The 575054-nt window shown below is 44.7% G+C and overlaps 24 protein-coding genes, 4 long non-coding RNA genes and 1 other non-coding gene across 58 annotated transcripts in view; 18 read left to right on the forward strand and 11 right to left on the reverse strand.

Annotated features, from left to right (window-relative positions):
* Positions 1–320: 320 nt before the first annotated feature.
* Positions 321–11197, forward strand: tbc1d20 (TBC1 domain family, member 20). Its single transcript, XM_064304596.1, has 8 exons — positions 321–820; positions 2223–2408; positions 4024–4104; positions 5336–5522; positions 6699–6800; positions 7402–7543; positions 8529–8713; positions 9081–11197. The coding sequence occupies exons 1-8, from the start codon at positions 757–759 to the stop codon at positions 9358–9360; spliced, it is 1227 nt and encodes a 408-aa protein (XP_064160666.1). The 5' UTR covers positions 321–756; the 3' UTR covers positions 9361–11197.
* A 269-nt stretch (positions 11198–11466) lies between these two features.
* On the reverse strand, positions 11467–24299 carry rbck1 (RanBP-type and C3HC4-type zinc finger containing 1). 3 transcript variants are annotated; one of them, XM_064304595.1, is made up of 13 exons: positions 24204–24299; positions 22942–22987; positions 21954–22098; positions 21769–21865; positions 21134–21332; positions 20037–20170; positions 18902–19075; positions 18582–18742; positions 18196–18307; positions 17458–17637; positions 17241–17339; positions 16343–16486; positions 11467–13992 (listed from the first exon to the last, which is right to left on the reverse strand). In XM_064304595.1, exons 2-13 carry the CDS (start codon positions 22982–22984, stop codon positions 13915–13917), a joined length of 1566 nt encoding a protein of 521 aa, XP_064160665.1. In that variant the 5' UTR covers positions 22985–22987; positions 24204–24299; the 3' UTR covers positions 11467–13914. The 3 variants fall into 3 exon arrangements, with proteins under 3 accessions (XP_064160665.1, XP_064160664.1, XP_064160663.1); XM_064304594.1 differs by lacking the exon at positions 24204–24299 and adding an exon at positions 23714–24162; XM_064304593.1 differs by lacking the exon at positions 24204–24299 and adding an exon at positions 23100–23231.
* An 886-nt stretch (positions 24300–25185) lies between these two features.
* Positions 25186–36392, forward strand: maf1a (MAF1 homolog, negative regulator of RNA polymerase III a). Its single transcript, XM_064304598.1, has 7 exons — positions 25186–26609; positions 26946–27074; positions 27395–27566; positions 28184–28305; positions 28829–28948; positions 29511–29603; positions 30011–36392. The coding sequence occupies exons 1-7, from the start codon at positions 26527–26529 to the stop codon at positions 30030–30032; spliced, it is 741 nt and encodes a 246-aa protein (XP_064160668.1). The 5' UTR covers positions 25186–26526; the 3' UTR covers positions 30033–36392.
* An 860-nt stretch (positions 36393–37252) lies between these two features.
* trib3 (tribbles pseudokinase 3) lies at positions 37253–43231 on the reverse strand. The gene is made up of 4 exons (XM_064304597.1): positions 41695–43231; positions 40091–40384; positions 38274–38566; positions 37253–37854 (listed from the first exon to the last, which is right to left on the reverse strand). The coding sequence occupies exons 2-4, from the start codon at positions 40382–40384 to the stop codon at positions 37386–37388; spliced, it is 1056 nt and encodes a 351-aa protein (XP_064160667.1). The 5' UTR covers positions 41695–43231; the 3' UTR covers positions 37253–37385.
* Positions 43232–77904: 34673 nt separating this feature from the next.
* LOC135238098 (uncharacterized) lies at positions 77905–91316 on the forward strand. The gene is made up of 5 exons (XR_010325011.1): positions 77905–78124; positions 78992–79243; positions 88515–89292; positions 90520–90710; positions 91195–91316. It is a non-coding gene; the product is annotated as an uncharacterized LOC135238098 (long non-coding RNA).
* Positions 87544–88765, reverse strand: LOC135238097 (neurensin-2-like). The gene is made up of 2 exons (XM_064305772.1): positions 88565–88765; positions 87544–88206 (listed from the first exon to the last, which is right to left on the reverse strand). The coding sequence occupies exons 1-2, from the start codon at positions 88763–88765 to the stop codon at positions 87835–87837; spliced, it is 573 nt and encodes a 190-aa protein (XP_064161842.1). The 3' UTR covers positions 87544–87834.
* A 7939-nt stretch (positions 91317–99255) lies between the features above and the next one.
* LOC135237896 (uncharacterized) lies at positions 99256–164022 on the forward strand. 4 transcript variants are annotated; one of them, XR_010324960.1, is made up of 4 exons: positions 99256–99529; positions 108337–108466; positions 117725–117870; positions 122194–123030. It is a non-coding gene; the product is annotated as an uncharacterized LOC135237896 (long non-coding RNA). The 4 variants fall into 4 exon arrangements; XR_010324961.1 differs by lacking the exons at positions 99256–99529; positions 117725–117870; positions 122194–123030 and adding exons at positions 102689–102886; positions 162692–162833; positions 163631–164022; XR_010324958.1 differs by lacking the exon at positions 99256–99529 and adding an exon at positions 102705–102886.
* sox12 (SRY-box transcription factor 12) lies at positions 127287–130291 on the reverse strand. Its single transcript, XM_064305907.1, has 2 exons — positions 129774–130291; positions 127287–129443 (listed from the first exon to the last, which is right to left on the reverse strand). The coding sequence occupies exon 2, from the start codon at positions 129327–129329 to the stop codon at positions 128205–128207; it is 1125 nt and encodes a 374-aa protein (XP_064161977.1). The 5' UTR covers positions 129330–129443; positions 129774–130291; the 3' UTR covers positions 127287–128204.
* A 35985-nt stretch (positions 164023–200007) lies between the features above and the next one.
* On the forward strand, positions 200008–210215 carry pnp4a (purine nucleoside phosphorylase 4a). Of its 2 annotated transcripts, XM_064305654.1 has the most exons (8): positions 200019–200137; positions 200793–200859; positions 203066–203225; positions 204272–204435; positions 204899–205002; positions 206475–206650; positions 208257–208447; positions 209181–210215. In XM_064305654.1, the coding sequence occupies exons 3-8, from the start codon at positions 203203–203205 to the stop codon at positions 209396–209398; spliced, it is 876 nt and encodes a 291-aa protein (XP_064161724.1). In that variant the 5' UTR covers positions 200019–200137; positions 200793–200859; positions 203066–203202; the 3' UTR covers positions 209399–210215. The 2 variants fall into 2 exon arrangements, with proteins under 2 accessions (XP_064161725.1, XP_064161724.1); XM_064305655.1 differs by lacking the exon at positions 200793–200859 and having other exon boundaries at positions 200008–200137.
* A 1136-nt stretch (positions 210216–211351) lies between these two features.
* c13h20orf96 (chromosome 13 C20orf96 homolog) lies at positions 211352–221243 on the forward strand. 3 transcript variants are annotated; one of them, XM_064305613.1, is made up of 11 exons: positions 211352–211508; positions 212238–212302; positions 212446–212638; positions 212732–212859; positions 213022–213180; positions 213441–213540; positions 215196–215353; positions 215470–215571; positions 216879–216965; positions 217059–217194; positions 220974–221243. In XM_064305613.1, the coding sequence occupies exons 2-10, from the start codon at positions 212246–212248 to the stop codon at positions 217179–217181; spliced, it is 1107 nt and encodes a 368-aa protein (XP_064161683.1). In that variant the 5' UTR covers positions 211352–211508; positions 212238–212245; the 3' UTR covers positions 217182–217194; positions 220974–221243. The 3 variants fall into 3 exon arrangements, with proteins under 3 accessions (XP_064161683.1, XP_064161681.1, XP_064161682.1); XM_064305611.1 differs by having other exon boundaries at positions 217059–217177; XM_064305612.1 differs by lacking the exon at positions 211352–211508 and adding an exon at positions 211563–211744 and having other exon boundaries at positions 217059–217177.
* A 1052-nt stretch (positions 221244–222295) lies between these two features.
* rem1 (RAS (RAD and GEM)-like GTP-binding 1) lies at positions 222296–235287 on the forward strand. Of its 4 annotated transcripts, none has more exons than XM_064304739.1 (5): positions 222296–222471; positions 223494–223623; positions 229039–229121; positions 230387–230654; positions 233153–235287. In XM_064304739.1, exons 2-5 carry the CDS (start codon positions 223494–223496, stop codon positions 233428–233430), a joined length of 759 nt encoding a protein of 252 aa, XP_064160809.1. In that variant the 5' UTR covers positions 222296–222471; the 3' UTR covers positions 233431–235287. The 4 variants fall into 4 exon arrangements, with proteins under 4 accessions (XP_064160809.1, XP_064160806.1, XP_064160808.1 ...); XM_064304736.1 differs by having other exon boundaries at positions 222310–222471; positions 223494–223824; XM_064304738.1 differs by having other exon boundaries at positions 222310–222471; positions 223494–223824; positions 230447–230654.
* Positions 235288–236063: 776 nt separating this feature from the next.
* LOC135238152 (uncharacterized) lies at positions 236064–240567 on the forward strand. The gene is made up of 3 exons (XR_010325027.1): positions 236064–236448; positions 237852–238012; positions 239641–240567. It is a non-coding gene; the product is annotated as an uncharacterized LOC135238152 (long non-coding RNA).
* A 9275-nt stretch (positions 240568–249842) lies between these two features.
* On the forward strand, positions 249843–262652 carry rbm39a (RNA binding motif protein 39a). 10 transcript variants are annotated; one of them, XM_064305712.1, is made up of 18 exons: positions 249843–250183; positions 251411–251473; positions 253085–253134; positions 253755–253946; positions 254963–255028; positions 255137–255190; positions 255746–255793; positions 255899–256016; positions 257318–257470; positions 257555–257692; positions 257811–257876; positions 257970–258174; positions 259109–259195; positions 260118–260150; positions 260558–260684; positions 261025–261130; positions 261615–261693; positions 261827–262652. In XM_064305712.1, the coding sequence occupies exons 2-18, from the start codon at positions 251423–251425 to the stop codon at positions 261925–261927; spliced, it is 1674 nt and encodes a 557-aa protein (XP_064161782.1). In that variant the 5' UTR covers positions 249843–250183; positions 251411–251422; the 3' UTR covers positions 261928–262652. The 10 variants fall into 10 exon arrangements, with proteins under 10 accessions (XP_064161782.1, XP_064161788.1, XP_064161781.1 ...); XM_064305711.1 differs by having other exon boundaries at positions 249844–250183; positions 260555–260684; XM_064305714.1 differs by lacking the exon at positions 260118–260150 and having other exon boundaries at positions 249844–250183; positions 260555–260684.
* Positions 262653–264309: 1657 nt separating this feature from the next.
* si:ch211-15p9.2 (uncharacterized protein LOC562650 homolog) lies at positions 264310–268037 on the reverse strand. The gene is made up of 2 exons (XM_064305722.1): positions 267117–268037; positions 264310–266147 (listed from the first exon to the last, which is right to left on the reverse strand). The coding sequence occupies exon 2, from the start codon at positions 266103–266105 to the stop codon at positions 264510–264512; it is 1596 nt and encodes a 531-aa protein (XP_064161792.1). The 5' UTR covers positions 266106–266147; positions 267117–268037; the 3' UTR covers positions 264310–264509.
* Positions 268038–268084: 47 nt separating this feature from the next.
* Positions 268085–277033, forward strand: nfs1 (NFS1 cysteine desulfurase). Its single transcript, XM_064305723.1, has 13 exons — positions 268085–268597; positions 270154–270230; positions 270854–270970; positions 271098–271181; positions 271385–271537; positions 271948–272041; positions 272554–272688; positions 273247–273404; positions 274428–274533; positions 274697–274778; positions 275377–275460; positions 275651–275740; positions 276045–277033. Exons 1-13 carry the CDS (start codon positions 268480–268482, stop codon positions 276106–276108), a joined length of 1362 nt encoding a protein of 453 aa, XP_064161793.1. The 5' UTR covers positions 268085–268479; the 3' UTR covers positions 276109–277033.
* Positions 277034–278372: 1339 nt separating this feature from the next.
* cpne1 (copine I) lies at positions 278373–305103 on the forward strand. Of its 4 annotated transcripts, none has more exons than XM_064305023.1 (17): positions 278373–278518; positions 281356–281440; positions 294978–295109; positions 295338–295517; positions 295905–295979; positions 297265–297336; positions 297587–297670; positions 298035–298124; positions 298368–298463; positions 299521–299607; positions 300269–300328; positions 300745–300878; positions 301058–301112; positions 301203–301254; positions 301562–301695; positions 302121–302357; positions 302774–305103. In XM_064305023.1, exons 1-17 carry the CDS (start codon positions 278403–278405, stop codon positions 302888–302890), a joined length of 1806 nt encoding a protein of 601 aa, XP_064161093.1. In that variant the 5' UTR covers positions 278373–278402; the 3' UTR covers positions 302891–305103. The 4 variants fall into 4 exon arrangements, with proteins under 4 accessions (XP_064161093.1, XP_064161092.1, XP_064161095.1 ...); XM_064305022.1 differs by lacking the exon at positions 298368–298463 and adding an exon at positions 298561–298659; XM_064305025.1 differs by lacking the exons at positions 281356–281440; positions 298368–298463 and adding an exon at positions 298561–298659 and having other exon boundaries at positions 278379–278518.
* rbm12 (RNA binding motif protein 12) lies at positions 278394–288206 on the forward strand. Of its 2 annotated transcripts, XM_064305019.1 has the most exons (3): positions 278465–278518; positions 281356–281440; positions 284477–288206. In XM_064305019.1, exon 3 carries the CDS (start codon positions 284500–284502, stop codon positions 287167–287169), a length of 2670 nt encoding a protein of 889 aa, XP_064161089.1. In that variant the 5' UTR covers positions 278465–278518; positions 281356–281440; positions 284477–284499; the 3' UTR covers positions 287170–288206. The 2 variants fall into 2 exon arrangements, with proteins under 2 accessions (XP_064161090.1, XP_064161089.1); XM_064305020.1 differs by lacking the exon at positions 281356–281440 and having other exon boundaries at positions 278394–278518.
* A 148-nt stretch (positions 305104–305251) lies between the features above and the next one.
* LOC135237676 (fer-1-like protein 4) lies at positions 305252–347499 on the forward strand. Of its 2 annotated transcripts, none has more exons than XM_064305017.1 (39): positions 305252–306396; positions 308495–308550; positions 311066–311154; positions 317013–317112; positions 317379–317473; positions 318333–318374; positions 318934–319104; positions 319640–319700; positions 319929–320060; positions 320168–320230; positions 320816–320900; positions 321270–321432; positions 322096–322279; positions 323901–324087; positions 324590–324862; positions 326357–326460; positions 326636–326744; positions 327262–327454; positions 327787–327907; positions 328217–328317; positions 329067–329154; positions 329630–329746; positions 330645–330797; positions 331004–331187; positions 331927–332051; positions 332242–332376; positions 332807–332980; positions 334331–334441; positions 334792–334953; positions 335220–335391; positions 337879–337988; positions 343920–344036; positions 344324–344363; positions 344787–344878; positions 344974–345108; positions 345431–345547; positions 345696–345823; positions 346317–346487; positions 347108–347499. In XM_064305017.1, the coding sequence occupies exons 1-39, from the start codon at positions 306318–306320 to the stop codon at positions 347319–347321; spliced, it is 4953 nt and encodes a 1650-aa protein (XP_064161087.1). In that variant the 5' UTR covers positions 305252–306317; the 3' UTR covers positions 347322–347499. The 2 variants fall into 2 exon arrangements, with proteins under 2 accessions (XP_064161087.1, XP_064161088.1); XM_064305018.1 differs by having other exon boundaries at positions 326360–326460.
* Positions 347500–349700: 2201 nt separating this feature from the next.
* LOC135237679 (fer-1-like protein 4) lies at positions 349701–355278 on the forward strand. Its single transcript, XM_064305026.1, has 7 exons — positions 349701–349811; positions 349910–349995; positions 350776–350874; positions 351184–351425; positions 351562–351863; positions 351989–352089; positions 353723–355278. Exons 1-7 carry the CDS (start codon positions 349719–349721, stop codon positions 353901–353903), a joined length of 1104 nt encoding a protein of 367 aa, XP_064161096.1. The 5' UTR covers positions 349701–349718; the 3' UTR covers positions 353904–355278.
* A 3374-nt stretch (positions 355279–358652) lies between these two features.
* Positions 358653–421200, forward strand: unm_sa1614 (un-named sa1614). Its single transcript, XM_064306093.1, has 28 exons — positions 358653–358991; positions 384171–384243; positions 385025–385170; positions 387781–387855; positions 388315–388364; positions 389862–389991; positions 391068–391153; positions 393184–393259; positions 394862–394948; positions 396560–396662; positions 397836–398027; positions 398985–399033; positions 401021–401184; positions 403540–403673; positions 404335–404426; positions 409049–409205; positions 409584–409604; positions 409785–409870; positions 411451–411566; positions 413541–413608; positions 414097–414204; positions 414701–414959; positions 415244–415420; positions 415506–415569; positions 415901–415962; positions 416290–416468; positions 418053–418175; positions 420241–421200. Exons 1-28 carry the CDS (start codon positions 358866–358868, stop codon positions 420313–420315), a joined length of 3078 nt encoding a protein of 1025 aa, XP_064162163.1. The 5' UTR covers positions 358653–358865; the 3' UTR covers positions 420316–421200.
* Positions 421201–424175: 2975 nt separating this feature from the next.
* On the reverse strand, positions 424176–444683 carry st3gal8 (ST3 beta-galactoside alpha-2,3-sialyltransferase 8). 3 transcript variants are annotated; one of them, XM_064305736.1, is made up of 7 exons: positions 444564–444683; positions 432038–433260; positions 428636–428829; positions 428066–428245; positions 427768–427813; positions 427360–427479; positions 424176–426065 (listed from the first exon to the last, which is right to left on the reverse strand). In XM_064305736.1, exons 2-7 carry the CDS (start codon positions 432368–432370, stop codon positions 425895–425897), a joined length of 1044 nt encoding a protein of 347 aa, XP_064161806.1. In that variant the 5' UTR covers positions 432371–433260; positions 444564–444683; the 3' UTR covers positions 424176–425894. The 3 variants fall into 3 exon arrangements, with proteins under 3 accessions (XP_064161806.1, XP_064161805.1, XP_064161807.1); XM_064305735.1 differs by lacking the exon at positions 444564–444683 and adding an exon at positions 440968–441324; XM_064305737.1 differs by lacking the exon at positions 444564–444683 and adding an exon at positions 441157–441323.
* A 16121-nt stretch (positions 444684–460804) lies between these two features.
* dynlrb1 (dynein, light chain, roadblock-type 1) lies at positions 460805–463046 on the forward strand. Its single transcript, XM_064305561.1, has 4 exons — positions 460805–460960; positions 461418–461493; positions 461762–461929; positions 462549–463046. Exons 1-4 carry the CDS (start codon positions 460958–460960, stop codon positions 462590–462592), a joined length of 291 nt encoding a protein of 96 aa, XP_064161631.1. The 5' UTR covers positions 460805–460957; the 3' UTR covers positions 462593–463046.
* A 4555-nt stretch (positions 463047–467601) lies between these two features.
* trnam-cau (transfer RNA methionine (anticodon CAU)) lies at positions 467602–467674 on the reverse strand. The gene has a single exon. It is a non-coding gene; the product is annotated as a tRNA-Met (tRNA).
* Positions 467675–468096: 422 nt separating this feature from the next.
* On the forward strand, positions 468097–481373 carry map1lc3a (microtubule-associated protein 1 light chain 3 alpha). The gene is made up of 4 exons (XM_064305558.1): positions 468097–468304; positions 471855–471910; positions 474315–474421; positions 479379–481373. Exons 1-4 carry the CDS (start codon positions 468265–468267, stop codon positions 479539–479541), a joined length of 366 nt encoding a protein of 121 aa, XP_064161628.1. The 5' UTR covers positions 468097–468264; the 3' UTR covers positions 479542–481373.
* Positions 481374–482494: 1121 nt separating this feature from the next.
* Positions 482495–489493, reverse strand: eif6 (eukaryotic translation initiation factor 6). 2 transcript variants are annotated; one of them, XM_064305556.1, is made up of 7 exons: positions 489341–489493; positions 488743–488878; positions 488291–488376; positions 486191–486366; positions 485201–485377; positions 483377–483558; positions 482495–482868 (listed from the first exon to the last, which is right to left on the reverse strand). In XM_064305556.1, exons 2-7 carry the CDS (start codon positions 488847–488849, stop codon positions 482859–482861), a joined length of 738 nt encoding a protein of 245 aa, XP_064161626.1. In that variant the 5' UTR covers positions 488850–488878; positions 489341–489493; the 3' UTR covers positions 482495–482858. The 2 variants fall into 2 exon arrangements, with proteins under 2 accessions (XP_064161626.1, XP_064161627.1); XM_064305557.1 differs by having other exon boundaries at positions 488743–488858; positions 489341–489481.
* A 5-nt stretch (positions 489494–489498) lies between these two features.
* LOC135237963 (uncharacterized) lies at positions 489499–494429 on the forward strand. The gene is made up of 2 exons (XR_010324971.1): positions 489499–490115; positions 491776–494429. It is a non-coding gene; the product is annotated as an uncharacterized LOC135237963 (long non-coding RNA).
* Positions 494034–525725, reverse strand: mmp24 (matrix metallopeptidase 24). 2 transcript variants are annotated; one of them, XM_064305553.1, is made up of 9 exons: positions 525248–525725; positions 512317–512465; positions 510451–510567; positions 508187–508518; positions 506608–506769; positions 505896–506113; positions 505336–505474; positions 502689–502955; positions 494034–500394 (listed from the first exon to the last, which is right to left on the reverse strand). In XM_064305553.1, exons 1-9 carry the CDS (start codon positions 525371–525373, stop codon positions 500057–500059), a joined length of 1848 nt encoding a protein of 615 aa, XP_064161623.1. In that variant the 5' UTR covers positions 525374–525725; the 3' UTR covers positions 494034–500056. The 2 variants fall into 2 exon arrangements, with proteins under 2 accessions (XP_064161623.1, XP_064161624.1); XM_064305554.1 differs by having other exon boundaries at positions 508214–508518; positions 525248–525720.
* Positions 525726–545074: 19349 nt separating this feature from the next.
* Positions 545075–554152, reverse strand: fam83c (family with sequence similarity 83 member C). The gene is made up of 4 exons (XM_064305378.1): positions 552934–554152; positions 551925–552092; positions 550655–550779; positions 545075–547455 (listed from the first exon to the last, which is right to left on the reverse strand). The coding sequence occupies exons 1-4, from the start codon at positions 553435–553437 to the stop codon at positions 546213–546215; spliced, it is 2040 nt and encodes a 679-aa protein (XP_064161448.1). The 5' UTR covers positions 553438–554152; the 3' UTR covers positions 545075–546212.
* A 10149-nt stretch (positions 554153–564301) lies between these two features.
* LOC135237814 (ubiquinol-cytochrome-c reductase complex assembly factor 1) overlaps positions 564302–575054 on the reverse strand; it is a 19699-nt gene continuing 8946 nt past the window's right edge. Inside the window, exons 7-9 of the mRNA XM_064305302.1 lie at positions 570360–570437; positions 568385–568498; positions 564302–564901 (exon numbers count right to left, since the gene is read on the reverse strand). Of these exons, the coding sequence (XP_064161372.1) occupies positions 564767–564901; positions 568385–568498; positions 570360–570437 (327 nt within the window). The 3' untranslated portion in view covers positions 564302–564766. The remainder of the gene's footprint in view (positions 564902–568384; positions 568499–570359; positions 570438–575054) is intronic.

The raw sequence follows: 575054 nt of genomic DNA on the forward strand, positions 1-575054 counted from the left end.
TGTACTCAAAACAAACTATAAACCAAAAGAATATGTCACATCATGATAAGGCCTATTCCTTAAAGGTTTGTTTATCACGATGATACAGTCAGACCACTTATGGTGAAAAATGTCAGTGGAAAGTACTGATATCAAATACGTTATTTTTCCATCTGTATTTTGGGCCATACCTCAGTCCCTCCCACAACCCAATAGTGGGTCTCGTTCCCGTATTTGGGAACCTCTGATTACAGCGTGAACATATTTTTAAAATTGATTCAGTAACGTAATAGAAAAGCTGACGTGAAAATTTCACGAGGAACTACAAGTCCCAGTCGCCATTTCGATTTCGATGCGTCTTAACAACTAGATCAGCTGAAACATATCCAGGAGGCGCGTCTTCCCAAGATATGAAAAAAATTAAGCGTCAAGCGAACCGTTGTTTTTAACGAGTTTGTAACTGAGTCATAGCATCACAAACAACACTGTTTCATCTACCTAAGAGCGAATCATTCACGTTTTGAATGACGTAGTGCTAGTATTTGTCAGTGTAGCTGGTAGTAGCCAACTAGCCAGTGCTTGGCTGCAGTGATGTGGCCTGTTCCGTTTCACGGCGGGAGAGGGAGGATGAACAAGTCCAGCTAATTCATCAAGACGACCGCTGGTCTCATTTTTGTTGCTGGCGAGGAATATTTTCAGTTTTTCTAATGTCTGTCTAAATTGAAAGTGGAAGAGAAGACGCATCAAACGATCAACAACAATGAGCGGACTGGCAAGATGTACCTGAAAAAATCTAAAAGCGTCGGTGCCTCTTCTCCTTTGAATGGAATCGGCAAACAGGGTATGGTGGTCGGTTTCTCCATCACGGCCTTTTTTATTTACACCCTATTTCGTTCACCGGCAATGAAGGTTTCTCTCAAACGATGCGTTTTGGAGCATTACAACTGCTAGCTTGATAGCTATATTTGCACAAATGGCTTGCTATGTTAGTTCGCTTGTTGCTAGCTTAGCTAGCTGTGCATTATTGACAGCGAAAGGTACCCAACAAGATCGGTTGGTACTTAATCTAGCCTAACATGGCTAGATAAACACTGTTATCGTTAGCTTTATTTTATGTTAAAAGCGTAGCTAGCAATGAATGTGTCCACAGTAAGGCTTTCTAGCGAGTTTGCTTGGTAGTTGACACGTAAGTGATTGCCATGTGACTGTCAATCAGTTATGCCAATAAATATTGAGAATGGTTCACCTTCGAATAATTTAACTACAAATACTTAATAATTACTTTAATAATTAATAATTATTCATAGCAACGTAGCTCTGTGGAAATATAGCTGGTTTGTGTTTAGCTGCTTGCATGTCAAGTGCATTAAATCTGTAGACAGGTGAGTTATCCAAGCGTCGTTACGGTGTTACTGAAAATGTAGCAATGTAGCAACCACAAGCGACAGGAGATCTGCCTAACTCTTTAACTACAGCGTGCTGCTTGATTAACAGTATTTATGGCACCAGCGGACTACATAGTAAATTATACACTTAACACTCGCACTTATAACTTGCAGCAAAGACGTGGTATATATTACCTGCCTTTCCACAAGACCCTCTGCACACTTTATTATACACCACTTTATTTTATGTCTAAGGTGAATTTCTGCAAGCACATTGGTTACTTCTTTATATTGTTTCTGAAGAACAAAGAACAGACCCCTCATCACTGCCATCATTGCACTCCGCTCCTAAAATCTTCACCTGCAGCCATAACCATTTGCAGCTTTTCCCATTGCTGCATGTTGGCATTGGCAGATAGGACTGGACTTTCCGGTTCCTGCAGGGGCAGTGTTGGGAAATGACCTCGTTAGTCAGGGTAACACGGTGAAAGGGTATTGGAGTGGCTCCCTCTGCACTCTTCCAGAAGGGCGGTCTTAGCAATCCTCCAGTCTCCCTGCTGACTGTTGTAGCATTGCCACAGTCCTCCTACTGGGCTGGTTGCTGGGTAACCCTTTGAAGAGTAGTTGTTTTGAAACGTTTTCTCAAAATTCTAAGCCAGTGTTCTGGAACTCCGTTGCTCTTTGCTACCAGTAGCGATTGTGACATCAGCATTAGAATGTTCAGTTAAGAACATTCTAATCACATATTTGTGATGCTGGTGTTTGCATCAGAGACACGCTCGGGGCTGCTGGGGTTGTCATGTGGGCTTCAGACGGACAGAGCTGAGCCGTGGACTGATGTGGCTGTGATGTGGTTAGACTGGGATTCCCGGCGGAAGAGGAAGATGGGCGAGATCGCGCAGGCGCTCAGCGTGACCCCCGTGGACGTGGCGGCCCTGCGCAGGATGGCCATCAGCGAGGGCGGCCTGCTGACCGACGAGATCCGCTGCCAGGTGTGGCCCAAGCTGCTCAACATGAACACTGACAACCTGCCCGAGAAGCCAGGTAGGAGAGCCACTGGGGCGAAAGCCACACACACAGCGGGCTGCTTTATCACTGACCGCCATTACGAGCCAGCCGCTGAAAGCCATATAACTGATGTGCTAAAACAGAGCTGCCCAACACTGTTCCTGGAGGTCTGCGTACCCTGCTGTTGGTTCTCACTCCAACCCTAACAAAGGGCACCTCATTCAACCGCTAGAGATCTCATTGAGATGCTAATTGGTAGAATCAGGTGCACCAAATTAGGGTTGAAATGAAAATCTGCTGGACGGTAGATCTCCAGGAACAGGGCTGAGCAGCTCTGGGTCAAGCGATGGATATTAATGAAGTTCTTAAACCACACACGAGTGCTGAGTTTGTAGCCTAGGCCCTAGACGATAACAACATGCAGTGATAATCTTTAATCACCGTTTCCTTCATTACATTACATTATAGGCATTTAGCAGACGCTCTTATCCAGAGCGACGTACAACAAGTGCATAGGTTTCATGATGTAGAGGCGCAAAAGAAACACTAGAGTGAAGTAAGGATTGTAGTGCCAGAAGTGACCACATCGATCAGGACTCCAACCCTGTAGAGTAAGCTTGTTCAGCAAGCAAGAATCCTACCAAGTACAAACTAGCACTGGAATCACACCTAATCATACAAAAACAATCCTGCCAGATACACTAACAATCAAATTATCCTAGCTAGGTACAGTGAGCTGAACTATAGGCTAGGGAGGGGTGGGGAGAGGTGCAGCCTGAAGAGATGAGTCTTCAGTCTGCGTTTGAAAGTGGTGAGATTCTCTGCTGTTCTGACCGTCACGGGGAGGTCATTCCACCAGCGAGGGGCCAGGACAGACAGCAGACGGGAGCGGGAAGTGCAGACGCGAAGAGGGGGAGGAGCCAAGCGTCCAGAGGTGGCAGAACGGAGAGGTCTGGCTGGTGTGTAGGGTCTGATGATCCTCTGAATGTACCCTGGTGCTGACCCCTTAGCTGCCTGGTATGCAAGCACCAAGGTCTTAAATTTGATGCGAGCCATAACAGGCAGCCAGTGGAGGTCAGTGAGCAGGGGGGTGACATGGGAATGTCTGGGGAGGTTGTAGACCAGACGCGCTGCAGCATTCTGGATGAGCTGCAGGGGTCTGATGGCGGATGCTGGCAGACCAGCCAGTAGCGAGTTGCAGTAGTCCAAGCGGGACAGGACCATCGCTTGAACCAGGAGCTGGGTTGCGTGGGTGGTGAGGAAGGGGCGGATTCTCCGGATGTTGTACAGGAAGAACCTGCACGTTCGACTCACCGCCGTCAGACGATGCCGTCATAACGTTGATGTTCATTACATTCCATAGCAGTATATTCATTTAGCAGACTCTCCTATCCAGAGCGACCTACACTACATTGACCGGAGTAGCAGGAGCAACAGTTACAGATCTGGCTAACCGCATTCCTAGACTAGCAAGTGTATATGCATGTATGGCTAAAGTCCTAAATTTAAGTTCACTATGCTAAGCTACATTTGTGATACAAATAGTGAATTCTCAGAGATAATAGCACGCATATTGAGACTTGAAGCCGTCATATTTCCCATGGTTGCCCATAAGCGTGCTGGAGGGAGGTTTGCCTTTGTGTGTAAATAGCAGCGGACTTGAGGGAGAACCATAAGGATTACCACCAGGTGCTGCTGGATGTGCGTCGATCTCTCCGGAGGTTTCCGCCAGGTAAGCGCGTGACCCTTCACATGACCCGCACATTTCAGTCGGTTCGGGATTGTTTCTTAACCGTACGTTTACCCCTTGTTTTTTTTGTCGGGTTTCTGCTGATAATCCTCCTGCTCTGGTGTGTGCTCAGTCCTGCTGGGTACATTTTGTTCCGGGCTGCCATCGGTACCGAAAGACTGGTGGTTCTTCAGTAAAGTGTCTGGGGTGTTCTGCTCTAGATGTCGCATTCACAGTGTTGTTCCTAGGCAGCTGAGTTGCTCTGCTCTATGAGGGTTTGTTTGGCATCCTAGTTGAAACTGGTTGGAAAAATAAAAGTTGTGAACGTGTTATTTTTAGAATGAAAATGTGTGGAAATCACTTTCATAACTCTTCATAGGAACATAGTGCAGTACTGAGAGCATATTTTTTTGGTGCATTCGGGATCAGACAATCCTCAGTGTTTTATCTTTTTCAGTCTTTCGATATTTTTCATCTTGGGTTGTTTTCCAAGAGCAGGATATCCCATAGGGACAGCAGGCTAGCTGAGGTTCCATAAGGACAGCAGGCTAGCTGAGCGTCCATAGGGACAGCAGGCTAGCTGAGCTTCCATAGGGACTGCAGGCTAGCTGAGCTTCCATAGGGACAGCAGGCTAGCTGAGCTTCCATAGGGACTGCAGGCTAGCTGAGCTTCCATAGGGACAGCAGGCTAGCTGAGCTTCCATAGGGACTGCAGGCTAGCTGAGCTTCCATAGGGACAGCAGGCTAGCTGAGCTTCCATAGGGACTGCAGGCTAGCTGAGCTTCCATAGGGACAGCAGGCTAGCTGAGCTTCCATAGGGACTGCAGGCTAGCTGAGGTTCTTTGGTTTTTAACATTGTTCACCATGTCACGTTAAATAACTTTGTGGCAGTTGTTGTGTCCGATCTACCTGTAAGTCAGGCACAAACTATTTAGCCTCTTTGGGACTATGTTAGTTGCCTCATGTTTCTTTGGAAACTCACAAATGAAAGTTCTAATTGTCATATGACTCACCTGTGTAGTTACCTTTGTAATTGAGATTTAGCTTCATGTGGTGCTTTCAATAGTTTTTACAACTCTTGTGCGTGTGAGAGAGAGAATATATGTAATGTGTATGCATAGAACATTAAACATACAACACATCTATTTTGAGAGAAGGAAACCCGGTTGGGTGTTTGTTTTGCGGTCATGTATAGAGACCTGACCGTGTGTGTTTTTTGTGGGGCCCTGTGCAGGGATGCCTGATGACCAGAGGGAGGGTCTCCAGGAGGAACTGATTGACATCATCCTGCACGTGCTCGACCGCAACCCCCAGCTGCACTATTACCAGGGTTACCATGACATCGTGGTCACCTTCCTCCTCGTCCTGGGGGAGCGCCTGGCCACCGTCCTGGTGGAGAAGCTCTCCACCCACCATCTCAGGTACAGAACCTCTCCACCCACCATCGCAGTACAGAACCTCTCCATCCACCATTACTCACCCGTCTTCATAGGTGTAACTGTGCTGCACTCTCAGCCCCACCCTCAGGTGTGACTGTGCTGCACTTTTCTGACTCACCATCTCAGGTGCCCCTGATCTCATGACCAGCTGTGCTCAGGCACTGATACGCTTCGCTTTTATTGACCCACCAGCTCAGATATGGGTGTGCTCAGTTCAGCTGTGCTTCACTTCCCTGACTGTGGACAGGTAGTGGAGCTGTCAGTAACATAGAACAGAGCTGTAATCCTAATCCTGCAGAAGCCGATCCACTCTTAGACCTTATGGAACCGTTAAATGACAAGTTTGGCAAGTTTACAGTGCACGGTTGGCTGTCTTCATTGTATTGCTTCCATTTTGTTTGTTCAACATGTAGTACATCCTGTACGATGGTGCGTCCTCAGGACACTGAAGCAGGAACAAGCTTTGTAGGAGAGCCGCTGGGCTATTATTTGCATGGAAAATAAGACAGTTTAGTACACAGGACGCCCAGAACAAAAGCAGCCCAGGAACATGTGTATATTTGCCTCCCTTTTTAAATATTACGTTACTCTTTTTTTTTTTTTGTAACTGGTATGGCAGGGTGTCTGTCAATAAGTGGAGCTACAGTGGAAGCAGTTTTTCCAGTGTTTTAGTTGAGTTTTTTTTTATTTTTTTTTTTAAAGCAGGACCATTCACAGTTTTGCAGGGGAATATATGGGCGACTGGTCAAAACGCAGGGCTATTGGGTCTGGGTCGGGTGGGGGGGGAACCCATCTGAACCACACGGTGTGTGGTGGTTCAGCCTAGAGCTGGGTCACATCCGGACCGCGTTCGCGCCTGGGGGCACTCATTGGCAGTGTTGGCACGACCACGGTCCGGATGTGATCCAGCTCTAGGCTGACGTCTGGTTCAGACGGGTTACCCCCCCCCCCCCCACCCGACCCCACCCCAACAGCCCCTCCAGTGCCATCCCAGCAGGCCTCACTACACGACCAGCAGGGGTCGCTGTTGTCAAAGTGCTCCCCCTTCCCGTAAATGTGCGGCACCTCCACGAAAACGCTCCCCACTTTGCTGCCGCTTCCTTCGGGTTGGCCGCGTCCGTTGCTTTGTTGCGTGAGCGTGACCTTCTTCTCTTGTAGGGATTTTATGGACCCCACCATGGACAACACCAAGCACATTTTAAACTATCTGATGCCCATCATCGAGCGGGTCAACCCTGAGGTGCACGACTTCATGCAGCAGTAAGAATTCACTCATCTTTGTCACAAGGACGTGAACTCACATGAGTGTCGCTTATCGAAGTATCTGAAATAAAACATTTGTCGTATTTCTCCTTATTATTTTATTTGTTGTGTTGCTTAGTCGTTCTTTATGAGTCTTTTCTGCTTTGAAAGCGCAAGGTAAAACTTCACCGTCTGTACAGTCTTTTTTTGTGTGGCAATGGCTTTAGGGTGGAACAGCGATTATAACCACAGACTTTGTCCTGTTTGGCACAGCATGTCAGGTGATGCTTAGACGCGGTGTCCTGAGCTGACTGAACAAAGCGTTAATAGTAAGCACTGTAAGTTAGAGAGTGAAAGGGTTTCCCGGCAACCAAATTCATAATAGCTACCATTATACCCTTCATGTGCGTGTTACCAAAACTATTCCTGGCAAAGTGCATCTCTATATAGACAGTGCACAGTAATTGTAAGTTTCTCCTATTGACGGACGTGTACGGAGTTAATGAGTAGCTTTCGTTCGGTTATAAACCGCCAACCCGCCGATTAATCTTGAGCTGGTGTTTGTGTCTAACTGTCAGCCTGCCGCCCCTCCTCCCTCCTCCTCCTCCTGTCTGTGTAGGGCAGAGGTGGGCACCATCTTCGCCCTCAGCTGGCTCATCACCTGGTTCGGCCACGTGCTGTCAGATTTCCGGCACGTGGTGCGGTTGTATGACTTCTTCCTGGCGTGCCACCCGCTGATGCCCATCTACTTCGCTGCCGTGGTGAGCGTCCCGGGGGCGTGTCTGCACGTGTACGCGGTTTATGGTTCGAGTTCGGTGTGCCGGTGACGTGTAAACTGCCGTAAATGTGTTTTTCCGAATTTGGTTTTGAGCACTTCCACACGCACTGCCAAATATTCAAATGGCCGTCCTTTTGCACAATTCCTAGAACGGATGTAAAAGAGCAGTTGAATTGTCCGGAAATGCAGATTTGCAAATGCATTTGTGCAGGAAGTGTTGTATTCTTGTGTCCTCAGACAGGAAGCACTAGTTTTCAATGAAATTAGAAAATGACAATGAAATTTGAATGCTTGTCAAGCCTACCACTGCTGTGAAAATGAAAAGGTTTATGCAGATATGTTTATCGATAACATCGCTAACATCTTGGGCTCCAAACTAAATCGAAGCTTCATGATGTGAAGTGGAGCATTAGTGCTATTCTGGGCTGGCAGCAGCCAACACTTCTTAGAACAGAGAGAAGACAACGTGAATAATGTAACAGTAGGGCGACCAGATGTCCTGTTTTTTTTGGGGCAAAGCCCCATATTTCGGGTCCCTTTGCGCGCATTCCGGCTCATTCTGATAAAATCTGGATGTGTTCTGCATCTCAGCCGTACTGTGTTTCTGTGGGTTTTCCTACTGTGATTGCCATTATTGAAGGTTCCCACTGCATTACACACACAGTCCTCCAGGCAATATGCTCACCCTGTGTAACAGTGGCTAGCAGGCTGTCTGGGCCCTGCACTGGGTGAATAGAAAATCTGTTGTGAAGTAGAGTCCCTGCTAAAATGCTGATTTTCATTCTGGTGTTCCCCTCTGTAGTTCAGCCTGGCCTTTCCTATTCATTTTTGAAGCTCAGAACACTCCATTGCATTTTCAACAATCATTTTTGCACACATTTTGTTTCCGTGGTCTGGGGGCGCACTCCCCTGACCGTGCTGATTAGGAGGCGACGGCGCTGATCTCTCTCTCTGTGCGTGTTACGCAGATCGTGCTCCACAGGGAGGAGGAGGTGCTGGAGTGCGAGTGCGACATGGCCTCCGTGCACCACCTCCTGTCCCAGATCCCCCAGGACCTGCCGTACGAGACGCTCATCAGCCGCGCCGGCGACCTCTTCGTCCAGTTCCCCCCCTCTGAGATGGCCAGAGAGGCCGCCCAGCAGAACAGCCAACAGTAAGAGCCCGTACCCACACCCCACCCCCCCCACCTACCCAATCGCGCCCTGACACTCATCGACTATGACAGTTACATTACAAACCCCCTCCCTGACTCAACACCGCTATGTAGCGTTGTTCTGAAGTGGGAGGTACCGTGCGTGCGTGTGTGTGTGTTGTATTATACATTATTAACTTGGTTGCATTAGTGCTCCATTGATGGTACACCTGTTCTCACTAGTTTGGCACAGTTGTTAGCCAGCTCTGTTGTTATGGCTCAGGCACCTGAGCTCTTATGCTATCAGTCGCTGTGCTAAATGAGTGCAGCGTTTAGCGTTAACGTTGCGTATCCGCGGCTCTGACCGCTGTGTGCTCTGCTCCCGCAGGACGGCGGCCTCCACCTTCAAGGACTTCGAGCTGGCGTCGGCGCAGCAGAAGCCGGACTCTGTGCTGCGGCGCAGGCGGAGGGAGCGGGCGGCGGCGGCGCAGGCCCAGGCGCAGGCCCAGACGCAGGCCCAGGACATGGCGGTGGCGAGGCCGCGGGCCAGGCGCCTGGTCCGGCTGGCCGTCATGGGGCTGACCGTGGCCCTGGGGGCCGCCGCCCTCGCCGTGGTCAACACCGCCCTGGAGTGGGCCCCCAAACTGGACCTGCATCTCTTCCCGTGAACCCCCCACCACTCCCGGACACTGCCCCAGACGCTCAGCTAGCCGGGGGAAGAGAAGAGGGAGAGGTGGCGGGGCATGTGCGCACACACGCTCATTATTTATACGTGTACACGTGAGCGGAGTACGAAAGGACGTGTGTGACACGCTCGCAGTGCTGAACAGTCCAGCTGAATGAGTTCAAACGAAAGGCCAGGAAGCTCTCCCCCACCCCTCCGCCCCCCAGTGCCGTCATCGCTAGCCAGTGCAGCTGCCAACGTTGCTTTCTGACTAATGGTGTGTGTGCCTGTCGGAGTTGCTGAATAGAAGCCTAGCGCGCGTGTGTGTGTGTGCGTGCGTGTATGTGAGCGTGCATTAATCCCGGCATGCACTGAAAACCGTAGTTTCCCTCCTCAGTCTTATCGTAAAAGGGACTCGACGGGACAGGACTGCGGCCCCTTCGTTTGGGACGTTAGCCACCCCACACACCCCCAAATTAAATTAGGCCTTGGCCTGCACTTCATCCGTGACCACCCGGCCTTCAAAGCGACCACAACGTCACTTTTCACTTTTATAACGGCCACGACGTCCTTACTCCAGGTTCTGAGTACTGTACCGAGACCAAAAAGGCTCGATGTGATCCCCTAGCTTTGTGTATTTATCACGCAATGTATATTTTATCAATGCCGGTCATTTATTTTTCTGATCAGGTTTGATTTTTATCATAATTATGATAGGACTGTTGTGCATTTCCATTCAGCTATCACGCACTCACACGGTTATTGGCATCTGTGGCGATTCGGCTGACCCGGGCGTCCGCCTCTCCTTCGGACTGAGTTTGTCGGGCTCCTTTCTCGGCGCGCCACTCTGCGTAAGCGAGCCACTTCCTGCCTCTCAGTTCTCCGCGTCCGTCGTCGGCGGTGACGCCCTGGCGAGCCGCGCGAGTCCTGCCGGTTCGTTGCGGCTTTGTCAGCTGTGTGAGGCGCCGCTGGCGCGCTCCCTCTTTAAGAAAGCCTGGATCCAGAACGTTCTCCAGGCCCCTGCTGTGCTTACCTCTGAGAGGGCGCCGCGCGTCTTCCGTAAGGAACGTTCCGTTCGGCTGGAGCACAAGGGGGGGGGGAACTCACAGGAAGGGGAAGCGGCGTGGCTAAATCCTCCGGCAAGAATCGACCCATTTAACCCTTTGAGGAGTAGGTTTTTTTTGGAATGCTTTTTTCAAAATTCCAAGAACGTGTTCTAGAACTCCATTGCTTTCTGTTACCGGCAGTGATTGTGACATCAGCATTAGAATGTTCAGTTAAGGACATTCTAATCATGATGCTACACCAGACCTGGGTCAAATACGTATTTGTTTTGGATTCAAATGCTTTTCTGTGCTTTACGGATCTTGCCTGACAAGATCAATACGTCACAGAAAAGTATTTGAATCCAAAACAAATACGTATTTGACCTGGGTCTGTGTTACACCATAAAGGGTTAAAAGCTGTCACATTGCCCTGGAGCCCATCTTTCAGGAAGCAGCACTTGGCCGTACTCATAGCTGCTTGGGTCATTTCAGTCTGTGTATCCCCACCCTTCCCATGGACAGCACTCATTTACCCAAGGTTGCTAAGCAGTGCACGTCCTTGGAAACAATCGTTTATTTTATGCCAAATGGAAGCCTGGAACGAACCTGAAGGACGAATGTCGCCCACCCCCCTCCATGACGGACACGTTCGCTCGTTTTATTTTTGCACTAGGTGGATAGTGGAAGGACGATCACTGTAAATCTAATCATTGATCTGGTTATGTGGATTTCAGTTATGTTTCTGTCACGAAAAAAACATTAAAACCAACTAAAATAAACTGCTAAGCAATGAAAGGGGTTTGTTTATTGTGTACGTATGAGGCCGGCTTCACCACCTCCGGTCAGCAGATTTCTGCAGCCGCCGGACGGAGTGGATCCTCTGTGTGGAAAGTTTTGGGTTCTTGCTGAAGTGTATTATGGGAAGACCAGATGAAGTCAGTCTTTGTTGCGCTTATTGGAAAGTCATCTTTTATTTTGTAAACGCGTGAAAATCGCATTGGAGGAAGGAGTTGATCACATGACTCGTTCCTCTGAGCCATGGGAAATGTATTCTCGGAAAACTGTTTGAAAATAAACACTTTATTTTTCCACCAGACTTCGGCCATTCTACCTTACATTTGCATGTTCATTCTAGTCCTATACAAAGAAAAGTTGTGATGTGTTTTTATCCAGCTTAACAGGACCGAGGAAGCTCAGCACAGCACACGGAGGCGTTCATTATGGGATGTCCTCCGGTCTACATCATGAACTGCCGTCGTCTTCTGTTGCGTGGCACTTTTAAGGACATGCAGAAAGACATCGCATCTCTGTCCAGGAAATATTCTGTCTACACCTATTCTATCTAAAATGTCAGCAAATATCAAAAAAGAAAAGTTTCTGAAGTCCACAATTGAGAATGGGTAACATTCTAAACATCTGTCAACATGTTAATGTAAAGATCAGTGTGGGTAAACACAAATGTGAAATTGATCAGATTGCTTCAAAAGATTTTAGGAATTATGCCCTTGTTCAGACATTCAAATGAAGAGTCAGTCAACATCATAGAATCATCTGCAAGTCATCACAGTATACATTCCATAAGAACACGGCTAAATGCACTGATTTTTTGAAAAGGAATAAACCAAAATTTTGATTTCAGATGAAGATTTACAGAATGATTACACAGGCTAGATAGACTGAATTTTCAAATCAATCAATGGTTAACCCCCCCGAAACCAACCCAATAAATAACCCAACAAACGTAAGAACCCCGAAACGGTGAACAACGGGTGACTCAGCTCATGGACAGGCTGATTCTTTGGCGTCCTTGCTTGTTAGCACGCTGCATGTTAGCTGTTGAGCTCAACAGCCTCAGTGAATTAGTGATGTGTGCTCTGTCTTTGTGATGCAGCAACTTGTTGCTAGCCAACAGATGAGTCATAGTGTACAGCAGAGTCTGTTTTCTGGTCTATTAAAAATACAAAAAAAGGGAAACTATTTAAATAATTATTTTAATTGCACATGATTAAAAAAAATGAGATGGGTAAATGAATTGATGGATCTACAAAATTTGCAAGAAGTTGCATCCTGCAACATTTATTCAGATCAGGATGTATCTGGTTTAAAAATGGCCAATGGCCCCGTGCTTGTACAGTTGCCTTTGTACTGTAGGCTGTTTTTGTAATCATTTATTACAAGATTTTCATTTTTTTTCAAACTGAAGTTGTTCATGAAACACTTCACACTTAATTTGTTCGATTAAATCTCCCCCTTGAGTAGGTCTATATATCCAAGTATACAACTAAAGTAGAATTGAATGCAATTTGTCAACTGATTTCTTTCTTCATAGTTATCACACTATATTAAACACACGTTGATAAACCAAACTTAATATCATCAAATGTATTTAAATGTGACTCATATCACATTCAGTTTCATTACTCTCCAGGCCCCAAGAGGCTCATGAACTGTCCAGTATTAATATTCACAAAGCAAAAATAAATGGAAATAAAGATCTTCTAGTAATTCCTGGCAGTTTGTACTCCAGGCTAGTACAAAAGGGTATTTACTGTATTCCAGGTTGCCACTGAACTCAGGTAATGGTGTGAGAACATGCCTTGTAAATGTGTATTGGATGGTTTAATACCGAAGCATGAATCTTATGGCTGGGATTTTAAATGATAACAGCGAATGCTTTGGAGAAGGGTAAGAGAACAGCACTAATACATTTTGGCCAGATCGGTCAAAGTGCATGGCTGCAATCCTCCATTTTCCCATCTGTTTCTGTTGCTATTAATTGTTCCACTTTGCATTGCACAGTGCCTAAGTATCTGCAAGTTGGCTTGTCTCTTGTCTATACAGTACAATTTATATCCATTCCTCCACCTGACAAGCACCCTACGCTGCCACTATTTTGCTTATGTGTAATGTTCATTTAGCAAAGAGCTGCTTTTTGGAACGCCATGATATAAGTTCACCCCATATTCACAACATTGCCTGTAATTTTTCTTTTAAAAACTGGAAAGTGCTACATCGAATCAAATAAAGTACATACCAACCTCGTCAGAAACTGTACAATGCTTTATAAGCACACTGAGACTTCCTTCATTTTCTATATAACTGGAGTGTCAATGCAATCTACCTTCACCAAAGCAAGTTAAATAGTACAAACTCTTCTTTTTCCCAGACATTCTTCCACGCTACGAAGAGTAAAGCAGCAATCGGACCACCCCAGGAGGAGGAGGATGGGTGGAGATGAAGAGAGTGAAAATTAGGAGGAGGTAAAGGGGGTACAGGCAAAAAGGTGGAGATCAGGAGTGCAAAAATGAAGGGGTAGAGGTGAGAAGGGGGTAGAGATGAGGAGGATGGGTGTAGGTGACGAGGGGGTAGAGGTGAGGAGGTGGAGATTAGGAGAGTAAAAATGAAGGGGTAGAGGTGAGGAGGGGGTAGAGATGAGGATGGGTAGAGGTGAGGAGGATGGGTTGAGGTGAGGAGGTGGAGATGAGGAGGATGGGTGGAGGGGAGGAATGCCCTCAGTGGCAGTTTTGGCAGTTGGGGTGACAGGGTCCGTTCACTCTGCACCTGCAGCCCCCTGATGTGTCTCCACGGCCCTGGAGAGAGAGGGGGGGGCGAGCGATCAGATCAGCTTTACTCTTAGCATCTCATTAACATCCTGCCTCAAAGCCCCACACACATTACTCCCATACATATTAATACAGGCCTCTTAAACATAAATCCCAGCTTGAACTAAGAACTGACAGTAAATATTACGCAAGCCTGAAGTCTTCTCCATCACGAGCTGAACTCAGCGTCTCTGTCTCTCTCTCCTATTCTTTATTAATGGCCTGTGGCGTGTCCGTAGGCAAATACAGTTAGCTGTGTTACTCTCCACGTGCATGCTACCACTGCTACTAGAAGGTTTCACACTGGGGTCTCATATATAAAATTTGTTCTTAGATTTATACTTGAACTTAGTCTTAAGATCATTTCCACCGGTGTGCTTATGCTCGATTCATAAAAGATACTGAAGCATAAAATACATTGCTTACGCAGGTTCCAAGAAGCCCATTTGTAACGTACGCACCTGTGATCTATAAATCTCAAATTAACTTAAAATTGACGGCACCTGAACGTACCTTACAATCAGTGATTTCCCCTTATATTATTGTGAAACACCAGACCCAAGCAAAGTGAATCGCAACGCACAATCGATAAATACATTTGTTAAATATCACGTGTTTGTTTATTTAACCCGTGTACTAATAAATGCAAATCGGTGCATCAATTAACCATTTTCGTCTGATAATACTAATTTACTATTAACTAGAGATCTAGTAACGGCGACGCGTTGTTACAAAATTGCTAGCACAAATGAGGGTTTAGTCAGGAATAACCATGGACCAAAAGAGAAAAGCAAACATTTTGGAAGACGAGATCACGCTGATGGTAGATGAGACTGAAGACAGGCGACACGTATTATTCGGTGGACTAAATAGTGGGTTGACAAACCAAGCCAAACAGGTAGCTTGGTAGTGTGTTGCCGTTGTGCAGTGAACAGATTGTTCATAAAGCTAATGCAAAGTTCGCCACAGGCTTGGACGCATATGCGTCCCAAACTGCAATACCCCTACATAACCAGCAGGAAAATCACTTACGTCAAGTCTAGGCATTGCGTAGAGATAAGATAATTTTCACGTCAAAGTAAGATTTTATAAATAACTACTTATACGTGGTTTTCTGCATAAGTCATACCTAAGATCAAAATTAATCGTAAGTCCGTTTTATAAATGAGGCCCCAGGACTGCTAGTACCGATGCCTACAGTTGGCTGCCATTTTCTCATTTGATCTATGACTCACAGTAATAAGAGGTGTGCTATTCTGGTAATAAACTGTGTAGAGCAGGGGTTAGACCACTGAATATCTGTTGCTGTAACCAAGAGCAAATGTCTTACTCAGTGAGCTAGGTCAGCAAATAAGCATATGCTAGACATGTATGCTCACAATCGAAAAACAAACAGTGTACTTTTGACTCATCCATTGTTCCGGAGCCATCTGCCAAGCCAAGAAACAATGAAAAGACGTGATGTTGTAAAATATTTAGTGCATGTAGAGCCTTGTGTCTGGTTGCATAAAACAACTTAAGTTTCAAACTTAAATATGTTGCTTATGGCAAATATTTCCTTAAGGTGCGGGAGACCTTTAGGAGCTTTGCATAAAAAGCCTCTTAGACGGCTCATATTTCCACAAGGGTGCAGGCAGAGGCTTTCACACTGTAGTTTCTGTCATAGCACTACAGTTATGCATTCGGGTTACCATGGTTACATATCGACGGTCTCTAATCCTTCATCTAGCCTAGCTTTTGCCAAGTGTCAGGTTTGGGAGGAAAATAGAGAAAAACCGTAATACCAAAAGGAAAAGGAATAACAAAATAAATATTATCCAAAGTACATTCAGCTCGGCCGTCATCTGCATACAGAAACAGAGGATGTGGCAAGAAATAACCGAGAAAATCAACGCAACTTTTGCCTAATGTGACTGTTAGGGAAAAACAATCAAATTCAAGTTGGGTGTCACACATACTGTCCAGAGGGTTGCTCCTGTCTAGGAAAATACACCTGGGTATTTCCTCAACTGCTTTAATCGTCATGTATCACAATTGATTGAGAAGCTTAAAATAGTGTCTTAAGGAACACATCTGTGGAATGTACATTAAGGACCATGAGCAAAATGTGCTAAAGTCCATTGTAATATGTCTGAGGAATGTAATGTAAGCATATTTAGTCATTTGTATTAAGTAACGTTGGCAATATAGGTTAAAATCTCTAACAGTATATTTGAATTTGCACAGTGAGGTCTGTTTGCAGCGATTCGTTGGATGAACATAAAGGCACATCTCTGCAGTGGTATGTTAGAGAAAGCCTTTTAACGTGTCTGTTGCACGGTAAGTAAAGGTCTCTTGCCTGGGGACCCCAGCGGGCTTGGCGGGTGACCCAGCACATCTCCGTCTTGCACATCACGCAGCAGATCCAGTCACATCCGTCCTTCTTCTGCACTATGATCTTGCACTTGGGGCAGTGCATGGCCTCTCCTGAGGTCAGCATGGCCTGCCAGAGCAGCCGTCACATCACAATCAGACACTTAACCAGAGCAGCCATTACATCACAATCAGACACTTAACCAGAGCAGCCATTACATCACAATCAGACACTTAACCAGAGCAGCCATTACATCACAATCAGACACTTAACCAGAGCAGCCGTTACATCACAATCAGACCTACCGACACGTCACATCACAATCAGACACTTAACCAGAGCAGCCGTATCACAAACAGACACTACCAAGCAGCTTTCACATGACACTTAACCAGAGCAGCCATTACATCACAATCAGACACTTAACCAGAGCAGCCATTACATCACAATCAGACATTTTTTTAACATGCAATCAATCTATATAACTGGTTATTTTTCAGTTATTTGACTGAATTTAAATTGTCTGAACTGAGAAGGAAATGAATTAGTCCAGCAGTGTAGTATAATGTTGGTAAGAAGCTGGTCTTGTAACCTAAAGGTCACAGGTTCGATTCCTGGGTAGGAAACTACCCTTGAGCAAGGTACTTAACCTGCATTGCTTCAGTATATATCCAGCTATATAAATGGATGCAATGTAAATGCAATGTAAAAAGTTTCTGATAAATGCCAGTAATGTAATGTAACTGACTACAGCTTTGTATACATACAGGAGCCTTCTTTTTGTCACACAAACCTCAACTGTTAAGGGTTCCGACAACAACGCTATAAAAATGACCTTTAACCCTGATGACAAAAAAAAAAAAAAAAAACAGATTTCGCTTACATTGAGCATGTCTGCAGTCTGCTTAGCGGCGATGTCGTTCTCCGCTCTGATGCGCAGGTCGTCCTGGTACTCCTTGCAGTTCATGCCGTCGTGAATGGCCTGAAACAGAACGGACTTCCATTATTCCTGTGACCAGCGGATTTGGGAAACCCCCCCACACCCCCCGCACGCTGAATGTGGGCTGGAGCCGGAATGGGGGGTGGGGTCCGGAAAGCACCTTGCAGAGGATGCAGTTGGTCTTGTTGCAGAGCTGGCACACAAACTCGTTGACCTCGTCCTCGTAGATGCACCAGCCCTGGCAGTTGGGCGTCTTGCAGTGGAAGCTGTTCTCGCTCCGCGTCTCGGCGATGCTCAGCCTCAGTTCCAGGAACTTCTGGTACTCCTCCGGGGAGAGCACCTGCCGGAACCCACCGGAAAGACAAAGGAGTTACATCTCCCTGGAAAATACACAGTCTCAGCCCCGAACACCAGCTCTCAAAGATTTTGAAATCCTACAATTTTATGTTTTATTACAGTATAGCAAGCAGTACGCTACAGGATAATGGTGGAGTTTACGGTGGCAGATTTGATGCCCACCTGCATGAGATAATGAATTGTCCGAAGAAGTAACTGACCATTTGCTTAGCAAAGCGCATCCATGGGAGTTTGGCAGATGTGTCGACCTAATTTTGGCTCGTAGTACCGTAATGGTGACAGGGCCTGACAGGTGAGGCTAAGAAAGATACTGTGCTGAAATTCTGGAAAGCTTCATCTAACTGTAGAGGGAAGGGCTGCTGTGCTCACAGTAATGTGATGTGTGTTTAGTATAGTGGCCCTGTAGAGGGAAAGGCTGCTGTGCTCACAGTAATGTGATGTGTGTTTAGTATAGTAGCCCTGTAGAGGGAAGGGCTGCTGTGCTCACAGTAATGTGATGTGTGTTTAGTATAGTGGCCCTGTAGAGGGCTGTTGCACTCACAGAGCGGATTTCTCGGTCCTGCAGCTTGCAGTCACAGGAGTAGGTATCGTCCCCAAAAGGGCAGGTCACCTCTGCATCCATGCTGTTGGTTATGGTTCCTTTCAGACAATCCCTGTTTCAAAATCAAATTCATATTCATATAATTGTTTTTACAGTGATCACTGTTCGGTCTCCTGAACACCGAGTGCTGCTTTACTCCTGAAATACCTCCTTATTTAAAAAAAAATGTTATACACTGAATGGCCAAAATGTGGACACCTCACATACAACATATCATCCAAAATTATGAGTTGGAGTTGGTTAACTGAACTCCAACTCATAATTTAATATGGAGTTGGTCTTTAAGAATATCTGACATGAAACTAAAGGTTTAAGAATGGACGTACCTGCAGAAGGTGTGCAGGCACTCACGGAGTATGGCGCCATCTCCTGGTAAGATCGCGGTGAAGCAGACGGGGCACTCCAGCTCTGTGTCGTTGGGCACCAGACTGTGCTCGTCCGTCTGCAGCAGGTTCTGAAAATTCTTCTGCCTCTGATCCTCCAGGGCCTTCATCGTTCCACAGCAACACACAGGTAAGACATCGGCAGGGAACACATCAGCGTCCGTTACTCTGTTCATTACACACCACATTTCACTAACACTGTAATCGTCGTGGTTCGGTTTCTGAAATGGCTCCTTAGGTCAGAGCTGTGGACAGCGAGCTACCTGCTGGTACTGCATGAGGGCAAACTCCTCCTGCTTGATGCGGAGGACCTCCTCCTCGTCCGGCTGGTACAGGTCTGGAATCTGGTAGTTCGCTGGTCTCTCCGAGCCACACATCTCACACCCTGGCCTCGTCGGCTTGTTCACGAACGTGCACACGGGACACGACCAGCCCAACTGCACACGCAGACGCACGAACACACACACACACGCACACATCTTACTCAGGCCGTAAACATCTGCTGCTTGAACCTGATTAATGTGTGAGTGATGTAGTGCATTGGTGGCCTTGTAGTAGTACTCTGAGCTCTTGTCAAAACATCAATTTGTAAAACTACAACGTGTTTAAGTCCATATGCAATTAAATCGAACCAGAAATAAGCACTTTCATTTTCAATCAAAGAAAGCTCACAGCTCTTTAGGTCTGAAAAAATATATAAGTAAAAGGAAGAGGAGTGGACAGAAAATAGTGCAGTCTGGGCTGAAGGCAGGAGCTTTTTTGAAACTACAAGACTCTGTATAAAAAGAAATGCAATTCCCACATGGTTCACCCAATATTGATGTAAATATTCACAAATTAGAGCTGACAGTCTGCACTTTAACCTCATTTCCACCGTTTCGTTTTAAATCCAATTTGCTGGAGTACAGAGGCCAAAAAAACAAAAACAGCGTCGATGTCCAAATACTTACGCCCTGCACTGTATATGACTCTCATTGAATTTTAATTCTACTTCCTTTCGTTAAAATTCAAATCGCAATTCTGCATCCTGTTTGCTGCCTCAATTCAAATTCAAGAACTAAACTGGGATGCAAGACTTCATTCTGAATGGTGCACAGTCTTGCACAGTACCTCTGTGACCTAACGACGACATCCATACCAGACAAGCTGCTTCGTTCTGACCAGCGTTCTGATCTGATTCCGACTCTGATGACACAAACGCTTTTTCACACCGTGCAGCACCTCTTCCCTCGGATCGCCCGTGTCTCAATACGGCGAGCAAAGGCCGACTTTATTGAGATAAGATTCTGTATTGTTCTGGAAGATTTAACTGAATTGCATACGCCCTTAAACGTGTGCGTGTGGTTGAATGGAGCTCTTTCCTTCCGGTGGGGGTTGCAGTAGTGCCGCTGACTCTACCTGTGGCTTTGGCGGTGGGGCGGGTGGACCTTTAGGTTTGGGGAACGCTGTCAGTGGGGGGTTCGCTGGCTCTCTAGCCCTGCCCGGCCCTGCACCTCTCGGCTCCAGGTGCTTGTCCATGGTCTCAATAATACCTGGCAGAGCAGCATTCAATTCAGTTCAATTTTATTATAGCACTTTTTACAGAGAACTGTCACAAAGACACTTTACAGAGTAGCAAGGCAAGACACAGAGCAAACAGAGCAAACTCCAGGCCTGAACCCCCAAATAGCAGGTACATAGGGAAAAAAATCTCCCAGTGGGGAGAAAACCCTCAAACAGTGGTGAGAACAAACGCCCCAATGGGAAGAAATCTCAGGAGGAACTATAGAGGGGGAGCCCATCCTTCACTGGCCAGCTTGGTGTAAAGAAGCAGACGGCAAATAAAATGGGTTGAACAGGTAACAGCCGAGGTGAAAGTTAACAGGAATAGTAGAAGACCAAATGGTATAGTTAGAATAGTGCAGTTTAGAGGAGCCGGGTGATGGATCTGGAGCTCCAGGCTGTGTCGGCATGGGCAGGGGAGGAACCCGGCTGAAGCAGTCCATGACCATGGAGCGAAGGACAGGACTGGAGCATTCAGAGTCATTACTCATTATTCATTCATTGGAAACTGCTAGTGAGGGATATTTATAGAGCTATAGATACAACGCACCATGAAAAAAAAAAACAACTACTATGAGGAATATTGGCCCTGTGATTGGTTGAGTCTGCCTAAATGTTTTTGTATGTTGAATGGGCTTGCAGACGAGGGAAGTAGCATCTCACTGTATTCATTTACATCTCTGCAGGACAACAGCAGTACAGGAAGCCATTTTGTCACTGCATCAGCCTGATAGTGAGATAATCAGGAAATGGATGCCTGAAGTTCCAGGCATGTGTAGTTTAGACATTGGCGGTTGCCCTATAGTAGGGTACTGAACAACTAGGCCCTTAGTTCCAGTGAAGGCAAATCTTAATGCTACATGCATTCAATTACATTCTAGATGATTCGGTGCTTCCCCAAAAGTTTGGGGAAGGCCCTTTCTTTTTTCAAAGCGGACGGAGGAGCCGCTCACCTTCCAAGCGGCGGTTCTCCGCGTCCAGCTTGTGCTGCTCGCGAGTCAGCTGGGCCGCTTGCGCTGAGCGGATGTAGAGGAAGGCCTGGTCCCCGTCCTGCTTCACGCCGTGGCTGCACAGCGTCTCCTCGTCCCGGGCCATGCGCTTCCCGATCACCCAGGTCTGCAGACGCGGGTGGAATCCGAACCTGGTGTTCACCTGCGGGCGCGGGTAGGGATCAGCGAATCAGAGCGGGAGGAGGAGCACCGCCTCAGATTAAGATTTACAAACAATAGGCTAGGCAAAAGAGGATAATTTAGTATGCAGTGTAGTATAATGGGTAAGGAGCTGGTCGTGTAACCTAAAGGTCACAGGTTCGATTCCTGGGTAGGACACTGCCGTTGTACCCTTGAGCAAGGTACATAACCTGCATTGCTTCTGTATAAATGGATACAATGGAAATGCTATGTCAAAGGTTGTGTAAGTCTCTCTGGATAAGAGCATCAGCTAAATGCCTGTACTGTAATGTAATTTACTCGACTTTCTTCTCTTAAGTTGATTAACAAATGTAACCTAGCCACTCCATAGTCCCATAGTTGAATAATGGTGACGCTTAAACAAAAATATGCCTGTTCCAATGAAAAATCATCTTTACCTCATTCTTCAGATCTGAGATGGCCATGCCCGGTGTTACGGACATGGTGATGGGAGCAGAGTTGACAGTCTGGGCATCCTCTAACCCCACCTTCAGCCTGCAAGGTGGGATAGATTAGCCACAAATCACCAGTACCTCACAGGTAAGCTTTCGGTAAGACAGCAGCCTTCGAGTGAGCCACGTACTGTATCGTGTCCTTGGCATAGGCCTCCGGGCAGATTCGCACCGAAACGGGGACGTGGAGGGAGGCAAGCTTCTCGGCGAGCAGCGCCGCCTCCTGCTTGTCCCCGCTGCTGAGGACCTCGCTCAGGACCTGCGCCAAGCCTTCCGCTGGCGGGGAGGAAAGGATTTTAAGCCGGGGTGATGTTCCACTACAGACCAGGTGCCGGTAAAATGCAGCTTGAATACCGGCACCCAGCAGCGACAGGATCAATCTCTAACTGTTAAATTACTACATAATTTACTGCCATTGGTCCATGTATTACACATTCAAATTCCACCATTAAGCATTAACCATTGAGCTGTTAGGACATTGTAGACAAGCATGGGACAAGGTTCTCCACTTAAGAACATGTCCAGGGAACCTCAAATCTGGCCCTCAATGTCAGTTGTTCTGCTGGTATTCTCTTCTGCCTGGTCCATAACCCAATAATGCAAGAGATTGCTTTCATTCACTACATTCACCGGGTGCTTCCGGTGTAAATCGGTGTAAGGGGCGACATAGCTCAGGAGGTAAGACCGATTGTCTGGCAGTCGGAGGGTTGCCGGTTCAAACCCCGCCCTGGGCGTGTCGAAGTGTCCTTGAGCAAGACACCTAACCCCTAACTGCTCTGGCGAATGAGAGGCATCAATTGTAAAGCGCTTTGGATAAAAGCGCTATATAAATGCAGTCCATTTACCATTTACCAAATCAGATTAGAGGGCAGGAATGAAACCCAGCAGTGCTACAGGCCTCGGGGGCCTGATTTGAGCGTTCCTGAACGTGTCTACTTCCTTTTAACCTGCTCATCAATAAATAATAAAAACCGAGGTCTGAAATTAGCATGAAATTCTCATACATTTTGTGTAGCCAACAGTATGCTATATGGCTTGCTCAGCAGTAGAAAAATAAATATTATAAATACATAAATAAATAAATATGCAGTAGAATAAATAAAAATTTCATCTACTTACCCTCTTTTAATGTGTTTACATTGGGCCCTTTGGGCGCTGCCATTTTCTAAAGCAAACAATAAATATGGCATGTTAAAGGGAAATGTATCAGTCAATATTAATGTGACATACATTTTTCCAATTGCTTGTTTCGTGGCAACAGGAATGAATTCATTTACATGTCTGGGAAGTTCAAATATTAACAAACACTTCTGGCAGCAACAAATTTGCCATTTCCTCTGAGAGACCATTAACATTTAGAAAAACGAAGCCGATTACGCTGATAGACGCTACAGCAACAGCACGAACGGGAAGTGAGTTGGGGAGACGAGTCGATCGCGTCTCATTTCGTGTTTTACGCGTTTGCTAAGAGACAGCTCGCTCAAGACCGAGATTTTCAAATTAACAACTTAATACTGTCTATGAACTTTTGATGACGTTCATTTAATTCAATCGCTAACGTGAAAGGCGGACTTTGACTCCTCACAGCGCCGTATGAACATATTTAGGATACAAAGATTTTGCAAAAAAAAAAAAACAACAAAAATCACCAAACAGTTGCGTAAACTAGACTGAAACAGAAATTTGATAATCTTAAAAAAATAGGCAACTATGAATTAGAAAAAAGTATGCTTCATCGACTAATGTTTTGAATGTATTCTAGATGAGGAATGTTCTATTCCGAGAATGAAAACAAAACTAAGCGCTGACGCCTATTGCACAGAAATATATTTCGAAAAGTTATAGCATTTCTAAATAAATCATGCGACTATATATAGCTCTATAGGCTTACCTTTGAAAATATCTGCTGAACAAGTCAACCAATTTTCTCCACTCTCTTGTTCTACCTCATAAATGAAGTTAAACTTCTGGACGAGATCAAAGGTAGGCTATAGCTTGGTTAAAAGAAAAGTGAAACGAAACCTAACTCCAGGAAGTCAACATTTAAAGGAGAGTTGGTAAGGAGTTATTTTCCCGTAAATCGATAGGATACTCCTACAAATAGTTCGGGTGCTAATCTGTCTTTTCCCCGCTCTGTAGTTTTTTTTTTTATTTTTTTTTAATCATATTGAATTTTAAAGTAGCCTAATGAACTGGCGAATGATAGGCTAACGTTTGGCATGCCCAGATAACTAGAGACAAGTGAAAACAGGAAAACAGGTGGAGAGCATAGACTGTATAAAAATAGGTGGAGAGGAGCTTATGCCAGAAGAGGTGATAGTGGTATATAATGATCTGTTAATATTAGAAACACGAAAACCCGATCAAGCGAAGTATCATACCTCAGCGAGGTATGAACCCAACTACACCCCCAATGATTGGTTGAAAGGATGATTCCAAGGACCCGGACTGACAGGGTGACAGGGCCTGCAAAAAAATATTAGAACATAGGATTTTCTGGGGCAGCATACCTAAGCATTTTTGCTGACCATGTGCATCCCTTTATAGTCACAGTCTACCATTTTTATTATGGATACTTCCAGCAGGATAATTCAACATTGTCACAAAGCACACATCTCAAGCTGAATGCAGTGGTGGAATATCACGGATCCACCAATCAAAGCTTTCATAAAAATAGTGAACATGAGAGTATCTATTTAAATCATACTTGCAGTACAGTCTTACATGGTTGCCTAACATTAGATTCGATATGTTGCTCAATCTTGGAGTCTTTGGCTGCGTCCGAATAGTCTTTTTTGCTTAGGAAGGTTCCTAACTGAGTGAAATGACCGGGAAGTATCTAAGTGGCAGCCATGATTAGAGTTTGAATTCTCTAAATGCTAAGGAAATATGCTTCCTATCTTATCTCCTTTACCATAGGGCACACTAGACCGTCCTTTGCGTAAGGAAAGGGATAATGCCGTCCCAAAATTCCTTACGGCAGCAACATTTAAAGCGAAGCACCATTCGGCCGTTCACGAAAACAAACGATCAACATGACTGAGTTGTGTGGTATTATATGCATAGGCTTATAATCAGATCTCAATCAGCATATTAACCATAGCACAGAAGCCTGTCTTTCAAGAAAAAGGGATATGAGACGTTTTTAGCCAGATTATGTTTTTAATTCAACATGTTTGAAACTTTGAAATGAATGATGATATGTACAGTAGTAAATTTCTAGGCCTAGCATGTTATGCCTATCTTGCATTAAATGTAATGAATTAATTTCATACAATCATACTAATTGGGATTCATGTCGATAAATATGAGTGGACAGGAGGGTGAGCGTGAGCAACCATTCTCAATGTGACAACCATTTCGTTTCACTTTTGAGACTGGTAGCCTATATTCCTTTTTTATTTCAATTCCAAACTTGGTAATTAAGTAATATTTTTCACTGGGTTGTCCACGTTTATATAACCTGCATAAAACAACACGGTAAGAACGCACGCCGCGAAGTATCTAAAGGTAAGGTACAAACAGTTTCCTCACGATGTCTCCATATTCAAAGATGATAACACCTTGAGGTAGGGCCAGGGTTTGAGGCACAGGTTGCCCTGCTTTCTTCAATAAAACACCACAAATGTGGGGAAATAAAGAGGGTCATTTACTGCAGGCTTTTGGCTTGTTGCTCCACCAGTAGCACAGAAAACAAGTGGGAAATGAAAACTTATTTGTGGAGCCTAGCTTCACTTAGTTTCAAGCTATAAAAATTACGACGTTTTTTGCGCAATCATAAATTAATTTCACTCCAACTAATCCAGACACAAGACTCATTCTGTGGGTTATTTTGAGACGTGTGCTTTTTATACTTTCATATATTTGATAAAAATTGAAGGGAACCTCAAAATTCTGACAATTAATTATCCTTTAGAGACGAGAAACAATCACAAAAACGAAAACGTGTTGACAGCGCCACCTCGTGATCCATCGAATAATAGACTTTCGAAACAAGGAAATTATTCTAAGCCGCGGGGTATGAGAAAGGAAGTGAATTCAGAACGAAGATAGAACAAAATACTACACAAATCAAGTTGCTGTTGTATTTTATACCATAAGTCGCGGCTGCTGCCAAGGCGAAGGCTTTAGGAAGCCTGGGACTTACATTTAAATCCTGATTAAATTGCTGGGATGAAGAATTTGGTATTTCATTTTGCTTTATTTAATGGCAGGTATTGGAAATTTCACAGTAAAAAGGAAGACATTTTTATTAGACATATAAGTGTCTTAAAGCTTCGACAGAGATCGTTACCGCGTCCATAAATCTGTATGTGTTGTCATTTTGGTGCAGGCAGAATTAACACTGAGCTGTTGTTGAGTAATAGCGGCTGCTACATCCTTCCTTTACGGCTACAGGAGTCGATGAAGTCCGCGGGTTTTAAATTTAGTGCGCGGCTTGTTATGGAAGCTTAGGCCCAGAAGTTGTAGCTTATCGTTCGATAGAAGTTCGAACCGAGAAAGGCAACTGGTTTTTGAAAAATAATTCAGTGCCCAGATATTTAAAAAACAAAAGGGATATCTGTTAAGTTCGCGATTTGGAAACATTTTGAATCAATTCGCGTGTGTAGTGTTGACAGCTAGCTGACTGACGTTGGTTAAGTTGACTTTTGTATTTCGGAGATTTACTTCGCACAACTGAGGATCCAACATATATGTTTTGAAATGAAACTTCTGGAAAATTCAAGTTTTGAAGCCATAAATTCCCAACTCACGATTGAAACGGGAAACTGTCAGATAATCGGACGGTAAGTTATAAACAAAGCACTTATCAAGCTTCACTGACAGCACAGCTATGATAAACTAGATAGCTGCAACAGCTATACGCATTTGTGGTAGTACTGTTAACCATCAGCAGAAGAGGAAAACAATCGCCGCGCATTACGTTCATGAACTTCAGCGGTCATATCGTGATAAACACTTTCTGGCTACACACGCATCACATATTGTTCACACGTTTTATTCATTTCGTTTATAAGATATAGTGGTCGAGTTGAGTTTGCAGCTATGTAAGTTGTGTTTGAAAAATTGAATTCAATTCAGAAAAGTAATTTTGACACCTTGTCGTATCCCCCTGTTCGTAGGATTGAGAGCTACTCGTGTAAAATGGCAGGCGATGACAAACAGATGTTCAAGCAGTTTTGTCAGGAGGGTTTGCCGCACGTCCTGGAGGCGCTGTCCCCACCACAGACCGCAGGAGCCAGCCCCAACAAGTAAGAAATATTTTGACTATACTGACCTGGGTTTAGCAATCTACAGTCTTCACCAAAAATATAGTTTCTCCTCAAATATTGGAGTAAGCGTAGTTCAGTGTTCTGTTTTGCGTTTGTGAACCGTGTAAATCACACATTTAAGTGGAGTGGTGACATTTTAATACGTTTTAATACGCCTAGTTTTTATTTTATTTGATTTGATAGCTCCCCCTCGCATCTTAATGTACACCATTTGAAAAGCTCTGAGTATCGAGTTCAGTGAAAGCCTGAGTGGAAGAAGTACTTGTTTTGTGTTGACCCAGACTCTTATGTCCTGACAGGCTGAGTCAGAGTGGGCAGAGCGGGGATGAGGGCGAAGGGCCCCTATCGGACAAGTGCAGCCGGAAAACGCTCTTCTATCTGATTGCCACTCTCAACGCCTCCTTCCGTCCCGACTACGACTTCAGTCGCGCCAAGAGCCACGACTTCAGCCGGGAGCCCAGTGTTAATTGGGTGAGTTCTTTATTCCTCTGAGCTGCCGCTGGTTACATGCAGACCACAAACTGGGAACCCTGCCAATAACACAAAATGCATACTTGCTCAAAATATCCAAACAGACTGCAAGTAATGCGCAATCTACCAGAGTGTAGTGCCATTTTTGATGTCCATTACGGTCCCATAGACAACTGGAAGCATTGTCCTCATTCAGGAAGAGGGCCTTGGTTGTGTGCATGCATGCGTGTGTGGATATATATTCCTTTTTAAGATACGTTTTATTAAGTGTTTGCTGTGTTTTTAGTTAAATGGGTAGATAGCCTAGTCTAGATAGCCTGAATGGCCTGTTCTCATCGTGTATTCCTATGTTCTTACAAAATTTTCACTGCGCACATACTTTTTGTGCAGCATTAACAAAATTGAGTGATACAGATGTGAAATAATTTCATACGCACAAAAGGCATGGCAGACTTAGTTTTCTTTTTTCTGATTGATCACGGTTTGATGAGGTTGCACGCCCCGGGGTAGTCCTCCCTTATAGTAGTGTCTGGTTTGTGATTGCATGCAGCATAGCATACGTGTTGCTTTTTGCTACGGGGGAATGTGTGTTGACTGTGGTCTGGCTGTGATCTCAGGTGTTCAACGCGGTGAACAGCAGCCTGTCCTCTGCCGCGGGAGCTGAGTTCAGCCGAATGGAACCCCAGCTGTGGCAAGCCATCGACGACGAGATCTGCCTCTCTGAATGTGACATCTACAGGTAAGAACAAGAGCTGCCTCTCTGAATGTGACATCTACAGGTAAGAACAGAGCTGCCTCTCTGAATGTGACATCTACAGGTAAGAACAGAGCTGCCTCTCTGAATGTGACATCTACAGGTAAGAACAAGAGCTGCCTCTCTGAATGTGACATCTACAGGTAAGAACAAGAGCTGCCTTTCTGAATGTGACATCTACAGGTAAGAACAAGAGCTGCCTTTCTGAATGTGACATCTACAGGTAAGAACAAGAGCTGCTTTTTTGAATGTGACATCTACAGGTAAGAACAAGAGCTGCCTTTCTGAATGTGACATCTACAGGTAAGATGTAGCTGAGCAGTGTACCTGTTAATGCTCCTGTTCATATCTGTCATGTACAGGAGCAGCTTGCCTCTTTCCCGTTCATTTCCCATCCGGTTCCTCACTGTTGATCAGTGTCACAGGGGCCTTGTCTGGGCAGGCTGATGAGATAAATGGGTATGGAGGTTTAAGTGGCTTCATAAATGATGTTTTGTTTCCCTGGCAGCTATAATCCGGACCTGGATTCAGACCCGTATGGAGAAGAGGGGAACCTTTGGTCTTTCAACTACTTCTTCTACAATAAGAGGTTGAAACGGATCGTGTTCTTCACCTGTCGGTCAGTCAGGTGAGCCTCAGGCTGTCGGGTGTAAAATAAGGGCAGGAGTGCCTCCATTGTCGGAACAGGAGCAGGAATGAGCCAACTGTCTCTGCAGAGGGCTAGAGGTGACTCGTCTCTGTCTGAGCAAAGGGGCAGAAATGACCCATCTTTATTTGAGCTGGGGACTGGGAAGGATCCATCGATGTTTTACCATTTCCCATCCTACACTGGGTGGCAGTGTAGTATAATGGGTAAGGGACTGACCTTGTAACCTGTAGGCTACAGGTTTGATTCCCGTGTAGGACACTGCCATTGCTCAAGGGAGCAAGGCACTTAACCTGCAATGCTTCAGTATATATCCAGCTGTATAAATGGATGCCATGTAGATGATATGTAAAAAGTTGTGTAAGTCACTCTGGGTAAGGCCGTCAGGATAAGAGCATCTGCTAAATGCTCTGTATTCAACTGTAATCTAACAATTTTCCTGATCGGTTGGAATGCATACGCAGAGTCATGTGACTGTCTGTAGGTCATTATGAAGGGAGCATGTTTGTTGGTCGTTCACTGAAGCTCTGCCTCCGTATGTCAGTGTTTTCGTGGCCCCGCGAGACTCGGGCATCGATGATCTGGACCTGGAGCTGGAGGAGGGCAGCTATGAGGAGGAGAACATGGATGAGGAGCGGTGAGTGGCCATTGCACAGGGAGCTTAGCGCCCGGCGCTAACTGCACCTCTGCTGCAGTCTCTCACTATCCCTTCGAAAACGAATAAAAACAAATATGTGTTTGTATTTGGCACACAAAAACACTGTTGAGATATGCACTTCAGCTACAACTCATTGACAGAGTCACTGCCAAATGGCAGCGCTCTAGGAGCTGGAGCATAGATTAGATTTAATACTGTTTCCTTAACCGTCAACTAGATGGCGCAAGAACTCATTAAATAACTAGCATAAGCAAAATTTTTCATTTTCCTGCTGACACAGATTATTGACCACTGGTGACTCATAATTATAATTCGATCTGTGCGCTATGGAAAATATTAAGAGTGTGCTTTTCCGTTGGTTACGACGGTTGACTTTCTCTCCACAGGTACGGCGCACTGTGCACCTGAGGAACCAGGGGAGGGAGCGCTGTGAAAAGATGGGCTCTCAGAGCTCTGTGTGAAGCTGCAGCTTCAGCGTCAGGGACTTCTCTTTGTTTCAGCTTCCCCTACAGCAAGGCCGGCGTTCGATTCGTTTCCCGATTCGTTCAGTTTGTTCGATTCGTTTCCCGATTCGTTCAATTTGTTCGATTCGTTTTCCGACTCCTTTCCTATTGGAAGCCCGTTACTGCGTGCAGCGGTTGCATGTTGACGTCACATTTCTGAAGCTAAAAGCTGTTCGAATTGGGAACTTCCTCATTCTTTTTTATCTTAAATTATTCCACCTCGTACTTTGGTTTCGTTTTGATTATGTCCTGCGGATTTTTTTGTTCTCCTTCATTTCACTGAGGAGGAAAGATTTTGTAATGCAGTGTGAGGCAGAATTTCCACTGCCAGCTACCCTATGTACCCCATTCTGTGTACCTTTCTGTGCACAAATATATGTATTTTATTCTGGTCTGCACTGTTTGTTGTTTTGACTGCCGTGGTCATTGCAACCAATTTTTCACAATTTATTTCCGAAGAGTATTCAACCTCCTGCAAGTATTTTGTTTTTTTTTCCCTACACAAAAAAGCTTTATCATTCCATGTAGCTTTGTCTTTGTCTTTTGCAAGGTCACCAGAAAGTGTATTCTTATCAAGTGTATTTATATGTTACTTTATGTAAGACAGACAGTGGGAGCTCTTGTATGGTAGAGCATGCATACGGACCATTTTGTTTGCTTGCTGTTACATGTGTTGGACACTAGGTGTCGTGACACGCCTGTTCCGTGTGTATCAGCTTGCCTTGGTGCGTGCTTTAATTGTGCTCACCATGCACACCTGGTGGTGTGTGCCTTCATTTTAAAATGCCAGTTTGACAACTGGCTGAACTGGGGTTAAAAGGTTCCTACTTTCTGATTTTTTAATCAGGTGATGGATGCACAGTGCAATTGAATATAGGATTATTAACCTAATATATAAAAGTATTTCAAGGTGTGATATACTGAGCTTTTACACCAAGAGCAAGCATTTTTTTTTTTTTTTAGAGTCGCTGGTAGTTCATTCAGTCTTTACCTTTTAATATGCCAGCAGAACAATTTCATAATTTTTTTGGCCATCTTCACTTGTTTTATTTGCTGTGTTCTTGACAAGGCATGGTTTTCAAGGCAGTTGGCCATTCCCCCATTTGAGTTTAGAGACTCAAAATTGGCATGCGAAAATAGAAGAAAACATCAGAGGAAATGGATGCTTTTGTGTCTAAATTTTCTAGGCCGTCCATGTTCTGATGCATATCCAGATCAGCATGTGCTCTTGTCCCTGGCTGTCACAGCCCTGTTGTATGTCCTGGGTTTTTTTTTTTTGTTTGTTACGTCACCAGAGTCCTCGTTTCATTTCACACAGCCAAGTGTCATTCTTAGACCGGGAGCTGAGTTTCACGTAGTTGCAGTGTGTGGAAGCAAATGGATTGGGTGCACATGCTCAACAGCGAGTTGAGTAAATTATAACTGTGTACCTTTGAGAGCCACCTGACCCATAGAATTGCATTTCATGTGAAGGAGGAATGTCAGTCAGTAAGCGATGCTGTGATTGGTGAAGACGGCACCAGCCTCGTAGCATGTAGGTATACTACAGGCTAGCTGGCTGACAACACGTTACCCTCAGCCTTGTCTTTGGGCATTTGGTTCCTCATTATTTTTCAGTTTAGCTGGCAAACCTCTTGAACTTGCTGGTTAGCTGGCTAAGAAGTTTTCCATAGATTTGCACAATTGGTAGGCCTGCGCAAGCTTCTCGTCCATTAGCTCAGCGGATTCCATATCGCTACAGTCCTTATGCCATACGTCACACTCTGGTGACAAAAACATTCCTAGTAAGTCTCATTTTTATACACTAGTTATCTCTTTGTTACTTCAGCACCAAAGCTCGCTGTCATAATAGCCTATTGACTAAAAAGTGTTTATGCGCTGGACTAACACGTGCATGTCAAGTTAAGTCCACCTACAGTATGTTCTGGTATTTGTGTGGTGATGCTTTTGAGAAGCCGATTTCAAGCGGCGGCATTCATATAGTCGATTTGAATTCTGCTGTCTGGCCAAAACGTTTTGTTAGCCATTTTTTTTCGCACCCTTTCCCACACGTCTTTCCTTATGGCTGAAAGCATTTGAATGAAATCCTGCTAGTCGTGAAACCACTTGGACACGATTCACAGTGTGGAACTGCCTGCAGCAGGAAGACTATGCTGTAGTTATATAGGCAAGATTCAGTCTGCCTCTTATAGAAGCTTGTGAACCGCTGCCCAAAAAAAAAATAAAAAATCATTTATAAGCTCCGCCCTTTTACATAATTTTATTTTTGCATTGTTATGTTTGTTTAAGTAGTGGATCACGGGTGTTAAAAGCTTTTGTTAATCGGGGTCTTTTAAGTTATGCTATGTATTTGCTGACTCAAACAAGCAGACAGGCCCAATACGGCATGTACCTGTTTCTCACTGGATTTCACGTTTGCACAAAATTGTGAGAGATTATGGGAAATGTGTGCTAATAGTTGTGAATTGTGGGTGACTCATTTGTTGTTCAACTGAAATAGTTGTGTTATAAGGCTCAGCTTTTTTGCATCAGTATAGACTAGCGTAGGTGTGGTAATGTCTCTAGTGCCAGTATCAGCCCGTTATTGCCGATTGTGTTTGCTGTTAGGCTTTTGTCTTGTAGGGAATGTCGACTTACTACAATCTTTATTATCAGATTAGGTTTATGTACTGACGCAGATTCCAGTAGCGTGTAAATGTTAAAAGGTCGGGTGACTAATGAACGTGATGTTTAAGTTTAAAACATTTCAAAGACGATAGATTTCCGCACGCTTTTTTTTCGCCAACTTTTGAATTCACGTGAAATTCGCTCTCTCTACTTTTTTCAAATAAAGACGCAAACGTGAACGTCGGGCCAGTTCAGCGTACGCTCAGCCCGATCTTCCACGCTTCGCCTCGTCAAACCGGAGAAAGGTCCACCTTGGTTCGACGCCCCGGTCCTTCGTGTTTCCTCGGGGTTTAAATCCGTTTCATCCGGCGGACCCGTACGTTGTTAAAATCGGCCCGTGACCTGTAACGTAGGGCGAGTCAGAATAATGTGCACGAGCAGTAGCCTAAATGAGCGCTGTGTAAGGACGGCCAGATCCCACATACGCATTGCTCCTTCCTGAGGAATGTGCAGAGAACAGAAGGGAGGCAGTAGCACGCTGTGTAGGCTGGAATGCCTCCTCCGAGAAGGTCACCGCGAGGGACATTCTGTTATTCATTGGAGGGAAGAATTTGAACCCTCTATTCAGCATTTCATCATTATAGTATAGTGTGGGCTACAGTATATTTAACCAGCATTGTTATATTCATACAATATTTATCCCAGCCAGGTGTTTTACATATTCAGTCAAAGCAGAGTCTTGTATTCTCAGGGATTGTAAAATGGCTTGGTGTATAATTTTTTTTTTTTGTTCTTCACAAATTGGTTAGAGAAGAAACACCAAACACAATGCAGAAAGTTTCTTTTTATTTGCAGTAAAGCTACACCACTGAAACATTTAATTGCTTATAAATTTTTTTATTAATACTCATGAAGCTTGCTGGCGCTGCATTTTGTGGTTTCATTACTTAGGTTTGCTATTGTAAGCGATCACGCCATGTTGAATAAATGTGTTAACTGAATTGTCTGTATTGTGATTTTAAAAAAAGAAAATTAGTATATTTAATAAAATTTCAATAATCAAGAACGTTTTAGCCTTTACATTCACTTAGAGGCCCTTAGTTAGGTAACTGATAAACAATTTATGGTGTTGGTTTAAACGCATTGTAAATTCCAAATGGTGATTTGTGGAAACAAAGGTGGCTACTAAAATGGAAAACAGTTTGCCAGAAAGAAAAAGAAAAAAAAGCAATGTAAACAGGCCAACTATTAAATGTAAGGCCCTCTGCCTTTGGAATGTGGTGACGGTCGTTGTTGCCTGCGTGAGAACGCATTCAAACCGCACTGCACCAAGGCGACCGGGGGCTGGCGCGGTCCCTCTTTGTCCATGAAAGACCTCCGCATGCATGCGCTGGAGCGTAACGCATTGCACAAACTGCCCTCTTATTTTATTCTTTTTTTTTCTTTCTTTTTTTTTTTTTGGAAAGCCGTTTCGAAAGAGCAGCATGTGGTGTTTTGCCTCTTTAGCATGTGCGGTTCTTGTAACTCTAAACAGGCTCTTTGACCTTAAGGTCGCCCTCGCATTGAGCAAGCATCATGAGTTCTGTTTGCTCACTCTCTGAATGTTTCCTGTCTCTCTGTTTCACTATGAAGGCATTCTGCGTGGGAGAGTGTCAACTGAAAGCTTATTGTCATTAAGTTTTAGGGGGGTGGGGGGAGCTTAATAATACCAACCCCCCCACCCACTAACTCATGTGAAACCGCTTTATTACTAATATTGTGGGTTTTCATTGATGCATCACAAGCGGAATTCTTACAATACTTGCTTTATTGACAATGCCTGGTGAGCTTCATTCAAGACTACCTCTTAATGGAACTGAATTATGTATTGAATTACGTTTTGAAGGAACTAATAGGTCCAGAGAGGGGAACAGTCGGTATGTATGTGGAAATAGCGCTGCTCAGTGGAGAAACTGGAAAGTCCTGTAGCATAAATCTGATGTTCCATGGTCCTAGTGCCATTGTAGATTCAACGGTGCTGATTGGATCTAAATGCAAGCTTTAACGAACTCTATCATTAGCCGAGGTTTGGTTTCCACTCATTTCAATCCGTTTGCCCACAGGGCTAATATGGAACATTCCAGCAACCTTTAAATGTCTTGGCCTAAAAATAATCTGCAGTTATCTGCAGTTTCTCACTGTGTTTCATAATGCCTTTCTTTCAGGACACATTCTGTCATGCCTATTATGTCTATGACTTGACAAGGCATACTTACAGGAAAAATAATTAGGCAGAGAGCTGGTCTGCGGTTTCTCCATATAGGCTTATCTTGAGTGAATTTTTACATGGACACCAGGTGGAATCCAGCGCATGCAAGAATTTTTCACTCACCATGCCATAACTGGGTTAGCCATGTAACTGGATTATCTGTGCGGACAGTAATAAGCATACAACCTGCATGCCTGTGTGTGACCTCTAAGGCTCCATGGGCTTGATTTACTAAGACCTTCAGCACACGCAAAACCAATAACATGACCAATGATTGGTCACGGTATTTGTTTTGCACCTATCATTGGGTGCGTTGTTAGTTTTGCGTGTGCGAAAAGGTTTCGCGCGTGCCAAAGGCCTTCGTAAATCAGTCTGCTCATTGTTCCTAATAAACGCATTTCCTGGTCACGCTTGTACAGTGAATCAGCTCTGCATGCTGGGTAATTGATTTTTTATGGCCGGGAATAAATGGCCTCCCATTCCCTATCAAAGGAAAGTGAGTAAGTGGTGGCGAATGGAACGCAGGGTCAACTGAAGAGAGAAAAACAACTTGAGGCTAACATGCTAAAACGAGCGCATTCGGGTCGTGAGACGTGAAGGATGGAACTGTAATTAGAGGGGTTATTTTCCCCCCCTCTGGAATAAGGCATTAAATGACTGGAGGGAAAGGAATGCGGTGTGATGAAATGCGTGCAGACTTCCTGCTTTAACGGCGGGGGCCTTGGCGGCTGCGGCACCGAGCCGCGCGTCCCGCAGCGGGAGTTTCGCAGCGGCCGAAAAACGCGGCGGGGTTCAGCGGAAGTCCCGCGCTTATCGCAGCAAGAATCCGGCAAGACTGCGACTGCTTCGCTTTGTTTTTCAGCTTTTATTATTGGCAACAACAACAAAAAAAAGTTATTTCAAAACAAAGAACATCCACCCTCCCCTCATGAACAAAGAAACTGTAGTGTGCATTTTTCTCTGTCTAATTTACAAAAAAAAAAAAGAACAAAAAAACCAGTATTTACAAAATTCACAAAAGTTTTTTTTTTTTTCTTTTTACCAGAGAAAGAACCGAGACTTAGCGCCACCCTAAGAGCTCAGCTTGCACTCCTGACTTTTAATGCCTCGTTCTGTTTCTTCAGGTCCAAGACCGTAATACCTCTTTGCCCACAGACGGGACGGGGGGGGAGACAGTAAAACTCTGGTATCCTTCTGGTTCAAACCCACCCCCCGCTGTACACGTTCATACAGACAGAAAGCAAGTCGAGCAGAAGTTGTCTGTAGTCATTGCGCAACTTTTTTATGGGACCTATGACAGCGTGCGTACAATGACACATCACAAGTTCTTCATAAAAATAAAAAAAACCCAGAGCTAGACCCTGTGTCTGAGATTCATAGTTCCTTTCAATGTTTTTTTTTTTTTTTCTTGTTTTCCTTTTTTCAAATTTCATGAAACAAACAGAAAATTCAGTTAAGTTAACCTGGATCCATACACTGAGTGAAGACTCGAGGGCAGCTACAGACGCTCTTTGGTAAAGCACACATTCTATTTGGTTCAGATTTCCTTGAGGATAAATAAAAGAAATGATAACTATGGAAGGTTACTTTTCTCAGTGGGGGGGGGGGGGGGGAAGGCACTTTGAATGGCTGGATCCAGGTTTACAACAGCAAACGATGTAAACAACGGTACAAAAAAAGGCACAAACTGTTGTGCATCAAGTATTCCAGGATTAAATCAAGTTAAGAGGTATCCTGACACCAAGTAATTTTACCTGTTTTTTTTAAAAGAAAAAAAAAACCTCTTCCCAATCACATTCCACCCTCCCCTCGTGTACACCTGTCACTTTGTAGCTTTTTGCAAAGGGAGAATACTGCTAGACAGAAAGATCATGGGTCATAAAGGTGGCACAAGGGCCCGTCGTTTAGCGTGAAGGCCGCTTCCAATGGAATGGAACGAGTTGTACGGAAAACGACCTCCACGAGCACGCCCTTCTGACCTTGTCACCGATTGGTCATCTGTGTCTTCCTTCAGATCCTTCTCGTTTGGAAAAAAAAAATGACAAAAAAGAAAAATAAGGGCCGTATCCAGCTGCGGTTAGGCTCTCGCCAAACGCGCTCGGCTCGGATTTCGCCTCGAAAGACGTCGGCAAAACCAGCAGTCATAAAGCTTCATGATTCACCCGCTACCTCGCGACCGCGGGGTGCCGGAACTTGGTAGATCCACTCCACGGAACGTTCCAGTCTTTGTGAAGAACCACTTAAGACTGGCTTACGATTTGAGGGAGGTGTTTTTATTTATTTATTTTTATCTCCCCTTCTCTGTCCCTGTGTTATGAACCGCACCCCCTCAAATGATCCTCCACACTCCAGGAGATACATGAGGGGAGACTGGAGCAAAGTCCTGAGTGTTCTTTTGCGCACCTATGCACGGTCGCCGTCGTCTTCGCTCTTCCCAAAGTCCGGCACCACCTGGTCGGAGTGGTTCCTGGGGCTGAGGTGGTTGCCCGGGGATGGCGAGGCGGGGCGGGTGAGCCAGGGGTGCAGCGGGACCTCGCCCGCCTCCAGCCTGTCGGCGGGGGCCTTCCTCAGCAGGCAGCGCACCAGGCACTTGGCCCGCGGCGAGAGGGAGTCCGGGACGGTGAACACGCCCCGGCGGATCTTGCCGAAGAGCGCGGCGGGCTCCACGTCCTGGAAGGGGTAGCGCCCCACCAGCATGGTGTACAGGACCACGCCCAGGCTCCACACGTCCGCCGCCTTCCCTGAGTACGAGTGCCGGGAGTTGAGGATCTCCGGGCCCACGTAGGCCGGGCAGCCGTGCTTGTCGGTCAGCGAGTCGTCTTCCCCTTTCAGGAGGCAGGAGTCCTCCAGGTTCTGCAGTACCAGCTTTGTCCTGTAGGGGAGGAAATAAAACGAAAATACTTAGGGCTCATGCCCATTTCAAACACATCAAAAAAAAAATATGCAACTGAACAACCATACGTTTACCATGAAACCAGAAGGGAATAAACTATGGCGGGACACTCATTGCTGGCGATTTGGTGCATGGAAACACACCATCGCCCACACACGGCTGTCTGAAGAGTTTTGTAGTGCTGCCCTTCTCTACTTGAGTGTGGTTTGACATTTGGGCTCAGCCATCGATTTAAATGTGTGGCTACCAGCCCCCAAAACTGAGACGAACACACGCCGGTGCGTTCACAGCACTCCACTGCGCCAAATAACACGGTCAAATAAATGGGCGCTATTTTTTGCTAAGTCGCTAAGTCTCCAGGGTTAGCGGTCAGAAATCACACAGGACGCGCTACTAACCTCTGGCGGTCGGTGAAGACGAACTTGCGCAGCTTGAGGTCGCGGAGGACGACGCCGTGCTCGTGGCAGTGCGCCACCGCCGCCGCCATCTGGCCGAAGAGCCGCGCCGCCTCCTCCTCCTGGAGCCGCTTGCAGGCGCGCACGTACGAGTGCATGTCGCCGTGGCAGCGCTCGAAGAACACGTACACGTTGCGCTCGCCCGTCACCACCTCCGCGATGCGGCTGATGTTCTCGTGCGGCGGGAGGCGGGTGTAGGTGGCGATCAGCTCCTGGTACCGCCTTGCCGAAAAAACCTGGAACGCACAGGAGATGCACACGGTCAGAAAGCCTGAAGGAGATGCACACGGTCAGAAAGCCTGAAGGAGATGCACACGGTCAGAAAGCCTGAAGGAGATGCACGCGGTCAGAAAGCCTGAAGGAGATGCGCACGGTCAGAAAGCCTGAAGGAGATGCACGCGGTCAGAAAGCCTGAAGGAGATGCACGCGGTCAGAAAGCCTGAAGGAGATGCGCACGGTCAGAAAGCCTGAAGGAGATGCACGCGGTCAGAAAGCCCGAAGGAGATGCACACAGTCAGAAAGCCTGAAGGAGACGCACACGGTCAGAAAGCCTGAAGGAGACGCACACGGTCAGAAAGCCCGAAGGAGATGCACACAGTCAGAAAGCCCGAAGGAGATGCACACGGTCAGAAAGCCCGAAGGAGATGCACACGGTCAGAAAGCCTGAAGGAGATGCGCACGGTCAGAAAGCCTAAAACGCGAGCGTGTGACAGAGATGCGCGCAGTCAGAACATCTAAAAATGCGCATGCACAGAAGAAAGGCTGAAGCAGCACAGCCCACAGAGATGCACAGTAAGATGCTGCACACATGAATGACTCACTTCACCACACAAACAGTGTGCTGCATGAACATGGCACACTTCCAGATATAACCAGGCCCTCCATTCAGTAAATATTAATGTTTAGTAGTAAGTTTGTATTATTACGTTGGAAACATTACCCTTAGGGTAGCACTGATGGGCAACACTCAGGTGCAGTTTGAAAAGGAGAAGCAGACCAGAGCCTGATGAACTAGGAACTAGTGGTTTGTGTGAATGCAGGACTTGCGGTACTCTCTGTGGTAACGGTCTACTGTTGTCACGGCAATAAACCTGAGGACCCGAGGTCAGTGAACACGTCCTGTGCTCAATTTCATCTTTGCAGGGAAAAGACCAAAGACTGAACGCGCAAGGGGCTTCCTGTTCTACACAGGCTGAGAACAGACAATGTTCAGAGAGACAGAGCACAAAAGGTCTACACCAGGCACCCAAGCTCTCAAATCACCTCAGTACTCCTGAGCACAGGCACAGGTATAGCGTCAGCTGCCTGTTCCAAAAGCAACCACCACTATATTAGCTACCCCTCTGTCATATGTACCCTACTACAGTAAATGCAGAACAGGGTGTGAAACTAACACCTGGCACCAAGATTTTCCACTCTAGCAGCCACTCTGGAAGGCAACCAACCAGGGTGGGTTATATTGTATAATATATTGGGGCTGGTAAAATGTTGAAAATGGCTATTGATATTTTTAAATCCACAAGCCACTCTGGCAATTATGTGAAAAAAGTCAACTTCATGCAAAGTATTGAGCTAGCAGCAGAAGTTCAATTTTGTGCTATACAACATTGAATTAATGTAATTAGCAAAAGGAAGTATCACACCTACAATCTGGATGTGTGGTGCTCGGTGCATGTGCGTCAAATTTGCCATAAAAAATGCAAACATCCTACACAGGAGCAAAAATAAACAGAAGCAGCCAGAAAACCGGAGGCACTCACCTTGCAAGTGAACTCAGCCTCCGTGACACTGTGGACAGCCCTGTACGTCTGGGTTCCCTCCGTGGCCTCCAGCAGGATGTACGGTCCAATGCGAGAGACACAGTGCTGCTCCGCGCTTCCGGGGTTCGGGCTCTGGGTCAGTGGGCGGAGACAGGGCGCCAGCCCCGGGGAGGGGGGCAGACTGAGCCGGGGGCGCTTGCATTTCAGCGTGTCCGTATCAAGCGTGTCCTCGAATTCCAGCCGCTTCAGTCGCAGGGGCAGCGTGCGCCGGGCATTTTGCAGGTTCACGCTCATCTACGAAAAAGTGATCGTGTTATTTACGCAACACTGAACATGTAGTTATGATACACCTACTCATTGCAAAGGCTCCAACAAGACTAGGAAACACGGACAGATGTGCGAGGTTGGGATGCCCATAAGACAAGTGGGTTTCCAACATGCAAAACGTGCAGGAAGCCTAATACACATCGTCTACATGAAACGAAAAGCCCTCTCTATAATAAAAAAAAACCCGGTACTTTGAATGGAGCACAAACAGACTGTAAAAGATGACGTCAATGTTCCGAACGATGTAGCCCGTTAGCAAGAATCTGAATGCTTTTGGAAACAATGGCTAATAACATAATATTAACTACTATTTAATCTATATCATTAACTACAAATTGCATGTACTGGCAATTGTTATGCGTTAAGAAATATTTACATTCGTTTCCGTTCTGTCCGACGTAGTTACACAAACTTTCGTAAACATGAACTCTGAAACATGAGAGAATCGATTCCTGCCAAACAATAGCATACGGTGGACAGTAAAGTGTTCAAGCAAGTATCTAAATCACTCTAATATTAACTTCATTAAAATGTCCATACAGTGGGTAAGTTAATAGTTTACTAAACTATCACCCCACCGCATACGGCGTATGTGTAACAACGACACACCAAGAGAGCGGAACAGTGCATCATTATTCATACCATATTGAGTAAGAAATAATGCAACTTCCAGCACCATCATACATCACACTGTATTTAACTCGCTTGCTAAATCTAGAACTGACGTGAACTTACTCATGATGACTGTCTGCCCGTTTCGAAATGTTAATCGGTTAAATAGTGTCAGACTTAAAATTGCAATTCAGCTGCGCATATTAGCTAATTCAACGTCAGGATATCTTATCTTTATTACAAGACTGTCCTTACAGCCCGTAAAATAAAATAAATAATACTAATCATAACAATAAGTCTATGTGGCTAGCCATCACTGTGATCCCAACCCCGTTTAGAAATAATAGTATTTCATGTATCATCTGGCCCGAGAAAAAGCTGAGTGATAATACGACTAAACGTGAATAAATGGATAGCACGCTAGCTAGTTATGAATGGAAAATTCACCGGCATTAGGAGGAGCGCAGCGGCGGAACGGAGTTGCACCATCACCTTTCCTAAAGTTTAACCGTGCTATTTCACAACATTGTAGCTAACGTTGCTAACCATCACTATCCAGACAAAAGCCCGGTGCGATAATCATTCCACACTTCTGAATTCGCTAAATAAATACTTTTTTTAGCTCATAGATAGTTAACCAGCTATGACACGTTGTGCTGTCTTACCTCGTTTGTGGAAGACAAAGGGACCCACTCTTCACTTCACCAAAGCAGAACAATGGTTGCTAACGTTAGCTTGCTGACTAGCAAGGGCAATTCCAGTTTCAACCAAAGCGATCAGTTGTGGAAAACCATCCTCTAAGACACGTTGCAAAAATAGACGTTAATCAAAAGATAGGACTGGAGTCTTGGAAATAAATAGTCCAAAAAGCAATGATGATGGAGCGATGTTGTAGCCCGCAACGCTAAGTAGGATAACTCGCACGCTAGATCCTTTCGACCACAGTTAGGATTCCTTTTCGCCTCAATGAGAACAAAAAATGCGATCCGTTCGCTAACGGGTTAAATGGTCACCGTGCGCTCGCCGACCGCCAGCATGTATCATTCATTGGCCCATAATTCAGAAATCAGGCTCATTCAACAATTTCTTTGACAATCCTTGTTCGCCGTTCTTTTGTCAAAGGAAAGAAGCCACTGACCAGTCCACTTTGACGTGCTCTCAGGCAGCAGATAATGAGCTTCAACCAGCTAGCGTTAGCTACCGGTATTTTCGTTTTTGTTCCGTGGGACGTCTTTGTTCGGTATTCCCGCTGAATTGGCGAATAGGTCACTTTTAGGTATTCCTTGACTTCAGCGTCTTCTTGTCTGTATCTTGCGTCAGAGAGAAAAGTGTGTGATATTCCACCTCTGTCTTGCTGCCAAGTTTGAGATCAAAACTTTGGATCAATCTACCGTCAGAAAAAAAGTTAGCTACCTTGCTAGCTTACCTTTACTGCTACCCAGGCTACCTAGTTAGATATATAGAAGTTGCACATTGGAAGCTTACTGGCAACCGAGAAGTCAGCTTTGTCTGTAGTAGCTCTGGGAGACTTTCAACTGGCTACTGTAAAGATTAAACTGTTTTAATAATGTATTTACACCACCTGATCTGATCTAAAATAGCGATCTTAACAGGCATTTAATCCAGTCTAGCAATTCGACGTGGCTCTCAGATCAGACGTGCTCCCTTCACCTGCCCGTCTAACTGCACCGAGTCTGATGTAAAGTAGAGTCTTCAAATACCCAACACCCTCCCTCTGTTACAGTAGTTTCAAGCCGATGATGTTGAACTGGCCATGATTGCAACACCATAGTCCCTCCCCTCTCGTCTGACGACACCGGTAGGTTAACCCCGCAATACTAGTCACAAAGACAGGCAGTGCCGACTACACAAACAATGGCTGTGTGATGAAAACATATGTTGCAAAGGGCGTAGCAATAACTGACGTGTTTTATATTATACTCATCGAACTACACGATACCCGAGGGAGTTACACTTCCAAGTAAAGCGGTTGCAGCACGTACCTGTTTTATTCGTGGAACATAATGGAAACATAATGATTTTTTTTGCACGTCCTGTGAATTGTACGGCTATACGATAGTCTTTCGATGCTTACGAAGTTGATAAAACTGACAAAAACAGACACGTAGGCCTGAAATGTTATATTCATTTGGCAATGTGCTTATCGCACAAAAGTTATTAAGATAAGCATGTGTAGAAAACTATCTTTCAGCAAGCCATCGGTTTACACGAGAACGATTCGCCCCACCCCTTGAATGACTCAATAGCAATGATGGTATTGCACCACTGGTAATTAGAACGCTTACTAGAAAGGCACGCAGAAAGCCGGAAAGGGAGACTGTGTGGAAGATTGAAGGGAGAGAAAGGGAGTGGGGTTTTAGTTTATTGAAAGAAAACAGTGGTTGCCATGGGGAGCTCACCTCCAATAGATTTCATTTTAATTATAGCCTGTATTTTTCCACATTATGATTTCGCGTTTTATGTTATAAGACTGCATAGACCACAGGTGAGGAGTCCTTTTAAGATCTGAAGACTCTTCAGTTAATTTGTATAAACCAAAATATGCAAACAATCATATAACACGATTTATTTAACATAATCCAGAGAAGAGATAGTTAAGTATCTCCCAAACTATCTGAAACACTTAGACGTAATTGTTTTCATTTGTCTCAAATGAGGCTCAAGTTTTATAGAGAGAATCACCTTAAATTGCTTGGATTCAAGGGCTTCCCTGCATCATATCTTAGAACCTATTATCTTTAAAATATAAATATTATTTATTTGTCTGTGCCTGGCCCCTTTGTTGACTTCTGAGATATTTAATGGCTGATGCTTATCTTGGAAAATAATGGTGCATAAAATTGGTAGCTATGTGAACTGTAAAATGGGAAAGCAGACTTGGGAAAACCGTAGGCATTAAACTGTGCCTCTATCATTAAATAATGGTTGCGAAACATCAATTTTTGCACATTATGCAACTGTGCCTTTTTGACTGTTAGTGCACAGAGTGAACCCTACAGGCATGTGGACCTACATGCCAGCCAGTTGCAGTATTCAGGTTGTGCTCTGAACTGTATTTTGCAAGCATTTTACCCTAAATTAGATTTTTATAGCAAATAGCATTGCCCGCAGCGGAGATTCTCCCTTTTATTATCTGTTTTTAGTTTTTGATGTGTCATCAACATCATGAGACTGTTTAGCTTAGAAATCCTCTGATTTCATTTGCTCCATTTCTACTTGTCATTGTGATCCTAAAGTGAGTTTCCGATCATAAAAAAGTTATTTTTACTAAACTCTTAACAGCTGAGCCTTGTAGTTGCAACAGTGGTCTGAACTGTGCAAGGTTTTGTATGAAAAGCGTGTTCTTTTGTTTGTGTTTGTAATCTTACCTTGAAAAAGACACTTTTGAGCATGTGAGCAGCACTGTTTAAATTACAGCTGTAAAGACAGAAAGGCAGAATGCTTTCATGCTGCAGATAAGACCACAGTACTATTCTCTCCCTGCTCACAGTCTGCTTCAGTCTCTTTGGCAGATGAGCTTTTGTTTTTGATGGACACGCTGAGGCTAGCGGATGTCGCAGCTGTCACCAGCATCCGGAAGGTTCTCAGATAGCGATTCGCTGGCAGCCAGCGTGCAGCGTGTGGGTAAATATAGGCCAGACCGGGTAACGAAATGTACACTCTGCCCAGTTCTTTTGCACATCTACAAAAACAGGCTAGTGTACATACATTTCTGAAGTTGAATATTTTACCAGGGACCCTTTCCTGTGTGAGATTATGACTGTCCCTGCACCACAGACAGTGCAAATAAGACTGAGAGTCATCGCGGGTCAGTCTGCTCCTCCACTATAGAGTGGAAGTGAAGCAATGAAAGCCATGTTGGATGAGATTTTTTTGCAGTATGCTACAACTGGGATATACAAAGTCAGGAGGTCGTAGGTCAAGCCGGAACAATCTTGCCTGTTGCTCTCAGTTTGAGGATGCACAGCCCCACTGCTTTGCACCACATCTGGGCTCCCCTGCTCTATTCACCCCATAACACTCGCTGTTTACTTAATCTGATTGTTGTTATGATTTTGGTCGTATCGCTTATGCTGTCGTTTTGTATTGAACTTGTCAAGGACCTAGGTTGCCACTGTCACGTCAATTCACGCTTTTGCAACTGCACCTATACTCTGGTCTGGTAGTGTCCTTAGCCAAGTCCAATGGCCCTGTTGCTCACGTAACTGATATGGATGCACTTATGTTTTACTGCATTGTGAGTTATTCTGGATAACAGCATCTGCTAAATGAATGCGATGTGATGAACACATCTCCCCGCGTTTTCAGGTCCATGATATCTTGACCTTATGAAGCTGGCTTGATTTTAATTTAATGATTTTTGCAGGTTTTCATATTGGGCAATGTTTATTCTAATTAATAATTTTCTATTTCTGTATGTTACGTTTGCAGGCAACATGTTTCGCAAAGCCATTTCGAAATGTCCCGGTCCGAGTATTAAATGTAACACATCTGGGGGGCAGATACCGTAATTCTCGCCCCTCTTGCCCCCCCCCCCCCCGTATGCTCTTATCTATTTCAGTAAGGTTTGTGAGGTTTAATGAAGCTGCAGGCAGGACTTCCTCTGACTGGGTGCTTAATGAAATCACAAGCACGTTTAAAGAAATGCTGTGCAGTGACTCGTGAATCCAGAGGCTGTTTCTACGGTGAAGTAGGCCTATGCCCCGAGCCAGAGTGAAGTGAAATTAAAGCAGCAGATTGAAACGTCACTCTTTAGTGCTGAACTCACCGCGTTAGGCTGTGTTCTTCTGGGCAAGTTGGACACCTACATTTGAGCTTTCATTCAAACTGTAAACATTTGATGATGGATGATGGACACGCCAAGGTCAGGAGCATTTTTACAGGTATTTAGCAGACGCTCTTATCCAGAGCGACTTACACAACTTTTTTTTTTTTTACTAAAGTAAAGCCAGCCTGCATGGCGATCTGGCAAACATTTGGCTTCTGTAACGTTTGGCGAATACAGTCGAATTCGCTCCACCGTTAAGGTTCTGAGACGCGGCCCGAGCATACGCTGGCTGTCGCCTGGCGTTTTATGCCCGCTTGTAGCCGAGGAGGTACGGGGACGGTGCACTTCAAAGGGCAGCCTCGCCTGTGCACCTCGAGGTTTGGCGCTCCTGTCCCCTCTGCGGTCCTGAAGTGTGTCAGCGGGCTCTCTGTGTGGGCGAGGGAGATTTCCTGTGCCTGCTCATTGCCAGCCTCTGAGTGGGAGGCTTCTCCTTAAAGAGCGCGCTCACAGGCACCCGTGCTGTGGGCCGAGGCTGGCGAAAGGAAACATTTACTGTGTGTCACATCGCAGGCCCCAATCCGCTCCTCCACATTCAGCGTTTCCTCCTGCTTTAAAAAGAACTGCGCTCAGCTTCTGCTTCCGTGCACCAAATATGTATAAATGACACCTAAATATGTTTCTAATGGTTTCCTGTCTGTTTTCATTTGTTTGGCTGTTTCTTCACTGCCGTGCATGATTTGGAACTGATGAGTCACTATCTCTCACTCTGCTGAGCTATTGCACTCAGTCATAATGTTTCCCACCATGAACTTATACCTGACCAATTAGCTGTGATTAATTTAGAAGCAGAGAGGAATATGACCCTTATAAAGAAGCTGCATTTGGGGTCAGGTTTTTATCCCAGCTGTAAACAGCACACATCCGGAGGTTGGGAAATATCACCATGGGAACAAAGGTTAAGCTGACAGACGCTCGGCGCATGAAGGGAACCTGCGTTTTGGCGCCGTGGAAACGGATACACAGAGATCCGCGGTCGCCCACGGGGGGACGCGAAACCAAGACGCTGCCAGTCTCCAAACGTGCCCGCGTGCGCATCGCCCCCTTTGTTTCCTCGAACGCTTCCTTTTTCTGACTGGCTGGATGCGGCCGGTTGTCCGCTCTGCGTATTTAGATCCGATAGGCAAGAGGTCACATGTGAGGAAATGCCACAATTAGCCAGCTTTACAAAGAGGGACTGGCTTAGGTGTCTGACACTAATGGGATTAGCAGTGCTGCTCAGTCTGAATGGTGTCTGATTCCACAAAGGCTGCCTGTGGGCTTCTATGGGTGACAGGCAGGGCAGCTCACATTTCGACTTCTGGGTTGTCGTTTCAACAAATATGTTGTTTTATAAAGCCCGATAAATCAAGCGTTATATAATTTTTATAATATACATTTTATTTAAAATGCATAAAAATTGGTCATGATATCTGCATGAATAATTATGTATCATATATTTCTAAGCTCTAAGCACTGGAGAATTTATGTCAGTACCAAAGTAGTTTATTATTTTGAAGTGTTCACTCCTGAGGAATCGCAAGCTTTAAATCTTATAATGAGCAGATTTCCCAAAGAACGTTGCACAGTGTTGCACTACCGCCTGGTGTGCCAGAATTACAGGCGAGAGGAATGCTGTATGTTTTGCCGCGATGATGATGGGGTAGGAAAGGGAAGTTTCCAGAATAGACGGCCATACCAGTTTGCTTCTGTTCTTTTTCAGTACACTTTTCTCATTCCGTGTGACCACAGCACACTGCGAAGGCCTGCGGGGCTGGTGTTTAACTTCTGGGTAAAGCTTTGGACAACGCGCCGAGACTCATTTCCTGTTGCTGCTCACAGGAGGAGCTCAGCTGGGCAGCTTCCCATCGCGGTCGTAGCTGAATCAACGGAGAAAAGTCTCCGCTTGTGGATTGCGTCATCCAACGTTGAGAAATAGTTTTGCTAATCGAAACATCGGGACTTTTTTAGTTATATCAAGAGAACGAGAGTGGGCAGAGCTACGGTGGCTCAAGTGTCAGTCGATCTCACTGTGCTGTGGACTGCCCCGCGGTCTGCAGGATTGGGAGCACCCCAGCGGCACCGATTGTGAAAGCAGAAATTCCACTACCGCTTCAGGTCCCTTAGCGTAAACAAGTTACGCAGTGGTATTTTAGTCTGGTCGTGACTGACAGCTTTGAGCTCATTTTAACAGTGCTCCAGGAGCTGGTCTGTTTCCCAGGCTTATATGGTAACACATGCTGCCCAAAACCCACCATTCAGAGCTGATGTTTATTAAAAAAAACATTTCCCGTTTCGAACTCTCCTGTGCCCCTGTCAGGCTGCAAACACTGGTGCACGCAAGTGAGCAAGGGAAACGTGTAAGCAGATGCGTTTCTCTCAAAAAGTATGTTACGTTTTTTACATTTAGAAAAACTGGAAGCGAACCATTCTAATTTAATTTGTGTTGCGTATTGCTTGTTGCCCATCACCTTAACCTGATAAACTTAATCAAGTTTAGCAGGAAGTCTGAGCACTGTCATCAAATGAGAATAAACAAAATGACTATCTGTAACCTGTGGGAGTACTGTAATGACATAATTAACGCTGCTGTGTTAATTGATGCCTGTGTCTGAAAGGAACCCCTATGATGCAAGTTTCCATGCTTTAAACCTGGTGTGTCAGCAGGGTCTGTCACACCAGGCTCTCCAGCCATTGGTCTTTCATCCCCCATCTAATTAAACCCATCCATCTTGCATAATTTCCATCTGTAAAGTGGCACATCTCCAGCGCATCAAAGACAGAGCTTTAATCTTGCGAAAGCCTGGGTCAATGTCAAAGTGTTAGGCACACCCTTTGCAAGGCTTTTCATGAGACTATCTGCAGAGTTGCAACTAAACAAAGGCTGGGGGTTTGTGTATTAGCCTCTCACAACTTGTTTGCCACTTAAAGAACTCTTCAAAGGAACACACTTCTTGCCTGAAACCTAGGAGACCTGGGTGAGCATTTCAGAGGCGTGGGCCCAAGGGACTGAAGACATAATCCCCCATTGTGCGTGATCATTAAAAAGCGTGGAATCGCCCAATCGGAGTGTTCGTGGTGGATGGTGGATGGAGATTAAATTAGGCCGATAGATAGGGCCACTTAAACCATTTAAACTGGGACTCTTTGGGACACTTTGTCCCTGGCCCAGGCTCGAGGGGGGCCCAGAATATGAGGTGCAACTATTTTTAATTTGTTACAAAATATATTGGGGCTCGCTCCCCTTCCCCCTCCCCCCTCCCAATATATTTGTCCCAGGCCTGAGAGTTCATAGCTATGGCTCTGGGGCTGATGATGTTACTGTTCTAATTCTAATGGGGTAGAGCTTCAGTTTTACCGCTATTACACGTTTACTCATCCGTCTATGCTCTAATCAGGTGTTCTAGAGAGGGAGAACTGGGTTTTTTGTAGGCCTGTGTGTCACCTGCATAGCAGTAAAATTGAATGTTATGTTGTCTCAGTATATGTTTTTTTTTAAACTAATTGTTTTGTGAATATGTTGTCTATTGAGAGTTGTTGTCAGAAACCTGCATATAGACCTATCTGGAAGTCCTTAAGCCAATACGATGTCACTGAGCATTATTCTCTGCAAAACAGTTCTTTGAGGTTGCTTTGTTTACAATATAGACCATTGATCTAGCAGTTCAGACTTTTGACCATGAAGTCCTCAAGCCACTGTAAACACATCTCCTGTAGCTTTTGACCTCTTTAGTGTATTTTAAATTTTGTCTGAATTACATCAGCCACAAACCAACAACCCAGAAAGGTGTTTCCAATGGCCTTTCTCAGGCTGCCGCATGGATCATTTGGTCTTGGCAATGGATTTTGTGTTTGTTTTTTTGGGAGTGACCACATAAATTATTTCAGTGGTTGCAGTAGAAGTCAATGTGGTTTTCATCTCTTGGAAGCACCCAGGATTTGTGGTAACATGTTTAAAAAGCCTATGACTAATATGGTTAATGCCTTTATCCATGGACTCCCTATCCTAATCCACAAATTTCAGGTGAACATAAACTACTAAAAAACGCTAATGCAATACTATCATGAAGAGAAATATATTGATTCACATACATCGTTTACAAATACACTAAAACACAATAAATAACAACTAAGGTCGATGCCAGACGCAGTTCCATGCATGCTAGCATTTTTAATAACTGAGTCATCGAAAGTCTTTTAAGTCTCAGAATTTGCGTATTCTCATGCCTGTCTGCCCTTTGGCTGAGAGAGAGAAAGATCAGCGGGGCTGGTTTGGCAGTTAGTTTATCGCTGCAGAATGCTGCCCCACCCAGGTGTGAGTCAGTGCTGAGGAAGCCCATTCCACCCCTGTGAGCATGTGAAGCTGTGAGCATGTGATGTCATCATTCTGAAGCTGGATGTGATGCTGTCATTCTCTTGAAGCCCCACCGGACTTGTGTTGTATTGCCTTCCGACAGGAAGAAGCTCAAGAGTGTTATTGTACTTCGTGTGCTGTGTTTCTGTGAATTGCGCTTCAGTAGGAGTTGTGGATTTGAAGTTGTTTTGCATAGCAAATATCATAGGTCTGTTTCTGCTTCCCATCAGGTTTGGGTGGGTGGATAGGTAAGTAGGTAGACCTGCAATAAGTTCTAAGAAAGGCAGCTAAATTTAAATTTCATTACAGGAATTAACAAAGTGAACTACAAGAATATTTTCAGTTCTTTCGGCAGAGCAAGGGGACAGAGGTGTAAATTTGCAAAAGGTAAATTTCACCTTAATATCAGGAAGTATTTCTTAACACGGAGTTGCCAATGTGTGGAACAGCTTGTCAGGCCATGTTGTGAACACAGAGACCCTAGGAGTGTTCAACTCCAGGTCTGATGCAGTGCTGGAAACTTTGTTGGTGAGTTTGTCGGTAAATGGTGAGCTAGGTGGGCTGAATGGCCTGTAATCATCATTAAGTGTTCTTATGCTATTATATTTTGAATGTACACTTAGTATGTTTTAGTGATAACCCTATGCCATTCATTTTATCTTTTGTAATGAAAAAGGTGTTTTTCTGCATGGCTTTTAACATTTTATTAAAAAACTACGAATAGCAATCAAATAAATTATAAAGAATAAAGACGTGAAGGTCTTAGAGGTTTTCAAGTAGAATCATAAACTCACTCATTTAGCTACAGGATTACTTCATAAGCCCCCATCTCTCATCAAGCCTGTGGCTAGACCAGGTTTGCTTCAGCACTCAAAACTGTAAAAAAAAAAAAAAAAAATGCAACCTTGCATTTTTGACTGCAGCTGTTGCACGAATAGAACGCTTGAAATACCTCAGTCTGAACAGAGCTTAGTCTTCTCCCATCACTTGCAGTAGCACACAATCTCAAGGGATGTTCTGTAGGGGTTTAATCCTGTGTTCCACTGTCTTGCAGGACTTTGGGCTGGGGCCACCATATCTACTGGAAGCTGTTTTATTCCTGATTTCTGGGTTGTCCCACTCTTCTGTTTTGGTGAAATTGAAACTAGATGAGCCAAATGGCGAGTACTCTGTTTTCATGCTGATGTCAACCAAGGCATTGGTGGCTTTAATCTGAGTCGGATGGATTTCTTTTTGGAGGAGGTGGATGGCTGGGGCTTATCATCCAGGACCTCTGAATGTTTTATCTGAAATAAGAAAGTTGTGATACTTTCAGAGTAGTCAAATTATTATTATTATTATTATTATTATTATTATTATTTGGAAGAATCTCATTGGCTAATTTGGCTGGATTAGATTGTCTATACCTGGGTAGTTTATGGGCCCAGTTCTTTTAGAAATGCACTCTTCCTTCCTCCCTGTTTTAGGTAATCTAACATGATTGGACTGGTGAAAGCATGTGCTCCTTTAAACATCTGTCACCTATCCAGGTATGTAAGATCAGCCATATTTCATAAGAAGGAAGGAAGGAGGAGCTCCTACCCCTATTTGTGACTCCACCCTCAAATGATCTGCTTTAGGCCAATATTACATAGTTCTAGAAAGTGGTTCCATCAGCGAACAGTTCAAAATGTTTGACAAAGTAAGTTCTGTCTGACATCTGTTGTCAAATAGTTGAGACTATAGTCCTCCATGAAAATCTGTAATCAAACATTCTGAAAGAGTAGTTCTTCTCTGTGACCTGATTAAAAATTTTGAAAAAATAAAAATGAATGATAGACCTGCATTCAAATAGTGTGGAAAAGTAGTCACCTTTTAGAAAGTGTATTCAAATATTCTTAGTTTTTTAAAGATCATATTCCGTTTTTTTTTCCAAATACTTTTTTCCCTTGATGTATTTTAAAAAAAAGTCAAATAATAGTTGCTTTATGAAAGATGTATTTAAAACTATAATTATCCCAGGTCCGTGATAGATTAGGATTAGTGAAGTGATAGTTTACTTTTTGGGGTTTTTTTAGTTTTTTTTTTGACCAGACGGTTTTTCACGCGATGAAAGGCATGTGAGATATTTAGAGAAGTTTCTAATGCCCTGCCAGCTTCTTAATGGTTGCTGTAGGACATTTTGTGGTTTGTGCTCTGGAGGAAGAAAATACACTTCAAGAAACTCCAAAACCGCAATGCTGTGCCTTCACAGGCTGTACAGTATGTCTGTATATTACCGAAATATTCTTCAAAAAAAAGTACATTATTTTCATTATTTTTCAAAAACCCCAAAATACCCGGATAGCAGCCACTGTAATGCCAACAGATCACCAGAAACTTCTTTAAACATCTAAAATATCCATATAATATCCACACACAAAAGCTGTCTGGGCCATTCAAAACCACACAATGAAAATAAACTAATATCAAAAACCCCGTTAAGTGAACTGTCCCTTTAAATGGAGGACATCCTAGGTAATACCGGCCTGTGGACAACCCTTTGTGGAGGCTCGGCCCGGTATAGCAGAGATTTAGATGAGGCCCTCATACAGCCTGTCTCCCTCCTGCAGCTGGTTTGTTGTGGCTTGCTGTTACTAGCGTAGCAGTAGCACACGCAGAAGGGAAGGATGGGGTAAATATGCTGTAAATAAAATATGCTCTAATTCATCAGCTATAATTATAAACTCAGTGATGCTGGAGCATGCTGGGCTGTGAAAGTGAGCTCGGCGTCGGGGGCCGGGCAGGCGGTGGGCGGAGCTGCCTGAGTCCAGGTCTATGTCCTCAGGTGGGCGGCCTGCTTCCTGTCTTTTGACCTGGCGGTGAATCAGGGGAGGAAGTGATGTGACTCAGCCCTGAGGAAACGCGAGCGCCTCGCTGCAGTCAGGGTCGCCTCAGTTTCGCTGGCGGCGGTGGTCACTCCCTCGCTGGAGGCGGTCGCGAGGTCCGCTGGCTAGCCTGGCACGCTAGCCGCATGCTGAACACCGCAGGCTGGACTGCTTAGCCAGCGGAAACTGCGTAGGAGGGTGGAGTGTGTCATCCTGCCATTTCTCTTAGTTATTGCTTTCTCTTTGTTTGTTTATGGCATATGTCCAACCGTCACTATCCTATCAAACAAGGGATAGTAGGCTCTTTATCAGTTTCAGCAGTGTCAGATGTGGATGAATTATAAATACCAGGGGCGTGCATGTTCTTCTAAAGATTATACCTCAAAAAATGTCTTCAATAACCATCACCTACTTTTTTTCTGGTGGAATGACCATTGCACTGCACTAAGCGGCATAGTTCTACACCATTGGAATGAACACATGCACTAAAACACGGGGTCTTAAGACGGTGGAAAGAAGGAACATTCAACCACGGAAACACTGTAGAGTTGGGCAACTGAAAGATTGCAGTTTTATGTTGCGTACAAAAGCATGACACCAAATTAGATAGATTAACTTCCCCATTTCTTCGCAGTTTTGACTTGTTAAGAAGACGCAGGGGATTACCTAACCAATGAGCAGCAGGGCCAAGGACCTGAAATGCTGAGTAGAGAAGTTTCTGTGAAATATTTCACAATTAGGTGTTAAGTCCCTCACGGTGCTATTCTGCAGTATGGAACATCAAGGCGGGCAGGAACTCTCGATATGTGAAGTGCAGATATTTTCTGAAGCGTCTGGTGACTCACGCCGGGCCCTTGGCCTAGACGACGCCGGCGAAGGCTTCGTACGAGCAGACGTTTGCCGTTTTCGCGTCGCCGAGATCAGAAGGGGTGAATTTGAGCCTCGTGACCCGGGTTGTAAAATTCGACCCGAGCGGCGTGGTCCTGTGAGGAGGCTGCGCTTGAGGACGCCCGGGGGCTCCCAGCTGCATGTGACCCACAGTCAGGGACAGGGCAGGGGGACGGGCAGGGGAACCGGCCCCTGGCTGGGGGGGGGGGGGGGGGGGGCTTTCAGACAGGCACCCAGGCCTGACTAAAAAAGCACATGACTCTTAATTGAGCCGAGCGTGACCAAAGAAAACAACCGCTGAGACTTGGCGAAAGGCAAATAGCGAATCACGCTCCAGGATGCCCAAGTCTGTGCAATCCTGAGGATGGGTACGAGGCCTGAGCATTTGGGCGTGTTAATCGTGAGGTGGGGTGTCTTTATTTAGCTCGTTAGCGGGGTGCAGCGAGCAAGGGTGTCTGTTTTTTCGGCCGATTATCTAAGCACGCTGATCGCGGGCGGGGTGCGATAATGCAGATTAGCTGGCGAACGCGTGTTTGTCCTCCTCTTTGTTTGCACCCTGTTGTGCATCGCGGGCAAACAAACACAAAGAGGCGAACGGGATTAGCGCGGCGGCTTACAGCTGCGTTTGCGTTTGCTCTGCGACCACGCCACGCAAACAGGGCTTAGGCTAAAACCCCGTGGGGTAACGTTTCACGGGAGCATTACTGGCCTCACGCATTTCAAGAACGGGGCAACCTCGCACGGCAAATCAGCAGTCTGTCAAGCATAGGTATTTCTGTATCTGCAGAAACAGGAAGAGAGAGAGAGAGAGAAAGACGACTGATTCAAAGTTTATTGTCTCATCGGTTCACCACGGTTCTCACGATTCTGCTGCGTCTGTAAATGTGTCTGAGCGTTGTCATGACAATAAAGCATGAATGCGTTTGAATTTTGAAAAGGAAGAGAGAGAGAGAGAGAGAGAGAGAGGTTTGCGTGGCTGGTTTGAGTCAGCGCTCTACCTCCCTGAGTCACATGCCTTTCGTAGCAGATGTGATGAAAGCGGCGGCTCTGGGCTGTGAGTCAGCCGTGCGGTGAGGAGAACCCTCGCCTCGCTCAAAATGGCAGAAAAAAACGCTCCGTCGCTTCAGCGCGGGCGAGGGCCCCCGGCCTGCCTCCTGCCGCGGCGGATTCCTTTCCCCGCGCGGCTCCGACCAACCGAGCAATCAGAGGCCTGGCCTGATTACACAATACCCCAGCCTGCCGGTCTCATGACCTCAGTCTGCTGTGCTTCCCAAAACATTTGTTAATGAATATTCTTAAACCTCTCTCTCTCTCTCTCTTTCTGTCTCTCTCTCTTTCTTTATCCCTCTCTTTATCTCTCTCTCTCTCTGTCTCTCTCTCACTTGCTGTTACAGTACCTGTGAGTGGCACACACGGTTCCCTTTGGACAGGTTGTGTGTGCTGTAATCGATTATTGCGTGGCATCGGTGTAACACAGTTTACATTATTCCAGCCCAGTAGGGGAAACAGTACCCTGGGAAACCAAACAAGGGGAAGCTGACTTAGGTCCAATTTGGCTCTGTCAGGTTCGCTCTGGAGCTCCTGACGCCTGCTGCAGCGATGGAGAGGGAGTTCTTGACCTCACAGGATAATTTAGGATTATCTAAATAGCAGCTTGTTTGGACAAACATGTGTAACAATAACCTCAGGAATATCCCGAGATCACATGTAGGTCTATACGGTGGGGGTATACTGCGAACAACAACTGCGAAGATTTCACACGTCTGAACACGCCTACTGTTGTAAACTCTTCCCACGTAACGCGACCACACTGGCTGATTACCGGGGGCTGGAGTTTCTCTGTTTGAGAGGTGATGTCGTGTGTCTAATCAACAGTTCTGTGTTGTGAATAAAACCGAAAGGGATTTTACTTCAGTCACCTTTCAGCCTACTCAGAAAGGTCACTTACTAAATGGAGCATAACTGATGGTATCAGTGTTTCTCACTGGAGATAAGGTGGCCCACACACATGCATCAAGAGCACACAGGCAAAAACAATATGCTGAAAGGTACATCACAGGCACATGGACAGAGAAGGTGCATCTACTACACCATGAATTTTAATAGCACCATATCTGGGGTCATACCTCTCTCCCACATCATATTTTTATTACCAAAGCTGAGAACTGATAGAAAGCACCACCAGGTAAAGGAATTAATTGTTCCTTGAAGAGCCTGTTAAATGATTTCCCCTGAGAAGAATCCCATAAAAGCAGTCTTGGCAGCTTATGAAATATCGTGAAAGCTGCTCGCGTTTTAATGAGGGTGAGAATACAGTGCGCGCCGACATTCTGTAAATAGAACGTGTGAGAACGTTTTGGTTTAGAGGTTTTCAAAGAGCCCGTTCCCTCTCTGCTGCCATTGCACCGGCCTGTATACTGTTTCATCATGGGATCACAAGGGCTGAAAGTGCTGGTAAAGTGAGGTCAACCCGGTCTATTTCCATAGTGACAAACTCAGGATCCGCGCTGTGCTAGCAGCTCTGACTCATTCTGAAAGAGCTCCCAGTCGGAGAAAAAAAGTCTGCCTTTCCAGACACCAGCCCTGCTGTTTCTGTCATGGCAAATTTTATGTAGATGAACAAAACACGGAACACAGAATTGAAATCTAGCACGTTAGCGATCGAAAGACATGCTGTTAATTTCATTTGACGTTGCATCCAACATTGTTATTTATACAATAATGGCTTGTTAGTTCCACACACTCAGTCTAGCTAGAATAAAAAAAGGCCTAGTGCATAGTTAAAGTGTGACCTCACAAAGTATGAATTACCCTTCAGACATCTATAGCCAGTGTTAAGCTCAGAACAGGCTGAACAAAGCCAGTGTGTAATCACTGTAGTGTTAAGCTCAGAACAGGCTGAACACAGCCAGTGTGTAATCACTGTAGTGTTAAGCTCAGAACAGGCTGAACACAGCCAGTGTGTAATCACTGTAGTGTTAAGCTCAGAACAGGCTGAACACAGCCAGCGTGTAATCGCTGTAGCGTTAAGATCAGAACAGGCTGAAAACAGTCAGCGTGTAATCGCTGTAGTGTTAGGCTCAGAACAGGCTGAACACAGCCAGTGTGTAATCACTGTGGCGTTAAGCTCAGAACAGGCTGAACACAGCCAGTGTGTAATCACTGTGGCGTTAAGCTCAGAACAGGCTGAACACAGCCAGATGTCATGAGAAATCTGGCTATCTGCAATATTTCTCATAATTATGGAACCCTTGCTTTCGAATTACTTTGTTAATTAGTTAAAAAGATTTTAGCATAGCAAAGGTGGTGATGTGCACATTCAGGAAACTACACTAGGTTCAGAACCTGGTGTAATTCAATCACCCAGAAGTCCACACACTATTATCTGCCATTCTTATGATATACCAGCAGTGATGCTTCAAGCCTATTTGCTCTTTCTCAGATTCTCTTTTTAATGACTGAGATATTAGCACCTTGGCTTGTTTGGTGGTGAGGTGGTACTGAAAGCATATCCATGCTGTTGGTGGTTTGATCGGGTAGCTAACCACTGCAGTGCAGGGGAAGTGCCAGTAGCCTCTGAATGGTGAGAAATGAATTAAGACTCAGCACACAGGCTGCACACAGAAGCTGAGAGATGTTCCAGTGCAGAGGTTTTGGGTCGCTGGTGTGATGTAGTTACAGAGAATGCGTCTCAGAACACAAAGCCTCTGACCTAAAACCTAGAATCAGATTTCTGATCTGATCCATCAGTCTTTCGGGTCTATGTTCTTACAGCCCTGCAGCTGGGCCTCAGCCCCAACATGACCCCATTTACAGTCAGGTTATCACAGGGTTCCTCACAGCCAACATCTTCCAGTGGGGGAGGAAACCAGGAAGTAACACCCAACCGAGACAAAGGCCCTGAGCTGTACAGAGGTGAGCATGCTGAGCTGGAAAAGAGAACAGCCCAAAACTGCAGCGCACTCTGTCCTTAACACAGAATCAAATGCTATTATAATCTACAATATAAACATAATTGCCCTAATTTATAAATATTTATTTTTCATTATCATTTTTTGAAATGATGTGGCTAGGAGTTACAAGAATAGAACATAGGGGAGAAAGTGGGGTACTATTCCATACTGTGGTGCATGTGTTGAAGAAGATATTTGGCCATGTTTATTTCTAAATCATGCTAAGAGGTTAAGTTTGTTGGAGGTTGGTTGAGATTGTTGGAGGTGGGTTGAGCTTGTTGGAGGTGGGCTGAGTTTGTTGGAGGTAGATTCAGTTTGTTTGAGTTTGGTTGAGTTTATTGGAGGTAGATTCAATTTGCTGGAAGTGGGCTGAGTTTGTTGGAGGTAGATTCAGTTTGTTGGAAGTGGGCTGAGTTTGTTGGAGGTAGATTCAGTTTGTTGGAAGTGGGTTGAGTTTGTTGGAGGTATATTCAGTTTGTTGGAAGTGGGTTGAGTTTGTTGGAGGTAGATTCAGTTTGTTGGAAGTGGGTTAAAGGCAAAGCAATTGCAATTGCAATTACACTGAATTTAGGTCTGCTTGGATCTATGATCAAATTCATACCTCATAAATTCGAAGTTTTATTTCAGCCAAGATATGTAGCGGAATAATTTTTTTTTTTTTACATAAACCAACATAAAGCTCAAATCTAATTCATTTCGTGAACTGTGTGCATTTTGTGACTGAAAAGAAAATAACACTCATATTCACTTGAGCATCAGAAAATCTGGATCCCGACCGGTCTCCACATATCAATAAACTAGCAAAGCGCTCAGATTTCCAGCCAATCCCCCAGAAGCAGCACTTCTAATCCTGGTGTGTGGCCAAATATTACTGCTTCAGAGGCAACGCACTGTATGTGCTGCACTGAGCAAAATGGCTCAGCTGCAGTGGGCAAACAGCGTGTACGTACAGGCTACCGTGTTGCAGGCTGTTCACTTGTGGCGTTGCGCTGTGTGTAGCAATCACGCCAAATAGTAGCGTAAATGCGCAATGTTTGCAGCCACACGCCTGCGGAAAATGTTCCATTTCTCTGTCGCGCAAGCGAGTCCTCATTCTTAAACAACGTGTCTTCTGGAGAACTGGGTTGTGTGCTTGCGTGTGTTGATGTGTGAGAACTGGGTTGTGTGCTTGCGTGTGTTGATGTGAGAGAGTGGGTTGTGTGTTTGCGTGTGTTGATGTGTGAGAACTGGGTTGTGTGCTTGCGTGTGTTGATGCGTGAGAACTGGGTTGTGTGTTTGCGTGTGTTGATGTGTGAGAACTGGGTTGTGTGCTTGCGTGTGTTGATGTGAGAGAGTGGGTTGTGTGTTTGCGTGTGTTGATGTGTGAGGACTGGGTTGTGTGTTTGCGTGTGTTGATGTGTGAGAACTGGGTTGTGTGCTTGCGTGTGTTGATGTGAGAGTGGGTTGTGTGTTTGCGTGTGTTGATGTGTGAGAACTGGGTTGTGTGCTTGCGTGTGTTGATGTGTGAGAACTGGGTTGTGTGTTTGCGTGTGTTGATGTGTGAGAACTGGGTTGTGTGCTTGCGTGTGTTGATGTGAGAGTGGGTTGTGTGTTTGCGTGTGTTGATGTGTGAGAACTGGGTTATGTGTTTGCGTGTGTCGATGTGTGAGAACTGGGTTGTGTGTTTGCGTGTGTTGATGTGAGAGAGTGGGTTGTGTGTTTGCGTGTGTTGATGTGTGAGAACTGGGTTGTGTGTTTGCGTGTGTTGATGTGTGAGAACTGGGTTGTGTGTTTGCGTGTGTTGATGTGTGAGAACTGGGTTGTGTGTTTGCGTGTGTCAATGAGTTTTTTCCATTTCCTGCTGTTTCTGGAGTGCCCGGTCCTATTTGGTATCAGGGCTGATTGCCGGAACTTCTGGAGAGCTTTCGGTAGTCATTATGCGCGGTCCTCCAAACCGCACTCTGCACAGGAAGCGACTTCATGCGCAGCTGAATGGGCAGAATGCGGGTGCTAGGTAGACCGGCGGTGGGGTTTGCCAGCGCGCGTTTCTACATACTGTCATCCCAGCTCACTACAAATCCTCCCTTCCCTGGGTGATGCTAGTGGCGGTTGTGCATGCAAGTTAGCTCTGGCATGTCCCAAAATCAAAACCCCACTGTGGGGCTGGATCCTGCACTAGAACAGTGCTTAAACAGGAAGAGCCACCCAGCAACCCTGTAAGTGTGTGTGTGTGTGTGTGTGTTGCTGATGTATGCATGAGAATGTGTGGGCAAGCCTAGCTCCGGTGATAAACACACTGATAGCATCGGCACTTCTCCGTTCGGCAAAGTAACTGAGGTAAAAATCCCTTTCAGTTTTACTCACAGCACGTAACTGAGAACTATCCTCAAGTGACATTCTCTGTGCATTGCAGAGCCAGCATGGTTGTCTTATGGAGGAAGACAGTCAGACAGAGGCCAGGTAAACTCTCTGTAGTGGACCCTGCAGACCCTGCACTTCGCTGTTTTTTTTTACGGTCCTCCCGGCTCTCGCTGTCTCCGGGTTTCAGGATGTGCTGTTCACAGCGGAGCCCCCTGGGACGGGCCGGGCGGCATCCAGGATGTGATTATCTGGGCTGCGTCCACATCCCACTTCCTGCTCGGCGAGGATTTCCTTCCACCCTGGTGAATACCGCCTGATGATGGGGCCCTGGTGCATGCTGGGTGTGCTGCTCTGTTTTCTCTGTATGCTCATAGGGGCTGCGGTTAGAGCCCTGCCTGAGAATGAGCCATAAACACAACATGGTACAAAACAGACACAGGAAGCACAAAGACAGAGTAAACACAGAGACACAGCAATGACTGAGACGGTACGCACAGAGTCAGTAAATACTGACACACAGTAATCACAGATACACAGCAAGCATTGAGACAGTAAGCACAGAAATACAGTAAGCACAGTGATTCAGTAAGCACAGAGACACATTAAACACAGAAATACAGCAAGCACAGAGACACAGCAAGCGTAGTGATTCAGTAAGCACAGGGACACAGCAAGCGTAGCGAATAAACACATACAGTAAAAATTATAGAACTTCATTTGTAAGTATTAAACAACAAAAATGCTCAGCCAGAAGATTTTGAGATGGGTGGGATGCGTGTACAAATGGCTGTGATCAGCCTTCGGTTTCTTGCCCATTTGTTTATCTGTTCATTTCCGGAAGGATCCATTTCCTGGCCTGTCAAAGGTCCGTAACCCAATCAGGATGTGCTTGGAGGCGAGGAGGGAAAGACGTGCATTGTCTATTTAGGGGAGAGCGCTGAATATGAGCCGTGTCAGGGAACAGAGGGACATTGTCCTGGAGACCTTCTCTTTCCCCCCCCCTTGAAGGGGAGGCGGGGTGCGCAAGGCATATGGAAGCTGAGCTTTCTGTGCAATATAACAGCAATATGCGTTGTACCTGATGATTAACAAATGTATAGCACGTGGTATCTTTTGTTTTGTTTGATAGGTGTCCTGTTTTTGCTTTTTCAGCCATTTCTCATCACGAAAGAAACAACAACTGTCATTTTTACACTCCCAGTGAAGCACGGTGGTTAGTTCAAACAGAAAGCCTAAGAGTGCTTTAGCAACAGCAGTGTGGTTTACACAGGTAACAATTAGATCGAAGAGAAATAAAGCATGGAGCCACATAGACTCAAAGCATGGAGCCACATAGACTCAAAGCATGGAGCCACATAGACTCAATGCAACAACAAAAAAAAACCCTCCAGAGGAACCCTCAAGTTATTTTTGATGAGGCCGATGATGCCCCCCCTCCCCCCCCAAATTCCCAACCCACCGTAAGCCTTTAGTCTGAGAGTTTGATGCTTCAGCTCAGGCATGTGGAGGGGAGGCCAGCCACATACATACTGTATGGGGTAGAGTCGCGCTGATGTAATCCTCGGTAACACAGCCTTTACGTCTGTTGTAGTTTTGTGAGCCTTCAGGTCTGCGGGATGAAGCTAACTCGCCTTGTTTACATAAGGAGTTTTTTTTTTTTACTGCAGTACTGTACTCTTTTAAGAACGTGCAGCACAAATTCATAGTCTGGGCCTCGGTGTATCTACTGCACTGCTTCTGCGGTGGCTGCGTAATAAGTGCAGAAATAAAGCAGGTATGTGTTCATACCCATAGAGGAAACTCCATATGAATTACAACCACAGCTTTGTCTGGTCATTTCTTGGGCACCTTGTTGTGAGTTTATGTAAGGCAGATGAATGTGTTCGAGTGCGGCTCAGCAGGACGTGTTGTAAGATGATACAGTGCTCTCTCTCCTGTTCGCTGCCCTCGGAGTGAGTTATGGGGTGTGGATGAAAGCACCTTATAAGGAGGTGGTATGCAGACGGAGTTGCTGGATACCGTAATAAACTCCGAACAAACGAATAGCTTTTTTTTTTCCTTCTCCACAGCCACACGGCGACGCGTATACCGCAGAAATGCATGCATTGCTAATATTACGCGATGCAAGGTAGCAGGCATGGCTGGTACTGTGCAGACACCTCTGTTTTGGAGTCAGTTTCATATGACATGCACACCAGCACTGAAGGTCAGGAGGTGAGCGCACGCTAAAGACCTGTATCTGGTTGGGTCTGAGGGATTCCTAAGGACGTTACCTAAACCTCACAGCTAGGTGATGGGGAGGGTCTCACATATAGCTCACAGCCAGGCGATGGGCGTGCTTTAAATTGAGCTCACAGCCAGGCGATGGGCGTGCTTTAAATTGAGCTCACAGCCAGGCGATGGGCGTGCTTTAAATTGAGCTCACAGCCAGGCGATGGGCGTGTTTTAAATTGAGCTCACAGCCAGGCGATAGGCGTGTTTTCAGTATGCCTCAGGTGGGCCCCACGTGTGCACTGCAGATGGGGGGGGGGGAGGGGGGGGGGGGGTGCTTGCTTGAACTATTTACCTGTGTGTCTGCGCTAGACAGGAGACCCCTCCGGGGCTAAGAGCTGTCTGGCAGCGAGAGAGCAACAGAGAGCTACCGAGGCCTCCTTCCACCCGGTCCCGCCCCCCCGGTCCCGCCTCCGTCTGATGCAATAGCGCCGGAGCGTCCGGAGGGAAGCGTAAAGCTGCCAGCCTGCTTCCGAGAGCCGGGAGACGATGGCCCCGCCCACTCCGGCTCCCCTTAGATGCCTGCGAGCGGGTCTCACAGACCCACGGCCTCAAATCTGCACCTGTCACTGAGGGATCCACTCTCAGTCTGGAAGAGCAGTTCTATAATAATAATAATTAAAATAATAATAATAATAATAATAATAATAATAATAATAATATTGGGAAGGAAGCGGAGGGATACCTAAAACAGTTCACAGAAGCTGCAAGATTATTCTCCTGAATCCTTGTTTGATAACTCCAATTCAGTAGAATGAACTTCCGTACAGCAGAAATGCGTCTGACTGGGGTTTTATTTATACAAGCTGAGTTGCGCAAGTGCATTTCTGGCTTTTATTTCCTGGGCTGGGAGTTCAGGATGGGACTGCACCTGGCCTTTGGACGAGGCTGTTGACCTCCCAAAGACTGCCAGCCAAGAGTAAAAGCACGGTGAGCTGCAGTTTGCCGAGGTCTGTACCTGCCCGCTGGACAACGTATTTATCTTGCCATTTAAATGAGGTGGCAGATCTGGCCGCTGGCTGTGGTTGCAGATCTTAGCATTACATTTATTCATACCCTTAAATAGAAATGGTTATACTGATACTGAGCATTGTAACCAATTTTGATGGTATATAGCTGTATATGTCTTGCTATTTAATGCAGCCTTGAGATTTTAGCAATACAACACTTCTTTTCATTTACAAAGTGAGGCAATGTGCTAAGTGTTGCAACCACATCGATCTATTTATTTGTGGTACAGTACATAGTAGGCCACTGGCCAATTTTAGGATTCATACATTATTATTTAGACAAAGCTAGCCAATGTTATGATTGTGTAAGGTTATCTTAAATGCACGAAATGTTCAACACTATTGACACTGGGTCAATTTCTTAGCTGGAGTTTAAACCACAGAATTGCATTGAAATTGGAACAGCTATCAAAATCTGTGAAATAAGGTTTTGCTGTTCCAGTTATAATGTAGTTCTCTGATCTAGAGGTTTAGACTCTAATGCAAAGACCCTCCTGGATTTGACTACCACTGTCCACAGTTGTCCACATTAATGTTCTGGTGTAAGTGTGTTTTCCAAAGACCTCAGTAACCACTGTTGCATCAGCTGTGTACCAGGTGACTGGGCAGTGGCAGCGTGCCATAAACATGCTCTCTTGTCTAAGTATAGGATCAAAGAGAGAGCCAATCCCTGCTTCTCATCTGAACCCATTTTAACCGATAATGGCAATCACATTGAACTAGTCACTTCTTACATATACATATTACATCTTACATAATATCTAGGGATCTGGTCAGATGACAAACAGTGTTTTAAGATGTTTATTCCCTGGTGAAAAAAACTTAAGGGCAAGGGATTTTGAATTCGATTTTATATTTGTAAACTCAGCCTGTTTTTCTAAGTCAGGAAGAAGGAAACTGGTTGTAGACACTTTTTGTCAGCGATTGAGTATGGCGATGCATCAAATGTGCGTGCGTCATGTAATATTTTACATAGACCGGATATTGCTTTTCATAGTGCACTCTGTTTTATCTGTAATGCGAAACATCTTACCCATCGCTGTAACCTTTCCGAGTTAATTGGTCTTCAGTTCATGATCCATCGCAGATGGTTGCACTGGCACATTTTCATTCACAGAGCTTGTTTTGGCGATCTTCCGCTCGGTCTCTGCAGACTTTTTAACAGGTCCGCATCAAAGAATAACCCTCAGTCTAATGATCAATCACTTTTCTCTGTACCTTGACCCCAGTTCAGTCTTAGGTAAAATGCCTTTTAGTTATTACAGATGTAATGGAGCTCGAAGAACCATCTCAAAGAAATCACTAAATTATTTTGTATTTTGTTCCTTTTAATGACTTTAAATCACTTATCCATTCACTACAAACGGAAACTTTCACCTGTTTTGCACAATGTTTATGCGCTGTCAATTTTTTCCCCTTTAATATTGTGTGTCATAACAATGTCTATTTGTACCATTTTATGGTAATGATGCTGAACGTAATCAGTCTGATAGGCTGGCCATTGAAGCGGGGACACGTGTCCATTGGCTGAGGTAGCCCAAGGCATATGTTTGCAGTGTTGTGCATTTTGTCTGAAAGCCAAGATTATGACATCCTAACAACCACTGCTCAAAAGAAATGAGAATCAGAATCACACTCAAGAAAAATATATGCAAAATCTATGCATATATGCAAAATGTACAGAGATATTTATCACCAAAATATAATATATGCACAAAGGCCTATGTTTGATTATGATAATTGTATGGCAGCCTAAGACATAAATAGTAATAGATTCTGTGTAAATGAGACGAAGCTCCGTTCAGATAAGCTTCGAATGCAAACAGACGGATTTGGTTGCAGTTAGGACAGCGAGTTGCCCGGTGAGGAAACAAAGAGGCGCTCTGTGCGGCCCGTAAGAATCGGCGGGGCGCAGATCGTCTCCCGGGGGTCTCCGTCCGAGCGTGGAGTCGCTCTGGGGAACCGCAAATGCTTCACCACGGAGACAGGAGCGAGGGCAGAACTGTTAGAGAGAGAGAGAGAGAGAGAGAGAGAGAGAGAGTGCAGGAACAGAGCAGAAATAAAGACGTCACTGTGTCTTGCAGAGCGCTAGCGAATGGGGAGAAAACAGACAGCAAATATGTTATATTTCACCCTCTGGTTGTAGCTATTTGAAGAAACACAGGGTTCAGCGAAAAGGCCTGAAGACACAGAGGAATGAGGGATGGGTTTTGGGGGTAGAGATTTGTTTGAGTTGGGAGCAGGACCAAGGGGTACTGGGAAATGACAAGAAAGTCCTCAACACAGTGTCGCCCAACACTCGGTATCTCCTCTAAACTGGTTTTCTTTTTAGACTATTTTTTTCTTATCTTCATAAGTTATTTTGCTCTCATTTATTCATCACCATAAAATGTGTTTGTGTATAAAAATTTGTCGAATCATATAATTTAGTGTTGTGGAAATATGTGGTTCAGTAAAATGGGAGGTGGGGGGTGGGGGTGGGGAGTGGTATGCAAAAATAGACACAAACCTATCGATATGGGTGTAGTGGTATAGTACAATCATTTTTTTGGTGTAGGAATTAATTATAGTTTGACTATGAGGCAATCAACTGTTTAGACTGACAAAATAATATATGTACGCATGTGTCACAGACAAATTACCAGCAATCAGCAAGTCATAAAAACATGAAGAGAGTGCTTAATCATGCTGAGAGCGTGCAAAATTAAAGCACTTATAGTGCACCTGCACTTTATTTCAGAGCAAAACTAGTATTAAAACCAACTGAAACGATCCAGAGCCAATCCTGCTCAGACTCAAATATCTACATCTGGCGACCTTCTGACCCCTGTGCAAACACAGACCAGCCGTAGCTACAGTATGGAAAGAGTGAGCTCAACAACTGTTGTGGCTTTCTGCGTATTTACTTTGGAAGGCAGTAAATGTCTTAGACGGTTGTTTAAACAAAACGGACGCGATAGCTACAATAGTTTTTTGTATTTTCATCCCCCCCCCCCCCCGCTGCCCCCCTCCTCTTCCTGATATTTCCACATAGTTCCAGAGAATGCAGAGCGACAGGGAGAGAGAGAGAGAGAGAGAGAGAGAGGGAGAGGAAGGTTGAGCAACCCTCCGATGGTTGTGTAAGCCCCTCGTTTTCAGGTGCAAGTCTGTGGTGGCTGTAAGTCAGCCGTTTCTAGGAATGCGGTACGTGTCAGAGTGCTGAGTGAGGTAATACCGCGCAAATAACGCGGCCGGCGAGCCAGCGGCGGCGCAGGCGCGTTGCGCAACGCCCCATGTGACCGCGAGCACCTCGCTAGAGAACGCCGCCGGGCTGCCACCAGGGGAAAATCGCTCTGTCCCCCTCTCTCTCTCTCTCTCTCTCTCTCTCTCTCTCTCTCTCACTCGCTTTCTTGCTCTCACTCTCTTTCTCTTTCTTGCTCTCGCCCGCTCCTTCCCTCCCTCCCTCTTCTCTCCCCCTCTTTCTACATTTCTCTCGCTCTTTCCTCCTCCTTTTCCCGTCTCTCTTTCTTCCTTCTGCAACACTTTCTGTTTCTCTTTCTCTCTTTATGCCTCCCCGTTCTCTCTCTCTCTCTACCCCCCCCCCCCCCTCGAGGAGGCGAAAAAGGCACATGAGTCACACGACACAGGAATCCTCTCAGGATGGGGCCCGTTTCGGTAAAGGGCTCTTCACCGTGCCCGTCAAGCTCCCGGGGAAAAAAAAAACAAACCAAAAAAAAAAAACAAAAAAACATTCCTGCCAACCTCATCATCATCGCATGCAACTCCTGGCAATGATGCCGTCTGGCGCTGCAATCGCGCGGGGCTCAGGATGGATGCCGTAACGCGCGGCAACCTCCGCGCAAGAGCCGCGCGGGGCCCCGGGCGGGCGCCGCTCCGCAGGGCCGCCGGTCCGGCAGGGAGGGCCCGCCGGAAAGAGCCGGAACACAAAGAGCGCCGGCAGGAGAGAAAACTGGAATTTAGAGAGAGAGAAAGAGATGTCACTTTGCAAAGTTTGTTAAACTTTTTTCTTTTTTTTTTTAGATTTAGGAGTGTGGAGTTGTCAGAGAACTGGTTTGAAATATCTGGTTTGAAATTACACGCCTGTAGGAAACAATAAACACTCCATCTTAAAGCTGTGTGATTCACCCTGGATGAAAGCAAATAATCAATAATAATGTGTGGGGTTACCACAGCTTTTCAAGCCCTTCATAACCCTTCATAACCCTTCATAGCTCACGATAGCCCATGGCTAATTTCATTTATCTAATGCCGTATGCCATTATCACTCTTATTCGTTCATTACACTTTTCATATATCGTGTATTGTGTATACACCGAAGCACAACATGTAATTTATGCAGAACTGCGAGCATGTGCAGTTTGTATGGGGAAGAGCAGCGACTTTGTAGCTCAGTCGAGGGGGGGGGGGGAGGGGGACACCCGAGGGCGAGCTTTGCCACGAGCAGGGGGAACTGACGATCTGCGACACCATGGTTCCCGGGAACAAAGTGAACTAACAGGAAAGTCAGGGGATTCTTAAAATCAGAAGGACAGAGGGCAATGTTTTGTCACTGGCATTCCCCTTCAGAAAGTGACAAAACCGAGAGGAGGAAGCAGAGAGAGAGAGAGAGAGAGAGAGAGGGGGGGAGAGAGAGAGAGAGAGAGAGAGGCAGGAAATGTGCTGATTGGCCCCTGGAAAGTTGTGAGCTGGTGGAACATAAATAGTCAGAACATTTCATTCATTCATCTCAAATCCCTTTTCCTGGAAGTCACATGAATACATTTAATGATGGGAAATATCAGTTCATCCTTACCATATATATACATATTTTTTAATATCACCCGTCTGCACAGTAACACAATGAACCCAATTTCAACATCATGAGAGTGTCTTCTCATTACATCATACATTTCGGCAAAGATTTTCCAGAGTCTTTTTTTTTTTTGTGCTGATGATGCTAGATATTGCATACACGATTGGTGTCGCGACTCATTTGTTTTCATGAAGAGATTGCAATCTTTGGCGGGGCTTTCTGATGAAATAAAGGTTAGAAATGTGGGGGCGAGGGCAATGGTGAAATGACTGGTGCGGGGGGAACCTGGAGGCGTGCATGGGGAAGGGAATAGCATCACTGCTCCGGGAGGCTTTCTCAGGCCTGAGAGAGAAATGTAGCTTAGACAAATCAACTGTCACAGAGGAGGAGAATGAAATGAGTCAGTCTCCCTCTTCCGAAGAGAAGAGGAGTGCCCTCTTTCTTTCCCCTCTTTCTTTCTCTCTGCCTTTCCCCTCTTTCTTTCCCCTCTTTCTTTCTCTCTGCCTTTCTCTCTCTGCGCTACGGCTGCTGCCTGCAGCTACGGCAGCCGCTCGCCTCTCGACTCTGAGAGGGAAATGGAAAAGCTGCTCGCCTTTGTGACTCTGTCACGTCACTATAATCGTCAGTGAGAACACAACATCTCCTTGATACAAGGAAGGTGTAATATTACTCAGCCTGTTGCAGCCTTGCCACTTCCCTCCTCTGCCGCTGACTGTGAACACCTGATCCTCATTATCACCTGCACCTGTTTTCCATCCCCTTCATATTCCCTCAGTTTGCTGGTAGTACTACTCTACTTCCTGCTTGTCTGTTTGCTTCCTAGCAGTCACTGGTTTTGCCGGTTATCTTCTCTTTGACTCTTTGTGTACCGAACTCTCTATTGTCCCCGGTCTATTATTTTTTGCTTCTGAACCTATTTAGAATTTTGGGCCTGCTTTCATACTGCAATAAAATTATACCTGCAACTGCTTCCAGAGTCGTGGGAAAGTCATTACACAGCCAGCCAGCCAGTCACCAGGCAGAAATACGGTGGCGTCCACGTATATGAATGCATTCATATTCATATGATCCAAACAGGAAATGTTTCATTTTTTTGTCTTTCCAAAAAACATGGTGTAAATTGTATCACTTGAAACGTGTAAATAATATATGCGAAATTCCATGTCGCGTTTCTGTTAACTGGATGTTAATGAAAGGTTGGAAAACCAGTGAATAAGAACAGCATTATCAGCATTTTCGGTTCTTAGAATTAAAGCTTTAGGGTTAAAATTATCCAGAACAATTCAGGATTTAAATCAAGATATTTTTGGGGAAATTACACAGCTGTCTATAGCTCAGGGCTGGTTGGAAAAGGGATATTGGTTATGAATTAAGCTGACAGCTCATGTATGCACTATTAGCCACTTCAGAAAGAAAACTTCACCGAACATTCCTCATTTCTATGGTTTCTCCTGTACGGGAGTAAAATCGGTGATGCAAATTCCTGGTTGCAGGGATACCGTGACAGAGAAAGGAAGCGGTGCTGTTTCCTTAACATTCCCTCCCAGGCGCGTGCGTCTGTGGCGTGTGTTAATGTGGCACGGCGCAGGAGAGAGAAAGAGAACATGACTCACTGTGAAAAAGTGTGACAGGGCCCGCAGCCATGGTTACAGTCAGTCAGAGGCCGCAAACACAAGCCCTGGGCTTTGGAGTGTCACTGGGGTGTTGAATTTTACACAGGTGTGTGTGTGTGTGTGTGTATCTGTGGTCTAACAGAGCCGTCTCAAGATGAGGTCATTACTCCTGCACAGAAACCGTTACTAAATTTGTTTGGATATACCCTCCCTTAATTGAAAAATGTTTTTTTAACATACACTGGGTTCATTAAAATCCTGAAAACATGGCTTGCCACTGGAAGCCTGGAAAAACAAACATTATAATGCTGACCGACAGCTGTGTCCTCCTAAAATATTAGAATTAAATTATCTTTCATTATAGAACAGCTGTTTTTAAGAGCACAGTTTGCTAAGCTGTGCTCTTTAGCCTTTAAAGGCATTGCAGTTGGTTATTTTGGCCTTTGTTGATGTGAAATGTTTGCCAGACAGGCGTGTCCTGACGCCTCTTACGAAGGCCAACTGCTATTTTAGTGCCTCGTTAACCTTTTCTTTAATTTGACCTTTTGGATGTGATTACAAATTTGAACCGCACTACGCAATCCTGATTGTTTGTGGGCTATTACGGGCTAGAACCTAACCAGCCCAATACTGAGATTCAGGAGACTGCAACGACCTCATTGTGCGACTTTAACAAAACACATGTACGAAATAGAGATAATAAATCATCCATTAACCACGTTGTAGCATATTTGTTTTGTCTAGATGGACACTAAAGACTGTTTCCATTGTTTGTGGTTTTGTGCAAGCTGATGTTTAGTCCTAGTGATGTAATTCTGCTGGAAGAATCTCCTGATGACGTTTTGATGATTAAAATGCAGCTGAAGAGACCTGCATCATGTACAGCTTTAACTAAACAGAACTGCTCTGTCGTATTCAAGGCACTGGTGATGTCACTGTTTGAGTAATCTTTGAATCTTACACAATTCACCTGTAGAACTCTGCCACCGAGGAAACTGCAACCAGACATCTGAAGAAAAGAGGAAGCTGTAAGAGACGCTAAGCATGAGGATGTTGCAGAAAGTGCACCCGAGGGAGGTCGGGTTCCTGAAGCAACGTGGCTATGCTACCTTGGTTCTGGTCCAACTCCCTGCCCATTCAGACACCGACCGGGGACGGTCGCCCGTGGATTGGCGAGAGGCACGCGGGGGACGGTCAGCGTCGTGCCGCGATTGGCGGGAGAGGCTCGGGCCGGGGACGGTCGCGTCCGTGGCCTGCGATTGGGCGGGAGAGGCTACGGGCCAGGGGGACGGGTCAGCGTCCGTCGCCTGCGATTGGGCGGGAGAGGCTGCGGGCCGGACGGACGGTTGCGTCGCGGCCTGTGATTGGGCGGGAGAGGCTGTGGGCCGGACGGACGGTTGCGTCGCGGCCTGTGATTGAGCGGGAGAGGCTGTGGGCCGGACGGACGGCTGCGTCGCGGCCTGTGATTGGGCGGGAGAGGCTGCGGGCCGGACGGACGGCTTCGTCGCGGCCCCTCCGGCCTCTCACAGGATGTTTGGTAACGGTTTGAGTGACGCGCGTTTGCTCTGGCCTCCGTTCCGAGGAAGCCAATGTTTACGCATTCTTGGCCGCGCTATAAATACAAGGCCTCCTTTGTTCCCATGGAGAGGAGCTGAAGCCCCTCTGGGGTGGGGGGTGGGTGTGGGGGGTGCACTTCCACAGTGTCAGAGGGTTTGACGTCCCTGGGAGGGAGAGAGAGTTCCCAGGATGCTGTGCAAGCTGGAGGAACTGAACTCGAGATAATGAGCGATGCCGGACACCGCGGGCCCCCGCTGCTCCGATAACAACGAACCCGTCACCAGTCGGCCCTTCCTGTGCGTGTGTGTGTGTGTGTGTTGGTCTGTATGTTCTATGGTTCATTTGGACACAGCCTATATCCCTGCAATTCAGACTCATGAACACACAAGCACATTTTGTTTGAGGTCTCATGTACCGTTAGAACCTGTTTTTCAGTGTTTATGTATTTGTGTGTGTTTTCTCTAACGGAACCGCCCGTAAGCCTATTTTAAAGAGCTGGTTTCACAGCATCGCAGCAGTAGAACTTTCTCGCGTGCCTGTTACGTGACACGTGCGTTAGCGCTTGTGCGCGTTAGCGGTTAAACACTCAGCGATGTCCCGTGCGCTTGCGAGAACTGAGCAGTAGGAGATGGGTGTGGAGGCACCGCTGAGCAAAGTGACCTTTATAACAGCTGCAGCCGTCGGCCAGGCGAAGAGGAAGCAGCAAACGGCGCTGTGGAATCAGGAAAACACCCAGCGCCCCGCTAGCACACCTGTACCTGGCACTGCCAGCCAGCCGGGTCCTTCCTTATTTCTGCAGTCACACAGGTCACCTGACTCATTGCTGTGTTGGCAATATTGGATTTGTCATGTAAACACGACACTACATTGCACATGGCATTCACTGGCAAAACAACTTGTGAGTTTGAAACATTTAGTACATAAGTACATATAATAATTTAAATGCAACAACAACACCAATAATAATAATAATAATAATAATACATTTATTTTGTATAGCAACTTCCTCAAACCTAAAGATGCTTTACGGGCAAGGATTAAGAAAACAAAAGACTTGACATTCAATGTACCACAGCATACTAATAAGGAGAAACTAACTAACTAACTACCAAGTGATCAAATAAGAGAAACAAGTAAGAGAAACTGGGGTGGGAGTCTAGGGAGATGAGTAAGTCCATGGTACAGAGTGAGGGTGACACAGAGTGTTGGGTGTCACAGAGATGTTGTGGTAGTGTGCTCTACAGTTTGGGGGCCATGCCACTGAGCAACCTGTCCCCCATGGAGGACAGCCTGGTTTTGGGTAACACCAGTGCCAGAGAACCTGGGAGTGTGTGGAGGGGTGCAGGGGAGGAGAAGTTTGGAGGGGCAGGAAGGGGCCAGCCCTTTGCGTGCTTGGTAAGTGGTGAGGGGCCCTTTGTAGTGTATGTGTGAGGAAATGGGCTGCCAATGCAGCTGGCAGAGGATGGGGTGATGTGTGCTTATGTCTTGATATGTGAGTACTCTGGCAGCTGGGTTTTGGGAATATTGGAGTTTGTGGAATGTTTCAGACGGGATACCGTACTGAAAAGATCATTTCTGTAATCAAGCCGGGAGGTAATGAATGCATGGACCACTGTTTCAACATCATTCTGAGTCATGGTTTTGGGTCCAATCAGGATTATTACAGTTTTGTCAATTTAGCGTCAGAAAATTTGTAGCCACTTTGTATTTTATGTCATGAATACAGGCTATGGGTAAGCGGGTGGTAGGGCTATGAAGTTCTTGGTACTGACAAATCTGTGTATCATCAGCATAACTGTGAAAATTGAGACCATGGCAATGAATGATTTGTCCAAGGGGAAACATGATGTAGATGGTGAATAGAAGGGGGCTAGGATTTATGATAGCCTATGGTGATGATGTTCTGTCTGTCAGTGAGGTAGAATCTGTAATAATAAAGTAATACACCCGTAATATATTAAATAAAATTAAATAATACACCATGTAACATATAAAATAAAATAATACCACCTATAATATATGAAATCAAATATTCTATTCTATTTGAGGCATTTCTTTAAAGAAAATCTCCCTCCTTCACCAAACACACATTTTCATATGCAAATGAGAATGTCATGGCATCACGAATAGCAACTTCAATGAATGACATAATTTAGCGACTTCTAGTGACTTTTTGATCAAGTGTTAACTACTTTCCATTTGTAGAAGTGGGCAACAGTGGTGACACGCTACACACAGTGCCTGATTAAGACCAGCTCTTACAATAACTGTTCTGCCCCCCCCCCCCACCCAGCATTTTGATGGCTGTGTGCTTTGGTGGCTCCTCAGTTCTAGGTTATATAGAGAATTAACATCTTACCATACACTCACCACAAACAGTGTTGTATGAGTTTTTTAGCATGGTGAACAGGTTTGTATATTTGAAACCAAATGAAAGTATAGACGCACAGTAATGTTGTGTTCTGTTACCAACACAACCTGGAATGAATGATTTCACTTTCAATAATAAAGAATTTTTGACAGGCATTTCGCAAGCGTCTTAAGCAATTGTTTCCCTTGTGAAAGTTGCACATTATGACGTTTTTTTCCGCATGGTAAATATTGTGGTTCCTAGCTGCAGTTCGTTGGGTTTATCTGAGGGTGTGTGAAATAGGAATGTATGTGCCATTGCCTACGTCTGAACTGTTTACAAAATAAGAGTGAAATGATCCATAATCACCGCGGCTAAATATTCCCCACGATACCCAGACGCTGGACTTTTAGCGTGTACTTATGACTACAAATCCCTACCCCTCACTGGGCTTAAAACCTGCCCATTACCCTTTGCATGCTGGGACTTTGCCACAGCTTATCCAAAGGAGCATCTCACCTTCTAATGAAAGACTGCTGCCTTTTTTCAGCTTTGTATCATAGACGAGAATTATCATGCTTGACATATTTTTGATCACTCTCCCACAGGAAAATGGTACATTTACATGGTAATTTTCTTTCTCAGCATGAAATGTGGTGCTACACAACCTGACAGAAGTGGAATTAAGACAGCAGCATGTTTCTTATACTCCATGTGAAAAAGGCAGAAACAAATATATCATTGATTTAAAACCATATTAGCTTTTCCAGGTTTTTTTTAACATTTCCAATTTTTTTTCTTATTATAAATTGTATCAGTGACTAAGATGGTGTGATTCCTCTTTTTTTTTCTTATTAAAGATCTCCATACATCAGACCATTCAAAGAAAAAAGGAATTGGGAAGATGCAAGGTTTTAATTGTGTCCCTCTTAAGAAAGAGGAAGCACATGGACAACACCACATTGTTAAGACGAATTGCATTCTTGAATTTGGGGCCAAGAACAATCACCATTTTTCAGTAGCAATTCCAAGGAAATGTTCAATTGCTGTGGAAATAAAAGTTTAACAGGCTGACGAGGACAAAGGATAAACAAGGCCTGAAGATGCGTCAGGCAGCACTGTCTGTCCCAGAGACCAGTGACACTGCCAGATCTCACAGTTTTACCATGAACCAGCGACACTGAAAGATTTTAATGGACCAATGATTCTATCATATTTCATATTTTCATCAGAGACTACTAATATGGTCAGATTTTCACTAGACGACAGTCACACTGTCAGATTTGAACTGCAGACCAGCGACAGTCAGAACTTCTCCAGATATTAGTGATACTGCCAGATTTTTACTAGAGACCAGTGACACTGTCAGATCTTCTCCAGATATCAGTGATACTGCCAGATTTTCACTAGAGACCAGTGACACTGTCAGATCTTCTCCAGATATCAGTGATACTGCCAGATTTTTACTAGAGACCAGTGACACTGTCAGATCTTCTCCAGATATCAGTGATACTGCCAGATTTTCACTAGAGACCAGTGACACTGTCAGATCTTCTCCAGATATCAGTGACACTGCCAAATTTTCACTAGAGACCAGTGACACTGTCAGATCTTCTCCAGATATCAGTGATACTGCCAGATTTTCACTAGAGACCAGTGACACTGTCAGATCTTCTCCAGATATCAGTGATACTGCCAGATTTTCACTAGAGACCAGTGATGGTGTCAGATCTTCTCCAGATATCAGTGATACTGCCAGATTTTCACTAGAGACCAGTGATGGTGTCAGATCTTCTCCAGATATCAGTGATACTGCCAGATTTTCACTAGAGACCAGTGATGGTGTCAGATCTTCTCCAGATGCCAGTCGTATTGTCAGATTTTTAGCAGAGACCAGAGATGCCTTCTGATCTGCACAAGAGACCAGTGGGTGGCAGGGTCTGATTTTCGTGATAGACCAGTGATTGACTGGTCGTGGGCGGGGGCGTTTCTAGCAGTGCTTAATCAGAGATCAGAGGCTCAGCCCCCATGGGGGGGGTCTGGGGGCGGGCAACTTCCACCAGGAGATTGCAATTGCGAACCACATGGGAGGTGGGGGAAATTGAGATTGTGAACTGCTTTGTGGGGGGGGGGAGGGGGGATTTGAGAATGGGGAGGTGGGGGGGGATGACGACATTGCAATCAAGGGCAGAGGGGGCAGTGGGCGTGACTACAGACCTGGGGCATATGGGAGCACTCCTTCAGGGGAGCTCTCCGTGGCTTCCCCATGTTTTGTACACGGAATAAATTGCTGCTGAATAAGATTCGGTGCAGAACAAAAAAAAAAGATCCATGGCTTTGGCTGGCTATGCCACTGGTCCTGATCAGCACCCTTTGCAGATATTATAACCGCTTTATTTTGGTGGACCTGGGACCAAATTGTGGTTCAAAAAGTTGAAACCAGGATGATGAACAGAGAGAATGGATGAACATAACCTGTGAGTCTCTGTGCCTGCACATCCAGAATATATTATGTCAATACTGAACTGTGTCCTCATGAACGAAATTCAAATTCTATATTTTCTTTCCAACCGTGCAAATTTGCTAATGCAAATGACCAGCTGGGTGCTAGTATTGCATCACCAAGCTCACAGTACTGCAACTTAAAAAAATATATATTTGTCAAGCTATAACCACTAGTATAATTTTTTAAATATGTATGTGTATTATAACCTCAAGAGTGTGTGACACCAACCCCCCCCCCCCCCCGGCCCCCCACCACCCCTCTTAAAAAAACGTGATTTATGCAGAGGACACTGTGGACATTTCTGAACAGACTGTTTGTTTCGGAAGCTGAGACACCAGCCTGATCAATAAGACCTAAAATGAGAACAGAGGGTCATCTCAGTATCATATATACCAAAAAAAAAAGCAAACACCATTTTGGAGAGGGCAAAGGGGAGAGGGGTGAGTCAATGACATAACCAAGAGGCCGCAAGCCTGAGGTCAGGGATCTGGGCACATTAGTGCTGTCACACGTACCGGAGCACTTTGGGGGGGGGGGAGCTTGAGGGCTCTGTGCCTTGGGGGCAGAGCCGAAAGACTTCCTCTCTTCCTGTGGGGAACACCCGACGACATCTGCTAATGACCAGGCAGAGAGGGGAAGGGGTATGGGTAATGACACCGTTACTGTGCCTCTCCATTTCATTTCCCCCACCCCCTGAAGTAATCTCACCGCCCCCTCGCCGAGTTACCGCGGGACGCTCCGCTCTGTCTCCAGGGGAACAAACATCCCCCTGTCACATGTCGCCCCAGTCGGCGGATTGCTCAAGATCCCCCCCCCCCCCCCGCGCACGCGTGTAATCCTGAGAGTAAAGGCCGCAAGTAATCGTGCAAGGCTCGCTATGTCGAAACGTGTTACATTCTTCCTTTTTTTTCCCATTTTACGACACTGAGGTAATGTTTATAGACCGTGGTGTAATTCGACCTCACCTCCGGCTCATTGTGTTGGCTGTACTGTTTGGGTTCGGGGGCGTGGGGGGGGGGGGGGGGGGATGGGGGTGTAATGATGACAGTACACTAGATTGTTCGGGGAACACTCACCGGTGAATAAGTTGGACGGGGGCAGTCTGTAGTTTCACATGGAGAACTGTGATTGTGAGTAAGAACGGCTTTATAACTAAACAAAATGATGTACTCATCAGTTTCCGTGTGCGTTCTTACTAATCACTGCAGACATTCAGGCTGAGTATTGCAGATGGGGAACGATAATTGCAGCTGTCATTGTAACCTCTGATGCATCACCATAGATCTCATTAGCCGCTCAGATTGACCTTCCTGTATTCTTAACCCTCCCAGCTGACCATAGACGGTTTCTCGCACCGGACTCCGGTGCAGTGAGTAATCTTTCCGCGCAGGTGCGGAGCTCTTTAGCCCGTCCGTCCCTCCGCTGTGGGTTTCCTGCGTTTTTCCCGTGACCCCCGCGCGTTCGCGGAGGCTTCGCCCGGCCGCCGCTCCGTCCGCCCACGAGCCCGCCCCAGCCCGCTCGGCCAAAGCGCTCGTTCTCACTACTGTTTACATCTTTCCCTTTCCAAGAGATAATGTGAAGAAAGACTTTCGTCAACAGAGCGAAGGATGAGCACCCAATCAGTGGGTACGCAGTGCACGCATTTCACAACAGGAATGTTGCAAACCCTTCAAAGGTTACTGCTCTTCCAAGTACTATATTTAGCAGAATTGAGCAGGGACTGGAGCATGGCTCTTCTTCCACAAGAATACAATTCCAGAAATAAGTGACACATCTCTGAGTTTGATGAAGTAAGTAGGCTATGTGGGAATGTTTTGCTTTTGCAACTTTAGAGCATGTCCTCTACAGCAGTGCTAACCAACCTTGTTGCGGCGTAGGTTTTCATTCCAACACTAATAGGGCACACCGCATTCAACAGCTATAGATCTTCATGAGCTGCTAATTAGTAGAGTCAAGTGTGCCAAATTAGGGTTGGAGTGAAAACCTTCAGGTTGGTAGATCTCCAGGAACAGAGTTGGTTACCACTGCTCTATAGGTCTACGTATTATTTATTTCAAACCAAAGCAAGTTCTGTTTTGGCCATTTTAAAAATATTGTATCCTGTCACGGAATTTCATATGAGATATGGCACAGGTGGTCGCTCGTTCGTTACGTACACTATCAATACAATATCTGTATCTGTTGTGATTTTATCTCATTTTAACATCCTGCTGAGGACTGTATTCTTCTCTGAAACACAAACGGACATTTTAAGACCGGTATTCTTTCATGTGATTTGATGCAACAATAGCTCGTGACCCACTGCCCAACTGGTCCCACGGTTGAATAATGCTTTATAATGGGAATGTTTACTGTGCTTTTGACATCGTTGCCTCCTGACGTCTTTGTCACTTTACGTGCAGACTCTTTCTCAGCGCTTGTGTGCGAGGAGCCGCGACAGGCCCCGCTCTGCGCCCTGCGTGCGAGGGAGAGAGTGAGCGCGTGGACGTCAGGGGTTTCAGGATGACTCGACGCGTTCGCGTCGGGGCGCTCTTTTTTTAAAGTCGTGACTCATCTCTGGCGGCGTCTCCCCACGCGGCTGCGAGACGCCGCGGGAGCGCGGTTTCGGCGCTTGCTCACGGCTCTCTCTCTCTCTCTCTCTCTCTCTCTCTCTGCAGCTCGCCCCCGTGTCCCGGGCTATATCTGGGGTCGCTGGCCGCGGCGGACGGACAGATAGACAGACAGACAGGCGGGCAGACAGACAGGCGGGCGGCCCTGCCCAGGATGCGGTCGCTCCGCGCCGGGCGGATTTTACCAGCGCGTGGTCGACCCGCGGACCCGCTTTTCCGTGGCGAACCCCGGCTGCAGCCGGAAGCGCCCACTCAGCTCGATCGCTGATTGCAGCGCCAACCTCTCCTCCGCCACGTTTGGTAAAGAGCAGCGGTGTATGATACATGCAAACATGCGTTGCATCTCCACACAAGTATGCGCATACAAAATCACTCCTTAGTACTGTGAGCACTACACAGTGCCTTTTTTAATAAGTACATAAACATTCAGGAATGCTTAAGTCAACAAGTACAAATTGGCGTGTGGTGTGTGACGCTTCATATGTCATGGAAATGTCACTCGCTGCATCTGTTTGCAGTTACTGACAGGAGACAGTTGAAGGACGTGCAATCAATCATTTTCCAAGCGATCCAATTACGTTTAAATGTGTTTTGAATCTCCAGTTATTTATCAGTTTGACTTATATTTCATAATCATTTTAATTGCCTCCAGTATCAAGCCATAAATATTGCAAGTTTTGTGCACACAACAACACTCGAAGCAACAAAACCACAGTACCTTGCTGCTGATTATCTTATCTAATAATATTTATGAAGCTGCAATGAGGGAAAATTGTAAAAGTATGGTAAAGGTTCCCGTGGTCCTCAATTAATAAAGAGTAAAGCAGCATTTTTCTATGTTTGCTGGTCAGAGGGGAACACGGTAACAACCTGGCATTCTCCCTGTTTCAAACTGGGTGAAGCCCAAAGATGGAGCCAGGACTGCGGTTGTAGAGGCAGGGGCGGCTTGTCGCTGTTTGGGGTGGGGCATGCAGAGCATCTGGAGTCATGACAACCCCGGCATGGGGCGGGGGACCGCACTCAAAGCCAAGCCCGCAGTCATGGCCCCTCCACCATCCCCCCCACCTGGCTGGTTGCTCAACTTCCTGTCCTGTGAAACAGGAGCGGCAGCCGCACAGGAAGTAGCGTCTGAGACGACGGGCAGGGCTCGTGCACACGTCCTGCTGCCCCCCTTATCCACCCTCCCCCCACAAAAAACCCCCCTCCCTGATCCACCATGACAGTATGTGCCCTCTATGCTCAGAGGCTCCTGACACAGCGGTGACACACACACACACACGCGTGTACATGTGTATACGCTTGCTGCGCTACGCGTGATGGACGGGATCGGCGACGCCCGTCCTCTTACCGCCGCGCGACGCAGACTCGCCGTCACTCCTCACCCTCTACACCCCGCGTCCGTCGGCAAACACCGCGACCGCGCCGGGCTCCGCGATCCTGGACAGTCCTGCATGAACACGCGGTGGGTCACGTGATTCACGCTCCTGCAAGGCCCAAGGGCTCCAGGTACTGGAGCTGAACTCTGAAGGGGTTTCAGAGTTAGCGTCGAGGCAGAGATGGCGGTCACAGCCCCTCGCTGGCCCTGGGATTGAAGGCAGATGCTGCAATGCGTTCGCGTGCCTGTTCAGAGGTGTCCTTGTCCTGCGGAACAGAAGAGGAAGCGAGCGCTCGGAGTGTTCTTTTTAATCACGGCGTGATGACAGGCCGTCCTGTGAGCTCACGGTGGAAGGGCACGGGCCGGTCCAGCGCTTCAAAGCACGAGCTCGCTCACATGCCTTTAAAACGCCCGCTGTTGCAGCACACTCTGCTACAGCACGCACAGTTACACACACTATTACAGCACACACTCTGCTACAGCACGCACAGTTACACACACTATTACAGCACACACACTGGTACAGAGCACACACTACTACTGCACACACACTGGTACAGAGTACACACTATTACAGCACACACACTGGTACAGAGTACACACTATTACAGCACACACACTGGTACAGAGCACACACTATTACAGCACACACACTGGTACAGCACATACACTGGTACAGAGCACACACTATTACAGCACACACACTGGTACAGCACATACACTGGTACAGAGCATACACTGCACACACTGTACAGCACACACACTGGTACAGCACATACACTGGTACAGAGCATACACTGGTACAGCACACACACTACTACAGCACACAAACTGGTACAGCACACACACTGGTACAGAGCACACTGTTACAGCACACAAACTGGTACAGCACACACACTGTTACAGCACACACACTGGTACAGAGCACACTGTTACAGCACACGCACCTACACACACTATTACAGCACACAAACTGGTACAGAACACACACTGCTACAGAACACACACTGGTACAGCCCACACTGTTACAGCACACGCACCTACACACACTATTACAGCACACAAACTGCTACAGAACACACACTGGTACAGAGCACACACTGGTACAGCCCACAAACTGGTACAGCACACACACTGGTACAGAGCACACACTGCTACAGAACACACACTGGTACAGCCCACACTGTTACAGCACACGCACCTACACACACTATTACAGCACACAAACTGGTACAGCACACACACTGGAACAGCACACGCAGCTACACACACTATTACAGCACAAGCAACACACACTATTACAGCGCACAAACTGATACAGCCCACTCTATTACAGCCCACACTGCTACAGACCACACACTCTTACAGCCCACACTGGAACAGCCCACTCACCTACACACACTATTACAGCACACACACTGGTACAGCCCACTCTGTTACAGCACACACAATATCACAGCATACACTGTTACACTGCAGTAACTTACAATGCACACTCTTGCACCACAGCCACAATTACACTACATACATTTACATTGTACGCGCAGTGACAGCACAGCCACTGTTACACTGCACATGTTGTTACAGCTGTAGAGCGCACACACACTATTAAATTCTCTGACAATACACACATTGTTATGATTACATTGCGTATCCTGTTACAGCACACAGTTACAGCACACACACACACACACGCTCATGGGCCAGTTTGCAAAATCCTTTCCAAAAGTCGCAAATGTTGTTTGTCCTGCCGAGAGTGCTTGAGGATGCATGACTTGGCACATGGACGGAGGATGGGACATGGATGTCCTAACACACACCGGGGAGGAAGAACCGGTTATCAGGGTTCAGCTCAATACTGACCTCTCCGCGAATCACTGCATGTCTCCCTCCACCCAGCCGGTCAGTGCTCTGGATTTCCAGAAGGTCTGTCACTGCGAGAGCAGATGGCCTGGCAGTCAATCCACACATCCTTACTTCCAAAATATCACAGTTCAGGCTTTCCAAGCCGTAGTCATGGAGCACCCTTGTGTGTGTGACGGTTTTCGTTCCAACAAATTCCATTCCAATCTCCTGATTAAGAAACGTTGGTGAAACCATAAGCTCTGTCGTTTTTTTGCTGAAACGGACTGTAACAAGATGCACATTTGACTCATCGTGATTTGTAATGGTTTAGTATCAGTGAGGAGGTATGCACACTTTCGGCATTAAGAACTTCAGCTATATGCCCATCAATGAATCATTTCAAGATTAATCTATTTTAGTTTGAATCATTTACCAGAGCACGTAAGATAAAATGGATGCATGTGAATTCTTAGAACTGACATGCAGACTTTTAAATGAATATGGAATATTCATTCTTTGTAACATCAACTGTTTCTGACATAATATAGCATTAAGGGTTTAAATCATCCCGCATTATACATTAAAAGTGTCTAATAAACAACAAATTTTAATGTCAAATATTGCAATTAAGGTTGGAAAGTAAACCAGGATACATGTGGTACTCAAGGACCAGGGTTGGGGACCTCCCTCCAGCTTTATTGTTCGAAACGCTGAAATAGTATTAATTGTTTTTGCATGACAAACAACAGTGCTCAATTCAGCAATATCAAATACACTCTAAATTTAATAGAGATAAACTGGGAGTTCCTCTGGGACCTATTCTAGGTCCACCTTTTGTTGATTGTCACCAATTAGTTGAGACTGCTCCCATAACAAAGAGGACTGTTAATAACTGTATCTTTGATACTTCGACAGTGCTGGGAAAAAAAAACAAAAACAAAAAAAACCTCTAGCCTTGCGCGCACTTCTCCCACACTGGCCACTGGGACAAGCTATGCTGACCTGCAGTCTTGCTCTGGATCAACACGAGCATTCTCAGGGTGGTGCGATGGCCGTTTATCACCGATTTAGCCTCGGCCTTGAGCTTCTCCCCTCAACAACAGCAATTAAGCAAAAACAGGGATGTAATGTGTCTGCAACTTTCCTTTTTATCAAAACAAACACGCCACAATAAGGAACTACATCATGAAACACTTACTGATAAGCCGACAATTTACCATCAAACTGAAAACGAACTAGACTTTGTGAAGGTAAAGATAAGGCAGCTCATGCAACTGCTACTGTAAACGCCAGCATTACATGATGTGATATCATATGCAAGTGTTTAACCTTGCCAGTCGAAGGTAGCTTTGTTTTTATGGGTGCATTGACCTTATCTCAGTTTCCCCAAATAAGACAAGCGGAACTATGCTGCCTTGGGTGAATCATATTCATATGGAAACTTTGTTGGATGCCTAGAAAAATCACTGGGCATTCTCATTATTATTTGTAACTGAAATAGGTTTTGATTGGTTTCAACAGCGGTTAGACTGACTCAAGTCAGAGCAGAATAACAGACAATAGACTCTCAGGTCCAGGTAAATTGGCTTTTGCTGCCTGTCTGTGGTGAAATCGCGCAACTGCAGCAATGAAACCAGTGCGATTTACTGTACTTGGGGACTAGACGGGTGACAATGCCTCTAAATGAGTATGGATGTGCTATGTGTGTGTGTGCGTTACATGTGCATGTATGTATGCTTGTGTATGTGTGTGAGTGCGTGTGTGCCCGTGTATGTGTGTACGTGTATGTGCTTGCGTTTCAGGTATCACTTCCAGTGTACGCCAGCCTCTACAGAGTAAAGGGAGCTATCAGCACCTGTTCTCAATAATAAGTCATTTTGTTATATATTTTTTTCTCACAAAAATATAGCTGTCACCAATGAGAGCATGGATGAATCAACTGTCTTTGAACTCAACATGAAGTCTACTAAATGTTTTGCAATGAAAGGTTTGAATGACAGCCAATGCCAAATATCCTTACTTCTGTACAATTTTTTTCAGAAAACAGCTACTGCAATACTAGCTCATTGAATGGAAAATATAAATCAACATTTGCACTGACACATTTGTGCAATTTCATGATTTTGATTAATTTTAAACCGTCCTCTAAACAGCGTGGTTACATTTCTGCTTAATTCACAGGAACGGCAGGTAATGCTGTCAGTGCACAAACAGCAGAGCACATTTCAAATAGTTTTGGCCGTTATTGTCTTCTTTATTTCTGTCCGGTGCTAATTTTGCTAAAGTGCCCCAGACGTGAAGTAACAGTTTGAATAATGCAGAACGTTCTTCGCGAGGCGACTGGAGACACAGATCCTGATTTCCCAGCTCATTAAAGCTTAAAAGCAAAGTGAAATCCATTTGTGCGTCAGACACGTGTGGGAGGAATCAAATGAGGTCTGCCAGCTACGCAGTCCCCGGTGGCTCCCCTGTAGAGAAGGCTTTTTGAAATTACCCTCTGCAGTGCAAAATGGTGGAACAGAAACCACCACACGCTGTCTGGCAGGTTTCTGACTGATGTCATCGGAGAACAGTAAAGCTGCCTTGTTTTAGTTAGACATTCTTTTCACAATACAAATACAACTTGCCATTTCATAACTACTGCTTTTTAAATCGCACCCTTGTGCGTAATTTACTTTAATTGAATCAGGAGTTAGGGTGACAGAATTTGACAGCAAATTTAGTCTGTTCTGTACAGCAGCCTGTGGGGCACATTAATGTGGCAGTGTAGTATTATTGGTGTGGAGCTGGTCATGTAACCTAAAGGTCGCAGGCTCGAATTCCTGGTAGGACTCTGCTGTTGTACTCTTGAGCAAGGTACTTAACCTGCATTGCTTCAGTGTATATCCAGCTGTATAAATGCTATGCAAAAAAGGTTGTCACTCTGGATAACTAATTTGATTCCTGTAATGTAATTAATGCAAGCACCTTTGTGTGATTTGTGATCTGTAGTGACACGTATGGTCAGGTGCAGTCTGCTTGCCGTAACTGTATGAGAACATGAATGCACCTATGACTGCTTTCGTTTGTGAGCTCAGTGGGCTAAAAGGGGACTTCGAAGGAAAAGGGATTTAATTTTCAAGGATTATCAGCCAAATTCAACTTTCCAAGCAAACACTCATAAAAAACAATTTACAACTAAGTATTATACAGTATATGCAATATAATAGCCCAGTCATTTCCTCATTAGAGGAGAAAATGACAAGATTTCTATGATAAAGGCTTGATCTCCATTTTTTATTATTATTGCGCACATATCTAACACCAGTCAAATTACATCAACAATATTCCAGATATATGCTTTAAGTGTAATGAATTCATAGGAACACATGATGGGCCAGATTATTTCAGTTTTCTCCCTCTTGAAACCAAAGACATTTTTTCTGAACGTGTACCCTCCCAATTCACAAATATGGAGGAAACTATTAGTATTCATTGCCATGTGTATCCTGCAAGGCTTATTGCTAAGCTGGAAGGTGTGTTGCTTTAAACTGGAAAAGGCCCTATAGACCATACTGTATATAGACAGTGGATCAAAAACATGGCATCATGTATGGCATAAAGGAAAGTCACTTATATTTTATGAGAAAAACAGATGTTGTTTGAGGAAATTTGCAATCCCTTTATTTTCTTCCTTAAACATTCTGATATTACAAAAAATGCCAATAGAAGGGGATATATCTGACATATAATAATACTTCTATTTGATTATCACCCATGAGATTATTGTGAATTATCACTGTTTCAATAAGAGACACAATATTGGGTTATCTGTTTATTATTTTTCAGTATCATCTGGATCATGAATACTCTATGGCCTATCTTTCTCTTATCATTATATTTTCATTCATTTATTGAAATTTTTATGCATCCAGGGGAGGGGGGTAGGTGGTTGATTATGTGGGTGGGGGGAGGGTAGGTAGTGTGGGGGTGGATGTGTGAGAGGGGGTGAATGGGATTTCAATATTCAATTTGCTATGTGAATTTCCGTCTCTTTTCTGTCACTTACAGCAAAGTGATAGTCTTAGAGACTGTCATGTCTGTGGAATTATAATGATTCCTGAGTTGTAAGGGACATGCCCTTGTAAAGACTGGCGTGTGTCTGCTCTATACAGTAAATCTCCATTCTGCAGAATTAAAACAGCAGCGCCAAACACTGTCTGCAAACATTGAGTCACATCACTGTCAATCAAACCATTGAAAAGAAAGCCTTTTAATAGGAAAAAAAGATCCATCACTGCTACACGGCATGCAGCGACTTCACAAAAAAAACGTTTCAAAACTGCAGGAACAAATGGTGTCCGGATCACAAAGGAGATACACAGAGAGGAATACAGAAATAAAAATCCTGGACAGATAATACTTTTGTGTGATTCACATTCCACACTCTCAGAAATAAAGGTGCAGTGTTGGAACATTTTTGTTCTTTAAGGAGCAAATTTCCCAAACGTACCCTGAAAACAGAACTGCTGTTAGGGGCGGGGGACAAACAGGATAAGTTGTCCTGGGCCTTGGAGTAGGGGAGGCCCGATGGTCTGTCAACTTGCGGTAAATATTCTTGTCCTGGGGCTCAGAAATAATATCATATAATTTTGTCTCAGGCCCGGAAATTTCACCCAACAGGCCTGCCTGAAGCATACAATAATGTTCTATTTGGGTAGTAATAAGTACCTTTTACAGTACAAGCAAAAAAGGTACAAATTAAGAAGCGAGTAGTGTTTGTATATTTTTAAGCACTTTTCTTACCTTTTCTTACTTGGAGTTTAGGCCTCTGTAGAATAATTCTGTAGACATTTTTCATGTAGTAGCTGCGCGTGAATGTATAGCTCAGTTCTAATGTCAATGCAGGGAAAAAGCTGCCCTGTTTAATTTCATTAAAACCACACAGTGCAGTTAAAAGATACGGAACCCCATGTTCCTGAAAGCGACTTTGGGGGGAAATTAAATTCAATCAGACGCTGTTTCCTGACACGTAATAACCGGCCTTCTGGTGCGGAAGGGGTTAAATTTAAACGGCATTAGACTCCTTAACCCCAAAAGCCCAGTGCCTTCTGGCTGCCAGCTACAGACTTAATAGGTTTCCAGTCAGATAAATTAGCCACTCACTCTTGTGTGTGACATTGCATTATGGCTCATTCATCATTTGCATGCAGGGGATGCCTAGTGGCCACATTAAATATATATCAAAAGGAATATTATTTATGGGGGGAACACGAGCACGCCACAAAATGTATTTCGATTTGCGGCGGCCTTAAATGTTTGGAAGGTTATGAATCTCACCTCGTGAAATTTTATGCATTTGTGCCGTCTCGTAAAAAACAGAAGGAGACAAAAGCGGAAGTCTTTGCAATCGGTAACCGTTTTTTATTAAAAAATAAAGCAACTCCGAGATCGCAGCCGAGCGGGGTGCCAATACACCCTGCCGGGAGCTGGCTTTGCACATCCTGCTTGCCCACGACGCTGGCGCTGGCGATGCGTGACATCGGGCGTTTGGGGCGCACAACTGTCCTGCAGACTGGAGGAGACGCGAAGGGAAAATAATTACGTGTGAAGCGGCCGCTGCGCGCTGAGGAGCTTGGGACCGCGGGTTCGACCGGACGGAGAGGGGGGGCTCGCGCGGCGCTGCCCGTGCTCAGAGCGCCGGTCTGGGCTGCACGCCGACCGCGTGCGCCAGGCTGACGGGCAGTGGCAGCCGGATGGGCGACACGGCGGCGGGCGTCCAGGCCCCCGGCGAGCGCTCGGCCCCGTCCCGCCTGCTCCGCTCGCCGGTCCGGCAGACGGGCGAGGCCAGCGCGCACGCCAGCAGGGCGGCGCCGCCCGCGGCCAGCAGCAGCGCCCCCGCCAGGCGGCACGCCCGCAGCATCCCGTTGTGGCCCGCCGCGCGCACGTCCACCATCAGCAGCTCCCCCTCCCCGAAACCCTCGATCCGGGGGGGCAGCAGGAGCCCCGCGCTCAGCGCCACGCCCCCCGTCACCACCAGGAGGAGTCCCGCCGTGAGGCTGGCCTGCACAACGGACAGGAAACAGGAAGCAGGAAACAGGAAATAACTAATGAGATCAAACTAGGCCAGCCTAGACCCCAGAGCTGCCTGCTAGCTTCCCAGAAGTTACACAATCTGGGGCTTAAATAAATTAGACAGTTCAGAGGAGGTGAAACACACACTGTTCCATATGCCATTGACTGACTGGAGGTGTGGAGTCTAGTATGCTTAAAAAATAGGATGCTGAATTATACTTTAGTATACTTACATTATAATTCAAGTTTATGCAATCATACTTCAAGAATGCTGAATTGATATTGATACCCCCACAGGGGAGGAAGTCAGTGGTGTGGAAGGACCAGGATGTTGTGCACGTGGTTACCTTCCAGAGAAGAGGGTACCAGGACCAGGAGGAGACGGGGTCCCCTTTATTCCGCGGGTCCTCCTCCACGTCCCGGGGGGTCGCGAAGGCGCAGTCCTCGTAGAAGAGGTGCAGGTAGGAGCGCACGCCGAAACCGTGGGCCCCGCTCTCTCTCCTGCCCGAGCAGCGTGGACAGCAGCGCAGGTCCGTCGAGCCGGCCATGGAGGTCCCGCTGTGGCGCGCCCCTCTCAGCCAGAGGTCTGCGGGGGGGGGGCGAGAGCAACCCGAATTTACAGAGCGAGGGGTGAGACTGGACACCATAATAAACCACTCAGGAACAGTATCAGAAACACACATGTACCAAAGAAGCATTTTCAGATGTATAGCGCATATATGCAAACATACACTTGCAAAAGCACGCACACACACATTCACACACACGCACACACACATTCACACACACACAGACACACACGCAAACCCACACGTACGGAAGCACAGAGAGACATGAAAGAAAGAGACCCCGAGGCATGTCATGTGTGGTTGCCGCGGTAACTCCCCATGATCTTCGCCGAATAGCTTCTCTCAGCCAGCAGGTTTTTTTTATGGAGACGGGGAGGGAAACGCAGTCAGATGGTATCAGGCCCTGGTGCCGGGGAGGGCCAACCAATCACTGGAGACGGCAGACCAGGGCCCGGAGGAGGGAGGCTGCACACAGGAAGTGAACTGGGGGGCAGCGTGACAAACCGGTGAGTCACATAAACTGAATCACTCCCCCCCCCCCCTCCAGCCGTAGGCAGCCTGTACGCTCACACAGGAGGGTTGGGTCTGTGACAGCGCATTAAGATGCTGGTCATGTGACCGCTTCCATTTCTGACTCGAGCTCTTGTACACCAGTCTGCATGTGCTGTTCTTTCCTGTGCTGTGCGCGTTAACATTTGAAATCAGTGCATCCTGGTCTCAGGAACTCTTGTGTAGGAGCTCAACCGAGCCTTTAGTCATTCAGTCTTTCAGAAGGTCATCCTGGTGTCAGACGTGCTCAGTCCCAGTCTTTAGTCAGTCGCTCAGAAGGTCATCCTGGTGTCAGACGTGCTCAGTCCCTGTCTTTAGTCAGTCGCTCAGAAGGTCATCCTGGTGCCAGACGTGCTCAGTCCCAGTCTTTAGTCAGTCGCTCAGAAGGTCATCCTGGTGTCAGACGTGCTCAGTCCCTGTCTTTAGTCAGTCTCTCAGAAGGTCATCCTGGTGTCAGACGTGCTCAGTCCCTGTCTTTAGTCAGTCTCTCAGAAGGTCATCCTGGTGTCAGACGTGCTCAGTCCCTGTCTTTAGTCAGTCTCTCAGAAGGTCATCCTGGTGTCAGACGTGCTCAGTCCCTGTCTTTAGTCAGTCTCTCAGAAGGTCATCCTGGTGTCAGACGTGCTCAGTCCCTGTCTTTAGTCAGTCAGTCCGTTAGAAGGTAATCCTGGTGTCAGACGCGGTCAATCAAAGTCCTGGTCTCTTCAGCGGCAGTTGTCTGCTTTGGGATTTGTAGTGCAGGTACAGATGTAGTTTGGTTTGATATCCCACGGGCTTTAAATAAAAAGCAGAGCTCATACCTTGGTCCGCGTGATTGAGATGCAGGACTTGGTGGGCCAGAGTGTGATATCAACTCCTTTTGATATCCATTTGATAAGAAGGGGTGACCGGGTGACAGTGTCAATATCCTAATCCTTTACTGGCTTGTATTATGGTCATGTGATAACATGGATGAACAGCATTTTTCTGTTCTACTTAGTGCTAAACAGTAAGAAGCTATTATTCGGCAAATCTGTGGTTATTGTCATTATTATGGTTATAGTGGTTAAATGTCAATAGCTTCAGCAAGTTAACCATGACAAGCATACTTGTCAAAAGAGATTCAAACAGTTTGTTTATCCGGCATACTGTCACCCATTTTAAGTATGAGGAAAATGAATGTTGATTTGAATGTGTGCCTGCAGCAGACAGAACCGTGGCGTTCCTGTATGAGACTCCACAGCGTTCCTCAGTGATGACAGCACTCTTCAAAACACACGGAAACTGTCGAGCGGCCGCTCACGTCCGCCAGCCAGACGACAGCGTGCGGCGGGAGGGCGAACGAGGGAGGAAAGAGGGACGAGAGAAGAAAGCGCTCTGGAGGGAAGAACAAAAGGTGATCTTACCTGGTGGATGCTGGAGTCCAGCTGTCCGTCCGCGGAGGAGAGAGGGAGCGAGAGCGGCGGAGAGAGAGAGAGAGAGACGGAGAGCGAGAGGACGCGCAGTACCGTGATGGCGGGCCGGCAGAGCTTAGAGCCGCGCGGCGATGCCGTCGCACGCCATGCACACGGGAGGAGGAGAGGAGGAGCGAGAGAGAGAGGGAGAGAAAGGGGGAGAGAGAGAGAGGCTGAGAGGGGGAGAGGGGGAGAGAGAGGAAGAGAGGGAGTAAGAGAGGCTGAGAGAAAGAGCAAGAGAGACTGGCAGAGAGTGAGAGAGAGGGAGAGGAGAAAGAGGGAGAGAGAGAGAGACTGAGGGAGAGAGAGAGAGAGAGAGAAGGGGAGGGAAATCTCCACAGCCACAGATATAAGTGTCGGAAATAATACAACAGAAAGACACAAAAGCGCATGTGCTAATTTCTCCTATTTCTCCTACTTCTCCAGGAGGGGTCACCGCTTGTCCACGCCCCCCCACCCAAGGGGTTCACTGTGGACATGGACACCCACACACCCACACACACGTGCACACACACGCACACACACCCACACACTCACATGCACACACACGCATGCATGCATGCACATGCATGGGCACACGTGCACACACACACACACCTGCAAAATGACCACAGTCCTGACGGAGTTGTCTGTTCAGACTTAGCAAGAAAGCTGTTTGGAAACGATAGCCTAGGTTAAGCGGGTAAGCTTGTGGGCACAGTAACAGGAACATTCCTTTAATAAATCCTTCTGACTCGCAAATAAAAAAAAGATGTTTTCATTGTTTCAAGCTCTTTGTGTTGCAGTCAAGTGTTGTTCCCTCTCCAGGAGGAGAAAGTTTGGAGCGTGGTGTATATCCCAGCAGAATGTTTCGCCCCCGGTCCTTGGTTCAAAGCTGCCGTCTGATCCTGTGATGTGTTTCCATGGCACCACAAAGGCAAAATTATTTCTGTCCTCTGATCACCTACATACACATGCATGATTACCCTTACAATCACCCCCGCACATTGTGTGGTTAGTCCATCACTGTCAGAAGCAAGCGGTAAGTACCCTACGTGCATTTCTTTCTTTATTTGGCTCTTCTGCCTGCTGTTGTAAATTCCAGAAGTGTATCTCTTGACTCAGCCTCTTTGTTCGTCAAGTCAAAACGCATTAGCACAGGCATTTCACAAAACCAGAAAGCACTTCACCATTTGGAGTGCATGTACTTTGCTATGATTGCAGCCAAAATTAGGGTTGATCCAGTTAATGGAGGCCAATCGTTTATTGTTTTTTTGAAGAGGAAACCACATTTATCATTTCTAATTAAGACGCGAATATATGTAATTGGACACCTGACGCACGATACGTTGGCACGTGAATGAATGCGAGTGCGGCGCACGGGACAAATTGCGGGGAGACGCGCCATTTATACACACGCAGGAAGCAAAAACGATGGAAACGCCAGCTGCTGCTGACACGCGCATTCATCAGGACAACCTTGCGCGCTGCCACCGGGCGTCCGTGAAGGTGTCACGTATCTCCTCGTATCCTTCAGCAATTATCATAGGGCGTCATGAATAAAAAATATAAATAAGAATTATTCAAGACCGTATACATTATCGGGGCGATGGCGGCGTTAATGGAACAATCTGTTCCACATAAGAGGAACCCATTTAAAATGTTCAATGGCACCAGCTGTACGGGAAATGCCACCGACACCGGAAAAGAATGAGATTGGTTAAACCGAACAAAAGAGCGCGGTCGTGAAGTCAAACAGCAAGTTAATTAGTCGAGCGATTTCTCATTAACCTTTGGCATTTCTTATGTAAATGCTGATGAGGGTTCTTTAACCCGCCAGAGCGGGGAATCGGCAAACATTATTATTGCGCATATAATATCACACAGACGGAGAGCATTCATTATTATTATTATTGGTGCAACCACATTTCTTCCAGTGTCGGGGGTATCTTTTAATTTAGACCTACTTCATTTATTGGCAGGTCTCTGTCGTATTCTCCCTACCTGATTCATTATGACTGGATTGCATCTTCCTCACCCCCCTGCCCCCCAACCCAAAAAAATAATACTAATTCTGATTTAGGGTGGCCATAGATATCTCATATTTTCCCAGCAGACTTCCTATATCATGTTACTAGTGGGTTTAGTGGATTATGGTTAATTATTTAGATACATTTTCCTCTAATATCGCCTAATCACTGCACAACTCCCTACCTCCACAGCCCTCGCCTCCGCTACACACTCAGGCTCTGATAAACAAGCGGAGGTTTCTAATAGGGTATGAGTCATACGGCAGCCAGTCTGCCCTTTCTCATTTCTCCTAGCAACAGGAACAGGAAGTGGGGCGGTGTGTGGGCACAGCCAGTGGCCCCACATCTCCCTGTGTATGCAGTTTACACACCACATCACACCTGTACTCTAAGTAAGTGTGTATGGCTGCTCTGTGGAAAAACAAAAGCGCTGGTAAAACTAAGGTATTGGAAAATGAACACGTTCAACAAGAGTAGAAGCTTTTTGTTTGATTTTGCATGTCAGGTTTGACACAATGTAGCAGGAAAACATCCTTTTCACATTGCCAGATAATCATCTTCAGCAAAACTGCAGCGGAACGCGTTCAAAATAATTTGAAAAATAACAAGCGAGCAGATGCCTGTTCTGTTTGTGTTCAGCATTTTATTAATAACAGACGACACCATGGAATCATACCTGAGAGGGAACACGCTCACCCACCAACGTTTGCCTTCGAGGTTAGATCAACATGCTGAACGTACGCCGTATGAACATGAGAGATGAGTTACTGAATCAAACCACACGTTTCATGGACAGTGTTGCAGCAGAGGTCAGACCATTAAGAAAACTAAACAGCGCAGAGTTTATATCAAATGGCAGATAGTGTAGGTGTCCCCTCCATTAGGCGGATGCCGTATATAGGATTACATACATTAAGGCTGTTTGGCATGCAGAGGGCACCGCACAGGCCTGTCGCTCTCCACCAGATCAATTGTTCTCAGCGCAGGGATATGAGGCAGCCGCCGCAGACAGTCGCTATATGTCACCGTTCGGCTTCTCCGCCATCTTATTTGCCGTTCAATATTTAATGGCATCGAACCCGGGATGTGAGCGGCGGATAACCCGGCTAGGCAGGGCCCCGACGGCTCTCATCCGCACGCGCTCAGTGAGAGCATGGAGGCGATCGCGCCGGGCTACCCAGCACCCATCCGGCTGCCCGGGGTCTTCGCCTATACTCATAAACACATTCATGAATAAATAAATAAATAAATAACAGAAGGCAGGGGGTTTATTCATATCAATTTTTTAAAAACCGAATCGACATATTCGGCGTGCAAGTGCTCTATACGCCTGCACTCGCTCGATCGGTAACTGGTACTTAGGGTGGCACTGTGCCATGATGGTATCAAAGACTCAAACGGCTATGAAAAGGTGTTGGGAGGGCAGGCTCGCTGGTCCAAGCTGCAGGTTGGCGGGACGTGCCACCCACCAACAATTTTGCATGCCGCACGTGTAACAAAGGGCACCATTTTCATTATCATAGTCAAAAGTAGTAAGATTTAACATTAGGTTTTGAAAATAGCCTCAAAGGCAGTAAGGAGTCCAATTTAAAAGTTTTCTGCAGATCATTCCAGATTTGAGGGGGATAACAGTACAAGAACCAGCTCATCCTAGGTCAGTTTGTCCTGGGGACCTGGAGTACAAGCCAGTCTTGTGAGCGTGTGCGATAATTGCCAATGTTCCAATTCAGCAGGGAAGATAAAGTGGTATCCTTCCCCAGCACGGCTTTAGAGATTAAAACATAGCAGTGCGGATCACGTCTCACAGACAGAGAGGGCCAGCCAACCTTTTCAAAAAGACGACAGTAATGTCTGCCATATTTATCACCTGCAATTAATCTCTGACTGAGTGGTATGCAGCTTCCACGGGTTTAAGAGTGGTAGTGGCTGCACGCCTATGAATGATGCCTCCATAATCATAGCCTCTTTCTGCAAAAGACGGGAAAGGATGTTTTGTTTCAGTACAGATAGCTACATTTTAGACCTCAACTTCCTGACAATACCGTTAACGTGAATTGTAAAAGCAAGTTTGTCGTGTATTCAAATGCCAACAGTATTTCTAATGGGGCACTCTCTCAATAAGTACAAGCTAAAGAGCAAACTTGGAAACTGCTGTGGTCAGTTTTCTCTCTAGAACAGCATACAATTTGTTTTCTCGGTGTTCAGAACAAGTTTAAGATTAATGAGGCGTTCTTGAAGAATAAGGAAGGAATTTATTTTGCAAATAGTAAATTACTTACCATCCATTTTACATACTTTTGGAATTGTACATGATAAGACAGATAAGTTAAAGACGTGAGCTATACAACCTGAAATCAACTTGGCTGAGAGCTTAAGAAAATATGGATCTAGATTATCTTTGCCAGTGGATTTTTTTGGAGTCAACAGCAAGGAGCGTATGCATTAGAGCTGAAGCAATGCAGGCTAAAATAAGGTGCAGAGCTCCAATCTGTCATGGCACGGGGGTCCACATTTGCTGTGGGGTCTGTAATATTATGTCATGAATTTTTCAAACAGATGACTAGATGCAGTACGCAAACACAGCACATACAATATGTCCCTGCGATCAGATATTGAGAGGTGCTCTGAACTGATATGGAAAGGCAATGAGGTGTCGTTGTTATTTTCAGTAGAGTACACTGCCTTCCAAAATTTACCTGTATTATTTAATGTATTCCTTAATGAGAGCAGATAAAACTCAGATTTTGCTTTATTCACAGGAGCAGTGCATTTAACCCTTCCCAGACTGAAGGTAGGCCGGTGAGGCTGATCACCGATGTGTTAGGCTAGAGCTCAGGATTTATTTCATTACTGAAATAGCGTGCACAGTTCAGCAATGAACCACGGACTCTGTCCCTTATCCTCACTGTCTTAAAAGGTGCACGGTTATCCACTACTGAGTTTAAAATATTTATGAAATAGGTCAAAGCCAATTCAGCATCTGGGATATGCCAGATGAATATGATCCATAAAAAAAAATATATCAACAGCAACCTCCAGAACAACATCTTAGTATCATCATTAGCAGTAATCTTGGGATGTTCATTAAGTATTTGATGTGTAATATGCAATAGATCAAATTATACCAGAGTTAAACAACTATACAATTATTATAAACCCTGTTTCATAAGAAATTGGTGATGGTTAGGGTGTTAGTTTTATTCTGCATCTGGAATTCAGTAGCTCAAATTGGATGAGAAATATTTTAATAGCCAATACCACTGCAATATACACAACCTGCAAAATTACCTGTTTCACTCATTTTACCTACAAATAGTCGGAAATGGGTATGGTTTTAAGACTGAAGTCAGTGAAATTACTCTAATTTAGCCAATTTAAATCACCATCAGTATCATTTTATTAACAGACTCACGTTTCAGCAGTTTTTATAACTTAATAACTAGCAATCAAACAAGCTATAAACCTGAATCTCATAAAATCATAATTTTTTCTATGTTAAGAAATAAGACGCATCATAATAATTACCCATTTGCAGCAGAAAACTGCTGGAAAAAATACAACCCTTCTTGGTTTTTCAAAGGCATTACATACCATAGGCTACGTTAGTGCTATGTGTACTGACTACAGAGAAACTAATGTTGCAAAAGGGTAGTGTTTGAACACCTAACATTTGTGCAATGGGTTCTAGAGAGAAGATATAGCATGAGGACAAAGACTGGCGTGTAGGAGAATTTCTCCATACAGAGGAACTAGACCAAGGAACGCACCAGACGGATTGTTGGGGTGAACTGTGTTATGAAGCTAGCTGCGTTAGGATGGTCCCTATCATGCCATAAAGACATGCCATCAGTGAGGGGACACTGGAAGGAGAGCAGCAGTCTGTGCACATAGCAGCAGCTTCTGATGACCCAGCTCACTTTAAACTGCTTCTGGCACTGTTAACAAATGCGTCTGTCGATGCGCAGAGAAATTTGTTTTTGTTGTGTGCAAGAATTTACCGTCATTTACTTTTCATTACATTTCATTACTGCTGCTTTGGAACCAAGCCGATTTTCGATGGACCCACACGCAGCCATAAAGTGAGAGTGTATTTCCAGTTTTTTTTTCATCACTGGAAAGTGTGGCTCATTTTTTAATGCTCACTTTTATGTGCAAATCATTGGTTGTTTCCTGATTAAACTGGGATCTCAATGATCTACCAACAAATAAATAAAGAAAAAATTTGAATATCATTAGTCAGCTTCAGGGGGAACACAAATCTGCATACATTGTATTATTGGTGTATTTACAAATAGGGCATTCAGGTTCAGTCACAAGCATTTGTTTGCCGACCACTATTGTGGCTATTTTACACCCTACAGGCCACACAATACTACAGGAGAACTAGCGCTAATCTGAGTGAAGGTATGTCTCCCAGGTCACCTGATGGAAAATGGTGTCTTATTGGCTGGAGCTAATGCAGCACTAAGCCATGTCCTGCAGTTAGGCTACAGTGGTATGTAGCAATCAGCTAATGACACAGGCCCCAATCCTGGGACTACTGGGCCCCTTCACCAACGGTGCCACTCAGGAACCCTGCAAAAACACATTTGGCGTAAAATGTTAAACCAATTCCAAAATGGGCCAGTCATATATGATAAGCATATGGGACCAGTCAGGAGCAAACAGAATTGTGCTGCTGCCTTTTGCCCCGCAGTGCCATCGTTAATGTTACGGTCTGGAGTGCACAGTCGCAAACCTTTCCTCTCAGCTTTCAGTTTGAATAAATCATAAACTTTGGCCCCATGCCAAGAGAGTAAATTCACTCTAGCGCCGTTCCCTTCAGGGGAAACCCCCACAGCGAACCGGATCAAAGACCGCCACCATCTTTTAGGCTGTTCCAGTCGTCAAGCAGTTAGATCCTCATGGAAATGCAATATTCTGAGAAATACCTTGAGTTAAATATATTATCAAAATATAGCAAACCTTCGAAGTATATGGTCATATACACATAGTATTGCCATTCAGATTTTGGACGATTTTCTTTTTTCACTACCCTGCAAAATATAATTATCAGAAGAAGCAAACAAACATTTCCATGTTCATTGTTTCAATTTCCTAAATATGCTAATTTCCAAAACCCCACAAAGCTGCTTGCCTAATTATTATTTTTTGGAAAGTAAAAAAACCATAATTTTAAGGACAATCTAATCTGACGTGTTGTGATTGTGCACGACCATTTTGATAGTTTTTTTCTAAGGTAATCTGTAATCTAAATTTTCAATCTAAAAATGTTGAAGAAGCAGACTTACAAATGTATCCAAGTGCTGATCTATAGCTGCATTGCATTTGTTTTTTCATATCTTTGTTTGACAAAATGTATTATTTAGCTCGCTGTCTGGCCTGATGAACATTGCACCAGCTAAACCAGATTGAAAATGTGTTAAACTAAAAAAAATGGCAGTTAAAATAATTTCTTGAACAAATGTAGTCTCTATGGATCGCCTAAACTGCGCTAGAGTCTGAAAGTCTGAAATGTTTATTTTCCGTTTATGCTGTATCGACTTCATTACCCTTTAGACCAGGGGTGGCCAACTCCGGTCCTGGGGAGCCGCAGGGTCTGCGGGTTTTTGTTTTGACCTTAAATACAACAACCACTTACACAAAATAAACCAGGTGAGGTGAGTTAACTGTGTAATCAACTGCTTTAATTGATCAATTAAGTGCCGAGTAAAAACAAAAGCCAGCAGACCCTGCGGCTCTCCAGGACCTGGGTTGGCCACCCCTGCTTTAGACATTACGGGTGGAGGTGAGGGGAGAAGGCGTCCCAGTTTAAACCACTTCTCGCCCCAGATCACTCATTCCTCTCTTTCGCGAAGTGTTTGTATAAGTCCTCATCACATTCCGCACTGCTCACTGTGAGCGGAGGGATGGGGGGGGGGCCATGAATCACAACGAGACCTTTGAGCGAAAATGTTGGCACACACGGGTTTGAATGATTTTTGCGCACAGTCAACGAACGGGACTCCCCTGGTCCTGGTGACCCGCTGCGTTTGCTGCTTTAAAATAATATACTTGACTTGAGCAGTGCACACTGATATGTATTTAACACATGCTCCTGTCTATGTGGTGAGAGTGAAAGGGTTATGTCAATACATTTGTGTTATATCAATGCCTGAAGGAATTCTGCGGTAGCTGTTTCAATTAAATTGAACAAACTACTGAATTACTTGCCCAATGATTTTTTAACATCCAATTGAACGACTAATTATTCTTATTTAATTACCTTTAAGGTGAATTTTTCTGGCTAATTCGCTTAATAAATAAACAAAAGCAAGTGCAGAAATAACAGAACCTTAACTTAACTTTAGCTTTCTTGAGAGTGCAAACACCCTTGTGATCATACATTTCTTTTGCAAAGAACTACCAGCAGCTACCAGTCAAGTGAGGTTCCCAAACACAGGTCAGGTTCTTAATTGACTAATTAATCACAGCTGACTAATTAAGAACTCAGCTGGAAGTAAGACACAAGACAACAGAGTGCTCCCAGTACCTGGACTGAGATATATTGCCCGATAGTAATTTAATATAATATTGGCTTTCCACGGGCTGTATCCTGACCGGGTGACCCTGTAAATGGATTTGGTCGTACTGCAACGATGAGAGATGTGGTTTTGCGTGCTTTGCACATGCAGACCCTGCTTCTGCAGAATATGCCTGCAGAGACTGAAGCATACGACTGATCTGGGAACATACAGCAGTGAGATACTCAGGTAAGTTTATTTCATTCTCATGAAATTACCAACCGTACTTGACGTGTACTAAAATAAATATAAATTGGTTGATATGCATAAGAAATTATTGATTTGACTATTCAGGACCAGTGCAAACTAAGCTACACAACTCAGGGCTCTCTACCACTCTATCCAGCCCAGGGGCTGCCCAGCCCTGTTCCTGGAGATCTACCGTTCTCTAGGTTTTCATTTCAACCCTAACAAAGCGCACCTCATAAAACAGCTTGAGCTGCTAATTAATAGAATCAGGTGTGCCAAATTAGCGTCTAAATGAAAACCTGCAGGGTGGGCGATCTCCAGGAACAGGAAGCTGAGCAGCCCTGATGTAGCCTCCGCCGTGCAATATGATAATACTACGTCCGTCCTTTAGAGGGCGCTGTTGTCCCAAGGAAGACGGAGGACGCCGGCAGTGTGTAGCGGCCTCCTCTTCCCAGTGCAGCTGGAATCACACTGACAGGCCGCAGTAATCGCAGTTTCGGGGGGGGAAAGTGAGAGAGCGCGTGTTTATATAGCCGCGGTGAGCCGGCTCGCGGAGACGGCGAGGCGTGACTGTGAAAGTGGATTACCGCGCGGGTTCCAGGACCGAACCCAGCTCCAGTCCTCGCTCCGCGGCGAGGCCGACATTAAAACGACTTGGCGGAGGAGCCCCAAATTCATCAGTGACACCTGCGTTGATGGCGTTTCCCCGTCGCTGTCGCTGCTCTCGTTGCGGTCGCTGCCGCGCGGAGGGCTGAGGAGAAACCGATGCCCCCGGAGGTCTCCCCCGGGGACGTTCTGGGGTTTGCCCTTGGAGAGCTCTGCCTACCTGCACCGCGCCGCTTCAGATCGGATCTATCCAGGCCAATTAACCCTAATGGAATTTACTGCAGTATATAACCCCCCCCCCCCTACAGAAAAATGCATATAATTACACTACTTAAACCCTGTGGGCTATTTGAGTCCGTGTAAATTCAACTAATTTAGCGTCCTGATAGTTCATAGGAAAGGAAATGAAATTGCTGTAGTGGTTTGTTATTATTCTGCGGTCATTTTACTACAGTATCTTTGCCGCTGCCAACTATCATTCCCTTATTTGTTTGCATTTTGTGGCACTTTAGTATTTCAGGCCGTCATCTTAGTCATCTTGCCACCGCGGCCCTGACCTGGACTAAGCGGTTAGAGAATGGATGGATGGACCATTAGTCAGATTCGGTAACAGTTTCTCGGAAAAAAGGGGAGAGGGGGGTCTGGAACGGTCTCATTTCCAAGGGCACTGTTTGGACGCGGGCTTGAATGACTGGCTGACCGCAGCGCCGGTGCCAAACGTGTCAATATTGGCTCACAGTGTCGGCGTGGAAACGGGCGTTTTTTTTTTTTTTTTACCGCCGCGAGCTTGACCAGGGCAGGGCCGGCGTACGGGCGCTCGTGGCCGCCGGCCCGCAGCAAGGTCGGGGTTTCCTGCGGACAGTCGCAGGGTCGCTCGATTCGTTACCTGCCTCCGCCGCGGCGCGGGCCCGGGCTGATGGATTACAGGGGGATTTCAAGGGGAATTATTTTGGCACCGGTTCCCGTCCGTCTTAAATGCGAACCCGTCTGCTAGGATTGGTGAGGGATGCATGCCCCCCCCCCACCACCACCACTACCACCCCCCCAGCTGTACTAGTGAGAAAGCCATCTCCCCTTTTCACCCATCTTCTGAGGTGCAGAAGAACAAACCTAATGCACCTGTGTCTGGCAGTGACATACAGCCTCTTTCCTGTGAACCTCAGACTGACTGCTCTCTAAAGAAGGACCAGAGTTTCACTTACAACTTTCATTTCAACATGAAGACATTTGCCTAACTTTTGAACATGAGCAAGCGTGATACAATTATAGGCTCATTAATAAAATTTACATTTAAATTTACACGACACTTTAACATAATTATATGTTACGTTACATCGTAATGCAATTACATTGAATTGAGATTCTGTTTTTGAAGGTCTATCTGTACTGCAACATAAAAATGATGGCCTCCAATTTAATCCTCCAACAAAAATAAACAAGAAATATATCTAAGAGTAATTAAGTCCCTATGAGCCTTTTTCATGTAGTATTGCTTTTTTCCTGCAATGGAAATATTTGGCTTAATTGTAATTTCAAGCTGAGCAAACACAATTCTTTTCACTCTTATTTGGAAACACCTCTAGTCTTCCTTTCAAATGATAAAATCATACGTACTAAAAATGTTTACGATCATATAACAAGCACACATACAGTGCAATAGCTAGGCTTGATGCTGTGCACTGTGCCCAACCAAACACTTTCTCCAGGTTTATAATTGCTTTTTTTCCTCAGGGAAACACCATTGAAGCCTTGTGAGTCACACAAATAAAGACACCATTTAAACCCTTTATGAGAGAGAGATACCGCACAAACATGCGCTGTAACATAGTAAATGACAGTGCCCTGTATGATCACATGCTGTCATGTAATGCATTTCAGTGTTTATTCAGTGTGTCCTTTCAAAATGTTCTGTTGGTTACTGCAGAATTCAGAATGGTAAATAAAATAATGATTACCTCTGTTGTGAATGTTTAGCTTTGTTCGGTTCTCAGGGGCCAGTTCATTTTTGTTATATGTACCTTTATTACATTTAAAATGAAATAAATGTTGTGTGTGTATTTACAACAGTTCCCAGTAAACAGCTGTAGAACAGCTCACCAGTGATGTTGCAAATCATGATGATTTGTTTGCTAACAAGTTATAGTTGCTGTTAATTTACCGTATGTATCACAGTACATAAATACTGTAGCCTGATACTGAAAATATCAAATCAACATATTATTCAACATAATTAGCTATCAAGTTAAGTTGCAAGATATTGCAGTTAGGCCTGGCAGCTGCAGGCGTTATGGCCAAATTACTGTGTTGATCACCCTTCTACTTTTAAATTACATGGAGCACATCCATATTAGTTTCAGAAATACAAAAATGTGGGATTTCCAAATACTGATACTCCGCCTGAAAATGAACTGGCATGCACAGCATCATTTACCGCACTTACGCTTTACAACGGTGTTGGTTTGATGTGTCACTCAGTAAAAATGGTAAGTAGCATGGTAAAACCCCCATTTTCCAGATCACGTGACATTTAGCTTTGTTGCAGCTCAGTGATGTCAATGGTCCTTTTGTGTTCATACGGGCAGTTACTCACCAGAGTGGGAAACCTGATGAGACTAGGCAGTCATGCGTAAATTACGGAGATGCATAATTAAGGTGACACGTCACAATGAGCCATTCCAAATCAAAGCCACGTGCCTTAGGCCAGGGTGAGCGTAGTTTCTGTGAGCTCAACCAAACGCGCTCCGGTCAAAGGTAAATAAGTTTAACGTTGTTTCTTAAATGAATGAAACGGTTTAAATATTTAGCTAAACCTGATTTCACTCTGCATCATATGATCAATATTATCATTATTTTATTAATATGGCCTTGGAAACAATGGACAAACTGTTGCCATGCATTACTAATGGTCAGAAATTATTCAACCCTCGATCTGACTATCCCTAAATGAAACCGCATAATTGTTAGGCCACAAGAATCCAAATCGCCTTTACTATTAAACCAGTCAAAAGGTGTCTGTTTAGCCTGCGAATCCTGTGAGCCGGATAAAAATGCGAAATGAATGGGAAAGACAGCACAGACTGCGTGTCCGTGCGCTTGGTTCACCTAATCAAAGTAAGTGAGAATATGGTTTTTAAATCGAATGTTTGGGTCATTAATGGAGTCTGAACCCATGACCCATATTTTGGGGCATTGTATTGTTTACATCTTACCCTCCTTTGATTTGGCATATTGGAGCTGACCCGCGTCTTTCTGGTGGCATGGGATTTCACTGTTGTGTGAAGATAAAAATGAGATGGATGGATGGCTTTAAAAGAAGAGCTCCAACAAACTTCGGTGTTTAAAAAAACATTTATTTTACAGAGAGAAAACACTCGTACAGTTCAATATCAAACAGTGGAAATCTCTCTGCGTAATCGGTAAATTACTTTGACTTTTACCTGGCAGAAATTAGACACTTTCCTGAAGGCGCAGCAGACATTTTTGTTTTAGTTTTAGTCTAGTTTTGTAGAAATGCGTGCTTCTAGACAGCCGGTAGCCTACAGCTTCTCCAGTGTGCACCTCTAAGCTCGATGACACAACAGAGAGAAAGAGGTGCTCTAATGCGAACATGCACGCCAGCGTGAAGGATTATGCGAATGTTTGCGCCCAGGTTACATCGGATAATAAATAAATAAGTGCGGAGCTTTGTGCTGGGAGCTGCTGGCTGGCGGGCCCGCGCGCTCGGCACAGGGATTTGAGGTTGTGTTTGTAACAGATTGCCTCTGGGCTCCCCGCTGTGTGGGTGCAGCTGCCGCGGACGGCGCGTTTGGCTCGGCTTACCCTTCATCAGTGGACCGGGGAGGGCTGTCTCTCTTTCTCCTCTTCTGCAGCAAAACAGCATGACGGACAGCTGACTGCCAGTGACAAAAAAAGACAAAAGACATGGGGGGTCTTTTTTTTCCGAACCCCCTCCCCCCCGACCCGCTCTTTGCCGTCATGTACGCTATTCAGTGCGGTTCCCATTGCAGCTGTCACACTGCAGCAGAAATACAGACTGAAATCAGTTTGTTTGCATATATACATATTGCCAAACACCAGACAACATGAGAGATAATGCGCAGGCCAAACTAGCAGGCACCCAAGTGTCAGCTGCGCCCTCCTGCTGAGCTGCTAAAATGATATGCAGCGTCCGGACCTCAAAAGATCTGCGCAACAGATAGACTGGCACATTGTATTTAGTTCTGATTCCCCGGGAAGCGGCAAACTGTGTGATCGCAGTGATCCCAGAAAAGCCATTCTAGATGTAGCCTACGGAGTCTGCCTGGCGGAGCTGGCCTCCAACCCCAGGCTATACCGGCCCATACTCAAGCTAAATCAGGCCCAGGCTAAAACAGGATCAGAAGATCAGCTGAGTTTAAGCGGCTGTCAAAGTTCATTCCAGACCTACCTTGGAGAATGAGGTATAGTTTTTTTTTAGCTAATAAAAAATTTGCAGTGAACCAGGGGTTGAAACTTTCCCCCCAGTTTTTCTCTTGATGAGCAAGTCTCCAATTTCAATCCGTTTGGGGAAAATGGTAGCAGGGGATACAGTGGAACCTTTTATCTTGTCTCAGCTTGCATTGTATGCCAGTTTATTCATGTGTATAAAACTGAAGCAAGAATACGCAGTTAAATGAAAGTCAGATGCGTTTAGCAATTGCATTGAAAATAAATTCCTTTTAACATACTGTTATTGGGTATGTATATAAATGTGCCAGAATACATGTATAGCATTGCTAAATTGAAATACATTTCAATTTTAACATAGTACAGACACGTACTGCACACACATTCATATATACTGGCTCTGGGCATGTCTTAAGGTTGTGGGTGTGTGCTAAACCTTCAGTATTACTGGGGCAGGGACAGCTGTGACAACCTTACACTCAACCCACATCCAGCACAGAAGAAATTGTGCATGAAATTGGTTATGAAACGTAGGCTGGAACACACCCATTTCAGCTCCATTTTGCTTGGTCTGCAAAAATCTGCCTGTAGTTTAATCTCATATAAATATACTGTTGATGCAACATCAGCCTGCATTTGCTCATGTCCTCTATTTAAATTACTTTTTTGAGGGAATGACAAATTCTTTCATGAAAGTTATGTTCTTGGGGTCTGCAAAGCACTTGTAGTTTTTTTCAATATATATATACAATAAGAATATAAAAATTTGTGATGTCACTGGCAGTCGAGTTGTGATGGCGGCCTGCTGAACCCCAGTATGGGCGGAGCCACTGTGCATTGTGCTCACTGCCCCACTCACAGAGGGGAGAACAAAGCCTTTTGATTGGCTCATAGGACCAAGTGATTAGGATCTCCTCTGTGCATGTGCAGAAGGGGCAGTCCCTTTTGGGGGGGACTTGGGGGGCTGGAGCCCTTAGCCTCTTAACCCTATGATGACCAAGTGCTCCTCTGAGCTAGACTTTTAAAATTACTTTTAAATCTGAGGTCACCTCTTTGTTCAAAATAAAATTATTGCCATCAGGAATTAGTGATAGTGGTCTCTTGTCACTGCTGCATTGACAGCAGATGCATGCTTTTGTTCACAATGTACACATTACAGGTCTTAATGGGTTCAAAAAGTTGCATGTAACCCAAATTCAACTCGCAGACTTCCCACACGAACTTGAACACACTCACGGATTAATTTTCAAATGACAGACACCCAAACCTGACCAGACCCTCTGACAACCAGATCCAAATCCAAACTGATGACTGGATCAACCTCACAAATAGCCAGATCCATTCATGTACAGATTCGGCCAGGTCTATACCTGGTCCAACCCCAGACACAATATGCCAAGCGGCAACAAATAATTTCACGCACGACTCGAGTTTGAACGTTACAGGCTGCTACATTTTGCTCCACCGTTTTTTCCCCCCATTCTTGTCCACAATGAACGAAAACTACTAATTAACTGCTGGCTATTGCTGGCCATAGGCATACTCTCCCACATCTAATTAGAGTTTTATTTAGAAAAATAATGGTTTTTCGGGGGGACTGTGATGCCCTGGAGTGTATATATGGCTCATAAGTAGCCTAAATAACATTAATCAATTAAGATAGTAATATTGTCTCCATTTATTTATTTTTTGCTAGATTAGCAATTTCTCTGCACGATTAGTACAACTGAGATGAGGCTTATAGCTAGGCTTATTGTAGATGTGTTATTCAGTATGGATGGAGGCACAGTTAGCTGACTATATATGGCTTTTGCTGCTGTTCACTTAGCTGTGGCAAGAGGAGTACTATGTATGTGGAATAGCCTATTTTAGCTCACTAATGTATGCTAGCTATATTTTAAAAAATCATTATGTTTGTTCCAGCCTGGTCTAGGTCAGACTGTAACAATGAATAAAGATAAGGATAATAAAAAGGAAATGAGTAATGGAAATGGATATTGCAAATAGGCAAGCAACTCTGCTCCCTAACTACCTAACCAAAAACAATTAACCAGCCTATCTAGTCTTTGAAGGTTGCCAGGTATGGTACGGCTTTAAACACTGAGCTTTGGATCACCGAGTCTGGGACAGAGATCATAAATCATAATTAACTTTGAAAGATTTGCCGATAACAAGTATTTGTTTGCCTAAGTGCAAATTAGGCCTACGACAGAATCTTTCTTTTCATCCCAGACAGTACTTCCAGACAGTTCCTACAGTTTTAAGATGCACATACACACACACCGATCAGCCACAACATTAAAACCACCCGCCTAATATTGTGTAGGTCCCCCTCATGCTGCCAAAACAGCTCTGACCCGTCGAGAGTTTTAATAATCATTTGGAAACAATTCACCTTACCTTTTTATAGCCCTGTAGCAACTAATAATGTAATAAACTACCAATAGTGTAATAACTCCCAACAATGTAATCCATTTCAAAATTTTTATGTAATAAAAACCAATAATGTAATAAGTAGTTGTAGTAGTAGTAGTGTACTTTATTGATCCCGGGGGCAATTTGCACTGTTGCAGATTCAAAGACAACAAAGTAACACAATCAGATACAAATTTACAGTAGATACAAAATATCAGATACAAATATACAGTAGATACAAAAATATACAGAAATCCAAATATACCAGAGGACACCGTCAGAGGTGGAGTCCATGCCTCGACGGGTCAGAGCTGTTTTGGCGGCACGAGGGGGACCTACAGAATATTTGGTAGGTGGTTTTAGTGTTGTGGCTGATCGGTGTATGTATGTGTCACATAAAAAACTTCTACTATAAACACCCTTATGCCTTCAATTGTTTGCATTTTGCTAAGCTATACTATTTGTACCTTTTTAACTACTGTGCTTTAAAAACAGTCTACGGTATATTGACTAAATATCGATGGAACTTCAGAATTATAAACTAGCAACAGAGACCTTTGGCTGGCAGGCGTTCTAAGTGTACAGTAATAGTTTACTAGGAAGCAACTAAGCACTCCATCAGCCCCTCCTCTCAGTGCTGAGGAACTACAGTTTCTGCCTCCATTTAACAAACCAGCACGTCTTCCACACTTTGCAGTTAAAAAGGGCGAAGTTGTATTTTTAAAGAGATTTACACTGCTGAACCCAGGAAGAAGGTGTTTGGGGAAAAAAGATTTTAAAATGATTTCTGCATGGCTGTTAGGGGCAGAAATGTGCATGGGGAACGTAACTACCTACACTAAAAAAAGGAAGAGAAATACTCTCCCTCTTCTGTTGCAGACAAAAGACCCACCTCTTGGATTCAAGAATTAATTTTGAAATTCAGCTGGCATCTTCCTATTCCCACTCTTCCTATTCCCTTTTTATGTAGTTAACTACTCCAGGATTGTTATTGCACAATTTATGGTTTTAACTAGATATATTGTTGCTAGCTAGCTATAGAAATCCATGATTTGTTTAGTATTTTGCTTTGTTATTTATATTACATGTAGTACCTTAATAATGTTGAGCGTACATTCGCTGGTGTATTGCTTACATAGCAGACACTCTAATCCACAGTGAATTATCTATCTGAATGTAGTGTAATGTTCTCCAATTACTCCAATAACTCTACAACTGTTTTAACACTGATTGAGTTTGAGATGTGTTTTTAATTAACCAATAAATACACTTTAGCTAATAATTGAATTGACTTGGCTTTAACACGATACTGTACATTACAATGTTTTATCCGATGTGTTTTCCGTTTGAATTTTATCCAGTGCCCTGCCTGCACCCTGTTGTGCAGTACCTTCAGAGGAGAGGAGGAAGACGCAGAGAGAGAGAGTCGGTTGACGGAGCCGACCAGAGCGCGCACACCACGTTTAGCAGCTGGATCCAGCGCCACTGCAGGTGACACCTCAGCAGCCAGTCAGTGGCCTTTCCTTCATTAAGGCATCTGTTTTTAATTTCTATACATTTTTCATGAAACCGACAATACACGAGCCTTGCTTTCAGTTGGCGTACTACGTTTTAAAATGTAATGCTATTCCTAAAATAGCCTACGTCTGCACGAGGTAAAACTCGCAAAACTATTTTTTTCAATTGCGTAACTTTGCAGTAGAACCAGGACAGAATTGCCTTTATAAAATTAAGAAACTAAATTCGAGCAAACACAAAAACGTCCTTTTGGCGTCTAAATCTGGTTGTTTTGTACAAGTGCTACAACCTAGTGTATACCAAAGCTTTTGTAAAGTATACCAAAACAACAATATATCGCAACTACATGAAGCATTTAAGTATGTATCATAAGTTGATCAATATAATGAGCTATGAACAAACTGTCAGAGCCCCTTCCCAGCAGGCCTTGAATCTCCTGCCTTTTAAGGTTCCTGGACCCACTATTTCCTATATCTAGACTTAAGAATTATGTTGCAGTACTCGTCTATCTTGGATCATTATTTTAAAATCCACTCTTCCCATGAGCCAAAGGGACCCAGTTATTCTCTTACCCTCTCTTCTTCTTTAGAGCACTGAATTATTGACTGGCATAAATACTCCTGGAATTTTCGTACTAAGCTAGAACACCACTGGCCACTTCCTGAATACTAAACTCCTGTATTGATATAAAATCCTTTTTTTAATGTGTGGAATTCACAGTGCTCCTGTTTCCCAGCAGGGTCTGGTCTCTGTTTATTTTTACCTCAGCATCCATCACAGTTGGCACAAGGCCTCTAGTATGGATGCATTTGTAAAGCCCGACTCTACTGTCAGCTCTGGCACTGGCAGACATGAAACAGGGAGAGAGTCAGGAGCAGAGCAGTAGCAGTGTTCCTCTCCAGCGGTTCATTGGCCGTTGCGGGTCACATGACACCCTGCCCTTACTCCATTTATCTTGGTGAGTCTGAGGTGGACATAAGGCCACAAACATAAGGTTTACACCACAAACAGATGCCAGATGACAAAAAGAAATCAAATAAAAAGATTTTTTTTTTTACCCTAATCCCTCATACTAAGTGCATATCACAAGCTTTGACCCGGTTTCAGATGCAAAGCGCTTATGTTCTTATAGTTATTCCTTCACACGCTGAGATATGAATATTCTGTGTTTCGATTGGTTTAAATCAGAGCGAAATCCCGTTATGTTGCGAGTAATGCGTGTCGTCGGGGTGACCATCAGGTCAGCGTTCTCGTGTAGAAATAATTTTGGCTGCAACACTACTGCGTTAACACGTTCTTTGTTATCCTTAGATTGAAAGTGCATCACTTCACAGAGCACCTGAGAGGATGAGGTCAGAGAATACGAATAAAGTGTTTTTTGCCTGACAGTATACGTGCATACGTGCATGTATGTATGTGTGTGTATGTGCATGCATGTATGTACAGTATGTATGTATGTGTGCGTGCATGTATGTATGCATGTGTGTGTGTATATATGTATATGTGTTCATGCATGTATGTACAGGACATGGTATGTTGCCACCTGACATCCAACATCTCAAAACAAAAGTATGGGCATTAATATGGAGTTGGTCCACCCTTTACTGTTATAACAACCTCCACTCTCCTGGGAAGGCTTTATACTAGATGTTGGAGAATTGCTGTAGGGATTTGCTTCCATTCAGCCAGAAAAGTATTAGTGAGGTCGGGCACTGATTGGGCGATTAGGCCTGGCTCGCAGTTGGCTTTCCAACTGATCCCAAAAGTGTTGGATGGGGTTGATGTCAGGGCTCTGTGCAGGCCAGTCAAGTTCTTCCACACCATTCTTGACAAAACCATTTCTATATGGACCTCACTGTGTGCCCAGTAGCATTGTCATGCTGAAACAGGAAAGGGCCTTTCCCAAAACTGTTGGGGAAGCACAGAATCATCTAGAAAGTGATTGTATGCTGTAGAATTAAAATTTGCTTTCACAGGAACTTGAAACCATGAAAATCAGCCCCAGACCAAGGGCTGACCAGATACTTTTGGTCATATAGTGTATGTATGTATGTATATGTGTAAATGTGTGTATATGTGCATGCATGTACAGCACAGTCCATAAGTATTTGAACAGTTACACAAATGTAGTTGTTTTTGCTCTGTACTCCAGCACTTTGGGTTTGAAATGAAACTATGAATATGAGGCTAAACTGCAGACTGTCAGCTTTAGTTTATTGGGTGAACTGTGCAGGAATTGCAGCCCTTTTTATACATACTCCCCCCATTTTAAGGGACCAAGAGTAATCGGACAAGTGGCTGCTCAGCTGCTTATTGGCTAGCTATGTGTCATTGAATCCTTAGTTTATGCACAAGAATGGTAACAAATGGCCTATAATTTATTCTTGGTGTGGCATTTGCATTTGGAGTGTGTTGTTGCTGTCTCTCAACATAAGGATCAAAGACGTGTCAATGCCAGTAAAGCAGGCTATCATGAGACTGAAAAACAACAAAAACTGTGTCACTGTCCAAATACTTATGGACTGCACCGTATGCCTGCCTGCCTGCATGCGTGCTTATGTATGCATGTGTGTGCACATAGATCAGTGAGCTGGATATATATATAGATCAGCAGTTGTGTTTTAAGAAATGAATATATTGAAGATGTATTGAGGTTAATCTGTCCTTCCTGTAAAAGCGGTGTAACCTGCTGGGAGAGATAAAATGCCCATGGAAGATGAAACGAGGGTAGGCAATGAAACATATTCGAGAGCTTGGCTTACGTAACCGAACGGGCGCTCTGGCTTCCTGCTCTACATACGGCACAGCAAATCCTGTTTCCTGCGCTCTTTGGAACGCAACTCTTTGGTGAAATGAAACCAGCAGCAGCTGGAAATGCGAAGGGAGGAGATTCAGGTTCCATTTTTAAAGGGTTTAAACTCGGCTTAGTCCTCTCTAGACCCCACACTTTAACACACTTTAAACCCATTGAAAGGGGATTGGGGGGTAGGGGGGCAAATCCACTGGAAAACACGGGATTAAGCTGGAAGCAACAGAGGCTCAGCAGAAACAACTGGTGGATTTGGAGTGGGTGGGTGCGAGTGGGTAGAAGGAAACCCAACCAAAAAGAAAATTAACCAAATTCTGAAATTAATTTGCAAGAAGTTGAAATGAGCATCACACAGCTTCCATCTCTTATGATAATTGTACATACTGTATATATAGTGCATATGTGTACAGCCTGGAGCGGTCCTCGTCTGTAACTGATTGAGTGAGTGACTGACTTACTCACCATTGTTGAAACACTCATGGGCAGCTAGTAGTGCCCCATGCTTCTATGTGAACCACCATCAAATGGCAGAAGCCTACTGCTATTGTGTGCAAGAGTATTTCAAAGTGTTCAAAGGCACAGAAAATCCGCAAGGAAAAGTTGGATTGCAAAAAGCCAAACACCTCCAAAAAGGCTATCGGCAACTTGAAAATATACAGTATAACTGTATCAGTGATATCATGCTAATAATTGAATTAATCAACTTCAGACTGTAAGATGAGAAAACATAGGGCCAAGTTACATGAAATTATTTCGTGAACATTGGGTAGCATTGCATTGGAATAGAGCTTGTTTAATTTGTGTGAGCTAAGATATTTTTTTGTATGTACGGAAACCTGTGGGAAAACAAGAGCACTGCATCATTAATGGCCAGAAAGATGAACCCTTCAGTTTCTGGGAGAGATTGTCCCCCTGGTAGTACCCAGGGCCTGGCTAAGCAATTGCATAGTCTAGTTTAAAATAATGTATTGTTAAATATATTTCACAGTCATTAAATATGTTGCAATATATCCATCTCTATTCCATTTTCAAAAATGATCATATCGAGTTACACAATAAGTCTGCAGTTATAGAAATGGATGATACTGAAAATGTATTGAAATACTATATGTAAGTTGTATAGTGTAATACAAAATATATGGCAAAGTATGCAGATTATTTCTTCTTTCAGATGTTACTTTGCAGTGAAATGTATTTGTCATATAATTAAAAAAGTCAACATATTTATAATATATTGCGGTATAACACATTTCCATAATGTTGCGCTGCATCCAGCCTGTGAAGACGTGGACGCGGTGCAGAAGTGCGCCGTCTGGTTGGCGGTAAAGGATGGAGGTCGGGGGCAGGCGGAGCCGTGGGGGGGCCGGTGTCGGGGGGGCAGAAGAGCTCCCCGCGTTATCTGGCATCTCGGGGAGCTGGAACACGTTACGCGCTACGCCTGAGCGGCGAGCCGCGACCTACTAAAGCAGCGCGTGCAGCAGCCAGGTGGGAAGGATGTGTGGGCGAGGGCTGGCTCCCCCCCCCCCCCCAGAGCGTGCGTCAGCGAGGGGCCGTCGCTCGGCTTCCTGTCTGCCACCGTCTCCGGGGGGACGGGCACAAGCTGCCGAAACGTTCGCTCAGTCGTTACGCCCAGCGTTTATGTCTGAATTGCTGGCCTGAATACACTTCAGGAAAGCGCATACACGATGCGTTCAGATTAATATGAAGTGAGGCTGAGCTGGAAAGAGCTAGTTATTCGTTTAGCGGGTAGGTGAGGTTGTGTGCCGACTCCACTGGCTCACTGACTAATTGACTAATTTGCAAAGTCCTTCATAAACTTTATTTCTCACAAAGCAGTATCCTTGATCCAGTAAAATGTGTTTTTGAATGCAGTTGGCTAACCTGCCGGATTATGTTGTCTGCATATGCTAGTCTATGTATCTCCATTATCTTTTTCACGTGCTGTATTATTTAGCCTAATTAAATGACACACATTACACTTATTTTGATACTTTTTTGTATATGACCATTATATCTCCAAATTAAATCCACAGCTACGACTTTGACTGAAAGTCAACCAAGCACCTGAATGTCAGGAAATTCATTTTCTCAATCACTTTGGCATAAATTTCACCGTTCAAAACTCACAAATCTCAAAACTGATTATACTGTATATGTAGCACATTTCCTTTTAAGACGTCTTTCACCTAACCATCACTCATGCGAAATGAACATTTATTGTGAAATGCCACATGAACCTGGGTTTAATCACGAACACACACATCAAGGATAATTTCACAGCTAAGTAATTATGTCAGTCAGTTTACCTAAGAGCAGAAAAAGCTTAAGCCATCTTTCAAAATGGCTGTTTCTGTAGTGATGAATAGAAAACAGCCTAGGGCAATAGATTGCATCACTTAAATTACACTTTCATCTTTTGTATGTAAGCAAGTGATAATTGAAGACATCTTTCACATCAGAATTATTGAGGCAGTGACAAACCATTAATCCAAATCATTTAATGCATATACTGTGCTCTGTAATTTCCCTAATTGCGGAACTAGTTTAACTATAATAGTATGCAATTACTGTAAATCGGAAAAATAAATAATAAATAAAAGGGTCCAAAATAAAAATAGCAGATCTGAACATCATTTGAATGTTGGCACTTTCGCAGGCAGAGATTACTCCTTTGCATTGGGCCCATTTTCTGCATTTTGCCAGAAGTTCTCATTGTGGCCACTTGTGCAGCTCTTTGAAGGGCCCCTGTCCTTGTGCAGCTCTTTGAAGGGCCCTTGTCCTTGCACACCTATTTGAAGGGCCCTTGTCCTTATGCACCTCTTTGAAGGGCCCTTGTCCTTACACACCTATTTGAAGGGCCCTTGTCCTTATGCACCTCTTTGAAGGGCCCTTGTCCTTGCACACCTATTTGAAGGGCCCTTGTCCTTATGCACCTATTTGAAGGGCCCTTGTACGTGTGCACCTTTTTGAAGGGCTCCTGTCCTTGTGCATCTCTTTGAAGGCCCTTGTCCTCCCCTTTGAGCACCATATTGTCTACTTCTGTGACCATGTTCATGGCCAACTCTCTGAGGGGCCCTGTCTTCCTCCAGCTTCTTGACCTCGGCCTCTCCCTGGTTGCACATGGGTACTTTACACAAGATTTCACAGCTATACCTGTTTATGTTGTCTCCAATTAAGGGTACATAATACTTATGTAAAATTAATTATCAGTAGTGTGTATTGATAATTATTACTGGGCTATATATAGAAGGACATTGGAGCAAAGAAACTCTGGATTCGTAATCTAAGATGCTTTGTTATGATTGTGCATTAAAGCAGGTGTTGCAGGTTTGAATCTGCACTCTAAAAATTTTCTGCTGTGTTTCCAGTTTTCAGTACACCTCACTTTATAATTTTGTCTAGTTACTGTACAATATATGAAAAAGAAAGGATCACTATTCTCTTTTACAAAGGAATTATTTTTAAAAAGAATTAAAAGGAAAAACTGCTCATTTTTAGAGATTGATTACAGTGTAGTTTGCTGCAAGACAATTTTGTGTTTTATCAAAACAGATCAATTCATTTATTCTATCAAATCACTGTACTGTCAACTGCAATATTATAGTCAAATGGTTGATGGAATACCATCATAGATCATGCACAGTCATTTCAGGCCGAAGAAATGGTTGAGCGATTATCAGTAAAGTACCCGTTTCATTAAGTTTGATACCTTTTATCATTAAATAAATGACATAAATTTTTTTAAATGTGTTTTGTGTTTACTCAGCTTCCCTGTGTCTAATATCACATTTTGTCTAAAGATCCGAAACCATTCAGTGTAACAAGTACGCAATAATGAAGGAAATCAGGATACCTTTTCACAACACTGTATGTCATAGTGAAACTGTACACTTTAATTTGAACTTGTATTTCAAAAATAACAATTTTTATTTTATTGTAGATTTGTGTGTTAAATTTGAACAACAGTATAATGCGCTCGGAAATTTTAACATTATCCATTTTTAACAACCAGTTTTGCGGTTTGCATTGAGTGCGCACTAGTGAAATTTGGGCCAACTCTGTTTCTATTTCCATGCTATGGTGAAGATTGCTCTCACATGCAAAAAAAAATGTTTGGTGGCAAACATCCTTTATTTTTTACTTTAACATTTTTACTTTTTCTAAAACCACTTTGAATCAATCAGTCAATCAATCAAAACTGACTGTGCACTGCTTAGTGAAGGAGTTGTTACAGACTGCATTATGGTGAAGCCGTGGACATTTTAATGGAATTGAAAAAGAAGAGCAATGACATGTGTATGTTTGGAGAGAATATTGGAGTGAGAGTTAAACAGGCCCATCAATCATGCAGACACATGAATAACAGACTTTGTTAGCATGTCTGACACATGAAGAGCAGTCTCAGGCACCAAATCATTTAAATGAAACCAGCCTGTTTCCTATAGTGCACACTCAGTACCAGCCTGTCTGTAGGTGAATGGGACCTATAGTGTACACTCAGTACCAGCATGTCTGTAGGTGAATGGGCCCTATAGTGCACATTCAGTACCAGCATATCTGTAGGTGAATGGGCCCTATAGTGCACACTCAGTACCAGCATGTCTGTAGGTGAATGGGCCCTATAGTGCACACTCAGTACCAGCCTGTCTGTAGGTGAATGGGCCCTATAGTGCACACTCAGTACCAGCCTGTCTGTAGGTGAATGGGACCTTATAGTGCACACTCAGTACCAGCCTGTCTGTAGGTGAATGGGCCCTATAGTGCACACTCAGTACCAGCCTGTCTGTAGGTGAATGGGCCCTATAGTGCACACTCAGTACCAGCATGTCTGTAGGTGAATGGGACCTTATAGTGCACACTCAGTACCAGCCTGTCTGTAGGTGAATGGGCCCTATAGTGCACACTCAGTACCAGCCTGTCTGTAGGTGAATGGGCCCTATAGTGCACACTGAGTACCAGCCTGTCTGTAGGTGAATGTGCCCTATAGTGCGCACTCAGTACCAGCCTGTCTGTAGGTGAATGGGCCCTATAGTGCACACTCAGTACCAGCATGTCAGTAGGTAAATGGGCCCTATAGTGCACACTGAGTACCAGCCTGTCTGTAGGTGAATGGGACTTATAGTGCACACTGAGTACCAGCCTGTCTGTAGGTGAATGTGCCCTATAGTGCACACTCAGTACCAGCATGTCTGTAGGTGAATGGGCCCTATAGTGTACACTCAGTACCAGCCTGTCTGTAGGTAAATAGGCCCTATAGTGCACACTCAGTACCAGCATGTCTGTAGGTGAATGGGCCCTATAGTGTACACTCAGTACCAGCCTGTCTGTTGGTGAATGGGCCCTATAGTGCACACTCACAACCAGCCTGTCTGTAGGTAAATGGGCCCTATAGTCCACACTCAGTACCAGCATGTCTGTAGGTAAATGGGCCCTATAGTGTACACTCAATACCTGTTCCAGAGCTGTTGGGTTTTGACAACTTATGTGTGTGTGCATGCACTGCTTTTATCAATGGCAAAAAAAAAGAGTTTGTACGTGTGTGAGCATTTTTGTGTGTGTTTGGTGCGTGGATGCACATGCGTGTGTGTATGCACTCGTATGAGTGTGTGTGCAGCTGCATGTGTGCATGTGTGTATTTGTGTGTGCGTGTGTGTGTGTGCGTGTGTTTGAAGGATGCCCTGCACATGAAGATGAAGCAAGGTCACTATGGGAAAATCTGGGTCAATGCCAGGAGCAAGCTGCCAGATTAGTTCTTTTTATCCAGCTGACATCACACTCCTGCAGACACGCAGGAATACAGATGTAAAAACACAACAGCCACCTAATTTTTCTCATTTTCAGTGCGTGTGCTGTGTATCTGTGGGAATATGCTCTTTGCCACTTACCAAATGATGTATGCATTTCACTATAAACTAACAGCTACAAATTCCGTGACAAAGAGAGGGTATTTCAAAGGTATTATATTCAGAGGAATCTGTACAAAATATTATGCGTTGCATTTAAATTTCTTCGCTCTTTTTTCGCCGTTGATAAAAGCAGTGTCATAAAAATGTTTTGCTTTGCATTACAAATGAGGCGCGCGTTTTCTTATCTATACATAATACCACGGCCATTATCTGCATGCGGAGATGATGAAAATGCATGAGAGATGTAAATGTGCGGATCATAAAAAAGCGTTCGACGCACAGGGGCACCTCGGTCCAGATAAGAGGCAGAATTGTGTGTAAAATTGCGCGGCTCCTGATTTATTGCCGTTCATTTGGGCTCTGTCGCTCCTTTATGAATAAATATGATGCTTTTATTTATTAGGATTTACAGGACCGGCGTAACGGCGGCGTTTACGGCGCGCGCAGACGCGGCGAAACCCGCGAGCCGGGCCCCGGTAATATGAAAGTGTCAATGGCGAAATTGCTTTTTTCCAGGAAATGAAAATGGGGGGCGCGGATCGCCGTGGAAACGGGCGGCGATCGCCGCGGGAGCGAGGAGCAGGAAGCCGGGTGGGGAAAAATTCGGGACGCGCCGCATCGCCGGGATGCGGACAGGGGTGCGGTCGGTTCCTCCGCCGCTGGTAAATTGAAGCTAGATTGGGGGCAGGTAACCGGTTTGACTTTGTCGCTGAATCGAAAATCAAAGCTGTGGTACGGGTAAGGACATGCATCCCGAGACTCGCCAAGAGAGGCGTCCAGCGGGCGGCCTTGGAGGACGAGGAACCGCCGTATGCAGGAAGTTGAGGTTGGCACTGTGTGTTCATAGCAGAGAGAGGAAGTTGAGGCTGGCGCTGTGTGTTCATAGCAGAGGGAGCAGGTTGAGGTTGGCACTGTGTGTTCTTAGGAGGTAGATGAGGTTGAGGTTGGCACTGTGTGTTCTTAGGGGAGATAGATGCGGTTGAGGTTGGCATTGTGTGTTTATAGCAGAGGGAGGTCATTCTGCAGACAGCCCGGGACCTCTGTAGCCTCCTTAAAATCTCATTATTGTCACCTTCTGGCAGCGAGTGACATCTGCTCCCCAGAACCCACCCTGCCCCCGCCCCCCCCCAACCCCCAGCAGGGACAGCCAGTCCAGATATGCCCGTCTCCAAATCTCCACCCTTCGGCAGGCATCCTCACACTACCTCCACTGTTCTTCCCCCCCGAGTCTCCGCGTGCTTCGGATAAAGGAGCATGCGGACGTCAGCACATATCCGCGGCTGACCTTTCCAGGCCGGACGCGCTCTCTTATTACCTGCTCTATTAGTTCTGGGAATATGGGAAGACGGAGGTCTACGCGCGGGATGACCCGCGGAGGAACGAGAGAAAAGGGGGGGGGCGGTGGGAGAAAGAGCGGGGCGCCGAGCGAACCCGCCGGAGCGGCTAGCGGTACCGCGGTCCTGCGGCGCGGCAGGTTTAGCGCCGTAAAACGCTGACTCATTAAAAGAGCGGCCGTACGTTGCTCGGTAACCGTTGGGCTGACAGAGTGGGGGGGGTGGTCGAGAGGACCGGCAGAGATGCGGAACCAGAGCGCGGGCGCGAGCGCTAGCCGAAATGACGTCTAATCCCAGCGAGCGCGGAGAGAGCCCGGGCGGGGAGCGGATTGACCGGCCTCCCTCGCCGTAATCAGATCGGCTGCTCATCGCAGTGTAATTGGAAGCAATTAGTCCGCTTTAATTGATTCTCTTATGAGCGGGGCCGAACTGACGCAGCACTTTACTGCAGCCTAATCCCCTCCTCAGCTGCAGTCTTTAAAAAAAGGGGGAGAGGGAGAGAGAGAGAGAGAGAGAGAGAGAAGGGGAGGGAGAACCGCGGATAAATCACGAGACAGAGACACCCTCACGGCGTGGAGCCCGTCGCAGCCGCGCTGTAGAAACCGGCTCCCGCCAAACGCGCGCTTCTGCTCAGTGAACTGCGCAGAGCTGTACCCGGCTTCCCAAACTGCCCCTGTGACGCGGGACGGAAAACCCCACCGAGAGCTGCGCGGAAGGGGCCCGGGGGTCCGGGCGCTGGGTAGCGTACGTTCGGGGCCCGGCTGGTTCGTAAGGAGGGTGTCCGTGGGCCCCATTTTACGACACAGTAAATTGTTCAGCGTTAAATCAACTCTTACAGAGTACGCGTGCGCCCAGCTGGGCTCGTATGTGCTCTGTCAGGGCAGCGGCAGCGCTGGATATTATACTGCGCGTGGTCTAATGCAGTGGTGTCAAACTCGTGCCATGGAGGGCCGTGTGTATGCAGGTTTTCATTCCAGCCTCAGATCTTGATTATATAATTAGTTGAATTATTTGCTGAATTAGGGATGCAGGTTTGTGCACAATGGTGACCCGACGTCTATGGTGACCCGCATTGTCTAAATAAAAATGTTCTTATATTCTGTGCTTCAATGCAGTTAAACGCATATGGCTGAATGAGTAATTGGACTCAATTAAGGCAGCATTAATTGGTTGGAATGAAAACCTGCATACACACAGCCCTCCATGGCACGAGTTTGACACCACTGGTCTAATGAAACAGCCCACACCGTATTCTCCCTCCTCCTCCAGCGGACGGAAAGACCCGGAACCCAACCCAACCCCCCCCCCCCCCCACCCACCCACTCCCACACACTCCCACCCCCCTCCTTGGCGCCGAGCGAGGGCCCGTTGTGATTTGAGACGCAGCCATGTTCGAGACAGGGACTTCTCCTCTGACGGCGTTGGCTGCGCAGGAAAGGACCGCTGTGGCAGGAACAGGAAGCTTTCCCACTAATGAGCCACCTGGCCTGCCAATCACAGGCCTGCCTGCCTGCCTGCCTGCCTGCCTCTCCTCAGGTGTCTCTGCGAACCGAGCAGCAGCCACAGCCGGGCGTCGCCTGCTCCTCCGCTAACACGCGCGCAGCTAACACTTTAAAACCCTGCTAAAAATACCACCAAATTATGCACCTTTTCCACAATGTGGGGAAAAATAATTGTACATCTTCTGTTGTACTGTTTTTTTGATGTTTGTTGGTGTTTGTGTTTAGTTCACTTTGGGCCAGATTTACTAAGGAAATGTTTTCTGTATTCTGGCTCTGTTGCGGTCACAGATACCGACACCGTTTTACAAAGACTGTTTCTGTTTACGCAGTCAAATGATGAAACCCACCTCATTCGCTATTTTTACGGTAAGAGACACCCATAAAAAGGATGAGAAACAATGTGGTGTGCCTAACACATCCAGATTACAAGGCGTTAAGCAATGGGTATGGGGCAACCGGGCCCTTAATTGGCCTAATTTACAATAATCTCCACCTTGTTTTATCTCATTCTCTCCAGGTGTACGTGTGCGAGAACACATTTAACTTTACATCAAAAGGAAAGTCCCAGAGTGACGTAATCCTCACAAATGACACCCTAATAGTGATTTTGACCCACGGTGACCGTTCAGTAAATCCCACGTAGATACCGCGACCTTGTAGCGACCGCTATTGCGTCGGAAAAGCGGGCGCAATCCCTTTCATGTTTTATGGGCTGCACGGCACCTCAGGGCTGAGAGTAATACACACGGGAGGCATTGCTTAGACGTATAGAGCGTCTGTTAAAGGCCACTGTTTTTGTCCACCCGGCCATAATTTCTGTGGGTCTTACTTTAAGGCTGTTCTTTATTTATTTATTTATTTTTGGAAGATGTTTTTATGGGGCGACGGGTGCCCAAAATGATATGCGTGAGTGCGGCCGAGTTCAGAGAAGCGAGCCAGCCTGTGAAACATCGTCTGCGCGACGGCGAAGCGAAAAGAACGTGATTTATTTTTGCTCGGCGTGGGACCTTGGTCTTCAGCCCGTAGGGCCAATCGTGTCGGTTGTACTGAGCGACCGGCAGGAGCCCGCAAGAGAGACCTTACCCTCCATTACATAAGATAGACTCCTGAGTCACTGGCGTGTGAAGCATAATAAGTCCTGCGATGTGCGGTTGGGTGGAATCTGAAATAGGTGGCACATGCGCGCTGTGTGAAGAAGTATCAGGGACTGCCTCGGGGGTAGCCGACGCCAGTTTAGGCTCCCCGTGGGCGCGGCTGAATCTCGAAGCAGCGCTCTCGCCCACGCAGAGGCTGCGGCGGTACCAGCCGAGACAGCGTCTGAAAGGTCACGGGAGATGTGAAAGTGCACGAGAAACCGCTCTGCCAGCAGCTGACGATTCCCCCGAGCTCTCCGTCCGTTCCGGCGCACCACCCCGACCAGCTAGCGTAGCCCACGCGGATGCACACAAGCGGCACGGGGTCACGCGCTAAAGTTTAGCGTCGTGCTAAGCCTGACAGGGACGTAGCTGCAGTCGCTTCGCAACGCATTAAAAGTGTACGCTCAGATTTTTCTGGCGTCAAAAGTGACAGGGCGTACCGATGTTCGTGACTTCAGTGTCACGAAAGTGACAGAGAAAGTGACATCACTGCGGTGTTACAGTGAATATCTAACACCTGGCCTTAGCTGATAGAGTGGAGAATAATCGATTACCTGCTACAAACGAGCATGACTTGTGTGCTACGGACTGCAGTTTGCTCGAGCCAAGCATTTGAAGTTAGGCTGCACGGAAACTCTTCTAAAAGAAGCAAACGGCAGTGATGACGCCATGCACTCTGAGGGTAGTGGTTAGAGAGGCGTCGCTCACTGACGGAAGCTCCTGCACAGAGCACTCTGAACACAAACAGGACATTATCACTCACGCCATTTAAAGATTTATGTACGCTCGGTTTAATAGGATGAAATGGATGGACGCGTGTTATTTCCATTCTGCCTAATGGTCTTTGGTGAATTGTTTGTGTTTTTCAAGGGGGGAAATATGCACAGTAACAACTTTAGCAGCTAGATACAGTGGGAGTTTTGTGGACACACCCCGGAGCGCTAGCCGTTTTCCAGTTTCTTTGGATTTTAGCGCCAGCGGCTGTGTGTGTGTGTGTGTCTTTTATTTTCCAGGTCAGTCCGTCCATGTCCGTGTAAACAGCCGAAGCAGGGAAGTGCAGCTGTTAGGGAATCCCAGGACGGGAAGTCGAGGGGTGGCTTTCACGCCCCTGATTTGCACCTCGGAAAACCGATCCGCTCCTTCCGAGGCTATGCGTTAGCGGCTCTGCGGGCTCTTCGGGCAGCCTGGACTGCCGAGTTTAACGACTCATGTTAATAATCTCTGGTGTAATTAGTTTCTTTTTTTTGCACATTCACGGAGAACGACGTGCCTCCGGGGGCCAGCGGATGCTGCGGGCCTCCTCTCGAGAATAAGAGGAGTCGAGTTGAAGGCTTGATATGTCTGAGGGCTGACGGGGTGTCACCGCGCCGACCCCCTAGATCCCCGTGCGAAAAGGAGGCCTCTCGCAGCCGGCGGATGTTAAGCGCAAGCCTCTGGCGAGGCCGACCAATCGCAGCAGAGAGGACGCAGCGCGTCCTTCGCTTCATTCTGCGTCAGTGCCACCAAGTTTGCGTCGCCCCTGGCAACCTAAAAGCCTGCCCTCACGAAAATGGAACATACTAAATTATATTGAAACGAAATGTGTTTTAAATATATTGCAACCCCTCAGAATATATGGACAAATGTACAAATGATTGCCTCCTTCAGATATTGCAGCACATTTTTTGAAGATACACTGCCGTGAAATATATTTATAAAAAAGCACATATTTGCAGTATATTTCAGTATTTTCCATTTAAATAAGAGCTGAAGAAAGCTGCTGTGTGTGTGAAAGAGCAGTAGGGTTAAAGACGCTAAGCAATGCTCATTTTATAGTTTTTTTCCATGCAGTAAAGTTTGCTTCAGCTATGTTCCCATGTGTGTTTTGGGCGGGGGGGGGTGTGGTGGTGAGGGTGGGGGTGTGTTCTTTAAATGGCACGTTCTCAGCACACTTTCATATCCAGTCTGACCACAAGAGCACCTGCATCCTCTGCGAAACTCCTCGCAAACGTTTCAGCAGGAGCGCTTCTGTGTACGTTCTGCCGCTTTCGAGCCGTGAAAGAAAAAACCGAGATAAGACGTCGACTGCAACAGTTTTTATTCCGTGATGAAGTGTCACTACACCGATATCTATACCCAAAAGGAGAACATGGCGTCTCTCGGATCTACGTACAGTATTTACAACAAAGTGCTTTCATGTCTATCTACATGCCCTGCTGTGGTCCAAACAGCAGAGCGTACTGTGCTACAAAAACATACAGCATTAATAATAGTAAAATAATGATAACCGTAGTCTGTACAGCATGAATCAAAATAAGATGGTCACATTTCAACTGTTTTCGCACAAAGAATGAGATAAGCTTGTCTAAGTGTACAGTAAAGACTGATATAAAAATACATCATGTACAATATACAGAAACTGCAGAGCATTGTGCAGAAGCTTTAAAGTCTACACAGAAGAGGCATTCAGATGATAACATTGCCAATAATAATAATAATAACAATAATAATAATAATTCCTTTAACAGCTGTGTGAAACTGTTTTGCTGCTGACAGATCTTAATATTTTCGTTTCTGCCCTTCTGTGTGAGACCGTAAAAGACTACACACGCCTGAAGTAATAGTCGTACTCCAAATAAGATAATATGCAGTAATCAGATGACAAGCAAAGGGTTTAAAGGTACTCCCCTTGTCAGAGAATCGTATATTTAACAAACATGCATATCTACGCTGAACTATCAGTTTGATCAAAGTAATTTATCGTTTAACGTCCATCTATGACCATACACCAAGTTATAATTATGACTTCAGAATCAAAAGGTTTGATTCGGTACACATTTTTTGAGAATACTAGTCGCTCAGGCGCATTTGCTGTAAACTGAAATGTGAATAGCCTTGTATTGCAGTAGCAGGAAAGTACAGTGGGGAAACCGCGTGGTTCTCCTGTATGGTGTAATGAGCTGACTGGACATTCATCGGCACATGCCTACAGCGTCCAGTTGTCCGGAACATTCCTGACACACAAAGAAGTGTACAAGTATAAACAACTCGTGGAGGTTGTACAATGTTTTCATTTTTGATCTGTATTGAAAAAACAAATATAATAAATTCAGAGCAGTTGGATTTTGACTGTTCGTAGGCTTCTCTCTGTTGCAAGACAAACCAAAAGACAAAGTCTTTTGCAAAAAAAAGTAGGTGAAAGCAGTTGGGTCTCCATTTAGCTCTGGGGTTGGTTGGTTGGTTGGTTGGTTTTCCTTAAAGTGCAGTCCTAGAGCAGAACACTTGCTTGTGGCATAGTACATGTATATAGAAATGAGCATCAAAAGCATAGAAAATTAGACAGTTCTCATTGTGAAGACAACCCAAAAAAAGAAAGAAAAACATTCTCTGTGATGGACTCAGTCCACTGTGATAACCTGTAAACAGTGTATATATGTGAGGCATCATGGTCGGATTTTGGCTACTTCTTTGTACGCGCCGCGGTGTTCGGTTGGTGACATAGTCCAGGTAGTGGTAGCGCCCTGAGGTTTTGGAGGGGGGGGGCCCATTCGGCCCAACGCGAAGGCCGTGACTATGGGCGGGCTCCGTTTTGGTCCAGTCTGCAGGCTGCGCCTCCATTTGGCCCAATTCGGAGGCCGGGGACTACAGACGGGGCCCCTCTCAGTGGCCCAGAGCGAGGGCCGTGGCCGCAGACAGACGTGGTGGGCACGGCTGAGCTGCTCTCACGCACCACTTGAGACGGGGGCCGTGTGAAATTGGTGGAATCTGCTTTGTCCCTGTGGTTCCAATCCTGTGACTCCTCCCCTATTCATCAGCACGGAGTTTGGAGTAGGAGGTACGAGCCAGATGGGTGGCTTTTTTTTTTTTTTTTTTTTGTAACACAATTTAATTTATACGAAGCTTTTTGCATTTATCACACTGACAGTAATTTGCCCAAACCCATCTGTGAGTGTCTGCTCTGTTCACTGGCTGCTCCCTGTAATAATATCAAACAAATAAAGACTACCCAAAAATACTTCCAAAGCAAAACTAAAAAAAGACACTTATAAAATAAATACTTTAAAATGCTGGTAATGTTTGTACACCTGCCAAGATGTCATAAACCTATTTTTTTTCGACATTTTATATAATTAAATAAATTATTTTATTTACAATTGAAAATGCACCCAAAAAGGACTGTAAAATACTGTTGTTTCAAATATTTCATCTTTTAAAAAGTGTAACCTAGCATTACGTCTTCTGTTGCTACATGGGTTTTTTTAAATATACATCTAATATATAGCCATACACAACACATCTTTACAAACAACTAAATCTAATGAAAGCAGTTGCACAGTGAGCTGATTGGTTTCGTCCTGAGTCCAGTTTGAGATGTAGACTGCTGGTGTTTGGTTCTGAGTACCGCTGAGTATTGGTCGAATTGACGGCTAAACGTCAATAAAACAGCACAAAAAAACCGGTTGCATCCTGTGCGTGAATTTGTGGTGGCACACCTTGAGTTACTGCGCCACACAATTCTGTTTTTGCGACATTACTTTCCATCCCTGACAGCATCGTGGACAGTGAAATTGGCATTTCACCACAAAATCCATTTTTATGGTTCTTTTTCTTTTTTGGAAAAAAAGATATGTCACAGTTGTTGGTATGGCCAACGGACATTTCTTAACGAAGACGTGTAAGAGGAGGTCGGTAAAACCTGACGGAGTCTGTTTGAAGGTACATGCTAATCGGGACACGCCCTCTGTCTCGCAGCTCGTGGCATAAAACAGGAAGTAGAGGTTGCCTGAAGTTCCCGCGGACGTTTCAGGAGTGGACCTAAAGCTGACAGTTAAAATATTAATTTGTCATTTCTTCAAAATACTGTTCATTCGACCATTTAAAGCACAGTCCCTACGTAAAAAGGCATATTGCTTTTTTCTTCTTCTTCTTTTTTTTTTGTTACATAGTAGGCATAAAGCCATTCCAACAAACACGTGAGTTGAGTTTCTGTATTGTTTTAGAAGTGGATGAAGGCCTCGGATTTGTGTTCTCAGATCTGGGTGTAAATATGACCTCTCCCGCCCATATTTGCCCTTTTCCTGATCCTCAAACGGAAGTTACCTGAAAGAGCTGGTGTGGCATGGCGACAATGTCAAGAATAGGTTGTGGACAAGGTTAAAAAATACGAATAAATAGTCCATGCTCCACAGACAACATTATCGTCAGAAATTTGCCAAGAAACCCTGGCACAGAAAGTTGAATAAGACGGTTTTGGTCGTTAGATAAACAGTCAGTTTGTGGGTTTGCTTTTAGGCTTGTCGGCCTGTTCCTGCTGAGTGAATCTGGTGTTCCGGTGGCCGGTAACAGTCGTTAATGCAATCGGAATCATTGATCTGAAAACGTAACGCACGGCAATTTCCTCCCCCCCCCCCTCCCCGCGTCCGTTCTCACCCCCCCCCCCCCCCGCACGAAAACGCAGTGCGGGGTGGCACTGTAACCGGAGCTGAGTGGCGTTCGCAGTTCATACGAGTTACTCAGTGCAGTTTTTTTTTCTCGCTTGCTGACAGCTTCTGGGGAGAGAGAAAAAAAAAAGAAGTAACGCCGGTGCTTCCCAGCGCTGAAGAAGACTAGGGGCTTAATGAAGAGCGCGAAGAGGACTCGCTCGGTCTCACGGACGGCCAGGACTCGTCCGGCTTTGTCTCCCCGTTCTTTCGCCGTAGCCGTGTTCCGAGAGAGAGAGAGAGAGAGAGAGAGGGAGAGCGAGCGAGCGGTGACGAATTACCTATGGGAGGCACTAGGACCTAGACGAATGATCCCTGAGAGAGTCAATGGGGACAGCTGGCAGACACAGATTTCCCTCCATTCATAGATGGCCCTGATCAGGCAGCTGGAGCCAGACTGCAGACATGACATGCATTTTACTGAACCGGTCGGCCAGTCGCCCCCCGAAACAGACGCCCCATAAGCGCCGCAGTCCCGCCCCCCCCCCCCCCCCACAAAGGCTGGAGGCCCGCACGCACAGATGCACAGCTCCCCCGAAAGAAAACCCTAAACCCCCCCCACCCGCTCCCGTAAAACCCCACCCCCATCCCCAATCCCCACCCCCACTCCAAAACCCCAACCGCCCCCCTTTCCTCCCCATCCCCCCTCCCAGTCCACACTCACCGGAGCCTCAGCTGACCGAAATCAGGCGCGCGCGAGGTCTGCGCCGGGACGCGTGTAACGGCGCGCACGTCTCAAATGTCCTCAGCATTGGCGGGGGACGATGAAAGTGCCATCACGGAGAGGATGTGATGTAAATGACATTACCCGGCTGCGGAGGGCGTGGGATGTAAATTGCAGCCGGCAGGATGTGTCCCGCCGGTCTAGGGGGCAGCGCTGCCGGGTCGTCTGCGCGGTACTGCGGGACGGGGATCGGCTGCGAGCGCGCGCCGCGTCCCTCGAAACGCGGCTTCCTCTCCCCCCCGTACCCTCTAAATGACTCCTTGTTTTTGTGCCTTTTCTCCTACGATCCGGAGCCTCTTTCTCCGGCTGCAGCTGTTCGAGATCGCGTCGCCGCATCCGCCGTAATTTAATGATCGTAATTATTAAGACGGCTACGGCGATAATGACAGCGCGTCTCTGCGATCTGCAATTAGACGAGCGCGCCATCCCCCGTTCCGCAGATGATATGGAAATGCACATGAATTCTTTTTTAACATAAACGCGGAACGCAGTGCGGCTAACTATACGCCACAGAATCCTTTCCGCGCTAATTTCGGTACTTACTGAAACAGGATGCTGCATAAAACTCTCCGTCTCCGACTGCATTGTTCTCATTCTGCCAGCTGCAGGACTTCTGAAACTAAGCCGTACGTCTGTCTGTCGTTCGGTAAAGTGAAAGCAATAGCACTTACGGGATTCATGGCAGAAAAAAAAAAAAAGATTTCAACAAATAAACTTGCGGTTACGAGGGTGGCGTTTATAGGTAGGTCTGTTGACGAGATGACGGTAAGGTTGGGGCTGACCTCAGAAGGTGAACACCGGGTCAGTGGCGTTCAGCAGGTGAACACCGGGTCAGAGACGTTCAGTAGGTGAACACCAGGTCAGAGATGCTGGGCACGAGCAGGTCCCCCGATATCATCTCGTTGACTTCCGGTGTGCAGTAGTCGGGGAAATCGAAGTGGGATCCTGAGTTTGTGTGAAACGCTTCGAAGTCCTTGTCCAGACCGGAGCAGTCCATGGGCACGCTGTCGAAGCTGGCGTTGGATATGATGTGCAAGATCTCCTCGTCCAGCTCCTCGTCCGAGGAGGAGGAGGCGGTCGACACCACGGAGGAGGAGCTGGTGGAGGTGGGCGTGGACGGCCTGCCGGAGAGGGGCGCCGCGGCGTCGGGTCCCCGGGGCTCGGCGGGGGCCGGGCACACGCCCCCGGGGGCGCCGGCGGCGTCCGGCGGGCGGGCCGAGACGCAGGCCGGCTGGGGGACGGGCACTTTGAGCCGGAGCTGGGCCACGGGCGGCGCCGGCGGCGGGCCCCTGGGGGACGGCGGGCCTTGTTGGCCTCGGGCCCCGGGGACCTTCCTCTCGTCCGGCGCGGCCCGGGCCACTTTTACATCCACTGCGTCGTCGTCCTCGCCCACGTCCCGGTCGTAGGTCTTGTACTTGTTGGCGATAAGGCTCACTTTGTGTTTGGAAGCGGAGGGTCTGGCTTTGAGGGCCCTGCTGGTGGAGGAGGAGGAGGAGGAGGAGGAGGCGGTCGAGCGGCCCGAGCCGGCCTTGCCGGGCCTCGCCGCGGCCTTCTCTCCCGCCTTGGCGGGCGCCGAGGACTTGCTCTTCTTCCGCGGCCGGTACTTGTAGTCGGGGTAGTCGGCCATGTGCTTCAGACGAAGCCTCTCCGCCTCCTTGATGAAGGGGATCTTCTCGTAGTCCGGAAGCATCTTCCAGCGCTTCCCCAGCCGCTTGGAGATCTCGGCGTTGTGCATGTCCGGCCACTGCTCCATGATCTTCCGTCTCTCGATCTGGGACCAGACCATGAACGCGTTCATCGGTCTTTTGATGTGTCCGGTGGGGGTCCTGCACCAGTTGGGGTCCTTGTTTGGGGGTACGTGCCCGAAAACCTCGTCCCCTTCCTCGGCTCCCAGCCCCTCGAAAGCCTCTTGGGTTGAATCGTTGTCCATGACCGTTGAGTGTTTGTGGCCTCTGTGCTGAACCATGACGTAAGAATGAACTCTGTTCAGTTCAAACCTCTCCTGGAGTCATCCATATCCAGACAGTCTCTCTCTTCTTTTTGTCTATCTCTTTTTCCTCTAGCTCTTCTCATCAAAGTTCTAACATAAGAAAGAAAGAAAAAAAAACAAAACAGAAAACAACCTTGAGCATAATTACATTTTAGCATGAGATTTACCATATAATTACATTGCATTTCAGCCTAAAGCAGCAATTTGCTCGCGCAAACAGCTGCTGCCTTGTCCTAATAAGACTGCAGCGCGATTCTAAAAAAAGAACGTCTGCAGACACGAAATCCGAAAGCGCGACAGACGCGGTCCGAAGCGCGGCGGTACCCCGCTGCCGCGGCTTTTAGCCGGCGACTCGGACACTGGGAGCGAGCGGCGGTGCGGACGGCCGGCGGCCGGGGGGGTGGGGGGGGGGGAGCTTACCGGCGGTTCAGCGGGGCTGGGGCTGTCCTTGACCCGACGGCGGCGGCGTGCGCAGCGCTGGGAGCCGGCTGCGTCTCCGGCTGTGCGGCATGGGGCTCCTGCGCTGCAGGGCGACCGGCGGGGGCTGCTGCCGGGGAAACGGCGGCGCGGAGCTGGCGAGAGGGAGACGACGTCTGCGGCCCCGGCGTCTGTCTGAGGATCTGACCCGCTGTACTGAGCTGTCTGCGTGCGTGCAGGCACTCTCCCCCCCCTCTCTCTCTCTCGCTCTCTCTCTCTCCCCTGCTCTCGCTCTCTCTCTCTCCCCTGCTCTCGCTCTCTCTTCTCTCTCTCTCTCTCGCTCTCCCTATCACTCTCTCTCTCTCTGTCTGCCGTCCCTCCAGCCGATTCCCTCTTTGTTGGGCCGGCCCCTCTGTCTGCTGCTCTATAAACCTTCTCCGTATACAGCTCAACCTTCTCTGCCAGACACAGGCTCCTCCCCCCTCCCCCCGCCGTTTCGGCTGTGCGTGGGGGGGAAGTTTCTGCCACAGAAACGCAGCAACGGAACAGTGCACTCAGAAGGGGGGAGAGGCAGAGAGAGAGAGAGAGAGGAAGGGAGGGAGGGTGGGGTAGAGAGAGACAGAGGGACAGACTGCTGGTAAAAACTAGTCTCAAACGCAGCAGCACCTGCTAGACTTGCAGACAAATGCAGACTAGTTTGTGTTTGTATTTCTGCAGCTATTATGTGTCAAAGACATTATTTATGATTGCAATGCCAATGTAAATGAATTGATAATAGACATACAGTATATTTCATTATACTATATATATATTCCCTCTTTATATGTAGTATTTTTACATGCTGTCTATGCACCATGTTCTGTACATACATATAATATTTATCACATACCAAGAGATTAGCATCATTTTCCTACACATCCGAGACATTTTGTACATTTCTCATGTACAGTGGCCTTCCATTAGTCATTAAAGTGCTGATTATGCATTTCAAAAGCAGTCCTTGAAATTGTCCTTAAAAAGCCTTAGTTAACCGTGGCTGTTTTCTGATACTTCTCCATATTCAAAGTACAGTCTCCCATCAGATCTGTATATACAGGTAGTGAACAAAAAGGTCAAAAACACTTTGGTAAATGAGGGACATACTCATATTGAGAGCGGTTGTTTCCACACCAGTGCGGTTCCAGAATTAATTCAGCAATCCCAGCATGCTCAGCGTTGTATACAAACATTCTGAGCAGGCCTGGTTGCCTATAATCATAGGCCGGCATGGTTAGAAGACCTCGGTGACTTCAGTGACTTTGCAAGAGGGGTGCTTGAGGCACATTTGGCAGAAGCTTCAGTGATGTGAAGACGGCTGAACTTGCTGGTGTTTCCTGGGGAACCGTGTCGGGTGATGTCAGCGTGGAATAATCAACAGAAGGAAGCTTCCTCTTCCTCTTTCATCATAATTTCCGTGCATTACTTTGAAGTGCAAGGCTAAACAGGTAAACAACTTTGAATCAGGTGACTGCAAATGTCTATTTATGGCTGGGGAGGAGGTGGTTTCATACAGAATTGTCAGTTGAGACGGAGCAGGATTGCACAGTTGCAGTATGTAAAACACTCATTTAACCTGCCCCACTGTTTGTTTGCAAGTACAGTGATGTAAAGAGCAGAGACACTGGACTACTGAGCAGTGGAGAATCGTGATATGGTCAGATAAATCACTCTTCACCATGTTCTCGACAAATGGATGTGTGCGCATGTGGTGCAAAAAAAGCCCATAGGCCTGAGAGCTTGCTTCCAACAGCGAAGGGTGTAGTGGTGTGGTGTGGCGTGCATTTTCCTGCCGTGGTTTGGGGGCAATTATCCCGTTAGAAGGCACGGCGAATACTAATCTCCACTTTATGATTCTGTGTGTGTGTCTGTGTGTGTGTGTGTGTGTCTCCAGTATGTGCAGTTGACTCTTCTTTTTTATGGACATAAACAGCGGTTGGACAAAATAACAGAAACACCACAATATAAGGAACTTTAACCTTGAAGTAAATAAATCACAATTACAAGGGCACTTGCACAGATGAGTCATGCTAAGTTAAATGGTAATTAGCAGTATGCGTCAACTATAAAAGAGGCCTGACAACCAGCTTGATATGTGAGTTTCCAAAGCAACACCAGGCAACACAGTTCCAGAGACTAAAAAGTCGGTGCCTGATCTGCTGGTGCATGGAGTCACCAAAACTTAAAAATGATTTAAAGAGTAACATGCAGGTTAAATTTCTTAATAGATTAAAAATGTTGGGCTCATGGAGAGGATGGTTTTAAAAAGAAAACGTTTAAAAAAGGGTGGAAATACAAAGAAGTAGGCATTCAAAGCCACACCCACTAAAAATTTCACAGAAGGTAAATACTCCTTGTCTGACCCTGCCACAGTGAAGTAGTAGGTCTGTAGTTAGTCTGGTCAGTTGTTAGTCAGCCAGTCGTGAGTCATTTAGCCAGTTACTTTCAGTTTTAGTTTCACTTTCACTGCTATTTAGGACGGTGGTCTATTATGTTTGTGCAGGCTGTGATCCATAAAGGTGGCTAACAAGGCTACCTAACTAGCTAGCTAGTAACTTAGCAGCTGTAAATTACACTAGATAGCCAATGTCAGCTAGCTAGGTGGATACACTTACGGTACAAACCTAGTGAAGTGATCAAGACATATTAAATAAGCTTAATACTGAATAAATATGGTAAATGGTAATAATTCCGTAAACATTTACATACACAGGATACATATAATTAGCTAATTGCTAGAATGTCAGTTAGGATATTAGCCTCAGAATTATCTAGGTAGGTAGAGCTAACTAACTAGTTAGCTTTGTACTTAGCAGTTTTGATTTAGATGGTTATGTCTGTTACTATGTTAGCTAGTTAACTGCGCACATTTACATAGCAACCAAGTGCGATGGTAGACATGTTGCTCTTGGTTACATTTAATAATATATATTGAACAAATGTGGAATTCAATGTTGATGCTAACTGATAGCTTTAAATGTACTGGAAATAATCATTTGACATCCACCAGTACTTTGGTTCCAATTTTACCACAATTTCAGCATGTAACCACAGATGTGGTAGCATTAACCAACAATAGGCAGTCTACATAAAAACCACAACACCTCATCTCATAAATAGTACAACAAACTTTACCGATAGCCTACTTGAAGTTTCTTTAGAATAGTCGGATAGTAACGTTAATATTTGTGATAGCTCTTTGTTTTAGCTACTGCCTGATGTATATTAACTTAGCGAACAATGTGAAGTAGAAAAAAGCTGTGTCATGGTAAATTAGTCTCTCACCATGACATATTTCCAATTCACCACAGTTTCTTCTCAGTCCAGAACTCAATCCCTTGTTGTGCCCCTTAGATGCATAGCAGACTTGAAATTGAACGGCTGCAGCCCATTCTGTGCATTGAAAAGAGGATTCCATGTCGATATTGGGATTAATCTTGCTACTAATGTTGCTTACTTTGCCATTCACTGGAGGTCTAGCTGTGTTTCCTCTTCCCTAAATTACATGTTCAAATTTTGTATATTATTCAGATTTGAGGTGCACATGGCCAATTGCATTATTAAAATGCAATTCTAAGTAGTTTTTATTTTTATTTTTTGATTTCAAGATCCCATTGCTGCATCATTTTCCCACATACGAATTAACTGGTTATGCCAACCGAAAAGATGCTCTTTAACATTATTAGGGGAACAGTGAAACTTCTTGAAAGGCTAATGTCCAAAGATACCCAACTTGATGATGTTCCCCAATACACAAAACAAATTCAAAAGTGGTTTCATGAACACCTATGTAAAAAGCCTTCTATGGCCTCCACTCTTACCAGATCTTAACATTATTGAACCTTCATGGGATATTATTGACCATAGTGCACACAAAGTTGATTTACACCTCCTTCATCCCTCAAAGAATGGGAGGCTATCCTTCTTGAAAAGTGGTCCAGTATCCCACTACACGGACTTCAGGACCTGTGTGACAGCATTCCAAGAGGGACCGAAGTTGTTCTTAAGATGAAGGGTGGCCCTCGTCCTTTTTAGTGACTTGATATTCATATATTGTTTGGTGTTTCCATTATTTTGTCCAACCCTTATGCCAGGGATCAGCAACTCACGGTCCTTCGAGGGCCGTGACCTGCTGGTTTTCCACCCTCCCTTTGCCTGGGAGTCAGGTGTGAAGACAGTCTGGCCAATCAGTAGCAATAATTACCGGGGAGGAAAGAAAACCAGGGCTGGATTTGGATTCGAGGGCCAGAGTTGAGGATCCCTTCCCTATGCCTTTCTGGCACCATACACACACACACCCCACAGACATTTTACTGTGCAGTATAATGTGTGTAAGCTGAAAGATAAAGCACGCATAAATGAATCGGTAAATAAGGAAAGACTGAAGGTGCAGCAGCCGTCTAGTGTGAGGGGGTTTCTGATCTGGCGCAGACTGGGGCAGGTAAAATATTCCTTGCCGACAGCTGTTCCCATTAATTTGATTAAAGTTTTCGAATGAAGAATTTCAATTAAGCGGCAATCTCGGAGGCGCATGAATAAAAAATTGTGCCGACTCACCGTTAGCATTTGAATGTCAAATGTGAGGAGGCATGGAGAATAGAGCCGGATGTCCCGGCATGACATTAGCTCCTCCATTAGGCCCTCCAGAACATGGACGATCATTACTAATGATCTTCAGGCTGAGTGGTGAGAAACACTGGGGCCTCCGTGAAGAAGTGATGGTGTCCTTTAAAGCTGGCGCTGTGGTATTCCTGCTCTCCAAACAGCAAGCCACAGATAGCAGCAAGTACACACATGTAACCGTGGCTGGAGACAAGTTTGTATATGTGTTTAATACTTGTTGTACTGTGTGTGTGGGTCGAGTGTGTGTGTGTGTGTGTGTGTGCTGTACATATTGTTCTGTACACCATGGTAAAATTGACGAGCAGTTTAATAGATATTAGTGATGCGCGGGTCAGGCTTTTTGGGAGCCGACCAATCCCACGTGTTATCATGCAGATAAAACAACTGTACCTGACCCAAATCCAAAAATATTATAATGTTAAAATTGATGCAGGCAATATTCCAAAGTCCATTGTTGCTATATTTGTTAACATTTCATTAACACAATAACACAATGTTTTATGTTCCCTGAACTGAATTAGTTCCATGTTTAGCAAAGAGCCTACGCATCAAATCAAAGAAAATGGTGAAGGTCTACTATTAGAACTAAAACAATTAAACCATGACTTTGGCTATGTACGTATTTTTCAAAAGACTTGAGTGTCTACTTAAATCAATATATAGGCAGAATTTGATGGATACTGGTGGACAATTAAATGTTTCCAGCAAGCACACAAACTTCCATTCAGGCATTCCACTAGACTCATTTTTAAACATTTTTAAACTAAAAGACAACAATAGCATTCACTGCCTGCATCAAAAGCCTAGCCTACCTGACAGAAGTGCTGGCTAGCTAAATTGTTGGGAATGAGCACTCAGCACAGGATGGATTTGGCAGTAGTAACAAGCCTACAAATGCTGATTAAGGGGAAAGTAGCGAAAGTATAAGTAACACTTAGAAAAAGCTTAGTTGCTTTTATCATTTTTTTTCTCACTGGGATTTAGGCGGTAATTAGTTTGTTTGTGTAATTTGCCCCTACCCTTTATCACTATTGTCAGTCTTTACAGGAGTTTTGCAAAAGCAACGGGACATTTTAAGCCAAGTGGTTTGCGAATAATTGCAAGAGTGGTACTAGCATCAATGCTAAAATACATCTAATTAACCAGCTCATTTTGCCCAAAATCTGAAAATTTCAGAAACTCCCTTCAGTTTAGGTAGCGTGGCAGTAAGGGCTGTTTCTCTTATAGAGCCATTCATCTGAGATCACTTTGAAAAATAACCTTATTTACTTTAGCTATTAATGCCACAAAAAGTACAATCATATTTGAATTCATTTCCAATGTCATCTTCGTGGGATCTGAGGTCCCATTACCAGGATCTGAGACCTATGTTCTTCTGCTCTCGTATTGCCCAACATGGCTCTCTCAGTTTGTATACCGTGGACCAACAACAGGAGCTGTCACGATAGCCAAACACACCAGTAACTAGTAAATACCGAAATACCGCTTTGAATCCTCAACAAATAATTAAAGCATCTTTATGCACCTGTAGGCTTGGTCATGTTGGTCATGTTCTGAAACTGCTCAAATTGATCGTAATGGATAATTGTTGTTGATGAATTTCTTAACTGTTAAACTATTTGGTATCCACATGCGTTCATTTGTCATGTCATGCACTAATTTCTTCCACCTGTAACCTAGTAAGTAATGTGTACGTATCCTCAATCACTGCCTCCACGTCCCAATCAAGGAAAATAGTCTTCTTCATTTTGAGTGTTTGCTGTTTGTTGATTTTCTCATTATTAATAGTTGGGTGTGCATCTTCCTGTTGATAAGTATAGTTTGGAAAAACAATTGTTCTACTTTAGAAGAATTTAAAGTTTACTCCTGTTTATTTTTATGTTCCAATGCACAGTAATTTCACATGTTTGCATGTGCTTTAAGCATCTGCTGCAGTTGAATTTGGGGCATGTATTAAAATAACGTGAGTAGCTTTCAGTTCACATGCCACACTGAGTAGAATTTAACAAAACACATAGGAGTGTAAATACCTAGTTTTTAAAATGGTAATGCCTTCCCAAAGCATTTACAACACATTTTCAAACATATTTACATATAAATGCAAATCAAAATGGTACTGCAGGTGTGGAACTGAGACGTGGAGAAAAGCATTCTTAGTGTTCCAAAAAAAAATGATAGTGTTATAGATTAAACCTGTACATTTTTTGTCGGATCCACGCTGGGCTATATGACATTTTCCAGCTCTGGGCTGCAGTTCAATACAGTTGGACTCAGTCCAACAGGAGACGGAGAGGGAGGGGGGGGAGGATTTGAAGGTGAACGGGTTTCTTCAGGTAACCACGCCATCCTCCCTGCACTGCATCAGGCTCCCACAGAGTGCCGTCACAGATTCTCCTCTCCTACCCCATCCTGAGTTCATTTTCAGGCTCTGGTGTGGAACAGACAGTGCATCACGCGTCCTTACATTTCACCTCCAGACAGTGGCGGGCTTGTAACAGCTCCTCCCTCCGCCCATCGTCCCGCAGTTCCTCCCATGTCATGACCTCACATCCTGCACGCACTCACCCTCCCTGTCTGGAAGAACCTGAGGTGCATTCAAGACCAAGCTTAATGTGAGCATTTTAAAAATGGAAACAGGACAGAATCGATTGGACAGAATTAACCAGCAACGGCCTCTACACTGTGGCTAATTATGCAAGGGAAGGCACTGCAGTGGCAAACCTTTCAGAGTGAACTTTCTGTGCAACAAAAAGATAGTTCAAAATGAAACGGAGCACACTGTCTGCTGAATGAGTTCCTGGATGAGTTCCTGCTGTCTGTCTGTAGTGGACTCACCTGCTTATCAACCTTTAAAGGAGCCAGCTGCAAAAGTGCTGCCAGCTTGGGAGCTTCTGATATGACCATGTTTACTGTGTGCAATCCAATGTAAAGACCAGAGACGGCTGAGGCCACACAGCCCTGTATGGAACTCAACCGCATCATTCTAAAGGAAAATACTGGAACAGAGGAGGTCAAATTTGCACTGGAAAGTGCCATTATTTGTCTACCGATTACTACGCCTATACCAACACATGAAACATAGGAAGGGATCAATGTGAATAACTTCAAGTTATTCCTTTGAAATGACTGTACTTTTGATTAAAAAAAATGTTTTTTGTTAGTGGGGTTTGTGTGGAAATACTGTTGTCTGTTGTATTTTTGTCTTGTACTATATACGTTCTATGTCCCAATATATATGATGTCCTTAAGCCATATTTTCTGTAATTAAAAGGATAAATGATTTTGAAAGGTGTTTGAAAGATTATAAATTATTTCATGTAAGAAAATAGTGCTACTCTTTGCTTATGGTAATATACCATTGCAGTACATGAACAGTTGCCAAATATATCATCATAATACAACGTATAAATCATCAAGGCAACATGTCTGTAATGAGGTAAACAGATGTTGTTTATACGTTCACTTCCATTTATAAACGGCCATCCATGCATTAATAAAGGCTCCATTGCTAAATAAGGCAAATTAATGCATAAATCAGCCACAGAAAAAAAGGGTGTCTGGGTCTCCCGCTCCACCTTAAGTGAAATCAATGCTGAGTAATACAACCCCGGCTCTTTTAATTAAACCAAAACAAACTAACACCCGCAAACAGGGTGGGGAAAAAAGTGACTCAAAGGCTATCGACGAAAAAGAGGCAATTTACGGCGTATCGGCACGCCCCGGCCCGGCCTTCCGGTACGGGCTCCTGACGGGCGGCTCGGCCGTTCCTGCGGGTCACTGAGCGTGCGTCAGCAGTATCCGCTTTGACAAACGCGCCGCCGTTAGCCTGGCGCGCGGTCGACGCCAGAACGGCGCGGCCGCGGGGCGACCTAGATGAGCCCAGCCCAAATCCCGCCGCAGACACGTCCCTGATTATCGCCCCGGTCCGGGGGGGGTCGGGGGGGCCCTCTCCTCGTGTCGCGGCCCGCTGTATCTGTCTGGGCTTCTGCTCGCCACCGCGCTCAGACGTACAGTGGGTCATCTTTCCAGGGTTATCGGGCCACTGGAGCAGTCAGGGCAGCCTTCCTCTTCCTTTTGTAATGCCATAATGGATAAGGTCTCCTTCTGCGTACTCACATACACACACACACACACACACACACACACACACACATATATATGCATACATGCAGACACACACCCACATGCATACAGACACACACATATGCATACATGCAGACATACACACCCACATGCATACACAGACACACATATATGCATACATGCACACACACAAACTGACATGCATACATGCACACAGACACACATGTATACTACACACACGTACAGCTACCATGCACACATACTCATATACACATATGCACACACATACAATACACACACGCACACACACATCTATAAAGCATACATGTGCACACATACATAGACACACACAGACACAAGATTTCTCTGAACACCTATCAGTGTTAGACCTCCTTATCACCATTATACCAAACCTTTGCCCATCATCTGTAATATTATTTCTGAGACCACATGCTTGGGAATTGAAGCAGTTTCTGCCATACTGTAAAGTTTGCTTTTGAAAAGTCAGCATTTTCAACTTGACTTAAGCTCCAGTTATTCCTTATCAGATTAGTTATACAATATTCCTCACGACTCTGGTATCCTTGAATGCTCCTCAGCTACTGTGGCACTGCGCATTACCATATGGCTGTGTGTGTGTGTCTGTCTGTGTTGGTGGGGGGGGGGGTCTCCTCTGGCTCTTTTAACTCCCCTTGTGAAGAGGGCTCTTTTAGACGCTGATAATTACTCAGCCGTGCTTTTAATTGCTGTTGTTGTTGTTCACCCTGCTGTAGGACTTTCTGCTAATTTTACCCCAGAAGTGGCCTAATGAACACTCAGGCGCTAAGCTGTTATAATGTGCCGGTGTTCTAGTAGCTTCTGTCCTTCCAACTGCAAAACTGGCTAATTGCACACACATGCTGTTTGCGTGTGTGTGTGGGTGTGTGCGTGTGCGTGTGTGTGCATGCGTGTGTGCATATGCGTGCGCGCGTGTGCATGTGTGTGTGTATGTGTGTGTGCATGTGTGTGTGCGTGTGCGCGCACATATATAATGTGCGTGTGTCCCCTACCCTAATATGTCATAATATTGTATGTATTAGTGATATAGTGGAATCTCACATGTAATAGACTAAAAGGCTCGTATGTAGGCAGAGTAATTTCAGTAATTGCGCTGAGCCCCTGACAGCCTCCTAACCCCTCATTTAAATCCAGTTACATGAACGCCAGTGTGAAAGCAGTGAATTCGGGGTCCTGTTAGGTTGTGGGCTGCATTTTCGGGGGCGCAGGACTTAGGCCCTGCTGGCAGGCCGGTGTTGAAAGGTCAACGGCAGTTTTACGGGCTTCGGGGGGATTATCCCCCCAGCATGCACTGCGGCAGACAGCTGAGCGCCCCCAGATTCTGTCCCCTCGGAGTGCCTGACCTTTGCCCTCCGCCCGACACAGCAGACAGGAGCAGGAGAAATGAACGTGAACTCCCCGCCTCCTAGACTCTGACCTGTGACCCCTCTCAGGCTACTCCCAACCCCCAAATGCCCAACGCCCCACTCCCCCACCCCTCTGAATTGATAAACCACCCGGGCCAGTGGGGAGAGGAGGAAAGAATAACTGATAGCCATTCTTTTTCTCTTCTCGCTTTTACACACATTTACCCTAACCCATATATATATAACCCATATATATATTTATATGTTTTTAGCTTACTGCTGAAGGGTCTCCTGTTAAGTCTGTCTTTGTTTTTCAAAAGTGTGCTTGATGTCTTTTTGTAAAGAACATAATGTAGAACATACAGTATACATAAGAATACTTGGCATTACATTTACAATTACATTGTCTATTTAAAATATGCACTTGGCAAAATCCTTTTTTTTTCTTTTTTGCATTTTTAAATGTTAGGCAAACATGTAAACATGAGGAGGACTGAAACATCACTCAGGAAACCATTTTTGGATCTCAGATACATTCCCAGAATGTTAGGGTAAGAAAGTTTTCCTGGATGTCCGTTAAACATTATTGTGAAGTCGCTTGATATTATATTTGTAGGGACAGTCTTAGAATTGCGTTCTGTTATTTTGGTTAAAATAATGGTATTTGCACATGGTAGTTCATCTGGAACTTTCTGAAAACGTGAGCCCTGCACAACGTTTTTTCAGGACTAAACGAGAACCATCAGGTTACCAGGGCCGTCAGGAGTGCGTGTGACATGTTGGTTTCTCTGACTTTGACGGAACCGGTTTTTTTTTCGAACGGTTACATTTGACGATGCGCTCGAAGGCTGTTTTAAGGCAGTGCTGGCAGAGGGCTCCGCGTGAGCGTCAGCTTGTGTCTGAGATTCAGTGACCCGCACCGATGCAGCACTTTAGCGCTGATCCTCCGCATGAAGGGACTCTGGATTGGGCCGTCGCCGTTTGCTTATTCTCTGACTGAATGCCCGGTGTCCCAGCCATTGTTAGGTAAGATTTAAGGTGGTGGGGTGGGGGTGGGGGGGTGGGGGGTGGGGGGAGGGGGCGTCGTGCTGCGGTGCAATGTCACGGAGACCGCTTGGGCCGCGCCCCTGCCCTACACGTAGGCCGGCGTGATGTCACTCGAGCCCTTTCAGCCGCGCGGAGAGAGAGAGAGAGAGGTCATCTAAACATTTGCTGTGACTCTCTCACCCTGCGCTGCATCTGGTCCGAGCCGCAGAGCGCTCTCGACTCACTCACATAATTGCGGGGGGACTTTGGGCCGTGGGGGGTGGGGCGGTGGGGGGGGGGGGATTTTGGGTCAGGCATTACAAGTGCTCTCTGTCCTTGGCTGATAGGACCGTCTCTTTCAGGGGTCAGAGACTAAGCGAAGCGATAAAGTGGAACAAATACATGGAGCTCTGAGCATGTGTGGAGGTGGAGGCAGCAGAGCTTTCGGAAGGCTGCGTCTGGGTCACTTTGGGCGGCTGGCTCCGCCCCCGGTGGCAGACGGCCAATAAGACCCTCCTCCCTGGGCTCCTAGTTTATTAATGAGGCACCTACAGCAATTAGGTCCTCGCCAAACACCTGCACTTTCATGGCTCTGAGCAGCAGCCTCCAAATGTGTCTGACAGCACTAGATGCTCATGACTTACCATTCACTGAATAATGGTGCTACGCTTCTGTTTTTGAAGGCATTCTCGTGTTTTCTTTTACTCATACATTTACATACTATTACCCCCCCCCCCTTCCTCCCGCCCCCTCCCCCACCTCTAAGATACACACACGCACTCACACACACACACACACACGCACACACGCGTACGCAGACATGCCTGTGTGTTTCACCTTGGGTATTTGTTGACATTTTGCTCAAATAAAGAATGTGCGAAATGGGGGTCACTGAAGAGGTAATATGAATATAAATATGTGTTTTCTGTCTCCAATCTCCAAACTAATCACTCCCGTGGCTTTGACACCGGCAGCCAAGGGCGGCTTGTTTAATTGGCTGGCGGTCCGGGAGCCGGGAGCGAGGGGGCGGGGCAGCGTTGCTCAGCCTCCCGCCACGCCGCGGGGCCCGGAGCTGGAGCGCCGTAAGAAGCGCTTCGCGCGTTCTCGGCGCAGTCGCGGGATTAGCGGTTGCACGCGTACCCAATATCCCCCCCCCCGCCGCCGCGCGAGCGGGAGAGCCACGCAAACGATCACTCTGAACTCATTAGGACGTTTTTGCCGCGCAGCTGTCTTAAACGCTAATTTACAACAAAAAAAAAAATTTAATCAAAAGTGCGGCCTCTTTTTGAGTGTTCGAGGGCTAAAAGTGGATCTCCGTGACGAGCGGTGAGAGAATGCTCCGCGTCTGAGAGCAAAGGGAGAGGACATTTCTCAAAATGGCGGCTCAGGATTTCCTTTCAATAATGAAAGCAAAACGCTGTCTTAAAATAACAAAAATACACTTACAGGTGTTGAGCGGGAAACAAAGGCGACGACAACTGCGAATAATTAAATGTGCACGATATGGGTATTGAGCTACGAAACCAGAAATACACCCCTTTCGCAAAATTGTCCAGGGCTCTTAAAGTCTCGAGCTTTCGACTCACCGCAGCTGTTAAAGATCCCGCGACACTGATCCTATCATGAAGGCTGGGGTGTTCCCCAGGGCCCTGGCCAAATTCCCTCCCTGTCCCGTCCCGTAAAGCCAGTTTAATTAGCCACACAAATCCCTGTCTCTTTAACCCAGGCGATTTTTGGCGAGTCCTGGGACAAATAAGAGTATGACGTAAGTGATACATAGTCACTTAATTACTCTGGTAATATGTAGCAATGTAGCATGCTTGCAGTGTAAATCATGGTTATTAATTAGCGTGATTCACTGGTATTATGTGTGCAAGTAAGCATCAATGGCTAATGTTTGCCGTCATGTACAGCCTTTTCCATGGTCTTATTTTTAGTAAAATTCCTAACGTTTGGAAAGCTCCATGTTCCCATGGTGACTGGAAACATGCCAGCATACAGTATGTGAGCAAAGATGCAAAATCCGAACCGCACTGTCCTTAATCCTGCAGAAAGCACTCATTCAGATGGAGAACTTCTAGAACCTTCTTAAGCCGGTGAAATCCCAGTAACGGGGATCCCAGTTCACTTTTTACTTCCCTAATGGTCCTTTCATCATCATTCCCATCTCTGCTGCAGTCCCAGAGGACGGGAGAGAAGGAATTAAGGCCACTTCTCCCAGTTTTATTTATAAATCTACCTCCCCGCCTCTAAATTATGTATTTCTATCTGTAAGGGACAATAAAGTACCCAATTACCTCAGAGCCTCAATGATGCTGTATGTACACGTGTGTGTTTGTGTGTGTGTGTGTGTGTGTGTCTGTGTGTGTACCTGTATGTACATGCTGCTCGAATACCACACCTGTGCTACAGTTTGATGTTGTGTCTGCGGCATATAAATGAACTGTTGATCTGAACCGGTTTCTTGCACAAATGTAAAAGAGAACGAACAAAGAGGAATCATAAAGAACAAACGAATTACCACATTATCTTGTGTCATTCGAACCATTAAATGTTGCTGTAGTAGATCGTTGCCTGATTAATGAAAGGGAACGTTGCGTGTGTGCATTGGACCATGCACCTGTCACCACACCGTGATGGTTCGTGATGTTTGACGCGCGGTGGTTCGACGGCCGCCCTGTCGGCCTCCGCGGAGCGAGGGAGCCCGGCGACAGTCGCCGTGGGTGCGTCGCCGTGGCGGCGGATGACCTAGACGGAGGCAGGAGGCCGCCGGAGGTCGCAGTCCTGCACCAATTACTGCCTGCCCGCCAGCCATCTCCCGCCTCTGCTCCGCTGGTTTAATATTCCCTCCCCCTGGATTCTGATCTCAGCGACAGGAGACGGGCGCAGTATTCCCCGAGCCCTGTGGCAGACGCCCCCCCCCCCCCCCGTGGAGTCCTGATCCTTCCCATGGTTCCCCTGGCCTGTGGGTCGGGCCGCGCGGCCTGCCTCCCGTTCCCGCCGACGCGGCTCTCCGCTCCCGGCGCTTCGGCCGTTTTAAAAAAACCGGCTCCGACCGTCGGCCCGGCGACCGGCCTGTCCTACCCGTGCCGTCTCCCCAAAGCCGCGGCACAGCCGGACGGGCGTATCGTCACCACCGGAGCACCGAATAAACGGGACCTTCTATGGAACGTGCTCCGGGCTCCTGGAGAATGAGGGGATGAAGACCGGACCCAGTTTGGAAGCCCTGCCCAGTCATAGAGACCCTAAGGACAGCACAGGGGTTGCATTGCGCTGTCGGAGGAGTGTGGCTGTTCCAATGTGTTGCGCCATTAATGTGCTGTTAATGGCGCGTTGCTGTTCGATCTCTGCTCGTCAGACAGCGCTTTACGGCGGCGATTCCCATTACGTTCATTGGAACGGCGTTACGAGGGGTGTAACGTTCGGTTAAGGCACCAGGTCGCGGTGCAGCGGACGAGCATCCTGGCCTCGGATCAGATCTGGACCCCGCCAGGGCCGGCTGTGGCCTGTAGCTCCACAGGGCGATGCCTAATTGCCGATTGCATTGCCCAGGGAATGGGAGGGTTCAGTCTGATAGCATTCCGCCTTCATCGCTATCTGATGACTTCTTCTTCGATGAGGTGCCCCGTAGATCGCAGTCAAAGACACATATGAAAGGTCCGTTCTACGCGAGCTTATCTCTAGTTTGTGGGATTTGAGGAGCTGGCTCTTGAGGTGTCCGTTGGCGTTTGCGGTGTTTGTTCGTATTTGTTGACTCTTGAGGTGATCGTTTATGTTTTTTGGTGATCGTTCGTGTTGTTTGAAAAGAAGCAGCTGGCGACATCACATGTTCTGGAACTGTGGAAGTCTACACTCTCCCCAATTAGCAGGGGGATTAGCATCATGAATGTGGCTTGCGTTTGCTGATGATTGGCTATTCCAAATTAGGGTGGGAATAGGTTATGCTCAGCCCCAGGTTGGGTAATTAATTATTAATTAATTAATTAACCCAGTATTTAATTAAGTAATATGGGGCTGTTGGGCGGCTCATTCTGTTAAGGCACCACGCTGTGGTGCATGGATGAGCCTCATGGCCTCAGATCGAATCCGGACCACACCAGTGCCGACCGTGGCAGGTGTCCCAGCTCTCCTGAGCAGTTTGCGCATGGAACACGGCTGTGGTTGGACATTCCATTTTGGGCTGGGAACTGGATATGTACCCCTCTGAGTTTGGCTGTAAATTAAAATAGATACATAAAAAGTCATCAAGAATTTAAAAGAAAATACCGCTTTCTCAATGACACAAAAATAAACGGGTCGGAGAACATTTCAAAACAAGTTGCATGTGTGTGCCCGTGGTCTGAAAATAGCACGGGGGTTGCTTTGTGAAGAGAGCGGCCAATGAGGAGGCTTTATCCGCGCCGTGTGTCTGTCTGTCGGTCGCCTGCCTGCCTGCCTGCTGAAGGCTCCTGATACGTGTGTGACTGAGACGGAGAGGAGCCGGATTAGTGCGCTGGAGCCCGGGCCCCGGATCGCTGGCCCACTGGGGCCCCCTCTTATCTCTCAGCAGCAGTCAGCTGACTTGGACGGAACTCCTGCAAATGAGGGGGAGAAAAGAAAGAAAAAAAACATTTTGAGAAATCTTGCGAGAAGATGCTTCCCCTCAGCACACACAATGCAGATCGCTGCTGAATATTAATCGATTGGAATTTGCATGAAGCCAAGCATTCCGTATAGAAAACGGCGCCGTCTTTCAATTAGTCCTTAATCCAGTTTCCAGCAGCTGTAAGAAGAGATAATGTTAAAATAATGCGCTCTCTAAACGGTTCTTGCTCATTGGTGATGGACATACTGTATGCAAAAAGCTTGTTTTCATGGAAAAAGAGTATACACTGGTATGGGACTAACGGTAATGTCTGTGTGTGTGCGTGTGTGTGTGTGTGTGTGCTTGTGTTTGTGTGTGTGTGTATGTATGTATGATTGTGTGATTGTATGTGTGCCTATGTATGTATTTGCACACTTGTGTGTGTGTACAATATATATGTACATGCCTGTGTGTGTGTATGTGTGTGTGTGTGTGTGTGTTTGTGTGCGTGCGTGTACCTGTGTGAGTCTCTGTGTGTGTGTCTGTCTGCGTGTGTGTGTGTGTTTATGGAAAGACAGGGGGATCTCCTATGAAGCACACTCAGATTTTTTTTTTACTCTCCCTCTCTCAGCTATATCATTATCGGCACTTCATAGTTTCCCACTGTGAGCTGTTAAGATAAATTCAGCAATCAGTATGCACCAGCACCCACCCCCCACCCCCCTCCCTGCCCCCCTCCTCCCCCAATCACCACCCTCACTTACATGGAAGTAATTATCTGCCAGACCTATAGCACAGATTTGTAGTTGTCATGTAGAGGAATGGCCTGAAATTGGCTGGCTGGCTGATTGTCTAGTCTGGCCCAGTCACCTGAAAGCAGGCGGGACCCCTGGGCGGCCGAGGCGGCGGGGGGGGGGTGTCACGGTGCCAATCACGCGCCGTCTCCCGGTGACTGACAGCTCTCCCGGCCGGCTGCCGTGGCGACGCGCGTCTCTACCGCCGCAGCTGGTCTCGGCGAAGCGGCCTCGTGAGGCGGCGGCGGGTCCAGACGCCAGAGATAACGGCGCGCCTTCTCCGGGAGAATAAAATAAAATAAAGCGCCCAAATGAAATGAAGGGACCGCGTGCCGTCTGCAGGACTGCGGGCACGGTGACACGGGCTGGTCGTGGTTCGTAATGAGGAGAGAAACTCTGCTGCTTCTCTTTCGCTCCTCCGCACGGTAATTAGTGGAGAAACCAACAGGACACTGCGGACGTGACAGGAATGTGTCTCTTAACAAGCAAACAAACAAGTAGTTTGGAGAAAGAAAAAAAAATACACACATATATATATATATATATATATATATATATATATATACCCGTGTCAATAACGGCACTTATACATTTCAGTTGCAAATTAAAGGGAAAATAATAAAATAATAATAAAATAATTGCATTTAAATTTCAGAAAGTGCCCCAGGCTTACAGTTAATTTGGGGAAATAAATCCTGTCTCCTATGCGCTATAATGATCCATTTAGGAGAATGCATTAGACTCTCCTGCAGCTAAGGGGAATCAGAGGGGGAATCTCCCCATGCCCAGTTCTACCCTTATAAAAAAAATCGCAGGGGAAAAGGTGCATTCACAATTCACATGTGAATTAAATGGTTCACATGTGAAAAGAAAAATGTCACATTTGAGCTGGACATTTTCACACGTGATTGGCATTTTTCACATGAATATGTCTACTTGTGGAAACTATGTCTACTTGACATGAAACACGTGAAATTCACATGTGACTGGCTTTTTCCAAGTGTGGACTACAATTTTCACGTGTGAAAACAAAACGTGACCCGAAATAGTGTAGGTTACCTTTTTTATAGTTCACGTGTGTACTTTTAACATCTTGGGTGTTCACATGTGGTTTTAGGACACATGGTGTTTGGACATGTGTGCTTTTCATAAGGGTAGCGCTCAAGCTGTCTGGTCTACAGTTTGGCTGCCCTCTGCGGTCGGGAGCTCCTGGCTGGGGCCAGTATTTACTCTGCTGACATATAGCTTGTGGGACTCTTGGAGCCACAAAGTGCAAGGTGCTGTTGGGGGTTTGCCAGCGTTGCCAGTGTTTGTGGTGTTTGGGGTGCTTGTTTCTGGGATTTGAGGTGCTGGCATCTGTTGGTGTTTGTGTTGGTGTTTGCGGTGTTTGTACATATTTGTTGATGCTTGAGATAATTGTTCTTGTTTTTAGTGATTAGTCAGGTGATTTTTCATGTTGTTTGACGTGTTTGCTGAGGTTCTTGTGGGTGTTGGTGTTTGAGATAGTTGTTCATGTTGGTGTTTGTTGGTGTTTGTTCATGTGGGTGTTTGCGATGTTTGTACATGTTGGTTTTTTGAGGTGTTTTTCTGGTGTTTGTTCATGTTAGTTTTTAAGAGGTTTGTTGGCATTTTCCATATACGTGTTTGAAGTGTTGGTGTTTGGTCATATTGATGTTTGTTGGTGTTTGTTCATGTTGGTGTTTGTTGGTGTTTGTTCATGTTGGTGTTTGAGGTGTTTGTTCTCATTGGTGTTTGTTGGTGTTTGTTCATGTTTGTAGTTGAGGTGTTTCTTGGTGTTTGTTCATGTTGATGTGTGAGGTGTTTGTTCTCATTGGTGTTTGTTGGTGTTTTAGGTGTTTTTTGGTGTTTGTTCATGTTTGTAGTTGAGGTGTTTGTTCATGTTGGTGTTTGTTGGTGATTGAGGTGTTTGTTGGTGTATGTTCCTAGTGGTGTTTGTTGGTGATCGCGGTGTTCATTTGGGTTGGGGTTGGAAGGTGGGCCAGTTTAGCTGTCCTGCTGCACCATCTGTCCTGGCCAGAGAGAGGTTGAGCAGGGAAAGATTGGAGCTCTCTCTCTCCAGCATACAGATCTGCTTCCCTCACAGAGAAGATATGGCCTCTTAAAATGAAATTATCACCTCCCCCCCCCCACATCCAGATTCAGACAGAGCCCCATCCTCCAAGCAGGCAGAGGGCTGCGGGGGCGTCAAACAAAATCCAGCCTGACACACCTGCAGTCACATAGGGCCTAAGCACTGCTGACTGAAACGTCCAAGAACTTTAGTCATGTGCTCCTCAGTTTGTGGACTGTCAAGGACGTTTAGTTGGTCGTTCTTGTGTTCTTAGGACACTTGGGAAATGTAGTTGTGTGTTCCTTTGTTTTTTAGCCTCTCTAGCCCTGTCCATAGTCTCACCGTAACTCCCCACGCGTGAGATTAAGTGCAGAATATGTACGGTATGTGTGCTGCTGTGCACAGAGGGCGGTGGAGGACAGAGAGGCGGGACACCGTTTAAAGGCCCGAGCGTCTGTTACAGGGCCTGTGCTGGACTGTGCTGGACTGTGCTGGCAGAGGTGATTACTGCACGGCGTAATGCGAACACAGAGATTCAGTTCCTCCTCCTCCTCCTCAGGTAGATTCATATCCTGCAGATCGTAGATTCCCCTGCCATTCTCCTGGGTTTCCTGCTTAAATCTAGCAATTTTCTGTGTGTGTTCTTGTGACGATGGGAACAACAGAATGTGTTCCAGATATCATAATATTAAATGCTTTGTGAACGCATGGAGCTTAATGCTTATAAGTGCGTTAATGATATAAACTATTAGAGCATGCACACACACACACACACACATGCTCACACACACACACGCACACACAAACACACACACACACACACACGCACGCGCACACACACACACACACGCACACACGCACACACACACAGCATTGTACTGCTATACTTGTGAGGACGTCCGACTGATTTCCATTGGCTACATTCATTCCGTAACCTCTAAAACTAAACCCCTAACCCTAACTACATGCCTAACCCTAACCCTAAGTCCTAACCCTAAAACAGCCTCTTGAAAAGTGAGGATGAGCAAAATGTTCTCACTTTCCGTAATTTTCCTCATCTTTCTATCCTTGTGAAGACATTTGTTTCTCACAAAGATAGTAGTACAGGTCCACACAAGCACACACACACACACATACACACACACACATGCACACATACACACACACACGCACATGCACATGCACACGCACAAGACCTAGCTCAGGAGGTGAGAGCGGTTGTCTGGCAGTCGGAGGGTTGCCGGTTCGATCCCCGCCCTGGGCGTGTCGAAGTGTCCTAGAGCAAGACACCTAACCCCTAACTGCTCTGGTGAATGAGCGGCATCCATTGTAAAGCGCTTTGGATAAAAGCGCTATATAAGTGCAGTCCATTTACCATTTTACACACACACACACACACGTGCACACACACGCTCACACACACACACAGTGCCAGCACGCAGAGGGCGGTGCGGAGGCGTCCGCCTCGCTCAGGCTGAAAAGGGTATGTGCGACGCTGCGAGACATCGGCAGTCAGAGCGAGTGACCGGCCCTGACAGCCGAGCGGCGGAAGGACGCACGCCGCCCGCGCCCCGTCGGGCACCGTCACGGCAGGGGACGGAGGTGACGGGACGCGGGAAACAGCCCGCGACCGTCTGCCGCTTTAAGGCGCGGCTCCGCCTCGGCGCTGCTCTCCTTCAGCTCGGTCGCAGGAGGAGCCGCTGGGCTCTCGCGCGGTGGTCTGCAGGCAGCCTCCCCGCCTCTCTCCGCTGCACGGGCGGCGCGACGCTAACCTCGTCTGAACTTCCAGCGCTGAGCAGGGGGAGCGAGCGCTGCGGCAAAAATGCACATATCGTACACAGGGCGGGAGACTGCAGTGATCGTGCACAGAACTCAGTGGTGAGACTGCAGATATTCTGCACAGGACTCAGTGGTGAGACTGCAGAGATCATGCACAGAACTCGGGTGAGACTGCAGAATCTGCACAAGGGTGACTGCAGTCTGGTCGGAGACTGCAGAGATCATGCACAGAACTCTGGGGTGAGACTGCAGAGATCATGCAAGACAGAGGAGACTGCAGATACTGCACAGATCAGAGACTGCAGAGATCATGCACAGGACTCAGTGGTGAGACTGCAGATATCATGCACAGAACTCAGGCAGGAGACTGCAGAGATCATGCACAGAACTCAGGCGTGAGACTGTAGATATCATGCACAGAACTCAGGGGTGAGACTGCAGAGATCATGCACAGAACTCAGGGGTGAGACTGCAGAGATCATGCACAGAACTCAGTGGTGAGACTGCAGAGATCATGCACAGGACTCAGGCAGGAGACTGCAGATATTCTGCACAGGACTCAGGTGGGAGACTGCAGAGATCATGCACAGAACTCAGGCGTGAGACTGTAGATAGCATGCACTAGACTAAGATGTGAGACTGCACATATCATGCACAGGACTCAGGCATGGGATCATTGTCTTGCTGTAAGATGAAAAGCTGTCTAATGAACTTGGAGGCGTTTGCTTGGACTTGAGCAGATGAGCATCTGTACTCATCAGAATTCATTCTGCTTCTATCAGCAGCTACATCATCAGTGAGGACAATTGAGCCAGTACCTGAGGCAGCCATACATGCCTAAACCCCCACCTCCATGTTTCGCAGATGAGGGGGTGTGCTTCAGATCGTGGGCGGTTCCTTTTGGCCTCCACACTTTGCTCTTACCATCACTCTGATGCAAATGAGTCTTGGTCAAATCTTTCCATAAGACTTTTTTTCAGAACTCTGAAAGATCTTTTAGATGCATCTTAGCAAACTGTAACCTGGCCATCCTGTTTTTGTTGTTGACTGGTGGTTTGCATCTTGCCGTGTAGCCGCTGTAGTTTTGTTTGTGAAATCTTCTACAGACAGTACTCACTGACTCCTGAAAAGTTTTTCTGATCTGTTGGATATGTGCGTGGGAGTTTTTCTTCATTGTGGTTAGAATTCTTCAGTCATCAACTGTAGAGGTCTTCCTTAGCTTACCAGGCCATTTGCAAATACTGAGCTCACCAGTGCTCTCTTTCTTCTTAGTGATGTTCCAGACAGTTGATTCAGTCTAAGTTTTGGCCCAAGTCTCCCAAGTATCTTATTCCTCAGCCACATAATGGCCTCCTTGACTTTCATTGACACAGCTCTGATACTTATGTTGACAAAACGCCAATAACACACCAAAGGCAATCACAAGCCTAGAATCGAGACTAGATACTGAAAGCTTGCTTATACCTGCACTCAGGAAGCAATTGAACACACCTGACTAATCAGAAACACCTGTGAAGCCTTTTATCCCAAACATTATGGTGCTCTGAAATGGGAGGAATCTGCATAGAAACCGGGAATCTGCACTTTAACCACTTGTGAATTGTTTGATTCAGATGGAGAGCCAGAAAAAGAGAGATGAATAATAAACTGTTCCAGAAAGAGAACGAGAGTGAGAGAGAGACGATTATTAAACTCTTCCAGAGAGAGAGAGAGAGAGAGAGTGTGCGCGTGCTGATTATTAAATAGATGTGAGACAGAGACGTGTGCTGGTTACCCAGGGAGACCTCTCTCTCTCTCCCGGTCCGTCCTCGCGAACGAGGCGAGGCTGTGCGCGCTTCAGTGGTGAGGCCAAGGTCCCGGGGGCCCCTCCCCCAGGGGGCACTCCCCCCCCGGGGGCCGCTGACCAACGGGACGGAGCGAGCTGAGAAGCCGAAACGCTGCCGATGCCAGGCGGGCCGTTCCCACTGAGGGGCGCGGCCGGCCGGGGCGGGCGGCGCGCATCGCGGGCACCGCGCGACGGGCTCGCCAGGAACACTGCCACGGAGGAGGTTTCTGAGCGCTGCTGCAGCGCCGCACATCGGGGAAATAAGTTCCTTCCGTCCGCAGTGCGGGGGTATGCTTAATATTTTAAGAAATATGTATTTTTAAATATGTTTTTTGGACCCGTGGGGGGGGCGAGCGTAGGTGTCTCTGCTCAGCTTTAATAACGGCTCGATCCCTGGGGGCGGGGGGGGCACGTTTCGAGGCCATGGGTTGGAGGAGTGAACTTAAACACGGCTGCAAAACCTGGCCGCCCTTCAAAAAGAGAAGGGAGGAACTGGAGAACCTAATTGTAATTACCCTGATGTGTCTGAAATTGCCCGAACACGGTCGGGATTTGCCTCAGTACTTTTTCCCAGGACCGTTCTGCCATCTCAGCTGAAAGGAGGTCGGGGCGATCGGGGGAAACCGAGACGGCAGGGCTGCCGATTCCGCCTCTCCGACAGCGAAAGTTCCAACGGTGCTCACGAACCAAAAATAGCACCGCGTTCGTGCAGCACGTCCCATCGTTTCTCCGGCCTGATGCCTGATCTGTGATTGTTTATCAGGCTGTACGCTAAGCCGTCTGGCAAAAAAACTAAACTTGGGCATTATTCATTACGGGATTATGCAATAGACTGGAAAAGAGCCGAAATGGATCCAGCCGAGGCTGGGAGTAACCCCCGTTACCGTGCTCGCAGTGCCGAGATGTGAAATGGCATCCTCTCATTAAGTCTGAACGTTTCGTTTGTTTGGTGTTCCCCTGCAGTGTTTGGAGATGCATATGAAGTCGCGCCTGGCACGCTCAAAACACACAGCACGCAAAGGGCAAGGCGGCTGTGCCGGTCTTATTAAATTTCGTCTTTCATTATTATTTTTGTGACATGAAAAAAGGGGGAAGCGGCGAATACGACTCGCGCGTTTCCCGATCGAAATCCGACGGCGGCGGGTCTCGCTAAAAAATGGAGGACGGACGGCAAAGTGTGCGTCGCCGCCGGTGTCCCCCTCGGCCCGTGGAAGGCGTTATTCATCTGTCCCCCCCGGTCTGAGCCGGGCGGCTCTTCCGCGCCGCCCAGCCGGGATCAGACAGCCGGGGGGACGTGGAGTGGGAAGATTCTGTTTTCCCTCTCCCTCTCATAAAGTCGGTCTGTTCGCAGGCGCCCCCGGCGAAGCGTTTGTAATCCTTAATGCCGCGTTCATATTGGAAGTAGCCGTGCCGGGAGGAAGCCTCCATTGAATTATGATTTATTGCGCTTCCGCGGCTGGAATCCTAATTAATGAACACATGGGCCCTTGCCAGACACAGAGGTATGAAATCTCTCTAAGTCTCAGTCTATCATGGAATTAATTCTGCTCGCCGTGACATGTAGATCTCTAAATACCTGCAGTATACAATAATCTCTATGTAAATCTCCCGGGAATTGCAATTTAATTTCATGGTTATAATGCTAATTTGCATCGGGGGAAATGAACTCGGGGGCAGGTGTGGATGACGAGGAGATGGGTTAAAAAAAAAAAATCCATATTTTAATTTTAACTCCTTCTTTCCGTGGAAACGTTATATCAATTTCCATGAAGAATAATATGCTCACCCCTGGCATATTGTTTTATAGGCTGTTTTTACCAGACAAATATTAAAGATGGAAGATGACTGAGAAAGAGTGTATATTGAAAAACTAAGTAGAAGTGAAGGGCCTAATAGTTCTGCTGACAGACTGTCACTGAAAACTAAAAGCCTGAAGCGAACGCAGCGGCGAAGAGAGAGTAGACCCCCATTTTGAAATATGTACTGCTCAGAATTAATAGGCGGCATGTTGTCAGTGCGCAAGTGTGCCTGACCACCCAGGCGTGTCTCCCACAGCCGGGGGAGCAGATTCAGGAGCCCTTTACTGCCGTGGAACAGCCTGAGCGAGCAGAGCCTCAGACTTACAGTGCCCACTCCCTGTGTGTGAGAGTGCCCACTCCCTGTGTGTGATAGTACCCACTCCCTGTGTGAGAGTGCCCACTCCCTGTGTGAGAGTGCCCACTCCCTGTATATGATAGTACCCACTCCCTGTGTGAGATAGTGCCCACTCCCTGTGTGAAACAGTGCTCACTCCCTGTGTGTGATAGTGCCCACTCCCTGTGTGAGAGTGCCCACTCCCTGTGTGTGAGAGTGCCCACTCCCTGTGTGAGATAGTGCCCACTCCCTGTGTGTGATAGTGCCCACTCCCTGTGTGTGAGAGTGCCCACTCCCTGTGTGTGATAGTACCCACTCCCTGTGTAGAGAGTGCCCACTCCCTGTGTGAAACAGTGCTCACTCCCTGTGTGAAAGTGCCCACTCCCTGTGTGTGATAATGCCCACTCCCTGTGTGAGAGTGCCCACTCCCTGTGTGAGAGTGCCCACTCCCTGTATGAGATAGTGCCCACTCCCTGTGTGAAATAGTGCCCACTCCCTGTGTGAGAGTATGCACTCCCTGTGTGTGAGAGTGTGAACTCCCTGTGCGAAATAGTGCCCACTCCCTGTGTATGAGAGTGCCCACTCCCTGTGTGTGATAGTGCCCACTCCCTGTGTGTGATAGTGCCCACTCCCTGTGTATGAGAGTGCCCACTCCCTGTGTGTGATAATGCCCACTCCCTGTGTGAGATAGTGCCCACTCCCTGTGTGAGAGTGCACACTCCCTGTGAGAGTGCCCACTCCCTGTGTGTGATAGTGCCCACTCCCTGTGTGAAATAGTGCCCACTTCCTGTGTGAGAGTGCCCACTCCCTGTGTGTGAGAGTGTGAACTCCCTGTGTGAGATAGTGCCCACTCCCTGTGTGAGAGTGCCCACTCCCTGTGTGTGAGAGTGTGAACTCCCTGTGTGAAATAGTGTGAACTCCCTGTGCATGACAGTGCCCACTCCCTGTGTGTGATAGTGCTCACTCCCTGTGTGAGAGTGCCCACTCCCTGTGTAAGATAGTGTGAACTCCCTGTGTGAGAGTGTGCTCTCCCTGTGCATGATAGTGCCCACTCGCTGTGTATGATAGTGCTCACTCGCTGTGTGAGAGTGCCCACTCCCTGTGTAAGATAGTGATCACTCCCTGTGTGGGATAATGGGAACCCAATGTAAGATAGTGCCCATTACCTGCGTGTGATCTTTATCACTCCATGTGTGTGGTAGCGTGCACTCCCTGTGTGGGATACTGATCACTCCTTGTGTGTGATAGTGTGCACTCCCTGTGTGTGATAGTGTGCACTATCTGTGTGATAGTGTGCACTCCTTGTGTGTGATAGTGTGCACTCCCTGTGTGTGATAGTGTGCACTCCCTGTGTGTGATAGTGTGCACTATCTGTGTGATAGTGTGCACTCCCTGTGTGTGATAGTGTGCACTATCTGTGTGATAGTGTGCACTCCTTGTGTGTGATAGTGTGTACTATCTGTGTGATAGTGTGCACTCCCTGCATGTGATAGTGCCCACTCCCGTGTGTGACAGTGATCACTCCCTGTGTAGGATAGTAATCACACCCTATGTGGGATAGTGTGCACTCCCTGTGTAAGACAGTGTGCACTCCCTGTGTATAATCTTAATCACTCCCTGTGCATGATAGTGCCCACTTTTCTCTTGATGTGCATCTACTACTACCAAAGGAAATAAAGTTTTGGATTTCATGGCAGATTTTACGGCATGTGCCTCCTCTACAAAATTAAATTTTGTTCAGTTATACCTGCAGTACTGTCCTGTCTAACTGCCATGGTCCCGTTATTACTGACAGTGAAGTGTAAAATAAAACATTAATCACAAGGTAATTTATATTTACCGTGATTGCACAGGCATGAGATCAGTGGAGACGCGTGTGAAAAAAAGTCTCACCACACCAGCGTGTTAGGCCTGGCAGCTATAATAATCACTTCTCAAGAGACGTCAAAAGTCTGAGAATCTGTAGGAAATAATGAAGTTTCCACCGAACAAAACCTCATCAAGATTATGACAAGATAATTAATTATTCTTAACTCTGAGACACATCCCATTTTTACATTTTAAGTTTGTTGAGCCTGGACGAAGAATTACACCGGACCTAAACTTAAATGGTGATATGTAGATGTGATTACCAATGGCTAGAATCAGATCTTATAAAAAATTGCATATTGACAAAGCTAAATTTATCCAAATGGGGGTGTTACAAAAAGGATTGTAATTTTGAAATATAAATTATATTAAAGATTGTCAGTAATATGTCTTCATCTTCTAAATTCATGTAACTGTAGATAGTTTATACTGAACATACTATGAATCATCATATTTATATTTATAATGGGTAAAAATTCACTTTTGCTCATAATTCTCTTGTTTAGGCTGATTAACAGTACAAAGGACTGTCCAGTTAGAGAATTGTATTTTAACGATTAAAATTAGGGTTAATGGGTTAATTAAACAAGGGCAAATGCACACAGGTCATTGAGAATGCTACTGTGTGGATATGTCCTGTGACTGGAACATTCTAATTGATACTTACAGTGCATATCAGGATCATCCATGGCTATGCTGATGAGCCATTCTTATTAAAGCCACCGACTGCAGTGTCCCTTTGCTCTTCTTATTTCTCGCTTCATAAAAGCCACGGGTGCCATTTCACGACCCCCTCCAACAAGCAGCGAAGGAACCCGGTGAACAGCCAGCGTAGCGTGACTTTCCACGAAGTCCGCGCATTTTCCCGCCCTCCGAGATCGGCTCGCTCTGTCTCATTAACGAATTCGGCACCGTCGAGCAACAAACCCGAGAAGACGTTTCTGACAACCTGCAGCCACGCCTTCCTGGGGGCTCGGTGCTGTGCGTCGGGCTGTCTCCTTGATGGCCTTCAATTGTAAACATCTGTTTGTCCTCCAGGGAGCCCGTCTCCATTGTTCTGCCTTCCGGTTAAATCGTCCTCTCACGCGCCTTCATTTTTCCTGGAAAAAAAGGCCATTAATTATGCATCGCCATTCTAATAGAAAGGTATTTATTGCATTTCGGTGTTTAAATAATGGAGAAGTGCAAACACCATTTAGGGAAAAAGTGCAAAGGAGATGGAAGGAGCTTTGCGACCGGTGGGTATCCGGTTGAAGCCGAGGGCTGAGACGCACGGAAAAGAAGACCAGGATGAAGATAATCTGTAGGACGCTATGCTGAGGGTCCTTCCCTCCGAGGCTGTCTCCGAGCCGCTCGGAGCTGCCCAATACCAAGCAAGCGCTCTGCGCGAGTTCCTTCTGGTTCCCGCCTTCCGTCCAGCGGAGGTGTCGCGTGCTCTCGGACGCAACGACGCACCTGGGCTCGGCCAGAGACGCGCTCCGATAGAGACGACGTCGTCTTCGCGGGTCCTGAACGGCTCCTTTGGGCGAACTGCCACTGGAAGAGGGAGGAAAGCTTCTGATCCGCGGATGGCAGGAGTAAGTTTCGTGGGGAGCTGTGGACCTTCGAAGGCCTTTTCACCTCACAAGCCTTCTCTGTTCCTCACTTCGCCTGAGGATCCCACGGCTCAGAGAGACTCGTTTTTAAATTCTCGTCTGAAGAAGCGCAACTCAGAGGTTTTTCTGATTTTTTTCTGTTTCTTATCCAGGGTAACCGCTGGTCGATTTTGAGCGCCACTGACTTTTCACAATGCTCTGATCTAGGGTTCAAGGCAATGTTCCTGCAATGAACTTCAGCTTCATCAGAAAGAAAGCACAGAAAAACCATCCAAGATGTCCCCCTCCCCCCCCCCCCCCATTTTTTACTTCAGTCATCAGAATCCTTTAACGGATTATTTATTTCCTCATTTGAAATTCTGCCAGCCCCCCCTTCCCCCCCCCCCAGAGCTGAGCTCCAGCTGTTTAGAGTTATTTCCTCCTAATCAGAGCGCAAACACGCGCCTGGCACCGGCTTCGCACAGGAAGGGAACATCTCTCCGCCCGCGCTCGCGAAACGTCGCTTCGTCGTCCTGCCGTGTACTTCCCCGCCCTCGATCGCCGCCGACAAGGCGAAGGTGGCACCGCGTACCCGCTCCCGAGGAGAATTCGGCTGGCTTTCGATTTCCAGACAGCCTTGAGCTCAGCCGCCCCCCTTTCCTCCGCGGCTGTCTGGAGGGCAGGGCAGGTGGCGGGCCGATCGATCCCTCAGACGGCCCGCCGGTTTAGCAGGAAAGGCGATAGCTGTTCTCGGCAATGCGGCGAGTTCAAAAGGAGCACGGTGAAAAAAAGTGGACCTGACAGTCTTCCCCCTGACAATATGTTGCATCTCTGGCCCAGTTTTACTCAAAATCTTTTTTGAGAGGGCAGTTTTAATAAACCGTAAGTGTAGCCATTATCCCCCTTTAAAAAATCCTACCCAGTGCCACTTCCTGTTAAGCTCAGCTGTTCTCCTGCCCTTATGGAAACAGAATATAAAGTACTGCAGTACATTTAAATAAAACGTGGTATTAAAATTAGAAAACCTCAGCACTCTTACTATGTAGAGGCAAATATACAAATTGCTTCTGCTTTCAGCTGTTCCAATATACGTTACGTGGCCGAAAGTATGTGGACGCCTGACATCCAACATCTCATCCAAAATTATTATGGGCATTAACATAATTTGCTGCTATAACAACCTCCACTCTTGTGGGAAGGCTTATGCTAGATGTTGGAGCATTGGTGTGGGGATTTGCTTCCATTCAGCCAGAAGAGTATTAGTCAGGTTGGGCACTGATTGGGCTATTAGGCCTGGCTTGTAGTTTGGCTTTCCAAATGAGTCCAAAGGTGTTGGATGGGGTAGGGGTCAGGGCTCTGTGCCAGCCAGTCAAGTTGTTCCATACCGTTCTGGACAAACCCATTTCTATATGGACCTCACTGTGTGCCTGGGGCATTGTCATGTTATAAAAGTTAAGATCCTTCCATAAACTGTTGGGGAAACACAGAGTTGTGTAGAATGTGATTGTGTGCTGTAGCATTAACATTTGTCTTCATTGGAACTAAGGGGCCTAGCCCAAACCATGGACAGCAGCCCCAGACCAAGGGGTGTCCAGATACATTTGGTCATATAGTCTATATATTTAAAAATATGTTGCTGTGAAATATAGTTTTCAAACAGCTGACCCACTTACAATATATTTGCAGTATATTTACAATTTACAGCATATTGATTTTCTCTAATGGTTGATACAGCATGAATGCACTCGGTTTAGATTTAAATTTACAGTGGAAGTGGAGGAGGAGGATGAGATGGAGGTGGAGGAGGAGGAGTATGATGAGGTGAAGGTGGAGGTGGAGGATAAGGAGTGGGAGGATGATGAGGTGGAGGTAGAGGAAGAGGAGGAGGAGGAGGATGAGATGGAGGTGAAGGATGAGGTGGAGGCGGAGGAGGTGGAGGAGGATGATAAGGTGGAGTATGTGGAGGTGGAGGAGGAGGATGATGAGGTGGAGGAGGAGGAGGATGATGAGGTGGAGGTGGAGGATGATGAGGCAGAGGTGGAGGATGATGAGATGGAGGTGAAGAATGATGAGGTGGAGGAGGATGATGAGATGGAGGTGGAGGCCGAGGAGGATGATGAGGCAGAGGTGGAGGCGGAGGAGGATGATGAGGCAGAGGTGGAGGCGGAGGAGGATGATGAGGCAGAGGTGGAGGCGGAGGAGGATGATGAGGCAGAGGTGGAGGCGGAGGAGGATGATGAGGTGGATGCTGCTGTACAGCCCCAGCCCTCCCCGGCCGGGCAGACTGAGCCAGCAGCTCTTTAATGGCGGAGGCGGCCGGCGGTGCTCGGCTGACTTGTGAAGCAGCGGAGTCAGAGCGAGCCGCTTCACACGCCAGATAAAGTATTGATGGGGCCGCGCCGGGGGCCACTCTGATGTGAAGTTCAGCCCTGACTGACAGCCAGCTGTGCCTGCGGCTCCCGCACGACCCTCCGCCACGTGGGGGGGCGGCGGTGTCTGTGTTCCTCCAGCTTGTCTCTGACGTGCGGCACGGCTGCGGTTGTGACGTCACAACTCCGCCTTCCGCAGACCAGGATGCGGACGCGTTCAGATTTAGCGTTTTGCTGCAGTCACCGTTACTTGACACTGCACTGATAATAAGACTTTACCAGTGTTCCATCAGTCATAGCACTGTATGCTACTACTGTGGCTTTGGTCCAGCTTTATGCTGAATTCATTTTGAATGTTGGCAGATCAGAGTGTGAGTTTCTGCCAGTGAAATTAAGCGTGCTTGACAATTTAGAGTGGTGCAGTGATTAAGGACACTGTTTATTGGTGGGGTCTTGTATTTTTATTTCATTTATTTTCCTATTGGTATATTATTTGAATTATTCTTATTCTTCATTGAAATTCCTATTTTTTATTAATATTATTCAAATGATTTTTCTTATTATTCTTTTTTTCTTCTCTGTAATTTCTTTATCCTTTATCTTATATTTTCAACTTGAATTGTATGGATATTTTACATTAATATAACTCTATTTCTCCTGTGCTTTTGTTGACATAAATAAAGGCTTTTAAAATGAAGTCCTACATATCATTGCACAGTGGTGCAATGGGTAGCACTGTTGACTCACAGCAAGAAAGTCTTGGGTTTGAATCCTGGCATGGGCCTTTCTGTGTGTTTGCATGTTCTCCCCATGTCTGTGTGGGTTTCTGGGTAAAGACCAAAAGACATGCGGGTAGGCTAATTGGAGACTGTAAATTGCCCATAGGAGGTGAGTGTGCGTGCTCTGCATTTTGATTGGCGGCCTGTCCAGGGTGTATTCCTGCCTCTCACCCTATGCATGCTGGGATAGGCTCCAGCACCCCCCTGACCAAGAATAAGCAGGTATAGATAATGGATGGATGTTCATATTCTATACTTAAGGAAAACACTGTTTGCTCAAAGCAAAATAATTGCCTGCTACAGGCTGCCACAGTTTTATAGAGAAATGCCCATTTGTTAATTTATGTATACTTACAAAATGAGGAGATTATGCTTTCCTGGCACTGTTTAAAAAGTTCTATTTCTATAAATAAAGTTCTATAAATTATCACCAACATCATTATAAACATCCATGTAACAGTATTTATTGAAAACAGAGACACTTGTTTTGTTGAACACACCATTTCCTGTTTCTGTCTGTCTTGCCGTTGGTCGCTGCATTATTGCATAGATAGATTCAGTACGTGTGAGTCATTCCTCTTTCAGTACTTTTCAAGTTTCCATACCAATTGAGACTTTTAGAACATCTTGTACAAGTCATTTCTTTCAACTTTTCATAACAATTGAGTCTTTCAGAATGTCTCGTAAGATTTGTTTCTTTCGAGTTGCAGTACCAAGTCTTTCAGTAGATGAACAAACTAAACAAAAGGAACAAAAGACTCTGTCTGCAGCACTCCAGCACAGTCAGTACGAGGGATTTTGTGTCATTCGTTTAATAATTACATAAACAGCATTTGCAATGCATAAAAAATCTCATTTCTATAGTGATTGCATGTGTGACTGATGCTTACGCTTTGATTAATTAGTGAAACATCTTATTATCATTATGTTGCAATTGCTGACTTAGTGTTCAGGGAGCTTAGGGGAGATATGAGTAAGGGTACAATGAGTAAGGGTACAATGAGTAAGGGTACAGTGAGTAAGGGTACAATGAGTAAGGGTACAGTGAGTAAGGCTGCAGTGAGTAAGGCTGCAGTGAGTAAGGGTACAGTGAGTAAGGCTGCAATGAGTAAGGGTACAATGAGTAAGGGTACAGTGAGTAAGGGTACAATGAGTAAGGCTGCAGTGAGTAAGGGTGCAGTAAGGGTACAGCGTGTAAGAGCTGAGTGAGTAAGGGTGCAGTGAGTAAGGGTGCAGTAAGGGATAGCGTGTAAGGGCTGAGTGAATAAGGGTACAGTGAGTAAGGGTGCAGTAAGGGTACAGCGTGTAAGAGCTGAGTGAGTAAGGGTGCAGTAAGGGATAGTGTGTAAGGGCTGAGTGAATAAGGGTACAGTGAGTAAGGCTGCAGTGAGTAAGAGTGCAGTGAGTAAGGCTGCAGTGAGTAAGAGTGCAGTGAGTAAGAGTACACAGGCTCGTAACCACTTTGAGCTCCGGGTTGGGCGTTGCGGCTGTAAGGTGGTCATGGTGAAATCCTGCAGGAAATAACATGTGAAATGCGCTACGCCGCGCTGCTGCCCTGTCCTGTCAAGAAGAAAATGCAATTCGTCACCGAAAACACATAAAGCTTGTGCACTGCGGTGGAAATATACAGCGAGCACATCCTTCTCCCTCTCCCCCTTCCACCGTTTTCCCATCCATTTCTGCGGTCTTCGCCGCGAGCCCGCGATACGAAGCCCCCCACCCCCGCACAGACGTGTCGCAGTCGCCGTCACTTTCCCCGTTTGAAGGGAACCGTCGAGACGGTAATTTGACAGCACACTCTTGACTAATGTCAACGGAGAGAAACTCGGCGGGCGAGAGAGCCCTGTCTCCAGTTTAACCCACCTCTGCATGTGAACAGGGGGGAATCGATACGCTAAGCCCGCGCGGTTCATACCACTGCGGGGCCCCGTCCGCCGTGTGTCTGTCGTATAAATATTTTGTTAACATTAATAGAATTGATTTTTTTTTACAGGGCCGGCTGGAGGAGAGCGAGGATCAGCCGGAGCAGAAGCCCGGCTCCGGAGTTAATGAGGCTGTAAATAGCCCCCCTCCCCACCCCCCCCAGAAATAACCCCAATTCAGCTCCTGAATTCGGCTTTATCTCCGGTCGGCCGGTAAGAGAGGGTTGGCGGATTTTAGGGGGTGGGGTGGATGGATGCTGTTCTGGGGGAGGGGGGGATGGTTGACGGTTTTGGGGGAGCTAAGGGTGTTTTTTTTGGGGGGGGGGTAGGGTGGTTTGCGGTTTTTGGGGGAGGCAGGGTGGTTGGTGCTTTGTGGGAGAGGGTGGTTGGCGATTTTGTGAAATGCAGGGGGTGGTTGGCAGTTTTTGAGGGAGGTGGGCTAGGTTGGTGGTTCTTGTGAAAGCAGGGTGGTTGGTGTTTTAGGGAGGTGGGATGGCTGGGGTTTTTGGGGGATTCCGGGGTGGTTGGCAATTTTGGGGAGGCAGGGGCAGTTTGGGGTTTGTGGGGGAGGCAGGGGTGGTTGGCGGTTTTTGGGGAGGTGGGGGTTGTTGGTGATTTTGGAGGCGGTGGGGGTGGTTCGCAGTTTTGGGGAGGTCGGGGTGGTTGGTGGTTTTGGGGAGGTCGGGGTGGTTGGTGGTTTTTGGGGAGGTGGGGAGTGGTTGGGGTTTTTTTGGGGGAGGCGGGGGTGGTTGCGGGTTTTTGGGGGGTGCGGAGATGGTTGGTGTTCAGGGTTGAATAATGTACATTGTGGCACTGAAGCATCTCACGGCGAGAGAGAGGGGAAAGCAATCAGCCACATCGATCGTGGTAATGCTGTGTTCTGTTCCGGGCCGCGTCGGTGCGTGGGGGGGGTTCATTTAAACAGGCATGTAAAGTCTGCCATGACAAACAGGCATGGGAACTCTTCCCTATCGCCTCAACTCTGTAATAACACCAGCCGACCCCTGCAGGGAGAAAAGAGGAAGGCCACGCATGTTTCCCGAAAAATACAGATCGATGGGGGGCATCCACGACAGGGCGCCGGCTAGTTTGGAGCCCAAATGGAGGTTTTTCCGCCAGGCCTACACTGCTTGAGTTGTGGAGGGGCTATAAAAGGAGGGAATAAATTTGTAAACTTTCCTGTCACACATCATGTGGTAAATGTTTGTACATTTTTTATGGTTTTTGGGGATAGTTTTTCACAATCATAGAGTAAAGAACAGGACTAGTGCCTACAGCACTGTCAGACCAGATGCACATTTGACTAGGCGAATGTTATCAGAATGCCAACATGAAAACATTCAAACATACAGTATTTATGTTCACCTGTAACATTTGCTGATGTTAGCTAATAGCCAGAAAGCGTAGTGTTCAAAACAACAACAAATCAAAAATGTTTCTGCAGGGGAAGATGTGGCGAGAACAAATAAGTCGACAATCTTTTGGCTCTTCTCATTAATTAACTTAAATATAACCATTATAAACGTAACGGATTTCAAACAAGCATACACGCAATCTGCAGTGAAAATCGCTGTTCTCACCAAAGTGTAGTCTAAAGCAACTTCGTCGGAAAACGGAAAAAAGGACCTTCAGTTTGAGATCGTCCGATGGTGGGAACGGTTGCGAGGGGTTCGGTGCAGACTGCCCTCCCTGTTTGCGTGCAGGGGCGGGTCAAACCCGGTCGCTCCGTCCTCCCTCAGACGGGTGGGCGGGCGGGCCGACCGTCGGTCCGTCCCCCGGCGCGTTACCCCCCTCGCCGGCTCCGTTAGCGCGGCCGCGGCGCAGGAAACAATATGCTAATCCCCGAGCCCGTAATCTCCCCCTCCAGATCATGTGTGTTGTGTGAAATTGCGTTTCAGACGGTGGCATATGGGCGATTTCGTGGGGCTTTTTTTTATCTTTTCTCTTCCCCCCCCACCCCCCCCATTCCCCTCTCTATCAAATCCTGCCACGGAATCCCTTCTAACCCCAAATGGGCCACATTCTTAGGAGCATTACGAGGCTAAACCCCATCCATCTTGAGGATTAGAGCAATATGTAGTCATATTCAGATTGAATAATCAGTCATGCTAAGGCGAAAGCCGCGCACGGCGTCTCCCGGCTGGACCCGCCAGATTGGTCCGGTGGGCTTGATTGATGGGCTCGCCTCAGATATCTGAGCCTGGTGGCCCCGGTGGGGGCCAAAGGTTGACTATTAATGGGATTCTCTCGCAGGCTCACCTGGGTTTCTCCGCGTTATCTTACATTATTAACACACGCGGCACACGCCTCGTGTCCCAAACGCGTCGTATATCTTACATTTTACATATCGGCCATTTACTAAGCTGGATATTTACGGAGGTTAAGCACCTTCCTCACCAGCAGTATTGCTGTGACCCAGGCTGGGAGTAAAACCTGCAACCCTCTGGCTACCAGTTAGATCCCAAACTCATGTGGCTGGCTGCTGTCCCAAATGGTGATTATATGTCAATGATTGTGCTAGGATTCGCTAATTTCCCATTTTGCTTAAAAACATGAATTGCACACCTGCTTTCCTTATGAAACAGGCTTCCGGTTCCAAGGAACTGGAACCCTAACAGACAATATTCTGTTGTGAAATGAAGTAAGCCTACCTCCCTGTGACCTGACACCTTGGAATACACACTTCTATGGCCGTAAAAATGCTAACAGCTTCCTCTGAGGCTTATGTGTGTGTGTGTGTGTGAGTGTGTGTGCGCGTGTGCATGAGTGTGCGGGGGGTACAAGGAGCCAGAATTTACTGTGCATCAAATATAGAGAAGGTGACACTGTGTGAATGTGGAAGTGTCTTCAGCACTGAACAGACATTCCATCTTCTCAACATGCCTTTGATTTAATGGAACACAGTCGGCCATGTGCCGTGTAATATTTGGAACATATGGCCTGCATCGGAGGTGCAAGAGATGGGGGCGCAGGGGAGGGGTTGGGGGAGAAATAGGTCTTATGAATATCAAATTCTCATTATATATTAAAATATAAAACCATCCGTTACGTGGGACGTACGGCAATGTAGGGGTGCGGCTTTTTAATCCCGCCGGCGCTGCACTGTAATGGTCGCGGTTTAGCGTTTCGCCTTGACGTCCACATCGTTTGGCGAATGAAAGAGCCGGCGTCCCTTTCCGACGTGGCCGTAATTGAAAAGGGATTCTTATCGTTCAGCCCGGAATGACGCGCCCGCGGAAAGAGTCTTTTTCCACCCCGGCGACGGAAGCGAGCTGCGACGGAGACAAAGTTTTGCGCGCTTGCTGGCGACTTGTCATTTTAAGGCGCGAAGGCGTCATTATTTTTGACTTCCTTTTTCGATCGGTCGATAACCGCACCTGTAGACGTTAAACTTCAGCATGGCTGCGATTTGTCGCGCACTCTGTGATCGTACTACGCACCGGCTCGATGGCATGGCTAAGGATATCTGATCGGGGGCGCACCTGGAAAGCGACGACGAATTCACGTGACTAATTGAAAGTGAGATCGGGGCGACATCGCCGGATCAGAGCGGAGTCTGTGTCTCGTTCACGTCGGCAAGCAAACAGATCGGCCCCCATTTGGAACGCCTTTGTGAGAAAAGGAACGGCACTCACAGAATCCCAGCCGGAAAAGATGGGGTCTGTCTCCTCTCGTTTGGAATCTCTCTCGTTCTCCCGCGCACTGTACGGCGCGCTGCTCAAACAGAAGATCGCTGAAGTCACGGCTGAAAGGTTTACAAATCAACGGCATGTTTTAATACTCCTGAGTGCTCACTGTCCCTTTCAACTCCCCCCCCCGATAGCCTCTCTAATTTATTTGACTAATAAAAAAATAAAGATGCCAGTCATCCTTTTGACCGTCGAAGGCAGGGCAATATTTCAGTCAGACTTGGAATAAACGGGCCAGAATTAATTAGCTATTTAACTGACATATTTTTATTCTGCTTGCGGACCAAAAGCAGTTCAACTGAGGTAATTTGAATAAATGTGAGGCGGGCTGTCAAGCATAAAATGCCGTCTGGCTCGTCGGAAATATTTTAGCCGAGGTGTACAGGCAAAGTAATAAAACACCCCGGTCTTTCCCCCCCTGTAGTTTGAGAGCGGACAGCTGTACTTTCCACCAGAACCAGGTGCGTGAGCCTTTTCCATCATCCAGCGGTGTCGTAAAATTGAGACTGAAATATTCCCAAATAGGAAAAAAGAAAAAAAAAAAAAAAACTAAAACAATGACACTAGCTTCAGTTTAGCTCCCTGATGGAGACAGGAGATCACTTCATAAAACAGGCAGGTTTGAGGACGGGGGGGGGGGGGGAAACATGTGGCAGCCATTTTCGGGGGTTAAATATGACATGTCAGCCGGTCTCCCAGAATGCCGTGCATCGGTGGCGGGCCCGGTTCGGGTGATTGATGACTGGGATCCCGGGCCTATCCACGCGCTGCTGGCTGTGGAAGTCTGTGTTGCATTTATTCAAATGATTAATGCGTTAATTAGGGAAAAATCACACGGAGCTCATTAACCTTCCAGAGATAAATTTTTATCTCCCGAGCTACAACCTTCTTTGGGGGGCGGTCCCAGGTGCATTGCTGCCAGACGTGCTCGCACACACATATGAAGCCCGGATCGCAACGGCATACATCTGTCACCCCCCCCCCCCAAGTCTTCCCCCGACTGATCATTTTACGGGCCCTTATTGCTCAGGCGAACAATAAACAGCCCTGTTACAGTTTATAAATGAGGCCGCGCCCGTCGCCGGGGGTGATAATGATTATGGTTTTTTGGGAGCTCTGAAATGAGCTAGCGTGCCAATCCTGCAACTCCGGTGTGGCTCAAGCGTAGCCCTTGTTCTGTTTCTCTGTGAGGCTAATAGACAGGCTGGCACTCAAAGCTTTGGATCTTTTTTCTTTTGGGGGGTGGGGGAGGGGGGTGGGCACACCAATATTTGCATTGCAGCAAAAATAATGAGGCGACCCTGACTGTCAATACATGGATTCTCTCTGCCGTGGTCATGAAGCCCCGAGCTCGGAACATTCCGGAATCGTTAGCGCCCGAGCCGCGCTCCTGCCCTGTCAGGCGCAAGGTGTTCCACGGCGCTGCCTTCCCATTGGCCAACGGGGGGGTGCGCGCTGTTGTGCCTGGAGACTGAGAGCTCGAAATGATGTTCTATTCTGCGCCGCGTCGTTTTTTTATTTTCTGGCGTGTGTGCTTGAAATATACGTTTCATATTCCGCGTGAAATTCATGCAGTATTCAGAGGAACCCAATGCTAAATGTCCGGCGTATGGCTCCCCTGTGTCGTATCTCAGGGTTCGGGTCTCCGCGGCGAGTGTCTGTTTCGACGGAAAAACAGCGCCTTACATCACAGCCCGCGCTCGCCGCCCCCTGCCAGGGCTTCGGAGGGACCGCGGCTGGCCCCGGCTCCCAGCGAGGGGACGCTCCTCCGATATTTATTGATTACATTTTGCAATTTCTTACTTTCATAATGCGTTTCTCCAGCGGACGGGCTGAAATAACCTCCGAGATTTACGATAAGATATTAACTGTAACTCCCCCATTAGGGATAATGGAGGAGCTGAAAAAGAGGTCCTAATTCTTGGACGTCATAATGGTTAGGCACACTTAATAGCTGTTGGCAAAACACTATTTATTGAGCTCAATAATATACAGTTTAGAGCCACGGCTCAGCCTGAGAGCCTTTTGACCCAGATACCCCCAGACAGATTTATAGCCATCGATCATTGACTTTCTCCCCCCCCCCCCCATCAAATCAGACGCTGGACCTAAAAGCTTCTGTGGTCGGTCGTGTGCCAGTTTTCCAGAGCTTTCCCTCTCCCCTGTTCCGTACCCTCCCATATATGTTAACTGCAGGTTTACTGGGTTGGATCATAGCCAGTTACACAGAATGTCTTCTCATCGCACGACGACACACATTAAAATTTAAAAGGTAGTGTAGTATAGATTTTTAGGAAGAACATAAAAGAGATCTGGATTTTTATTCTTCTTGGAAAAACGCGTTAGAAAGTACCGCTGAAGGTTTCTCTTTCAGAGAAAAGTTCAAAACAGAGCACAGGAAGTAGTTATGTTGCAGATGTGTGTATGTGTGCATGCATGTGCGTGTGCATGCATGTGCGTGTGCATGCATGTGCATGAGTTTGTGTGTGCGTACGTGGAAGCATGTGCACAGTGGCCTGCTTAGAAAGAATATGTGTGCGTAAGTGTGTGGTGTCAGTGCTCCCACATGCCACACAGGACCCGTACGTGTGATATTGACATTGAACTTCTTGTCACCGTCCAAGCTGACCCCTGCCCTTCTGATTCATCAAAGCTTCTTTGTAGTCATGGCAGCAGAGAGTGGGGTGGCCAATGGCAGAAGTGCAGAGACTAATGAAATGGATTATTTGGGGGAAATCAATAGTTGGGGGGGGGGGGGGGGGGGTGCACCTGAACATTCCAGATTAATGATCACAGGATTCAGTTGTAGGGTCGAATGGTGTTGATTGTGATTAAATCTCAGAGAACACAAATTACATCATAAACAATGCTGTCCTCACCTAATGGTTTTTTTTGCATATGGGCCAGCACTGGAAAATTCTCCATTACCAATTTCAAGTTTTTTCTAACATCATTAGCATACATGCTTCATATCAACACAAAAAATGCACACCACGGGGTTGTATCAGTTGGTAAGGTACAGCGAAAATTTGAGATATATGACTGCGGTTTAACAGTGGGGCTATCTGAAGTTGTACCTGTACCTTAAAGTGCTACATAGCCAAGATTGAGTAAATATATAATTCAGCACAGAGATTATGCATGTTTGGTTGTATTTATGTTGGCTATGGAATTTTCTTGTAGGATTTTCCACCTTCTAGGCACATGAAACTCTCTGCGTAAATCTGTGAATGTCCCTTGTATGAATTTCAGGGCTCATACCTGCATCATGTTAAAAACACACGCGTTAATGCAAATGTCTCCAAGAAAAATTTAGAAACGTGATTTTTTTAAAATTTGATGCAACTGGTAGTCATAACTAAAAAGAATTTCTTCCTGATGATTTATAAAAACTTAAAGCATCTGTCATAAACATTTGTGAGGATAAACCCCGTTATGAAAACGTTTTTCTTCAGCGATGATCTTTTTTTTTTTTGCAGGGTGGCATTTTAATAAAGGCTTGCAGATGGAAAGGAAAAGCAAAACCCCCGTGGCAGGAAACTCAGCTAGGCCTCTGTGGACCTATTCCTCCGAGCACCTCCTCTTTCCTCCTCTCCTCCTCTCACCTCCTCCTCCTCCTCCTCCTCCCCCCCTCCCTTCTTCCCCTCCGCTCCAACACTCCTCCGTTTCTCCCTTTCTTCCCCTCCGCGCTCCGCGCTTCAGAATCCCGTGCCATTTGCTGATCCCTTAGCAAATATCAGCGGCGCGCGGTACGCTAATTACGATGCGTTTCCGCCTTAAAGTGCCCCCTGTCCCGCTCGCGCTGGGGCGCGGCGGCGGGCGTCCGCAGGCCTCCGATAGGGCGGCCTAATCGCAAAGACAAATGTCACGTTGGCGACGTCAGAGGCGGACGGGTCCCCGCAGCCAATCCCGCGGCAGCCCGGGCCGACCAGAAGAGCGGCTCCTGGCTCCTGAAGACTCCGGAAACCGGAAAGGTTTCCGATTCTCCCAGGAACGCCAACCTCACCCGCCAACAATGGCTGCCCTCAACATTCGCATAATTACAGCGAGAGAGAGACTGGCAGCCGACAGCAACGCGTTTCTGTTTCCCCCCCGATGACAAAACACACAGGATCGGCTTTATTTTTATTTAAATTTATTCTGTCCGCTAATGCTAGAAATGGCTCGTCTTTGCGAATTGCATTGAAATGATGTACAGAATCAGAACAGAGCTTTAACGTTTATTAACATCTTCACCATCAGTATGCGGTGTTGTGCACTGAACTCAGATAAAGTGGAAAGGCAGTTGTTTTATTTGTGTGAAACGGTCAAGGCGGTTTTGGGACGGCTGGCAGCCCGGTCCTATTGAACGCGTGCTCAGAGTTTACGGTCCTGTTTGCTCCGTGTGCATTTAACCCCTGTGCTGCTGCAGCAGCGAAGCCAGATGGGGCCCTCAGGCTTCACCCCCATCCCCCCCCACCCCTCCCCCATCCCTGAACAGACCTCTAGCACCCCCCACAGCAACCCCCCCCCCAAAACCCTGACAACCCCTCCCCCAGAGGGAGAGGGACCCTGAACTCTGCAGCCAGTGCCTATTGAGACACGAACAGTTTGGTGAAACCAAGCACAAGCGTTCATTTGGGCTCAAGAAAAAAAAAGAAAATGGCTTAAATTTTGGCCAGCGTTTTACTAGCAAGTTACCATAAAACTGTGGCATATAAAATTATTTATTTTCACTGATATAGTGATATAAATCCTGTAAGGTTGTCTATGGACAGCTTTGAGAATACACTGTTTTATTTCCTTTTATTGGTATGGGGTGTCCCAGTGGTCACTTGGGGTAATTTTACTAAATAATTAAGTAATATTCAACAGGAAGTCAAATAGGATTTCAATTTTCTTTTTTCTGTAGAAGTAGTAGCAAGCTTGCTAACTACCAACTGGTATTTTACAGCAAATATTAATGACAGTATTGTAATGTGTTATCACATTTATCACAAATGATATCAGGTGCACCAAAGAAAAGCAGGAAGGGGAGTCCAATGATATTTGTTTTAAGGACCTTTTTTTAAGTCATGAGGATCTTGGAAATGTCAAAAGCAGATGATTGACTTAGCCAGACAGCTATATACTGCAGACAGCATGCTTTGAACATGATTCATATGGAGCAAAGTGACTGTGACTCAACTCCAGACATGTTAGGTTACCAAACAGAACTACTGTAACAATGAAGACAACATATTTATGATCATCATAAATCATAAACAATTTATGATTTGACAATGTCCGTGCAGTAGATGGTGTAATAAGTCACATACAGTGGGTAGCCATGTTCAGTACACCACATTAAGCATACTTGGATAGCTCTACACTACTGTTTAACGTCTAGTGGTTCACAGAAGGATAGTATTATTGACAGATGGGTGAACAGCTTATGCTAACTCGGTATTGTGACAGACTGACTCTGTGGCACTTTCACAGAAGCTATGCTTCTGAGATCCTTGTGGGATATCACTTGGGCTAATAAAATAGGAGCTGGGCATTGGTGTCCTATATTAACCAGAGGGAAGCTCAGCCAATCAGAGAGCATGTTACCAGGAAGAAACAGAATTACGCAGACCGTGATTGGTTCATACCTTGGCACTAAAGTTCCGTAAGTCCTTCAAGGACACAGGGCGCATAATGAGGACTTGTTTTTAAATGAGCTTCTAGGGATTCTAGGACACCCTGTGCTAGAGTGACTTTGGCTGTTGCTTAGGCATTGCATCGCTTGATTGGTCCAGTTAAGTAATTGGGTAGTACCGGTGATGAGGTGATTCATTTTTTAAAGGTCAAGACTGGTGAAAATAATGAACTAATGACAAGAGAGGACCCAATACGCCCACCTTATAAAGACCAAAGGGCCCTCGTAGCATCAGTACCTACAGTAGGATGCTGAACTGAAGGCCCTGTCACTTGTCAGCTGGGCCATTCAGAGGTACCCATTTCTAACAACGCAGGACACAACAGCCACATTCAATCTGTGTGGCTGCAGGAGCTGTAGCACTGTGCCAAGATCAGGACGTGATCAGGACTGTTAATCCTGAGAACTATAGTATTCTGAATGCTAATGCTATTTCTGAATAGTACAGTCTGCTAAAGTTGATACAGAATGCTATGGCATGCTGAATGCTAATGCTATTTCTGAATAGTACAGTCTGTTAAAGTTAATATGCTGCAGTGTGCTAAATGCTAGTGATACTACTGAGCACGACAGTGAGTGCAAATGAAACTAATGAACAGCACAATACAGTCTGATGACTGCTAATGCTGATCTGTGTGCTGGCCACATTTGGAGTCTTTTCGATTCCAATTTCAGTCGGTTCAAGAAATGAACCTTCATTCAATTCAAAAATAGTTATAGGAAATTCAGATCAATTTATGCACATCCCTACTTCACAGCACTTATACCACCTTGTTCTCATCTAATGGAAGCTAAGCAGGCAAGGGCATTTCTTGGATGGGTGACAAAAAACAAAAGTTCTGCTGGAAGAGGTGTTGGTGGGGCTGTAGGGAGCATTCTTCTTCTAGACCAGTGGTAAGCAACCATGTTCTTGGACTCTAACTCAAAAAAAGCACACCGCATTGAACAGCCAGAGATCTTGTTGTGCTGCCAATTCATAGAGTCAGATGTGCCAAATTAGGTTTAAAATGAAAATCTACCGGATGGTAGATCTGCAGGAACAGGGTTACCACTGCTGTAGATGAAACAGAACCCAAACCCCAGCACACAGATGTGGGTACTGTGCTGTTCATTGGATGATATGTTAAACCGAGGTCCTGACTCCACTGTGGTCATGAAAAGAGCAGGGGTATTAACATTGAGGCCAAATTCCCCTATGACACACCAGGGCTACTCAAGTCCAGGCCCTGGAGGCCACAGTGCATTGCCAGGCATTTGCTCCAACCATGCACTACACCCCCTGATTTTGCTAATGTGCTTACTTCCCAAACCAAGGAGGTAAAATAACTAGTGAAATCTGGTGGCGTAGTGCATGGTTGGAGCAAATACATGAAAACACTACGGCCCACAGGACCTAGATAACCTGCATAACCTAACCACATTCATTTCCCCTGGTTGTTCCTGCAAAAGAAAATGGAGTCCTCAGTTGACCTACCTGGATAAATGTAAAATAAAGTTGTATGAAAATAACTAAATACTTTAAGTTTGAGTGTGCGACATCACCATCTGTTCGGTCACATACAGGAATGTGATCCACAGCGGTGGAGGCCACTGCCGCTGAAAGCGTCACGGTCTGTCCTGGGATCTGATGAGGAGGAGCACCAAACGGTAAGATTTATGTTCGCGGGCCTTTCCCCTCACATTCGATCACCGGGGCAAGCAGAAGCCGTCCGTCCCGCGTACGCTTTCGAGAGGACCCGGCGCGACCGCGGCGCGGGGACGAGGGGTACGGAGCCGGCCCGCGCCACCGTGGAAGGAGCGCTCCATCAATCTATTTCGGGCGTCTGACTATACGACGTCTGTCTGAACGGGGGCCGGATAATTGGCCGGCGCTCCGTCGTCGTCCGTGCTGATTGGACGGGGCCAGGGAGAGTCAGCTGCCGAGCTGTGAGGAGAGGGAGATAAGACGCCGGCTTATGACTCATCCCGCAAAAAAAAAAAAACACCAAAACGCCGCGCTCCCGGCCTACCTGGACCGGCTGAGGCAAAGCCATTCAGAACAATGGGAGTCCACCGCCATTTTGCACGTCTGTTTTGGTCGAGCGGTTACGATTTGTTTGTGACAGAAAGGAAAGGGGCAAAAATGACACAGTGATAGTGGAGCAAAATGTCTGTAAAAATCATTGCGAGAAGACTGAAAACTTGACCCTTGACCTTTGTGCAAGTTAATTAAAAGTGAAAAAATCCACAGTGGCTAGCTCATTTTATCTCTCGGAGCTGAAGGAACATCGCTACGGGATGGAAAAATCCCTCCTTCCCTTTTTTATGGTGAGGAAAGTTAAAAAAAAAAAAAAAGTGATTGTGTCAGCAGAGACTGTATTTTCGCTTTCTCCTTCAGAGCAAAGAAATATCCATCAGTCTGTGCCTGGATTTGATTTAGAGCTATGTAAAGGACAGCGGCGTGATGCAGTGTGAGCGAGGGCGTCCGGTGTGTTTAGAACAGATAGAGGTGAACTGAAGGAACCCTTACAGCTGTGTGGCTGAATCAGAGGGTGAGGGGCGGGGGGGGGGGGGTGTTGGGGTTGAAGGGAGGTGGCCAGGATGGCTGGGGGTGGTGCTTAGGGGGGACGGGTTGAAGGGAGGTGGCCAGGATGGCTGGGGTGTGGTGCTTAGGGGGGACGGGTTGAAGGGAGGTGGCCAGGGGGCTGGGGAGGGGGGTTTGCGTGTTGGAGTGGGGGGGGGGGGGGTGGGCGGGTTGACGGGAGGTGGCAGTATTGATGGGAGAGGAGAGGAGGTCCCTTTGTTGTTGAGATGAACTGCAAGAAAAAAGCTGGATATGATTTGCATAACAAAGTAAGGCACGGCGGACTTGCTAAGAGACTCTCGGCTGGTGAAGAAATAAATTGACACACATTGCTTTCCATCCTTATCTCAGAGCAGTGCCTCCTTCACTTCTTAAAAAAGATTTTTTTATGTTACTCAGTTTCTCCCAGAACAATTCCCCTATCGATAGCCGCTGGTAGGATCGCCCACTGTAAGACGCACTGGTTTGAATTTGAACTTATTTTCAATCACAGTTTGAATTCATGGAGAAGAATTGCGGAATCATTAAGCTCTGGATTAAGAAAATGAATAAATAAACTCATTTCAAATCGCAGCGTGGATGGAGAAATGATATGAATAAATTAACTCATTTTAAATCACAGCTTAATGTAAAGGGGGGGTGGGTGGGGCGGGGGGGTTGGGGATTCGGAGAGCTCGGCTCGCCGTAATGGAGGGTCAAAGACTCCGGGGGCGTCGGGGGGGGGGCGTCGGGGGCGAGGGTTGTGTTTGCTTTACCGTATTAAATAATGGATATGAGACGGGGGTCCTGTATGGCGGCGCGGCCGATCCCTTCTCAATAATGCATCGGGGTGGGCGCGTTCGCGCGCTCCGGCGAGGGCGGATTTACATAGCTTTCCGTTTGATTCCCCTTCTGTCTGCAGGGGGAGATCAAAGAGGGCCCGGCCGCAGCATCAGAGCCGCCGGGGCCCCCCCCCCTAAGCCTTAAAAAGGAGCGAGGGAAGGTAATATCTATGCAAAGCGAGCGCGCGGGCGACCCGGAGAGGGCGGGCGCAGGCACCGGGGCGACCGGGTTTCAGACGTGGACGTCTGTGACACAGGAGGCTGGGTCGCATTTGATATTTTCAGCTATTTATTTATTTATTTGTTTTGGGAAGGAGAATAACAGCACCAGGTGTCCTGCGAGCTAACGCAGAATAGGTTCGTAGAGCTCGGCAAACAGTTGACTCTTTTCGGAAGGTGTAATCCGGCGTGTCTCCGTATGCCTTCCTTCATGCTGTAATCTAGGAATGAACCAGCGGTTTGCCAATGAGCAGGAGTCAAACAGAGCAGTGAGCAGCCTAGGCAGTCTGTAAATGACTGCACGCTGTAACCTCTTAATTTTCATCTCAAAGCAATTCACCTGGAAAAATGATAAAAAATGAAAAATGTTATAGGTAATAAATGATAAATTTATTACCTATAACCTTTCCTATTTGTATCAATGTGCTTGTTAGCTATGGGGATTAACAGGCCACGATCACATAACTGAGTAACACTCAATGAATGGTCCTTCATAAGCATTACATAGCACTGTCATAAGCACTATTTACGCGCTAATAAATGCTTATGTCAATAAATGAAAAATGGCAAATTGTGTGTCACTTGGTATGTCATGGTAATGTAATCTGGTGCATCAGTAGTTACAAAACACATTTTATGCCTATATTAAGGCCCATCCATGAAAAGTGTTACTGATAACTGCTTGGCTTTATTTTTCCATGTCTTCTTGCAAAAACAGTAGTTTCCTGCAGTTTCTATTAAATATATATACATGCTCCCTGAAATAATTATATTCAAGAGACAGAAATATTCTTTTACTTTATTACATCCCAGGGATATTTTAGCATATAAAATGTGCATGTCAGAACTCCCTTGGTACAAAATGACATTAATATTTCTAGTCCCTGTTCTTGTTACAGGCAGTTTACTTTCTGATAAAGTAAAGTGAAGTCTACAGAGAACTATTGTGCTTTTTTTCCTAGTTTGGAAACATTTTTTCAAAATGTTTTCCCCTCTTTTTCTCCAATTTCGGAACGTCCAATCAGATTCATCGTCAGTTCTCATAGCTGCAGCCTCACATATCGATTCTCCAGAGTGCAGACCAGCATGTGCTGTTCTTCGGGGCCAACCGCAGTGTCTGATCGCATCTCAGTTTACAAGCCAGGCTCGCACAGACGTGAGTCAGAGGAAGGCCCTTTTACGTCCAGTTCAACTGGTCACAGTGGCCGCCTGATTGGCCAGCGGCGAGGTGCTTATGAAACGATGTCATCCTTCCTCACTGAAGCCCTCCCACTCGCACCACTTGCGCTTGGCCCCGTGGGTACGCCGGCCGCAGTCGGCACTGGCAAGGCCCCGGATTCCATACCGGACTGAGTGCACGCCAGATAATGTCAGTCCCTGGAAGGGAAGTTTGAGGGGGTCCCTGTCCAAGACTGCCAAAAAAAAAAGAATCCCCCGGAAGTAGACGTACGGTACCCAGCTCCGTTCCAGCTTGGTTCGGCGCGTCTCCCGCAGCGTGGGAGTTCGGCGAAAGCCGTCCCGACGATGAATTATTCCCACGGGTGATCGGCCCGCAGCCGTAACGAACCAAGCGCCTTCAGACCGCGCGCATGTATAATACAACAGAGCGCGCGCCGCGCCGACGTCTCGCTGCCACGCGCCGCGCGTCAGCCGCTGCCGCAGCCCCTTTCAAACGGCGCGCCATCGCCGCGGCGATGAGAGAGAGAGAGAGAGAGAGGGAGAGAGAGAGAGAGAGAGAGAGAGACAGAGAGAGAGAGAGAGAGAGAGAGGGAGAGAGAGAGAGATAGAGAGACCGCTCGCTGCCAGGACGTCTTCCGCTGTCTGCGCGTGCCTCTCAAAGCTCCCTGAGTCGCCTTTGTTGTCTGAAGACAGACGGAACTCTAAGCATTTTTGTACTCTCTTTCAAAACAGCCTCGCACCCCCCCTCCGTCTCTCTCTCTCTCTCGGTCTCCCTCTCTATCTATCTCTCTCTCTCTCTCTCGGTCTCTCTCAGCAGACACCCCATCTCTTATGGCTGCTTGGCAGAGGCGCAGGCATCACTTTGAATTCAACCCTTTTTCTACACTTCAGCATTTTCATCAGTGCATTTAATTGGAGTCAGCCAACATCTTTCTCCTTTCCATCTTTTGCTTCTTCTCTCCCCGGTACCGTTCACTCTAAAGAACACAACATTTCACGAACCCACAGGCTGGGCCCACAATCCGGAAGGATCTTACTTAATTGGATTGAAGGTGTAACACGTCGGCTTCTGTAGGTGTGAAGCTAGCAGAAGAACAAAGGGACTGTTTTCAGCTGTCTTCTCCTTGCCAGGATGACATCGGTTACCCCCAAAATTCAGGGAACTAATTTAACCTCCAGCAGATTGCAAACTTTTCAAAAACATGAACATTCAATGTGCTGCATCTGGGTGCATGCATATAGTAACTTTAAAAGAATTATATCGCTGTAGTTGGAATTATTTTAATATTTTTAGTACTGTATTTTAGAGCACACTTTTTATATGATGTATGTACAGCAGTTAGCAGAGTAATACTAAAAGTATATTGGGTGTAATTCTACTGACATTATACTAACGTTGCCGAAGTTGCATAGTTTCTTAAGCATGACAGGACCTGTCACTTAGAGGTTGCAGGTTCAAAGCCAGTGTGGCACTGCACTTAACCTGAATTGCATCAATAAATGATCCTGCAGTATAAATGGATGGTGTGTAGAAATGCATGCTGTATAAATCGGTCTGCATAAGAAAATGTCTGCTCAGCAAATAAATAATGTAATGGAAAGAGAAACCGGTAACCTTGACTCAGCTGTTAAAGTCTTTATAGGTAAATGATCTGTTCTGCCCTGCTACCTACAGTCATGTGATAATGACATAAGTAACACCATCATATTCAGAAAAAGCTGTTCATCCTCCCCTTCTCTGATTATTGGATGCACCTAGAAACTAACCAAAATAATGTAGTTTTCTGAAACATTTTTAGTTATGCATTAAATCTTTTAAAAAAGACAAAATTATAGACCAGTCAGTTCTTAGCTGCTACACATTTCCTTCTGTGATTTTTCGATGTGTTTGCAAAGCTTCTTTTAGGTCTTTAAGTTCATGTACAAATGATCAAATATCTGTGCTTTCTCAGCGGTGGCAGTAAGTTCTACCAGTTCAAGATCAGTCATGTTCATGCTATTTAAGACAAAATCCGTGCCAATTCAGCAAATAAGTAGATAGCATGCTAGTCAGCATGAATTATCTTAATCACTTTGGTTCTGAAATACTTTTTGCTACCATTTCAACTTACATAGAACTTAGATAATTGGTCTTCTAGGATTATATGATATAAAGGCTGTGCTTTTAGCTTACTGAAGTACCTAGTTGGTTAGGAAGCTTGTTAGTCACATGTTTTCTGCTTAGTTCAGTTAAGACTGAAATAATGCTGTTAGATTTGAATTAACACTGGATGTTTTACTGTGTATATTGTATGTAATTACATAGCGTTTATGAATGAGCATTCATAGAGAGTCTTAGCAATATTTTTATGTTATCTTGAGTGTTGAGCGCACTCAAAATAGGCACAAGATATCTCAGACCAGATGTAAGTTAAACATATAGCCGGTCCAAGGGGAACATGCTGTGATGTGATAATAAAGTAAATGAAAGAGAGTTCATTTATCTTGTTTCAGAAAACTTGGCAAGCTAACCGGAGTGACTATATATTGGATTTCAAAAAAGGACAGGGGCAGACAGGCATTATGAATGTAATACTAGGCTATTTGTTCATATATGGTCCACGGTATGATCAAAACTTAACCTGACATTTTTAGGAATTTAGACTCAACACAAAAATAACTGTTTTTGTAAAATGGTTAAACATATCCTTAAACATATGTCGATTCTCTACTTTTGTATCATCATTTGATCTCAAATCCTAATGCCTTGTGTATGTGGCAAAAATAACAAATTTCATTACCATTCTCATATTTTTGGAGGGCACTGTATATATAGAGGTCATGACCTCTGTGTCCTCTACCAAATGTTTGCCTTTTAAAAAGGCAGTGCAGTTCAACAAAGCAAAACAATTACGGTTATGTAACATAGCACATATTTGTACTCATTGTTTCATAGCATTCTAACACAGAATTTACACATCAGCTCGTTAATCCTCGTATTAATTTCTCTCTGTTGCGGGTGCAAAAAAAAAACGTTATTCTCAAACATTTGACTGTGAGTTTTTCCGAAGGCGGTAGTTTCGGGCCTGTTTCACGAATGGAATTTTGCGGAATTTTAACCTTCCAAAGCGAAGCCTGTTCCTCGCCCGCTGCTGGCCTTGTGTGAGAGAGAGAGAACGCTGCAGCTGTGACGAGCACATCACTCCAGGGACTGAACTGCAACACAACCTTAATTAAAGGATTAATTACTGTACATGCCTTAACATGCTTAATGCAGGAGGACCCAAATCTGTTCCAAAGATTATGCTTCCAGCTCATTTTATGTGTAAAAATGTTTAAAAAAAAAAAATTCTACATAGGCTAATCCAATTGAGCAAGCAGCTTATGCAATCCATACGAGCAATGTGTCAAAGTCAAAGAAAAATTGGGTAAACTTTTTTTTCCATCACGTGACTCATGTTACAGTTGTAGTTGCATTACTTAGATTTTATTTTATGAATTAGACTCTTCAGCTCTGAATGCTGTGCATTATTTCATTACTGCACAGGAATTCACAGAATATTTTAGAAATGAGATTTTCACCAAATGACGAAAACCTTTTGGTGAGCTCTGATTTGAGTTTGGCTGCAAAATACATCCCCAGCACAGTTGATGTTCTGTCAAAACAACCAAAGAACTGATGAGAAGAGCATTGATTTTATCCCTTACAGTACTAGCAGTCATACGCTCTTATTTTCATTGCAAACAGCTCTGTAGGGTTGAGCACGTGTTCTGGGCAGCCATAATCTCCACATTTCACCTTCTGGGAGAGCATGGAAATAGCATTACATGTATTTGTGGGGTATTTCATGATATTTTCAGTCTCACTCAGGCAGATTCTACCTGCTAATATGTGTGGGGTTTTTCTAGGCTACTGACAGATCTGCTGTCTCCTGAAGGGCATGAGAACGCAAACGCAAGCACACACTCATACATACACACTCACACACACGCAAGCACACACACACACACACACACTCACACACTCATAAACCACTCACACTCACGCAAGCACACACACACACACACACACACACACTCATAAACCACTCACACTCACGCAAGCACACACACACACACACACACACTCATACACACTCACACACACGCAAGCACACACACACACACACTCATAAACCACTCACACTCACGCAAGCACACACACACACACACACTCATACACACTCACACACACGCAAGCACACACACACGCAAGCGCACACACACACACACACTCATAAACCACTCACACACACGCAAGCACACACACACAAACACATGCATACACATACACATACACAAACAAATACAAGCACACGCTCATACACACACACTCACTCACTCACACACATGCACTCACTCACTCACTCACTCACACACACACACGCAAGCACACACGCACAAACACACGCGTACACACACACATACACAAACAAATACAAACACACACTCATAAACACACTCACGCAAGCACACACACACACACACCAACACACGTATACACACACACATACACAAACAAATACAAACACACACTCACACACACACGTGCACACACACAGTCATGCACGCAAACACACACACACACACACACACAAACACACTCACACACGCACCAGAATGCTTCTGGTTCCTTCAGAAGGTGCGCATTGTAATGAGGTCTTGTATCTGCTCCACTCTCACTTGAAGTGTTTACATTTTTGACACTGAAACTGAGACTAATCAGAAACTCTTGTGGTTTTGGGGCACCACAGAAAAAGCAGCGCTCAATAATTCATCCCTTAAAAAAAAAAAAACTCGCAATCATCCCTCTAATGAGTGAGGAAGGTGAAGCTGATTGTGTTTCCAAAAAGCCCCCTCATCCTTTCAAATCTGACTAAATTCTGCGCCCCAGAGCTCTCCATTTTGAGGCTGCGCACTTGCTGCTCGGGGCCTGAATAATTCATGGTGTGTGAAGGAGGGGAGGACCTCAGTGGCGCTGGCGCTGTGCTCCCCGTTAAAAAAAGGGCGCGGCGAAACCGCCGTCTCCGTGTCACGGTGCGCCGGCGAATTAAAACCCGTCCCGTGGCGGGGGGGGGGGCTCAGACAAAGGGCCGCCTGTCAGCGGCTTTCCACCGCGTCCCGGGGATGGCGGCGCTGGCTGACCTCCCGCTCGTTTCGGGGGGCCCGGGGGGGGGGCTCATCGCCCTCTCGCCGAGAATGTTCTGCTGATTGCTTGCGATTCTTTTATGCACAAAACAATCGCATCGTTCATTAAGATACATTGTTGAAAAAATTAGTTTTTATGGTAAGAAAGTAAAAAACCTGAAGAAAATTACCTAAACATTCTGGGGTACTGCTCTGCTACCCCCACATTGTCATGAATCCCCTCACTGTCCTGAATACTGAATCCCCCCCCCACAGTCCCGAATCCCCCCACTGTCCTGAATCCTCACTGTTCTGAATCCTCACGGTCCCGAATCCCCCACAGTCTTGAATCGCCCCACTGTCCCGAATCCCCCCACTGTACCCAAACCCCCCTCTTTGTACCAAATCCTCACTGTCCTGAATCGCCCCATTGTCCCGAATTATGCTTAAGGTCCCTCGGGCTCGATCAGAAATTGGGAAGTCAGCATTCCATTTTAGTGCCCCATCCTCCTGGAATGAGCTCCAACAATTGCTGAAAATCAGCTCTCTACCTACTTATGGGCAGTTTAGATCGCTGGTTTTGAACATTCCTGTCTCTGAGTGCATCTGTTTTTGATCGTATCTGTGCTGATTTTATTTATTTATTTTATTATTTTATTTTATTTTTATTTTTTATCATATTTTACTGTATTTTATTACTGTTATTTTATTATTTACTATGTTAGTTGCTGTTGCTATATTCTATGATCTTTTATTACACCTATTGTGTTTTAATTGTGTTTGTAATCTCGGCTACATTGAAAATGAGGGCCTGGCCCTCAATTGTACCTCCGAGAATTTAAATAAAGGTTCTGACTGAATCCCCCCCTGTACTGAATCCCCGCACTGTGTGAGTTGTCCCTGCTTATTGAAATCCCCGCTCAGTGAGGAAAGTAAGGGAGAGGAACTGTAACCGAGCTGCATTTGCATTGCATCCACTCTAGGAGCTCCGTATCTGTCGCACTCCCGGGGACGTCCGACGGGCGGCAGGGTTAGGGTTTGAGGCCGTGCCAGGGCTGTGGCCGATACGTCTGGGGTTTTTTTTTTTTTTGCCGGCGGCTGAGGCGGGCGCCTGCCGGAAGATTCTCCTGTGCGGTTTTGCAAAAATCGGTAAGAGCGGCTCAGTCCTCAGGAGCAGCCTGCACCCCCCCCCCCCCCAAATACCACCCCCTCCCCCCCCCCCCACATCGCTTCCACACACAGAGCTGCAGCAATTACCACGGCAGACACAGCCCCGAGTGCAGCGACTCGTTCGTCTGAGTGGAATCGCCCTGACAGCGTATGATTGACACGTGGGGAGCGTTCCCCCCCCCCCCCGTGCCCCTCCAGATTCGGCGTCTCCGGCCGGGTCTCTCCCCCCCCCCCCCCCACCTTTATTTGCTCCTCCGCCGCTTTAAGAGAAATATTGTCCTTGGTGTGGCTGCTGCGGGAGGGATTTAGGGGTCCTGGGAGAGACATGCTGTGCTTTTATCTGGGTCTTTTTCTGGGGTCTTGATGCATTGGCTTAGTGGGGGAATGGAAAAAAACCTACAGACCCTTTTACACACACACACACACACACACAAACATAGACACATACGTAGACATTGACACACACCTACACCCACACACAAAAAATAAACATACAAAAGCACACATACAAACAGACACACACGCACGTACACTCACAGGCGCGTTCACACACACACACAGACATGCGTGCACACACACACACCGGTGCACACACGTGCACGAATGCACACACCGACATGCACACACAAATACACACACAAATACACATGCACAAACATAGACATAGGCACTGAAATGAACACATACACACATACAAAAACACACACACACATGCACACACAAATTTCCATATACACAAAGCATATACATATGCGTGCACACACATACATACGCACACACACATAAAAACAGACATGCACATACACACATACATACACTCGCACACAGAAAAGACACCCAAACACAACTGCGCACAGACAAAAATATACACTCTAACATTAACATACAGGCACACACTTGCACACAGACAGACATGCACACACACTCATGCACAGCTGAAGGTACTGGCTTTGGTAAGCTTTTTTTCACATAGGAATAAAAATAATATTTAGAATGTGTTGTGGTTAGGAATACAGGCCATATAACTTTGATTTACACATTGGTTACCTGTGACCTTTGTATAATTTCTCTTTTTTTTAATGATAATCAAGCAGTGCTTTATCTCTGTTATGAAAATGAGTTTAAAAAAAAATAGCTACAGTTCAGGCAGGCTTAGGTATTATTACCCCGCTCAAAAAATTAAAAATACAGTAAATGCAACAGCTCGCTCTGGAGCTTTCTGTCCTGGAGCTTTCTGCGTTTTTCTTCTTCTTCTGTGGTTTTAATTTAGGTTGCGCAGGCATGCGCACAAGTGTGTGAAGGTGTAAACCGTATGAGTCACGGTTATGAAACAGATGTGTGGCTGGTGAGTCCTCCCACTATCGCCGTTGCCATGGCGTCATGGTGGGGTTTTTTTTTTTCAGTGCCAAAACCGAAGAGCGAGGCTCGTCCAAAGACGAGGCTCTCGGTCAGCCCGGAAAGCAGGAGAAGAGACGGAGACAAGATGGCCGGGCTCCAGCGCCCAACGGCCTTCTCAAAATCTCAACAAAAAAAAGAAAGAAAAAAAACCCTTCCCTTTTGCCCTGCCCCCCCCTTCTTCTGCCTTGTCCCGTCCCGCCCCTCCTCGCCCCCAAGCCAAATGTGAGGGGACAGGGGGATTTGGAGAGGAATTGGGGCAGAGAGATTGCGAAAACTACGACAGCTGGAGCAGACCCCGGGTGGCTGCCTGTGTTATCTTTGTTCGCATACGGCCCGTCTTTCTTTCCCCTTTCCGTATTAATGTTGCGCGTACCCCTGATTCCACACAGCGACCGTCAGACTAATACTTGGGCAGAGACAGAACGACAGAAGAGTGACTGTCCTGCACAGTTATTATGACACAACACACCGAAGCAGTATTTATGCCAGTGGCTGTAAGTATTTTGAATTGGGTGACATTACAATTTTTTCCACGGGGTAAAAATTACATATCCACAATATGATGCATATATGACCTTTCAAATGAATGCACTTGAACCAGTGCATGGAGCACCTAATGTAAACTTTTAAATATATATATTATCTTTTTATTATCAGTCTTTGGTTTTTGTTGAGAGGTGTACGCAAAGGTACAAGCTTGGCAGGAGTTTAATTGTTTTGTCCCAGGGTTGCCTCTAAATTAATTTTCTCAGGGGTTACGTCACCTGAGGGTGGGGGGGGGGGTGAAGTACAACAGCGAAGGCCCTGTTTGTGTCCGTGCGAATGGGAATCGGCTCCATCAATGTCAAATGTCAGGCCGTCGTGTTATTTCAATAATGGCAGAATATCCTCTCTGATCTATTACTTCTGCAAGACTGGGTTTCCTTCTGCTGCATGAAATAGGACAGAATGAATTTGCAGGCTTAACACCCCTCCTCCCTCATGCACCCCTGCCCCCCTCCCTTTTCCCCCACCCTTGCTGTGCTCTGACTCAGACTGGGGTTTGGATCGCGCCCCCCACCCATCCGTCCTTAACCCTAAAGGCACTGCTACGAACTGTAACCGCAGACGTGGAAATTATGCATATCAAGCTGATGGATCATTCCGGAAAAACAGAGGTTTTTTTTATGAAAGAGGCTGCAGGTGAGGGGTGACGAAGGGGGGGGGGGGGTGGGGGGGGCAGGACAAGTGGAGGAAAGGAGATGGCGAAATTCAGTTATTTCCTGCGAGCGCGGACTAATTTCTGTTTTATTCGCGGTTTCTGTGCTTAAAGTAGTTACAGAGCTGGTTTGTCGTGACCCCTCCGAGACAACCCAAATCTAGGGCTGGGGGTCTGGCGATTGGAAAGATGTGGGGCAGTGTGTGTGTGTGTGTGTGTGGGGGGGGGGGTGGGTGTTTAATCTCCAGTGCCCTCCCAGCCCCCAATGCTCAGCCATGAGGAAAGCTGCTCGGCTCAGCCGAATCGCGCGTTGGGGGGGAAGGGGGGGGGTGAGGGACGAGACGGAGGCCGACATGGCCTCACCAGGCTACCGACCCCAGCCAGATGTGCCCCCCAAAAAAAACTCCCCAGATCGCGGGGTTCTGAAGGGGGACTTCATTAACCTTGCTACTCCATGGCCTTGCCACTGTGAAGTCCGGGTTACTATAGTTACAGAAGGCGTCAAGCTAAATTTCAAACAAAGCTCCTCCACCTGTTTAAGCCAAGTCGCTTTCCATACCCATGTCCATGACATGACCTTGAATGTAAAGGGCATTCGTTCACCGTCCAAAGGCTTTCATCAGGACTTTCTGAGAGCTATTCTTGTGAACCCGTGAGGCCCAGTTGGAGTTATTTTGCTAAATTGCACTAATGTTTTTTTTTTTTTTAAACATTTTTATTGCGTACTCCTCTTGTATTTTCCGTAACAGGCTTAACTAGTATCCAGTCCGTCCTAGGTTTTCACATTTGTGGTTTCTGAGTTTCCACCTCTGATTTATGCACTTGTCTTCTCATTGTAAGTCACACTGAAAAAGAGTGAAGGCAAATTAATTAAATGTTATGTGAAGTCTGTGATCTGCGTTTCAGCATGAGCATGAAGTCAAACTGCTGTGGGTTTGTTAGTTCCCTTTGATGCCAGAGCTTTCACATCACTCACATTCCCTGATGAATCTTGAGCACACTCCTAGTAAAATAGTGTTGGTCCTAAAAAAATGAACTCATGCTCATACCAAGTTAAAACATGTGAAGAAAAGGTCAGTTGTGCATCACCGGACAAAAATGTTATTTTGATCCAAAGCAGAAACTAATCCCCAGCAAATTAAATAAACACTGTTCCCAGAGAGAGAAAATAACCATAACATACACAAATATGACAAAATATGTGATGATTTTGTATAGACGTTTTGATGGCAAAATTCTGTGAATAAAACATCCGACTGAGCACATTTGCCCTCTCAACAGCATAGCATAATCATAATACTGTAATTATTATAATAAGAAGATGAAAAAGGCACATTAATATTATCGTTATCGCTGTAATACACTATTGATTGTAATCATAGTTGTAAAATTTCAAATTGATTGCACTGTACACTGTAAATTGGCCAGTGTAAAATCACTTTTAACTGGAACAGAGGACGCGTGGTCCCTTCTGGACTCATACAAAGTCTGTAAGAGTTGATGTGACACATCACTGTGTACATTTAACCTAAATAATACATGTATTTATGCCAGTATTTATGTGTGCCACTTGTGTAGTGTTACAGCTCTTAATGGATGTGGTGAACCCATTTGGAACCTCCAGTAAACCCTGTTTGAAAAGGTCCGCTCATGTAGCTTCGTGGAGCTGCAGTGGAGATACAGCCGCTATATCTACATTGAAAGGGCACATTTACCTAGCCTCTTACTACTTTCCATTTCATTAACTGATGGCTGACATTAGCCAGTGCGTATGAGAGAAATAATGTTAATGATACATGTCCTGACCGCGTTTTAAACAGCTCATTTAAATCAGTGCACATGACTCATAGTGTTTGCCGAATGCATTTTGCCCGTACAGTTATTAAAGTAATGAGCTGAAGGAGAGCGGTTTTATATTGTGAAATAATTAAAGTTACGTGCTGTTGAATTGCCTCCCCTCCGCATGTTAAAACTGGTCTCTGTTTGTCTGTTTTCCAGTACAACAGAGACAATTTTACACTGTTGTTCCAAGTTCAGTGTCATTTTGATAAAACTAGGCCTAAAAAGTTAATCAACATCCAGTCCAAAACTGCAATCGTGCATTACACTATGAAACTGGTTTTTAAAACTCTAATTAGGGCCCTAAGGCTACGCTATTTGCTAGCTCAATTTTTTTCTGACTAGCCTCTTTTGACCCTGTATTGGTTTCATGTAGAAACTAAAAAGGGATGCTTCCATCTTAGCGATGAGGCTTATAACACAAAGAACTGAATTTCCCTTCTCTGTCCACTTTAGACCTAGATGTGGTGTAACAGCTATTCTCACACTGGAGAGCCTGATTTCTGAAACTGAAGTTAGCCAACTGAAGTGCAAACAAAAGGAGCAGGTTCCTGGTCTGTGCTGGCATCGGCTTCGGCAGTGAGAGGAACCGGGCAGCGTGACACTTTCTTTCAGATGAGTGTGCACTTTTGTACACCAGTGACACATGCTGCAGTAAGCACTAACTGGTAATGATGAGGTCATCTGACTCAAAATTGACCCTCTGGAAAAAATGTTCTGTCACAGACTCTTTTTTTCGTTTGTTTGTTTTTGGAAGTACTGTGAAATTATTGCCAATTTGTAAACTTCTGGTTCAGGAAATTTAACTGGGGGTGGCAGGGGTACAGAGACTAACACAACAGAATGGGAGGGGGGGGGGTGTGAGCTGAAATAACACCAAAATCACACTCTGCTAGCCCTCTACCCTCCCGTGAGTCGTTTTCCCTGGACTGATCATTTTGATGAATTTTTATTTCTTTTTTTGTTGTTTTCTTTTAATCATTGGTTAGTTTGACGCCGAGCTTCTTGAGAATAATGAATTATTAAAAACGCGGAATAATGCGCCCGTTTGCCGTAAATTATTCATGCGCGCGCGGCGTGCTGTACGCCGCGTTTGATCAATTGTGATTTCATATTGTCAGCCAAAAATGCTTTATGCGGGGACAGAGGAGAGGAGAGTAAATACGGAGAAATGCAGGGGGGGGGGGGGGGGGGGGGGGAGGCTTGCTGCTTTATGTGCCGCGATGCTGAGCCCTCTGTGGGCGATAGCGCTGGAGTTTTAAAACCGCGCGCGCTTTCCCTCCTAATGAAGTACGCTTGATCGGTCTCAGGAAGCTGCATTATGTAGCAGCGCATCTGTCACGGGAGAGACGCGGGCCGTCTCCGGGAAGAACGCGCGCCAATTAAAAGGGACGTCGCCGCAGAGCGGTGCGGCGTGGTGGTGCCTGTCTGGTTTCCCTTTTCTCTTTTTTTTTGGCAAGCTTTTATTTTTTTCCTCCGGTATGTCATTTCGCGAAAGCATCGATGGGCTCTTCTGTCGGCACTCTCCCGAACAGTTACGGAATAAGAGGTTCCCTCCCCCACCCCCCCCTTTTTAAAATGAAAGCCCTTCCGTAGTCCTGGGGTGAAGACTCTGCCGAAGACTTCTTCAAACGTCGGTGATCTGCGCGAGGTGGAAAGCAGGCTGCGGCGAAGCCGTGATGAAATGTAAATTTCAGATCTAAGGGCTTGTTTGCCTTTGGGTTTTTAATCTAAATTGTGATGCGCGCTCCTCCCGCGCCGCGCCGCAATGCCCCTTTGTCGCGAGCGCGCACGGGCCCAGACATCACCTCTAAGCGCTTGTGGAGAGCCACAGGCTCCGGTCGCCGCAAAGGGTTAAGCGCCTCCAGCTAAACGTCTGGTGACATCTACCGCTCACTGCCCGGAATTACCCAGAACCGCCTGCCAAAAGCCGCGCGCGAGCCCGGACGCTGCCGGACGGGGCGACAGAAGCAGCGTTCGGGGTTAAGGGCTGTTTGACGAGAGGTTGGCAATATAATCCTAGAGCTGGAGGGACTCGGGTCAGTGTGTTATTACTGCGGTGTTAACATATTGAAGGAGGCGATTCTGCATGTTTAACACGTCGGAGACGTTTCGGTCCAGACGGGCGTGTTCATCGGGGCACGCAGGGCCGTGATTGGGATCGAGGGACAGCCGCTTACCTTGTCCCGGGCCCTGGAGTGGGGGGAGGGGGGGGGGCTGGTCTGTGAAATTTCCATAAATATTATTGTCCCAGGCCCAGGAACAGTACAATAATATAATTTTGTCCTGGGCCCTGTAATTTAAGGCAACGGCCCTGTGAGCGTTCGTTCGTTCGCAGGTCTCACATTCACCCATGCAGAGCGTATCCTTCCACTAGCTGACCTTAATAACATTTGAAAACACAACGTGAAGCTCCGTAATTATCTGAGGCTCGTTTCGATGTGAAACGAACGAGAGATCCTGCTCGTCCGCCGTAGAATTTGGTGCCTGTGTTCCGCGTTCCGGCGTTTTTCCCGGCGGCCCCTTCGGTTTTATTGGAAAAGGTGAACATTATGGCCGTAATAAACCTTTGAACCTCGGATGAAACCGGCACTAAACATGCCAGCGGTTTCTCCTGCGGCCGCCGTTTATATCGCAGGCGGAGGCCCCTGCTAAACGCACCGCGTCATGCGCGGCGCGGAGGATATTTGTGCGTTAAACCTTCCGTTTTTACGGTGCCGGAGTCCGCTTGACGTCCCGGCAGTTTATCAAGCCGAAACGAGCCCGCAGTGTCAGTCAGAGGCGATGTCGGACTCCGGCTTGTACAGCAGCGAGCTCGCTACAAAAAGATACAGACCAGATGCCTGGAAACCAAATACACAAACAAAACAGGCTGATGCTTTGGTACATTGTCCTGACGGACTTAATATTGTAAAATACCAGACACTGATGGCAATTCAATTTTTTAAAATCAATTTTTAATGTGTGCATGAGTGTGCTGTGTGATGTATTGTGTGCAGTAGACAGTAGTATATACACAGAAATCAGGAGAGCAGGCAAGAGAATGGGAAGGTATGGCAGGTCTCTTCTGATTGGTCAGTTGTGACTGTATGTGCAGATGAAGCATGGGAGAATCGGCAGCAGTGAGAGTAGAGGGTTTTGAACTAGCCCTCCCCCCTCCACTCTGTCCCTGTCCCACCCCCCATCCTCCCAGCACTCCCCCCTCCCAAGTTCTTCCCCCCTCCCCCCCGGAGGCACCATGGCAGCAGGATTAAGAAACCCTGGAGAGCCACACCGCCTCCCTCCCCACATTCCTCTGATCTCTGTGATCCAGCTCCATATGTACTGTATAAATAGGTCTTGCCCATTTCCCCCATCCAAAACCAATATTCAGGAGTGGCAATGTATATAAAATGATTTTACCACCCCACCCCCTGTGGTCCGTGCCCCACTGCTCTCATCCTCAACCAGTCTGATTCTACTACTGCACCCTCGACCAAAGTTATAACAATATTTACATTTTATCCCAGCAAATGTACAGGTTTAGAAAATGCAGCATACTGTATGCTGCTTGAATGTGAGCTGAATGTAGGCTGAATTTGGGCTGAATTTTGGCTGAATGTGAGCTGAATTTGGGCTGAATGCAGAGTGTATACGTAGCCATGGCTGGTACAGCTGTATTTTCTAACCTGCTGTCCTGGAGATATGATAACCACACCCTACCTGCTCCAGGAGAGAGAGGGAGACCGGCTATGGTCCCCACGCCACCCCTCCATTACCTTCCACCTATGCTAGCACCTCCATAAAGGGTGAAGCTTTCTGTTTCACGTATGATCACGCCATAGCCCCCCCACACCCCCCCCCGCGTGAGCATCCTCACCCCCTGGTCACAGCTCCACATGAATAAACAGCGAAATGTCTCCATATCTCAGACTGACAGCCGCGTGCCCCCCCGCCGAGCGCCTAGCGGTGCGTGACCCCCAGCCTCGGCCCCGTACCCCAGCGGGGGGCCCCCATTATCGCACCCCGCCGGCGGACCCTCTCCGCAGCCTCCCTAATCCTCGCTGGCATCTCCGCAGACAGTGCGTTACACAACACGGCGGCTAAAGAAAGAAAAAAGAGAGAAAAAAAGAAAGAAAAAAACCATCCCAAATGAATCTTTAAAGAGACGCTCCTCGTATGAGCCTCATTCTATCAGGACGGTTTACGTTCACGCTTTGCGGGGCGGCGCGGACGGTTCGGTTCGCCGGGAAGGGGGGCGCGCGTCGTGCCGCGCGGGGGTCAAACCGCGGCGGGTATCCTCCCCCCCCGATCGGCGATACGGCCGCCAGACCCCACAGAGCCCGCTGCTCGGCGGCTGGCAGGAGTGCTTCTGGAGGTACGCGGCTGGAATATTGACTTTTTTTTATCTGCCGTGCGATCTGCACGGCGAGGCTGCCTGTCTCGCACCAGAAGGCGGCCCGGCCTGACTGCCGGCCTCCTCTGCTTCAGCATGACTCTGCCATTCTGCTAAGCAAGCACAAAAGCAACTCCTCAAGTATTGAACCTCCACTTGTACCTCAGGATGACTGTTATGTGATATATCTGCTGCATTGCAGCTATGCAGAAGGGGTAGCAGGATTTCTCTCTCTCTCTCTCTCTCTCTCTCTCTCTCTCCCCCTCTCTCTCTCTGCCATGTAAGACTTCAACTGAGTCTTGGATGCTTCAAAATAAGATTTTTGTGCACAGTGGCAAAATGCACAGTACCTGCAGTACAGTATTGTACATTTACAGGGTCTCATATAGACATGGCATGTGAAGCAGAAACAGCCCAGTAATACTGAACAGTGAAGCAGGAACAGCACAGTGAAGCAGAAACAGCAAAGTGAAGCAGGAACAGCACAGTAATACTGTACAGTGAAGCAGGAACAGCACAGCAATAAAGAACAGTGAAGCAGGAACAGCACAGTAATACAGAACAGTGAAGCAGAAACAGCACAGTAACACTGTACAGTGAAGCAGGAACAGCACAGTAATACTGTACAGTGAAGCAGGAACAGCACAGTAATACTGTACAGTGAAGTAGGAACGGTATTTCCCATTGGTACAGGAGGGAAGGAGAGAGGTAGAGAGAGGTAGAGAGAGAGAGAGAGAGATATCTGCACCAGGGATGAGTGCGGTGGATCAGAGCCAGACCCCGAGGACCGTCTGCCAGCGGAGGGCACGGGGAGTTTAAGGAGGAAGCAGGTCAGCGCGGCAGCGCCCGGGCGGGGGGAGGGGGCGGGGGATTGTGCCAGCCGCGTTCGGGGCCTTTTGTTGGCACGTCAGTGCGCGGGGGGATTACCTCCGGGGGTGTCCACAGCGCCGCTAATCTGCGCTAATCCACGGGGCCAGGCATCGCCGCAAAGCACACAGCCTACATTCAACAGCACAGAGGTTTAGCATTAGCCAGGCTGGACGGCATCCAGAGCCGAACATCAGGAAAGTCACTCACTGAACAACTCATAATGGAGCGGGTCTTAAATTTCAGCAAAATAGCAGTACTGCTAATAACAACAGTAACAATACAGTCTATTAAAGAATTTCATATATCCAATGAAACTCGAGGAACTAAAGCCTCTTCTTTTGTGACTCTAAATGAGTTGATATAATCAGTGGAGGGTTCCAGCTGTAGGGTTCAGACTGTGGGGATCGTTAGAACGCGGCAGAAAAGGGGGTCACATATGGCGAGTGGTGATGGTCACGGGGGCCACTGTGACAGGGGGAGCACACACGTCTGTGGGAGCCAGATTGCAGCTGCGCTGTGTGTGTGTGTGTGTGTGTGTGCGCGTGCACGGATATTTATGTGCTGTGTGTGTGCGTGGATATTTATGTGCTGTGTGTGTGTGTGTGTGTGTGTGCTTGTGCGTGTGTGTGTGCTCTGGGTGTGTGTGTGTGTGTGCATGTGCATGTGTGTGTGAGTGTGTGTATGTGAACATTTATGTGCTGTGTGTGTGTGTGTATGTATGCGTGTGATTATTTATGTGCGGTGTGTCTGTGAGCGTGTGTGTGTGTGCGCGCATGCATGTGTGTGTGCTTGAATATTTATGTGCTCTGTGTGTGTGCGTATGTGTGTGTGCGTGAATATTTATGTGCTGTGTGTGTGTGTGTGTGTGTGTGTGTGTGGGTATATGTCATTCTCTTTCCATGTCTTCAGGACCCCCAGCAGAGAATCTGGCAGGTCAGATACCAATTAGTGCCAATTTTAGTGCAGGATAAGATACAGCTGCCTTTCCAGCAGCAACTGGACTGTGACAGGAAGTGACACGCCTCCTGCGGGCCCCCCTCCAAGCTCCTCAGGAAAGTTCAATATCCCTTCCTCCCCAGCAGGCGGCGACATGCCCACACTTCACTGCAGTTCACACACAGACACCATTCCCCCTTTTTACACTTCAAACTCACCCAACTGCCAAAGAGTTCTATTGCAGACATTTTGGACAGAGCAGGTTAATTTTTTATTTACCCCTAATTTAGTCAGGAAGTCCCTTCAGAAAATATTTTTCAAAGGAGACCAAGACAACAAAATAAACTGTTTATGCAAACACACAGCAGCACAATACAAAAAAATACTTACTTGAACCCACAGAATATAGAACTCCTACAATGTAAACCAATTACACTCTTAGCATTATGAACAGGAGATTCATGGTTAACAGGAGAAAAATACCCATGGATATTAATGCATTCAATTTCATTTTGTTTTGGGAGTTACTTCAAGCCCAAGGTGCATGCTGGTGGGCTCAACTGCAGTAGGTTCAGAAGCTGTGAGTAATGAATGAGCTTCTATCTGCTGCTTAACAAGCTGTGTCCTGCCCCTGAAATAATCATTCACACCTATCTGATCCTGTGTGTGCATGTGAGTGCGTGTGTTTGCGTGCGTGTGTTTGTGTGTGTGTGCATGCGCGTGCGTGTGTGCGTGCATGTGTGTGTGTGTGCACGTGTGTGTAAGTGCGTGTGTGTGTGTGCGTGCATGTGCGTGTGTGTGCATGTGTGTGTATGTGTGTGTGTGAGAGTGTGTGTCTGTGTGTGCATGCATGTGCATATGTGTGTGTGTGTGTGTATATGTGCGTGTATGTCTGTGTGTGTGAGAGTGTGTGTCTGTGTGTGCATGCATGTGCATATGTGTGTGTGTGTGTGTGTGTGTATATGTGCTTGTATGTTTGTGTGTGTGAGAGTGTGTGTGTGTGTGTGTTTCATTAATATGGCAGTTTTAGGTCACCCTCAGTGGACCCTCTCAGGACTCAGTGGACCGGGCCTTTATTCCTGGCTCCCTCTCTCCCCCTGCCTTCTGTGGGACAGGCCCGTGCCCTGGGCGAGGTCCCGCGCAGGACGCCCCTCCCCTCCCCTCCCCTTCCCTCCGCTCCCCTCCCCCAGCCCCCCTCCTGACAGCGAAGATGTGCCTCCGTGCAGCCGGCCCTGCCCTTGGCTGTCCCGCCATCCCGCCGTCCTGATGTCTTGGCTGTCCTTGCTTCCAGCTGCCCTCCCACGTGCGCTAGAAGAGATTAGGGTCAGGTGAGCAAGATGTATGGGCGTGACCTTCGCGCGTCCTACAAACGATGTGACGGGGAAAGGCCGCACAGAGAACAAAGCGTGCGAAAATCGCACACGCATTCATCGCTGTCCATTTTGTATCTGTCTAGATTTTAAGTTTGGACTTTTTAGATTTAAGTAGTAGCATCACTATTGGTATTAAGTGAGATGTTGGAGAGACACATTCTGCAATGAGCTGGCTACTTGTTTCAATAACACTGTGTACACATGGTAAAGCCAAGGAAAGTTGTACTTAAATTGGTTTTATTTTGTGTTCAGTAACTAGCTATTATCTAGTGTTGCTATGTACCAAATAGCTAGCCAGCTAGATTAGCAATGATCATTTTGTTCAGCCAAGTTCTAACGTTTCCAGCGCTTTGGAAATGGAAAGGGTCGACTTCCCCACATGCGGTCGGATTGGCGGCAACTCTGCAGTCCATCCAGAGTTCACCTCCTCAACCATTCACGCACATTAAAAATAAGTTAGCACAAACACAGTAAAAGCTGTGGATAAATCAGAGAGCTCCAGGCCCTGTCCGTCGTCCTTCAGCTCATGAGCCTCATTGGAAGAGCATTAGCTCAATCCGCCGTTGACGGTTATGAGATCAAAGCAGCAGCGCTTCATCTGCTGTAATGAGTCAGTCCTGAAGCTGTCATGCGCGTTACTCATCATTTGTGCGCAAGTTCCCGCCCACAGAGCCCACAAAACATTTTTAGGATCCCACTGTCGACGAAGGCGGCGTCTCCCCGATGCCGCCGTCAATTTACACGTCTACCGCGAAAGCATCCGACGGCGTTTGACGAATTGATGGATTCCGCGAGAACACTTCATTACGTTTCGGACGCATTTTCACACTATCTATCACTCTCTTATCAACGCGGGTTCACTTTCCTAACGCCACGTTTACGCTGGCAGCGCTTTTTAGCAGTTTTTCATCATCGCAAAGTCTGTTATGAAACCCTTTTATGTGTGACTGGAGAGACTCATTAAGCCCACTAGAGCTATAAATTACCCAGGGCCACGGTGAGCGAGGTCGGGCTTTAAACTTTTTAAGAGCCGGGGGTAAACGAGGGCAAGCTGAAGCTCAGTAACGAACGCAGGGCAAAGTGAGGGCGCTGCTTGAGACTGACTTTCACTGGCGCTGAGGCCTTTCCCTTTAATTTACGTTCTTCTTCAGTCTTACGGATTGTCATGCACCACTTCATCTGTCCAGGTTCTGCTCGATGGAACGCAGTGTACGGTACAACCTTCAGCCTTTTGGATTACGTGAATGCGTAGCCTGTGTTTGGTTTGGGTGGAAACTGGAGGGTTCTGGCTTCCTACTGTTGGTCTTACAGCAGACAGTGGTCTGTTTGTTTAGATTTGCAGGCTGAAAGTGAGGGCTTAATGGGGATCAATTTAGTGCTTGCTCAAAAATGAGTTGCTACAGCAACCTCACTGTGGCAGGCCTTTGGCTGGGAGAGGGGTCCAGGCACACTGGTGAAGAGGGCTTAAGCCCTCCTTAGCTACTTCCTGCGTCGGCTGCAACCAGAACTCTGCGCTCCGGATGACATCATGGAACAGGTGGTGCTGGAGCAGTTCATGATGGGACTCCCAAAGGGGGACTTCCGATTGGCTCTGGCACTGAGTGTGGGCATCCGGCTGTGGGGGGGAAGCATCTCTCTCTCAGCGAGGACACAGGGCAGAAGAACCAGCGATGCTGAGGTTTGAAGAGTCCTGCCCTTCCACCTCCGCCGACAACCTCAGAGCCCAGCTGCCCCAGCCCCTGACCCCGTCCTCAGCTCCCTACTTCTTAGACAAAATCACGTCTAGGATCAGGAGTCAGTGTCTGCAGTACCATAGCAGTACCTCTCATCATTCTTTGGGCATATCTGTGAGTTTCAGTTAGCTGGCTGCTAAGTTACTTTGTCATTCATTTGGTCAGTTATTTATGCCGCCCCACCAAGCCACAACTTGGCAATATAATTTGCTGCAGTATGAAATCTATTTGCTCAAAATCATTAAAGTTGATTTATATCTCACTGTTCGACACTCTGGGGAACTTTTCATTCTGTTCACTAAATGATTGTCATATAATGACAGAATTATAATATTGTCATTATGTTGCAATCTTGCATTTCTTGTAAATTCATTGCACTTAATGACAACATTTAGCAATACACATTTGTTGCAAGCACTGTATTAAATGTGTTTGGATGAATTTATTACCATTAATCGGTAAGGAAAATGTCGAGAAGCTTTTCTGGGGATTTTTACAGCCGACAGAGAACACCCACGTTTCTGATCTGGATGCAGGAGGTACAGTGTGGTCTGTCACAGGCTACGGTCTTCAGATTGATTTATTTTGGTCTCAGGAATTATGCTTCTCTGATTCAGTTGCTGGGGGCGATAATCTTGGTGCCATACCATGATCTCAACACCCAGTCTACACGGTTGCATTGTGATGTCACAGTTTAAAGTGGGAGTTCATTTTATGGGATTTGTGGATATTGTGTCAGTTTCAGTGCACATTTGTGATTGGCCCAGTTTTTTGTGTGCAACGAAGGATAGTTGAGAAATTTACAGAAGGTTCTGAAGGTTTAGAAATAAGATATTTATTTTTATAATAATAATATTCAGGTAATAATACATAGTCATACAACCTGCAGAGTTTTAACATCATTGTATAATTATCTCTGGAGTTACACAAAGTGTTATTTCCTTGCTTTAGACCAAAAACCCCCTAATGCTTTGGACCACCCATTGTAAAGCTGATTTGTCATCAGAAACCACATTTGCATGTATTTCCTAAATTATTTTCAATCATACACAAAAAATGCCTGTCCAGTTGAAAGCAAAGAGTAATTTTTTTTAATCCAAGTAAGTGAACTATAGCTTTAACCAGTAACTACAAAGGGGAAAGGGTGGAGGAAGAGACATGTCAGGGAGAAGTCTGAAACAGACTGTTGAGTTTCGCATAAGAAACTGACATAAGAAACTCTTCTACGTTAAGTCATTTTGGACTAAGAAATCTGCTAAACAGCAGTAAGTCAGCTCTGTACCTCAGCAAAATAAACATCGAGCAGCATGTTCCTCGAACTTTAGCTGCCATATGTGAGTGAATCATTTCTGTTACACAATTGTTTTTTGATAAATGTTCGTGATTGGTTTATTTCTCTGCTTCTTATTGGTAGACTGACTGTTCCCCATGTCAACGCCAGAGGGCAGTCAAAGAACACCAGTCCTTCCTGCTCACCGTCATTCTGTAGCTGGAATAAATGTAGAGTAGCTGTTCTCACACAGGACATAGTAAAGTACTGCCATCAATCATTAGAGCGGACATCGTCTGAAAGCATCACAGCCGGTAGAGCGTCGATGATGTTCTCATGATCGTCTCCTGAAAAGAAGGCAGTGGAGTCTTTGAAACGAGGGAAGAGGTAGTGGGTGTGATATAAGAGGAGTCACAAGTCACACAGTGCACCCACTCTCCCCAATTTAGGGCTCGTCTCCACATGATCTGTGTTTACTCGCTCATAAAGTGAGTATTGTCGGGCACGTGAAATGTCTTGCAGACAGAAAAAAGGTCACCGCAAACGAAAGAAAACACAGTTCCATTCAGAGACGGTCAGGCAGTAAGGTCCCAGCTGGACAAGGTTAATTTTCTGGGTACAGTAAGTATCCCTGCCATAAACACCTAATTTATCATCTGCTTCTCAAAGAAGTGTTCCATTTCCCTGCAAATAATTCATTTTGGCAAATGGCAAAAATATCCCTAGATAATCTGTAAAAGAACCAACTTGGGGTAATAAATAAATAAATAAATACAACCATAAACATTTCTTGAAAAAAATAGACGTCTGACCTTTTTTGGCGATCGGAGTGTCACATGACAGTGCAAGTGATCGCTGGAAGTGCACGAAGCGCAGGGTTAGCATCGAACGCAGTCACACGGGGCTCATATGCTTCAGATTAAAAACACGGACGGTTGGGGGGGGGGTTCAGCACTACCGGTTGCTCTTTTATAACAAGATTCCGCATTGTCAGGAGCGAGGCATGCCTCCGTCATTACAATGCACGGCCAGCATCCTTCACGTGTCCCTGTGGCATCAGCTCAACACGCCATTTTCTAGTGTCCTTACCCAGGGTTATGGGCCTCCAGCATTGAGAACCGCTCCCACCTCTTAACACCAATGAGAGCGGGAAAGCTTCAGTGTTTTGTCTATGCAGTGCCAGACTGATAGGCGAAAGCCAGGTTCAGAGCCTTGGTCCACCCACACATATTTTGATCCAAAACAAAGTTCACTGACTTACAGCAAATTCCCTTGGGAAAAACAGCCAAAACGACCTTCGGACCATATCCGCGGACTTCAGCCCACCTGTCATGACATGTTACGGAAAATGTGTATGGAGTAACGCATCCGGTAAATAGATGCGTGTTAACACGTTAATGAGTTATATGTGTTTGTGAAGAACCACTGTGTTTGCACAGTTTCTTCTGAGGATGTGGGAATCATAATATTTTGAGCGCCAGCGTCTTAAATGGTTGTAGCAGTGCACATTACTGTATGTACTGTTTGTGTGTTCGTGGAATATAACCACAAACTCTGTTTGATTGGCTCTGAGTAAAATGATAGACCATTCATTGAGTGTGGCTAGTGTGCCTGGAGTGCTGATGGCCTGCAGGGTGTTTGACATTCAGGCAAGCTCTTAATAGTGATTTTTAAAAATCAGCTGTATCAGGATAGCTTCTCAACTCCTTTAAAGACTAATGTAAGAGTACAGTGTGGCTGAATTTGTCACTGATGGGAGTGGTGTTTTTTTTTACATCCTCTTGTTTTTTTTTTTTGAGACTTTGGTCTTGGTCTTGCGGTTGTTGTTGTTTTCTGAAGCTGTTTCCTGCAGGGCCCAAAGTTCGTGAAATATTTTAAACGTCATTATCGCATTATCTTGTCCTCTTTGTTTCAGATACGAGGAGGTATCTCTTTGTCTGTTTGTCATTGTGGGTGGCCCGGTTGTTGCGTGCCACACCCGGGTGCTGGGCTGCCATTGAGCCTGTGAGCTTGTGTGAGACGCTCAGCTGGAGTGGCTTCAGTAAAGGTGGGCTTCACGAGCTTCCCCTGGAAAAGAGTAAGGACAAGCAATGCAAATTATATCTTTCTTTGCCAAAGTATTTCAATCAATAGATCACAATTATTTTCAATTTAATCACCCTGTTTTAATGACATTGCCTTCTGAAAAGTACTTTTTGATCATTTGTCCTGTGTCCTGTATCAGTTTTATAGAGTTTTAGAATTATTTGCATTTTTTTTATAAAAGGTGGACAATATTCTTTGATGCGTTCAACCTGTAAAGCTTCTTGTACTGGACCCGCTGTGATGTGGGCGGTGTTTATATTACTAGTGTCTGTGCCGACAGACTGTTTGTTCTGTAATTGTCATAATGAATAATTGCCGCCGAAATTCATTACAAGTGTTTGTGTGCATCGGCTTAATTGCAATCAGTGGATTACACTGTATTAATTATCCTTAATATGTAATTACGCGTGAACCAAAGGGAATGGTTATGCTTTTGAGGGAGGACCGTTAATTGCTTGCGTCAGAAGATATTTGTGCATAAGTAAGGGAGTAAATAATTACGGAGGGCATTATCAGCTTAACTAGGCAATTAACACCGGTTAGTACAAGGAGAAGGAGGAGGCCATCATCTTCATGAAGGACCACAACAAGTGCGCCGCCCCGTAAGACTGAATGGGTGAAGAAGCCTCCTGTCTTTGTGGTTTCAGATGTAAATGTGGAACATTTCCTGTTGTATGCAGGACAGCTACTATGGGCCAGGGCTCTGTCATTCAGGTGCGGACATGTTCACTAAGAATGTTAGCTGCAGTTTGTAATGTAACTACAGTGGTCATCTTGACTTTAACAAAAAAAAACTATTTTGGTGGAAATCATTGATAGAAGTCACTTTTATCCCATGATCCTCTCGTTTTCCGGACATTGGAACCGGAGTTGTTTAAAGTGGAGAAAAAGGCAATACGGTGCATCGGGGATTCGAGAGCAGAGGCTCTGGAAACAGTAACGTTTCTACCAGCGAGAGAATGGATGGCTAGGGGAAGGCAACAGTGCTGGTTCGCCCCTGGCATCGGCCATTAATTCAATCTGTCCAACAAGGCGAAGGCTGTGCGTCTAAAAGGGGAAAATGGCTGGCATTCAGGGACCTTGTGAGGTACACAAATTCAATTTCTCCCGGTCTCGTGCTTTGGATTTGGGGGCGGGGCCCGGCTCCGGTAATGCGCCTCACATGCAGCCGTGCGGAACCCGGAGGACCCGAAACGGCGGGCTCGGGGCTGGGCCCGGCTCCAATTGGAGACCTGAGGGTCGGGCGCGGTGCCACCGCTACGCCAACGTCCGTGGTGAACTGCCCCGGTGAACACCACGCTAAGGTTCACCAACGCTGCCCCTGCTAGGATATGAATGACAGTGGCACTTTAAGAGCACAGTGCAGTTGCCCTGTGCGTTCACATCTGCGCACAGTGTGTCGTAAATAAGCACAATGTCTTACTCACTGAAGGAACATTCCGGAAGGGTCATTAAACATGCCTGCGTCTCCCACTATGGACAGCACTCTAGATAATGCTGGAATAAGGCTTGAGTAATGTTGTCAAAAAAACAGATAAAATTCATAATCAGTCTTGTACTGTATGAGCAAATCAGTTTGTTTTGCTTTGTGGTGAGGGTGAGAAGGCACGTAGTCCTTATTTATCCAACTTTGTTTGACCCTGACCCAGCTGTGACAGAACATAAGCTATATATACACAGTGCTGTGTGTGTATTTGGACAGTGACACAGTTTTTTCTTATTTTTGCTGTGTACTCCAGCACATTGGATTTGAAATAAAACAATGCACGTGAGGTTAATGCCCTGATTGTCAGCTTTAATTTGAGGGTATTAACATCCATATGAAACATGGTGGAGGTAGTGTTATGGCTTTGGCATGTATGACTGGTACTGGAACCGGTTGACTCATCTACATGAATGATGTAACAGCTGACGACAGCAGCAAGATGAATTTTGAAGTGTACATAAACATCTTATCTGCTCGGACTCAACCAAATGCTTCAAAACTCATTGGATGGCGATTCATCTTGCAGCAGGACAATGACCCCAAACATACTGTTAAAGCAATCAGTGAGTTTTTAGGGGCCAAGTCCTGGCTGGCTAAGTCAATCACCCATCGTGAATCCAACTGAACATGCAATTCACTTGTGAAAGACAAGACTGACAGCAGAACGCCCGAGAAACACATCAGAACTGAGAAAGGCTGTAGTACAGGCCTGGCAGAGCATCACCAGGGAAGATACTCAGTGTCTGGTGATATCTATGGTTAGCAGTTATCAAATACAAACCCTTGTATTAAAGCTGACAGTCTGAACTTCAACCTCGTATTCATAGATTTATTTCAAACCTAGTGTGCTGGAGTACAGAGCCAAAAAAAAAAAGAAGTTATCTCACTGTCCAAATACTTTAGCATATGTATATATTAGGACACATAAGTATTAGGACAGTGAAACATATAAACATAAATGATGCTGCATTGAGCCAAAAAAAATCTCAATTTGTGGGCCATTGAGCATATTTAGCAGTATAGGTGTAGATAACAGCTTCTGGAGGCAATTTAGCTTTTATTTTGCAGGTCAAGCTTCTCACATGTAGTCCAAATTATTCCAGTAACGTGACATGGAGAACAATATGTGCACAGCACATGATTGTGACAGTTTCACAGTCAGTCTTGTGGAATTTTGTTTATTCAAGATAAAAAAGGAAGTCACGTTCCTACAAAGAAACTCTCACTTTTTTTGCAATAGCACAGTTAAAATCTAATTAGTCCATCAGATATCTAAGCCCCTGGCACACCTCTGAACAAACAGGCTTCTTATTTATTGCTGTGGGGTACATCAGGGGGCTGCAGCCAATGAGATTGCCTGCTGAATTACACAGGGCCAGCTTGTTGTGTATTTATTCAGGCTCAGAACCTACTGCTCTTTCATTCACAAACCAGCACAGCGTGAATGCTAGCCTGTCCACAGATCACCTCACCGACAGTGTGGAGAAGGACTGATAGAGTCTCAGACTAGCCTGACATCACCATCCGGCTGAATTTTTCCACATCGGGAATCAAAGAGCGCAGACTTCAAAATGCACAGCAAAGATCAGATCTGGTAAGTGCAGCTTTCTTACTGCAGGGAGAGATGTTTCATTTCTGTAGTGACGACAGTTGCGTTCTTGCACCTGAGGGGCTTCGCCTCGCACAGCATAGAACAGTAACCTCTCAGAGACCAGGAAGAGCACCTGCTGCATGCTGGGCCATGGAGTTCTGGGGAGAGACTGACCAAAGTTGCACAGCAAATTATATTCTTTAGAAACCACTCTCATTTTGAACTCAGACTTTCAGCATGTTGGGTGTCAGAAGCACGCTTGTTTTATTGGTACTGTGGGAAATGAAAGGAACTATACGGGCAACAGACACTCTGTATTAGCCAACATTGTGAAAATATAATTTTTATAATATAATATAATTTTAGAGTTTGGGGATTTTATTTGGACTGAGAAAGAAGTTTAGTTCCTCAAACTTTTCAACTAAATATAAATGCAACTGGTCTTAAAGATTCCATTTGTGGAGATCTGATCTTTTAACAAAAAAATCTAGACCAAGTTACGTGCCTCCCTTGTCATTGTCTAGAAAGAACAGCGTTCACGTGTGGTCAAGCACAGCTACTGTTTCCATGTAGATTACTTATCCATTATCTGAGAAGGCTGATTGGTTTCCAAGAGTGCTCAGAGAGTGCGAGGAGAGATATTTATGGCTGTGACAACATCATTGTGCAGTAATATTATGGCATTCTCTGCATTTCGGGTAAAACTTCTCAGCTCATCCTTAACTGAGCCAGTAAATTCCAGCGCGAGCACAGCAGCAAGGCACGGCATTTATTTCCCACAAGCCATTTAGGGCAGAATAAGTGACCTTGTATTTGACCTCCCCTCCAACAGAAGACCTTTATTATGGCAGAGAAATTTGCCCTGCAAGCATGCGGTGCGTACCGAGTGAAAACAAAGCTAAGCAATTTTGACACTGCTTGACTTGTGATTGGTTCACTGTACGGCCGATGAATGCATCTGCGCTGAGCTGGTAGGCGGTGGGGTCGAGCACAATGAGGTCTCTGAGGAGTACCGGATCTCCCCGCTCACCCGTTGCGCTCTCCCGCAGCCACGACGACTACCAGAAGACCGCCGACTGGCTCCTGTCGCAGACCCAGCACCGGCCCAAAGTGGCCATCATATGCGGCTCGGGGCTGGGCATGCTGGCCGACGCCCTCAAGCTGCAGGACTCCTTCCACTACGCAGACATCCCCGGGTTCCCACAGAGCACCGGTGAGGCGGGCAGCCAATCAGGGCTCGGGGAGGGACGGATTCACACACGCCCGCTTTACTACTACAGAAGCTCAGACATTCTGACATTTAACTGAAGACATTATTATTATTATTATTATTATTATGTGGTTCTCATAATTTATGTTCTGTTTTTCAATTTTTTCTTATTATATTATTATTATTATTATTATTATTATTAGTGTCTTGTGGGGCTCTCAAATTCACACTGTGTATTATTATTATTATTATTATTATTATTATTATTATTAAGTGTCTTGTGGGGCTCTCAAATTTACATGCGTTTATTATTATTATTATTATTATTATTATTATAAGTGTCTTGTGGGGCTCTCAAATTTACATGCGTTTATTATTATTATTATTATTATTATTATTATTATTATTATTATAAGTGTCTTGTGGGGCTCTCATATTCACACGGTGCTCTGTGCGTGCTTCGCAGTGCAGGGACACGCAGGGAGGCTGGTGTTCGGAGAGCTCAAAGGGAAGACGTGCGTGTGCATGCAGGGGCGGTTCCACATGTACGAGGGGCACTCGCTCAGCAAGGTGAGGCTGCAGCTCCTGCCTATTCAGTCTCTCTTTCACTCTCTAGCCCTCCCAATTCACCTTCACATTGAAGCATTTACAGGAGCAGACGCTCTTATCCAGAGCAAATTACATAGCTTGCAGTTTCTTAAAACATGAAACCCATTTACATGCCAGTGCCCCACCTGGGAATTGAACCCGAAACCCTCTGAGATGCATACTCAATTCCCTAACCATCTTGCTGTGCTGCCACCACATCTTCTCATAACAAGACATTGCAAGAAAGTTCACTCAGAGGTCAGAGGTCTTATGTGCAGGTTCCTCCTGTGCCACATCCATGGTATCCACCCCTTCCTCACCACCTATTCTGAGCAACTCCTAGTCCAGGCCCTGGTGCCCCTGGTCACTGAATCCCTGTAGCTAATACAGAACTCAGCTGAATGACTTTCAGTCTTCCCTGGCGTGCTCACGTCGCGCCCCTCCTCATCCTACTTCACTGACTAGATGGGGTTAAAGCTTCAGTTAAAAATCCACACCTCGGCCAGATCCCTCCATTTTGGAAAGCCTGCCCCCCCCACCCCCCCCCCCCGCGTGCTGACTTCTCCCAGTCATGATGTCTGCCTATTATGGCCCCCAAGTCGTGAAGCAGACTCCCCAAAGTCGTCAGGACTGCAGAATTGTAAGCAATCTTCCAAAACAGACTGAAGACCCACCTCTTCAGATTGCATCTTGGTTCCCGTCCTAGCCCCACCCCCACGGCTCTCCCACCTTTTCAGTAAATCTAGGTCACTGTGCTTTTATGGTTTTAGGGCGGGTTTTTATGGCTCTTTGTTTGTCTTTCTAGGGCTTGTTATTGATTTCGTCTGTATCGTAGTTAGAATTCGTACTTTGGGTCTTGGTTACCGTAGTTTGCTTTAATGATGTTGCATCTTTATTACTGGTCTGGGAATCTTGTTAGCCAGGTCTGGTGATACTGCTAATATTAATCAGGTAAATGTTCCCATGTTGGAAGTAGCTCAGTGTAAGAGAGTCCACATAAATGCAATGTAATGGAATAGAATGAAATATTACATTCCATGTAACAGCACAACATAGGAACAGGGTGAGTTTTTGGGGCTTGGCCAGGGTTCAAGGAGAGTTTAGCTTCAGCCTGATCCTGGTGGGATGCCACAGGTTCTGCTCCCAGCGGTTCAGACCACAGCGGTTGGGGTCATGTGACCTCGCTTTGCCGCAGAAGCGTTCGCCCAGGCTGGGTTCCAGCGTCTGCAAATGCCACATCCAGCCAGCAGCCAGAGCATCTGCTCTTTAGGAATCACGCTGGCCACAGTCGCATTCCAAGCGCCCGGAGAAACCCAGGCCTGAATGCCGCCCCTTGTGTTTCTGTTATATAAGGGGGGTTTAGGCAGTTGGGGGCTGGAGGAAGGGGAGGGGAGGGGGGGTCGAGCTGGTTCACATGGGGGGAGGATTCAGCTCCATCCCGCCCCGTCCCGCAGGTCACCTTCCCGGTGCGGGTCTTCAAGCTGCTGGGGGTGGAGACGCTGATCGTCACCAACGCCGCCGGCGCCCTGGCGGATGGCTACTGCAACGGCGACATCATGATCATCCGCGACCACATCAACCTGCCGGGCCTCGCCGGGCTCAACCCGCTCAACGGGCCCAACGACGACAAGTGAGTCCTGTGGACCGCACGCGCACACTTATGCACATGCACGCGCACACTTATACACATGCACGCACGTGCACGCGCGCACTTATGCACATGCACGCGCACACTTCTACACGTGCACGCGCACACTTACGCATGTGCACACGCGCACTTACGCACATGCACGCGCACACTTATGCACGTGCACGTACACACGGACATCACACATCGCTCGCTTGTGTGCCCGGTGTATGGGTTGAATGGGTGTAATGTATGTGGAGTGTGTAATATGAATGTGTATTAGGCATGTGGAGTGTGTAATATGAATGTGTATTATGTATGTGCAGTGTGTAATATGAATGTGTATTATGTATGTGGAGTGTGTAATGAATGTGTATGATGTATGTGGAGTGTGTAATATGAAAGTGTATTAGGTATGTGGAGTGTGTAATATGAATGTGTTAAATGTGTATGATGTATGTTGAGTGTGTAATATGAATGTGTATTATGTATGTGCAGTGTGTAATATGAATGTGTATTATGTATGTGTAGTGTGTAATGAATGTGTATGATGTATGTTGAGTATGTAATATGAATGTGTATTATGTATGTGCAGTGTGTAATATGAATGTGTATTAGGTATGTGGAGTGTGTAATATGAATGTGTTGAATGTGTATTATGTATGTGCAGTGTGTAATATGAATGTGTATTAGGTATGTGGAGTGTGTAATATGAATGTGTTGAATGTGTATGATGACTGTGGATTGTGTAATATGAAAGTGTATTAGCGTATGTGGAGGTGTTACACATGAATTATGTGTAAGGTATGTGTATGTGGAGTGTGTAATATGAATGTGTATGATGTATGTGGAGTGTGTAATATGAAAGTGTATGATGTATGTGGAGTGTGTAATATGAATGTGTATGATGTATGTGCAGTGTGTAATATGAAAGTGTATGATGTATGTGGAGTGTGTAATATGAAAGTGTATGATGTATGTGGAGTGTGTAATATGAATGTGTATTAGGTATGTGGAGTGTGTAATATGAAAGTGTATGATGTATGTGGAGTGTGTAATATGAATGTGTATGATGTATGTGGAGTGTGTAATATGAAAGTGTTGAATGTGTATGATGTATGTGCAGTGTGTAATATGAATGTGTATGATGTATGTGGAGTGTGTAATATGAAAGTGTTGAATGTGTATGATGTATGTGGAGTGTATAATATGAATGTGTATTAGGTATGTGGAGTGTATAATATGAAAGTGTATTAGGTATGTGGAGTGTATAATATGAAAGTGTATTAGGTATGTGGAGTGTGTAATATGAAAGTGTATGATGTATGTGGAGTGTGTAATATGAATGTGTATGATGTATGTGGAGTGTGTAATATGAAAGTGTTGAATGTGTATGATGTATGTGGAGTATGTAATATGAATGTGTATTAGGTATGTGGAGTGTGAAATATGAATGTGTTGAATGTGTATTAGGTATGTGGAGTGTGTAATATGAATGTGTTGAATGTGTATGATGTATGTGGAGTGTGTAATATGAATGTGTATTAGGTATGTGGAGTGTATAATACGAAAGTGTATTAGGTATGTTCTGACCTTGGTCTCTCTTCAGGTTCGGCCCCCGTTTCCCCCCCATGTCCGGTGTCTACGACCAAGACCTGCGCCGTCTGGCCAAAGACATCTGCAAGAGCCTGGGCTTCTCACAGTTTCTGCATGAGGGCGTGTACTGCATGGTGGGCGGGCCTAACTTCGAGAGCATCGCTGAGGCGCGTTTCCTGCACAAACTCGGGGCTGACGCTGTGGGTAAGACACTCCCCCTGTGAACGGCTGATAAGCTCACCTTATATACGTACAAATTACATCTATCCATTCAGGCCCACATGTCTGCTTCTCAAGAATCGCCAATGATTGAACGTGTTCATTTTACATCGGTATGCATTTCAATCACAATGCCACGCACACACTAAAGTGATTTAGGGATGGACAGGTGAGCTTCTGTTTCCGTAAGAACAGGAATACTATATCAGAAGAGTTTATTTCTTTATTTCACTTGAGAAAGAAAAACTTAAGTAAAGAAAATTAATTGCACAAGGGGCTCCAAAATGGCTTGCCCAGCATTGGCTCTCGCTCTCCAAACTGGGCCCAAATAGCTGCGACCCAACCACCTTTGACCCAACATCTGTAGAGGTCACAACTGGCTTCATACCACTGGAAGAGCGCCCTCTAGCTACTCAGCGCAGGCTTACAACGGTGCTGCACCTGAACACTATCGGTGGAGTTACACAGAAATGCAAAATAAAAATCCAATTGTTTTTGTCAGAAGGAGTGGATTTTAAACATATCGGGCTTGATTGAACAAATCGATTCACTATGGTTCCTGCGTGTTTTTTCCCTAGCTATGTGAGGTCAGTAGTCTGCTGGTTTGACACATTCATGGTGGAAATGTTCTGCTGTGTGACACCATGCCACTAGTCCTGTTGCGTGTGGACGGGGGAGAAAAAGCGCAATTTGAAGCAGCCATTTTATCCCCACACAGGTATGAGCACGGCGCCAGAGGTCGTGGTGGCCAGCCACTGCGGCATGAAGGTGTTCGGCCTCTCCCTCATCACCAACAAGGTGGTGAGGGACTACGAGGACACGGAGAAGGTGAACCACGAGGGCGTCCTGGGCGTCAGCAAGATGCGCTCGGAAACCCTGCAGACCCTGGTCACCGAGCTGGTGAGCCGGCTGGACATCAACAACAACACCGCGTGAGCTACAGCCGCCGCGCTCGGGCGACCGACAGCTCCGTCTCCTAGACGACTGACCCCGCCCCCACCCACCCCACCTGGATGACTGACTCCTCCCACAACTGGACAGCTGACCCCTCCCTCTCAACCCAGAAAGTCTACAGGCTCTTAAACGCATTTCAAGTCAAGTCTATTTGTTGCCCAAAGCTGTAGGTCATGATTTTTTTTATATATCACATTGAAATCATTCCCTTTCCCACTGTAAGAAAACTATTATATTTATGTTTATTTTTTGTCCTGTGTAATATTGTGGAAATAATATATATTTCTTCCCAAGTGTAAGTATTTCTCAATGTAAAATATGATGGACAGTATGAACATGTCTTCAAAATGGGTGCAATGTCAAAACATGCTTTTCTGTGCAATTCCACATATTGGTATCCAGTTCTAACACCTCTTATTTGCACACATTCGTGTGTTCAAGATCAAGAATAAAGATCAGTGCATTTCTCATTGTGGCACATCTGCAACGGTAATATCAGCCAAGCTAACCCTGTTTATGGTACGTTCTGTTTGCTGTAAAATATGAGAAAATTTGTTTGGTTTTTTTTTTTGTAAAAGTGGACACATGGTTGGGAAATTGTGAGAACAACATGACAATTTCCCACATATAAATAATAGAACATATATATTTATGGCTTGTATGGCACTTTAATGCTGTATTTATGATACAATGTTCTTATTTGTGTACATTATTAGAGCGGATCTCTTTAAAAGTTTAATCATCCTGTGTAAAGGCCCTGATAGCATCTTTTGATTAATAAATTATTTACGACAGTAAAGAGTTGTGTTCATTTCACAGAATGGATATGCAGGATGAATGGTGCTGTATGAAATAAGGGAGTGTACACAGAACTGATCCTTCTGATGAAATTAAACAGCATTGCTCTTTGCTCCTCTTCTGTAGTTCAACACCCATTGTAAAACATAAAATACCATTTTTAGTTTTGTGTTTTTGGTTTATATGTACTTCTCTGTCTTTGAATGGCGCTCTCAAGGTTTACTGAAGAGCTAGTAACTAAATTGTAGTTACTAACATTTTACCTAAATATTCATGATTAAACAAACAACATTTATGTATGTCTGGAACAATTCCTGGAAACATTTTTGTTTTATACTTTTTAGCTGATTTAGCTGATGCCTTAGTTTGTATTGAAATGCATTTGTCCTGCAGTATTGAAAAACTGTACATGACAAATTAACACATTAACTGTGTAATTCATGAGGACTTGTGCATCTTTCAAAATACAGAATACAGACAATACTGCTAAAAATGACACATAGATAAACCTCCCAAAACTGCTAGAAAAAAAATGCTTTCAAGTATGGGAACTGTATGTTTTCTGAATTGTTAAAAACCTGTTCATTTATGTTCAGAACCACAGCACCATGTTAAAATAAATGTTTCCTAAGGTAGGGTTGACCAAACCTGAACCTTGCCTCGGATTCTGGTGTTCTTCATTGTTACAAAGTTCATTAAAGCACTAACAATAAGGGGTGCACAAAAAGGACCTATTCTATGTTTAACTCCTGTTGTTCATTTGTAGCAAATCATAATAATCAATTATTTGTTTAATTATTTCAAATGCTATTTTATCTGTCATGCACACCAGCTCTCCAGGATTGAGTTGTACTTCCACACCACTGCAGCAGAAACCACCCACTCCTGGCCTAAGACATGATGCCCTAACACTAAAGTTATATGCTGTTAAAGTGTTATTAACAGCGACTAAAATGTAGGACCAGTCTGGTAAGTTATAGTAGTATAGCCTGCCCTTAAAACCAGGCAAATCATACCGGTACATCTGCTTCACCACTACTGTAATGTTGAGAGTGTGATATGACTTCGGGCCAGTAGATGGCAGCAATTTACTTCAATGGGCCTGAAAATATGCGCGTCTGGTTGCTATGGCAAGGAAGAACTACATATCACAAGGTGATAACCAGTAGCTAACTAATTGGCTTGCTAACAGTTAACTAACTAGCACAAATTTTGCTAGGTTGTCAACGGGACATGGCTCCTTTGCAAGTAGTTAAATTACTAGACATAATGGATTAAGCAGGGAATAATGAAAGTGAGTAACGTTATTTATTTCATAGTCGATGGTAACTTTGTCTGGAGGGCTATCCAGATAACTTGCTAGCTGCCCAGTTGCTGTTGGTGCTGATTTAGCTAGAGCTATGGCAAAGAGCTATAAATTAATTTTGGTAGTTGGCAAGACAGCTAAGTATCGATGATTAGCAAGCTGTGATTGATTTTCATATAAACACAAATTTCAAAGCTGATCAAAACTGAAGTAGAGCGCTATAAGTAAGCTAACGAAATAGAAATCACTTCATTTTGAACCATTAGCTAACAATAAAGTTCTGACGTAACGTTAGCTAATGATAATATCATGTAATGTTAACTTCCCACCTTACGAGTTATTTAACCCAGATGAAACTGGCAATAAATTGGCTAACAGCACCGATGATTTAACACAAAGACTTAAAAAAGACTTCGTTTAAAAATATATCATGCTTATGTTTTATAAGTGACACTGCAATACAAAACTATGGATAACTTTGTAATATAGTTAAGTAAAGTTAATGGAATGCTCTGGAAAACCGTCTTATAGTTTAAATGAAAAGTTAGCTGCGTAGGTCATAAAATGTATACCTTTGTATTCAGGTTCTTTGGTTTACCAAAAAACACGAATAACAAAATTTATGTCGCATGAATAAATCATGTTTGCATTGACATTTCTACGAATGTAACGCCATAACAATTGTTTCTTTGCTCTGCAACACTTTCTGATGATGAGGAAACACAATGGACACATTGCCAGATCTACCAGATCTTAATCTAAAGCAGTATTTCAAGGAAGTGGTGAGTAACAATATGGGCTGGCTGTTAGCCATCAAAATCCCGCATGTTGTCGCTGTTCATAAATCTTGCTGAATGGAAATGAATGTTTACACTCCAATTTATCCCCAAAATCGAACCGTCAAATTTGTTTATTGAGCGTTTAGGATTACAGCAACTGGCAGCGGAGCAACAGAAGAAAGGATGCGTCTGGGCAGAAGACAAAAACCGTTCCTTGGGCTCATCCGCCCACTTTGCCCAAAGTTCCCAGCCCCTCTGTCAGTGGGAAAACGGCGAGGAGAGAAAACGGTAGCGCAGCGTCCTCCGCTGCATCCAAACAGGTGCAGCTGGACTGGCCGGGTGAGCGCCTCGCGTTAGCTTCGAAAAACAACGTTAAGGCCAACGTGCGAGTGAATTGTAGTTGTGTATTAGTGTATCTCATGTCGTTGCCAGGACTATCCCGCCCCGGCACTGTCCATGTAGGATCGACTGTGTCCTTGAAGACTATGTACGCGATGAAGAAGAACGCCGTTGCACTCGAGCCCCTCCCTCAGAAGAAAGACACTACCAAAATACTGAAGGTCAGCTGCCTGAACGCACGTGACCCAATGAGTAGACTCGTCGTTCATGATGCAGTTGTACCAGGACTGCTGTTACCGTTTTTCAATACCCGGTTTGTTCCATTGAATCTGTTTTCACGCTGTTCTCCGGCCAGTGATTTATTTGCACACAATGTCTCTCAGATGCTGATAAAGTTGAGGAGGGATGCCATAGAACAGCTGGGGGAGCACTGCGTGTCCTTGCAGGAGAGGAACCAGCGGTTGACCCGAGAGATCGAGGATGCGAACCAGAACTCTTTCTCCAGCGTGAGGGAATCCATCATGCTGCATGGGAAACTCGGGGTGAGCATTTGTGCCGATGGTTAGAACCTTAGCGCTCCTCCCTTTTCGCCATTTTGACAGACTGGCTGCTTTCCAAGAGCACAGACCTGTCCAGCAAATCAGTGGTCAGCGGACCGTTTTGCTGTAGAATGCTCATGCAGACATTGTGCTTACTCAGTGAATATGTCTGCGCCTTAAACACTGCGTTTGCGGTGAATTGAAACCTCCAACTGTTGTGAAACAGTAATATTTTAATTGTGCTTCTGTCGTTTGCCTTCAAGGATACATTTGCCGCTTTAAGTGGGTTTAGCCGGAGGCGAATCGGCCAGGCCCAAGCCGAGCTGAGGGACGTGCAGGACTCCGCGGAGAAACAGCTGTGCGGTGAGCTGAGCAGGCCCACTCAGCCTGGAGCCACAGGGAAGCGCTAATGCCGCAGAGACAGCTAGTCACCCAGATCACTGCTTCTCAATGTCATTCGCCCCCGGGTGTGATTTATTGAACGCACTCATTGACAGTCAAGGCTAGCACCAGGATAAACACAGTGGATTATGTGCACAGATGAGGGTAGGTAACTTAAAGCAGACCTCAGTTTGGATGCCGTATAAATCAGATTTGAGGGCAGCACGGTGGTAGCACTGTCACAACAAGAAGGTTTTGGGTTTGAATCCCAGCTGGAGTTTGCATGTTCTCCCCATGTATGCATGGGATTTTGGACATGGAAAAGCCTAAGGTTTTTCTTCCTCTGGTATCTCCAGCTGGGCAGCAGAAATGCACAGCGATGGCTCCCCACTCATCACATCAGAAGAGTGCTAGACACATGATTTTGCACTTTGGGACCAAGAGTGACTGTTCCTGGTCATTGATTTTAGGCACCATTTCTGAAAAACCATGTTTAGAACAAAGCAGCTCCCATGTCCAAATGGACCTTCGGAGCTTCAGAATGTATTTTAGGAATGAAAGCTGAATAAAGTCCTGATAAGCACTAGCTGAAACAGCTGCCATGTTTCTCGTACAGCTCAGTTAGCAGATATTGCAAGTTTGGGTCATCGGCTTTGAGACCTGGCAGCTGGGCGGAGTGTGTGGAATTTTCCATGTTCTCATTGTGACTGAAACTGAAACGGCCATGGGCCGTCTTCGCCCTCACTGCTGCGGTGATTTCCAGCAACGGTCTTAATTTGTTGCAGCGAGAGGTTAAGGGTGTAAAAAAAAAAAGGATGTACCTTCTGTTCATTAAAAAAATAAAAAATAAACGGGCGAATCCAGCCCAAGCATGTCTTATCCTAACAGTGCCTTGAGGGCTTCGTGAGCGGAACGCTGCAAGTGTCCGAAAATCAGACGAGCGCCCTTCCGTCTTGAACGCACGCCAGCGGAATTATGCAACGAGAAAACTTTCTGCTGTGTCATGCTGCCAGGCCAAAACTACCAGTGACATAAGGCCCGTGTGGATGGAGTCGCTCGTTCTCGCTACAAAATCGGAGATAGGGTTTATCTACCCTTCGAATTTTGATGAATGGTGAATCGGAAACCGTTTCCTTTTGGCATTTCAGGGTCATGCTGCGTCAAACCCTGAGAATGCGCATTCTTTCCCAGTGCAAAAAAAGCATCTCTCAGTGATATAATCTAAGGCATGGACAGGGTACAAGTTGTTGTTCTTGCGCATTCGAATGGGTGTCAGACCCCTCACATTCGACTGACCGGTGATGTTCTTTGTCAAAGATGACCTAAAAGAGTACTGTAATGTACTGTACTGCACTGTACTCCAGTAGCAAATGATAGCTCGCTGTTTATGATGCACTGTCTTTAGCCTGCATTTGGGGGGGCACAGCGTGTTGCCGTTTGGCAAGCCCCCTTCAGGTTGGGCTGATAGACGAGTAGAACGCCCGTGGGCACGGTCTGAGGGTCAGCCATATTGTCAAAGGCAGTTTAGTGGAGCGTGAAAGGAGGGCCTTTCGTCGGTGCGAGCCGAGGTGTGTAGCCCGCTCTGGCGCTAGGCTAGCCGTCCCTGAGGAGCGCTCTGTGTGTGTGTGCGTGGCCAGGTTTGCGGGAGCAGCTCGGAGGCGTGAGCGCGGACGTGCTGAAGGCCCGGGAGGAGCTGCACACGCTCAGAACCTACAGGGACATGCAGTACCCGGTGAAGGCGCTGAAGATCGCCAAGATGAAGGCCGAGATCCACAGCCTGAAAGAGAAGCTGCAGGTGAAAGGCGCCGTCCGCGGCTGGCCGTCCAGCCATCTTTAAGGCTCCTTTAACCTCGTTGACCTGGTTTCGTTAGCCGACGGCTGTTGAGAAAGTTGACGGTCTTTGTTCTTCAGGATGAGCACGAGGGCGTGGCGTCGATCTGCAAAAACCAGATGGAGACACTGGCGGAAAAATCCAGAGAGAAGGAGGAGGACATGTTGTCTGCGATCGCTAAAGTAAGCACAGCCTCGGGTGGAGAACGTACCATGCTGACCTCACAGCTTTTAACAGCTCAGTGAATCGGGTGCAAAATGGCCCCATAACAGGGTGCAAAAGAGTCCATGGCCACAACAGGAAAATGTAAGCAGGAATACTGATATTATGCCTTTTTTTCTGGGAGTCAGAACATTATTTAGAATTTTGTCAGTGTCCCAGAAATTCAGATGATTGTCTTACATTCTGTCTTAAATATTTCTCCTTTTCAAAGTCACATGGCTGTTGAACTTTTAGTGGGGGGGGAATGCATCTTTGGCGATATCTAATGTGAAACTTGAAACACAAGAAGAGAAAATAAATCGGCACTCACAAATTTGGAAAATGTTAGATAAGGCCCTAAAATAACTTAGATGACCGTTCTCACACATTCTTGTGCGATGTTTACTCTGTTCCGAACAGTCCCATGTGCCCCTCTGTTGCTGCATTCCTTCTGGTCAGAGGGGATGAAAATTGAGGCCTTTTTAAAACAAATGGACTCCTCTTATCTAGAAAATGCTTCACTTTTTTCATACTCACTTTTCCACCATTGATATAAATCAGTAAATACGATGCTCTATAATACATGTCAGAAATGTAGCAAGAGACCATAATCCTGCGTTTGGCTAAGAAAAATAGATGCAGTCTCAGCTCCAGACACTAGAGGGCATCATTTGTGGTTCTGCTTCTTTAGCGTTAGCCTAAAGTGTTATACAGAGCTCAAACACACAAACGGCAGTTCAGGATTCGTGGACATGGCCCAAATGCTCAGTAGTTAGATGACTACAGGTTCCATCACCTTGCTTTATCCAACAGAGCTCATCAGCCTGTGGAAGGATCAGTGTTTTGATTAAATAATAATTTTCAATTGCATATGTTGGCTCAAGCAGTTATAGCATTTGGGATAACCCCCAAACTCACCAAAAGGAATAGTTAAGAGAAGTGTGTGTGTGTGTGCATGGCACTGGGGGTAATGTAGATTTTGGTAATGTACACAATATTATGTGGACAGGACTTCCTTGTGCTATTGTTTATATATTGCCATTGTATGTACTTGCTATTTTCGAGCATTGGGATTTGTTCTTTAAGGGTAATTCTAAATGATGTCATGCTTCTCTGGAAGCTGGTTGTACAGGATAAGTTCTACAGGGTCTGGTACAGGGTCAGCCTCTGTTCCTCATGGCTTTGATTCGCCGCGTCCCACGGTCCAATCAGACACACCGACGCACGTTTTGACACCGTTCCCTCACACAGGCTGTGATTACGTTTCTTTGCGTTCTTTTCTTTTCAGCAACATTTGTCCTACGTGTCGCCCGTGGTCCAGCAGATGGCTTCCCGGAATTGCCTGATGAGGAAGGAAATCGAAACGTTCAAAAAGGTAACGTTCCCCGAAACGGCGGCGGGCCCCTCGCGTCGGCGGTGCGGCCTGCCGTGCTTAGCGGTGCTTTTCTCTCCCCCCCCACCCTCGCAGAGGATCAGAGAGCTGGAGGAGGCCAACGAGGAGCTGGCCGCCGAGGTCGGGGCTCTCCGGCGCTCCCGTGGGAGCCTCAGGAAGGAGACGTCCCGCCGCGGTTTCCTCGAAGCAGATAAGTAAGCGAGGGCAGCAGGTGAGGCGGTGACGAGCGCATCTGGACTGGCTCACGCTCGGCGCGTCAGAGCCTGTCCGCGCAAAAGGGAAGGACCCGCGTCTAAACCGTTAGCGTTTCTGTTTGAAAGGCACATCGCGTACCGCTTACATTTAGGACTCTTAAATTTTCTTCTTTTTCCGTTTTTAGTTACATTTGGGGTGCTTTTTTTTGTAAATGATACATACCAGACGAGTGTTTGTGTGTGCGGGTGTGTGTGCGGGTGTGTGCGGGTATGAGTAAGTGCGTGCGCGTGCATGCGTGCGTGTGTGTATGTATGTGGGTGTGTGGGCATGTGTGTGTGTGGGTGTGTGTGCCTGCGGGTGTGTGCGGGTGTGGGTGTGTGTATGCGGGTGTCTGTGTGCGTGTGTGTGTGTGTGTCAGGGGGATTTCCTCCTCTGTTTAGTTGTTCACCCTTGTGGAATGTGTGAGGGACACTGCACATCTTGCAGTCTTAACAGAAGCAGACACGTTTTCACTGCCGTAACTTTCCCACACTCCAAACCCGCGACGAAACCCTCTTATCGCTGCTTTGCCATCTGCACCCCAGAGAATGCCTTTCTTTCATCTGAACGGGACTGAAGCAGAATAACCTTCCCGGGTTTTAGCTGGGGAGTGCTGTTTTAGCTTACGCTCTGCCATACGCGGTGTGAACACGCGGTGGCACAGTAAGGACCCGCTCAGCTGAGGTGGCCTCCACACGGAACGACGGCAGCCTCTTTCCATTATGGGAAAGCAGAGGAGCGCTAATGCTGCCCTACCTTTACTAGCTACCGAGCCTAGTCTCAAGAGAAAAGCTGTCTCGGTTTTGTGTAATCAGACAGCAGCAAGTCTGGGGTGGGCCTGCATCTGTACCGAATGCATCCCACCCATATCTGTACCGAGTCCCACCTGAATCTGTCATCCTGCTTTCGTTTTTTAGCAATGCTAACGTTTGCTAACTTACTCGTTACTTTTCCCTCAAGTTTGATGTCAGTATGTTTTCAGCACTTTGATAAAGTTTATGCTTTCAGGCTGTCTCAGGCTTTAGTGGCTTAATACCGTCACTTTCAATGGTTTGGTTGTTATAAGTTTGCTCAGATTTCATCCGTTGATGATTTCATGTTATTTGTTTATATGAACTTTTCGTGGTTTGAAAAAGATCACATGTATATAAAGTGGCATCTATGATACCACCAGTTGTGCTTTTGGAAAGAGCTTCCTGGCCGTGCGCCTAGGTTCCTGATTAGAGTTCCTGGGCCTATAGCCCAAAGTGGAGGAGTAACTAGCACCTTAGTTTTCAGCTCCTCTTTCAGTGGAAAAACAGCCTCCGCATTTGAGTTCCTGTGTTCCTGCCAGTCGCCGACCGCGTCTTCTCGTTCCGCATCCCCTGTGTAACCCAACGGGCAGCCCCTGGCTCAGCTCTGGCCCGGAGCCAGGCCTGATGGGGGGGGAGAGGGGGGCGCGACGGCGGAGGCAGCGGCGGGTCCCGTGTCACACGCTCGAGCGAAGCCACACACAGCCGCCGGCTTCTATTATTTATGCCGGAGTAACCCGACCCCGCCCCCTTGGCAGAGGTCACCCCGCGCGGAAATAAAAATCAAAGCGCGACGAGAGGACGGAAGGCATCCGCCAGCGCCCCCGAGTCGCGGTGCCAGCGCCGTGAACCGTGCACCGGGCACGTCGGGCAGCGCTGGCTTTCGTGCACGCGCCGCGTCGTCCGTCGGGCGTGTATTCCGTCTGTTTTCATTCGGATGGTCTCGATTCTCTTCCGGGCTGTTTTTTTTAGGTCGGGATGTTGGATTTTGGAGGTAAATGGCAGGTCTGGCTGCTGGGGTCTCATGGTTGAGCGGGACGGGCTAGAACCCTGATGGGCCGCGCGGCACGGTTCGGGACGGAACCCGGACCCCGCTGATGCCCGCTGCGGCTGTGAGTACGCAGGGCAGTCACATGACCGCCGCCTGAGGAGCGTAGGCTGTAATCCGCGGGCCGCTCCTAGCGGTGCTGCTTGGTAGCGCCTCCCTGTGGTCAGTGGATGTCCAGCGATCCGCCTGCGCCAGCTGCACAGTCCTCCTGTGGCGGTAACTGTAAGCATGGATGTGGATGAAGAAGTACGGCTGGCGTATGGTTAGCACGATGCGTACCCCCAACTCGGATGGGACAGACTGCAGTCACGTGGGCTTCCACAGGAGGAAACTCGGACGAAGCCTCTCAAGGCGTATACGAGCCCCCCCCCATGCAGGCCGGGGTTCGATCCTCGCCCCGCCGTGACGTCTTCTGGGCCGCGATCCCTTCTCTCTCGCACCTTGTCTGCTTTCATCCCGTCCGAATAAAGCACAGGAAATTTAAGGATCGACCGTTTGGCTTGTTTTAAAAAAAAATATATATAGCATAATGGCTGAGGTTTTGAAGTGACAAAAAGTACACGCAGAGTCAGAAAGCCATCGGTAAGGAACCCTCCCTCGAGAGCAGGACAGAACTGTGGTGGGGGAAAAAGCGCTGAAGTGTCTCAGTGTAACATTATGGAGGTTTGGAAAAGTCTTAAAGAAAAATATGAAGCACAGGATTCCCCGCCATTACACAAGGCACATCTGCCATGAAAGGTTAATGAGAGGTTCACGTTTCCGCCGGATTATTCCGAAACAAAATGGCGTATCATAACTTGCGCTTTGCCATCCGTGTACTTGATGTTCGTGCTTGTCACAAAAATGGCAGCCCAAGTCTCATTAGTATGTCACTTAATCCAAGGGTATAGGCGCTATAAAAAAAAATATGTTAAGCAAATGACAATTTCAAATGAATACATTCTGACTTACAGCCAGCAGAGGACATTGAACTCAGGCATACCAACAGACGTTGAATGTCCATTTGGAGAGAGATCCCGTTCCTTAGTAAAAATGTGAAAACTGAAATTGTTTTTGGGGAAAAATGGCAGATGTCCCATTAACGAGCTGGGAGAGGACTGATTTAGGGTCATCGGCGTCTCGGCTCTTAAACTGTCAGAAGTCACACGTTTTAAGATAATTTTTTTTTTTTTTTTTTTGCGATGAATTTTTCCTCTTCGGTTGACATTACGCAGTCTCCCAGAGGAAGAAAAATGTCAAATAGTTTATTCTATCCCAGACCAACATTTCATAGCCCCTTTCTGCCCTCTTCTTTCCACCGTATTTTTATGATTTTTATAAAATGGATCCTCTTCTCTGGAGGGTTTCGTTTCCTCACGATATTTGTTTGTGGAACTCGTTGCAATCTGCTCGATTTTTGCGCGGAGCAAATTGAGGCCCGATTTTTTCTTTTTGTTGTTTTTTTTTAAAAATTGCATTTGTTAGTATCAGTTACGGGAGCAATATGTCTTCTCAGAAGTATTTTTGCCAGTTCACAAGAGAATGTTGTGTACATTCAGCTGTCAAGCTGGTCAGCGATATCCTTTTAGTTGTGCGATAACCTTCAGTAAGCAATCAAAAATAACAAAAAAGAGTTTTTGACATGGAATCAAATAAAATACATAACCGGTACCACTGCCCATTTATTATGGTTCATTGACAAATGATAATCATGACCACTAAAGTTAATTTATTTACAGTTAATAACATTCGTCATAATGTTTAACCACCAATGGGTATGACCAGTTGAAGCTCATCTAGAAATATGTCCAATGCACACACGCAAATCCATATGTTTGTTGTTCAGTCGTTTACCAGTCCGTAGTTTTCAGCAGTTTAGCTCTGGAGCATATATGATGCGGCAAAAAAAGGCCTAACTCTTTGATCTTTCTGTTTTAGATGTACTCCAGATATGGATGTGGTGCTCAACATTCCCCAAGAAGAGTGGCTCCCTATTTAGCTGTGCTGTTACAGAAGTCCATGTTTAAATCACTGTGTCCTGCACCTGCAATCTACGGTTTCTGTACACAAACTGAGAGAAGCAGTTTAAACACGTTACTGTGGTTTATACCGCAGTTAATAAGTCCGTCGTCATGCTACCAATCACCTCTTGACAACCGTTCAGAATATTTGTGAAAATATGCAATAAATGTCCTCTGCCCATTTTCCGACTTTGCGTATGTTTCAGTTATTTTGCATCCACTGTGAAATTTGCAACCGTTGCAGTGAAAATGTTAAATAATCGTTTTAAAGTTGAGGTTGTTTTTCAAGCTTGGGACTGGAATGATCAAATATTGGAATGGAAAACTATAAAGCACATCGCTCATCTACAATCTGTTGTTAACTGTGTGGTTGCCCATGAATAATCTGACAATTAGCATTGTTTGCAAGGCTACTGTTATTTATTCTGTTTCGTTGGTTGACTGCACGAATGTCAGTTTTTAAAGATAACTGCTGACTGTGCAGAGTATTTCTGATCTCTTAGTAAATCTTTCCGAGCCACGCTGTTGTGGCTTTAGGAAGCATTTGCAATTTGCTTAAGTGTGGGAAAGAAGTTTTGCTTTGTAAACAGTGGGGGACACGGTCACCCCTTCCTACGGGTGACTGCTTTGATTACTTGTGCTGTTTCTGTTGGAGGAGATTCAGCTCAGCTTCAGCGAGTCAGATTTCCTGGTAAAGACGTGAGACGTTGGACAGGGGTGCTTGACCTTTGCCCTTTCATGATAACAAGGATGTTGCAACACTGCCTTTTTAAAGGGAAAGCATATGTGCTCCGTTGAGCGAACGTAGGTCATGTTCATTTTGAATCCTAACATTAACACTTCTCTCCCCTCTGTATCCTGAGGTATAGAACACCCATCTTTATATAGCTATTCTGATATTTAGTCTAAAATGGGCTTAGTAGCTGTGCCATATGAATTTTAGATATAGTAATAGAATAAGAGGCGACATGCAATACCATGCTTGTTCAAGAATAGAGCTATTTTTTCCTTATTTGTTTTAATCTATAAAACACAATGTTAAGCTTGTATGGGCTTAAGTGAATGCGTTGTGCATATTCCACACAATGTAAATACTCCGCTAAACATTAAACTGGAAAAGTGAGTAGCCTCCAGACAAACAGCGGTGAGGTGATGGGTGAAATGCTTCTATCACACGAATAAGAAACAAACGGTCAGGCTTGTTTATTAAGAGGAAGTGACTTACGGTCAACGTCATAGAGTCGGGGTGGGTTCATAAATAAGAATAAAGTGAACTCGCAGAATGCTAACCCAACTTGAAGCACGGACGGAGAATGACGGATGGGAGAGGCAGAGCGCTCACAGTCACAAAAGACCCGCAGGTCTGACACCGCTCGGGGTGTGGGGATTGCGCAACGAAATTCTACATCGCACTGGTGAGTTTCGCTGAACTTTGTGAGAAACTGACCCGGAGGTATCTTTCCTATGACGCTAAATGGAAAATGTGGCACTGGGAAAAGTTGCAGTGCCTACCAGCAGTAATGCTGAATATTCTCGCATAAGTGTTCGCATAAGACGATTGTTCGTCAGAAAACTAGTCTGACAATGCGCAATTATCTAATAATTCTGTATACTTGTATCCATGCATTAATTGCGCAATGCGATATCACTGATAGCGAACAATGCATTGCCATTTATTTCCTGTTGGCAATTTATATATCAGTTGTATTTCATTAGCTTATGTGCTGTGGCTACATCCTCCGCGCGCGCGTGTGTGTGTGAGTGTGTGTGTGATCCTAGATACCCTATTCTCCCTGTCCTGATTCCACTCTTAAATTTTTAACAGCGTTGTGGAACTTTGCTGGCTGTTGCCATGACTCCTGGGGTATAACGTTACAACGTTCCACAACCAACCTCAACAAAAACAAAGTGGAAAATTGGAGACTTGTGCTGTTGCATCTAAATAACTAGCGCTTCGCTGAGCCCCTGGCTCGTCGGCACGCCAGAACTTTTTTGTTTGAGTGTTCTTTGCTGAGTTACATGGGGAACTGGAGGTTCATGGCACTGATTGTGAATAAACTATAAGTAACGTACAGCTATTGAGGTAATTGCTTTGTCATCCATGTACACTTTGAGCTATTTTGTCTTTGGATATGGCTACAGGTACCTAACATCTGGTTTGTCATTTAATCCAATGCATAGTTATAAGTTTAAAAGGTCTTGTAAAATGTCGAGATACATAAGCCTATTTCCCGTCGTCATATTTCTAAAGCATTGATTCTGAAAAAGAACGGATTCATTTATTTGTATTCTTTGCGTGTTTGTTTACTTCCAATGGGGGTGTAAAAAGTATGTTTTGCTTTAGCTACTTTTCGATATTTTTTCTTTCTTTAATAAACTTAAGTCAATACATTTTCCCTTCGATTTTAAAGCTGTAATTTTTGTTTCTACTTCGAAGATGACGCTAAACACGCAGAGAGACAGCAAGGAGACGCTACGGAGACGGGCGAGCTCTCCCATCAACCCGTCCCACCGGTCAGTCCCCAGAGACAGAGATGGACCAGCAGACCCGCGTCACCCGCCGCTCGGTCAGTCTGCGTCCTACCATCCCGGGGACAAGACTATTCTCTCACGCATCAACTGGTCCTCTGAGTCGGTAGATTCCGACAGCTCTGGGGCAGACTGTCTTTACCGAGTAGTCCTGTTAGGAGACCACGGAGTAGGAAAGTCCAGTCTTGCTAATATCTTTGCTGGGATACAGGAGAAGGATTCAAATGAGCACCTTGGAGGTATGATTAACTTATTATTATTATTATTATTATTATTATTATTCATATTCTGAAATCCTATGTGCATAGAACTTCATAAAGGGTCTTTGAATTAAATCATTCCTTACTAATTGCATCTTTGAGAAAATACATTAAGAAGCAAGGACCATGATTCTTTTTATACATTTCAGTTTGCAATTTTCTGTTTTTATTGTACAGTCATGCTGTTGAAATAGAATTTGCCCCAGATAGCTGTGGCTAACCTCTCAGACCTGCAGACAATTAAACAATTGATCTCACAGCCATCGGATTCTGATGACTGACGCCAGAGCATTGATGGCCAGCCAGTATTGATCTGCACATCGTACACAAAGACATTGCTGTGTTTTAGGCCTGCTTGTTTGTTGTTTGACACTTTCCAAGTGATACTGAAGTTCTGCAAAGGGGAAATGTGTCTTATTTAGCATTTTGTGCTTATTTTATTTTTGAGCAATCACAAAAGTTGAATCCTTTAGCAGAAGTGTATATTTGTTTGCAGCAGAAAGTTACATCTCCATAGCAGATGGGCCAGTTGTGTTTGGAGTGCGTTTATGGCAGAGGGAGGGAAAGTCCGTTCTGGTTCTTTTAAAACATGTCAGCATGCTGCAGTCCCCTGAGTCCCTGTTGTGTGAAATGGCGCAGAGTGATTGATTCCTGTTTGGCTGTGCATGCATGCTGTGCAGTGTGGCTGATTCCTGTGTTTGGCTGTGCATGCATGCTGTGCAGTGTGGCTGATTCCTGTGTTTGGCTGTGCATAATTGCTGTGCAGTGTGGCTGATTCTTGTGTTTGACTGTGCAGTGTGTCTGATGCTTGTGTTTGGCTGTGCAGTGTGTCTGATGCCTGTGTTTGGCTGTGCAGTGTGGCTGATTCTTGTGTTTTTCTGTGCAGTGTGGGTGATTCCTGTGATTGGCTGTGCAGTGTGGGTGATTCCTGTGATTGGCTGTGCACTGTGGGTGATTCCTGTGATTGGCTGTGCAATGTGAGTGATTACTGTATTTGGCTGTGCAGTGTGTCTGATGCCTGTGTTTTTTTTTGTGCAGTGTGGCTGATTCCTGTGTTTGGCTGTGCAGTGTGACTGATTTCTGTGTTTGGCTCTGCGTACAGGTTTCCTGACTCCATATGAGTAACTCCCACATGGGTAGGGGTTATGTTTGTCACAATGTGTCCCTGGTGCTGTTATGACATGTTACACCGTGCAATGTGTGATAATGAGATATTGATTCAGGTGTTTCAGATTAAGCAGAGTAACTGCATAGCTGGAGAATACATGGAAAGTGTGTGGTTAGCCGCACTGTTGAAATCATCTAAAAATGATCTTTTGATCTCAGTACATCAGGGCTTTCTTCATGAAACCATGCTGCGGAGTTTGTTGTCAGGGAGGTGGCATTCTCTGTTTGAGGTTGAGACTTTTGTGAGCCCAAGGTGCTATAAACTCTGCACTTCTTGAACTGCCATTGCTGGGTTCTTCTTTTTCTCCTTCACAATCTTTCTCACTGTGTGTGGAAGCAACAATGTGCTTGTGGCCTCTCCTTGCATGTTTGCAAATGTTTGAAACTTTTTGATTATTCCCTCAACAGTGCTTAGTGCTACATTAAACCATTCGTGTTTCTTTTTTTATTTTTTATACCTATTATCTGATTTGTCTTGTCAACAGCCATCTGTCTCTTTTGATTTGGCAGTTTTTTGCTGTCTCCATGGTGATGGATGACAATTTTACATGCGTATTACATCATGTTTATACCCTAGTAAAACAGGAAGTGATAGGAGGCCATTATACAGTTTAAGACTGAGGTTAACTCAAATAAGTAGGTTTTTATTGCAGGTTTAACTTTCATTTTATTTAAAAGAGTCCCATGGAAGCTAATAAACTTGACACCTATGCTTTTGAGAAAAAAAATATTATTCAATAGTACAAGTGTCCTTAAAAAAATAATTTATTTTATAATAAAAGTATATAGTCTTCCCATATGTTTGGTCATAAAATAAAGGTCATTTATTTTATACAGCCAACAATTCTCAACCTGGCTGTATATGATAGACCTAGCTGATTATAGAGTAAAGCTGAATTATGATTGCATCCTGTGTTTTAATGGCTAATATAAAAAGGTTCTGTACATTGTCAGGCACAAATCTTCTTTAAAAAAAGACAATCGCCAGCCTAAATAATTTCTAAATGACGAAATAATTGGCTAATCACTTATACTGTGTATTAGCACATTGATGGCTAATGCAAACAGGTGTACATTGTCATTAATTGCCTAGCTTGGTATAAGTTAACAGTTCACTGGTAATTCTAGCTATCACAAACCATATTTTGCAACTCTTTATTTTTATAATGGTCCAGAATTTGAAAAAACAAATACATATTAAACATACCACATGTTTACTCTACCTGTCTCATCTGAGATACCACTTGCATAATAAATCTTTGAATTTAAATAAACTTGCTGGAGAAACGTAGAATATAGATATAACGTTCTACAAGATATAACATCTTTACTTGGCTGATCATAATGAAACACTGTGAGAGAATTTGATCAGCAGCAAACACATTCAATCTGAAACGTTGTTGCTTTTTATGTTTTGAGTCCTGCAGAAGTAGTGGGCAGCATATTGGTTGCTCTTGGGTTAGCCAGCACTAGCCATCATCCAATTGCTGGCCTGCCATTGCGTGGCTCGACCAATGGGGGAGCTTTGCTGACCTGGCATTGTGTTCCTCAGTCCCAGGAGAGTAGTGTTGCATCCTGTCACACTGACAGCTCTGTCAGGCCCTGAGGAAGGAGCTCTCCATCCTCTGATATTTTATTATACACCCTTGCCTCCTTACACAGACCGCCAGACAGCCCGCCCCCCTCCTATCCGTCATATTGGCCCCTCAGAGAAGCTGATTTGGGGGAGTGAAGACATCCGCGATTTTCCACCGATACACGCGGTGTCTCCAGCCTACTTCTTTTCACACCGCAGCCCACAGCCGAGCTTGCATAGAGTTGAGTCAGAGGAAGACATTTCATTTGCAGCTTTTCCATTCAGTCAACAGGCAACCAATTGACCAGCGGGGGGGCCGGGGGGGTGTCACCCAGTAGATCTAACGGCCATGGTCAACACTGGTCCTAATTCAGTCTGGGTGCCTCATCCATGCACCGAAGCATGGTGCTTTATCCAGATGAGCCACCCAGCAGCCCCTACAGGTTGACACTTAATCACAGGTTTGACTTAATCACTGCTTCTCTTGATCGCAGGTTAAAGACTTAATTGCAGGTTTAAATAAACATGTCAACTTGATCACAGATTTAGATTTAATTGTAGGTATAGGTGCACTCACAGGTTTACTGTATCACAGGTGTACTGTTTCACTCAATTGCAGGTATGTTTAATTACAAGTTTAGAATTAATACCAGTTTTTTATTTAATTGCGGTGTTAAACTTAAGTTTATATTTAGGATTAATGGCAGGTTTACTTGATCGCATATTTAGGTTTAATCACAGGTTTAGACTCAAGCAAACTTGTGCCTCTGGAAGTCTGCAAACGTCACCTGCACACATCCTTTGTTTAAAAAGTTATGCTGATTTATTTAATGTAATTAAAAGCAATATTCATCAGTTAAGAATTTAATTCCTTGGCCTTAATAAAGAAATCTGAACATTTTCCTGTCAGAGGCATAGTTCATGGGACCTTTCTGTGCATTTATCTGGTTTGCGGGTTTTTGTAAGTTACTGTACTGCTGTAAAAATAAAATAAAATGAAAAAATAATTATAGTCATTGTCAAACTAAAATCTAATGTCAGTTAATGAAATAGCATTTATGTTTAAAGATACAGTCTGATTAAAAGATTTAAAGATTTTTTTTCCACAAACAGCTTTAAAGAGAGCTAGAAACCATTTGTACATATAAATATTAAATATGAAAGATGTCCTTGGCAACAGGCTTGCCGATGAAGGCCTTCCTTGATTATGCAAATAAACAGCGAATATCTATTTGGGTATGGGTTTGCCATTTGTTGACACAAAGAAGACTTTAAATGGATACTTTGCACCTTTGAACACACCCGAATGGCTCAGCTCTGTGCTGTTGTGCTGAAGGTTCTTCTTTGGCAGGCAAAGTCACTTTTAAATGGTAACAGAAAAAAAAACAGAAGGTCACAGACTAAACCAGACATGCTTCATGTATCTACCTAAAACACCATGTACGTCTGGCTAGATACAATTTTGTGTTTCTAGGCTCTGAAGGCTTTGATTTTCTGGAATCCCTGGCAGTATAATGTGTGTCGTTTGGGACAGTGGACGGACACAGGGAACCAGACTGGAGAGGTGTACAGCATGCAGCCTCATACCCTACATACAGTATGTTTGGCTGTAAACACAGTGAAAAATGACATTATATCACACTGCTGGTTCCCTGCGAGAAAAAGTAAACTGTTTAGTTGAACTCCTTCCCTCTGTTCTGCCGCAGAGAGTAAACAGAAACACGCAGCTGTCACCATGGCCTCTTCACTGACCACGTGCTGTACGTGTGACGAACAGCCATAGCAACTAATGCAGGCTATGGAAAGATAATAAATGTTATCCAGTACATTAAATCACTACGATGGGCAATCTTAAGGACCTACTTCTGGATCCACTGTGGAATTTCTTAATATTGCACATTTATTTATTTATTTATTTATTTACCTTTAAAATCCCATGTCTTATACAAGGATACCCAGCATTCCTTATTGCCTCTTTTGATGATGTAAAAGAAAGGGAATGTGATGTGCATGTGGTAGCAAACACAGATGTTTATGTCTTAACCTGAGAAGACAAATGACACGCTAAAGAAAGAATGAACTGGTCACTGTTTCCTGCTGCTGGTCACTACTCCCTGTTGCTGGTCATTGTTTCCTGTTGCTGCTCATTGTTTCCTGTTTCTGGTCACTGTTTCTATCTACTGGTCACTATTTCCTGCTTCTGGTCACTATTTCCTGTTGCTTGTCTCTACTTCCTGTTGCTGCTCACCATTTACTGTTGCTGCTCATTGTTCCCTGTTGCTGGTTACTGTTTCCTGCTACTGGTCACTATTTCCTGTTGCTGGTCACTGTTTCCTGCTGCTGGTCACTATTCCTGTTGCTGGTCAGTGTTTGCCATTTCCTATTACTGGTCACTGTCCCCTGTTGTTTTTTCTTTTGACCAAACGGGCCACTCTTGTTTTCCAATTTAGAGGACACCCACGAGAGGACACTAACAGTAGACGGCGAGGAGACCACCCTTATCGTAATGGACACATGGGAAACAGAAAAGCAGGTAAAACCATGAAATCTCATCACCCTTGTCTCTCACTCATGTGACTATTTTTTGATTAGTGGTTAAAAATATATGAATACATAAATTCCTCTGTGTGTTTTTTGGAAGGTCTTCAATTATTTGCAGGTTTCTTGGGAATGCAACTCGTAGTTTTTTCCAACTGTAGAGGTGTCATAATGATTCTGTTTTGTTGCTTTTCTTATCCTAGAAGGAAAACAAAATGTGAAAGCATTTAATTACTCAAACAGGCATAGCACAGGCAGGATTTGGGCTTTTAATGGAAATTTTAGCATTGAGTAGAAACCCTCTGGAAAATGGCCTGCACTTTTTCATGGTGTTTATGGAGCTGCAGAAAGCAATTTGCATTTTAAGACCAAGTGCATGCAGTGCCTTCTCTTTTCAATGGATCCTCTAACACTTCAGTCTGGTGCATTATACCTGAATGCCGAAGAGAACTGAACGTTGGGTTACAGCACCAGAACATATACAGTGTCAACTTGGTGTGAAAGGAGAAGCAGCCAGTTGTGTTTAACTCCAGTAACGTGACCACTGGCAAAGCAGCCATTTGCAATGTACCAGTGTAATGAGAAGCAGCTTTTAGCAGTGTGTCACGGTAACAAGCAGCAGCCTTTAGCAGTGCGTCATGGTAACAAGGAGCAGCCTTTAGCAGTGCACCAGAGTGATGAGCAGCAGCCTTTCAGAGTGTGCCATGGTAACATGCTATAGAGCAGCTAACGTATCCAAAGGCCAAGCTGCCCTTCCCTCAGTGTTGTGGAGAAATCTGTAGCGGCACCAGCCTGCAGCAAAAATCCATGGCCACGGCCTGGGCACTGGGTGTTCTGTGCTCAGCACATCTGATGTTTGTCACTCTGTTTTTGGGCCGAGCGACAGAGTCGCCCCCACACTGTGCCACTGCAGGGTACACTGGTGTCCTGGGGGTGTAATTACACCAGGAATCAATCTTTGCGTGCACGGGGGGGGGGGGATCGAGTGATATCAGTCACGTGTGGGTTTGTCCCATGCTGCTTTACAAGGATATCGATGATGGTGATGTCTTTGTGACTGTGAGGTCACCGGGGGGTAATTGGAAAAATGATGCGAAAATGAAGTTGCACTGGCTGACTGTTGGTTGACCGAAACTAATCTATTACATAGGAATTCAGCATTTATTTCTCTGTGCAATTTGAAAGTTTAAAAATGGTAAGACATTAAAATGTCACACTACGCCAGGGGGAAAAAAGCAGATGCAGTGTGTTTGTGTGTAGAGCTTTCAGCGCACAGTGCCATGTCATATGGAAGAGCTCCTGTTCATCTCCCCGGGTCAGGAGGAAGACGAGAAGTGGGTGCAGGACTACTGCATGCAGGTGGGGAACGCCTACGTCATCGTCTACTCCATCACTGACCGCTCCAGCTTCGAGAGCGCGTCCGAACTGCGCATACAGCTGCGCAGGATCCGCCAGGCCGAGAACATTCCCATCATCCTCGTGGGCAACAAGAGCGACCTCGTGCGCTGCCGGGAGGTGGCTGTGGAAGGTGAGGCAGGGCCAGAACTCACGGTGCCACGCGGAGGCTCGGTTCAATCTAACCACAGTGTGCCCTTTTCTTATGTAGATTAATCGGGCTTCAAGCCAGTGCAAACTCAAACTCGGTCCTGGGGGATCCCTGCGTAAGCTGGTTTTTGTTCCAGCCACAATTGCAACCCCAGACTTTTAACAAGCTGTTAATTTTTCTTAATTATACTTGTCGTGTTTAGAGGGACTGTTTACCCTCTTAAGCCACATTATTTCAGAAATAGCTCTGTATGCCATGAAGAATGAAAGTTCCATTTTCACATTGTGCTTATTGTGCTATATTGAAAACAGTTACCCAAAGAGAGGCAGAAAAGTTTTAGCTGATCAAATTAAAGATTGAGGTCAGTCACTGGGCTCCTACTTGGTGAAAGTATGGACACATTGCCACTAAAGCTATTCGGTAGTTATCGAAGAATTAAGACAAAGTAAACAATAATGAGCCAAATCTGCATTGTGTTAAGTTTAAGAAATAAATTAAGAAAGAACCTAAACACATGTACTCAACAACCTAACTAGGAGCCCATTGTCACCTCAGTCTTTAATGTGATCAGTTAAAAACTTTTGTTGTATGTAATTGTTAGCAATATAGCACGATAAGCGCAATGTGAACATGAGACTTTTATTCTTCATGGCATGCCAGGTCTTTCTGACATAAATGTGGCTTCAGAGGGTATATAACCCCTCTAAACATGAAAAGCACCTAATTAAGAAAAAGGAACAGCTTGTTAAAATTCTGGGATCGCAATTGTGGTTGCGATCCCGGGGTCCCCCAGGACCGAGTTTGGGAACCACTGCTTTAAGCGATGCTGAGCAAGTCTTTTTTTATGTTGTTCAGCATTGTTTGTTTTTGTATTTATTTATTTTTTTGTTGTTGTTTTTGAATGATCTCCTAACACAGTGGACTTTATTTTAAAGGGATAGTTCACATTATGGAGGTTCTCAATGTCATTTCAGTTTTAATATACAGTATTCGATTTTCCCAGACAGTTTTGTGAGCGATGAAGGATATTGCAGTTTCTGACCACCAGCCAGCTCTGCAGTAACTGGTATAGGGGCCATCATGGATTCACAATTTTTAAAAAAATATTAAAAAAACATTTATTGTGACTCGAAAGCAGATTGTGCAGCTACGTTATGTTCCCAGAGGCCATACATGTGGGAATATTACTCTCATGGTGTTTTGTTCACAAGTGTAAAAATGTAAATCAGTTTTAAAAATTGTGCCGGAACTTCTTCCCTCCTCAGTGGAAGAGGCTGTTCGGGCTCTTTTCTCCCAGGGCCAGGGAGGCGGGGTTTAGGGGCTAACCTTGCCAAGCTAGGTACAAAGTGAAACTGAAGCTACACGTCAGTTTCAGCTACGTTTATGGCGGCAGTGTAGCATAATGGGTAAGGAGCTGGTCCTGAAGGGTCACAGGTTCGATTCCCAGGTAGAGACTGCTGTTGTACCCTTGAGCAAGATACTTAACCTGCATTGCTTCAGCATATATCCAGCTGTATAAATGGATGCAATGTAAATGCTATGTAAAAAGCTGTGTGAGTCGCTCTGGATAAGAGCATCTGCTAAATGCCTGTAATGTAATGTCATTTACGGATGAGGAGTTGCACCAGGCTGAGAGGTCAAAGCGGGAAGGAAACTTGGCATGCTGACATCCCTTTTGAGGGCAGCTAGCTACATTTTCAATACATCTGTGTTGCCTGAAGGTAGTTTGAGAAAGTGACACAATGTCATTTTTCTGTCCTGTCGATCTGTTTTTGTTTTGAGGTCCTCTCCCTCAGGCAGTAATTTGTTTGTCTGTACAGTATTGTTGACGTAAGTCATGCATCACAGGATATAGTTCCAACCAAAGATAAGATATAGAATACTATTTAGAAATATAATCAGGTTATATACATATGTACGACCTCTGTAGGAATAACCTCACTGCACAAGTTGCTCTGGAGTTACTTGAAGTGTATTATTTTGCTTTAAACCTCAAACCCATGATTTTCCCTACAACAGCCTGCAGGTCATCAAAATAGCCTCCATAGCACACAAAAACTGTCTGGGCCAACTGGAAACATACACTAAACCTGGAATAATATATATATAAAATATTGTCCAGAAAGTGAACTATTCATTTGAAGATTAAACCTTTCAACATCCAACATTTACATTCAGCCTTGAGGATGCAGATGTTCTCTGCAGGGCTAGGCACCTAGGTGGGGTTTACCCCAGAGTGAGTTGAAGGCAAAGGTGTGGCCATGCACTGGCCATTCTACACACTTTCCACATCTTTTTAGTTGTGTAGCCGCCCTTCCAGAATTTCTTCTGTTTGTTGATTCAACGCATACCGTCCATTTCACGATTGAAAGACGAGGATGGAGTACGTTGTGGCTGCTGGATCGATCGATGGCGGGTGTTAGCCGGAAAGCGTGAGCTCTCTCTCTCTCTCTCTCTCCTGTTCTCCCCTCCGCCGACAGAGGGCCGGGCGTGCGCCGTGGTGTTCGACTGCAAGTTCATCGAGACGTCGGCCTCCCTCCACCACAACGTGGACGAGCTGTTCGAGGGCATCGTGCGGCAGATCCGCCTCCGCCGCGACAGCAAGGAGACCAACGAGCGCCGGCGGTCCGTCTACAAGCGCCAGGAGAGCGTCGCCAAGAAGGCCCGCCGCTTCCTCGACCGCCTCGTCGCCAAGAACAACAAGAAGATGGCCCTGAAGGTGCGCTCCAAGTCCTGCCACGACCTCTCCGTGCTCTGATGGCCAGCGTGAACTTTGACCTTGCCCGGCAAGCGACAGCACAGGTTTATATTCTCTACCGAAAAGAACAATTGCAAAAAGGAGACTACCGGTATTTTTGATGGTCTGCTTGGCCTGTGTTGTACACACACACACACATACACTCACGCACAGACAAACATTCACACACACACATACACGAGAAAGAGAAAATATTTATTTTAACATTACCAAACTAGATTTTTCGCTGGTCAATCAAGATGACTGTATTGGGTTAAATACATGCTAGAAACTCAGACTCAGTTTTTACAAGAGGGACCAAGATGTATTACATCACAACTTCAACAGAATTAAACTTATTGTTGCTAAACCGGCGCCTTATCAGCAGTTTGACTTATCTGTTTGAGAGTAGGTGTGACACATCTCAACTCTTTTTACGTTTTCTTACCTTTCCTGTTTGTTTGAAGGTATGAGAATGGTCAAATCCCAGATTTTTAACTGACTTTGTATGAATGCGTTTTTGAACTTTTGACACTGGAGAACATCTTTTTTTACATGGTGAACATCTTTTTTGATACATGGTATCAAATTATAGTGACCAATGAGAGTGGGTCTCTGTAGTTATTATTCTGTCATTTACTACCTGTAGCTGCAGCCTTCTGATCTGACGACCTGTAATTTCAGTATTTGAAAAATACATTTTATCCGTGAGACGCAGAACAGCAGTTTGATCATAGCAATAGGAAAAGGTCTGTTGCCCAAAGTCAATTATTAACTTAATGCTTTCTCCCCAAAACAAGCCAAAGGAAAATCCTGAACTTTGCTTTACAGTGGATAGATTTATTTTCCAAGTCAGTTGTTTTAGTTAATTGGAACCTGTACCCTGTGTTCAATGGGTTCTACTTATATTTTCCCTACAAAAGACCTTTCTTCACACAGATACCATTAGCGACATAGCATCAGCAGTAGCAACTGACAGCTTGAGTGCAAGGCTTAGCTCTGTGGGTATTTTTGCGATGGAGCTGAGAGTTCGGACTGGAGGCTTCCACAATGGCTGATATGGTCCTGCCCATGGATAATGGAAGGAGGAGCAGACCAGAGAGGAGCTTCACCAATCACAGGGTATATTGGTAACTACAAGCAGAACAACGCTATTACATTACATTACAGGCATTTGGCAGACGCCCTTATCCAGAGCAACGTACAACAAAGTGTACTTCCTATATATCATAAGGGACACCAGAAGTATAACCAGAAAGTATTCACCAATCATCATGAGCATTGTTGCATTTCCTATCACCAACGTACTCTTTGATTGGTTGAGTTCCTCTCTGGTTTTCATGCAAAGGGTGACAACACTATTACGTGTCCCTGGTCAAGAAAGGAAACAACTTCTCTGTCTCAGAAAATGCAACTAATCAGTAGCTCCAAAACCTGTGATAAAATCCCTGGAATGGACAGTGGGTCCAATGTCGTTTTACTTCAGCACATAGACAGTCTGTTCTCTGCCAGCTGTGGCTGTTTTGTTTGCATTGACCTTTCAGGACCTAGTTTGCAGTGTCATGTACATTTTTCAGGATTGTCACGTTAGACAAAAAAAAAATATTCTGTTTCTTTGAAAAGTCGAAGAAAAGACAGAGAAGAAGTGTACCCTTTAGGACTGTAACTGAAATATTTGACTCTTGGGTTTCAGTGTGAGCAATAACGTTTTTTGTAAAACTATTGTGTTGCTCTGTACTTTGGTATTGTAAATAAAATAAAAAGACGTGTATATGACCAAATATATGTATGTGTGGGGTATATATGTATGTATATATGTATATCCACACACGTGTCTACGACTTTTTTTATTAAATAAAAGATGTTCAATTTACTGTATACACCAGACGGAGTGTTTTTGTCTACACTATTGCATTGCTGAATACACTGCATTTTGAGGCACAAAGGGCTTTGGCCAGGAGAGCCATTACATCACTGGCCTGTATCCAGCACCCAAAAAATCCACAGGATGCTTGGACAGACACGTCATCATATGCTTAGACTTGGAAACCACCAGCTCCTTCATCTAAGGGATGATATATTGCTATACTGTAAGTACTTACCAAATTTTTCTTATGTCTCTATATTTTCCTTGATGGTAAAATTCTGATGGGGTTGTGAATGTGATGTGTATGAACCACACTGACTATGGTTTAGTTTACTAATGTCACCCTTACTTTAGGTGACACTAGCCGTTTAAAAACATTTTTACACTAGTAAGCTAAAAGCTGATTGGATGGTTTTAGTCTTAAGATCTCCTGACGGGTGTAATAGAGAACACAGAAACCTCAACTGCTAAAAGTTTGAGGGTAGGTTGATGTGTTCTGCCCATGCTATTACTGCAGCAATGTAGCCAGAAATAGTCGTATAGCTGGACCTGCATAGAACAAGGTGCACCATAACTATTTAGGTAGGCATTCACAAATGGGTGTGGTGATTCAGCCATGGTAATTGAATGGGCTAGGATACTATTTAGGTGGTCATGGTTCACTGTTACGTTCCCTTGTTCTGTGAGTCTGCGTGCATGTCTTAATCCTGCAGGTGGAGCTGATTGGGGCTTGATTACTTGACGATGCGCACCTGTGTCCAAACCAAAAGGCAGCTGGATAAAGCCTGAAGACACCTCAGTTGTGGGGGGCTTTTTGAGAGATTCCTTTTTGAGTCAGACTCCTTTTTAAGACTACCTTTGCTTTTGTGTGCCAATTTTCTGCTACCACATGTTGTTGTCTGTTTAAGTTTTGTTTTTGGTACTTTCCTGTTGTAGGTTGCAGGTGGTCAGGCAGTTTCCTTGTTTTAACGCGTTTTTAGATGGTTAGTCCAGAGCAGGAAGAAGTTTGCTGGAAGACTCACTCGTTTTGCTTTGCCTGGGTAGTGAGGTTTAGAACGGTGAAAATTGGGAAATACTGGGCCTGACCCCCAGAAAAACCAGGAAGTGAGGTAAAAACACTCATCAGTGGAAAGTAAAAATACACAAAAACAGAAGCAAGGAAAACATCCCTGGTGAGAGAAATCTCTGGAGGAAGCCCATTCTTCACTGGCTGGCCTGTTGTCAGTAGTTAAAGTTAGACTATATAGTCCTAGGGAAGTAACGAGGAGTCTGTCAAAATAATCAGTGGTGGTAATAGCCAAGCAAAGACATGTATATTAAGGTCCTTTTCCCCCTCAATCAGTTTAAACCGATTTTTACTAGTTATCGGTGTCTAATTTAAATAGCCAGCAGAGGTTAGAACAGCTTAGTCGGTGAGTCAGAAGAACATAAGAATTCAGTTTGTGCCATGGTGTGTGTTAGAACCTGGAGAGAGTCGGGGCCAGAGAAGTCTGTGAACCCAGGGTGGGGTGATGGGGAAGAAGCCCCCGGGAAGAGTACAGAAATGGAATTGGGTTACGATGTTGTTCATGACACATAGAAATAACTTCTATCTGTCAAAGATTTGGGGCCTACTACCAATACTTCAGTCTTTGCTGAACGCACAAATGGATGCATTTTTGGGCCATCCAGGCCTTTATATCTTTAAGATGTGCCTCTAATTTGTCAAGCTGGATGTCTTCACTGGGTTTACCTGCCATAATAAATTGTGTCTTCTGCATGTACTTTTATATGGCACATACAAGAATGATCCCATTTTGCTGACTGGTAAGTCCAGGCCGTGCTGAAAGTTTAATTATTTTCTTTGGTGTTTATGTTTGTGTGAAAACTGGAACATTGCAGAGAAAGAAACACAGACAAAATTGCCTTTATGTTCATCTGAACTGATGCATTATACAGAGATTTAAACTGTAGTTATAACTTTCAGTTTATGTTCTCTGGCAAATAAAATGGATAGTAAATCCATATTACAAAACAAGCTTCTGCTAGAATTAAAAACAGTGCATTCAGTGGTCTTAATGAAGAAAAACTTAGTTCTAATCTGAGTGCTTATCAATTAATTGTTACCACAATTTTTTGGCCAGCCATTTATTTGGTTGTATAACATTCAGTGCAGAAGAGAAAAAAGACACAAGCCTAACCTTTTACATAAATGAAACTTATTACATCACATCATTTGAAATGGTTAACTGACACGCCTCTTGGGATTAGAACTCATTCACCACTTGAATCTCCATGATAATGCTCTCGAGTCTCCACACTGAAGAGGGTGTTGCTGGCCTTTCGTTGTGTCCTTTGCAGATTGTGCCGGGCCCTGTCATACACAACAGAGCGTATTGCCTTGTTGAAGCTCTATTTTTAAAGCTCTAAGGGTGTATCGACCACATCATTTCAGATAAACTGCTCATCTGTTTAGCCCTATTCTCAATTAACGATACAAAAAGATATAGTGCTGTGACACTGCTCAAAAACACCTTTTCGAAACCAAATAATCTGATCGCAAATTCATGACAACCGTTTTATGTATCTTCACCAGTATGTTCCACTTCACCCAGAGCAGCTGCACACAGCTGCCAGAGGCCAGAGAGGGTGGAGCTGGGCCTGGGAGACCAATGAACTGAGAAGCAAATCAGACTGGAGACCAATTAGATCCTCAGTTTCCTCTGCATTCAGACTGCTATGTCTCTACTGCTGAAGGTGAAATTTTCTAATTGGATAGATGTTATGAATATTCATGAAGGGGTGGGGCCATGGGCAACACCTATGGCAATGGATGTTCTGTCATTAGGTCTGCCTCACCTCGTCAGGCATAGATATTGATAATGTAGCACATAATGTTTAAAGGAGAGCAGGAAACCCATTGTTATCAACGAGAACCTCTGACAATAAGGAAGCAGAGATTGGAGGAGCTGATAATTGCATTACTATAGAAAATCTTTGGTTGCATTCCCAAAGGATCTTCAACCTGACTAGAGTATTCACTTGTAATCCTTGTGATAAGCCTGTAACATTGCAGTTACTCTGCCATCTCAGTGTGATCCACAGTTCACTGATGTTGAATATAAGTGTGTTATGATTTCATTAGAGGGACCCACTGGGGAGCTTATAATAATCTTCTGAGTGCTATGGGTGTGTTGGTACTGGGCTGAGATCTGTGTTGTGTTTCTTTCATATATAACCTCTTTCTCCTTCTCTCTCTCTGTCTTGCTCTCTCTCTCTTTCTCCTTCTCTCTCCCTCTTCTCATCGTCGATGTGTGTGTGTTTGTGTGTGCTTGTGTGTGCATGTGTATGCGTGCTTGTTTGAATGTGTGTGCGTGCGTGTGTGTATGAGTGAGTGTGTGTATGTGTGTGCATGCGTGCGTGTGTGTGTGTGTCTGTGAGGGTGAGTGTATGAGTGCGTGTGTGTGTGTGTGTGTGTGTGTGTGTGCACGCCTGCTGCACTGACAGGGTCAACTCTTTCCACTCTGCCTGTGACAGCCAGGGAGGGGGGAGGGACTGTTGGCTGGAAGTTCAGCACATTGATTTGGTTTGGGTAATGGAAAGAATGCATAACCTTTCCCCCAAACCAATACAGCCTACACGTGCACACACACTCTCACACACATGCACACACAAGTGTGCTTACATGCACTCAGCCACATATATAAACACACACATTCACACTTATAAAAGTACAAACACACATTACACATTCACACATATAGCTGTATGCACACATATTCATACACATAAACATACACACATATTCACACATAACGATGTACAAGTGTATAAGCCCACTTATGGGTTTAAATGTGTGAGTGTGTATATATGTTTATGGGTTCATGTGTGTGTACATGTGTGATTGTGTGTGTGTTTATACAGTGTGTGTGAATATTTGCATAAACACACTCACACACACACAGAGATACACATGCATACATGTACATGTGTGCTTACACACACACACATACACAGGCACAATACTGATTTGAGAGAAGCTCATCTAAATCAATGAAGTTGCCCTTGGGTACAAATAAAGAAACCTTGAAGTACATGGAAAGAAGAGAAATTTGATTCACGTAGCCACAGTTATCAGAATAAGATGTGCAGTAACTTCTGTACTGTAGCTGTGCGTGTGGAAACTCTGATTCTCCCATAATTCCAGCTCTTTCATTGCACGTACTTTTATTCTGAGAGCCTGGTGTTTTATACAAAGCCACCTGCTTGCAATGCTTCTAAATAATCCAGGATTTCACTTGGCGAAGGTAAAGAGGCGTGCGTGGTTAGAGGGCCTGGGGTTGTGGCGGTTCGTTCATTGTTCTCATCTGGTTTATTACTTGCAGGGACAGGAAACACTGCTCTGCTCTCCAGGCTGTTCCCAGGTCTGTGGTTCTGGGGTTCTGTGGGACTTCCTGTTTGAAATGCTCATGGGGATTTCCCATAATTCACGGCCCCCTCCAACGGACAGTGCCAACCTGCTGGACCAAACAGTTTGCTTCTGCTAATTTTATGGGACATCTTTTCTTCAACCTTTGTTGTTATGTCCAATGGACCTTTTTTATCTATAAATCAATCCTCAGTATTTGTAATAGGATGTTATTTGGCAAAACTGAGCATGTGGAAAACGTACACCGCGGTGACATTTTAATAGAAAAGCATTTTTTTAAATGCCGCAACTGTCTTTGGGCTTTTTCTACAGCTGAGTCTTTGAACTCTTTAAACTGACATTGAAGTCAATGCAAAATTTTCACGCCTTCGTGTCTTTCCATGTTTTGCAAAAGCGTTCACTCGTGTTTTCTTTTAAGAAGGTTGGGGAGACGGGGGAGTGTTTGGGGGGGGAGGGGGGGGGGGCGGGGGCTACGAGGGCTCTGTGCGCTGCATCACGTCCCTGTGACCGACGGCGCTCCGGCGCGGGATGGAAAATGTGAATAAGGCGGGGGAGGCTGCGGCGGAGAAGGCAGATGAGTCTTCCTCAGGGGCTTGCTCGCTCGCTAGCTCGCTTGCTCGCCCGGCCTGCTTCTTGTAAAGTGTCAGGGACCTGGAGTCCTCCAGATGTGTGTTGTGTTTACGCTGTCCAAATCCCCCCAGAGAGGCCTGCATTTGGCCGCGCGTCCCGCGCTCGCAGAGCTGGGGGAGACGGAGCCCTAATTATGGAAAGTTGGCAGGCGGGGGAGCGGGGAGAGAGAGAGAGAGCGCTGAGGTGGGGAGCAACGGAAAGAATGAGATTAAAGCCAAAGAAACGCAGCAATAAAGTTTATGAGACAAAAAGATGAGTAATGAACTTGCTCCCCAAGCCTTCTCTTTTCTTTCATTTTTTTGCGCCAAACTTTTTCCTTTGGAATGACATTTAAGCGCTTTTACATCTCCAGGCATTCATAACATTTCAGTAGCGAAAAATAGCGAGGAACATAGGTTGTAGGAAGTATATTTTTAAAAAGAGCAACCTTGCATTCAATGATAAATCTTTTTGTGATGGTAATTTCTCATGACTACATGTGTTTTCCATGAAGCAAGGCTGGACAGAACAAAATGGCTGCAGTTTTCAGCATGCAGCTGAACTGCTAGATAACGAGACAATAAAACCACACAAGATTTTTTTTATTACCTAGTAAAAACATGATACATTCAGGAAGTAAGGGGAAAAAACTTTTTGAAGGGTACATTAAAGACTACAGCTGCTGTTCTTTCATGTTTCTCCAAGGTGTTTCAAGAATTTGTATATGTTTGTACAGTCCAATCCAAAAGTATTTGGATGGTGACACAATTTTTGTTTCACGGCTTTGTACCCACAATACACTGGATTTTAAATGAAACGAATATGAGGTGCGGACTGGCAGCTATCACGGGTGAACTGCATTGCATTTACAGCTCTCATAGATCCTCCATTTTAGGGGACCAATAATTATACAATTGGCTCAGCTGCTTCTTGGCGAGCTGTGTGTCATTGCATCATTAGTTTATGCAGAAGAAAGCTGACAAAAGATCTAGAGTTGATTCTAAGTTTAGCATTTGTTTTTGGAGTCTTCTTGTTGTCTCTCAACATGAGGACTAAAGAAGTATCAGTGTGGGTAAAGCAGGTCATCATGAAAGATGCTTTCTTGTGGAAGGCTACTTCTGGGTGCAATTGTTCTTGCATACATATTCAAAATTCAAAAGCTAGTGTTGCGCTGCACCAAAGCCCTGTCAGAAAAGCATTCACATCACATGGATGAGAGGCCCAGGAAGGAGGGTACTTCAGTTCAAACATTTAATATTCATTCAAACACACAAGGCCGACATATTCATTCAGGACTCAACATAGCAGGAGCTTGTGCTTGTCAGACCGTTGTAAAGCACCAGTCTGATTGGGACCACATGCCATGAAGGTCGAGAGATAATGCGTGTGTACATGTGAAAATACACCGTGATGAATATTCCAGAAAGATTGCTGAAACTGTACTCCCTGTTCCCTGTTTAAGCAAAAAGGTAACCAATTCAGACAGAAATGTGTGCTTAGGTAGCACAGAGGTCTGTACAGAAAATGATATTTCTTTAAAATATCTTTCTCAATGAATATACATTTAGTGACTTGCACAGAAATGAACAGAAATACATTTTCTTTGCAACCCTACTTCAAGCACTGACTAACAGCTTTAATATTGCAAAAGCATATTCTTCTCAGTTCATTGTGAATATGACAGTTTTTCCAGCCCTATTGTTAATGTATCTTTGAACTACACCCCCTGAAGTAAAACGTCTGTCTTTCAAAGGAGAGCAGGTCAGACGGCCCTCCATTCATATGAGAGAGAGTAACAGCCAGAGCAGTGGTCACCAACTCTGTTCCTGGAGATTTATCATCCTGTAGGCTTTCACTCTAACCCTAACAAAGCACACCTCACTAAACATATAGAGATCTCATTGGGCTGCTAAGTAGTAGAATCAGGTGTGCCAAATTAGAGTTGAAATGAAAACCTACAGGACGGTAGATCTCCAGGAACAGGGCTGGTTACCAGTGAGCTAGAGAAGGGACTGCAGCTGAGAAAGTGCCATGACAGGGATACAACCCCGCCCACAGGATGGGATGCATATATGGCTCAAGAGTCAGCTGCCCTACAGATCTCATCACACACCTTGGCTAAACTCTTTCTTAATTCAGTGCATGTAATTCATAAAGTGCTACCTTCAAGTAATAACTGTTAGCCAGTGGATCTGTCCCTGTAATTCATATTCACTCACAGACTGCCTGAAGATGATCTGCAATAGAACCCCAACAGACAGCCAAACAATAGAACCCTAAAGTACAGTACTGTAATAGAACCGTTACAGACAGAGCTACAATAGAACCCTAACAGACAGACAAGACTTTGTGAACATCCCATAGAATGCCCCAGGGTAGATGCAGGCTTTTTTTCTTTTTTTTTTGGTCACCTCCAGAATCTGATCCAAAGGTTCTTTTCCACAGCACTCCATATCCTGGTTCTCAGATGAACCTCAGTGGAACTGAAGTGTGATGTTCTCATCAAGATGTTTGACTCAGCGTAGAAATTGTTTTGAAAAGGCCAACATCATATGTCCTTCTCTAAGCTGTAATTCTGGCTGTTTACATCACATTCAAGGGCACATTTACACCAGAGTGCACAACCCTCAATATCTATGTTTGTGTGGAGCTCCACCCTGTATCCTGTTGTCTTAACGATTAGGGCGCCCATATATCGCATTACAAAAAACAAGGACAGGGGTGGGTGGGCAATATGAACATATAGCAATACTAGGCTATTAGTTAGTTTACATATGGTCTGCAGAACGAGCGAAACCTAACTGGACATTTTTAGGAATTTAGAAATCCTGTCTGGATGTATATTCTCGGTCACAAAAGATGAAATGTTTGGGATAAAGAGGACGCCCAGGTAACCTGTGAACTGTCGCCATCATCTTGGCTTCAGAGAAACTATAGCAGAGTAACTAAACTCAGAATTGAGAATTACACTGGCCTAAACTGCAGTCGACTGGCAAATTTCTACTACCAAACAAGCCTTTGGAGAACTCAATTTTCCCCTGCACAGTGCCACATGAGGTCACATGTCTGTTCTGAAAACAGACGCCCACACCTCGCCCTCTCCCTTCCTCAGATGCAGAACACTGACTGACTTCACCAAACAGCCTTGGACACAGCGTACGGCTCGCTCTCAGTGAATCAATCTGACTGTAGCCTGAATGGTGTGTCTTCGCCTCTCCCGTACAATTATGGCCTTGTGTTGAATGTGGTTCCCGATTTCATGGGGCCCTATTTATCACCATAACAATATGGGAAATGTTTGCAGTAGTAGCAAGTACCGAAGTGGAGGCAGGAGCTGTTTTCTTTACGGTGGGGGAAAGTATTTCTTGTCGTACAGTTTGAATAATGGACTTTGTGTACGGTGCTGTATGGGAAAATGAGCTGGAGTTTGTCCTTGTGGTGTGCTGTAGGACACGAACACGGCGACCATGCCTTATGAGGACAGAGCGTAAGGTGCAGTGCTTTTCCGCATCACGTCACTGTGCTCATCCCCCTGTGAAGTGTGACTTTCTCACCGACTCCAGCTGACCACAAATCACCTGACGTTGCTGCAGTTCAGCGATTCAACGTCTGATAGTGTTACATTACATTACATTTATTTGGCAGACGCTTTTATCCAAAGCGACGCACAATAAGTACGTACCGAAGGTCATTGGAACAACTGCAAAACACAGGTCCGATAAGGTACAATACTTATTTTGCAACAGTTATTCATAGCCATGAACACATTAAGTCCAGTTCACACTATAAACATTACTCTCTGACCTAACTTATGCTTAGTCAAACTAGGAGACATGACAAGCTACAACGTCAAAATAATGATACGAAGTACAGTAAGTGCTGGATGGAGGTACGTGTAACATGAATGAGGGGGATTTAAGTGATAGAAATGATCCCCAATTGGGAGTGCTCTGCAGAGTGGTAATAATTAGTTAATCCAGGTGAAATGTGTCTTTCATCCATGCTGAAGAATTCAGTGCAGCCACTCTGAATCTGCTCACGCAGCGTATTATTTCCCTTACACATTTTAACAAGTCATGCTGAATATTCTTACTTTTACATGACCGAATTACATCAAACATGGAGTATTTCCATATGGAAATGGAATCTGCCATAACATAGTGTAAATATGTTGCCTTTTTTTGAAACTATGATGAGTATGTTGTGCAGGTGTGCACTATATTGCCATGTCTGAAATGAGCAATTTCAGCAATTTATGTACTTGGCCATATATTGTGAACTGTTGTGATATCTTAATAAAATATTTTATTTCAATATATTCTCAGTAGAATACATTTCCATTAAGGTTTTTCTTAAATGTCTTCAATGGAATATTCTAGTGGATCCCATCAGTTGTGGCTTAGGACCTGTATGCTGCATTATTGCATCAGTGATGTTAGTGAGGAAGAATATCAAAACCCATGTGGGGGTAAGTACTATTAAAGACCTTATGCAATAACGTTTTTTTCTTGCATTCAAAATGTTTATTAAGCTGCAGATAAACAAGAATACTAAACTTTTTTTCTCAAAGCAGGAACAGAATGAAATTTCCTTTTCTAATGTAATTATGTCATTACCAAACAGGAGAGCTGGAGGTCAGACAGATGGTCGTGCCACTGATTGATTGAAATGCGAATGCTATGCTGTTTACATCAGAAGCATGATTCATAAGGACCATTACCAACTCCTCCTGTAGTGGATAACATAATATCTTTGTTGCTCTCAGGACATGAAAAGATTCATTTAATATTTCAATGTAGATTTAACATATATAAAAATATATATTTAAAAATGATGAATGCACAGGGTCTTTAAAATGGCACATTAGGCCGCATATCCTTTAAGAAAACACAAAGCAATGAACATTTTTCCCATAAAATCCAACTCCTCCGATCACAGCTCTGCAACAGATTAACCCCTTTTGACGTTTTGACCAGAGAATGGGGTGTCCCCAGCGATCTTCTGCATGTGGTCTGTTGCTTTTCTACTCCCCATGACCTTCCATTTAACTGGATCCCGTTCAAAATCTGAAAGATTGAGGCACAAGGGCCTTCCACTGTGCATTATGCACAACAAAGAATTTCCTTTAATTGAAAACAAAATTTCCATTGCTGAACAAACACAGGGCTCCGGGCTGTGGCTCCGCTCCAGAACGCTGCATCTGGGAGGGCCCATCAAATGTGCTCCCTCCACATTTTTTTTCCCTGTTGTGCAGTGACACATTATGCTCACATGTTGTTTACTCAGTACTGCCGAAGTCTCAGATGAAATTATGCACAGGAAGAGTGGATTACACAAACTTGGCTAAAGAATCGCATATAAAATTTCTCAGGCTCAATCTAAAACCTTCTGAGCAGTACCTTAACGGTTCTTCAGCCAAGATACTTATAAAAAATTATTTTTACTATGATATTTCATAAACATGTAGGTCCTTCTGTTGGACAAGAAAGCTTTTATACAAATAAAATTAGCCTTACTCACAGTAATGTCTTACTCACATTTGAATCTTTTGGCATATGATTAAAATAATCACTGTCAAATCATTGCTCATTGCAGATTATAGTATGTGATATTGCCTGCTCCAATTTTAATGATATATCTGTTCCTTGGAACTGCAATTGCAATGCATTGACATTGACAGGGCTTTCTGCCTTTTGAAAATAGTAAAATAATAATTGTTTTCAGAGGTCTCACAAAGTGTTTACATCTGCAGTTCAGCAAAACTGAAAAAATAATAATGTTTGAATTGTTTTTAATGTTTCTGTTTCAACTGTTTATTGACAGGCTACTGATGCCAACGGTGCTGTTAATGGAGATCATCCAAAAACAGATGTGAGCTAAGTTTAATTACATGCATCTGTCTTCTCCATACCTTATCCATCCATTATCTCTACCTGCTTATCCTGGGCAGGGTCACAGGGGTGCCGGAGCCTATCCCAGCATGCATTGGGCGAGAGGCAGGAATACACTCTGCACAGGCCTCCATTCTATCGTAGGGCACACACACCATTCACTCACCATTCAGTCACACACTCATACCTATGGGCAATTTATAGTTTCCAATTAGCCTACCTGCATGTCTTTTGACTGTGGAAGTAAACCGGAGTACCCGGAGGAAACCCACGTGGACAAGGGGAGAACATGCAAACTCCACACAGATAGGCCCAGGCCAGATTTCAACCCAGGACTCGCTGTGAGGCAACAGTGCTACACACTGCACCACTGCCCCTCCATACCTTATCACTGTTTCTAATTACAGAAGACTGGTAGCTGTTATTGCTACATTTGAGACACCCCGATTATCACTGCAGACTTTCCAAGAAGAACTAACAGGCTTGCTTTTTACAGGGGTACAATACAACTCAAAGTCTACAAACGAAGAGGCCGCTATTATTCCCAGTTTTGTTTATGCCATAGCGGGGTATTTGTTTCTGCCAGATAGGGGTAGCTGTGGAAACACATTACATAACTAGTGAGAACACTGTGTGTGTGTGTGTGTGAAGAGCAGTATCTGTTAAACTCACTATTAAGGACTTACACATTGTCTCCATCTGTACAGCTGCAGAGACTGTCGTTCATGTCTTCTTGTTTGTCAAATGCATGTATCGTTTGATGTCTGAAACACCCAAAAGAAAATCAATTCAGTGTCCTTTTTTCAGTATACTTAAAGTTTTTTTATTTCCCTCTCTTGTCTCCCTCTCACATTGTGGAAAGCCCATCAAGCAGTAGGTAGAAGTGGCACTTGAGACCGAAGACCCTCTTTTCACACAGACTAGAAACTTGTCATGTATAATATTACTCACCTCTCTCTGAACATAGGCTGCAGGAGAACAACTGGAATTGAAATGAGCTGTGTATTATGGAACAAATGGAATAAAACAGCAAAACTAGTTTAGGACCTCACAAGGGAAACAGTAGTTTTAATGACCTACAATATCCTTTCTGACAGGGTGGGTTTTTGTGTATTTACTTGTCTATGTGATTTGTGTGTGTGTGTGTGTGTGTGCATTTACTTGTTCATGTGATTTTATGTATGCATATTTATGTATTTATGTAATTCGCATGTGTTTGTGTGTGCGTATTTACTTGTTTATGTGATTTGTATAATTGAATTACAATTATTTGAGATGCACTATGCTGGACAGTGTGTGAATGTGCACAAATACAGGGCCCCCTAGTGGACACATGACACATTGTTGAATAGTTGGGATTGTCATGATGACTAAGCTTACCATACAAAACAAAACTGCAGTGCTTATGTTATTTTGGTGATATATTAACTTAATAGATTATGTGAATTATGTGAATTTTCTACAGACAAATTTGTAAATATAGGGCAGTAGCTGTTAAGTCAAATTCCAGTTTCCACAGCAAGTTTTAAAGTCAAATTGCCGGGGATGATGTTCATTTATCCTAGGATTTTTTTTTCCTATGGGTGACTCAACTACAAACACGTACAGCAGGAATACGTCATCAGTTTGCTCTGTTGCAGTTTCTTTGGAAAATTACAGAGAAAAGTAACATAAAAGTACATCACATTCCAAGCACTGAAATACTGCCTGCTGTAGACGATTGTAATTTGCATTATGCTTTTAAATCTTTATCAACAGACATCTTGTCAATCAAGACAAGTTTTTATATCACCGCCTGACTTCAATAAGAATAAAATATGACAAATATGTTGGTGGATTAACATCGACTGAAATCAGTTCAAAGAGTTCTATTCGGTTTACTCAATAAACCAGGTTCCCTTCTTTACTAAGTTATAATTACCAGAACTCATTGCCATATCCACATCACCATGGCTCAGTTGTCAGGCATAGTTCAGTGGATCTTTGTCATTAGCTGTTTGATCAATTGTTGCCATAAAACTGGAGTAGCTAGATCAGCCATGCTGAAAAGCTGGCTTTGCTGTGAGACTCTAATGTAGTTAATGGAGTCAATGTTTATCTATGGCGGAGTTTCATGGCTCAACCAATTAAATTGCCTACAAGACCAGATGCTGCTCACCATCATTTTTTTGCATCGCAGTACTATTTCAAAGCTGATGCCCCTCATGAAGATAAACCGCCTGTTAAAAATAATAATCTTGGCCTGCTGGGTGGCTCACCCTAATACGGCGCTGGTCTAGTGCATGGATGGGCACCGCAGTCTGAGACTGATTCCCAACTGTACAAGCGCTGCGATCGGTAGCACTGCAGGTAGACACGTGACTGGCGACAGTGTCGTCCACAGTTAGAAAGAGTGCTTTGCACTCTGGAGATCCACCCGCCACCTGAAGCTCAGGAAGACAGAACTCCTGCTCCTTCCAGGAAGGGGGTCACCACAGAAAGATGCTTCAAACGCTATTGATGATGCCATAGTGTCTTCCTCCTGCTCAGCTAAAAAACCGTGGTGTACTAGATCAGCGGGGCTTCTCTGACCATGCTGTGACAAACACTGTCTCCCGGGTCTCCTTCCTAGCCCAAGAGGGTACACAGCTCCGTTCACACCTCCCTGTAATCTCTCAACTTGGCTACTGTAATGCCGTGCTGCGACTGCTCAAATACACACCTGCACTTTTGAGCACCAGGCCTTCACTGGCTCCTGGTGGCTGCCTACATTCAATTAAAATCTCTCACACTGGCATCCTTCGCTCTTATTAAACATTAATCAAACAATACGCTCCAAGCGGGCTTGTCCATTCAGCATTCTCCAGCCAGTTGGCTGTCTCGTCCCTTCAAGGGCAATATACCACTCCTCACACCCCTGGCTCTTCAGAGCCCTTGCCTCCTGATGGTGGAACGACCTTCCCCAATCAGGCAGGAAGGCAGATTCACTGGCTGTTTTCTGCAAATACCTCAAAACCCACCACTTTGAAATTACCATTCTGTTTCTATTTCACCCAATGTTTCTATCTGACAAAATTTTCTGCTAACCTATAGCTTACAGATCTTTATGCTAGCATCTTGACGTTTATATGAGGTCTTGCATCTCCAATTGAAGGTCACTTCTTGACATTACTACCATACCTCAAATAAATAAATAAATGCTGGAGCTTTGTATTTGTAAGAACATCAGATATCTAGTACATAAAATGTTTGCATGCACCTTGAATGGTGGCACCATTCCAAAAACGATTAGGCTACATTTCAAGAGGCATAAAAAGAAATGCACGCATAAATGAATTGATTAGCCTAAGTGGTAAACAGTAGCTTGCAAACATAAATACATTATAGAGGAATTGATAATGATACACACATTTGGGAAATAAAGGTCGAAATATTACTATTTTGGAGATAACATACTTTGTATACAAAATATATAGTTGTTTTCAACACTTCCTAAGTCCTTAGTTAAACGCACAAAAACTTCCAGAGTTCTTCTAGAATATATTGGGCATCATGCTAGAAATGCAATTAAGTCTTGACATTGTAACAACACAGCCCGTGCCTTTGTGCTCTCAAGCAATCTCGCGGTTTTTTGTCGCCTCACGCCTATCGAGATGATGCCCCTACACAAACGGCCAGGAGACCCCTCGCTTGTATACAAGCGCCATTTTGGTTGAACGCAGGGGCTAAAGTGGTGACAAGCATTTTGTCTGTGGAACTGAACTTCGCGGCAACCAACTATTGCTTTAAATCACTAAACGTGCTGTTAGATTGTTTTATTAAACGCGGTACTTTCTTTAGCATTGTTTTATTTTAAACAATTTTAGACATAGCTTGCTGGCTAGCTACGTCATTTCAGTTTGTGAAGCGGAAGAAGAAAACAGGAGGACGTTAAGAAAGGCCTAGTGAACGGCGTACTTCGAGACAAAATTGTTGGGAAGACATTGATATAAAAACAGCAAACTACATTTGGATACTGAGGTAATATGTTTACAGTAATTAAAATTCTTCAGAGCCAATGATAACAAATTTTCTGTGCTTTAATTGAAACGTATACTAGCTGATATTTCGCTATCAAGGTCCGCCTTACAGACTACTCTCCTAACTCATTTGGTTGCTAATGCTAGTTAGCTAGCTAAAGATAGAGTAGCGCTAGAGTAGAGTTTAGCGAATGTTAGCTAGCTACCGGGCCTGCTTTCAACATTTCACCAAGTATAGTTATCTAACGCACAGTCTAAGTTGTCTGATACCAATTGCTGTTTAGATGGCTAAATAGTGGCCAACTTAGATGACGCTACGTGTGTTAACATTAGCTATTTCGAAAGGTCGACTGTTCTTGGAAAACGCTAACCCTGTGATAAGAGACCATTGATTATCTGATATTGTTGGGCTACTGTTAGTTACCTTTACACGGTAGCTAATGTGCCGCAAACGTTTAATGTTGGCTGCTGCTTAGACTAGTCGACATGATGTCGTCAGTTTGCTAATTTGGTTAACAGTTGGCTCGTAACTAATTTATATGATGCCTCTGATATAAAAATAATTATCACATTGAAACTTTAAGCTTGACACGCCACTTAGGTAACGTAAGTTACTTAGCTAGTTAGCTAATATTATCAAAACCGGGTTTTGTTGTAACTAGCTAGAAACATGAGTTCATACGCAAAATATCATAAACTAGTTAGTTAATTTGGGTCCAACGTTAGCTGTAGTTATTTGCAGGTCAACTTTTACAGTTGATTTGAAACCGGCTTAACATGAAACGCAGTAACTAGACTAACGTATTTGGCTAACTTAGCTAGTCAAATGCACACAATGCGGCCTAGGACGTCCATAGGAGGAGGAGGGGGGGGGATTACCTTGCGTTGGGTAGTCGCCCCAGCTATGTATTTCTCTAAATAAAGGCTCTAAAATTAACTACAGTCCATGGCCCGACATTTCAGCGACGTTGGATTTGACCAGACCACAGTAGTATGGGCACGTTTGTGATGGGCCTGGGAACACCAGAAGTTGAAGTGATTTTGTGCTGTAAACTGTAACAGGAATGTTTTTGAATCATGGCGTTTAAGTCATTGTACGTAGGATCAGTTGTATGCCTTTGCGGTACTCTGCCATTTCTCTTGTTTGTAATAATGAAATGGAAGTACATTGCAGTGCAAGTTGTTGCATTAAATAAATGCAATGCTGTTTTTCTTTTCTGTCCTTCAGCCCAACGGCAATATGGCGGACGACTTTGATATAGAAGCTATGCTTGAGGCTCCTTTCAAAAAGGTGAGTGTCCTTTAGGAGAAATGGAGGTTTGTTTCAGTGCACTCCACATTAATCTGCTGGTCTTTTGCCACCTCGTTCCCAGACCCCTGTACTTATGGCAAACTGAATTCAATGTTTTTTTTGTGATGTGTTGCAGTAGTTTCAATTCAGAATTATGAATAAACGCCCATCTATCTCTTTTTGTAGACTTGCCTAACGATATCTCACCTCTACTCCCATGAATTCCAGTGTGAACTGTCAAAACAGAAAGGTAGTAATTGCGCAATGTATTGATGTACTGTGGTCCCCTAGGTTAAAAAAAAGAGCCTCCTCTTTGAGCATCCTGGCACCTGTTTGGTAGCAACAGGGTAACCTCAGTGGATGACAACCACTCTTAACCGGAAAGAGACACCATGGAGACAGTATTCAGATGTTCCATAGGAGGTGCTAGTGATACCATTGTGGTTTCTACTTCCTATGTAGTGGCTAGCTCTTTGTTGAAATCTACAGCAGAAGTAGTGTGGCAGAGATCCTTCAGGTATGGAGATAGCTACACTTAGTACAGTTACGGCTAAATGCCTGCATGCCTTTCTGCTTTCATTTTGTAACCCGTAAATGTGCTAAATTGTCTTCTGTAGATTTTGTTTCATGATTCTGTGTATACTTCTCAGAGCAATGAGGCCTGTAAGTGGTGATTTGGTCCTGTTGCTGTTTATGCCAGTCACCAAGGGCCAGGTCTAACGTTAAAACCGTAAATACTGTCTCTTAACCCTTTGACATTGTGATGGTTTTAAGTAGTTTTGGATCCAAGATAATCCAGTAACTTTGCATGCTTTGACACCAGTTTTTTTTATTTTTTTTTTATACACTTCCACACAATTCAAATGTAGAAGATAATTTTTCATAGAGATATCATTCCATTCATGGTTTCCTATGCATTTTAATATCAGTCCTCTCAGCCGTGGGAGTACTTTCCCCCTGTTAAAAGCAAAGGTCATCTCCATGCAGCTGGCTGCGAACTAGGGACTCTGATGAGGTTTAACTGGTGGATTTTATTTCTTTTTTTTTTTTTAATTGACTTTTTTTTAACATGAATTTCTTGGGAGCCGACATTACTAAGCAGTGTGAATCCCTGTTTGCTTCAGGGCGAGATGTGTGACAGAGGTGGCATCGAACTCTTACAGTCCACGAACGAAAATGGGTGAAGATCACTGGAATGGCATCCACCACAGGAACTCGATTAGCAGCTGGCTGCTAGCATGGCCACATTGATCTTAGCCAAAGATAGCCTTGGTACTGATGAGGATGGGGTTGCTGACCAAATGTTCACTGAAACATGGCTTTTTGTAGCGTGCTAAATCTTTTTACATTTAAAAACCACTTCTAGACCTTGAGTATTGGATGAGTTAACTGATTACGAATGTGTTAGAAGAGGACAGAGACAAAGGTGAAGTAAGACCACAGTGGTTTAAAAGGACCCCATTTTAGAAGTTTGTCTAGAATGTAAAACTTTTATATGAATACATTTTAAACGATTGCATTTGTATTCTCTCTTCCCATCCCCCCCTTACCCTGACGACTTGAAATGTTACCTCTTCGTCCTCATGATGTTCTTCTATCGACCCCGCTTAGGATGAGCTCAGGTCCAGTAGTGCCAACGGACACGAGGAGCGTAGTAAGAAGTAAGTACCGTCCCTCCGCAGGGTCGCCCAAGAGGACCCTGTGTGCATGTGAAGCTATGCCTTCCAGCTAGTTTTTGATTTGACCAATCATTTGAAACACGTTTTAAGCTGCTTCAATGATTTTGTTTTTTTTTTGCCTGAATTTAGTAGGATATAGACTGTTAATCATCCATTTGTTTTGTGATCCAAAGGTGAACACTTAGACATGTATTACTGTAGTGTCCTTCCTGCTGTCCACCAGTCATTTTCGGGAATCAGACTCTGTGGCCCGCCTCGGCGTATTGCATTAGGGCAAAGCTGATTCAGCCGTTGGGCAACTCTCAATCAAACCCACCTATATAAACACATACATACACAGTATGGTGTGCGATGGTAATTGTGAATTGATAATTTGTATAGAGATTGATTGAAAGTGCATTATGCTTGAGTAATTGCATTTTTGGTTTGAATGAAGACCCCAGCACACGGTTGGGGCTCCTGAGGACCAAGTTTGGGCAGCACTGACTGAACGCAGGCGATTTAAAAGCGAAGGTCCATGTGCTTTCCTAGGTATTGCACTAGGCGGTTTTGCGTAAGTGTTGTGTGTTGATTAACCTCTCTGTGGTGCCTCGCCCCGTAAGGAAAAAGAGGAGTAAAAGTCGTAGCAAGAGCCGCGACAGGCGCAGGAGCAAAAGTCGGGACCGCAAAAAGGTTCGGGACACGAAGAGGAGCAAGAGCCGCGAGAAGAAGCGCAGCCGCAGCAAAGAGCGGCGCCGCAGCCGCTCGCGCAGCCGGGAGCGCGGCGGCCGCTACCGAGTCCGCAAGAGCCCCTTGTATGTATCGCTCCCGCCCCGTCACTCTCAGATCTGCTGTCTGCTCCCTCACTGCCTCTACAGCTGCTGTCTGTGCTCCCTCACGTCCTGCAGTGCTACTGTCTGCTCCCTCACTTCCTGCAGTCTTACTGTCTGCTCCCTCACTTCCTGCAGTGCTACTGTCTGCTCCCTCACGTCCTGCAGTGCTACTGTCTGCTCCCTCACTTCCTGCAGTCTTACTGTCTGCTCCCTTACTTCCTGCAGTGCTACTGTCTGCTCTCTCACTTCCTGTAGTCATGTAGAGCTGTCTGCTCTCCCTTACTTCCTGTAGACATGCTGCCTGCTCTCCCTCACTTCCTGTAGAGCTGCTGTCTGCTCTCCCTCACTTCCTGTTGAGCTGCTGTCTGCTCCCCACTTCCTCTAGATCTGCTGTCTGCTCTCCCTCACTTCCTCTAGATCTGCTGTCTGCTCTCCCTCACTTTCTCTAGATCTGCTGTCTGTGCTCTCTCGCTTCCTGTAGAGCTGCTGTCTGCTCCCCCACTTTCTCTAGAGCTGTCTGCTCTCCCTCTTTTCCTCTAGATCTGCTGTCTGTTCCCCCCTCACTTCCTCTAGATCTGCTGTCAGTGCTCCGCTAAATCCTTCCTCTAAATTTATTGTCCTGTGTGTGGTTCAACACCTCTAGAGCGCTTGTCTTTGTGTACTGCTAAGATGTTCTAGGGGACATTAACCTGTGGGTATGAATCACATTCACATCTAATCTAGATTGGTGTGATGAATTTGTCCATTTGTCTTTGGAAAGATTTTCAAGGTTGAAAGTTATTCCAACAAACTGATTGGCCAAGATGAGAGCGCGTGGAGGTTAGCGCTGTGTAAATTGGGAAACGGGCTTTTCTGGGCCACAGCCGTTCAGAAATGTGTAATCTGAACTGTGCGCAAACTGCTACAGAGCACCGGAGAGCAGCTTGCAGTCAATCCACCATTGACTAAGTCCATAGTAGTCGTAGGTACTGAGATATCAACCTTGTTTTCAATCGCAGTTCTGGGCCGAAATTTAACGGTGGTCCCAGGGGGAAGATTGGCCCACCACCAGCCATCAAACTAAGGTTTTTATTCTACGATTTCTTGTCTTTTGTGTGGGTAGTTGCTGTTCGGTGTTTGATGCTTCACTCTGTACGTGTTTTTCAAACGTAAATGCTGAATTTTCCTTTCAGCCGGAGGAGGTCTAGAAGCCGCAGCCCGTTCAAGAAAGACAAGAGCCCAGTCAGGTAAAAAAGGAATATATTTATATACATAAAGCATAAGTTAAAATTCAGGAATTACCAGCACATTTGGTTTGGTTCCTCTTTCATCATTTCTTGCTTTTGTTATTTGCATTTTAAAAGGCTGAGGCCGGGGATTGCTGGCTGTCTGGCATTAATTTCTCCCTTTTTGAAGAGACATTTGACTTATCCGTATACAGGGGTGTGGTTTTAACAGTCGCTGGTCTGAAACCAAGGCATTCGGCTGCATGAAAAGGTGTGAATACAAGTTGGCTCCCATGAACAAAAGCCCATCCCTGCATACCAAGAAATGTTCACACTTTCAAAATGGGAGGTTTTAGAACCAGTGGGCCATCGATACCAGCGTTCCCGCCTCCATTGTTTTTTTTTTGAAGCAAGGCCTCAGCATATTTAAAACAAATAACAAAAAAGAAAAAAAACTTTGATTTTGAAACCTGAAAGAAAACAAAATGCTATTCATTTCCAGTTCTCTGCAGTTCATGTTTTCCCCCCAGTGGAAGCGCCCATTAAGTGTTTTCCTCATGTTGTATCTCCACATAGGACAAACAGAAACATCTCTCAGAATCACTCAGGACACCAACCGCATGGGTTTGACTGCGTCAAAAACAGCGGTTAATTTGTCCAAAAGCGCGCTCAGTGTGCGCGCGCCGTTGTTTTTCCGAGCGTGCTGTTGACATGTGACTCTGCCCGTAGGGAGCCCATCGATAACCTGACCCCGGAGGAGCGGGACGCCCGCACCGTCTTCTGCATGCAGCTGGCCGCCCGCATCCGCCCCCGCGACCTGGAGGAGTTCTTCTCAGCCGTGGGAAAGGTGGGTCCTCCCTGCCTTCTCCTAAAATGTCCCCTCTCACCGCGCCATGTTAAATGCTACTTGTTGTAGGGGGGTACATTGGCTAATTATTGGGTTCAGCCTGCCTCAGGCGGAGCCTGTCACAAAACAGCAGTTTGCTGCGTGTGGCTCCTTCTGTTTCTGCAGAACGTGCGCCTGCCGACAGTGTAGGCACCACACAAAGCCATTATCATGAACACACTCATGCAGCCAGATGAGAACCACTTGCAAACCTATGAGAGTTAGCCTGAGAACTGTGCGTTCCGCGAAATCTTATCTTATTGTTGCCGTCTTCGGTTGCCGTGGGTACATCTTACTCTGTTCGGGGAATTGTAAGTTTCTCCTGTGATGCCGGCGTGTCCGGCCCACACAGCTGCTCAACCAGCTCTGTTCGGATGGAAAGTCACAAGCAAGATTGAATAGACCCAAACCAAACAGAAAAAACACAGATGTGCAGAATGATAGATTAAAAATATAATTCATTGAGCTTAGTCACTTACTTAGTTACTCGTTTTTTAATAAAAGTCTGGCCTTTATAAACACCAGAGCTCTGCACCATGCTATTGCTGGCTGTATGGCTTTCTTTGTAGGGCTGTGGACTCCTCTTAGTATCCAGGGGTGTGGTTTTCATGGTCATTGATTAGCACTAATGTGTTTGCATTCGACTGAATGGTCGGACTTGGTTTCGGACACACCCCTGGATACCAAGAACAGTCGACAGTCCCTTTGCAGAGGGAGATTTTGGGGCTTCTGGGTGGCTCATTCTGTTAAAGCACTGGTATCCAATCCGCAGGGTTTCAGTCAGCCGTGATTACAGGATGATATAGGAGTCACTTTAGCACTGTGGATAAAAAGAATAGAAAATAAAGTGAAGATGGTATGTTCGTCCGTGCAGTTGGTAGACAGTGTGTTGCTTTCTCAAATCAAACATCAAACCGTGTGGCCATTCGTGATATTTTAGACCAATTGCGGACAATCTCTGCATTGACGTCAGTGTGTGAACATCTCAGTTAGCGTGGCCAGTTGGGGTGTGCACACTGCGGTGGCTGGGATTCCTTTTCTCTGCAAGCGTGTCATTTTGCCTCATTTAGTTTAGTGCATGAACTAGCCAAAGTTAGTTTCCGCAGCAAGTATAGACCCGTCTTAAGACGAGGGATAAAACAGAATGCGGCCTACATTCGGTGTATACTGATGACGTTTAATCCTTTGAAAAGTAGTTGTTGTGCAGGTTGTATATCTGGTGTTACTGGTTTTTAACCGGCTTTGGCTGCTTTTTTCCCCAGGTGAGAGACGTGAGGATGATTTCGGACAGAAACTCCCGGAGGTCAAAGGGCATCGCCTACATCGAGTTCGTGGAGGCGACCTCCGTTCCCCTGGCCATCGGCCTCACGGGCCAGAGACTCTTGGGCGTGCCCATCATCGTCCAGGCCTCGCAGGTGAGCCCTCCTCCGCTCGGTATCGCGCGCGTCCCCGTAAAGAGTGCGTGTTCTCACTGACGCGGGTCCTTCTGTGCGGGGCAGGCGGAGAAGAACAGGGCCGCCGCCATGGCCAACAACCTGCAGAAGGGCAGCGCCGGGCCCATGAGGCTGTACGTGGGCTCCCTGCACTTCAACATCACCGAGGACATGCTGCGCGGGATCTTCGAGCCGTTCGGGAGGGTAAGGGTCCCCCCCACCCCACCCCCCGTAACGTTCGTCTGTGTCGTCAATAAAGTTTCTCTGTTTCTGATGGCCCGATGTTTTCTGATGAATTTTGTCTCTTCCGTTGTCCGTTCAGATCGAAAGCATTCAGCTGATGATGGACAGCGAAACGGGGCGGTCCAAAGGATACGGTTTCATCACGGTAAGTGGCGGTCGAGCGTGACCCGGCCATCCCGGTTTGCGTAACGGTGCGATGTGCCGGGACTGAATGCTCGTTCCTCCTTCCTCGCCTCAGTTCGCAGACGCCGAGTGCGCCAAGAAGGCCCTGGAGCAGCTGAACGGGTTCGAGCTGGCCGGGCGGCCCATGAAGGTGGGCCACGTGACGGAGCGCACGGACGCGTCCACCGCCAGCTCCTTCCTGGACAGCGACGAGCTGGAGAGGACCGGCATCGACCTGGGCACCACCGGCCGGCTGCAGCTCATGGCCCGGCTGGCCGAAGGTGAGCCTGAGACACGCCGGTGCGCTGTACCTCTCCTGACTGACACTGCACGAGTAAATGCTGCTGGCCATTATTTTGTTTACCTGTGGTCGTGCTGATGTTGTAGCGGTGCGCCACAGGTGAGCATGTGTAGGGAAAGCGCCTGTTGTGTACGGTCTGAAGAAGCTTTCAGCTTCAGCACTCGATCCGTGATATCGCAGAAATCTGATTTGTTGTTGGGTTAAGTATAAAATTATCTTTACAGAACCAGAGCAAATAATGTTATCTGAAACTCAACCAAGAGTTGTACGTTCAACGTTATCTGAAATGGCCAACGTGTTGACGTTCAGTGATACAATTATTTAAATAGCTATACGAATGCAGCAGACCCAGGGATATGAACCGTGTGGGAATGGGGCTCTTTTGAAATTCCAAAATGGCTGTAACTTTAGAAGTTAAATCAAAGTACGGCTGTCGATTTGTTAATTTAAAATGTTTTAAAGTTCATTTTGCAGAATAAAACTTTGTTGCTTCAGAATTGTATCGATACGAACTGATTTGATCAGCAGTGTGGTATCCGATGGACCAGGGTCATTGACTTGCTGATTGAAGGACTCTGCTGGTTCAACACGAGCTTAGGGGACGTCTGTGAGGGAACATTAAAAGGGGAGCAGCGGTCTGTCCACAGTTGCCTAGCAATTGAACTTGACCAACACCTGGTTTTGTGTGTCAGGCGTTGTTGTTGGGCCCTTCTCCCCATGGTGCCAGCTGTTGCATAGGCCTATTCCTGTGACCTGACTGGCTGCCCATGTTGTAATTCTCTGTACGCACGCTTATGTAATGTTGTAGGCTAAAGAAGACGGACCACGGAAAGGCACTCCGCAGTGTCATGCGGAACTCTGTGATGATGCGTATTGTGCTGCGTTGCCTCACGTGCGGCTTTGTTTGTTCACAGGTACGGGCTTGCAGATCCCCCCTGCAGCACAGCAGGCTCTGCAGATGAGCGGGTCCATACCTTTCGGAGCCATGGCAGCTGTGACGGGTCAGTCCACACGAGCCTGTCGTCCGCTACGTGACAGCTGTTGCCGTGGATCGTCTGTGATGTCATTCATTAGTTAGCTGCTTTTCTCCCATTGCAGTCCATGCTTGTACACCTGAAGCTGTAGGGCTCATTCATTCATTTCTGTTGACTTTTGCTTTCTATGCCAGGGGCACGTACCAGCATTCTGCCATTTAATTCCGACTGCCGCGCAGTTGTTGGAAATCCTCGTGGTGTAACTTCTGCATACTGAAGAAAGCGACTCACGGCCAAAAGTCCAAACGAAGACTAAACAACCAGATTTCCACAACATCGATGCAATATACTGTTGGTTTCCAGAGTTCTGGTTGACTCCAAAGCTGTACTGTAGACTGCCAGAGATGGCGTTAGCAGCAGCAGCACTGTGCATTCTGCTGCAAGTGCTGGTTTAGATGGATGGAGGGCTGTGGCCACTAGCCACCATTCAGCGAGTGCCTAGCGCAACTTATGTCCAACTTCAAGTTTCTGAGCTTCGCCAGTTTTCTGGCGGTTCTGGTTGAAATCACCTACGCGGTGATGAATAATGGAGTCCTTTCTGCTCACATGGCAGTTGGTAGCATCACCAGGCTTTCCACAAATTTATTTCACAATGCTGTCCAAGTTACATTTTCATTTATTTTTGACAGTTTTTTTTTTTTGTTCTTTTTGTAATACCCAGGTTACTGCTTAGTAAGCCCATCTGGAGAAACCCCACCTAGTAACCAAAGCTGATGTAAAAGTACTGGTCATAACCTGCATTTCTGACCTCGTGGTTTTGAGAGGGAAATGGAGAAAATGTAATCATCCATCCATCGTGCACTTTCATTCCATCCTATCCAACACAGCTGCTCTAGCCTTCATACAGATGAGGTGCACGTTTTAACAATTTCTTTCTTCTAATCCGTAGATTTACAAGCCAGGTTGACTCAGCCCCCTGAAGGTGAATGTAGTTCGTACTTCACGCATGTAGTACCAATCATTAACTTTTTTGGGGTTTTTTTGTTTTTTTTTTTGTTTTAAACAAGAACTTTCCTTTACTGGTACCTTTCTCTAATGACCCAGATTGCTCGCTGGCTTTGGCATGAGATTTACCCCGTTTTTTATTTGGAAACAATTCCGGGTGGTTGTCTTGGTTTGAATTGTGGTTGTTTTGCAAATCCTGATTTTTTTTTTTTATAGTTGCCAGACTGTGTCGAAACATCAAGAGGAAATGAGAAATGCAAGCGTTGTGCTGAGTGCGGTGTGTTTGCAAGCCTGGTCTGACTGAGGGGTGTGTCCTGCCAGTTAAGTGTGTGACTGAGCTACAGGCCCTTTTGTAAAATTCTGACCGTCTCCTTTCCTCAGCAGCTGCTATGAACCCAGCGTTGAACTTAAACCTGAACATGAACATGAATGTGAACACTCCCTTGAATCTGCCCACCCAGCCCATCGCCACACACTGCTTTCAGCTCTCAAATATGTTCAACCCTCAGTCGTAAGTACTGAAACCGTTACTGAAGCGCCTGTCTTCAATGCGGTGTTGCCACTTCCGATTCTGTGTTATGTCCTTGCTAGTGTCCTTGAGGTTAGTCTTCTGAAACTCAAGGCCAAAACCATTATAGTGTCATTTTTAACACTATAAAGAAGTGAAAGAGTGAATAACCAGCCAGAAGTAGCTATAATGATGTTTTTATTATGAATTTTCTTTTTTCCTGATCAGATTATTGTTGAAAGAAGCTATGAAAGTTGGTGTATGGAGAACCTTAAGCCTCTAACCTCTAGGACAAATTTTGTTCTCAACAAAAGGGTGACTTTTTTCCCTTTTCCCCCCTCAGGGAAGATGGTCCTGGCTGGGACATTGAAATTCAAGATGATGTCATGGAAGAATGCAACAAACACGGCGGGGTTGTGCACATATACGTCGACAAGAATTCTGCACAAGTAAGAACTTTGCCTCCTGAGTGGGGATGCAAATGAACTGAGTATTTGGATACTTGGTTGACTTTATAATGCAAATAATGTGAAGGAATATGTATCTCATTTCCATAAATTCAGAGTTGGAACATGAAGTGCAAATTGTGGCATTTATGTGTAGAAAACAACTGGCACATCAGTACAGAAGCGAATCAGTTGTCATCTCTTACCTTGTTTGCTTTACAAAATATATGTACAATCACTAGCATTGTGAGGTTATTACAGAGAGCTTGCAGTATGATCACTGAAGTATCAGTCCAAATTTAATAAACATTTTACGAACATCTGAAGTTTAGCCTACTGTTGTTTCTGCTCGGTGAAAAAAGATCATCTGAATACTATTTTAGTGAGCATGTAGTTAACGAATGACCTGCTATTGGTAATCCCTGCTGTTCAGTGTAATGAACGTTGAGTCGGTGCCGTGTAGTTACAGTGGAGCTTTTCCTTTCAGGGAAACGTGTACGTGAAATGTCCGACCATCCCCGCCGCCATGGCCGCCGTGAACGCGCTGCACGGACGGTGGTTCGCAGGTACGACGGCCCCTTATGTCCCCGAGCCCTCCGCACGGCTCGTTCTTATTCTAAATTTTATTCTAACGTGGTTTCATTTTCCGTGCTGTTTTTTTTTTAACCCGAGGAAAACGTTTCTTTCTTGCGTTCGCAGGGAAGATGATCACGGCCGCGTACGTCCCCCTCCCCACGTACCACAACCTGTTCCCCGACTCCGTGACCGCCACTCAGCTGCTGATGCCCAACCGGCGATGATTCGGCCGCCAGAGCCGCCGCGGTCTAACGCCTACTGCTTTGGATTGTACATAATTGAAAGGCTTTTTTTTTTTTCTTGACAGTTGGAAGCATATGGATTGTCAGCTCTCCAGTCCTGAGTAGCAAATTTCGGCACAATCTTTTTTTTTAATTTTTTTTTTTTTTAATTTTTTTTAAATCCTCCAAGCCGTTTGAAGAATAAATTCCCTTTCTCAACACCCGTAATTCTTGAGGCTTTTCTTTCAGGAAAAAAAAGTTTGATGTCAGAAGCCAGGCTTCATTAGTGTTACTGCATCTGTACATAAGTTACACTGTTGGTTAAGTCTGAACATGCATCATAAAGGGGCGTGTCATGTACAGCTAGCCGGTCAAGCTCTCCCATTGGCCGTTTTAACATCTCTGATCCTTTTTTGTACATACAGTCGGAATGTTTTTCACTGAGACGCAGTGTAGAATGAACTTGCCTTCAAACACCAAAAAAAAAAAAAACCTATTTTGAACCTTGTGAGGAGAGCAAACATTGTAACTTTACTTGTCCATCTGCATAGTTGGTGTTTTCAGCTCTATGAGCTCTGAAATCTAATTGACCGATTTACTCATTTGTGTTCATTAGGAGACCACTTGGTATTTCTTAAGTATCTGTTTTGTAATCAAGATTTGATTTTGTAAAAAAGAAAAAGACTCTTGATTAAAATTAATTTCCAATAAAGTTATTGTTGTGGTCAGTGTGGTTGTTAATTTGTCTCTTTGTACCTCGTTTAAAGTGGAAGATTTTAAATATCTTCTATGTGGGATTCAACTGCCTGTAACCCTGAGAGAGAGCTATTAGAATGGGAAGTGTTCATCACCCAGTGCAGATTTTTTGCTGCAGCTAGTCTGAGCTGCAGTATGCACAGTATGATTTTGCATGTTGATATGGGATCAAGAGATAATTGGACTGATCGCCATAAGACTGGTCATAACACCTAAAAAGCTTCTTATTAAAATGTGAAAAATCCAGGTTTCTTCTCATTTATTGAATGAGCAGCCAGCCTACCTGTCTGATAAGAATGCATAAATGTGTTCAACCCAATGTTTCTAAGAATACACACGACCATTACTGTTCTACAAACCTGCTCAAAAAAAGGGGATGAAGTTTTATCCTTGATTCAGTGAGATGGGTTGTACTTTGAGATGAGGCCCATAATGAGTGTGGGCAGGAGGGCAAGAATGTACTGACCACCAACTCCTTGTCTTTGAATGGTCTTCAACCTCCCCAGACACTCCTACGTTCCTCCCCTGCTCACTACCCTCCACTGGCTGCCTGTTATAGCTCGCATCAAATTTAAAACATTGGAGCTAGCATACCAGGCAGTCAAGGGATCAGCCCCAGCATACCTCCACAAGATATTCAAACCCTACATGCCAGCCAGACCCCTCCGTTCTGCTACCTCAGGGCGCCTGGCACCTCCCCCTCTTCGCACCTGTGCTTCCCGAACACGTCTCCTGTCTGTTCTGGCCCCACGATGGTGGAATGACCTCCCCGTGGAGGTCAGAACAGCTGAGACACTGACCCACTTCAAGTGACGACTGAAGACTCACCTCTTCAGGCTGCACCTCTCCCCATCCCACCCTACCTCCCTGTTAATGACTGTAAGCTTAGGGTTGTAACTAGGTAGCTGTTTTGTAGGTGACTTAGTTAATGCACCCGTCTTAACTACTGCTTGTATTTTTGCATAGACTGCGTTGTTGCTGTTCTCGTTTGTGTTAGTGTTAAACAGTTTAACCTTCAGGGATCAAGTTGAACTATGCGGTTGTTCCCTGCACTTGGACCAGTACTTCTCTCTAGGGTTTTCGTCATACTTGTTCCTGGTTATGGTTATACACTTTGTTGTACGTCGCTCTGGATAAGAGCGTCTGCCAAATGCCTGTAATGTAATGTAATGAATGAAGAAACACAACTCACTTTTGATGAGTGGAGCTACAATTTGCTGTCAATCGTTGACATTTGAACAGATCAAAAGACCTGGTTGTTCTGAGCATGTGCAACAGTTGGCACAAACGAGTTGCTGGGGGCATATTTTAGCCTTGTCCATTTCTGGTAGAGTGAAACTTCACAATGACCTCACTACTATTTACTTCAGTAGTGCTGTCTATTTTATGGCCTCCCCTGCTGTGTACTTTCTGTGGTCAGTTTCATGCCCCAGTCCCAGGACACCTTTCTAGTGCCTGTTCAGTGATAGGTAAATACTTAGAACCAGGTGAATTTTCAGAGTAATCAAGAGTGCATTCACTTCGTTGCCAACCTGAACTCAGAGTGGTTATATGAAGTAGGTTTCAAGCAACTTTGAGTCTGATCCATCTAGCTGAACTGGTGTGGAAGGAAGCATTCTGACATCTGGATTATGTTTGAATCTGGAGCACGTATGTTTTAATCTTTCTGTTTAAAAATGAATGTGAAGACGGACAATTGCAGCACATAAATACATAATCAAACCTAAATTACAATCATGCATCATTAAAAGATTTTCTCCCAAAAAAAAAAAAATCTAGAGTTCTCAGCACATTGAGAGCATGTTAGTCTTAAATCGTTCTGAAATCATTCAAGCACCCTCCGTAACGCTGGCCTTGTGATTTGCCTCGATGACACTGCTGTTGAGATGAATGACTATAATTGTGATGTCGTCCCTGTACATTCTCGCCAGCTCCGGCGGGAAGCTGAGCGTCTTGGAGAGGCGGCGGTGCTCCACGCTGCCGAAGCCGTCGCTTCCCAGGGCGTGCCGGATCAGGTGCGTGGCCGAGTTCTCGTCCTCGAGGGCCCTGAGGGCCCGCGCCTTCCTCTCCAGAAGCAGCCGCTGCATCTGGCCCAGGGTGAAAGAGAGCCCGGTCAGGGGCTTCTGCCAGTGCATGCCCGTCAGGTGATCACCTATGACCTCCACGACGGCCTGCCTGTGCATCTGCTCCCACAGGCCGTCCGTGGCCAGGACCAGGAACTTGTCCTGCGGCCGGAGCTTGTGGTGGGTGACCTCGGGCTCGGCGATGAGGTACGGGGGCGTGCGGTAGTTGGGCGGGAGCATTTTGGCGTGTTCGTTGGTCGGCAGCATCTCGGACCGGGCCTCGCACACATGGCTCAGGAGCTCGCTGCTCCATTTGAAGCGGATGTCGCCGAAGGCCCTGAAGGGTAGGAGCAGGCCCAGCAGGCGGTCGTGCTTCACCACGTTCTTCCTCTCCGACGCCGGGTGCTCGGACCACACGCGCTGCAGCTCGTCTGCATTCTGCGCGTTGTGGTCGTTGGTGATGGTGAGCGCCGACCAGCTGCCGTCCTCCCCCTGCACCCCCAGGACAGCCCTGCTGTCCCCCAGGTTGGCGACGTGCAGGTCGGACCCATCCACGTGGACCACGCAGGCGGTGCAGCCCGACAGGGCGACCCTGAGTGGAGTGAAGTGGGAGTAGGGGTCCCCGAAGTCCACCTGCGCCTCCAGAGAAATGTCATTGTCAAGCCTCTTGAAGGCGTTCACCAGGGCAAACTCGATGTCCATGTGCTCGTCCTCCTCGAGGTCGATGAGCTCCTGCCAGTAAGTGCGAAGGCTGTTGAAGTACAGCTTTCCGGCATCGGTGCTGACGTAGTCATTCGGGTGCTTGTGCCATTGTAGCATGGGGAAAACAGGACGGTCGTTCTCCACTGCCTCCTCGATGTCCACCAGTACCTTTAACGGGAGCAGGGACACGGCGATGTAGTAGAACAGCCGCTCGCTGACCGCCTGTGCGCAGGCGTGACCCGCGTGCCCGTCAAACACGCCGAATAACATGCCTCGGCTCTGGAGGCACGTGGCCACGCTTCGGCGGTCCTCGCTGGGGGAGTTGGATGCTAAGAGGTTGCTGTCGAACCTTAGAACCGAGCTAACGTTTCTTCCATCGTACCCATTAAAGCTTAAGCTATATTCGTTGGCGTTTAGTATGTGGTTGATTTGCGAAGGAGACATCTGGTCAGTCTGGGTGTTTGCTCTGTACATCCGACTTGAGCTGAGCAGTCCAGCCATCGTTGGACTGACCGCTGCCATGCTCACTGTTGGAACAGTACTGTGGCACAGTCTGCCATTGCTGGTAACAAGCTTTGCTAAGCGAATATCGCGTGCGGATCTCCATTGGCGTATGGCCCGTTGCAGTCCACAATACTGGATATTACGCAAAATCTGCATCTTCCTAGGTGTGCTGAAAAATGGAGCAATACAACTCCTGGCCTGTGAAGCCACAAATCATATGTTAATAGATAATATGATGCATCAGAACACAGGTACTAAGGTTACCTGGGTGAACACAATATATGAATATAAGTCAAGTACAGAAAAAGTAACCAGCCTTGATGCAATAGTAGAGACACTCTTATTTTTTTACATTTAAATTACAACCTGTGCAGCTTCTTTAATTTGACAGGTAGAGTATTGTAGCTATGTGCGCTTTGTTGCCATCATTAAGCAATCATTTACAGTGGGCTCAGTTTCACTGTGGTACGCTATACCCCTCACAAAGATCACATAGCAAGTCGCTATCATAACTGACCAGGGTGCCCTTCTATAGGCGCAACATTACGCAATGTGCAAAGGTAACTGCACGTCTTTGATTCTGGTTGGCCTCTAAAATTACCCTGAATGTTAGCCTCGAAATGAATGTACTTGACCTGAACTGAAGTGCAACTTACATCTGCAGTAAAATTCAATTGCATAGCAAAGTAACTTGGATTCTGATTTTGTAGGTTGTTATAAAAATTCCCCATGAACGATGCTTTATGCTTAGGAGGGTCTGAAGACAAGTTTTCCTCTTCATTCGGAATAGCTCTTCGAGAGAAGTTGCATATTTACAGATTTTATGATGGTGTTAAATATTTACAGCCCAGCCGTTTCCGAACGGTAGAGCCTTGCCTAAGTAAGCGGTCGAATTAATAATGGTGTATGTCACACTTAAATAAAGCTATTAATATGGTAAAATTGAGATGTAATATTTGATACCTTCAGAAATTTTGGACGAACACGAATATTTTCCTTATCTGCCAAAAAGTAATTGCGCGGACATACAAGTAGCCTACACATTGCCTATACGTAGGCTCACAACTTTTCAAAGCCATACAGCACATTCGTTTAGAGTAAGTCCGAAGTTCAACGAAATCACAATTATAGTCTTCTCAGACCTATTGAACAATAATTCATACTTACGTTCCTTATTAATATCCGCAAAAATCTCAAGCAGCTACATATTCCTCTCCATTATTTCTCATTCGGCGAGTGCTGACCAGACACAAATTATAAGGAAGCACTGCTTGAGAAAACTGTCGGTAGTTACATTTTAACCAGATCACCTCCTGTATCGCTCAGCAATATTGCTACACACACATACACACACGCCCACACAAATACATCTTTTCCAACGTATACACTGGTATGTCTCTATTATTGCAACAAAAAATGTAAAGGACAGGGATTAACTCCACAGTCAGTAGTGTATTTCTGTTCCATTTTAATCAAATAACCTCCATCACATCCAGAAGGAACATAGTTTTTCTGCCCGATTGTTAGCGGTGGGCACTGAGGATGAAACCCCTGGGAGGTTGGTAGAGATCTGACAGAGCATCCAACTCCCACAGGACCTACAGCTTCTGATGAGTCTTCAGCTAGCACGTCGCTCAGACAGAGACTTAATCTTAAAACGCAGAAAATGGTCGCGGTTTTTTAAAAACTTTTCTTAAAAAACATTTTTTATGCACTTATTTGCAAATGCCGCTGCTGCAGATAAGGGAATCTCTATTCGACTGTCTGCTGGGTAGCTAAAAATGCATTTCTATGGCATGCCAAACAGCACAGCCGAGAAGAGTGTTCTGCTACTACGATGAATACTACGCCAGCCCCCCGCCCTCATTTCAGATAGGCTATTTGTTATGCTCGTAGTCATTTTATCAATATAATTGTGAATACACCGTTTCCAAGAGTCCAACAGTTCAGAAGATAAAACACATAATCTAGAAAATACACATGGACATCATTTCTCGTATAACCGCTTCCATAAGAATGACAGTTATCATCCAGTTCAATAACATCTTGCTAGCATTACACAGTTCCGCAAAATTTCGTTGTCGCGGCAAGAACATCCGGGTAGGAGATGTGAGTTGGATGGAAACTTCCTGTTATGCTCTGTGATCGTTTACTAAACCTGTCTTGTGTAAGCGTTACAAAGCGAAGTTGGAGTACTGCGTGGTTGGAGTGTTTTGTATTCACCCACTCGATCTCTTCAGACAATTTGGAAAAGAAGGAGATCTACATCAAGACGCTGAATTTGACTGTTTCAGAATATAAAGCTGGTTTTTGGAAAAGTTGCCGGTGGCTAGTTAGCTAGCTGACCAACTAGCTAGTTAGCTTTGGTGGAATTAGCACCACATTTGTAATTAGTATTTATTGCCAGCTGCCATTGGAAAGTCGTTCTGTCAATTCTATATTTACATTTTAACTTGTTGTCTTAATTGTCTTCATAGGGGATTTCATTTTTACAGTCTTGACCACCGTGTCAGTAACCTAGCAAGTAGCAATGCTCAGCAAGACTAACGTCGGTGTTATAAAGAACATTTTGGGATCCATCGGTGGATTTCCTAGTCTTAGATTTAAATATGCAGAAAGTGCTGTCAACGCCGTTCATCGTGACAGGGGTAAGTTAAGATTTGAGACTTATTTTCATTTTGTAATGTGACGCAGCTGTAATTTAGCCAAACGGACATGTAGTTTGTCCTTGATCTGAAATTAAAGTAGCAAAGGTATTCATTTTAGCGTAAAAGTAATATGAAGTTACTACGAAGTAGAATGTATGCCTTATGTTAGATAGCCTTAAATTGCTAGATGGAGTCAGAACTCGTGAATTGGCTATCTTTGTGTGTATATCAGAGGGATTCCTGTTTATTTTGGTGCCGTGAAATCTATGGGGAGGCACATGGTCCTTTATGGCTACTACGTCATGGACTGTAAACCAAAGCTGGATAGCTAATTAGAATGTTTGCATTCAGCTAATTTGAGCATATAGCTATAGACTATAGCTCGTAGATGGACAAGGCTCTGCGCTAACATTTTCTCCAAGGAGTATGTGCTCTCAATTTTAAAAATTTAGGAGCACACAGTTGCATTCCATTTAGCGCATGTGCTCATTAATTGTTTTTCTAGTTAGCAGACATCAATTTTCAGGGAAAAAATGGTCCTAAAGTTGGAGCATTGATGGACACACTTGTTGATGGACCGAATCTTTAATTTGCTTGGTCCATTTGCACCCCACCAAAACATTAAAGGAGTACCATGGTGATTTTCACACTTTCTCGGTTTTATGTGCTATTTGCACAAGAGGCATTGAAGAAACACAGTAAGCAAAGTATTAAATATGTCCGTTCTGTATTTTTGGAGAAATATGCGTTTTAAATTCATCGTCCTATTTTCAACCGGTTGAGAAAGTTGTCATTTTTCTACGTCACGAATACAGTAACCACTCCCATTTCCACGCCCCGTAAAGAAATCTGACAGGACACACCGTCCTGCTGTTCAGACAATGCAAATATTTGACTAACGTTAGGTTCACTTAAATTAGAGTGCCTTTAGATTATTTCTGGTTATATTCATTTAGCTAGCTAGCTAACGTTAGCTAGCTAGGAGGTTTGCTTTCATAAGGCAATGTTATCGATAACGTTAGCTTGCTAGTTTGCTTTTATGAGGACGTTATAGTTGTGCTTTTATCTTAACTTGGCTAGCTAGATAGCAAAAATTATAATTGGATATAAGTCAACGTCCTTACCTTAGCTATCTATCGATACTTGATATACTACTAAGCTAGCTAGCTTGTGAAAATTCAGTCTCCCAAAGAGAGCGTATCATGGGGGAAGCTATAGTAACGGGGCACGGTCTGTCAATCATAGCTAACTGACAGTTCTCATTACCACGCCCAGACGGTTCGGGTGAATTTTTATAGTGGGAAATTTAGGCTTAGAAAAATACGTTTTAAAGTACATTGAAATGACTGAAGAATAAAAAAATTATGCACATTTGTTTTGTTGTTGCCTGAAGACAACTGGGAAGTGTCACGTTCAACCACCATGGTACTCCTTTAAGTTGAGTGCAGGCCTGGACAATCTTATCCAGCGAACGTCTCTGTATGCAAGCTTATGAAACTGGTGATGTTGTACGTTTGTACAGCTGAGGTCTAGTTGTATTTTTTTTGTGTTTACAGAACTGATTAAAAGCAGAGAGTTGGAGAAAGATGAACTACGGCCGTTGTACATGGACTTCCAGGCGACCACACCGATGGTAGGTTTCCTAACCTCTACCGTGAGAAACGTGAATGACTATTAAAAAAAATGTTTGCGTGAAGTGTAATTCAAAGTAAATGTTTGTTTCTAGGTGAAGTTCATTTACTAGAACACATTGAAGAGCCAATGTTTTGTAAGTTATATCACGAGATGGCACAAAAGGAATAAATCTAGTATAATGAATAAATCTAGGTATAAAATAATAAATCTATATATATTTATAAAGGAATAATGTAGTTGCAGTATTTTTGTCAAGTTATGTCAGTATTTGAGGGTACAAAATACATTTCCTGATAGTACTGCTGCATTTTTTATATTTCAGGCTATATTTTTTAGTGTTTCTCTTTCCTTTTCCTCTTTAATCTACTACTACTTGGACAGTTTTCAAATGCTCGTATGCATTTGTTTGTCACTCAGGCAATTAACTTGTAATTGTTTACTTATGCTGGAACTTTAGGTAAGTGTTATCTTGTTTCAGCCATTCAGTTGCATAGTTGCGCTGTCTAACACCTGCCTATTTAGTGTTTATCAATAATCTGTGTCCGTATTGTTTGCTCTCCCGAATAGTTGCTGTCAGCCGGGCACTGAACAGGCAGTGATTGTTTTCCTCTTATACCACAGGACCCAAGAGTTTTGGATGCCATGCTTCCATATCAAGTGAACTATTATGGAAACCCCCATTCCAGAACACATGCTTATGGCTGGGAGAGTGAAAGTGCAATGGAGAAAGCCAGAAAGGTATGCTAGTCAAATGAGTCTGTGTCGCATAAACACTTGTATTTATATAACACATTTATACAGCACAGATTAAATATGAATTTAAATACAAATGTTAAAAGGGGAAATGTTTAACTTCTCCTTGCAGCAAGTGGCAGACCTGATTGGTGCCGACTCCAGGGAGATTGTGTTCACCAGCGGCGCTACAGAGTCCAACAACACTGCAATCAAGGTGCATGTCCTCTCCTCTGTCTTAAACTGAAATTAGGATTAAGTTGGAGACAGTACTCTGGTGCTCTTTCATACAGAGGGTGATCACTGTAGGCCGGGAACATTTTCATATTTTAGGCGTTTTTGAACTTTCTGTGTATTTTTGTTCAGCCTGTTTGTGCAGTGAGAATTAAGGTTGTGTTGTTGGCAATGCGTTGTGTCCAGGGCGTCGCTCGGTTTTATAAAGCGAAGAAGAGGCACATCATCACCAGCCAGACGGAGCACAAGTGCGTGCTGGACTCCTGCCGTGTCCTGGAGTCGGAAGGGTTCGATGTGACGTACCTCCCCGTGCAGACCAACGGCCTGATTGATCTGAAGGTACGATTCTCATTTTCCCTGTTCGCGGAATTTAAAACGTGTTGCCAAATAAGGTGGAAGTTTAATTAATCACACTGGGGAAAAAATTATTGGATGTTGCCACTACCTGCTATCTAGTGGTAGTTAATTTAATTATATGGTACGGTAAAGGCTCATCTGCCCCACTTAGTGGCCAAAGCTTGTAAGTGTCTTAATGGTAAAGCCTCAGAGGAAAATCCTAACTAGCCTTTGGTAAAATGGCTTGAAAACGTTATGACTGAATATGTAGTAGGTAGGTTTATGGTAGGCATAGCATTTAAATGATCTTAAGTGGCTTTTATTTTTTGCTTTAAGGATGGGTTTTTGATGAGCATGTTTCTTCCATGGGATTTTTTTACACCATCTGTTATTTATTTATTCATTTTTTAAAGCAACTGGAAGCAACAATCCGGCCAGATACAAGTTTAGTGTCGGTGATGACGGTGAACAATGAGATTGGAGTTACGCAGCCAGTGCAACAAATAGGTATGTTCCAGGGAACCAGTACACACATGCAAACTCATTAAGATAAGCAGAAGTGCTTATCCCACTGATAAATCTGCTCAAACAGTGGCTGTGTTTTTAACTGACGATAGATATCAGCAGGCTGCGTGCACACATCTTTGGGTGAGATAATCGTGATATAGCACATATAGAATTCGCAATACTCTTCTCAACATGGCCACAGGTGTTTCTTATCAAACACTTCCTATTATGACTTTCTTGCACTTCCTGCCATTGAAAAAAAGAAAATAAGAAAATGGTGTTACTTCATCTGATTGACTGGCCCTCGTGGCAGGCAGCAGCAACGTGAAAGTTGAGCTCTGGCGCCCCCTTCGGGTGAGATATCGCTTTGTTTGGGCCAGCAGCAGTCCGCTGGCAGCTGTGTATAGACGGCGAGTTTAAGCGTGTGATGCTGCCGGTCTGGCTGAGCCCGGTGTAAGCCATTCTCGGCGTTCCGATGATCGAATCCTCTCCGTCTCCGCGTTCCCTTCCAGGGCAGATCTGCCGATCGCGGAACGTGTTCTTCCACACGGACGCCGCTCAGGCCGTCGGGAAGGTTCCCATCAACGTCATGGACTGGAAGGTGGACCTGATGTCCATCAGCGGCCACAAGATTTACGGCCCGAAAGGTGAGTCTGAGGAGAGAACTGGGTCTCATAAAGCATGGAAGGGCCGATACCCATACTGTAGCTATGACTCGTGAATCCTGTTGTGTTTACCTTTAACCTAAAATTAGACTGGTGTGAGTGGGTGGGTCCCAGGTATGGGAGATGGAATATTTAAGTTGGAATATTTCACCTGCTGAACGTATAAGCCCTATTTTTAGACATCAGCCCACTGCTACAAGTGAGTAAGTGCCCTGCGTAGGGATGTGTGGTTAGTGTATGCGTATGGAAGTTTACTCTGTGTGTGTGTGTGTGCCTGTGTTCGTGTGTGTGTGTGTGTGTGTGTGTGTGTGTGTGTGTGTGTGTGTGTGTGTGTGTGTGTGTGTGTGTGTGTGTGTGTGTGTGTGTGCGCGTGTGTGCGCGTGCGTGCGTGCGTGTGCCTGTGTGCCTGTGTGCCTGTGTGCCTGTGTGCGTGTGTGCGTGTGTGCGTGTGTGCGTGTGTGCGTGTGCGTGTGCCTGTGCCTGTGTGCCTGTGTGCGTGTGTGTGTGTGTGTGCGTGTGTGTGTGTGTGCGTGATCCCAGGTGTGGGAGCTCTGTACGTGCGCCGGCGGCCCAGGGTTCGGCTGGAGCCCCTGCAGAGCGGGGGCGGGCAGGAGAGGGGGCTGCGCTCGGGCACGGTGCCCACTCCGCTGGCCGTGGGGCTGGGGGCCGCCTGCGAGATCGCCCAGCAGGAGATGCAGGTACCGCACACCTGACCGAACACCTGACCCACACCTGACCCACGCATCACTGACGCACATCCTGCTGTGTGAGGCACAGTCCTGTTTTACACATCACATAATGGGAGACCTGACTATAATAATGCAGATAGATTTTACAGCACTTCTAACGCAAGCAAGTGTAGCAAGCACAGGAAATAATTCAGGGTAAGAGGGTCATATAATTAAACCAAAAATTGCTTTTTAGCGCATCATGAGACACCGACTACATTTACCTGCACATCATCATTCTGAATTTATTAGGCAAAACTTGAGCATTCCAGTTGCGGTAAAGCTTGTGTAAGTGCCTCATTCCGAAAGGTAAAACCTGGTTAAGCCCTTATTAACATGATTAAGAATGTGAACATTGGCATGGTGTCATGGGAGTTGTAGTCAGCCAGCTAGTTTAGGATACACCCAGCAAATGTTAACACTTTATGCACGTGGAAGAATCACTGAGACGTTGTCCTTTAGCACTAACTGAAGGATGTAAACAATATTTAGCTAACCATGTATACAGGAATAAGATTGAGTTATTTCTTCCCTGGTTGCAAGTAATGTAAACGGCGTAAATCGAATGTTATCTGAGCCATTATCTGGAATAAGATGTGCATGTAAAAGCGATCACTGCCGTCCCGGCCAAACGAAATGACGTTAGTGCCCTTTTTTTGCATCTCCTTGTGGAGCTATGGCCCGGTCATCATGGTGTAGATTTGAAACCAGACTGCGGGGCCCACCCATGCCTTTGAACAGGGCCTTATAACAGCATCAGCCAGCTGGCGGCCCCAAAAGATGAGTTTTTAAAAAGAGAGCTCAAAGTAGATCGTCTGTCTGGCTCTGGTATAACGCACATAACTGGTTCAACTGGCAGTCAATGTGCTTCATTTGTAATAGAATTCCTTAAATCCCATGAAACAAGACAAATACTACATATTTTAAATCGAGTTGTAGCATACCTTATAGGAACTATTGAGCAAACAGTTTTGCATTTTGTTCTGTCTCCAGTATGATCACCACTGGATATCTATGCTGGCGAACCGGTTCATTGAGAAGGTCATGGCGGAGATTCCCAATGTGGTGATGAATGGAGACCTGGAGCAGAGATACCCAGGTGCGCAGCCTGCTCGCCGTGCGCTAATGTGCCGCTATGCCGCCACTGCCCTGCTCTGTTGTCTTTTAGCGTTAGGGACGTTAGAGATTTTAGCTCCACCGCAGGCAGGCAGTCTCATCGGTGGTAATGAAGGAAGCTAACGCGCTCTTAATGTGCTCTACAGGATGTATCAATCTGTCCTTCGCCTACGTGGAAGGAGAGAGTCTGCTGATGGCTCTCAAGGATGTTGCCCTCTCATCTGGCAGGTCTGTGTCACCTTCACTTCCTGTGTTACCTTATTGGAGCTCCTATCTCTGTATGTCTGTATGTCTGTGTGTGTGTGTGTGTTGGCTTGTGCATGTTTAGATTAGATTAGATTGTGTGGACCTCGCAGCGTGCCCGGGTGCACTGTCATGGTGAAAGAGGAAAGGGCCTTCCCCAACTGCTGGCGTAGCACAGAATTGTCTTTCATGCTGTATTTTCCTTAAGTGGAACTAAGGGGCCTAGCCCAAACCATGAAAAACAGCCCCAGACCAAGGGGTGTCCAGATAGTTTTGGTCATATAGTGTATATACAAACAGTGGCATTTTTAACTTTGCGTAGTTTCAAACACGTTCCGCACCTTCTTACATAATCTTATTGCAGTGTAATTTTCATCTTTTTCTTTACAAATGAGCCAAATTTAAGCTGCAAGCATCATAGCCAAGAACTGTGAACTCGCTGCCAGTGAGGAGTAGAGCATCTGAGAAGTAGGGTTTACAAAGCATTTGGATTCAGCGCAAGTGGGCAGCCATAATTCTCAGCAGCTGTACCAACTTATGCACCAAAGACCTATGCGCTGACGCTTCCTTTTTCTCCCTGCAGTGCCTGTACCTCAGCCTCTCTGGAGCCCTCCTACGTGCTGCGGGCCATTGGAGCAGATGAGGACTTGGCTCACTCTTCCATCAGGTTAGCAACTACCTCAGAGGCTGCCTTCCACAATCCAGCTGTCGGCCTTCTGCCTTTCATAGGAATCCAGGGATAGTGCCATACACGTGCGAGCAATGTCTTTCCGGAAGCTCAGCAGTAGAACACTTTATAGCGCCGTCACCAGACCTAAAATGGTTTATTTTGTCCTTCCTTGTTTTTTTGGGTTCAGATTTGGCATTGGCCGATTCACCACAGAGGCAGAAGTGGACTACACAGCCAATAAATGCATCCAGCATGTCAAGCGTCTGAGAGAAATGAGGTAATTTAGGCCATATCACCACAGCAACCTGCCTAGTGCATTGGCAGGTCACTACAACAACCTGCCTAGTGCATTGGCAGGATGACCATGTCTTTAACGATAATAACTGGCTTTGGACAGAAACCCGTTTTCTTTGTTTGCGCTTGTCGCAATCCTGTTTCCAGTCATTGTCCTACATTTTACAAATGTACACTGTTTATGGTGTTTATTGAGTTTTGTTTCTGTGCTCTGTGACTGCGAATGTATTCGGAAACCTCTTGCTGCCCTAAGTGATGTTATTTACAGAAGCTTTTCTTTCCTCCAGTCCGCTGTGGGAGATGGTGCAGGAGGGAATCGATCTGAAGAGCATAAAATGGACCCAGCACTGAAGACCTGACAGGATAGCCATCTGAGAAACACAGAGCATTGAGTGTACCTATCCAGCATGGAATGCCTTTCCTAGGAGGACATTTTCCCAGATGTTTTTCCTGTAATCAAACAACAATCACGCACAACCTTTTACTTCATTTTTCAAATACATTTGTATGAGCTGGTTATGTTTTGCTTATTTTTTATCTGACAGGCAATGATTGGTGAATATGTCAGAATGAAAGACCCATAAAAATATCAATGATCTTTCAGACACCAAGTAGCCCTGGTTGTACATCATTTGACCAATTTTGTCCCTTTTTTTTAAATGGCATATCTGAATTCATTGGGTGAAGCCCTCCCCCAAGCATTTAGGAAATAAGCTGTAAACTTTCAGCAATAAATGGTCACGCTATGTGGTATGAAGTTGTGCACATTAACCTTCATGAGCAGTGTTACAGTCTTGAGTGTTTCAAGTCAAGCATAGAGAATAATCATGTATACATATTTAATCTATACACCTCTAGGTCATCCACACTCCATGTAACAGTTCCTTTGCAGTTGTATATAAATTTATATTTTATGTGAAAAGAATAAAAAAGATTGTTAGTGGGCACAGAAATTCAAAGAATACCAGTGTGTATACCATAGCACTTAATCTGTGAGGCAAACTGAAAACTTGGTTGAAAAAGTTTGAAAACCCGTACTATCATCTTCTATTGGGAGCCACATTGTCGTTCATAAACGTTCATAAAATGATTCTATACAACATAGCCTGCTAGGTGATTTTATGGATTTACTTGAACATGGCATTCAGCAATATGCCTGTAACATATCTATCATCCGTAAGCTTAGCCGTCCACTTGGATGCATAGCTCTCTTAGCGGCACCACCATTAAATCCATCCCATACTTCACTGTATTAATAAACTATTGTGAAAATGTATTTCGGCATTTTTTTCAACAAAAAAAAAAACGTATATTCATAACCACACATTCCTTGTATATTAAGTCTCAGAAGATTCCAGGCATGTCAGAACAACCTAAACCCCAAAAAACTTTAAGTTTATTTGTTGGAACTGGAGTGTAAACCTTAAAGTGAATGACGGTTTATGACAAAACCATATTCAGTCTCCAGCAGAGATATCAATGCGTTCAGCTTTGACCAAGTGAGAGAGCCAGAAGTGCTGAGGTGGAGTTAGGACCTCCCATATTTGAGGCTCTCACTTTTGTTTTTAATGTCAGACAGTCAAATCAGGAAGGGGGCAAATACTTTTCCATGGCACTGTATCTTGTCTTTGATCTGCCACAAACTTTATACCATTGGTCTAAATATTTTTATTTTGCATTTTTGGCCTTGTCTTTTAACCAGATTTTTCATGGTGAGCTGCACAGTTCTTTTGGTGTGAACTACAGAGGAATGCATGCACATAATACATTATTTTGTTTTATAAACTGACTGACAAGTGTTGGCATATTTATGCCTAACTTTTTCATGGCTTCCTGACTGGGGTCAAACTGAGCAGTCGCTGGAAGACAGGATCCGGTTACCATAGCAAAGACGCATGCCGGAGTCATACAGCGTGCGAACAGATATCAATATGGGAAAATACATTTTTAAATATAATTTTAGACCTAAATAGGCTAAATGTTAGGCAATATCGAAATTTGTAAAGGAATCGGAGAATTAAGGATGATGCCATATATCACAGAGAGAAATGTAATGCACATCACTACATCATGAGTGTTGAAGAACAAGTAATTACATTTAAGTACATATAGTAAGATTACTACAGTATAACAAAGAAAAGTAATTAAAGTAAATCCAGATAAAATAAACAAAATAATACAAAAAGACATATAAATAATAATATACGTTTTTAGGGGTATTCTCCAAAGATGTTATGATTCTTTAAGAACAATTCATTTTTCTTATTCTTAACCAATTTCAATTATATTAAGAGACATTTTATTTCAATTACAAATAAATGGAATTTAGGTGCAGACTTGGCAAACTTTTGTTTATGAATAAAATACTTTCCATTAAGGGTGTAAATATTAACAATGTTTTCCAGTAGTTTGTTTTCATTCATATATAGCAGATAATATCTTTCATAGTTAAGTTATTGTCACGGTTCCTTAAATTGAAGATATATGAACACATGTCTCTCCAAAAGCTTGCAACAACATCGCATTCATAAAATAAATTATTTAAGTTTTCGTCTTCCTTCCTGGCGCACCTTCTCCTCTCCTTCAATTGGCCTCCGCAACTGTGTTGCGTCATTTGGTTTGGGGGCGTTACGTGACGCATACGTATGCTGATGTACGTAGCGGACATTTTGTGTGCTGCTCATAGAAAGAAGAGCGGAGGAATCGCCAGTGACCGCCTCTTAAAATTTAAGTCAAATCTGTTTGTGTACAGATATTTTCGGTAAGACCAAAAGAAAAGCACAAAATTCACAAATATTTGTAACAGCAAGACTCATGCGGCACATCAACACGTTTAGTTACAGTACATTGGCTTGCAAATAGGTAAAATGTCTGGCTGTAGTAGATCCCGAATTACTAGTCAGCGACTGCTTGAATCAAGACGCAGGCCAGCTATCGACTTTTGGCCTGCATCGATTGAATGCTAGCTAGCTTTTATGGTTATTTGTCTTGTGTTTAACTTGATAGGTATCAATGTGCGTTCTCGAGGAGAAAGTGCCTAGATTACGTGAGCTTGCATGTAATTTGACTAGTCATTCTGATCTGAAATGATTGTAGTTTTGTGATTTGTTACTGTTTTTTCTTCCCCGAAAAGCAGAATAGATTAAATCAGCGCCATTTTTGGTGTAGGTGATGTTGCTCCTTAGCTAGATTGACGTTCTTTGAAATAGCGTGTAGTAATTTAATACGTATCTTAACGCTCAGTTGTATTGTTTGCGGTGAAATGTTTTTAAATGCATGCACGGGCTGAGGGTGGCAGCGGAATGCAAAATGAACCGCCGTTGCTTTGTCATGATTGAATCGAATGGCTTGAACCCCGACTTTGTTATTGTCTTGGCTCATCTGCTAGTGTGACGCAGAATTACACGCAAGGTCCTTCTCCGTATTTTATTTGGTTAGCTCAATGGTATTATGCTCAACTTTTCAAACTGTGTATATCTACGTTGATGCTTTGACTTGTGTTAACAGTTGGCTAACATGTTAGCTAAGAATGCGCACTGAATTATATTGTTTTTTGTAAATAATCATACATTTTACTGTTTACTCTATTCTACTCTATCTATTACAGTTGGGTTAATAATTTTGTGCTGCAATCTTTTAAGTCCTATTCAGAAGCTTAAGTTGAGTCTGCATACCCAGCAAGCAGTACGAGTCCCTCGTGTTGATGGAACCTGTGGGTCTTTGAGTGGTAACGTTGCTTGTTCTGTTGTAGTGAATGTTCCTTCTGATGTATAGGCGACTGGTTGATGTGGATGACTTGTTTAAGATTTTGTGCCCAAAAACTTGGTTTTTCGTTTGAAAATGATGCGTTTAAGCACTGGTGAAAGCTTTTGTTTGAAGATCTGATGGGGTTTCCTGCGTCGGATTTTCTAGGATGTGCTGCAGATTCTGGTTTGTGCATTGTGTTCGGTGCAATGAGTTTGTGGAAACGGAACGTTGAATGGTCTTTTGAACGTTCTCCAATGATGTTAGCACGCGCTGTGCTCAGTCTGGATAACTTTACTGGCTTCTGAGAAGCGGTTCGTTTGTTGAAAAAATTGGAGAAAAAATGGCATTGCTGGAGCGTGGGTTTGACTTTCAAGGTCTTGTTTATTTGTCTGTTACACTATAAATGACTGCTTGTCTCTTGCGCTTGGAAAATTTTGAACTATTTTACTTTTGAGGTCCAGGAATGAGTTCCTGTCATGTTGTCAAATTTATATCAGAATCTTGCTGTCATCATATTCAGTGTTCATTTTGAGGCAACTTGAGCCCTGGCTTTCCTTGGTTGAAATTGGGTTTTCAGAAGTTGTGGTGAAAGAATGCTTCATTATGCAGCCTAGGACTGGACATCTACTTCCAAGATTCCCAACATGTTTTCTTAGCCACTTTATTAACCAAAATAATTTCATCAGTGCCGTTTCACACAGCATTGTCTGTAGTATCAAATATCTAGTTGTCTAATACACACTGCAAATGCATGAAAGGCCTCTGTGGGGTTGCCATTTTTGCAGGTTGTCGGGTCTAAATGGGTTAAAATAAAATAAAAACTGACTTGCAGTTTTATTCAGCAGACAACATCAGACACACTGCCTGTGTGTGAAACAAATTCAGATATGTTGAGTGATTGTTGTATTTAAAAAGACAACAACATGTTCAAAAAGCAATATGCATGAAACATCTGATCCTTTTAAAAGTGGACTGCTACTTCATTAGATGCTTTGGTGCAATTTTAGTTCCAACAGGTTGAAGTTCCTGTGCTGTCATTTTCATGTTATGGAAAGTTGTTTTTAAGATTTGTGTCATTCAATACAGCAACATAAAGGAAGGGAATTCCACTGTGAAGTTTGACTTTTTACTGTGAAATACAAGTGTGTGATGTCATCTGCACTGTTGTTCCTCATTAAATTTAGGCTGTATTGTATAGAGCAGTGGGAGGTGTTGACCTGTCCAGCCTATTGATTTGTGCTCTGGCATAAGTAATGAGTTTTGATCACGTGAAGATCAGTTCACATCAACGTGGGGATGACATCATTCTAAATTTTATGCAAAGCTTGACTTTGATTTCATGCAAACGTCATGCACCATTTTTAATGCAAAGATGCAACCAAGTGTGTTACGTGTGTGTGTGTGTGTGTGTTTGTTTGCGTGGCAGTGTGTTGTATGTACCCTGCTATGTCATTGTGAAATGACTTACTGCACAAGGTCTTGAAGAGCATGTTCTCTCTTTTGCTGTTTTGGGTTTTTCTGATTTATCAAATGCTTCTCCAAGACTCGATGCCTCCAGTGTGGAAAATGATGAATTTAATGTGTCCATGGTGCATGCTCATTGTTTTGAATTTGAATCACTGTGCCCGTTTATGGCCTTTGCCGATGAAGCCATTCTGAAGTTCAACTGATCCCATTGGCGATGCTAATGTATTGCATTTCTGTGCCTTGTATCTGCTGCTGCAACAATGCTTAAGTGCTGGGGCTGATTTTCAAAGAATGGTTTGCCGTTTACAAGGTGCACACTGGACCTATTTTCGTCTGCCTGCTGCTTGCATTCATATGTTTGCTTCATTTATTCTTTTGTTACAGTCTAGAGTTGGTTTTAATTGCTTGCCGTCAGGATTGGCTTGGGTACCCTGAGCAACTTATAACGAAGCACCACTTATTATTACAGGTAAGCGTTTATGAAATGGTCTACAGTTACTGAAGCCACTACCTCAAGGATTTAGATCCCTTTTAGAGCTGTTTTGTCAATCCCCTTGTCATAGTATCAGCTATGTCTTTTTAAAGTCTTTTCCTAGTTAAATGTAAATTTTTTTAATAAAAAATGCATCCCCTGCCCATTACTAGTAACATAGTCATTCATTTTCCTTGCATGCCACTTATATTTTCTTCTTAAGAATTTTCTAGAATAGCTGAGTAGAATAGATGTTGTGGCTGTTGGCAGTTCATGCCCATAGGTTGTCATAAGTACCTGAAGTGCTGGAGCTAAAGGCTGCATTTGTAGTCCTGTACTTCCTGCCATTCCTATCACTGTGGCGCATTCTCAGTAGGGGACAGTGCTTTTGTGATGAATGCTTTTGCGATGTCAGGTGTTGGTGTAAGCATTGTAAAAGTGCAGTATGTTTAGAGAATAGGTCCACCTCAATCTTCAGTCCCCGAAGCCTGCTCTGTTTTCTTTCAGTTGGCAGCCAATTTGTTTGTTCTGACACTTTAGCCAGGCAGCAACTTATGTTAAAAATCAGCAGATTCTGCAGCCCTCTGTGATTGAAGTTAGAAATCCCTGGTCTGTCTAGTCTTCTGCTTAAGCCACTTTGACAAAATATTGATATTTCTGTGATAGCCTAATGAAATGGCTCTCTTGCAAACACCTGCTCGCATAGATTTTGCACATTGTGAGAGGTAGTTTGGCTCTTTACTCCGAACAAAGCTAATATTGTGTGGGATAATTTCAGAGAGCTATTTGGTTTTTAAAAAATCATTTTCTTGCGCCATTTGTAAGTTTGGAATGCATCCAGACATTTTGTGTGCTGTTGTGCCGGAGGGGGGGTTTACGTTTATCAACATGGAATGGCAAATCTGAGTAGATGTTGGTACCTCATCTTTATATTTACACACCCCTGTAGAAAAAGAACCCACATTAGATAGTTTGTCATTCTGTATACTTGGTTTGGATAGTTTACCATAGGCTTGAATGGCGCAGGGTTTGCTTTGTTCTTTCGTGTGACCGTTTTCTTCTTGGACGATATGCCAACCTTGTCACGCTCAGGAAGATGAAAGCTGGGGCCATTTTAAGTCCTGTTCCAAACTGAGGGGTACAGGTGATTTTCACCTTTGAACATGTATGCCAGGCTGTATGGGAGTGTGTGCACAGCCCTAATTATTCCAGAACTGTTTTGGGAGGAGAAATGTACAGGTGCATACAGATACGTAGTGTTGTGGTCCAGTTCTACCACACAGAATAGCGTGTAGTGTGAAATATAGCAGTAGCCTATAGGAATAATAACCTCCATATCCACTAGAGGGTGGAACCAGCCTTGAAGGAACTGGAGCCAAATATTACTGACCTAGTGCAGTACTACCTGCTAGGTGGTAGTGCAGTCAGATGAGATGTTCGGCATGCATCCCAAATCATTGTGATTGTCAAAGATCCTGTCAGAAAAAGGTTTTGCCTGAATACAAGGGCATAGGTACAACATCCACATAAAGGCTTGTACAGCCAGCAGCCGAAAGTCACTTCACAGAATATCTCCTCAGCTGCCTGTTGTACAGCAGAAATGCATTCCACACTAGCTTGGGTGTGTCCTGCTGTTGCATCCCTGGGATTATGCACACAATGTAATTGCCATTTCACTGCGTGCAGGCTGTAGGTAAGGTGCTTTCAGTCTGGAACAGGCTTAAAAGCCTTAACTCTCTGCAAACCCCTACAAGTGGGGCAAAGCTTTCTTCAGTTTTATACGTTGCCAAACAATAATAAAACACAGGTGACATTTGCAAATTGCCAGTGTACGAGAATGAGAAAGGGTAGCATATTAGCACTAGCATGCCACAAGGCAACAGTCAGCATTTTTGGAACACTGATACTTTTTAAATCAAAATGAAGGGCCTTGTCCTTCACGCTATTGTAGTGTAATTGTGTAAAATTTGCTTTAGGAGACATTAATTTGCACATATGAGGCAAACACTGTGTGAACCTTTAACAGAAATTGAAAAAATATATTAGATATATTTCTGACCACCTTGGTTTTTCCTTATCTCTGAATCCTCGCAGTCTTGTCTAAATACCATAATATAGCACATTCCAGCGCTAAGCTCACGTGGTGGGGGGGGGGGGGGGGGGTTAGGGCTTAGGGTTATTTTAAAAGGAAACAAAATGTTAAGAAATAGCCTATGTTCTGGGGATTTTGTTGATTTTGTAGCGTGTATTCTTTTAACAGTCCCCACAACCCTGACCAAGGAAGTGGGTTAGATATTGGATGGGTGGATGTTTCAACAGTAAAATACCTGTATGATTTGGAAATCTAGCCCTAGATTTCAACCCTAGTTCCAGTTCTGGATAAAGCATGGGTTTTTTAGTGTATAAACAACCAACTATACAGTGTCTGGCTATGCTTATTATTGTGAATTAAGTGTTTGATGTGCCCAGATTTGGTATATCATTTTTGACAGTGATTTCACAATGTGAGATTAATGAAATGAATTTGAATTGTCACAATGCATAAATATCTTTTGCCACGGTGTTTTGAACCTTCTCAACCTACAGTAAGATTATCATGTGGAAGTGTTTGACCGAATATGCCATCTGAGTAGGAGGCTGTTTTTATGGCAATAATCTGTTTAAATTGGACTTTGTATAAACCCCATCTTTCTTGAAAGAGTCGGCAACAAGTAAATTTTATAGTATAATATAGCCTATAAGGCAAAATATTTTGTATATGTGTGTTGTGGTTAGAGAAAAGGCAGTTTTTTCAGTTTGTGGACATGATCAAGGGCTGCTGAGATTTCTCTTGAACTGAAGACAGGTATACTTTGTTGGACCCTGTTGCACTTTGCACCAAAACAGTTGTTTTCACAAATATATTTAGTTTTCTGGGTGTTATTATGCTGCCTGCCAGATGTTGTGTCTGGGGTGGTTTCATGTTTGTCTGTGTTTTGTGTTTTTTGCTGCAAACTGTCGTCTGACCCAGACGTTGCCTTCTTTTACCTGCAGGTGTGTGTTGGGTACGCCTCAGCATGGCTGTGGTCATCCGCTTGCAGGGTCTCCCCATTGTCGCGGGGACCATGGACATACGCCATTTCTTCTCTGGATTGACCATCCCGGATGGTGGTGTGCATATTGTAGGGGGTGAACATGGTGAGGCTTTTATTGTTTTCGCCACCGATGAAGATGCAAGGCTTGGCATGATGCGTACTGGGGGGACCATCAAGGGGTCTAAAGTGTCTCTTTTGCTGAGTAGCAAGACCGAGATGCAGAATATGATTGAGCTTAGCCGCAGGCGTTTCGAAACCGGCAACTTGGAGGGACCCGCGGGGAACGGAGGTAGACCGGGGCCCCCAACTAGTTCTGGTGGGGGTGGGAGGGGGAACTTACCAACCACAATGCAAGGCTTCAGCAGCCCGACGCCGACCACAGTCGCCACAACGGCCTCTACGCACGAGCCCCCCAGCAGTAAAAGTATACCCACGTTTGTCACAACCAGCATTGGGAACATGCCCCCAAGCTTTACCAACAACTTCAGCAGCCCTAACCTTACCATGGGGTCCACCATGACCACAGCAATGTCCACACTGAACTCTGTCCCTCCCCCCATCCCCCCTCTGCCCACCATGCCGTCTCTGCCCCCCATGCCCTCTATCCCACCCATGCCAGTTCCCCCGCCTGTATCAGCTCTGCCTCCAGTGCCCACTGTCGCGCCCTTAACGCCCGTGCCCCCTGGACCCCCTATGACACACATGCCCCACATGTCCACTATGCCCCCGTTTAATCCGGGTGTCCCTCCCCCGGTAGGTCCTGTGGGCGGTGGACTTGCCGGCTCAGGGCCGCCCTTATCGATGGGAAACCCAAATCATATGTTCCTCGGTCCAATGAACCCGCTTGGTCCAATGAACCTCCAGGCCCACATGAAGCCAGCTGTGGTTAATCCAGACGAGCTGTTCGTTCATCTCCACGGCCTGCCCTTTTCAGCTACTGAGATGGACGTTAGGGAATTTTTCCAGGGGTTGGGCGTGGAGTCCGTCCGCTTTATTCGGGATCACATGGGTAGAACCAGTGGCAGGGCACTGGCTAAGTTTTATGCACCCCAGGACTGTTATGAAGCTCTAAAAAGAAACGCTGGAATGATGGGCCAGAGGTACGTAGAGATCACCCCGGCTACTGAGAGGCAGTGGATAACGACCAGTGCAGGGAGCGGCATAGGCGGAGGTCAAGGATCGTCAAAACACTGCAGCGACCCTGATCAAGACCACCACCGGCGTGGCTCAAGTTCAGCGTCCCCCTCCGGGCGTGAAAGAGCCAGGTCCCGCTCACCTCACAAACAGGAGTACTGTGTTTATTTGAAAGGACTGCCTTATGAAGCGGAAAACAAACAGATTTTTGAATTTTTTAAGAACCTGGATATTGTTGAAGACAGCATATATATAGCATATGGACCGAACGGTAGAGCAACAGGAGAAGGCTTTGTTGAGTTCAGGAATGAAATAGACTACAAAGTTGCCCTGGGCTGCCACATGCAGTACATGGGTAGTCGGTTCATACAGGTGCACCCCATCACCAAAAAAGGCATGTTCGAGAAGATTGATGTTATTCGGAAAAGGATGCAGGGTTCACAGCCGGGTGACCAGAAAGGTAGCTCCTTAGAAGGCGGAGGAAAGAATGCCAGGACCTGCGCGCATATTTCAAATATTCCATACAATGTGTCCAAGAAGGATGTCCGTCTGTTTTTGGAGGGGATCCAGCTGTTTGAGGAGAGCCTCAAGGTCCTCGTTGATGGCAATGGTAATGGTCTAGGGCAGGCTGTGGTGCAGTTCAGATCAGAAGAGGAGGCAATGAAAGCCGAGAGGTTGCACAGGCAAAAACTGAACGGGAGAGACGCCTTTGTGCACCTGATCACGTTTGATCAGATGAAAGATGTAGAGAGAAACCCACCGCCACAGGCTAAGAGAGGGCAGAAGGGCCAAGGGAGCACTCATGGCCAAGGGCACTCTCAGCCGCACAGTTACCCCGCCATGGCAGGGGACGAGTACAGCTTCCTCAGAAACAGTGTAGGCAACTTAAACAACGGCCCCCCTTTCGTTACCCCGTTCAGCCCCCCGGGTAATGGGCTGGGCGGTCCCCCTCCTCCTCTGCCCCCAATAGGCGGGGCGCTGGGAGACGTTTCGATGAGCGTCCCCCCGCCCATGGTGGGCAGTCACTTGCCGGCTCCGGTGCTGGAGCCCCCGGGGTTCCGTCCCGGACCCGGCAGCAACAACGGTCCACCGGGGTTCGTTGGGGGGCCGGAGAGCCTGAGGGGACTGCCGCCTTTTGACAACGGGCCACGAAAGAGCAGCGGCCTCCCGAGCCGAGGAGGGGGACAGGGTCGATCGGGCGCCCCGCAGCCTGGGTTCGGTCCCGCGTCCGACACCCTGAGAGGGCCGTCCGGTATTAGCGGAGGCCCTGGCAACCCGCGGCCGACGATAGTGAAGATACAGAACATGCCCTTCACAGTCACAGTAGACGAAATACTTGACTTCTTTTATGGCTACCAAGTCCTGCCTGGTTCCGTGTGCCTGCAGTACAGTGAGAAAGGTATGCCCACTGGGGAGGCGATGGTGGCTTTTGAATCGCATGACGAGGCGATGTCTGCGGTCCTGGATTTAAACGACAGGCCAATCGGATCCCGGAAAGTCAAAATAACTTTAGGTTAGGGCCAACATGCAGTTTTTCTTCTTAGTGAAATTCTAAACCTGTGAAACATCAAAGGTGCTGCATTGTACTGAATGTTTTTTTAAGTAACACCAAGGTGAGAAATTAACATTGAAGGAAGAATGTTCATTTTTCTAGCACCAATTGGTAGTATGAATTTAGTCCCCCTACCAAAGTAATTGAGTTGTTTGTAGATTAGGGGAGAAAGGAGTGAGGCACTGCATTAATTTAAGAGCATGGTATGATTAGTACAGTGGTATGTGTGGGTTTCCTTTTGTAGCAAAGAGTGGCAGCTTGCTTGATTCCAATCATGTAAAGAGCTGAAGCGGTTTCGTGCGTGTGAAGACCTGGAAATGGAATGCGTGTTTGGGGCAGAGGCGCGCATTCTGCCAGTGTAACGGCTGTGCTGACGTTTTTTCTTTTTATCGGGAAGCATGTGATACTGTTTTCAAATGCTCTGACGTTTCTGTGTAATTTGTATTTCTGCTGTAGATTTCACCGTTTATAATGCCTTCACCTGTGCTTTAGAGGACATTTAGCAGATGCACCGAGTGCTGCTGTTCTCGGTGCGTGCAGAGAACATTCACAATGTTGCGGTCAATGCATCAGCGTGCTTTGTTTTTGGTCCATGCTGTTTTTCTTTCCCTTAATAAAATGCCATGTCAATGCGGATGCTGCCTTGTACGAGAAATGTGTTGAAATGCAATGCGATCCACAAGGCCAGATGTCAACTGTACCTCTATGCTCTCTGTTTTTCCTCTCAATATCAAGCAGAAGACTGCTGGGTTTCTTGAAGTTGCAGCAGCAGCCTGACATTATGTATTTGCAAGCTCTTTCCAGCTATGGTCCCTTCAGAGTATGTGTCGTGTTTTGCTAAGATATAGTTGCTATTTGGCTTCTGTTTTGTAGTGTTGACCCAGATCAATTGTAATGTTTCATTTATTTGGACTTTGTGACGTTCCAGCTCTTTTTTTATTTTGCAGTTGTATATACTGTTCAGCTTACATATTTTGTCAATAAAACGGCATTCCTAAAATAATGAACCTACAAGGCATTGTATGTTTCTCTTGTGCTTTTCATTATATGTGTTTTTTATACAGTATAGTTTTGGAAGGAACAATAAAATGTGTCGGCATCAAGGTTTCCATGTGGTCTCCCATACATGCACCAGATGTGAAAATATGATGCTACTGAGTACCAAGAACATGCTTTATTCCATTCGAGTGTACATGTTTGCTGTTGTGGTCATTGAGCAGTTGGTGAGTACATTTGCAGTTAAATGGGCGAGCTGATTGGCCAGACCGCTGAAGGCAACAATAAATCACGGTTGTTGAGTTGCAGATACTATACTTGGTGAAACCCCCCCCCCCCCAAATTTACTCCGCTTTAGCTACATTCTGCAGTTTATCGACAAGAAGGGTTTACCCATAAAAAGCTACAAAGAAGTTTCACATTGATATGTGCATAGGAGGTATACCGTATATGTATGAACCCATATACGTAGCATTGGTGTACCTCTTATCTTCTTTTTTTGTGAGTGTCATTTTTGTTTTTTAAAGGGATAGTTCACTTTAGGGTTTCGATACTGTTTTGGTGTATGTTTTCCATTGACCCAGACCGTTTATCTGCGATGAAGCAGCGTTTATATATTTACGAGTTTCTGACGACCTGTAGACATTACAATGACATGTATTGGAGCATTCTGGTGTTGCGGTTTAAAGAAAAAGCAGACTCCAGGTACCTCCAAAGCAGCTTGTATAGCAATGGTTTGTTTCCTCCGAATGTACTTATGTGCCATAGGAAACATTTCCAACTGAACTAAAAATCTTTTTTTTTTTTTTTTAAACAGTCTGGTTATATTCATATGTTCAAACCTCTAGAAGCATAATGCTGCTGTACAAGCTACTTTTCAGTTGCATGGTGTATTTTCTTGTTTCAGACAACAAATCATTGAATGCTTAATACTTGCTTTTGTATAGCCAGCAGATCATCATCTGTAAATCTCGAAAATATCCTTCATTGCACATAAATGTCTGGGCCTGTAAAAAGCGTACTCTGAAACTGAGATAAAGTCAGTAAACCCCAGCTGAACTACATAGAAAATTTTCATCTGACTTATAACCGCTGGTTCAAAATCACAAATGATTAAAATATAATGCTCTTTGGAAATTGAAATGACATTTTTTTGTTCTGTTCCTGATAACTCAGTTTCTTTGTCGGATGCGAGGTCTATGCGCAACACAGATGATATTCTCTTGTATCACTAAATTGCATGCATAATCTATCACCCAGGTTCTCCAGAAAGAACATAAATTTTAAGTCAATGCATGGAATGCTATGACTCGCCAATCCATTAAACACTATAGAAGCCAGAGCTCACCTACTGCCTTTCCTATTTACAAAAGCAAATAAGGAGAACAATTATTTGCCGGTTGACTGATGAGGTACATGAAACTGAAATTTGAGAATGTCAACACCTGCTTATGGGCAGTGGAAGCTGCATTTGCTCATGACAACTTGTTGATAGTCCTAGAGAACAGAAGAGGGGAGGGAGTAGAATTGCTGGAGTCGGAAGACAAGTGTATTCCCCTTGGACTTTAGCTTGCATTGTTTAAAGATGTCATTTGTACGTTTATGTGCTGTTAACAGAACCTAGCAGAACAGAAAGCTGACTGAAGGATTACCTGTGGATGGCCCTGCGTTTTACAATAAGCAATTGGATCCCAAGCTGCTCTAAACACGATTTACTTTGTGAAATGTGAAGCAAAACACATTATTAACTTTGCTCACATATTAAGCAGGCAGTGGGATTGCTGGAGAAATGACTTGAGATTAAATCGCAATGCGGGTTGTCTATTTGCCAAGGAGGCATATTGTGCATGTAGCCAGTGGCTTTGAGTCACGGCGTGTTCTTATCCCTGATGCTAACCGAGGTGTAGATGACACCAAAAAAGGTTTTTTGAATAGCTCATACCTCAGGGGGGAAATCTATGGAGATATGTAGCTGGTGATTAACCAAGGGAAGCTGGTTGTGTTCACAACAAAGATGGTGCCATAATCTTTTTACCTTTGGGGGGGATTCTAACACAAAATTTGTATTGCATGACACTGCTATGGAATTTGGAATTTCTAAGTCACAGTGCAGTTAGATTTCTAGACTATGGCTTTAGTATCTTTTGTGCTTTCTGCACTACCAGGGTTGTGTGCAGCATAAATATTACAATATTGTTTTATGTACTGTTAACTGTAACCTATTACCAGAGCGGTCTGTACTAAAGACATTACGTTGAGCATAAGAACACTCAAAACTCTTGAATAAAAATGCCATTTTGATCTGCAGGTTCCTAGAGAACAGTGAAATTGGATTGGTTTGAAAAAATTGGATTGACTGTCCAAGCAAGGATCACTGGGATTGTTGGCAACGGTCCTTGCAATGTGTACTACTGATGAGAATATTGGCAATATTAGCCTAAATGTTTGAGTAGGCCTACGTCCTGACATGCACCAGTGAAATGGTGAAGCACTCATTTGCTGTGTATTCATCTGCAGATACTGTGCCTGTGGTTTTACCTTGGTTGTGTTTTTTTTTTGCTTCCTTCATGACTGGTTGATTGCAATGAGCAATGTTGTTGATTGAGGTATCTGCTGTTAATAATCTGCGTCATTGCATTGCCTGTTGACATGGGAGCCTGCACACAACTGCTTGCTTTCCTGTTAAAGTGATTGATGTGTGAAGGTAAGTGGTTTTTTGTTTTGTTTTGTTTTTTTTTGCTTTAGCCTACAATGTACAGTACATGCAGTACAGTACGATTCACATGCAGTGAAATGCCGGTCTTATGTCGCAGTGGACTGTGTATTTGGAAGTTTTTTATTCAAAATGCCAATGCTTTGTTTTCTTCCGATTTGTCTGTTCATGCTGGTCCATTTCTTGCATGAAGGCCCGTTGTGCCACTCTCCTGTTTTTGATGCCCTGCAGCGCATCAAGGCCTAAGCATTCAGTGAAGTGTGTTGTACAGTAGTTGAAGCATTAGAAATGTGTAAGTTTACATGTCCTTTCATTGGAAACAGCTAAAGATCCGAATGTCAGTTATTTACATTTGGCCTCATCCGCAGTGTTGGTTTTGGTGGGTGTTTTTAAAACTGCACGATTCCTGAGGAAATGATGACTCATAATTTCTTAAGACATGCATTTAAAAAAAAAATTGATCACTTTCTATTAAAAAACAATATAGTTTACATTTTTATGTATTTGATTGGCTCAGACATGTTTTGTGTACAATGTAGGATATATTAGATGCTTAGAGAAGTTTCTGACAACCTGTTGCCTTTGCAACTGGAAGTGTAGTTGGATTTGTGGTGTAAAACTAGCAACGACACCACGGGTAATTCCAAAGCATCTTTTTACTGTGACGTTATGTTTCCAGAGGCTATGAGCATATAAGCAAATTAGTTTTATAGAATTCATTCACAATTATAAACATAAGAATCCATTTTATATTTTACCACTACTCAGTTCTCGAGCATTTTGCTCTTCCTTCCCAAGTAATGTAGTAATGCTGATACAGGAAACTACGCCACAATTTCCACGAGTTTTGGTTGCATGGCCATAGGAAATGGTCCCAGCCACAAATAAGATCATTTGTACATTTGAGGTAATCGTTAAAGAATAATCAGGTAATACACACATGTACAACAGGCATAATGTCAATATACAAGCTACTTTGGAGGTGTATTTTCTTGCTTATACTAGGCCTATATTCCCACGAATACCCTGATATTTTCTATTGTAAATCTGGCTGGGTCTCAGAAATATCTGTACACATCTAAAATATCCTTCATCACACACAAACTGTCTGGGTCAATAGAAAACACTAGACTACCACTGAAATGAAGTCTCCTACCATTTTGGTGTTGGGTTCCAACATATTACTACTGTGCTGTTGACCTTTACTCCTGGCCCATTAAAATATTTCAGTTTATACTTATTATTATTTTTTATTATATATATATAGCTTATGCAATGGTGCAAGTCCATCAGTGGCCCTTTCATTTAACTGCTGTGTTAGTGTATCAGTTTGGCCCTTAAGCAGTTTCAGGACAGCTTGCAGGAACCTTTATACAACCTGGTAAGGTGAGTCTTGAGACCAGCGTGAAGTGCTTACGTGAATTATGACAGTTTGGGGGGGGGGGGGGGGTCAGTTCACCTCCGTCACTCAAGGCCAGATGTGACCACTGGCAAGGCGTGAGAAAAACAGAAAATACAGATCTTGGATCAGTGGCAGATTGAGGGCAGTAAACACATGTAATGGGGGAAATAAATGAAAAATGCATACCTTGGACCAGTGGCGGGAGAATTGTAGTTTTTGACATCATGTGTGAAGGAGCAGTTCGGTTGAATATGAAGTGTCCCAGGAACCGCTTTGAAACTGATGTGCACAGCAGCTGTTTGCTAGGCTTGTGAGAGAGAACACCTTCCCAGTCCTGAAACTGTGTAGCTTTTGATACTTGTGCTTAGATGTTTTTTTTTTTTTTGTTTTGTTTTTTTTACATGATAGTTATTCTACGGTTGTCGGTTGCATTTGGTCCTACTACTGTACCGTTTTTCTAATATAGTGTGATATGGCAACCAACACGAGGTAATATTTACTTGCTTATTCGGGCTTCTTAGCAGATGTAGCAGTACGCAAAAGAGATGTGGGAAACATGTTATCCTTTTAATCCTCACATCAAAATTTTTAAACTCGCTCCTGGCAAATATTGCAAAAAGCAACAACCAGACAATTGCGAGTGAGGATAACTACCATTGTGTTGATTGCGGTAGTAAACAAATTCCTTCTATTCATTGTCAGGCTGCCTCGGGAACAGACCGGTGCAGAATAGCTGCAAAGGCGAAATCGGGCACTATCCACTTATCAGAAGTTAAATGCTTGCAACTGTGTTCAAAAGTTGCAATGATGATGAGTGCACAAGTTGGCATCACACTTAGCCCATACGTTAGTCTATTACTAAAACAATTGCAATTGGTGGAATTTTGAATCGTTTATTACGGCGAAACTGCAAATGCGTTCTCAATCACGTATGCCCTTACATGATTGATAATATAGATTATATATGGCGAAATAACTGATTGCATTGTAATTCCTGTTGACATTAAGACTTGTTCAGTGCCCTTTCCCTTCAGTTAATGGTAATGTTCGTTTTCCTTTTGGCTGAAAGTTGCTACTGCTAGCTACATGACATACCTGAAATATCGCCCATATAGGATGAGCTTTTTAACGTGGTTTCGTTTGTAGCCTATGCGTGGTATTGATAGCCTATTAGCCACAAGGTGAGCCACCCTTCTTCCGCTTCCAGATGTCGTTCTTTATTCCCGAGATGTGTGGTGATTTTTACAGTGCTACGGCACTCTTTCGAAATGGTTGGTTTGTAATTATGCTTTGTTTTAAAATAGAATGGCTGCGATTACATTCCATATAGTACCAGGGACATAGGGGATTTCTTCATTCATTCATCGTTCGCAATACAGTTGCAAGTAGGCAAAATGTTATTCATTCTACGGTCCTTTCTTCCTACACTGCGGGATTATGCTATGATTGACATTATGCTCTGTCCAATAGAAATGCTCTCGGGCTAGAAATGTAACCAATAGTGATGCGCCTACTGCGATGGGTGGGCCAGTTGCCACACCTTTCGAATGACCATAGTCACCAGCGACAGTGCATTTCTGCAAAACGGACTGCTTTCTGGTTTCTGGAGAAGTGTTTCTGATATTTGAAAGGTATAATAATTCTACGTGCGTGTTACGAATCATATAGCGTTATGTATTTAACTCTGAATCTACCGGATGATTCACCCGAGCTACACTGATTTACGGATTTTAACATGAGACGTTTCTCTTAGGCTAAATCTTTTCTCGCAGGCCTTGGATTAGTGAAGTAGTTAGCTAGACTACGTAACGAACTATATAATGGCTATGAAGTTTTACAATTTGAGAGCCGCGCAATTTTCTTTGGCGTGTTTACTGGCTTCATTAAAATGGAGGGTTGCATCCTGCTAACAGATAGCCTACAGCTGTGTGGCCAGAATCCTGGCAATGATTCTGAAGATTCAAATCGTTTGCTTGTCAGTACTTTTGTATAAAAGTATAACTGTCATCGGTGTTTATTAGTTAATATTCTTAGTTTAACATGATTAGCACTGCGCTTAGATTGTCAAAGTGGAAAACTGCAAGATGGTAAAATTGATTCGGCACATTGAGATTGGTCGCCTGCTAACTCCGAAAACGACGAATTCAAATTTTAATCGTCAAGAAATTGACGTTAGGTGTGGTTGTCATTCTGCAATGCTTGACCTCATGCACAGCAGTGAAGCGGAAACGGCTATTGACATTAACATCCGCATCTGCAGGTTAGAAAATAGTTTAGGAAGTTATACAGCGTATACTTACTTCACTTGTCAGTAACATCTTTAATGGATATTTGCCGTTTTATCATATTGTGCGCTACTAACTAGCTGCATGTTCAGCCATAGTTAGCTACCTTGTTAGGAAACCAAGGCGCTTGTGTCTTATTCGGTGATAAAAGAAGTTAGGCTACTTATAAACGTCTTCTCGGCTGATTTGTATTTATTTATTTATTTATTTGTTTTACATTCTATTTTTTACAGTGATCCTGAAGGGTACCAAGCATTTAATTGTGTTAAAAGTCACGCTGCGTTTCTTCCGTAAAATAAAAAAACCCATAAAATATTATGGCTGATATCGAATATTACTAATTTTCTGTTTTGTTTTTTTCTTCTTTTTTTTCCTCAGATGGCTGCTCAATGTGTGACCAAAATCGAGCTCTCCGTCTCTTGCAACAATCTCATTGATAAAGATGTGGGTTCAAAGTCAGACCCGTTGTGCGTTCTACTCCAAAGCTCCGGAGACGACAAATGGTCCGAGGTAAGCTCAGACCAGTTCTGGACCCCTGAAAAGGTTCTCATGGAGAATAAGGCTGTGTTGACACCAGCCCAGTTCAAGAAGTTAAGTATTGATAATTCAGGTGGAATCTGGACAGGTCTTTATCAGAATTTGTGAGAATGGAGCTGGTCCTTGATGTGAATGCTTTAAAACTTGTCCCCTTGACACTGTGCTGATGGCCTAGTCCTTATTTTCTCTGTGTTCTTCTAGCTGGGTCGCACTGAGAGAATCAATAACTGCCAGGACCCCGAGTTTTCAACAAAGCTGTCTGTGGATTACTACTTTGAGAAGGTGCAGAAGCTGAAGTTTGGCGTCTATGATATCGACAACAAGTCCGTCGACCTGAGCGATGACGACTACCTTGGGGGCTTTGAGTGCTCTCTGGGTCAGGTGAGACTGGCAGAGCCGCATTTCTGTCATGCTAAGTCCCGTGAGATGACATTTCTGTCACGCTAAGTCCAGTGAGATGACGTTTCTGTCACGCTCAGTGGCATATCTTGTACTGTCGTGACTCCTGGATGAAGCTCTTTGTTCTCATTGCAAAATGTCTTCTGTTTAAAAATTTTTAAAAAATAATAATCCAAAATTGAATGCGCCTTTGCTCCCTCTATGGTGACTAAATTAATTTATTCTTAAATTATTTATTTATTCTGTTTTGTTTTTTTTGTATAAATGTTTATTTTAATCTTGTTAAAGCCAAAGTGGTTGATGTACCCATTGTTGGTTGGTTCCAGTGTTTAATAGTGTGTGCTGAACTACCTTGTTTTGGCTTGCCAGGTAGTTTCCAGTAAGAAGCTTACCAGGCCACTGGAGCTGAAGAAAGGAAAACCTGCTGGCAAAGGCACAATCACAGTCAGTAAAACGTGCTACCCAACTCGCTGTCACGCTTACTGTCAGTCAGAATTCTGAAGTCAGAATTCTCCTTTGTGAATGATTAGGAGAGCTGGAAACAAACGTTTTGAGCAATATACAAGTGAGAATCTTTGTGCTAGAAATTCTTCCAGCTTTTGCCGACCTCACAAGATTTTGACCTGTCAGTTTCTAAGCCCATGCATCGTGCTTTACAGATCACCTCATCTGTTCTTTTTAGACTTCAAGACATATTGCATTTTTCTGCTGATGACTTGTTCATCTGAACTGGTGATGTTCTATGGCTACAAAATCAATACCTAGAGGACTTCAAACCTGGGTCAAATTCGCATTTGTTTTGGATTCAAATACTTTTCTATGCTTTACTGATCTTGTCTGGTCTATTGGAACCAATTAAATACTCTCAAAAAAGTACAAACCCTGCCTTCTGGTCATATTGGCAGGCTTAATTACACCAAGCAAGATCAATAGAGCACAGAAAAGTATTACGCAAAACAAATACGCATTTGACCCAGGTGTGGAGGACTCTAACCTTTCCTATTGACTTATGTTTAATATGTTTAACTCCTGACAAATAGCCCCTTGAGAATTCACAGTGGGAGAGTCGGTGTTGGGCAATGTGGTCACCATGGCGCTTGCCTTCTGTTCTAGAGAACACAGGTATATGGCTTCCTGAGTGTATAGGAAAAAAGCGGTTAGATTTCCGCTTCCTCTCACCCGGGCCAATGCATCATCCTTTGAGCGCCATTTAGTAGCAATCGCCAATCCCTCCAAAGCACACTTTGTAGCAGCCTATTGCCCACAGAGAAGCTTCCCTAATGACTTTATCCTCAGCTCTCTCCCTGAAGATGCCATCCTGTCTGTATTATTTGGTGACTTCAATATCCGATTCTAGAATTGCTTGCATTTTTCTCCCTTTTCTTCACTCTGGTCAAATCCAAACACACACTCTGGCAACCAACTTGACCTAGTATTCACGGTTAAAAATGTTGGTGGGAGTTGGCTTGATGTGACGCCACTTCCTGTCTCTGACCGCTGCTTCCTGTCCTTTGCCTTCCTCAGCTTAGCCCTGAGCATCAGCTCTTTGTTACCTAAGCCTTATGTAAGCGCGTATGTAAGCTACACCCGATAAGAGCGCGTGCTAAATGCCTGAATGTACTGTAACATAACGTGAACAATGTGTTGATGTTGTGTGTGCCTTTGAATGCCAGCGTGTTCTCTCGCTTGTCCGTTGGTCATTGAAGCGTCGGCCCTGTGTGTTTTGCAGATAGCAGCTGAGGAGATAAAGGACAACAGAGCCATAGTGTTGGAGGTTGAAGCGCAAAACCTTGATAAGAAGGTGAGGAGCTGCCTTGTGTGACCGTTGCACATCACCAGTTATCTCACCTTAGAGTTTGAGCACATTTGAGTGGCGCAATAATGAACGTATTTAATTTCCTGTAAGATAAGGAAGTGTAAATATTCCGTTTAAATTCATAATCATGGTTGAGCGTTGTTATTAGCAGTGTAGACTTTTAATGATCTGTCTGATGCCAAGTTCTCCCTACTGTTTTGTACAAGCTGCTCAGCGCCTTGTTTTGTGTCTGCAGGACACCTTTGGGAAATCAGATCCATTCCTGGAGTTTTTTAAGCAAGGGGACGATGGCAAATGGCAGCTGGTCCACAGAACTGAAGTACAGTATTCACATTCATAATTTATTCATGTCCTGCTTCTTGTTATCACTGTTCTTGTTGTTCTGTGCTTAACAGTAATTGCATGACTATGCAATGCTGGAAAACAAGTCTCCATCCCTAGCAGACCGCAGGCCATATTTACTTAAGTTCTTAGCACGAGCTAAATATAATTTGTGCATACAAACCACTGTTTTGACCAGTGAAATCCATAGAACTATTGGTTATTGAAGGCTTTTGTACGTGCACAAATATGGCCTTATTAGAAACAACTGACCCATTTTAGCTGTGCTTGGTTCTTTGTTTTAAATCGGGTTACTTAACATTGTCACATACGTGTCTTTTTTTTCTTTTTCTTTTTTGTAGGTAATTAAAAATAATCTAAATCCTACCTGGAAAAAGTTCACAGTCGCTCTTCAAACGTTTTGCAACAGCGACATGAGCAAGCCCATCAAGGTAAGAGCCGACTCCTCAGCCTGTCGCATGCCATAACCGCTGCCTCTCGCATGCGCTCGGCTACAGCTGCATGCATAGAGTTAATACTGTAAGCCCCTCGCACCCTGGCCAGACCACACAGAACAAGTTTATCGCCACATCCCGTTTAACTTCACCAGAAAGGGGGTGTGGGGGGGGGGGGGGTGAGTTCCCTGTTGCACCACACCCTCCGGGGTCTGATCGCTGTCTGTGTCTCACGGGCAGGTCACATGTTACGATAAGGACGAAGACACCAGTTCTGATATGATAGGGGAGTTTACTTGCACCACTGCACAGCTGTTGGAGGCGGGACAAGGAGCGGTGAGCGGAACCGACCAGCCCTCCTCCATCCTCCCTCTTTAAACCCCCTCTCTCTCTCTCTCTCTCTCTCTCTTCTGGCCTCTTCTCTCCCCCCCAGGTCCATTGCTCTGACTATGATAGCGATGGATCTCATGACCTTATCGGTATTTTTGAAACTAACGTGTCTGAGCTGCAGAAAGCCAGCCAAGGCTCGCCGGTGAGACCCTCTTCTCTCTCTCTCTCCGTCTGTGTCAGTGCCTGAGGTACAGTAAGAGAATGCTGTCCCACTGTGCGTACTGTTCCACACTGATCCATACCGTTCCATAATGTTTTATACTGCTCCATACTGCCCCATACTGTTCCATACTGATCTATGCTGATCCATACTGCTCCATACTGTTCCGTACTGTTCTACCTGGTCACAAGGTACTTTTAGTTTAGGAAAATCCTGTGCATGATGTTTTTTTGATGGTAAGTCAAGTTTGTGTTTTCACGGCCTAACCAAGATTAAACACTATATTAGCTGTAACTGAAATGGATGTTACATTTTTTGCATAAGACCCAAAAGTTATGAAACCGGAGCCAAAAGCTCTCTAGCACACCGGCATTTACATGGATGTAAAAAAAGGGTCTGTGTAGTTGCTGATTTTTTGTGATTTTGGAAAAATGTACTTCAAAGCAAATCATTTGTTAAGTAGCTTAGTTGTACTTAAAATGCCAATGCTTGCTTTGGTTGGGATTGACCATGTAAAATGCATCCAGTTGCACTTATCCAAGGCCTGGAGCTTTTTTTTCAGAAAATAAACTTGTCTTTTGGCCCTATTTAATATGGAAAATAATTTAATTGATTTGTACAGTCGTGTGCAGTTACACCATAGGTCACATGCAAGGCATCGAAGACAGAGTTAATGGATGGCTGACCCTTCACAACAGCAAATGGGTTACAGGCTAATAACACTGAAAAAACAATGTGCTCTGAAATGAATTGCATTTCCTGAGAGCTTGTTGTAGTGCTGGTATCGTGTCTGTTTGAGGGGTCTACTTGCGGAGGTGAGATGTCCCTGGCTTGTGTTCCCAGGTGCAATTTGACTGTATTCACCCTCAAAAGAAGCAGAAGAAGAAGAGTTACAAAAACTCTGGAGTGGTCAGGATAAAGTCCTGTAAGGTAGGAATCTTAACTCCAGTCTTTCACAAAGCAAAGAAAGAGTCCCAGCATTGAACGCTATAAAGTAAAAAGTAACGTAGAGAGTAAATGGCGTTTCCATCGTTAGCCATTGTAATATGAACAGTAATTGCTTGTGCCGCTAAGAGTGCCTGACAGAGATGCCATAGTCGAGGTTACCTTCATCACAGAGAAACAATTTCTCTGCACTTGTGTTTTGTAATGGTTCACTGTAAAATATTGAACATAGAAGTGATACTTCTGTCTGTTTGCTGGGTTCCTCAAAGTACAGCTGCATGAACCACTACTACCAGAGCACGTACTGGTTCCCTTTTGTCCTCAAGGGCAGATGTCCCTCTTCTCCAACTGATGCAGGCTCTCCTGCAACGTCCTGTGTGGCTGGATGTGGCAATACTCTCTGGCGTGTTAGCAGCGTGTTGCATCAGAAATATGATTCAGAGGAGCGCACGTGTTTCATAGGAGGGTTTCACATAAGGGTTCACTTGAGCTGTAGTGCTTCCACTTCCCGTGGAAAGCAGCATTGCAGTTCCACAGAGCGGCTGGAAATTCAGAAGGAAGGGGTGGGAGTGGGTGAGGATTGTGAGGAAGTTCCCTGCAGACTTGCCACTAACCTGCTTACCTCGCGTCCTGTTTTTACTTCCAGATCGAACAGCAGTTCACCTTCCTGGATTATGTGATGGGCGGCTGCCAGATCAATTTCACGGTAAGTCTGCGCGTATGGAGCAAGAGGAGAGCAAGTTCAACAGCCCTGCCGCTACACCACTGTTTAATATAGAAAAATATAACCAGTATACACTCCTTATTTCACAAAGCTAAAAACTGAGAAGCGGGAGATATTTAAAGACACGGCGTAGCATTTTTGATATCCCCTCAAGGGTAATGACGCATTGTGAAGCCTTTTTTTTTTACTTTGAGCCAAGAATGCTGGTCAGATGTTTTTTAGGGTTAAACAATTGAAGTGAGCTTTTGGAGAATTCCTTTGATACTTCTCCCTACTGGGGCACCCCCTCCAGCTCGACAGCTTCTGGCTGCAGAAAGCCATTTAAGCATAAAAACTCAGTGTCTTATGTATTGATTTTGTTTACACATGTCTTAATGAAATTGGGTGCTGTTCCTCAGGTGGGGATTGACTTTACGGGCTCCAACGGGGACCCCCGCTCCCCCGAGTCGTTGCACTTCCTGAGTCCGGACGGGCTGAACCAGTACCTGGCCGCCATCTGGTCCGTGGGCCAGGTGGTGCAGGACTACGACACGTGAGTCAGAACTACTGCCGTTCATATCGTCGCTGTGGCGATTATTGGCGCTTTTGGGTGCGCTAGCCCTTTAATGTGGGAGCTGTGGACTGCTGCATTATTAGCGCTGAGCTTGCCGTTTCCTCACCTTCAAACCGACCAATCAGAGTTGTCGTTTTTTTTCTTTGTTCTTTCTGCAGTGATAAACTTTTCCCAGCCTTTGGATTCGGCGCTCAGATACCTCCAGACTTTAAGGTGAGAGATTGAAAGCAATCCGTGTGTTTTTGAGAGCAAGATGAAGGTCCGGTGTTTTGAATGTTCACGTTTCCCCCTCTGACCCTGTAGGTGTCCCATGAATTCGCGTTGAACTTCAACCCAAACAGCCCCTACTGCCAAGGTAAACAGCCTGCGTGTTCTGTCTATGTTTTGGAATTCATTCTCTGGTATTGAATGCTCTAGGAGATCATCCGCCATGCTACGATGTCTCTACCAACTCTTAACAATACAAAGCCACTGCCGTTGCCTTGTTTTCCATCCCATATCGCCTTGTATGGCAGCCTTTCGGGTTTATTTGCCTACTTCCCAATAAAATCCACTGATTAAAGACTGCATTAAGATAGGAATGGGTTTTGTAGCCCATACTGCAGCAGTGTATGTGAGAATAGGTAGTATGGGGTAATGGAACAGTGCGTTCTTTTCTCCAGGGGTGCAGGGGATTGTGGAAGCCTATCGCATGGTCCTGCCCCAGATCCGGCTGTACGGCCCCACAAACTTCTCCCCCATCATAAACCACGTGGCCCGAATCGCCTCGGGTGGAGCACAGCAGAGCAACGCTTCGGTGAGTTCTGTTCCACACATGCTCCTGTCCCACACGCTCTTCTGTTACACTCATGCACACCTGTTCCTCACACGCACTCCTGTTCCACACACATACACCTGTTCCGCACACGCACCCCTGTTCCACACACATACACCTGTTGCACTCACACACCTGTTCCTCTTTCTCTCTCTCTTTCTCACACACACACATGCACACCTACACACACACACACACACAAACATCTGTTCCTCACACAGCCCGAAAACCTTCCTCAAATAAAATACACTCATTCTCTAAAACCATACCATTCGCTCAGGAAATCTCTCACACAACAGTCTGATACACAGCTTAAGCCGATAGGTGATATGTGTACTCACTGGTCTCGTGGTCGCTTTTTGGCTCTTTCCCGCTCCTCCTCTCTCCCTCGCCCTCTCCTCCTTCAGCAATACTTTGTGCTGCTGATCATCACCGACGGCGAGATCACAGACCTGGACCAGACGCGGCAGGCCATCGTGGAGAGCTCGCGGCTGCCCATGTCCATCATCATCGTGGGCGTCGGCCAGGCCGACTTCAAGGCCATGGAGGTCCTGGACGGGGACAACGGCGTGCTCAAGTCCCTGACCGGGGAGCCGGTGGCCCGCGACATCGTGCAGTTTGTGCCTTTCAGGGACTTCCTCAAGGTACGGCTCCGCCCCCTTGCCCCACAACGCCCGTACCTGAACTCTCGCCCGTGCGCACGAGAGTAAAATACTCTGTCAGTGCTGAGACCTTCTCTGTCTCTGTGATGAATGTCAGGTTAGACATGGGGTGTTATAATGGTATGCAGTGGCACTTCTTTGTCATTCAAATAGCTTAGAATGGGAAATCTGGCATGAATCTGCCTTAATGGCATTGATCAGTCACATGATGCATTCATTATTCCCCTTCCTCTCCCTGCTATCTGCTCCTCACTCTCTTCCCCTCTTTCTCTCCCTCTCTCTCCTCTCTCTCTCTCCCCCCCCCTCTCTTTCTCCCTCTCTCTCTCGTCTCTCTTTCTCCCTCTCTCTCCCCTCCCCCCCTCTCTCTCCCCTCTCTTTCTCCCTCTCTCCATCCACAGGCTCCCAAAGAGGCTCTTGCTCAGACTGTTCTGGCCGAGGTCCCCAGTCAGCTGGTCTCTTACTTCAAGATGCGCAATCTGGGCCCTGTAAACCCGCCAAACCCAGTCTCTCACTGAGGGGCGCCTGTAGGAAGTCCTCCCAGCCACACGGCGGCGCCACCACACAGCGTTCGGGATGACCAGTAGCAAACCCCATACCTTCAACTGCTATGATTAAGCCCAGCGGTGCCTTTTAATACCACTCATGATATAATTAAATTAGTTTTATTTTCTACTCACCTTTTCATTCAGTATAATCTTTTCTTGTGTAACTGTGTTTTAGACCATTAGGATCTAGCACCAGACCGAGAGAAGCCAGGTTCGTGTTCCTGTGGGAACTGAGAAGGAATAAGGAATAACCCGTTCTCAGCAATGTGCCACTTATACTCACAGATGACTGCAGTACAGGATAGGTATCCTCTTTAGTCTTCATAGTTCTCCTATCCTGTTTGAGCCTGGTGCGCTACTGAAGTGAGCTGCCTTTTAATAACATTATCAATGCACGGCCTTTCATAGTTATACAAGATTGTAGACGCATATATACAGTATATCTAGGATACCATGCCTATGTTACGATATGCCTTGAAGTGTTTAGTCTCCGGCAGTCTGCACTGTTGCAGTGAAACTCGGTGGTCTTTGAAATGTGGGTTGAAAGAAGGTGAAATGGCTTTCCTTACATAGTGAAATACTGACGTCATTATTACCGTATTGGCCAGCATAATTGCCCCAGAATTTAAGTTGCAATTTTTCAGTTGATTCGTTATTTCTCAAAGAGCATTTTTAGAAGATTTTAGGGTCCAATTTATTTCTCAATGCATTTGCCAGTTGCTGGCAGTATAATGGTGGCAGAAGTCACAGATGGTCAGAGATATGCTAAAAAAAAAAAAATGTGTGGGCTTTGTCAGGCAATCAAAATAAAAAATAAAAAATGTTAAAAAAAAAATTTTTAGCCAATCAAAGCTGCTTTATAGGGGGCTTTATCCAATCAAAATGGCTTTAGAAGGTTTTTTTTCAAGCAATCAAAGCTGCTTTAAATGATTTGTAGTCTATCAAAAGTGCTTTCAAGGTCTTTGTTTTCCTCTTTTGCACAAGTGATTTCGTGCTGTGCGCACATGTACCTCTAATTATGGGTATGAGGGTTTAGGACATCTAAGCGACACCAGTGGCTTTTATATCCTGGAATTTCAAACCTACTGCGGAATTAATGTTCACCTACGTAAAGGTCAGAATTCGCAGCTAAACCTGTCACTGTGCCAAGTGTGCTTTTTACCTTCATTTTTCATAAGTCTCTTTAGGAGTGGGCCCTTGGTATTGGGATGATTTTGGTTTCGACTTTTCCTGTCGTTCTAAGACCATATTTCATTTTATACTGTGTGCCATACAGACCCATCCAAATGAGTGTTCTCTTCAACTTCATGCCCAGATTGAAAGCACAGGTGATGTGTCATAAATTTAAATGGATGCAAACAGTATATATGTATTGACTGAGTAGTGGGGACCATGGATGAATGGTGTCCATGCCATGTGTTCAAAACTAAAGTTGCCTTTTAAAATTGGCTCAAATACTTGAACACTTCTGTGCCTTTTGCAAATCTAAATATGATGCTGTGATATGATTTTTTTTTTTTTGGGTATACGTACCTTTCTGCTCTCCGTTATGTTGCCATGTTGCCTGGGAAATGTCCCCCCCTCGTGCAATTTGAGAACTTTATAACCAGTACATTATATGCTCGCTAAAAAAAGTTGAGGGTATTACGAAATAAATAGTGAACGCCAAATCAAAATGGGCCAGGGGAAGTGGTTTTCTGGAAGTGGTTTGCTGGAATTTTTGCTGTCATGACCACATGTACTATAAGCACGTATCAGCTACTTCACCTGGCTACTTAGCACTTTCTCTTCTTGACATTAGAAAGTATAGTATAAAGCTTATATTTTATTAGACATTTATGCGCCTAACAGTGTATGAGGAATTAGCCATGTATCTCTTTTTGAACATCTGTTTGTTTCCTTTCATATGAATATCGACTTTTGAGTTGCATTGTAATTTTATTTTTATATTGGGACCAGAACTGGGCAGAGTTGTTTTATACCTGAACTTCTGCATGTTTAATCTGCATTCCACAGTTAATCACAGTAATGCTGGAAACGCTGTCTCTCCTTATTTTCGTTTCTATACCCTTCCAAAGCCTTCATAAAAGGGAGTCATTTATGCATAGTTTCACAAACATTGTAGCTGCTATTGCTTATTTTTTATATGCTGATGGGAAAATAAAATTATTCTGTAACAAGAACTTGGCAGAGTTTTGTGTTATTTACCTGGCTAAATAAGCCAGGTATTCTCCATGTGTGATGCTGAAGTGCTTTTTTTTATATTGGTAGAATGTACCTGTTTTTGAATGAGGTGGTGAGGTTCTGTTCGTCTTTCAAATGTGTGATAAGGTTCTATGTTGGTTATGATGCAATGGTGTGATGAGGTTCTGTGTGTTGGTTATGATGTAATGGAATGTCTTGGCATATGTTGGCTGTAGGTGCATTTTTCCATGCACCTATGACTGCTCTGATTGATCAAAGTTCTTCAGCCTGCCAGCTGTATATTATACAACCTATGGAAACTTTGCTGTACAAGCTGCTTTGAACTTACTTGAAGTGAATTTTCTTGCTTTAGACTACAAAGCTGTGAAAGCCCCTTAATATGAGCCATTGTGAAGCCAGCAGGTCATCATAAAATTATTTAAATGTCAAATGTCCTTCATTGTGAAATAACTTAATTGTGCAATTACTGTCAAAGGCAGTCAAAAATACACAAAACCTTGGAGAGTAAACTATACCTTTATACAATCCATTAAAGGTCCAGAAAACAGAAATTTGAATTCTTTGCTGATGTGTTTTAATACTTTTTTGCATTCACAAATGGCCCAGAAATATTTTTAAATGATTCTTCCAAGTGATTATAGCACAAAATTAAAAATAGTAAAATATTGAAGACGCTTCTTTATTGCTCTTCAAGATTTTTTCCTTTGACCCCTGCATTACTGCTTTCAGTCTTATTGGTTTGTTTGTTTGGTCATTCATTCATTGTTATAGCCAATTAGAGGGTGCTAACTGGTCCTAGCATCAGTCTGTACTATTTGTGTTTTGTGACTGCAGTGATGGATGGGTATGTGTGCATGACTGAGACTGGTGAAGCAGACGTATGCATGTGTTTGTGTGCGTATATACGTGCATGTGTTCATGTGTATGGGACACAGGTGCTTGATCTGACGGAGGCTGAACAGGCTAGGTGACTCAGGTGAGCGCACTCTCTGGAGACTGCGTTTGTCCGGTAAAATTTGCTTTCCTTCAGGGAGAAAGCGCTCCTCCTCCTGCCACCTGTTTGCACAGGGAACAGCACACACAGTCCGTGACAAGGAGCTCTCCCTTCTCAACCTCAGACACACCGACATACCCAACACAATGGAGACGGCTGACCAGAGCTGAACTGTGAACTGGGGGAAAAAGATTCAACATGTCCATCACTGTCAATCTAAAGAAGATTACCAACTTGCCTGGGAAATATGATCGTAAAGTGGAGTTGTCTTTCAGAGGTAAGGGCCATCAGAGTGGCTAATTAAACATGGCTTCAACTGTCATTTTTTAACATGGATGTGCACTTCAGCTTTTTTGTCAACTATTTTAATATTTCAGAAAATTGAAATTATTTGTGCAAGTCTACCATGTTTCTCCTTTATCAATATTTTAAAGTGAATGTCCCATGTCTGGCACACTTAAGTGGAGTTTGTGATATTAGATATTTTTGTTTGCATCAAAACAGTATTTTCAAACCTTGAGTTGGAAGTCTGAGCTTCATCTGTTCTTTAGTTTATGAAGTGAGGTGGTGAAAGATCACAATGCTGACAGATTCACACATGTGGGATGTTTTTTTTTTTGTTAACCTTAGAAGGAATCTTCCATTTTGAACTCCAGGTAACTGGAGACTGGGTTAGACACATTCTTTGATTCTGAAATTCATGAGCTTAACTGAATATGGAGAGCCAGCAATTCTGCACATTGAAGAATTTTTACAAAGATAACCTTTGTCAAGAAGGTTGCTTTTCCAAATTGATAAACTTCCCTTAATGGGATAATTTGGCTTCTGGGTTTTAGATACTATTTCAGTTTTGGTGTACGTTTTTAGTTTTTATGTGTTCCCAGGCCCACAGCCTAAAGCAAGAAAATACACTTAAAGGTAAAAAAAGCAGCTTGGGCTGTTATGTCATGCCTCCAGATGTTGTATATGTGTATGTTTACCAGATTGTGCTTTTAAAAATTCATTTATAAATCTTATTTAATTTTGGAACAATTTGCCATGATGTATGCAACTTTAGCCTGCTTCACTTAAGGAAAGAAGTATATAAAAACTGATATTTATGCTTATACTTGTGAATAAACACAATAACATTTATGTGTTTGTATGTACAACCTCTGGAGGCATAGCATCAATATACACGCTGGTTTGGAGTTACACAAAATGTATTTTCTTGCTTTATATCTCAAAACCCTTAAAATATGCATTAAAATTGAACTAATAATGGAAAAAACATGAAGGAAATTTTCCCTTTAAAAGTTGTTGCTTTTATTGCTTCTGACAACCTTTTTTTAACCCTTCTTCACTGAAAACTACATAAAAATAGAAGCCTGACCTAAAGGAATACAGCTGTCCAAGAGTACTATTTGCAGATAATAACAGACTAAAAATAGACAAAGTTTATTGCATTTGTAAAAACATTAAATCCTTTGTGTCAAGTGGTGCATTTTATTTTTTGCCTTCTATTCTTCAGGGGGGGAAAATAGTTTTTTTAAATCCACAACCACAAGTAGGAATTTATGTTTTCAATGTACCACATACAGTTCCAAAGCCTCTAGACTGAAATGTTTTCAATTTCTTCTTTTAACGAAGTTCTGAAGAAGAGTATTCTTTGTTTCATTATTTTCAGTGAAAATCTGCTTAGGATATAAGCCAACTGTAAACTTGTAATCATAGACCCTGACACAGCTCACTATGTGGCCATTGCAACCATCTTAGCAGAAAATCCTCTGGTTTAAATCTCTAGACCACAGAACTACATAACAACAGGAAAATATATTCCTAATATGTGAGAAAATGAGCTGGTATAATGCAGGTCTGTGGTACAGGGGTTTCAACCCCAGGTTCAAGTTGATTGCAATTCCCCCAGTGTGTTTTCAAATGTATGGATATATGGCAACCATGTTTCACAATGGGCCTCATTCACAAAACCGTTCTCAAATTATTCTTGCTTTTGTAAGCGTTCCTATGAAGGAACAGTATGAGATTTGTGACACATGTGACACGTGCAGACCTTTGTTTTTGTACATATCCCAAGTGTATGAGATGAGGAATGCTGGCTGTTTGTAAATTTTGTCCGCAATCTTGTTCATGTGATTTGCATAAGGAAACAGCCATGAGCAAATACGATGGCGAAATGGCGAAATGTTCTTGGGAACGATCTTACATGTAGTTTATGATCAAATGTGATCGTACACATATATTGTGAATGAGGCTCAATATTTCATGTATATATATATATATATATATATATGTGTGTGTATTAAATTGTGTAATTGTAAATTGTCCTGAGAGAGTAATTCATTGCATATTTTCGTTCCCTCTCACTCATATTCCAGGTTTTACACATAAAACCAGAATCCTGCAGTGTTCAAATGTGGCCATCTTTAATGAGGTAAGCAGTCTGGGAATGGGGTTAGAGCTAACATGGAGTTGAGTTCAAACTCTAGTGGAAATATGGCAAAAATGATTCTTCAACCATTTAATAATCATTAAAGGAATATGCCAGTTGTTATCATTTTAGACCACTCTTTTAGACTCACCCTGCCTCTGCTTTGCCTGGTTGTCTATTGGCATTTTTAGTGATCTACACAGCAGTTTATCCAATGCTTTTTTCTCTGCACATCTCATCTCTGTTCTGGGGGCAGAAAAAACAAGGTTCCTTGTTGTGTGGGGTGCATGAGGAAGACATGTTTTGCCTCTCCACTGTCAATCGCACAACAGGCTGTTGTGATCTATGTGACGCCATTGTCTCCAGAGAAGCCTGAGGTCACCCAGGGGTGTGGTCAGGTTTAATCTCAGTGGCAAAGGACACGCCAGGGCAGATTCTTTCAGTGGTGTTGAGGAATTGGAAATTTATGTGCTTCTATTTTTCACTTGTTCGCTTAACTGAACACTCCCACTTAAACAAACTGCCGTTGTTAGAGGTGGAAAATCCAGGACCAGAAAGTTAAAGTCCTCCCCAATATTTTGTTCCAGTCACTTGGATTTATAATCACATTGCAGTTTTTTGGCCAGGAGGCAGTGAAAGTAATTAATGAAATCAACTGACTGAGTTCATGGGTGGAAGGAACACATGACAGAACGTTTACTTTTTGAGCCAGGGACTTCCCACCTTTTGCCTTAGTTGAACTTAATGTTGTTCCTTTAATGCAAAGTTACACTTATCACATGGACAAAATTTCTCCTAGTCATCAGATTTACTGACTGGATATTGTGTTGTGTTGTGATGTACTCATTTTGTCACCAGTTAGCAAGTCATATTTTTCAGTAGAACTACATAATTCAGTTGTTTTAAAGTAAGATATCTGAGGAGCAGGTCTGATACAACCTTGATTTTTAAATGCAATGGTTTTATTATGTAGTTTTGGGCCGTTTTGAAATAGATGAGAATGTCTTAAAGTTTGTGACAATATCCTACTACCCTGAAGGATACCTGTAAAAACGCTCCCTTCTCCTAAGACAAACAAAACCAGAGGCAATACGCCACAGTGAAATAAATGTTTCCTGTGTTCCTGTACTGATAATGATCTCTGAAAAGCAGTACCTGGAACTCAAAAAGCCCTCCCATTCATGTACGTGGGTTGGTTTTGAGGCCGAGGTTGAGGTGTGTTTCTCACACGCACCCCACCCATCTGCGTGAGTCACTGGCTTTCCTGGCACTCCCCTTGGCACAGGGGCACTCTTCCCTCAGAGTAAACACTCGTTTTCACTGCCCACTCCATCCCTTCCCTCTGGCCTTTTAACAACATGAGCCTTGAACATGCGGCTCCTTAGTCTAACACCGTCTTAAGCCTGGTGTTGTCCTCAGGGTCAAAAGTGACCGTATGCTGAGTTTGACAGCAGTGAAAACCCCCAAAATGCTATTTTATTCTGCATGAAATGTGATGACTTTTCCTGGAAAAGGAACATTAGAAAAAGTTAAATATTCCCTTTTTTATATATTTTTATAAAAGCGCTATGCAACCAGGGAGTGTCTTCTTTCTCACTTTGATTTTGGGAAGATTTACGTTTGGATCGATACCGAGTATGTTCAGTTTAACGTGTACAAGCTTTAATATTTGTGTGGCTTTACAGGTATGACAAACTGTGTTATCAAAATGCATACATCACCTCACCTGCCTACTTCCCCACTTCTGTACATATTACCATCTCTCTGGAATTTATGATGTTAGACCCACCCATGCTGAAAGTCGCACTTACTAATCATGTTAGTAAAGAACAGATGTGCATTTTCTTGCTATATATAAACAAGTAAATGCTAATTCCTTGTTTTTTTGGGGGAACAAATTTTGTGTAAAAAGGGATGTTTGATCATCACTTGATTTAGCATAGATCAAAGGTGCTGTAATATAACAAATAACAGAAAAGGTTACAACTTTCCCTTAATCAAGTCAACAAAAATGAATCAGACATTTACTCCTGTAGCAGCAATAACTTTAACTGTAACTTTAATGTCTCCTGTATGTGTCGATCACTGTCTCACATTTCTCACATAGGAGAAATTCAGGACCACTCCATCTTACAGAATTATTTCAACTCTGCCTGTCTTGCATGCAGAGCTCATATTAGGCCCTTCAGTTAATCTCAACAGACATCCAGCTGTGCAACATATTCTGCTTCAGAATTCTCTGGCACAGTATGGAATATGTGGAGAACTCATAGACAGACACAGTGTGAGGTAACTTGAGAGGCTATTTGAAACTTATCAACAGCTACAGGAAATGTAAGCTCACATTTAATGCTTGGACTTAGATTTCCTGGTCTGGGATGATTTAAACCAGGAATGGCACTGTTGCTCACATAACTCGCATAAGGTGGACCCCCTTTTGATCCCTTTCACTGTACGTCTGTCTGCATAAGAGCATCTGCTGCATGAATGTAATGTAACGGCTGTTGTGTGCCCACAGCACTTCAGGTGGCCACACTATGGGAAGGTTGTTAAGGATGAAATGCTGTCCATCAGCGTTTACAACTGCAGCAAAGTCTTCAGCAACAGGTCAGTGCTGGAAACGTTCACTTCACTTGCATCTGATGAACAGGAAATATACATGGGTTTATTTTTTTAAAGGAAGTTAACCATAAAAGCATGTCATGTTCATTGCCTGTATTTTCTTTACTTATAATAATAATTTATGTACAGTGCTCCTCTGTGACACTAGTCTATGCTGTGTGAGGTATGTGAATGACACATCGCTCTCTTTATATCTCTCTCTCTCTCTAAAAAAATTCAATTAAAAGTGCTTTACTGGCATGCCAAATATATGTACATATATAGTCATACATGTGTACGCTGTGTGCTCGTGTATGCTTGCATGTGTGTGTATATGTATGCGTGTGCATGAACACATAGGGTTTTCCCCTAAGAAGGAGGGTAACTTGTCAGTGTCAGGTGTGTTGTCAAATTGGGAACATTTGTGGCAAATTTTTATTGCAAATTTGGTTGAATTTGACACATTCAATCATTAAGTGTTTCTCCGTTTCAGTTTTATTGTGTTTACAGTCAGAGGCCCTACCAGAGATTTTGGGCCCCATAAAACACTCTCACATTGGGACCCACCACCCCAGAAATCCTATGTTCTAATATTTTTTGGGGTTGTTGTCAGTCAAGGCCCTTGGAATTATCCTAACTTCTCCCCACTAGGCATCCCTGTTTCCTCTTAGTTTTCAGTCTTTTTCTCTTTGGGTGGCCATGTTTTTGGTGCCTGCCAGCCTCTATAGCTAGGCACTGCTCACTGAGTCCGTACTTCGTCCTGCTGGGAATTCGCCAAAGTGTCATTTTATTTTCTGATTTTGTTTGAGATTTCTAATAAGTCATGTCATTGGTGTTCATTGTGCTGCAGTTTGGTTTCTAATTAGGTTTGTAGTTGTCTTTGGATCCTGAGATTTTCTTATAGTATAGCAAAGCTTTCTTCTGATGCGAGTGGGGCACACTACATTTTCAGTGCTTGGAAAATTAGATAGCCTGTTTTTGTATTTTGGTAGATAATGTGTATTGGCCTAATTCTGCTCTGCATGCATTCCTTGTGGTGCTTCTAGGTACCTTTATGATTTGTTTACAGAATTTTACATGCAAGCTCTTGGGTGTCTGTCGCATTTGCTGTGTTTTTGATAAATGAGTGGACCCAAAACCTGACCTAAAGGGCTGTTAGTTCAATAGCAACTTTGAAGATTTTCAGCCAAATTCTAATTGGAATCTCTATAAAAACTTGACACTTCATGCTGTAGATGTACCCTCTCTCTTGGTTCATTCACTGCAGTATAGTTTCCTGTAAAACTCATTTTGAATTTTAAGTATTTATAAATAATAATTAGAGAAATGTTCAATATATTTTGGCCCTAAAATTAATTTGCGTTTAGTCTCCTCTCTATTCTGTCTGTTCTGAGATTGGGATCTTTTTTTTAAATGTTAAAATTTTAATTTTACTCTGGTTTACTACCAGGGCCCAGGTCTGGCAGTACTGTTCAACCGGATGCAGGCTTTGCTGGAACCCCTTTCATATTTATAAGCCTATACCACTGCAAACTATTTAATTGTTATGATTTGTCTTATTTATTGATTTCTGTGCAGATAATGTAGTTGCAGTTTTATGTCAATTTACTATTGCTTAAAACAAAAAGCCCCTTGCTGCCCAACATTATAAAATGTGCGGTTCTATGTACTGAAAGCAGCTGCAGCACTTGGCAATGTGGGCTCATAACTGTCAGTCATTCTCTGTGCTTAATTAGTGGCAATTGATGTAGATTCCTGGGGAGGGGAAATGTGATAATTGACTGACAAGACAGTTTTATCAACCCCTTCCAAGGTATGAATCGCAAGTGAGTAAACTGTGTTAGATAAACTGGTGTCTCGAGTTATAGGTTAATGATTCCAGATGTCAGGGACATAACCTACACTCCGAAGCAAATTAAATAATTCTAGAAAGGCCATTCAAAGCTTTATATTTAAACATTTTAGCATCTTATTTAAGACACCATCAGGTCTAGATGCTTTATTACTTCTTCGGTTTCAATGTTTTTATTTTGTCTTAAGATCTCTTACAGTAATTGGTCCAATATGTCTAATGGATTTTGATTGTCTTTATTAGCCCATTCAAGTTCCTGTAGTGTTTGTAGGTGTCACTGCACCATCCATTTCTTAAAATCATTGAAACTGTTGTGACAATAATTCCATTTTCTATATATTCAAAGTTCATTTTTTGGCCAATATGTGTTAGTACATACATACTTAATACAGCATTGAACCAGGAACAAGTATGACGAAACCCCTAGAGAGAAGTACCGGTCCAAGTGCAGGGAACAACTGCATAGTTCAACTTGGACCCTGATGGTTAAACTGATTAACACTAACAACGAGAACGGCAACAACAATCTGTGGAAAAAAAAATTGTTTTGCATTTATCACCTTCTCCCTTTCTGCCGGCTGCTCATGAATTTACTTGATCTTTTTTATTATTCTGTATTGCTTCACAGTATAGAAGGCTATTGTTTGGGTACCTGTGATTTTGATTTGACAATTTCCTGAGTTCTTTTAGAATGTCTTGACAGTCTTGATCAAAGCAATTGCTCTCTTTTGTGAGTGGAGGTTTTAGCCTATTTAAAAATTTTGATTGTGATTTTTCTGCCATTTTCAAAGACATTATTGGCATTTTTTACCACCAGATTGATTCCTTCTGTATGGTGAGTAGGTGTAGTGCCCAGAAAGCTGTCTAGCAGCTTTTGAATTTCTTTTTGGAACTCTTCTGTGCTGCTTTGGGCCCATCTGTGAGCACAATTCTCTGAGCAGCAACAAGCGAAGCATGCAAAGAGCAGCACAGGCAAGGTCTGAAGTTGCTCCATTAGTGATGTGTGCGTGTGATTGGTTGAGTATGAGAACATGGTTGCTGAAGCCAACCAGGTGACATACAGCCGACTTTCTTTCGCTGCGTGTGCTGGTCCTCCTCTGTCCCTCTCGTAGCTGGTTTATGTAGAACAGGGCGGGTAGATTAGTGCCTGAAAGCAGACATACTTCGTTCGTTGCAGTCGTGTGACCATATCTGTGCCAGGTAAAAATCGGTAAAAATCTTCAAAATCGGTAAAATTGAGCTTTTGTTATTCATCATTTCTTCAAAATAACATGTCCTCTGCCCTAACCAAGACAGAAAAGTTATCAACATTATTTGGATATTAGCTGGCTAGCATTCAGCAAGCATCGGTGTTCACCCAGCTAATGTTAGGTTATGTTGAACAGAGAAAATTCTCCCCATAGAATAACCAGGCACAATGGGGTATATCCATATAAGAAATAGGATTTATTTCTGCAGAAAGAGATTGGCAGTTTACACACAACAAGATGGACAAGCCCAAACTGTAGAAAACAGGGGCAGTCCCTGCTTTTATAAGCAAAAATTATTTTATCAATAACATGCATAATTTTAGGTCTGGCTTGGCACACGGTTAATAAGCATATAGTAAGATCCAACAAAGTAAATGATTGGCTGTGTCTAGTCTTAGAGCACAAATACTGAATAAGCACACAGTGACCTCTTATTCTTCAGCGTTACATAAACAAGCTTTAAATCAGAAATAATTGTTTGGTCTTTAATTATCAGTTGGTTTCAGAGTCCTGAGCCGCATGGCGTCATAGCCGGTTCCTCCTTAGCAGGAACTTGCCAAGCTGACCTGTTTGGACTTCTTGAAATGCAAGAGACGGAGAGAAAGAAAACACGCACATATGGACACACCCCATAGTGCCTTAGGTTGTCTCTTTGCGCAAACCTTACCCGTCACTGGAATGAGTCACAGCACACGCGCAGTTGTCAACCGCCTTCTGCAATCAGTGGTTCACATCACAATATTGTCATCAACTGTGAACCCTTGTGATGCTTCTGGCCATTCCTGCATAATGTTGGCCTCTCGTCTGATAGCTGCTATTGAAAGCACAACTTATTAGCATCAGTATGAAACAGATCGACAAGAGTCCTTGCGTGTTAATGGTGCCTTATCCATCCCAGGCCATTTTTCAACCACCTGAGCATGTCCCACCTGAACACAAATTTCCTCCACTTATGACTGTACTCCTCCAAAGTGAGATGTAATTTGTATAGTCGTTTCACATTACCACATAAAAAACATGCTATACAATGCTGAAACTGCATTTATTTAGACACAACGTAAAACTATCTGTAGATTGATTGATCTCTGCACAGCCTCCCTACACTCGTTTTACAGGTACACAGGTAGTCTTAGTTGTATAATTAGAGGTAGGTTCAGCCAGGCTATAACAGGTTGTTACAAACACACTAGCGTCAGATGCACCCACACATAGTTCACAACACTTACACGTACACAATGCCTGTCTCTAAGACACCCACGCTCTTCACACCCTGTACAAAAGGTTTTGTTTCCCATGTAATGCAAATATATTAAGCTGCTGGTTAATATTTGACAGCAGTTCATTAAAATAAGCCGAGTCTAACGCTGACGTATTTTCTTGATTTGAATAAAGGGAAACAGGATGGCGGCTTATTTTTATTTGGGTATGGCTGTTCGGCCTACTGTAAGAAATTGGTTTATGTTGCTCATCTAATTCGAACTATTTTCACTTCCCTTAATCATCCCTGTAATTTACATTTAGCATTTCTATTGTATCTAGGGTTTTGTTTTTTTCGAGGGCGCCCCACAAGTGCACAAATTTTGCAATTTCAGAATGCCAGCCTTTAGGTATTAATATTACTTTTTGAACTGCTTTGTTAACATGTTAACTTTTCACACCTATCAGAGATGAGTGGCCTATAGGAAAATTATTCTTTCAGAAAAGACTAGAGGAGGCAGAGGGAGAAACTGCACCTCAGATAGTTTACCATAACATTACTGTTATAGTACCTAACAGTTACAGTTAACAGTTAGGCCTACTTACTTTCATTGAAATTAATGAAAATCACTGGGCCTCATTCACAAAACTTTTCTTAAATTATTCTTACTTTTGTTCTTAAAAATGTTCCTACAAAAAATAATATGAGATTCATGACACATTTATGCAGACCTTTGTTTTTTTCAGATCATATGAATGCTGGCTGTTAGTAAATTTTATGCACAATCTTGTTCATGTGATTTGCATAAGGAAACAGCCATGAACAAATATGCTAAAATGTTCTTGGAAACATTCTTACACATCAAATATGATCGTACACGTTTTGTGAATGAGGCCTATTGTGTTTAGAAGTGAGGGCATTTTGGATATCAGGCACCAATGACTTTAAAGACCTTAACTTATGTTTAGAATTTGTATGTGGTTATATTATCCTACAAATCATTCTGATAGCATAAATGTTTGTCTGTACCTGAGACTATTGCTGCAAAAATTGTTTTATTTTGGGTTCTCTTTGCATTCTGGTCGTTCTCTGTGTCAGCCGTACAACTTGACGCGAAAAGTGCCTAACAGATGTCATTCTCGTGTGGAGTCTCGGCCACAGTTAAAAATACGTAAATAAAAGTGGCCTAACTCAAAATATGAACAAATAAATAAAGTGCCCGAACACAAAATGTGAACTTTGTCTGCGCAGCAAAATTTAATAACATCGTAATAGTTACAATACAACAGTACAAACAACGCCCAAAACACGTACATGGAGTCGACGCTACAAATAAATTCTCAACCTGTGGGAAACACTGACTTCTGAGACTTTCTTACAAAAATTTACATGCTGGCTTTCGATTGGGTCTTTGTCCCAGTGAGAAAAATCTTGCTTTGAAAGCGGCCCCCCACACTGTTACCATTGCCATATAGGGTAGTTAGCTCAATTACGGAGTCAAATAATCTTTGCCAAATTCTGATTGTGATTTGGATGCTGTTTTTCTCTTCATTTTTTCTGTTAGACTGCTGGGGAAGCTGGTCCTTAGTCTACAGCACGTGGTGACGTCGGGGAGACTGTTACTACGAGAACCGTTGACTGACAGTAACTACAGCCTGACAGACGTAAGCTCCCAGCTGCACTGGGCTGTGCGCCTGGTCTCATATGAGAACCCTGCAGTCTCAGCCTCTGCCGGGTAACACTGAAGGGATGTGAATATTCCTGGATGTGACACAGGTGCATGCCAGTCCTCAAGGCGTGCAGTATCTCCTGTTCAGCAGAAACTCAAAGCTTCTTAAATATGGGTATTGACACGTAATGCAAATTGACTGGTACCCTGTGATTAAGGTGTTCCTGAGCGCATTTGTGGTTGTGTTCTTCTCGTGTTCAGATATACATTGAGCTGGATGTACGGTACCACCCGGTCCAAGGTGCGGCTGGTGGTTGGGAGGGTGATGAGTTCCTGGATATAGAGGACGATGATGAGTAAGTAGCTGTACTGGGAGGTTTTCTGAGATTGGCCAGATCTGTTTTACCACCTGATTGTCAAACACTCCACACTTAAAATTGTGAAAAGGTGTTACGAAATCCACCATTCATAGTGGCACCCACTACATCCCACCGTGGGCCAGGATCTCCATAAAATCGTGATTTATATCCACACAGTGAACTGAACTGGTGGCCACACCAATTTTTGAACACGAATGCGCTTATCCTCGTTTATGGAAAGAACGATGGGTAATGTAGTGATTGTCCTTTTGAATCCTACAGTTCCTACAGTTCATTGTGTGGTTATAAGTCACAATTTTATGGAGATCCAGACCCACTGTGGGGTGTAGTGGGTACCCATTGTTGCATATGAATGATTAATTTTGTAACACCTTTTTACCATTTCAACTGTGGATTTTTGTACAATCGGGTGATTTTACACTGTTTATCACTCTTAAACTCAAACAGCAGCCTTTACATATTTATATGTGATTATATTTCAGATCTAAGAATAGTGATATGTACTCCTGTCAGGCTTTGCTGTTGGATTTCCATTGGTTACTGTGATATAATCTTAATGGGGGGCGACATAGCTCAGGAGGTAAGAGCGGTTGTCTGGCAGTCGGAGGGTTGCTGGTTCGATCCCCGCCCTGGGCGTGTCAAAGTATCGCTGAGCGTGACAACTAACTCCTAACTGCTCTGGTGAATGAGAGGCATCAATTGTAAAGCGCTTTGGATAAAAACGCTATATAAATGCAGTTCATTTACCATTTAATAATAGCTTTGCATTTATATAGCACCTTGCTAGTACTCTTGTCTCTTTGAGTCATCCTCTTCCTCCGTCTCTTATTTCCAGCTCTGGACTTGTCATTAGAAATACTAGTTTTGGTGAACCCAGGTGAGCCGTTTATTGTTTTGGTTTTTCATTATAATGTAAGGACAGTACGGGTTGTTTTCACCCAGGCTTTTGCATTGCAATCATTTTATGTTTAATAAATTTAAATGTTCAGTGTCACATTCATGAAGGAGGAAGTCCAGTATTTTAAAGTTTGTGTTTGAAATATAGTGTTACCTTATAACTCGCTAGACATTGGCAGAAAAAGGGTTTGATGATTTGATTGATCAATTTCCTACGTTTATTTTTCTGTGAGAGACCCATGTGCCCTAAGTGCCCTAAGCAAATGTAACATAATGAATGTGACCCAGATGGGGTTAGCATGGGAAAGAAAGATAATGAATGTGACCTAGATAGGGTTTGCGTGGGAGAATAAGAAAATGAATGTGATCCAGATAGGGTTAGTGTGGGAGAGAAAGATGATAAAGGGGACCCAGATGGGATTAGTGCAGGAGATATAGATAATAAAGATGGCCCCGATGGGATTAGTGTGGGAGGTATAGATAATGAATGTATCCCAGCTGGGGTTAAGCAACGCGTGATTCTGAACTGCGGCCTCCAGCTCCAAACAGAACATGCGACCAGAACGCCTGGACCGGGAGACCAGGAAGATCGGACGCAGCCTCATAAGAACTGGAACGGAGGATGATGATGAGGACGAAGATGACGACGATGATGATTACGACGTGGATGACATGGAGTCCGCCAACATCACGTTCACTCCAATTCTTAGGTGAGCTGTCCCCTGAGCAAATGTTGGAAATGGCAAAGGAATGGGGAAAGTCCCGGAACTACCAAAAAAAAAAGGCCAAAATCACAGAACCCGTAACACCTGTGAGACCTTTTCTTTCACACATTAGACATTTAACAGACCCTCTTAGTCTTATCCAGAGTGATTTGACATCCCTCCAGTAATGCTGCAATACTGTACTCTGCCTTTATGCCTTATTCACATGCCAGAAAAAGAACACCAACTCCCAACTCAACTCCCTCCGCAGTGCATACAATCCAGTCTTGGCCTCTTTGCCATGTGTCAATTCCACACATAAAATTTTCTTCCCTGCTTTATTGTTTGCTAAGGAAGAACATCTCCCTCAGTTTTCTCTGTACCAGCATAGACCCCACCCTGTTAGTAGGGAATGCAGCACCGGATGGAATTTTGTAAGTGAAAATGTGGAGAACAGGGAGAGCCCCTCAGGGAAGAGCAGGGTCAGCCCACTGGGTGAAAATGCTGCTGAGCTGAGTCTTCTCTGTGCTGTTCTCCACAGTCGCTGCAGGCCTCTGTCTCACTACGAGCTGGCCACCGTGCCCAAGGTGCAGTCCTTCCAGGTGAGGCTTGCCCTGGGAGGGGGGAGTGGATGATCTGTGGTGCTTTTCTCAGAGTAGCTGGTGGGTGGGCTGCTATCTGCTGGGGCCTCACTCACTCTCTCGCTCTCACTCACTCTCTCTCCCTCCCTCACTCCCTCCCTCTCTCTCTCCCTCACTCCCTCACTCTCTCCCTCCCCCCTCTCACTCCCTCTCTCTCCCTCACTCCCTCCCTCTCTCTCCATCCCTCAGGTGAATGTTAATGTGGTGGAGGCTCAGAAGCTGGTGGGGGTGAACATAAACCCCGCTGTGTACATCACCATAGGGGATGAGAAGAGGCACACAGCCACTCAAAAATCCACCAACTGCCCCTTCTACAATGAGGTAAGACCCCGGGCCTCAGCCCAGGAACCTGCCAGGGTGCTAATACGTTTGTGTCGTCTCCTGGGCTTTGACTTCTGCTTTAATATTTTTACTTTTTTTTATTTCAGAACTTCATGTTTGAGTTCCAGGAGACACAGGCAGTTCTGTTTGACAAAGTTATCGAAATAACGGTAGGTTGTCCCAAATACAATTAATTTAATCTACTTTTCAATTAACAGTTAATGTTTATTTCAAGCACGTGATCTGCCCTGAAAGATGATTGTGGAAATGAAGATACTGTAACTGATTCACTGACTCACCCATATTGTTGAACAAGTTCCTCCTGCCTCCTTGACATGCTGGATTGCCTCCATGGCTGCACATTTGATGTGGTGTTTACAACAGTCCTGGACTCATCCATGTTCACAGGGTTTTGTTCATGGACCAGCTATAATTTTCTCTAAAAGGAAATTCATGGAACACAAGGGACGCGACTATGATGGTCAAATCAAGACCTCAGTTCCTTCTTCTTCAAACCAGACTTTCCTTCCTCTAGAGAACTGGAATCTTATTTATTCCACAGCATTTTTCATACATAAGATATGTAAGGTGCATAAGTCTTGCATAGGGCTTTCTTTTACAACCATTGTACAAAATGTTTATCGATAGTCAACACTTGTCAAATCCCACACAGAATATTCCTGTAACCCCTAAATGAGCCTTTTAAGTCACAAAAGACTTACGCTTAGATGCTGGTGCTTCGTTCTGCCTGTCAGGTTGTTCATAAGAAGATGCTGGCGTTTATGATGACCCGGATCGGCACCTTCAAGATTGACATCAGCACGGTGTACAGTCAGCCAGGTACCGAGGCCGGCTGAGGAGGTGCAGCCAGGCGCTGGAGAAGCTCCCTTCTGAGCCTGTGCTTAATGGCTCTTAATCTCCATTACCACCTGGTGCCAGGGAGCCAGTAAACACAAACATGAAAGTCACAACAGTCTGGGGAAAAAACTATTAAAATAATGAATGGAAGCAATTGTTTTATCATTTAAATCAATTTTTGTATACTTTAGAAGATTAAATTAGTAAAAGTCCACTAATTTTGCATTTCGTTGGAACTTGGAGTGTGTGCTTTGTTGTTTAGGTGTATGCAGGTAGAATGATATAGCTGCGGCATGTTTGTTTTTATGTAAGTGTGTAAAATGTGACGGCTGTACATGCCTCTTCCTGCAGATCACCGGTTCTACCAGAAGTGGGCTCCCCTGACAGACCCCAAAGACACGCGGACAGGGGTGAAGGGTTTTGTGAAGTGCACAGTCAGCGTGGTGATGAAGGGCGACTCCATGGCCATGCCCAGCATCCCCAGCGTGGGCAGCCAGAACGACGACATCGAAAAGTGAGTCTTGACGTTCGAGTCTTGCTCCGCGTCCTCTGAAAGACCCATCCTGGTCATGTCTGTTCTATTCTCTGCCCCCCTAGAGGTGGAATGAACTTCCTGCTACAGTCAGTGCAACCAGGCCACTGTCTTATTTGATTATGCTTCATATAATTAGCGATCCCTATTTAACCAGGAGGGTCAACTGAGAACAAATTCTCATTAACAATGACAACCTAGTCCAGAGGAATCCAGCAAACATGGGGAGAATATGCAATATGCAAACTCCATGCAGAGAGGATCCGGGCCAGCCAGGACTCAAACCCACGACCTCCTTCTTCCTAACCACTGCACCACCACATTTTTAGGCTACTGCACCCACAAATTTTGAGAGATCCATGAGCATTGACCTCGACTGTTATCATCCCTTAGGGACTGAACTAGCATGACCAGATGAGAAGGGAATAAAATTATGACAGCCACGTAATGGGATTGGGGATTGCGATCGTGGACCAAAGGGCAACTTTCAAGTCAAAACTTTGCGTACATTCACTCAAATTATTTGGTTGAACTGCATCCTGATGTGGGGGGGAAACACTCCCAAACTGGGATAATCAGGACATCTGGGCACCCTAGACTGAACTGTGCAGCCTTGCTTTTAAAATCCTCTCCACTTTCCCACAGGAATCTCCTCCTGCCCAAGAGGATGCCAGTGGAACGGCCTTGGGCCAAGTTCCTCCTGAAGGTGTTCAAGGCTGAGGACCTTCCCAGTATGAATGCGGGATTCATGGGCGGCTTTTCCAAGATGATGGGGGAGAAGAAGGTGTTCATTGATCCCTATGTGCAGATCACCTTCGCTGGTCAGCAGGTATGGGGGGGGGGTTGATTTGTGACCAATGCAGAGCCATTGTTATGATGTATTTCATATTTCAGTGGGAGTTAGTTTGTATTATTTGGCTCCATAGGAAATATTTTTCCTTCAGTTTACAATTATTGTCCTGGAGAGAAGGCAGTCCCCTTGACTCTAAGCCTGCTATCGAAGTGTGCTTAATGAGATTCCTGTAAACGGGCTGTACTTCCTTGACTCTTCAGGGGCTTTCCTTTGTTTTGCATGAACTCATGATTGATCAGACGCACACACGCACACACACACACACACACACACACATGCACACACACACACGCACACAAACAGAGTAAACATACACCTTTGTACAGTTGTATTTGTTTACAGGGTTTGGTCCCCTCTGTTTGAGCCTTTTCTTGTGAACCCAGTGCAAACATATGAGAGGCCCTTTAGGCCATAAATCATAATTCCTCTCACACACACCATTATACTCTCTCACACACCATCATACTTTCTTACACACACCACCATACTCTCTTACATACACCATTATACTCTCTCGCCATCATAGAAAATAGTGGTATGTCTGTGAAAGAATAATTGAATGTGTGAGAGAGAATAATAGTTTCTGTGAGAGAGAATGATTGTCTGTGTGAGAGAGGATAGTAGTATGTGTTTGAGAGAATGATTGTTTGTGTAAGAGAGATTGGTTGTATGTGTGCTTTCCATTTCCAACTACCTTCCTTTTCAATAAAACTCTCACGCATACTACTATTCTCTCCCACAGAATATAATTCTCTCACGCATACTTCTATTGTCTATGATGGTGTATGTGAGATAATGGTGTGTGTGAGATGAAGTATGATTTATGGCCTAAACAAACACGCACGCACGCACACACACACACACACTGACTTTTCAGTTTCAGAATGTTTCTGTGCAGCTCTTATCTGAAAGGAATCCCAGTGTTCAGGATATAGCCCAGTTTTCCTTAATTTCCTCAGTTCTCATGCAAACATAGTCACCATTACCGCTACATCTCCCTCACAACAACACCACATCCTCACTACACTGTACACTCGTCAAAGACCACTGCTACACCCTCTTCCAATGGCACCATCACTGCTACACCCCCTCACAAGAACCATCACTGCACACCACTCAAAACACCATCATGCTACACCCTCTTCACAATAGCACCATCACTGCTACACCCTCCTCACAACAGAACCATCACTGCTACACCCACCTCACAATAGCACCATCACTGCTACACCCTCCTCACAACAGAACCATCACTGCTACACCCTCCTCACAATAACACCATCACAGCTACACCCTCCTCACAACAGCACAGTCAATGCTACACCCTCGTCACAAGGACACCATCACGGTTACGCCCTCCTCACAGCCTGCATATCCAGTTCTTTATGTGAATCTTTCATGTGTGTATTGAAGCAGTGTTTTTTGTTCTTTGTTACATATATTAGCTGAGTAGCTTTTGTCTTTCTTTCAGTGGTCTTTCCAAGTTTGTCTTTTTGTCCATGCAACTTATGTCCCAGTAAGCCACTCCTGCTGGTGTTTAGATCTCTCTAGCGGCCCATCTGTATGTGTGTTAAGTGGGGGATGCTGCCTTTCCCAGGGAGAAACATCGGTAGCGAGCAGCACCAACACCCCTCAATGGAATGAGCAGGTCTCCTTCATTGAGCAGTTCCCCCCTCTCGCCCGTCGGATCAAGGTTCAGATCCTTGATGATGCCAACTTTGGAGACATCGCCTTGGCAACGCATTTCCTTGACCTGCAGCAGATCTCTGACCCCAACAGGAATGGTAGAGCTTATGCCTTTGCTACACCTTTACTGCAACTAACTGCAACGACTGAGGGGGTTCCGTGCTACCACTAATTACCGATGTGGTTTCAATAGTACTACTAGTTATTGATCACTGATGTGGTTTCAGTACTAACACTAATTACTAACCTCTGATGGGGTTTCAATACTACCGCTAATTACTAATGGGGTTTTAATACTAGCACTAACCGCTAGTCATTGATGGGATTTTAATACTAACACTCAATGCAAATGGGATTTAGTCCTATTACTAAATAATAATCACAGGTTTTGTTTCAGTACTGCAACTCAATACTAATAACTGATATCACTGATGGGGTTACAGTACTACCATTAAATAGTTTTCAGTTTTGAGGTTTTAACACTACCACTAATTACTAACCACTGATGGGGTTTCAATACTACCACTAATTACTAATCACTAACATGATTTCAGTTCAGGATTTCTACTATTGATACTGCTACTCTCTGCGTTTCCCTAGGGTTCAACCCCACATTCGGCCCATCCTGGATTAACCTGTACGGCTCGCCGCAGAACTCGACTCTCCGGGACGTGCACCGCGACCTGAACGAGGGCCTGGGCGAGGGCATCTTCTACAGGGGCCGGATCCTGCTCTCGGTGGCGGTAGAGGTGTACACCTCCCCCACCGCCGTGGTGGAGAACAAAGCCACGGCCGCCGTCAAGAACGCCTTCAGCAAGCTGTCCGTCAAGAAGAGGAGCAGGAAGTCCAAGGAGAAGAAGAACGAAAAAAACGGTGAGCTTAACGGAGGGATGAAATGAACAGTGGGGTTGGAGGGAGGTGCAGTGTCATCCAAGCCACTCAGACTGAACACTCCACCTGTCTGAGTCTCAGTGTGGTGTCTTCAGTCTGAACTTTAAAATGTTGATGGTGCTACATTTCACTGTCTCCCCACTAGGGGTGTGCAGAGACGTCATTATCTGTATCTGTATCTGTATCTGTTCAACCAACAAAATGATCTGTCTAGCCACATATGGTCATTCTAGCAGTATGCTCCAGGAAACAAGGTTTTTAACGATATATGATTCAACCAGGTCAGTTTTAAAGCCCGCAGAGGCATTTCATCATAAATGATGCTATCATTTAGCTCATTTTATGCTTTGTGTACTTGACAATGGTGTTATATTATCATCTAAATTAATTATTTATAATGATTATTTACCTTTAGTTTGTTCATTTTATGAAACTATAGAAGTTATAGAAGCAAAATATAAAAAAATATCAAAATTGGCATATGGAACCAAAATCATTGTTTTTGACAGTGGTGCCTCCCCCTAAACTGCTTTAGAATGCTGGATTTTGTAGCGCATTGATTTTAGAACTCTTAAAAGGCCGAGGTGTTCCTTTACTGAGAAATAACTTGTTGCAAGGTAAAAATGAGAACACGACATGGATCTGTCTTTTTTCCCCCCGAATCTGAATAATAACTAGCAACTTCCGGTAGAAGAAATATGTTTTCATCGCATTATTCGTGCTTTCCCGAATACAGTATTCAGATTCGGATACATCCCTACTCCCCACATCAAAACGAAAAACGCTCCAGTGAAATGGCATGACATTGTTTCGTTATTTCTGTATTCTTTTCAAACTGGGTCATCATTATGTCGTCTAAGGCATTTTAAAGCAGGACCTTCAGTCTCAAGTTCTGTTTTGCGTTCTGTGTCCATGTTCTGTGTGTGTCTGTGTGTATGTGCGTGTGTGTGTGTGTGTGTGTGTGTGTGTGTGTATGTGTGTGTATGTGCATGTGTGCGTGTGTCTGTGTCTGTGTGCATGTGTGTGTCTGTGTGTATGTGTGTGTATGTACATGTGTGCATGTGTGTGTCTGTGTGTCTGTGTGTATGTGTGTATGTGCATGTGTGTGTGTGTATATGTATGTGTGTGTGTGTGTGTGTGTATGTGTGTGTGTGTATGTATGTGTGTCTATGTGTGCATGTGTGTGTGTATGTGTGTGTATGTACATGTGTGCGTGTGTGTGTCTGTGTGTCTGTGTGTATGTGTGTATGTGCATGTGTGTGTGTGTATATGTATGTGTGTGTGTGTGTGTGTATGTGTGTGTGTGTATGTATGTGTGTCTATGTGTGCATGTGTGTGTGTATGTGTGTGTGTGTGTGTATGTGCATGTGTGAGTGCGTGTGTGTGTCTATGTGTGCATGTGTGTGTGTGTGTGTGTGGTTTGTATGAATGTGTGTGTGTGTGTCTATGTGTGCATGTGTGTGTATGTGTGTACAGCAGAGCCGGGTCAAAGTGGGCCCAAGGAGGAGACGGAAGACGCGGGTTCGGAGGTTCCGGGTGCTGTGACTGTAGAGGTGGAGGAGGTTCACCCTCTCCCAGAGGTCAGCGCTACCACAGTTCTTCCCCCCTCCTCCTCCACTGAGCCTTTCAACCAAACTTTCTTATTCAATTCAATATAGTTTTATCATTAATTTACGCTGTCATTTTTGGCTCCTTGACAGACAGTGTAATTGGAATGGATCTCAAAGCTGGTTGTAATTCCATTCTCTGTTGCAGAATTTCTTGGGTCAGAAAGAGGAGTACTTGCTGTTCGCATCTCTGTTTGAAGTGACCATGATCGATCCATCCATTGGCTCAAAGCTGGTCACCTTTGAGTTGTCTATTGGTATGACTGATGTCTGCATGGAAATCTGTGTAAAATGTAAAATTGTGGAAATTTTGTTATTTTTTATGCATAGTCTCTGGCAGTAGCATATTTACTAAATCAACAGTGAATGCTGCAAGTACCAAACTGATGAATTGTAATTTTAATTTATGCATTCTTTGACATGCATTCCTTTGCATGCAAGCTTGTATGTATGTGTGCCTGTATGTGAGTTCATGCATGTATCTATGTGTATGCATATGTATGTACATGTGTACAGTATATGTGCATGTGTATCTACATGTGGGTATTTGTGTATGTGTATGTATATGCACATGCATGTGTATGTGTGCATGTTTATGTATATACGTGTGTATGTCTGCATTTTGTATGTATGTGCATATGTATGTACATGTTTGTATGTGTGCATGTGTATGTATATGTGCATGTGTCTGTACATGTTTATGTGCGCATATGTGTATGTGTATTTATGTGCGTATGTATGTGTACATGTGTATCTACATGTGTGTGTGGACAGGGAACTATGGGAAGGCAGCAGATGTCGTAGTGAAACCAAAGAAGGGCGGGGCCAAGGAGGAGAGGGCAGAAGAGAGGCAGTCGCTGTTGGAAGCATCAGATGACGAGCTGGAGAGAGAAGAGCTTCCTGTGGTGGGATCGCGGAACAAGTCCGTGACCACGCCCAGAAGGCCACAAGCCACAGAGTACGACAGGTAACACAGCTGATCCACACCTGCATACCTGCGTCCGTGCACGTGATGGAAGCATTCAGGTCTTTTAAGAGATGTTGTACAGAGCTATCTTGAACTTCCTAACACCAGTGTATGATATGTAAGTAAAAACATCTGAGGAACCAATACCTATCTTACTGCCCATGTGTGAGCCACGGACCATCAAGTCTATAACAGTGGTAGTCACAAGAGAATATCATTTCAAATTTAGATGCGTTTAGTATATTTGAATGCTTGTAGGCTTTGGGCCTTGTGTGGGAATTCCAGCATGGCAATTAACAATTAATCCTACTATCTGATATATTGCCTGACAGAGCCTTTAGCTGCATATCCATGTTGCGGGACAAGCCTTGTCTCTATGTGTGGAACTACTTTGAGGACCACAACTTCCGCCTCTATAACACCAATTGGCTCTCCAAGATGGCTGACCGACTGGTAGGTGGAATCTGAGTTCACAGCTCTCCAACTTTGTCACTGTTCTGTCCTCTATCCTCAGTCTCCATTATAAACCTCCTTCTCCGCAAAGGAAAGGTTAGAGGACAAAGCTGACCAAGTAGCTTCTAGCTTTGTGAAGTACTTTTCAGCTGTAGTGTGCGCATTCTGATGTTCTATCAGGAGTATGGAATTGTAGGATTGATGTGCTGCTGCTTCTCTCAGGAGTATGGAATTGTGGGATTGATGTGCTGCTGCTTCTCTCAGGAGTATGGAATTGTAGGATTGATGTGTGTCGATTTCATATCTCAGGAATATGGGATTGATGAGGTGGAGAAGTTACTGAAGAGGCCCAGGAGCCTGGCTAAGGAGAGGCTGGTGGAGGTGCTCTTGGAGTTTGTAGCCAGCTGCAAGTGAGTAACGGCAGCATTTCACTTCGGAAATGGCTGGAAACAGCCGCAAACAGACAAACAGCCAAGCTAAAGATTATCTTAATGCATTTCCGTTTCCAGCTGATTCCACCTACATCTCGCTCATTGGGCTCTTGTGTTTTCAAAAAAAACTCAATTTTTGTTTATTAGCTCTGCATACATATGACTTAATGCCTTTTCAATATTAAATGTGATCTTTTCACCTACATTTTAAGGGCTTTTAAATGCATTTTTGGTGTAGCTGCCTGTTATAGAATGCATACGTAAATCATTCTCCCGCTCTCAGATAAAATGGAATCATTCTTATTAGCGTAGTACTCGTTGGGGATTTGAAGATAAATACATTCTGAGTGTCTAACTCCAAAGAGTGAAAAAAACTGCGCGAATACAGAAACAAGTTATGGGAATGCTACATTGTTTACAGAGCAGTGATTCGTGTGTGGGGAAAAAAGAATGTTAGACTGAAATATGTCAATTTTGAAACAACACTGTCATGGGAAAAATGTATGAAAAACAATGCAGTAGTTCTGGTTTATCTCCATATAGATTTTAATGAGAATGAGTCATTGAAAATAATCATTTTAGACTGAAAACAAAAACGATAAATCGATACCATATGGAATGTACTCCTTGTAAAAATAATTGTAAGTAAATGAACACGTAGCAGTTGTTTCTTGGTTTTCAACATTCAGTTAAGCTGAATTTTTTGTCTGTTTCTGTCCGTCCTGAAGGCAGTATAGCTCTAATATAGATAAGAAGACGGTGACGCGACTCAACAACCTAGACAAATCCCGGATGGTATTTTCTAAGAAGAACATTGTGAGTGGGTCTGGTTCATTTTGTTTTCTGCATGTTACATTTTCATGGTTCATAGCTTCATGTATAATTCTTTAGCCAAGCTACAAATGCCATATGAAATGTTCATGAATGTACATATTACAGGTAGCTTCCCTCTTCATCATCTAATATGTATTAAATATATATATACCATATATATATACATACCTACTGTCATGATCTTGGCTTTCCCCAGTGTTATGGACACTCTTAAGGTGGTATTGTGCTATAAGTCAATAAATTTTAGGTACAATGTTCAGTTGGATGCCAAGCTTTGGTAAAATAGCCCTATACGGCCTGTAATACAGACCTCTTGTCAAAGATTTATTGCCACATGTTAATTGAACTTTACCATAAAACCTTTGTAAAAATCAAACCTAATTAATTTTCAGCTCCAGTCATGTATACACTTTGAAAGATGGTAAACTATGTGAACACTGGCCCGCTCTGCCTGTAGATCATTTTGGCCAAACAAGCCCTTCGCGCCAGGCGAAGGATCACAAGGCGCTGCACCAAGGAGAAGCTCGCAGACACAAAGAAAATCCTGAAGAGAGTCAGATTCCTGGCCAAGGAGGTGCTCTGACCTGCTACTCACTCATCTGCTCCTCATTCTCTCAGTCTGACTGCTCCTCCTTCATCTGCTCCCCATTCTCTCAGTCTCACTGCTCCTCCTTCATCTGCTCCTCATTCTCTCAGTCTCACTGCTCCTCCTTCATCTGCTCCCCATTCTCTCAGTCTCACTGCTCCTACTTCATCTGCTCCTCATTCTCTCAGTCTCACTGCTCCTCCTTCATCTGCTCCTCATTCTCTCAGTCTCACTGCTCCTCCTTCATCTGCTCCCCATTCTCTCAGTCTCACTGCTCCTCCTTCATCTGCTCCCCATTCTCTCAGTCTCACTGCTCCTCCTTCATCTGCTCCTCATTCTCTCAGTCTCACTGCTCCTCCTTCATCTGCTCCCCATTCTCTCAGTCTCACTGCTCCTCCTTCATCTGCTCCTCATTCTCTCAGTCTCACTGTTTCTCCTTCATCTGTTCTCCATTCTCTCAGTCTCACTGCTCCTCCTTCATCTGCTCCCCATTCTCTCAGTCTCACTGCTCCTCCTTCATCTGCTCCTCATTCTCTGTCTCACTGTTCCTCCTTCATCTGTTCCCCATTCTCTCAGTCTCACTGCTCCTCAATCATCTGCTCCTCACTCTCACAGTCTCACCTACTGCTCATTCATGTGTTCATCACTCTCACAGTCTCACCTACTGCTCATTCATGTGTTCATCACTCTCACAGTCTCAGCTGCTCCTCTTTCACACACCTGCTCCTCATCCCCACATTCTCACCTGTTAGAACAAGATGATTAAGCTTTTCAGATTGGTACCACTGAGGGAAGTGTAGGAAGTGACGGGTGGTCTTGCACTACACATGCAGTCCAGCTCTCTCTATGGGCGCTCTCTCTGACTGTGCTGCGTGCTCTTGTGCAGCCCCAGAGCACCCTGCCGGACGTCTTCCTGTGGATGATGAGCGGGGCCAAGCGCATAGCTTACGCCAGGATTCCCGCGCACTCCATCATCTTCTCCCTAGTGGAGGAGGAGAAGGGCAGAGACTGCGGGAAGCTCACCACCATCTACATGAAGGTACCAGTCCGCCACAGGTGCAAAACCTGGTAGCAAACGCGAAACCAATTACACAACAAATGATTGGTCTTGGCATTTGTTTTGCACCAATCATTGGTCATATTATTAGTGCGCTAAAAGATTTTGCTAAGAACCTAAAATGTAGTTCTTCATTGCATAGTTGTATTGGGCAGTATAGAAATACAGGATATCCTGCTTCTCTCCAGACCCCGGGTGGACCCCTGGGAGAGATCTTTGCCAAGCTGGAGGTATACCTGTGGCTCGGCATCACCAAGTACGCCAAGAACAGTGTAAACAGCCTGCCGGAGGAGTTCAAGCCACTGTATGAAGAGGCCACAGCCAACACCCCCATACCCATAAACATGCCCCCCTCCAAGCTGTCCTGTGAGGGTAAGAGCAGCCAGTACTGCCCCATGGGCCTGACACAGATACGCCCTGCTACAGTCAGACCCCTCACCAACTCATACCCCTCATCCACTCATACCCCTCAGTCACTCATACCCCTCACCCACTCATACCCTGCACCAACTCATACCCCTCATCCACTCATACCCCTCAGTCACTTATACCCCTCACTCACTCATACCCCTCATCCACTCATACCCCTCAGTCACTCATACCCCTCAGTCATTCATACCCCTCACCCACTCATACCCCTCACCCACTCATATCCCTCATCCACTCATACCCCTCAATCACTCATACCTTTCACCCATTCATACCCCTCACTCACTCATACCCCTCACCATCTCATACCCTGCACCAACTCATACCCCTCATCCACTCATACCCCTCACCCACTCATACCCCTCAGTCACTCATACCCTCATCCACTCATACCCTCATCCACTCATACCCCTCAGCCACTCATACCCCTCAATCACTCATACCCCTCAGTCACTCATACCCCTCAGTCACTCATACCCCTCACTCACTCATACCTGTCACCCATTCATACCCCTCAGTCACTCATACCCCTTACCAACTCATACACCTCATCCACACATTTAATGTCAGCCAATGCTCTAGGTCCTTCATTGGCTTACAGCACTGTAGAAACCTTGCAAAGAACTGTTGCTTGTGGTTTTCGATGTACCTTTCCGTAGCAGTCATGTTTCTGCCTTTGTAGACAGCCGGTACTTCCAGCTGCGGGCTCACATCTACCAGGCCCGGGGCATCATGGCTGCCGACGACAACGGCCTCTCTGACCCTTTCACCAGGGTGGTGTTCTCCACGCAGTGTCAAACAACCCGGGTGAGTCTGGCGCGTACAGGGTGCCACAGTCCACTGTGATAGACCTGCACTACTGACACACTGACATACAGAGTCACTGACACACTGCACTCCTGCTGAATGTTACTGAGGTCTCTGCTACATTCGGTTTCATTGAGTCTCTTGCTACTTGCAGATTCATTGATTTGTCCGCTGTTCTCTGTGGGTGCAGATCATAGAGGAGACTCTCTCTCCAACATGGACTCAGCTGCTGCTGTTCCATCAGATCCTCATAGAGGGCAGTAAGGAGGACCTGCGGAACGACCCACCCATCATCATCATCGACATGTATGACTACGACAAAATCGTAAGACTCACATCTCCCCACATTCTGCCTCAATTCACTGTTTAATCTCAGTTTCAGTTTCTGTGTTTGTGTCTGTGTGACCCTGTGCTGTGTAATCTGTGTTTGTCTCTGTGTGACCCTGTGTTTGTCTCTGTGTAAACCCTGTGCTCTATAATCTCTGTCTCTGTGTAACCCTGTGCTGTATAACCTGTGTTTCTCTCTGTGTAACCCTGTGCTCTATAATCTCTGTCTCTGTGTAACCCTGTGCTGTATAAACTGTGTTGCTCTCTGTGTAAACCTTGTGCTGTATAATCTCTGTTTCTGTGTAACCCTGTGCTGTATAACCTGTTTTTCTCTCTGTGTAACCCTGTGCTCTATAATCTCTGTCTCTGTGTAACCCTGTGCTGTATAAGCTGTGTTTGTCTCTGTGTAAACCCTGTGCTGTGTTCAGGGCAGTCCGATGGCGTTGGGTCGTGCGTTCGCTGAGCCGGAGCTGAAGTTCGTGGAGGAGGCGTACAAGAAGCCGGCGCTGCAGTTCTTTGACATCCGCAGAGGGAAGACTCCCGCAGGGGAGCTGCTGGGTGCGTTTGAGCTGTTAGAGCTCGACTACAGAGGCTACGGAGAGGTACAGACCCCACAGACACCCTCATATCACACACACCTCTCCAGAGACACAGACCCCACAGACACCCTCATATCACACGCACCTCTCCAAACACACAGGACCCCACAGACACCCTCATATCACACACACCTCTCCAAACACACAGGACCCCACAGACACCCTCACATCACACGCACCTCTCCAGAGACACAGGACCCCACAGACACCCTCATATCACACACACCTCTCCAGAGACACAGACCCCCACAGACACCCTCATATCACACACACCTCTCCAGAGACACAGACCCCACAGACACCCTCATATCACACACACCTCTCCAGAGACACAGACCCCACAGACACCCTCATATCACACACACCTCTCCAAACACACAGGACCCCACACAGACCCTCATATCATACACATAACGCCAAACACACAGGACCCCATACAGACCCTCATATCATACACATAACGCCAAACACACATGACCCCACACAGACCCTCATATCACACACACCTCTCCAAACACACAGGACCGCACACAGACCCTCATATCATACACATAACGCCAAACACACACGACCCCACACAGACCCTCATATCATACACATAACGCCAAACACACATGACCCCACACAGACCCTCATATCACACACACCTCTCCAAACACACAGGACCGCACACAGACCCTCATATCATACACATAACGCCAAACACACACGACCCCACAGACACCCTCATATCATACACATAACGCCAAACACACAGGACCCCACACAGACCCTCATATCACACACACCTCTCCAAACACACAGGACCCCACAGACACCCTCATATCACACACACCTCTCCAAACACACAGGACCCCATACAGACCCTCATATCATACACATAACGCCAAACACACACGACCCCACACAGACCCTCATACTGCACACACCTCTCCACAACATCACAAATACAGGACCCCACACAAATCCTCACACATGCCTCCCAAAACTACACCCTGTCAAAACAAACAGAAGTGCACATACGGCTTCATACCTCTTTATATTACAGGCATTTTGCAGACGCTCTTATCCAGAGCAACTTAGACAACTTTTACTTAGCATTTTCATTGCATCCATTTATACAGCTGGTCTGGATATGTATTGAAGCCAGCTCCTCCACTATACTACACTGCTGCCCCATACCACACACTGCACTATAATTAGCTCCAAGACAACTCACAGTACCAATCACAAAGACGGGTGATATGTACAATACAGTGGCAGTGATGTGAGAGCTGGGATTGGATCTTTAATGGGGGTGGGTGCCAAACCGCACGCTAGGAAATTTACATGTGACCCCTGTGGCCCCTACAGCCTTCTCTCCCGGCAGATGTGGACCCACGAGAGCCCCTGTTCCTGCCGGAGGAGAGGTACTATGTTATCCCCCCGGGGGTGCGGCCTGTGCTGAGGAAATTCCGAATTGAGGTGAATGGGAATTGCGAGAACTTTTTGGAAAAAATCAGAGGGTTTACCTGGGATATGAGTTATATGTTCTACTATATGGGATATGTGGGATTTGACCACATGCTTTGTTACATACAGGACAAAAACATGCTAGCAGTGATTAAATATGCGGTGTAGATTTGAACCTAGTTTGTCAGTATGTGCTGTGGGTGTGGCTGTGTAAATGTTCTAAATCATTCCCTATGCCCTGCGTAGTGTACTTCTCTAGACAGAATCTTGTGCCCTAATCTCCCACAGAGGGTCAGTTGGAAGCTCAGTGACTGAGTGTGTGAATACTGCAGTATTGTACTCTAAGGCCCTGTGATGTGTAGGTTCTGTACTGGGGTGTGCGGGACCTGAAGCGGGTGAACCTGTTTGAGGTGGAGAAGCCACAGGTGAGGATGGAATGTGCTGGACAGATGATCGAGTCGGAGGAAATCGAAAGCTACCGGCTCAACCCTAATTTCAAGGAGATGGTCAAGCACTTTGACGTGGTGAGTCTGCGTGGTGGGGTTGAAAGGGGCCAGTGTGTCACGGGCAGCCATTTTATGTACAGTGATTGATCTGTGTTAAGTCCTTTTTCTTCTCATTCTATGTTGGCACTAAGGGACAAGAAACACGCACAAAATGTTTGGAGGCAGAAGGGTTGCCAGTTTGTTTCTATGATGATTTTGTGAATCCCTCTTCAATAGATGAAAGTGATATGACCAGTGTACATTGCTAACCTGCCTCCCCCTGCCCACGCCCTCCCCTGAATCAGGAGCTGCCGGAACTCGTGTACCTCCACCCTCCGCTAACCATCTTCGTGATGGAGCAGCGAGCCTTCGGCCGCCTGGTGCTCGTGGGAACGCACGTGGTGCAGAGCCTCATGCACTTTGCCCCCAAAAGCCTGGACGAGTGGAAAGAGGAAGGAGAGGAGCCAGAGCCCCAGGGTGAGGAACACCATACGCCTCTCTGCCCATCCACACTCCCTCTGCGAGCACTAAAAAGACATGAGATTCTCAGCATTTTTTTCTCTGTGGTAGAGCGTCTCCATTCTAGCTGGTGCAGCTGCTGGGCTTCACCAGCAGAGGGTGACAGTGAGCTGTGCTGCCTGTATGAATGCAAACTCATGGCTGATTTCATACAGTGCAGATACAAAATCCATGTTTCTCAGCACATCCTCCTGGGAGCCATTAGGATTTCAGTGGACTTGCTCTTCTCACCCATTTATATTATATTTATTTACAATTCCCCTTGTAGAGAATAATTGGACATTCTGAAATTTAATATTTATTCCTAATGTATTTATTCTTAATACATTTATTCCATCAAATTGCATAACAAGCCATCTCGCCAATAAGAAAACCATGTGGAAATAAGCCTTTTACTTTATTGTTATTACTTGATCATTTTTAGTACATGCACCAGTTATCTGTTTATTGTGTCGTCTTAAATGGTCAAATAAACAAACACAGGTGCCTTTATACAGAGGGCATTAAAGCGAACACTAGTGCAAAGAAAATTAAAAAATATACAGTCTTAATACAAATTGCAGTTTACCAAGCACATGTGCTGTTATAATTCACAAATGCTGACCTATTACCTGTAGTACTACATAAATAAAAAACAAAGCAATCCAAATAAATCATGGATTATGTTACAGAGACATTTTATGATGTATTCCGTTTAGTTATGAAAATAAAAAATGTGCAGAATGCATTTCACAACCGGAGAGAAGAAGTCAATAACAGCAGATACAGTTCTCCGCTTGGCTTTCGCGATTTGAATTGATCGAATGACGTGGCTTTGCTCCCGGCTGAGTGTTTATCGGAGAACGAAACGTGTGCCTTTGAAATGCACCGGACACCGTATAGATATAGTGTGCAGGTCAGCGAGGTGCCTGGAGCCAGTCAGACTCTTGGCACTTTGATGGTGCCGTCCACGCCTCATTATCCGCCGCGGTCAATGAGCCCAGAAGCCCCTGATTGCCTCGTCTGTGTCGCCGTGTTGTGCCGCTTGTTTTGGGCTCGGCGCGAGCTTCAGTGCCCCGTCGGCGCTCAATAAAGATGCAGCTCCATCCACTCACGAGGCCCTAATGCCGCCATTATGTGCTGTTATATCTTTATCTCTGAACTTCTCTGTTCTTAGCCACGTTACTCAAGATATTTCACCTCCCGTTGTCACACTTTTGAGGAAGTTCTGTTTAAAAAAAAAAAAAGTATTGCTATTTAAAGAATGCCAGAGTGTCACATGTACAGTAGTGCTCAGTGCCGACTGACACGTTATCAGAGCCTCAAAGAATGCTGGGAAAATAAGACTGTCTGGTACAAGGGGTGCTTTTGTGTAATGCGCAGCTGACATGTGGATCGTCCAGTTAAAGGCACTCCAGTGCATGGATGGGCCCCATTACATTACATTACATTACATTACAGGCATTTAGCAGACGCTCTTATCCAGAGCGACGTACAACAAGCGCAACAGTTCAAGGTGCAGAGGTGCAAAAGAAACACACTAGAGTGAAGTAAAGATCGTAGTGCCAGAAGTGACCACATAGATCAGGACTCCAACCCTGTAGGGTAACCTGTTCAGCAAACAAACAATCCTGCCTAGTACAAACTAGTACTGAAATCACATTTGCCTAATCAGAATCAGACAAAAACAATCCTGCAAAATAAAAACTAAATGGTTTTTAGTTGGAATCGAATCCTAACTGTGCTGACTATAGCCAGTAGCCCTATAGGGCGATGCACAATTGGCGGTACATCAGCACCACCCAGGGTAAGAGAGGGTCTAGCTGACCAGGATCTGCGTCTCATTGCTCTCTAGCACCCCCTGCTGGTCGGTCAGGCACCTGTAGTCTGTTTGGTAAAGCTGCACACTTACTGAGTGCTTGCCTATGCTCTTCTGCATCAGCTGTGGAGACTGCAGCACGAGCACGGCTGAATACGATTGGCCGGCCCAGATGAGAGAGAAAACAAGGGCAGAACAATGGCTCTAAAGACTGGTGTGCTACCCCAATCATGCAATGATAGATTCCATTACATCAGCCGAAGATTTGTAGTAAAGATCCGTCTCCTATAGGTTACACAGTGAAGAAGAGTGTGTGCTTTGGATTTGCTGTGATTGATCCAATATTGTATTTCTGTTATGTCCATTCTACTGCTACTTTACTCCAGGCTGGCCAGTGGAGGATAGGCTTCCCTTCTATAACCAGGTTCCTCCTGATATTTCTTCCCATTGTGGAATTTTTTCTCGCCTCGGTTTGAGGGTTTTCACTGGGGACTTTTTTTTTTTTGCCTCATGTGCTTGCTATCTGGGGGTTCTTGCTCTGTTTTTGCTCTTTGCTGCCACTCAGTAAAGCATCTTTGTGACAGTGTTCTGTAAGAAGCGCTATACAAATAAATTCGATTTGACTTGGTTTGATTTTCTGGTTTCAGATGAAAAACCTAAGAAAACTACGGCTCTGAACACTGTGGTGAGCATGGACCTGAGAGGCCTGCCCCTCAAAGACACCAAGATCCCCATCAACCCCCTCAACCTGGTCACTGTGAGTACTGCGACCATAACCTACACGCTACATCAACCTGGTCACTGAGTACTGCAACCATAACCTACACACTACATCAAACTGGTCACTGAGTACTGCAACCATAACCTACACACTACATCAACCTGGTCACTGAGTACTGCAACCATAACCTACACACTACATCAACCTGGTCACTGTGTGACCATAACCTACACACTACATCAGCCTGGTCACTGTGAGTACTGCAACCATAACCTACACACTACATCAACCTGGTCACTGTGCGTACTGCGACCATAACCTACACACTACATCAACCTGGTCACTGAGTACTGCGACCATAACCTACACACTACATCAACCTGGTCACTGTGCGACCATAACCTACACCCTACATCAGCCTGGTTACTGTGAGTACTGCGACCATAACCTACACACTACATCAACCTGGTCACTGTCCATACTGCAACCATAACCTACACACTACATCAACCTGGTCACTGTCAGTACTGCAACCATAACCTACACACTACATCAACCTGGTCACTGTGAGTACTGCGACCATAACCTACACACTACATCAACCTGGTCACTGTCCATACTGCAACCATAACCTACACACTACATCAACCTGGTCACTGTCCGTACTGAAACCATAACCTACACACTACATCAACCTGGTCACTGTGAGTACTGCAACCATAACCTACACACTACATCAACCTGGTCACTGTCCGTACTGTGACCATAACCTACACACTACATCAACCTGGTCACTGTCCGTACTGTGACCATAACCTACACACTACATCAACCTGGTCACTGTCCGTACTGTGACCATAACCTACACACTACATCAGCCTGGTCACTGAGTACTGCAACCATAACCTACTCTACACACTACATCAACCTGGTCACAGTGAGTACTGAGACCATAACCTACACACTACATAAACCTGGTCACTGTCCGTACTGTGACCATAACCTACACACTACATCAACCTGGACACTGTCCGTACTGTGACCATAACCTACACACTACATCAGCCTGGTCACTGTCCGTACTGTGACCATAACCTACACACTACATCAACCTGGTCACTGTGAGTACTGCGACCATAACCTACACACTACATCAGCCTGGTCACTGTCCGTACTGTGACCATAACCTACACACTACATCAACCTGGTCACTGTCCGTACTGTGACCATAACCTACACACTACATCAGCCTGGTCACTGTGCGTACTGCGACCATAACCTACACACTACATCAGCCTGGTCACTGTCCGTACTGTGACCATAACCTACACACTACATCAACCTGGTCACTGTGCGTACTGCGACCATAACCTACACACTACATCAACCTGGTCACTGTCCGTACTGTGACCATAAACTACACACTACATCAACCTGGTCACTGTGCGTACTGCGACCATAACCTACACACTACATAAACCTGGTTTCTATCATTTCCACATATGCAGTCTATGTGCTGTTTTAAACTGGTCACTGTGAGCTCTGTGAGCTGTGTTGCCGGCATTACCGGTCTATAGATCTCCAGATTGACGTCTCTGTGTGCACCTGCCTCAGCTGGGCAGGGTCCGGTGCTGTACAGCAACCGCAGCTCAACTCAAAGTGTGTCTGCACTCCCCTGTACTGATGGAGACTAGCATACTGACATTGCAGTTTAGGAGAAAAATATTTGAGGCTGAACATTGTTTTAAAAAATACGCTGCTTTGGCACAAACTGTGCGTGTGGGTTCCATGAAAAAAGGACTTGCATCGCTGTCTGAATCTCTCTACAAGGTGTGAAAGCGTTTTCATTCTGTTTGTTTGAGTCAAGCTTTCGCCATCTTGACCTCTATTATATTATTTTTCCTAGGCCCTTCAGTATCGTGCAGTTATGCATTGTTCTGTGTGTGCGTGCGTGTGTGTGTGTTTGTGTCCGAATGTGTTCATGTGTGTGCGTGTCCGCACGCGTTTGTGTGTGTGCGCGTGTTTGTGTGAATCCTACCCAAGAGAGATAATCACGCATCATGAATTATTCATTGTTTTCCGATTACACACACCTCCAGCCTCCTCCCTGAAGGAATCAAATGCCAGGACTGGAGACCTCTGCTTCCGTTTTCGGCTGAAAACGTGGCTGCCGCTTCCCTCTGCCTTGTTGCACATTTAATCTGCATTCCCTGGCCCCGTCGCTTTGAATGTTTCTCTGACTTTTAATGAGCCATTTGTGGAGACAGCTGTGCATATTACAGCCCCATTTGCGTTGGCTCTGTCTCCCGTTTGATTTCATTTCTTCAGCAGATGAATCCTTAAATGGTAAAGCTTATACCGTAGGGGAATGTGTGTGGGAGATAGGGCCCGATTTCATTATACAGCTGGTAGCCCAAAAGGTGGAAACACCAATATAAAGCCACTTAGCAGGCGTCGGACCACCGCGTCCTGCCAGAACAAGCTGGTATCTGCCGCGGCGTAGAGTCTACCAGCTCCTGGAGGGATGTGGCGCCATTCTTCCGTGAGAAAGCTGATCAACCCCAAGCCTTTTTGATGAAAGTGGGAAACACCGTCTTGGACATTGTTCCAAAATCTCCCGTGAATGCTCAGTTGGTGTCTGCCACTCCAATCGATCTGTTGGATGACCTTACGGTACCTGTAGATATGGACATTGTTATCGTGGAAGACACCCCTTCCTGGCGAGAAAGAGATGTTGTGACACTCAAAATCATGAAGAGGAGATTATCACTGCCCTTTCCCTCTGGGTGGATGAGTGCACCTAAACCAGGGCAGGACTTATACACCCCCCCCCCCCATTAAAGAATTGCCCAAGACCTTCGCTGTTAGATTTGAGCCACCCGTCTGTTTGTTCAGGGGCGATTCTTACCATATTGCATTTCTCCAATGCCCATTAGTCCACTGCCCGTGGTCTTTACACCACTGTACTTTCAAATCATGCATTTCCAGGTGGAGTAACTGGTTGGTGCACTGCAACCCAACTATGGTTATCCTGTTTTGTAGGGTCACCAATGGATCATTCTTAATGAAACCATCTGCTAGCACCCTAGATGGAAATTTGCAGCCAATTGATTTTGAATTGCTCGCCTGTTTGGTCTTGGATGCATAATTAATGCATGTGCATCGTGATCCAGGAATATGTCTTTCTGGGCACAGTTACCCTTTGTTAATGAGGTCTTTCCCCCAGAATTACATACTGACGTCAGCTTAGGCACTGTGAAACATCAGCAGGTTGTGCTTCATCACTGAAGCTCCTGTGCCCCTACAATCACCCCTCTTTCAAAGTCACTGAGGTCTCGTCTTCCTGCCATGCTCACCGTAATTATAAGCAGCCAGGCATGCCTATTCATTATGCGCACGAGCCTGAGAATGCTGGGATGCTAACTGCATAATTAAGTTACGGCCTTGTTCTCAGTACACGTACAGTTTTGTGAAAAAGTATTTGCCCTCTTCCTGATTTCCTCTGTTATTGCATATCTGCCACAATGAATGGTTTCAGATCTTGAGACAAAATGTAATATTAGACAGAGGGAACCTGAGTAAACACAAGACACATTTTTGAAATTATTTCATTTATTTGATGAAAAAAGTTATCAAACACCCATATCACTAAAGTGAAAAAGTAATGCCCCTTTAAACCTAATAACTGGTTGCACCACCTTTAGCAGCAATAACTGCGACCAAATGCTTCATATAATTTGATATTAGTCTGTCTCATATCCATGTGTATGAATTGTAACCCACTATTCTTTGCAGAGCTGCATTAATTCAGACGAATTGTTAGGTTTTTGAGCATGAACTGCTCGTCTCTGGTCCTACCACAACTCTCTTTCGGGCTCAAGATAAGACTTGACTTAGGTGACTAGGCCACTCCTAAACTTTAATTTTGTTTATTTTCAGCCATTCAGATGTGGACTTGCTTTTGTTTTTTGGAACATCGTTTTGCTGCATAACCCAATTACGATTCAGCTTCAGCTCCAGCTCATGAACAGATGACTGGACATTCTGTTTAAGAATTTTCTGGAACAGAGCAGAATTTATGGTTCCTTCAATAATGGCTAGCCATGCAGGTCCAAAAGCAACAAAACATCCCCACAGCATCAAACTACCACCACCATGTTTTACTGTTTGTATGATGTTCTTACTGTGAAATACTGTAGTACTTGCTTTATGCCAGACACAATGGGATCAATGTCATCCAAAAACTTCCACTTTTGACTCTTCTGTCCATAAAACATTATCCCAAAAGGACTGGGCATCATCCAGGTGCTTTTTTTTTTTTTTGTAAATGTGAGATGAAAAATGTTTCTCTTATTGTGGAGTCATGAACACTCACCATAGCTGAGGCTAGAGAGGCCTGCAGTTCTTTGGATGTTCTTCTGTGATCTTTTGTGACTTCCTGAATGAGTTGTTGATGCACCCTTGGATAAATTTTGTCAGGCTTAGCCACTCCTGGAAAGATTGATCAAGGCATAGTGTGTTTTAGAACTTGTGGTGACTCTTTTCTGTCTATCTGCATGAGTGGTTTTAGATCAACAGGGCTGTCCTGCATCAATAGCCTGGCTGTGTTCAATCAGCTGAATCTAATAATCAATTAAATTTGGTTAATTGGTTGATTGAGTTACTAAGGGGGTAGTTAATTTTTCACATGGGTGATATGGGTGTTTGATAACTTTTTTTATTGAATAAATGATCTGAAATAATTCAGTGTATATAGCAATAGAGGAAATCAAGAAGGAGCAATTTTCTCAGTCTCAGTCTCCATATGTATGAGAGTAACAGTGTCAGTCTCAGTGCATACGAGTGAGAGCCCTCCCGGTCTCAGTGACAGTCCCAGTCTCGGGAACTTATGAGAGAGTTTAAACTGAACAGTTGCGGTCATTGTAGCTCTTGTCAGAGTGGGGGGTGAAGCTGTAGGCTTATGTGAGTCAGTTCCTGTGAGAGGGCTCTAAATAGCCCCTAATTAGCCGTTAAGCGCTCGGGCCCACCCTCTGCCGACCGTCCCTCGGACCTCTGCGGGCGGAGCTTGGGCTGAGGCTGCTGGCGTCGGCGGCGGCGTCCCACGGCGCGGCCGCACGCTGGCACCGCTGCCGTAATTGCGGTGCGGTAAATTTGGCTTCGCCGGGGGGAGCGGCGGCTCCACCTCACGGCCCTGCAGCTGCGGGCTGTCGGAAAACCAGTCTGTAATCACCCGGCAGGGTTTCAAATCAAGCGCTTAATCTGTCGGGTGCGTGTGAGCTGTGCTCTCCACCTCCTCCTATGAAAGGTTTCGTGATTACTGATATAAAAAGATTGAAAGTATTATCCTTCCTCCATGGTTCACAATGGCTGATGTTGTCCTGTGTGGTTTACAATGGCCAGGGTTGTCCTGTGTGGTTTGTAATGGCTGGTGTTGTACTGTGTGGTTTGTAGTGGTCAGGGGTGTCCTGGGTAGTTTGTAATGGCTGATGTTGCCTGTGTGGTTTGTAATGGCCAGGGGTGTCCTGGGTAGTTTGTAATGGCTGATGTTGCCTGTGTGGTTTGTAATGGCCAGGGGTGTCCTGGGTAGTTTGTAATGGCTGGTGTTGTCCTGTGTGGTTTGTAATGGCCAGGGTTGTCCTGTGTGGGTTATAATGGCTGGTGTTGTCCTGTGTGGTTTACAATGGCTAATGTTGTCCTGTGTGATTTTTAATGGCCAGGGTTGTCCTGTGTGGATTATAATGGCTGGTGTTGTCCTTTATGGTGTGTGATGGCCAGGGTTGTCCTGTATGGTTTCGTTGGCCTGTGTTGTCCTTTATAGTGTGTGATGGCCAGGGTTGCCCTGTATGGTTTCGTTGGCCTGTGTTGTCCTTTATGGTGTGTGATGGCCAGGGTTGTCCTGTATGGTTTCGTTGGCCTGTGTTGTCCTTTATGGTGTGTGATGGCTTTCATTCCCCTGTTAAACTCCAGGGTACGATGAAGAAGGGGCTGCAGAAGCCAGAGGAGCTAGAGGAGGAGGAGCCAGAGAAGGAGGAGCTTGATTGGTGGTCTAAATACTACGCCTCACTGGCAGAACTGGAGAAACAGGTGGGGATTGTGTGTCACCGTCCGTCCCAGCCAGGAAACACTGTGTTAGCACAAGTGCACATACTAATGGAACTCATATATATCAAATACATATGAAATATGTGCATTTTACAAGCACGTACTCAAACAGATTAAAATAGACAATCGATCAATTCGGACATTTAATATAAAAGTGCAACCAAAGATAAACCATTTGTGGTTGAGGAGCTCCGGTATGAGCCTCGTGTTGTTTTGGTTGTGATGGATTGAGTGGGTCACGTGACTGTTGGCCGTTGATGTGTTTTCAGAATGAGGAAGAAGAGGATGCCGATGAGCAGCAGGATGGAGGTGAATCAGCAGGGTTCTGGGGGCTGTGGTTCTAACATCTTCCACCAGATGCATCAGTGCATATTCACGCAAATCAGGAACTGGTCAAACGGAAAATCCGTGTCTGTGGTCCTGTGAGCCTCCCACAGCGATCATATGACTGTCTGAGTTCCTAGTTTTATGGGCTCTACCTAAAAAATGAAGAACTGAACTCTATTTCTCCATCGATCATTACAATAACACCACAGAGCCGCGGATGGGGATTTGCGTGTTCAAGCCACATTTAAATAGGATTCATGTAGATGTGGTGTAAAAAGAAAAAAAAAGTCCCATTTTCCCCCATTCAAACCAACATGGCAGAACATTTAACCCCGTCAATGCCTCACTGAGTCCGATTGAGTAAAAGTATCTGATTTTGCCACTGTGCCTGCGTCTGTCTCTCAGATGGAGGACTGGAGGCCGAGGAGGATGACGCGGTGGTGGTTGAAATTGAGCCCCCCCCAAAACCCAAGAGGAAAAAGGTCGCCACTCTGCAGGTAGGGCTTCGTTTTTGCATCCGGTCGATTTACGTCACCCGCCAATCCCGCCGAGTTCTCACTGACCAAAGGGAAATGTCTCCACGCGTCTGCAGCTCTACCCCTCTGAGCTGGAGAACGAGTTTAACGACTTCATGGACTGGTTGCACACCTTCCCTATCTACAAAGGCAAGTCTAACTACGATGACGAAGATGATGATGACGATGAACGGACTATGGGCAAATACAAGGTAAAAAATGAAACGATTTTGAAGATTGGAGAGGAACCTCCATTTTGTTCATCCATTTCACTTATTAATGGGGAAACTGAATTCCTTTGTAAAATGTCGCTAGTTTACCTCAGAAATTGTATTTTACACACATATTGTTGGGACCTTTGTAATAATCCCTGGGGCGAAGAAGTATGAGTCCCATCACACAGAAAGCTTTTGGTTGGATTGACCAAGATGGCCTTTGCACAGCTGACCTACCTGTGTTAACTGTGTGTGTGCGTGTTTGTGTGTGCGTGTGTGTGCGTGCGTGCATGTGTGTGTGTTTGTGTGTGTGTGGCAGGGTTCATTTTTAATATACCCCATCTCAAAAGAAGATGAGGATGCGGAGTGCCAGATCACCAACGGAATCCCCAAAAACCTTCCCATCAAAGTCCTGGTGAGGGTGTATATGGTGAAGGTAAGCAGGCTGCGCCACTCATTAGTGTAATGATGTCAGCAGGGAATATTTCCCCACTTTTACATAATTGCCCCATTAGTCTTCTGCTGAGGGGCGGGGGAAATGTCCTAGGGAAGCAGTGTGATGAAAAGTGCCGTCCGTCTCCCAGGCCACCAACCTGGCGCCCACAGACCCCAACGGCAAAGCGGACCCGTATGTGGTGGTGAGGGTGGGGGAGCAGCACATGGACAGTAAGGACCGCTACATCCCCAAACAGCTCAACCCGGTGTTCGGAGAGTGAGTCTGCTTCCCGCTCACTGCTTACACCCTCTCTCTTCCATGAAGTAGGAAGAGGCTGCATCCAATCGCTGTGAAGGCGACGGCTAGAATGCTTCCTGCTCGGATGCACAGATGAATTTCCTAACTGATGCACAGACCTGCCTGTCTTCAGTACTTCACCTAAACCAGGGCTGCCAAACCCTGTCCCTGGAGATCTACTGCTCTGTTGGTTTTGACTCTAACCCCAGCACCGCACTCCTCATTTAACATCCAGAGATCTCATTGAGCTGCTAATTAGTAGCATCGGGTATGCCAGATTATGGTTGAAATTAAAATCTACAGGACTGTAGATCTCCATGAACAGGGTTGGGCAGCCCTGACCAAAACAATCATTATGACCAACATCACAACCCAGAGGAAGGCTGTGAAGTTGTTCATCTCCTGTCTTATGTTGTGTTCTGAGGCTGCACGGAGGAGTAAATTACTGGTGCTACTTTTCATCTCCTCTCAGAGTCTTCGAGCTGACCGTTTCCTTCCCGCTGGAGACCGAGCTCACGCTGTCCGTGTTCGACCACGACCTGGTGGGGTCCGACGACATGATCGGAGAAACCCGCATCGACCTGGAGAACCGTTTCTACAGCCGGCACCGGGCCGGGTGCGGCATCGCCCTACACTACGACAAGTGAGTGGCGGCTGCCGTCTCGCCATCTTGTGCTGCTAGGTCACAGATTCTATAGACTAGCCAGATGGTCAGCTCTGTATTCTGAACGTTGTAGGTTCCGTCTCTCTAGATTCGAAATTAAAGTTCCCAATCGATACCTGCCATGACTAAGGGTAAAACATTAGAAACTTGGATGTTCTATCCCTTGTCCACTCTTCTTCATAAATTTACATATACTGTCATATAGTACAAGAAACTCCTGTTATTAATTAGAACTGCCCGGAGCAGTGGCATCCACTCAGAGCGACAAGTTGTGCTGGTTTCTGTTTTCACCATAAAACCTGTAGCCAGTCAGACCAAAGGAACCAGGTGCGGTGAGTTAACTTCTTTAATGTATCAATTATGCGCTGAGTAACAACAGTAACCAAAAGAGTGTCTAAGGAGAAGACTGTATTACATTAATAAAGTGTAGGATCAAATGATTGCAGCAGCTGGCCTTCTGGTTGCCTAGATCTGGGATTAAATCTCATCACTAATTCAGAGTGGCATCTAACGGCAGGGGCTTGACGATGCCTCTTGCTCCATCAGGCTTGCTCGAGTAATGTATTTTGCGAACGTTCACCACTGTGCTGTGATTTCAGAGACGGGTACAATCAGTGGAGAGATGCCAAAAAACCGTCCGCCATCCTGGCCGACCTCTGCCGCAAGAACGGCATGCCCTCCCCGGAGTACCGTCAGTCCGAAGTCAAGGTCCTCAACAAAATCTTCAAAATCCCCAACGAGGCCTTTCCAGAGGGTTGGTTTCCTGCTCTGCCGCCGTTCGTTTTTATGGCCGTGTTTGTCTCCGGTCCTTAATTAATATGTGAGCCCACACTTACTGAATGGGAGCATGGACATGCTGTGAATATGTGAATCTCCAGGGGATTCTGCCTTAGTTTTATAGCTTAATGGGTGTAATATATTTTGGAGCTGCAGTACTTGTTTCATGCAGTGCTGCACTGCTACCTGCCCAGATTACATCATATGAACATTTCTTCTTTGTGCTATATTATTACATCAATCAGCCTGTCTACCTGTACTAATACACTTGTAACCAGTGACATAACTTTGTTAGCGTATGTTTGTAGGGCAAGGATTTATAAGAACCTTTGATCAGGCACCCTTCCTGGTGTGCTCCCACCTGTAGTGTATGAGATCTCATTTCAAGTATTTCTGTGAATTTTAAAATGTGGCAAGTATATTCATTTCTATCATTTAAGGCATAAACTTGATTCAACTACCTGAATGAAGTCTTTCCTAGCAAAAGTTAGCAAAGCGACCTAGCTGACTTACTGCAATCATTCAACACTGGCAACTGTACATATTCTTAGGAAGCGAAGTTGCAGTTACAAACATTTCTGCTAGCTAGCTCACAAATGCTGACTGGCTAACATTAACTAATTTGTCTTTGTGCTGTGGCACAAAGACAAATAATATTACATTGCTTTACAATCCCTTAGCAGCATCCAGTGTTACTCTCTCGAATACAAAAGTATGGTATCACCAAGAAGGCACAGAGACCCTTTATCAATAAGTGCAATGTTAACCTAAAAAAGGCTGTATTTTAACAAAAGAATGCACCAGTAGAGATAACCAGTCCTGCACAGCTATACCTGTAACATTTTTGAAAGAAAGAAAGAGAAAGAAAGAAAGAAAGAAAGAAAGGATTTCATAAGGGGGTCAGGGAAGCAGTGGTGAAGTCTGAAGAGGTGGGTCTTGAGTCTGCATCAGAAGATGGGCAGGGTTTCTGAAGTCCTGACTGCAGTGGGAAGCTCATTACACCACGGGAGGTCAGATCAGACAAATAAAAAATGCTTAAATTCAAACATTTAAATCTAATCCTTTTTTTTATATATATACAAATAAACCATGCCACACCTCACAGTAAGCTGGTATTTGTCCCTGTCTGTCACCAGTTCTTAAAAATAACTAAATTGTCTGCTCTTACCTCCCAGGCTGTGCAAGTGGCAATTAGCACACTTAGGGTAGAAGCCTAGTGCCACCTCTTCACTTAATGAACATGTTATTTTCAGTTACATTTTTATGACCTTGAAAAAATTGCTGGGGACAAAATTGCCATTATGACGAAGAGCCAGGGACATGTCCCCAGTGGAAATTACATCTATGCTTGTAACAAATAAATCATCACAGAGCAGTTCAATGAATGTTTTTCAGCCACGCAACATAAAACAAACATGATCTGAGATGTAAGGGAAAAGAAGATCAGTTATATAATGGTACACTACATTTCCAAAAGTATGTGGACACCCCTTCTAATGAGTGGTTTCAGCTATTTCAGCCACACCCATTGCTAACAGTTGCATAAAATCAAGCATACAGCCATGCAATTTCCGTTGACAAACATTGGCAGTAGATTGGGTCACACTGAAGAGCTCAGTGACTTCCAACGTGGCGCTGTCATAGGATGCCACCTTTCCAACAAGTCCGTTCATCAAATTTCAGTTCATCAGCTGCCCCAGTTGACTGTAAGTGCTGTTATTGTGAAGTGGAAATGTATAGGAGCAATAACAGCTCAGTTGCACAGCGGCGGGCCACACAGGCTCACAGAATGGGCCGGCCGAGTGCTGAAGCGTGTGGTGCGTACGAATCTGGGTTTGGCGGAATGCATAGTGCCAACTGTACTGGTCCAAATGGTGCCAACTTTAAAGTTCGGTGGCGGAGGAATAATGGTCTGGGACCATTTTTTATGGTTTGGGCTAGGCCCCTTAGTTCCAGTGAAGGTAAATCTGCACAGTGTGCAGTGCTATACGGTGTTTATATGCAGTGATCCAGTGTGCAGTGCTATACAGTGTTTATATGCAGTGGTACAGTGTGCAGCAGTACACAGTGTTTATATGCAGTGATACAGTGTGCAGTGGTACAGAGGATATACAGTGTGCAGTAGTATAGATGGTACACAGTGTTTATATGCAGTGGTACAGTGTGCAGCGGTACACAGTGTTTATATGCAGTGATACAGTGTGCAGTGGTACAGAGGATATACAGTGTGCAGTAGTATAGATGGTACACAGTGTTTATATGCAGTGATACAGTGTGCAGTGCTATACAGTGTTTATATGCAGTGGTACAGTGTGCAGATAGAGGTATGCAGGGCAGGTACAGTGGCAGTGTCGCGATGCTGGAAGAATAAGAGACGAGGAGGACGAGGCGAGCTGAGGACACAGGCCTGGCGTGCTGCGGCGCTGGGGGGACATGGGGGAGTTCTGCGAGGGGGCGTATCCCCTGGTCCCCGAGCACCTAGAGGTCCGCTCCCTTCTGAACCCCGAGAAGCCCGGACTGCCCCAGGTGAGCCCCCCCCCACCCTTCCCGCCCCTTCCCCCCCACCCGCCACCCCACGCTGGGTCTCACCGAAACCGTCTGATCTCCCCCCCTCCCCCCCACAGGGCTACGCTCACATGTGGATCGACATGTTCCCTGTGGACGTGCCCGCTCGTCCGCCCGTCAACATCAAGCCCCGCCTCCCCATAAGGTTACACACCCCTGACTTCACACTTTACAGATAACAACACATATAAATGTACTTAAAACAACATTCAATATACAAAAACATAACTGTATTTCCGAAACCTGTATAACCGTATACATGAGGATATACAATGTACTCAGTCTCCTGGCACTATATGAACTGAGCCCTCTCATGAACTTCACACTTTGAAAAGCTCATTTTTCACAGTTAATCACATTTGCATAAAAATCTGTTGAGCACTTTGATAGGGAGAATCAGCACTTGCACACAATGTGTTGAACATTTATCTTTGTCAGGCAAAGACCAGTGAGGTTTAATTTAATCCTGATTATACATTAACCTCCTCACATTTTATTTGAGAGCACACGTGGGTGGGCACTGTTTCTCTCTTATTATTTTGCACCAGTCGAGTCCTTGGAACTGTTCCTTTAACTAGCAGGCGTGATTATGTCAAATCAGAAAACATCTTATTTAGTTTTTTTTCTACATTCATTCGCCACTGAAAAATCATCTAATAACTGTATGAAAAAAACATCTCTCTCGCTTTTCTGATTTTAATTTGTTTTCATTATGATCATTACAGTTAAAGGGCTGGATTCTTGCACGATGTCATATGATTTAGGCTCCAGGAGTTGTTTCAAAGAGAGCAAATAATTCACCTCAAAGAGACGCACAGTCAAAACCCACCTGATGTAAAGGATGGGGAATGTAAAGACTTTCCTAGGCTTGTATTTGTGAGAGAGGAAAGTAAAATGCCCGAATGTCTTTGCGTTTGAAATGAAGCTACGAGCTGCGTGTGATCATATGGAACACGGATGACGTGGTGCTGGACGATGTCAACCCCTTCACCGGAGAGCTGTCTAGTGACATTTACGTAAAAGGGTGAGTCAACAAACACCAGGCTCAGGGATGCTAATGCTGCTGCCGTTCTGCTTTTGACTTCCATTATTTTAAGAAATGTGCCTTTTTTTTTAGTATAACACCAGATTTACTTACTGTCAAAAATATCAAAATAGGAAAATAGACCTTTATCCTGAAATCGTGCCTATGAGAAATCTTGGAATAATCATTGTTTTTGGATGCAAAAATGTATTTTTACTGTCTGCTTACAAACTGGGTTTTATTATGGGTAAAAGCTGAGCCAGTCCTGTCTCCTTTGTGTATGTGTGTGTGTATGTGTGTTTTCCCCAGCTGGATCAAAGGTTTGGATGGGCAGCGTCAAGAGACGGACGTCCACTTCAACTCCCTGACCGGGGAGGGCAACTTCAACTGGCGCTTCGTTTTCCGCTTTGACTACCTGCCCACGGAGAAGGAGATCACCTACAAGAAGAAGGAGTCCCTGTTCTCCCTGGAGGCGTCCGAATTCCGCCAGCCCGCCGTCCTGGTGCTGCAGGTCTGGGACTACGACCGCATCGGAGCCAACGACTTCCTGGGTGAGGCCCGGAGGGTACGGGGCGGAGCGGGGGGGCTGGCGTCTATTCTGCGCCTCCCAACACGACCCCGGGTCTTCGCATTAAAAACGTTCAACCTGCTTCTCGTCCTCCTCCCCTTCCTCTTCCCCTTCCCCAGGGTCCATAGAGCTGCGTCTGAACGACATGGTCCGGGCGGCCAAGACCTCGGGCCAGTGCAACGTGCGGATGGCGAAGGACCGCGCCACGCCCCGCTTCTCCATCTTCCGCAGCAAGCGCATGAAGGGCTGGTGGCCCCTGATCAAGCTCAAGAGCCAGGAGGACATCGAGCGGGAGGAGCGCGAGGCCGAGGAGGCCAAGAAGAACAAGAACAAGAAGAAGAAGAAGAAGAGCAAGCGCAGCCAGATGAAGCCGGAGGACCTGCAGTTCGTGGACGCCAGCGGGAACACTTATCTCCTGATGGTAATAATTACCCATAATTACTGTGGCTTGCGCGTGTCTCGCGCGCGGAGGGAGATCCGCGCCTGATCGTTGCTCCGCGGGAAGGCGGTGCCGGTGGAATAGCGGGCTTTGTTGTCTCTCCGAAGGGGAAGGTGGAGGCCGAGTTCCAGCTGGTGATGGCTGAGGAGGCGGACAACAACCCCGTGGGCCTGGCGCGCAAAGAGCCCGAACCACTAGACAAACCCAAGTGAGACGCTCACCCCTTCTGCTCATACCATACACATCTGCTACACCTCTGATACACCTGCGCTACATCTCTGATACACTTCTGATATACCTGCGCTACACCTCTGATATCTGTGCTACACCTCTGATACCTGTGCTACACCTCTGATACCTGTGCTACACCTCTGATATACCTGCATTACATCTCTAATATCTGTGCTACACCTCTGATACACTTATGATATACCTGCGCTACATCTCTGATACTTGTGCTACACCTCTGACACACCTCTGCATCTCTACCACTCTACACCCCTGCTACATCTTTGTGTCTTTGCTATATTTCTGCCTCTCTACTGCAGCTCTAATGCATTTAACTCTTACACCAGAAACATGAATATTTGAGTCCCAAGGCTTTCACATGGCTTCATGTGCCTCATCTGTCTTAGTCCAGTAATGTCTTATGGTGTGTTCACACAGCAAGCAACCCATCAACCGAGTTTCCTGCTGTATGAATGCAGGGTTAGTCCAAACTGTTTTCCCTCAGGGCTGTGAAGACTCAGGTTTCCTTCAAACATGCGATGAAGCCACTCTTAGCGTATGCATGCTTTCCAGGCTGTTTGTCACAGATACGCAGGCCTATCAACTCGCATTATATCGGTGTCATGTTTTTCACTGCTTACACAAATGGCAACCTTAGGCAACAGGCCGGTAGCTGGTGACACTGAATGCCTTTTCCTGTCCTACCCAAGTCGAAAGCACATTTAGCAATCTTTCAGGATGTTTGAAACTCACTTACAGTTTTGCTATTGTGACATGCTGTAGAACACGTTCTCACCATCTTCATTTACTCTCACAAATCTGTCCCAGGTTGCTCAAACTGGGCCAGAAGCTGGGTTATGAACAAGCACGGCCTTGAGCGTTTCACAAACGCTCAAAACAAAGCATAACTTGGACCGTTGTCTTTGTTTAATTTCTGTTCCAACGGTATTTCAGTTGAAGTGATAATCAACAAAGCAGTTCTTGTCCTAAGAATTTATTGAGAAGTCCTTTTTTTCTTGTAGTGTGGGCAACTTTTCTGCTGCTTAACTAATGGAGCCTATTTTTTCATCAACTCAATGCACATTCCTCATGGCGGGCTCCCAAATAATACAAATGATTTTATTGGGTCAGCTGACGAGCATTGCCCGTTCAAATTTCGACTCACTTATTATGGTTGATAGCACTGTTGCCTCACAGCAGGAAGGTGTCCAGGTTCAAACTCTGGCTGAAGCCTTTCTGTGTGGACTTTGCATGTTCTCCCCGTGTCTGGTTACTCCGGTTTCCTCCCACAGTCCAAAGACATGCAGGTCAGGCTCCTAAGCGGAGAGTCTAAATCGCCCGTAGGTATGGGTGTGTGATGGAATAATGTGTGGGCCCTGTGACGGATTGATAACCTGTCCAGGGTGTATTCCTGCCTCTTGCTTCCCCGCGACCCTGACCTGGAATAATCGGGTTAGGCGGGTAGATGGATATTATGGTTAAATTTATTGTTTTCAATTTAGCAGGATGAGCAGGATCAGCGAACGCCCTTCCCCCGGGGTCTCCGCTGTGTGGTCTGCTGGAATAATGCTGTCACTGCATTAGCTTCTCACCTTCTCTCCACCTCTTTCCAGTCGTCCCAAGACCTCTTTCAACTGGTTCGTGAACCCGATGAAAACCTTCATCTTCTTCATCTGGAAGAAATACAAGAAGTACATCATCGCCCTGTTGGTGCTGGCGCTCTTGACCATGTTCCTCGTCCTCATCCTGTACACACTTCCTGGCCAGATCAGCCAGCTGATCGTCAACGGATGATCCTCGAGGGCAGCTGCTCTTTCATTATCTTTCTTTTTCATTTTCACTCACTTCTTAAATCTGCCTCTGGACAGTAGGTCAGCTGCGGTTCCTCGATCAGAGAGCCTGCCAAAATCCCCGGAGCACAAAAAGCAACAATCAAACTTTTTTGCGTTCCTTTTCCATGTGTTCTTACTGTGTAGTCGTTATGAACAAAAGTGCAGGTTATACAAAATGTATGTACTGGAATCATGCTGAGGTTCACTGTATAGTTATCGCTTTTTTATTTGGTTTATTATAATTGCTAATGTATTAAAAACTAACTAGGAATATTGGAAATCTGCGCTGAAAGTCACTTGCATTGTTATTACAGACCCATAGCGGTCTTTCTTGAGAAATGACACAATCTCGCGTTGTCGAGTAACGTGTAAATGTATTTCAAGGCATCGTTTGACAAGTGCTGTGTGATAACAGCAGAACAAGTGCATACGGCTATGTGCACTGTCATGGTTGTTATCAAAGCTTATTAGCCTGTGTGATTGGATTTGTTGCCATATTAATGTAATCATCTGAGGTGCAGGTGTTAAATTTTAAGGAAACGTTTCTTCAGGAGAGGTATATCCTACATGCCTAAAATATATGTATACACAAAACTCATCCATGTTCTTTTCTGTTCAGAGTAGTTTTATACGAAATATGAAATATTTACAAAGACATTAAAGGCAACTCAGTGAAAAGACTATACATGGTGATCACTGTTTAATTTTGTTTTATTTTTGGATGATTAATCAGTCCAATAACAAAAAATACTATAAACTTATTTTATGATTAAATGCACCACACATTGTGCACCTGCACTTTTGAATGAAAGTGTGAGACCTGGGTCAAATACCTATTTGTTCTGGATTCAAATACTTTTCTACGCTTTACTGATCTTGTCTGGTGTATTGGAACCAATGAAATACTCTCAAAAAGTGCAAACCCCGCCTTCCGGTCATATTGACAGGCTCAGTTACACCAGGCAAGATCAACAGAGCACAGAAAAGTATTTGCAACCAAAACAAATACATATTTGGCCCTGGTCTGGCTAACTGCGCTGCCGCTACAAAGGTCCTATCCAGAACATTAATCTACAGATGGCGATTAATCACAATTTGTCTCTTTCCCTCACGTCAGTCTATACATGTGAAAGTCTGATTTTACTCAGTGTACCTTCTCCAAGTTTTGGTCCAGTATTTCTCTTGTTTTACACTTATTGACCCAGTATCAAGAACACATCGTCCAATCCCAGGTATATGTTGCTGAAGTCTTGCTGCATGCACAGCTAGCAACCAATTACAGAAAGCCATTATTGCCAGTTCTGTCACCTCACAGGTCAAGAAAAAGAAATCCATTTTTTAAAAAAGCTAACTGGTCATGGATATACATATTCATGACACGTTTTAACAAAGGGAAATTGCTGGCTCAGTCCTTGTTTCTATAATTATAGGATTCATTGAGTTGGTGTCATTAAATAGCTCTACACAATATGGATCTGCACCATGGGTGATCTGTTTAGCCTGTGATTGTGGTTCAAGCTCCAGAGGGAATTTAAAGAAGATAAATTTAGTGAATGCCTTGTGTCAAATAGTGTAATTAATAAAAAAAACACGTCATGCATTAAAAACTATATGACAAGAACCCTGTGTTGCAGTTTAAACAGAGTGGTGTTGTGTGCAAATTTACTGTATGGTAATGGTTCTACCAAATGGGGATATTTCACTGTAAAATGTATGTGTTTGCCCGTGGTAAGACTGATACTGTATACTGAAGGATCCGGGGGTGGGGGTGGGGGGGGTGTCAATATACAGCCTGAAAATGGAAACGTGAACATTATTGGGGATTTATGGCTATTATTATGAATATGCTCGCTGGATGGAAAGAGAACAAGAAAATGGTTAAATGTGGGTTTGTTTGCCTAGGTTATGATTGACAGGGATGAATAATCTGTAATCCCCTCTTCAGTAGGAGCATGGAATAGCAGAATGGCATTCGTATGATAAAAATAGGAATTAACTGTAATTAACATTAAATTCTCATTTAACTCATGCACAGTCCATTCTTTTCACTCTCTGTGATTTTAGGGTTTCTGCTGATGTCTAGAGCAGGGATTTTAAACTCAAATCCTACAGAGCTGCAGTGTCTGCAGGTTTTGTGGTTTCCTTGCCTTGCGAACAAGGTGTGTGGATTGTTTAGCCAATCAATAAGTTGAATGAATTAGTGACGCTGAAACACTGAAAACTAGCACTGTGCGGAGCGGAGTGTTTGTAACAGGAAAAAAAAAACGAGTGGTCAGCGTAAGAGAACAATTATTTTCACAAGATCTTTGGGAGTTTCCTCACCGGGTTTTTTTCCACTGGCAATCCGCCAAATTACTGTCGTGACGGTTAGGCCTACATTTACACAAAATGACAAATAAATAAATTGCGTGAAGTGTAGGCCTATTCGAAAAGTACACCAACATGCAAGTTCAATTTCAATTTCAAGTTCACCGTGGCGGGTGGAGGACACGCGACAGTTACAGTAGTTGTGGACGCTTTTAACTCTGTTGGTTACCTGTTTGAAAAAGAACTGAAAACGCAGCAGCCTATTCACTTCCCGAATAGAATGACAAACATTTTTTTAAAACAATCTAAACCATCAACGAATTTCCAAGAAGTCAACTCTGCATTTATTTCTCTTTTTTTTCCTTCTTTTTACTGGACATCAATCATATTTGAAACATTAGGCTCAGCTATTGATCTATTGGAGTGTTTTCTCTAGCAGTAGCCTGTGTCCGTTTCAATTAAAAAGCTCAGCGCAGATCGGAGACGACGTGAAAAAGGTTCAGCGCTCACCTAACTCAATCGTAAACCATGGGAACTTTCAGCTGCACCGTCGCATGACAGAACCTGGGAAGCGGCAGGAACGCAGGCTGGAGCCCTCTGGGTGATTGAGTGCAACTTTAACGAGACCTGACAGCTGTGATGGGCGACTTCCAATCTTTATTAATGATGCCATTTCATTTCATCTTTCCTGTTCTGTTTTCGGCCGTGAAGTTTCACGGGGACTCGGAAAGTGTTATCCCTGGTCTGCCGCAACGTATGCCTGTGTCAAATTAACTTGATTTTCTGTGCCGAGTTAATTTTGTTTAAGGACGCACACCCCGATCCACACAGTGTAGTGTCAGCTGGATGCAGAGTATAGCCGAACTCCCAGATGTAGCCAAAGCAATGTCGGCCTGTGTTCAGTGTGGCTCTGTGCTCAGGGACCTGACATCACTTATTCATTTGATCTGCCTCTCTTGGTAATATGCAAAACAGCTTATTAGCAGATAAGCCTACTGCCTCCAGGCATTGACAGGTCAGGTTGGCCTATCGATTTCACAATCTCATTTTTCTTTAAAGGTCATTGTTTTATTATTTATTCCAAGATGTGTGATTTTCTTGCATAATTTCCATTATATTTTTTAAAGGTCAATCCCCCCCCACCCTCAAATCAGGCTTCTGAAAACAACAGGACAACAGGGTGCAACAGTTCACCAAACTCACAGTTCGGTTCACTTCACTGTGTTTTTGGCGAGGTACCAATGCCAATCTACAATATCTTTCATTTATTTGACAGATATGTCATTATTGGTTATAAAATGTAACCAAATCATTATCAAAAGCTTCAGAACACGTAAGTTTTCCACAGGTTTTCTTTCAAAAGGAAAAAAGTGACACTGTTATGTACAAATAGAAAATAACACCCACACTAAGCATGACACACCTTGCATGTCTTTTCACTATTTACTCATCCTATATATACAAACGGGTGGCAAATTAAAAGAACAACCAACAAGTCAACTCTTTTTAGTCCAATGTCTTAATTTTGTATTTCCCTTTGAAACCTGCTTAGCTGCCCCTAGTGTCTAAAAGAGTAATTGCACATTTACATCTATTTGAAAATCAACTCCATGCAATTTTACATGTATGCGCGTAGGACGCCTAATGTACTTCATTTTAGGGATGGAATACACTTATTTTTATGGTGTTACGATATACTTAACATTTATATATCATTTTAACTGAACTAAACTTATAAAATGAATGCTTTCGCATTAAATATTAATATGTATGATCAGTTTGCGAGAAACATTCCGGACAAAAGCATACATCAGCAAGGACAGGAAGTTAGTGTGCTGTCTGAGGACTATTTTTCAAGTAGGTTTTTTAATTCTGAACAGGCTTTAACATTGACAGGTTGCATTTAATACTGAGCTTTAAAAAACGTGAAATTGAAGATAAACCTGGCACTATTGATTGGGTTTATTTGTACGTTTAAAAATATTACTAAATGATATCAATATAATTAGGGGCTAAATCTTTTTAAATTAATAACAAATAAGTATTAAATAATATATTTAATATTTTCAAGTCTGTTTAAAGAAGGTTTTTGCTTACTCCCAACATAACGTCTCAAATTCCATTAAGAACTCAACTTGGCTGCCAGCAATATCGTGAAACTATTACGACATAGAGGTTAGTTGATAGTACGTATTTATTCATTTGAATTGCAATCACGCCCCATGATTACATTAATTTTCTTTGTGAAAACAAAACATGATATTTTTCGGGACCCACAAAACACGAATTGTACGGAATCGGTGGTTATATTAATTAACTGACAGCTCGCCTAACTGGTTCACAGTTCATGCCAAGCTCTTATCACACACGAACTATCAATGCGCGCACTCGTACGTGCGCGTTACCACCCCGCGCGTGTCAGATACACGCTCTTGTTGAGACAGTTCCTCGTTTTCCGCTTCCCATTTAATTCAGAGAGATGGGTAGGTGATTGGAGTGAGCACACGTTCTGGTAGTTATTTTAAATGCCAGTATATTTTGTCATTTGGCAATTTTACTTCTTTTCATATCACTGTAACTTTTAAACTGGAATATTAAATTCTAATTGATTTACAAAATGCCGGAGTTCATTTCGGTCGACGAGTTCATCGCCGAAACCTTGGAGGATTACAGCTCTCCAACAACATCTTCTTTCACAACGAAAATGTCAAGTTGCAGAAATGCTGTGAATAACATCGAAGAGGTATGTTTCAGCTGCTACAGAGCCGTAGCCTGTTTCCACGAGTGCAACGGACCGAATAAACTCCCTATGTGCCAAAAGCACGCTATTGTGTTTTGGAGCTGGAGAAGCACCTTGCCATAATAGCGCTCGTTTAGGTCTGATTTATCAAGACGCTCCCTTCCAGATCAGGTAGGTACGTGTTGCGATATGATGATGTTCTTGAAAGGGAATGAAGAGAGCTTGCGATGTAGACTACAAGAGGGTCTCTTTGTGTCCGCGTCTCGTTGTTGTGATCTCGTACGGCTTAGAAACATGGTTTGATCTTTTACATGCCCATCCCCACATATAATCGACCATGCGTTGTCTTCGCAACAACACAGTCTCTCATCCCGTGGCGTTTATTTTTATGCATGTCCAGACAAGCTGCTTAATTAAGAGTTAACAGTCTTGTTTACCGCGCGTGTCTTGATCATTTTACGGGGCTAGTTTATGCACCGGGCGCGCATTACATTTTTAGAGGTTTAAGCGATATTTCAGAAAAAAATAACCTACAAGGAATTATTAATGTTAACCATGAATTAAAGTAGCATTTTATTCTCCTTAAAAAGTCAATTGTTGGATTCACAGTGTAATTAAAGCCATTCCCACTATTTTGTGGAGGGACCAGACTAATTGAACGGAGTATCATTTTTGCTGAACTCGTGTTGGCTGGTTGGTCCTGTAGTTTTTATTGCGCTCTTGACATATTAGAAGGAATATTCAGGTTATGGAAAACTGAAATAGTTTCTTTTTATTTTAAAGAATGACATTGGCTACTGTTGTACACTGATGTCAGGTCGTGGTAGGCTATCTTTCGTTATCACAGCCTTAGTTCCATAGCACAAGGTCTTTTGGCATTTCAGATAAAAGCAGTTAATTTTTAAAAAAAGTTTGTTATCTACAAAATAATCACTGTATTCTGACTATCATACAGTGGTTTATTCTCAATCACTAATAATCAAAAGTGAGTAGGTTTCTGTGTCCGATGTGCTTGCAGTCTTATAATATACTGTGATGGCTGTGACGGCATTACCCAGAGCGCGTGACAGCCGTCGGCCTAAGCTATATTGTGGCGTTTTGGGAAAAACAGCAGCTGGTTGCCTTGCGTAATTTCGAGATGATTGTGAATCTTTTTGAACACAAAATCTGTAATAAAAGCGGCTGATTCACATTGTGTAGTAACTAAAATACAACCATTTTCTGTAACGCAGATTAACTGTTCAGTTAAGACCAACAAAACGGGTTAATTATGTTATTTAAAAAAAAACATTTAAAATCTAAGAAGAGAATAAAACGGTATGTATGAACCCTTCAGTTCTGGTCTGCTGCTCCATGATACAGGGAAGGGATCACCTTGCTCTGAAGTGTGTGTTTGGCTATTGTTTTGGCAGTCTATGGGATGCACCAGAGGTCAGAGCAGGAACAATGGCAGCTCAGAGTGCTGCTTCTGTGCAGCAGGATGTGCTCAGAGGGACTAGTAACCATGGCGATGACCCCATGCAGCTGAAAACTGAAAAAATTGGGATAGTGTTGTGTGCTGCGTGCCTGGCTGTGTGAACACCCCCTTGACAAGATGCAACCCAGTGAGTCTGGGGAGCCCCTCTGCCCCCGGGGGGGGGCGGAGTAGGGGGGGCGGGATGCGGCACGGGGGTAGCAGTGGTGATCTCCCATCTGCCCAACGAGAGTGCCTGTCACATTGGGAGATTAGATCAGATTAGTGCGGTGTGTCGAAGGCCCGCTAAGACGAGACAGGCAACGAGAAGCACGTTTTTGTCACTTTCTTTTAAAAATCTTTAAATTTGTTTTCTTATTTGTTCAAATGGAGATGGAAAGACGGTTGGTAAAGTTGTCCTATGAATTTCAGCATGTCCAAGAACAGCACTGGCATGTGACTCATGAAAAGATAGGCAGTCATGCCTGTACCCCACTGTCTGCTGGTCTCCTCTGGACAATTAGACATGAGTCCACTGCTTAATGAACCAGATATGATTAAAACTATGTGTGTGTGTTTGGGGGGGAGGGGAGGGGGGGTGTACTGAGATGGGACCCTTGTCTAATGAGGGGGATGAGTGTGTAGGACAGAGGTGTAGTGAGAAATATCTCTTATTTGGGTGAGAGTGTAGGATATGTGGAGAAAAGGTGTAGTTAGGAGTTAAATGAGTGAAGGTGAATTTGTGTGTGATGCTGCGATAGAGCACCAGGGCCACTATTACAGTGAGATAGTTAAAGGTTGATTAGCTGGCTATAAAACTGACCGGCCTCTGCACAGGCCATCTGTACACGTTTTCATGTTTACATGTTGTCTTTTTTATATAGTAATGCAATTGCCATGCAGTCTTTGCTTTGTTAGCCCTGTCACATTTTCATATTAAACATAACAAAAATCTACAGATGACAATGTTAATCCGCAAGGATGATAATCCGTGCTGCGTAATCACATGCTAACTGTGTCATGTAATAGAGCTGATACAGCAGGAGGCTTGGAAGCCATGTGTCACAAATGGGAAAACAACAGGGCAGTTGGCCAGTCAGGTTTTGGGGGGAGGTCATGTGACCAACACAATGCTGAGTGCAATGAGCCAGAGAGAGGCAAACTCTGACTTGCGTATCAGGCTGTGCTAAATGACACATTCCCAAACCTGGGGCACAGGTCACTCTAAGGCAGGGATCATCAACTCTGGCCCTCGAATCCAAATCCAGCCCTGGTTTTCTTTTCTCCCGGGTAATTAGTGCTACTGATTGGCCAGACTGTCTTCACACCTGACTCCCAGGCAGAGGGAGGGTGGAAAACCAGCAGGTCTCGTCTCTCAGCCACGTGGACCGCCCCCCCCGACTGTCACGGCCCTCTGTGATCACAGGGTGACAGCTTGAGTCACCCTTTCACAGGTGTGAGTCATGTGACCGCGAGGGTTAAGCTGAGACGTGTTGACTACTTGTGACCATGAGAGTTCCAAAATATGCGTGTAGTGCCTCGGTGCTTGCTGTTGCTGTGTTGGTTGTGTGCTCCCACAGAATATTTTAGTTCATCAGCTTTTAACAGTCAAAAGGCTGTCAGGATGTTAAGTTTAAAATATTTGGGAAACAATATTTCCCAAATATTCAAGGCTGAATTAAGTGCAGTAATCTCTTTTTCTGTAAGCAAACATCAGCATTGTGCGATTATATGGGTATAAACCTAAGCATTCACATGCTGCCAGCCCCAACGTGGATGTTTTGAATTAAATTACAGTGCAAATGTTAATCAAGCATATAGCCTAGCTGCGAGGCAAGCTTTCTGCAGGTCTTATCAAGAGGAAGCTCAGTCGACAGCAACCCTTTGCATTGTTTACAGTTTGCATTGACATAATGTATTTCACGAGAGTAAATATTTACTCTTGTGCTACTCTCTCTTGAACTGGGGAATAATGTAATATTTAATTAGAAGTGCTGAGACCATTCATCTGAGGGATTTCATATGGACAATTCCAACATAATGAATACATTCCAGCTTTGTGCCACGGGATACTATTCTGAATAATTAATGTAAACAATAAAATATATGAAGAAATGGGCCTATTTAGTGTCCTCTTGGACATATAGCCATCCAGTTGCTACTTTCATTTCTGAGCATTGGCTTGTATTTCATGTACAGACAATGTGCCCTATTTTTAATGCTACTGTGCTGAAATATGCTGTAGCCTACAGTCTCGATGAATGTGCGATACCACAGAGCTATTCATGTCCAAATAGCCCTTCTGCTTCGTATTTACAGCTGTACTGTTTTCAGAGAGAGGAAGAAAATATGAACTGGTGGTTGAACCGATCAAGAAATAGAAAAGCGATGTTTATTTGTTAATCTACCTGCTTTTATGTTGTAATGGCCTATTCTGGGCCCGAATTTGCATCATACTCTACAAGATCAGAATCAGTGTTACAACCTCATCAGCAGTTTTTCATTATTAAGATAAGATTTTTCGCCTGAATGTTTTTGTCCAAGGGTTTGATTTGTGATTGCATTTTTTTTCTGGAAGAGTCTGTGTAGCTGTACACATTACACAGCCTCAAGTACCATAGTTGGCCAGTTGTGGTTTTTAGCTGAGGATACATTGTCTCTCCATATGGAACGCTTGGACTTATAATTAATTGGGAATCAATGCTGCTTTTAAATAAACACTGGGATTGATGACCGTTTCCAATTTTATTGTTCCGGCTTATTTGTATTGTGTGGGAAGTAAAGCAGCTATAGCTGCTCTAACAGAGTGACGGACTGGCTGTAGTGACGGTTTCCATCTGGTTTGTGAAACGGTGATCTCCAATGTGTAGCTAAAGCTCGAGCTAACGCCGCGCACGCGGGTCTCCTAGCTGCAGGGATAAATATAAAACCTGTGGAGGGGAAAGCCGCTGGTGCGGAAGAACTGCTGATATCTGCGTTGGGATGAGTGCTCCTGCAGGCTTGCGTTAGCGGAGGGCCGTTCAGAACGATGCAAAGGACAAACTGTTAAACTGATGATCTCGGGGAAACGTTAGCGAGCCGAAAGAAAGATGCTCAAACGTTAATTAGACCTGGTGTGGCGCGCGCTGATGTTTTGGTCATCGTGTTCGCCCAAACGCACTGCTGCCTCTGAGCCCTGTGTTATGTAATAAGGTTAGTGTGAGCCAGACTCCGTCATGCTAACATTGTTCATTTCCACTATTTATAGCACCACGTTGCTACACATGAACTCATGGTTTTTGTTTCATGGTGAATTAATTTGGACGGGCAGTGGGTACAAGTAGAGCAGACTAGCATATTTAGGCGTTGTGAGTGTTGATGCATGATATAGCTGATGTGTGATATCGGAAGAAAAAGTGGTTTAGGTGTCATACATTGAGCTGGTGTGTATCACTATATGGGAACTAGTACTACTGTGAAAATAAACAGTGTGGAGCCGTAGTCGGTTTTCTCCATCAATGTTCAACCAAGATTTATCCGCTTTACCTCCTTCAGACAGTCTTTGTGTATTAAAATGAATAAAACAGAATTTTAGACATGGTATCATGCACAGTTTAACAGATTCAGGGGTCTGAAGATGTTTAAAAATGGCTGCCAGTTTGGGGAGTTTACACTTATCTGATTCATATAAGGATATGAATAAAATAAAAATTGGAGTCAATTTATAGCTACTGTACATAATGAAAAGAATACAAAATGAATACAGTTTTGTAGTCAACAAGAATCTTTAAGAATGAAAACTTGTATGTGGGAATAATCGTAGCATAGTGCTATAATGCACCAGGTCATCATCCCTATGGAATTCTTTCATGTATATTCTTAATCCTGATTATGATGGACCATGTCTTGATGCAATGTACTTTTTGGACACAGGTGAGAGGGGTGTGGGGGGGGGGGGGGGGCTGGGGCTGGGGCTGGGGCTGGGGGCTGGGGGCTGGGGGCTGGGGTGACACTTCACAACTATAAGCCATAGGAAATATAATCTTGCACACTGAGGTTCTGTTCCACTCCCAAAACAATTATATAAAGCTTTGTGTTTTGTTTTTAACAGGGCAGTAGTTTGCAACAGTGCGTTTTTTTTTTCTGAACCAGAACAGAACACTCTGGTGGCCAAACACTATATTACATTAAAGTAGACATTATAACAGTCCATCCATCCATCCATCATCTCGACCTGCTTATCCTGGGCAGAGGCGTGGGTGGTGCTGGAGCCTATCCCAGTGTGCATTGGGTGAGAGGCAGCAATTGGTCCATTAAAAAAATGAAGGGATATTGTGTATTTCATTGAAATATTTCAGTAAGTTCACTAGAATTGGTTGACATTGTCGATGCTCGCACATTACCGTATGAACATTTTAATTCTGTATCAGCACAGTCAGACACATTCACATTGGATCCAATCAGCAATCATGTGTATTACATCTTGGAAATGTTAGCCAATATCGTGCCGCTAAGTGGTGGATTGTCAACAAGGAAGTAGACATACAGACGTTTAGTTTCCCAGCCAGTATATTGGGCAATATGATACCTGCTCCATATAGATGACAAATGCATGTAGTGTAAAATGTCATCATCATGTCCTTTATTGTCTGAAGGACTGCAATCTCTTAAATAAGATGGCCTAAGCTATATGCGGACTAACTCAGTAATGACCAAATCAGCAATGGGTCAAAAAATGGTGTGTTACCTACACTATTTTTATTCAAAAAGCATGACATGACCCATGTATATAGATTTCAAATAAAACTGTTATTAATATCTACAATATTTTTTGTCTTTATTTGTGTGTCCCTTTCCTCATGTAAAAAAAAATGATGTGCCTTAACCACTTTGACTTTAGCCAGTACACTAGCAATAACTTATAACTTAAATATTGACAACATTATAGGCTATGTCTCCTGTCATTCAAGCACAGTAGCAACAAAGTAGAACCTGACAGCCCCACTTGCTTAAGCACTCAGATAACAGCACATGGCTTGAGTGCCTGTGGGTGTGGTAGTGGGTACTATGGAGTGTAATATACATGTGGTTTTCAATGCAAATGTCCAGTCGTAACTGTTTCTCAGAAGAGAAAACAGAAGTGTGTGCAGTGTGTTTGGCAACAGGAGCCTCTCCAGACCAGACAGTCTGTCTGCTGAGAAAGCAGTGATCATATTTGAGTTAGCAGCTGCTGCCCACGGCCATGTTTTGAAAAATATATATTTTTTCAAATTATACAAAAAAAGTATTTGCTTTTATTTCATGGTTAGTTAGATTGCTCTAGTTGTTTTACCCACAGTTGTTCTGTGAAACACCTTGGATGCATCATATGTAAAAAAAAAAAAAAAAAGATGCTGTACAAATAGTTCTAATTATAATATGTCAGCTACTGTTTGATTTCACTGAGAGTACTGCTGTCAGTCTGCCAGCAATACAAAAATTGGGCAAGCTCACAAAAGGAAAGAAAAGCCAGTTCTGGAAGAGTAGCCAGACAGAAGGATTGTGTTGAATGAGAAAGGCTGGTTTCCTGCGGCTTACACTGTGAAATGTGAATAACCAAAGTGGTTTAAAGCTCTTTACTTGCCATTGAACTCAAGAGCTAGTACGTAATATAGGGTACCTGTACCAAAAGCACGGAAATCTGTCACTGTACTGCAAGTGAGTGCAATTCAATTTCAATTCAATTCTATTTGTATGGTGCTTTTTACAGAGAACTGTCACAAAGACACTTTGCAGAGTAGCAAATTTGCAGGTTTGAGTACAAAAGTCCAGGACAGTATATGAGCATCCTTCCTTTACTGAGTATCCATACAAATCGATCTGTATTCATAAGCATGACTAGTGCCAGTGGCCGAAACTACTGTGGAATACCTGGCCTCAGCACACCACCAGTTGTATGTACTGTGTTGGGATGTAGGTCCGCAATAGAACTGAAGAGATGAAATGTCCACAGGCCTGGGGTCTTTCACTGTCTTCCATACAGATTGCTGGATTGCTGTTGAGTAGTATTTGTGTATGTGCATAAATGTTCGAATGCAACAATTGGTTTGTACGGCTAATGTTTGATGTTATTAAGTACCATGAATGTCAGTTTAAATGTAAAATCTACCCAGTTTCGTTATACGCGCATGTTGTCGAGTATGGTTATTGTTTTAGGATAAATTGGAGCATCTGAACTGGCAAGAAGTGCAGTATTCTCCAGGAACGTGTCATTTCCTGCCTGTGGGAATCTGCAAACAGAAGCCGGTCGTTGGCAGCGTTCCGCGATTGCATTAGCATGGACTGTGCTCAGCAGCTCTTAACCTTTCTGTGTTGATCATTCCCCTCCCCCGACCGCCATTAACGCTCGCCTGTTTTAAAAATGAATAATAACGGATAATAGTTTGTCGATTATGAGGTATAAGTAATAGCTGTGTTTGTCTGAATATTAAACGTTCCCCTGTTGGAGCTCATCATCGTGCTGTAGCCCTGAGCCCAGGGCATTCAGGATCCCTTTGTTCTCCGTTCAGTTCTCTGCTTTATTGTTCAAAGCAGAGCATCGTAATCTTTGCGCCGACCAGGGGCCCCTATAATGTCTCAACCATTTTAAAGAAGCTCACTTTAATCAGCTTTTCACTCTTTCTGTGTGTGTGTGTGTGTGTGTGTGTGGCATCACTTTAAACAGTCCGGTCAGGGGCAGACGATGTGTATGCTGCATAAATTGCTTTTCAAAAGCTTTCCTTGCGGGAGAATTTCCCTTTCTAATGACTGATGGTAATTATTGATCATTAAGCTCGTAAAATAAAGGAAGTAAAGAAAGTTAATATGCACTACCTGCAAGACATCATGGAAAAAAATATATGCTGAGAACTGAGCTTTGTTATACAGCGCTTTGGTCTGTTCCTCTCTTTATTCATTCCAGTACTGCCCTGACCCTACAGGTGAGCTGCTCCACGGTTATGTGGTTGTTTTGCTGTGCTTATCCTGCGTGTGATAATCGGGAGGGAAGGATGTGTGTTTGTGCCCGCCCCGCCCCCGGCTCTCGGGCTCGAGGGGAGTTTCTTGCCGGCCCGCTCCTCTGGCTCCTCCGGGTGCTCGTTATCCGCGCTCGTTCGCGCGCACGGAGAGCGCCACCGCCCGAGCGAACAGCGCTGAGGCTGACGCAGGGGCAGGGCCCCGCCCAGGTAGAGGCCTGCAGAGGGTTTCATTGGGCAGGGGCAGGGCCCCGCCCAGGTAGAGGCCTGCAGAGGGTTTCATTGGGCAGGGACAGGGCCCCGCCCAGGTAGAGGCCTGCAGAGGGTTTCATTGGGCAGCAGGCCGCCCGTAGAGGCTGCGAGGTTTCTGGCCAGGCTAGAGGCTGCAGAGGGTTTCATTGGGCAGGAACAGGCCCCGCCCAGGTAGAGGCTTGCAGAGGGTTTCATTGGGCAGGAACAGGCCCCGCCCAGGTAGAGGCCTGCAGAGGGTTTCATTGGGCAGGGGCAGGGCCCCGCCCAGGTAGAGGCCTGCAGAGGGTTTCATTGGGCAGGGGCAGGGCCCCGCCCAGGTAGAGGCCTGCAGAGGGTTTCATTGGGCAGGGGCAGGTGTACTTGTGAGATAAAGACCTGCAGGGTGCTTTACTACACAGGTGTGCTCAGGTGATGTACTTCTACAGAGCACTTGTAGAGATTGTACATACAGAGATGTATTCTTGTGATATTGACCTTCAGGGTGCTTTACAGCACAGGTGTACTCCGGTGATATAGACCTGCAAATCTTACCGCACGCAAGCACTCAGGCAGGGCTCTGCAAGGCACTTCACTACTCAGGTGCTCTCAGGTGATAGAAAGCTGACTGTGCACTTTACCGCACTCGTTCTCTGTCCGTCCACACATTCGTTCCCTTTTGTTGCCGGGGCCGACCAGAACATTCCCTGCACGCACGCTGTTTTTTTGGCCCTGTAATCCAGTCCATAGCTGCTTAAATCAGCTCTAATCCCTTTTGTACCTTGTTTGCTCCATTGACGGACTGCTGAGGCAGGATCAAATCACAAAAACACGATTTTAACCAATAGGTTCTCTGCGGCTCCATTTCACAGTGATTGCGAAATCGTGATCCAAGTACATTTAAAAATGTATATGTATTCGTTTAGTGTGCGACACTGCTATATGTGTCATGGCAGTGTATGCAATGAGACCGCACTGGTGTTGAGAAAGAGGTAAATGTTGAAAAAGGGGATGTTCGGTAATAACGATTCAAGTGCAGTTTGTCAGCTGCATGGCTGTGTGGGCATTTTTCACTGGGAGTCTGATGAATTGCATTTGGACGCATTACAACTGGAGGAGGGATTTATTTGGTATTTTTCAGCCTTGTTAGACACCAGCACTGGGACTCCCTCCCCTCTCATTAAGTTGCCGTGACTCGCATATACACCTGCCTGTCGTGACAGAAAATACGCATGATGTACTTTTTCTCAAAAAGCCGTTTTCCGTTCAGCCCAAAGACATATGTGGGGATGGGAACGCGCGTCCCCAGTCAGCTGCGGATCGGGGGTGGCTGTTCTTCCCCCCTCTGCTCCGCTCCGCTCCTTCCATGGGAAAGTTTGCTCGGATCATGGGAGAACCGCCCACTCCCGTTCTTCCGGTTTCAGCCACTGGCAGCGTCCCCCTGGGCTGAGGCTAGGCTGGGTTTGTACATATTTGCGCACCTCTCTCTGCACGACAAGATCATTTTGAACCGTTAAGAAGATCACTCGGCACATTTTGTGTCAAGGTGCACCACAGTGAAAGAAGGTGGAGTTGCTTACAGATCCATCCATAGGGTGGGGGGGGGAGAGCTTTCAGGGGCCCTGTCACTGTATAAAGCCCAAAAGAGAGTTTCAAACCTCCACCCACCTCTCAACCCCCCCCCCCCCCACTCCATAATGCTTCAGGCCCCTGAGATGATTGCCATGGAAATATGGGGGGAAATTATTTTGCATGGTTGCCTATACACAGGAAACATTTTGGATACGTCAGGCATGTTCCTCTGAAATGGTTTGATAAACTAGAAATGGACCTGTTAAAATAGGAACAATAGACATGCTCCTTTGTTCTAAAAAGAATAAAATACTTGCACAATACTCTCCTTCCTCTTTTGTTTGTTTCATAGCATCCGTAGTAAGTTTTTGCTTATGTTCTTCCTCAAACCGTGTGTTCTTCCTCCACTTTCATATTTGGAATCTACCTTAAACATAAATAAACATTTCTGTTAAGTATCCTAGCCAATGTTCAAGATGGGCTGTACTGCTGCAAATAACTGCACAATGCAGTACATAACTGCACACTATGAAATACATGTACCCCCATTTCAAATGTACTGTAAACATTTATGATGTAAGCAAACTGACAAAAGTAATCTGATGCTGCATGTAGTTTGACAAAGCAGCAGTGCATCATAGCCGTTTGCCACCAGGTGCATCTCATGCATACGGTGTTAGCGGTATTAGCTTGAAGCCTGAGTGAAGGATATGAATTTAGGAATGAGGCCGGGGCGACCATCAAACCTCAGTGGGTACAGCAGCGCTCCGCCCGAGGCTCCCTTTGTCCACCCCCTGCACTGCAGCAGTTATAAAACAGGGATTTGAAGACTAAAAATGTGCCCTAAATTTAGGTCACTGTACCGTACCAGAGCAAATATGAACACAGGCGTCAGTGCTCCTGTGAGTCCAGCATCGGAGCTCTTAAGTCACTGACATCATAACGCGAGTGCTGAAATCACAACACCACAGTGCTGAAATGGCCGTCTACTGAAATTACTACCCAAGAGCTTTGGTCATAATCTCAACATACCAAAAGGTGCCAGAAATGGAGACAGGGGAACAATGGGCCTCCCCACTACCTCTGACCCCTTGTTGTACTGAGGGGCACCAATTTGGCTACACAACAATTTTCCTGAATTTCTGTTTGAATATTTAATTAAAGCTGAACTAGAAACTTGGTTATCCTCATGTTTTAGGCCTAGTTATCGTGTGGCTTCCATAGCTAGCAGTAACCAGTGAAAATGTAATGTTAAACATTGTAGATATATGAAATTTATAGAAATTATAATATATGAAATTTTTATCTTTGGTTTAATAAGATTGGGTTAGTTAATAAATTGTGAAGTATCTTCCATTGCTGTTGCCTGTGGAGTTTGGCAAGAAAAAGCCCGGCAACTGTTGGCTTGTTAGTCAGCGTAGCTATGATTTACCTATGAGCTATGAGTTAATTCCACCCTCGCTCTCTATCAGGATTGATCCTAGAATACTCGTTATCATATCCAACTAGTACGAACGCAAGACTGCCTTCTGGATGGTGAATAATAGGCTAAATCACAAGTGGATAAACAAATCAAATATCCAGATTACAACAAGTACACAGATGAAGTGAACAGAGGAGGAGCAGACCACAAATGCTTAATTGAAATGAATAAATAGGATGGGATCGAGAACAGGATGTATTGTGAATATTTTTTTTATTTTATATCTCTTTCTGAAGTCCTATGATACAGTTTTTCTTCTTTTTTAAAAAAATTCCAAGTTCATAGAATGCAAATGACAAAATACTGATAGTATTTGAAATGCATATTTCAAATACATAAACACACTGAAATCACTACAGAGAAGCGCTGAAATGACAAACACGCTGAAATTATCACGCTAGAACTGAAACCAGACGAACAGACACATGGACGGACAGAGCGTCCTCAGGCCCACGGTGTGTGGATGCAGCCTGACTGATGGCGCTACACAGGGGCTCCAGTGATTGGGCTCCTCCTGAGACTCAAACCAGAGCAGAGCTGTAGTTTCCGTCATGTGTTGTGCTTCATTCTCCAGAGTCCTACCAGCAGCGAAAATCTGGCCCCTGGGGCCTGTAGGCCTGCTGGCTTTCATTCTTCCCCCCAATCAGATACTGATTTAAACCTAAGACGCCAGGTGAGCGGAATCCCTGGCCAATCAGTGACATCGATCAATCATTTAAATATCCGGTAGAAACGGAAAGCGGTGGCTCTACAGGACTCGAGGGCCATATCTGAGCGTCCCTGCCCGGGGGGGAGGCTGTAATGTGGGTTGGGGCCGGAGTGCTGAGTTTCAGTAACAGCAGCGTTTGGCGGGGGGGCTCTGAGGCAGCAGTTAACCAACAAAAAGAGGCTCAGCGCTTTCAGCTGAGTGCGTGCTCCCCCCCCCCCCCCCCACCCCCACCCCCCCCCTTGAACACGCGGCCTGCGCGCTCGGTGGAATTCGCCTGTCAGGCAGGAACGCGGCCCCGCGGAACAAACCGCGAAACAAATGGAAATGAGCTCAGCTGCTGCTGTGGGAGCGTGATGCGGGTCTGCCTGCAGGCTTTACCCAGAGGCCTGTGTGCGCGGCGGAAGTCCCTCCGTCGGGCAGGTCCGATAAGGGGCCTGCTCGCTCAGCTGTAGGCCGTAACGAGCACTGAGCGGCACTTTCACAGACGATGTCCAGAAGACCACGAGGCCTGTTGTAATCTCGGGACTGCTTGAATTTTCAAGCTAAACCGACAATAGGTAGTTGTTACCAACAATATTAAAGTAAACATAAGGCTAAACTACTCGTCATAGCATAAGGACAGTCTAGATCATGTATCCACAGTCCAATCCACTTATTTTAAAATGATACCAACATTCTTATTTTGTATGAACAAACTGGGGAAAAAATGGGCCACATTGTGATTGTAAAGTTAAAAATACCTATCTTAGGTTGTATTAGAATGACCCTTTTCAGATTTAAAAAGTGCTTGGAATACTCTGGTATTTCTGTGGAACATTCTAGTTTCTTGCTTTCTGTACATCATAATCATTCTCTGCTGCAGAGAATTAATCAGCTATGGTAATATTCTTTTAAGTGCAAGACTGGATTGGCTATGCATCAGTGGAAAAAAGGGTCATTCTGATGCAAGAGATAACATTTTGAAATGCTGAACAGGTTAGCAGGCGCATATGATAAAGAATTATATATATGAATGTTAATTTTAACTATTTGAAGAATAGTTTTTATGTCCTACTCAAGGGATAATTGAATTTCAAATATAAATCTGACTGCCCTGTGCAGATGTGTTGTAGTGTTCGGCGTAGATGTGTTATAGTGATCAGTCTAGATGTGTTGTAGTGCTCTGTGTAGATGTGCTGTAGCACTCAGCGCAGATGTGTTGTGGTAGTGCTCTGTGCTTATGTGTTGTAGTGCTCTGTGCTAATGTGTTGTCTTGCTCTGTGCTAATGCGTTGTACTGCTCTGTGCTAATGTGTTGTGTTCGGTGTAGATGTGTTGTAGTGCTCAGTGTATAATGTGTTGTAGTGCTCTGTGCTAATGTGTTGCAGTGCTCTGTGTAGATGTGTTATAGTGCTCTCTCTGTGTAGATGTGTTGTAGTGCTCAGTGTAGATGTGTTATAGTGCTCTCTCTGTGTAGATGTGTTATAGTGCTCAGTGTAGATGTGTTGTACTCTGTGCTGATGTGTTATAGTGCTCTCTGTGTAGATGTGTTGTAGTGCTCAGTGTAGATGTGTTGTAGTGCTCAATGTATAATGTGTTGTAGTGCTCTGTGCTAATGTGTTGTAGTGCTCTGTGCTAATGTGTTGCAGTGCTCTGTGTAGATGTGTTATAGTGCTCTCTCTGTGTAGATGTGTTGTAGTGCTCAGTGTAGATGTGTTATAGTGTCTCGTTAGATGTGTTATAGTGCTCAGTGTAGATGTGTTGTACTCTGTGCTGATGTGTTATAGTGCTCTCTGTGTAGATGTGTTGTAGTGCTCAGTGTAGATGTGTTGTAGTGCTCTGTCTGTGATGACGTGTTATAGTGCTCAGTGTAGATGTGCTATAGTGCTCTCTCTCTGTAGATGCATTGTGGTGCTTTGTATTCAGTGTGGATACGGCAGGCACAGTTGCAATGGTTGACGCTGAATGGTTCCACCAGTTAAGGCAGAATGGATTTAACATGATCGCATTTCTCTATGTGGCTGCAGTGGAGCAGAGAGCGAGCGAGAGAGAGAGAGAGAGAGTCCACTCCCCTCCCCCTCTTACTCCTTATTGGTTTTGGTGGTGAAAGCTGCCAATTCCTGCGTGTGCACAGAAAGATCCAGCTTATGCCGGAAATGACACTGCTTTTTCCCACGCAGTTTCTTTTATCCCTCTGCACCAGGGCTGCCCAGCCCTCCTCCTGAAGGTCTTCCCTTCTGTAGGCGCCTCATTTCAACCCTAACAAAGCATTCCTCATTCCAACAGATAAAGATCTCGTTGAGCTGCTAATTAGTAGAATTAGGTGCGCCAAATTAGGGTTGGAATGCAACACCTACGGGACAGTTGATCTCCAGGAACAGTGTTGGGCAGCCCTACCCGACACATATTACATTGGAATTCATTCCTACATTAATTCATTCACGTTGGTTCAACAATGAATAGATTTCTCGGTCGAGCAGCCTCAGCACTGATGCTGTGATGGCTTATTTGTGTATTCCAGTGTGTGCTAGGTCGTCATGGGAGCTTCAATGGAAAATGTCCTGTTTCTGTACCAAGGTGCACTTCTGGCCGCTGCTTCAGAAACACGCAGCTGTCTAGCCTTTTTAGCGTTTGTCCCATTTATAAGAGAGCCCATTCTTATTTATTGCCTGGCAAATTAGAGAGAGGGAGAGACACCATCCTTCTTAGTGCCTGTCTTATAATAAACAGACACCATTATTTACTGTCTGGCAAATAGGAGAGAGATTATCCTTTTTAGTGCCGGTCTTATTTTTAGGAGAGACCATCTTTATTTGCTGCCTGTACTATGCATAAAGTTAGGAATTGTGCTGATATTTAAGCAGCTATACTGTATTACTTGCCTACCCGTGAGATTTGTTAATGTGGTGTAAAATGGCACAGTCTGACTGTTGTAGGCTTTTTTGAAAAAGAAGTTTGGCCATTAAGTGCACAGAACAAGCTCTGAGCACCTCTGTTTCCTTGAGGTCAGGTGTCCACCATTCATGATGATAACGTCCAGCACCGTTTGTGTATTCGGGAATTTAAAGGTTGCTGTTGGATGAGAGGTTTCCCTGCCAGGCAATACAAACCCAGAGCAGGAAGAGACGTGGTTTTTTTCATTCTGTCCCGCTCCCGCCGTGCGGCTCTGCGAACCTCGTTACCTTGCTTAGCGCTCGGCGCCCGGCCGCAGAGCCGAGCTCCGCGTGTCACACCGCCGTGTCACGGGCTCAGCCCAGGGCGTTTATCAGAGACCCGCCGCGAACGGATCGCGATTCCGCCGCCGTTTTCCCCCGAGTCCCCGCAATCCCGCGCCAACCCCGGCGATGGAAAACGAGCTCGAGAGGACGACGCGAACTATTAGGGGTCCCCGTGTAGCGTGCGTGACTGGAATTCCCAAAAAGCTGTTCGCCTCGCAGAGAGCTTTGATGGGGCTTGCGGGGAGTTTTTTTTCTTGCGGGTCATGTAGACGTGCCTCTTGCCAGCAGTCCCCTAGATATTGCTGAATTGAAATGCATAACAATGGATTAGTGCAGTACCTCAGTCTTGTACAAAACTGACCCTTTTTTTTTTTTAGTGTTTTAGCGTATTGTGAATTTTTATGCATCTCATGACTGTATTACAGAAGTTCCACTTGATTGTTTAATAGTTGCGACATTAGTTTCTGCTGCCCTTGCGCCGTTGCCATGACGCGGTTAACACGTCTCGATCGCCACCCCCTGATGTGCCTTTGTTCTGCCAGTCGTCGGAAGTCGCTAAATAGTCTGTGTCGGAGAGACGAGTAAATTGAGACGTTGGCCGGAGAAACAGGAAGAAGTTTCCATAGAAACGCAGATTGCCTAAGAAAGTGGCTGCGTGACAGCCAGGGCCTGAAGAGGAAGGAAAGGCGGTACTTTGGGGCGGAGTGCCGGACGGTGCGAGGAGGGGGGGGGGGGGCGGGGAGGGGCCCGGGTGCGGCGATCCCGCCTCTCTGTGAGGCCCTTTGAAGTGCGTGCCTGTGAGCCGCGCGTGAAGCGCGTTCAGGTCCCCACCTGCGCACAAAGCCTCTCATTAGGCCGTCCGCCCCAGGTGGGGAGGGATTACGCTTGGGGGGAGGGTTTGGGGTGGGTGGGGGGGGGGGGATCGTCAAGGAAACGTCTTGGCGGCTGCTTTCCGAGGGCAGGCCTCTGTGATGAGCGCAGGAAGCCCCTTCTCTCCGGCTTTGGGCTTCTGGGTACTGGGCTGCTGATGGGAGGCAGATCCACAGACCTGTGCTATCGGTTTCAGTGCGGTGTTCTTGGGCACAGCCCTGCTTAATCACACCCTAGACGAACTATAGATTATTGCAGAAGCACTGACAGACTCAGGCTAGCTCAATAAAACTCTAGACTAGACAGACACTGAGGGACTAAGGCTAGCTTAATCAAACTGTCGAATATTACAGGGACAGTGACAGGCTAAGGCCAGATTAATCAAACTGTAAACAGTTGTAGTCCTAAAGTACAGGTATACAATAAGCAGGTTAGCACAGTCCTCTGGTCTGGGTCTTATGATGAGCAGGTTAGCGCACCAGCAGAGTGTGATTTCACTTCACGGTGCACTAACCTGCTTTGAGCAAAACCAGGACTGGCTTAAACAGCTGTGCATTAGGAGTGTTATCTGTTCCTGCTGTTTCGTGGCCATTAGTCACAGGTGTGTGTATATGAGCCCCTTATTACTGCACCATATGCACCATATCCATACACAGCACATTCATAGTTTCCTGCAGGACTCACAGAAAACATAAAGTTGGCAGCTTTACCAAGTTTGTGGTCAGAGGTCCTTATCACACAACGCCAAGCACAGCTTGGACAACTGGAAAAAAAAACAACAGATCAAAGTGGTGATAATTGTTGATTTGCTTTTCTATTGATCCAAAAAGCCATATGAAGATTTCAAAGATCAAATATGTAATTTACAGTGCAAATAAGATTTGACATAATTGACTGTGCCCGCACTTCACAGAAGATTTACAGATTTGACTTTGACTGTGGACTTGACCTTTTGTGAAGGATTTTCTTTTTCCTCTTGTGGTGTAGCCTGATTATATGAGGAGGGTGCTTCCCGCATGTTTGATGTTCCAAAAAAGCTTAAAATGCTAACTCTGGTTTTCATTTGGTGAATTGTCACAATTGTGGTGGTTGATGGTTCAAATAAATGATTGGTTTGGGGGTTGGGGGACCAGATGCAGTAATTGAACAGGTTTATAGTGATCGGACATGTGGATTAAAATGGGGACAAAATAATAAAAAATAATCTAGGCCTGTGTGCCATTCTGCATTTGATTTGCAAGCCTTCTTTTGCAGTGAGACAACACTTTCTTTCAACATTTACATCCTGAATCAATTAATGATAGCAAGACAGAGTGCGGGAGTTAAGTTTTATTTTAACCCAGCCTACTGGCCTACATTTCTCCCAGAGGTTTGGAGCCCAAGGGAGAACAACACATTCAACTATGTTGTTAAAGGGGCAGATCACTTGGAGTATTATTTGAGTTTTATTTTATGTTTCCGATTTGAGTTTTGATGAAGGATCATTTTGATACTTCCAGAAGTTTCTGATGGACCTGGCTTTATAGTAGTGTTCTGGGGTTTGTAGTCGAAGTAAGAAGATATACTGGAAAGCAGCTTGGGCGGGGCTGGCGGGCGCTGGTGGGTCTTGAAAACTATTTAGGGCTCAGGCTGACAAAGGGAATGGCTCAGATCTATACTCTGTAGCCACAGTGAAGAAAACCCACGTAGTCGTAGGTGTACAGATCACAGAAGAAAGCCTTATGCAATGCCAGCGCATGTAAAAAATGTAGCACAAGTCTGCGCACTTCGTGTCAGTGGATCAGGAACCGATCAGAAAAGGGCACACACCCACAGTTGACTTTCTGAAACATGCAGTGGCACAGGAGGGCTTTGAGTGGGTTTAAAACACTAATTCCCACAGGCAGCAGGTACCAATGCGTTCGTGCCGAAAACAAAGTGGAAAGCATTGAATGGAAAGCATTTGTACAGGAGCACAGTGACGTCTCTACTTAGTGCTGATGTGTATGTGCCCTTCATCAAATGAATGTATGCATCAGTGCAAGATTGTTAATTCTGTTGTTTTAAGAAAAAAGGGCCAACGATTTGTTGGCGGCCAAATATTCTCTTAGCAATTAGCTGAACGCCTACAAGTCTATTCACTGTGGATGCTGCTGGACTGAAGTGAAATGGTCAATAACATGGTCCGCGTATGGCTGGCTGCTCCTGGCCTCTTGAGAATGACTGCAGTGCAGTGTAAGATCGTGTGGTGTTTACACGCGTGGGGTCGAACCGCTCCAGGGCACGTTGAAATTAATGCACTCCATTAGCGTGCTTCATCAGGACCGTCTGAGAGACGCACTCCGCAGCGAATGTAAATATCTCCTTAATGAGAGGCCTTGGGAGGCTAGCCAACGGAAAATCACAATCGCTGTTAATTACTGCTGTTTGAATATGCGTCTGTGTAGACTGCTGTTGTGGTCGATGGAATTGTTGTGGTTGGGAGTTTACAGAGCACTGTTACTGTACTCGGAGTGCGCTGTGGTCACAGGAAAAACTCACAGCGTACATGACAATGCTCACAGACACAACTCTCAGCTTGTAGTATAAGACTCACAGACACAGCTCACAGTCTGTAGTATAAGGCTCACAGACACAACTTACAGACTAGTATAAGGCTCACAGACACAGCTCACTATCTGTAGTATAATGCTCACAGACACAGCTCACAGCCTGTAGTATAAGGCTCACAGACACAGCTCACAGCCTGTAGTATAAGGCTCACAGACACAGCTCACAGCCTGTAGTATAAGGCTCACAGACACAGCTCACAGCCTGTAGTATAAGGCTCACAGACACAGCTCACAGTCTGTAGTATAAGGCTCACAGACACAGCTCACAGCCTGGTGAATGACCTTGCTGCAAAACCGTCACAGTGGAGCAGAGAAAAAAAGGAAACAGGACAGCAGAACAGGGTAACTTTGTAAAAAGGGATGCGATTTAATTTCTCGCTCAGTCAGAAGATAAAACTTTAAAAATAGAGGAAAGCCGGCATCAGGGAGTGCAGAAATAGCCGATGGAGGAAAAAAAAGATCTCTCTAAGTTTGCCTCGGCCCGTAGCCTATTTCACATCCTTAACCGAGCGGAGCAGCCGTCCCGCAGTCCGTGTGGTAAAGCCCTCTCTTCTGCAGACGAAACGGGCACGGGCGTCTTATCAGCGCCCGTCAGCCGGAGCCCTGAGTTATAAACGCGGGCCTGCCTGGGGAGGCCTGGCTCGGGCAGATTCATGACGCCTCTATCAGGCCCCATCTCCGCTGTAACTAGTGTTGAATTGCACCTCTCGCTTAAATGAACGCCAGAGAGAGGTCAGATCTGGGAACTGTAATTGTGAGGACCGCTTCCTCTGCTTGGCACACGGACCGTGAAATAACTGTGAAATCGCTCCTCGCTGAAGAAAACGCTGTTGACAACTTTCCCGGTTTCAGAACTACTATGGTGTGTGTGCATGTGCACTTTAATGTGTGCATAAAAAAACTTAAGAAAACAATGTATATATATATATATATATACAGAACAGTGCTGCTAAACAAATTTAAGGGTAGTTTTAGGAACATTAGGATTGAAGCGGTTTTGAAGACAAAAGTTGGCCCTATTAGTTACTTGATACTCACAGTTAAGTGGTTTTGTTAATTTGTCCATCCGCTATATATAGTGTATAAAACTGCAAAAACCTATGTGTAGTCGTCACAGGTCAAAATGAAATTTCCCTGTTCTAAACCATGTTGTTTCTACAGTGCGAACAGGAATGTAAATATATCCATTATTTTAGCACTGGATTTTTCAGCTACTTTGCAGACAGGAAGCAGGCAATTAGACGTTTGGGGAAAAAAATGCACTTAATGTCATTATGATGTAGGACGACATACAGTGACTGATGTTTTTTTAATGGAAGTAAGTCTTATAATGTTATTTCTGCCTCTTGGCACGATTACTTCCTGGTTTTTTTTTCCTGTGTTGAATCAGATGGCAGCTGGGCAGAGTGTGTCTTTCATCCATCATCGAGCCATCTTCAGCATAGAGAAACGATTCAGTGCTTCAGACACCAGCAAACACCACCACTGCAGCCAAATCCCCTTCTCATATCAAATTCAAACACATATACTCCTAAAAGGTCACAGTTCTGTGCAGTTCCTCAAAAGCTGGTGGCTGGTTGATAAGAACCAATGAGAGCCAAAGGGCTTCTTAAGAGGGCAGTCTTTAGTTCTCGCTGCCCAATTGGCTAGCTTGTTGTGGCTTGCGTATGCTGCATTAGCATCGATGTCTGTCACTTCCATGCAACGTTCACTTCAAATATTTAGGTAGAACTGTCATAAAGGTAAAGGCTCTCCTGGTCTGATAGTCTCTTTACTCCGAGCTCAATGCGTGCTCACTTCAGCATCGCACAGATCTAATTGGCTGACGTGTCAAGCCTCAACCAATAGGACACAGGCTTCATTTTTCAGTGTCCGTGCTGTAAATGTGCATCGCATCAAGGTTTTGATGGTAAAGTGTGTCTGTGACCTCTCATCATAGTGCACCCTAATCTTTGCTTAATCTGTAATTCACTGTTTTGTGACATCAGACTGTTACATTGTAAGATGTCATTTCATACCCCCCCCCCCCATCCCACGCACGCACACGCACGCACACACACACACACATACACACACACACACACACGCACACACATACATACATGTTTGTATTGCTATACTTGTGAGGACTTCCCATTGACTTACATTCATTCTGTAACCTTTAATCCTAACCCTAACCCCAACCACTTCATGCCTGACCTTAACCCGAACCTTAACCTAATTGTAACCCTAACCCTAAGTCCTAACCCTAAAACAGACTCTTGAACTTGTGGGGACCAGCAAAAGGTCCCCACCTTGTGTAATTTTCCTCATCTTTCTATCCTTGCAGGGACATATGGTTCTCACAAAGATAGTAATACATGCCCACACACACACACACACACACTCTTCCGTCATTGCGTCCTGTGGCTGTCAGTCATCAGGAGACGGCGGCCTTTGCTCTGTGGGGTAACAGGGTTGAATTGGGGTCAGGAGCAGTCTGGGTAAAGTTGGGCTGGCGAGGACGTCCTCCCTGGGGGACCCCTGCGGTTTTGCAGCCCTGGGGCTGCTGCCCTCGTGTGCCCGCCTCACGCTCCTCACGCTGAGCTGGCCTGCTCAGGCCATTAGCGGCAGGCAGCGCTCGAACCTGCTCTGTCTGTAAGCTGACCTGCTGCGGCCCATGAGCAACAAGAATAACAGAGGCATTACTGCACACACCCTGCGCTCTGCTGCGCTTATCTGTACAGGAGCACATTTACTGCATCTACAGCACTGTGCTGACTGGCTTTTTCAATCAAAATATATATCAAGATGACATAATGCATATGTGTATTCTCAGTCTCCACACCAGTGTCAATGCAATAGCGTTCTATTTATTGTGGAATTTTCCCTGTGTATACGTGTGCATGAGTGCATTGCTTGGGGGTTTATGTGTGTGTGTGTGTGTGTGTGTTTTCCCAGCTGGATCAGAGGTCAGGAAGTAGAGCAGCAGGAGACAGATGTTCACTTTATCTTGCTGAGGGGAACTTCGGCTGGTGTAACAGAGCTATTCCATGGGTTCTGCCATTGAACTGCTGAATAACAGTTTGTCTTATTTGTTCATTTGATTAAAAATTATGAAAATGCAGCATTTTGTCTGGCTCAAATGTCTTAGATCACATAGCCACTCACAAACTTTACATTTATTCTGCCCTTGCAACTCCAGGCCAGTGTGTGGGATTTACATGTCTTACACAATTAATACTGTTTGATATACATTGTGAGAGCTGTACTGGGCTGTAGGGCACAGTGTGGCACTATGAGGTCTGTAGGGCACAGTGTGGCACTGAGGGCTGTAGGGCACAGTGTGGCACTATGAGGCTGTAGGGCACAGTGTGGCACTATGAGGGCTGTAGGGCACAGTGTGGCACTATGAGGTCTGGAGGGCACAGTGTGGCACTATGAGGGCTGTAGGGCACAGTGTGGCACTATGAGGGCTGTAGGGCACAGTGTGGCACTGTGAGGCTGTAGGGCGCAGTGTGGCACTATGAGGCTGTAGGGCACAGTGTGGCACTATGAGGTCTGTAGGGCACAGTGTGGCACTGAGGTCTGGAGGGCACAGAGTGGCACTATGAGGCTGTAGGGCACAGTGTGGCACTACGAGGCTGTAGGGCACAGTGTGGCACTATGAGGTCTGTAGGGCACAGTGTGGCACTATGAGGGCTGTAGGGCACAGTGTGGCACTATGAGGGCTGTAGGGCACAGTGTGGCACTATGAGGGCTGTAGGGCACAGTGTGGTGCTTTCAATTGATATGTGAGAGAGATGTACAGTATCTGTTTTTCTTTGCGTTCTGGCATCATAGTGGAGTTTTGTGCAATGCTGGCACCAGGCTGGGTATTTGCACATAACAGACATCCAGAAACCACATGCCATTGTTACTATATACAAGACTGCATTTGCAATCATTGCCAGCTTCTTAGGAAAGAGGATATTTCAGTTTTGTCATCTGACGGTTGCTGCTTTTGTTCTGTGTGTGTATACAGTATGTGTGTGTCTGTGTGTGCGTGTATCTGTGTATGTGTGCTTGTGTGTGTGTGTGTGTACTGTATGTGTATGCATGTGCGTGTATGTGTGTGTGTGAGCGTGTGTGAGCATGTATGTGTGCCTGTGTGTGTATGTGTGTGTACTATATGTGTATGCGTGTGCGTGTATGTGTGTGTGCGTGTGTGTGTGAGCGTGTATGTGTGAGCATGTATGTGTGCTTGTGTGTGTGTGTGTGTGTGTACTATATGTGTATGCATGTGCGTGTATGTGTGTGTGCGTGTGTGTGAGCATGTATGTGTATGTGTGTGCGTGTACATGTACGTGTGTGTGTATGTGTGTGCATGTGTGTGTGTATCTGTGTATGTGTGCGTGTGTGTGTGTGTGAGCATGTATGTGTGTATGGCGATGGAGGAAAGTGACTCTAAGGCTCTTTAAATTAACCATATAAGGATGCCTTACTGCGCAGGGCTGAGATCTGGTTGGCTCACTGCCAGTAAGAAAAATACTTGAACTTGAAAAAGAACTTCCTGTAATTTTACTGCATTTCTTGTTTATTTCATGGCCCTGACTGAGCTTGTGGATCCCCCAGCGGGGGGTGGGGGGGCGGTGGGGAAGCTCATTCCATCGCTGGGTTTCGATGAGCCGTGGGTCCCCGCACACCCCAGCTCAGAGAGACTCCCGGGGTCGTGGGGTCACAGCTGCTGCGTCTGCGCTCTGCGTGTGAAGGCCCGTCTCTCTACTGAGGCGTCAAAAAAACGAATACATTTTTTATGGGTCTTTAACCCAAAAATAAACACATTTCTCGCAGTCTCCGCTGCAGAAATGAGCTAATTTAGCAGTCTTCACCACTGAAATGAGCTAATTTAGCAGTCTTCACCACAGAAATTAGCTAATTTCTCCTGGGTCCATATTAAAAAAGGATTTTAGAGGAGGTGAGCTGGCCTGGGATGCATCTGACCTTTCAGCTCATAATGGATACGGTCCGGCTGTGGGCTGAAATAGGTTCTCCTCAAGGATTTGCCTGCGATTGGCTCCATCAATCTTGATCTCAATGACAACCAGCTTCCTTGTCCCTCCTGCCGGGACAATTGATCCTATACCACCTCTTCTACTCTGAGAGATTTTATGAAGATGGTGCCTGATCTTTACCTTAAAAACAGAAAAAGGAAAATTTTAATTCCCCCTGGTCGTCACTATAGAAATTAACAAACTTCTCCTGGTCACAGAAATAGATCAATTTGTCAGAAAGGCTCTCCCTTTTTTTTGTTTATTTTTCACATTTTATTTGTTCTTGGTCTGCACCCTCACGCAGCTCACCACTGGTAGGTTTTGTTGTGCATGAGTGCAGAGATCCTTCCCCTTTTTTAAGAACGGCCATATTTTTTTCAGTTTTCTTCTGGTGCCGCGGTCTCCGCGGCTGAGGGCAGAGTGCAGGCGAACGCGCGGTCTGCCCCCAAAGCGTGCGCAACTCAGCGGTGCAGACGCAGTGGGGAAGCCGTCGGTCGTCCATGTCGTGTAGCCCGCGGTCAACATTATTAATGCTTTGTGAAGGAAAACGTTGCACGCGTATGTAAGAAGTACGCCTACTCTTAGGAAGACAAGTCCTGTTCACACTGTTTAATAAGGAAGGATGTCCATCTGTGACAGAACTCCGGAGTGTGAAAAAGCAATTTTAAGATAAGGATCTGAGTGGCGTCGGCCGAGCATTGGCTGAGACATGGTTATGGAAATTCTATAAGGCCTGTAAATGAATGGAAATTGTGTAAGGCCTGTAAATGAAATGGAATTGGGAAGGTATGAGACGGTGTCTTCGCTAAGCTTGCTCTTGTAACACCAGCACATCTGCGGCACACCTGCAGTTTTTTTGAGCTGGTGAATATTTCTTTGTTTTGTATTCAGGAAATAACCCAAATGTCTTGCGTAAATTGATGTAATTGTGCTATTGCTGTTCTTAGTGTGCTATCCTGTGCTATTATGTTGTTTTCACGTGCTGTTATCTTGCAATTATCCTATCATATGCTTTTATGATTATGCTAATGTATTGCTTTTTGTGGGGTTTTTTCGTGTGTGTGCGCGTGTGTGTGCGCGTGTGTGTGTGGTTGAAGGCCCTGGACTGCGACAGGATGGTGCTGCAGAAAATGAAGAAAGCCGCCAAAGCCAAGCACGCCTCGGGCCAAGGTGAAACCGCCGTTTCCGTGACAGCGCTTTGAAAAGGGCCACGCCACCCAGACACCATTAATCACACCCATTACCCACAGCACCACTACTGAGGCCCACCGGGGATTTTCCAGTAGCTAGCAGGAAGAGGTTGTAGCTGCAGTCATTGGACAGGCTATTTCTGGACAGAGTCTGAATGAGTTTTTTATCTTTCTTTCAAGTGATATTTTTTTTCAAAGTAATTAAACGATGCTGCTGATTCATATAGTTGCTGTCAGACCACATGACAGTATAAAGATGCGTTACCTCCCAAAGTATGGGAATGGTGCTGTGAAATGTGTTATTTTTGCTGTATACTTAAGGCATTCGGAGTTGAGATCAAAGATGAGTATGAGACTAAAGTTCAAAGCAATTAAAAGCTGACAGTCAGCTTTTATTTCTTGCTGTTTACATACATGCATGTTTTACCATTGTACAGAAATGGCTGTCCTTGTGTTGAGTCCCCGCATCGTCAGTGTGTTCTCTTACTTTTGGAGAGCATTGTAAAACCTGGATATTTTAGGCAACACATTAGCATTAGCTTTCAGTATGCCCCTATGTTTTCACTTAAACTAGCACAGATTATTATGAATACTATGGACAATGATGAATTGAAATGCGCTTGTTCATAGCAGTAAGAGTATTACTAATTATTCAGTGTGAATGAGCGGGGGCTGAATGAGTGGTGTGGTGTTCTGCTGGGTCTGCTGTGTTTGTGCTTTTGGTCTCCACGGCTGACGCGCAGATTCTCTCCGTCTCGCAGACCATATCTCCCATCTGGAGTTCTACATCAGCTCCATGGAGAAGCTGGCCCTCAACTTCCACAGCAACGGCGAACAGGAAGTGGCCTCTGCCTTCAATAAGTTTGCGGAATTCTCCAAGGAGCTGCTGACGCCCATGAAAAACCTGGTGAGGGAGGAGGAGCGGGCTGCTGGGTGATGTGACTCTGTCTCTGTCTGTCTATCTGTGTCTCTGACTCTGTCTGTCTGTGTCTTTGTCTCTCTGTCTGTGTCTGTGTCTCTGTCTATCTGTCTGTGTCTCTGTCTCTGTCTATCTGTCTGTGTCTCTGACTCTGTCTATCTGCGTGTCTCTGTCTTTGTCTCTCTGTCTGTGTCTGTGTCTGTCTATCTGTCTGTGTCTGTGTCTGTCTATCTGTCTGTGTCTCTGTCTCTGTCTATCTGTCTGTGTCTCTGTCTATCTGTCTGTGTCTGTGTCTCTGTCTATCTGTCTGTGTCTCTGTCTCTGTCTATCTGTCTGTGTCTGTGTCTGTCTATCTGTCTGTGTCTGTGTCTGTCTATCTGTCTGTGTCTCTGTCTCTGTCTATCTGTCTGTGTCTCTGTCTATCTGTCTGTGTCTGTGTCTCTGTCTATCTGTCTGTGTCTCTGTCTATCTGTCTGTGTCTGTGTCTCTGTCTATCTGTCTGTGTCTGTGTCTCTGTCTATCTGTCTGTGTCTGTGTCTGTCTATCAGTCTGTGTCTCTGTCTCTGTCTATCTGTCTGTGTCTCTGTCTATCTGTCTGTGTCTCTGCCTCTGTCTATCTGTCTGTGTCTCTGTCTCTGTCTATCTGTCTGTGTCTCTGACTCTGTCTGTCTGTGACTCTGTCTCTGTGTCTGTCTATCTGTTTGTGTCTCAGTCTCTGTGCCTGGCTGTCTGCATCTCCATTTGTGTCTGTGACTCTGTCTCTGTCTATCTGTCTGTGTCTCTGTCTCTGTCTATCTTTCCGTGTCTTTGTCTCTCTGTCTGTGACTCTGTCTCTGTTTGTCTATCTGTGTCTTTGTCTCTCTGTCTGTGTCTCTCTGTCTGTCTGTGACTCTGTCTCTGTGTCTGTCTATCTGTCTGTGTCTCAGTCTCTGTGCCTGGCTGTCTTCATCTCCATTTGTGTCTGTGACTCTGTTTCTGTGTCTGCATCTCATCTGTTTTTCTGTGTCTGTCTCTGTGTCTCTATGTCTGTGGCTGTTTTTCTCTGTCTGTGTCTTTATTTCTCTGGTTCTATGTCTCTATCTTTCTGGGACAGTGCCAGTGTCTCTGTTTGTGTCTCTTTGTGTCAGTATTTTTGTGTGTCAGGAACAAAAGCTTAAGTCAACTATTCAGGGTGTTAGTAGATATTCCTTCTCGATTGCTTGTTAAAAATGTCAGTAGATTCCCTCTAGATTGAGTGTTACACATGAGTGGTTATTCCCAATGGACTGGCTGTTGAAGACATTAGTAGACATTTCCTCTAGATGGTGTTTCGTAGACATTATTAGACAAGGCCTGGCTCACAGCTGGTTTTCCAACTGAACCCGAAGGTGTTGGATGGGGTTGAGGTCAGGGCTTTGTGCAGGCCAGTCGAGTTCTTTCACAAAACCATTTCTATATCGACCTCACTGTGTGCCCTGGGGCATTGTCATGTTGAAACAGGAAAGGGCCTTCCCCAAAATTTTGGAGAAGCACAGAATCATCTAGAATGTGCTGTAGCATTAAGAATAGCTTCCACTGGAACTAAGGGGCCTAGCCCAATGAGAAACAGCCCCAGACTAAGGGGTGTTCGGAAACTATTGGTCATATAGCGTATTAGTAGTTATTTCCTCAAGGTGTGTTTGACAATGGAGGATATTTCCTTTAGATTCTTGGTTAGATATCTCTTGTGTTATGAGTGTTATACTTCAGTTCCACCCCATCCCCCTGACTCTGGAGCTGCTTGTGAACAGCTGGGCCCAATGGTGTAACAGTATGACTGCTGTGGTTGATTGTGGTTTGAATAAATCATGTTGCCTGCCGTTTGACATGCAATGAATAAGAAATACGTGCTTCTGAATGCTGACATTTTGACATTTCATGGGAGAAGTGATCAATACGTGTCTTTTTGGCAGCGACAGAATGTACACGACAACGTTACACAGCTTAGAATGTGTGTATTGAATGTAATCTACCCTATGTTTAACTAATGTTTTAGGAGGGTGTTTCTGTATGTACGTATTTTCATATTTCACTTTATGTTTCATTGTAATAATTGTGAGAGCGCATAAATGTGTGTGTTTTCAGGGCCTCGATGGGGTGCTGCAGGAGCGCATATTGTCTTTTTGCCGAACGCCTGTAGCTACACACATCGGTAGCTATGTGAATAGGCGTAGATTTCAGGGGGGACGCAGGGGATACGTCCCCCTCAATATTTAGAACACGTGCATTTGTCCCCCCCCCCAATAAAAACATGAAAGAAGCAGAGGGATGGCAAAGAATTGGTGCATAAAAATTCACCAGAATGGAAGTGTTTGACACTCAAAATTTTTTAGGGGAGGACCGCCAGACCCCCCCGCTTAATGTGCCCCCCTCCCAATGTTCAAACGAAACCTACGCCACCGGCTATGTGCGTCTGTAGCTACACACATTGGTAGCTATGCGTATCTGCAGTATGCGCATCTGTAAAATTGGGCAAATGAAAGAAAATGCTTGAATACAAGTACAAGTGAAATGGGTGTTGCGTAAATGGTGTTAGTGAAATTGACATTTTGCAATTGTGTTTACGCTTCTTTCCTGAAGTTAAAGAGCATGCTGCACAACATCAACTTCTTCCTGGATTCACTGGTGAAAGGGGACCTGAAGGAAGTCAAGGGGGTGAGTTCAAAGGTCAAAGTTGAAGAGGAGTTAAAAAAAAAACTTTCTATAACAAATTAGATTAAGTTTGTCTTTTTCTTGTGACTAAAGAGTTTCTCTTCATAATTACAGTTCCTTTTTAAATGTCACTTTCCAGAACATGAATCTTTGTAATCTTTTATAGCCAATTTCCACAAAAATCTTTGTTACCTGCACTACTATGTGTATTAGGACATGCTCTGACTATAAGACTGGTTATAATGTATTTAAATCATGCAGTACCTATATGAATATAAATACAAAAAAGTTTCATACTCTCAGATGGTCATACATAAAACAAATAGAGTGAACTTCGAAGATACGCTCTACTATAAATATAACTGCTTTCAGAGATACAAGGAGACAATGGTGTCACAGCCAGTGCACTTTAAATGCAACTCCTCAGAACGATTATGTTCATTTCATTTCTTTCTTTTCTAGGACTTGAAAAAGCCGTTTGACAGAGCTTGGAGGGACTATGAAAGTAAATTGTGAGTGCCACTGAGCATAACTGAAAATCAGCACAACATCACTGAACTCAAGCTACATGGCACTTTAACTCCAACTGCACTTAATACCAACAGCTTTGCCTGTTCAGTCAACAGAATTTAACTGAAATATTTGAGGCAGTGCTGTGATTAAACCCTTGAATTTCTCTTAGCTGCAGCTTTGTATAATAACAAGGAAACATTGTTTTTCCTTCAAAAGTTTAAATGGAGAGAAAAGCAGAGGTAATCCTAACGAACACACAGGACATTGCCAGCAGGGATAGTTTAATTGGGCAAGGGGGGAGAGAGAGAGAGTTGTATGAGACTGGAGGCAAGTTGTAAGGAAAGGAAACGCATTCTTCAGCTGCCCCTCCAGGACGGATAAATTACCAGGTGTTGGTTAACAGGAAGTTGTTGTGTGTAGACACCAGAGCCCAGTGCAGCCTTTTCCAGCTAAATGGCTTTTCCACATTGCACTGGGGTTTTTACGCGTGCCTGCCCCCACCAGGCCGGGCCTGGTATTGCGGCTTGCCTGTTGACTGACTCTGAAACGCCTTCAGTTTGAGCCTGGAGTGGATCTGTCTGTGTCTGATATCGGCGGCAACTAATGAAAAAGCTTATGTAATTCCCAAAGTTAATATCCAGAACCCCAGACGATTGGTCTGAACTGCAGGTCACTGGAAATTAGCACAGTTTCGTTATCACCCTTTGGCTGTGACGCACGCTGACTGATGACATTTTCGGAGCTTCCCCTCGCCCTCTGCCTGAACTGAATAACAAAAAGCTCGTGACCCAGAATCAGTCCCGAGCCGTTACTGAAAAGGAACTGCGAAGTGACATAAAACAATGCGCGCTGTAGAAGTGATACCGTAGAAAGTTCTTCATTGTTCCGTGTGACATCCACGCAGGTTCATCTTCATTTCCTCTGTAGGCACAAATTAGTGTGTGTGAACTGCAGAATATTGACTTTAGAAGCTCAGGTTAAGGGAACAGAAGAATAGCTCCACTTACCTCCGCTTACCGCAGATGCTGATCCTTAGCCACTATTCCGGAGTGGACGGAGTGTAGCACAGTGGGTAAGGAACTGGGCTTGTAACCGAAAGGTCGCAGGTTCGATTCCGGTAAGCACTGCCGTTGTACCCTTGAGCAAGGTACTAACCTGCATTGCTTCAGTATATATCCAGCTGTATAAATGGATACCATGTAAAATGCTATGTAAAAAGTTGTGTAAGTCGCTCTGGATAAGAGCGTCTGCTAAATGCCTGTAATGTAATGTAATGTAATGTAATGTAATGTATTCCAAATCTCCTTCCATAACCGTATCCTACCATCAGCGATTGTATATCCGTTGGAAGGTTATGGTCGCGTGTCATGGGCACGTGTTGCTTGAGAGGGTTGCCGTTTTCACGCTGGAGGTCATTGCGAGGTTGAGTACATGGCAGTGTTGTCTCAGGTGCGCTGTGTACGGCGGAGTTTTGAGTCTGTGTGTGGCGGGCGCAGCACTAAGATCGAGAAGGAGAAGAGGGAGCTGGCTCGGCAGTACGGCATGGTGCGGACCGAGGTGAGCGGGGGGGAGATCGCCGAGGAGCTGGAGAAGGAGCGCAGAATGTTCCAGCTGCAGATGTGCGAGGTGAGAGATCGCACACGCACAAATGTACACACACACACACACACACACACATACAGATGCATCACATACGCACAGGCAAGCATGCACACTCATGCACGCACAAATGTACACACGCATGCATATGCACACATGCACATGCACATACACATGCACACACACACACACACACACACACACACACACACATACACATACAGATGCATCACATACGCACAGGCAAGCATGCACACTCATGCACGCACAAATGTACACACGCATGCATATGCACACATGCACATGCACATACACATGCACATACACACACACACACACACACACATACAGATGCATCACATACGCACAGGCAAGCATGTACACTCATGCACGCACAAATGTACACACGCATGCATATGCACACATGCACATGCACATACACACACATGCACTCATATACAGACGTATGCACATACACACAGGCAAGCACACACATACAGACACATACACGCATGTACACACATGCATGCACACATACACACACATGCATGCACACATACGTACACATAAACACACACACACACAATAACAATTTTGTTGGATAAAGTTAAGCACTTCAACTTTGGTGTATTCTCACAGTTTGATTGGAACCTTTAGAATGTGATTGATCCATTGCACATTAATAAGCCCTACTGTATCTCATCTGGATCATGTGATCTCTCGGCTATTGACAGACAGACAGGTTTGGATTGGAGTGAGTCTATAGATGAAGTGTTAATGCTTGAATTTGTGTGTGTGTGTGTGTGTGTGTGTGTGTGTATGTGTATGTGTATGTGTGTGTTTAGATTCAGAATAACATAGGAATGATTGATTTTGAGAAAAGATGTAGTCAGCACATCTGAACTCACAGAGGGGCCTAGTTAATTCTTTAGCACGCACGATAAATTCATTATTTTGTTTTCGAATTAAGGCAGGGAACGATCGTTATTATATCCCCAGTGGATGGCGTTCGGGGGGAGAGTTCTGGGGGTCCTGCACCTGTATGATCTGCTGGAGCGACGTTCGCACCGAACCCCTAATTCTCCTCTCCCTTCCCTTCGCAGTACCTCATCAAAGTGAACGAGATCAAGACCAAGAAAGGGGTCGACCTTCTGCAGAATCTCATCAAGCACTATTACTCCCAGTGCAAGTAAGGCTTCTCGCCTCCTTCCCCTTGTTACACGTAGCACAACCCCCAAGGTGAGCGTTCACTGAAGCAAAGAATCCAGTCTCTCCTCTAGAGGGCGCCCCACACGTAAAACAAAATAGGGAATCTTCAGATCCCACAATCCCATACGTTTGAGCATTCGTTACACTTACGCAAACCACAGAATATACTGCATACTGTAAATCTGTGGAATTTTTGGGAAATATGATAACCACTGCTATATTTCACTGCTATGTCATATTTTTCAATATGTTAAAGCAGCAATCATTTTTAGAAGCGCTAATGTATTGTGGAATGTTATCAAATATATTCCATTTCCCGAAGGGTATCACCCTGTGCCTTTCTCTTCCACCGTGATTAATCGACTCTTCATCGCACAACGCTGAAAATGCAAATGTCAGTGCTGGATATTGTGCGATATGTGCGCACATTGTGCAAATTCAGGGATAGACTTTTGCGGAGCACAATTGAAGATTAATGGATTTTCTTGAAGCGCTCCACATTCGACAGCACCAGGGGGAATCGTTAAAATATACGCTTGGTGTATAAATGGAAATGCTATCTGGAATTGATATCTTGGTTTGAGGCCTAATTTGCTTAGGTTCAGTTCAGTTTATATTGCTGCGTTGTTATCACGTCCATGAATATTCATGCCAAAAATGTCCTGTAATATTCTTTAATATACTGCCACTAATATTTCAAGACCATTCTAAAACAGCGAGGCTATTATAAATGATTAAGACGGTGCGGATGAACTCCACCTCAGTGTGTTCTCTGTGCGTGCAATGAGCAGCAAGTGTTGTGTGATTTTTACCACTCGTTAATGTCGCCATTTTAGTTGCGTCAGTCTACCTGCAGGCCCCCATAAAAGTCATACCTGAGGCGTAAATAAGTCTTGCCAGGATGATGAGAATGAAAAAATGATTGCTGCAGACTGGGCGAGGGGAAAAATAAGAGCTGCTATCTTCCCAAAATTCTGTCATAATTTTCAGCACTAATGTAGCAAATCTGGCAAGATATGAACTCATCCAGAATGGAAGTTAAGCAGCTTGCCAGTCACCGGTGTGCTAATGTGCTGTACAACACCTGCATGACAAACCCTATTGGGTGGACATTTAAAATTAATTTCGTCTTAATGCCTGCCAAAATTGCCTTTAAAACCCCCTCAGGTAGAACTAGAACTATTGTTTAGTGCATTGGGAAGTGTGAGGGTGATGATTCACTACCAATTATTCAGCAATTAAAGACCTTCAGCCGATTTCAGTCCTGTGTTAACAGGTGCAGTTTTGTGTTGTCGGATCTTCGAGAGGGGAAATGGTTAGTACAGCATGGTGTTATTTTGCTGCAGGGGTTTTGTGCCCACACACTCACACTGTTTAGGGAGAGTGTGATTGTTTGGGATGGGGGTGGGGGGGGGGACCCAGTGGTCACGTGCTGCCCAGCCTCTGCTGTGAGGGGTGTAGAGAGGCATTATTTTTGGGGGCGGGGTGGGGTTGGGGATGAGTCATGGCGGAGCAGAGCCGTGTGCACAGATGTGTGCTGGTGCTGTCACTGTTCCATATGCGCCCCCTCCTGCCCCCCCCCCATGTCTGAAAGAGGCCCAGTGTGATGCAGTATTTAAACTGCACTCTGGGGCAAATACGCGTTGTGCCTGAAAACTGTGGACGTTCAATAAAATGGAACAGACAACCTCTCGAAATTAGGGTCTGCGGTCTGTGTGGGCAGGGATTTGTGAGAGAAGAGAGTAGCACGGTGTCACAGTGACTAATTCTCACTGCTACAGAAAGGGCAGGCCCTCTGGGGTTACTGGCAGGCTATTTGTGCATGTGTGTGCTTGTGTGTGTGTGTTTGCATGTGTGTGTGCATGCATGCGCGTTTGTGTGTGTGTGTGTGTGTGTGTGCGCGTGTGTGCGTGCATGCGCGTGCGCATGTGTGCGTGTGTGTGTGATGAGAATCAGTAAAAGGGCAGTGCTCTGCTGCAGCTGGGCAATTAAATCTGTCCTTGTTGGCAGTTTCTTCCAGGAGTGTCTGGCTACCACTGAGAAGCTGAAGCAGTACATCGACGCGCTCACGGGAGAGCTAAACAAAGTGAGTGTGCGCAATTACCAACCCTCACCTCGCTAACGTAGCATTACTGTATACAAACGACCCTCACCTCACTAACGTAGCATTACTGTATACAAACAACCCTCACCTCACTAACGTAGCATTACTGTATACAAACAACCCTCACCTCAGTAACGTAGCATTACTGTATACAAACAACCCTCACCTCACTAACGTAGCATTACTGTATACAAACAACACTAACCTCACTAACGTAGCATTACTGTATACAAACAACCCTCACCTCACTAACGTAGCATTACTGTATACAAACAACCCTCACCTCACTAACGTAGCATTACTGTATACAAACAACCCTCACCTCAGTAACGTAGCATTACTGTATACAAACAACCCTCACCTCAGTAACGTAGCATTACTGTATACAAACAACCTCACCTCACTAAGTAGCATTACTGTATACAAACAACACTCACCTCACTAGACCTAGCATTACTGTAACAAACAACCCTCACCTCAGTAACGTAGCATTACTGTATCAAACTCACAACCTCCAGTGGACACTCGTAACAAACAATTTCCCTGTGACTCATACTGTCTGTAACTAATTCTTATTGAACAACAACCTACCCCCCCCCCCCCTCACCCATAACCGCATTTTATACAAAAACTACTCAGTAACGGCATTTCTGTATACAAATACCTAACCCTCAAGAACGTGCATTACTGTATTACAAACCTCACTCAGTAACGTAGCATTCTGTATTTTTGTATTATTCACAACCCTCACCTCACAACAGACACCACACACACACACACACGTTGCGTACACTGTCCGCTCAGGAGCCAACAATACTTCAAAATGGCTTCCACAAGCTCCCAGTGGACACTCGGGAACAGAACTTTAAGTTTCTCCTGTGCACTCATACTTCCTGTAACTGATTTTATTGAACCATGACATACACCCCCCCCCCCCCCCCCCCCCCCAATTTTCAACCGCATGGTTTTAAAATAAATTAGGAGGTCTTTCTGTAAAAATTCCTTGGAACTAAAAGAAGTCTTGTTTTGGCTTTTATTTTTTCTGCTCCTTAGAAACTAGTTTGTTTTTTGTTTTTATTCCTCTTTCTTGAGCATGTTCTGTTTTCCTGTTTGAAAAAACATGATGTGATACATATCTGCAAAAGAGTGTTCTAAGGAAATTCATACATACATTTATTAATAACCTAGCAGGATGTCGGAGTGTAGCACAGTGGGTAAGGAACTGGGCTTGTAACCGAAAGGTCGCAGGTTTGATTCCCCGGTAGGAATGCTTTTATTTCTCATGCACAATCTCTGCAGACATCAGCTGTTCATAGAGCCTAATGGGGATTTCTAGAACATTCTATAATTGAGTAAAATACATAGGAAATGGCCGGATTCACGAGCCTGTATTATTAGCCCAGGTTCCTCATGAGAAATGTATGCCTGCCCGTACCCTGGTTGTGGACAGGCATCCCTGAGAATAACAGTAAGGCTAGTAAAGCAGTGCGGACGCAGTGCGGAAGCGGGGAGGGAGGCTTGCGTGGGATGGGGAGAACAGCGGTCTGGAGCGCCTGTTAGTGAGCACGCTCCGTCTCTGCGCAGATCAAACACACACAGGACGAGGAGAAGAAACAGCTCTGTGCCCTGCGGGACCAGCTCAGACCATCACTGCAGCCCGAGCTCAAAGAGGTAAGACCGCAGACTCCAGGTAGAGAGGTAAGACCACGCACCCCAGGTGCAAAGATAAGACCACACTCTCCAGGTAAACAGGTAAGACCACAGACCACACTCTCCAGGTAAGGAGGTAAGGCCACACTCTCCAGTTAAAGGGGTAAGACCACATTCTCCAGGTAGAGATGTAAGACCACACTCTCAAACAGTATTCGAGGCCAGTGGTGAATATGTAAATACTGTATGTGGTATGTATTGATAGTGGGATATAATGATGCTAGGATGAATACAGAAGAACTGCATGGTGGTCTGGTATCGAACCCAGGGAGGGTTTTCAGTCGGCCGGCATGGCAGTAATATGAGTGTGTATAAGATCCTGATCTCTAGCATTCAACAGGCAGATGCATCCATCAGCAAGTGTATCCAGGCTGAATAAGATAACTGCCTTTTGCACAGACTGGGTCTCTCGCAGGTGTTCAGGAAGGTGTTGGTGTACGCCGTGTACTGTTTCCAGTCGTGTTCATGTTTGTCAAACAATGCAGGAATCTCGCTTGTGGGAAATGGTGCTAATGTAATTTATAATGAAAGAGTTGGACAGGGAGGATTGTAAAGCCTTTTGAAATCGCACCTTGCACAGGAGAGAAGCATTGTGTGCTTGTGTCTGATTTGTGAACGAGCCCTTTTGATTCGTGATTTGGGAACAAGATAAAAGTGCTGTTTATCTAAACCGCTTTTAGATTTGATGTGCTCTTTTGGTATTGCAATGGATGCATAATTTCTGTAATTGAGACGTTATTTGTGAAGAATTGACATGATGTGAATTTTGTATCTCATTGCTGCAAATGGTGCAGTCCAGGAGAGTGAGTTGAACTCTGTTTCTGCTAGCTCTGACTGTAACGTCATGTGCTGAATGCATGCCTCATACTTCATGCCAGAACATTGCCAATTGCCTGTTGTAATTTACTGTGCACCCATCCAGACTGACGGCACGCGGTCATATATTTCTCGTACAGTTCCTTGTCTCGAGCATGCGTCCCCCTTGTTAGGAGCTGTGTTGTCAATGTTTCTCTCTAATGCTTCTCTGGAGGGGAAGCGGCGCAATTGCTCCCCCTGGGGGCCGGGAGGCGCAAATTAAGCTGACAGAGTGCCCTCCTCTGCCGGTGCTTCCATTCCATTGTGAATCACTCGTGTTCCAGTGCGTCTGTGAATCATTTATATCACCGTGTCTGGCCTTGTTCACTCTCCGGTCCGCCGCACGCTCGTGAGGCTGTAATTCTGCTTTCCGTTGGCTTCTGGCTCTGCATGGTTTGTCTTCATGGTCCAGGAAACTGTTTTTTTGCACCACAGGCTGACAGTGTATCGTTGCTGTGAAGAGAATGTGTGCGTCATTACCAGTGTGTTATTTGTGTGTCTGTGCTGTTATTATCGGTGATATTGTTATGTTGTGTAGTATTAAAGTAATTAAGTGTGGCTTTATCAGTGTGTTATTGCTGTTCAGAGTAAATGTGATACTATCAGTGTGTTATTGCTGTCCTGTGTTCAGTGTTCAGCAAGCTGTTGAGTGTGTGTCTGTTATAATTGATATCGCTGTGCAATCCCATCATTCCTACTTCCTCATGTTCACTGCAGGACTCCCTGAGCAGGCAGACGGTCTACAGCATGCACCAGCTTCAAGGAAACAAACAGTACGGCACGGAGAAATCCGGCTTCCTCTACAAGAGGAGTGATGGGTAATGGAGTCTTTTATTCCCCGGCCTGTCTTTATCGAGGTTGTTATGTTCAACCCCTGTCGGGCTGCCTGGAGGTGTCGGGCAGTTCCATGTATCAAAGCTGCAGTGGCCAGGAGAGATTTCACTCACTCAGGAAATACTGAATATCGTGAAAAAAACACCGCAAACTCCAAGCACAAGCTGAGCTGAATTTATGCCTCGGTGCTGCGGAAGTCACCCCTGTGTGCTGGCCTCTTATGAATGCTAAACCTGGTTTGCAGCGATGCTGTTATCCCACGTGGCTGTGATAAAGATTCTGTAAAGATGCTGTTATGCCTGGTGGTACGAAAGGGCATGGATAGAGATACTCTTATCCCTGGTGTTAGGCCATGATTTACAGAATTGTCTCTTATCTGCAGGTGAGAAGTGTGCGAAATGGAGTGCGCCTGATCTACAGAACTCTTTCTGTACTTCGTTCACTGCAGGCTGGAGGCACATTCAAAGAGGACCCGTGCAGTGTTAACAAGATGAGACTGTAGCACCACCAACAGACACCACACTCTGTGTTACACACAGATAATCACCACACCACGACACACACACACTTCCTGTCTCTCACTCTCTCACTCACACAAGCACACACACACACACACACATATACACACACGCACCACAAACACACACACAAACACATACACCACAGACATGGCCACATGTACACACACATATATTCGGTGATGAATCTGCAGTGCTACTGTATAAAAAAAGGGCAAAATCTCTCCATTGCTACAGACGAGCTATCGACCAGCACACTATCTCTCCGTAGAGCATGTTCCAGATGCCAAACTGTGCTCTTATCATTTTAATTATTCTGGTATTACAGGTGTTAATTGAGGTGCCGTGAGATTATGGCGTTGTAAATGTAGCTCTGGTGGAGCTCTACAGTTAATATTTAATAGAATATTGCTCATCCCCCATAGGGCAGTCAGGTTGTGCGGAAGCAAGATGATTGGTGCAGATATAGAATGCATACAACATAATGTAATCATAATCGTGCAAACCGCACACTGGCACAGAGCAGTACATTATGACAAGAAGCCCAGATGGCATGCAATGCAGCATGCAGGAGTAAAGATGAATAAATGGTTACATCACACAGTGATATGAACAAGTGTTGTTTATATTTGCTGGTTAAGCGCATGTAAAAAAAAAAAATGAAAAGAACTGCGCTAGCATGTCAGGGGTAGCCTTTCGGGTGGAAAGCTTTGTGACTGATTTGGCGTTTCTTCGTGCGTTTCAGCCCAACAAACCCCCGGCCAAACTCAACCTCCTCACGTGCCAAGTCAAGCCCAGCCTGGAGGACAGGAAGTGCTTCGACCTCATCTCTCGTGGGTCATCACCTCCCCCCCCCTCACTCACACAGAAAAAAACTAACTGTTTTGGATGATAAGCGATTATGTTTTGAAAAGGATATCCACTCCATTAATGCCCCTGAGGAAACTGAGTCACTCTGACGAGCTTAACTGTAAATATGTTTTTAAAGCTCCGTCAATTTGAATCTTGGGGGAGAGCTTTTAAGCTGTTTGTTTTTAATTAAGAAAGTGCTCTTCTCATTAGTTCTGCTGTCCCGTGGTCGCCTCCTTGGGTTTTAGACTCTCATTGCTCAGCAGAGTGCTGAGGCCTCCAGCGGCGAGCTGAACGCCCCCCCCCCGCGCGGCTGAACCCGCTGCTGACTCTGGCTCCCGTCCACAGCCTCGTTCTCCCCGACTCCGCCATCGCGGTCACTGGGGCGGAACGCCTCTGTTCGCGTTCGTCCCGCGGAGATTTCGCCGAGCCTTGAATTACAGGGCTGACGCTGCCCTGTTAACCTCTTACTGTAACCTCTTACCAGACCTGGGTCAAATACGTATTGGTTTTGGATTCAGATACTTTTCTGTGCTCTACTGATCTTGCCTGGTGTAATTGAGCCTGCCAGTATGACCAGAAGGTCAGGTTTGCACTTTTTGAGAGTATTTCATTGGCTCCAATGCACCAGACAAGATGAGTAAAGCGTAGAAAAGTATCTGAATCCAAAACAAATAGGTATTTGACCCAGGTCTGCCTCTTACTGTAGTGCAGTGGTTCCCTGGAGATTTACCGTCCTGCAGGCTTTCATTTCAACCCTGATCTCCTAGAACACGGCTGGAAACCACTGCTGTTGCACCAAAGAGCGATCAGTCCCTTTGGAGACGTTTAGTGTACTCTTACTTAAGGGCGCCCCCTGGAGGGGGAGGGAGGTAGGCGGTGCAGATGTGTTAATGGCTTTCATAATGTAATTCTTGACTCTCTTTCTTTGTCTCGCACAGATAATCGCACTTACCACTTTCTTGCTGACGATGAGCCTGAATGTGTTGCGTGAGTACACGTTTGTGCATTTCCTCGTGTGTGTTTGTGCTGCTCAAACTGCCTGTTTCACTGGCAGGGTGAAACATTGAACATTTATGCTAAATAATTTATAGAAGTCATGCAGCAGCGTTATATTAGGCTAATTCTGTGACTAAAAAATATTTTGGTCTGAGGCCTAGCCATCTTATGAGGACGATTATGTTCTTAGTTCATGATTTCCCCTCGCAGTAGTTAGTTGAGTAACTTCAGCAGTACAGTAACTTCATTGTAACGCTGAACATCCTGTTCTCAGCTCGCATCATTTTCCATGTTGTGCTGGTCACATGATCACGTGTCTTTTACCGCTGTCGGGCAGCACATTTGTAGGCGTGTGTGGCCCCGTTGCTGTGGAAACACTGAGCTGCGTAGCCCGGCCAGCCCAGGGCTCTGATGTCCCAGCTGGTGTCATGTGATAGTCAGCTGGAGATAAGAGGAGCAGATTGCTCTGGTATTCACTGGGTTATTAAACCATTCAAACCTCCCAGCCCAAAAAGCCCCTTCAGGATCGGGGTTGTGATCCAGGCTCTGAAACATCTGGCAGCGCGGACACAGATCCCATACACTTACAGTAAATTACAGGAAGTTCACATTCTTCTTGCTGGCAGATCTCAGCCCTGCATAGTAAGGCATCCTTATATGGTTAATTTAAAGAGCCTTAGAGTCACTTTCCTCCATCGCCATACACGTACACACACACACAAACACACACACACATCAGAGCTGAGCACTGGGTCAACAAAATTTCAAAGCTTCTCATTTTTCTGTGCATAAATGTCAGAGGTGAAGAAGGGAAAGGTGGATTGATAGCTGCAGAGAATACACTCAAATCTAGACAGAAAGAAGCTGGACAAAAAAGGGCATATTTACCTACTGTAAACATTACAGTTATTTATGTAACCCTGAACTGTTATTACCGGGTGACAGAACAGGGAGGCAAAATGGGTCAAGACTTTGGGTGTGCTGTCTGAGATGGAGCTTAGGGTGTGTGTGTGTGTGTGTGTGTGTGTGTGTGTGTGTGTGCTGTTTCAGGTGGATCTCAGTGCTGACTAACAGTGTGTGTGTGTGTGTGTGTGCTGTTTCGGGTGGATCTCAGTGCTAACTAACTGTGTGTGTGTGTGTGTGCTGTTTCAGGTGGATCTCAGTGCTGACTAACAGTGTGTGTGTGTGCTGTTTCAGGTGGATCTCAGTGCTGATTACAGTGTGGTGTGTGTGTGTGTGTGTGTGTGCTGTTCAGGTGGATCTCAGTGCTAACTAACTGTGTGTGTGTGTGTGTGTGTGTGTGTGTGTGTGTGTGTGCTGTTTCAGGTGGATCTCAGTGCTGACGAACAGTGTGTGTGTGTGCTGTTTCAGGTGGATCTCAGTGCTGACTAACAGTGTGTGTGTGTGTGTGTGTGTGTGTGTGTGCTGTTTCAGGTGGATCTCAGTGCTGACTAACAGTGTGTGTGTTTGTGTGTGTGTGTGCTGTTTCAGGTGGATCTCAGTGCTGACTAACAGTGTGTGTGTGTGTGTGCTGTTCCAGGTGGATCTCAGTGCTGACTAACAGTGTGTGTGTGTGTGTGTGTGCTGTTTCAGGTGGATCTCAGTGCTGACTAACAGTGTGTGTGTGTGTGTGTGTGTGTGTGCTGTTTCAGGTGGATCTCAGTGCTGACTAACAGTGTGTGTGTGTGTGTGTGTGTGTGCTGTTTCAGGTGGATCTCAGTGCTGACTAACAGTGTGTGTGTGTGTGTGTGTGTGTGTGTGCTGTTTCAGGTGGATCTCAGTGCTGACTAACAGTGTGTGTGTGTGTGTGTGTGCTGTTTCAGGTGGTTCTCAGTGCTGACGAACAGTGTGTGTGTGTGTGTGCTGTTTCAGGTGGATCTCAGTGCTGACGAACAGTGTGTGTGTGTGTGTGCTGTTCCAGGTGGATCTCAGTGCTGACTAACAGTGTGTGTGTGTGTGTGTGTGTGTGCTGTTCCAGGTGGATCTCAGTGCTGACGAACAGTAAACAGGAAGCGCTGAACGTGGCTCTGGACGAGCGCAGGCCGAGCGGGGAGAGCAGTGTGGAGGACCTCACCAAGGCCGTCACCGACGACATCCGCCGCATGCCCGGCAACCAGGTGTGCTGTGACTGCGGTGCACCAGGTGAGACAGTGTGTGTGACCCCGATATCAACATAACCCTCTGTGTGACCCCGATATCACCACACCTCTGTGGACCGATCACAACCTTCTGTCGTGACCCCATATCCACCTCGACCCCGATATCAACATAACCTCTGTGTGACCCCGATATCAACATAACCCTCTGTGTGACCCCGATATCAACATAACCCTGTTACCCGATATCACCACACCTCTCTGTGTGACCCCGATATCAACATAACCCTCTGTGTGACCCCGATATCAACATAACCCTCTGTGTGACCCCGATATCAACATAACCCTCTGTGTGACCCCGATATCAACATAACCCTCTGTGTGACCCCGATATCAACATAACCCTCTGTGTGACCCCGATATCAACATAACCCTCTGTGTGACCCCAATATCAACATAACCCTCTGTGTGACCCCGATATCACCACACCTCTCTGTGTGACCCCGATATCACCACACCTCTCTGTGTGACCCCGATATCACCACACCTCTCTGTGTGACCCCGATATCACCACACCTCTCTGTGTGACCCTGATATCACCATAACCCTCTGTCTGACCCTGATATCACCACACCTCCCTGTGTGACCCCGATATCACCACACCTCTCTGTGTCGTGTTAAATAATAAAAACACGAGGATGAAAGAGTACTGCTGTTAAAATGACTCTTTCTCAGGTAACATGATAATGTACTGTAGCAATGTAGGGGGCACCGATGCTCTGTCCGTGCGTTAATACGCAGGAGTGTTTTCCTGAAACGAATATTTTTATTATTTATTAATCATTCATTTATTTATTTAAAGGGGATAAGTGCAAGGAACAAACAGTTGATTGGGGCAGCGTCCAGTTAATTGTGCACAGCTAAAGCTAATTTCCAGTGTTGGTCCTCTGATGGGAATTGAAATGTAAAAATATATATAGTGACCCTTTATTCCGTCTTTCTTTACTCCCCAACTCTGAATGCCCAGTCGTGCTCATGCTGGAATACTCCTTGCAGGCTGCGTTGTCCATTCGGGAGACAGCAGACAAGCACGCGTTCTCCTCAGGAGTGCGCCATGTTAGCCGCCGCCGCCACACAGACGAGCGTGCGTTATGAGTTCCAAAAGCCAAACCTCAGGGAGCCCTGTCTGCCAGCCAGGGTCGCCGGTGCCTGACGCGACGATGTAATCGCAGCCAGCCGAAAATCTCCCCCGTCCCTGGGCGACGCTAGAGCCGATCGTGCGTCGCCCGCGGCGACGGTCCGCATTCCGTACGCGTCCCGGCCTGGCAGCGCAGCGCCGGATTAACCCTGTGAGCCACCCGGCAGCCCTGGCTTTCAGGCTCAGCCACACAAAACATTTACAGCCAGTGTAACGCGTGCTAAATACCATGTATGGTATCGTCATGTGTAGCATCATCTTAAATCCCTTTAAAAAAAAGTGAAACTTCGTTCCACGGTCCACGTTAACGGCCCGCGTTGGGGGATTATCCCTCTGCGTCTGAGGGGCTAGCGGCCTGCTTCACAGCGGGACACGGCTGGCTTCCTCCTCCGTTAATACGGAATCGGGCTTTCGTGTCCGATCGCGCTCCGGGTCCCGGGCGGCCGCGGCTTTCGGGAGTCGAGAGCGGAACAAGTCAGGCGCAAAACGGTCGAGGCCTTCGTTTTTTCAAAGGCTGTGGAGTTTGAAAACGGCACAAATGCTCTGCGGAGGATTATGAACCGTCGGCATTGCTGCACTTGTATATTACTGGGTCGTTATATGTCCAGGAGAATTTCCTTCAGTGCAGCGTATAATTTTGAATGGCTCAAGAGTGCTCTTTCAACCTCAATTAGAGGCTTTCTTCTGCATATTTTATTCCTCTGAATAACATGAGTGTAATCATTTTAATTATTTCCTGGGTGAAATGGATTAATGGAGTTACAGTAGATAGCTCTCATATCAGGCCCACGATCTGTGTTAACAGGTCCATGATTACATATAGCAGTTCCAGGATTAGTGTAAACTATGCCAGAATCAATTTTAGCCAGGACAGGATTGATGTTAGCAAACTCAGGGATTAATGTTGGCAGGTCCTGAGGTTAATGTTAGCAGGCCCAGGGGTTAATGTTAGCAGGCCCAGGGGTTAATGTTAGCAGGCCCAGGGGTTAATGTTAGCAGGCCCAGGGGTTAATGTTAGCAGGCCCAGGGGTTAATGTTAGCAGGCCCAGGGGTTAATGTTAGCAGGCCCAGGGATTGATGTAAGCCAGCCCAGGGATTGATGTTAGTCAGCCCAGGATCAGTGTTACTAGGATCAGGGTCAGTGTTAGCAGAGGCAGGATCGGTTTCTTTGTTTTATCTCCTGGGTTTATGTGGCTTCCTCAGACCCCACCTGGATCTCCACCAACCTGGGCATCCTGACGTGCATCGAGTGCTCAGGGATCCACCGGGAGATGGGGGTGCACCACTCGCGCATCCAGTCCCTGTCCCTGGACAAGCTGGGCACCTCCGAGCTGCTGGTGAGTCTCTCTTAATTCCGGGAAACTGGTGGATGCTGTGTTTCTGCCTTTTTTAGATTATCATGATATTATTTAAATAGTCCAGCATCACCTCTCCATACTCTGGACACATTATACCGTGCCGCTTTAAGATCTGTCACCAGTTCTGGTTCCTGTATCCATCACTGCTCTTTATATCAGTTATTAGAATGACCCTCTTTGGCAATGAGGCGGCAAATGCACTGGTTCATATTTTTATTCAAGGTTATCATAGGCCAGAGCCTTTCTACTTGAGTATGTTACATACCCCACACACTAATGGACATAGTTTCACATCGCAGAATATAATTCTATTCAAGGTTCCAAAGACGAGAACAGTGCTTCGAATGTTTCCTTTTAGTTAGGCTGCTCCTTATACAGTACATGGAATACCTTGCGGACAAATTTGAAACTTGACCATTTTGTTGATGTTGATTTTGTTAAGTCAATGATTTCAGTCTTGTTGAAAACAGAATGTAGATGTTCTTAATCATGTTTCATAAAGAAATTCTGCTCTTTCGGGACTTCTGATTGTCTCCTTTATGTTTTATATTAATGTAGTGTGGTCAGTGGAAAGGTCTGAGGATGGATCGATCCACTACACCTCATCTCTCTCTCTCTCTCTCTTTCACTCTCTCTCCAGCTGGCTAAGAATGTGGGGAACTCGGGTTTTAATGAAATAATGGAAGCGAACCTCCTCAGCCCATCCCTGAAGCCTTCGGCAGAAAGTGACATGTAAGTGAGCGGGGATCGTTTCACCTGTACGAATCTGCACACCTGGGGTCTCCTGTTTAAAAGTGGGTAATGGACAGCTTTGCCAGCTCTTCTGAGTGCAGTCCCTGCAGCCTGCTGACTGATATTGGCAAATAACTAAAGATTCCTCATTAAATAATATGTGTTAATTCACAATTTTAAATACCAATGTTGATAAGAGACTAGATATGATCTACTTTCTTTCACATATTTAAATATTATAAATACATTGTGATGTGCCGTTCTGGACAAACATGAAGTACTGGTACCCTTGAATTTGGGTGTAATGCCATTTCTTTTTCTAGCTGTCTGTTTATACAAAGGCATATTTATATTATAATTTCAAATCTCATGAATCAAGGATGAGCTAAATTTGAATGCCTGGTCAGGCCTGGTGCATGGTTTGGCCATTAAATTGATCATCATTAATATTCATGGGTTTGCTTAAATCGTGGCAACTTTGAGTTCAGGTTTGTTCAGCAGTACTATGAAGACACCTGTTTAAACAGCCCGCTCAGCCAGCCCTTTTATTTGAATTTTGAATTTTGAATAAGTAATATTTAAATTCACCTTCTGCCACTGGTTTTCCTAGGAAATGGAAAGATCCATCATTATTGACTCAACCAGATCTTTTAGAGATTCTTTAGGAAACTTCAGAACAGCTTTTATAATGCATCTTCTGCATAGTTTAATTCAAGCAGTACTGGGGCGGCTTATAATATCGAAATTCTAACAATATCAGGTCTATAAGTTTTCATTTTCACAAATACTGTCTGTGGTTAACACTGACCCAACTGAAATGAAGTAATACAATATAAAACCTCTCTGAAGACCACAGCGCTAAAATAAATACAGGCATTGGTATAATTTCAATATTCTTTTCTCTAAAGAGAATGTAAATGAAATACTTTGTTCCTGAACTCGATCCAAATAAGGCCATCAAGTTTCTTAAAATATTTAATTGCATTCATTTGGGTATGGGTGTGTGCCCAATGAATGCAATTAAATATTTAGAGAAACTTGATAGCCTTATTTGGATCAAGTTCAGGAACAAAATATTTCATTTACATTCCCTTTAGAGAAAAGAATATTGAAATTAAACCATAGGAAGAGAGAGATTGGAATTAGAAAATAACTTTGCAGTGTGTGGCAGTGTGCCAGGATTCCTTGATATTTTTGCATAAGACTGTCTGTAATATAATATGCAATATATGATATATTACAGACAGTCTCATCCAAAAATATCACAGAATCCTGTCACACTGCCAAGTTATTTTCTAATTCGACTTTCTCTCTCTCTCATCCAGAATTCTTCTCTCCTCCACAATTCCTTTCTCTCCTCCACAATCCCATAATCCCCCCTCTCTCCATTAGGAGAGACTCCACCACTCTGGCTGGCTTGTGTACACTCTCGTATACAGGCTCAAAAACACTCAAGACAAACACACAGACACGCACAAGCACACGCACACTCACACACTCACACACTCACACACACACACACACACACACACCTTACATGCTCTGCCTTCATTACCATATTCTGACCGCCTTTCTCCAAAGGGCATCTGAAATGGTGCCGTATTGATTTATTTTATCTCCGCTCTCCAAGCACTTGTTGTGAAATGAGAGCCATTGTTGTAGCGGCCTGCAGACTGACAGGACCCTCCCTCTGAGAGTGGGTTCAGGTTGCGGGGTCGCGGGGGGGTATAATGACAGCGCGAGCGTAGCGGTGAATGTGGGGCTCCTCCTGCCAGTCCTGCTCCCGGAAAGACACACACCCCAGACAAAAGGCCAGTCCTGTCCGTATCCATGGCAGCAGAGCTGTTTCTGTTGCAGTTTCTGTTGCAGTTGACTCACTTTGCCTTTCAGCATCAAACAGGCATCGGCATACTTCTCGACAAGTCCTCTTCTGACACACCTTTTAGAACCAAAAATTTCATGTCCATGTGCTGTAAATGTGTGTGTGCTGTAAATGTGTGTGTCTGTGGGTATGTGCTGTAAATGTGTGTGTGTGTGTCTATGTGCTGTAAATGTGTATGTGTGTCTATGTGCTGTAAATGTGTATGTGTTTGTATATACAGTAATGTGCAAAAGGTGTAGGTCACTCTGAAAAACTCTAATTACAGCCATTTATTTGAGCAATAAGTGCTTATTTGTTAGAAAAACAGTTTATAACATTGAAGTAAACACATATACATTAATGCAATGTAAAGGAGCAACTGTTTTTTTGAGGACTCCCGCAGTAAATTTGTCCGAGCTTCTTGCAGAATTTTCCATAACTGTTCTTTTGGCTTTGCCTGCTTTTTGTTCTTTTTTTTCTGTCTAAAAGATCCCAAAACCGTTTAATTATGTTGAGACCGTGGCTCTGAGGAGGCTGTGTGTGGTCCTCCTGCAGACTTCCGCTCCATGTTCGCATTCATCGTGTTTGCAGAGTGTTTGGGGTCGTTATTGCGCTGAAAGATGACGTTTTTGCCAATCAGCTGTTTTGCTGAAGGTGCAGCACAGCAAATCAAGATCTGTTTATATTACTCGCCATTCATAATTCCATCGATTCTGACCAAATTCCGTCTTCCAGTGCGTTTTCTGTCTTCAACTCACCCTGTTTGAACAGCACACCTAGGTGGCAGTGTAATATAATGGGTAAGGAGCCAGTCTTGTAAACTAAAGGTCGCAGGTTTGATTCCCCTTGAGCAAGGTACTTAACCTGCTTAATTTGCTTCAGCTGTATAAATGGAATGCATTCGTAATGCTATGTAAAAAAAAAAAAAAAAACACAACTTTTTTTTTTTTTTTTAAGTCGCTCTGGATAAGAGCACCTTCTAAATGCCTGCAATGCCTAAAATCTGGTTGGGTGGGCTATTGTTCACTGAGAATTGCCTTGTTGATGTAAAACTATAATTTCATGTCCATCAAATTGTTTTCTCAAACTTCTTCTCCAGGGACCCCAGCTATTCTATGTATTTGTTAAATTCCACTGCCAGCACACCAGCTCAACTGGTTCACTTAATGAGGTATTGATGAGCTTAACCAGGTGTGCTAGTGGTGGAATGTAACAAAACCAAGCCAAAACCTTTTTTTATTTCATAAGTATTTATATTTATTGTAATTTTATATAGTGTTTTGCTTGCTCACATAAATGGCCTCTGAAATAACTTTCTTGAGTGACCTAAGACTTTTGCACAGAACTGTGTGTGTCTGTGTGTGTGTGTAGTACATGATGTACTGTCTCATGTGCACACATTGCATGAATGCACATTGTGACACAACATATAATGATGACAGTGACAAATATCCCTGTATATATAAAGAGTATTTACCATCCTTCCGACTAGCCATTGGGCCAGGAGTCACAGCTGTCAGCGAATGACATTCTCTCTCTGTGGGGCGTAGACGTGACTCCAATCACATGACACTAGGAGTGAACATATATCACATTCTCACCTTGGGGTTGAGTTAGCCTCCCGCGTTCCCCAGTCTGCCTGTTCTTTAGTACAGGGAATAGGCCAAATGTCATCATTACCCCCTTTTCACTTCTGGAGACACAGTCTGACCCTTAATGAGCTTGTGCCTGACTCCCTGGGGACTGTAGGGAAGGGAAGGCGGCTGCTGCTTCTCTTAACGATGTGGACAGAGAGCCAGCTCCCCCTCTGTCAGCCTGGAAGAGGCTGAACTGACCTGACAGTGTGGAGGTGTTTATATGTAGAGGTTACACTGAACGGCCTCTGTCTGCACTTCACAGCACCTGAGTGACTTTGTGCACCAGACGCACTGCAGTTAGTTTGCTGTGTGGCGTTTTATATGTACAGTGAGTGTGTAATGTGTATGTTCACCACCAGGTTGTGAGTGTATATGGGGCGTGCCGCCCGGCCAAGGCGTAACTTGGCGGGACGGCGTACCCGCCATCCCAATTCACAGTGGAGCTGTAATGGCGAATATTCACAGCGAGGTAGTGATGTTGTAGAATTGCCGTGAGGTTATAATATTGAATATTCCCAGTGAGGTTTTAATGTATTATATGCACAATTAGGTCGTAATGTTGCATATTCACAGTGAGGTTGTAATGTATTATATGCACAATTAGGTTGTAATGTTGCATATTCACAGTGAGGTTGTAATGTATTATATGCACAATTAGGTCGTAATGTTGCATATTCACAGTGAGGTTGTAATATATTATATCCACAATTAGGTCGTAATGTTGCATATTCACAGTGAGGTTGTAATGTATTATATGCACAATTAGGTCGTAATGTTGCATATTCACAGTGAGGTTTTGCACTGCTGGGGCAGCAGTTCAGTATAATGGGTAAGGAACTGGTCTTGTAAAGGACCTAAAGGTCACAGGTTCGATTCCTGGGTTGGGACACTGCCGTTGTACTCTTGAGCAAGGTACTTAACCTGCATTGCTTCAGTATATATCCAGCTGTATAAATGGATGCAATGTAAATGCTGTGTAAGAGTTGTGTAAGTCCCTCTGGATAAGAGCGTCTGCTAAATGCCTGTAATGTAATGTTTTAATGTTCAGCTGTCTGGTTTGTGGCTATAATGTTGAATATTGACCGCGGCGCCCCGGTCGGTCCTGCCTCCATCGCCCCCTGCAGGTCAGAGCGGAAGGACTTCATCCTGTGTAAGTACATGGAGTACCAGTTTGTGCAGCGCAGTGGCGGCTCCCCGGGCAGCCTGCGGCGCAGTCTGCAGCAGGCTGTGCGCAGCCGGGACATCTTCGCCCTGCTGCAGCTCTACGCCGAGGAGGACCTGGCAGCCTGCCCAACCCTGTGCGGACACTGCCACTGCCCAACACCACTGTGCAGGTAATGCCACCCCTCATACCTACCTGTGCAGGCACAGCCACCCCTTCTTACACTACCTGTGCAGGTACATTGCCACACCCTTCTAACACCTACCTGTGCAGGCACAGAGCCACACCCTTCTGACACCTACCTGTGCAGGTTCACTGCCACGCCCTTCTGACACCTACCTGTGCAGGTACAGAGCCACACCCTTCTGACACCTACCTGTGCAGGTACAGAGACACACCCTTCTAACACCAACCTGTGCAGGTTCACTCTTACACCCTTCCAAGACAGACCACTACAGAGCCACATCCTCCCATTACTTGTCTGTCCAGGTAAATAGCCAGTGCCCAACCCAGTACAGGTACACAGCCGTCCCCATCCAACACTCGCCTATGCGGGAATACTGCCATACACTTTCAACACCCACTTGTGCAGTTAAACAGTCACTTTCCATCACCTGTCAACACTATAAATGCAGCGTGCTGAGTTGTTCTTGTTTTCTGAGAGTGACGCTGTTTGCTCTGATGGACCGTTTCTGTAGGAGAAAGGCGAGACTGCACTCCATCTGGCTGTCCTATTGGCCGATCGGACCTCACTGCACATGGTGGACTTCCTGGTGCACAACTGGTGAGGAACTGAATGGAGCAGTAATTGTTTTACTGCTCACAGTGTATGTAATAATTCAATATTGAATCAGTTTACTGGGAATCTGTTATCCATGAGTGTAAACTTCTGCTGTTCCCACCGAAAACATGAATAAAACTTTCACAGTACTGTTTGTTCATAACTTTTATTTAAACTTATGTGGTGAGTTCATTATACAATTTCTGTTTTTTAGGCATTGATTTATTTAGCCAAAGTATTTTATCCCAGTGTCAATGGTTCACTGTATCCTGTTGGTGCATTATTTCATAGAAGGGCATGTTATCAATACCTGATGTTTTCCAGTGATTCATACATCACTGTTGCTAATGTGAGCCAGTATGAGCGCTGCTGAGTGCTGTGTTAGACACAAATGAACTGGCAGGAAAGAATGTGGGGGGGGGGGGGGGGGGATGTGAGACAGGAAGTGAGGGTGTGAGACAGGAAATGCATGGCCACTCCCGTCTGCAGTGCAGAGACAGCTGGAGGAGCTGTAGGGGAGACACGTTTACCAGAAGCAGCCAAATGGCTTCCGCCCCACAGCGTGAGCTGCGGGGGGCCTGGTGTGATGAGAGGCTGTGGGAGAGGAGAGGAACGGCCCTGAGAGCAGCCATTAAAGGGCCAGCTCACCTCCTGCAGCTCTTTGATGTCATTTCAGCCTTAATGTATGTTTCTTTTAACCGGAAGCGTGACATCACTGTTCATTCTGCTTTTGAGTGACTTGAAGTGTAATGTAATGTAATGAAGTGTATTTTGCTTCAAACTTCACAAGGCTTAACAAATTCACGGAACCCTCTATGGCAGCCAGTATAAAGTCAGCAGGTCATCAGACATTTCTGTGTCTGAAATATCCTTCATTCCACACAGAAACTGTCTGGGCCAATTGAAAACATGCTCTAAAACTGAAATAATACTTTTTTTCAAAATCCTTTGAGCGAACTGTACATTTAACATTCTGTACCTCTTCGTCACTGATGTCATCCCAGAACAGTGCCAATGTTCATACAAAAAAAAATTTTTTTTTTTTTTAATTGTAAGCTAATGCTATAACAAATACGTTGTCTCACGCATGAGCCACACAAAAGAGGATGTATGAATAAGAATGAATAATACTCACACATACACGTGCGTATGTGTCTATATACTGTAGGCTGAGAAGTAAGACACTGATCCTTGTGTACACAGCCGGTGTGTCTGGGCATAAGTTGTTTTCAAAGTGAGAAGGATGTGGTATGCATGGTGTATATGCACACTTACTAGCCAATCAGAATCAAGCATTTATCCAAGCTATGCTATACATGTATATACATGGTCCACCTTGTATTGAGCAACCCATGTCCTCTCTGAAGCAGTTTAGGGCCTGTAGGGGACTTATTTTGTCTCTGATCGTCCCAGGGATTAAGTTAGAGGGAGTTTCTCTGTCTCCTTAACCCACCAGACGTTCACAGGACATAATGAATGCAGAGGACGTCTGTTTGGAATGTTTGCCTATATTGAGACAGTTTAAAAAAAAAAAAAAATCCCATCAAATGTTAATTCATGTTTCCTTTTCTCTGTTGTCCCAGTAACCACCTGGATGCGCAGACTGTCCGGGGGAACACTGCTCTGCACTACTGCTGCCTCCACAACAAAACAGAGTGCCTTAAACTGCTGCTGCGGGCCAAGGCCAACACGCACATCAGTGAGCATGCGCGCGCACACACACACACGCACACGCACACACACACTCAGTGTTCCCACGGCACCCTGCATAAATGACTTCACTTATTTACTGATGCCCTTGTTCAGGGTCACTGCTTTCACGGGCTTACAGTGTTCAATAATACCATTGAATCATTACTGTTTAAACGTATACTACTGGATTATAACAGTGCAGTGGGAATTTATACCATTAGATCATTACTCTACAGTGTGCATTTATACTATTAGGTCATATACAGTGTGCATTTACTCTGGGGGGTTGTTACTGAAGCAATTCCAGTTAACCGTGACAGATGCAGACCCGATTCCCTTGTCTTTTAGCCACAGTGCATAGCTGCTGCCGTCTGCAGCACGAAATAAACCTGGCCTGAAAGCTACCCTGGAGCTATGCAGGGTTTCAGCTGAAACGTAACACAGGAGAAAAAGCGTTTATTTAAATATAAATAAATAGTTATGGTCAGATTAGTAAAATATTTTCTGTGCTTTTCTCAGTCCTGCTATTGTGGATCAATAATAGCTCAATTGTGCGTGGTATTGCGGTGCTGTAGTTTCTCTCTGTTCTGTGCGGAGAGTGTAATTACAGGATTATGTCTGAGGAGCAGTCGATTAATTTTCCTTTGACTGCACGCACCAGCCGTGTCCAGCAATGATTGGCAGCTCGCTCGCTCGTCCCTGATGTTCGGTCTAATCTCCAGCGCGAAGCAAACGGTGATTGCTGGTTCTGCTGCATGAGTTCTTCCTCCTGAGTAAACAGAGAGTGCGAGGAGCGATAAAGATTGTTAAAGCAGCCGCAGTGTTTCCGTTAGCGTTTATTTTAGTTTGGGAAACTTATCTGACAAATGCCATACATTCCTCTCCTCCCTCTGCGTCTTCTGAGAGCATATATGTTTCACAATCCCCCTCCACACCATGCGCACACACACACACACACACACACATGCAAACACAGGCTCTCTCGCACACACACACACACAATTACATGCACACACGCATGCAAACACAGACTCTCTCGCGCGCACACACACACACACACATGCAAACACAGACTCACACACACACACACACACACACATGCAAACACACATGCAAACACAGGCTCTCTCTCTCACACATACACACACTCACACACATGCAAACACAGGCTCTCTCTCACACACACACACACACATATGTACATACACACACGCATGCAAACATACGCATGCGAACACACACATGCAAGTACAGACTCACACACACACACACACACACACACAGCTAGGGCTCACACCAGCTCTCACTCGCTTAAACATGTACTTGCAAATGCAAGTATATGTATAAAGATGAATGCTTACGCACATACACATACTTATAATCTCATTCAGCTACAGAAACGCATACACACACACACACACACACTCACTCAGATGTGCACAGTCTCATACAAATGTAAGTATTTGTATAAACGTGCATGCTCATACATATGCACATGCATATACAGAAACTCACATATATGCATGCACGCGCGCACGCACACACACACACACACACACACCTAGCAACTCTCTCACTCACTCAAACTTATACTCTCCCATGCAAATGCCTGTGTGCTGTATGTATGAACTCAAGCACATACATATACATACAATCCACAGACAGAAACACATACACATAAAAGCACACACGGATCATGGCAGCATGAAATCCCAGTTCCACCGAATCACTTTGCTCTGTGATGTTTAATCTGATGCATAGTTCCCTTCGCTGCAGAGCCACTCAGTGAATTTCAGTTAAAATTGGGGAGCGATGGGTTCCGTGTTTCAAACGGGTCCGGTGGCTCTGTTAGCGCTGCCCACGGAAGCGCCGCTGCGTGAATCACACCGCGAGCGATTTGGCGCCGTTGTACTCCGGCTTTTTAAAACGACGGCGCTCGTAAAAATGCGAGCGCGCTGAAGACAGGCCGTTTGTTTCGCAGAGAACGAGACGGGGGAGGCCGCGCTGGAAATCGCTCGGAGGCTAAAGCACACGCACTGTGAGGAGCTGGTGAGTAACTCCTCGACTTTTCCATCGTGGCCATTTTGTGTTGCCACCGGGCGTCGTGGGGACGTGCGTCAAAGCAGTGAGCGCTGCAGACGGGTCGCTAACTGGCTGCCGTAATTGCTTCTGACTGAGTGACAGTATGAGCATCAATGCTGAGTGTAAGCACAAGCCTTGAATGTCATGAAAAGGCCTGTCTGAGCCTCAGCTGGAGTTCCCGTAAAATAGTTGCATGATTTTTCTTTCAGTTTATAATCCCAATGTGTACTGATTCATATTTAAAATGGTATTGTATTTATTATTGTTCGTCCTGTGGTTTAGGGGTTTCAGGGTGTTGTTTCGTGGTGGTTTAGGGGTTTCAGTGTGCTGTAGTTTCAAGATTTCAGTGCAATATTTTGTTGTGGTTTAGGGCTTTCAGTGTGATTTTCTATGGTGGTTTTAGGGTTTCAGTGTGTGGCTTTGGATGCACTGATGGTCTCCCTCTGGTCCCTCAGATTAAGCAGGCCCAGAATAACCAGTTCAACATGCACGTGCACGTGGAGTACGAGTGGCAGCTCCGACAGGACGACCTGTATGAGAGCGATGATGACCTGGATGACAAGGTGAGAGAGCAGGTGGAGCTGGCGGCGCAGGGCAGACTGCACTGCCCACGCGGCTCTGTGTGCTCAGTGGATGCAATGGAATGTAAAGTCTGTGCTTGTGTGCTGGGAGATGGTTTCAATGGAAGCGCTTTCATTTCTGTTTTTTTTTCTGTCAATGCTGTGTTTGTAACAGTGTAAACTGTGTTGTGTTTGTAATGTTAAGGCTGTGCTTATAGTGGAATGTTAAGGCTGTGTTTTTACTGTAATCTTGAGGCTGTGTTTGTACTGTAATCTTGAGGCTGTGTTTGTACTGTAATCTTGAGGCTGTGTTTGTACTGTAATCTTGAGGCTGTGTTTGTACTGTAATCTTGAGGCTGTGTTTGTACTGTAATCTTGAGGCTGTGTTTGAACTGTAATCTTGAGGCTGTGTTTGTACTGTAATCTTGAGGCTGTGTTTGTACCGTAAAGGCCGTGGGCTGTGTTTGTACTGTAAAGGCTGTGGGCTGTGTTTGTGCAGATGGGTCCAGTAAAGAAAGAGCGCACCTCCCGGCCTTTCAGTCTGTATCATGCCTCCACCCGCGCCGCTGGGCCTGATCGAGGAGGGGGAGGAGGAGGAGGGGGCGGAGCTTTATTCAGTGTGGGCCGCCGGTTGGCTCTGGCTCGGGATCACAAGCGCGACGTGTACGCCATCCCCCACACGAAGACGCGCAGCCTGGACAGTCCACCGCCACCGCCCCCCTCCTCCCCTGCACCCCCTCTGCCTCCCAGGGTCAAAGGTGAGCCCCGCCCTGTCATTACCCAGCTTGCTCTACTGCATGCCTACTCACTATACTATACTATACCATTACCCAGCATACTGTACTATACCCTTACACAGCATACTGTACCATACCCTTACCCAGCATACTATACCCTTAACCAGCAGGCTGTACTATACCATTACCCAGAATTCGTACTATACCCTTACCCAGCATTCTGTACTATTCCCTTAACCTGCATGCTGTACTATACCCTTACTCAGCACATCTCCATTTCATGTCTTTGCCTCTGTGTGTTTCAGTGCCCGATGTCCCCCCGCCTCCTCCCCCGGTCAGCCCTCCAGAGGGGTGGGGGGACAGCGCGACGAGCAAGAAACGGACCCCCCCTCCGCCCCTCAACTTACGCCACAAACGCACCTACTCGGAGCCCATGCCCCACGTGCCCCAGAGCCCCCACGTTCCGCGCCACGCTGGCATGGGTAAGGGTAAGGGTGTGTGCGTGTGTGTCAGAGGGTCCTCCGGGCCGGGCCGGGCACTGACGACCCCTCTCACCTGTGTGTTTAGATTACGGGGTGCCTGGCAACGCGAGGATTTACGGCGGTCCGGATTCGCCCTTTCAGAAGCCTGTGTGAGTGCGCACGCGCACACGCACAACCCCGCGGTCTGCAGGGAAACGCGAATGCGCTTACTGCCCCCTGGTGGGACGGCCGCGAATGCCGTCTGCCGGTTTAATCTTTAAGCGATCAGGAAAAAGAAAGCTCTTTTTTTTATGAAAGCCTGTAAGAAGTTAAGATCTCATTTCAACCTGCACTAATGATCTCTTTGTCCTTATGAGAAAGCAGTAATGTAATGCATGATTTGTAGTCCGTGCAATCTGGGAATGTAAAAGTTTCTAATTGCGGGTTATTTTTCTGCCAGCCAGACTAATGGGTATCAAACCACTTCCTGTTTTTTTCCAGCTCAGGGTCACCGAAATACACTGTGACTGCTCTCAACTCCCTGTCTGAGCTTCCAGAGCGAGGTAGCCACCCCAGCTCAATACTTCTCAGCCCAACTGAATAGCGTAGTGTGATATACTGCTTGGTGTAATATATTGTGTAATACAGTAATAAAGGGTAATATTGTGCTATATATACCACAGTATATTATAGTTGTGTAATACATAGTATAGTATATTATACTGTAATATAGTATATGGTGTAGTACACTATGTTGTAGTGAAACATATGGTACAGTATATTACAGTTGCATGTTACGTTTTGGGAAGAGTTCATTTTCAGTGAATTTCTTACAGGTTCAGGTTTAGCCTGAGCCAGAAAAAGGTCATCTTCCCCCATGTGTGCTCCAGGGTTCAGGGCAGATGGAGAGAGCAACTCCTCCCAGTTTGTGTACCAGATCCCCCAGCCCAGCAGCCGACACCCCTCACTCAGCTCCCCCACCTTCTCCCGCTCCCTCAGTCTGGAGTCCAACGGGAGCTCCACCAGTACCCAGGGCGGGACCCCACACCCCCTGCCCAGGAAAGGAGCGGTAAGGGGAGGGCAAAGGCAAGGGGGAGGGGTTTATCCAAAACCACACAAAACTGCTACAGGGACAAATAGACACCTTTACTAATATAATAAATATAATATTATATAATATACACTGAGCTTATTAGTTCAAATTCCATCAGGATACTCGCTAGAGACTTATATAAAATAACAGTACAGTAACATATGAGAGGCTCACTTGTAATATTCTTACAATATATTCTCATCATATTAATGCAGTAATACAATAAGGGATATTTATGTACATATGGTGTAATAATACACCTGACTGATTATGACTGATATTACCCCAGGTCTTGCCACATAGTTTGGCTACTTGGAGCGTGCCTCAGGCCTGGATTTTCCTGTCTGCAGATGCTCCGCACTGCAGAGAGGATGGAGTTCAGGTTTATTCATGACTATGTTAGCGTTTATCTCACTGTCCCATCGTGACCTGCTATTACTCCATGACTGAGTAACGCGTTTGGCATTTTAGTGCCATCTATGGGCTGGATGTGTTGGACGGTCTGTCCAGCTACCTTTCCTTTGACGGGGGGGGGGGGAGGGGGCTTACTCTAAACACTGAGTCCTACAGTGGCACAGCCAAAACCACCACTGGCTGTGACAGGCTTCTATTTCTGTCCTGCTCTCTATTTCTGTGTGTATTTACGTGGCGGTGGGGCGTGTGTCTCTGCGTGTGTTTATGTGGTGGTGGGGTGTGTGTCTCTGCGTGTGTTTATGTGGTGGTGGGGTGTGTGTCTCTGCGTGTGTTTATGTGGTGGTGGGGCCTGTGTCTCTGCGTGTGTTTATGTGGTGGTGGGGTGTGTGTCTCTGCGTGTGTTTATGTGGTGGTGGGGTGTGTGTCTCTGCGTGTGTTTATGTGGTGGTGGGGTGTGTGTCTCTGCGTGTGTTTATGTGGTGGTGGGGCCTGTGTCTCTGCGTGTGTTTACGTGGTGGTGGGGCCTGTGTCTCTGCGTGTGTTTATGTGGTGGTGGGGTGTGTGTCTCTGCGTGTGTTTACGTGGTGGTGGGGCCTGTGTCTCTGCGTGTGTTTATGTGGTGGTGGGGTGTGTGTCTCTGCGTGTGTTTACGTGGTGGTGGGGCCTGTGTCTCTGCGTGTGTTTATGTGGTGGTGGGGTGTGTGTCTCTGCGTGTGTTTACGTGGTGGTGGGGCCTGTGTCTCTGCGTGTGTTTATGTGGTGGTGGGGCCTGTGTCTCTGCGTGTGTTTATGTGGTGGTGGGGCCTGTGTCTCTGCGTGTGTTTACGTGGTGGTGGGGTGTGTGTCTCTGCGTGTGTTTATGTGGTGGTGGGGCCTGTGTCTCTGCGTGTGTTTATGTGGTGGTGGGGTGTGTGTCTCTGCGTGTGTTTATGTGGTGGTGGGGTGTGTGTCTCTGCGTGTGTTTATGTGGTGGTGGGGCCTGTGTCTCTGCGTGTGTTTACGTGGTGGTGGGGTGTGTGTCTCTGCGTGTGTTTACGTGGTGGTGGGGCCTGTGTCTCTGCGTGTGTTTATGTGGTGGTGGGGCCTGTGTCTCTGCGTGTGTTTACGTGGTGGTGGGGCCTGTGTCTCTGTGTGTGTGTCTTCCAGTCGAGGCCGATGGTGCGTCGCGTCAGGGCGGTTTACGACTGCGTGGCCGACCACCACGACGAGCTGACCTTCAACGAGGGGGAGGTGCTGGTGGTGCTGGGAGAGGACGACGCCGATTGGTGGGTAGGTACCCTGGCGTTTCACCACGTAAATAGCGTGCGCTAACTGGGCCGCCGTGGTCCCACCAAACATCCGGAGGCCGAAGACAGTAGGGCCAGTCACGCCCTCCTCCTCGATAAAAAAATCGCCCGCAGCTCCACCTCCGCGTTTGACTCGCCGGAAGAGGAACGCCCACCGCACACTTTTTTTTAGGAGCTTTGTTTGGGCCACAGACTTCTGCAGACAGGAAGTATGTAATTTCCCAGTTTGTTAGACTGAGGCCCCCCGGGGACAGTACTCGCTGGGCTGTTGTTTATGAAGGCCGCGCGGCTGGCGCTATCTGGTTGCCGCGTGCGCTTGGCACGCGAGGTTCTGAAGGATGCGTTGCGTGCGCCGCTCGGGGTCCGGGCATCCGGCTGCTGGCGGCGCGCGTACACGCGAATTCCTTGTTTTCCTCGTCCCCGCGTCGGACTGTTCTGCTGTGGCCTCCATGTTTTATTCATTTCCTCCGGCTTACGGGCGTGTCTCGGTATCCTCAGTGTGGCTGAGTCAGCAGACATGCCAGTTAGCTCAACCGCTAACATCGCATGGCAATTTGTAACGTGAGATTACCCATCTGTTTAGACGGCGCTTTTCAAGAGTTTCAACTCAAAGTGCTTCACGTAGATGAAGTGAACTGTACAGTAAGTCTGTAATTCCACGGACTGAATAAATTGGTCACATGACCAGTAGTGAATATTGTGGTCGGTGGTTTTGTGTTTTCTGAAGGATGAGATCTGGTGAAATGTCAGGCAAGTCATGTTCTTTGTGCCGGTCACCCTCTCATCCAGACCGATTTATCATGTTCTTTTAGCCTTTTTCCTGCTATGCACACCCATCCTTTCTCTGATGACTACTGTACGGCACGCTATTAAACATCTGCTTGATAACTACTGTACAGCACATTATTAAACATCTGCTAGATAACTACTGTACAGCACATTATTAAACATCTGCTTGATAACTACAGTACAGCGCATTATTAAACATCTGCTTGATAACTACAGTACAGCACATTATTAAACATCTGCTTGATAACTACTGTACAGCACATTATTAAACATCTGCTTGACAACTACTGTACAGCACGTTATTAAACATCTGCTTGATAACTACTGTACAGCACATTATTAAACATCTGCTTGATAACTACAGCACACATTATTAAACATCTGCTTGATAACTACAGTACAGCACATTATTAAACATCTGCTTGATAACTACAGTACAGCACATTATTAAACATCTGCTTGATAACTACTGTACAGCACGTTATTAAACATCTGCTTGATAACCACTGTACAGCACGTTATTAGACATCTGCTTAGCAACTACTGGTAACTACTGTACAGTACGTTATTCAACATCTTCAACAAATGTTAAATTATTCTGGAAATGCAAGTGTGGGGCTGGTGGGTCTGCGCGCAGGTCGTCTGGGAATCAGTGATCTGCAGAGCTCCAGCTGCTCGACAGGTTATGGCCTCCAGGTGAGGCTTGCCCTCTGCAATTTCCTGCACTGTTCCTGTCCAAAAAAAATGATCTCAGATGTGCTTCAAAAACAGCTGGCTGTATTTTGCTGACATGAGTGAATTCAGACTCGCTTATAAGCGTGCGTGTAAGTCTCTGTGCGTGCCGTGTGTGTGTGTGTGTGCGCGCGCGCCTGTGTGTGCGTGCATGCATGCATGTGCGTGTGAGTGAAGGAGTGAGATGAGGAGGAAACTGGTGACTTTGCCAACGCTCTTGCAAATATAATTTCAGTTCCAACAAAGTTCTGCTGTACATGTGCAAATTCTATCAAGGTAGCGAGCGCTCTTTTGCATTCCTTTTTTGATGACCTCATTCTGTGCCACAAATTTCTTAGCCCTTCTCCGTACGCCCGTCTGTTTTAACCGCACCATCTGTTTTCATTCTGGGGGGGGGGGAGGGAAGCCCTTGGATGGAGTAGGGATTCGTAACTCCTGGGAGTACGTTCCGTAGCCCTTTCTATTCTCTTCTTGCTCCAAATTGAGTAAGTCCCTCTGCCCTCTCTCTCTCTCTCTTGTCGTTGCAGCACGGGTACGTCGAGGGGCAGCCGCACAAGAAGGGCCTCTTCCCCGCCTCCTTCGTTCACATCCTGTCCGAATAAGGCCCAGCGGAGGAGCGGGCGGGCGGGCAGGGAAGAGCATTTCCCCTCTCCCCCACCATTAAGTTAGTGTTTAACTCTCTGCCTGAGAGAGAGAGAGAGAGGTTGCGTAACCTCGCTCGTTCCATTTGTGCGCTGTGAATAATTCATCAGATCCTGACAGTAGAGATCAAAAGGCACGCGGTGCCTCACGTAAAAGCCGCTCGTACCCCGGGGCTCTGCCACGTCCTCAGGGCCGGCGCTGCCCGTCGAACCCTCGACTTTGGGCGGCGTCTCAGATCCGTAGGTTCTCTTATAGATTTTTCACATCCTTCGAAATCTGGTTTCCGTTTACTGAAATCAGCCCAAACCAATCTTAGGAAGCCTTCGGGCATTTCTTTATCACTTACCTTCTACAGTCAAACAGAGGTATTTAAAAAAGAAATTTTTAAACAACACCTGAAAATGAGGACCTGCCAGAATCAACTATGCTGTTCAGTGCCACATTCCTTGTCACACGGTGAATGGGAATCATTTCCTGGAAACATAATTTGTTGTATTGGTCTTATGGTGGGATGGATTTTCCGAAATTAGTTAATGGATAATCTTAATGAAAAAAATAAAACAAGTATATTGTATGTTATGGTCCTATATAAAACGTATGTTTTGGTACTCTTGGTAGACTGAAAGAACAATGAGTGACATATTTATTTGAGTGTAGCTCTTCTTGGAGGAAGTGCAGTGCTGATGACAGTGCTTATGTAACCAGCACAGACTTCTGAAAATAGGATGTGTAAAGCCCCTCCCTCTAAGAGGGTTAGGTTGGTAAAGTAACAAACGATCCAAAAGACAGGGTACAGGGTGCAAGTGTGTGCGTGTTCTTGTTTGTGTGTGTGTGTGTGTGTGTGTGTTGAAAAAATGTCAATGCACTGTCAGTCTGACACTCATACGGTGTTTTGGTTGGTGGTTGGTGTTTCGTATTGTTTGTCTAATGAAAGCAGAGAGGGTTCAGTCTCCAATAGCAGAACTGCAGCCGGCTTCGTTTCGAAACACAAGGTCAAAAAACTGTTGACAATACCCTCAGGCCCTTTATCACGGGAAGTCTGTTTCACAACGACAGGGAAGGAGGCCTGTTTACAGCGATTTGCACAGAGAACTACAACGTAACCGTGTTTGTATGCACACATGCATACACGCACACGTGCGCACACACACATGCACACACACACACACACAAGGGAGGGTGGGTTCTGTGTTCTACATGTGCTCCCCTGTCCAAGGTGCATGGAGAATGTCAGATTAACGTTTCTGGACACGTGACCACTGGCATGTGAAGAAAAGGACATTTGAGACTGCGCGATTTCATACATGGAAACTGTGTCTGAACAAAGGACCAGCTTTGGCATGGTAAGCTAATATGGGCTGCGTTCACTGTGCGTCCCCGGGAGAGACTGCGTGTACCTGTGCTTCAGTGTTATTAGTGTGCATCCCTGGGGTCTAGGTTTCAACACACATAATGGTCAAGGATGAAAGAATACTTGAAATCTAATTGAGACACACTGTCCTGTATTTAATCAGTCATTCGAGGATGGATCATGTCACACTATTCCTATTCATAAGCCACAATTAATTACAAGCAATTACTTTATTTTTCTACAGAATTGCACAAAACAACAGTTTTTTTCTGGCCTGTTTCCTGTTCAGGATCTACAGCTGTAATAACTAAAGAGTAGGCCTATATAAAAATTTAATAATTGTTATATCATTGGTATTTTTTTAAATTGACTGATAGGGAGAGTGTAATCTTTTATTTCAATATGTAATGTATAATGCATTTCAGTAAACAGTTTTGAATAGCCTCAAGTATTTTTTTTACTTTTTATTTATGGTATCTGGTATTTGATTAAAAGTACTGTATTGTGTCTGTCATCCAATTTTCCTTTTTAGATTGAATTTTTTTATTTTCTTAAATGATTAATATTTTATTTTTGTTTTATATGGGCTGGCTGTAAAACATGGAACTTCCCAATGTATGTTTGTTTATATTATTATTATTATTATGAATGTTGTTATACATATTAAAGTGATATGAACGCAACATGAAGGCATCTCGGTTTTGTTACATTCGTGTCTTCGACCCCCTTCTCAAAACCTGTGATATGACGATGCGTACCATAATGCTGTTTAGCTGTTTAGTAGTGTTATTACTACAACGAGGGAGTTGACTGGAACAATTCCAGTGCTCCAAAGAATTTGATACCGAATTTGTTTTAATGTTATATCAGATTAGATTATACTACACTGAGGAAATGGTGGTATCTTAATTTATTGTCCATCGTGAGATATTCCCCATTTCATGAAGCAGCCCCATAGGCGTGCCATTCAGATGCCGGTCTGCCCTACTGTAGCTTCATAAAGGGAACCTTCGCTGGGTTAAAAAAAGAAAACTCATTCAAAATTAATAGGAAGAATCTCATTTGGTTCCCCTGTCAAAATTGCTTACTTTTTTGCTATTCACTGTTTTTTTTCAGTCTTATTCCAGATTTATCCAGTCACGCATAGCCTATATCAGCAGATACTGCTGCAAGTTCCACCATCGGTGTTATAAAAAATATAACGCTCAGTTAAACTTGAATTCAGTCCAGACAAGAATATGCTCTCCTCCAAAAGCACGTAATGGGAGCCAGAAATTATCGCACCCTAAGTACTTACAGAGCAATGCACTGTGGGTCTGTTGGCTCAGACTCCGAATGCTGCCCTTCCGAAGGGCCACTGGCTGGTCTTGGGTGTGGCCCTTCCTGGGCCCTGATTTGCAGTCACTTATCTGCATTTGACTGAATGTCTTGGTTTCAAATAAAATCGGTGACCGTTTAAAAACTTGGGCCAAAATAAGAGAACCAGCTGCCAGCTTTTTGTAAAAAAAAAAAAAAAAAAAGTAGTAGGATCCAAAAAAACAGGATCCAAATGCTGTGTGTTACCATTTCCGTATTTTTAGTGAGTTTTTTTTTTTTCCAAAGGAGGTTCCCTTTATCTAATTATTATACAGTGAAGTGTCACACTACCAGTTTTCTGTTCTGTCCCAAGATATGAGCTCTGAAAATTCATAACAGTTCATTACATACCGTCACTTCAAACCTGCCTTTATGTGCGAATCAGGTGACAAGACAGAATCAGTCTAGCCAATCAGTAGCACTACTTACTCGGTTAATTACCAGGACTGGATTTGGCTTCGTGCTCACACCTTTAATTGGTAACTTGCATTTCTGACCTACTGATAACCCAGCATGTTAAACACACTCCATGACAATGTCCCCTCTTACACCTGGAGTTGCATGTGACTGTTCAGACCAGGGGTTGCAAAGTCCTGGGGTGTGTTCCAGTCACTTATTTTTTTAACTCCTTGCTTCCTTTCCTTGCCTCCTAGCACGCAGTGCCACTTGCGTTCAGAGTTCAGAGTGCCGAACATTTCAACAAGGCCATTGCCTGCTGGAAGAAAATGAACGTATTTACTTAATCCTCGCTTGTCAATCAGTGACTTGTGTTTATGCATGTAAGTGCTTAATTCGTTCAAAAACCAACGGACGCAGCAGTCTTCCAGGAGCTGAGCGTGAAATCCCCAGGTTAGAACAAATCACCATTTTAGTCTTGCCTAATGGCACTGTGGCATAGAAAAGAGCCAGCGTGGCAAAATAGTGGTCAAAATAACCTAAATGTGTATGTGTGGGGGGGGGGGGGGGAGGAGGAAGGACTGCAATGCTCCAGGGGTTTAGCCTGCAAGGGGTAATTCAAATACCTGCTAATTTATCAATTAATGTACCTTATCCATTAATTAACACTCCAATTATTTCTCCCCGCAATGACTTCAGAATGCAAAAACCAAGAGGAACTTGTTACATGCATTTATTTCCAAAACAAAAGAGATGAACAGATGTCCCCGTTAAAGCCAGATGGAAACAGGCATTGTGTTACCTCATACAGACTTGCATAAGAGATGGTTCTGCAATACGGGCCTATGACCTAATGCAGCGTATGCAGTTCATATCGAAGCCCAGTCACCCAATTAAAATTTCCTTTTATTCACTGCATATAATGAATGGCTGTATTTGCTTTATGGAAAATTGTTCCTGGAGTGGACAGGACAGGGCACAGGCAGGGAGAGCATGTTCCCCACAGGTCTCCAGTTTAAGGCTAATGGAAACAGTTGCAATTCTCTCTCTCACACACACACACACACATGCACGCACATGCTTTATACACTGGTTACATTTTTTAAAAATCCCTCATTCCCACACATACAGGACAGATTTGAATTCAAGTCATCACTAACCCCAAATATATGGGGTTTGCTCAAATCACACATTTCTCTGAAGAAGCGTTTCAGAATTCAGTTCCTCTCTCATCTGGTTTTCGTGCTCCGAAAGCAGATCCTCTTCAAAGTTTGAATGGAAACTGAATTTCCGAACATAATTATACCATGCAGTCAACTCTGGATCAGTGTCAACAAAGATACTCTATTTAGGTCACTTAAATCACCCTTAACTAAAGGAATATTAAAAAAAACTTTTGATTTGCAGGAAAAATAGGAGGTAAAAGCTATTAGATGATTCACATATAGTGGGTAAACCATCTCAGGATTTAAAACAAATATTCCCTGGTCAGTATATGTAATATCTTTGTTGAAACGGATCTCATTGAGTGGCTTCACAACCGGCCCCCTGCACTGCATGATGGTACCTCCTGATTGGCTGCTCAGTGCCGCCCACCCGTCCAATCATGCATTGAGTACAACATTCAGTCTGTCGAGAGAAGCATCCAGCACAAGGCACCAGGTAACGTGGCCACAGGCGGACCGCCCCAGTCGTCGTGGCGATTTAGTGATTTGTCATGCGCACCTCTGACCAAAGCAGCAGAAGGCAGAGTTTTAGCAAAGAAAAAAAAAAGAAGCTGCTTGAATTTCCATGTATATCAGTCCATAGCGATTAAATTCTCCACTTTCTGAAAAAAAAAAAAACATTTTAAAAAGTGCTCGATTTTCCACGACCCTCTTAAAGTGACCGCAGCTTCACAGCACATGCGTGTGCGAGCTGCTGCAGGGCATGCGTGCGGTCGCGAGCTTCCAAACCCCGCCTCCAACCCCCAGGAGTGAGCGGAGCTGCTCGCGGCCTCGTTTTGGGTCAACACCCCCCCCGAGGCTCCCGAATTCCTGCAGGATAGCTGTGGATAAGGCGCGGTGGTTCAGGATAAAGCACTGGGGCAGAAATAGAACTTCCCGCTCGCGCTCCGGTCCCCGTACGCCCCGCCGCAGGGTGGCGACAGCACCCCGAACCGTCTGTGAGACACGCCGTTAAAACACAGGCTTTTTAATAAACAAAAAACTCAAGTATAAACGGAGACACGAGCGATTGGTTTGGTCTTAGGACAGCGTTTTGCGGTTTTGTTTGTCTGTTTGTTTGTTTGGTTCTGCGAGACTGCGGCGCTCCCAGCCATACAGGGCCGGTCGCCGGTGTCCTCTCTTTGGTCTGTTTGTTTGTTTAGCGCCCGGCGGCGGTATGGCTTCCGGCTGCGTGCGGTTAGGTGCGGTCCGGCTAAGGCTCCGCCTCCTCTCATCTTTTGTGCAGCTTGATTTTGCCGGCGGCGGCCAGCTTCTCGATGACCTGCATCTCGAAGTCGCCGTTGTGCACGCCGGTCCTGCGGAACGCCCCGGCCAGCTTGTTGTTCTCCCAGTAGTGGTGCCAGTTCCCCAGGTGGTCTGCCCCGTAGCCAAACACAGACACCTGGGGAGGGAACAACAGCACCGCCGTTACCGCAAATACGTTTCCCTCCGCACCCCACCCCCCCATTAATATAGGCCCAGATTCACTGTAACCCCCCCCACACACACACGCACGCACACGCCCACACACACACACACACACCACATGCCTAACCTTAACCTAATTGGAACCCTAACCCTAACCCTAAGTCCTAACCCTAAAACAGCCCAGCTAAAGGTGCGTGTGTGCGTGTGTGGACACGTGTTACTATCTTTGTGAGAACCAAAGGTCCCCACCTTGCGTACACACACACACACACACACACACACACACACTTTAACGTCAATTTTAAAGGAACACATTTTAGCGAGTATCATATTTTTCCAACTTCAGCTGCTGCCAAGCTGGGCACTCACTTAATTTTTTTAAAAGAATTCAGTCCAGAGGAAAAATAAAACTGTTCTTGGCTCAAATGTGATGTTTGTAGCACAGAATCAGCAAAGTGCAGACATTCACAGCTAACAATGCATTTTTTTAAACAAAGAATGACAAAGTATTAATTGGAATTTAACATGACCAATATTTTCTTTTAAACTATATAATAATAAATATGATTCATGCCTAGCCTTTCTGTGGGCAGCTGATACAATATCCTGTGAGGCGAGGTCACGCCGTCAGAGGAGGAGGAGGATTGGGTAAGTCCCCACAAAGTGAGGTCATCTGCCATCAGTCACCACAATGCATGGCATGCCCTGAAGCTGCTGGAAGTGCACTCTGGGATAAGACGCTGCCAGCGCCGCCCGTGGTGAACACGAGCCGTCCGCACCGTGTTCTCACAGACACGGCGGACGCGTGCTCGCGCGGTCACGTGACCCAGCGGTGGAACGAACTCCCCGTCCCTCTCCGAACCTCCCCCTCACTACCCATCTTCCGCCGTGGCCTGAAGACTCATCTCTTGAGACTATACCTAGACTAACCACCACCACGCTGTATATCTCACCCTAAATCCCCCCCCACCCTTTTTCATGACACTTGTTACATGTTGCCCCATCCCAGCACTTTTTGGTAATCTGTATTTGTCCTAATACTGTAGCTTATTCTTCTGCCTAGTTGGCTTTGCAGAGGTTAGGTCTGAATAGTGTTCACTGTGTGAACTAAACTGTTTTTGGCTAGAAATATCTGTACAAAATAAGTATTGTACCTTACTGAATCTGTGTTTTAGTAGTTGTCCATGACCATGAAATGCACTTTTTGTACGTCGCTTTGGATAAAAGCGTCTACCAAATAAGTAATGTAATGTAACGTGACCACCCACCTCGTCGCAGACGTGCAGGGAGAAGACGATGGCCAGCATTCCGGTGGACGGGTACCTGCCGTGGCGCTCCGTCCACCTGTCGTGGGTGTATTTGAAGAAGGTCGGGTTCACCACGATCACCTGCGGGAGTCGGTATCAGAGCATCAGCGTGCGGCCAGGGAAACATAGCTCAGGAGGTAAGAGCGGTTTGTCTGGAGGGTTGCCGGTTCGATCCCCCGCCCTGGGAGTGTTGAAGTGCCCCTGAGCAAGACACCTAACCATTAATTGGTCCCAACGAGCTGACTGGTACCTTGCATGGCAGCCTTTCACCGTTGGTGTGTGAGTGTGTGTGCGAATGGGTGAATGAGAGACATCAACTGTAAAGTGCTTTGGATAGTGCTAAATGAATGAATTACGCATTGATGTTACCTTGTCTTTATCGGCCTGGATGCGCGCTTTCACTCTCATGTACGTTCTGGTGAGAAGAGAAGGAGATCACTGTACGTTACGGGTCACAGGGTCACAGTCCAGAGTAAGGCAAGTGAACGCATGGGAACGCAGGAGAATGAGAAGGTGGGCGCTTCTGAGAAAGCGCATCAATGTGAAAGTATGCGAGAATGTGAAAGTATGTCAGCGCAAGACCTGCAGTAAGTGTGCAGAAGCACAGAGAAGCATGCAGATCTCAGTACGGCGGGGGGGATGGGGGGGGGGGGGGTTTCAGACTCACGTCTTTATCTCCCCGGTGGTCAGGGCGCTGGCCACCCACTGCAGGTCCCGCAGTTTGAAGGGCAGGAGGACGAGGTGCACGCCAGGCCGCAGGTCCACCGCGCTCTCTGGGTAAATCAGGTGGTGCGTGGTCCTGTTCCCCACGTCCTCCTCGAACCCCGAGGTAGTGGCTTTGTTCATCCTGCAAGAGAGGGCGCAGCTTGTGGGTTAACGACACTGATCTATGCCGTGCTCAGTTAATAACACTGACCAGTGCCCTGATTGGTTAATAATACTGACCAGTGCCCTGATTGGTTAATAACACTGACCAGTGCCCTGATTGGTTAAGAACACTGACCTGTGCCCTGATTGGTTAATAATACTGACCAGTGCCCTGATTGGTTAATAACACTGACCTGTGCCCTGATTGGTTAATAATACTGACCAGTGCCCTGACTGGTTAATAACACTGACCTGTGCCCTGATTGGTTAATAATACTGACCTGTGCCCTGATTGGTTAATAATACTGACCAGTGCCCTGATTGGTTAATGCCACTGACCAGTGCCCTGATTGGTCATGGTCACACATACCTAATCACACTGGTGTGGGAGTCGATCAGCGGGCCATGCTTCGAGCCCAGCAGGTTCCCTGAGTTTCCCACCACGGCACACTTCCTGCACCGAGTCTTCTGGGGCTTCCAGTCTGGCAAGGGGCTGGAGATGACCTGGAACATTTTCTGGATCACCTCCTCCGTCTTCGGCTCCCCCGCAGACCGCTGGAGACCCTGGAACACAGAGTGGACCCGCCGCTCAAGCCAGAGACCCAGGCGTGGAGCTCCTCCCTCTCCAGAGGGTGCCACTGGCCTGGCACGCAAGGGCCTCTCGCGCTTCCCGGTAGAGCCGCAGCCAAAACAAAACTCATTCCAGGGTCTCCGGGGCCAAGCCGGCCTTGGGACAGACATCCGCCCTCTTTACGACCTGGCTGGCATTCGTTTTTATCTTTTTACGAACTCTCGGACTCTCCAACAAAGGCTCTGCTATAAAGTATGTGTACCTTTGTATTTAGTGACAAGCTGGGTGTCTGTTACAAGTCAAGTCAAGCTTATACCATGGTTGCCTTCCAAAACTTCATTACCGTCCAAAGACTCTAATTCGGTTAAATTAAAACTTCTCTGCTGGAGAGAAGCTTACTGTACCTAAATTTCCACATCCACACCCTAGGGAGGTTTTTTCCCTTCTGTTTTTTTGAACGTAATTGCATTGACAGTCAGCAGTCATGGAATCGGTGACTCGGTACAACAGCTTTAACTCATGCGGTTTTACAGCCTTTGGCTTACAAGTGTGATAAGGGAGGCCATTTTTTCCCCCCAAACGCAACGGCAATTTTTCCAGATGTTTGTCCTCAGAGATACGGGGCTTCGATGATGTCTGCAGAGCACCTCTCCCCCCCTCCAGGCATTAAGGGTAGGGGGAAAGGGATTTTACTGAAAAACAACAGCAAATGAAAACTGTTTATAAAACACTTTGTTTCCTCAGTTTCATATACAAAGGTCATTTTTATAGGTAATTTTTTCCATTTTGTAGGATTCGCTAAAGCTTCTAAATAGGACACGGGTAAGTTTTTGCTCATTTGCTGAAGCTGACAAATAGGATGTGGGGAAGTACGTGCAGCTTTTCCCCCGCTACTGCGACCTGTTTTTCACTTCCTGTTCTGCTTCAGAGCAGCCGAATTTGAGAATTACACTCGTCACACAATCAGCTGGATCTGTTGACGCATTCACGAAAAATGATTGACGAAAAATTTGATAACTTTCCACCTTCCAAGAAGCGACGAGAAGAAAAACGAAGACGGCGTGTCAGAGACGTCAGCGCGGCTAGCAGCTGCGCGCTCCCCATGCGACCTGCTGATGTCATGGAGGCGAGGGCCCCTCGGCTCTGCAGCTCAAAGCCTGCCCAGAGTCTCCGTAGAAGGTGGGGGCGGTGAGGGCCAGGGATGGGTGCGAGCGCTGGAGTACTCAACAGAACAGAACTGTTCAAGCACCATACAGTACTCTAAAAAAGTGAACGAATGGCTTTAGTTCCATCATTTATTTGTACATTGCATCTTCATCTTCTAAAATCCTTGATTCACAGTTTGCATACCAGCATCAGCTGCAACACCAAAGAAGTAGATTTTTGGTTGTTGTTGTCAACGATACAGGTAATGGCACTCAAGTTAGGTCCCATTCAATTGTAGGCCGTTTGTCAGAATTCAATGCAATTTATTGCATATACGTTTTGTAACAAATGGAGTGCCTGACACAAGTAAGATTTGTGTCCACATCTGATATGCACACAAACGTAAAATGCTAATTTAGGCAAACCTTCACCCATTAGTGTGCATGCAGCCCAAGCGTGGTGGATAATGGCGTCAAACATTAACCACTTTATTGAGTTAGCTGGGAGGAGGGCCTCACCCAGGCGGGGGGGTGATTTTAGGGGGTCTTCGGTGAAAAGGCTTTGGGAACTGCTGGGCTTGAAGGTTCTACCCGACGTTTGTTTCCTGACAATGGTGTCTTATGTCAGGACCTGGATGCCAGAGATGTTCCTGGTTTCTGTTCCATCCAAACCTGTGACTGCATAGCTGGATTAATTATTAGGCTTAATGAGCACAAGTGACCATGTTCTGGAAAAAAATCCGCTGTTTCAGGCTCTGGTTATTCTTCTGAAAACCAGAGACATCGTTGGCGCTCCAGGACCACGGTAGCCTAGCCCGGGCTAATGCACAGGCCCACTGCCCATCTCTGCTCATTTCTCCCTTTTCCTCCCAAAGTCAACCAGCAATATTTGCAAACAACAGCAGAGAAGAGAGGAATAACTGGAAATGAAACAACTGTACTATATTACACAAAATAAAGTGTGCAATTAAAGCTGAAGTAGGCAAGATTTCTCGACGGCCGCGTTGTGGAAACATTTTGAAAGTCATTACACCCAATGGCCCAGCCCAGAGAAAGACACACTGGTTCACGTTGTAAATCACTTTGTTTTGACACAAACTCTGGTTCCAGAAAGCTGAATTTGAGTGTGTAAACACAATGCATGGTGCTGGATATCTCTCATAGCAGCCCTTTCTATGATTGATACTGATTAAGCATGACCGTCCAATAATATCTTTCTTAAGGAAGTTATGTACTGCAGCTTTAAATAACAGTGCAAGACGAGCAGACACATCCCCCAGTCAACGGATGCCATCAGCCCCTCCCCCGCCCCCCCCCCCCCCAGACACTGATAGTGTTGTCTCTCCACACCCTTACTGGCAACATTCCAAACACAAATGAGGGCTTGAGTGCTCAGTCAAAATTCCCTCAGGAACTGAAGCGCGATAAATCATTCCAATGCCCATCCCAACTGTGGAGTCAGAGTCAGTGTGAATTCATTGTGGAGTCAGTGCCAGTGTGGAGTCTGTGTGGAATCAGCGTCAGTGTGGAGTCAGTGTGGAATCAGTGTAGAGTGAGTGTCTGTGTGGAGTCTGAGTGGAGTCAGTGTCAGTGTGGAATCAGTATCAGTATGGAATCAGTTTGGAATCAGTGTAGATTGAGTGTCAGTGTGGAGTCTGAGTGGAGTCAGTGTCAGTGTGGAATCAGTATCAATGTGGAAGCAGTCAGTGTCAGTGTGGAGTCTGAGTGGAGTCAGTGTCAGTGTGGAGTCAGTGTGGAATCAGTATCAGTATGGAGTCAGTTTGGAATCAGTGTAGATTGAGTGTCAGTGTGGAATCAGTATCAGTGTGGAAGCAGTCAGTGTCGGTGTGGAGTCAGTGTCAGTGTGGAGTCTGAGTGGAGTCAGTGTCAGTATGGAGTCAGTTTGGAATCAGTGTAGATTGAGTGTCTGTGCGGGGTCTAAGTGGAGTCAGTGTCAGTGTGGAATCAGTATCAGTGTGGAAGCAGTCAGTGTCGGTGTGGAGCCTGTGTCAGTGTGTAAGCAGAGGCCGTACAGAGGCAGTGGTGGGACACTCACCAGCCACCACTTGAGGGTGAGCGGGGGGAGGCTGGCGTTTTGGGCAGTGAGGACGGGCTGCTGCTGGGGGTCGTAGTGCCGGTCGAACCACTCGGACCGGCCGGCGTCGGCCACGCACGACGGGCAGCCGCAGGCCACGCCCTCCTCGGGCCGGGCGGCCTCGGTCGGGGGCGGGCGCCCCAGAGTCCCGGCAGGCGCCGTGGCGGCGAAGGGGCGCAGCGCGGCCACGGCCAGGGGGAGGAGGTTGCCCCGCTGGAGCGTGTGCGTGGCGATGGTGACGAACAGGATCCCGCAGAGCAGCGCGCACAGGCACACCTTCCGCTTGCACTGCATGCCTGGGCGGAACGTGGGCCGCTGACGGGGAGAACGCGGGTCGCTAACGGGGAAATAGCGGTCGCTAACGGGAAAACAGCGGTCGCTAACGGGGAAATAGCGGTCGCTAACGGGAAAACAGCGGTCGCTAACGGGGAAATAGTGGTCGCTAACGGGGAAATAGCGGTCGCTAACGGGGAAATAGCGGGTGCTAACGGGGAAATAGCGGATGCTAACGGGGAAATAGCGGTCGCTAACGGGGAAATAGCGGTCGCTAACGGGGAAATAGCGGGTGCTAACGGGGAAATAGCGGTTGCTAACGGGGAAATAGCGGGTGCTAACGGGGAAATAGCGGTTGCTACCGGGGAGAACGCGGCCGGGCTCCTGGACGCTTCTTCGACGGCAGGTCCCCTCCTGTCGCCGTTAGATGGGATTATGAGAGGAAAGCACCCGGGAAGCTTGTTTATTTTTTTAAAACAGTCCCGGATTGACCGACGTCCGCAAGCTCAAAGTTACCTCAAAGTTTAAAAAATAAATAAATATGTGGTAAAAAGACGACAGCTACCTGAGTTTGGTTTGAGCGTAAAAGACCGTGGTTTGAGCGTGAAGGACCGTGGTCTGAGCGTAAGAGGCCGTGGTTGCGAACGTGGTCCTGGCGTGGCGGTGTCCTATTCGGGCGCGGAGGCCCACGGGGACGGTGCGGTCGCGGGACCGAGGGAGGGCGAAAGGGTCGCGGTCACAGACCCCGCCTGCGCGTCGCATCGGCGCGCTCGCGACAGTTGTCCGGGAAACGAAAAGGCGCTAAACCGGTCTCCCTGGCTCTCGGCTTCCTGGCGGCTGCCGGGTTCAGGCGCTAGACCTCCCCGCGTCTCCGACTCTTCATGACGCCGCTCCGTACAGCTCCCTCCCTCCTGAAGAGAAACACACACAAAAAAGCACATCACTGCGGTGTCCTGCTGTGAGCCGATCAGACAGCTCAACTGCTCAGTGAATTCACTTCTCACTTACTCCAGCCCTACTACACCCTCTCACTCCTATCTTAATTCACCTTCACTTACTCCAGCCTTACTCCACCCTCACTTACTCCAACCCTACTACACCCTCTCACTCCTATCTTAATTCACCTTCACTTACTCCAGCCTTACTCCACCCTCACTTACTCCAGCCTTACTCCACCCTCACTTACTCCTATCTTAATTCACCTTCACTTACTCCACAACCTTACTCCACCCTCTCTTACTCCAGCCTTACTCCACCCTCACTTACTCCTATCTTAATTCACCTTCACTTACTCCAGCCTTAATCCACTCTCACTTACTCCAGCTGTCCTTCACCCTCACTTACACCAGCCTTACTCCACCCTCACTCCTCAGGAAAGAGGAGTAGGAGTAACGGCAGAAAGAAAGAAAACAGGATGACTTATTACCATCTCGTGCTGGCACACTGCCTGCCTTTTATGGGATTCAGGGAAAAACACACAGGCATAATCATTACTCTGCACAGACGGTAAATAAATACGCATCCAGGCTCCAGACAGAGGAAGTCGTGTGGCTCTCCGGCGCCTGAGTCATTCTGCGCGGCAGAGACGTTGTGTGCCGCTGCTCTTGGGCCGGTTAAACACCCAGCCGGAGGGAGAGACAAAGCGACGTCCACAACGGCTGCTGGGGACCCCAGTTCCCCAAAAATCGCACACCCCCAGCCTCCTGTCCGTTTTCCTGCATCCGCCTACCCGCGAGTAAGAGCTTCGCCCACTAGATTCCTCCATCTTGCAAGAAACTTATCACCTGCTCACAGTGCTGATGAAACGTCAATCACTGGGTATCGAAGTTGTTACAGTTGAAGTGCAAACGCTTCCTGGTTGAAGTGTACTGCATACCGAAACGGCGTTTCTGGCAAACGGGTATAAATATCACGTTTATTAATAATGCAGGCAACATCATTACACCCTTTGACTTGCTTCAAAGCTAGTTTCCCCTCATTTAAGAACTTGCCTGTCCAATAACTCACAGAGCCGCTGCAACAGGAAAGAGAGGAAATGATGTCGCTGTTACCCAGCGTGCGGAGGGAGGAGGGGGGGGGGGGTGTCCGTCTTCACCGGCGGTAATCCGTGGCGGAGGAGAAAAACTGGAGCAACTGTTGGCTCGCGGGCTCCCTGGAATCCCCGGTTTGGGGGGGGGTTTGCGTCATGCGCGGTAGGAGGCGGCGAGGGGGGGGGCGGAGCCTGCATTCACGCGGACCGCGTGGGAGCGTCCCCCGAGCCCGGCGGCCGGGAAGCTGCTCTATAGCGGTCCCAGACTGACGGATGTGAGCGTGCCCCGTTCCCTCCGCTCCCGGCCCGGGCTTAAATCAATAACCCCGGGCGCTCTCGGGCAGCAGGAAGGAGAGCCGCGGGCTCGCTGGCTGTGTGCGGCGCTAACGCCGCTAACAGTGCTAACGGCGCTAACGGCGCTAGCGGCCAGCTGCTGCTTCTGGAGGGAGACCGGGTTAGGGACCGCGTGCTTACTGGCAAACGGAAGAGTGTGGGGAACGGGGGAGCGAGCGAGAGAGCAACAGAGAGGGAGGGAGAGAGAATAAGAGGGAAAGAGTGAGAGAGAGAGATGGACAGAGGGAGGGGGAGAGAAAAAAAGAGAGAGAGAGGACGAGAGCGCAGCAGAAACCGCAGCCACAGCCTTGCACTGAGAGAGGGGGACTGCGAGAAGGAGACCAGCTGGCAGGGAGGAGGGGGGGGGGCTGGGAGAGGGGTAGTGGGGGGAGAGGAGGGAAGGGGTGGGGTAGAGAGGGTGCTGGTGTGGTGGGGGGTGGGGTGCAGAAGGAGGTGGGGTAGAGAGGGTGCTGGTGTGGGTGTGGGGGGGGGGGGGGGTGAGGGTCAAACGGGGAGAGCTCCCAGGCTTTGGCTGACGGTCAGGCGCCCGTGCCAGTCGCTGGTCGGGCCGCCATCTGAACGCAGCTGTGACGCCGACCGTGCCCAGCGCTCTGTACTCCGTCAGCACCCCCCCCCCCCCACACAGCCAGATCAATACACAGTATCCTAAATCAGCGGGCCGGGCCTGCAGAGCGCCTGGGCAGACTGACACAGCGCCAGCAGGCCTCTGAATGGCAGGTTCGGGCACTGTGGCGCTGGCCCTGGCGCTGGGAGATGGCAGCTGTAGCTCAGCAGAGGGCAAACGCAACGCCTGCAGCACTTCTCTGTCTCACGTTACAGAAACCAGAAACCAGAAGCTATGCACACAGCCACACACACACAGATACACACACACACACGCATATACACACACACACACACACACACACACACACATACACACACACACAGATAGACACACACACAGATACACACACATACGTGCACGCACACACACCTACAAACACAGACACACACAGACACACACATATACACACATACACACACGCACACACGGGCACACACACTCACACCCACACACACCCTTTTCATTATAAGTGGGTTAAGCACGCACAGCCCATTTTTCCGTTCCACTTCCCTATCAGATGCGAGCAGTGTCACAGGTGTATTCCCCACAAACAGTGCGCCTGATCAAATTACGTAGGAGCAAGTAACGTTTGTTTTATCAATTGACAACCTTCACTAATAGTGTTCTAGCCACAAATTCAATCTTTCCTCTGTGGGTACCGTGTTTCCCACACATTTACTTTACTTAGGCAGCCAAATATATTTGCCCCCGCCCAATAAGTTTCTCTGCATGTAGTTGTTTATTTCAGCATTGGCCACTCATCGCCGAGCCGTCTCTGCCCCTCACCCCGCAAATGAGGCTCAAAATGAAAACACCTACGTGTGGCAAAAGTTCTCTTACCTGCGGCATAGAATTTTCGGTTTTCCAGAGAATATTCTGTATCTCTCCGATTGTTAATTCTGTCAGGACCACTGTCATCAAAGTAGATCTTTATTGACAATAAAGGCAATACCGTTATGTTTGGCGGTATGGCTCTGTTCTGGAGCTCTCCCGCCAAACCACGCAGCCCGCGTGGATAAGGCCAGCAGCCAAACCCCCCTAGAGGGGTACACACAGAACAGATCCAGCAGCAAAGCAAGTTCTTAACGCATAGGGATGGAGAAATGCAAATTCTTGACGCATAGGGATGGAGCTGGGGTGGTGGAGGGGATTTACAAAGCAACGTGCAGCAAGCTTGCGTGCAGGAGGAGCAGCCGAATGAGTAGAGGGAGGCTGTTTAAGTAGACCGCCCTGTTAAGTGAATTTACTGATAGGCGAACATCACTCAGCTGAGCCATCAGCTGATTCGGCCGGAGCGCTTGACTCTCGTGGCCTGCCAGAACTACGCGATGCTTCATTTTTGTTCACAAAATGAGACTTTATATCATCGTAAACCCGTCCAGGAGACGATTGTTGCTGTTCGCAGCTTTGATGTCACACCAGAGCGAGGTAGATGGCTGAAACTGTTGTTTTTAATTCCCTGACTGCTTCACATTCCACGCAATTTAAAGACTAGTTCAGACCAAAGACCTGCGACGCTGCAAGCTGGGACTGCCAGCTCATCGCAAAATTCACGGTTTGCAACGCTCTAAAACTGACCGCATTCACATTCATAAAAGCAACGAGATGAAACCTTTCTTGCGGTTACAACAGCAACGATTTTATCCACCTCCTTGTCCGCAGTAATTTCCTTGTTTGTTGCAATAGGGTTGTAACTAGGTAGCTGTTTCATAGGTGACTTAGGCGCACCAACTGTCTTAACGACTACTTGTATTTTTATTTATTTTTATTTTTCCATAGATTGCGTTGTTGCCGTTCTCGTTGTTAGCGTTAATCAGTTTAACCACAGGGTCCAATTGAACATGCGGTTGTCCTGTACTTGGACGGTACTTCTCTCTAGGGTTTCGCTACTTGTTCCTGGTTATGGTTATACACTTTGTTGTACGTCGCTCTGGATAAGAGCGTCTGCCAAATGCCTGTAATGTAATGTAAATGTAATACTCGGACGAAAGCAGCAGCGATAGGGAGATGCTAGCGGTAGCAGCAGTGCTGCTAATAAAGAGCGTGGCTTCGACGGCCCGAACATCCGGTGCTTGGAGGCGGCAACTGGTGCTTCAGCGCCCGGTAAGCGGAGCGTGCGCACAGCTGCGCAAAGACCTGGATTTACCGCCGTTTCTAAATTTCACCCATCTTTGTCCTGAGCAGCACGAAGGGCTGGCGTCACCGTTAGTTTGGGACGAGACTACTCGTGCGCAGCACCAAGCGGTCCTTCAAGAATTGTCGCAGTGAAATGTATGCCGTCCGCCAGTAAGATAACCACCACCAAGGCCCTCCCCCGCCCCCCCATCCCATCCACCCAACAACAAAACGTTTCCAGGAGAAACACTGAGGGCGGCAGCACAAAGACTGACGGAACTTGGGAGTGAAGCTTAATGTGGCGGATTAAGAGGATAAACTCTGGACAGAACAATACGCGGCTCATTCTTTTTTCCATGGGGGGAAAAGAAAAGGCGTGAGCGCCCCCCGCGGCCCGCTCCAGCGAGCGGGAGGCGGCGTGGCGGAGCCCCGCTCCAGCATGTCCGCGCCCGCGCGCTCTCCCTCCCAGCGTTCGAGAGCAGCAGGGCGCAAGGGGCCCCCGGAGACAGAGCCACAGCCACACGCAACAGACCCCCAACAAACGAAAGGAAAACATGTTGTTCCTGCCCAGCCCCCAAGCCACCCACCCAACTCCCCTGACCTCCCGCCCGCCCACCCGCCCCCAACTGTGATCTCCAATCCACCACCCTCCCCCCAGATGCCTGACAGGTCCGCTGAATGTGAACCAGCTGCTGAAACCTGCTCCCCCTCTGTAAGAAAGCAGCAAACTCCCGTCTTCAGCTATCGCAAAGACATTCTAGAGGAATAAGATGCTGAAGTCATTAATGCGCGCTTTTGACTTGCGAATTTGCCTGCATTTCAGGGCCATCAGGTACGTGTCAGTTAAGCAAGTTTGCAGGTTTAATTCTGTACGAGTGCTCAACACTGGTATACAAGAATGCCGCAGAATATTTCCATTAAGTTAAAACTGGAAAACCCTGTGCGCTAGAGCACAAAACAGACAAGACGGAACACAAAAATAATTGTCTCTCCATCAAAATTCAACCAGGGTGAGTATAACTTTGTCCCCAAATATGAAGGTAATAGGAATGACAATTAGAGCAACAACAATGTTCAAATGAAAAAGTAAAAAGCACACTCATCACATTCCTCAATAACTATTTGGAATTCAGAGCTCTAGCTGCAGTTTGAGTCTTTACAGATAGGTAAGGAATGTATGTAATAACAATTACGGGATTCTCAGGAACCGGCCTGATGCCCTAGACCATTTCTCATGGAATGACTCATAAATGGAAACGGGACTTTTGAAATTTAACGGGAGCTGAGTGAAGTTTCTGTTTGTTATGTTCGAAGACAGAAGACGCTTGGTGAAGTTTTCTCGTCAGATTTATTATTACCACGCCATGCTAGGTTCTGTCCCTGCTATTGTTGAGCTGAAGGTTCCATCACTGTAATTCCATAATGTTCAAACTCCATAAGTGAGCCAGTTTAATGCAGCCTGAGCAGGAAGAGACCAATTTCTGTCCGATAAAAATGCATCTAATTACTGAATTTCAAATAATTAAGCATGTGGAAACAACCAAGATGCTCGTTGTGTTAAACACCAATAATATTGTCAAATCTAAAATAACAGTTTATTGGCAGAGAACAATCCTTCAATGGTGGAAATATAGAACATTTTCTGGTTGATCTCTCCCTGGTGGCTAAAAATGTCTTTCAAACATAACAAAATATTTTTCGTTTACAAAGAAAGGATAAGCCGTCTCTGACTAAAGCATATAAATTTAAACTATACATGAACAACAAGAACAAAAAGCACATATCAGTGCAGGCAGGCGTTAACATCTTATCAGCACTGAAATGGGAAAAGCATAACTAATTTCATTAAAAATCACACATCACGTACCTATACCCCTACTCTAAAAATATATTCTACTTAAACTATTAATACATTGATGAACATTCTGGTTGTAACTGCTGGATTGCCCAGGGCATATAAAATCAACTTGTGTATAATGTTAAAATCCACTGAAGGCCACCAAAGCCCTTATCATCATGCTACAACGTTCTGAAGAATTTATTAACCAGAGCTAATGTTTGCTGAAAGTTACTGCTCGTTATATAGCAACCCAGCCACTGATCGTTGCACCTACCACCTTTGGGGGAGACAGTACTTCTGCACACAATTAAGGCATCAATATGATTTTTAAAAATTACTCTTTTAACATGAACAATTAGTAGGCCTATGGAAGCTTTGATAAATTGTTTGTATGAATTCATAAATATGTGTGGGAGGGTCTTAAACAACAAAAAACCTTTCGAAACTCACATATGGTCACTTGTTATACAGTCCCACAGAGCTTGGAATCTAAAGAAATAGTTTCTTGCTGAGCTAACTAGTACAGACATGCACAACCTCGCCACCACCTACAAATATATTCTTAAATAGACATTTGCCCTAGAACACATGTAAATGAAAAATGTAAATCATTTTTTAGCTATGAGTGACTACAAGCGAAGTCTAGTGCCTTATTAAAATAAGCCAACTGATCTTTGTTCCTCAGCAAAGTTGGTTTGGGACTTGTTTCCCATGCTGACAGCATACACCAAAGTACCAGCTAAGGCAGTTAAGCTGGCCAGCTCTGTGGCAGGTAAAAGCAGACCTCGAAGACATCTACAAACATAAGAATTAAATGTCAAGCTAATAGGATTGGCTAATAAATAGTCTTAGTTGACAGAAGATCTTAACTGTGGCTTAATTGCACACACTAGCCTAGTGTATAGGTTGAATGCACATCTGTCGCAGTTCCTCATAGCTGAAATTGCAACGAGGACTTGTCTGACAGCCCACATAAAATGTGAATCCACAGAAACAGGCTGCCTTAAAGATCTCATCTAGCAATTGTGGTGGCCATTTTTTCGCAATAACACCGACAACAAAACCCAGAATGACAGAGTTGATTCATAAGCAGCGAGGCTAATCATGGCACTCCCTGTGAGCTGTTCCTCCAGACTATCTCGCTTACCCCGAGATGCACGCTACCCTACAAGATGTTTAAATAGGAGCAACAAGCCTCATACAGAAATAGAACGCGCGCGGCCGTTAGTCGTATTACAGCGGTAGGCTACATAATTCCACAAAGTTCAGAAAAGTTAAACTGCGTTCAAACAAAATCGTATAGGCTACATTCACAGCGCCTGTAAGTTTAGAAAGAAATGCTTACAGGCTAAAATTGGTCCTGTAGTAGCCAGATGACTTACGAAATTGAAGTTTCCTGAAAGTTAGTGGGCATAACGCATTGATTTTCCTGCTCTCCCGTCAAACATTTACATATTTTGTTCATAGTGCGACTCTGTTTGAGACTACTTATGGATAAAAAACAACTCTTTAATAAAGTCTCGTAATACGCCGTGGTGGTCGGGGCAAGGATTTTACTGAGCCCAACGTTAAAACTTGGGCGTTTTTCGATTTCGATTTCCAACATTTTCGGCAATTTTAACTAACTAATTGACTAATAACATTTGTAAAGCATGTATCCGTAGGCTACTTACATCTCGGAAATCAGACGACGTCGTTTCAGCAGCGTGAGTTGTCGAACAGTTAGTGCTGCATGGTAAGGCGAATGCTGTCGGGGAGGAGTGTTCCTCGTTTATGCTGGCTTGAGTGTCTGTTGATAGTGTGCCTGACTCGTAAGAGCACAATCCCCAGTGTACAATTCAAACGAAATATTTATTAGATACCTTGTGTCCGCCAGAAAGCCCACATATCCGGAAGCGTAAACGTTACATCTTAAATATTTGAATATTAGCCTGCTGTATCCTGTTTTTTAAAGGCCTTTCCCTTGTGTTCGCTGGTTTCTGGTCTGTTAATTTCTGACACAATGCAAACATGTATTTAAAGATGTACCTAGACTCGTCACGAACGGTTCACCTATTTGCATGCCATTCGTTGCAAGGATGTGCTGCTGTTTCCTGCTTAATAAAGCCATTTTAAAATAACACAACGCAAAATTACTGCAAATATCAATTTTAAGGCTTCCATCGTTTTTAATCCCTTTATCATAACTAAACTATAAAAATATGCAGTTAAAGAAGCGAAATCCTTATATATCTGTATGTGGATGCGAAAGTTTATTCTTGTTCTAGTTTATTCTAGAAAGTTAATACACCATTTCGATCCAGATTTAAGCACAGAGAGGCGGTTTAAAGTCAACGGGAGTGAAGTAATAAAACGGGCGCGGCAGTGAAATTCAGTATGGTCCTTTTCTGTACGGTAATCCTGCGGTATGACCTTTTATGACTTGAACAATTCCACACCAGAAAGAATTAGGCATCTTGGTATTTATTTATTTATTTCACAAACTACAAATAATCTGTCTTGCAAAAATGTTCATTGAAGGTTATAAAATTTATTCTGATTACTAGCCGCACTGTAACTCTCTTTACATTACATTACAAGCATTTAGCAGACGTTCTTATCCAGAGCGACTTTCACTACTTTATACATAGCATTTACATTGTATCCAGTTATACAGCTGGATATATACTGAAGCAATGCAGGTTACACGTAAGTACCTTGCTCAAGGGTGCAATGGCAATACCCAGGTATCAAACCTGCAACCTTTAAGTTACAAGACCAGTTCCTTACCCATTATTACAGATTTACAGAAAATGTCAACAACCACTAAACGATGGCAAGAACCTGTGCTCCTGAAGGTGGAATCTAGATAAATAAATTCTAAATAAAGCCAGACCATCAGTAGGATTTGTCTAATGAAAAACATTTACTGTTTCATTAATCTTGCTTTAAATTGATTGCAAACAAAAGTTTCTTCTGAAATAAATGCATGAGCTGTGTCATGAAGCATTTGTCTTCTTGATAATCACGTACAAAGAAAGCCAGAGAGCTGTCACTTCGGTCGGCCATATTTACTGTGTTTCAGTTCTGTCTTAACCCACTTCCTTCAGGAAATGAAAAAAAGAAAATTCTACCTCAGGCACAGAAGCTCTAGCTAATCTTTACCTATTTTGAATGAATGCTTGCTCAGTACCTTGAAATGTGATTCCCTACTAGATGGCCGAGCCTCTCCAAAGCTGACGCTGAAATGTTGCATGGAAAACTCCAAATAAACCCATCCTGCTGTCTCCTCCCCATCCCTCATGTCCTCAGGCTACGTATTGTGTTCAAGTGAAATAATGCCAATGCTGCCAAAGAAAACCCATTTATTTGAACGTGTTCAAATCATTTAACATCTTCTGTGCATTTTGTCAAAATTGTTAGTTTTTTTTTTTTTTTACCTTTTTCAGCTTGTTTTAAATTCAGAAAGATTGGATAGTGAGTCCTCTTTGGAGCAGTATCATGTTGCTGGATTCTGTGGTATGTCAGTGAAAGAACATTACGCTCTGGACAGCTCTCTGTGGTCTGGGGCTGGCGAGGCATGCATAGGAAAGGAAAGATCACCAGAATCTAATGATTCTGATGTATCTGGTTTGGCTGCCTTCCTGCTTCTGGTTTGTTTATGCTAAACCAGACAGTCATCCACTTATAGCGAAAAAGCTCTTATCATTTCCAGTGTTTTACGTTCTGAATTTACTCTAAATTAATTAGGTTAACACAGAGTCATTGGATGAAAGATACTCTAAGTCTATTTTAGAGAAAACTGGTTGGTCCATAATATATATTCATGTAAACAGAACCATCAAACAAAAATAACACTAATCCTCCTAAGACCTGGTAATTCATTTTTGACCCTTGTAGGGGACGTGAGGCATGAATCTCGAGAACCTTGTAGTCTACTGTGAAACCTACACTACACGGGGCATTCAATAATACAAAAATCAATAATATTTTGTAATCCAAGACAATTTTAATAAGTAAAAAAGAAAAATTAGGCCAGGCCAGGAAGATAATAAACAGCTTGGCTTGGTCTTTAACATTCTTTTAAAGCTTTTCATTCCAGTTTTAGCGCATAACTTTTTCTTGACACATCATGTTTGGAATGTAGACCCACACTGACCTGAAATTAGATGGGGTACTACGCGGAACCAGAATATTCCATGCCATTTCTTAGCGGGCACCAAACCAAAGCATCATTTTTGGGAACAACGATGCAAGGTCTACAAGCTTTCCCAAAAACAACATAGGTTCTCATCTCTTTTACACACACATTCCTCACCTCGGCGTCACTCTCAAAAGAAGCAGGAAATACCCTTATCTAGGCAAAGGGATCAAACGAGTTCTCAATTTTCATTGCAGTCCTGCCTGAATATTCATATTCTTGTTCAACGTATCAAAAATTGAAAATAGCTAAGTCAGTTGTACAAACTGTGGACAACTTTAGATAGCATAAAATGAATTTTACGTACTTTTTTATCAACTGAAGAATAACAGGAGAAACAAAGCTATTTGTTTTCTTATAGGAAACATGAAGTGTTACAAATGGAAGCAGAGTGTACTGAAGAAGTGAAAGATCATGAAAATTATATTGGTGATTTGCCTCCAGCTATTAAAAATTGTATTTTATATATATCAAACAGTTTCTCTCTGAATAACTAGGTACCTATTATACACAGATGTATCAACGAGTTTGACTTTTATGGATTGAGGCTTAGTGTCTCTGACGTGAAGGCTACTTACAGTACAACATGTCAAAGCTTAAAACCTTTGTTTCTAACTTTTGGTGAAAGGGCTATGTGTATTTTTTTTAAACTACACTACCTGTTGTCATAGTAGAATATATCGTAAATAATGTAAGACTAAGTTAATTGTACATGTAATGTTTCAAGCAGATATACACAATGTGTGGAGATCTTGGGTGAACCAGCATCAGTTGACATAAGTTTAGGTCAAGGCCAAAAAGAAAACAACAACAAAAGACTACTCTCCCCTCCCTGCTCAAGAATGAAATCTCAGCAAAAGTCTCAGCCAAAGAAAGAGAGAGAGAGGGGGGAGAGAGAGAGAAGGGGGGAGAGGGGGAGAGAGAGAAAGGTGGGAGAGGGAGAGAGGGGGGAGAAAGAGAGAGGGAGAGAGAGAGAAAGGGGGGAGAGAGAGAAAGGGGTGAGAGAGAGAGAGGGAGAGAGAGAGATGAATTAAATTAAAGGACATACAGACAAAAAACAAAAACAAAGAGAAGGGAATTTGCCCACACCTTGTTGTCGGCTGAGAAGCAGAAGGGATCCTCCGATGGCAGGTTCTGCCTTCAGCATGTACATGCCCTCCTCTCTGGGCTGCTGTGCTGCACAAAGTAATCTGCACAAGATGGTTTAGATTATGACGTGAGGGGGCATGTCAGTGTAAGTGAGGGGGGGGGGGTTTGGAGTAAGAGGTGGAGCACAGAATTACTGTTCTTTCTTTTCTTCAGTTTTTCATCTACTTGAGCCTTGCTGAAACTTGCTTTAGGAATTTGGAAATGTCGTTTCCAAAATAACGGATGTAAATAGGCTTACAGTTGATACAGTGAGTCAATACAGAGTTCCCATCAGTTCTGTGTACATTATTTTTTATATGTGACTATGATTCATTTCAAAAGTACAATTGATCCGTTACTATATATCAGTAAATACCACAAGCATAATATTGACATGATATTTTATCATAGTCCATGGGTGGGACCCAGTTATTGGTTTTGTCATATGACATTTCAGGGAAGACATACTGGAATAAAATGAAAAAGACTGCCAAGAGCTGCTCATTAAAAATGCTCAGTACAGTAGATCTACTTTTAACACTTGATGGAACAGAAAACATACCATGCTACATGTAGTCCATATTGTAAATTATGCCAGTGTACAGTCCTGTGCATCGTTAGGGCTGAACTTACTTCCTTTATGCAAGGGAAAGGTCCCCACCCCTTGGCCCATCCCCCCTCAGTCTTGTCCTGGATATGAGCTGTGTGCTGTCTGAGAGGCTGCTTGCTGGTAATTAGTTACCAATAAATGCAGGCTACCTTCCCTGACCTTTCCATCTTCCGCTGTCTTGTAGCAGCTGATGGGGCTGTGTTGTGTCGCCCACACCAGTTGCTGTGTGGTCTGTGTTTGTTTGTGTGTTGGCATGCCTGTCATCTGAGCTGGATCGGCAATCATACTTGTTAGCTCAGTTGTTGATTAGCCAGTTAATCATGGTGATTATACAGTAATATAAAAATAAAAAAATGAGAAATAAATAAAAATAATAATAACAATAATTATAATAATCCCTCATGGGGAAATTTGTTCAGGTTTCATATCACGCCACATAAAGATAGCAATTCCACAAACATTGCACATCAAGTACATAAATGGCAAAAAGTTCAGTGATTGAAATACACAGAAATGTCCTTTTAAACATTGTTTTAATTTTTTTTTGCCCAATCCCTAAAAACCTAATAAAACCCCACTCTATCTCGTGCCTTTAGTGATAAAATCAGCTTATGGCTTGGCTCAACGACTGCATCGGACTGGAGCAGATAGCTCCTGTTCTCAAGAAGCACGGTTGCTTTGATCACGGTTATTGTCTCTGATAAAGTTATTGCCTCACCTGTCTGATCTGCTCCAATGATCTTACTTGCCCACATTACTACTTGTTTTCTGGTCATTTGTGCCCTTTTACATTCACGCTGTCAAAGACAACACAGAGCATTGCAAAGTACAGATTTGTAAAACAGTTGCAAACCTGGAAATAGTTTAGCCTCCTGGGAAAATACGGACATTTCTGCAGTCTGTGTAACTCTGGCTACAAGAGCAGGTCAGCTGACTTAACTCAGCTTACGTTAGCACGCGTCACGAACTTATTGCACATTCATTTAATACTTTAATTACCAAAGTTCACGGGTGGGACTCAGTTATTGGTTTTGTCACGTGACATTTCAGGGAATACGTACTGGAATAAAAATGAAAAAAAAAGAGCTGTTTACTAAGGACCGCGGTTGGGGTGGCCCTGCTGAGCGCAAGCCTCGTTTTTGGGCTGACGCCGGCCACCTAAGCATCGCCCCTTGGGATTTGCGGCGAGTCTATGCCCAAACGGTCCAGGCTCGAGCCAAGCCAGGGGGACGCACCCCACCCCCATAAGACTCGGTGAACAAAATGGGGGCCTTACACTGCACGTCCGGTCTGACCCTGCCCTGGGAAATGACTGCAATCAGAGGCACGTGACTGTCCTGTCAGATAGGCCTTCACTCACACAGCTTCATACCTCAGGTGAATCTCTGGTAATAACACACACAGCTGATTCTTCCGTTCCGTGTCTGAAAACATTTGGCATACAGTATATTTCAATTATTAAATAGGTATTCTATCATAATGCTATTCTCCTTAGGAACAGATGTGGTCTGAGAAAGGATAAATTCATTGCCTTTGCAAACACACTGGGCCAAGCCCAGTTAACAGACTCAATTGGGTCGCTGCTCCTGCCCAGGGGCTAATCAAATTCTCCCAAAGGATAAGATCGCCATCCACTGCAGGACTAATGTACATGACATGCTCAGCCATTTATTCTCCATCTCTAAATTCACAGCAACCTCAGCTGACCGATATGCATTACACTCAGGATCAAGACTGTGACCTTCACAAGCTCTTGGAAGATTTTGCTCATTTTGTGAAAGAACCCTGTGTCCATCAAACCCGGTGTTGTGACCCTAAGAAATCACTATTTACAGTAAATCTGATCGTTACAGTCTTTTTGATATTTTTTTCATAATTATAAGCTACCGTTACAAAGAAAGTATTTTGACCTTTGGGACAGAAAAACAGATATGAAGAGGTGAATCTGCAGCAAACATGTGCAGACCACCTGATGTTGACGTTTGTGTATCCGGGAGACCTGGCCTCCGGAACCAGACAGATGAATTCACAGAAAAAATATTCCACAATAAAAGTCCGTTCTGCTTCTCGGAATAGAATGCAAGTCAATCACAGCGCAGTAGCAACACGGCTAAAATCATTACAAAGCACCAGATCCCAGTCATTTTCACTGCCTCTGCACTATTATTAGCAGAAGGTAACCACGAGGTTGTATATATGAAGGTCCTGTGATTTAGAATCCTCGGTTGGGAAGAATTCCGCTGAAGCAGTTTGCTAGTGGTGAATTCTGGGAAAGCTGTGGAAAGCCTCCAATCAGCAATAGGTAGTTATGGATGGCTTATTTCACACTGCCAGAGTTTTATCGACTCTACTCTGTAACAATACAACAATACAGATATGCACACACACACATTTATGTGGACACACACACACAAACACACACACGTACAAGCCTGCTTTACAGACACGCACATCTCAGTCATTGTACAGTATGTGAGTCTGTCGTGATAACTGCCTTTCTGGGATGACCCAGTCATGAGACAGGCGCATAATTAACCCTGTGGGCTTATCACTTTGCCAGCAACTCTGCCAGCAAGTCATCTACACACTAGCAATGCCTTATTATTACATTCAGAAAAATGCATTTGAAAAATGCATAAATATTCTCAATCATGCTAGCTGTACTACTAGTAATAGTAAGTAATAGTAATAACAACAACAACAACAACAACAATAATAATAACAATAATGAATAATAATAATAAAATCTCTTTCATATAGCACCTTTCATGAAAGTCATTTGCAGCCTAAAATACTCCCCAGAAACATAAGAATTCATACTATAAACCAATTCCAAAAAACGTCCTCAAATTCATCATCATCATAACAGCAGTTTACAGGGTCAGTGCTCCTGGCAGGGCTTTTATCTCAGGCTGAAAAACAGCAGGGGTGGGAGAAGCAGGATCAAAATGAGAAGCAACTGATTGTCTGACTTTTTTCTACAGACCCAAATCCTCTGAAATCAAACATCGGGTGGCAAAACAAGGAATGAAATCTCTAGAAAAGACCTGACATCCTCTCAGTTTGTTTCTCACTCACAGCAACTCAGTTTAGCGTTAAATCGATTCTGACAGTGAAGTCAAATCTCTGAGAGCTTAAAGTAGTTAAATAAGACTATCAAAAGCTGATTTTACCCAGAATACTGCTGTGTAAGAACAAAGCCTGTTGGCTAACATACTTTTTGCAGGTCACATGAAACCCTTCACCCCTCCCACCCTTCACATCTTCCTCATTGAGCTGAAAGAGTCCTACCACACAGTCACAATGAGGCTGAGTGTTTTGGTAGTCCCCAGCATTGGTAAAAGGAGCAATGAATCTTTAATCAATTTTCATAGTGTCCATAGGGGTTTGGCTCAAACACAAAGACCAGTTTCATACACAGAGGGTACATTCCAGCTCCCTCTGACTCCCTTTAACTATGCCACTCAGCTCCGATGCTGGGAACATTTCCATCTCATACCACACACACACACACACATACAAATGCATCTTATGTCAAACTGCAGAACCAGGAAACATGGTTCCACATAACCACAGCTGTGGTTACATGACAAACATCCTCCTTGATGATTGAATCATTGTCCTTCTTTTTCTATGAACACATTTACTGAGATTAGTTCTCAATGTGTGGACAGCATCTGTAGTTTTGAATCTTTCCATGAATGCAATTGCAGTATGTGCAAAGGGCACCCTATAGATTAGGGCAGCACAGGTAATTACAGTAGATTATTATCATATTCTATTTCAGCCTTGCAGCCATTATCACCATATTGTGGCATAAAATAAGTACAAGAGTGCTGTAAATGATCCAAGGCAAGCGAACATGTGTCAACAAGGTTTTGGCATCAGGTGGTAAAACCAGCCGCATAAAGAGACACAGTGTGTTCTAATATGAATCACCAGCAGCTGTGCTTGCACATGTCTGGATACAACCGCTTGATAAATCATCTCCACAAAACTCCATTAATTCTATGCCATAATTCATGTCCACAGATCTTATGAGAAACCAGAATAGAATCATCTGGAAACTTTATGAACCGATAATGAAATCCTCACGTATGAAATAGCTTGCTTAATGAAGACAAACCCCAGGACAAACAGTAAACTTTTACTGTCACATGTGACATTTTATGGCATCGCACAGATGAATTCCTCCCAGTTTCTTTGCCTTCGTACGGTTATTTTTATATCTACAGGGACCGGGCTGAGGGGCAGTAACTAAAGCTATGTAAAATGGCAGTGCTTCAATGCAGGCCAAACCCAGGTATGGTGCCGTGGCTCTACAATATGTTCAATAAAAGAACATGAGACATCAGAATCGGGTCAAAGACTGTTTGTCCAGGAAGTGCCTTTTAAATAATAATAATAATGATAAGACACAGACATTTGATAAGGACACACTGACAAACCGCTTCTCTTCCCATGCCAATTACTGGCCACCATGTGTGGGCCTACTACTGGCCACAGCTGGTACAGACACAACCACAGATGATGGTGCCTGACCACACGCTACAACAGTACTAGAACAGAATGGGGATCCACCCACAGCATCCCCATAACATGTAGTTTTGACACCAGACTTCTCAATTGTGATGCTGTGCATCTGAAATCTATGCATTTACTGGTAAACAAACTCCTTAAGGTACAATGAACTCCATAATGTCTGGGACAAAGACATAACTTTTCTTGATTTGGCTATGTTCTCCACAATTTTAGATTTTTAATCAAACAATGTATATGTAGTTAAAATGCACATTCTCAGCTTTTATTTGAGGATATTTTTATAAACTCTGGGACCCACAGACATCATCATGTGCTGAGTATTTTCTCTGGTGATGCTCTGCCAGGCCTGTACTGAAGCCATCTTCAGCCCCTGCTTGTTTCTAGGGCTAGTTGCCTTACGAGTTCTTTTCAGCCAATGAAACACATATGTTCAATTGGATTTAGATCAGGTGAATGACTTGGACAGTCAAGAATTTTCCTATTTTTTTCTTGGAAAAATTCCTTTGCTGCTTTAGCAGTATGTCTGGGTTCATTGTCTTGCGGTAGGGTGAAGCATTGTCCAATGAGTTTGGAGGCATTTGCTTGAAATTGAGCAGAATTCATCCTGCTGCTACATCAATAAAAACAGGTGAGTCAGTATCTTTGGCAGGCATACATTCCCAAACCATAACACCCCCATCATGTTTTACAGATTGGGTGGGGATGGGTGTGTGTGGGGGGGGGGGGGGGGCGTGCTTGGGACCTTGGGCATTTCCTTTTGGCCTCCACACTTTGCTCTTGCCATCGCTCTGATGCAAGTTAATCTTGGCCTCATCTGTCCACAAGGCCATTTTCCAGGCTCTTTTAGGTACTTCTTCCTATTTTGCAGTTAAATAGTGATTTATATCTTGCAGTGTAGCCTCTGTAGTTCTGTTTGTGAAGTCTTCTGTGGACAGGAGTCACTGACACATCCATGCCTGCCTCCTGAAGAGTGTTTCCGATGTGTCAGACAAGTGTTTTTCTTTGTTATGGTGAGCATTCTTTAATCATCAACTGCAGAGGTCTTCCTTGGCCTACCAAGCCTTTAGCGACTACTGAGCTCACTAGTGCTCTTTCTTCTTAATGATTTTCGTGAGCCTAAGGTTTGTGCCTGTGGCCAGTTTTTTTCCCCTATTTCTCTGCCTCATAACGGCTTCTTTGACTGTCACTGGCACAACTCATGTTGACAAACACCAATATAAGACCCTTTAATTAAAGCTGAGAAACTGTAACCACCGGTGGATTGTTAGATTATAAACCCAAAATTGTGGAATACAGAGCCAAATCCAAATCAAGAAAAAATATTTCTTTGTCCCAAAAATTATGAAGCTCACTGTAGAAATATGTTAATATATTGTTAAGCATTTTGGAGAACATGATTTAGCCAACTAGCAAGTAGTCAATAATATTCAGAGGTTAGTTGTAAAAAGTTATGAATTTTGAGAAAGTGAACAGATGGCTGAAACTGTCCAATCACAGAGCAAGCAGTGGTTATCGACCTTTATCCAGTCGTAGTTGCCAATGTCTGTGCGATTTATATATAAATGTGAGTCACCTGGCACCAAAGAAGGAAGTGGCAAGGAGGCCCCAACAGCACTGAATAGGTGTAATTGTGGAATGTATTTCAAGCACAGATAATACAGCACATGGCTCATCCATCCACTGATAACAAAAGTGTTTTTAGCCCCACTTTGTCTGGAACCACAGAGAGTCATCAGTCTTTCCTCAGACTACAATGATGTCATATCCCACGGCCAGCTGCTGTTCCACAAATAGCCATGGCAGAGAGCTGATAGTGGCCTTAAAGCGGTTCCATTGTTAACACGTTGCCAATTTAGGTGAAGTATCACTAGCGACCAGTTAACCCCTTTTTTCTTATTGTGTCTAATGTGTAAGAAATACCTCTGCACAATTTGCATCAAATATTTAAACAATAATAAAGATGCTGGGCTTTACTAATCAAGTAAACATTATTTTAACAATGAGATCAGGAGCCAGATTTTAACAAAAAAAAAAAAAAACATTTTGTTTTGTTATTGCTAAGCTTTGCTGTGAAGTTTATCATTGGCGAAGTGTAGCAATCATGCCATAAACTCCAGTCATGTTTATTGCTGCTCCAACGCTGTACACACCCATGACTTTCAGCAAGATTACAAGAAAATATTCTCATCTTTAGTCTATAAGAGTATGGAAACATCCATCTACCAAGAGAGGGGGCGTCAGTTTGGACATTGATAAATTTCCTGCCAATCACTGTCAGCATCTTTCCAAAAAGGAGATGAGATATTGGGACAGTTCATATGCTGGACAGTTATAGGGAATATGGAGAACCAAGGAGGTTGCTGCATTGGGTTGCACCAAACCCAAATTCTGTACCAGTGCTTCTGTGACGTTTTGAATAAGGCTTCACTGGACTTCATACTACTTCAGACTGAATTTACAAAGAAAGAATACAGCAGCGTTCATATCCGAAGAACACAAGCCAAGCCTTATCGGTGAACTCAAATGGGCTACCCAATATGAGACCTTTCCATTAAACCATGGAAGAAGCATATGCATCTCCACAACACACAAATGCGCAAATCGCAAACTGGCACTAAAACTGCCATGATGCACACACTCACATTGCATATTGGTGTCCTGATGCCAGTAAAAATGTGTTGTAGATCAAAGGTTTCCCACCTTCCTCTGTTTCTGTCGCTCTAATTTCATCAATCATTTGACACCTGGGCCAATATTCCTAATGCATTTTAGAGCTGATCTGGGATCTGTTTTATTTAAGCTCATAATGTGTAAGGTTAGGCTATGGACCAGCTCCAAAACTGATCCTAGATTGTCATAACTATTCGGAAAGGTTTTATGAATATGACCCCCTGGAAGTAACTGGCTAATGAGTCAGCATGTGTTCCACTCCAACAACATGTGGCACTGCTAACTGTACCACATAATGGCAATGGCAATACCACCGCTATAGAAGGTTCCAGATGACGGCTGACTTGTGACGTGTGATGTAACTGGCCAATTTTCACCCGGAATGCAAACAGAAGTTAGAAAGAAACTGGTTGAACTTATTTGTATTAATTTCAGATGAGATGGCCTGTTTGTGTCTATGCGTGTGAGAGAACCCATTGTATAAGTACTCCCCCTTCTCCCTGAATGTGCTGCTTAACACAGTTTGTGGTGATCTAGTGTAGTAAAGGAGCGACAGTGTAGTAAAGGGGTAAGGGTAAGGCGTTGATCTTGAAATCTAAAGGTCACAGGTTCTATTTGTTCTCTTGAGCAAGGTACTTAACCTACATTGATTCAGTATGTATCCAGCTGTATAACTGGAAATGTTATGTAAAAAGTTGTGTAAGTCGCTCTGGATAAGAGCGTCTGCTAAATGCCTGTAACGTAAAGGGGAAGACATGTTACTGTCAATGCTGAGGTCAGGTTGTGCTGTAGTAGGGGTTCAAATCAGTCTGCAGGGAAGCCTTTTCCAGTATGAATGTGCTTGGTTCACGGTTACTTTACGGATTTTATTGTTTTCAAATGTTTTTTAATGCTATGGATAATTCAAGAATGCATATGGTGCCAAATAATACACTTGGAATATGAATGAATACAATATTTTCTCTGTTAATATTTTGCAATGCACACCCATAGGGGACGTGAATATGAAATACATTTCTTTGGTTGGTTCTTTGGTTCTTCTGCCAAACCATTCTGTCTATTTGCTCTGAAAGTTTCCCCATTTCCTGTATGTTACAGTTTAACTTATCTTTAACTATTAACAATTGGCAGCTACCCAGCTATTAACTATTAACTAGCCAGCGGAGGTGGGCTCCCCTCTGTATCTGGGTCCTCCCGGGATTTCTTCCCACCAGACAGTTTTTTTTGTTTGTTTTTTTTGCCTCATTTTCTGGATTTTTGTGGTTTCAGGCTCAGTTTTGCCTAATTTGTTTATTTCCTGTCTTTGTGGCAGCGTCTCTTTAAAGAGTGCTATACAAATAAAATTGAATTGAATCTTATTTTTTAAATAACGGGACATTTTATATATCCTGGAGGCTAAATCATAACATAGATTGAATACTTGTCTGTAATTTATTCCCTTATTTAAAAGAAACCAATGCACTCACTCAGATTTAAACGCAGTAAGGAGAAGATCTAGGAGGATTTACCTACTTTTGGTAAATATAAAAATGCAGGTCTGTACCACAGAGGACTAATCAAACCTTTACTACAGACTCCAAGGTTGAGCCCTGTTACCCCCCATCTCATCTCACTGGATATTCACCCTAACAACAGGGCATTTACTCAAATGACATGGTATTTGCCCTAACGACCCAACATTTAGCAGGTCGCCGTTTACATTAAGGACATTATGCAGGCGGGAGCTGGGAAAGCACGGAAAAGTATTGAGGCGGCAGACAGAGAAAGGAGTAAATGGAGTTAATGTTGACTTCTGCCTAATTACACAGATGCTGCAGACTAAGCCATGTAGCAAACAATCTCATTTCGGTCAGTGTTGACGTTAAAAACTGAAGGGATAAACATGGATAGGAGAAAGTAGAAGGCTGCCAACTACCAAAACGACAAGAAAGTCCTCTGGCTTTTCACTGAACATGTAATGCAATGGAAAAGTACAAATATACGGAAATGAAACACGCCAAAGTCAGGCAATGAGGTGTTTCTGAGGCGTCGAGACTTCTCAGCATAAACATGGAGGCCCCTGACGAGGCAACGCCGCTGAATCTTAGAGTAAGTTGTGGTGGCAGACACGACCAACACTTTCTTCTGTGAGTCCACGCCTAATACCTGACCATAAGCCCTCTGCGGAACAAAATAAACAAGGAATATAAGACGTAGAAGAACAAGTCTCCCAAGTAAACAATAACAACAAGTGTTGCCCAACAACAACAAGGCAAACGCTTTATGCAATTTTTCATCTTTTCTTTTTTTTTTTTTTAGAATAGTTGATTATCTCCATTAGTCATGATTGCTGAATGCTGCGAGCACTGCCTGTATAAGTGATCCTCTTTCTGTTACAGTGTTTGCTTCGCACGAAAACAGAAATAATCTGGAAGTCACGCCCTCCTCTTTGATTGGCTCAGGATTTAAAGGGTCTTTACTGAGGGCTGCCTAACTTATTGCACGAAGAACTGGGGGGACAATTCCAGACTGAATCATAACGTGGCCAACTCACGCAGCCAAGTGGGTGGATTTCCTTGGATGACTGTAATCCAGACGGGACTTTCCTTGAGGATTCAGAGAACTTAGAGGCAGTAAGACTTCATTTGTTTTTGTACTTGCCTGTGTTCTCCAGACCAGCATTTGAGTCTTAACTGGTGCGTAACAAGCTGACCTTGGTGCCAGAAATACGAGAAAGAGCAGCTTAAACACAGCTGCCGAGCTTTTTCGTACCTCACACAGGATGGTAAAACCAAGCTCCATAAACTGTTTGAGAAACTTACGTTGCGTGGCACTTTTTCTGCTTAGGCTGGGCCCTCATGTGCTTCCTGTCTGCACAGAACTTGGGCAAATGGCACGGCTTACAAAACATGGGTTACTTCCATCAGTTAAATACAGTGCAAAATCGATCATCAGGTCCTTTATTAAGAGGCCTTTCTGTACTTTACATTTGCAGTTCCAAACGCAAAAATAGATGGCACACATTTTCCCTGAAAAAACGCTGGAGGAGTTTAGAAATGCTCACCAGATAATATCATGAAAAGGCGTTCAGACAAGAATACCAAACAATATCATGCAATATCAAATTGCAAAAGTTATTTAGGGCAGGTCAAAAAAAACAACAACAACAAAAAAAAACTTTACAGTGGAAATTCTTAACTAACAGATTATTATATTAAGTAAATAATCACTGAAGTTTCACAGTAAAGGGGTTTAATTTTATGCAGAATTAAAGGGGATTAACATTACAGAATTTCAGGGGGGAGTACCTCAAAGTATTGCCTAATTCAGAAAGTGGGTCATTTAGAAATAAGGTCAGTTGAAACCATTTAGTAGGCTTGTAACACAATGCTATCCACCCAGATTCATATCTCATATGAATGGGGCTCCACCCATGGAGTGTCATAAGGATACTCTATAATACACACTAGCTCATCCAGCTTGGACAGTATACTCATGAACCAAGCAGACAGTGTCTTCATTTGATTAACATATGTCTGAAGGCTGAGGTGACATTGTATTTTCCCTAACAGGCCTAACTAGTTACAGAATATTGTAGGTTTTCACATGTGTGTATTAACCTCCCCCCTATCGGATTAGTGTTGCTCTTAACCCACCCAGATGTATGTACTTGTCTTCAAGCTGTACGTTGCTCTGGCTAAGAGCATCTGCCAAATGGCAGTAATCTAATGCGATAAAAGCTATGCATTATTTTTTTGTATTTCACTCTGTGAGAACAAAGATGCAGAGGTTTCCTGTGCAAGCAAAAAGATGCAGAGGTTTCCTGTGTGCAGAAACACTTGCGGGCACAAACAAAAGAGCTGATGTGCCTACATCCTTGAGCTACACAGGCTGTAGCAGTGCATGAAATAAACTGGCGGGTAAGATGTACACCACAATATAGCAAACATTCAGTAAAAAGATGCCAGCAGAAAATGTGCTATAGCTACACAATTTCTTTGTGAAAGACGGTGGCTACATCAAACCTAACCACCTATGAGAGTCTGCTTAAGTTAACCTGCCAACTTTTACCTAGATTGCATGTTCCCCCGCTGCCCAAGTGACGTAGTGAGGGTTTACTGATGGTCAAGCAAAGCACAGTATGTGAGATTTGAGCAAGGACACAAGGGGGATTGGGGGGGGACCCAAATATTGGAAACAGTTAAACTTGTCCCCTCCTCAATAATTGTACCGGAAAAAAACATTGCCATGTACTTTTATTTTGAAAGGCATGCTGCAGGAGCGCAGTCAACAAATCAACCAATACAGCAAATATTATTCCTTTTAATGGAGCCCAATCTTTAAAAAATCACCCAATTCAAATTGTGCAGTCACTAGGCTCAATAGGTTGCAATCAGATGATCAAATGGCTACAGTATCAGACTTTAAAAATCACTACATTCACTACACTACACTACATTCTACATTCAAACTGTGCACCGCAAGATTTTGCGAGGGAGTTTGCAGATTCCATATCGGTAGAGGGATTGGATGGGTTGAGAGGTGGTATGCCACATCTACACTCTACACTGAGCGTAAGACACATTTATTACACATTTATTACGTATGCATTTAGTTATGTTTCAAAAAAAAGAACATTTGTGATGTATTTAATTCAGACATTTCAATATTAGAGGGTTGCATACAGTATAATTAAGTTGATTAGACATGATACTTTCATTCTTGTGCCCTCCTGAGGGTGTCTGCTGTTAGCCTGTTACTGCCTAGGAAATATCTTGAATACATACAGAATAGAGAAACAACAAAGCCAGCTCTTGCAGGTGAGAATTTATGAGGCTAGCATGTGTCTTCATCTTTAATACCCATAGCTGGCACTGGTGGAACCAATTTACTTTTCCACTAACTATAATATTTATAGTGTGCGTGGGCAGGGTAGGGGCTGGGTAGCAAAGGTGTGTACCCCAGTGTCAAACTCACTCCTACATCCCTGGATTTGAGTATAACCAGTAGTAAAATACAGACCCAGCACTGTCCCGTAGGAGGCAGTGACAGCAACATTAGTCAGGACATCCATCCATTATCTATACCCGCTTATTCCTGATCAGGGTCGCAGGGGGTGCTAGAGCCTATCCCAGCGTGCATTTAGCGAGAGGCAGGAATGCACCCTAGACAGGTCGCCAATCTATCTCAGGGCACACGCATCATTCACTCACGTGCTCATACCTACGGGCAATTTAGAGTCTCCAATTAGCCTTCCTGGGGGGAAATCAGAGTACCCGGAGGAAACCCACTCGGAGCCGGGGAGAAGATGCAGACTCCACACAGAAAGGCCCAGGCCGTGATTCGAACCCCAGACCCTCTTGCTGTGTGGTGACCCACTGCACCACTGTGCCGCCTTCGTCAGGACAATTTTGAAAAATAATTTTTTTTAAAGACAAATATTGTTGCAACTGATGTTTCTGACCATTTGCGCTGCTGTTTTGTGAAATCTCATCCACGTAGCCACTCCTTCAAATGTAGAACTGCACCAGTTACCATAAATGCTATGCTGTTTGAGTGTTGTTCTTCCTACTGGGGAGTTTTATTTATTTTTTGACCTCACTCACTAGTTTATTGGGAGTTTGGGTTCAGTCTTCTACAATTTTTATATTTCCTATTTTCCAATAAGCCCTACACATAAAAGCCACATGTATAGGGCTCCAAATGATCACTCATGATACCTCTGAAAGCACACTTTGTCCTATGCATAAAAATGTTTCCATAGAGAGTCATAAAGACACTGATTGTGCTGTTATTCCTTAATGGATAGCCCTGAGGTTGGGAAAAAAAACTGCCAACACATTGTCAGAAAAGTTTCCCCCATCAAGAAGTTCCAGTAACAACCCGAGAATCCCTTGGGCATGATACGATAATGGAAACTGAACCACAAGTAGAGCTTGCACGACCTGTTTGAGCATGCTGTCCTATTCATGGCTGTGTGGTGTTGGTATTATCTTCCTCCACACAAACGACTGCGTGGTCAGCTACTTGCCTATACAAATAGGTCACACCCATTGTGCAACCTGTCCATAACAACCCAGTGTGTATTGACAACTAGACGATTCTTGGCTGCTGTGGAAGTGATAGAATGCAATGCCTAACCAGCTGACAGGCTAATGATTGAGCGGTTTCTGGAGACATTCATCTTCCAGTCATGTACAATGTAAACAATGCAATCATGATTAAAATAATCTTCCATTCATTTACTCTTGAATAGACTGCCCCAACATATATAGACACTATGTTTACTGATAAGTAATGGTCAATTGACATTAGCAAGTTAGCTAACTAGAACCAAATATAACAGACTAAGAGTAACTCCATTGACTGCATTCACACCCTTATCAAGGATTTTCTTTTAAATAACATCTAGAGCTGGAGCTGGAGATCTTTTAAAAGAGCAAGTGAACTTACCCTCTGCAAAGGATCCGTTTGCATGTCAACTTACAACACACAATTTATACAATAGACAATTAATAACACATTCAAAAAAAGAAGCATAAAATGTTAGTGAATAGTGAAATGTTGTAACATTTGATTCTTGCAACATTTTTAAGCTATCAAATAATAACTCTTTCCCAGTGCTGCCATTAATATGGGCATATATGTATAAAACGTTATGTTGCCTAATAATGAAGAGGATGGAGACGAACACTGGCAAATTATACATTTTCAGAGTAAAATTTCAACTGCTAATGGTAGGATTAGCCAAACCATGTTAATGGGTTACAGTAAACAAATGAATAATTCAGCAGCAAAACGTAGCTAATGCAGAAATACTTGAGCATTCCAGGCACTGTGTGCATGAACCTATTCTGTTTGCTGTTCAATTCAATTCAATTAACGCCAGCAAAGACTTTACTGAGATATAGTGCCAGGTTCAATTGAATTCCATAGACCTCAAACAGTCAACATGCACAAGAATGAAAATAAATGTTTTAGGAAACCGTTTGTTAGTGAAGCCTCTGTGTAGGTCTTTTTTATTTTATTTTATTTTTTTTAAATATGCTTCTGATGCTTGAGCAGCCATCACACCAAAACCCAATGTTTATTGTAGGCATGGGGTAGGCTGTGTACGAAAAGAGATTTAATTTCTTAAATTGCGTACCATGCTGTCCTTTATAGCAGTGGTTCTCAAACTGAGGCTTGGGGTCCCTTGTGCCTGCTGGTTTTTGTTACAACCAATCTCTTGTTCAAATAAGGTTGATGAACACATGTATACTCAAATCTGTCCCTCAAATCCAACTCCATCCCTGGTTTTCTTTTTTCCCAGGTCTCCAGGACCGAGTTTGAGAACCCCTGCTCTAAAAATGTAAATCATTTTACTGATTAAATTAAAGACTGAGGTGAATCAATAATGTGCTGTGCATAATGATCTGCTTTTCATAATGATCGTTAATTGAGTTTCAAAATACCATTGGGGAAGTTTTTTTTATGCCTTCAAAAGTCTGATATTTACCGTTTGCTTTCGTGGAGGGCTGCAATGTATTGTCCACAGAACTTTGTAAGAACAGTACAGTTATAGCCACAATTCTGTGGTTTTTGGTTTAGCCCTCACAACACAGACACGCAGTACAGCCTTACTTCCGATGCTTCACAGTTTATGCATGCTTTCATGTTTTCTTAAATATTATTGAGCGTTCATATTATTAAATATGACTGAAGTTCAGCATGCACAAAGAGCGTGAAGGACATTTATCGAATAGAGTGTTACAGTGTTGACCTCTGTTTGTAAACCAATCCGGAATTTTCTTCCGCCACGGGTTCCCTTCAATGAACTGTATAACGTTAAGTAGGTTCCCTCGGCAGATTGATAATATGTTGCAATATTGAAACTACAACGGTTGTCACGTGCTGGCCGGCTAGTTTGGAAACTTGAGTGTCGGTTGGGTTTCCAGTATGCGATCTTTGTTGTAGTTTCAATATAGCAACACACTTGTTTACAGCAGAGAGCAGTTTGGAAATTCAAGGTTGAGATATTAATGGATTTATCTCGTAGAACTCATTTAGGATTACGTTAGCCACAGGCCTTATTATCCACATAAATGGAGTTCCCTATTGGAAAATAGCATTGGGAATCGGCCGAGGGAACCCATTGCTCAAAAATGCAAACTCACTTCCAGGTTTTAGGACTATAAACGGTAACAAATTACGGTTTGGTAAGACGCCATGACTCATTAAACAGTCTAAACGGCTGCAGTTATTGACAACTTTTATTAAGCATGGGACATTTCAACATCTGTTAAGACACGATGCGGGTTGGTGTGTGCATATTAGCTGCAACGACAGCGTTACAAAATCATTAAAATAATATTTCAGTTAAGTCAGACAGTTTTATCAAAGTATCTCTGCTGGTTAAGTGCAGACAAAAGAAATCTACAAACAGAACAGAAAGGACCGCACACTTGGTTAATGACGTACGTATAGATGTGCGCATGACCGGGTGTACCTTGTTGTGACGCTACTACGATTCCATGATCTGTGGTTGCCACAAATTCAGCCTTTGATTTCTAAAATGGCAAGTATATTTCAGACAGTTTTGACGAAAAACACATCTCCGTTTTGTTATTTTATTCGTGTTTATTCGTAACATGACCGCTGACTAAGGCTAGCTAGCTGTAGTGCCTTTTATACCGATGTTTTCGGGGCGTTGGTTTTGGTTGCTAGTCTGCTAGCTGACGCTAAGCGTTAAACTGTGTCGCCAGCTAGTTAGAAAAACAATTGTGTTTTTACTTCACAAATAGCCATCGCTACCACGTTGCGTGCGGTTAACTGTGTCTCTTTTATCCAGATCGTTCGCTAGCTGTTAGCTAGCTACCTGTCTAGCTAAGCCAGCTGCATTACCATTGAATGGCACAGTGTTTAGCTAGCTGGCTGTCTACCATCATTGGGTTGCTAAGTTGACTGCAGTTGCCAACTATAATGGCTAGCCGGCGCAAGACTAATTGTTGATAGTTGAAATGTGTCTTTTTTAGGCCGAGGTGGAAGAAACACTGAAAAGAATCCAGACTCAGAAAGGCGTACAGGGGATTATCATCGTGAACGCAGAAGGTAAATTGTCGTTACCACTCACTGGAGAAATGGCCTTTATCACTGTATCGCTCATCTATTTTTGTTAACTCTCTATGGCGATTCTCAATTGTGAAGCTCGTCTCCTATCATTAAACGTGCACCACTGGAGCTAATCCGAACCCACAATATAAGCACTCCAGGTCAATCTGTGTTGCTCATTGACTGCCGGAAAGGTAAACTGTATGCAGCAAACTGACTTGGGCTCCATGGTTATGCATGTGTCCTGCCTGTGCCCCGCTCTGATCAGGCATACCCATTAAGACTACCCTGGACAATTCCAGCACGGTACAGTACGCCGGGCTTATTCACCAGCTTGTAATGAAGGCACGGAGCACCGTGAGGGACATCGACCCTCAGAACGACCTCACCTTTCTCAGGATCCGTTCCAAGAAGAATGAGATCATGATCGCTCCAGGTAAAACGGTCTATGCAGAATGAGATGTGAAGATAGCTTTTAGCACGTTATCTAGTGCTGGGGGTTGCAGAACGTAGGTTGGGACTGGGGTTAAGGTGGACTATGAAACACTTTGGGGAAAGAATCAGTTACTGTCTACCTTTTTACATTACCATTCAGACCAGCGAAATGAAATGCTGCATAGGGTGTGTGGACGGCAATGCATGACTCATCAAAAATATTTTAATTCTATATTGCAACATGTGTTGGTCTGTATTTTAATAAGGTGCAAGCTACAGGAAATGCATTAGCTCACGCAGTGGGTTCTGACCAAGGAAAGTTGTGCAAATGCTGATGTTGATGTGCAGTCTTGACTGATTAAATGACCTACTTTTGTGTGCTTCCAGCTGGGTAGGAGACCAACTTAAATAAAATGACTTTTGTTATCCAGATTCAATACAAACCTTATACCATTTTATTCAAGGCCTGGGCTTAAGGAAAAATATGTCCATGTAAATGTTCAGCGCCAGACGGTATTCAGTTTGGAAATAAACAGAATTGAAACATTCTGTAAAGCAACCAAGTTAAAAATGAGTTCATATTCAATTAAAAATGTTTCTTTTTTTCTTTCTATCAACAGATAAGGACTATTTCCTCATTGTGATTCAGAACCCAACAGACTAAGAAGATGTTTCTTTTAAATTTATTTTGCTTTAAGTATTTTATTTAATGGCCAAATTGTGGGTGAACACAAATGTACAAAGTGTTACAAAAGCACCGTAACAAGAGTAACAAGGAAAGACTTGAAGGTCCTTTTATGGTGGGTCAAACAGCAGGAGTTGGGGTGCTGACGTCCAAAAACAAGTAACGGCATGAAGCTATCATACATAGCGTAACACTGATCATTCCAGTGCCACCTCTAATTTGAAGGACAAGGCTTTTCAGGAGAACAGATGGTGGGTCTCTTCACCTGTATTGTGGAATAACTGTAATAGTTGTGACTATTATTATAATATTGTTAGTATTATTATAATAGTTATGTGCGTTTAGCCACCAGAACAAGTCAGTTAGGCTAAGAAACAGTGTCCCAGAAAAAAACGCAAATAAATGTGCACTTGTCCTTGTGTATTTGCTTTAAGTATCGTCTGGATTTCTTTTCCTTTACTCTTCACCTAGTTTATGTTCTTCTACTACTTGGTGTTTCTGGGTAGTTTTGAGTAGCGTTTCTCACGACAAACACCTCTGCTATCGCTTGAGTCTAAAATGGAATTAAACTGAATTTGAATTTAATTGGAATTACATTTTTTCCTCCAATGATAACAAGTATCATTTTAAACGATATGCACAATATTGAACCATATACTGTACATAGTTTTGACCATATGTGTTATATTGAACCATGTATTGTACATAACTTATAACCATATGCATTATATTGATTGGTAATTTACCACCTCATGCCAGCCATTACCCTGGGCTCTAGGAGTGTGTGGTGTCAGACAATGCAGATGTGACACTTTACTCTACTCCATTGAGCCTATTTCTTCAACCACAAAGTCCCATTGATATATAGAATCTCCTTCACAAGGACCTGGTTATAAGTGCATACAAAAGTTGTACAGTAACAGATGACAATGATCCACAATAAAAGAATAGATCAACATTTCAAAAAATATGACAGGTTTTGGTGTATAAAGATATAATGGCAGAGATATGATATTTGTACTACAGCTTTGTACACTAAAACAGATTTTTCACTGCCTGGGCAGCTCTGCAATATTCATAAACCCTGCTTCTGCTTCTCCATACCTCCATTACCATTACCATTGTTCCGCTCATTTGTTTTAATGACAGCTCTCCTCTTAGGCAAACTAATGGATGTCCACAGGGAACGCACAAATGTTCTGACCAAGCATTATCAGTTCCAGCTGACATCAGGCATGCCTAAATGGCGTATGCACACAGACTTCAGCCATTTGAGGCAATGCTAATCCAGACTCCCTAACGAGTCTGTGTGATAAGAACACCGCCAGAACTTTAGTGCCTCATTAGAGGCAGGATTGCCTGGATCATGTTGGCCATATTCTTTGCCGAACTCCTTTTTGTGGAGGGGGAGATTGATGAAACATGGTGATCATAATGCACGGATGAAAGTATTTCAGGAAAAACTTAAGTTAATTGAGCCAGTATGAAATTTAGGAACCGTATACTGCACGTGGGCAGTAATCTCTTTCCGGGATCAGACAAGAATTTGCAATGACCAAATGTGTCTCTCGAACCATTCGAATGCTTCTGCCTGTGTTGGGAGCACAGTAGGTGAAAAACATTCAATTCTCTTGCTTTCAATCGTGTGATTATTTTGCAAACTATGAGCCTCTTGGGGCTATTTCCTGGGGTAGCCACACTGGCCCTGAATTGTCCACATCATTCTTGGTAGCGATTTGGGCCTAGATTGGTCTTCATTCGAATTATTGGTAGAGACACGAGCTCTGATTTGCACTACCAAGCATTTCTTCGTGCATTTTGGGTATCAGAAAAGAGTTTGAAAAAAAATGTTCTACTGATTAATAGCATTTATAATGTCATACAAACGGAAGTTATTCTGCAGGGGAGAAGTGAGGTGCAGACCTGTAGTTTACGTTCTTTCCAAGGAGTTGCTCTATTCTCTTCAAAAGGAACGCAAAATTGAGTTATCTCGGCCCAGCTACTTAGTTTCGAGGAAAGGAGAAAAATCTGGAGCATCAAGCCACTGTTTTTTATTTTATTTTATTTTATTTGTATAACTGGTTAGCAAAGCATAACGGTGCCGAATCCCAATTTTATTTCAGCTGGAGATTTTTGGCGGTCGATAAAACAAATAGTCGACGTCGAAGAGGTAACTAAAGAAAAGTCAGAATATGGGTTTCGGTTTTCAGCACTAGCCCTCCGAATTCTGAATGTCGCGCGGAACATCATTTGCAATGGGCGTCGTTGAATAACAAATTGTCTTTATGAAGACTAAACTGACCATGGTATCTTTTGCAAATTGTACATAAAAATACAATTATATAATATAATTAGTTCATCTGGGGATTTCATATTCGTGTAGGCCAAGGACACATACAATCCGAAAATCGGATTGTTAAATTTCGGTTTAGGCTTCATCGAAAGTCAGCGACTATGGTAATTATGCTATATAGCAGGGAACAAAACCTCAGCAAGGCATTATTTCAGAAGATAAAACGATGCTTGGTTAAGTTTATTTAAGTCTGTTATGGCAGCGACACTTTTTTCTGTCTGGAGAGTCTAGGCCAAAGGGTGGAAATGCCGAGTCAGGAGAAGAAGACAAGAAAATTCTTTACAACAAGTGGCAAAACTGGCTGAGTTTGGGAATGGCGAAACTCGGTAAATAGGCCCCTTCTGTACCATGTAGCCGAGTTTAGACAGGGGATCTCTCTCTTCCATCTCTTCTCTCTTTTTTTTTTGCATGATAATACAGAGTTTAAACCTCAAAAGCATAATGATAGATAGAAACTTGATTGATCTTATAGGAAAATTACAGTGTTACATTAGCTTTAAAAATTCAAAATATATTAAATGTTATCATTTCCTTGACATTATCTCCATGCAGAAGTGCAAAGTGTTTTCAAATACACACTGAGGAAGTATTTGAAATACATTTGAGTGCTTAATACCTTTAAATAACAACAATAATTATAACAAAGAATGCAACATTAACATTTCTAAATATGTGTACAGTTTAAAATTCCCTCACATTTGTAAAGCCATGTTAGTTGTTCTGCACCCCAGAAACAAGGAGAGAGGTACTTGTCAGTGGGGAATGAAGCAAGCAGTGTGTCAAAGATAAGCTCACATGACAAAAATATTAGTTCCTAAATTTAAAACAAGCTTTAGGTTAAGTCTATGAAAGGCGGTCTTTGTATTTCTTCAGGATATTCGCTACAGTCTGCACAATGGCAATTTCTACCAGAGGCAAGGTCCAATTGTTTTTTGTCATGAGATAATAGCTGCAGGAAGATTAACAGGGAAGAAATTGTCTAATCAAAGTGGTCATCATCCATTCATAGAATATTCTTTCTGGAATATAAATGCTGGTGGTTCTTGAATATAAAACTGTGTGAAAATCTCAAGAAGTTCCAGTGTGCAGTGATGTAGTGTACCCTGTTGTTTGTAAAAATACATCCATAAATTAGGCTAATTCATACATTGTTAAATCATCAGCAGGCATATTAAGCCTTAGTTGGCATTAAGTGCTATTTAGATACTTTTATTTTAAAAACTAGTTTTTTTTTTATTAACACGGTAATAGCAATGGGTTGGCTCCCTCTAGCGAGACGTTTTTCTATTTACACTGCCTCTGAACGTTGTAAATTAGCGTTGGAGTGGCTCTCTCTAGTGGTAAGTTTTATCTGCGCAAGGTAGTTTGATCCAGTTTCAGTTCCATGCAGTTTTTCACATGCTTTTTGCACGAAAATTTCACCGTGTAATGCCGATGTTATGCTGCGTCCCCTGCACTGTCGGCGACCCCTTTATTAGCTTGTGTTTTGAAGGTGTTAATCTGCATTTAAAGTATCATTATGTAACAGTTTTCTCGTGCTATTTTTTAAATACTTTATAATCGTAACGTCATATTAGATCAGAGATCCTAGTCAGACTGTATTTTTTATTTAGTTATATTATGTAAACAAAAGCAACGCACTTGGAAAATGGAAGCATCTAACACTTGATGCCGTTTATAGCCAGCTATTGCTAATGTCATGAATTATTGTGGGTTTTAAAAAATTATTGCATTGTTAGGAAACATCAAATAGTGATACCTTCGTGGTCTACAATACGTTTCCAGAACATTAAGAACTAATCGTAAACCACAAATCTGGTGTCTTGTGAAGTTTTTAATAGTTTGCATTCTGAAACACATCCTTGCCATTATGGAAATAGTTTTTCTTAAAAATTGAATAAAACAGATAGAATGGCATCTTTTGTGCAGTGCTGGCAGTCCAAATTCCTTCACAAATGAACAAAAAATAAGAATTTAACAGAACACAGTAATAAATAAAAGACAAGATTAAATGGAACTAAAATGTGAAATGTATGTAATGAACAGGAACAATGAAAACAAATACAATCATGTGATCACTGCATTTTCAATTATGGAAGCGCTTCTATTGCAAACCATCTATTCCCACCAGGGTTCAAACCAGATCTTTGACCCATAGTACCCATAGAGTAAATGTGCCTGACCATTTAGTGCTGATGTACTTTGGGGTGGTGATTCATGTGGCTGCTGTTGTTGCCGCTGCCGCTGCCCGTCTCCTTTTTCTTTTCACCGTTCCAGCGGTGTTTTGTGGGAAGTGAAATATGGAGGGGACTTGGACACTGCCGAGCTGGGGGCTGCATGGAGTTGTTATGTATACTGCCTTCTGTGTCTATATGTTTGTGATGTTCATAACAATCTGTATGACTGAGTAATTCTGCATAAAGGTGACATTATTGATCTCAGGTAGTGGCCAGTTTTCAGTAGCAATACATGCCTTGATTGACCATGTGCTTTATTTCTTGGTAGCGGACAGGGATGTGATTGATTGGATATTTTTTACAGTCTCTGATTGAATCTCACTATGAAGAATTGCAGACGCTCATTAGTGCCATAGAACCTTTATTTAATGTTTTTGTTAAAGATCAAAAAGTATTGCTGCCCCGTGTGAGGCTCGAACTCACGACCTTCAGATTATGAGACTGACGCGCTGCCTACTGCGCCAACGAGGCAGATGAGTTCTAGGGTCCTAGTGCCCACTAAAAAACCTGACTGCAGGCCTGTGTGTATGATATAGATGGATTGATATGGGGATAAGTATATACTTTATTGACCCCATAGGGAAAATTGTCTTGGAATCTGTGTTACTGAATCATTTTTTAAAAACATCTGTTCAGTAAATGGCATACTGCTGTCAATCTATCTCATAATACATACATACATACGTACATTGTGCTACCTTCATGGGAAATCAAAGGAATATACGGAAGGATATGATCTCTGAAATAATTTTTGGTAGATTTTATATTTTACTCCTGAGGTTGTGAAATGAATTTTTGGGAATTTAAAAAATGTACATTTTTTCACTGTCTCTGCTCCGACCGCTGCAGCAGGTTCTACGGTCCCTTTAAATCTTGAGAGTGACGTCACAGTCTTGGTTTATTGTCCTGAAAGCTGTTTTGGTACAGCGAGACCAACCAGACAGCAAAGACAGCATCGCAATATTTGTGACAGCCTTGATTTCGCAAGGAAATAAATAGACACACAAGTAAAAAAAGAACTAAATTAACTTTATCTACAGTGTCGAACACTGTCAACAGTGATGCCTTCCGACAGACCTTTCAAACAAAGAAGGACATTTGGTAAGTATTAACAGTTGCCGTCGATTCCATTAGGAGCCAGCTATCTGGCTAATGCTGGCTGTATGTAAATCGTTAAGACTTTCTGTTATTACTTATACAAGCTGTCAAAAGTGGCAATCGGAAAAATAAATTCGATCCAGCACGAAACAGTCTTTGAAACGATCCAGCGATCGCGGATTCTATGTGCTGGTTCCGATAATTTAGTGTGTTTACCTCGCACAAATAACGACTGGGAGGCCTTTTGTTGTAAGGTTTCTGTTTGTGAGTGCTTATAGTATGCGCTACAAATATTACCAAATATAATCTATCGTTAGTGAGTTTATATAAACAATAAATGACGGAAATGATACCAAGGAAACTGCAAGGTAATGAAGCTTGTCCCCTTGTATAATAATGGCGCGTTATGTAGGAACATAATTTCAACATTCGGAAACCCTATCTGTTACAGGCGTAGGTTAAGTTATGCTGTAATTTTTAGCGTGTATTTCAGTATACCGATGGGTGGGGATAGGGAGGAGCCATGGACCATTGCATAAGTCTTAACAGGTTGAAATGTAGCTAATTGTTGACCTATATTTTTTTGAAAACGGTAATATGATTAAGAATGTGAGGATTATTTCCCCGTAGGGCTGCTCCAATTCTCAAGTTACTGTTTGTGATAAAGCACAAAAATATTGCAGAGTCACACAGGGTAAGGTTAATGAAATGCGCCATAGCATGGCAGACTTTGCCTCAGCACCGGGCATTGTCTGCGCTGCCACAGGCTGTTGGGCATTCTCAGTATGGGCACAGGCTGTTGGGCATTCTCAGTATGGGCACAGGCTGTTAACTAAACACGGACACAGGCTGTTGTCATAACACAGGCACAGGCTGTTGGGCATTCTTAGTGTGGGCACAGGCTGTTGGGAATTCTCAGTGTGGGCACAAGCTGTTGCCTAAACACAGACACAGGCTGTTGTCATAACACAGGTGCAGGCTGTTGGGCAATCTCAGTGTGGGCACAGTTATAAAGTAACAGATAAACATATCTGACCTACAATGAAAATGGCAGAGGCAAAGGTTACTTTGCAGGTTTTACAGAGCCATAGGCTTTGTAGAAAAGGGGTGAGCAACCTGTATTACAAACAAAATACATGCATGGAAGAAAACGCAAGCATTCAAAATACTAACCCGGTCTGTGGCACAGCTAATGCCTTTGTGAAGAAAAAATGTTTCCCGGCTTAAAGCGTATAAACCAATAAGCAAATAGAACAAAAGGGACTGTTATTCTAGCTCACAATTCCATGTGCTCTTAAAATCCAAAATAAGGAAAAATAGGTCAGTCTAAGTGCCTGCCTCCCTGCTAGTGAGTGTACACCTGTCCCTAATGCAAGAACACCTGCATATTGCATTGCTTCTTAGCTCTCAGCTCTTAACCAGGGTCCATGTTGCCCGGGGATATGTGAAAATAATGACTCTTCTGATTTGGGATTAGTCCTAGTAGTACTGTGCGATGGCACTAATCACATACATTGCTTAACGGGGATACAATGTAATAGTGAGGATGGGACAACCAGAGCTACTGTGCTGCATTATAATGAGTTATAATGTGTAATAATGCAACGTGTTGAAAGAGGCAGAATTCTGTTGGAGCGTGGAGGCATTGGCACTGGCAGACATATTGACACATGAGATTTGTATCGATCTTTTCCTTCTGTTTTAACAGCGATAGTGTGCACAGAGTCAATGACCCTTCTTGTTGATTGAACGCTACTCTTTCTTCCCGTTGAGCTAACCAGCCTGCTCTTTAATTTCAGCCTGTCATGACTTTTGACTCTCCTTTCTAAGACAAGAGTCTAATGTTCAGGTCATCTCTTCTTTGTCCTGCGTGTGTATCTCAATCAGTCTGTTCTCTTGACGTGAAAGAGTGCGAACGGACTCCCAGCAGCACAAGAAGTTCCGTATCTTGTACGATTTAGAGGATTTGGGCAAATTTGAGAATCAGCCTTTCTGGTACTCGCTGGCCCTTTATATTCTGAATAACACAGGTGATTCTTCTTTTCTTCAAAGAAAAACATACCTTTAATATTTATTTCCTCCAAAGGACTGCGTATGCATTAAATTGGGTTTTTATTTGACGCTTCACATGAGCCAGCTGTAGAGTCATCAGAGTTATTACACGACCCTTGTGAGAGAGGACTTCTTTCTCTGTGAGAGAAGGCTTGTTTGTTTGCTGAATTTAAGGCAAGGCATATTCTGTCATATGAATATCAAGTTCATTTCAAAATCCTGCAAGGCCAACTAAAAATGTGTCTGCATTTTTGGTAACTCTCTACTGAAGAAAAACATCTCGAAACCAGGCCTTGTTTGCCCCCATTGATAACATTGCCATCTTACGCTCTTTGTTTACACTCTTCCAGTCGCTAGACTGTTCACATGCAATACCTGATTATCTTTCTTCAGCATTTAGTGTCCCAGACCTTATTTAAATGGTTATTATCTACTTTAACTAATTTGCTCACTTATTAGGCTAATTGTCCCATACTCCTTTTTTTGTGATGTAGCATTTGTTACTGCAGTGAATGTCCTTTGTTATCAGCGACTTGCTGTACAGAATAGGACATCCTGCCCGTTCACTGTCACAGGCATTGATTGGAGAACCAGGTCAATCTGGCATGTACCTTTCAAAATTAAAATAAATCACTGATTCAAGGTTCTCATAAACTTTCATTATTTTTGAATATGCTCATAAAGCTGTTTGTGTGTTAAATATATTAAATAATTAACTACAGAGCAGTATATGATATATTATATATAGTATAGGTTAATAGTTTTAATTTCCTATAATTTAAAGGAGTTTGATCTCCATGTAAAGTATTGCTGCTGTTTTATGTTTTATAAAAAAACATAAAACAGCAGCAGTTTTTTTAAATAAATACTTTTGCTGTATATATATATGTAGCTCTTGTTATGCATGCCTTGAATAATACTCTTTCCCCCCGCTCTCTCCTATATATCCTCCTTTCTTTCTCTCTTTCTTTCGCTCTCCACTCCTGTCCTCCTGGCTCTCGCTGCGTACTGTTTGTTTTGGTGGGTGACCATGATCATGCTGTCAGTCAGCTGACCGCTTAAGTAACTAAAGAACACAGACTCGGCTGGGATTGGCTTGAATTGAGAAGGAGGTGGGGAATTGGGGGAAGGGGGTGGGGGCGGGGGCGATGGGCGAAGGGCTGTTGTTGTTACAGAATTCAAATAACTCTGCAGGGCAGCTGTTTGGCCCTGTTTGATTTTTGATGTTGAAAATCCTTCTAGTGTTACTGCACTAAGTTCCACCATATTTCTGTATGTACAAACATAATCTCAATTTTTTTAAAAAGCAAAATGGGATATTTTGCATATCACTGTGTAGAGACATTTACTCACACGTTGCCAAGTAGCTTCACTTCTTCAAAATGTGATTAGAAAACATTAGAGTTTTGGTGTACTGTGAAAATTCTTTGTTTCTAAGATTACAAGCGGGTGTCATGGCTCAAGAAATTAACGTGCTTTTTTACTTATCTGTCCATTCCAGCCGATCGCTGCAAAGAGGTACAGCAGATTCGCGACCAGCACCCCAACAAAATCCCGGTAAGAACTCGCTGTCACAGGATATCAGTAATATCACCATCACGGGATATCAACAAACACCTTATCACGGAATATCCGCGGGAACACTTTGTCACGGGATTATGAGTCAGTGCATTTCATCGCAGGACAGGGCCACTCCCCGGCAGAGTGTGTGACTGTGATAGAATGAACTCGTGTGCGTGCTCTCGTCTGCGAGGGACTGGGTTAACATTGAGCCTGTTCAGCGCTGAGCTGTTGGAAAGCCCTGGAAGGCTGTATTTGAGCCCAGAGTAAAGTGATTAAGGCTATAATGTCAGACCCACTGATCCGGCTGCAGTCTCAAGTCCTTCTGCAGGCCTGCTGTCAGCGACCGCGAATGCGCACAAAACAATGTACCGTTCTCCTTAATAAGTGAAACAACACTACGCTTATGTATTTAAATAGTAACGGAAAAAGCACTGTGTTCGTAAAAGTGTTCCAGAAGTCTCCTTTGACAGGCCAAATCAAGCTAACGAGCGTAATCAAAGATAATCAACTTCTGCGGAAAACCAAAATGTTGGCTTTCAGTAGGCGTGCTACTGTGACGATAAATGAGCCTTAGCTGTGTTCTCGTGTGCTCTTTCTCGTTCTGAGAAGTGTATTCTCGGTTTGGTTCGCTGGAAGAGACATGGGCCTGTAATTACAGGGGGTGTCACTCTACAGCAGTGGAGCTGAGAGGCCTTCTGCTGTCAGGCACCTCTGTGCTCATGAAAGGAAGGCCTTGAGCTTTGGGTGGGGCTGAATGTTCCCCGTTCATAACAGGAAGAGAGGGCCGCCAGGTTACCGAAAATTTCCAAAAATTCTCAGCGTGCTCATCCGTCACCCTCGGCCTTTCTGTCTGTCTTGCTGTCCGTATGTCAGTATGAAAGCCTGCTGTGACAGTGTTACGCCCCTAGGGTCGGTTTGTTGATTGAAGTCGTTTCTGCGGTATGCAATCGCAGTTGTTGTTGAATGAGGTCATTAGCAGACAGACATATTTGAGCAGTGACGTCTTAATGTGAAAAAGCTTGTACATAAGGAAGGAAGCTGTACATAATAGGACTGTCATCTGATACTCTTTTTGGGTCTCATTATTGAGATTACTCGTATTACAGAATATATTGCGGTATTTTTATATTATTTAGGCCAAAGGTTTTTATAATTTTGAATTTAGTTTCTATGTTTTGGTGTTTTCCAAATACCTGTACCTAGTCAAATGTTAAACAAGGTGGAAATATGCTTGTATTTCATAAAAGCCCACATTTATTTAATCACTTATCATTTACCAAAACCGTGTGTCCATATATGTGGTGTGGGCGTGTGTGTGTGTGTGTACATATACATATATATACACTGAATTTCTACTGCATATTTAAATTGTAAATGTTTACTGTAAGTGTGAATAAATGAATTTCCACTGTAGGAAAGGCAAAAGTATGCTTGGAATTTGTGTACTGTGGAGAACCAGAAAGGCCTGCTGAGCAGAATGGTGAAAAGTCGTTCATTTTTAAAGTCCAGGCTGTTTATTTGTCTGTCAAGCGGAAGTTTAAATTACACTATGTGCAGAACAGACTGTGAAGCCTCACTATACTGACTCATCTGTGGAGATCCGGAGGACATACAAAGTCCCAGATACAGGAAGTACGGGACATACAGAGTTCCAGATACATAAAGTACAGGATATACAAAGTCCCAGAAAAAGGAAGTAGAGGATGTACGAAGTCCCAAATACAGGAAGTACAGCATATACAAAGTCCCAGAAAAAGGAAGTGCAGGATATACAAAGTCCCAGATACAGGAAGTGCAGGATATACAAAGTCCCAGATACAAGAAGTATGGGATTCACAAAGTCCCAGATACAGGAAGTACAGGATATACAGAGTTTCAGATACAGGAAGTACGGGATATACAGTCCCAGATACAGGAAGTACGGCATATACAAAATCCCAGAAGTGGAAAGTACAGGCTAAAGGCAGCACAGGGATCCAGAAATATAAACTACAGAATTTTAATGTTGAAATATGTCAGTTAAAATGTTATTTTCAGATACACAAAAATATTAGTCGTCAGAAGCTTGTGCCTAGTTCTCATTGGCTGCAATCAGGTTTTGGTGATTTTTGGGGGTCATTTAAAATGGAGGTTTGTGACAATTTAAAGGAGAGGTCAGAGGGCTCTGCTCTTTAAGAACTTGACCAGACATTCTTATTCGAGATGGAAGACTTGCATAAGAAAATACCTTTCAGTAGTTGGAGTCTGGATAAGAGCGTCTGCTAAATGCCTATAATGTAAATGCCTATAATGTAATGTAGTTGAAAGCACAAACCAATATCAGAAATGAGTAGGCCAGCCACAGTGAGTTACAGTTGAATCCAGTTGACATAAATATCCCTTTGGTAACACGTCACAGGTGATCATCGAGAGGTACAAGGGAGAGAAACAGCTTCCTGTGCTGGACAAGACCAAGTTCCTGGTCCCGGACCATGTCAACATGAGTGAACTGGTGAAGATCATCAGGTAAGACTAAGACCAGAGCGTGTTTCTGGAACTCTGAGCAGGCAATGGTTGCAGTACTTGAGATCATCTGGCCCTACTGTGGTCCCCTGTAACAGGCCAGGTTAGGGCTTAACCTAGGTTTAACCTTGGTTATAATAACACTTCTTCATGTGCCAGTTCAGTGGTCATACAATACAGGACTCTGTGTGTTAGTAAGGGAGTGCTACTGGCCTGGGTTTCAGCTGCTGTATCGATAGCCTCTTTCACACATGGGATCCACAATGTTGCTGGGCTCAATTATCCAGGTTAGGTCATGGTTTTTTCCCCATTCTCACATAGGTCTCCTACACAAAAAATACTGTGTTGAGCCTGTTCACATATGACACGGCCATCCGGATCGATTAGGCAAGGCAGGATGTCTACCTGAAGCAGTGCAGGACATTATGAGACTGCTAGTTACTTTGCTGAATTCCGCTGTACTGCTGGCAGAGATGTGTATCTTACCAACACAGCACAGTTGAGATGCAGTTAAGATGTGTGAAAGGGGCTTATATGACCATTTCCTCACCTTAGACCCATACCGTGAAAGCTTAAAATGACTCCTTACTTGTCATGCAACAAATGGTGCAATATCACTATTGGTCTCTGCTTTTCTATGAAGAGACAAGTAAATATGAGGAATCTTAGAGGTACAGTATGTAAGTTTGGTTTTCGAACACTTCTGTTCAAATTTGGTTCAATTTCCTTCACATCCCAACAGATACTAATTTAGTCAAGAAAATGGCGAGCATTGTTGGGCTGAATGGCCTGTTCTCGTCATTATGTTGTGCTATGTTATGTTATGTTGTGTTATATCAACAAATTAAAAGCTCTGAGAAAAAACCTTGGTCTCTCTGACTGCCCGAGGCACTAAAATCAGCCACTCCAAATTTCACGGAATCTGAATCTTAACAACCAATCAGCACAACTCTTCCCTACCTGCCTCGTCAGTCCTGTTTTGCGTTTACAGCATTGCCAGGGCGGGCAAGGTGGGGCTACACAGATAAGAGCAGAGCAGAGATGCTGTGTTGTTAGTGCTTAATCTAGCTAGCTAGTAGAAAACAATTGACATATATCTGATGCAAAGGAATAAGTAGCCAAGTAGCTAGGTAGCGTCTAGCTAGGTAACTTCTGGCAGCTGCTACATCAACAAACCTTATGGGTAAAGTGTGCCGTAACGAAAATATTTGATTCAAATTAAAGTTTGGTTTTGCAGTATTGCGAACTTCCTTGCCTTTTTAAGCTTTGTTACTGCAGCCAGCTAATGCTAACTTCTACCAGTACCTAGCTAGTAATACTGTATCAAACTCAATAATTTTTGCCAATAATTTTTTTCATTTTTGCCATGTTTTTTCAAAATGTAGCTCTCTTTTGCTCATTTATCCAAAGGTACATACAGCACGTTTAAACTACAGTATAAAACTGGGATGCATGTGGCGTAAATGACTTTCATTTTAAGTCAGCATACCATACGTAGTAGTGGAAAACTTGCTAAGAATAATCTTACAAACACACACAGGCAATGACTTGTTCTCCACTGTAGTTGAGGCAAATCATTATATTCAGGTAACCATTTTGCAACAGCTTAAGAAAAAAAACAAACAACTGGTGTCATTATGATTCAATACATGTTACTTTACTACAGGGTAGTAGTGTTGCAGTGTGTTAAATGTTTACCAATACGGCGATTAAATATAAAAAAGGTTATTTAAGCAGGCAGGAAATTTGTCAACAATGTCTGACGGGAGAGGGGGGTTTTGAGAACCCGATAATGGGTGGAGCTATGGCAACATGTCAGTCACCGACATGTTGAACCCAGTCTACAAGGTCTCTCCACAGCAGAACACAAAGATTGGTTCACAGCAGTGAGCACGGGATAGCTCCTCCCATTTTGGGTTGAGACGACAGCCCGAAGCCTCACGCTGCCATCTCTGGCGGCTGACTCTGTCTGGGGGTTTGGGGGAGGGGGGTGAGGGGGGTGGGGATGTAGGGATTAGGTCCGCTCCGCAGGCTGGATCTGACAACTGGAAAGGCATTCAGACTCCTCGTTATAAACCTCGTTGTAAAGCTCGTTATCACGGGCAGCTGCCGAGCTCCTCTCGGGTCGTGCCCTGTTTTTAACGGCCGTCAGAGGGGGCTCTGTCCGGGACGGGCTGTTAGGGACTGACCGCGCTTCACCCTCATATAAAAACACAGGCCCGTTTAAAGAGAAGACCGCGACCGTGAGGCACGTCAGGCTCACTGTACCAGTTTCCCTTCAGCTCAGCCTGTCAGATTCACTGTGGAGTTAAAACTTACATTTTCCCTCATTCACAATCGTTTCCTTATGATCCAATGTTTGTGAAGTAACCAATAATGCATTTCTGACTAACGAGAATTCAACCTCTTCTAAATGCTGTTTTGTCCATTTTTGAGCACATTCTGATTTTGACCAGTGCTTGTAATGACCCTCTTGTAAAGAGGGACTTAATGTTGAAAGCACTGTCCCATGTTGCTTTGCTTTAAATAGATCCTCACCCTCCAGTATTTATAGCTGCTACAGTAAGTCTCCTGGCTTTGACGATATATGGTAAAATACAGGCAACTATAAGCAGCAGGAATAGGTCTGAATATGAGAGTATAACCGGGTTTGTAGAGTCACACAGCCCATTCACATGTTCATGTTGTCAGCAAGCCATGAATAGCTTAAGAACCTGGTGAGTGGAAGAAATTTGTATTGCACAATAAGAAGGGCAGCATTGGTTCATATCTGCTCAGTCCAGCACAAGCGCACAGTGGCTACCATGGCGATGCAAGGCAGCCATTTTGCATCAGACCACTTATTTGAGAACTGCAGGATACCCTGGTGGCCAGATTGGATGAGTGTACTGGTAATATGGTCGATTGAATGAATACATTTGTATTCAGATAGGCCAATTGAGGATCTGGATTAACCAAATTGAAAAGAATAACTATTTTTTGAAGTCATTTTCCAGCTCTAGTGGGTAAACTAGATTTATCATTAAATTTGGTCTTGATTTCCCTCAGTGTAGGCAAATGCATTTCCACAGTATATTATTATTGTTATTGTTATTATTATTATACTAATTGTTAACAACAATAATGACACTAATAATAATAATAATAATAATAATAATGCCTTGCATTTGTATAGCGCATTTTTCACTCGAAGCACTACACTTTGTGATGTCATGGGATCTGTAATAGCCACAGTGAGTCAGCACCTCGGTTTAAGGTCTCATTTGAAAGCCCAGGCCCCAGAAGGATGTTTACTCTCTGTTTAGTATGAAGCCAGTTTGTTTTCCTGTACTACTGCTCATCTCCACCCTCCAAATGAGAGCACATGGACTGTATGGATTTTTGAAAAATTAATGTCTATTGTTCAAGGTAGTATGGTACTTTAACCAGCATGGAGCATGTTTAACTCATGCAAGCTTTAAAAGCGTGTTCAGTGAAACGTGTTATTTAAATTTGCGCATCAGAGGAAGTGATGGTGTTTGAAAGGTCTTGCAGTCTGACTGTATACATATTGCAGGAGGACCTGGACTCTGTGGTTGTATTTAGATGATGCTGCAACCTCGTAAACTGCAGGGAACAGCTCAGTGCCAAGTACAGGCCGTTTAATAGGCTCAAGCTGACTGCACTGCAAACGAGTGGAACTGTGAGTTTGGCTTAGGGTTGGGGTTGCTAATTCAACAACCTGAGGAGAAACTCTGGAGAGCTATGTGCTTGTGCCTCATGTCATTTCAGGTACGGCTCAAAGCAATTCATGATCAAATGTCCTGAGCTGGAGTCTATATCCAGGAATTATGAAAACCCTTGCTATACTGTCTTACAAACAATGAGTTGTGAGAACATGCAAACTTTCTCAAATTTAGGTCTAAACTAAATAGATAATTTTTAAGTATGGATCATTTGAAGGATGGCAGTATGTAAAAAAATGTCAGTGCACCTTCTGTGGCACAATTCATCACTACTCATGGTATGATTTCTCTCTATCTGTATGAAATTTTGAGCAAATTCTGAGTCGGTGCCCTCTTATGAAATTTATGCCAGATTGAGGTCTTTCACAGAGGCTATAACCTGTGGATTTTCAAAATGGTTTTGGCTGATTTTTTTCCGGGCCTTGTGGTGTGAACAGACACAAGCGTCACTGACGCATCTTGATGAAGTGCGTTGATGAGCCGATCCAGCGATTGGTCAATAGGTCGAGCCTTGGCCCCGCCCTTGTTTTGGCTTTGTCACATCTCCAGATGACCGTGAAAGCCCACTTGGCCCTAAAGGGCCTCTCCGGTTCCCTCGTGCGGATCTGATTTCTCCGAAGTGGGACGCTCAGCATATTTGATCTGCGCCCTGAATTCTTCAGCCCCTGCCGGCCACAGCCGCTGACTTGCAGCTCTACCGTGTCCTTATTTATAGCTTGTTTACTGGTTTGTTTTAAATGAGCTACGAATTGTGCATGTGAAAAAATACCGTTTGTCGCTCTTCATGTTTCTGGAATGAACCATGTTTTGCTGTAACCTAGGTGATGTAAGGACAGGATTTTACAGTGCAGTGAGACCATCGTACAGACTGACCATGGGTGACCATTCCCATGTAAAAAGTTTTTAATACAAAGTATGAGAATAGCCTGTTATGTTTGGGTGTTATTTGTACCTTTTCGGAAATGGACTGCACTGAAATGTACTAAAATAAAATGTACTATCAAGATCAAGAACAAACAATTTAGGGCAAACATGCTAATTATTGTCATTTTCAGTTATTGCATGTATTTAAATTCAATTCCGTGAACTATGTTCATCACATATTTACAGTATATTGCAGTATATTTACTATATATTTCTATCAGAGTACCCTGTGGTTGACAGCATAACAGTGTTGTGGTCCTCCAGTTAGGGAGTAACCTCCCGGTCTCCCCGCCGCCCCCCCCCCCCCCCAGGCGCCGCCTCCAGCTGAACCCCACTCAGGCCTTCTTCCTGCTGGTGAACCAGCACAGCATGGTCAGCGTGTCCACGTCCATCTCCGAGATCTACGAGCAGGAGCGCGACGAGGACGGCTTCCTCTACATGGTCTACGCCTCCCAGGAGACTTTCGGCTGCTAGAGAGGGGTCCGAGGATGGATGGAGGGAGGGAGGGAGGGAGGGTGGGAAAGAAACAGAAGGGCTGAGAGAGATGTGTATGGGGAAACACCAGGGTCTAACCTCCCCCACCCCCCCCTCTCTCTCTCTGGGGTGCTCTATTTTCCCTGGGGGGGTGCAAACGGGAAACACTGTAGCTGTGTCTCTTCATGACCCCAACTCCCCCAAACCCCTACACAGAAGTGGTGTATGTTTTTATTTAGTTAAGTTTGCTTAATTTTAGATATTTTTTATAAACATACACATAAACACACACACACACACACCCAGATGCATACACTATATATCTGGATCTTGTAGTCAAGGGAGAGAGAAGCAACACTCTTAATTTCATTGTAAATAGGGCAAAAAAAATCAAAAAATATTAGAATAGTTAGAGACTCTCTTACATGTTTTCTTTTTTAGCCTTCTGTGCTTTAGATGCCAGCAGTCCCCTGTCAGCAGCCAGTGCTCGAGGAGCAGTGCACGGCCTCGGGTGCGCCTGCTGACGCTGCTCCCAGTTAAAAGGGCACAAATCAGAGGCTGCAAGCTCTGTGAACTCCCACTACAGCGCATGGAAGCCCGGTACTTTAGCCCCCGCAGAGAAACTGCTAAATCATTTGGGATGATTATTATGACGAGTAACGGTTCCGGGCCTCAGCGGCCCCCACGGGCCGTTTGGGGTTCTTTATGATTGGCCCTTTGCCTCCTGTGAAGTACAGTGCGTCACGCCCCCGTCAAGCACAGTAACACCCCTGTACAGCAGCGATGCCCCGTGTAATGCACAGTGTGTAACACCCCTGTGAAGCAGTAATGCCCCTGTGTAACACCCCTGTGAAGCAGTAACGTCTGTGTCATGAGCAGTGTGTAACACCCCTGAGAAGCAGTAATGTCCCTGCATAACCCACAGTGTGTAACACCCCTGAGAAGCAGTAATGTCCCTGCATAACCCACAGTGTGTAACACCCCTGTACAGCAGTACCGCTCCTGTGAAGCACAGTGCGCAACACCCTGGTGAAGCAGTAACGCTCCTGTGAAGGACAGTAAAGATGTGCTTCTCCCTCTCTGGGCTCAAAGGACTCCACTTGCTTGCATTCAGGTACAGCGGTGGTCTACAATAAGCATTTGCACAACGCGTTCATTTCGACCCTGCAGATCCCGCGTCCACCAGCCAAAACTGGGTCACTCACTGGCCTTTTCCATTTTAGAAAGTCAAAGTAGTATCAAAACACCAGATACTCCCATGTTCCCCTTGGGTGGTGTCCTCCATTGCAGCAATGGGAATCAAAGGATTTTGGTAGTTTTCACAATCAGATAAATGAAGAAACTGGGGTGCAGAGGTCACCCACACATTGTAACTTTGCTCTGCGGTAGAACGGGGAATCGGGGCTCTCTGGAGCAAAAGAACACTAAACTAGGATAGAGGCCAAATCTTAACTGTGGCATTGTTTCATTCATCGTGTAAAACCTTAACTGCTCTCATCAAGGAATAATTAGCTTTTTTGCACTTGAAATAAGATAAAACATTTAGGAACTAAGTACTGTTCTCATTATATACATAATATATATAATTCTGTAATTGTGTATTATATTCAGTGTCTTAAAAACTATACTATGTTTGTATGCCTTTGGTGTTTGAACTTTTGAATGAATGGGTTTGTACTGCAGTACATACAGTGCATGCTTTGATTTATGCTACGGATTTATTCAGTTTTAATTATTTAAAAATAAAATGGTGAAATATGTCTTTTTAGATTCGTTTTCCCCATTTTCCTAAAACCAAAAAACAAATAAAATACATGTAAGCGTGTTGAAAACGAGACTGGTTGACTTGGAAATTTCACCCACATGTATTGGTCAGTAACCATGTTTTGTTGATGCTTTTACCTGTTCTCTTATTTTTGTCTGGAGCAGTCGCTACTTCGCGAAGAACGCCTGTGTTCCTTTGACACGGCAGATTAATTTAAAGTGTTTGATCGCGAAGGGAAACGTGTCACAGGATGGTGCCAAGTCAGGACACAGCCACTGTTTTCGTGAAACTGCTCTGCTGGGGCAGATGTCCCTTTGTTTCATATGGCTGGGAACAGGTTCATCTGGGTTCGTCTCTACGGTCGTTTGAGGTAGCCTGAATCTGTGCCACCGCATAACCTGCTCTATGCACCTGACCTGCCTGCCTTCGAAAATTCAGTGTTGACCTCGCAGTGATTCACAACGCAGATGTTTAGAAGGCATTAAATGTGCACGAGGGACACAACGGGATGTCACATTGCCTGATTTGGCCAGTAGAGGTCATTACAGACTTACTGAAGGTATCTGGTGAACCTGACCATTGGACATTGCAACCCTTAACCCAAAAACATGATATGACAGAAGACAAAATGGTAGCAATTCATATATAATTGCATACTGGTCACAGACTATTATACTCAACAGTGGGCACTGTGCTAAGACGTGTACACTTACGCTACATACGGTCTGTTCAAAATGGTTGCATGTTTACAGGGACAATAGGGGTAAAATAGGCTAATGCAGGTTTTCCATGCTCCTTTGAAGTTTGACGGAGGTAGAATTTCTTGATAAAAATCAGAATTGCTTAAATTTGGGTCTTGGGTCATTTGTGCATTTTGTTCATACTGTGCTGTTGTAAACCGATGCCGTATCGGAATCTGTAGTTTCGATTGGAGCTGACCCCGGAATGTTTATTTTGCGCATATGAAGGTCGCTTTATGTTGGTTTATGGCCTTTACGTAACATCTGATATACGGCCTACTGTACAGTTTTATGGGGCCTTCAGGGAGTGGCTTTGTGACCTTGAAGGGAATCTCGTTCTTTTTCCAGGCACAGCCTTTTTGAATTTTGGTTTTATTATTACGAAGATTACAAGAAAAATTAACCAATGGGTGGATAAAAATAAAATGGCACTCTCACAATGCAAGGCTTTGTTCTACTAACTTTATTCTACTCCTTAAGCAATCGACAACAATAAAATAAACATTCTTCACACTCCTTAAGAGTTAGACCCTCTTATGCATAACTGAGAAAGTTATGTCATTAAAAGTGACTGGCACCCAGCGGCAATGGAAAGTTTTTCTACAAACACTTTAGCAGACTTGTTCATTTACACTGCCAGTTACACAGTCGCATCTCATTTAATCGTTATACATGGTTGTTGCTGAAAGAAAAAAAACCAGACAGGGGTTAAACATCCTTTAAAAGGATGTTGTCCGGTGTGCTAAATGTGTCAGATGTACACATCGCTCGGGACTCCCAACAGCGCATATCCGGCAACACCGGCAGGTCTCTTAGGTGAGGCTGAAAAACAAGACAGGAAACAAGTGATTAAAACCGAGGTTAAAAATGAAGCTGGAAACGGTGAGCGATTGTCCTCTGGATTCCCGCTATTCCTGTACTCATGCATTCCTCAACGATCTACCCAAGAAAGAGTCTTACAAGGCTGTACAGAAAGAACTAAGAAGCACTACATTGAGGCTAGCATCTGCAATTCATTCATTTTAATTTTCATGGAAATCATTTCTGTTTCCTTAACCATCTATCTTTGGAGCATGGTCGCTGGCCAATGAATTGAGTCTGGTCGGCTCAGGGTGTAGACTGGTGACCAACATGGTCAGTCAGTCAGTGTTTGCATTCAAATTGCGGCTCATATGGTAATAATCTAAAACAATCTAACCGCACTCAAGAACAAAACCTGCACGCTTGCATACGTATCGTGCCGTGTACAGACATGCTCTGCACTGGACGGACGTACGCGTTTCCCGAGCACGGGGCTCAGGGACGGGGGGGGGGGGGGTTAGTCAGTCACCTATCGATGAGCGAGTCTCTCATGGTGGTGGCGATGGTGCTGGGCTGGGCTTCGCTCAGTCGGAACACGCTTTCGATTACCGACAGCTCCGTGCTGGTGGTGTCCAGGCCACAGAACGCACACCAGTCGTTTACCACCATCCCCGCCGCGATGACCTCGCTCCCCCGATTTACCGTTCCCGCCTGGGGAGGGACAAACAACACCCAAACTTAACAATGCCTTCCTTATTACTGAAAAAAACATTATTTCATAACAGCGGCTAACTTCAGAAATTAACATGGACAGAACATCTGAACGCACTTTCAATGCAGTGTTCAGAGATAGCGTTGCCTGAATCTGCAGAAATACCGGACTGCTGACACGGTACCCGAATGACCAATCTGTGTCTTTTCCTCAATTTTTCCATCAGAAAGAAAATCCTTGCAAAATGCCATTTTTAACATGTATAAAATATGGTGTGGACATCATTATAAAGCATCTTGATGCTGAGGGAAGGAACATTTGCAGGCCTGCCTCTATTTCAGCAGGGAGAACGCCTCACCAGAGTCTCTTGTAAGAATAACTCGTTTCCATGCATGCACAGGAAAAAACACGGCTTGACAAAAATAGAACACCTGGAGGAAAATTATCAGCAATGAGCCAACATGCAGGTGACTAAATATTGGTACTTGAGAGCCAAATGTAAATCTTTTCATTCATACTTAGTTGCCATGCCAGCATTCAGCTGTGTATGAGTCTCCTGGCAACCCAGAGACCAGGGTATCTCTCCAGGCATCAGTAAATTAAATTAAGACTTAAGACATTTTTAATGCCACTGAGGGAAATTTAAGACCAATTTCCCTTCAAAAATAACAGTAAAATTATCCAATGAATATTGACTATATGAGGCAAAAAGACACACATCAATTTTCAGGACATAATTATATCAAAAGTGTCAACGACGTATTGTGTGCACTGACAGAAAGCAACAAGCAGCTGCGTGTGTCACTGCCAGGAACATTGTGTTGATTTCTGTTCCCATCAGAAACAATAAGGCTAATTTATACTTAATCACATCGCACGAGTCACGACATTTTCAAAAAGTGTTGCTTGACAAAAATGAAAGTGTCACACGACTGTTGCCATTTAATCCTGCCTGCTGGGAGGGTTCTATTTATTCTATGGTAATGAGACTCCTTACCATTTGTTTACATATGTGAAAATATGGAAATTATGGAGAAGGAATACATTTTAGATCCATTTTTGTTTTAAAAAAACGTGAATGGGGGAAAAAGAATGTGGTCCGTCCCATAAATCATTGAAGGAAAACCAAGCACAATAGCTGTGCCCTAGTTAAGCAGCGTGAAATCCTGGATGAAGGCACTCATTTCAAATATTTTAGAAAGTCGGCCATTTTATGTCCGGGATATAAAATTCTTGAGGTGTGCGACACTTTTCAATTAAAAATACATCATTTTTGTCAAGCAACATTTGGCGAAATTGTTGTCAGATTAATTCCACAATGTTACGGAGAAAAATGTAATTCTGTTTTTCTGAATTAACACAACTATTTAGGCTAATTTTGTTTAAATGAAAATGAAGTCACTTAAGACCTCTGGAAATCATATTTCAGAATATTTAATACCATTTAAGGCCTTGAATTTTGACAAACCGATTTAATACTTTTTCAAAATTTTTAATGATATGCTGTTAAGCCCCCCCAACCCCTAACCCCACATTCTTTGTCAAAAAGTGTTATTTACACTATGGCAAGCTAAAAAAATAAAACTAAGGCCCTTCATTGCAGCAAGCCAATTAAGAGCCAGGTGTCATAACAGAACTCACCACTAGGGGCACTTGGAGGAGAGAGGACAGTTCGTCTTGGTCTTCTATTGAGGTCTTGGGGTGCACGAGCCCACCCTGATTGCTGAAGGTGCAGTAGCTCCCCACCAGCACCTGCTCTGCTACCGTCTGCCGGAACACCTCCACCTTCAGACTGTCGGCCAGGATCTCCTCTGTCTCCTGCCAGGGCGTGGAAGTGTGATCAGTGCGAGACCAACCAATTAAAACACAACGGTGATGCTTTGCCACAGATTTTTACAAGCCTGGGATAACACACTGGCTCTCCCAACCTCACCTCACTGTGTCAGACTCGGGAAAAAAAACCAGTCAGAAAAGCTCTAAACATTACAGGGTGTACGGAACTCTTAACTCTTTGAGGAGCACCTTTTTTCCCAAAATGTTTTTTTATTTATTTATTCTAAGTCAGTGTTCTAGAAATCCATTGCCTTCCATTACCAGTAGTAACTGTTACATCAGCATTAGAATGTTCCGTTGAGAACATTCTGATTACACATTTGTGATCGTACACCTTAAGGGTTAAATATCCCCTCATGGGCAGGACATGGGAAATTAGCGATAAGTGGGAAAAATAAACACACTTAATACAGCGAGTCATTAAAATAAAGCCACCCAAGAAAATTCTAGTTACATCAACACACATCCTGAAATTGCCTATAATCCATTTGTCAATATATATAATTTATGCTAAGTACTATGAATATGTTTGTTATCACCTGTGGTTTACTTGCCATCTACATTGCCTTGTGCACATCAGATCAGAAACATTAATAAAATATTCCCAAAAAGTATTTGGCCTTAAATAATCGGATTACAGTCGGTAGTCCCTATGCTTCCAGACACATTTCAGTCCGGCAGGTCAAAGCCAGTCCATCATGGCCGACCGTCAGAAGGCGAGACAGAAGCCACAGAAAAGGAGCGTTCCTCCAGCACACAGGCTCTTCTCTTATTGGCCAGCCCGCCGCTCTCTCTCACCCTGTCCAGGTCGGGGTGCACCAGCGCCACGTAATCGTTACAGGCGATGACGTTCCCCAGAGCCGACAGCCTCTCCTCCACCCGCTGGATCTTCACGCTGTCCGGCAGGCAGTTCCGCAGGTGCTGCAGCTCCTGGTCCGTGGCGTTGTTCGGCACTAGCAGACCGTGTCGGTTTCCTAGGCAGGAACAGACGGTTACAGCCAGGTGGAGACACAAGACCGCAACACAACCGGCAGAGCCGTTTTTCTAAAAGCAGAGATGTTCGGTTTTCACCTTTTACGCTTTCATTCATTACCGAGGTAGTCTATTATTTATATATATTTATTTGAAAAGAACAATACACAACTTGGAAATAAAAATACAAAAAAAATTAAATATTGGTCAAAATAAGATACTGGCTATATCTGAAGCCTGAAAAAAATATAAATATTTGGATAAATGCATGTGTCCGTATGTATAAATACAAACACATGCATGTGTGTGTGTAGGATTGTTGGATCCTTGGTAGGATTCTTGCTTGCTGAACAAGCTTACTCTACAGGGTTGGAGTCCTGATCGATGTGGTCACTTCTGGCACTACGATCCTTACTTCACTCTAGTGTTTCTTTTGCACCTCTACATCATGAACCTATGCACTTGTTGTACGTCGCTCTGGACAAGAGCGATAAGAGCGTCTGCTAAATGCCTATAATGTAATGTAATGTGTATGTGTTTGTGTATATATATATATATATATATATATATCATAAATATATGCCTGCATACACACACTTTTCATATTCACCTGTGACAAGTTCAGGCATGTTTAATAGTCTTGTCAATAGAACAGCACAATGCATTCCGAAACGCCAGGCCAAGATCACCAATGACTCATCTGACGGAGTGCCCTCAACAATGACAAACACCAGGCCTATGCCGATTACTCTGGCAACATGCAAATGGACTTCAGCAAAACAAGCATTTTAGGATGCAGTTTAAAAGAAAAGCAACATTTTCATTCTTGACAATAAAAAAAAAAAATGTAGCCACCAGGCACTGTACACTTCTACAAGTATCAACTGCATGTACAATATTAAATGAGTCACTGGTTTTGATTCATTTAATCAAACTATAACAATGCTGGTGACCCACGACATCTGTGATTATATGTATTGTTTACTAAATAAAATATAATATATCCTGGGAACAATCTGAAAAGGCACCTCTCGGTGTGCTCTGAAGACAAGGAGATAAGAAAGCAAAACTGATTGCTTCACAAAGCATTTGAACTACCTTTTCAGAGTTCAAAAGTTTACAAAACCTATGGACTTTAATATGACTGTAAAGGTAAATCCATGAATAGCTTCAGATTGCATTGTATGGGGTTATTATGGTATGCATGCGAGAAATCTATTTCACTGCAATATCGGGTTATATCAGTCTCATTTCCATCAATATGACATTCAATTTATTACCAAGCTCAAATCTATTGGACCCAGGTCCTTCGTGATGTCATGACATAATGCCCAATAAATGCTTTAGACTAATTGCATATCTCCTCCCATAGTTTGAGACAAATAAAAGTATTCTGTCGAGGGTGAGGTCGAGGGCAACGTTATGGTGTCATTTCTTTCAGTTTCCTCACAATGATAGCACAGTTAGCATACAGCTCATAGATATCGTCTAATATTTTTTGTACTGGATGTACAGGGATGAAATTGGTATCAATCTTATTGTCTAACTACGGGTAAGATTGCCAAAAAGCTAATTCCCAAAAAGTTGGACTATACCTTTAAGTTCCATTCACTCTGTCCGAGTGCAAGAATTAACCCTAAAGTGATCTGGCCAGAGATCTGTGGCTTATGCTGGTTTACCAATGACCAACAGAATTAGAGAGTCGAGAGGTGGTTCAATTTTACCAAGGCAGCAGGCCCTATTCCCAGACTGAGTCCCACAGTTGTATCCCTGCATTTCCATGAGCACCATCCTCGATTTCTCCTCTAATCCAGCTATCCATACTAGCACAAATAATTCCCTGGTCATTGTTAAGTGCAATAAGTGTCCCGACTCCCGGCTATCTGATTATTTCAATTAACATCCTTTATAGGATTAGATACTCACCCACACACATCCTTCCAATTATACGACATCCTGCTATGGAGGCGTGTACAACAGGTATAGTTTCTGACAATTCTCCTTCAAAGACACTGCAAGAAATAAGAAAATATAGCAGGGCCACATCAGCAGCCATTCAATCATACTGCCTAGTATTCGATTTGTTACAACTGAAGATGGAGGAGTGGGGAATAAGGCCATTATGTGCAGATGTGAATTACGTGATGTGTAATGCAATAATTTCAGTACCAGTATTGCGGAATTAGGCAAAATAATTTACCGACCATAACTGTAAATTAGTTAAACATTTTAAATAGATCAGAACCTACTAATAGTCTTACATGTAATGCTAGCAAAAATAGTTAAGATACCCAAATGTATTATATCGTCAAAGCCCAACCAGCAGCAAAAGAAAATTCGACCCGCCATCAACCCAAGGCTTCCCCTGGACCACTGACCTGTAAAAGTTCTCTGAACCACCAATGGCTACAAGGCAGTATGTGTTCGTAAGTTTGGCGAAGCAGCCGATTTCGTTGTTCTTTTCAAAGGATGCGCGGACTGCCATGGCTGGTTACTGTAGATGTAAATCAGGAACTGCATAAGAAACACATATTTAATCCACAAATTGCACTCACGTTGTATAACTCGCAAAACTCTGAGGTACAACGAATTGCCAAATGCAGTGCTATACTAATGCTTTCAAATCAAATAGAAAACGTTCGAGTGTAAATTACGATAACCAGTCTTTATTTTTAACAGTACTTTCTGGGAAGCTATGCAGTGTGTCAACAGTAATATATTCCCACAACACTGAACGCGAAACACAAACTAAAATGGTAATCCAGCTACATTTTGTAATACCAACGTGGGAAACTGTTACATGATTTAGCTAGCCAGCTAGCAAGGAGATACTGGTAGAAGTTAAAGCGATGAGGACGATAAAGGCAGTAGTTCGGTAAAAACAGTAAAGCTACAATAAATGTGCGCGTCGTGAAATTAGGTATCATGTTAAGTATAGCTTATTCACCAATAATTTTGTAACAGTGTGGACTTTACCTTAGCCGATGGTCTGGCCTTCCAACCAGAATGTGTGGACTTCTTTTCCCACGTGTCGACTTCCGCACCAACGTCGACGTAATGACGTTGAAAACGTCGTTTTGAACGAGTGAAAGGGACGGCTTCTTCTGCCCAGCTATTCTACGAAAGTAGGCCATTTGAATAATCATAATTCAGAAATCTTTTTACACCAACGTTTGTAGTAGGAATTTGTTGTGCCAATTGTTTAAGATACAAATGTTATTTTGTTTGGTTTGGAAAAACAAGGTTCTGTCTTTTGCAGATGAGTATCGAAGTTGACGTTTAATCATAAGAGCATCACGTGAAATGTTTTAGTACAACTACAGCCAACAAAACAGGCAATCTGAGCTATTTTTACTCAACACCATTAAGAAGTAGTGAGCTACATAAAATGACACGGCGTCAATTAACCGCATACTTGTTAATTGAAATGGGCGTATCTTTTAAAAGAAAGAAAGATATGAACGACGCAGTGTGAACAGACGCCATCGAGGGAAGTAACCTGCAATTCCTATATGCGGATGCATGCTTCTATTGACAGTTTTGTCCTGGCAGCAACCTGCATAGCAACTGGGAGCATGGACCCCAGCATAAAGGTTTTGAGAACCAACCAAGTTGCTGCTCGGAGTGACGTACAGTTTGTTGACAAGTTCATTAGCTGTAGGTATTTACGTCACTGCTGCAGAAGCGCTGGGGTACAGCGGAGGCAGAGGCAGCGGTTTCTGCCTAGATACACCACCAGCCACGTTGAAAAGTAAGAGACGTATTTCGTGGGCTGACGTTGGAGTGGGGGTAAAATAATGAGCTAATTACGCCTAAGCTTCGTAAATATACTTTTATTGTATGATGATGGGATAGCAATGTAGCTTCATTAAATAAATCGTGAACAGATTTCAGACGTAACCCCAACATGGATATAGACGTTCTTAGCTGGCTTGCTAAGGAGCAAGCTAACCTGGCAGATCACTTGTTTTGAGCCTCTATAGCAGACTGGTTAGCTCTCAGCTAACTACCAGTGTCCCCTGTTTTTGGACATAAGTAACAATCACTCCTTTCTTGTCTAGTTTTAAATATCCAACTTGGACGCTAGTATTCTTTCGTTATTGTACACCTTGCAGTGCTTTTTATAGTTTTTTAGTTGATTAGTGTGTAAAGCATTTTTAGCTAAGATTTTGTGTTCCTCTGGACAAAGCCTCTCTTTCTCCACCAGACGGCAGTCTAATGAGTCCTGTAGCTTTCAAAAATTTGTGGCGAGGGAAGTCATTTCAAATCAATTAACGGCGAAGAGTCATTTTTGCTTAGTATACTGAAGCGAGCTGCTTTTTGTTACCCTTTAATTGCAATAAAAATAGCAGAAAGTTGTGCAAACGAATGTGTACGTGTATATGTACACGTATGAAAACAGACATATGGAGATTATAAACGTTCTGCATACCCATGGTATAGTACAGATGTTCTTTATGGAGGAGGTTAAATAGTATTGGGAATAATCCTGTGGGTATAAGCATGGTCAAAGCAGGCTGGAAACTGCGCGGTGCATGTGTGATTCCTTAGGGCGATGCATTTAAGTTCACCGTGTGCTATATTGTGGACCCAATCCTCAGCAGTACAAGTGATGTCCATAGAGATTAATGCACTGCAATAATCAAACAGCAGTTTGGAGTGATTACATCTAGCAAGGACACTTCACAGTCTGTCTTATTATGTAGTTGGTTGACACTCTAGGGAGTGGGGGTGGGGTATGAAGTCATGAAGTGCTTGTAATCAGCACTACCGAACAGACAAGCCTTGCAGGATGCCATGCAGATTTGAAACTGAAATACGGAGTGCCAAGACCTTATGAACAGCACTTAAGTGTTTTGGGCGGCTCTCACTGTGTTGTTGGTTAAGGTGTTGAGCTTATGCATTACAATCAGCGACGCTTTGTTTGTTTTGCTATGCCTCGATTATGTTCATTTTAGTCAAATTCCACTGGTCGGCTAGCATTCCTCATTACATAGCCTAACCCTTATGACTGGCTCAAACCTCCTATACATTTACTTTTATTTATTGACAAATTTGGATATCTTACTTGAGGTCTTACCTTACCATTGCCCAGAGAAGACAGCAATGGCTGAAACGCATTGTTGCAAGTTGCAGGTAGTTATTGCCAATATTGTGTGCTCATTGTCCACCTGTGCAGAGAGCTTATCGTGCAGTATTCTGTCATGCGTAGCACCACTCTCCTGTAAACAGATGGCATTTTTGTTTCCCCTTACAGGGGGTTACAGTGCTGTTTATTATACGGTTTTCGTCAAATCTGAAGGCACACAGTGTTGCGCATCCCTTCTTCTGGGTGAGACAGTACCACTGTGGCACCCCGCAACGTTACTCTCAATTAATTGATTTACACATTATTTTTGTTCTCTCTCCAGAGATGGGAGGAGGGCAGAGTTTGGACGATCCGGTGAAGGAAGAGGAGAAAGAGGAGGGTCCGCCCGCTCGGCCGAGCGAAGAGCTCCCCGCGGCGGCGGAACGTCCCTCGGAGCCCGTGGGGGACGTGCCACAGTGTCGCATGGGCGGCAGGACCGTGGACAACATGTGCTTCATGATCTCCTGCACAAACTGGTACTAACACTGGGGTCGCCCAGCCCTGCGCCACCGAAGTATTCATTTCGGTGAAATGCGTCTAATAATATCAGATTAATGCTTCTTCCTGCATATAAGTGCTCAGTGCATTCGCATTTGTCATATCCCTCTTCTTTTAAATGAGCTATGTTCTTAAAGGTGTGACAAAAAATATAGCATGAGGCTTGAAATGCAACCAGAAACAGGTAAGGCAGACAGGATTAAAAGGTGATTTTGACAACTTTTATTTAGCCGGGGCTCAATTAAATTTATCCATGACTTTTCTTTTTCTTTTTTTAAGTACACCAGTTTCCATTTAGCATTCCAAACTCGATGACACAGCGTTAAAAACTATTGGTTAATAGTCAATGTTGCCCTTGACAGTGTCATCAAATGACTCAGACTTAGGCCCTGTCCACACGTATACGGATTTTTCTGAAAACATAGTTTTTTCCCCTCCGTTTTGGCCTCCCGTCCACACGAAAACGGCGTTTTAGGTCACTGAAAACGAAGCTTTTTGAAAACGCCTTCCAAGGTGGAGATTTTTCAAAACTCAGATTTATCTGTCTTCCTGTGGACAAGAAAAACGGAGCTTTATGAAAACGCTGACGTCATGACGCCAACTCGCGCATCAGTTACCATGGCAATTGGTGTATTGCGCATGCGGCAATCGTTTAGCGTTCTCCTGTGGGCGGAGATGTCTTTTAAAACGCCGGTCGTGTGGATAGGATTTTTTTTTTTAACGGAGGGGGAAAAAACTACATTTTCAGAAAAATCTGTATACGTGTGGACAGGTCCTTAGGGCCTATGCACTCCAATCTCTCTGTTTCTGTGGCCATAGTTTGGCATTTTTAGTTTAGCCATCAAAGGGCAAGCTCTTTACCTATGGAGCTACTGCAGGAGGGGCTCAAGCCATAAAGATGAAAGAATGAAATAATGGCCTGCACAAGGTGGTAATTACCCTGTTACTTTATTTGTGGCAGTGTTCATTGGATGCTAGTGTCAGGAAAAGCACTTACAAACTACAGTCAGTCCCTGGCCAACATAACTATCTCAATAGTATCCCTTATTGTCCCTTTGAGATAATGCCATTGTCCTTTTTTAGTGGCCTGTCATTGAGTTTAATTGGAAACTGTTGTGTAAAAAATGATAGGGTCCAACTCGATGGGAAAATAGCGCAGATTTTCTTTTTTGATATTATAGTGGTGGGTAAAAATTCTCTGTGGCCAGGGAATTTCTTCATCCACTAGCTAAATTCATTTTCATCTAAACCAAATTTAAAATCTTTGCACACTTTCTGTGTTGGTCAAATTCACGGTGTTAGCCCATAACACCATTTTGTACAAACTTGTGTAATAGCGCAGGTTTGGCTGAGACTCAGTATAAATGTGCTATCTATGCTAGTGTTACCATGTGACTTAATGTCACTGCTATACATTCATAATGAAAATCGATACCAACATTATGTTGCCGTAATATAAGTAAACAAGAATGCAATTTTTATTTCTTCTTTTTATTGACATTTCTTTTTTTAAATACAACATGGTGATATTGTTAGATACACAGTGTAGAACTGTTAAACAAAAGAGAAAAGTAAAAAGCAATACCTTTATCCAATAAGTATGGTTAATAATTATAATTAAAAAGTTACATTTTTATAAAGCTTGAATAACAGTTTAAAACAGAAAACCATGGACCATTTTTGAGTTTTTATATATTTTTTTAACAAAGGTGGTTTAAAAATAGCAGTGAAATGAAAACCCTGAAGGAAAAGAAAAAAAAAACATCACTGAATGTGTTTTCTATTTTTATTTACATGATATTTATCATGGCGAATGATATATTAACCTTGAACTGTGGATAAGCCTGTTTTATTAATGCTAGAAAATAAGACCCAGAATCCTTTATTCTCACTGTGTACGAAATCCTCAATTTTATTCTCCATACATTTCAATATTTGGGGCTAATGGATATGTCTAAAAATTATTTATTTCTTTGTTCTCTGTTCACTTTTTTTCTTTGTGATATTTTACATGTTGAGATTTGCTTACAGTGTGTTGATGTATTAGATTTGCTTAGTTTTATGATCAGAGGAAATGTAATGAAATTGGCAGAGTGACAGATGTTGGAGTTTGCATTTTAGAAATGTGCTGCATTCAGTGGTATTCATCGCCAGACGGCAAAAGGGGGGGCGGGGGCGGGGGCGTATATACATAATTGAAATCAAACAGAAATTGTAATACGCATTTAAGTACATGTACTTGTAAAATGAACAACACTGAATCCATAGCAAAATCATTAAGAAAGCTCAACATCAGATTTTTAGCATAGCTCCTTTTAAAAGGGTTTTCTCAAAAATCCTCTGGCATAAAAAAGATGGATCTCTCTTAAAGCTATATCAGTTAAAATCTTACTTGATCTTCAGTATTCAAAATGTTAAATACATCATATTACTTTCAAAGTCTGGACTATCTTTGATATGTTCTCTCTTGTTTGTCCAGTTTTTCAAAAGAAAAGTTGCAATAGAAACAAAAAGGCAACAACAGGCAATTTAAAGGCGATTTTCTGTTGTCTAAAACCACAAAGGTATTCACAAAGAGGCATTTCTGAGGGAAGCTCTAAGTTATTTATACAGCAAGATTAGGAACATCTTTTTCATTTAGTATAAACCGGTTTGACTGGCAATCAGACAAAAGGTAGGAACAGGTGCACCAAGCATTAAGCTGAAACATTTTGCCTCCATATGTAAAATATTTTGTGATCTAATCTTAATCTTAAATCATGGCTACAATGATCAATCTCACAAAAAAACAAATCTCAGATCACCATATCTAATACACCATTATCTGGGTTTCTCGGTGCATCACACCATTTGACACAGTAGCGCGGATTCACCTATTTAATATTTAATTACATGGACTTAGGTAATATAAATCAGCATTTTCTATTTCACACTTCCTTTGGAGTGTATTAAACAGCATTACCATAAAATGGAGAAATAGAGTAAATGTCCTGTACACAGACACAAAGAAGGTATTCCAGCTTTCAATATGAGCATTCCTTTTCACAACTGAAAGAAAAATAAATGGGATTAAATTTGCTCCCACCTCAGGATCTAACAATCAGATATTTATTACTGATTCCAAGGAAGTGCTGAGGTATGACTAATGCAAAAGGCTAATACCAGAATGTAAGTGCATCTGAGCACACTGGAATCTCTATCTCTGTGCTAAAATCCAAAGCACAAGAAAGGAAAACCAATTGTTTCACCCTTTTTCAAAAGTTTATGTAATGTGAAGCAAGTTCAGATTTATCTAAACCTATAAGTGTCAAGCTGAGAACTGGTCTTTGTTTAGATACTGCAGTGGCATGGCATTGCCTTGCTCTTTCCGTGTTGTGTTGCTATTCCAATGAGAATAAAAGCATACAGTGTATTACAGGGAGCAGAAAAATGACCGTAGACCATACATACCAGCTCAACAGGCAATAAAGAAGGTCACATTGAACAAAAACGTAGCGATTGACGTAGCTGAACCAACATAGAGCTACGGCGAGGTACAGCCTGGAGTAAGTGTCCCTCAAGACATACGAGGCTGATGTGGAACCGGCATTTTGCAATGTAGCTTTGTAGACCAGTGCTTTGAAGCTCATAGTAGGAAAAGACCAAAACCGAAAAGCTGCAATATGGTGAATGGTCATGATCTTAAAAAAGGTATTAAATAAACTTTTAGTGGCACACAGACTAACAGAGAAGGTAGAAGAATGGCAATGGGTGGAGTGCATAAAGGCTCCTAAACAGACCAAAGCTTTTCAGTGTTCATTGCAGCCTGTGCAAGACTGCTAAGCCATTTTACCCCCCAGCCCACCCCCCCCCCCCAAAAAAAATAAATGAATAAATAAACGAGTACTGCTTATTCAGACTAAATGCCAACAATCTGCTCTGATACTGTGCTATGTCTTGGCCTGTAGCTGGGCTGCTCAAAAAACAAAGTATTAGCTGATATCTTAAAATGATAAAATACTACGCATAAAAAAGCATAGACAGTGGGTCTCCCTGGAAGAGACTTGTGTATTACCTCTGATCATTAACAAGCTAAAAGTGCATTGTTCATGTCGATCAACTGAAAGAGATAGAAATCGAGCAGGCCACTGCAAATTTCCAGACAAGGCACCAAGTCTTAATGTAGTACCAGCAAAAGCTTTTAAGGCAGACACCAGCACAGCCAGTACAGTCTACTTCAGAGGGTACTTCAGGATGTTGAATCTTTTCTGGAAGACGAGCAATTCCTCAAGAGAATGCGATGCTGAAAAATATTCTAAGCGAGTGCACTGTTCTGTTCCCAGACTGGTTACAAAATCAAAATGGCACATCAGAAAATAACTACTGTGAATTCTGAGATGGTCAAGCAGGTTCTGTGAAAACCAGGCCAGACACAGCAGGAACATCAATTTTAAAGTGTGTTGGATTGCAGGCAACCAGCACAAACTAAAAGTGGTTAGTCCCTCACAGAGCCCACAGGCTAAAAGAAGAGCCAGAACCTCTCGGGATGTAGAACTAAAGGATTCTACTCTGGATACACCCGCAAATACCTTGAGAAATGACCCATAATAGCGTCAGTTAGAGAATATTAGTTTGGAATCTTTAGTATGTTTCTCGTAAAGATGCTGATCCAAATAAAGGTTCTTTCACACTTAATACTGTCAGTTTGTTTATCACAATACAGTGTGATGACGTCACTTTAGGCCTTCTGCAGTGTTCTTGACAACAGTGTTTGGTTACCACGAAAGAAATCAACAACATTGGAGAATGAATGAGTAAATAGACTGAATAAATCATTGGGGTGAAGAATGGAAGCAGTGAATGAATCTGGATGGAGATCACAACCATCTGGTACTTCCATTTTAACCATCGTCATAGCTGAACCAAAAAACCCTCACACTGTCACATAGTAAGACTAGATTCACAAGGACTTCAAGAAACTCAGTAATGCAGACCCAAGTCTTCAGAGGAAGTCAACACCTATTCCTGGTAAGTACCATTGGCTGAGGATGCCAAGAAGTGGTTTTGACTTGAGCATGTCATTTTACCTACTGGCAACTGGCAAAATTTCACAAATGAACACCTCTGTTCTGCAACTATAACCAGTCATTATCAGGCCAAGCAACACCAGCCCAAGATATTGAAAGATTCAAGTAAGAAGGACTGGGAAGCAACAAACGTTGCTCAGGTCAGAAGTTTGATGGGTGCTACAAGCACGTGTGCATCTGATAACATTGTGTAAGTAAATACAAAGAGCAGAGATTGAGGAAGGGCTGTACTGGACAAACCTTTCTGAAGGCTGTGATTCCTATAGTACATTCTCGAGGAAAGCCTAAATGTAGACAAATGAGAAACTGACCTGTAAACTTCCAGAAATAAAGGAAACCTATGCTCTCAGGGGTGGGGACCACACCCATACAGAGCAAGAGAAGGTCACCCAGATAACTAGCCAAAGAATATACCGCCCTCTTTCACCAGTGTAGGCAAAAAAAAGTATTACAAAGTAAAAGATTTCCTCTTAGCTTAGATCTGGCATAATGGTGCCACAAATAATGATCCAGGCTTAAGAGATGAAAAGATATGAAGACTGTACATATTGGTGAATTCAATATTGAATCACAAGGGCAGTTGTTATTCCTGTAATTGTCTTTAGTTCCTTGGCTGTTTCCAAACAACCCAAAGCTGTCCTTCTAACGACCCTGTCCAGCCCAGACATACTTCAGTTGGTTCAGTTGCAGCCTATCTATGAAATAGGCAATATAGTGAAATATAAGTGACAAAAAGTTGACTCCATTACATGGTTTTTTCAAGATCTGGCAGGTGAACCTAATGACTATAACAACTAATTTACTTTCTTTTAAAGCATAATTCTAAATCTGAATAGCTGTTAAATAAAAAAAATTCCCAGATGACTATTTTGTGTCCAACTATTGTATGTCCAATAGTTTAACAGTCTAATTTTGGCAGTATCATAATTATCTCAGCTATGCTGTAAGCTTTGTACAAATCATACATTTTGGCCATTAGTCTCATTTCTACCTGTCCATATAGTGAAATTAAAAGTGTGCACTCATATCAGTCAATGAGGCATACATTAATGATGTAAGTCCCACAGTGGCTAACTGTAGCAGTATTGCAGACAAACGGAATGCAAATGTCTGTCAGCACTTCTTTTCATAACAAGCTTGTAATGTGTTTCTTTAAAGCAAATGTAAGCAGTACACCACAAAACAAAAGAGAAATTAATTTTTGTTGAACTACCACCCAATTGCTTAAAAATTTCAAAAGCTTAATTGTTAGGCCACTCCCTGTGCACACTGACACCTGTTGTCAAAACTCTGCATGAATCATATAACGGTTACTCATCAAGGACACGCCTACGTCAGTTTTCAACAGAGGCAGCTGATATAATGGAGGTGACGTGAAGAGTGGTCGGATAGGTGCCCCCATTCTGCCGAGGCGAACAGCAAATGAAGTACATGCTGTCTGTGAACTGAGCAGAACAGCTGTGAGCAGCCAATGAGACTGACCACTCCACAGAACAGACCCCATTGGGGTCAAAGTTAAGTCTGACCTGACAGAAACAGTGTCATCAAGTAATACCTTTAATCTCAACAGTGACTTCAAATACATTTAGTGAAAATTAAAATGGCTGACAGCTGAGGCAATGTATGAACCATAAGCAATGTGCATATTGGTGCGATGACGTAAAGCAAAATGTAATGTTTTGGAGGAGTTTAACAATAAAGTACAGACGCTAGACCCTCTTAGCCATTTTCCGTAGGGACAGGAATATTAAATTGGCTTCAGTCCTGTGGTACACCAAGCAAACCCGCCCCTGCCTCTATGACTTTCCCACAGGCAGATCAGTTACTGAAATCACTAATACAGTATGCTTAGTGATGCATCAGTCCTAATATGGTATGGTTCAGTAACACCAACACAATGATAACATTTAAGAAAACATCCATCTATCTATATATATATATTAAGATAAATAGATAGACAGAGAGGAGCAGAGAAAGAGTGCGAGAGAAGTGTGGGAGAGACTAAGGCTGCTTAAAAACAGCAGGTCATCTGGCCCCATCTTTACTCGTTACATCATTCCAGGCCTTCGTAAGCCACCAAGGTACTCGCTGCACGTCTGTCACACGGAGTCATGGGGAAAAAAATTGTGAACAGCCACAGGACTTTAGCAAGTCATACTATTATTAATACCACCAACCTCTTTTAATGCAAGACATGTCAGTTGGACAACCCCCCCCCCCCCTTCATTCAGTTGAAAAGGCCGAAAGTCTGTGCTTGGAAGCAGCCACCGTGATGGCTGGCCCACAGGAGGACTGTCGTAAAACCAGCCTCGGCGTTGACCGAACTCAGCACAGAAATAGTTGGGGAGTATAAAACGTCCATTTACGCACAAAGACTGCCTACTTCCTTCAACTGATTCATGGACATTTCATAAACTGAAATGATGAAATGATCCACAGGAAGAAAAGAAAAAATCAGAAGTGTTCTCTTCTATGGCTGTTCTACCTACATCTGTTGTTAGTTTCGCTTTGTACTCCCCCTCCACCCTCTCACCTCATTGTTTTACTCAATGTAATTTGAACTTCATGTACAAGTCGTTGTGGGAAGAGGAGACGCAGGTTTGCTGGTATCTGGCTGTAAGCGCTGTGGTGAGGCTCCCTGGACCCCCGAAGTGGAGAGGGCCGGGGGCAGTCCTGGGGGGTCGGGGGTGTAAGAACAAATGCGGTGAAACAGCCTGATAAGAGTGGCCGTGGGAGGTGGGTGGGGGGAGGGGGGTAGGGAGGCGCCCCGCTTTCCGCAAGTCCGGGGGCTCCCAGCCGGTTTGTGCTTCGGCTCATGCTAAATAACATACAAACTTCTCGACGATCGTCAGGGTCTAATGAAGTGGGCGGGGTCTGAATAACTCCACCCCGCCACGCCACGGTTGTGCAAGGCAGGCACTGGTCACACGGTGCTCCAACTGTTTTTTTTTTTTGTAGCCCTCTGGACAATATCTGCAGGCGGCAGCTTGACCAAGCCTGTCATACCCACTCCTGTACGGGGTGTTTGTAGTAGGTGACGTTCTGCTGCACGCCTTTGTTCTTGAACTGAAAGATGGTGTAGACTAGGACCAGGATGCAGAGAGAGAGGATGCAGGGGATCACCACGGCAATGGCGTTGACGGTGCTGGGCACGTCGTTGATGGTCACCATGATGTCTACGTCATCGTGGGGCAACTGCCGGTCTTTGTTCTTCTCCATCTCCGATTGGTCACAGCCCATCCAGTCCTTCAAGATGGACTTGGGGTATCCAGGCTCCACGTTCAGCTTCTGATTATCAAACTTCCAATAATCCTTGCCTTTGTAGAAATAGGTATAGACTAGGGGAGGAAAGACAGGTTAAGGTATTAGAATGTGTTTGATGGCAGAACTGAGGTTGATTATCTAGAACAGGGGTGTCAAATCATCGAGTAGAGTCTTAGTGATGGGCTAAAACAAACCTGCACCCATACTGGCCCTTTTCAAATAAGATTACACATTCCTGATCTAGAACATGTTGTTCATGTAAACTACTCGGCCAAAAGTATGTGGACACCTGACATCCAACATCTCATCCAAAATTATGGGCATTAATGTGGAGTTAATCCACCCTTTGCTGCGGTAACAACCTTCACTCTGCTGGGAAGGCTGTATACTAGGTGTTGGAGCATTGCTGTAGGACTTTGCTTCCATTCGGCCAGAAGAGCATTAGTGAGGTCGGGCACTAATTGGGCAGCTAGGCCAGGCTCGCAGTTGGCTTTCCAAGTGATCCCAAAGGTGTTGGATGGGGTTAGGTCAGGGCTCTGTGCAGGCCAGTCAAGTTTTTCTACATAGTTCTCAACAAAACCTTTTTTATATGGATCTCACTCTGTGCCTGGAAGCATTATCATACTGAAACAGGAAACGGCCTTCCCCTAACCGTAGTGGATGCACAGAATCGTCTAGAATGCGATTGTATGCTGTAGCGTTAAGATTTGCCTTCACTGGAACTAAGGGGCCTAGCCCAAACCATGAAATACAGCCTTTAGACTAAGGGGCGTCCAGATACTTTTGGTCTTATAGTGTAAGTATGAGCAAGTAAGTAAGCATGTAAGTATATATAGGGCAGCCATTCCATGCTTATGATTAAACACTGAAGGCTGGTTATGCCAGTTGAGCACAGTGCAGCTTACAGGAGGCTCAGAGACTGTGACTGATGACTGGTCGGGCATCGCCGCTGAGGCTGAGCCTCGGAGACTCCGGCAGAAACTGCCTGACGGATGGAAATGATGAGCTACAGGCAAACAGCTGAGAGAAATGGGCCGTACGACCCGCCGTTTGATTCTCCCTCTCATGTTCTCATGTTCTCAGCTCCTCTGCGAGCTGTAGTGCAGGAGGTTGTGACATGACTTGCAGAAGTGATGATCGTTCGCTCCACTAGAACCCTCTCGGGGCCTCTGGCGCATCTCTGATTTTTGCCTCAACAGCAAAAATGAGCCCTGCCTTGCTCGGGGTGTATTAACCCCTGAAGCAACGTAACTCCATACAGCTACTTAGACCTGACTGCCCTCTAAACCAAAAATCTACTGCTAATAACAGCACAAACAGCCTTTAACATTACATTACATTACAGGCACTTAGCAGATGCTCTTATCCAGAGCAATTTACACAACTTTTTACATAGCATTTACATTGTATCCAATTATACAGTGGGAAGCATTGCAGGTTAAGTACCTTGCACAATGGTATAATGGCAGTGTTCTACCTGGGAGTCGAACCTATGAACTTCAGGTCACAAGACCAAATCCTTACCTATTATACTACACTGCCTTTAAAACCTGTTACACACAACGCAGACAACTATTTAGACCCGTCGTCTACCGATAATCACAGCACAAAGACTTGTTTAAACTAATCTTCAACAACTACTTGCAGTACAAACATCACTTCTAAACCAATCTTTTACCACAGAGAAAATGGCTGCCTAAACCTAACCTAACACTAATCACAGTATGAACAGCCGTCTATGCCTTACTGCGGCCACTAATCACAGCACTATCAGCTGTTGAAACTAAACCTCTAGCGCTAATCTTGGCACAAATGACCATCTATCATTTTCCACCACTAATCACAATGCAAACAACTGCTTAAACCCATCCAGTTATCACAGAACAAAAACCACTAATAAAAGTGAAAACAGCACTCTAAACTATACTCCCACCACTAATCACAACATAAACAGCTATTTAAACCCAACTTCTACCACTAATCACAACACAAACAGCTGTCTAATCCCAATGCTCACCACTAATCACAGAACAAACAGTTGCCTGAGAAACACTGCCATAACTCTCTCTTATATACCGTGTGATATGACAATAGAAAATGTACCATCTAGTGCTTTCACAATTCAGCTCCTTCCCTGTGAGTTCATGGATGCTGGGATAGGCTCCAGCTGCCCTGTGACCCTGACCAGGAATAAGGTTAGATAATGGATGGATGGACACTGCGTGTGCATTTAATCACAGGATCATGTTGATATGTTAATAGAATGTTGACGGTGAAAATGATAATGCTTTGCAACTACCCACAGGAATGTGCCCATTTCCTAACCCTATCCAACCCACCCACGTCGGTCATGTGATCAGATACTCACAGCCTTCCCTGCTGACGAATGCGCCTTGCGGGGCCTCAGGAATGCCCTTCCAGACGGTGATGGGTTTGGGGTACCCGGGGTCAGCGGCCCTTTTCTCCTCGTTGTAGCGCCAGTACTGGTCCCCTTTGAAGAAGTAGGTCTTGCCCACTGGCTCCCAGCGCAAGGCAGTGTCAATGCCGTCACGTGGCAGGCAGTTCCCCAGGTCCACCAGGCTGTGTGGGTATCCTGGCTCAGCGGTAACCTCCTTGAATACCCAGTACTTATCACCTGATAATACAGAAACTATATATGAAGCATCCATGCCGGTGAATAAAATATCCCTTGTAAATGATTGATGAGGACCTTGCAGAAGTTAGCCAATCAGGCGTAATGGTATTACGACGTGGGCAGAACACCTTTTTTTTTTTTGAGGAAGTAGCAATCTGGCTTTTTCGATTCTTTTCTGTCACAGAGCACATGGTCCTGGGCGGGCTGTTAGCATCCAAATGCTCATTCACGTGCAGGCTGTTACAGCACCAAACGCAGGGCCGTGTGCACGTGCTACTACACTGCCAAACACACGGCTATTCATAAACACTGATGATAATAGCTCTGCATCTGTCAAGGTCACCGTACTAGCGCACTGTAGCCTACCAAGTCATAAAGGTAACGGTTGAATGTTCACTGTGATGGTGTCAGCTTATTGTTCTTTTGTTCTTCTCAGTAAAACAGCAAGCAGATAAAAAAAAAAACCCCAATGGCAACACCCCATGTAAATTACTGCACATAAATGACGCGTTTGCTGTCATCAACCTCGTTGACACCATTTGGACTGGATTTGTATAAACAGAAGACATCTGCTAATGTAATTATTACCTGAACACATTCGTAATTTAAACAGACTGCTTTGCATATGCTTATTATTTGGCCACCAGTGTGTTTGGGGGTTCCTATTCAGCTGTCTGTCAGTGCTCATAGTGGTGGGCTACTGTGTTCAATTCATTTAGTTGCAGTTATCCTAATAGAACACATTTAACAACAAACAAATATGGCAGTAAAAAAAGACAGTTTACAAATATTTACATAAAGCTGCCATAATTGTGGAACATCTCAGTATTAATAGTAAAGCTCACTCATCTCAAGAAAAATGGAACGGTACCTAGTTACAAAGAAGTAAAGGCTTAGCCTACCCAATTAATTCAAAATAAAATCCACCTGCCTAAAACAAATTACTAGCATGTCATGCTCTTGTTTATGTATGCTCTTAATGCTGTGCAATGATAAAGTGTTGAATTGCCAGAAGAAAAACATTGATTATGCTTGAAAAATTGTGGTAACCAACATTTAAGAATCAAAGAATGTAGTATTTTCAAGAATAGGTAACAGTGGAGCACAGCCGTTGGGCTATCAGTGGTTTGCGAAACCAACCTGAAGCGCTCCTCTAGCTGTCGGTGAAGAGCAGGCAGATTAGATGCAGATCAGCTGTTAAAAGGATACAAAATGACTGACGAACAGTCAGTGGACGATAGTGGACCACTCCAGTGCCGATCGCCAAAATGCTGGCCGACCTTCAGCTAGAAACGACAGCTAGCCTATCTGATCAGAGCTTGTTTTCTGCGTGCTGACAGTCAGCCTTTTTTCGTTGTGGAAAACCTTCCTCAAACCTTTATGAATAGCCTCTGCCATCAGGAGCAGACAGTTAAAGCTCCAAATGCATGGTCATTGGCAAGCTGTCCAGACATCCAAGCACAGGGTCCTACACAGGCAGTAAGCGCTAGTCACACCGCAAATCCCTTATATACAAATGCTGTGGCACCATGGTCACATGCAGGCAACTGCAGCCTCAAACGCACGGTAGTGGGCTTCCTATTAAAGCTCCCGACAGAGTGGTGTGCCGCCTCTCCACATCCCTATCAGGGTCCTGCGGATACTTTAAGTGACAGGAGGCAGAACTTCTCCAGGATGAAGAGGCACATTAGATAGATAATTTTCCACATGCAGGAGCAATAGTAGCTTTGGTACAGGAGTGTGGAATGAGCTTAGAGGGATAGTTCACTTAATGGAGTCTTTCATTTTATTATATTAAATTTGTCGATGCGCCTATAGCAGCCATTGTTAAGCTAGCAGGTTGTCAAAAACTTGTAGGAATATTAAATATCCTTCAATGCACACAAAATCTGTCTGGTCCTATCAAAAACAGACTAAAACTGAAATAATATTTTAAAACTTTCATTTTCTGGCCTGGGCAAGCTAACTGTGCTTCCGGATGTAGAAAATGTCCCCTGTGTGATGGCACTTTAGCCTCACGGAGGTGTCTCTGCAAAGCTATCTCCTCTGTGAATCCCCCAATCCTCTCAAAAAGGCTGGTTATCTTGCCGACCAGTCAACAGTCTGCACCACGGTTGTGCTATGACACGTGTGTGATTGCTCTGCTACTGCTGTGGACTGCTGAACGCTTTGCGACAGCCTCCAAAGTAATCTCACCATGCGCTCTGAGTCAGAGCAGAGAGAGCCCAGAAAGGACAGTGTATAAACTGCGACCACATATACACTGACATCCACACACACGCACACACACATACACACACAATTCCACTGTGCTATTCAGCAGACTGATCTTTTTCATGTCTTGGAGCAGGGATAACAATGGGAAAGAAAGGGAAAATACCTTTAAAGAAGACAAACTTTCCATCCGATCTTTCGTAAGCCGCATCAATCCGAGGGGGAAGGCCTTTCCAGAACTGCTCGATTTGCATCGGGTAACCCTCCTGCACCTTGTTGTTGCGCAGTCTCCAGAACCAACGGTCCTGAAAGAAAACAGTACAAAGTACATCAATCAGGACTCATTATCTGGTGCATGCAGAAAAACTAGGACACTTCCTACAAAATCCCTACTGACTGCAAACTAGACAATTACATAGTACACGGTACATCTCTATGCGCAATCCAGATAATATTACAAACAGAACGTTCTCCATTATAAAACAATCTGAAGAACATCTGTGATGACATTGGGAAAAAAAGATTCACAGTGTTCAGCTCTGTCAATATTTACGTTTGAATATGGAAAAGAAGACTATATATTAAAATAGCCAGTGCTACATGTCTTTTGTAATCTATCCATCAGACAGTTTGAGTCATGGTTCAGTTAGGTGTTGCTAGTAAAACCAGCACGCAGAGGTCAGATAATAATAGAGGTGAACCTGAAACTGAAGAAATGGATCTTACCTTGAAAACGAACATCTCACGTCTGAAGAAGGCCACAGTGTTGAAGTTTCCGTCACAGATGTTGGGTTTTCCAGTACCGGGAGAGGACGGCTTGTCCCCGGAGGGTGGACGTGGTGGTCGGGACTGCCGGTCGTGTTTCCGCTCGGAGGTGGAGTGGGTCCGGCGGGCGGGGAGTGTGGGTAGGGGCCTGGTGGGCTCCAACATGGCGGTGGGGATGCCTGGAATAGAACCACTGTCGTTGGGAGGTGTTTTGAAATGGAAACATTCTCACTGGGAGGCACTGGGTTCAGGGCCATTCTCACTGGGAGGTGCTTGGTATATAACCATTGGCATTGGATAGAGCATCGCTGTCATTGGGAGGCATATGGCGGAGACGTTCGGAAAGAACTTTCTTTGAAGGGTGTTTGGAAGAGAACCATTGTCATTTATGGGAGTTTCATCCTCATATCCCACATGACACACAGCCTGAGACATAGAGGGCTTTTACCTCCTCAAGCACTCTTTGCCTAATCAGCACACTGTTATCACATTGGCTCTTCTGGGGCTTAAACCCAGCCTGCAAATTGAAGAGAGCTCAAGGCTTCTGTGCTCTGGACTGCATACAAATACATTTTCAAATGTTCATGTAATATTTCCAAATGAAGATGATTACACATAGAATCTGCACATTGAAGGGCATTTTGAAATATGAGATGTGACAAGGTCCACATACCATATATTTTTTGTATGCCCTGAAGATCGTCAAGGGGTAGCTTGAAGTTGTGTGTCTCCATGTACTGGTAGAAAGGGGCCATGATGGCACTGGGGTCATTGGAGTGTTCTAGCCCCAGGGCGTGGCCCAGCTCATGAACCGCCACCAGGAACAAGTCATTTCCTGTGGAACAAAGAGGAACAGGTCACTTCCTGTGCCACAGCACAGAAGAAGAACAGTGACCAGTAATTGCAGCTCACCAGCGGTGTCCTTGGTACCAGTTTTAGACAATGTTCGAAAGACAAATGTTTAAAATCTATCATGGAATATGATCAGTGCATCATGGGACAGAGGTGCATCATGGGACACCATGGGATGCGTTGCTGTGTCGGCAAATCACTTGCCTTTCACTGCACACGCTAAGCATTTTCTATTTACAGGGTGCCCCATATGCCCAGCTCCTTTGATGTCACTATCCAAATACTGCATAGCACAGGTAAAGCCATGTTGCACCGTCCTGCAGCATGTAGAGAATGTACATGCTGACCCAGCTTTCAGGATGCACTGGGTAGCCAGTGTGTTGTGATGCAGGAGAAACATTTATACAGCAATGTTTCATCGTTCAATCCATTCTGCAAACAGTGTACAGTACTGCAGTCTAAATACACAGAAGGGTTTTTTCCACACAAGTCACATCTGACATTTCAGTTACAGTAAAACATACTGACAAGTTAAAGCCGTTGTCGTGTTCTTTTCTACATCCAGCCAAAAGTGCAGGGTGTTCTTCTCTGCCTTCCTTTGTCTGTGTTCTTTTCATTGAATTGCATGTTCCCAAAGCTACTGTACAGTCTGCTAACATCTCTGAAGTAGCAATGGAACACAAATAATATTAAATTTAAAAATTAAAATAGGGATTACATTTATACTGACTAAAAAAAAAACACAGTGCAAGGGTTTTCAATTTATCTAAGATTCCTCCTTAAAAAAGCCTGTTATAATGGATCTCCCTATGCCCAATTTATATTTAACATCTCCAGCCAAGAAGCAGAAATAACAATGAAATAAAGTCATCACAAATTCTTTCAAAAAAGCCTTCCTCAGAATTAATTTAATATATTTAATATATTTTTCTCATTGATGGCAGTTGTTATACTCCTTTTTTCCGTATTCAGAAAAATATCTTAAAATAGTCAATTCTTTGCTCTGTTATGATATAATTGTGAGAAAATTTAGTGAAATTTTAGAAAGGTAGAACATAAGCATCTATAGTATAATGGAAGATAAATTATTTCACATCTTATTTGTAGAGACATTTATGGCATTTCATTAAAGCACTGATAATGGAAGACAAATGAATGGCATTAGAAATCAGTGAGTTTCTTCAGTGTGGTACTTCTCAGACCTTTTAGTTACTGACCTTCACTGGTGACTTTGAATAATCTTACTCTTTTGGTTCATCTTATATCTCCCTCAGTTTTACCAATCATTTTTCTTTTGTCTGTTTTATTAATGTCTACTTTAAAAAGTAAAGCAAAAATGTAGACAAGAGGACAGCATTAAATAACCCAGAATTGTCAGGAACATTGTGAGCAATGATCACCTAGTCTCATTTTGGCTGATTTCCTACCATCGTGATTGGCGTTGCCGAGTGTCCAAGGCTCGTCCGAGTCGAAGTGCGTGTCCCCTCCGATTCCGGGGCCCGGGAAATAGGCGTGGGCCAGGAAGCCTCCTTCACCGTCAAAGGGAGAGCTGTCGCCGTGGAAACCAGAGGCGAAGAAGATCATGATGTCGGCCTCCTTCCTCTCGCTCTTGATCTCCGAGTAAGGGATCTCCTCAAAGGTGAGCGGCGTGACAGTCTGCCACACATCGAAGGCCTGGCGGATGGCCCTCTGCGTGTCCTTCTCCCCCACTTTGGGAGTGAAGTTGTGTATGCTGTGGAGGCAAGGGAGGACAGGAGAGCTGTCACATTTCACCTGAATGGTGTCATTACCAAGGTAGCAGCCTCGCCTGTCAGTCTCACAACTCCACTGCTCCGTGAGTTCTGACTAGTTTGGCATTACGATGTGAGGTAAGCCTCTTCTAGGGAAGCGCTTCATTAATAACCCGCTGCTCAGTTAGTTCTGGGGATGAATCAGGACCTCTTATGGGTGGGGCTCAAATTTGGGATGATGATGAGTCCATCCAAATCACCCACCGACCTGTAACGTACTGCTGGGCAAATCTTGCTAGACCAATCAGATTGCAGGAGTCTTGCCCTAGAGATAAGTGTCTGGAGTTGAGACCACTACATCACTTTTTTTTTTTTTACTTTTAATGTTAAAATGTACATATGTATGAGATTATTTTAGGAGGTATGACTGAAACCAAATATTGAGAAACCACCTTGTGCATAGGCTAAAACTCACATTCAAATTCGAGGAGCGAGGGGATACAAGCTTGTTTAAATCGATTAGTATCCGCAGTAAATACATTCATGAAATATTTCCCAAAATGTGAAAACCCAGTACAGCTGTACAGCACAGTGGAACGAGGCAGACAGGAGGTGGCTCATGCAAAATGACTGATTCACAGTCTGCTTCAGCAGGCCTGGCTCTGATGCTCACTGACAGTCCTCAAAGACAAAATCACATTCAGTAGCCCAGACAGACTCTAAAAATAGAGCTTCTGCTGGGGGGGGAGGGAGGGGGCACTTAAAGGTACAGAATCCCACTTTGTCAGAGAAACACAGAATAAGCACTGTGCTGTACCTCTGCTACCTGCCCGTTTGCTCTCTGGAGGAAGCATTTCAGTAAGAAGCGCTGGATTGCATAAGCACAGCGTCGCACAATATACTCAGAGGCCGCAAATTTAATATGCATGGTGGGGGAAAAAAAGCAGAACACTCAAAAAGGTGGCAGAGAGCCAGGGAGATGACAGGGCTACAGCAGGAGCTCCACCCGCTCTGGAGAGAAAGAGCTACAGCACGAGCTCCACCCGCTCTGGAGAGAAAGAGCTACAGCACAAGCTCCACCCACTCTGGAGAGAAAGAGCTACAGCAGGAGCTCCACCCGCTCAGGAGAGAAAGAGCTACAACACAAGCTCCACCCGCTCTGGAGAGAAAAAACTACAGCACGAGCTCCACCCGCTCAGGATAGAAGGAGCAACAGCACAAGCTCCACCTGCTTAGGAGAGAAAGAGCTGCAGCAGGAACTTCAACTGCTTAGGAGCTCCACCCCCGTGCAAGCCACTGATTCATAACAGCACAGTGACCCAGGGCAGCACAAATGAATCCACCCACAAAAAGTACATAATCACATTACATCAGCTCACCAGTCATTGTTTAATCCCACTGCATATTTGGTACGCATCATTTCATAGTGTCAGACATCTAATTCACCATTTGGCCATTCACAGCCGTAGGAAGCTTCAAAGCGCTCGGCCAGCATAGCCTGGAGATAGATAGAGTAGAGTAGAAGATAGAGTAGGAACTGGGGGGAAGTGGCCATTGGAGGTGTGAATGTGTGTGCCTGTGTGTGAGTGAGGGTCTGTGTGTGTGTGTGTGTGTGTCTACATAAAATATGTGGCTTTCCTTCAATTAGCAGTTGGTTTTGGGCAACCTGAGAAGAAGTTTGTAACAGTTGGAAGTGGGCATCTGAGTCCTGCATCTAGGTCTGGCATTTCATCTCTGGTTCTGGTTCTTGTTTTAAGGTAGTTGAACCTCGTCTTTAGATTGGACGTGAACATTTGTTGCAACTTCATAAATCTCTTATTTTTAATCTGGTTGGAAAAAGAAAAAGAAAAGGAAGGACACCTGCTCAAAGTACAATCCACCAGCATAGATTCTTTGTCCCACGCTCACATGGAGTACAGGTGAGAAAGCTGTACCTGTATGTGATGTGTTTCTGTCTCCATTTCTGGCCTGTCAGAGCATAGCGTTTGTTTCGCCTCCGGCGGCTGATCCGGGGGTGATCAGGGACCCCACAGCGTGGTTTCCGCATCCACCTGGAGGCCAGAGAAGGCATTACTGAGAGTGTTACACACAGAGCAGAGGGCGTTACCGAGAGTGTTGTACACAGAGCAGAGAGCGTTACTGAGTGTGTTGTACACAGAGGAGAGGGTATTACTGAGAGTGTTGTACACAGAGCAGAGAGCATTACTGAGAGTGTTGTACACAGAGGAGAGGGTATTACTGAGAGTGTTGTACACAGAGCAGAGAGCGTTACTGAGAGTGTTGTACACAGAGCAGAGAGCGTTACTGAGTGTGTTATACACAGAGCAGAGGGTATTACTGAGTGTGTTATGCACAGAGCAGAGGGCGTTACCGAGAGTGTTGTACACAGAGCAGAGAGCGTTACTGAGTGTGTTGTACACAGAGGAGAGGGTATTACTGAGAGTGTTGTACACAGAGCAGAGAGCGTTACTGAGTGTGTTGTACACAGAGGAGAGGGTATTACTGAGAGTGTTGTACACAGAGCAGAGAGCGTTACTGAGAGTGTTGTACACAGAGCAGAGGGTATTACTGAGAGTGTTGTACACAGAGCAGAGAGCGTTACTGAGTGTGTTGTACACAGAGCAGAGGGTATTACTGAGAGTGTTGTACACAGAGCAGAGAGCGTTACTGAGTGTGTTGTACACAGAGCAGAGGGTATTACTGAGAGTGTTGTACACAGAGCAGAGGGTATTACTGAGAGTGTTGTACACAGAGCAGAGGGTATTACTGAGAGTGTTGTACACAGAGCAGAGGGTATTACTGAGAGTGTTGTACACAGAGCAGAGGGTGTTACTGAGAGTGTCGTACACAGAGCAGAGAGCGTTACTGAGAGTGTTGTACACTGCAGAGAGCGTTACTGAGTGTGTTAGTAATGCTCAGTAATGCTGAGCGTTACTAACACAAATTGACCAAAACTGAAAACGTCAAAAATTGTCCATATAAACAACCAAACACAAATGCATGCCACCCACTGTCTCTTACAAGTGACAGGCATAGTTGGCAAGAAGGAAGCTAGTTTTACATAAATAAAACAAACTGGCTACTTCTGTATCCTCACAATGTCACTTATTCGGCTGTTCAGAACTATTGTTTTAGCACAAGGGGTAAATTGTTCCTAGATTCTTTATCAGATCATATCTCCCCAGTCTTGGAGAGGTGGTTCTAAAATTTAAGTTCAAAGTACAGATGGCAGGAAGCAAAGAGGTGACCTTGTAGCCAGCTAATTAATACCAGTTTCTTCAAAATGAAGAACCATTTATTCATTGTAATGTACCAAGGAAACATAAGCAAGGTAACTGGCTAGTTTGCAATAATGATTATAAAAAAATCGAATTATATACTTTTGTTTATTCTTAAACATTACTACAATGTCCCAGACAAGACCTTTTCAATCAATAAATAATGTGCACAAAACGTTCCATTTGAAATGCATTCCATTTACGCTTATAATAAGGGACATGGTTCAGAATTTTGCACCTTCTGCAGATTGGAGATTGATATTCCATTAGAAAGTGGCCTTTAGTCTGTGCCCGGCTCAGTTCTCTGAGCTGATTCAATAGCGATTCTTAATGCCTTATCTGCAACACCACGTGCGCCGCACCACACAGCATTACACAAACATGCAACTGCAGAGCAGAGATAAAAACTTCAGTCCAATACGACGGGCAAGACAGATTAGAACGTTCCGAGCAGCGCACCTCTGTTGTGCCTTAAATTATGGTTTAGGGGTGCGGAGCATCGCACGGTTCACAGACACTTACTCGATGGTGGTCTGGTCCAGTACCCCCGTGACCGGGATCCCGTAGAAGCGCTGCATGGCAGCGACCGCAGACTGCATGGCTTTCTCCGACCGGAGGTCCGAGGTCCGGATGTCGTGCGGGAGCAGGTAGCCATAGTTCTTCAGCCAAGTCTGAAAGAAATGAAAAAAGAACTGAATCACACGGTAATACTAAGGAATCCAGTTGGACAACTTCATACCACATTTGAAACACAGTGGGTTGATTGATTGATTAATTGGTTGACTAGTTGCTTGATTGATTGGTTGACTGGTTGATTAGTTGGTTGGTTGGGTGAATGGTCGATTGGTTGGTTTGTTGATTGATTGGCTGATTGGTTGATTAGCTGGAAGGTTTCCACTTAGACCTCTTGAAATTATGCTAATTTAGGATACAATGAAGACTTTTTTTGGTGTTGATCTTAGACAAAGGCCCTCTGCAGCCAGTTACGTGAGGTCTCATAAAACCATGGTGGAGCAATCTTATGCTCAACAGTATCGGCCAATAAGTTGTGTAGTTGGAACCAGTCTATGAGTGACAGCTCACTGTACCTATACCCTTTATAGGGTTCATGTATCTTCACTCTCTCATTGTTATTCCCATTGCCCTCGTTTTCCCTAATTATTTTAAGTGAGAGCCGTTGTTTGTTTTCTTACTGAAGACTAGGGTTGAACCACAGTTGCCGCTGAAGCACCAGTAGAACACTCACACAGCTCGCAACAGCCTACATCGCACATCACATGAAGTACGAGACAACACCCTGGGAACTAAAATGTGTACGAGCTGCATTTCTGAGAACACCTAAATATTTATAAACTGACGCATGATGATATTATTCATTATGTATGATGACAGCACTAACATAATAAAAAAGCACTGTACTTGTAGAGAAAAAATGTAACAGAAAGTAAATATGTAGGCTGTGCTGTACATTGTAATCCGAGACCAACAAAATGAGTCACAGTGGGTAACCGAAAGGTTTAAAGCAAGAATCACATCGACAGATCCTTCCCGCCACCTCAAAGAGGGAGAGAGGAACTGTAGCTGGCTGCAGACTGAGGGATGGTTACATACATTTCTGCTGTGCTTCTACATCTGAAAACAACATTTAAATATGGAATAGGATAAAAACCACACACACACTCACACACACACACACACATGGATTAACAGCCGAATTGCTACATATGTTAATATTTTCCGTGCAAACTGCACACTCACAATTTTCTTTAAAAAAAACAAAAAATAAAAAATCTTTTATTTTTGAGCTTCCATAGCTCCTGCCGCACAGCTCCGCTAGCAGCTGCTAGCAGCTCCGGGGAAAACCGCTCACATTAAATAATTCACCAGCGCCTTTCTGCCACAATTACTACAGCATCATTAAAGTGGAGGACACCAGCAGAATCAAGCAAGAACCAAGTGACAGAAGCAGCTAGCTGTGAACCACTCTAAGCCTCACAGGCAGCGTACAGAGGAAACGTTCTTCCAAGTGTCTTAACTTTCCAAGTGTATATAAAACAAGAATACCACACAAACATGCATACATGCACACAGGTACACAAGTGTGCACATACACACAAACAGTGCTTTTATGATTTACACATTACATTTAACAAATCACTCGAATGGCATTTCTTAGCATATTGTCATTGATTTAATCTCATAATTTAGAATATATGTCTTTGTATGTCAGCAGTTAATTTTGGTTATGCTGTGATTAGCACAGCAAAAGCAGAGAATGAGAATCTAGGTCTAATAAACTGTCACTTTGGCCACTGGTGGAGAATGCATTTGAATGAGGAAAATTGTTGCTGCCACCATTCATAACCCTGCAGTCAATACAGAGCAGAAGGGTGGAGCCAAATGAAAATATGTGTTTTGTGCAAAAAATATGTCTTTGCCAATGCAGAGTTTTCTACAGAACTCTTACATAAAACGACGTGTTAACTTCTCAGTAATTTAAATACCAGTTTAAGAATTGTAGAGTGCTCTTTCCGTGATCAATGAACTCCATCCAAAAGCGCTATCTCTCTCTCTCTCTCTCCCTGCTATATACTGGCAACTGTCAACTTGTACTGACAATTGCCAACAGAACCAGCCAGTTAAAGTTACACAACATTAGCACTGGCAATATCATTTAGGCGATGAGCACAATCTGTTTTGTTTTTCTGCTTTCCTCGTGGCAGCTCTTGATTAAGTTCTGCGTGTTTGCAACAGCTGGAGACTCCAGAGCACAACATTTTTATTTATTTTTTTTGCAGCATATTACCCAATGCTGCCAAAATCCGATGCATCTTAAACAAGCACCACGGAGAATAAGAGTACGGAGAAGAGGCAGGGAGGACATGGCTGAGTGTAGAATATGGATCAGGCAAGCCTGCTCCTCAATTCCTATTGGATCTGAGCTGCACTTTTGCAGAACATGCAATAGGCCTCAACTAAAATAGAAGCCAGTGCATTATGTCAGTCATATGGGCTACAGAGAACATGGATGAAATACAAATTCAGTACAAATATCGTCCACAGAGCATGGCCATTCTATATAACACAAATCCTTTTTATTCATTTTATCCTATAAACACTGATCTGTTAAAGGTTATTATGATGTGGTTATACTCATTTAACGCGAGGCAGATTTTGCCCAGGGGTGACATATATTGCCCTTTACATCGCATCTCGTATCCTGTGCCTGCAGACATATGTGGACTGATGCAAGACCCCCCAGGGGAGCCCCTCACATGTCACTAATTAAATTCCCAGCAGGTGGGACCTCCCTCTTGTTCGCCACCAGCGAAACATACTTCCTGTCTGAGAGATCTTTTCATCACCTTATTCATCTTCGTGCGTGAGCAACTGTGGGTAGTCTAAAGGACACTTCAGATGTTTCTTAGAACAGAAAGAACCTGCTCAAAATACATTCCATAAACAAACTGCAAATGAAAAACTTCACAAACATTTAATGGCCGCATTATTATCTCTACTGTGAAATTAACTAATCGTCATCTTTTTTTGTATTATATCGCATCAAGTAAAAAAAACAAAACAAATTACACCAAATCGCTACAGTTGCGCAGTCTTCCTGCGCAGTGACACACAGGTCAAACGCATGCAGCATGCGGGACAGAATGCACGACTGCTGATGCATCACAAGCAAAGGCAGCAGGATGCTCTTCATCTTTTGTCTCTTCTTTTTTGCCATCCTGTTTTTCCCCTCTTTCTTTCTTTGGAGAAATAATCGGACAAAGGCATCTTCACAGATTACCCAGGCTGCATAAGACCTCTAACCTTGCAAACAAAGATAATCAGGGAGCCATCTTTGAAAAAGGTGACCAATACAGAAATGGCGGACATCGATCGGCAGCGCATCGCGACCGCGCGTCTGGCGTCTCCGGTTCCACAGCGAGATGACGGGCCATGGCGAGGTGGTCGATGAGAGAGAGTGTGATGTAAGCACATGGCCTCTCCATGCCAACAAAACTACCTCACACAGTCTTTCAGGGATGGGGGGAGGGGGGGTGGCTGGATGGTGAGCAGAGGAAACAGAGCAGACAGTAAGCGAGAGATAGAGAGACAGAGACAGAGAGAAAGAGAAGCAGGGATGAGGGGGGAGGGGAAGCTAAAAGAGTAGGAGAGAGATCTCGAGCAAACAAAGGAGGCTGATCTACAGCTTTACTGCAAAGACTTAGAACCAGGCTACACAACCAGGATAATCAGCATCCAACAACACCAGCCAGGATATCAGCATCCAATGACACCATCCAGGATATCAGCATCCAACAACCCCAGCCAGGATATCAGCATGGGATTATTATTATTATTATTATTATTATCATCCTCATCATCATCATCAACAACAATAGCAAGTACAATAGTACAAGTGACCCTGGTTTTTTTTGGCCCTATTGAACCCCTAGCCTGCACAGGAGAATAATATCTGAAAGCCAATATCTAAAGCCATGAATTAAAAAAAGAAAAGTAAAGCAGGAGGAAAACAAACACACTCCCAGATCTCCATCACAGTAATACAGCCAGTAATGGCCAAGTAAACTAATGGCGCGAGTGGAATTGCGGCGGGGTCTTTGATATTACACAGGGCATTGTTTCGCAGTCATCTGGAGCAGCGGTGTCATTTCCTCCTTTATGCTTCTCTCAGCGAGCTCTCTGGAAGAGACGTATTCAGGACGAATAATACTTTTGGTCACGGCAACTATGTCAGCTGTCCTTAAATTAGTTCTCGGCAAACAATGCACCACAGCGAGGAAGTGAGCCTGCCTGGATATCCATTATGCAGCTCATTAAATCTGAAGTCTAATGCTTCTCATAATTTACTGTGTATTAAGGGGCAACCAAATCTCTTAATAACCGCCTTTACATCTATGACAACTTCAGGGAATGCATTACAAATGTTCAAGAAGCCATTTCAATTTGGGTTGGCAAAATGTAATGGTGCTCCTAATATTATTTCATTGACATCTAAGATACGCTCTGAGACTATTGCAATCCAACAATGGCACCTAATAAAAATAAAACAAACTGATTCCTTAAAATGTCCATTTGCTTTGTAAGGAGGATGGACACTCCTGATTTGTTTTGCTGGTCCTTGTGTTAAACATGCACATTAATGGTAATAAGGAACCATTAAAAGAATATGTGTGTTTATGTTGTAGCTGTATATGTTTTGGCAATGTTAGTCATGTTTTTGGAATACTAGTTTACTATAGCAGATTGCACTGATGGCTACTGTCATACAGTTATAACCAACTCTTCCCGTTCCCCCCAGCAGTTTGTATCTTGATTTAGTCATCACTATCGCACACTATAAAAATGTAGGGGCCACGTGGGCGTCTTAACTGTTTCCAGCGAATAAAAGAACAGTGGACATCGCTCCTTGTTTCTATGGTGATTATTAAAACTGGAAAAAAAAAACAGAAGGAAGGACTGAGTTGTGTGGGTTTGAACAAAGCGAACGATGTGCTTCCAATGTCTTGTTTCGCAGTGTTTGTTCCAGTATTTGGATGACAGAAGGTATGAAACCAAGAACAAAATGTTTGTTTCTTTTACTCTGGTTACAGTTTTACACCTCATGCTACTTGCTTGTGCTTCACGGTATCACAGTCTATTCAAATGAATCACTCTTGGTGCAGAATATGAAGTACATTAACAAAAGGTTGCAGATGAGCTTCAAAGAAAATTGCATGATAAATAAATGAAAGAATTTTCACCTCTCACATTGCTTACCTGATACCAAAGAACTGACACCTGACATTCTATGTGAACTGTAGCTCTTGTTCAAAATAGCAATAGCATTGGGTTTTATTTATCCATTACCAAGAATGCATTTTATCGAAGCCTTGCAACAACAGTTTTGAAAAAGGCCTTGTATTTTAAACAGTTTCTGGGATTCAAAGCACTTGCTCCAACCGCTGGAAAACATCAAGCTCCAAAAAAGGCGAGAAATAAATATCTCACAGTAATCTCCAGTATATAGGCCAAGAGTTTAAATATTACATAACTCCCTGCAGCATCGCGGATACCACCGACTTCCCCACATTCCCAGTGCTTTGTCTTATCTCACCAATCTTCTTAAAGACTGCTATTACTAAACACTGCTACACCGTGATCTCTAAGCTAGCTTCTGTCCCCCATCCCAGAGATCTTAATGCCACTTTAGATCCCACTGAGATGCCCATCTCATAATTCTATTGACCGCTCCTGGAAAAAGACACACATTAGCAGGGTGACTCATCCTCATCTCTGGCTCTCTGAAACCGGGCTGAACCCTCCGCGTCACGTGGGCACCACAGCCGCTGCTAAACATCGCTGTTACGCCGGACGCCAAAATCTGACAAATACTATTACTGACATAAAAGCCCAATTTGCTGATCTCAGCCGACAGCCTAATCATATTGATCAGCATCGAAACGGGCCTGTGTTCTGTCCAGTCATATCACCCGTTGTCCTGCACTGGCCTGTGTTCTGTCCAATCATATCACCCAGAAACCCACAGTGGCCTGTGTTCTATCCAATAACATCGGCCAATGTCCTGCAGTGGCCTGTGTTCTATCCAGTCATATTGCCCAGTGTCCGGTCTCAGCCAGCCTGTGTTCTATTGAATCATATTGCCAAGAATTGTACAGTGGCCTGTAATTGTTATTCTCTCATATAGGAATATTACCTTAATACCTTTGAGTGGCAAGCATGAACATTCATAAACCTCGATGTTCTGTAATCATCAAAGGGGGGCCCTCATGACGGCTATCAGACAACAGTTGGTGTGAGGGGGTGGGGAGGGCTGACACCTATCGTGCCATCTTATTTAAAACAGCCAGCAGATAAACAGGAACACAGAGATTGCACCTGATGCTCATTCTGCACGTCACTCTGGATAAGCGCACCAGCTAAATGCATGTGATGTAATCGAAGACCGTCAGTTTTGGCCTGATAGACAGTAACAGGACCCACTGCCTTTTTTATTACCCTCAGTCGCTAAGGTATCTGTGGGACTATGAGTATCAGCTTCATGTGATCATATTTTCATGGTTGTTCTGCAAATATGCATATAATTAATGAGTGCTCTGTGCTGCTGCAAAGTTCTGAATGATTATTTTAGACACAGGGTTCTCTAGGTAAACAGTCCCAGATCCAGAAAACGAAAAGAGCTCCCAAAAACAACAATGTAGGCAGATAGCCTCTTCCAAAGCAATGTGGCTATGCTATACTATCCTAATCTAACCCTATAGCTAAACTATGCATGACAACAGCATCACTGAGCTTACAAATAAGACTTTTTTTGTCTGAAAAATGTTGCATTTGCAACATTGCAGCCAATCATATTGAGTCCAACAACATTCTGAGAATCCTGAGAATGGACTTCATCCAATAAATGAACTTCATCCAGTTGTCTGAACATTACACAGTACACAGCTCTATTTCTACATGCAGGGGATATTGAGCTGATACCACTCCAAAATGCTGCAATTACTTATTGGATGAGCAGTCACATCTTCTGTAGGGTGTTGTGTAATTTCTCCGATATAACTAATGTTGGTGGAAACGAAAGTCCGTATCTCAATTCTGAGAGCCATTTTTCCAGCTTAGAGGCAGGACACACACTGCAGGAACACAGGGATAATAATCGCTGCAGAGCCCTTATTAAACAATGTGACAACCCAGACACCACAAAAAATCATCTCCACTGCCTTCAGTGTCTTGCTAATGCTAACGTCTTTTTTTTATTTTTTTACTCACAATTGAACATGTGTTCTGAAGTTGCTGCCTGGAATCCATAACCGTAATATTTCATGTTTCAGCAGTGTCCTGATGTGTGTTTGTATGCATGTGTGTCAATTGTGAATTTAATTGATAAAATTGTGGACAGTGGCTTAACACAATATTACTAAGTATGTTGAAGTCACATACACTCAATAGTAATGTGTGGAAACCACTGTCCGACAATTTCTTTTTTTCGTGTGTGCACTGCTGCAACACACCGTTGCAAGCTAAACTATTTATCAGTGTTCTACCTTTGAAAACTTAAACCTATTTGGGCAATGACACAATTTTTATTGTTTTGGCTCTGTACTCCATCATGTTGGATCTGAAATGAAACAATGAATATGAGGGTATTTTGAGGGCATTTATATCCATATTGGGTCATCTGTATTGGAAATACAGCCCTTTGATACACAGTTCCCCCATTTTAGGTGACCAAAACTAATTGGACAGATGAACATAATCTTAGTCATTGTATTCAGTAATTGGTTCCAAATCCTTTGCATTCAATGTTTGCCTGAAGTCTGCGACCCATAGACATCACCAAATATTGTGTATATACACTGGTGACGCTCTGCCAGGTCTGTACTGCAGCTATCAGTCTTGTCTTCAGCAAGTGAAAAGAATGTTCAGTTGGATTCAGGTTGGGTGATTGACCTAGCCAGTCAAGAACATTCCACTTTTTGGCCCTGAAAAACTCCTTGGTTGCTTTTGCAGTATGTTGGGGGTCACTGTTCTGCTGCAACCTGAAGCATTGTTCATTGAGTTTTGAGACATCTGTTTGGATCTGAGCAGATAAGAGGTTTATGTAACCTTCATAATTCCTCCTGCTGCTGCCATCAGCAGTCACATAATCAATAAGGAGAAGTGACTCATTCCAGTGGCAGCCATACATGCCCAAGCCGTTACACTGCCTCCATGTTTCACAGATGAATGGGTTGTTTTGGATCACATTCCTTTCTCTCTCCACATTTCCCTCTTTCCATTATTTTGGTACAATACTTATCTCATCTGTCCATAAGACTTTGTTCCAGAAATCTACAGTAATGTACTTTTCAGCAAACTCCAACCTGGGCATTCTTTTCTTGAGGATTACCAGTGATTTGCACCACTGAGGTTATGCTGGTGTAGTGTTCTCTCTCTATGGTAGTCTTTGACACATCTATGCCTACATCCTGGAGAGTGTCTTTGATCTGTTCAACAGTTGAAAAGGCATTTTTCTTCACAATTTAAAGTGTTGTCCTGTCATCTGAGCTCACCAGTGCAGCTTGCTTTTTAACAATGTACCACACAGTTCATTTTGACACACCCAATGTTTTGGCTGGGTCTCTGGTCGATTTATTCAGATTGTTCAGCCTCATGATGGCCTGCTTTACTGCCACGGACACTTTGTTGGCCCTCTTGTTGAGAAACAACAGCCACAGACTCCAAATGCAATTGCCACACCTAGAATGAACTCTAGACCTACTGTTAGCTTTCTTGTGCGTGAACTAATGATGCGACGGCACACCGATTGCCAAGAAACAGCTGATCAGCCAATTATCCAATTACTTTTGGTCCCCTAAAATGAGGGAACTATGAGTAAAAAGGGCTGTAATTCCTACATGAATCACCTGATACAGATGTAGATACCCTAAAATTAAAGCCGACAGTCTGCACTTCAACCTTGTATTCATTGTTTCATTTCAAACTCAACGTGCTGGCGTACAAGGCAAAACAAAAACAATAAATAATAAATAGTGTCACTGTCCAAATACTTACAGACTGCACTGCATCTCTACAGTGCAGGAATTGTTCTTTTGGAATTACAAGTAGTCATTAGCCTGACCATACCCAACAGGACGTATTCGTTTATTAGTCATTTTCCCTCTGGTGTTATGTTTTTCCCGAAACAGAGCTGTCATCACTTCTTTGTTGTCTTCTGTGGTTCGGTACTCTCCAAGTATTCCTTTATCAGTTTTATTTATTTATTTATTTTAAAATATCTCAAATAGTATTCATGTTTATGAGTTTTATAACAGTACTGCTGTATACAATTAATACGTAAATCATATCATCCTGTTTAGCTTGGTGATGGTAACAAAAAGTTAAAAACTGCCATTTCAAAATTGATTTGTATATATATATATATATATATATATATATATATATATAATTATTATATGCAGCATTTTCATTATTTTGCCCTTTGCTCTTGCACTGCTGAGACAACATGAACACACGATGTTTAGATTGAAAGATTAAAATAAATTAGAACTATGCAGTATCAAATAAAATATGGGCAACGCCTATTTTGAGATAATTAAAAGTTACAAACAGTTCAGTAAGCAACACAGTCTATTTCTGTTTTGCAGATGTAGTGAATATAGCATCTAAGTTGCCTGTTCTGCAGACCTTCAATAACTAGCCAATCAGATCTTAAGGAAACAATCAAGAGCTTTTGTGCTTGCTTAGCTCCTGTTAATGATAACTTCCTCAGGACCCTACAGTATACGTGGCTGGAGACCAAAGACCCCAGATACATTTGAATTCATACCAAAAACTACTTATCATTCACAATCAGAATCTCAAAAAAACTTCTCTAGCCTTAGCCTTCTAGATGCTCCTCCTTCAGCTCTGTTCCTCTTGCTAAATTTAGGCAGATTTTATGAAATCATCAGCCCCTCAGTAATAGGCTTCATAACATTCACAGGCTTTATGTATTTGTTAACACCCCCACCCCCCCATTTCTATTGCCAAAGTGATATACACATTATTGTACATTACTAGGAAATGGAGGCAGCTTATTTGCTTTGAGAGGGAAAATTCTGTTTTCAATTTCTTTTTTCCTTCCTTTTTTTCAGAAAATGTACCTGGAAAGATGGGACTAACAACATGCATATCCTCCTCCTTTTAATGAACCTCTTGCAGTGTCACAAACTACAAAAATGCATAAAAAATACCTCACAGTAGGGCTATACGACTTAATAATTCAAATACATGTTATTTTCTTCTAAATGCTTCAGTATGTGAGGTGCATGAACAGTAGCATCAAATACTGAAGATATAACATATAAATACGTTACGATACATCTGCAATATATATTGAAACATAATTTGAGCACTAAAATATTAAAGTGTGTACAGCGTTTGGTGACAAAACCGGGCATATACAGTCTTTTGAGGAATGTTAATGATTAATGTCTCTAACAGGACTGTGGCTCTTCGCACAAGGCTGACAGCCCTCTGTCATTGTCCTCGGCGTGCCTAACGGGTGTGCTGATGACCCCTCCCTCAAGAATTAGCCACCAGAAGAGCCCTAAATATGAAGCTATTGCCCCTTAACACAACCGTAACTATATTCATAATCATCACCATCATCATCATCATCATCAGACTCATCAGCACTTTCCATGAGTGTAGAAATTCTGCACTGCACCAAGAAAAAACGCAAGGACTTTCTGGTTCAATGAGCACATTTACATATCTAACACAGTTCAATAAGGACTCCTCCAGATGTCTGTGTACAATACACTTTGTGCTGTTGCCCTAACTGACATCAGTTTGGACAAATATCTACGGTGAACTGTGAGACTTATTACTGTACAAGCAAGGGTGAACTGCCTCACAGTAGCACAGACAGTCTGTTTTTTCCCCCTGCTTCTTTTTTACCATTAAAGCTAGAAGTACAACAGAAACTGAGATGGTGGAGCTCTAACATTTCTGATGAGAAGAATTCAGTCATTTTTACATGTCAAAGATCTGTATTGTACAGTGTAAGTCCAAACTCAAAGCGTGCAGTTCAGGTTTAAACTAAAGGCATTTTTCTAAAGAAGAATTCTGCCCCATGTTAAAGCAGTGGTGTATCCCAACACACTGCCCCCGGTCCCACCTAACGACTGCCAAAGGGAATATTCTGCGTTCCCAGGAATGAAAGCTGAGGACGAGCACATGTGCATGAGCTGTGATATCATGGGCCAGTTATAACAATACCTCCTGAACACGCTAAGCTAACAACAAAGATTGTGTCAAAGCACATAATGCTTCATTATCCCATGCATTATGAAAAATACATATTTTACTTTATTTTAAGGCAACATACGTCTATGGGACACAATTGGACATAACATGTAATAAGGATATGAAATAGATACATAAAATGGATGTGACATGGCTATGAGAAAATATATCCTGGACCCCAAGCAAGCAATTACATCTGTTTCATATGGGCTGCTAATCAAAACAAAAGCAGTAACCTAAACCAAAATGCATCATGTGCCTGTATTTAGCAATGGGTTGACTCGTAGAAAGAAAAGAGATCGAGACAAACAATAAAACGGTGTTACTCCCTTCCCATTCAGAGCTAAAGGTAGGGTACACTATGTGTTTTTATGAACACACTACAAGCGATGTACTGCATTCGGACCTGTTTGCAAATACGTTCACGGTTACATCTGAAAGGAGATGGCCCCTGTTGTTGTTTATACGCGGTTAGAAAATTGTTTTATTGAATATGCAGTAAGATTTCTTTCTGTGTCACCAGTGCCAATCTGCTTTAACGCGTCTCCTTGCTGTTTCGATAAATTATGGAAGACGCTATATTTGGAATCATGAAAAATTCTGAATTCTTTGTTCTGTACACTTGAAAGGCAAGGCTGTTGTTTCGGCGTTGCTTGGACATTTCCACAGACTGAGCGTATTTTGTTGGAATAAAAACCAAACGACTGTAATAGAGGTAAACGACATTAAAATGGATTGTTGCAGTGAAAAACAAATCCAGTGAAAGTGAGATTTATTTGATAGGTACTTTAATATTTAGATTAATACAAACTACGCATATGAAATTACATATATGTGGGCCCAGTTCATCTGATTAATATCAGTAATGACGACAAAAACTCGTCTCGTTTGCCGCCAAAGTCCTAATTGTAGACAAAGAAACTGTCATTAAAGCAAACACAAAACAAAATAACGGTGAAAAATCATAAGAATGTCTGAAATACGCATTATTTATTCTAATGAATTTCATTTCATTGGAAATAACTCGATGCTTTTCGGCGAAAATTTCAAGATAAGAGTGTTAATCAGTGTTTGTGAAGATCCCATTAAGGAGGGCGAATTTATATTCAGTGGTCCATTCAAGAAAACTCGTCTGTTCATCAACCTAGAAATTCATCCGACAACAGATCAGGCTGTTTCATTTACAGTCCTGCATTCCAGTGCAGGGAGCAGGGTACAGCCTCCCATTTACTGTAAAACTATAAATGATTTACATTGCATATTTATGCGTGACATTAATGCAGTATTATGAGCTACACTAATCAAGCAACGTATGCCAATAAACTACATTTTCTACAGCAGTGAACTGTTTATCAGGACAAAAAAATTCAAGTTGTTTTTTTGAACTGCATCATTATTTATTTATTTTTTCCCCATCTTCATTTGACAACATCCGCGCTCTCATGATTATAGTCCGTAAATAAATCCCGCTAAATATTCACATAAATAACACGTTTTGCAATCAGTAGATGTGAAACCTTAATTTCTTCAGAATGATGCGGTTTCTGTGTTTGCGTCGGATGTATTTCATTGAGGAATACAGTGGAGATAAATGCTGTCATGTTATTGAACTATAGCATCCCTCGTTTCGGTGCTTCTGACCTACCTCAACGATGAAGGTCTTCTCTTCTCCACAGACTGAGACAACCCAGAATAAAATATGAAAATAGCAGGTTTTCCAGCAGAAACCAGGGAGCCCCGCTTTCCTCCTCTTCACTCCCACCCCCGCCATGGCTCTCCCCAAATTCCCCCCTCAGTCTGCCTCGGCTTTCCAGTCTCAGGTCCTGGGTCCAATCGTTATTCCTTGGTAGAATGATTCTCCTTTATTCTATATTTTTCTGGTTAATTTTCACCGCAGCCCAACCACTAAACTCGGGACCCCATTGCGCAGACTCAGTTTCTTAAAGCTGCACGCTGAGCGGAGGCGGTGCCGAGCTGGCGAACGGGTCTCACTGAATGCTGTAGCAACGAATCGCATCAACAGACGAGCTGGGAGCGCGCAGCTACACACTCACAGGCAAAAGCGCTGTCATAGGCAAGCATTAGACTCTCCAGCTAAATACTTAATTATGGAATTGGATTCCACTGTGTTTGCAACTGTACTGTATTGGGCAATTGTATTTCCTTAATGGTGCACTGCAACTGGATATTGTGTGCGACCATACAAACATAGTCAGCGACAAAACAGAACACACATGCGCGCACGCACGCACGCACACACACACACACCATATTTGCTTCTGTGAGTACATTAATAATTATAGAATAGTTTGTAATAGATAGAAAACAAGTTTCTTTTCTGTTGTTCCTTAATTAAAATTCTTGAACCCTGTTTGTGGGGACCTGTTTATGTGGACAGAAACTGTTTGCGATCCAGTATAAGGACATTCTGTGGGAAGGGTCCTCAGTCCAGCCCATGGCTGCACTCAAATATGAATACATGCTAAAAACATTATATTATTATACTGCTACACTAATGCACTCTAATAAAATGCATGCTAATATTACTAACAAATGCAGTGCTGTGCAAAGGTATTCACTTCCTGATTTCCCTTAGTATTGCATATTTGTCACACTGAAATGTAATATTAGGCAGTGGCAAACTGAGTAATCACAAAACACATTTTTTGAAAAAGGTAATAATGAAAGACCCATTTGATAACTTATCACCCATGTGAAAAATTTATCCTCCCTTAGTTATTCAATCAACCAATTAACAAAATTGAATTAATAATTAGATTCAGTTGGTTGAACACAGCCGTCCCTGTTAAATCTAAACTTCACTCATATAGTATTGAACCTTACCATCAGAGTGAATTAGTCACCACAAAGTTTCTACAAGACCACTACGCAGCGATCAAAGGAAATTCCAGATACCAGAAGAGATGACAAAAAAGTCTGGAAAGGGTTACAAAGCCATTTCTAAGGCACTGGGACCATTATCTCCAAATGGAGAACACTTGGAACAGTGGTGAATCTTCCCAGGAGTGACAAGCCTGCCAAAATTTCTCCAGGGGTGCAGCAACAACTCATCCAGGAAGTTACAAAAGATAGTACTGCAGGCCTCTATAGCTTCAGCTAAGATCTGTATTCATTACCTCACAATAAGAAAAAGACTGGGCAAAATTGTGATTCATAGGAGAGTAGCAAGGCAGATACCATTGCTAACCAAGAGCAGTGGCGTCACTAGGGTTGGTGACACCCAGTGCAGTCGACCGTTGATGTCACCCGATGTTGTCGGCGGGGGGTGCTTGGGGTGCTTGCTGATCGATGTTGTCAAATGGGGTTATGCATTCAAACGACAAAGCGCTTCTCATCACATTAACACCGCTAATTAAATCAACCGGCAGGAAACTGCATCTGAAAAATTAGCTGTTTCAACCCGTCGCTACACAAAACTCTGCACAAAAAATTTATTGCCAGTCATTTCGGTGTCACCCCCCTCTGATGGTGTCACCCGGTGGGGTCCACACCGCCCACACCCCCCTAGTGACGCCTCTGACCAAGAGAAACATCACTGCTCATCTCACATTTGCAAAGAAGCACCTGGATGATTCCCAAGCTTGTCTGGGATATTGTTCTATGGACAGGTGAGTCAAAAGTGGAACTTTTTGGATGACATGGGTCCCATTACTGTATGTCTAGCGTAAAGCAAATACAACATTCATCTGTAAGAATATCAGTCAAGCATGATGGTGGTATTGTGATGGTGTGGGGATGTTTTGCTGCCTCGGGACCTGGACGGCTTGACATTATTGAAGGAACCATGAATTCTGCTCTGTACCAGAAAATTATTAAGGAGAATGTCAGGACATCTGTTTGTTAACCCATAATTGGGTTATGCAGCAAGTCAATGATCCAAAACACAAAAAAGTCCACATCTATATATCTAAAAAGAAACAAAATTAATGTTTTGGAGTGATCTAGTTGAACCCAATTTGAACCCAATAGAGATGCCCTGGCAGGACCTGAAATGAGCAGTTCATGCTTGAAAACCTACCAATTCATCTGAATTGAATTGAGTTCTGCAAAGAGGAGCAGGCTAAAATTCTTCCACAGTAACGTAAAGGACTTAGCAGTTATTGCTGCTAAAGGTGGTGCAACCAGTTGTCAGTAATTTGTAAGTTTGAAGGGCAATTACTTTTTTGCATGTGTGAGATGGCTGTTTAATAACTTGTTTTATTAATCATTTTTAAAAATGTGTTTTGTGTTTACTCATATTAGATATTGTGTCTAAATATCACATATATGTGGGACAAATATGTGAGTAATAGAGGAAATCAGGAAGTGGGCAAATATTTTTTCATGGCACTGTATTAATGCATCTTATAGACCTTAATATCTTAACAATAATAATATGTTATCCACCGTAGTATTAATGCACCCTCATGTAAGTGCACCCTCATCATGCCAATATTGTAAACTCTTACATTAATATACCTCTATAGCAGCCAAACCACAGATTTCTGTGTTCAGAATAAAGGGAAATAATAGGCCTTCCATTTTCTGAGTTTTCCTATGACTGCACAAGAAGCCAAATTCATAACTGTCAGAGCAGGAGCTCCTCCCGACTAAACTGGCTAGGCTGAAAAGCTTCTATTGCTTATCTGGGATTTCAAAGTCAAGAAACAGAATCACACAGCGCATTAGCCACATATTTACCCTGACAAATAACAAACTTTTCCTGAACTGAGGTTTTAGTCCTGCTTAGGAAGAGATGTGCTACACAGTTCAAACTATATCACAGGGGAAGTCAGAGACTACTAGTATAGTATCTGGATATGGCAACTAGTGCTACAGTTACCACAGTGCTCTCCAAATGTATGGTAATGGGAAACTGAAATTGTGAATTTTTATTTTTGCTATATGCTTGAGGCATTCGGATTAGAGATCAAAAGATGAATGAGACACATAAATTACAGACAATCAACTTTTATTACACGGTATTTACATGCATTTTACCGTTTTACTGAAAGCTGTTTTTGCATTGAGTTCCTTTGCTTGATTTTCACCTGTGCAAAATTTAGTTAACAAATGTTTAGTTAACAGAAACCCTAGAAAACAACACTGAGTGATATCGCCAGAAGTCTCCAGAGGGCAGGGGTGAATATATCACATTCCACCATATGCAGAAAACTTTAGAGAGCAAAATTATAGAGGCTACACTGCAAGATGCAAACCTCTTGTCAGCAGCAAAAATCAAAGGGCCATATTAGAATTTGCTAACAAATACAGAGACAAGCCAGAAAACTTCTGGAAGAAAATGTTATGAACAGACGAGATCAAAATAAACCTTTACCAATGTGTTGGAAAGCCGAAAGTGTGGAGAAGGGAAGGATCACCCCATGATCCAAAGCATACCACCTCACCTGTGAAACATGGAGGAGGTAGGCTTGGGAATGTATGGCTGCTTCTGGAACAGGCTCACTCATCTTTATTGATGATTTTTACAGAGGATGGCAGCAGGATGAATTCAGAAGTGTACAGACTGACTTTGTCTGGCTATGTATAAAGACATTCCTCTAAGCTCATTGGCTGGTGTTTCTTCCTGAAGCAAGACAAGTACCCCAAACACACTACCTATGTAAGAAAAGTATTCATCAAGGGGGAAAAGTGCTAAGTTTTGGACGGGCAACCTTGGGCAATCACCTAATTTAACTCCAATCCAACATTTCACGTGCTGAATTGGAGACTGAAGACAGAGCCCCCCCCCAAACAAAGATCAACTGAAGGCTGAATGTCTTGATGTGTTAGAAATGTCTTCTCTGGAGAAATTGTCATTTTATATTGGAGACCATCTAAATATGTTCTGAAAACATTTTTATTATTAGTCAACATGCTTATAAATAAGGAGTAAGTCTGATTTTTTTATAATAAATGTGATGTGGAATTTGTGGAATGTGTTTGACATGTTGACGGGGGTGGGGTATTTGTCTAAATCTTCAATCAATGGACCTCAATTGAAGCATAATCAAACTAGATAGGTATTGTGGGTATTTCCATTTACCATCTTCCAGACCTGATGCTGCCAGATGTGGCAAGGGGAGAGCACGGAGAGGGAAGTGAAAAGGGATGGGACAGGCGGAAGAAGAGGGCAGAGGAGAGTGACAGGCAGGGAGAATGTGAGCTAATTTCGGCACACTTCTTCCACGTGCATATAGTATACAATATATAGTATTATACACCCCTAAAGACCCATTACATCATTTGGGTACCAAGTGTCCTTTCAGAGTTTCCATATGGCCTTTTCGGAAACATGCCTAGGCAGAAAGAACAATGCAGAATACTCATTTATGGTGGCATTGTCATCAAATTTGAACCAGGATTTGTTCAGCATTGTGCCTGTGGCTCCGTTGTGTTTTCAAGCTGTATTCACAATCACCTGGATTCACTCAAAATAATGTTTAGGTGAGAAAAAAACCTCCACATTTACTGTATTTGAGCTTCTTTTTCGTTGTTTCAGTAATAATTTAGAGTAAAAGTGACTTAGAAACTCCCAAGGGATACCTTTCATTCAGAAGAGACCAGGATTATGCCTGTAGTCAAAAGGGTTCACAAATAGTAACAATTTTATTTTAGGTATTTCATTTCCATTCTTGTGTTAAAAAGGGGGGACTACAGAAGGGGATAAGGGCTATGCAACCGAGAGGGACTCGCTACAAAAACAGCAGTAAAATGGTGCACATATAAAGACATTTATGCACATTTATGCAGACATTTGAAAACACACACACACACACACATTCTGTCTCGTTCCTTCATATTATTTTGAGATTAATTTTGACAGGTAACTACATTTGTGTGTGTGTGTGTGTGTGTGTGTGTGTGTGTGTGAGATAAGGTCATTTAAAATCATGTTCCTAAGGGGCTTAAAAATCACCGGAGACCCAGCAAGAGGAAACTTCTGGAAATTTTCCTTCCATTTCCAGACTGGGTAAAGAGCAGCAAAGTGTTTGTTAAAGTGATCCCCATGCTTGTTAGAAATGCTGGTGAGGCAGGTGCCCTGGGGGAAGGTTTGCGTTCACTGCAGCAAGACCCTGAATGACAGCCTCTCTGAGTCACCTGGATGATTGTTATGGGCATGAGGGCCAGGGGCTCTTTCCAATCGCTTATTTTACCTCCTTGCATCCTTTCCTCATGTCCTTTCCTTGCTTCCTCAGCTCCACCCAATGGAGGACGCAAGGAAGGATTTGAGGAAAGGATGTGAGGATGGAGGAATCGAGGAAATGTGCATGAGGCTGTAAGGATCCTCTCAGACACACCAAACAGCAGAAGTATCCGAGTGTGAATTGAATGCATGTAGTCTTACCTGATGCTACTGGAACAGGATTCATTTAATGTTATCTGACTACAAAATATGATGTAACCTTTCCTCTGAGCTAACAGTTATACATAGAAGTCAATTTGTAGCCACATCAATTACAGCCATGGCAGATGGGAAGAGGTGGATCCACAGGTTGATAATGTTTGTCATGCGTTCTGAAAAAATACTTCCGCAAAGGATGCACTCATGTTTCCTTGCACAAGCATCCTTTGGGAGCCTCCTAGCTCCTTGCTCCTTCAAGGAGCATTTAACAGGTTGGAACGTCCTTAAAGATGGCAGAACTTGATCGGTTTCTGGGTCAGTTGAGGACCAAGGAGACAAGGATGGATAAAATAAGTGATTGGACAGAGCCCCAGCTTGCAGTCAAAGGAACAGGAAGTCAAAGGAACAGGAAATATACATTTGTGAAATAGGGGCAATCAGACTGGAAGCTTACATTACTGAAACTCATCAGGGTGCAAGCACCTTCAACGTTATGGTTAGTCAGAAAACAATTGCCAATTATTTTGTGTTCTATGAAGTCACAAATGCAATTGTGAAGACTTGCATCTTTGGTTGTGAAAATAACTGTTATACCATTTTATGCCAGTTTCATCAGATTTCAAAGTAAACCAGTTTTATTAGCATTTTTTCTCAATTTGAAAAATGTACACTATGTAATTTATAAATCATTGTAACACTCAGGTTTTATGTGTTTTTTTGTTGTTGTTAGTCGACACAGTTTATGCTGTGCTTTTAGTAAATGCCAGGTTTTTACCAGGGAATAACATTACCAAGGCAAAGGAGACCACCTGGGCTATCAGCCAATTCTAACAGCATTAACTAACAGATCTAACTGGGGATTTGGTCAGTATTTGTATAGTCACTGAAATACTGCCATTTAAATAAAACAACCAAGACACAGTGTTCAGGTTATGAGTAGAAGAGCACAAGATATTTGTATTTAAGAGACTATACTAATGCATATACTTTTAATATATTTAATATATTTACATTATGATCTAATGTTGGTCAATGGTTTGTGTATTTTTCTGGTTCAATAACTGAAATTGTAACTGAAGCTGAAATTTGCAAACGGCTCTGAGGTAAAATGTCATGTTTTCTAATGTGAAAGCAAGTACACTAATTAAACAACTGAAAAAAATAGATCCTAGGCTTAATAGAGGAAAGAAGAATTTAAAGGTTGCTCCGAGTAGTTCTATCATAAAAAATCCAATTGGCAGATTATCCAAAATATACAGGAAAGACTAAAACAACAACCAAATGCCAAGATGAAGGAAGATCAGCCAACTGGATTTTCACTCAGGTGTCACCCTAAGATGAAACCTTACCTTTACTTTTTTGCTGAATGATCTCTTTTTTTTATTGACTTGATTTTCTTCCCTTCCACTGCTCCCCATTCACAGACTTCAAGTCTTAGAAGTTGTGGTAGATTTTTCTTCAAATGCTTATTTGTTACAAAACTGCTTGATATAACCAGACCCTAGCTTTTAGCAGGCGACCAAAGGACATTCCCATCATGTCAGCCATTTAAAGGGCAAGTTTACCAAAAAATGCAATATTCATATTCTTTCATCAATTTGTGATGCATATGTGTGATGTCTAAATGCACCACGGAACTTGGGCTAGGGAACAGATCAGAGGAGGTCTCTCCCAGGGGTGTGGTGGATATTTTGGCAGCCTGCTCACATCGTTGTTGGTGGGCATAGAGGTGTCCTGCTGTCTGCATGGGCACAGAGGTGCTGTAGCCCGTAGGGTGGGGTGGCACTGGTAGTTTATGGGGGAGGAGGTGCATTGCTTCCTGTTGCGGTAGTTTTCCCATACACCTACCTGCTGCTGCAGAAACAGGCCCTCTGTACCTTCATTTCATTCAGTTCCTCTGTAAGATATTTCTCTTTGTTATCCTAAACTTTTCACTAAATATGTATTACGTTATTTAAACTGGTCTGTACATGTGTCTGTGCCAAGTCTCCTCCTATGGACCTCCTATGGACCTCCTATGGACTCCTCCTACGGACCTCCTACGGACTCCTCCTACGGACCTCCTATGGACTCCTCCTATGGACCTCCTATGGACTCCTCCTATGGACCTCCTATGGACTCCTCCTACGGACCTCCTATGGACTCCTCCTACGGACTCCTCCTGACGTCGTAACGTGGAGCATGCGCTGTGCCCGTCCTGAAGCTCCGCAGACAGCAGTCACGGCCGGCCCAGAGGGAGGGAGCGAGCGAGCGAGCGAGGAATCCATTTCGACAGCATCGCCACAGCATTACCGCGGCCCGGCTTCTCTAAAAACAGGGGAATTAATGGAGGGAAACGGACCCCGAGCAGCAGCCGTCATTAAACATGAATGCGCCAAGGAGCCGCGAGCCACGGGTCGGGCTTCTCCCCCGACCGAAACGGGCGCTCTCCCGCCCTCCTCCCAACACTTTATTCAAAATTCGATAACTGAGCTGAAAACGGAAAACGCCTCCGTGTTTTGACGGCGCGCGTGATTTTTAGATATGCGAGCAAAACCTTTCGGAGAAAGGTCAGCGCCCTACCCCCCCCGGGCAGCCCGCGCATGAATAATTAACGCACACACTTGATCTTTAGCAAAACAAATGAAGGTAAAGTAGGGGAGCAGAAAGTGGCCCGCGCTACGCCCGTGGCAGTTCACCTTTTCGGAGTCACAGACACCCCCCGTCTCGCGAGTGCGACGGACGTTAACGGCAACCGATGGCGAAAGGAGCGATCAATCATGATTTAAACCCACGATAACAAGAAATTACATTCATTTTGGCCAATGACGTTTTTAATGTGAAAATTTGCATCACCGTTTATCAACCAGAGATTCCCACGCATCTCCGTGTCAGGAGAGGCATGAAGAACTAAAGCTGACACTAAGCTTTGGGGCCAAGAGCTGGTACATACGATGCATAGCAACCTGCCATATCAAGGTTCCATTAGTAGTGTTAATTAGATAACACTCCTGGAGTTATTCACACAAATTGCCGTGCGGCGCTTGTACTTCAGCCGACAATAACCTTCCCAACCTTTTGTGATCCAGGGACCCCCCACCATAAGGGTTATATGTAAGTTTTTATAAAGATCCTAGGTGGTTGGGAGTTGGGGGTGAGGGGGGGGGGCGTTTAGAATTGTGGACTGCTGGAGCTGGGGGTTTCCGATTTCCATTTCCGTCAAGGAGGGGTGGATGGTTGACGTTGTAATTGTGGAGCACAGGGTGGGCAGCCTTGGGAATGGTTGGGTTGAGTCTGTGATGATAAGAGTGCCTTCAAGGACCCTCAGGGGTTTTTGCAGTGCCTATCCTAAAATCATTTATAGGAGGTAGTAACTTTACAAAACTGCTAGAAATTAAATTTGATAATGTATGAAAAATGGATGTAACATTTTGGTATTATTAGTTATTGCTGACATTTCACAATTTTGTACATATTTCCACAAAGGATATGAGGTATTTTTTCCCAAACAAGCTATTTTAAAGCTATGGATGGATACCTCTCCTGTTGATAGGCAGATCCACTGTAATGCTGATGGGCAACCATCATGCAAATTAGTCACTCTTCTTCAGATAGAAAATTCAGTTTAATCATTCATGTTCATGGGTATCTGGTGTCATCAGATGTCCAGCTATGAGATAATTCCACTGGTACTATTACTTAAACTTTGGCCATGCACACATCCAATCACAACGGCTTGCAAGACACTACAGGCCAGGACTGACGCGTATATTATAACGCAAACAAATTTGAATGTATGTAATTCATACTGAAAAATAAATGTGGTGGTTTCGTAGAACAGCTCCACTGTGAAGCCAAGCGTGCCTCTCTCCCAAATTCCCCTGGGCGTTGAGAAATATTCACCCAGGTGAAGCACCATCACCTGAGAGACCTCATCTTTCTTCTGACCAGTATCATCTTCGCATGCTCTCAAATTACCTGCGGAAAGCACTGCAAATGGAAAACCGATGGAGCGTGCACTGAGACAGCAGTCACTCTGCCTGCGAACAGACTACCCCGCAGTGCGCACTCTCCCTCTTTCTCACTCCCTCTCTCTCTCCCTCCCTCACACAAACGCACACCCACACGTTCAAATATACGCTTAACACAGACAACCACAAATACTGTACACATTGACACACACATGCACACTCACGCACACTCAAATGCACACCCACACATTCAAATGCACTATTAACACACACAACCACAAATACTGTACACATTGAAACACACACACAGACATACACCTGCATACGCTGCTATACAATTAATAGAAACACTTGCTCCATGTTCCAAATAAAGCAGGACTCTTAAATATCAGAAGCTATAACCGCATCTGACATGTAATGTTTTCTTTTTGTAGCTAAACTGAAAAAATGGCTATCCCTCTAGTTTATCCTAGTTAGGCTATAGCTTTGGCTAGTATAGCTACAGTATGGTATAAATCAGTCAACTAGCTGAATAGCTTGATAGCTAACAAGAAAGGATTATCACTTGAGATTTCCACATAAGGGAGAACCAAGAGTTAATGGTGCTTTCATTTATTTACTGAACATGTTATATTACAGGTTGCTAGATTGCAAACAGAAATTTAATAAGTATGGTTTTATCAGCATTTCTGAGGGCTAGAATTGTGTCATGTCTACATACAACAGTTCGTTGTCACATTAGCTAACCTAAGAAAATATGAGTATAGGTCAAATAAGATTCCCCTATCTGAGGTACATATTAAAATAGCTCAGATAAGCTCACAGAAGATTTTTTTTCGGTCGTAAGGCTTCTGGATTTTCATCACAGGCCCTGAACAAAAATACAGAAAATACAAAATACATCACATTTAATAAACACTGGCTGTTTATAAGCATGGTGCTCGGTCTTCAGCCTACTGGCCACTCCACAAATGTATGGTACAGAGATAGAGGGGTAGAGAGATGGAGGGACAGAGAGAGAGAGAGGGACAGAGAGATGGTGGGAGAGAAAGAGAACGAGGGACAGAGAGAGAGCGAGAGACAGTGAGAGAGGGACAGAGATGGAGGGACAGTGAGAGAGTGAAGGACAGAGAGATGGTGGTTGAGAAAGATGGAGGGACAGAGAGAGAGGGACAGAGATGGAGGGACAGTGAGAGAGTGAAGGACAGAGAGATGGTGGGAGAGAAAGACGGAGGGACAGAGAGAAGGGAAGCACAGAATAGGAGCAGGTGAAGGAGGTAAACAGAGCCTGTTTATTGGGGGTGTTGAGCCAGCAGACTGTGTATCTGGGTCATAGTCTGTAGCTCTGTTTCCTGCTGAGGGATGGCAGGGTGCTGCTCACTCTTCCAAAAGCAGCAGCAGCAGGGAGGCAGGACCGAGAACCACAACCGCTCCATCTGGACCCCGATTCCCCCGCTCCCTCTCCTCCCGCCGTACCCCTCCTCCTGCTCCACGCCTCCTCATCCTGCTCTGCACCTCCCTCCCCCCCCCCACACCCTCCCTGCTTTACATCACGTCTAGCTGCGCGCCTCCTCAGCCCGTTCCGTATCACCCTTCCACCAGCTCCCCCTGTCCTCCTGCTCCCCGCCTCCCCCTCTCTCTCTCCTGGACTCCTCGTCCCGGTCCTCACCGCCCTGTCCCGTGCGATGAGCGAGGGAGCCACGCTTCGCGGGTCTTCGCCCAATAGCTGCTCGCTTTCCATCGCATTACGCAACGGTTCACTCCTTCTTCCTGTCTGCTTAAGAACATCCGCGATCGCGGGCTTGTGATCTGCTTGGTGGGAGCCAATTAAGCGGCACAAGGACAGGTTTGCTCGTCGTGGGTGCCGGAGAAGAGCCACTCCAGAGCTTTTGATCTGAGAGGATAAATCGAGCGGAGCAGGACACTTTACACCGCAGCCCAGCGAAGGGAAAGTTTTTTTTTTTTTTTTTTTTTCGAGCTGTAGTTTCCTTTCACCTCAGAATTCAAGAGCTGCACTCTAGGCCCAAATCCTCTCAGCGATGCCAGGAAAGAGGCCAGGATAAAACGAGGCAATTCAGCACACCTGTCATCCAGAACAAGGCTGTCCAGTCCTTCGCTATTGCACTTCTGTTCAGAGAGGACTTTGCTTGGCAAGAAAGACAAAGTGGAGATTTAATTAAGAGCACTGTAAAGCAGGAATCAGTGACAGGAGCCAGAGCCCCAGAGTTTCAGAGCCCGTCGACATCAACAGGAATTTATCAGATAATTCAATCTGGTTAAAGGAAACACTAGAGGGGGGAAAAAGTCTTCGTTTCTCTTTAACACAAAAGAGAGAAAGAAACATGCAAAAACCATAGCTAATTTATCAGAACGTTACTGATCTTCGTCCGTAAGAAATGTGTAATAAAAATAAAGGTACTGTACCATTCGCAGCAGTGCAGCTGAATGTGGTTATGCGAGAGAGTACAGTGCCAGCACATTCAGCGGAGGCCGATATTCACGCTATACTTTCTCCTTCCATGCCGAAAGGACCCAGCGTGCCCTGCCACCCTCCATGCCGTCATGGAGCCCGGCCCCTTTCTTTCACACACCTTGACGGATTCAGAGAACGGGCCCCCCCCCCCTCCGCCGTGCGTTCCGGACGGTCTGTTCTGGAAAAAGGCACAGCTCCGCGCGCGTACACCGTACCGTCTGGCCCGGGCTCAGATACGCCGCCGTCCAGAGAGCCCACACAGCAGACAGCCAATCTGTGTTAGTAAACAGCATCTGAGGAGAGAAACGCCGAGCCCCCCACCCCCCCCACCCCCCCGACCCCCACCCCCCCATCTCCTTCTGTCTTCCTCGCCTCCATCCATCGCAACCTCATTTTCCATCCAAATCTCTCTGTTCCCTTCTAGGTCATGTCCCACTTTTCCCCGGCAGCCTTCGAGCGGGCGCCTCCGCTCGCCTTCGCCTGCGATTACCGCCTCACCGCGTGTTGGTTTTTACGGCCGGCACCTGCGGACAAAAACAAGCCGGAGGCGCGCGTCCGTCACCGCCGTTTGGAGCCAAGGGCGGGAGAAAGGGGTCACGTGATGACCTGGCCATATGGGCTCATCGGTGCAAGGCACCCCCGTTCCGCCCTATCAGGAGGGAGAGAGAAAAAAGGAGGAGGGCGCAGTATCAGGCGAAACAGCCTGCACTGTAAAATGGTCTGTGTAAAGTTTGTATGAGTCCACTCTGCCCAAAGTGGGCTCATATAAACTCTGTAAGAGCTGATGTAACGCTTAACAATTTACTGTGTGGAGGTACAGAGGACTGAGAAATCCATTTATTATCTTTGGATCCACAAAACTCCTGAAGTACCTGTATTTCATATTCAATGCATTCAGTACGCAAATACAAAAAAATGATTTATTTCTTTACAAATAGCGCTCTATGTCATCAGTTGAAGCAAGGAACTTTGACAAATATGTATGATGCTTTTTATATGCCATACATAACTCGCTAAACATTTCTGAAAGCCCATGTTCCAGACAAGCCGGCATGTCACGGGTGTTCCGCAGACGTCATCGTTGGCCTTTAAAGGTGACTCAAGTGTGGAGGTCCTGGCGTCACTGCAGCGCTAGCAGCATTTGCTTAGTGAAATCAATGGGTTACAAGTAAAAATAACAGCCACGATCTTACAGCCATTTTCTTCATTGGATTCTCTTGGTGGGTCTTGATTTCACATAATTCCTGATTGCCGAGGCTGGGCATGCGACAGACCATGCCTCACTCGATGTTAAAGGTTTCTCTTGATTAAATTTATTTTTGAGCTGAGAGCTGACCGGAGCTGTAATGTGTCTGTGAGATTTCAAATGCTTTTTCAATTTAAGAATCCGGCGTGGCTGCGGAGAAGGCGAATGGTTGGGACCGCCCTGCTCTCTTTCGCGCCTCAAAGTGTGACACATTCTGCAGAGGGTAGAGGCATCTAAAGTGGGGCTCCTCTTCCTGGAGATCTGTCACACTCTAGGTTTTCACTCCAACTCTAACAAACCATACCTCATTCAACAGCTAGATATCTCTTTGAGCTGCTAATTAGAAGAACTAGGTGTGCCAAATTGGGGTTGGATTGTAATCCTATCGGACTGCAGATCTCCAGGTACAGGGTTGGGCAGCCCTGATCTCAAGTATCTCTGGGTGAAAGTCTTCAGACTGAACCATCTCAGGGTGAAAGTCTTTAGACTGGAGTATCTCTGGGTGAAAGTCTTTAGTCCAAAGAAGCTGCTCTCACCCACTTGTGCATCTAATAAATTACTTGCTCTTTGGCTTCTGAAGGCAACAGCAAGCAGGAACACATTGATGAATTGCCCCAGATAGAGCTGAAACAGGGGGTCTGCAGCAGGGCCTAATGGCTTTTGTTTTACCCTCGAAGGTTCAGACCTGAGAAACCAGGTGACGTGAGGTAACGGTGCAGTCGACCATTTTCATTTATCAATTAAGAGCAGAGTGACAACCGCAAGCAGCAGACCCCGTGGCTCCCCGGGAGTGGGGCTGCGGAGCGCTGAGCTGAGATAAGCGCGGTGGAGACGGCCCGCCGAGGCGCGGCCGGGCGGCGGCGTGTTTAATCGCCCCTTTGGCTGCTCTGAAAAGGGGGCTGCCTGAGCCCTTTTATCATTGTTTTATTGTGTCCCTAACAAAACACAAAACTGGCAAAGGTTTGGGGGACGCGAGCCAGGCTGGATGCCTCCATGTGTAGGAGGAGAGGGATGGGGGGCGGGGGGAGCGGGCTGGAGGGGGGGGTGGGGGGTGGGGGGTTGGGTGGCGCTATCTGCCTCAGTAAGCATCGAGCTTATCAAAGAGGGTGAGTCATCCCCTTCGTCTGAAACAAGGGGCTGATTTGCAGTAATTTCACATCCCTAATCAAAATGGAAAAGCCAATTTCCCCTTTCCCGTTCTCTTTCAAATGACAAAAGGTCAGCAGCTGGGAGGAGGGAGAGAAATGTCACTGTGCTTAAAGGGAGGACCAGGGCGCCCTGCTCTCCGGACACATCCCGCTGACCTGGTGCTGAGCTTTAGTGGTGCAGCGTCTCCACAGGCAGCGACAGCCAAACTGCGTTGGGCTCTCTTGCTCTGTCTGTTTGTCCTGGTGCATGATCCCTGTACCGCACAGGCAAGCAGAAATGCCAAGAACAATCGTGTATGGAATTATTGTGTTTGTCTGTCTGTGTGTGTCTAAGTCTATGTATGTGATTGTTCACGTGCATGCATGATTGTGTATGCATGTGATTGTGCACATGCACGTTTGTGTGTCTGTGTGTGAGATTGCGCATGTGTGCGTCTGTCTGGGTGTGTGTGTATGCATGTGCTGGCGCATTTGTGTCTGTGTGTGGGTGTGAGTGTGCATGCATGTGTTTGTGTGTGAGTGAGCTACTGTTGTGTGTATGGTGCACTGTTCACCATTAGGAAATTCTGAACTCAATGGATTTAAAGTGAAAGATAATCTTTGGTAGGAATTATTTGGGTCTTTTTTTTTTTGTTGTTGTTGCTTCAATTAAAAAATGGAAGTTGGCAACACACATGTGCATGAAAATAAAAGAGAATACATTTTAAACTAAAAGAACAGAACGTCTCAAACGGGCCCCCAGCTTGTTACTGTCTCGCACTATGAGAACATTATACGTGGGTACAGCACTGTCCTACTCGAGTGGTACTTTATACTCTATTAGTCATAGCCGACGGGTGGCCACTGCTGTTCTGTCTGGCACAAAGGCAGCAGTGGAACAACATAACAGTTTATAAGAACAAAACAGCGTGGCCTAAATGTGCCTCTCAAGCTGAAAAAACCATGACGTAACAGAAAGAAAAAAAAAACCGCCGCACTGTGTCCATATATTGGTACAGGAAACCTGTATAGCATCAACCTGCTGCCCTCACTAGGAGTCACCTTTAAATGGCCAGCAGAACGATGAGGTTGCGCTCAGTCTTTTGAGTGGCGAGGCTGGTTAAGGTGCTCATGTTAGTGCATTTGACTTTATCGTCTAGCAAGTAGCTAGCTGCTAACTTGCCAGATAATAATGCAAGCTATAGAGCCTTGTTAGCTACCTTCATAGCTAGCTACAAACTTGCTAAGTGATGCAATTCGCCATGGCTCGGTATTTTTTATGTACAATACAAAGTAAGTGCATTTCAACATTGTCCCACATTCAGAATGATCGTTTTCAACGTAGATACAGTCACAACCAGCGACCTTAGACGATAGGACAATTGCGCAACGGAGAATGGGCTAGCTGCAGAAGCATAGCGGCGAAAGGCGAACGCGCCAACTATTCTAGCGGTTGCGATCATTTTATTAACGGGGAAATACCTGTTAATTCCTAAGAGAAACATGAAATAAAACATATTCAAAAGTCTGGATTGCCTGCACTATACAAATGCACATTTGGTAAATTGTTCAATTTGTTTCACCATCCAACTTCCCTAAAGCTTAAGAGAAGGTAAATAATTTTCACGGGGCGCTGGCTACGTTCTTGCAGTTTAATTGAGTTACGATAGCTGGCCATTGTGCTGGACACGCATGACTTCATATTGGCAAGGAAAACGAGACGGTCAACTTATCATGTTTGTTTTATTATTGTGATGTTACAGGGGACGTTATGCTCTATAGTTACCCACGGCACATAGGCACTGAAAATAGAGTTGCATTCATGAACGCGATGGTGCTTCAAACACGCTCTTATATATTTATGTTAATTTAAAAATGCAAACAAAGACTCGAATTTAAGTTGAAATAAATGATTTAAAATGATATTCGAATATTTGTTAAATCTTTTTGCTAATCATACGAGGCACCAACTTTGAAGAACGATGTCTAGTACACATTTGTGGATCTCTCATATAATTCTCATGAATTAACCTGCATGCCGTGCTAGAGTGTGCCTAATGCAGCACTAACTTGTCTCAGCACTAGATGTCAGTGCTACCAAGAAGACTATTCCTGGTGAAATAAGTGCAGTTTTGCCTATTCGTGCCACATTGGTGGAATATTCCCACGTGATCCTTCCTGCAAATAAGCCGCATGCTATACCTTCTGCTGAGACGTCAGACTTTTACTGGCATTCTTCAAACAAGGCACAGTAGTTTAAAAACCAGAAGCCAAACTTCAATATTCACAATTACACTTTCTCGCTTCGTCGGAAAACAAAGACTTCCAGGCACATTTGGTGTATTCATATATTTACAATGTAATGAAGTGCAAATAGCAGACTCTACTACCTTACTAAAAAATTAGGAAACTAATTCAGAAATTTCGAGGCACAATGACATGGTGTATCAAACATTGAAATGGGAATTGTACAAACATGCAGGCGGATGTGGTTTACCTAAAGACCGGCAGACAGGACTCCTAGACTGTGTTGGACAATGTACTTTTTTCTGCCTAAATCACCAGTCTCACAGAATTTACCTGACATAAAGATGGAGTAGAAAGGATTTGCTGCACACAATGCTGAGTGCTTATGATTTGTGACATGGAGGTTTAAAATGACAACACATGTTTGGAGACTAATAAGACTGAGCGAGTTTGTGAGATTCATTTTCAGACGGCATTCTAGAATTCTGTTCAGGTGTTTGTCTGAATAGTGTCAGAAAAACTCTAAGCAGAAAATTTCACACTTGATTTGACCGTGCTGAAATGAAACTTGGATGTGCAACAGAAGCCAAATGTTGATGCCCTTAGCTCCAGAACCAGTCAGCTCTTCTGAATAATTTTTCCAGTTGTTGGTACCAGTCAATAGACAGTAGACTTTCAAAGCGTGCGTGTGAAGTTCTGGAACCCAGGACTGCCTGCAGTGAAACGGCTAGCACATGACCCAGTAAACTGGTTTAACAGAACACAGAAAATCACGCTAAACCACTTGACTTCTTGGGAGTGATTTGTGTGTCATTTATTACTGGCATGCATTAATGTCATGAAGAAAAACAGCTAATCCCCAAAGCCCAATAAAATGCAGTTCATCAGCTGGGTCTTATTCCTGAGGTCATAAAACATACTCTAGTATGATCTACAGTCGGCCATTTGAGTCACCTCCTCGAGCTGTTCTTGGCTTTGAAAATAAACCACGTTTCTACACCTCCATAAACGAACTTGTGTTTCTACATCTCTATCAATAAAAACACTTCTATACACCTCCATAAATTATCTTGTATTTTTACATCCTTATGAATAAAAACATTTCTACACCTCCATAAATGAACCTGTGTTTCTACATCTCTTAAAGAAAATGCTTCTGCATCTCTGTAAATTAACACTACTTTTGCATGAGTGTAAATATAAATGCAGAACTGTCAGTACCAGTCTTTTCTCTGGGGTCACGTGAACTGCACTGGTCCACATGAACTTATTCAATCTTGCATTAGGGACATTTCTTTATAAATGACTCAGCCGGCAATGATCTCGCCAAGGGAGATGCCAAGAACATATATGCCAGTGGTGACGAATTTCGCAAGTGACGCATCATTTGGCAATTCGCCTAATTAACCACCCGACAGGAAGGAGACTGCGGGGAGTAAACAGCAGGATTATCAAAGAAAGCTGAAACAGCCGTATAAAAATGCGTGTGTCTATTCTGAGCGAGCGGAGAACTTGGTGAAGGTAGCCACGCAATGTGGCCGGCCGGCCTTTCTCTGGGGGAACGGACTGTACGACATGACCGCTAGGCACTTGAACGAGACTCGCCTTTCGTGTCGGAGTCAGACATGTCATGTGTGTTGCAATTGAGCAATCCCACGTCACCACACCTCCACGAAGTATCTCCAAACGCACGTCAGGATTTAATTTGACAGAGAAGCTTTGCAATTTAAAATATTTTAGCCGACACCTGCCGTTTCTATCGACGCACGTCGTGAAAATACGTCTTGGGATGATTGGTATATTTTATTCCCGAATTCAAAATAACCCAGAGGCTATGCCCCCAATGCTCAGATCAAATCATGGGAATTCTGTTGATTAAGGAGCTTTGTGCTACACATGACATGAAAAATAGGCCTTTCAAACACTTTGTTTTCCTGAAATTGTGAAATGAACAAGGCTGCTAACGAAGGACGCTGTGCTACATGCAAGCGACATTGAGGATTCATGAGGACGGCGAGCTGAAATTCTAGCCCTCGAGATTCTGTTACCCAGGCTGTCCCTCGGATGTCCATGGAAACAGACATGAACCAGCAATCCAAAGCACGAAAAAGAAGTTCAACACTACTCTGAAAACGGCATGCAATCATGCTGTAACACATATGAGAACGTCACATCATATTTGAAAGTCTGGTTCTGCACATGGGCTATGTCGAAAGCACACATACAACCCATTTAAACATGCAGGGGCATGTTACCTGATCTAAAAGCACGTCTGAAATTGGAGGATGAGCTCCCGCTCTCACAAGAGTGGAACAGAGCCTAGAGTGGTTAAGTTGGAAAGCGCTTGTTCAGCATAATTGGGACTGGCATGACAAAATGCAGTTTTCCAGCCTCCGCCCACTCCGCACACTTCAACCTGGCTAAAGCAGAGATATCACTCAGACCTACAGTTATTGAAGTAGCAAAAGGTTGAATATACACTAGTGACCGAAAAAAATATTACTGGTTTACATCCATTTACAAGCTTGCTTAAAGTTTGGCGTTCGGCTTGCAGTAATACTCTGCGTTCTTGCTGCGGGCCTTCCAGTAATCATTGGCTTCATAGCACCCTTAACATAGCTGTAAAAACCTGCCAAAGGTTCCATGCTGTGCGTGTGATTGCGTGCGAGTATGCCACGATCTGGGGAATTCTATGCAAAACTTCACTCACCGCTGATCTTTGAAGGCAGACATACGCCCGTCCTTCCAGTGATGGCGTTACACTCGCTCCCCGGGCCTTTCACATGAGCTGTGAGTACCAGCCCATTCAGTGGCATTTGTTCACCCCATACGAGGATCCTCCAATGAGGCCTTTAGCAGCTTAAAGGGCACAATTAATATGGCTTTCTAAAAATAGCTGCATAGTCCTACGTACTGAAAGTAAGTGAAATGAACCTGGTGTGCATCGATGATCATTTGACAAACAGATGCACACACCCAGTGGAAGAATAAAAAATATGCGTGCGTACACCTCCTCTTTTAACCTCCACACAAAAAGCAGTCTGGCGAGAGCCTACATCATTCACCGAAAGATTACAGTCTCCCTTCGTTCCATCTTTCTTTATTGCATTCATGTTTTGTCTGTAACACTGTAATCAAATACTTTCTTTCTAGCCACAGCAAAAATTAACATGGTTTAATGAAATGAAAAAGTCAAAGCATAAAAAAAACAGAAAACCATGACTATCTACAAATATACACAAATTGCTCTTCTCCGTGGGGAGAGAAAAAAACAATGTTTTTCTTTCATTTAAAAAAATCACATTATGCAAAAGAGATTAAAAAACTGATAAGGGCGTTAAGGAAGTGTTGACAGACAATGCCGGAACAGAATACTCAAAAAAAGACAAACAAAAAAAACGATCTGCACATGGGGCATTCCGGTGATGAGTAGAACTGCATTCCTGTGCTTGCCATAATGTGACAAAAAAAACACATTTTTCAATGTACAGGTGACAAACAGAAGCTTAAGTCTTTCTCAACTATGGCTTGGTGTTGAATAACAGCCAACCATACTGTTGTGGTCCTCCACCCTACTGCTTAACATGTCACCCCATTGCATAGATGAACTCAACGATGAGTTCAACAAAGTTGATGAATTATTTACAAAAGTTGTACAGCAGGTTAAAATCTAATTACAAGTTGCCATTAAATACATTTTAAGTTAAGTTAGGGTTTTGGTCATGATATTAAATCCTCATCCAAGCGTTCTGCCTGTAAATTCACATGCATAGTTTGGAAGACTCCCTATCATGGGATATCAACATACGTCCCCTTCAAGACTTAAAACTTGGCATTTGCCGTTTCAGCTTATCAAGCATGTATGAATCTGCCATCCAATTACGATTACATTGCCTAAATATTTAACCTTCAGCCAACAGTAGCCTACCATTTATATTCACAGAATAACTCAAACAACATAACAAGAGATTATTTCAGGCCTTCCTTAGGAGAAAGCGTGCACTGGAGTGCCTTTATGGATCGATACTCATTAAAAACAAAACTCCCGTCACAGTATCCTTGTGACCACAAGGTCAGTACAGTGCAATGCACTCTTTAGACTGTGGGCAGTGTTAAGACATGGAGCTGGACTGCTCCCTCCTGTGCTGGCGTTTCTCCCCCAACACCAAGGCATTGTTCCTCCCAAGGTCCCAAGGTCAAAAGGAAAGGCCAGCCTCTCATCTCAGGTGTTGTTATTCTTTAGCTCAAACCTGCTGTAGATGTGCTTGGATTTCATCTTGTTGTAGTGATTGACCAGGTCCAGCTTGCTGTGACCCAGGGTCATCCTCTTGGCATCTTGCCGGTTCATACCCACGTCTGTGGGCGACGCCTCGGGGGACAGGGGCGGAGGCGGGGGCAGTGGCTGCAGGCTCTCGGGCTCGGCCTGGGTGAGATCTGGGCCCCCGAAGGCGGTGCTCTGAGGCGGGGACCTGCGGAGGTTGTAGGTCTCCCTCTCCTTATAGGGGTACTGGAAGAAGTCGGAGATCTTGTTGAGGAGGGGGTTGGTAGGGTTCTTGTGTTTGCCGGTCATTTTGGTGTCCATCTGAGGGTTGGTCTTGGGCATGCCACTGTGAAAGTAGTTAGGCTTGTGATCATACAGATTGAGGCCCTGGACCTTTGAGGTAGTTCCTCCCAAATTACCCCGTAGGTAATCGGGAGTTTCAGCTTTGTTCCACTCTAGCCCTGTTTGGCCCGCCACCGGGGATGCCCATTCTGCGCCTGCGCTGTGACCGTTGGCATTAGAAAAGCCTCTGGCTGCATGGCCACCCTGGACATGGATCTGGCCCCCCCTTCTCTCCAGTCCCTGGGTGTGAGGGGTGGGGCCTTGGACTCCTCTTCTCTCCAATCCCTGGGTGTGAGGGGCAGGGCCTAGGACCCCCCTTCTCTCCAGTCCCTGGGTGTGAGGGGTGGGGCCTTGGCCCCCTCTCTTGTCTGATCCCTGGCTGTGAGGGGCGGAGCTTTGGCCCTCTCTTTTCTCCGATCCCTGGCTGTGAGCCATGGGGCTTTGGCCCCCCCATCTCTCTGGCCCCTGGGTGTGGGCGTCGGAGTTCTGGCTCCCTCTTCTCTCTGGGCTCGTGAAAGGGCTGTTGGCCTCTTTATTGTTGTCGGTGACCTGGTAGACGGTGGCGGCCATTCCGGGAGCCATCTTAACGCTGGAGAGGCTGCTGCTGGACTGGCTGCTGGAGTCCGAACCCAGCCTTTCCCGAGAGCTCACGCGGTCCTGGAAGTCTCTGGGCCCAGTGACGGGCAACATGGGCGGGAAGGCAGCATAGAAGGGGAGGCCTTCCTCGTCCGGGTTGTAAAAGTAATCTACGATCTGGGAGTCGGCGTAGAGGCAGCGGAACTCGCAGTCGAAGCGCTCGGCGATCCTGCCGGAGAAGTGGAGCAGCATGTTGCTGTGGACCTGCCCTGACAGCCACGAGAAGCTGTGGGACACAGAGAGCAGGACAGCATGGTCACATGGAGCACAGCACAGTCATGGACAGCACAGTCATACAGAGCACAGCACAGCCACACACCTAGCCACACACAGCACAGCCACGAGAAGCTGTGGGACACAGAGAGCAGGACAGCATGGTCACACGGAGCACAGCACAGTCATGGACAGCCCAGCACAGTCACACACAGCCCAGATGCACAGAGAACAGCACAGTCACACACAGCACAGCATGGTCACACAGAACACAGCACAGTCATGGACAGCCCAGAACAGTCATGCACAGCCCAGATGCACAGAGCACAGCACAGTCATGCAGAGCCAAGCACAGTCACACAGAGCACAGCACAGCTACACATCTAGCGCCACACAGCACAGACACACAGAGCACAGCACAGCCACACAGCACAACACAGTCACGCACAGCCCAGACACACACAACAGTCACATACAGTACAGCACTGTCACACACAGCATAGACACACAGAGCACAGCACAGGTACACAGCACAACACAGTCACGCACAGCACAGACACACACAGCAGTCACATACAGCACAGCACAGTCACACACAGCATAGACACACAGGGCACAGCACAGCCACACACAGCAATCACATACAGCACAGCACTGTCACGCACAGCAGGGAGACACAGCACAGTCACGCACAGCACAGCCACACCCACATTATCAAAGGATCCATTTTGTCATAGTCACAGCAGTTAATGGAAATGCACTGAGGATTGTTTGGGAAGAGGGTTCAACAAGGGTTGAAGAAGTAATTGGTCATAACAGCTCAAACTGAATCAGCGTTGAATGGCACACAAAAGCAGAGTGATCGCCCTAAGCGAAATACCTTAACCGAGAACAGCCAGTGACGTGTGAACTTGTTCTAGCCCAGAGCTATGAACCCAGATTTGATTATGAACTTTGATGATGATTTTCAATCAAGTCAAGTGTTTTAGTGGTGGGCTAGAACAAAGCAGCGCCCACAATGACCCATTTCAGATAACAATTTGACACCTGTGTACTATAACAACCTAACAAACATAAAGAGACAAACTTTGAACATTATTTAAATGAGCAACTGGTTTGTCCTCCTCAGAAATTTGTAGAATGTCCTTGTGCGAACATAGCCATGCACTCTTTACTGGAAGACCTTTGCACGTCATTACAGATTTAACACCACTTCTTCTGAAACATGCTGTACATGATGAGGACAAACATCGATTGGCGTCATATTTGCATGTTTGCATAACTACAGTGAGGTATTGTATAGCTGGCTCACGTTCCCTGCTACCTCATGTCTGTGGTATGTATTTTAGCTGTTTTGCATTAAGGAATCCCCAAGCTAAATCTCTTGCTTTTTATTTTGTAAAATTTTTTCAGTATCTTTGTAAATATGATGTTTTTCTTATTTATTTTTGCCCATTTACTACTATTAAAATGCTGTGCTAAAATACAGCCCTTTGATTACAAAGATAAAACAAGAATTATATAACTGAAGAAAGTCAGATATTATCTCCATGTTTATAACTATCAAACAGGAATTCATAATTGTATGGTTAATACATGTGCACATATGTTATTAAATTAATTAATTACGATCATAATGACACTAATTTTCACTCAAAGTTATTTGGTAAATCCCTTGCCTTGTTCCCTTATACATATCTATATTAGGTAATATGGATTTCTGCAGATAAATACAGTAACCTTCAAAAGACTGAGATACAATGAGAACCACATCCTGAAATGACGCAATGCATACAGTACCATTTTGAGATGCTTTGATACTATTTTTATCACCAATTATCTGAAATGGTGTTTTTGGCAAAACAATTTTTGAAACAGCAGTCACTGATGCCAAGTTGTTCAGGAAAGAAACTATTGAATGTTCATCAGAGAACAATGGCCACTGAAGTGCAGCTATGTTGTTTTGTAATTATAATTCCTATATGAAGCCTTGTAGGCTTTGTAACAACAATGTAGCAACACCCTTGACTTTTTATTATTGCTCTTTTTACCCTAAAATGTGTATTGACCTCTGTCTGACGATGTCCACAAGTCCACCTTTAGAGAGGCACAGAGATTATCTCAAGTGATCTCAGATAAATAAACAGCCTTGCCTCTCCAGGAGCAAGAAGGAAAATCTTCTGACAAAAGCTTGCCCAGTGCTAACAGTGTTTGCACACTCACCCACAAGTTAAACCTTAGGCACCTGTCTGCCCTGTTCCCTACCCTAAATTAAAACATCAATACAGGAACAAACAGTTGATTGCTCAGACTTCCTTCAACAGTTCAAGGACAAGAGCCAAGACTCCGGTTCGTAGAGCACTTCACATAGTCGAAATTCACTTTAGCAACAAGCAGCGAATCTCACTCAGGTTCTTGGCCTTTTTTGCCTAACAGAATTTACTACTACTATTTACACAAGTGGAGAACCGAACGTAGCTATTAGTGTATCTATCGTTAGTGCAACAGGTTATGAAGCCAAATGTGGAACTCTCATTGTGAACTGCCCCAAATCTCCAATATCACCAGCTACAGAACAATCTACTTGATAAACAGACATTCTTCTCAAGGACTACTAACAGTACTTATAGTAAAAAACACCCTGCAAGCAATTTATAAAACAGTAATAACACAGGTAATGGACAGTCGAATTATAGCAGTGCTTCTCTTTCATTAAAGTGCAACAGTATCTGACACAGCATATGAGGTCATAATAGCTGGGAGCAGGGCCAACCACTGTTAGAGTTAATACCATCATCCATCATTACTAAGGAAGAGAACATTTGAATCATGAAAATTCATATAGGCACAATACAGAGCAGTCAAGTGGCCCAATGCTTAAAGGCACTATCCATGGCATAGAAATGGTGTGGGATCAATATCCAGTTCAGTTGTAATGACCTTTATGACCTTGATAATTTACCATTAAATCTTCCCTGTATTCAATTCAGAATTGTCATTATTTTTGGACTGGATTTAATCAACATTTAACCTCAACTTTGGCCAGCATGTAGTCAGCAATTGTCCTTATTTGCATTTTTACAAATAAATGCACACATGTCACTTATTTAAATACAAAACACTTTTTCTATTAAGCTTGGTGAAAGCGGAGCCTTCCTAACTGGTATTGAGAGGGAACAAAATGTAACTAAAAGCAAGCAAAGATTCCTCACCTATACGATCCAGCAATAACTTCTTCACAGTCGATAATCATGAATTTCTCCTGTACCTGGCCAGTAAACTTTTTCCCAGATTTGGTGCAGTATGTCTCTCCACACACACTGCGAATTCTCATATTCTGTAAAGTAATAAGAATTTAATTAAAATGAGATTGAAAAAAAAAAACACCTGTAGGTAGACTTACCATATTTCTTCAAATTAAAAAAACTGATACAGTCTGATATGTGTTGGCTCAGTTGGTTTCTCTTTTTTAAAAATGTTCAGCTCTTGCTGTTTTAAGAGTTTTCCATTGAATATAAGGATATTTAATGATGAATTTCCTGCATCTGTAACCATAACACATTTTGCCAAAATAAATGGGGCTTAATTTATCTCCAGTAAGCAAGCATGCCTGAACTGATCAAATACAACATATCTCAGCTACGCTTTTACACGTGTTTTTGAAAAAATGCAAAGCCGAAAAAACTCCGGCAGAAATGAAAGGATGCTTTTGAATGCCGCAGTGCCCCATATCAGTTCAGAAAGAGATATTTGGTTAAGCAGCAGTTCAGTATAAGAGATGTGTGCTAGTGTGTTATTCATTTGAATATCATTCATCCATTATCAAATCCACTTGTTCCTGGGCATAGGGGGTGGGACTTGAAGCATGTCCACAGTATACGTTGGGCTGCTTAGACTCTCCAATTAGCCTAACCAGCATGCCTTTGGGCCGTGGGAGCAAACCGGAGTACCCAAAGAAAACCCACGTGGGTATGAAAAGAACTTCCAAACTCCACATTACGGCCTGGATTCAAGCCCAAGACCTTCTTGCTGTGTGGCAACTGCTACTCATTGCACCTCTGTGCCACCCCATTTGAATATCAAATACATATAATCAACCATCACACTTTATCCCACAGCATTGTGCAAACCGTCTTTCAGTTTTAATTGTGACTGTTTGAACTGCTAAGCATCCATTCACTTCTAGAAATACATGTTAATAATATCAGTTTTACAACACAGTTCCACACAAAGTTCAGGCTAAAGTTTTCTTAATCCTTTTTTCTCCCCCTCCTAATTAGCCAGCAGAGGAATTCAGGAACTTTGAAAAAAGATCAGTAGTTGTCAGATAAGCATAAGAATCATGAACAATTCCGTTTCATCTAAACCAAGTAATAACTTTGCATTTCTGCTAATGCAGAAGTGATTTGGCTAAATCTGGAAGATTAGCCGGTAAAAAAATTAACATTGGGCTGTGGGATAGGACATTGTCCTCATTCTTACACTCAGATGGGAGTTGCGGATGTCCAGAGCAATGCACATGTCCTTGAAGTAGTCCAGGTTCTGGCTGTCCAGAAGAATATACACAGGGACCTTGCGTTTGTTTGAGGCCTCCATCAAATCACAGAGTAAATCCACATCCGTGAAAAGGTCCATCACTATGGCAATGACCTGCAGTTGGAAGAAACCATGAAAGCAATCAACAACATTCATCGGAACACTCAATCCTTGTCTGAAAACTGTAGTTTTTTTATTTACTAATTGACATATTCTCACCATTTCTGAACTCTATTCCAAATCACCTTAGGAAAAGCCCCAGGGCCTGTACATCTGGCCTATCCCATCTACGCTGAGTACCTTACAGACACTTACTGTACCACCTGAGACACACAGTACGCACCTCACAAACACCTACCGCCTCACAGACCTCAGCAATCTGTCACACTGCTCAGCTAAGGTATATGGAATGCTACATTTCCTGTACTATTTTTCAGCCAGATAAATCCATTAAAATCCGGCCTATGCATTTTGTACAGGTGCATTCCAAAATGCAATCAAACTTGTTTGAAAGTTAATTCCCTCACAACATCAAAATAATTTCAAAGTGATCATGTAAATGTGTGATACACACAGACAGGCACACACACACACACACACACACACACACACATATATATATTGCGAGGCATCAACTGTAAAGTGCTTTGGATAAAAGCGCTATATAAATGCAGTCCATTTACCATTTACCATATATATATATATCCTTCTATTAAATTATGGCCGTATCGCTTATACACGTCTGACTTGTGTTTTTCATGTGTGAATAGGCTTTCTTGTAGGGCTGTCTTCCTGCACGTAAGACAGGACATCCGAGTATTCAACAAGCCTCTTCAATTCTTACAAAACTATTGTCTGACCGCTCCGTATGGCTACCATGATTTTACATAACATACTGCATACACATATGACCAAATAATACATAGTGGTAGCTTATATGACATGCCTTACATACCTTTTTTGCTTTGTTGATAAGAGAACGAATGAGATCTTTGACATTGTGAGACTTGTCCCTCTGGAAATAGATCTGCGTTTCCGATGGACCGTACCGGGTGGGGAGATCCGGCCAGCCAAGTTCCAGAGCAGGCGCATCTTCGTCCGACATCATTGGAAAATATGTCCCAGACGTAAGCTCCGACACCGCGTCTGCCTCACCAAACTCTCGCTCAGATCCATTTGCGCTGCTACTATCGGAGACGTTTTTGGTGGCGCTATCAGTAATGTATTGGATTTCAAGTGGTGAAAGAAAATTCAGTTCTCTCTCCTCCGTTAGCACCCGTCGGTATTCTTTCTCTCCGGACTCCAGCAGGGCATCTGTGGCCAGTCTAGCGGCCTCATTGTGGCTCAACTCCAAGGTTGACACTTGTCGCCATGGATTCTTCACTTCCTCCAGTCTGGTGGCAAGTTTGCCGAGCGCCTTACGATGAATGTTCGGCCGCAAAGACTCTGAGCTGAGCATTGTTCTGGTAAAGTTTTACACTTACCAGATAATTGAATCTTCGCGTTCTCTTATATTTCACGCGAAATGTACTGCCGAAAACAACGACAAGCACTGCATTAGTCTAAATACAACAGCAGGAAATGATCTGTTTTATATAGGTTGTATCTGACTAGTCGCTGTCGTTCCCTGTCATTGTACTGACTGTGGTCCCGGGGGCTTTTCGTATCGTCAGTTCACTGAGAAACGCCTCTCGTTCACCTGTACCGAGCTACCTGTCGTGGGCTGAAACGTGCTGTAGCTCCACCCATACCTTGCATGTAAAAAAAAAAAAAAAACATTCCTTCCTGTCGCTCATCTTGCTGAGCAGATAGGATGGCTCTACGCTGGAAGCATTTGTTCAACCTAAAAGCTAACAATAAAATTCCACCCCTCCCCCTTTCGAATCGGATCAAGTTATTAGGTAATTAAGAGGGATTAGCATTGCTGCTACAGCATTGTAGTTGACTAGGTTAAATTACCATATTCCTAAATTTATGGAAAACCAACCATTAAAAATATTTTAAACTTGTTGCCACTTTTTTATATATGCGTGAAATGTGAAAATATTGTGGACATTTTCAGTTCCTTGTACGCAAACATTCACCTATCTTCGAACGACCGGAATTGACACACCTGTGACTAAAGCACTAATAAGGTTGGTTCCGTCTTGTTTTTGCCTCGGGCTTTGCGATGACAGCCAGTAGGCTACTTTACATATGGACACATTAAAAAAAAAACAATCTTACACATCGCACGAGGAAATTCCCTGTAGGACAAACGGTAGCATCACGTATGATTCACTATAAGTGATTTCGTAAAAGGGAGATCATATGAAAAAAAAAAAAAAAGTTTATCAAGGGTATCAGGATTTGAATGTGAAAACGTCATTGTTTACCAAGTAGGCTACGACTTACAATCATCATGTCACGTGATTAAGTCTGAAACTGACCAACGATTCTTGATAAAAACAGATGTCTTACATGGAATTGCCTCCCTTTTGTTGTGTCAAGTGCGTAAAAATCCATGGTTTAAAATAAGCGTTAACCCATTATCGGTTCCTGCGGCCGTAGGTTAAGGTTTGTGCTGAGAAAAAAAGCAACATCTTGTAAGATTGTAATATTTGTCCTAATTAATAACGTGCAGTCTCATCATGATCGTATACTGTATTAATAAAACAGTAATTAGAACGTAGCTCTTCTAAAACGGCTGACTGCTGTGTCCCTTAACCCAAGTTTAATTTGAATAGCAAATAAAAGGGACAGACTGCCCAGTCACAGGGCCAATTTACATTAGAATCTACCAAGCGGGGCTCTCAGGCAGAAACCAGCCTGATGATTTAAACGACAGCAGGAGGTTCACAGACTTGAAGCTTCAGTGAAACAATTTTAATGTTTCACCTCGACTGTCTGCTAAAGCAACTTGCTTAAAAATGACCCTTTTAAGCCTACTATATTCGTAGATTGTATAAACTCTGAAGATGACCACAAAATAATCCACAAATATGAAATATGCCCCAGCACACATATGCACTCAGTGAACAACTCACCATAACAAAGCAGAACCAATATGCATTTCTGTAGAGAAATACATTTGTTGGGATTTGATAAATGTATTTTAGAGACACTCAGAGCAATACTTCACCGAGCCAGTGTAAACTCATGGAATGTGTAGCCTGATGCTGCATACTGTATTAAATAATATTTCTTCTTTGCAATGACCATGCGTTTTTAAAGCCCCCTCCCCCTGTTTTACTTATCAATACAAGAAAAGTAAATAAAAATATGATAAAAAGAGAAATACATCTGACACACATAATTATTCCAAGAAAACAGCATCTACTTTTTAAATAAAACAAAAACCCATGGCTTAGATCACATTCAATGCTTTGTACTGTGAAAGGAAGAGCTTAATTTCCCTAAGTCGGTAGTAAACCACAGAAACTACTGGAGACTCAGATCATCTGAATAAATTAGCATTTTACAAGAAATATTTATTTTTAAAACAAATATATTTTTGCACTTACACTGTTTAAATGCAGTTATTAATCATTTTTAACCTGGGATTTGTGATTCTATTTGAATAATGCTTTAATTTTTTTGTTATATTGCATGAAAAGGTCTACCTCAATCATCCTAAACTCCATTTTTGCCATTTTCACAAAATACAGAGTCAAATTAAGGCCTTGATGAAATAAACACAAAAACCCAGGACTGTGACGTGTTCTGCTTTATTTCTGGTCATATCTACTGCATGCACTACGCCGCATACACATCACTGGTCCGCCACATTTTGCCCGCAGAATTCTACATGCAAGATACCTCTAGAGGGGCCGAATCATCTTCAGTTAATTTCCAATGGCCCTATTGCACTTTATTAATGAGGCCCTTTGAACCATCCTGTCTAGAGCCAGTAGCTTGGTGTAATACCAGCCCCAGATTATTTTAGGCCGAGCCTTAGTGCTAGTTCCTGAGAACACTTTGCTTGGGGTACAGCTCCATGGAACACCTTCTCGAACTGCCCGATCAAGTTTTACCAGACTCTGTCTGCAACAAGAAAAGAAGTTACAAACAACAGTATTAGCTTTTCCAGGTAAAAAGGCACACAATGGAGGCAGTCGATGATGTAGTCAGCAACAAAGCATTTGCAATAAAACAATCAAGCTGACAGTGAAGTGCATATTTAGGCAAAGGCTCGCGGCTGTTCCAGCTCAGCGTGGCTGTTTCAGAGCACTGCTCTGTTCTGCCCTCAGTCTCAAGCCATTGTACAAAAAAACTGTTTTTTGTGTTGAAGAACAGGAAAACCAGCCTCTATTACAAGCAAAATGCTTGTGTTTATTTAATTCACTTCGGGTTTCTTTAATGTACTGTAATTCTTCAGCAATGACAGCAAACCAAATCTGGGAATACATGTAAATGTAAAATTTATCAGACGTAGCCAGAATTTAAGCTACTTGCCAAATATTTAATTATTATAGAACACCTTTGATTCTGTCCCTTGAAAACAGACAATCGCAATAAAACGGCCACAGATAATAATGCATACAAATATGCTAATATTGTCTTTACGCTTTCGCGACATGTGGGCACATGTTACAGCCAGTGCCCTATATTTAAAACAGAACCTAATTCACATCGACATGTTTACAATATCCACGCATCTGTATTTCACACAATTCCAAATTAACGTGTTATTTAAGGTGAGTAAAGGGGACCAAATCTTCATAAAAGAATCAGGAGATCAGACACCAGTTGTGAAGCCCAGGAGTGTGTGAAGTGCGAACGTTTCTAATGGAACGACTGGCGAAACGCAGAAGCAACAGGTGCTGGATTAATGCTTAAATGCCATCCGCGCTGCCGTAAATGCAAACGAAAGCCCCGCAGGAAGGGCAGGGCCTCACAAGGTTGCGCGTGTGGCCATGTGACCGTCTCCAACCCAGCTGTGGCGAGCACGGCGCGACCATTCCAATAAAAACGGCCTGAACAACGGCAATGACCAAAATAATTTTCCTCTCCGTTTAAAACAGACGCCTTATTGGTTCTGACAAAACGCGCAATTTAACCGTCACGTCGTCCCGCGTACCTGAAGTGACTTCTGCCGACTCCTTCCATGATGTGAATGACTTTGCTACGGCGTAATTAAAATAAACTGGTTTTTCCACCGCTGCTTTAATGAGTGCCAGTGGTAATTTTTTGTATAATGCAAGCCTTTGTGGATCATAAGGTAACATGGAAATGGTGTGCAAGCAGTTCTGGATCAGCGCATGCCTGGATTTGCCCTCCTGCACGGAGGTGAAAAGGCTGCTTCCCTCACGTCCATGTCTTGCCATGAGTGAAGCAGAACGGCTGCGCGTCATTCCCCTCAGTATTATGGTGAGATGCATGGTTTACAGGTTTAAAAAAAAAAAAAACTTTTACACTTTAAAAGCTCATGGTACCCTGTGCTTAATCGTGAGGATAAAAAAGGGCACAAAGGTCCCAACGGTCCTATTCTGTACGCCCCCCCCCCCCCCCAACACTTCCCCATTGCACACCTGCACATTTTGTTTCTTTCAAGTTTTCAGTTATTTATAGTTTTCTCTTTCACATTTCAGATCTAATAGTTGTTATAAAAGCCACACATGTTCAGACAAAAACAAATTTTAAAACGTATTTAGAAACTCAAAGTGAATTTAAAATGGAGAAATGCTATTACATTAATATTCAACCAGCTCCAAAATGAAGATGCAAAGAAAGAAATCACAACAAGCCACACAATAAGATTTGCACATAAAATAGGCTTTTGTCTACTTACGAGTTATTATCAAGATTTCACAATAAACACCTGTTTTCGGAGGGTCACTGGTCAGATCTGAGGGAAAGACTGAAAAACTGACCACCAAGGAGCCTTTTCAGCAAATCAGGGATAAAGTTATCTCAGAAGAAAACGTGCATCCATCAACAATATAAACAGCACTAACAACCTGACCTGTATAGCACGGGGACAAAAATAAGTCATTTCTTACAAAAACTCATCTTGAAGCACAACAGCAATTCAGCCAAATGGTTCCATGGTCAGACAGAAATAGAGATGTTTGGCCAAAATGCAAACCTAACACTGCACATGTTCCACTTTTCACCATCTCTACAGTGAAGCACGAGGGTGACAGTATCGTGCTATGGTGATGCTTCTCTTAGCAAGGACTGGGTCTTCAGATCTGAAGAAATCAAGTGCGGCACCAAGTACAGGCAAAAACTGAGAGAAAACCTGTTTCAGTCCACTAAAAACTAGAAGCAGAGGTGAAAGTTCACCTTCCAACTTTCTAGCTGATGTCTTGAGGTGTTGCTTCAGTATTTCTAGATAATCCTCTATTTTCTGAGGAAAAAGGGTAAGGCTTTTCATCTGAAGAACACAATCCCAACTGTGAAGAATGGGGGTGGCAGGATTATGTTGTGAGGGTGTTTTGCTGGAAAAGGAAGTGGTGCACTTTGGAAAATAGAAGCAACGGAACCAACACAAGACATCAGCTAGAAAGTTCAAACTTGGTCGCAACTGGGACTTCCAGCAGGACAATGATCCTAAGCATACCTCCAAAGTTTTAAATGGTTTAAATACAACAAAGTGAAAGTATTGGAGTGGCCATCACAAAGCCCTAACCTGAATCCCATAGAAAATTTGTGGACTGAAGTGAAAAAGTGTGTCCAAGCAAAGAGGCCCACAAACCTGACTGAGTTACACCAGTTCTGTCAGGAAGAATGGGAAAACATTCTGGAAAAGTATTGCGAGAAGCTTGTGGAAGGCTACCCCAAGCATTTGATTCAAGTTAAGCAATTAAAAAGCAATGTCACCAAATACTAACATAAACTAAAGATAAACTTTTAATTGCTTTTTTAAAAAGCTGTGGTAGATTGAACCCAGTGGACACAGCCACACTTGAGAACTGGTTAAGATGTTCCATTGCTGATTTTCAATGCATTAAAAGCCTGGGCTGCAACATATCATTACTGTATTAGCATAAGTATTAACTCTAGGGAATGTGTATCCACGACCACACTAACAAGTCAGGGTCAAAATTTACCCAGTAAATCTGTAATATTCCGTGTTGAGCTTGAGTTGCATAATTGCACTATTACAAACAAAGGTTGTCAGACAAACACCAACTGCATTTTTCTATCTTGCCAATTACGTAATTCTGTAATACCGGAGAGGTTTGGAATGCTATTTGACATTTCAGTAGGTGACAACCTGTGGTTAGTCATACATTGTTTTATGCATATAATCAGTATCACCTCTTGTATATTTCTGTGCAGTAACAAGCTTTAACTTGTTATTGTTATAAAGTAGAGTGTGTGTCATAAAGTATGTGTCTGAATTTTTACATTAAAAAATATTTTATTGCTTGCCTGCTGAAAATATGGATGTTCAGATCCAGAATTCTGACAGTAACTATTCATTTTGGGGTCAAAAGTGGACATTTCGTAACTAGCCGATTTAAGACATGACTACGACTACTACAAGACGTCTAAAGCCGGGCACCCACCGCACGCGTATCGGCCGCGAGCGCACTACGCGCGTATTACGCGCGTAACTGAAGCGTAGTTGAAGTACTGTTATTACAACGGCAGCGGGCGACGTCGTCTCCACCAGATGCGAACGCGTCGCGTACCGGCTGCGAAGCTCGCGCGACACAAGCGAACTGAAGCGTAGTTTTTCGCTTCTGTTCTATTTTTTCGGCTTGTCGCGCGTCACGTTGGCCTGTTTATACACAGAAATATGCTCTAAAATGCTAGGTATACATGCTCTGATTTATATTTCATTCTTATATTACTGGGGGTGTGTCCCTAGTTACCTCCCAGATATTTTTTAAGCAGCTAAAAAAAATACAAGCCTTTTCGTTTTGTAAAAATAAATAACTGGAACCTGGGGGAAAGGCAAACTTAGTTTCGCTGTCTTATTTTGCGGAGGGGGTGGGGTAAATTTGAAAATACACCACAGAAAGACGTAGGCTATTGAGTGACGTAAAAGGGAATGCACCGAGCAGCGGTTTGTTAGCTCGAGTATTGGAAGATAGTTTTTAACCAACCATTGCTCAGCCTATTTGACTTCTCCGATGTCTTCGTTCGCCGTGCTTTCAAAAAGGGCTTGTTAATAAAAATCAGATAATCCACAGAGCTTTAAAAAAATCAGATTATTTAGTGGTCTTGCCGATGAAAATGCACCTATTTTATAAATGAAGTTGTAAGCAAGCCTTTATTGCACTTGTACTTCAAAGCTTCCGGTGTTCATGGCGTTGTGGTGTTCATATCCCTTCAAGATTAAAACTGTTACTGACTTTTTCATGATTAGCTGATTTTACTAAATCTGATCCTATAAATGTTTTGACGTGAATGGCAAGACAACACGGGAATTCCCAATGGTTGATTACGGATTATTTATTATTATTATGATCATTACATATTCTTCATGAAATTGGCACGCTTGTTAACCAAGCAAATAAATTAATACAGTTTGAGATTGATTGTTATGCAGGCTACGTTGCGATTTAAGTTTATGGTACTTCTTGAAAGCGTTTACTTTCTCACGTAGGCTATTTACGAGTTAACGAAATATTACCAAATTAACAAACTGAAAAAGGTCTCTCACCAAAGTATTCACTTAACCCATAATCAACAGTCGTGAACAAACGTGAAATACACGATGTAAAAGCCCACTGCAGACTGCGAGAGCTACTAGGAATATATAGCTTTTACGCAAGCCTTTGCGCGACACAAACGGAACCAGTGGAGACACCCTACGCGTCGCGCCGTGCTGCTTCGCCCTGCTGTTTACGCGACGCATACGCGACGCGTGCGGTGGGTGCCCGGCTTAAGACTCTCTACGACAATGCCAGAGCATTTCAGAGCTCACCTTCTAATGATAGCCTTTGTATAAATTTGCTCGCTCTCTTTATGAACGAATCCGGGACTTTAAATACGATATAAAACTGTTAGAAATCAGAGTCTATGATATGCAGTCTTCATGACTAGGAAAAATAAAGTCTAAAAGGCTTAGACTGTGGCTCATTACGTCTCCAAGTTAAACAAACCGTCATAAGAACAAAACGAGCACAGGCTTCACCATTAGTGTTCACCCTTCACGCAGTCAAATACAGTGCATTTCGCTTCACAAGGGCTCAAGAGAACGCTTACTTTTCCAGGCTTTGAAACATCTCCTGTGATGGAACTCAGCACGAATGATTACAGAGCGTCTGGGATGGCCTCTGGCTCCAAAGCCCGTGGGTGCGTACGCACATTTTCCTGACCATAACAAGGCCTTTCCCGAGCTGTTCATACGATACGTACCATGAAAACATTCCTAAAAACATCGAAACGCAGATTCAAGGCCCAGCCCTTATTGTTTCGAAAACCAAAAGGCCTCTAATCATATACAGAGGGAGAAACTAACGTTGCGTCATTACCGGTAAAACATTTCACAACTTTGCTGTAGCCACAGGATTTCGTTCTGGCGAATATTGGTGCCCGAAGATCTCATGACATCCCTGCAAAGACGTACTTGGTGGTCCGTAAATGTTTTTCTCTCGTATCTCCGTTTTCTTTGACTTTATATTTTAAGTCTACTTTTATGTGGCTTTTGTGAAGAAAACAAAATTGAGAACGAGTTGGAACCAGTTTTCTAGCCAACTGGCACTCTGCTAGGGCTGTTCTGCAGCTCAGATTGTTTTTTTTTTAAACTTGCCTAAATTCACGAGTCATAAATAGCTCATCCAACAGCAGATATGACTATACAGTTTGAATGGGCTTTCCCAATCCGAGCGTGCTTGCCATTCATATGGTCCACCTCGGATTTGGGAATTCGATGCTTATTACTGCAGCCGACCTGACGTTTCCTTTCCTTCAATCGTGAAGTCAATAGACCCAGTACAATACCACTGCTAATCCTAAAAATAACTCAAGCCAGTGTTTCTCTTATGTACATTTGAAACGGAGTAGTCACTTCCCGGACAAGGCCTTCGAGGCCTTAAAATTACACAACCAATCTTTCGGGATACTCAACTGTGCGCGATAATTCAAAATTAAAGGAGACTCCATGAGTGCACACAGTCCACTGCAGATGTGCATTCTCCAGAAGACGGGATTGGCCGTTGAAACACGCAAATGTGTACATACATGATGTTGGAGTGCATAAGCATTCATTAATAAACGGCTTCGTCTTAATACCCTCTTTATCTTCAGGAATCTGAGATGTACTGGACAACAAAAGCTGCACCTCTCTGGAAACATCATGACAGGGTTTGGGCCCGCAGACTCTTCCTGTACATCATCCAGATGATAAATCCACCACTTTCTCACCATGGACTCAACCCTGCTCAGTCCCGATGCTGTGTGGTCTCCCGTCTGGATTACTGCAGCTTTGCTGGACTCCCTGCCACCGCTCCCCAGACCCCATGCCTTCTCATTACAGTGCAAATAGTTGCAAGGTTAATATTACACTCAGTGATTATAAATGGGCCTTCTTAGCGATATTGATTTTCATGTATCCCTAAGAGTAACACCGTTGTTCCCTTTTGTTCACCGCCCTGGCTATGAGCGTCTACCACATGACTGTAATGCAACATAGCATTACGATCAGGCGCATCGCTGAGCCCGAGGTTAGCTTAGCTTCTCTCTTTGGCACGTGCGTTGCGTCAAAGCTCGCGCCCCGGCTACGCGCGGCGCGCGAGGCAAGCTAATCGCCTCTCTCCCGAGTGACAGGTGGCCCGCGGCGTTTCGCTGCCCCCGTTTGCCTCTGGGTTCGTTCCCGAGCCTCGTCGCCGAAAGCGAAACCCCCCCCCCTCAGCGGCGTACCTGCCATCGGGACTTCAAAGGCCGCAGTCGGGGGGGGGGGTGAATGCGTCGGAGGTCGTAAAAGCGTAAAAGAATCAAAGTGCGGGGAGCCCACGCGCACCGCCGCGCTGACAACTCATAGATCTCTTTTTTCAGTTGAATGTTTCTCTGCGAGTGAAAAAAAAAAAAAAAAAAAGCACCAGTTGTGACAGCCGCTGTACGTCTCGTCCCCGGATCAGCCAGTCACGGCTCACTTCAGAGGAGCCATTTCCGCTCGCGGAATTCGCGAGGACCGCGCGGCACGCCCATGACTGCGTAAAAGCAAGCCGTGACATGCCCTGGTCATGAGGCCGTCACGGAGGTCAGCAAACACCAGGTGGTGAATCAGCGGCGTCGGGTTCACGTCGTCACGCGACCGTGTCACAGGCACACCGAGTTTCGCCACTGGGAGTCGGTGTACCACCTGACCTGTAAACACTGACCCAAATAGGTTTCACAACTTACTGGTTAAATGAAATGTTCAACAATAAAAACAAAACCTAGTGGGGAAAAAAGCAACTTGTAAACTCACCTATAGTAAAAAAAAATAAAAAAAATAAAAATGTAACATAACATTACATAATTATGAGAACAGGCCATTTAGCTCAACAACACTTGCCATTGTCCTGACTAAATTAGTGCTCGGATTACCTACAGACTAGATAGTATCTTATGTACAGATAAAAACTTTGAACTATATAACGTGAGATTTTTTTCCCTCAGTACTTTTTCCTGGTAGGAAGCACACAAAGGACATCGCTTTTGAAAGCTTTGACATTGATATTTCTTCAAAGAAAAAAAACATGCTCATCATCAGAATATGTTCCAATGGCAACAAGCCATTTCCTGCATTTCAGTGACGCAGAGTGAACAAGACTTTCCTTACCATGTCTGTAACGAGCACTGGCGCCCCCTGGTGGGCTGACGTTGCACCGCCAAACAGAGTCAGCCTTTGCCTGCTTTGAGCTTGAGGAAATCTAATATGGCCCCTTTCACAGTCTGGCTGCAAGACTGCAACCCCACACCAACGGTTCTCATGGAGACAAGCATTCACTGGCACAACCACAGGAGTAACCTTTCAACTGAGCCACCCCGCCCCCCTACGTTGAGTCATGTGACATTCAATAATAGTGTACACCAGTGGTTCTCAACTCGGGCCAGGAAGGGCCGGTGTGGGTGCAGGCTTTGCCCTGGAATTTCAAGCGAAACGTTTTGTCTTATACTTGCTTCCTTGTAATTGTGTTCAACTCGGGCCAGAAAGGGCCGGTGTGGGCGCAGGCTTTTGTTCCAAACAAGCAGTTACACACCTGATTCTACTAATCAAGGTCCTTAGTAAAGACTCCAAAGGTTTATTAGTAGAATCAGGTGTGTAACTGCTTGTTTGGAACAAAAGCCTGCACCCACACCGGCCCTTTCTGGCCCGAGTTGAACACAATTACAAGGAAGCAAGAAATTCCAGGGCAAATCTGGGTGCATTACTTGGAAATAAGGAAAGCAGAGATTCCTTTTGGAAACATGACTGGTTTACACCCAGAAAACATTTTATTTCATTTTAAAAGGAAAGCCCCATTCAATACAGAACGATGGTCCTCAAGGCAAAACATTTCCCATAATTTTCTGAGAGCACAAAAAACGTGGAACCTTTGCACCGAACAAAGAAGACACAGGGCGTGTACAAAACAGGCTGTGTGCACTTTCATAAATATCGTGGAATCTGTAAAGCAGAAAAAAACATAAATACCAAAAATACTTTGAGTGCTTAGAAAGGAAAAGTGCAAAATTCCAAAATGTTATCTTCTTACTCTCGAGAGATACAGGAAATGATGCCAACAGTATTCCCTGCCAGTCAGGTTTGTGATGGGAAGAGGGCAGGGTGGGGGGGGAAGGTCAGGTGGGGACAGGCTCTTATGACTGCCCTGTCCGCAGTGTCCAAAATGGCAGCGGGGGAGGGGGGAGGGGGTGGGGGCGGCTCAGAGCCCCGTGTCATTATAAGTGGGGGAGGGGACCTTCAGGATGCTCTGGGCGTTCTCCTCCACCAGGGGGCGCCACTTGACCTCCCCGGTGAGCAGCAGGTCCTCCCCGTCCAGGGCATCGATGAACTGCATCTGTGAGAGCAGAACAGCGACGTGGATTGTTAGGGTGGTAGTGTAGTATGATGGGTAAGGAGTTGATCTTGTACATGAAAGGTCACATGTTCGATTCCCTGGTTGGACACTGCCGTTGTACCCTTGAGCAACGAACCTAACCTGCATTGCTTCAGTGTATATCCGGCTGTATAAGTGGATGCAATGTAAAATGCTACGTAAAAAGTTGTGTAAGTCGCTCTGGATAAGCGCGTTTGCTAAATGCCTGTAATGTAATGTAAGCCCAGTGACGGCCCTTCTCATGAATTATTGTGGCTGAAGGAATCCCTAATGAGAATATTATCTTTACAAAACTACATGTTATGAAGTGCCAAGTCAGGAAGAAAATTCTACATTATCAGCAAAGAAAACTGATCGGGGTTGTGCTCGTGCATCAGCAGATAACGGACATCCTTTTCAGCATCGGCCGATAAAGATGCGATGGGTCGATACGGTGATGCAATACCCGTGCCAGAGAGGCGACGCATTACTCAAGCCAATTACATCGGCCCCAGAACTTCCATACAGCGCAACCATTGGACAAAGATTACAATAGTATACTGTAGCCTTTGAAAACGAGCCGGCTGGCTGACAGTGCTTTGATGAACGCTTGAACTGATGACAGGTTGGATAGCTAGCAAATGTGGTTATCACATTTAGAGCCCACCCTACTGAGAGCAGTCTTGTACACAAAATTATTCCATGTGCATCATGATAATCACTGTAATAAGAAATTTTAAAAAACAGTGAAATATACCATGATGATTTTAGGCCATACTAACTGGACCCAAGTCACAGTAAAACTGTTTTTCCACAGACCTGTACGCAACAGAAGTGCAACCAGGAAGTATCGGATCCTCCGCTGGTAAAGCTGGTGCAACTCTCTCAGTGGTACTGTATCACCTAACTGCACTCTGGGAAGGCCTGGATGGCTGAGATTTTTTTGAACTATATTAGGTTTAAATTTCTTTCATGTTTTCTGTGAAGAAATTACTTTGCCACTCAAATTTAGTTTATTATTACTATTATTATTATTATTATTATTATTATATTTCATTGATTTATAAATGTATTCTGCTGTGGTATGCCGTATTGAAGGAAAACCAAATATGAACACCTATCAAAACCCATCAGCTGACCGGTGTATCATGACTTCCACCTGTTCCAAAACCAAACAAGGCGCAGCCGTGCGCAGTTCCAGGATCGGTCACTAGATGGCAGCGGCGCACGTGGCCCCAGAGACCCGGTAACGGCGCTGTCACTCTCCCGCGGGGACTACGCACAGCGCACAGCGGATGTGACCGGCGCAGAGCGAGGCCTGGAGTCTTAATTAAAGCAGCCGGCTGAGCTCATGGGAGGGCTATCCGGCTGAGCTCATATCCGGTGAAGGTAATCAGGGCGAGAGAGTAACGGCGAGCGCGGGTGCCGGCCCGGAGACCCGCCGTACGCGATTTCACCCGAGAGCCCCGGCTGCCGTTTCCTCCTCTGCGGTCCGTCATCAGGCGCGGGCGGCGTTTTACGCGCCGCGCCCGCGATGAAGCGGCCTCGGCCGCGATTACGCGCTCCTTCTCTTTGCCGGCCCTTCCCTCCCTCTGTCTTTCTTCCTCCTCGCTCGCCCCTCGCTCGCCCCCCCGAGAAGCTCAGCGAAAGGCGGGAACGCGTTCGTTCGCTTGCTCGTATTCCTGGAAACGTGTCCGCGTCTTGTAAATTCTTGCGTCGCTTGTAACGCAGCTGGGACGCAGAGCGCTACCCCCCCCCCCAGCCCGGGCTGGTCGGTAGCGACCGCGCGGTCCACGCGGTCTGTTTCCGTCCCCGGTGCCCACGGCAACCGGCACGGGAGGACCGCAGGCTTGAGACCGTGGGTGTGTTAGGGTGGCGCGTTCGAAATCCCGACCGTGACGGGGCAGCGCTGCGGCGAACGTGGCAGGTCCGCACGACCGCAGCAGGACCGCGCGCATTGGCACCCGCGGCGACAGCGGGACGGAGGGAGAGAGAGGGGGGGGGGCGTGGCTGTGGAATCTGGGGCGTTGTTCGGCACGGGCAGAGGAGGCGGAGAGGAGAGGAGAAGACAGGACAGGAGAAGACAGCAGAAGGAAGGAGAGTAGAAGACAGGAGAGGAGAGGAAAGGAGAGGAGAAGACAGGAGAGGAGAGGAAAGGAGAGGAGGCTGCCCTCCCGTTACCCGCAGCCCCTTGAGCCTATCCCAGCATGCACTGGCTCACTCACCACTCACACACTTACACCTTACACAATTTAGGGTCTTCAATTAGCCTAGCTTTGGAGTACCCAGAGGAAACCCATGTGGACATGGGGAGAACATGCAAACTCCACACCCAGGACCTTCTTGCTGTGAGGCGACAGTGCTACCCACTGCTCTACTAGTGAGTGTACATAACATAATGCAAAAGAATATCATTGTTTATAACAGAGGTTTTCCTGGTTATTCATTTGAAAAGTGTAACTACGCATCTTTATCTTGTGGCTCAAAAGATGTAATTCCACAGGACTGTTCATAGCTGACATAGTTCAATCACAACAAAAGGAGGACAGGTGCACTTCCCGATAAAGAAAATCTTTTTAGTAAAGATTTTAGTTGCGTGGGTGCTCGGCTAAAAACGGAAAAAATCCTTCTACAAGAGAAAAAATGCCAGACCACTAAGAGCAGACTCGTTAACTAGATTGAGATTTCTAATATTACTTTGATGACCAAAAAAAAAAAACTCAATTATATCTGAAAGCACCTGAAGGCTGAATGCTGCATCTTGGGTTGGAGTTACACCATCTTCAAGTGCCATCAATTAATCTCCTGCATGAGTAGGTCTTAAGACCGAAGTGCCAGAAGTGTCAATTAAAGAGATCATTCATTCTCGAGTAACTGACTGAGGAGAAACGGGGGTGCCGTGAGGACAGGGCTGCAGAAGTTCAAAAGAGGAAAATGGGATAAACTGAGCCGAGAAAGATGAGTCACTTCAGATGAGCACCGTCGATGGTGTGACTCAGCCACTGATTTTGGTCATGCTCCGGAGGCGTGCTCAGTTTTGGGACTGAGGTAAAGTGCACAGGGAGGACGGGTGGCAGGAACAGAGTCAGTGAATCACCCGTCCCTTTATGCTTTTTGGGTTGGGAGTGCGTTTTCACACGCACACACATCACAGCAGGTTAGGCTCACCTCTGCTGTGAAAGGTAGCTCAAGGGATGGGTTTAGGGGCTGAGGTTTAACAGCTGAGTGTAAACACAGGGTGCATTTAAATGAGACCAGACAGGCTACAGGAAAACCAACAGGGCCTACAGCAGACTCTTCTGCATAACCTGTGAGTGTGTGGATATGTGTGTGTGTGTGTGTGTGTGTGTGTGTGTGCGCGTGTGTGTGCGTGTGTGTGTGTGTGTGCGTGTGTACGCGTGTGTGTGTGTGTGCACTCGTGCACGTGTATGTGCATTTCCCAGCCCGCTCTGTTGACCCTCTCACCTGTTTTCGGACGTACTCCACCATCAGCTCCACCTGTCTGGGGTCCTCACACTGCCGGTTAAACAGGTTCCTCCACAGCGCCGCCGACAACACGCAATCATCAGACAGGATTCCCTGCAGGGAAAATCCCAGCCTGTATGACCAACACTACAACACCAGCCCGTATGACCAACATTACAACAGCAGCCTGTATGACCAACACTATAACACCAGCCTGTATGACCAACACTATAACACCAGCCTGTATGACCAACACTATAACACCAGCCTGTATGACCAACACTATAACACTATAACACCAGCCTGTATGACCAACACTACAACACCAGCCTGTATGACCAACACTACAACACCAGCCTGTATGACCAACACTACAACACCAGCCCATATGACCAACACTACAACACCAGCCTGTATGACCAACACTACAACACCAGCCTGTATGACCAACACTACAACACCAGCCTGTATGACCAACACTACAACACCAGCCTGTATGACCAACACTACAACACCAGCCTGTATGACCAACACTATAACACCAGCCTGTATGACCAACACTACAACACCAGCCTGTATGACCAACACTAAACACCAGCCGTATGACCAACACTACAACACCAGCCCGTATGACCAACACTACAACACCACCAGCCTATGACCAACACTACAACACCAGCCCGTATGACCAACACTACAACACCAGCCGTATGACCAACACTACAACACCAGCCTGTATGACCAACACTACAACACCAGCCGTAGACCACACTACAACACCACCTATGACCAACACTACAACACCAGCCTGTATGACCAACACTACAACACTATAACACCAGCCTGTATGACCAACACTACAACACCAGCCTGTATGACCAACACTACAACACCAGCCTGTATGACCAACACTACAACACCAGCCCGTATGACCAACACTACAACACCAGCCCGTATGACCAACACTACAACACCAGCCTGTATGACCAACACTACAACACCAGCCCATATGACCAACAGTAGAACACCACCCCGTATGACCAACACATCACTACAACACCAGCCCATATGACCAACACTAGAACACCAGCCCATATGACCAACATAACACTATAACACCACCCCGTATGACCAACACATCACTACAACACCAGCCCATATGACCAACACTAGAACACCAGCCCATATGACCAACATAACACTATAACACCACCCCGTATGACCAACACATCACTATAACACCAGCCTGTATGACCAACACTATAACACCACCCCGTATGACCAACACATCACTATAACACCAGCCTGTATGACCAACACAATATTACAACACCGGCAGAGTGTATGAGATGCCGTACGTTAGGGCAGAGTGTGTGAGATGCCGTACGGCAGGGCAGAGTGTGTGAGATGCCGTACGGCAGGGCAGAGTGTGTGAGATGCCGTACGGCAGGGCAGTGTGTGTGAGATGCCGTACGGCAGGGCAGTGTGTGTGAGATGCCGTACGGCAGGGCAGAGTGTGTGAGATGCCGTACGGCAGGGCAGAGTGTGTGAGATGCCGTACGGCAGGGCAGAGTGTGTGAGATGCCGTACGTTAGGGCAGAGTGTGTGAGATGCCGTACGGCAGGGCAGTGTGTGTGAGATGCCGTACGGCAGGGCAGAGTGTGTGAGATGCCGTACGGCAGGGCAGAGTGTGTGAGATGCCGTACGTTAGGGCAGAGTGTGTGAGATGCCGTACGGCAGGGCAGTGTGAGTGAGATGCCGTACGGCAGGGCAGAGTGTGTGGGATGCCGTACGGCAGGGCAGAGTGTGTGAGATGCCGTACGTTAGGGCAGAGTGTGTGAGATGCCGTACGGCAGGGCAGTGTGTGTGAGATGCCGTACGGCAGGGCAGTGTGAGTGAGATGCCGTACGGCAGGGCAGTGTGTGTGAGATGCCGTACGTTAGGGCAGAGTGTTTGCATGCAGTGCACTTCTTACCTCATCGTATCCAAAAATAGCAGCGTAGAAAGTCTCCGTCATGGACCTCATGCTCTCCTTGCGCTGGACGGCATCGATCTGCGTCAGAGGAAACAGGCGGTGAGGCCCCGGTTACGCTGTCCCGCCCGGGGGCCGGTTACCGCACCGTTTTGGATAAACACCCCAGGGCTCCTGGCTTTCTTGCATTTGACCACATTTTCCACGGCAAGCCGAGGGTTTTTTTTTTCCCCCCCAGCTGTAAAACTAATCGTTTTCTCCGGGCTGGTTTTCCCCGTAACGTCCAGTAGGCCGCGCTGTACGCAGCCTGTAGGCCCCTGCGGTCCGCCAGCCAGCACTGGGCACCGACACAAAGCGGGGCTAACGCTAACGTGCCCCATTAAACCTGCACAAGCAGGAGTTTGAGCGGCAGAAAAGGTCTGGGCTCAGACGTACAGGAGAGCCAATTAAGAAGCCAGCTGCTAGCTCCCTGTGTTTTAGAGCCAGGCTGAAATGCACATAGTCTGTGTACGTTTCCATCGCCAATTCCATTACAGCACCACAGCTTGGCCACGGAACAGTCAGAGCAATTGACTTCCATTAAAACACCCGTCTATGAAATGTCCACACAACTAGTGTGTTGCACATTTTCTCAAAGCTGTAGTACAAATTACCTACTTAAGGCCTTAAAGAGACAGGAACGTGCAGTTAAGTCACGTGTATCAGAGGATGACACCATAGAATCACAAAGGAGTATTGGTCTCCTGCTTTGTACTGACTAGTGAATAAAAAAACTAGACACAAGGCTAGACTTTCCAGTTTCACAACCTTACAATACCCTGGTAAGCCAGCAGAGGGCGCCGGCTGACAGACCAGATGCAGGTGGATTCGGATGGAGTGGAGGCTCATGGGAATTAAATGAGAAATGATAATCACAGAGAGAGACGGCAGAAAGCTCCACCCACAGGAGAAACTGCCGGCGACACCTCCGGTCAGGCAGCGCGGGAAGAGACACCACCGAGTCGGTTATTATCAGCGATGAGCACCTTTCAGTTACAAGCCCAGTTCCCAGTTCCTTACCCACTGTGCTACACTGCCACCCTACTACATAACCGCGTGCGTTCGCGTATTTCTATGCGCACACGACGCTCACGGCACCTCGGTTTTCGAAAGAACAAAGCGGGCGAGAACACCGTCTGTAAACACGACCGCGCTCAGAACGCCTCGTCCAAAACGGCCCCGTGCAGAAGCGAAAGTCGCAGGGGCCGGGCCCCCCCGGTCTCCCTGATTCATTTTCATAATTATCTTGTTTATTCAAAATCAGTTAAGGCCTTTCGCGCGGCGGCGGCGGACGTGGGGTAAGGAGGCACCTGCGGGTAATTACGCGCATGTGGCAGCGTTTAGCCCCAGAGGCGGGGCCCGACACGGCTCCATCTCGCCGACATTTAACACGCTCCGCCAGTCGCACGCAGGCTCCGCGTTGCCCTTTCGCTCGAAATTAGTGTCATATCTCACTTTACGTTACCGCGCTAACAACCCCCACTGCTGAGCCTACCTAGCATGCTCTGCTACATGCCCCCACGCATGGGAAAGACCTGGCAGCTGCTCCAGCGCCCGGCCAGCGACGAGCGTTTCCTTTCTCTCCGCGCAATTAGTGCAAAGCGCGAAAACGGCCGAGCCCAGACCCCTCCCAGCTCTCCCGCGGCTCAGTTACTCCGCCTGAAACGGGCCTTTCAAAAAAAAAAAAAAAAAAAAAAATCTAACGCATTGAAAATGCTTAAGGTGCATTTACTCCTGGTTAAAAAGTAACCCTTTTAACTCTGGACGGAGGTCAAAATGCGCTCCTACCCAGAATTCCCTGGGGGAACACAACCCATGAGAGGGCAAAGTCTTTGGTGGACGTGCGGGTTTCAGCTGCCCTTTAAACTCCATGCATCACCAACACACGTAAATGAAGAGGCACAAAGTTAAGGCCTTGTCTGGGAAGGATAACATACAGTGCAGTTCTCCTCTACGCACCTTAACGTAAGTGTATTAATAACAGGGAATAAATGCACAGATGTAAAACTAAAGGATGCAGGCCTAGCTAATTCCACGAGAATTAACCTCAACCTGGTTGGCTCCTCTTTAACAAAATGCTGTAGGTGGGAATACCGGTCTATCTGTACATTGAATGTATTTAACTGCAGCTTCCTGTATACAATCACCATAGAGTTACGCAATTTCGGCAAACCTGGGATGAAAAAGCAAATTGCTGCCACATGGTAGGCAGTATAATTGAGCGTAAACCCCAAAACCAATGGTAAAGCAATGTAATTATGAACAAATGACATGAAAATTAAAAATGAAAACTAATACCACTCCACAGCGATGTTGTGGAAAATGAATCATCAGTATGGTCCAGTGGTGGGCTCACTGAAGAGACTGTTCAGAATACAGCCAGAGTGCTTTCAACCGGAAGTGAAAGACTGAACTTTTCACCGGGGGCTGATGGGAATTGGAGTCCAAAGCATATAAACATAGGGAACTATGAATCGCCAGCCTATGAGTGCTTTTACTCCTCGGATTGTACTTTTGTGATTTAAAGCTTAAACTTTGATTGTTACTGCCATTGTAAACGAGAGTGAATATTAGCCAGCTAACAGTGACATAGCCTCCCTATTAGCAGTCATGGAGTCCCTGTTGTTTGGCTCCGTTTGCTACAGGAGGTGAGAAGCGGCTGTGCAGCACATTCACACAGACATGTGCACACAGTCTGAATGCTGTTATTTGTCCAGCAGCGGTAAGGTTAAGGTTACAGGAATAACAGCGGTGTGGGCCGGAGTGGGGGGAGCGCCGGATAGCGTGAACGTGACAGCGCACACGAGCGCCATGGTGAGTGTGACAGCGTGACCGCGCATGGGAGCGAGACCGTGCGCGATCGTATGCGTGAGTGTGACAGCGTGACCGTGCAGGGGAGCGTGACCGTGCGCGATCGTATGCGTGAGGGTGACCGCGTCCGTGTGCGCTGCGGTCCTGTATAAACAGGGCTGCATGGCCCCCTGTGTTAACAGAGCTCCTTTATTACAGCAAACTCTACTGCCCCCATCACCTCAGGAGGCCATCTGCAGAGCCTCAACACTAACACACCGTTATTACACCACGAACACACTGTTACTGCACCAATACTGCACCATACCACGCCTCTACACACCACACCGTTACTACACCAATAACACACCAGTACTCCCCACCATTACTGCAGAATACCACACCACACCACACTATATCACACCACTATATACCACACCATTACTGACTCACACCACTAAAACACCACAATATACCACCAAAGCACCACTACAACAACACACTGTACCACCAGAACCATACCACACCATTACCTGAATCCTACCACACCTACCACAGCCATGCCACAGCACTCCCTCTACCCACGCCACATCAGCGCGTACTCAGGCTCTGTGTAGCCTGTTTAAAAGGAACACGCAGGGTGGTGTTAGGGCCCTGTAAAGGGGGGGGGGGTGTAACAAGGTCCCCTGTTTCCCCCAGTCCCAAGATTGCATCAGCTCATTATTAGCAAACTGAAAGAGTTTAACCCTTTTTCCCCAAACCTGAGCTGGCTGGCGGTTTAAAGAGACCAATAAAATGTGCAGAGCGCGCCCTCCACCTGAGCATTAGCCTGCAGTTCCCTGGCAGGACTCCACGCCGCGGCTAAACCACATCGATAATGACATAAATATTTACACACCAGCATAAACATGAACGCAGTCCCGGTGACAGCATTAATACAAATCAGGCTGAAAATGTAATTCTGATTTAGCGTCCCCCGGAGAGAGTGTTACGCCATGGAAAAGCCGCTGGACGGTGGCGCGAGAACGGCGGTGATTTCACCCTCAGTTTTCTGCCTCCATTTTCAACCTTTCAGTTTCTTTATACAAAAAGCTCATTTGAGTTTTTTTAAAAAAAAGGAGAGCAGACAGTCTGCCCTCCTGGTGTATTTTCCCGCTTTGTTCAGATGGGGAAAGCAGAAGGCAGACAGGGGTTAGAGCACAGAAAGGGCCACGGTGGGGAATCAAACCCGTGATGCACAAGGGACCTGTACGGTGGCTTGGTTGGCCCCCCTACGCGCGGCTCTTCACCACCTTAAACTCGCTCTTCACCGCCTTAAACTTGCTCTTCACCGCCTTAAACTCGCTCTTCACCGCCTTAAACTCGCTCTTCACCGCCTTAAACTCGCTCTTCACGGCCTTAAACACGCTCTTCACCGCCTTAACCTCGCTCTTCACCGCCTTAAACACGCTCTTCACGCCTTAAACTCGCTCTTCACCACCCTAAACATGGCTCTTCACCACCTTAAACTCGCTCTTCACCGCCTTAAACTCGCTCTTCACCACCTTAAACTCGCTCTTCACCACCTTAAACTCGCTCTTCACCGCCTTAAACACGCTCTTCACCACCTTAAACACGGCTCTTCACCGCCTTAAACTCGCTCTTCACCGCCTTAAACTCGCTCTTCACTGCCTTAAACTCGCTCTTCACTGCCTTAAACACGCTCTTCACCGCCTTAAACACGGCTCTTCACTGCCTTAAACTCGCTCTTCACCACCTTAAACACGGCTCTTCACCGCCTTAAACTCGCTCTTCACCACCTTAAACTCGCTCTTCACCGCCTTAAACTCGCTCTTCACCACCTTAAACTCGCTCTTCACTGCCTTAAAC

This window comes from Anguilla rostrata, chromosome 13 (assembly GCF_018555375.3).
Source record: "Anguilla rostrata isolate EN2019 chromosome 13, ASM1855537v3, whole genome shotgun sequence".
Lineage (NCBI taxonomy): Eukaryota > Metazoa > Chordata > Actinopteri > Anguilliformes > Anguillidae > Anguilla > Anguilla rostrata.

What these genes read in the sequence shown, in the direction of transcription:
- si:ch211-15p9.2 (XM_064305722.1), bottom strand. Translation starts at nt 266,105, where the DNA reads ATGCAGATTTTGCGTAATATCCAGTATTGTGGACTGCAACGGGCCATA.
- st3gal8 (XM_064305736.1), bottom strand. Translation starts at nt 432,370, where the DNA reads ATGCAGTGCAAGCGGAAGGTGTGCCTGTGCGCGCTGCTCTGCGGGATC. An exon ending in TCACCCTCAAGTGGTGGCTG is followed by an intron (nt 428,830 to 432,037) that starts GTGAGTGTCCCA and finishes TCTGTGTTCCAG; the next exon opens with GGTCTCCAGCGGTCTGCGGG. An exon ending in TCCCACACCAGTGTGATTAG is followed by an intron (nt 428,246 to 428,635) that starts GTATGTGTGACC and finishes CCTCTCTTGCAG; the next exon opens with GATGAACAAAGCCACTACCT.
- unm_sa1614 (XM_064306093.1), top strand. Translation starts at nt 358,866, where the DNA reads ATGCCGGAGTTCATTTCGGTCGACGAGTTCATCGCCGAAACCTTGGAG. An exon ending in CACTATTACTCCCAGTGCAA is followed by an intron (nt 391,154 to 393,183) that starts GTAAGGCTTCTC and finishes CCTTGTTGGCAG; the next exon opens with TTTCTTCCAGGAGTGTCTGG. An exon ending in TCACGGGAGAGCTAAACAAA is followed by an intron (nt 393,260 to 394,861) that starts GTGAGTGTGCGC and finishes GTCTCTGCGCAG; the next exon opens with ATCAAACACACACAGGACGA.
- rem1 (XM_064304736.1), top strand. Translation starts at nt 223,494, where the DNA reads ATGACGCTAAACACGCAGAGAGACAGCAAGGAGACGCTACGGAGACGG. An exon ending in TTCAAATGAGCACCTTGGAG is followed by an intron (nt 223,825 to 229,038) that starts GTATGATTAACT and finishes TTTCCAATTTAG; the next exon opens with AGGACACCCACGAGAGGACA. An exon ending in CCGGGAGGTGGCTGTGGAAG is followed by an intron (nt 230,655 to 233,152) that starts GTGAGGCAGGGC and finishes CTCCGCCGACAG; the next exon opens with AGGGCCGGGCGTGCGCCGTG.
- fam83c (XM_064305378.1), bottom strand. Translation starts at nt 553,437, where the DNA reads ATGCTCAGCTCAGAGTCTTTGCGGCCGAACATTCATCGTAAGGCGCTC. An exon ending in TTATCAACAAAGCAAAAAAG is followed by an intron (nt 552,093 to 552,933) that starts GTATGTAAGGCA and finishes TTCCAACTGCAG; the next exon opens with GTCATTGCCATAGTGATGGA. An exon ending in TCCGCAACTCCCATCTGAGT is followed by an intron (nt 550,780 to 551,924) that starts GTAAGAATGAGG and finishes ATTACTTTACAG; the next exon opens with AATATGAGAATTCGCAGTGT.
- map1lc3a (XM_064305558.1), top strand. Translation starts at nt 468,265, where the DNA reads ATGCCTTCCGACAGACCTTTCAAACAAAGAAGGACATTTG. An exon ending in CAAACAAAGAAGGACATTTG is followed by an intron (nt 468,305 to 471,854) that starts GTAAGTATTAAC and finishes TGTCCATTCCAG; the next exon opens with CCGATCGCTGCAAAGAGGTA. An exon ending in AGCACCCCAACAAAATCCCG is followed by an intron (nt 471,911 to 474,314) that starts GTAAGAACTCGC and finishes AACACGTCACAG; the next exon opens with GTGATCATCGAGAGGTACAA.
- maf1a (XM_064304598.1), top strand. Translation starts at nt 26,527, where the DNA reads ATGAAACTTCTGGAAAATTCAAGTTTTGAAGCCATAAATTCCCAACTC. An exon ending in GGGAGCCCAGTGTTAATTGG is followed by an intron (nt 27,567 to 28,183) that starts GTGAGTTCTTTA and finishes CTGTGATCTCAG; the next exon opens with GTGTTCAACGCGGTGAACAG. An exon ending in GAGAACATGGATGAGGAGCG is followed by an intron (nt 29,604 to 30,010) that starts GTGAGTGGCCAT and finishes TTCTCTCCACAG; the next exon opens with GTACGGCGCACTGTGCACCT.
- eif6 (XM_064305556.1), bottom strand. Translation starts at nt 488,849, where the DNA reads ATGGCAGTCCGCGCATCCTTTGAAAAGAACAACGAAATCGGCTGCTTC. An exon ending in GGTTCAGAGAACTTTTACAG is followed by an intron (nt 488,377 to 488,742) that starts GTCAGTGGTCCA and finishes TATTTCTTGCAG; the next exon opens with TGTCTTTGAAGGAGAATTGT. An exon ending in TGCACCCCGACCTGGACAGG is followed by an intron (nt 485,378 to 486,190) that starts GTGAGAGAGAGC and finishes ACGCCCTGGCAG; the next exon opens with GAGACAGAGGAGATCCTGGC.
- LOC135238097 (XM_064305772.1), bottom strand. Translation starts at nt 88,765, where the DNA reads ATGGCCGGCTCGACGGACCTGCGCTGCTGTCCACGCTGCTCGGGCAGG. An exon ending in GGTACCCTCTTCTCTGGAAG is followed by an intron (nt 88,207 to 88,564) that starts GTAACCACGTGC and finishes TCCGTTGTGCAG; the next exon opens with GCCAGCCTCACGGCGGGACT.
- sox12 (XM_064305907.1), bottom strand. Translation starts at nt 129,329, where the DNA reads ATGGTTCAGCACAGAGGCCACAAACACTCAACGGTCATGGACAACGAT.
- mmp24 (XM_064305553.1), bottom strand. Translation starts at nt 525,373, where the DNA reads ATGGCGGGGGTGGGAGTGAAGAGGAGGAAAGCGGGGCTCCCTGGTTTC. An exon ending in CAGAAACACATCACATACAG is followed by an intron (nt 508,519 to 510,450) that starts GTACAGCTTTCT and finishes TTGCCTCCACAG; the next exon opens with CATACACAACTTCACTCCCA. An exon ending in ATCAGCCAAAATGAGACTAG is followed by an intron (nt 506,770 to 508,186) that starts GTGATCATTGCT and finishes TTTGTTCCACAG; the next exon opens with GAAATGACTTGTTCCTGGTG.
- pnp4a (XM_064305655.1), top strand. Translation starts at nt 203,203, where the DNA reads ATGCACAGCAAAGATCAGATCTG. An exon ending in AGGGGCACTCGCTCAGCAAG is followed by an intron (nt 205,003 to 206,474) that starts GTGAGGCTGCAG and finishes CCCGTCCCGCAG; the next exon opens with GTCACCTTCCCGGTGCGGGT. An exon ending in AACGGGCCCAACGACGACAA is followed by an intron (nt 206,651 to 208,256) that starts GTGAGTCCTGTG and finishes GTCTCTCTTCAG; the next exon opens with GTTCGGCCCCCGTTTCCCCC.
- rbck1 (XM_064304593.1), bottom strand. Translation starts at nt 23,177, where the DNA reads ATGTTAATGGTCTCTCAGAGGAAATGGCAAATTTGTTGCTGCCAGAAG. An exon ending in CCCTCATGCAGTACCAGCAG is followed by an intron (nt 18,743 to 18,901) that starts GTAGCTCGCTGT and finishes GGAACGATGAAG; the next exon opens with GCCCTGGAGGATCAGAGGCA. An exon ending in AAGCCCGCTGGGGTCCCCAG is followed by an intron (nt 13,993 to 16,342) that starts GCAAGAGACCTT and finishes CTCTCTCTCCAG; the next exon opens with GGCCGTGGAGACACATCAGG.
- dynlrb1 (XM_064305561.1), top strand. An exon ending in TATCATCGTGAACGCAGAAG is followed by an intron (nt 461,494 to 461,761) that starts GTAAATTGTCGT and finishes CGCTCTGATCAG; the next exon opens with GCATACCCATTAAGACTACC. An exon ending in TGAGATCATGATCGCTCCAG is followed by an intron (nt 461,930 to 462,548) that starts GTAAAACGGTCT and finishes TTCTATCAACAG; the next exon opens with ATAAGGACTATTTCCTCATT.
- cpne1 (XM_064305022.1), top strand. Translation starts at nt 278,403, where the DNA reads ATGCTGATGTACGTAGCGGACATTTTGTGTGCTGCTCATAGAAAGAAG. An exon ending in AGCACCACTTATTATTACAG is followed by an intron (nt 281,441 to 294,977) that starts GTAAGCGTTTAT and finishes TTTTTTCCTCAG; the next exon opens with ATGGCTGCTCAATGTGTGAC. An exon ending in CTGGCAAAGGCACAATCACA is followed by an intron (nt 295,980 to 297,264) that starts GTCAGTAAAACG and finishes TGTGTTTTGCAG; the next exon opens with ATAGCAGCTGAGGAGATAAA.
- LOC135237679 (XM_064305026.1), top strand. Translation starts at nt 349,719, where the DNA reads ATGGGGGAGTTCTGCGAGGGGGCGTATCCCCTGGTCCCCGAGCACCTA. An exon ending in CGGAGCCAACGACTTCCTGG is followed by an intron (nt 351,426 to 351,561) that starts GTGAGGCCCGGA and finishes CCCCTTCCCCAG; the next exon opens with GGTCCATAGAGCTGCGTCTG. An exon ending in GGAACACTTATCTCCTGATG is followed by an intron (nt 351,864 to 351,988) that starts GTAATAATTACC and finishes GTCTCTCCGAAG; the next exon opens with GGGAAGGTGGAGGCCGAGTT.
- rbm39a (XM_064305711.1), top strand. Translation starts at nt 251,423, where the DNA reads ATGGCGGACGACTTTGATATAGAAGCTATGCTTGAGGCTCCTTTCAAA. An exon ending in AAAGACAAGAGCCCAGTCAG is followed by an intron (nt 255,191 to 255,745) that starts GTAAAAAAGGAA and finishes ATCTCCACATAG; the next exon opens with GACAAACAGAAACATCTCTC. An exon ending in TCTTCTCAGCCGTGGGAAAG is followed by an intron (nt 256,017 to 257,317) that starts GTGGGTCCTCCC and finishes TTTTTTCCCCAG; the next exon opens with GTGAGAGACGTGAGGATGAT.
- tbc1d20 (XM_064304596.1), top strand. Translation starts at nt 757, where the DNA reads ATGTACCTGAAAAAATCTAAAAGCGTCGGTGCCTCTTCTCCTTTGAAT. An exon ending in GAATGGAATCGGCAAACAGG is followed by an intron (nt 821 to 2,222) that starts GTATGGTGGTCG and finishes TGATGTGGTTAG; the next exon opens with ACTGGGATTCCCGGCGGAAG. An exon ending in CCATCTACTTCGCTGCCGTG is followed by an intron (nt 7,544 to 8,528) that starts GTGAGCGTCCCG and finishes CGTGTTACGCAG; the next exon opens with ATCGTGCTCCACAGGGAGGA.
- c13h20orf96 (XM_064305611.1), top strand. Translation starts at nt 212,246, where the DNA reads ATGGACACATTGCCAGATCTACCAGATCTTAATCTAAAGCAGTATTTC. An exon ending in AGCAGTATTTCAAGGAAGTG is followed by an intron (nt 212,303 to 212,445) that starts GTGAGTAACAAT and finishes TTGAGCGTTTAG; the next exon opens with GATTACAGCAACTGGCAGCG. An exon ending in GGTTTCCTCGAAGCAGATAA is followed by an intron (nt 217,178 to 220,973) that starts GTAAGCGAGGGC and finishes TTTCTGTTTTAG; the next exon opens with ATGTACTCCAGATATGGATG.
- nfs1 (XM_064305723.1), top strand. Translation starts at nt 268,480, where the DNA reads ATGCTCAGCAAGACTAACGTCGGTGTTATAAAGAACATTTTGGGATCC. An exon ending in GCAGCCAGTGCAACAAATAG is followed by an intron (nt 272,042 to 272,553) that starts GTATGTTCCAGG and finishes GTTCCCTTCCAG; the next exon opens with GGCAGATCTGCCGATCGCGG. An exon ending in GTTGCCCTCTCATCTGGCAG is followed by an intron (nt 274,779 to 275,376) that starts GTCTGTGTCACC and finishes TTCTCCCTGCAG; the next exon opens with TGCCTGTACCTCAGCCTCTC.
- trib3 (XM_064304597.1), bottom strand. Translation starts at nt 40,384, where the DNA reads ATGAGCGTGAACCTGCAAAATGCCCGGCGCACGCTGCCCCTGCGACTG. An exon ending in AGGCTGAGTTCACTTGCAAG is followed by an intron (nt 38,567 to 40,090) that starts GTGAGTGCCTCC and finishes TGTGCGTTCCAG; the next exon opens with GTTTTTTCGGCAAGGCGGTA. An exon ending in GTCTTCACCGACCGCCAGAG is followed by an intron (nt 37,855 to 38,273) that starts GTTAGTAGCGCG and finishes CCTCCCCTACAG; the next exon opens with GACAAAGCTGGTACTGCAGA.
- LOC135237676 (XM_064305017.1), top strand. Translation starts at nt 306,318, where the DNA reads ATGTCCATCACTGTCAATCTAAAGAAGATTACCAACTTGCCTGGGAAA. An exon ending in CAGAACGACGACATCGAAAA is followed by an intron (nt 321,433 to 322,095) that starts GTGAGTCTTGAC and finishes ACTTTCCCACAG; the next exon opens with GAATCTCCTCCTGCCCAAGA. An exon ending in CACCTTTGAGTTGTCTATTG is followed by an intron (nt 326,745 to 327,261) that starts GTATGACTGATG and finishes GTGTGTGGACAG; the next exon opens with GGAACTATGGGAAGGCAGCA.
- rbm12 (XM_064305020.1), top strand. Translation starts at nt 284,500, where the DNA reads ATGGCTGTGGTCATCCGCTTGCAGGGTCTCCCCATTGTCGCGGGGACC.